The sequence below is a fragment of the Meles meles genome, chromosome 8 (genome assembly GCF_922984935.1).
Source record: "Meles meles chromosome 8, mMelMel3.1 paternal haplotype, whole genome shotgun sequence".
Taxonomy (NCBI): Eukaryota; Metazoa; Chordata; class Mammalia; order Carnivora; family Mustelidae; genus Meles; species Meles meles.
In genome coordinates, this window is record NC_060073.1 from 63993093 (window position 1) to 64556698 (window position 563606).

The 563606-nt window shown below is 43.6% G+C and overlaps 7 protein-coding genes, 1 long non-coding RNA gene and 2 pseudogenes across 15 annotated transcripts; 5 read left to right on the plus strand and 5 right to left on the minus strand.

Annotated features, from left to right (window-relative positions):
• Nucleotides 1-4271: 4271 nt before the first annotated feature.
• CAPN5 (calpain 5) lies at nucleotides 4272-56604 on the plus strand. 2 transcript variants are annotated; one of them, XM_046015384.1, is made up of 13 exons: nucleotides 4272-4431; nucleotides 19488-19731; nucleotides 26421-26552; nucleotides 42138-42346; nucleotides 45680-45872; nucleotides 46696-46889; nucleotides 47544-47621; nucleotides 49007-49202; nucleotides 49755-49877; nucleotides 51323-51519; nucleotides 52404-52519; nucleotides 53102-53238; nucleotides 54108-56604. In XM_046015384.1, the coding sequence occupies exons 2-13, from the start codon at nucleotides 19567-19569 to the stop codon at nucleotides 54288-54290; spliced, it is 1923 nt and encodes a 640-aa protein (XP_045871340.1). In that variant the 5' UTR covers nucleotides 4272-4431; nucleotides 19488-19566; the 3' UTR covers nucleotides 54291-56604. The 2 variants fall into 2 exon arrangements, with proteins under 2 accessions (XP_045871340.1, XP_045871341.1); XM_046015385.1 differs by lacking the exon at nucleotides 4272-4431 and adding an exon at nucleotides 4467-4580.
• Nucleotides 30551-34488, plus strand: LOC123948403 (olfactory marker protein). The gene has a single exon (XM_046015387.1). The coding sequence runs from the start codon at nucleotides 32318-32320 to the stop codon at nucleotides 32807-32809; it is 492 nt and encodes a 163-aa protein (XP_045871343.1). The 5' UTR covers nucleotides 30551-32317; the 3' UTR covers nucleotides 32810-34488.
• A 24202-nt stretch (nucleotides 56605-80806) lies between the features above and the next one.
• MYO7A (myosin VIIA) lies at nucleotides 80807-146250 on the plus strand. 2 transcript variants are annotated; one of them, XM_046016540.1, is made up of 47 exons: nucleotides 80807-80917; nucleotides 85914-86066; nucleotides 93063-93247; nucleotides 93988-94109; nucleotides 94191-94333; nucleotides 94578-94691; nucleotides 95861-96014; nucleotides 96475-96551; nucleotides 97175-97294; nucleotides 98072-98214; nucleotides 99144-99354; nucleotides 99853-99988; nucleotides 102904-103010; nucleotides 107734-107871; nucleotides 109553-109711; nucleotides 110140-110232; nucleotides 112221-112315; nucleotides 113530-113614; nucleotides 114188-114406; nucleotides 114812-114919; nucleotides 115780-115989; nucleotides 116358-116561; nucleotides 116824-117000; nucleotides 117397-117486; nucleotides 118863-118990; nucleotides 121060-121186; nucleotides 121929-122048; nucleotides 122587-122760; nucleotides 123609-123836; nucleotides 125087-125257; nucleotides 127371-127488; nucleotides 128236-128362; nucleotides 129375-129658; nucleotides 130597-130787; nucleotides 131453-131577; nucleotides 132199-132356; nucleotides 133313-133466; nucleotides 134561-134716; nucleotides 135246-135351; nucleotides 136479-136592; nucleotides 137633-137720; nucleotides 137897-138003; nucleotides 142150-142335; nucleotides 142762-142878; nucleotides 143909-143992; nucleotides 144919-145038; nucleotides 145641-146250. In XM_046016540.1, exons 1-47 carry the CDS (start codon nucleotides 80819-80821, stop codon nucleotides 145728-145730), a joined length of 6615 nt encoding a protein of 2204 aa, XP_045872496.1. In that variant the 5' UTR covers nucleotides 80807-80818; the 3' UTR covers nucleotides 145731-146250. The 2 variants fall into 2 exon arrangements, with proteins under 2 accessions (XP_045872496.1, XP_045872497.1); XM_046016541.1 differs by having other exon boundaries at nucleotides 129489-129658.
• Nucleotides 146251-188986: 42736 nt separating this feature from the next.
• Nucleotides 188987-289602, minus strand: GDPD4 (glycerophosphodiester phosphodiesterase domain containing 4). Its single transcript, XM_046015936.1, has 15 exons — nucleotides 289405-289602; nucleotides 270124-270237; nucleotides 267031-267090; nucleotides 251620-251718; nucleotides 251456-251549; nucleotides 250555-250632; nucleotides 249630-249775; nucleotides 249103-249185; nucleotides 229943-230099; nucleotides 212701-212922; nucleotides 211596-211750; nucleotides 194348-194495; nucleotides 189881-189963; nucleotides 189587-189772; nucleotides 188987-189128 (listed from the first exon to the last, which is right to left on the minus strand). Exons 1-15 carry the CDS (start codon nucleotides 289600-289602, stop codon nucleotides 188987-188989), a joined length of 1965 nt encoding a protein of 654 aa, XP_045871892.1.
• LOC123949217 (elongin-C) lies at nucleotides 215758-216195 on the minus strand. The gene has a single exon (XM_046016574.1). It carries the CDS (start codon nucleotides 216094-216096, stop codon nucleotides 215758-215760), a length of 339 nt encoding a protein of 112 aa, XP_045872530.1. The 5' UTR covers nucleotides 216097-216195.
• A 15685-nt stretch (nucleotides 289603-305287) lies between the features above and the next one.
• Nucleotides 305288-460241, minus strand: PAK1 (p21 (RAC1) activated kinase 1). Of its 4 annotated transcripts, none has more exons than XM_046016053.1 (15): nucleotides 459655-460241; nucleotides 379840-380050; nucleotides 359303-359403; nucleotides 358657-358804; nucleotides 355361-355398; nucleotides 343822-343938; nucleotides 342243-342417; nucleotides 340117-340180; nucleotides 336542-336590; nucleotides 324441-324553; nucleotides 320607-320724; nucleotides 314670-314769; nucleotides 312507-312703; nucleotides 309498-309635; nucleotides 305288-306628 (listed from the first exon to the last, which is right to left on the minus strand). In XM_046016053.1, the coding sequence occupies exons 2-15, from the start codon at nucleotides 380027-380029 to the stop codon at nucleotides 306542-306544; spliced, it is 1635 nt and encodes a 544-aa protein (XP_045872009.1). In that variant the 5' UTR covers nucleotides 380030-380050; nucleotides 459655-460241; the 3' UTR covers nucleotides 305288-306541. The 4 variants fall into 4 exon arrangements, with proteins under 4 accessions (XP_045872009.1, XP_045872011.1, XP_045872010.1 ...); XM_046016055.1 differs by lacking the exon at nucleotides 459655-460241 and adding an exon at nucleotides 418598-418733; XM_046016054.1 differs by lacking the exon at nucleotides 459655-460241 and adding an exon at nucleotides 395899-396085 and having other exon boundaries at nucleotides 379840-380047.
• Nucleotides 435159-435654, plus strand: LOC123948893 (annotated as a pseudogene).
• A 35404-nt stretch (nucleotides 460242-495645) lies between the features above and the next one.
• LOC123948894 lies at nucleotides 495646-542550 on the minus strand. Of its 3 annotated transcripts, none has more exons than XR_006819998.1 (4): nucleotides 542424-542550; nucleotides 505913-506106; nucleotides 501887-502106; nucleotides 495646-496466 (listed from the first exon to the last, which is right to left on the minus strand). It is a non-coding gene; the product is annotated as an uncharacterized LOC123948894 (long non-coding RNA). The 3 variants fall into 3 exon arrangements; XR_006819997.1 differs by lacking the exon at nucleotides 495646-496466 and adding an exon at nucleotides 501009-501114; XR_006819999.1 differs by lacking the exons at nucleotides 495646-496466; nucleotides 501887-502106 and adding an exon at nucleotides 503425-504549.
• Nucleotides 497420-497604, minus strand: LOC123950094 (annotated as a pseudogene).
• Nucleotides 542551-542658: 108 nt separating the features above from the next.
• On the plus strand, nucleotides 542659-558655 carry AQP11 (aquaporin 11). Its single transcript, XM_046016056.1, has 3 exons — nucleotides 542659-543581; nucleotides 552500-552616; nucleotides 558398-558655. The coding sequence occupies exons 1-3, from the start codon at nucleotides 542960-542962 to the stop codon at nucleotides 558475-558477; spliced, it is 819 nt and encodes a 272-aa protein (XP_045872012.1). The 5' UTR covers nucleotides 542659-542959; the 3' UTR covers nucleotides 558478-558655.
• Nucleotides 558656-563606: the final 4951 nt, after the last annotated feature.

Below are 563606 nucleotides of genomic sequence, written 5' to 3' on the forward strand. Positions count from 1 at the left end.
ACTTTACATCCTGCTACTTTACTGAACTCTTCTACTGTTCGAGTTAGGGTTTTTTATTTTATTTTATTTTAAAGATTTTATTTATTTATTTGTTAGAGAGGCAGAGAGAGAGAGAGAGCATGAGCAGGGGGAGGTGGGGCAGGCAAAGGGAGAAGCACCAAGCTCCCCACCAAGCAAGGAAGCAGATGTGGGACTCAGTCTCAGGACCCTGGGATGATGACCTGAGTCAAAGGCAGAAGCTTAGCTCACTGAGTCACCCAGGCATCCTTTGAATTAGTTTTATCATCGATTCTCTGTGGTTTTTCAGGTATAACATTTTGTCATCTGCAAATAGAGATAGTTTTATTTCTTCCTAACTTATTGTCGGGCCTCCAACTGATTTCTCTTGTCTAATGGCGTTAGCTAATACCTACGTGGAAGAGCGGTGGACCAAATAGTCATTCTTGACTGGTTCCTGATCTTCACGGTAGTATTTCCAATGCTCTTTGATTATATAAGATGCTGGCTTTAAGACTACATTTTATCATTTGAGGAAGTATCACTCACTTCCTATTTCACTGAATATTTTTATCATGAATGGGCATTGAATCTTGTTAAAGGCTTTCTTGGCATCCATAGAGAATATTATATGATTTTCCTCTTAGATTCATTAATATGGCACATGTTTATTATGGGTTCACTTGGGTCCCCCAAAAGATGTTGAGGTCTAACCTTCAGTACCTCAGAATGTAACTTTACTTGGAAATAGGGTCTTTAGAGAGGTGATCAAGAAATGAGGACATTAGGATTGACCCTGATCCAATATGACTTGTGTTTTTATCAAGAGGGGAATTCTGGACACAGAGATGGACACACACAGAGAAAACACATGTGAACATGAAAATATAGATCAAGGTGTTGTTTTTGCAAGGCAAAAAAATGCCACAGATTGCCAGCCAACCACTAGAAATGAGGAGGAAGGCACAGAACGAATTCTCCCTCACAGCCCTCAGAAGGACCCAACCATAATGACACACGATCTTGGATTCCTAGGCTCCAGAACTGTGAGACAATACGTTTCTGTTGCCTAAACTGCCCAGTTTGGGGTACTTTGTGACAGCAGCCCTAGCAAGCTAATGCTATTAACAGATTCTCAAATGTTAAACCAACCTTGCATTCCTAGAATGAACTCCACTTGGTTCTAGCTGGCTCTTAAGAAAATCTAGGATACTAGCAAAATATAGACAATGTTTCAGAGAGTTCTGGGATAAAGAGCAACTGAAACACCATCTTGTCCTCTGTGTCACCATTTTCCATGTGTCTGCTGGAAGCCCATTGTGACCCTCCCATTTCCTGTACTCTCGGGAGAATACCATTAGCAACTACTCCCAATCTGGAAACTCTGTCTGACTCATCTCTCTCCCTACAGTCCTTGGCCTACAATCCCTGGCTACAATCCTCTCTACAACCCCTTGGCTAGATGGGAGTAGGGGAACTGGTCGACATGGTTATTTGAATCCTTTCCCACCAAGACAGCAGCCACTCCCCACGCCGGGGTGCTTCCTCCAGGCTTCTCAAACAATAGCTAGCCAATTAGATCTGCTGAGATTTTTGAAAGAAATTATTTTTATTGTAAGAGCTTCTCCTGGGAACCCTTGTTACACATAGGAGCGGTCAAGATAAGGGTGTTCTGGACTGGAGCAGAGAGGACTCTGTGCCCAGGCTCTGGTGAGGTGGGGGGTATGGAGACCCACAGAACTATGGAGAGAATGGTGGGTCAACTTTAGGGGACAAAAGACTCTTAAAAGAGGAGTCGAAAGAGCTGCCCTGTGAGGGAATGAGCTCCCACTTACAGGGGGATGCAAGCAGATTGACTTGCCAGTCAAGGGGTCTAGAGAGTTAGCTTTTCCCTGGGGCAGAGAAGAGGAGGAGGAGGACGGCAGAAGAGTGGAGTCAGACAGGGTGGGTGTGGATCCCAGTTCTACCATTTCCCAGTTGTGTGACTGGGGCATCTCCCTGAGGCTCATGGGTCTAATGAGGGCTCCTGCAAAGGCTGGCTGTGAGAATTTAATGGGAAAAGCACCTACACAGCAGGTCCCATGATGGCATCTGTCGATGACTCAGTTTACAAAGACTGAGAGCCACCAAAGCCCCAGTGGAGCCCCACCCCTTCCTCAAGCTTGCTGGGAGACCAGGTTCTTCCTGGCTTGTCTGCAGACCATATACAACAACCCCCCCCCGGGTCCCGCCCCTACAAGAGCAGGGCCAGTGCCTTCCCTGACCCCCAAATGTGATGGGCGCCCTGGACGTGTCACCGTCTCTCTAGGCCTCTCTCATCTGTCAGAGAAGGTGGGTACTGCCAGGGATGGGCTCAGAGTGGGCCCTTGCAGTTCTGACCTTCTGGAATGCCTAGGCTTCTAACTAATCATGTGTACATATCTCTGCTTCTCAGGACCCAATGTCTTCCCAAAATGAGGGGGTTGGATCGGATGAACATAGCATCAGCTCAACTGTGCCAAGCACTTACTCTGAGCCAGGGCCCCTTCTAGGGGCTTCACAGGAATGGCACATTTAATTCCCACACCCCCGTGATGTGAAGGCTACCAGATTGTTTCTGTAGGGAGGTAATGGAAGCAGAGAGATTGGGTGACTAGGCCTGTGTCCTACTACGGATGGGAGCCCAGGCAGTGAGTTCCGAGCTCAAGCTTGCGATCAACACACGACACTTACGGTGGTTCCAACGCTCTGAAAACACAAGGGGACCCAACCAACATCCACTGTTTTGCAGGCGGAGGCGAATGTTTTCTCAGACATGACCGGGCACCCTGCATGGCTGGCAATAGGGGCCTGACGATTTGCCTAGGGGGGACCATCACACACGTCCCCAAGAAGCCCAGTTTACAGGCAGGAAAAGGGACAGAGGACTTGCCTGGATCACGCAGCCAGGGATGGGCAGAGTGAGCACTGGAGTCGGCCGGCCTGGCTTCCCCTAGTATCACTATCTTCTCCAGAATCAGCCTCAACCTCCCAGGGAGGCCGAGGCTCCAACACGATTATAAGAGAAGCTGCAAGAGGTCACGACCAGGGAGGAAGCACAAACAACTGGGTGGGAACGCCAAAGAAGGGGGGGTGGGGCTTCGGAGTGGAGAGGTGGGGGTGGGGCTTGGTGATGGAGGCCCTGGCACTGGGGGCCTGATTATCAGCACTTTCTTCCCGCGGAGGGGAGGAAGAGCGTCTCAGACCGCCGCCCATCGGGCGGCATAAACAAGGTCTAAGGGTGGGGGAGGAGGCGTCCCCGAGAGAAGCCCTGGGGGTCTGGGGAGGCGGCAGCCTGGACAGAGGCCGAGCCATGGGGTGTGAGTGGGGAAGGCAGTCACAGGGGCTGTTTTGAAACAATATTCTGAGGGTGGCCCGTCATCATGGCTGCATCTTTGAAAGTTCCCTTGCATGGACAGGGACGGCTCGGGGGTGGGGAGTGGGTAGGGGGGCAGAGGAGGCGGGGCTGGAGCTGCATCCCGGGGAGAAATATCTGGGAGGCCTGGGACAGAGACTGTGATGTGGTGGCCGGACAGTCCGAGTGCCTGAGACGTTGATGAGATCATTAACCGAGACTGAGAACCCGGTGAGTGGGCCCGAGTTTCTCCATCTGCAAGTGGGCCGGCACAGATCAGGCTGGCAAGTCTACCCGGAGCCCTGCGCCCCTACTGTGTGCAGCGGTTGGGCATTTCACAGACCTTCTCAACCTTACTCCAGAAACATGCCGCTCCTGCTGCAGTCCTCTTACAGCACGCGTAAATGCACACTGTGCGCCTGGAGCCAGCTCTCCGCATCAGTGTGCCTCCCAGGGCTCTAGGTTCCCCCTCCTCGTCCCGAACCTTCGAGATGGGGAAGAGAGGGGCACGCGCCCCTTCAAGTTCCTCATTTCCCGGCCCTCTGTTTTGGCCCTTGCATGGCTCTCTGTACAAGATGCATGCCCGGCCTGCAAGTCTTCCGCGGAACTGGCACACAACCCTCGGGCACACCTGGGCTCGGCCCTGGGGTGGGGAGCTCCCGGAGATACACCACGGCGGACAGTGTGAAACTGGGAGGGAGGGAGGGAGGGAGAGCGGGGACCTGATCGAGGCGAGCCGCGCGGGCCCAGAGTCACCCTTTCTACCCCCGAGCGGGAACTCAAGGGCCACCTCCCCGCCGCTTCGCCCCGCGGCCCGGCGCCAGTTCGCCTGCGCAGCATTTCTGGCCCGCCCGCCCCGCTGGAGACCACGCCTCCGTCCCCAAATGGGCGGAGGCCGCGGGGCGGGGCGGGCCGCGGCCCGGGAGTCCGAGCTCGAGCCCCCGCCCCAGGCCAGCCCGGGAGGGATCCCCGGCAGGAGCCGGAGGCCCTTGCAGTTTGGGTTCCCGTGCTCGCGCAGTGCCCAGCGTCCGAGTCCGGCCCGAGCGGCGGCGGCGCGGCAGGTAGGAGGCGCTGCGCAGAGGGAGGCGTGTGCGAGCGCGCGTGTTCGTGTGTTTCGGAGGTGTGTGTGCGGGTGCTGCGCCGGCCGGTGCGTGCCCGGTGAGCACGAATCGGTGTGAAGGTGCGCATCCCGCAGGCAGGGGAGGAAGAGGTGAGCGCGGGCCTTGAGGCCCCAGGTGGGGGCCGGGGGTTTCCTCGAGCCACCCCTGCCCCCAGGGCTCCTGCCCACCGCCATCCCCACTCCGCGGCCGGGGCCTCTTTCACCTCCTCCTCGGTGGGTGCTCCGGAGCCAGATTCTTAGTTCCGATGCGCTGAGGTTTAACCACCCCCCCCCCCCCGACTTGACTGTCGCTTCTCTTCCTCACAATTCCCCTTTCCTGTTCTTTTCCCAGCCCTCCGCTGTGGGTTCAGTTTCGCAACCCCACCTGGATGTTCCCCCAGCCCCGGCGCTGGAAGCTTGGGAAAGGGCAGGGCCAGGGCCAATCCCCTTCCCGACCCTCCTGCCAGGTTGGATGGCTGCCTTCTTTTCTGGGCTGCTGGGCTTGGGTGTGTCAGAGGGGGCCGGGGGAGGAGGGGAGATCTGGGAGAGAATGGATCTTGGGCTCCTCTGATCCTGTTTCCACCCCTGAGAGTTGGGGACCTGGGGAGACCTGCCTGGGGTCCACAGGTGAAGTAGGACAGAAGATCATGAACGGGTGCCAAGTCTGTCCAGGTTTCACTTCCTTGGAGGGATTCAGCCCTGGGGCCCTCACTGGGATGAGGAGGGGAGGGTCGAGGGGGCAGTGAGCCACCTTGTTTCTCAGGGCTCCTAAACCAGAATTTGAACATGGGTCAGCTTGGCTCTCAAGTCAGGATCTTCTTTCTGTACTAGTGTTGGAGAGTGAAGTGCTGAGGCCAAGTATTCCTAATATCTTGGGGGGGGGGGTTGGGTAGGCTTCCTGGAAGAGAGGGGTTTGAGAGTAGGGCTCAGCCAACCCTGAATGTGAGGCCTCGTGGGGGAAACCACTGTGTTTTCCTGAAAGGATTGAGACCTCTCAGGATCTTTTGGTCCTGGTCTCTGCTCTGGTCCCCAGAGTCCTGGGTAGGGGTAGGGAGGCCTGGCTGCTGTTCCTGGCTGAGGAGACTGGGCAGGGTCAGGTGGACCCAGCTGTGCCCGCTTAAGGCCAGACCAGAGCTGGGCGCCAGGACAGTGAGGTGGGGTCATTGCCAAGTGAGCCTCCCTTCGGCTGGTGGGGTGGGTGGGTCAGCCCCAGGGCAGGAACCTGCCTGGGAGCTAGGGGAGACTTCCCTGCAGATAAAGTGGTGCTGGGTCTCAAAGGCTGAAAAGTTTGCCAAGCAGAAGAGAAAGGGCGGGGCACTGCAGGTCCAGGGAGAAGGCCTGGGTGGGGGGCATTAAATGGTCTGATGTGTATCTGAGAATTGTCCCCCATCTTTGGCTTTGTGTTGGTTGGGTTACTGTGGGGGCCAGCGAGGAGGAGGCCACAGCAGGCAGAGGCCCCCTCTCCGCTCCCCTGCCTCTCCTCTGCCCAGCCCCCCACCCAGGGCTAGGTTTGATCCGGAGAAGGGGTTCTGATAGAGATTCCCCTTGCAGGGGTGCTGCGAACGGGGGAATGTACCAGGGCCACACAGGGACCCCATGCAGAGGGAGTGTGGGTCGAGAGCCCCTTTTGAGATGGGGCCACCACTGGGGGAAGTGAGTGAGATGGAAGTTGGCTGTGGGAAGACTGTGGGCTCTTGAGGGTAACATTCAGGACCCCGCTTCCAGGCCTTGGGCTGCTTCTACCTTCCCCACAGGCTCTCAGGACAGCCCTGAAGCTCTGGTCCCTGAACAGGACGCCTCCTTGGAGCCCTCGAGGGCACCTCGAAGCCTCTCTCCGCCACCTCCTACCTGCGGGGCCGGGCCTTGTGTGCGGGCTTCTCTGAGACTGGCTCTGCCTGTGCCCAGGGATAAATGCTGCCTAATGATAGGGATTCGGGACGGTGGTGATGAAGGTAGATCGTGTCGCTTGAAGTATGTATGCAAACTGGTGTTTGATAGCCATTATGATTAATAGTACAGTTGATCCTTGAACAACATAGGTTCGAACTGCATGGGTCCACTTGTATGTGGATTTTTTTATAATACAGTACTGTAAATGTGTTTTCTCCTCCCTATGATTTTCTTAATAACATTCTCGTTTCTGTAGCTTAGTTTATTGTAAGATTACAGTATATAATACGACAAACAAGATATGTGTTAATCAGCTGTTTATGCTATTGGCAAGGCTTTGGTTAACAGTAGGCTGTTAGTAAAGTTTTGGGGGGAATCAAAAGCTTTATGTGGATTTTTGACAGGGGGGGATCGGCACCTCTAATGCCTGCCCGAGCCCCCACGGTTGTTCAAGGTCAACTGTAATTAACTGTTGCTGTCACTTAGTGCCTTCTTCCCTGGGGGATACCATCCACAGTAAAGAGGGGCCAACTTTGGAAGAAGGGTAATAGGAAAAGGGTTTTCTCCCTTGGAAGTAGAATTGCCCCCGCCCCCTCTTCACAGGGTGAGGAGAGCTATGAGGGGCTCAGAAGCCCTGTGTCTATCTACCCAGCCAAGTCCCTGGGCCTCCCAAAGTCTTCTGTCCCTGAAGAGTCGTATAAAAAGCTCTCCGCAGCAGGCCTTGGGCTACCCCAGCCGCTGAGAGCAGCTCTCCAGCTCCCCACTTGGGGCTGCACAGACAGATGGAGAGTCTGTCTGTCCATATGGGGAGTCTTTTCATCTGCAGCTAGTCTTCTCACCTCCCTCCCCCTGCTCCCGTATTCTCAAGTGAGAATATGGGCTCCTTCCCTCCAGTCCTCAAGTCCCCCAGGGAGTTCTTCTGCCCCTTGTCCTCCCTGGGTTGACGGTGACATTCCAGGATTGCATTCGGTTAGGCCAGGCTGGGCCAGGCTGCCGGCTTCCCTTGGCTTTAGGCCCTGCTTTTCCTTACTAAAGGCAAAACGGGCTAAGTCCCTTTGGGATTCTAATCCAGTAAGGCGGCCCTTAGGCTCGGACACAGGAAGCTAGTGGAATGTGAACATTTGCTTGCTGTCCGGCCTGAGTTACTGATCCCCATTCTACAAGCCCTGGGATATGAGGGGGCCAGTGGCTGGGGCTGGAGTGGTTTGTGGCTTCCTGCCACAGCGGGGCATGTGGGCTTGTGGGAGAAGGGGCTAGTGGCCAGAGCAGATGAAGCCCGTGCTCACCTTCCCTCAATGGCTGTGTTCAGGGATGGCCACAGGGCCTTGCACTGTGCCACAGAGTCCTCCTGCCACTGGGTGCTGCCCGACACTGGTCAGGGTGAGGCACGCCCTGAGTGGTTTGTGACCAGCAGTAGGAACTACGACACTGAAGTCTGGGGTGACTTTGTTTTATGTTGAAGCAGTTCAGGACGTAAGAACTTCACCCTCCCTTGCTAGCTGTGCACTCACTCCCTTGAGCAGGAAAGAGGTGTGAGGCCACATGCATGCCTACCCACGGTCTTCTCCAGGATCAGTATTCGTTTCCTCTTGCTGCTGTAACAGTGAACACTGTGGCTTAAAACAACACCCAGTTTATTCTCTTAGGGTTTTGGAGGTCAGCAGTCTGAGTTGTCTTAGGGGACTAGAATGGTGTTGGCAGGCCAGATCCTTCTGGAGGCTCTGTGGGTGACTGATCCTTGTCTCTTCCAGTTTCTGGTCCTCTTCTGGGATCACATCTCCCTCTGCCTCCCTTGTATAAGGACATCTGTGATCACATTGAGGGCCTGCCTGGATATGCCAGGATGATCTCCACAATTCGAGAGCCTTAATCACATCTGCAAAGTCTGTTTTGCCTATAAGGGAACATTCTCAGGTTCCAGCAGTTAAGACACTGATATGGGGGGGATTGGCATTAGTGAGCCTGGGCTCATTGCTGGCCATTCTGAGAGATCCCCTCCTGGGTGCCCATGGCACCCACTGGCTTCCCCCAGGCGGTCACCCTGTGTCAGTCTACACCGCCCCCCCATCCCCCACCCCAGACCAGGAGCTTCTGTGGGCTGAGCCTGGGGCTGCCATACATCTGGCCCTAGTACCCAGCCTGAGACCATGAGAGCCAGAGCTCAGGGCTGTTTGGAAGAGGGGAACGTGTTGGCCTGTCCCCACGGGTTGCCCCAGTGACCAGAACCTGTCCTGCCCCGACAGTAGGTTAGGCTTTTCAGAATGGTGTACAGCTCATTGCAGACATTCGTTCAACAAACCCAGTGCTGTTCAGGGTCTCCTGCTCCCCACCATCATCCTGTGAGGGCCGGGGCCTGGCGGGAGCCCATTTTGCAGATGAGGCCAGTGAGGCTAAGTCCTGCCTGGAGTAGAGGTGTTTTGGAAACTGGTCCAGGAAAGCAGAAGACCTTCGTTTTATAGACGAAAACTCTGAGGCACAAAAAGGGTAACTGTCTCCTCATCTGAGGACGAGGGTAAGGATGTGGAGGGGACATTCGAAGGCTCTGATTGGTCCTTGGCCTGGGCATTGGAGGCTGCCATGGGCGGGCATGTGACCTGGTGCCAAGTCATCCACTGATGCTGCGTGTGCTGCCAGCCACCTCCCCCCGGGGACATGGTTGCCATCCTGGAAGGCGGCGTGGGCTTCCCACTGCCCCACGGAGAGCCTCAGCCAGAGAGCCCCTGGCCTGCGTGCTGCAGATCCCGCCGCAGTGTGGGTCTCCATATTGTCCCCACAGCCAAGGCCATGGCCCTATGGGCCCTGCGTTTGTCTCAGTGGCTGTTTTCTGTGGTCTGGTCTGTCTGCTGGCGTGGCCTTCCCGTGGTCCCGCCTTGCTGTGAGCCATGCAGGAGCCGGGCCCGTCTCACCGCGCACTCCTGAGGGCTCAGCCTGGCTTTTGAACTGTTGTAATTCGGCTGTGGCAGTATTCCTCTGCTAGCCCCCTCTTCCCTCTTCCTCTGCTCTGCACCCCATCCTCCAGCCTTGCCTGAATGGTTTCTTCCTTCCAGAATGCTCCATCCTCCTCCTAACTTTCCATTTCCACCTCTTTGAAATCACAGCCCCCCACTTGAGATCCCGCTTAGATACCTCCTCCTCCATGAGCCTTTCATGCCCTGTCTGCATGAATCCATGACCTTTTAGAACAGATCTCCCGACTTGGTACCAGGGGCATTGTGTCTCTCCTCCACGGGCTGACCTCCTGGCAGAGCCCCCCCTCGCCCCCTGACTCCTCTGCCCCTTGACCAAGCACGGGGCAGGTGTGGGGGAAGGTTGGAAGGCGAACTCCCAGGGGCTGATGAGCGGGGCATCACTGTCTTTGCTTGAGGGAGGGATGAAGGGCCAGGCAGAGCAGAGCTCTGACAGGAGACAGGCTCCTGGCTTGGTCCCCAGTGCATCTCTTCCCGAGCCCCTCAACCTCATCTGCAATGAAAATAGTACAGAGGTTGTGCAGGAGCTTGAGCTAGGAATTGAGCATCAGTTTCCCTGTCTGAGAAACAGGTATCAGCCCAGCAGGTTTCCAGCTTGAATCTTGGAGGCACACGGTGCTAGAAGCAGACTGCCGGTTCTGGAAGCAGGAAAAGAGGCTGTCATGGTGACAAACCCAGCACACTGAAAAAAGCAGGAAGCGTCCTCTTTCCCAACCATTCAGTAGGGAGAACCTGTAGACCAGAGAGGGTAGGGGCTTGCCTGTGGTCACACAGCACAGTGGAGCCGAGGTGGCTTCAGTATCCCAAAGTGGGATCTCACTTTGTCAGGGTGTTTCCCTTGTGGGGAGTGGGCAGTACCTGTGAGCAGCGCCTCCCAGCATCACCCCCACTCAAGTCAGACAGGAAGCAGCCCCCGGAGGGGTTGAGGGGAAGGGAGGGTGGGCTCTGCTGCATCTGCCGCTCCCTCCAGCACCTTCTCACAGGATGTGGTTTGGGGTCTGGAGCTTTAGTGTAGGGTGACCAGCTGCCCTGGGCGTCTCGGGATGTGTGACCTTCAGTGCCCACACCAGGTGAGCTCGCCGCTTGGCCTGCCCGGAGCCCATCCCCTGCCCAGGGGAGCCCCTACCTGCATGAGTGTGGCTTCTTCCTCCGTCCCAGCTTCTTCCTGTCCGTGCCCTAGGCCCAGCAGAGCCCAGGCTGGAATGCTCCTTTTGGAGGTATCTCTCCCAGCTATGCCTGCTGGCTGAGATTCCCGGCCTCCTCACGACACCCTGTGGGGGGACCCAGTGAGGAACCGCTAGCTGTGAGGCAGAGGCCTCGGACAAAGCCGGGACCACACAGAGAGCCAGCCCAAAGCTGGCTCTTCCCTCACGGGCCCTGCTGGGGGTTCATCAGCGCCCCAGCGCCAGAGAGAGGCCTGTGCCCCACACGTGCCTGGCCCTGCTCTCTCCAGGCCGTCCGTAGCTGCAAGCATTGGGCGACTTGCTTGGGTGTCTGTGTTCCAGAAGATCCCTGCAGCTGGGTGGGGACGGGATTGGACACAGGAACGATACGGGGAGGGGAGTGGAGAAGAAAGACAGGATTTCCCAGCCTTGGTGCCAGGTCGCCTGGTGCGTTGGCTGGAGTGACTCACTGGGCCCGGCCCCCTGGTGCTGCTGCTGGAGCCTGGAGTGTGACCTGGAGTGTGAACCGGATTGTGAACCGGATGGTGAACCTGTGGCCCAGCTCTCCCTCCTCATGCACTTTCCCTCCCCCACCCACCATGCTTTCCCCAGCACCCAGTACACGCAGGAGTCCAGAGTGCACCCACAGTAGCCCAGAGATACGCCTGGAGCTGGCTAGTGATGGCTGGCGGGGGTGGGGGTTGGGGTTGGGGTGGGGCAAGAGGAGAGTGGGGGTGGGCTGTGGGAGAAAAGGGGGGGCATGCATGGACAGAGCCAAAGCCATGCAGATAAGCAGGCAGTCACCAAACTCTGGGGCTCTCCCTTTCCAGGGCCCTCCCTGGCATCTGGCCTGTCCCTGCCTGGGCCATGACCTCAGCCCCTTTCCTCAGCACCCGCCCCTCCGTTTCACCCCTCTGCCCTCCTTGGCTACCCTGTGCGCTCAATAAGAGCCCAAGCCTGGCATCCTGGTGTCCCAGCCCGGCAGAGCTGGTCCTGCCAGCTTTTCTAACCCCCCCCAACCCTGCTGTACACTGGGGACTTCCCGTTCTCCCTCTATGCTCCCCTGCCTTCCCTCTACCTGGACTGAGTGGGTCCTGCCTGCCCGCCCCCTGCAGGTCTGGCCTAGCCTTCGAGCCCTGATCTGGTTTGCTCTGGTTCCATCTTGAAGAGATACTGCTGTTCCTCCCATTCCCTGTAAACCAGCCTACAACATGACTTCACCTTGGGAGTGCTGACTGCTGAGTGTCTGGCTTAGTTCATGGTTTGTGTCATGCCTGTCTGTCCTTGCCTCCCCCTGAGACAGCGGTGAGGCTCTGACCCTCCTTGTCAGCTCAGGGCCAGCCCAGAACGGCTGTCAGCACAGATCCGCACATTGGCATTGTCTGTGTCCCCTGAATTATGAGACACAGCTGTGTGGCCTGCCCTTGACCATGCGGCGAAGGGGAGGGGGCCCTGTTGTTGGAGTGGGGTGTAGTGGGAGGCGGAGGAAGGGAGATGGGGGGCTCTGGTGGCTGGGCTGTGGGTGTGGGGCATCCCTGGCTCCTTCGGCAGGCACTGGATGAAGCCCACTGTGCCAGGCCGGAGCTGCACGATGGGCACCTGCACGATGGCATGTGGGGGGGATAGCAGCTCAGAGGGGGGGACCCCCAGCAGGCCTTCCCAAGTTCTCCCTTTCACGTCCACAGCCGGCTTCTCACCAAGGAGAGTTGTCTCCCTCTCATGAAGCTGTAGATGCTGCGTTCTCTCTGTTTACACAGGAGTCTGTCCTTTCAAGTCCCGTGGCCTGCCTTCTGGTTTTTCTGCTCTAGCCTCATACTTCGCTAGTGCATTCTCCATATGGCAGCTGGTTGGGTCTCTCGTCCCTTACCTGCTCAGACCCTTCTCACTTCCCTGTCGCCTCAGAAGGAGCCCGGTTCCTGACTGGCGTTGGGCACCGGTGCTAGGCTCCAGGGAGCCTCACCTGTGACCTCCTCCCCACCGCCCACTGCCACTCTGGGTCAGCCCAGCTCTTTGCCCTGAACACCAGGGATATCTCCTGGGGTTCCTGGCTGCACCCCCTTCTCAGGAAACCCCAGAGGCGTGTGCCCAGGTTGGGGTATGGGGGTGCTACCCTCACCTTGTGGGACCCTCTTTTGAGTTGGAGCACTCCTGGTGTCAAAACCACAACGTTCTGGAAGGAGGAGGACGAGGCCTGCAGAAGGTCACACAACCTGTACGTCCCAAGGCCAGGCCAGGATTGGGGCTCCCTCCCTGCTCCCCACCCTGCTCGGCCCACCGTGGGTGCCAGGCAGGACCCTCCAGATATGGAGTGTTTTGCTTGACAGGGATCCAGAACTGGCAGGATCGGGAGCACTAGATTCAGCCAGCCCTTCTTACCAGCGCCATCATGCTGGCTGTTTGGTTGAACATTTTATGAAAGTGAAACTGCCGTGTGGAACAGCGCATGGAACAGCATGACTGCCGGGTGGAACAGCGCATAAACCACAGGCATCCAGCTGAGTGAGCACAACTTGGCAGCCTCTACCCACCACCAGAAGCTGGATTCTCAGATCTCCAGAAGGCCCCTCGGGCCCTGGCGGTCACTGCTGCCAACGCCAGCCACCTTCCTGCTTTGTATTTACCACAAATGGGTTATGCCTGCTTTTCAGTTTTATGCAAATGGGGCAGCAGTATTCCTTCTCTTGACTGTCACGCTGGTGAGACCCACCTGGGGCCCTGTGTGCGGCAGTAGTTCACTCATTTTTGTTGCCGGGTACTATTTCACTGTGACACTGTCTTTATCCTGTCTTTTATTGGTGGACATTGGGGTTTTTTTGTGATTTTCAGCTTTGACAAACCCTCCTGTGGTAAACGTTCTTGTACATGTTTTCTGGTGAATATATGCATGTGTTTTTTTTCTTCTTCTTTTTTTTAAGATTTTATTTATTCGTTTGAGCTAGAGAGAGAGAGAGAGAGAGAGAGAGAAAGAGGTCATGAGCTGGGGCGGGGGTTGGGCAGTGGGAGAGGGACCCCTCTCCTCGCCGAACAGGGAGCCTGATGCTGGGCTCGATCCCAAGACCCCGGGATCATGACCTGAGCTGAAAGCAGACGCTTAACCCAGGTGCCTCGTGTGCATGCGTTTCTGTTCGGTATATACTAAGGAGTAGAACTGCTAACGATGCATTTGTTCAGCTTTAATACATATGGCCAGACGGTTGGGCAAAGTGGTTTTACCAGTGTAGACCTTCCACCACCAGTGCTGAAGAGCTGTACATGTAGGAGGGTGTGTATGCGTGTGGTTTTCACTGTAGCCATTCTGGTGAGGGTGGATTGGTGTCTTCTTGGCATTTTATTTTATTATTTTTTTAAGTAGGCGCCATGCCCTTGTGGGGCTTGAACGCACGACCCTGAGATTAAGCGTCCCATGCTCTACCAGCTGAGCCCGCTAGGCACCCCTCTTGTGGTGGTTTTAACTTGCATTTCTTTAATGACTCGTGAAGTCGAGGGTTTTTTCTTCTTCAGCCATTTGGACATGCTCTTTTTCTCATGTTTCTTCAAGAAGCTTTATCATTTATCCTTTTGGTTGGATTTGCAAACTGTGTGGAATTGTATTTTGTGTAGAGTGGGAGGCAAGGGTCAAGGTGAATCTTTTTCCACCTGGATAACGCAGTCTATGCAGCACCATTCATTGAGACCATCCTTGGCCCAGAGCACTGTGGTGTCACCTTCGCCATAAATCAAGTGTCCTACTTGTGGCCCCTTTTCTGGACTCTTTTTTCTCTTCTGTTCTGTTCCATTGGTCTTTTGTCTCCGCTGTGCCCAGTACCACACTGTCTAAGTTATTAGAGCTTTATGATGGGTCTTGTTAACTGCAGTGCGACCCCCCCAACCCCCCTCCTTCCTCAATTGCCCCCTGCCCTCCAGGGCTCCGGGTCCCCGCCCCCCACCTCCACCCACACCACTGTGAACTTCATAGTTTTCTTTAAATCAACTTCCTTTTTCCTTAATATTTCTTAAAGGAAACTGTGTGTCTACTAAATGGAAAGTCCTTACTACTCTCCACAAGTCCAAAGTCACTGGTGGTAAAGTAAAAACAGCAGAAAAAGCCGTTCGCTTTCCTCCAGGCGCTGGTGTCTGCTGAGGTCTTCTCCTCCTGTCAAGTGGGTGGACCAGGGCCTGTTAGACGGAACTGAGCTCGCTCTCGGAGGGAGTCCTGGAGAGAGCCCCACAGGGGCAACAGAGCTTTCTTTCTGACGTCTCTACTGCCACGTCAGAGTACATGCTCAGGTGTTAATCCCGGGCCCTGCCTTGGGAAGCCCCGGTGTGAGAGGGAGCCTGGAAGCTTGGGATCCAGCCAATGGGCTGCAGATTTTGGACACTTGTCTCGATGTTCTCATCTATAAAATGAGACGAGACTCTCTCTTGTCCTTCCCTGGCTGTGGTGACTGCAGCATGCAGGAAAGGCCCATTGCCGACAGCCCCGTCCTGCTGCTGGCTCAGTGTGACCAGGAGCCCTTACCCCACCCCGTGCACAGCTGGGCGGTCCACACCGCTTCCTGCTGGCCCAGGGAACAGCGGACCAGGCTGCAGCCTCCTGGAGGCAGGTCCACACCATTTCCAAGGTGAGGACAGAGTCTTGCAGGGCAGGCCTGGACCGATGCCATTTTCTTTCCCAGTCACCTGAGAAGCTACAATCAGGTAGCCGCTCAGAGGGATTCACGTCTTGCCTAAAGATACGCAGCACCGAGTGGTGCAGTCAGGACTGGAGCTCAGGTTGACTGGCTTGTCCCAGACTGGTTAGTCTGAGCTCCCTGGTGAGTGCTCTCAGGCCCTTGTTCTGTGCTCAGTTAGCAGCCCCATGCTCGGTTTGTGGGCCCCACCATGCCAGGCTGGGTCTGGGTGACCTTGCACTTTCTTGCCACTGAGACTTGGCTTGAGCTGTTCCCTCTGTCTGGAATGGCCTTTGTCTCCTAAAGAATGGCCGGCTTCTGGGGCCTGGCCTCTATGAAGGCCTCCTGGCATCGCTCTTGCCAGAATCTCTGAATGACGTGTTCCCTGCTGCCTTGTGTCTTTTGGCCACACTAGACCCTGAAGTCCCTTGGGGATGGGGACCTTGAGTTGTCGTTGCCCTCCTGGCAGGGGTGTGGAAATGCGGTGGGGCACCCCTGACGCCAGCAGTGACCTCCCTCGGGAATTCAGGGCATTCTGTGCGGCCGTGTCTCCTCTGATGCTCCCAGAGACCCTGGCCCATTAGCTCTTCCTTCCAGGCAAGGACCACACAGACCAGAAAGGTGGTGGGGCCTGTCCAGGGTCGCACAGCATAAGAGGACATTGGGAACTAAAGCCAGTGCTCTGTCAAGAGCCGGAGAAGGGCTGGCTGCGCAAGTGGGAGCCAGGGTGGCGGCCATGATGCCCCTGGGGACAGCAGGGGTGTGGGGACCGGCTGGCACGCAGCCAGCGGGAGTGGGCAGGAGGGGGAGAGTGAGAGGCCTGGAGGCTTGGCCCAGTGGGAAGGGGCAGGCCCTGCCTTCAGGAGCCCTGAGTGCTGGTGTGGCTCCCACATGGAAAGCTAACACCTTTGGTGGTCCCCGCAGCTCTTCGAGCCTGTCCTCCCCCACCCCGTGCAGAAGGGGTTCCTCCTTCACGTGTGTCGGCTCTTTCAGTATAGATTGACTTTATCCGCCCCCCAGTGTTGGACCCTTGGGGTACACAGAGAAGCTGGGTGTGCTGGGCTGGGGGGATGGACGAGTCCTGTGCAGGTGGGGGACAACGTGGTGGTGTTGTCGCAGGGGTTCCGGGACTGTGGAGGGGAGAGGGGAGGAGGGCAGTCCTTGGGCTGAGCTGTGACAGGTGAGCAGGGAAGGGACAGTGTGTGGGGAGGCCCTGCCTACAGCTGTATGCTCTACGGAACCGCCTGGAGCTCTTAGCACTGTAGCTTGGCATGCAGAGTGAATGGTAGGGGTGGGGTGAGCTGGGCAGGTGCCGAGGGAACAGGACGGGCTGAAGGCAGTGGGGAAGCTCGGGCTTTCCTGTTAATGTGGGCTTGCACACTGTGTGAAGATGTCTGGAGACCAGAAGCGCCGTTCTCCCAGCTCCCGCCCAGAGAGAAGAGGCCCTCGGTTTGGGAGCTGGCTCTCCTGACTCTTGGCTTGTCCACGGCCTTCAGAGCTCATGCCTGCACAGGGAGAAGGCAAAGCTCAGAGGCTCTTGACTCTGACCCCGTGGGGTTGTTGACCCAGTGGGTGGAAAGGGAGATGACCTTGGGGCCCTCAGAAGGTGTGGGAGGACAGTCGCCATGAGGTCCCGTGTGTGCAAAGGCTGGGGCCAGAAGAACCTGGCATCGGTAGGCCGGCAGCAGCCTCGCTGGCGGGGATGCGGCTGGAGAGATGGCCGAGCTTGGGCAGACCTTCAGCCAGGCCTGGCCCCCATTCTCCTGGCCTGGGCTCAGCCTAGCTCTCCTGTCTTTGCCCCCACCTCCTTTCTGTCCTCCCGGGGAGCGTTCACCATGGTGTGGCCTAGAAGGCCCCCAGAACCCTTCTCCGGGAGCTTGACTGTGTAACCTCGGGCAGCTTGCTCCCCGGCTCTGGGCCCTCTGGGCTCTGAACATGGAGTTGCTAGAGCTGATTTCTGGGATCCTGCTCTCAGCTTCCTTGATCTAATTCTTGCAGCTTTAATTGCTTCCTGAGCAGGCCCTTCTGGAAACTGTGATGCTAATAACTCTCCTGGTGGCCGTTTGCCAGAAGCCCAGGGCTTGGCTCTCTCAAGGCTCCCCTCTTCTCTTTCCCTCAGGCCTCTAACACTGGGAGGCTGGGTGAGAGTGGGCCGGGTTCTGGGCTTTCCTGGCAGAGGGATGGCCAGAGACACTAAGTGTTTGGCCTGAGGTCACACAGCAGCAGAGCAGGCCTGGTATGGATGTGGGGCAGAAGGTGAGGTTGCCGTGTGTCCTTGGCACTTGCCAGGCAGGGACCCAAAACCCTCTGTTTTCCCTGCCGTCCATCCGGATTTCATACTGACCACCCATCTCAACTCCTGCTCTCCCTGCTTCTCCCTTCCCTGTCAAATCCCTCCCCTTTCCCTTCCCGTGAGGCTGGCTCAGTCAGGGTGTGTGGCGTTGGGCCTTTCTCTGCACCGCAGGATCACTGGGCCAAGACGAAGGCACCAAAGGATGTGGTTTCAATTCCAGACTCTGCCATGGGATGCCACCAAGGCTCCTCCCTTCACTTAGCCTCAGTTTTCTTTTCTGAAAAATGGGAACAATGAAAGACTTGGCCAGCACTGTTTGCAAATGCTGCGCACGGCCACCTTGCAGCTGGTGGGGATGCCAGAGGGATGGAGCTTCTCTCTTGGTAGTCAAAGGTGGCTTGTCTCCTCTTCTCATTCTCCTCCCTCTGGCCTGCTAAGCAGTCTTCTCAGCCTCGGGCTAATTATCACACATCTTCCAGTTAGTTAAAGCAACATTGTTGTTCCTGTTGTAGAGCTGAGGAAATGGGGGCTCCGAGAGGTTGAGTGACCTGTTCAAGGCCACACAACAGGTGAGAGGTGCAATGGGGACTGGTACACACATCAGACTTGCTCTCAAACCTGTGTTCACCCCAGGAGCCAGCCTACCTCACTTTGGTTTTCCTCAACGGGGCTGGGAAGCCTATGGCCCAGCGGGGGTGGTAGTTTGCTGCCCTGGGTAGACCCCAGGACCAGGAGACCCAGGGGTGTGGAGCTCTGCCGGCGGCCCAGATGGAGTCTGAGATACTGTGGGGCTGTGGATCTGATGTCTGAGCATCAGTCAGGGCCTCTCAGGGGCAGGCCGGCTGCCGCTCCCCAGCCTGAGCCCTCCTCCCACGGCTTTCCCTGGCCACATCCAGCCCATGTCCCTTGTGTTGGGTTAGCACACGGCTGCCAGCCCAAGGGGGCTGCAGGGAGGCAGCTGACAGGAACAGCCTCCTTCTGTTCTGGGCTCTGTGCAGCGGCTGCACGAGCACAGGGAACCAACCAAGCCGACCCTGCTCTTGGGGCTTCTGGTCTAATGGGCGCCTGCGGTTCTGCTTCCTGGGATGGGTATCCATGGGAGGGGTGGAGGGAGATGAGGAGTTCAGTGTGGGATCTGTGCCCGTGGGCGCCGGGGGCCCTCCTCGGGGGGGGGGAGGGGTGGGAGGTGGGTTGGGGGACCCGAAGAGAGGTCCAGGCTGAGTATGGGGGTCATGAGGCAGGGGAGGTGAGCAGAACACGGCTTGGTGCAGTGCCCCAGGACCAGAGGGAGAGGGAGGACAGGGATGGGGGAGGGTCAGCCAGGGCCGCTGCCCCTCGGGGCCCGGATGAGACTCTTCTGAGACTGTACGGCAGTGAGACTGGGTGAAGTCTGCGAAGTCATCAGGGAGAGTCTGGCGTAGGAGACTGGGAGGCTACAGAGTGAGGGATCTGGGCCTCAGGGGAGGTTAGGTCAGTAGGATTAAGGAGCCATGAGGAGATGTTTATTCCAGAAGCAGGGTGAAGAGGCAGTGCCGGAGGGCGGGCCGGGGAATGAATGTGATCGATGGCCACAGGGGGGCGCCCTCCCCACGGGGCAGAAACGGACCTTTAGATGAAGTGGGGAGGGTCTGGAGGAGGGGAGTTTGGAGGCAGTGGCCCTGCTGTCCTGCACGTGCGATAGCAGCCAGGGAGCTGCTGAGTTGGCCAGGAGTCTGACTCAGCCCTAGGAGGTGTAGGGGGATCTGGGGACAAGGGAAGGAGCAGGCAGGTGTGGCCCTGGAGCCCCGAACACCTTGGGATTGAGCCCATGGCCTATTGGCCTGGAGGCTGGTGTTGCCTCCAAGCTTCAGGAGTGAGAGCATTCAGGACGAGGTGTCTGGTCAGTCGGTTCCTGTCCCTGCGGTGCTCGTAGCAGCCGCGTCTGTCCCTGCCTCTGAGCCTCGACTCCTGGCCCGAGTGATGGGGTGGAGGGTGCCCGAGGCTCCCCTGACTCACTGGGCGCAGGTCCTCCAGTCTCCTCAGTAAGTGATGATCTTCTCACCCTCCTGTTGTCCCAGGTACCGCAGGAGCCACCCACGTGTCCGCCTCGCTCTCTGCTGCCTTGTGTCGGGCCCCCCTGCTGGGGCAGCGGCCACCATGTTCTCGTGTGTGAAGCCCTACGAGGACCAGAACTATTCTGCCCTGAAGCGGGCCTGTCTGCGGAGGAAGGTGCTCTTCGAGGACCCCAACTTCCCCGCCACCGATGACTCGCTGTACTATCAGGGCTCCCCGGGCCCCGCTGTCAGGTGGAAGCGGCCCAAGGTCAGTGTCTGGCCACAGCTGGAGCTGAGGCGAATCGGCCCAAGCCTGCCCAGTGTGCAGGGGACAGGCCGGTGGCTGGTCATCCCGAGGCTCCCAGGGGGCTGGGAAAGCGGAGGGCCCTCCTGCTGTGGCTTTTTGCCCGGACAGGGAGCCGGGTCATCACCCTCATCCTGGGGTCGCCACCACCTGGCCAGGACCTCGCCCCCTCTCTGGGCCTCAGCTTCCTCACAGGGCAGAAAGAGTGCCCTGGCACCCAACATAAAACTCAGGGTGGTTTGGGGCTAAAAACGAGGCGAATGTTTTACTCTAGTAAAGCACAGAGTGACATTCGAGTGTAAGCGATTTGCTGATTGTTGTCATAACGATTCTGAGACGGTCATTCGCCACAAATGAAAAGTATTTATGGTGATGGTTCATCGATACTGATAACAGCAGTAAGAAGTCACAGCGCCCTCGAGGGTTGTTGGGAGCCTCCCGAGAGACGGCCTGTGAGCAAGCGTGGCACGGAGCCCGGTGCCCAGCATCGGCAGCGACACCATTACTGTCGAGAATGGTGAATCTGTGGCATCTGTCTGGCTGTTGCCCAGCCTTGGTCGCTGAGGCTAGAAAGTGTTGAACAGAACTGTTTGGCCTCATGACACAATTTTGTCCACTTTAACCCCCATCCCTGCGTGTGAGCGTGGGTGCCCCCGGGACCTGGGTGAGGGGGCGGCTGCTGGCACTGAGTTGGTGACACAGGAGGGACGTTGGTGCAAGGAGCTGTGCTGTGCTCCCTGCCCCATAGTTAGAGGAGGCATCTCGGGGTCGAAGGGGGAGGCACCGTATGGAAAATATGGGAGACTTGAAACTCTCAGGCTTTTTGGGGACATGGCGGGAACATCAGGGAAGAGGGAGCCTGGGTCCTGTGGTTGGTGGGCTGGTGTGTCCTGGGGCAGCCAGAGCCCAGGAGGGTGGTTGGGGGCCGGGGGTGGGGGGCACAAGGCTTTCAGCAGGGTGTGACAGGGGCAGGTTTGTGTTTTGTGACAGGGGCAGGTTTGTGTTTTATGAAGTTCCCTCCGACCTCCTAGACATTTTGGGAAAATGGGATTCAGTTTTCATGTTCCTCTCCTAGGCTGTGATCTCAAGTCCCTTCCAACTCAAAAAGCCTGTGTATTTTCTTGGACTGGGGTCTTTGAGAGGTAGAGGAACGGAGGCCAGCGGGGGAGGGCGCATGCCCTGACTGCCCAGGGAGCCGGTAACTGAGCCAGGCCGTGACCCAGGAGTCCTGCATGCCCTGGCCCTCTGCCCGACACCTTAGTTCTCTGGAACTCCCAGGAGCCTCCTGGCCTGGCCCAAAGATTCCTGCTTCCCAGGCCCCCTACCCCCACGCCTTCCTCTCTGTCCTTTGTCTGGTGGGTGGGGAAGGAGGCCAGCCTCAAAGGGCCTTTGTGAGGTCTTAGGGGTGTGTGTGGGGGGTGGGGAGACACTTGAGCTCTCTGCCTTCCTTTCACTCCACCCCTTTGCTGCCCTCATCCTGCCCTCTGGCCAGCACGCAGACATTTTAGATCCGTGACTCTGGAAGGAGGCTGGCGAGGCATGACTGGGGAAGGTTAGGCTCAGTGCGGTGTGAGGAGGAAATGCCAGACTGCCTGGGCTTAGCATCCCCCTGCTGTGTGATCCTGGTGGAGTCGCCTGCCCTCTCTGGGCTCCTTTCCCTGCCAGAGGAGGAGCAGAGCCTCCCTGCCCTGACTGTAGAGGCTGGTGACAGAGGGCTTGTGGTAGTTGGTGTTGACAGGGAGATATCTGAGTGCACCCCAGGGCAGGTGGTAGGGGATGGGTTCTGGCTTTGGGAGGCGGAGTTCAAGGCCAGGGACAGCTGAGAGGGGGTGGGATGAGGAGGTGAGACGGGGTGGACCAGGGTGTGATGGTGGTTGTGTAAGCAGCACCTGCTAGGTGGTGTGGGGCTCGTCCCGTGGTCAGGTGGTCAGGACGGTTGGTTGGTGGAGCAGGAAGTCAGGCCCGGCTTGCCCCAGGCGGATGGGGTGAGGCCAGCCCAGTGGGGTGACCATTAACTCCCAGCTGCTTGGTCCTTGGCCAGTGAGATGGAACTTTGTCCCAAGGCAGCTGTGTTTCTATGGAGTCTTACTTCCTGCGGCCTGTGACCTGGCTTTATAAATAGAGTGAAAGGCTCTTTCTGGATAGCCCCTGGGAAGGCCTTCTTCACTCCCATCCCACTTTCAGCCCTTCTCTTTAAGTTGCTCAGTGTCACGGTCTCTCTCTTCTTGAGGATCTCAGTCAGGCTCTCTCCCTGCTGGCCTGCTGGCCTTCACTTTGCATTCTCCCAAAATGGAATGTGAAGGCTCATTTTTGAGCTAGATGAACTTGGCCCCACCTCCCAGGAGGGGCATGGGAGGTGTGACCTTGAACAAGTCACTTCCCCTCCCTTGGCCTCAGTTGCTTCATCTCTAAATGGGGAGACTAACTCCTGCCGATCATGGTTTCTGGGGGTTGAGATGACTCGAGGTATCTGTGGTGTTACACATGGGAGCCAGAGGCCCCGGGTCCCTCTCTCGCCCACCTGCTCCCTGCCATCCCTGGTTGGGGAGGGAGAGCTGGCCCTGCCTGGAAAGACCCATCTCCTGTGGACTCTGTGCGTGGAGCCAGGCCTCGTCCACCTCATTCCCCACCCAGGGCACCTACCTTGGGCCCACACCCTCGTCCTTCCTCGGGTTCATTGTTTTTTTTTGTTCCTTCCAGTTTGGTAAAGGCCTGCTGGCCTCCCGCACAGGCCTGGCCGGGGAGATAAGAGAAGGAGACTGTCATCGAGGCCTGTGACTCAGGGGGAAGCCTGAGGATGTGGACCTGTAGGGCCTTCCTCCTCTCTCAGGCCCAGGGCCTACAAAAAGGGGATCCCTTTTCATCTCTGTGGGAAACGAGTACCCCCTGCCCCATCCAGCACTCTGCCTCTCCTCTTGTCTGGAAATAAGTTTGCAGGTCCTTTGGTGGAACCAAAAAGGGAACAAGTGGGGGTTCTACAAACAGATGGCAGTTTTAGAGCCCCCCCGCCCCGGAATTCTCCCCTTAGTGGCCTGGTGGTCTCCAGCCCCAAGTCCTGGGCTCACATTCATCACACCAGCACCCGGAGAAGACCCCACACCTTGGCTGTGCTGGAATATAGGCCCCTTTATGCCACGGAACAGGTAGTTTCGCTGGGGCTGGCCATCTGGGCCTCAGCCCTGCCCGGGAATGATTCTCTTCTGGGCACATGCTCAGAATTGCCTTGCAGGACCGGATTGCTGGGGGCGGAGGGGGAGTGTGGGATGGCCGTTCCTCCCGAGAACCTGCCCTTTTTGCCCCGTCCCAGGCAGACAGACTGCTTTCTTCTTGGGCCTTTCTGTCCCAGGTCATGGGGTCGGCTCCTGCTGGGATCTTAGATTGCAGGAGAGCGGGAGACCAGGGCCGGATGTGCCTGGGTCCACTGTCTCCGGGCGTGTCTGTTTGTACACCCGGCCTGCACACCCGAAATTCTTGTTGTGCCCTGGAGGCAGATGGTTCTGGGCTATGCCCCGTGTCCGGTGGAACTGGTCTGACAGGCTGAGGGGCCAAGAGGTGAGAGGTGACTGCTGATGTAGAAGGCCCTGCCCCAGAGAGAGGTCCGTGGAGCATTAGAACCGTCACCTCCCAGCCCTGGGAGATGGCTTGGTCCGGGGCTCCCTGAAGATGCCTGTTGGGCCCAATTCTGCGTGCCACTCTGCCCTCCCTTGCTCCGGGGGAGCCTTTCTGCAGCCCCAGCAGAACCCGCTAGGCCCTGCTCTTGACGCTGGTATCGTGGGCGGAGCTGGGCCTGGGCCCTGTCCTGGAGCTCTCAGGCTGGTGGGGGTGGGGGTGACCCCGAGTGTGGACAGTGATAGAAGGGAGCACAGGGAGCATGGTGTCAGAGGTGGCTGACATCCACCTCTCTGGAGGTGGCTGGATCCCATCTTGGGGGGAATTTGAGGTCTCCATTTCTTTCTGGAGACCTCCCTACCCACCGTCCCTCTCCTTGCCTGCTCTGTTGGTGTCACTGCCTCCAGGCAGCCTCCTCTGATCTCTCCCTGGCTTCCTTCTGTCATGGCTGTTGGCTCACATGGAGGGTCGTAGTCAAGCTCTTCCTCCTCCAGGGATGGGCCCTCAGGCTGGGAACTTTCCTGACTAGCTCTGTGCAGTTGTGCCTACACAAAAGCCCAGGATAAGCACAGGTGTTGAGATCCTGGCCCTCGGGGGAGGGGAGGGTCTGGGCTGATCTGACTCCTTGGTCTCATTGCTGTATAGTGGGAAGCCCCAAGCTGGGCTGAGGACAGGTGCGGGCTTGTTGGGGAGACAGGGTGGCTTTGTGTCCTAAGTCCTAGCCCCCCGGAGGCCGTGGTGCTGACTGCCTGAATTTGAATCTCACTTCTCCTCTTCCTCGGTGGTGCTGGGCAAATGACTTCACTTCCCTGTGCCTTGGTTTCCTCATCTGTGAAGCAGGGAGGCCAGTGGTACCTGCCTCCCGGGGTGGTGTGGCACAGTGCTGGGTACAGAGCCGGCGCCCGCTCTTTGGGAGCTGTTCGTGCGATTGTCCATGCGGGGTATCCCCGGGTGGCTGCTTGGCTCTGGGGCGGGCCCAGGTACCACCGACCTCAGCTCATGCTGGCAAGTCTTGTGCCTGCGGGTGATAGAAGACGCCCCAGACCCCTACTCCCTCTCGGCTCCCTGCCCGGCTGGAGGCACCCCGCATCACCGTGGAGGCTCAGGGCAGCACTGAGCCTGGGAGCCAAGACTCCTGACTCCTATGCTCAGTCTCTCGTCTGGAGCCAGAGCCCCTTTCTGGGTGCCAGGGCCAGGCTGGGATGGTTGGCCCTGCTCCAGGGGTCCGCCGGAGGTCCCTCCTCAGCAGGGAGGAGACCTAGTCAGGGAGCCCAGCCCACCTGCGTTGTGTCCCATTGGTCCACTTACTGCCATGTGACCTTGACTGTCACTGGCTCCTGGGCCTTGGCATCCTCCTCTGTGTGGACCACCGGCCAGTCATGTCTCTCCAGCGCCTTGGCCGGGAGGATACGAAGGGGAGGGGTACGAGGAGGTCACCTCCCATGGTGGGCATGTGGCTGGGGTCCTCCGGGTACGAAACAGCACCCCCAGCTCCCACCCTGCCCCCACCTCCAGGGAGGCGGGTGCTAAGTCAAGGCTCTCCCTGGCTCCGGGCGCTGGTCTGTTGTGGGCCAGGGCCTGGAGAGAAGATAAGAAGGGCGGTGGGGAGCGAGGCCGGCTTTTTCCTGCCCTGCTTCCTGATAGCACAGTCACTCTGCAAGTTTCCAGCCTCACTGGGTTCCCATGACCTGGGGCAGAATCACTCCAACCCGCGGCATGCCGCAGTCTGTATTATGGGGAGGTCACCTTATGGCTTGGCTCTGGGTCACACTGAAGTCCCATCTGGAGCTGTTCATGCCCTCAGGGGGGTTAGGGCCTTCAATCTGGCCCCCCAAAACACTGGTTTTCCCAGGCAGAGGTGGCAACAGGAGTCCCAGACGCCTTAGTGAGAACCCCTAGCCCTTTTCCCCATTTCCCCATGGAATGCCCGGCTTCTGGGATTTGTGACGTCCCCACAGCCCTGCAGGGGTATGCCTCCTTTGCACAGGTGAGGTAATGGAGGCTGAGAGAGGTTGCACAGCCAGTAAATGGGTCTTCCTGACTGCTGCCTTCTACTGGCTGCCTGTGGTAGGACCTCAGTAGCTCTTTGTGGTGGAGCCAGGCCCAGCTATGTGTGGGGCATATTGTTCAACCTCTCTGGGCCTCGGTTTGCTCATCTGTACAATGGGCATAGTGCCCACATCTCAGGATCATGGTGAGGATGGGTCATGGCGCCCAGCAGGATGCCTGGTACATGGAAGGCCTCAGTGTTTACCACCTCCACCTTGGGGAGCACTCCCTCCCTCTCTCTCAGCTCTGTGGAGTAAAGATGCTTCGGGACACAGGTGGGCACCTGCATGCCCCAAGCAGAGACCTGGACTGGGAAAGGGGAAGGGCACTGCCTTCCTGCCCAGCCCTGTCTCTGCCTGGCCCATTGGACCCACACTGGCCACACAAAAGACCCTCCAGGAGCTCTGCTCGGCATTGCTTGCTGTGTGCCCTTCACAAGTCACTGCCCTTCTCTGAACCTTCATTCCTTGGCCATAAACTGGAGTAACAACCCCACACTTCTCCGTGGGGTTGAGGGTCCAATGAGACAGCCTGAGGGTGTGCTGGCCCGGAGCCTGGCGTGGTAAGCTCCCTGCTTCTCCCCTGCCCTTGCCACTCATTGATTCCCTGTGAGTTTGCTGTTTGTTTCTGCCTGGGGCCCCCACCCTCTGTGTGAATGGGGGCCCCTGAGGGTGGGCTGGGGTGGGCACTGCCGGGCTGCTGCTGCTGGGGGAGGATGGGAACTGACCCTTTGCTGGCTGGGGAAGAGCACGGAGGACAGGCGGAAGGGGGTGCCCTGGGGCCAGTCTCCCAAGCCCTTCCACAGCATCTGTTCACCCTTGAACCTCTGGCCCTGAAGGGCAGACTTCTTCATCCAGGGGAAGGGAGAAGGGCCTTCTGGGCAGCACCGGGGGGAGCTGGATTTGGAGAAACCGGCCACACTGGGGCCCCGTCTGCAAGGGGAGGCGGGCAAGTTTCCACGCTGGTAGTGAGGTCCACTCTTGTCTTCTCCGCAGGACATCTGTGAGGATCCCCGCCTCTTTGTGGACGGCATCAGCTCCCACGACCTGCACCAGGGCCAAGTGGGCAACTGCTGGTTTGTGGCGGCCTGCTCGTCGCTCGCCTCCCGGGAGTCGCTGTGGCAGAAGGTGAGGCCTGGGGTGGGGCCCTCACTGCCGGCCCGGGGAGGTGCAGCCTGAGCTGGCAGGTGTGACATTATGAACGCCTGTGCCGCCGTGGGGTGGGGTCACACTAGGCCTCCCAGCTCTGGCTGAGCAGCAGAATCACTTTCCCCTCACCTGCCAGATTAGGCTCTCCAGGGACGGGTGCTGGGAATCTGTGTGCCTCCCACGGGCATCCTGATGTGTCCCCACCTGAATGTTGGGGGCCCACAGTGTCCCTGGAGCCCCCTGGCAGAACAGCCGCCTGTGAAATGTGGAAGCTGCCTGAATCGGGTGCAGTGTGGAACCGCCACTAGCTGGGGCTCAGGAGGCCCCCGCCAGAACCTGCTGTACAGACTTAGCCAGTCAGTCCTCGTCCTTATCTTGGCCTCAGTTTTCTCCCCTGTTCAGCGGGAGTGGTCCAGCTTCTTTTGTTTCATGATTCCTGGTTCCAAGTGCGGATGTTCTGGACCAGCGCCAAGGGCTCCTGATGGAAAGAACTGGCTCTGGTCTTGACACTTCGCCCTCTTGTGGCGACACTCGGAAGTGCAGCCCTTTAATCCCACAGGGAGAGCTCCCTTCCGGGGACTGCTGGTCTGTATAGGGTAATCCACCAGGACTGCATGCGGGTTCCTGTGCTAGCAGATACCAGTCATTGCCCCCTGCTCCTCCCTGCCTTTCCTGCCCTTCCTATAAGGAGCCAGCAGCAGGCCTTACAAGCTCTGGGCATCTCAGCCTGATGGCTTAGGTTGAAGCCCTTGCCTCACCATTTGGTAGCTTTATAATTAGTTCTGTTTACTCATACGAAAAACCAGGATATGAGGGTAGCTCCCTCTTGGAGTTTGTTAGGGCAAAACGGGAAACTGTTCTCAAATGGCCTATGCAGTGGGGTGCTCAGCGAGTGGGGGCTGCGTTACCCGTGTTTTGGTAATTAACATTCATCGAACATGATGGGTATTCCCAGGCAAGCAGGGAGCATACGCCAACTGTCAGAGGGAGCTGTGCCTTAGCTGGGGCTGGGACTGTGTTAGGTGCCCTACTGTCATGCCTTCTGAACAGGGGTATGACCTTTCAAAGCCACCCCAGGGTGCGTATCCCTGGGGTCTGGCTCCTGATGGTCCTGGGGGGACCCAGGTGCTGGAGAGCCCTCAGCAAAGGTCGCTGCTGCAGCCTGTAGACGGGGGTGATTGTAGATATCCAGGCTGGAGGGCTTCAGAGAGCCACATGTGGGATCATGTCACTTATGAGCCTCAAAGACCAGAGAGGGCTGGGGCCCACTGCTGTTTTCTGGATGTAGGGCTGTCCTCGCCACCCCTGTCTCCAGGCTCCAGGCCCCTTCTCTGAGCCCGGAACAAGGTCTCCCTGCGTCTGAGCCCCCATCCGCAGCTATGTCTGGGGCTGACGTGGCACTTAGGAATCCTGTAGGGCTGGCCCTGGACTTCCCACCCTGTCCTGTAATCCCCTGTTACCTGTGGTCTCCCTTCTTGAGGTGAGCGCCCCATGGGCAAAGCGGGCCAGCTGTATCTTCCCACTGAGCGCAGCAGGATCCTGGCCCAGAGAAGGCTCAAGAGAGTTATGAGAACAGAGTCCCTCCCCACATTGTTGGATGGAGCTGCTAGCCACCAGCAGCACCACGGCCGGCCCTCTTACCCTATGCCTCCTGGGGCCTTCCATGGGGCCAGAGCCTGGCCCACCGTGTCCCCTCCTGGGAAACAGGCTCTCTGGTCATTCGTAGAGAGGAGCCTCCACCTCCTGTGTGTCTTGTCCTGGGCCTGGCCTGCGGCAGTGAGTGGAGGAAGGGAGCCACGACCCTCAGGCAGGAGGACTGTCATTGAAGCTGTGGCCGGTCTGTGTTTATTTGTCGCTGGGCGGGAGCTTCTGCCTGCAGGGGGTCAGGGCACCAGGTCTGGCTGGTCTGGAGGCTTCAAGGACTGGGAGGCAGATCTCCAGGAGCTCCGGTCCCTAGGAGGCTGGAGAGAACAAGGTGTTCTCAGCTAATTGTACTCCACCTCCTGGTGCTGCTGTGGTGACAGCTCCTGGGTCCTAGAAGGAGGTGGGGGGCCCTGGGGAGCTTATTACTGTGCCTTACCTCCCCTCCTGTCCCTGCTGACTGGGCCCTGTTTGTTGTCACCCTTCACTTTTGGGCCCGTTGCCCTGCAGGGCCTCCCCTGCCCCACCCACCCTGTTTTCTCCATGGAGCAGGGGTGCCCAGCCATCACCGCTCCCCCCACCCACCTCACTCTGGGGATGCTGAACCTCGGGACACTGGTGCACCGTGCCCGCAGTATGCAGTACCCCCTCCTCCAGGAAGCCACCCCTTTACCTCTAGTTCTTGATGCAATGTGGGGCTGATGGGCACAGGATTTGAAACCAGCCAGACCTGGGTTGGATGCTTGGTTGGATGCCCTTGTGTGACACTGGGCAAGTCTGATTCCTTCTCCTTCTCTTGGTGTAAACCTGACCTTTCTAGTCCCCAGAGTTGTAGGAGGATAAATGGAGCCTGTGGTGGGGGAGGGCAAGCCTGTGGCATTTAGTGGCAATATACCCATGTTCAATCCACCTCCCTCCCACCCACCCGTGGGTTCCCACCTGTCCCTCTGTTCTAGTAGACACTTCTTGGCGGTGGGCCTCTCCCTCTTGTGGGATCCCTGGTAGAGGCATTATGATCTGTCCATTCTTTGAGGGCGGGACAGTGGACTTCAGGGGACTGGGTTTTGTGGGCCAAGAATCAGGATGGGACAGTGGGCTGGAGCATTTGCCCTCAGGCCTGGTTCATTCTGGGTGTTCACCTCCCCCAGAGCCTGGTGTAGGCCCAGGCGTGGGGGCAGGACTGGTCCCTGCTCTGAGCCTTGAGCCTCAGGCACCCTTGGCCAGAGGAGGAAAGCCGAGCAGAAGTGAGTGCCTGGGGGCGCCTGGGTGGCTCAGTGGTTTAAGCTGCTGCCTTCAGCTCAGGTCATGATCTCAGGGTCCTGGGATCGAGTCCCGCATCGGGCTCTCTGCTTGGCAGGGAGCCTGCTTCCTCCTCTCTCTCTCTCTCTGCCTGCCTCTCTCCCTACTTGTGATCTCTATCTGTCAAATAAATAAATAAAAAAATCTTTAAAAAAAAAAAAAGAAAAAAGAAGAAGTGAGTGCCTGGCTGTCTGAGAGGGAGGATTGAGGGGTGGTCGACATGTCCCCCCGTTATCTGCACAGCTCATGCCCGTGAGCTACAGAGCAGGTCATTCAGCCCAGGTAACGGGGCACCAGATGTACCCACGCCATTCCCAACACTGGGATAGAAGATCTACACAGGTACTGCATCGCTGAAGGCGTGCTTTAGCCAGAAACAACCGGTGTTGGGGTTTACTCTTTTTCCCTCTAGAATGTTTCTCCAGTTGGGGTTCAAGAGGCATTTGCATTGCTTTTTGGTACACAGTTTTGCAGTCACATAGGCAAGTTTGGAACCTGCTCTCCTCCTCTGTTCATTCCTACTCCAGGCTCTAGTGGGTCTTCCCAAGGTATCCAGTGGCCAAGCAGAGAGCCGTGGGTGGCCCTGGCCCTGGCCCCACCTGCAGCCTTCTTCCTGCTTCCTCTCCTCCCTTCCCACTCTGGCCTCTCCAGTTCCGCCTTTCTGAGGCCCAAGCCCCAGACACCTTCCACCCTCAGCCTCCTCCTGCAGGTCGGCAGCCGGCCCAGGCTGAGCCCAGGCTCTCCCCAGGGTCATATAACCCCTGGGTCTCCCCGGCGTCCTGCAGGTCCAGAGATGAGGTGGGCATTCTCACTCCCCTTGGTGCGGCTTCCAGAACACACCCTGCACTTGGCAGCCCCTATAGACTAACGCCCTTGGCTCTCCATGTCCCCCGGTCCTGCCCACCTTGTTGCCATTTGTGGACCAGCTTCTACCCAGGCACCAGGGGCTTGGCGCCTCCAGTCTCCCAGCCTTTTCTGCCCAATGCTGCTGTGTCCCAGGGATTACCACACCCATGTGGCTGACACCCTGCCCTCATCATCCCGGCCTCAGGTCCTGTTTGCGGCTCCATCAGCCTTTACCGTCAGCAGCCTCGGCTTCCTGTCTCCATGGTAGCCACAGCCCACGCCCACATCTGCCCTTCCCGCAGGTGTTCTGCTGAAGGCCCAGTCTCCCTGGCCTCACCTTCCAGGCGTGTCCGTCATCCTGCACTTTGATACACACCTGCCCCTAAACCTCATTTTGGCTTCGGTCAGTGTCTGTGTACTCTCCCCATATGCACGTCTTCGCCTCTGGCGGGCATTGGCCTTGGGCCCTATCATGTTAGTTCTCTTCTCAGTGCCATTCATTCATGCAGTCATTCAATAAGCGTCTTCTGAGGGCCTCCTATGTGGCAAGCCCTGTTCTAGGTGCCGGCTTAACTCCACAGGAATTCCTCAGCCGTGTTGTTTCCCTCTCTTCTGCCCCTGAAGCTACAGAGTGAAAGATTCTGGGAGGGTCAGGCAGCTTGAGGTCTCACATCCTCTCGAATGCCCTTGGGGGACTGCCCCCAGCGGCCTCCAGAACTGACCTCAGTTGAGATGTTTACAGCAGGACCAGCTGCTGGGTGACCTCCTGCTGATCAGGTGGCCAAGATCCCACTGACTGATTTGACCTCCATCTGGCAGTTACTATGCTTGTGGTCCACTAGACCCTCCAGATCATTTTCAGTTGTTACACTTTGGCCTGTGCCTCTGTCCTCTTTTCTGTGTGTCGTGACATGGCAGCTTCCCCTTTCCCCTCTCCCCCTCCCTCACATATTCCAGTTCTTCCATTCACTAGAATATACTAGCTGAGCCCCTGCTTCCACCTCAGCCACTGTAGAACAGATGTCTGTCAGATTCTTCCTCAGCCTCAGGTCTCCTGGGGGAAACTGAGGCTTGATGTGGATGGAATACGTGCTGGGATTCAGTGGGGAGGAGGCAGGGCCAGTGGACAGGAATCCTGCAGGTCAGTGATTCTCCCAGTCCCTGGACCAGCAGCGTCAGCATCCCCTGGGAGGTTGGCAGAAACACAGATTCCTAGGCCTGGTCAGCCCTGTTCAATCAGAAGCAGTGGGGGTGGAGCCCAGCAGTCATGTTCTAGGTCCTGCAGGGGATTCTGATGAGGTCTAAAGTTTGCCAGCGGGATTAGGTGAGAGATGGATGGCCAGGCTGGTCCTGGCACTGGGGCTGGACTGGAGGGCTCCCAGGGCCCCTGGGAGGTGGAAGGAAGGCCTTGGTGGTAGAGTGTGGAGGGGTGAGGGTGAGGCTGAGCTGAGGGCAAGGTGGCTTCAAGTTCTGGGGTGAGGGCACCTCTCCCATCAGCAGGCCCCCTCCGTTCCTTGTCCCCCCTCCCCTCCTGCCAGGGGGTCTTGCAGCGTCTCCAGTGCACCCCTGCTCCCCAGCTCCCTCCCCTTCTTACTGCCCCAGGCACCCTGGCCTCTTCACAAACAAGCCCTTCTGTGGGAGTCAGGTTGTCAGGGCTGTTACCACAGCAATTGACATCAGCAGCCTGGTCCCCGAGGAACCTGTCGCCCTTCTGCCCGCTGGCTATGCCTCAGTTCCTGCCTCTTGGAGGAGGAGAGAGAAGGCGTGGGGGGCCTCCCACCCCCATTTTGAGCACTGGGCAGGGCAAGCCAGGCTGGGCCTAGGGGCAAGGAGGGGAGGGGCTGGGGGAGGGCCAAAGGGTAGGCGGGGCGTCCTTGGGGGCCTCTGGCCCTGGCAGTGAGTCCCCTGCACACACGCACACTGGGCTCCTAGGCAGCATTGCAGCAGCAGCACCCGGCATGGCAGAGGACGGGCCGAAGCAGCCGCAGCTCAGCATGCCCCTGGTCCTGGACCAGGACCTGACCAAGCAGATGCAGCTGCGCGTGGAGAGCCTGAAGCAGCGCGGGGAGAAGCGCCAGGACGGCGAGAAGCTGCTGCGGCCGGCTGAGGCTGTCTACCGCCTGGACTTCGTCCAGCAGCAGAAGCTGCAGTTCGAGCGCTGGGACGTGGTGCTGGACAAGCCGGGCAAGGTCACCATCACGGGCACCTCCCAGAACTGGACGCCCGACCTCACCAACCTCATGACGCGCCAGCTGCTGGACCCCGCTGCCATCTTCTGGCGCAAGGAGGACTCGGAGGCCATGGATTGGAATGAGGCCGACGCCCTGGAGTTTGGGGAGCGCCTGTCGGATCTGGCCAAGATCCGCAAGGTCATGTACTTCCTCATCACCTTTGGCGAGGGCCTGGAGCCCGCTGACCTCAAGGCCTCTGTAGTCTTTAACCAGCTCTGACGGCTGCTGCTGGCCGCCTTGCCCTCCCCATGCCTGCCCGCCGCCTCCCTCCCCTGCTCCTTTCCCCGAGGCGTGTGTTGGAGGACATTCTTCTAGCTGCTGGCCTGCGCTCAGCGTGCCCAGGACCCTCTGAGCCTGTGTGCTTCCTCCTCTCCTTTCCCGGTGCTGGCACTCCTGCTCCTGCGAGGAGGATGCAGAGGTCCTATAGTCTAGAAGCTGACCTGGCTGCTGCTGCTTCTGCTATAGACCATGGAGGCCTGGTGGGGCCCAGGGCATGTGCCTTCCCTCTGCTTCGTTGTCCGGAGAGAGACCCAGAGACACTGACAGAGACAGACACAGAGAAAGAGATCCAAAGTGCCAGCCTTCGGGCTTCCTCAGGAGACAGAGAGACAGATGACAGAGTGGCCTCCCTGGGGGAACATTGCTCTCCTGGCCACAGTGCCCTTCGCTGAATCCCAGAGGTGAACAGTGAGCCTGAGGACCCAGGAAGGCACCGCTCCTGGCCCAGACCTGGCACGGTCCCGGGATGCTTCAGGGGCCCCAGGACTTCAGGCAGCATGGGGGTGGGGGCTGATCTGGGGCAGTGGGGAGCAGCTGGCAGGTTCGAGGCTGTGCTTACCAGCTCCTGCCCTACTGGGGATGACTTCGGGGGGGGGGGTAAGGGACAGGGAGGGGACGTGAAAAAGTTACGTAGAGATGTATCTATCCATACATGTGCTTATATACTGAGAGAGCGTGCTGTGTTCATGGCTATGTTCTAGAGCCTGTACCTGCAAGCAAGTCTTAGAGTTTTAGATGATCTACTGTGTATTGCCCAGCTGGTTCATGGGTGGCCCTTAGTAGGGGCTTGGTCAGGATGACCTTGGGGAGGGAGCCTCCTGAGCTGAGAGCCTCTGAGGTTCATACAGTGAAGCAGGGAACAGCATAGTGAAGGGATTTCCCTCTGCCAGGGGGAAGCAGGAGAGAGGGGTCCAGAGCCCTGGAGCTGGAGTCAGTAGATTCTTTGGGGCCTCTGTATCCCTGCTGGGATGTGAGGTTTTCCCCTGCTCCCTGGGCAGGAAAGGCTCAGGCCCAAGGGGCACCTCAGGAAGTACCCCAACACCCTGTCTGTCTCTAAGCCAGCTCTGGGTGGTTTTGGTTTTTTTGTTTGTTTGGGTTTTTTTTGGTCAGGAAGAAGCCTATGACACTTTCCTCATGAAGCAGACCCAGCGAGGGCCACAGGGCCCAGCGAACAGACGCACTGAGAGAGGGCGAGAGCCATCCACAGTGGCTGGGGCTGCTGGGAGGGTGAGCCCCATTTGAGGCGTGCAAACAGGAGCGGGGTTTGGGAATGGGCATTCTTTAGGTGGGGATTGGCTGTGGTCCTTTCTGACTCTCCACTCGGGGGCCTGTTCCGGTGGGGCTTGAAGTCCCAGTCTGGTGGCCAGTAGCGCCATCGGGACCCCCAGAGATGGCCCTGCCCTTCGCCTCTCTGCTTGACCTCCCCTTGCAGCTTGGGGGACCCTCTTGGTGCAGACTGCCTGTACCCTCACTCTGAGCCCCCACATCCACTCCTTGTACTGTGTGTCCCCAATAAAGCCTCTGTGCCCTCACCTCGTGGTGTGCAGTGTCTCACCGTGAGCCACCCCTGCCCCCTCTTCAGGAGCTCTGACAGCCCTCTCCCCTCTCCAGTCCCCGCAGAGCCCGGACCATCCCCTCCTTGGCCTTTACCTGCGTTCCCACCCCCTCCCCCCGCTGCTGTCAGAGATGAGGCCTGGAGCAATCAAGGGAATGGCCCATGGTCAGACATCAGGATAGAATTAGAACCAGGTCTCCTGATAACTCAGTGGGGTACCAACACTCCTGGTAGGTTTTTCCCCAGGAGCCCCCAGTACGGCCTCTGTCTGAAGCGTGGGGACATGCTGAGGCCACTGAGAGGCCACTGAGAGGTGCCTTCTGGCAGGTGGGGCCCAAAGGGGCCGGTTGGGGATGCACCAAGCCACACACAGTCTCCAGGGCCCCTCCCTCGTGGGCTGGCTGGCCAGGGGGCAGACCGGATGGGGAGTGGCAGGGGTGGGGTGAGGCTAGGCCTACATCGCCCATTCAGTGCATGTCCTCAGGCAACCCCTGCCCCGCTGACCAGACAAGAATGATGTCACCACATCCCCTTGGTGCCCACTTGGCCCTTCTCTAGAGTTCTTTCCCTTGTCATCTCTCTGGAACTCACTCAGTTTTAGGACAGAGACAGAGAGGCCTGGAGGATGAAGCCATCTGCCTGAAGTCACAGAAGGCGTGGAGGGGCCAAAGGAGGCGGCCGTGTTTGGACCAGGCTCTGGGTCTGCAGCCCCCTCAGGTGGGCAGGGGAGGCCTGCTTCTTCCCAGTGACGGAGGTCACGTCTTGCTTCAGGGGCCACACTTGAGGTTTTGCCTAGGAATGACCCTTGCTTCAAAAGGCTCCATACAACCAGGTCTCACTTCCCGGTCCTCCGCCTCGGAGCCCTCCCCAGAGCAAATGTGGCCATCTTGTTTCCCTTCCCCGAGCCCTGCCCTTCCAGCCCTGGCCTCCGTCCACTCCTGAAGATCCCTGTGCAAGGGGTGGGGGCAACAGAACCCAGCCCTTCCACCCCTGCTCCCCTCCCTGGCTCGACAGCTGCGACTGGGCTGGGAGGATGCCAGGAGTGGGAAACAAGGACCCATTTTCCATGGAACCCATAGGAAACCATAGAGAGAAGAGACCTGCCATCTCCTGAGCTTCTTCCTCCCACTGAGGCAGCGCGTGTTGTGCTGAGGGCCCTGCCACTGACCACCTGTGTGACCCTGTTGGCAGGGACTAACGATGGTGCCTCCTCGTACGGCCCTTGTGAAGCCTGAATGGGTTCATGTTAGTGAAACTCTCAGGGCCTCAGGAGCTGGCCACACAGCACCGTCTCTCCATTTGCTCTTCATGACTCTCCCAGTCACTGGAGACACACGATCTTTTCAGTTATTCTGAGAGGATTGTCAGGAGAACCTATTTACAGAGCAGCAGCGCAGGGTTCAGAAGGTGAGGTGGGTTTCCTGAGGTAGCCCAGCGGCCCAGTGCTTCTGGGAGCAGGTGGTATGGGGTAGAGGGACGACAGGGGGCCAGGCCTGGTCCTGGTTGGAGTGGACGAAAGGGCATGGATTCTCCTGTGCCATCATCACCAGGCTCAGGATGGCCCGGCAGAGGGGATCTTTAGCCTGCATGGTGTAGCTGGGCAGCCCAGCAGGACGGGGCCTGCCCCGACCCTGGAGTCCTGCCCGGGTCTCTGAGCATACGGCTGGGCCCTGTGGACGGGAAACCCCAGATTCCTGCAGGTGCATCACGTCCTCACTCTGCGTGGGGAGCGACGGGGCTCTGCTCTCCCGAGAGTGTGGGGAGTAGGGTTAGGGGACCCAAGCTTCCTGACCTCTTCCCGTCATGGCCTCTGAAACCCGGGAATTTGAGACTCTTGGAATCAGAAGCTGAGAACTGAGGAGCTTCAGGTGCTTGAAAACAGGGACCCTCTATTTTACCCACCTGACTTGGGTAACACAGGCACCACCCGCCCCCTGCAGCCCTTCAGACCTCAGCCCTACCGGCCTTGGGCGGAAATGCCCCCAGCTGGCGCTCTGGGCTCCCAGGCAGAGATCTGTGACGGTGCCTTCCCTGTGCCATGCTTGCATGCACGCTGGCACTCACAGACACAGGATGCCCGTGTGCACACACACACGCGCGTGCTGTGTACACCACGTGCACTGGCATTCATGCACTCGCACACTCAATGCAGGCGTGTCCCACTGGCTCAAGAGTCCGAGGGGGATTTGAGCCAGGAGTGCTCCAGGCCCCAGGGCCCCACGTGCCTGCCTCGCCTGAGCTTTCTGGGCTGATTCTGTAGTGGGTGCCAGGGGCTTTCCAAATCCCCCACAGTCTTTGCCTTGCTACCAGCTCAGCCTAAGTACGAGCGTTGCGCCCTCAGGCCTCTCTTTTCCCATCTGCGTGGGGGAGCTGTTGCTGAGGTTCCCCTCCGCAGGGAGGCTGCCCGGGTCACCTGAGCTGGGTCACCTGAGCTCCCTGCCAGTCCCAAGGTTTGCCGGATGTTGTGTGGGCGCACACACTTGTCCTGTGTTCCCCAGCGGGATGAGCCCTCCTCACAGGTGCACAGCCCTCCACAGTTAAGGTGACACCCCCAAAGCTACTGTCAGTCCTGGGTCTCCTAGCAGCCCTGGGGTAGGGGAGGCAGAGGCCGGCGCTGAGGCTCAGAGTGGCGGCCAGTCGAAGCGAAGTCCCGGCCATGCAGTGTGGTTGGGCGGGGGTCCAGTAGCGGCTGCAAGGTGACCGGTTGGATGGCCCTGCTGCGGCTGGCACTTGGAGATTTTTCTTCCACAAAGCCTTGTCCAGCTGGGGAGCTGACCTCTCTGTACAGGGTGTGGGGGGGATCTGGGGGTGAGTGGGGCTCAGCCCCGCCCTCCAGAAGCTCCCTTCTGGAAAGGGAAAGAGCCTGGGGAAGGGCTGCCCTGGGAGCACCAGGCCCGGAGAGCCCTGCATACTGCTGCTCAGCTCGCCCCCGAGGGACAAGGAAGGTACCGGAGAGGGAGCCACACATGCAGAGCCGAGGTGGCCTGAAGCACCACGGGTGTAGATTTTCTGGGAGCCCGAGGTGGGAGGCGGTGTTGGGGGGTGAGGCCGAGAGGGTCAGCAGAGCCTCAGGGCTGTGACTGCTGGGCCAGGGAGCTGGTGGCCCTGGGGATGGGGCATTTCAGCTGGAGACAACGAGGAGAGAGATGACTTACTGTGCTCCCTGCTGCCTGGCCCTCCACCTCAACAAGGGTCAGCTCGCTGCCACTCTTGTTTTCCTCGTATTCCCCTCCCCCCACGCCCTCCAGGCAACATGTCATTTCATCTGTAAATATTTCCGGATGCATCTCTGGGTAATAAGGGGTCTTCAAAAACAAAACAAAATAAAACAAAAACAAAACTCTGTAACCGCAATCCTAGAACAACTAAAATAATTTCACATTTCACGGTAATTCCCTCATAGCATCAAATGCCCAGTAGGAGTTTTGGTTTCCAATTTCTGCCATAAAGGTCGGTGTGTGTGTTTTTGTTTTTTTTTTCTCATTTTATTTATTTTTTCAGCGTAACAGTATTCATTCTTTTTGCACAACACCCAGTGCTCCATGCAAAACGTGCCCTCCCCATTACCCACCACCTGTTCCCCCAACCTCCCACCCCTGACCCTTCAAAACCCTCAGGTTGTTTTTCAGAGTCCATAGTCTCTTATGGTTCGCCTCCCCTCCCCAATGTCCATAGCCCGCTCCCCCTCTCCCAATCCCACCTCCCCGCAGCAACCCCCAGTTTGTTTTGTGAGATTAAGAGTCATTGTGTGTGTGTTTTAATTTTACGTTCAATTAGCCAACATAGAGTACACCATTAGTTTCAGATACAGTGTTAAATAATTCATCAGTTGCTTCTAACACCCAGTGCTCATCACGCCACGTGCCCTCTTTAATGCTCCTCACCCAGCAACCCTATCCCCCCACCTCTCTCCTTCCTCAACCCTCAGTTGGTTTCCTATAGTTAAGAGTTTCCATTGTTTTTTTTTTCCCTTCCTGATAACATCCCATTAGTTTTCCCTCCCTTCCCCTATGACCCTCTGAGCTGAGCTGTTTCTGTATCACATATGAGTGAAACCGCGTGATAAGTCTTTCTCAGACTTGGTTCACTCAGCCTCATCCCCTCCAGTTCCACTCACGTCGACACAAATGGTAAATATTCATCCTTTCTGATGGCTGAGTAATATTCTGTTGTGAGTATATATCACATCTTCTTTATCCATTCACCTCTCTGTGGACATCCCAGTTTGGCTATTGTGGACGTTGGTATGAACGCTGGGGTGTAGGTGGCCCTTCGGATCACTGCATATATTACAAAGCTGTGACCATCAAGGCAGTATGGTACTGGCACAAAAACAGACACATAGATCAATGGAACAGAACAGAGAACCCAGACACAGACCCTCATTTTCTCTATTTTTTGAGTGTCTTCTATTTTACTGATTCCTGCTATCTTTATTATTTCTTTCCCTTTACTTGGGGAAAAATTTTTTTCTAGACTCTTGAGGTAGACATTTCTTCAATATTAAACCTTTTCTTCCATCCATCGTTGGCTCGGTTTTCATGGTGATGTTTCAAGTGTTCTCTCTGCCCTGCATTTCCTGTAAGCACAGACTTCCCCTCGTGGTTCTGTGAAGTTCAGGCTCAAGTTTTTGGCATGACTGCTTCACAGGAGACCTTGCATACTTCTCTCATGAGGCACGTGATGGCTGCTCGTCTCTCTTTTTCATGATGTTAGAAGCTGTCCATGACCAATGCTAAATCCATTATTTGCCAGTGGTCGTGAAATGGTGAGAGTCTCATATTCTAGTCTTTTCCTCCTTTCTGAAGCTCATCTCCAGATACAAACCTCCCTTCATCTGCTGCTGTTGGTTCCCCACTGGCCCAGTGGGATAAATCCTGATTCTTTACCTTAATTTTCCAGTTTTAAAAGAAAAATGAGTTGATTCCCAGCTATCCTCCAAGAGTGACTGATGATTTGTTGTTGTGAGTATCGTTGTGGTCTCGTAGATGGGAACCTGTCTGATGTGTCTTGATCCATTGCAGTGATTACTCTTACTGATGCTGCGCTTGGCCCGTCTCTGGCCAGTGGGAGCCTCTGTAGGTTGGTCTTGGAATCCTGTGATGTGGCCAGAGGGTCTTTGGTTGCTTCCTTGATTCCTGGTATGACTGGACATGGTGTGGAAGCTTTGAGTTTGAGGGCCTGTATGAGTATACCTTCTTGCACAGTGTCTTCCTCCTCGCTCAGGACCCTGCTGGCAGCAGAGGGAGTGTGGGATAAGAAACCGGCCATGCTAGGCTCACCCGTGATGTAGGAGGGGAAACTGAGGCCCATGGGGATCCCTGACTCAGGATCTCCAGGCCCTAGAGCCTCATTAGCTGCTTCCTGAGCCACAGAAGGCGCAGGGCCAAACCCCAGGTTTGGCTAATGATCCTTCTGCATCCCCAGCAGTAGTCCCAGAGCCCTGTGAGGGCTCCTCTTCCTCCCTCCCTGGCCCCCGTGCAGTCCAGAGTTTTCAGGTAGTGGGGGAGGGTGGATGGGCCTGGCTGGTGTGCTCAGTTTCCGACTCCCTATCCCTCGGTGCCCTTGGGAAGCTCCTCTTCTCTCCACCTTCCCATCTGTGCAGTGGGGATGATAAGCCACCCTGTGTGTGCTCCACTTTTGATACAGCTTTCTGTCCTGAAAGCAAAGAGAGAGGGTGTTGGGTGCTGGGGCAGAGGCTGGCCTGGGAGGTTTACGAAAGAACACAGAACTGACTAAAAAGGGACCACCAGGCAGTGTCGAGTTCTTGCTGGGTTCCAGGTGCTGTGCGAGGCCCTGAAGCCCCGAGTGTGAATCCTGCCTCCCTCCCTGGTCCTCATGGGCAACACTGTGCCAGCAACTTCCCATGGTATTGCCCTGAGAGGTGGCGGGAAGGGCGGGGGGCGGCTGAGCGAAGAGCTGGGTCTGTGTCTGGCCCCGGGCAAACCTCCGCTGCTGGCAGCTTCATTTGCTTGGTCTCCAGTGTCTCACAGGGACCGTTTGTCTTTGCCAACATCCCTGTTGATGGTAAGAGGTGTGTAAACAAAAACCCTCTTAATGAGTGTGGGGGTTGGGGAATGGCTTTTGGCTGAAGTGTCTGTGCACAGGCTGGTCTGGGCCTTGGGATTTATGGCCTCCTGATGCATCTCTGGTTTCTCGGTCTGGATGCCTGTGTGCCCACCCCCATCCCTGAGGGTGGTTCTCTTCCAGAAGGAGCTGCCCATGGTCCCAGCCCCTGCCTTGGTCCCATGCTAGGGAGAGCCAGCAAGTCACCTGACTCTAGGGTGAGGGGCTTTCCCTTCTCTGCCCACCTCCTGCTACCCAGATTTGCCTCTTTCTACCAGACTAGAGGCCTCCTGAGGGCAGCAACCGTAGCTGATTCACCTGGGTCCTAAGTGTCAGCACGGGTCCCCTGCAGAGCGGTCTACAAGTCACAAGTCTGAATCTTGGCTTTCAACCCAGGTCTGCCTGACTCCAAAGAATGTGTGTTTTCTGACTGTGTGACCGTGGGCAAGTTGCTTGTCCTCTCTGAACTTCAGGGTTTGTTAGCTGTAAAGGAGGGATAGATGATAATAAGCTATGCACAGGGTTACGGTGCGAATTAAACTGAGATAATCTGTCGTGGTTGCAGACGTGGCACCTGGCGTGTCCCAGATGTTCCATAAATAATATTGTTAGAGACCCAATCAGTGCCTATGAATTTTAACACCTGTTGATGGAGCACCATCTCTGGGCCAGGCCCTGGACAAGGTGTTGGGCATATGGCAGGGGCCAGGCCCTGGACAATGTGCTGGGCATATGGCAGTGACCTGCCCTCAGAGAGTTAGATTTCCAGTGCTAATAACAGAATTGAGTGGGATGACACATGCTTGTTTAATTATAATTGTGGTAATGGTCCCCGAGGAGAAGGGCCAGGGGCCATGAGTTGGACAAATGGGGTCCTAGCCTAGTCTGAAAAGTCAAGGAGGGCTTCCTGGAGGAGGAAGTGGGTCCTAAAGGGCAAGTGAGAATCAGCTGAGTGAACAGGAGAAGGAAGAGCAGGTGCAAAGTTCGGGAGCAGAGAAAGAGCCTGGAGCAGGGAGCAGGGGCTGAGGGGGTAGAAAAGCCAGCCCGGAAGTTGGTGGCGGGACAGCGCACCTTAAGGGTTTGGACTCACTTCCCAGGGAGGTGATACGATCAGAAAGATAGATCACTGTGCTGCTGTGTGGGCCAAGGGCACGTGTGGTGGCTGGTGCTGTTAGAGGGTTCTGGGCTGGGAGGTGGGGGCTGGTCAGGCTGGCGCCAGGGGACAGACGGGAGATGGATTTTAGCAGAATGTAGGAGCTCAGATTGCCCGGGTAGGATGGACTGAGGTAAAAGGAGGGGCCGCTCAGGCTGGATTGGGTGCTGGCAGCGCCATTCACCAGATGGGGGCTGGGAGGGATGTGGTGTGGAAGACGCAGAGGGAGGTGCCAGGAAGGGCGCCGGAAGCTCCTAGACTCTTAGAGTGACAGCTGGCAGGAGCCTATGCCTAACCACTGCAGAGAAGGGAAACTGAGGCCCAGAGATGAGAAGTGTGCACCCAAGTCCCATGCTTGTTCATGGCAGAGATGGGGACAGGACCCACTATTCCTTTCTCCTTTGATTCCCTCCAGGCAGCCCGCCCCCACCGTGTCCTCAGGAAGCCAGATGTGACCTGCACTGTGTTCCCGTCCTGTCCCCTTTCCCGTCCAGGTCATCCCAGACTGGAAGGAGCAGGAGTGGGACCCCGAGAAACCCAGTGCTTATGCGGGCATCTTCCACTTCCACTTCTGGCGCTTCGGGGAGTGGGTGGACGTGGTCATCGACGACCGGCTGCCCACGGTCAACAACCAGCTCATCTACTGCCATTCCAGCTCCCGCAACGAGTTCTGGTGTGCCCTCGTGGAGAAGGCCTATGCCAAGTAGGTACAGGCAGGGGGCCGGTGGGTGGGGGGCCAGCCTGGGGCAGCTCGGCTGTGGGGCTCTGCGTGGCTGTGCCTCCAGCCTGCGCTCCCGGCACAGAGAGGCGAGGGGCTGCTTCAAAGTCACACAGCGCCCTCAGAGCCTGGGAACACAGGGCGTGGCCAGCTGAGCCTGCACTGTTGCGGGGGCCAGGGAGACCTGGACTGTAGGTCTGTTACCTGGTGTCCTGTCCCCAAAACCCACCCCCGCAGGGAAGAATAGCTTCTCCTTATTCTACCTGAGAGGGCAGAGCCAGCACTCACATTTGGGTTGCTGGGTTTTCCCCTCAGATCCAAGCTGCCAGGCCCTCCATGGCAGCCTGGCTGGGATGTGGGCTCTCAGAGCCCTGGCTGGTTGTGGAGCATGGACTCTCCTTGCCCGTTGGGCTCCCCTTCGTCCACTCATCCATCTGTCTACCTGACTGACTGTCTGTTCTGTCTCCACCGACCCCCACTCCTGCTCTGTGCCAGGCCCTAGGTACCCAGCACGGGCTCCAGCGAAAGCTGGCTGAGCTGTGGAGGGCTTTGGGGCAGAGTGACCTGCTCAGGCCCCTGCAGGTCAGGGGCAGGCCTGGGGGAGGAGGGTGAGTGGGGTCGGAGACCAGCCCACAGGCTCTGTGGGAACCTTTCCCTGGTTCCACCTCCCAGGCCCACCTGGTGGTCTCCTTGGACTGTGTGTGTGTGTGTGTGTGTGTGAGAGAGAGAGAGAGAGAGAGAGAGAGAGAGAGAGACAGACAGACAGACAGGTAAAGGAAGGACACCAACTTTCAACATCAAAAACAAACTCAAGAAAACGCAACATTGACATATTCCATTTTCAGTCCAAAGGGAGCCAACCTCGCCCCCTGGTGGGCCCCGATTCTCCAGGACCGCAGTTGCAGGGGTCCCCCTTCCCTTTCCAGGAGTGTCCCTCACTAGCCCCTCAGTAGCAGCTTCTGCTTTGGTCTCTGTGCGTCTGTCTGTTCCTGCTGGATCCTATCAGCGGAATCCTACAGTATTTACCCTTTCGCGTCTGGCTTATTTCTTGGCGCGCGATGCTGTCCGTGCTCACTTCCGTTGCAGCATGCCGGCGTGTCCTTCCTGTCTAGAGCGGCACAGAATTCCGTTGCGTGGATAGGTCCTGCTTCGTTTCTCCATTCATCTGTCGGCGGCCTCGGGTCGTTTCCACCGTGGGCTGTGGCGAACATATCGCTGTGAACGTGGGTGTGCAGGTGTCCCTCTGAGTCTCTGCTCTCAGCCCTTCGCAGTGTACACCTGGGACGGAACTGCAGGATCTCCTGGGAGTTCTGTGTTTGAATTTTTCAGTGACTGCACGACTGTCCTCCACAACAGCTGCGCTATTCATGCCTGCTTGCTTTTTCATTTATTTACTTTTAAAATTGTAAAATGAATGCGTGTCTCTTATAGCAGATCCAGCAAATATAGAAACCCAGGAAGAAGGTAATAAAAGTCGCCTGTGCTTCTGCATATTTTTCCAGGCCTCTCTGCTTCTCTGTTTGGGGCCACCTGAGTGAACCAGGCTCCCTGCCTTCCGGAACCTTCGCTCCCCTCCCTTCCAAGTCCCGGCCACTCACTTCTGTCTCCCTCCCTGTGCTACTTGTGTCCTCTCCACACCCTCCCCACCGCTTAGCAACTCCTTTAATATATTTTTTAGGGGCGCCTGGGTGGCTCAGTTCGTTAAACAGCTGCCTTTGGCTCAGGTCGTGATCCCAGGGTCCTGGGATCGAGTCCCACATCCGGCTCCTGGCTCAGTGGAGAGCCTGCTTCTCCCTCCCACTCTATCTGCTGCTCTCCCTGCTTGTACTTTCCCTTTCTGTTAAATGGATAAATAAAACCTTAAAAAAATGTTAAAAAAATTTTTTTAGAAGATTATTTATTTATTTGACAGAGAGAGACACAGCTAGAGAGGGAACACAAACAGGGGGTGTGGGAGAGGGGGAAGCAGACTTCCCTGCCCAGCAGGGAGGCTGATGCAGGGATCCATCCCAGGACCTTGAGATCATGACCTGAGCTGAAGGCAGCCGCTTAACTGAGCTACTCAGGCGCCCTCCTTTAACATCTTTTTTTTTTTTTTTTTTGTAGGTTACCTTGCAAAACCTGTGTTGCTGTTTTGTGGCTTTTTTTTTTTTTTGTAGGTTTTTTGTAGGTTACCTTGCAAAACCTGTGTTGCTGTTTTGTGGGGAATGGCAAAAGATAGGTCAGGCATAGATTTTCATAGATACGTGTAGATTTTCAGTTTATGTAATCTGTTTTGTTGTATATCCCATTCTGCTGCTCATGTTCACGTTCAGCACTGCCTTTAAGACGCCCAGCCTTTTCCTAACATTCACAGAAGAAGCCACAGTTGTGCCCTTGGCACATGGTAGGTTGCACATAGTAGACAATTAGTGTTTTTTATTTTTATTTATTTATTTATCAGTAATCTCTACACCCAATGTGGGGGTTGAACTCATGACCTTGAGATCAGGAATCCCATGCTCTACTGACTGAGCCAGCCAGCCATGCTTAATGTTTTTTAAGTGAATTATTGCATACATTTTCATTTTTTGTAACTTTTTAAAAGATTTATTTATTTGTCTTCAGAGAGAGAGCGTGTGCGCATGTGCTGGGGCCTAGGGGCAGAGGGAGCGGGAGGGAATCAGCCAGGAGACTCCCTGCCACATGTAGAGCCTGACACTGGGCACGATCTCAACCTGAGATCATGACCTGAGCTGAAACCGAGTCGGATGTTCAACCAGCTGACCCAGGCGCCCCTGCCGACATTGGAAACATCCCCGGAATCCAGCTGTATTGTTTTGTCAAACGTACCAAGCGAGCACCAGAGATTTCCTGCCACAGGATTTCCTTTACAAGGCTTCATTGGGTGGCAGCCTCACATCCCAGAGCATGGATGCAGCATTAGTTTCTAAAGTCAATTCCTTGTTGTTAGGCATTTAGGCGATTTCTGTATTTACATCGTTATAAATAACATAGATTATTTGTAATTGATGTTTCAAAAACTACGTGAGCTTTAAACACTTTTGAGAAGAATTGCTTGATTTCTGGACTGCTAAATTGAAGGACAGGCTGCTAGGGCGAAGGGGAATTTGGGTGACAAAATGGTGTGGTTTGGTGGGACAAACACTGATCTAGGAGCCAGTGATATGGATTACAATGTTGGCTCTGCTGTGACCTGCTCTGTGACCTTAGTGGTGTGCTTGACCTCTCTGAGTCCCCAAAATATCCCCTGGAAGATGAGGGATTTCAGCTGGCTGGGGATCGTGAGCTGGGAATTCTTTCCACATTGCTCCTCAGGCTGGCGGGCTGTTACCAGGCCCTGGATGGAGGCAACACGGCAGATGCGTTGGTGGACTTCACAGGTGGTGTGTCTGAGCCCATCGACCTGACCGAGGGTGGCTTCGCCCACGATGAGGCCAAGAGGAACCAGCTCTTTGAGCGTGTGTTGAAGGTGCACAGCCGGGGAGGCCTCATCAGTGCCTCCATCAAGGTGAGAGCGCAGAGGCAGCCCTCCCAAGCTTCTTCGCCGGCCCTTACTGGGGAGGGAGCTGGCCGTGCTGTCCCCGGCAGGGCCCCTGCTCAGATTGGCTCCTAAATCTTTGCCCTCAGCCTGGGGGGTGGAGGGGAGTAGTTGGGAGTGGCGTTCCCCCTCCCCAGTGATGGGCAGCACAGGCCATAGGCCCCTGTGCCCTAATTTCTATGGTATGAAATACCTTCCGGTTTGGCCAGCATCTCCCTTTTATGGGCATCTTGTGCTGGGGCGAGGGGTGTCTGTACCTCTGACGGTCCCTTAGTCGGGGTTTGAGGCATCACGAGCTACAAGGTGACCGGAAAGGGGGGAGCCACCTCCTGCAGCTGGCGCAGGCCCGAGTGCTTCAGGAGGATCATCTTATTTCATTGACTTACTCCTAATCCAGGTGGGGAAGCTGGGGCTCAGTGCAGACACCAGCGGGGAGTTGTCTAGACCGGAAAAAGGAAAAGCCCTGATTTGGAGCATTTACTGATTTCTGTGGTGTCAGTACTCTCACTGTGTTCATTTCAAGCTAAATGTTTTAACAGTTGCGCAGCTGAGCCAGTGGCAGTGATCTCCAGTACACCCCCGAGCCAAACCCACTTTAGATCCGTTCCTTGCCCCGCACTGCCGCTCACTGGGGGCTTTGCGAACTCTGAGCTCCGTCCCTAACCACAGCCTCTGCTTTGTGTAGGGCTGTCATTCCTTCCCTGTCCCTCCTTGCAAACCAGCCCCCATCCCTACCCCTCCAGCTGGAGCCTGACCCAGCTCTGCCTCTCTGGGCAACTGTATCCTCCCACAGGCAGTGACAGCAGCAGACATGGAGGCCCGCCTGGCGTGTGGCCTGGTGAAGGGCCACGCATATGCCATCACTGACGTGCGCAAGGTGCGCCTGGGCCACGGCCTGCTGGCCTTCTTCAAGTCGGAGAAGCTCGACATGATCCGCCTGCGGAACCCCTGGGGCGAGCGGGAATGGAACGGGCCCTGGAGTGACACGTGAGGCCCAGGGATGGGAGTGTGGGCACAGGACAGACCCCGGTATGAGAGCTTGGGCAACGGCAAAGGTGGGGCTTCTGGAGGTGGTGGCTGGGCCTAGAAGGCTTTGGGAGGAGGATGACATTAGGAGACTTACGTTGCAGCAGGCGTGTGTGGGGGTGGGTTGGGGTGGAGGGTGGATTCTGCAGAGCAAGGGCCTGGAGGTAGGGATAAGCTGATTCCTGTAGGGGACAGAGAGCCCCACCTGGTGGTGAGTGGGGAAGAAAGCAGGGAGGGAGACCACCAGGGGTGAGAATGGGGGTGACTGCTCTGTGTTCAGCTCATGGCCTTGGTGAAGCTAGGACAGGAACGGAGCCAGACCTCCAGTGGGGGAGCCCCCTCCCCTGAGGGTCATTCTGCCCTTGCCGCCAGTCTGTGGCTTTGCTCTCAGACCTCCGGCCCCTGGCATGGAAGCAGCCCATGGTTACCTGTGGGAGTGGCAGACAGGCTTTTTGGAAGGGGCTGGGCTTGGCCCTGGTGCCCACAGCTACACCCACACTGATGGATGCCTGGTGCTGAGCTCGCCCTCATGCCTCCTTTCCCTTGCCAGGGTGGCCCTGGTGGGGTCTCTCCTCTTACGCTCCCCCTTCTTCCCTCCCCATGTCCACATGCCAGCTCGGAGGAGTGGCAGAAAGTGAGCAAGAGTGAGCGGGAAAAGATGGGTGTGACCGTGCAGGACGACGGGGAGTTCTGGTGAGTGAGCTCTTGTCCCAGGTGGGCGTCCGGGGGCTGTGGCAAGGGGCACCGAAGGGGAGGCCAGGGCCAGGGCTCTAGCCAGTACCCCACCATTAGCTTGCTCTGTGGCCTTGGACAAGCCATTTCTGTGCAGTGAGTTGGGCAGTAATGGGCCCATCATCCCCATGGTCCTCAGTGCCAACCACAGGGGACCCCGAGCTGTTCCAGCTGGGCCCTCGGCAAGTAGGCCGGGATGCCAGCAGGTGGGGCCTTGACTGAAGGGCAGGGGGCATGCTGGCTGCCTGATTGGTGGGAGCAGGGAGGGGAGAGGAGAGGCCTTTCAGAGTGGCTGCCCCCTAAGCTGGCCTCAGGGTGCAGAGGAGCCTTTGGTGGGCCAGAAGGGAGACCCAGCCCGGGGGCGAGAGAGTACACTGGGTTTGAGAAGAGGGAGTTCAGGGAGGCGAGGGGAGCTCCAGGGGTATGGGGGTGTGGGTTGGAGGTTGGCTGGGAAGATGACAGCAGCCTTGCTTAAAGAGCCCAATAATGAATGATTTCTGCATTCATCCACTCGTGCGTCCAGTCGTCCCGACTCTGTGCCAAACTCGGAGTCATTCTTCAGCAGGACCCCTGATCCTGATAGTCCATTGCCTCCTGGAGGGGCATGGGGCACCCTTAGTGCCATGGATGCCTTGAGGGCCCCAGGCCGGCTCAGAGGCTGATGATAGTGATCCAGGGGTCAGGGGAGTCACAGCAAGTCCCCCCCCCGACCCAGGCCCTCTGGTCTAGGCTCCTGCAGATGAAATCTGCTTCGCCCAGTGTGACTCGGGGGTCTGCTGAATTAAAACAGAGTAGTGGAAAACTGTCATCAGGGGAAAGAGCTTCTTTGTAAGGCCTGTCTCCTGTGTGCTCACATTTAATGCACGTATGTGCCTGTTCTCATGTATGTGCACACTCGAAGCGGGGTGGGCATAGCTGACCTTCCCCGGGCTCCTGAGGTATGCTGGGCGGCACGTTCCCCAAGGGGCTCCCGCCACCAGTGTCTTTGGGCCTCCCAGCAGCTGTGGTTGATGATGGATGGAAACGTGCTTTATAAACTGTAGAGGGCTGGCCACAGGCGTCCTTGGTACTATTAACAACTGAAGAGCCGGCCTCTGCCAGTTCATATCCGCTAGAATTTGTACCACACGCTTGGATTGCTTTCCTCAGTTCCTGCACGAGCTGTGAGAGAGGCAGCTGTTGTGAGGGTCAGTGCCGTCTTACACATCAGGAGACTGGGACCAGAGGAGTCATGAGGCAGGCGTCTGCACGCACCCCCATGTGGGTGGTGGCTCAGGGCACATAGGGTGAGGGGGCAGGTGGGCCAGGCAGGGGACCTGGCCGGCTCAGCGCCCCACTGTGGCCAGGATGACCTTCGAGGATGTGTGCCGATACTTCACCGACATCATCAAGTGTCGCCTGATCAACACATCTTACCTGAGCGTCCACAAGACGTGGGAGGAGGCCCGGCTGCGGGGTGCTTGGACGCGGCACGAGGATCCCCAGAAGAACCGCAGTGGAGGTTGCATCAATCATAAGAACACCTTCTTCCAGAACCCGCAAGTGAGCGTGCTCAGCAATCCCATCCCCTGCCCTTGCCATCATCCTGCATGACCCTGGGTACCTCCCGATGATAAAGAGAAGGAACTAAGGTTCTGGGGACTTATGTCTATCTCGTCCAGAGTTACCGGGACATTTAGAGGGAGGCTGAGCCGAGGACTCGAACCCTGTGTTTCTACACCTACAGCGCTGCTCTTGCCGGGGGAGCTTGCCAGACTGGCTCTCCCTCAGGGAGGACGTCTCCCCTGCAGCCTCCTTAGTTGTGACCCTGGCAGCTTATTAGTTCTCATGTGTGTCGTGCCTTCATTTGGCACCAACTGCATGTGGGCTCGGAGCTGAGCCTCCCTGATGTCATCAAGTCTAGTTGCCACTCCCGCAGGGTGGGCATCGTGGGCCCGGGTCATAGATGAGGGACCGAGGCTCAGAGAGGCGCTGTGACTCATGCGGGCTCTCCCCTTTGAGCTGGGGCCTGGCTCCGGCCTAGCTTCAGGGAGCCGGCAAGCCCGTGTCCGGCACGGTCTTACCACAGTGTTTCTTCCTCTGCTGTCCCTGCAGTACATCTTTGATGTCAAGAAGCCAGAAGATGAAGTGCTGATCTGTATCCAGCAGCGGCCGAAACAGTCCACCCGCCGGGATGGCAAGGGTGAAAATCTGGCCATTGGCTTTGACATCTACAAGGTGAGTCCAGCTGGGTCCCCTGCTCTGGGTGAGGAGAGCGAGGGAGCTGGATTTTAGGCCACCTGGGCCTGGGGGAGAATATTCTAGAACACTCTGGTCCCTGACCTCATCCCTGCCCTCTGGCCACAGTGGCTGATGCCCTGGGCCTGCTGTGGCATGAGCCCTCTTTGGAACACCTGCAGAGGGCTCCACCTGCCTGGGGTTGGCTGCCCTGGAGCTATCAGCCTGGTTTCTTTCCTTCCAGGACCCACAGGCTATTTGGTGGTTGGGAAGGGGAAGACATCCAGTTGTCAGGCCACACCCTGGGAGGCTCTGGGTCCCCCTGAGCTGGAGGCCCTGCTGGGCCCTGGGAGGCAGGCATCCTGGGCAGAGCCAGGCAGGCTTCCCGCTGGTGGCTCCCACTGGTCTGGGGCCTGAGACTGTGCTCATGTTGCGACACCCAGGGTGTGACAGCACACAGCATAACAGGACACCATGGGCCCCCCAGATGCCCAGAACCTCAGGAGACCACATGTGGGCTAAGCCCCTGCATTAGATGTGCTTGGTCATGTCCTGACAGTCTGTGCGTGTCCTTGTGTTGCGACGTCCGCTGTGTGCTGGAGTGTTCTGACTTTGACCTGTTGGGACCTCACGTGATAGGGCTGCAGCTCATCATGGCAGGAGTTGACTAGCATGTCCTGGCAACTGGTGACGTCATTGCCTGGCCCCGGGCTGTGTTATGGGCTGATAGTGACTCTGGGGGTTGCCCTAGAGTCAGAAACCGCAGGGACGTCATAACCAGGGGGGAGTCCTGGTGTCTTCCTACTCTTAATGGCTTCGCTGAGACCTAATCCACATGCCGGACAGCTCACTCATTCATTGTGCCGTGACTTGGAGCATATTTGGAGAGTTGTGCGACCATTGCCACTATTTTATTTTTAATTTTTTTTTCCAAATGATTTTTTTCCCATTTTATTTTATTTTATTTCTTTTCGGTGTTCTAGCATTCATTGTTTATGCACCACACCCAGTGCTCCATGCAATACGTGCCCTCCATAATACGCACCACCAGGCTCACCCAACCCCCTACCCTCCTCTCCTCCAAAACCCTCAGTTTGTTTCTCAGAGTCCAGAGTCTCTCATGGTTTGCATCGCCACCATTTTAGAGCATTTTCCTCACCCCGAAAAGAAACCTGGCACCCTTCAGCCGCCACTGCTCGGTGCCGTGCGCGGGTCTGCATCACCCGGTCACGGGACTCGGGCAAGCTCCCATCTACCCCTGTCTCTGCCCATTTGCCTTTTCCGGGCAGTGCACGGACGCAGATTCTGTCACCCTATTCACGGGCAGGAGCATCAGAGCAGAAACCGGTATTGGGAGGTAGGGGTTGGGGGGGGTCGGGGTGGAGGGAGCGCAGGGGGCGGGGCGTGCGCGTGACCCAGCCCCCTCTCCCTGTGCGCATGGGCAGGTGGAGGAGAACCGACAGTACCGCATGCACAGCCTGCAGCACCGGGCTGCTAGCTCCATCTACATCAACTCGCGCAGCGTCTTCCTGCGGACAGACCAGCCCGAGGGCCGCTTTGTCATCATCCCCACCACCTTCGAGCCTGGCCACACTGGCGAGTTCCTGCTTCGGGTCTTCACTGACGTGCCCTCCAACTGCCAGTGCGTGGGGGCTGCTCGGGGCCGCGGTTGGGAGCGCCCCGTCCCCATACCAGGCTGCCCCAGAATCTGCAGCCGCAGAGATGTTACGTGTCTGCCCCAGGCATGGAGCCCAGCCCTCCAGCCTCCCTAGGCTGGCACTGGCACTCATGGCACCCATGGCCATCCTTCTCCCCTCCCCTCCTCCTCCATCCCCTCTCTTGGCTACATAAAGGGACAATGTCTCATATGTGCATGGCACTTCACAGTTTACAAAGCTTTCAGTCATCTCATTTGCTCTTCCTGAACCCCAAGTGGGGGCCTGATCCCTCCATTTTACAGATCAGGATTGGGGATCATGGTTGGGGGGTGGTTTCCAAGGTCCTGACACCAGTGGTTGAGTTGGGCTAGGTGGACTGCTGGAACCATTCCATCCCTGCTGGGGTGCAGACCCTGTCAGCCCCACATTGCCCTCCCACTTCGGTAGGCAGCTCCTTGCACCCACGACAGACCTGGGAGGCAGCATGTGTGGTGGGCTCAGTGGAACTGAGTCCTGCCAGTCCACATTCCACCTCTGTCCCGCTGTGGGCCAGATCCCTTCTCCCGATGAGCCCAGTGCTTCATAGTCTATTAAATGGGCGTGGTAATAGTCACCTATCACCCAGGGCTTCGGGAAGATGACACATAATACCTGTAACATCCCAGCAGAGGGCTGGGCCCACAGCAGGTGCTCAGTAAATTGCTTTTCTCTCCGGGAGAATGGGACACCCTTACAGAGAGAGAGAGCAGCAGGAAGCCCAGGGTGGTTTGTCCAGGATAAGTAGTGTCTGGACTAAATATTGCTCCCCTTCCCTTCCCCCTTCTTGAACCCTCTCACCTCACCCCTCTCCTCCTCTGCCCTGTCCCAGAGAGCTGCGCCTGGACGAGCCCCCTCGCTCCTGCTGGAGCTCCTTGTGTGGCTACCCCCAGCAGGTGACCCAGGTGCACGTCCTAGGGGCTGCTGGTCTCAAGGACTCCTCAACAGGTGAGTTAGCCCGGGGAAAGCTCCAGGACCTACCTCACTGAGGAGGTGGCCCCGTCCTCTTCCCACTGCTCAACAACAGACATCCAGCCTCCAGAACTCTCCTGCTCTCACTCACTGAGTGAGCAAACCTTTCCTAATATCCGTGCTGGGCCGAACCTTGGAATGAAACTGGTTGCCTAGAGAGGAACTGGACACCTGCTCTTGGGCAGCTTCCCATGTGGTGGGGACAGTCAGACACAGGAACAGACAGCCGGGAGGCATGGCTTAGGGAAGGCTTCCTGGAGGAGGTGGCCTTTCTCCAAGCTGAGGAAGCATTAAGATATGCTGGTGAAATGGATTAGGGGAGAAGAGTGCTCAGGGCAGGAGGAACAGCATGGAGGCCAGGGATCGCCAGTGAGCCCCCCCCGCCCCGCCCCATTTCTGGAAGTTAGGAAGTGAGTCAGGCTCTGTTCCCCTTCAGCTGAATATAGGATTCTGACTTCTGCTTTGGGGAGGGGCACTCACTTCTCAGACACCTGTCCCAACCCCCACCACCCCTACCCCGACCCCACCATCACCCCATTGCCCACTCAATTTGTCTAGGGGCCAACTCTTACGTGATCATTAAGTGTGAAGGGGACAAAGTCCGCTCGGCCGTGCAGAAAGGTACCTCAACGCCCGAGTATGACGTGAAAGGCATCTTCTACCGAAAGAAGCCGGGCCAGCCCATAACAGTCCAGGTGAGCCTTCCCGTCCCCTCCTGGCGTGCCACTGCCCCCTGCCCCCAGCCCCCAGCCCCCAGCTGATGCTTCCCCATTCACAGGGGCTGGGCCCAGGATGGCAGATTTTTTTGTTGGGGACCTAAGAACATGACATACTGATTCCTATTCTGTCCCTGACATGGTATGGCCTCGGGAATTCTCTTACCTGCCCTGCCCAGTGCCCCAGAGTCTGTGGGGTGGGTGAATTAGATTAGCTGGTAAGATTTTGTGACACAGCAGGGTTAGGCCAGGGATAGGGGTCGTCGTCTTTGCCAGCTTTGCCCCAGTGGCTTGGGAGTTGTTCCTTAAATACCTCTGGAGATGGGTCTGCCTGAGAGCTTGCACCAAGATGAGATGCGGTGTGATGGGGGTGGCTGTCCTGCGAGCGAGGGACCAGAAAGCCGGGGTCCTGGGCATGGGATGATTCTGGGCTCATTAGTGGGAAGTCCTCTGTCCCCTGGGCCCAGGCAAGCCCCTCCCTGGGTGAGAAACCATCTGTAAACAAATGCCCAGTTCCCCTGGGGAAGCCACTATAGGATTTCCAAGTTTTCCTTACACTGGATCGCACTGGATCAAATCACAGACCCATAGATGTTGGGGCCAAAAAGATCTGTAGGGGCCGCTGATCCAGCCCTCGTATTGAAGATGGGAGAAGTCAGGGTAGCAGGTGTATCGTTTGTCCAATGTCACCTAAGGTCTGCCGCAGTGCTAATAACACACTTCACTGTATACGTGGAAGGGAGTTGGACAGATGGGAGGAAGCCTGAGGTTCTGGAAGGGGTACGGCCAGATCTATATTCCGGCTCTTAAAGATGCCCCCCATCCCATGTTCCTCTGTCTCCTTCCAGATCTGGAACCACCGAGTCCTGAAGGACGAATTCTTGGGCCAGGTGCAGCTGAAGGCTGACCCTGATGACCTCCAGGCCCTGCACACCCTCCATCTCCGGGACCGCAACAGCCGGCAGCCCAGCGACCTGCCTGGCACGGTGGCTGTGCGTGTCTTCAGCAGCACCTCCCTCATGGCTGTCTGACACCCACCCACCACCTGGCTGCCACGGTTTTAAACAGTCTGCATGTCCCCAACCTGGCCAGGGACTCACCTGAGAGCCAGGACGCTGGGGGCCTCTTCCCAGCTTTTCCACTGACTTGCTGTGTGACCTGGGGAGGCCTCTGCCCTTCTCAAGGCCTCAGTGTCCCAAGGCCCCCGAAGTGTTCCCTTCTCATGGAGGAACCTTCCTGCCTGAGATTTATAATCACACCCCTTACCCCAGCTGTCACTACTGCTAAGGGATTCTATCCGTTGAAAACATTTTCCCAAGGCCCTGCTGTCTGCCGACGGAGTGCCAAGATGTCACTTGTTTACACACAATCTGCCACGTCCCCGAACCCCACTCTTGCCCCTGATGTCCCTGGGCCCGCCCCTGTGAACCAGACCTTGCTTTCTCTGTCCCCTACACCTGGTTTGCTAGCCACCTTGAAAGGGCTCTTGGCTCTTGGCTGGGTTCCTGCTTGGGCTGGAGTCAGGACAATGGGCAGGTGACATTTGTTCGTTTTCTCATCCTGTCCACTTGCCCATCCATTTATTATATCAACAGAGGTTTGCCACATTAATAAATGACGCCCGTGAGAGCCCCAGTGGCGCCGGGAACCTCCCTGCCACTCTGGGAGACCCGGCGTCTGTGTGGGGCCTCACCCCTGCTCTCAGGTCCTCTCTGAGGCAGATGCCCACATGCCCAGAGGAGCTCTTGTGGCTGCCGTCTTGCCCCAGGCTCTGATTGCTCTCCTAGCCTCTGGGCGAAGCCCCCTAGGGGGATGGCATCAGTGGGTGTGGGAGGAAGGGCATTTTCCTGCCTCTGTTGCCTTCATGCCAGAAGGCGTGTGCTTGGTTTGGTGGACAGGAGGGTGTGAGGAGGCCTGGGGACCTGAAGCCCCTCTCTGCTGCAAGACTTTTCCTAGGAGGAGGGACCCTGGGGCAGTGGTCACAGGCCCACTGGGCTCAGGTCACTTGTCGGGCTTGGCAGAAGACAGGTGAGTCCATCACCTGACCAGAGGGCCCCTCTCCCAAAATTCCCCCCCAGAATGCAGCCCAATGATCTGTGGCCCTCCTCTTGCTGCCTGGACCAAAATGTTCCTTTAGTCCTCACTGTTTTATATTCTTCACGTGTTACCAATTTCAACCAGGGGCTTTGAAAGGAAAACAAAGCCTGAGCCCCTTTATTCATCTTCAGCTCCTGTTCCTGTGGTCCTCTGATTTTAATTTTGATTCTGCCGGGGGGGGGTGGAGATTGAGATGAGGAGAAGTCCTCCCTTCTCAGATGAGGCCCACGGGGGTGGTGGCGGTGAAGAAGAGGGTGTTTTCCACTTGGATGTGTTGCCAGCTGGCCCCACCCAGTTCTTGGTGAGTGTTGGCGCCACGACCTGCTTGGATCCCTTCTGTGCCCTTCTTTGGCTCCAGACGGGGGGACATAAATGAAAAATCCAGTTGGTTCAAGAACAGGAATTCCTGTGGCCTTGCTGGGGATTTGTGGCTGGTTCTGTTCCTGTGCCCTGGCGCCCTGCCACGGGAGGGGCTGGGAAGCGAACAAGGAGGCCAAGAGGATTCCTTCTTGAAAAGCTGGGACTTCCCCTGCAGAACATGGGCCTGGGGCTGGGCCAGGACCACATGACCAGGAGCAAGTCACTGAAACCTCCTGTGCCTCGATTTCCCTTCTGCGAAGTTGGGGCCCACGGTTCTTGTTTGCCGGCACTCTTCCTACCACGTGCTGAGTAAGGCACACCCTTCATGTATCTCTGCGAGCACACCGTACACCTTCCCGGAGGCACTCAGTGTCTTTTCCAAGTGAAGACTCCCAAGTTGGGGTGGAGAGGTGAGGGCCAGATAAGCCAGCTTGGGGCCCCTGGGGCCAACACCTGGGTCTTTGCTCTGCCATGTGCACCTGGGCTAGGAGGCAAACCGGGAGCAACTGGCCGGCCTGTGTGGGCTTCAGTCTGGGGATTGGGCACTGCCTTTCCCCTTTCCCCCAAGAAAAACCAGGTTTGGCAGCCCTGTCCTTGCTTGCTGCCCTGAGTGGTCCAGGCTGGCTCCTGGCTGTGTAAAGGTGCCCGGTCCCTGGGTAGGTGAGGATGGAGTTCTTCCTGCTGGGACTGGAGGGTGGGTGGGGAGAGCAAATGCTCCATTCCCCTGATGCGCCCTTCAGCCCGTGGGGGGCCTCAGGGTCCCCACTTGCCGCTGGGCAGGGCTTCCGGTCACACCACCTGGATGTGGTCTTCACTCCCCTCAGGACTGACTGTGGGGTCAAGAGTGGAGACCTGTACTGTTCTCAGAATAAACATTAACCACAATCCCAGAAAGACTTTCTTGGATCTGTCTGTTCCTCTGTGGGTAAGGGAGAGTGGAAGGAATATTTCCAGCTCATCTGTGGGCAGAAGTCGTGGCGATCATGCCTTCATTTCTTCAGCCCACCTGTCCCAAGCCTCGCCCCAGGCACTGGGGACGCAGGGAACCAGCCTGTCCCATTTGTGGGGCTGTCCATACGCTAAGCCCACGGAGACACTGTGGTCCTAACAAACACTGTGCAAGGAGTGACTGGAGAGGCAGTGTGGGTTCTGGAGGCTTCCAGCTGACCTGGGAGGGAAGGTCGGCCTCCTGGTGCAAGTGGACTGTGGAAGGAGGGAGGAAGTCACAGAAAGAGGGGTGGGGTTTGTGGGTACAGGTGGATGGTGGGGATGCCAGAGTGCAGGCTGTTGGAAGGAAGATGCCCTCAGCTCCAGCAAGGGAGCTGGGGTGGGGGGTATGGGCTCGGGAGAACTAGTGGACAGATTTTGGAGGTAGAGTGGACAGAATGCAGTGATGACTGGGTTAGGGTGGGTGGGGAGTGAGGGGAAGTTAATGAAGGTCAGTCAGTTCATAGGTTTCTCTACAGGACCGTGAGCAAAGAACATTATGAATGCTGAGCCCTGCTTAGCACAGAACATGACCGTGGGTGCTGGGTAGATTGTTGCCGTTACGGCAACTGGCGATTGCTGCGGACCTCTCCACTCGCTACCACACTGGGGCCATCCTCACATCAGGCCTGCATTCTGCCCCCGTGTTCCTCTCGGGGTCTCTCTGTTTTCCCGGATATGCAGGTGGCCTTCAGCCTGGGAGGCTCAGCAAGGGACGTGATGGGAGGAGGGGTAGGTAGCAAGGGGCAGTGGCAGGCCCCAGCCCAGAAGTGGGGGCGGTGCCCGGAGAAGCCCCTGCCCGGGGCCGCCTGGCTGAGCTCACACTGGCAGCTGGGGCCATGCAAGGGTCAGGAGTGCAGGGTCAGAGTCTCCGAGTCTGAGCAATGTTGCCTCTCACCTGCAGCTCCAGGCGGAGGCGGGACGTTCAGCCTTGCTCCCATGGGGACTCCAGGGAGCAGCTCTGCCTGCGCCCACCAGGTGGCACACTTGGCTCCCCACCCCATACTTTGGTGACGGGTAGCCTCTTCCCTGCGGACACACCTCCATTACAGAGGTGGGGGCTTGGAGAGCGCCTCCCTCTGCCCGGGCCAAAGTTGCCCCCAGACAGGCCCACACTGATGGGTGGCAGGAGGCAGAAACCGGCAACAAGGACATGCCAGTTCTCAGCGAGGAGACTCGCGGTTACTGTCTTTGCCAATGCTAATAACAGTGTGTACTCCTGCGTATGGCCCCCTCCTCGCACTTTTAAATCACACTATTTCCCTTCAATTCGTATGTGTCCCTGGCACAGGCAGGGTTGCCCCAAGTCAGTGGGATTGAGAAAGTTTCCTGGATGATTAGGGACAACACCAGCCCCCCACCCGCCCTTAGAACAGGTTGTGGGGACGGTGTTGAAGTGAAGAGCTTCAGGGGAAACATCTGAGGGGAGCCCTTGGGAAGTGGGTCTGGGGAAGGGTGGTGTGTGTGCGTGGACTGGGGAGAAAGAGCCAGAACATGAGGCTTTCAACCTCCTGCCCGGCCCTGCCTGGTCCTTTCCTCTCGAGAGTGTCAGGCAGGCATTTAAGGAGAAGAAAACAAAGCTTGGTGGAGGGCTGGCAGGTGCCGAGACTCAGCAAATCAGTGACCGGGTGGGGATGGGGGAGGTGCCCGCCACGTGCGGGGAGCAGGTGGTTACTGCGGGTCATAGCAGGCAGCTGAAGCCGCCTGGGGAGCTTTTGCCCGAGTCCCGCACTGGTCGGAAGCACCGCAGAGGAACCCGGGAGCCTGGGCGTCCCCACTGGGCAGCACAGCCTGCCTCATGTGCTGATGTCACAGGGCACCCAGGTCTTGGAGGCCCCTCTGACTCCGCCTCCTGTGGGAAGGCTCCAGAGGGGGGCGTGGGGAGGTAAGCAGTGCTGTTGGAGAGCCGTCCTGGTCGGGAAAGAGAGGGAGACGCTGAGAGGGAGACAGCCGGTCACATAGGGAAGAACTGACAGCTCCAGAGAGACACCCCTCGCGCCCCGCCAAGGGCGACGAGCCTCGGAGCAAGACAGAGGAAGAGAGGACGTGTGTCAGCAGATTGTCCCAGACCCAGGACCCCAGCGCTTGAGCCCTTTGTGCAGGGGGCAGCTGCATTCAGGCTGGTGGGCAGCTGAGACTGGGGAGCTGGGACCCCGGTAAGCATGGGCTGCCTGCTCCTCTGGGCACTGGGAGAAGGGTGTGGTGGATGTCCAGGGACTCACAGACTGCGCCCATCCTGGGGTCCCTGCCCTTAAATCCGTTTCTTCCTGGTCTGGCCCCCCTGCCACAGTAGCCACTGAATGAAACTGTCCTGAGCCTAGACAGATAGAGGCTTGTAGCGGGGAGAAAGGCAGAGCCAAGGGGTATGGTGTCCATTGAATGGGGGGCCTGGGGCAGGGGGGCAAACGTGCTGGGGAGGTAACGAGAGAGAGAAAGAGAGAGAGAGAGAGACTCTTTTGGCCTCTGACACGTTTCCTTGATCTTCTTTCTCTTCGGATAAATGACTTCCTTCCTCTGTGCCTCAAACTTCCCATCTGTGAAATGGGAATAAGAACCACCACATTACACACACGCCGCCCCCCCCCCCCCCGCCAGGTTGTTGTGGGGAAAAGGGAAAGTCAGCATGGACATAGAAGTGCAAATACAGTTTTTGTTTTCCCTATTGTCAATTTGAAATGCAATTAACTTAAACATGGGCTAATTCTTATTTTCAGGAAGAAGTTTATCTTGTAGATTTTTCCTTCTGTGTACTGTTAAATTCCATGCCCCTTCCACCCTCCAGAGCCCTGAAAAGCTGGGCTCTGCCCCAGCTCTCGAGGCTCACCCTGGTGCAGGAGGCTGGCCCACAGGGCACCCTGCTCAGACCCAGCTCCCCATGGCAGCCGCCTGCCAGCCCTGTTGAATTGCCTTCCTCACCAGCCAGGCTGGGGGCTGGTCTCCAGCAGAACTGCTCACCTGCTGTGTTCTGGAGCTCCAGGCCAGGGGTCAGGGCTCAGGTGTCAGGCAGTGTCCTGGACAGGGGATCAAATGCCTCAGTGCCTCTGAATGGGCCTTGTGAAAAATTGATGCTCACCCTGGGGGGGGCAGGGGGGCCTCCCACCAGAGCCTGTGGGCTGGGGTTGTCTTGGATCACTACGCTTGGTCCCACGGTTCCTTCCTGAGCAATCTCTGGGCCTGGTCCTATACTGTGTGAGGTAGTGACTGAGCTTACCCCTGCCCTGGATTAACTCCCCAACTTTAGGGGGACAGAGGGGGGGACAGACCCTGACCTGACAACATAATACATATAGTCAGGGCTGGATAGACAGAAACATGAGGTTTTTGGACGCCTAGGGGTGGTCAGAGAAGACTTCCTGGAGGAGGTGCTATCTGAACTGAGCCATGAGGCATGGGTGGGAATTTACTAGTCAGAATTCCAGGTGGAGGGGTCAGTGTATGCAGAGGCCAGGAGCTATGAAGGGGGCTGGCATGTTTCAGGAGGAGTGCTGAGGATAGCCCGGGTGTCAGGGCGAGGGTAGGGAAAAGGCAGTGAGAGGTAAGACTAAGACTTCTGTAAGAGCTGTATCATACTGGGCCTTACGAGCCAGCCTGGTGGGCTTAGGACCCCCATCCTGAAAGCAGTGGGTGCTCTGGGGAAGGGTTTTAGGCAGGGCAGGCCATGAACGGGTCCTGCTCAGCCTGTGATGATCCCCTGAGGACTGGCTTCTCCTGTCACCCAAACTCCCAGTCCTGAGCTGGGAGGCTGGAAATCAAGTCCTAGTCCTGAACTTGCCCTGCCCTGCTGTGTGATTTTGGCAAGTCTTGGTCCCTCTCTGTCCTGGTCTTTCCCATATGTCCAGGGCGGAGGGCTGGAATTGCTACTTCCTAAGAGCCCTTTCGAAATCTCTGAATGACTGTAACCAGGAGAAGAGCTCAGCTGCCCTGGGGAGTAGTGCTGGTGACAGCGGCTGAGGCTCAGGTCACGCAGGCTGGGCTGTGGCCAGAGGGAGAGAAGCCAGGGAGGGAGGGTTCCCCAGAGGGAGGAGTGGCTGAGGCTTCGGGAAGAGCCCAGGTGACCCCAGCCAGGCTCCTGGTGCCGGGGCCAGCCTGCTCAGAGGCTTCCCATGGTTTCTCTCCCCACAGAACTGCAACTGGCCAGGAAGGAAGCAAGAGCATTTGACAAGGGACAATGGTGATTCTTCAGCAGGTGAGTGTCCCTCACCCCTGCCCCGCCTTCATCTTTCTATGGCAGGTAGAACCCTGTGGGCTGGCTCATCCCATTCCACATTCTCTCATCCCTATGGCTAGTCATAGGACACCCTCCCCAGTACTTTCTTTTAGAACCCTCCTATCTATGCTTCAAAACCCAGTAATGAACTGTTGCCTGCCTCTTCCAAGCCCAGTCTAGAACTGCTCCCTCTGACATGACTGCTGGGGCTTTCCCTTCTCCCTACACTCACCCCACTGGGTAGAAATTATTTATTTACCTACATGTCTGAATCCCCAGGCATTCCAGGAAGTCGAACAGCAGGTGCAAAGGCCCAAATGTGTGAAAGCCTTTGCGGACAGGGAATAGGAAGTTGGTCAGTCAGTCTAGTGAAGCCAGATCAGGAAGGGCCTTGAGCCGGACAGGTGAGCTGTGAGTGGGGGATGACTGCTGGGAGCTGGAGCCCTCTGGGGGTGATATGCGAAAGAAGCTGCAGTGCTGGCCCTGGCTGAGTCCTCCAGCCCCCCTTTCATCCCAGGGCCATGGTGGCCCCTGACCCTCAGCCCTTCCCCGTGATCAGCCTGAGGCTCTAATGAGCTCCCGGTCTCCAGAGCCAGGAATGTGGGCCCTGAGCCAGGTCAGCTAGGCCAAGCCCTCAGGCTGGTGGGAGTGTGTGCCGTGGGGGCTTGGCCACAAGCTTCACCTCCTCCAGGCCCGTCAGAGGCCAGTGGGCAGTCTTGTTCTGCAGCTCTGTGTGTGTGTGTGTGTGAGAGAGAGAGAGAGAGAGAGAGAAGAGAGAGTGGGCTTCAGGCAGGGCAGGATCAGAATGGACAGTCTTCCATCCCAGGGCTGGAGGAGAATCCCCCTCTAGAGCCCCTTGGCCTGACAGCCCATTCAAAGCCCCCACAGAGACGGCCAGAGCCAGCAAGAGAAGGAAAATTGTTATCACTGAACATTTGCTGGTGCCCGGGCCTCGGCTGCTGGCAGGGCTGAGTGGGTGCAGGCATTCATATCCCCCAGAGGGGCAGCCTGGGCCATCCAGAGGCCCCAAGGGGTGGGGGTTTCCCTCAGGAAGCCTGTGAGGCAGGCCTTTGGCTGACTGGACTTTCTCCCTCACGTGCCCCCTCTGAATGCTGGTCTACCTCACCCTGTGGGCCGGCTCTGCTGGGAGAGGATGTCAACAGGGAAACGCAGGCTCTGCCCACTCCTCATACAGAAAGTCTGTTACTGCTTTGCTCCTGAGAAAGTTCCCAGTTCTGGGGAGCCAGTCAGCTCCACAGCTCCACAGGCCGAGCTCGCACACCTGGGCTCCATCTTGGGCTTCATTTTTGGCAGTGGGCAGATTTGGGCATGTTCTTCAGCCTTCTTGAGCCTCTGTTTCTTCCCCTATAAAACGAAGGTGAAAAACCCCGTCTTTCCTGGGGTGGTTGTTGTGAAGATAAAATGCCATGAAGGTTCAGTCAAGGTGCTGTTGCTTTTACCTGCTTCTCAAGCCTGCCTCTCTCCTCCCTCTGTCCTGCTTCTCCTTCCTGCCCTGAGCACCCGCTTCCCATTTTCCGGGCCGCCTTCTCCTGAGGCCTTGAGGTGGCCACTGTTTCCTCGGGGAGCTTTTCCTGCTCTGCCAATGGTGGGGTCAGATCACACTCTATCTTTTTCCTCTGCTTACTTGAGGCCTGCAGGTGAGCCTGGAAGTGGGGGACAGCCCCCATCCTGCTCCACAGATAGAGTCACATTGACATAAGCTAGGGCAGGTCCAGACAGGAAAGGCAATCATGATGGCGAGGGGGCAGCAGGCAGGGAGAGGTCTCAGACCCTGGGAAGGGGCTGCTGTACAGGGTGTATGGGTGTGGCAGGAGGAGCCGGCACAGGGCTGGGGGAAGGAGAGGTCAGACTGCCCCGTTGGGCGGCTTTTGCAGAATACAAAATACAGAGAATACAGGCTCTTTCTTGGGGACCCTGTGGAGGTCTGGGCAGACCCGCTGGGTTGATGGCTTCATGGGTATGGGTGCCTGGAGACCCCTAGCGTGCCAGAAGCTGCCTCACACCCTGGCCACGTTCTCACTGTCCCACCTAGCAGCGTGGCACTGAGCCCCTTCTCCGTACTAGGCTGGGCACAAAGGATACAGTGATCAGTTGTTCCCCGTCCTGGAGTAGTTCCGGACTAAGGTGGGAGGCGGGTTGAGTGAAACGGTCACAGCAGGAGTCCTGGGGTGGACTGGAGTGGAACAGAGGCTGGGGGGTCGGGGGAGCCTCTGCCTGCCTGTGGTGGGGGGTGGGAGTGTCTGGGAAGGCGTCTAGACTGTTGCAGATGGGGTAACTGGGGTCTCCGGAGGAGGGATTGACCCAGGTTACAAGGCCAGCTGGTGCTTGCAAGAACCCACAGATCTGGGGCACACGTGACCCTCTTTAAGGACCTCAGGGAGGGCTGCTGTGCTTCTGTGTGATATGCTTTCTGGCTTCGTGGTGGGAGCCAGAACTGAATGTACTTTGCCCAGATTCAGGAGCACAGGGAAGTCTGAAGATAAATTTGTGGGCTGTTGATAATAATTGAATTTACCCTTTTATTAAAATATCCTTCTTTGTGTCTTAGAACAATACTGTCATGATTTCCAGTCTACTTTGTCTGGTATTCTAGCCACCCTAGCTCTTTTTTGGGTTACTTTTTGCATGGAATATATTTTTCTATCTTTTTACCTGCAATTTCTGTCTTTGGCTCTAAAGTGAGTCTCTTGTAGTTGGCATATACTTGGATTCTGGGGGGTTTTTTGGTTGTTGTTGGTGTTGCTTTTGTTTTTTTAACCTCTTCAGCCAAACTCTACCTTTTAATTGGAGAGCTTAATTCATTTCCATATAAAGACTTCTGCCATTTGGCTATGTTTTCCTCTATGTCCTTCTCCCCCCCCGCCCCAATTTCCTCTCTTACTGCCTCTTGTGTGTGGGTGTGTTTTTCCCCCCAGTGTACTCTTTTGATTCCCTTATATACTGGAGCAGTTACCCAGGATTTGCAATTAATATCTTACCTTTAAAACAGTCTAGTGGGAGTTATACCAACTTTGCTTTGATGGTACCTAAGAAATGTTGCTTTTGCGATTGTCAGAAATTACATCTTTTTTTGCCTTTTAAAAATTAACATATAATGTATTATTTGTTTCAGGGGTGCAGGTCTATGAATCATCAGTGTTATGCAATTCACAGCACTCACCATAGCACCTACCCTCCCCAGTGTCCATAACCCAGCCACCCTCTCCAGCAACCCTCAGCTTCTTTCCTGAGATTGAGCCTCTTATGGTTTGTTTCCATCCCCAGTACCATCTTGTTTCATTTTTCCCCATAATCCCCCACCCTGCCTCTCAAATTCCTCATACCAGAGAGATCATATGATAATTCTTTTTCTTTCTTTTTCTTTTTTTAAAGTTTTTATTTATTTATTTGACAGACAGAGATCACAAGTAGGCAGAGAGGCAGGCAGAGAGAGAGGAGGAAGCAGGCTCCCTGCGGAGCAGAGGGCCCGATGCGGGGTTTGATCCGGGATCATGACCTGAGCTGAAGGCAAAGGCTTTAACCAACTGAGCCACCCAGGTGCCCCTATTTTCAACTTTTTGAGGAACCTCCATACTGCTCAGAAATTACATTTTTATACATGGTGTGCCCATTAACATAGATTCATAGTTATTTTTAGCATTTGCCTTTCATTTTTATTTTAAGATTTTATTTATTTATTAGAAAGAGAGCAAGCAAGTATGAGTGGGGGCAGAGGGAGAGGGAGAGGGAGAAACAGACTCCTGCTGAGCTGAGAGCCCAATGATGCAGGGCTCGTTCCCAGGACCCTGGGATGATGACCTGAGCCAAAGGCAGACACTTAACCTACTAAACCACCCAGATGCCCCTGCATTTGCCTTTTAAATCATATAAGGAAAAAAAAAGAGGAGTTACAAACCAAAATAACAATCATGCTGGCTTTTATTTTTGCCTATGTAAATATGCTTTTGGTAAAATTACCTCTATCAGAGTTCTTTTATTTCTTTGTATGGCTTTGAATAACTGTCTAGTGCCCTTTAATTTCAGCTTGAAAGACTATTAGCATTTCTTGTAGGTAAGTCTACTAGCAACAGACTCCCTCGGCTTTCACTTATCTGAGAGTGTCTTAATTTTTCTGCCATTCCTGACGGATGGTTTTTGCCAGATATTGCATTCTCCTTTTTTTTTTTTTAAGAATTTATTTATTTGACCCACAGAGAGAGAGAGAGACCACAAGTAGGCAGAGAGGCAGGCAAAGAGAGGGGGAAGCAGGCTCCCCACCCATCGGAGAGCCGGATGCGGGGCTCGATCCAGGACCCTGAGATCACGACCTGAGCCGAAGGCAGAGGCCTAAACCACTGAGCCACCCAGGCACCCCCATTCTTCTTTTAAATTTTAATTCCGCCGTCTTTAGCATACGGTGATGTGTTAGTTTCAGGTGTGCGATATAGGGAATCAGTAGTTCCATGTGCTACTTAGTGCTCATCAGGGTAAGTGTACTTGTTTTTTAGCCTAAACATGCTTTTTTATTATTATCATTATTATCATCATCATTATTATTATTATTGACAATGAGGAGAGAAGGAACAGAGCTGGTGAGGTTGAGCCCTGCCGGCTTACTGGTTTGGATATAAGGTAGCGCCATGTAACCATCACTCAACCCCAGCGTTCCTCAGCCCACTTTCATCTCTGCCACACCTCATTTTGAAACAAATGGCAAACAGACATCATAGCATTTAACCGAAATATCTCCGAATGTACTAAAAGATAAGGAATCTTTAAAAAACAAAAATAAACAAAAAAAACAGCCACGGCACCATCTGAAGACTGGAAGCACTTGAACCATAATTTCTTCAAGTCCCCACAGACTATATCCGATGAATGTTTTAACCTCATAATCAGGTGAAAACATAGGCGTCATTTTGTTACTTGTTTTTTGCATTTTATGTGGTTTTCAGCCATTTTTCTCACTCGGGAGGTCAGGACCTGGGGTTTGCTGAGCCGGCCATTTAGGGAGGTCTGAGCGAGGTCCTTCGCCTTCAGCCTGGTTTGCATCCGTTTTATAAGTTGGGGGTTCTTTTTCCTTTTTACAAGATTGGGGGTTTGCAGACTTTAAAAACAGTTGGAAAACCAGCCTTTCCTAGCCTCCCAAACCTGGGAGTGTCTGGATGTGGGCTGTATTCACAGGCCAGTGCCTAGAGCCTCCTCCCTCCAAATTGCTTTTCCTTCTAAGAAGCAGTAAGTCAGAAAAGCATTCGGCTTGGTCTCCCGCTGCCGAGCTGCTGATTGTGCCCACCTGCCTTGTCTCCAAAGCCCGGCACATGGCTTGGCCGGTGCCTGGTGTGGGAAGCAGGGGGTAAGCGTACTCTTAATGCCCATCACCTGTTTCACCCACTCCTCTAGTTACCATCTGTTTGTCCTCTATACCAAAGAGTCTATTTCTTGGTTTTTCTCCCCCCCACCCTTTGTTCATCTGTTTTGTTTCTCAAATTCCACATGACTGAAATCCTATGGTATTTGTCTTTCTCTGACTGGCTTATTTCACTTAGAATTAATCCTCTCTAGATCCATCCATGTTGTTGCAAATGGCAAGATTACATTCCTTTTCATAGCTGAGTAATATTCCATCATGTGTATATATACTGTGTCTTCTTTAGCCACTTGTCTGTTGGTGGACACTTCGGCTGCTTCCATAGTTTGGGCATTGTAAATAATACTGCAATAAACATGGGGTACCTGTAGCCCTTTGAATTCATGTTTTTGTATTCTTTGGCTAAACACAAAGTAGTGTGATTACTGGATCGTAGGGTAGTTCTGTTTTTAACTTTTTGAGGAACCTCCGTACTGTCTTTGAGAGCGGCTTGCACTGATTTGCATTCCCATCAGCAGTGCTCTAGGGTCTCTTTTTCTCCATGTGCTGGCCAGCACCGGCTGTTTCTGATTCACCGTTCTGGCAGCTGTGAGGGGCTATCTCATTGTGATTTTGATTTGCATTTCCCTGGTGATGAGCGATGTTGAGCATCTTTTCATGCATCTGTTGGCCATCTGTGGGTCTTTAGAGAAATGTCCGTTTATGTCTTCTGCCCATTTTTAAATTGGATTGTTTGCTTTTTTGGTGTTGAGTTGTATTAGTTCTTTATATATTTTGGGTACAAACCCTTTATTGGATATGTCATTTGCAAATATCTTCTCCCATTCAGTAGGCTTTTAGTTTTGTTGGTTGTTGCCTAGTATTTAATTCTGGTCTGATTTTTCTCCCCTCTCAGTGCTTTAAACATATCCTCTCACTGCCTTCTGGTCTCCATGATTTCTGATAAGAAATCAGCTATTAACCATATTGAAGATGCTTTGTATACAATGAGTCCCTCTTTGTCTTTTGACAGTTCAATTTTAATGTGTCTCAATGTGGATCTTTTTTCCCTTTGCTGTGCAGAAGCTTTTTACTTGGAAGTCCCAGTAGTTTATTTTTGCCTTTGTTTCCCTTGCCTCAGGAGACAGGAGAGATGTGCTACAGCCGTTGTCAGAGAAATTACTGTCTAGGTTCTCTTCTAGGACTTTTATGGTTTCAGGTCTTACATTTAGGTTCCCTTTCTCTCTCTCTCTTTTAAGATTTTACTTATTAGAGAGAGCACATACACAAGTGGGGGGAGGAGCCGTGGGGGGAGGGATAGAGAGAGAAGCAAGCTCCCCACTAAGCAGGGAGCCTGATTCGGGGCTTGATCTCAGGACCCCAGGATCACGACCTGAGCCCAAGGTAGCCACTTAGTCAACACAGCCACCCAGATGCCCCATTACATTTAGGTTCCTAATCCATTTTGAGATTATTTGTGTGTGTCGTGTAAGAAAGTGGTCCAGTTTCCTTCATTTGCATGAAGCTGTCTAGGTTTCCCAATACCATTTGTTCACGAGATCATCTTTTTTTACCATTACATGTTCTTCCCTCCTTTGCCGAAGATTAATTGACCATATAATTATGGGTTTATTTCTGGACTTTCTATTCTGTTTTATTGATCTTAAGTATCTATTTTTGTGCTGGTACTGTACTGTTTTGGTCACTATAGCTTTGTAATATAATTTGAAGTCTGGAATTGTGATGTGTCCAGTTTTGTTTTTCTTTTTCAAAATGGCTTTGGCTATTGGGGTCTTTTGTGGTTCCACACAAATTTTAAGATTGTTTGTTCTAGCTCTATAAAAAATGCTGTTGGTATTCTAATAGGGATTGGATTGAATGTGTATATTGCTTTAGGTAGTACAGATATATTAACAGTATTTTTTTCTTTCAATCCATGAACATGGAATATCTTGCCATGTCTTTGCATTGTCTTTCATTTCTCTCATCATTGTTTTATAGTTTTCAGAGTATAGGTCTTTCATCTCCCTGGTTTAGTTTATTCTGAAGTATTTTATTATTTTGGGTGCAATTGTAAATGGGATTGTTTTCTTAATTTCTCTTTCTGCTGCTTCATTATTGGTGTATAGAAATGCAGTGGATTTCTGATTATTGATTTTGTATCCTGTGACCTACTGAAATTATTTATCAGTTCTAGTAGTTTTTTAGTCGAGTCTTTGGGTTTTCTATATAGAGTATCATGTTGCCTGCAAATTGTGATAATTTTACTTATTCCTTACCAATCTGGATGCCTTTTATTTTATTATTTTAGTTGTCTGATTATTATGGGTAAGACTCAAGGTAGATCTTTTTGAGCTCATCCTACTTGGAAATTACTGAACTATTTGGATATGAAGATTTGTATCTTCGTTTTTGACCATTATGTCTTCTGATATCCTTCTTGCCCCTTTCTCTTCTCCTCTCCTTTGGGATTCCCACTACGCAGATGTTGGTCCACCGTGTCACAAAGGAGTCTTAGGTTTCTTAGGTTCTGCTCCCTTTTCTTAATTCTTTTTTTCCCCCTTCCTATTCCGCAGATTGGATAATCTCAATTAATCCATCTTCAAGTTTGCTCATTCTTCCTTCTGCCTATTCAAATTTGCTGTTGAACCCCTCTAGTGAAGTTTTCATATCGGTTATTTTCCAACATGTGATGCGTAATAATTTCTATCCCTTTATTTATACTCTCTATTTGGTGAGATGTTCTGGTTTCCTTCCATTCTTCGACGACATTTAAGGTAGTTGAGAAAAATCTTTATCTATAAAGTCCAATGTCTGAATGTCTGAGCTTCCTCAGGGAAAGTTTCTATTAATTTCCTTTTACCTGTGAATGCTCCATACTTGTTTCTTTGCATGCCTCATAACTTTTTGTTACGGACTTTTCTTTTTTCTTTTTTGAAAACTGGACACCGCAAAGATAACGTGATACCTCTGGAAGTCCAGCTCTCCCCTCTCTCTCCAGTTCGTTGCTGCTGCTTCTTGTGAATTGCAGTTCTGTTCAGTGACATGTCTAAACTCTCTTAATGAAGACCGTCTTATTTGCTGTGTGTGGTCACTGAAATTCTGAAAATCCCTAGGACCAAAAACTAAACAAAAAACTTTCAGTCCTGCAGCTGGGCTGTGTGTGTGTGCGTGCGTGTGTTGGAGCATGCCTTCAATGCTCAGGCCATTTACACCCCTGCCTTAGCCTTCACTTCCCTGTGTACATGGAGCTTGAGGTCAGTTTAAGGTCAACACTTAGGGTGTTCTTGGACTTTTTCTGAACATCCTTCCAACCCTGTGCATATATGAGGTTTTCTAGATTACCTCACTTGTGCAGGAACTTTTTAAAACACATATTGCCCTGTCTTTCTGCCAGGATTTCTGGAGTGTCTCTTGTTTTTTCCGGCTGATTTTCCCCCCTCATGTGGCAGTGGATAGTTCATCTGTTTTTGAATGTTTTTGACCAGAGCCCTCCCTAACTGCCCCTCCACCCTGCGGAAGTTCCAAGTTAGGAAAATAAAGGCAAGCCTTGTGTATTTTTCCCTTAAGGAGCTCCCAGACAGGTGAAAACAACCATAATTCTTTGATAACATGTCTGTTCTGCTTCTGGCCCCAAGAACCCACACTAGGGATGTGGGCCTACATCTTCAAGATTGCCACAAGACAGGGGTGGGGGGGGGGTAGGTTAGAACGCCACAAAGCTCTCCTGCTGGGGCTCAGTCACTTTTCTCTTTATTAAATGTTCTGTTGGGTACTATAAACTTTTGAATATTTTCTAGAGCTCTAGTACAGGTGGTTCTGACAGTTTTTGCCACATTTTTTTTAGTGTTTCTCTAAAGGGATGAGTTCCTGAGTTTCCTTCTTTCCCATCTTCCTTGACATCCCTTGCTCATGAAAGTTGGCACAGTTACTAAATGAAAGCTTTTTGTCTCAGCTTGGTATGTGTATCCTTGGGTAAGTCTCTTTAACCCCTCTGAACCTTAGTCTCCCCACCTAGCCAGAATTGGCCTGGATGGTGGTGGGGGGGGTGAGGGCAGCACCATGAATCTGAGTTTGTGTGAGGCACCAAAGTACAGAAAAGGTGGCCGTGGGGCCGGGGGGTGTGGAGAACAGGCGGCACGTGTCTCTGCGGAGCCTGGTGGCTGGGCAGGGGCATGGAAGCAGCCAGTGGGGTAAAGCATTCCTGGCAGAGGACTCACAGAAGCAAAGGAGAGGAGAGGGAGACCCTGTCCAGTCTGTTCAAGGCTGCAGCAGATGAGGCTGGAGCAGCAGTGAGGCCCTGGTTCGGGAGATGATGTGGTGATGCCACAGTGAGTCAAGGGGGCGTGAGACTTGCCGGGGTGCCTGCTGCCTGGGAAGGGGCCTCTTCCCAGGCTTCGACTCAGGGGGACCTGGGTGCATGGGGTTGAGCAGTGGGTCAGTACTTGCCCCAGTCTCCCTAAGGGAGCCTCTCTCCATCCACCAGACCTGTTTTATCAACTCTTTATTCCTACCTCTGCTTCTCTGTGCTTTGCTGTTCCCTCTTCTGGAGTGCCCTACCCTCTCATGTCTGCCAAAAATAATCACAACACCCAGGTGCCGCCCCTAACACGACTTGCTCTCACGTGATCTAAGCAATACTCACACATTTGTTCTAATAGGCACGAATGAGTGAGTTACACACACAAACCTTTTAATCCTCGCAGGCAACTGAGGTGCCGCTCTCTTGTCATCCCACACATGCAGAAACAAAGGCACGTACGGGTTGAGGAGCTTGCCCGGCTTTACACAGCTTGAGCCACCTAGCCAGGACTGAACCTAAGCTGTCGGGGTCCTGAGTCCAACCGCTCAGTGGCCATGCTGTCCTGCCTCTCCAGGACAAATCTATTCCTCATCTGGTGGTATTAGCCTTATCTGGGTCTGGGTCTGTCTAGGTTCAGGCTGGGAGCTCTGAGGATGGGAGCCTGAGAAGGTTGGTTAAATGGACAAATGGAAGGAATCCTGGAAGCCCCCACACCCACCCCCACCACATTCCTGTGTCTGATGGTTCTTTTCGCATGACCCGTGGGTGGGGGACAGGCCAGGGTGGGTGTGTTTATTCTGTGCTTGGCAGGGGGAAGGACCCCTCCCAAGAGCAGGGTCCCTGAGTGGGCACAGGAAGTAGGTGGGAACGGCTGCCGTCAGTTGGCTGGTGCCAGGTGGCAGAGTCTGGGTCCCTGAGGCTGAGATGGGGTTGGGGGTATAAGGAAGCCCAGGTCCAGTGGGGGCAGCTCTGAGTTCTGTGTGAGGCATCACGGTCTCCTTCCTACCATTCTCCCTACTCCCCATAGTGGTCCAGTTAGTGGGACCAGTTAGGCTTCCCAGATTCCAGATAATGCCAAGGGCCAAATATGGAAACAATAGGCCTTGAAGAGAGAAGAGAGAGAGGGAGAGAGGAGAAGGGAGGAGGAGGAGAGTCATAGGGCCTGAGCATTCTGGATAGGATGGTGGCCACTGTGGCCCACAGCCCAGCATGGACCTGAGCCAGGTGCCCAGTCCTGTGTGGCTGCCAGACACAGGAGCCCAGTTTGGTGCCCGCTGTCCTGGAGAACCAGGGGACACCCTCCCCCGGGCCTCCGTGCTACCTCTGCCTGCTGGAGATCACCAGCTGGCTAGTCTCATGGCTGAGAGAGGAGGACCAGAAACGAACTGTTCAGAAGCTTCCTTCTCCTGTTCCTCCCACCCCCTGAAGACAGTTTAGCTGCCATGGCTTTGTAGAGGCAGCCAGGGAGCTAGAAGGATCTTTCAGGCACCTTCCCTTGGGTCTCAAAAATTCATGGTTTATTGCGTTCCCCTCCATAACATCCCCAGGTTGCTTTCCATAGAAAACGTACAGATTTTTCTCCAAAACTGTAGTCCGGGTGAGGGTTCCAGGTGCCTCGTTTGCACTGAGGCTCAGAGTTCGGTTCCCAGGGCGCCACACATGGTGGTCTGGGTGAAGCCGGCCAGGCATCCCCACGTTCAGGTGGTGGGGGGTCCGGTGCAGAAGGGAGAGGGCCAGGCCAGCGCCGGCGCCCCCTCCCAGGTCCCGCCCGCGGGCGTCACCTAAGCCGCCGTTGTCATGGGCCCGCGCCAGATGGCCGGGTTTAGGGTTCCCTGGCGGGCGGCGCGCACGGGATTAGGTGAATTAGGGAGCCTGAGCCGGAGACGTGCTGCCACCGGAGCCGCCGCCAGACCCTCCGCGCGATGGAGCCCCGGGCCGACCCGGCCAACCCGGCCGACCTCTCCGACCCCTCTGAAGCGTGCGCCAAGCAGCCGGGCAAATGGGCGCTGGTGCGCACCCTGAACCACGCGCTGAAGAGTTATGCGGTCCTGCCGGTGAGGCCTGTGCTGGGGGGCGGGGGGGGGGGGTGATGCTCCTGCGGCAGGCCGCCCAGGGGCAGGGTGCCCCGGGCCTCTGTTTCCTCGCCTGGTGAGAACTGAGTGGTGGCCCCGAGCGCCAGGGTGCACACGGACAGGGCCCTCCGGTGGGGTGTACCATCCCTGATTCCCAGCGTTAACTTGACCCTGGCCGCCCCTCCTTGTGCCTGGAGCTTTTGCGTTTACCCAGGGTGGAGGGGCCAGATCCCAGAAGGGGCTTCCCCAGTTCTCCGGGGTCTGACGCAGGAAGTGTCTCCAAGTGCTCTGAGGCGACTCAGGGAGACTCTGCTGGTCTGGCTGGTTCACCGGCATCAGAGCATGGCTGTGGGTCCCCTCTACCACCTGAGGTTAGCAACTGGAGACTTCTTGCTCACCGGGGCCCTTGGCAAGTCGGTTGGTTCTCCTTTCCCACCTGTGAAGATAGGGCTACTAAAGCCAGTGTCCCAGAGTGATTATGAGGATGAGAGGGGGAAACAGATCCTGAGACAGATTCCTTTTCATCCCAGCGAGGGGGACTGAGCCCTAGGCCCTGCCCAGAGAAGGGAAGGGGCATAAGGGTCCAAGGCCCTGTTGGAAGCTGATGTTCATCCCACACTGGGCTGCACGCCTGGGAGGGCAGATGGGTGAACTTGAAGGCTTGTGGGCTCTCTCCTCTTCCCATGCCCTGACTGTGAGTGGGTGAACACTGTGAGCACTGAGGTCCAGAGAGACAGAAAGGCTTACCCAAAGTCATCCAGTTTTAGTGGCAGAGCTGGGACTGGAACCAAGATCTCTCTCTTTCCTTTTGTTTTTTTTTAATTTAATTTTTTTCAGTGTTCCAAGATTCGTTGTTTATGCACCACACCCAGTGCTCCATGCAATACGTGCTCTCCTTAATACCCACCACCAGGCTCACCCAACCCCCACCCCCACCCCTCCAAAACCCCCAGATTGTTTCTCAGAGTCCACAGTCTCTCATGGTTCATCTCCCCCAACTCACTTCTCCTCTCCATCTCCCCATGTCCTCCATGTTATTTCTCATGCTCCACAAGTAAGTGAAACCATATGATAATTGACTCTCTCTGCTTCACTTACTTCACTCAGCATAATCTCTTCCAGTCCTGCCATGTTGATAGAAAAGTTGGGTATTCATCCTTTCTGATGGAGGCATAATATTCCATTGTATATATGGACCACATCTTCCTTATCCATTGGTCCATTGAAGGGCATCTTGCTGTTTCCACAGTTTGGAAACCGTGGTCATTGCTGCTATGAACATTGGGGTACAGATGGCCCTTCTGTTCACTACATCTGTATCTTTGGGGTAAATACCCAGTAGTGCAATAACAGGGTCATAGGGTAGCTCTGTTTTTAGTTTCTTAAGGAATCTCCACACTGTTTTACAAAGTGGCTGCACCAACTTGCATTCCCACCAACAGTGTAAGAGGGTTCCCCTCTCTCCACATCATCTCCAACACACGTTGTTTCCTGTCTTGTTGATTCTGGCCATTTTAACTGGTGTAAGGTGGTATCTCAATGTGGTTTTGATTTGCATCTCCCTGATGGCTAATGATGATGAACATTTTTTCATGAGTCTGTTAGCCATTTGTATGTCTTCTTTGGAGAAGAGTCTGTTCATGTCTTCTGCCCGTTTTTTGACATGATTATCTGTTTTTCAGGTATTGAGTTTGAGGAGTTCTTTATAGATCTTGGATATCAACCCTTTGTAGTGTCATTTGTGAATATCTTCTCCCATTCCGTGGGTTGCCTCTTTGTTTTGTTGACTGTTTCCTTTGCTGTGCAGAAGCCTTTGATCTTGATGAAGTCCCAAAAGTTCATTTTCACTTTTGTTTCCTTTGCCTTTGGAGACATGTCTTGAAAGAAGTTGCTGTGGTGGATGTCAAAGAAGTTACTGCCTATGTTCTCCTCTAGGATTTTGATAGATTTCTGCCTCATGTTGAGGTCTATTATCCATTTTGAGTTTATCTTTGTGTATGGTGTAAGAGAATGGTCGAGTTTCATTCCTCTATACAAAGTTGTCCAATTTTCCATTTATTGAAGAGACTGTCTTTTTTCCACTGTATATTTTTTCCTGCTTTGTTGAAGATTAGTTGGCCATAGAATTGCGGGTCCATATCTGGGCTCTCTACTCTGTTCCACTGGTCTATGTGTCTGTTTTTGTGTCAGTACCATGCTGTCTTGGTGGTCACAGCTTTGTAGTAAAGTTTGAAATCAGGCAACGTGATGCCCCAGGTTTATTTTTCTTTTTCAACATTTCCTTACCAATTCGGGGTCTCCTCTGGTTCCATATAAATTTTAGCATTGTTTGTGCCAGCACTGAAAAATGTAGGTGGAATTTTGATCGGAATGGCATTGAAAGTATAGATGGCCTCAGGCAGCGTAGACATTTAAACAATATTTATTCTTCTGATCCATGAGCATGGAAGGCTTTTCCATCTTTTTATGTCTTCTTCCAATTTCTTTCATGAGTGTTCTATAGTTCCTCGAGTACAGATCCTTTACCTCTTTGGTTAGGTTGATTCCCAGGTATCTTATGGTTCTTGGTGCTATAGTAAATGGAACCGATTCTCTAATTTCCCCTTCTGTATTTTCATTGTTAGTGTATAAGAAAGCAGCAGATTTCTGTACATTGATTTTGTATCCTGCTGCATTACTGAATTGCTCTATGAGTTCTAGTAGTTTGGGGGTGAAGTCTTTCGGGTTTTCCATATAGAGTATTGTGTCATCTGCGAAGAGAGAGTTTGACTTCTTTGCCAATTTGAATACCTTTTGTTTCTCTTTGTTGTCTAATTGCTGTTGCTAGGACTTCTAATACTATGTTGAACAGGAATGGCGATTGTGGGCATCCTTGTTGGGTTCCTGATCTCAAAGGAAAGGCTGTCAGTTTTTTCCCATTGAGGATGATATTTGCTGTGTGTCTTTCATGACAGATTTTATGAAGTTCAGGAATGTTCCCTTTATCCCTATACTTTGAAGTATTTTAATCAGGAATGGATGCTGTATCTTGTCAAATGCTTTTTCTGCATCAATTGAGAGGACAATATGGTTCTTCTCCCTTCTCCTATTGATTTGTTCTATCACATTGATTGATTTGCGAATGTTGAACCACCCTTGCACCCCAGGGGTAAATCCCGCCTGCTCATGGTGGATAATCTTTTTAATGCACTGTTGGATCCCATTAGTTAGCATCTTGTTGAGAATCTTGGCATCCAAGTTCATCCAGGGATATTGGTCTGAAATTCTCCTTTTTGGTGGGGTCTTTGCCTGTTTTGGGGATCAGGGTAATGCCAGCTTCATAGAAAGAGTCTGAAAAATTTCCTTCTGTTTCTATTTTTTTTAAGATTTTACTTATTTATTTGACAAAAAGAGAGAAATCACAAGTAGGCAGAGCAGCAGGCAGAGAAGGGGGAAGCAGGCTCCCCACTGAGCAGAGAGCCCGATGTGGGGGTCGATTCCAGGACCCCAAGATCATGACCTGAGCCGAAGGCAGAGGCTTAACCCACTGAGCCACTCAGGCACCCCTGTTTCTCTTTTTTGAAACAGCTTCAGGAGAATAGGTATTATTTCTTCTTTGAAAGTTTGCTAGAATTCTCCAGGGAATCCGCCGGGTCTTGGGCTCTTGTTTTGGGGGAGGTCTTTGATCACTGCTTCAATCTCCTTATTAGATATTGGTCTATTCAGGTTGTCAATTTCTTCCTGATTCAATCTTGGAAGTTTATAGGTTTCCAGGAATGCATCCATTTCGTCTAGGTTGCTTAATTTATTGGCATATGACTGTTAATAATTTCTGATGATTGTTTCTATTTGGTGTTGGTTGTGATCTCTCCCCTTTCATGATCTTATTAATTTGGGTCCTCTCTCTTTTCTTTTGAATTAGTCTGGCAAGTAGTTTATCGATCTTATTGATTCTTTCAAAGAACTAGCTTCTAGTTTCGTTGATGTGTTCTACTGTATCTCTAGTTTCTCTCTCATTGATCTCTGCTCTAATCTTGATTATTTCCCTTCTTGTGTGTGGGGTTGGCTTAATTTGTTGTTAGTTTTCCAGTTCTTTAAGGTGTAAAGAGAGCTGGTGTATTCTGGATTTTTCAATTTTTTTGAGTGAGGCTTGGATAGCTGTATATTTTCCCCTTAGGACCACCTTTGCCGTATCCCACAGATTTGGGGCCGAATTGTCTTCATTCTCATTGGTTTCCATGAATTGTTTAAGTTCTTCTTTGATTTTCTGGTTGATCCAAACATTCTTAAACAGGGTGGTCTTAAGCTTCCAAGTGTTTGAATTCCTTCCAAACCCTTTCTTGTGGTTGAGTTCCAGTTTCAAAGCATTGTGGTCTGAGAATATGCAGGGAATAATCTCAATCTTTTGGTTCTTTCTTTTTTAAGATTTTATTTATTTGTGAGAGAGAAAGTGAGACACAAGCAGGGGGAGCAGCAGGCAGAGGGAGAAGCAGGCTCCCTGCCTAGCAAGGAGCCTGATGTGGGACTCGATCCCAGGACCCCGGGGATTGTTCATGACCTGAGCAGAAGGCAGACAGTTAAGATTTCTAAACTGTGTGTTCACTGTGGATGTGTCCAGCTTCCCTGGTGAGGAGGTGGGGTTCCAGGTACTTTTGAGAACTTTTAAGATCCATCCATTCTGAGAAATCGCCCCTCAGGGTCTGGGAGACCCTCTGCTCTAGCCACTCACGTGACAGAAGCGAAGCTGGAACTGGCCCCCTGTCACGTGGCCATACTGAGGTGTCCGTCAGGTCACAAAGAGGATTCTCAATTCTCTAGTGGGGCGCCCTTCACAATGAAGTGGTTATGAATGGGGCCAGATGCAGGCATGAGTGCCCGGGGTCTGGGGATTGGAGGGGTCAGTGGGGTAAGACCAGGGGCCCAGTACTCCTTTCCTCTCCTCCCTCTTTCTGCCCCACAAAGACAGTTCCTGTTCTTTTCCATCTTCCTCCCCTCACCCAGCCGGGACTCCCAACCCATGCTGCTTTTGGCCCGGGCCCTGCCCTGCAAGTGCTCCCAGTTTTATCCATCACCATCATGACTGTGGCCAGGTACCTTTGTTTCTTTGGGCCTCAGTTTCCTCATCTGTAAAAATGAAGACTCCTCCAACCCACCTGCATTCCGATGCCCTACGAACTTACCCTGGGACCATGGAAACTTCTCTCCTCAGAAGTTCTCAGGTCTTAGAATTTTCCCTGAGGCCTCTTAGCTGCTATTTTAGCCTTTTTCTTCAAGTTGAGACCCAAAGCAGAAGAAGAGAAATTTAAGTCCCTGTTCTCCTCCTGACTGTCCTTGATTAGGGGAGTTCTAGTCTTTGTTTCTGTAGGCTCTAAGCTCCCCGCTCAGCCTCTCTGAGCTCCCATTTCCTGATCCCATGAGGTCTTTCATTTTGGTTATCCTCTGTTCCCTGAGCAGGATGCATTTTTCTGTGTGCCAGGCTCTGTGCTGGGTCAGGGGATACAGTTGACTCAGACTCAGACCCTCCAGCTCTGCCCTCCGCTGAGGCTCCCAGCATGACCCACGAGCCATGTAAGGCCAAGGGTCCTATCAGTGTTTCCTGTTTTGCTCACAGAACTGGGTTCAGAGAGATGTCAGGAAAGAGCACTGGATTTCGTTTGTCAGCTTTGGGCTTCATTCCTAGTTTTACTACAGAACAGCTGGGTGAATTGGGGCAAGTTTTTTGACCTCTTTTGAGGAGATGAGGTAGATATAGAATGCTCTGCCTGAGGGGTGTCAGTGAGATCGTTAATCACAGGGGAGCATCTAACTTGCTGCCTGGACCATCGTGGGTGTACTGGGAGTTAGCATGAAGCAATGCCCTGGCCAGCCTGGCTTCCAGAAGTTAGTGTTTGTCTCTGGCTCTGGCTCTTTCTCTCTCCTGCTATACATTCTTCATTCTTTCTCACACACCCTCTGTCCCATGCTTCGTCTCTTAGACACACACACACACACACACACACACACACACACACACTCTCTCTTTTTCTCTCTCATCGAGAGACAAATTCTGTTTTTCGGTGTTTGACTTTGGGGAGTCCCTGATGAGACCCAGACCCAGCCCTGTACTTGGGGGGGGGGGGGGCGTGCTCCCTGCTAGTGGTGAAATGTTGCATAGACGGTGGTCATCCCGTGTGGTGCTGGCTGTCAGGGGCAAGCCTAGAGGCCCTGGAGCCTGGAGGGGTGCCCCCATTCTCTACAGCAGCCAGAGAGAGCTTTTGGAAATGTAAATTCGTCATGCCATTCTCCTGCTTAAAACCTTCCAATGGCTTTTTGTCATCCTTAAAAGAAAGTCCAACCTCTGTCGTGGTTACAGGGCCCTGTGCAACCTGGTACCTGCTCGTGGTCCCCCCATCCCCTCCCCTCATCTGGCTGTAGGCACTCTGCCTTCCCGTCTGTTCACGGCTCTGTCCCCAGAGCTGGAACGGGGCTGGTCCACAGGGGGTTCTCCATAAATAACCTGCCGGATGAATGAATGAGCTCTTCAGCGTTTGGGGAGGAGATGGAGGAAGAAGATGGGGAGGTGGGCGGGGCCAGAAGATCTGCACAGACTGGTGGGCATCCTCTCTGTGGACAGGTGGGCGGGGGAGCGGGCAAGGTGGAGAAGAGCAGTATGAGCAGCCGGTGGCCGGTGGCCTGGAGCTCAGTATGACTGAAGGCTGTCAGGAAGCGCAGTTTGAGACAGAAGGGTGACACGGGGCACCTTACGGGAAGCAGCCATGCAGCCTGGGCATGCAGCACAGATTCTCCCCTCCCCAGAGGCTCTCCAGTTCTCCCTCTGTTTTCTGGGAGAAAGCTCACGTTCGGAGCTAGCCTGCCTCTGACAGCCTGTCTCTGACGCCTGTAACCTCCCACGAAGTGGCAGCTGTGGCTGAAAAATAGTTGATACCGAAGGGAAGAAGGAGAGGCCAAGGCAGGGAAGTGCTGGCCTTGAGACTCCCTGAGCCCACCCGTCCCACACCGGCAGAGACTGAGGCTCAAGTCAGTCAGCGACTTGTCGAGGGCCCAGCCTGGATGAGCCTGGAAGCCATTCTCCTGCCTCCCCGCCCAGAGTGGTTTCCCCTGGGCTGTTCCCGCAGGGTGACTGGATTGTCCTCTGTTTTATCAGCTGTTCTGTTCCTAACTGCCACGGTGGTAGTGGTAAATTCTCCTTTTATTAGGATGTCTGCATCTCTCACCCTCTGGGGCAATACTCTTGTTCGGATTAGGATAAACTCCCAGTTTTACCTGCAGGCCAGTGACGGGGAGCCTCTGCAGTGCTGGGTCTTGCCGGGGGCTGTGAGGGCTGTCCTCTGCTCCAGGATTCTCCACCGTCCTTCTGCCTGGGCCCTTCCCAGTCCTCACCATCTTCTGCAGCAATGGCGTGAGCGTGTTTGCTCAGCTGTTGTTTTCTGTCTCCTCCCAGCTGCAGTGCAGACCCCACTGTCACTGTGGGATCCCCAGTATTTAGATCCGTCTGTACCCCATATTCAGTAGGTGCTCAGTACATGTTTGCGGAATGCACCCGCGCCGGAAGCAGCTGTTCTAAGTCCATTTCTCTGCCTCTGGGTTTTGGGTTTGGCTTCTGTGTTCCTTACTGGGTATGTAGTAAGAGCAGGGACACCGTGTGACACCCTCCCCCTCAAGGTCAGGGCTCTTCCTGCAAGCCAGGAGGCGGTGTTGAGGGGCTCAAATCACAGGGCCCAGCTCAGAGCAGTCACTGTGAGGAACCCACCCCTGTGACTCAGACTTGCCCCTGCAGGTGATGGAGGCTGTTTGGGTGTCCTGTGAGGATGCCTCCTTTAGGACAGAGGGAAAGTGGTTTGGGTGGCTTGGTGTTTCAGCCTGAACCTCAACAGATTTGCTATCTGTGTAGGGGGTGTAGAGCCTTGGGGAGAGCTGGATACTGGACAGGCCTGGGTATGAAGCTGCCCAGCCAAGGGGTCTCGTTCCTGCTCCAAGCCTCTGCTTACCAATCTGTGAAATGGGGGCAGTAAGAGTTGATAAGAGGAGGGATTGAAGACCTTGGCTCAGTGCTGGGCCTGGGGTCTGGCACCAGCTGGCTTCCAGCCCTTTCTTCCCTCTCCTGTGGTTGGCACAGGAGCCTCTGATGGGAGGAGTGACAGCCCAGGATCCCCCTCCCTGCTCACCTGGCTGTGACTCTCTCTCACCCACAGGGGGACTATGTCTGGATGGACCTGAGATCTGGGCAGGAATTCGACGTACCCATCGGAGCAGTGGTGAAGCTCTGTGACTCTGGGCAGATCCAGGTGGTGGACGATGAAGGCAATGTGAGTTGCCCCCTACCTCCCCTGCCCTTAGGCCTTTGGGAAGACCCAGGCGGACAGGTCACCTGAGGCAGGGGCTGGGCAGGAACCTGAGGGTGTTGGAGGCAGTGCCTGTGCCCCTACTTCCATCTCTCAGCTCTTCCATGCAACTTTCTTGCTGCCCCAGCGAGACGGTGCCTCCCCTTCCAGCCAGGCTCCTGGATTCTATTTCCATGAGCACTCTAGATGGGTGTGTGTGTGTATGGTGGTGGGCAGGGGCGACCCCAGGCTGGGAGCTCCTCAGGCACAGGGGTGCCTTGAGTCAGACAGACTGGATTCCAATCCCATCCTGCCCATTTGTCACTTGTGCAACTTTCGCCAAGTCTCCTTCCCTTCTGAGCCTCAGTTTCCTCTTCTGTAAAATGGGGATCATAGTAACTGTCTCATCAGGTTGTCGACCCATATGTTGGGGCCCCCGTAGAGAATACCTCAGTAAAGTGAGCTAGACGAAAAATGTCCGTAGTCTTGCTCTGTTGGGTTACAGCGCCGTAGGAATTCATTGCTGACCTTGGCACTGCCCTAGGAATCCATCTAACAGATTAACTCTTTATTTCTTGCCGCCCTGAAGGAAAAGGATATGGGAGGTGTAAGTTCTGTGGGTAGTGGGCGTGGGGAAGGACGGGAAAGTGTGAGGTCAGGGTCATGCCCTGGAGAAGGCAGGTGGTCTGGAGGAGGGCCCAGAGGGGAAGCACGTGTGTATGTGGCATGGGCAGGTGGGGGCATGGTCCTGAGAACAGAGTCCTAGCTTAGCAGGGACATGAGGGACCCAGGGAGATTCAGTCCTACCGTCACTGGCATTGTGCCTGGTGCTGTGCCCAGTGCTGGGGAATACAGAAATAGAACCATGTTTCTGTCTTGGGACCCTAGAATGCTGGGGGCAAAAGAGGGTGCAGTGACTGGCAACAGAAGGCTTCACTGGGGGGCAGGGACAGTCTTGGGGGCCCAGAGGCCAGGCACTAGCCATAAAGGGAGCAGGGGGCTCACTCTTGTTCCTGCAGCCTTCAGGGACACCCCCATGGGGTCTGCAAAGCCCTTTGACCCCAGCTCTGTCTTTGGGTCCTCAGCATCCGTTAGAAGCAAATGCTCTGTTTCCCAAGGGGAAGCTGGGACAGGGAGGGACCACCAGGCCTGGTCACACAGCTAGTAACTGACAGTGCTGAGATGAGTACCCTGGACCTTTGGCCTCTGTATAGTGTTTCCTGGGTCCATATCTCAGTGGCAGGTCTGGTGCTCAGATTCTGTTGAACCATGCTTTGTCCCCCCGGGCTCTAGAACCGGAGGGCCTGCAGATCCTTCTGGAGGCTCTGGTTCTAGGACCTTCTAGGAAGCCTCTAGGACCTTCTAGGAAGCCACTGTGAGCTTACAGCCAGAGAAGGGGGCACAGGTTCGGCTGGCAGCCCAGACAGGCCCACAAACCCGCCAAGTGGGGCCCTGGGACTCTGCCCGCAAGCTTACGTTTCACCTGGGTCATGTTGCACGTCAGATGGTGTCCTGTAACCATGTCACTGGATCCCAGAGCTCCTCTCCCACCCTCTCCCACTAAAGCCCTGGGGTGGGGGTTGCAGCTGGGGAGGGAAATGACTAGGTGTCCGGAAGCAGGTCGGAGAGTCTGGCTGGCTTCTGCGGCATTGAGCCCAGGGCTTTTGGCCTCCTAGGGGCTTTCCCACTCCCCTTCCTCCTACTCCTGCCCTCCAGGCTGTTGTCTTTGACTCCCTCTGACTTCCAACCCTTAACTCTAGGGCAGGGACTAAGGGAGTCCCATCTGCTTCCCCTGAGACCCCACAAGGCCAGGGCTAGAGAGGGTTTTCTGTGAAGCCTTGCTGAATGAAGGAGTGGATAAATAAATGATCCTCAAGGGGACCCTAACATTCTGCCTTTGCCGGAGCTGTTCCCATTGCCAGACACACCCCTTCCTCCCTTCCTCTGCAGAGCTCGTAGTTCCTTTCTCTCCAGTACCAAGCCAGCTCCTTTTTTCCGAATGTGTCCCTAGTCCCTGGGGCTGGCCGTGTTCTCTCTCTCTCCAGCGTTCCTTCAGAGCCAGGCCTCCATTTGTGCCCTGGTTATACTCCGGTCTGTGCTGTAGGGACCTGTGGACATTGATCTACGGGCTGCTCACATCGGTTGAGGGTCCTTCCGTGCAGGGAAGGGGTGAGGAGAGGCTTGGCTCTGCTGTGTAACGGGGTGAGCCAGGTGATGGCTTGAGTGTGACTTCCCACTGTTAAATGGTGACTGGTCGTTCTGTTATGGGATGTTATGAGGAATGAACGAGAACAAAGATGTCCTCTGTAAAACCAGAAAGCATTGCAGTAATAATACCCAGCCCTGGATGAGCAGTTGCCAGGCACCAGTACTTTTTAGAGATGGTGGGAGGGAAACCAAAGTTACCCTTTAGTGTCGTAACCAATCCCCTCAAGGTCCCCAAGAAGAAGGGATGGTTACTCTAATTCCCATTGAATAGGCGAGGTCACAGAAGCCCAGGGATTCCAAGTGGTGTGCGCTGGGCTGCAGGGTTACCTGTCCCTGCTGTGCTGAACAGTTGGGGGAGGGACCGTGAGGACTGGAGGTGGGGGTCGAGGGAGGAAGGCTGACAGCCTGCACAGGCATCCTCTTCCCTCTGGCCCGCACAGGAGCCTAGCATTGAGTCTGTGAGCAGGGACCGGGCAGAGGGGAATTTTCCAATTGGATCAACGTTTATCAAGAAATAGGTTAGAATGGGAGAGAGGAATGTTCCACTCAGGACTGGAAAGTCCAGGCAGGTTCTTTGATCTCCCCATCCGGCCCATTCATGCCTCAGGGAGGGCTGTGTGAGGGCCTGAGCTGGACTGAAGCGCTCCTGGCCCAGGAGGTGCCATGAAATGCCAGGACAGTTGGAGTTGTGGGCTCTGGCTGGTCCTGTCCCCGCTCCCTCTGAGGGCCGGGTGCAGGCCACCGTCCTACTCTGATCCTATTTTCTTGGGTGAAGTGAGAGGGTGGAAAAAAGGGACTATGAGCATCTCTCCATGACTAGGACTTCTGCTTCTAATTCAGAACTGGTCCCCAGGAGCCCACCAGCTAGCCATCTGTCCTATCAGATTCCCTGCCACATCATTCGTGTGTGGCTCCTGTGTGAGGCACTGTGGACCAAGGATCTTGAAGACACGGAGTCTGACTGCCATGAGTCCCCAGCCTTGGGGCACACTGGGAGGTCAGAACTGCATTCAGACAATGGCAGCCCGGTGTGCCCACTGCCTTTCCATGGGAGACCCAGGCGACGTGGTGGCCCAGGGGGGGCCCTGACACATTCCTGTGGTGGAGGTGGGGGGATAGCACAGTGGAACACATAAGAGGGGGCAGCATGGTCAGCAAAGGCTTTAGAAATGGGAAACTTTTGAGCTGTGCCTCAAAGGCTGAGTAGAAAGGAAGTAAAGGGAAAAGCATGAGCAAGGCCACAAAGTCTCTGGGGAAGTAGAGCCCAAGCTTCTCTGGCTTGAAAGTACAGGGGATTGCTGGAGCAAAGGCCCAAAGTCGTTGTGTCCACCTCAGGCTGGCCTTTGAATGCCAGGCTGCAGTGTGCGGGGGAGCAGGGAAGGGCTCCAAGCCCCAAAGTGCTGTGATCAGACAGGTGCTTGAGGCAGCTCCCAGGAGGATGAGGGGCTGGAGGGCAGCCAGGGCCAGGGGGCCAGGTGAGAGATGATGGTCTGGATCAGGGCAGGGGCTTAAAGCTGATGAGGAGGGGACTGATTCACAGGGTTCAGTGAGTAGCACTGGGTGACAGTTAGATTGGGGCTGGGATGAGATGAGGGGGTGATGCCTCAGATTCTTGCTAGTGTCCAGCTTTTGAGGTTGGTTATCCCAGAGGGGACCTGGAAGAGAAGCAGCTGTGGGAGGACATGTGTGCATCACACCTACCCACCAAGTCTTAGGGCCAGAGCTGGGAGGTGGCACAGGGATCCCCTTCTCCTCCCCTGTTTTCAAAACTCAAACTCCTATGTTGTCCTGAGGCTCTTAGGGTTCTGGCATTTGGGAACAGGCAGGGGCCCCCAGAGGGCTGTGGCGTCTCACTCAGGCTGTGGCCATACCCAGGAGCACAGTTCACTCTCACCTTGCCGAGAAGCTGGATTGTGAGAAGGTGCTGGAAACTGCCTTGGGGAAGGAGGAAGGGATTTGCAGGTTTGTTGAAATTGCCAACGCCATTGGCCAGATGTCCCACTGGAAGCTGCCCCCCCAACCCCCAGCAGAAGATACTGCAGGGGAGAATAGGGGGAGCCATGGAGAGAACCTCTCTTCTAGTTTCCACATCTGTTCATGAGCACCGAAAGTTCACCCTTGCTTCACATTCATCAACAAGCCCAGTGAGATCTATCCCCAACGGATCCACTTCCCTCCATCTCTATGCCTCATTTGCCGGCCTCAGAGGCTTAGTCTGGAACTCTCTCTCCCCACCTCTTACAGGGGTCTCTTTCCCATCATTCAGATCTCTGCTCAAAGGTCACCTCTTTGGAGAGGTATTTCCTGACCACCCTAGGGGAGTTCCTCCCTGGTCTCTATCCTATATGCCTGTCGGTTTATTCTTGGCACTGTCTGAAATTACTTTTGGTGCCTTTGTTTACCAGAGCCTGTATCTGAAGTCCAGTCTAATTCCAGTGATTACATACTCCACTCCATCTTGCAAAGTGACTGGGGTGGGGTGGGGGACTCGAATTCCCTTTATGAGAATGCTGAGTGGGGCCAAAGTCCGTGCCCTGCCCAGCTTTTAGGTCTGCAAAGAGAATTCCTGAAGGGGAGGAGTGGTCCACAGAGAGTGGGGGTGGGCAGCACCATCCTCAACCCCATTATCACACCTGATAATGAGAGTGTCTGGCCACAGGAGAGGAGGAGGCCCTTATCAGGGTCACACAGGCCTGGGATCCCTGTGTCCAGCAGAGCACAGCCTGGGTCTCAGGGCCCCCCACCTGACCAGAACCACGGTGCTTCCCCACAGGAACACTGGATCTCCCCGCAGAATGCCACGCACATCAAGCCCATGCACCCCACTTCGGTCCACGGCGTGGAGGACATGATCCGCCTGGGAGACCTCAACGAGGCCGGAATTCTGCGCAACCTGCTGATCCGCTACCGGGACCACCTCATCTACGTGAGTGCTGCCCCACCCACACGCTGCCCCGCCCACTCCCGAGAGCCGGCTCTCCAGAGGCTGTCGGAGACTCACTGCCAGCAACAGCTTGGTCTGAACCATCCTTTCTTTGGACCGCGGCTTGTGTGGTCTGGGATTGGAGAAGGGAGCGGTGTGTACCACGTTTCGTGTGCCTCCCCAGGCCATTGCTCGGGTCGGTGAGAGGCTACGTGTTTTGCCCAGAGATGGGGAACTGCTGCCTCCTCTGGGTTCGCCATAGGATCCTCCAGTGAGGGGAGGATGGGTCAGGAGTCTGTATCCTCAGAGGAGGAGGGAAGAGGGAACATGCTCCTTGACCTAAGAACCAGTCGTATATATGCTCCACATTCTTACACCTTGAAACTTAAAAGGACAAATGGTCTCACTCAGCCAGGACTGACCTGGTCTCAGGAGGTGGGTTCAGAGACCGTCAGAATACAAAGGACCCTTGGAGATTGTATCCTAGAGGTTCTCACAGGTTTTGGCTTGGGGAACCTTTGATGCTCTTAAAATTATTGAGGACTTCCAAGAGCGTTTGTTAATATAGGCTGTATCTATTGATACTTACCATATTAAGAATTAAAACCAAGAAACTTAACAAAATGGATTAATTTGTTCAAAAATAACCATAAAAATCCATTTACAGGAAAAGCTTTTTTTAATGAGACATAGCTAGAAGTTTGCCCCCCAGACTAGCAAGAAGAGTGGTATTGTTTTATAATTTTTTGAAATACCTTTAACGTCTGGTTTAATAGATGCCCGCTAATTCTCCTGTCTGCTTCACACCCAGACCGATGTGAGGCTGTTTGGTTGAAGCATGTGAGGAAGAGCAGGCCACACAGATACGGAGGTGGAAAGGAACTTGCAGACCTCTTGAAAGGGCTTTTGGGAGCCTCAGGGGTCTCCGGACCATATGCTGAGACCCGCTAACCTAGTCCCATAGTTCCATTTTATAGACAGGGAAACTGAGCCCCAGGAGGTTTAGCCAGGCCTGGAGCTGTGTGCTAGGGTCACTGCATGTCTCTGACCCAGGCCCTCCCTCAAGCAGCTCCGGGTGAAGGAAAGCATGGGTGTGGAAACAGGAGAGCAGGATGGAGTCCCCCTCTCCAGGCAGGTCCCCAGTCCCCAGGCCCCAGGCTGGCTGGTAGAGGGGGTGTCCTTGGGTGACAGGTATTGTGTGGCATGCTCAAGGTAAGTACAGACAGAGCAGGTTCTGCAGGGTCTGGGGGGGCGGTGAGGCCTCACTCCCAGCTCAGGGAGAGGGTTAGGGTTCCCAGAGTGGGTTAGAGAGCATTCCAGAAGGGGCACTGCGTGGATCAGAGGCTGGAGGCAGGACAGGGCCTAGTGTGCGAGCAGCACAGTGTCCCTCATATTGTCAGGACCATGAAGAGGATCAAGCCCTGAATTTGTCCCTGAGCAGTCACAACAGGGAGCTGCAACAAGGTCAGGGACCCATCCTCTTAGAAGCCCTGGAATTGTGGCCACTTCGCAGCCAGGGAGGCCCTCTACGACACTCCCCACTCTGGAACCCTCCACCACTTCAGACTCCTAAGGGGAGACTGTGCTCAGGCCCTTGACATTTACCCACTGGACATGAAGAGCAAGTGGCTTTTGCTGGGAGCCCCTTAGCACTGATCAGGCCCCTCTCACTTTTTCCTGCACCTGGGAGAGGGCAGGGCACAGTTGGCCCCTCCAGATTTGAGGAGCATCACCCAGACAGGAGGATGGTGCTAGAACTCGAGCCCAGGCTGGAGATACCCCATGAAGACCCGCCGGTGTCTGTGCCCCAGTTCGTAGAGGTTCCCTACTCGCTCTTCTCCTTAGGTGGGAGGGGGTCACCCAGGGTCCTAGAGCACTCTGTGGCTGCTCTCCTGGGGCTGGTGGAGCCTGACACTTGGGTCTGGAGGTAAGTTGGGGGCCTGCCCCTCCCTCCCTCCTCCCCCTCAGGGAGGCCACTGCCAGAGCTAATGTCCTGACCCAGTCTCCTGTCAGGAGGAGCTGGGTGAGATGAGGATTGTCCCCACCAGAGATCCCCACCCCAGCCCGTGTCTAAGAACAGCTCAGAGGCGAGGTCACTGGTTATTTTGATAAAGTTTATTGATTCTTGCAGGCAAACTGGTTCCTCACGTGTGAGGGGCAGTCAGTGGACTGAATCAGAGAACCAAGGCAAACACAGGATTCACAAAGGACGGGGGAAGAGAAAACGTCAAGAAGAGCAAATCTTATTTGTGAAATTTGGGAGGATGGATTGAGCCGCTGGCAGCTAGCAGACAAATCAGCTTTGTGTCCTAGAGTAGGCTGATGAAGGGAGCAAGGGAAAGAATTTCAGAGATTTATGGTTTCTCCAGAAAGCTCCAAGATCTGTGCCATTTGCTTAATTAGAAGTTCTCACCAGTAACCTTTCGGGTGGTCTCTTTTTTGGGTGGGGTGAGAGGGGGTGGGGGAGAGGGGGTAGGGGACAGGGTAGGGCACTGAGTCGAGATGAGGTGCCCAAGTGGCCTTCTTGTTCAGGAATCACCTGGGCGGTCCCCAGCTCAGTTGGTCCACGAGCCTAGGATTCTGGGTGTCAGTTGGTCTGGGGACCCCTTCTGTTCAAGGATTGCTCTGTTCAAGGTTTCAACTTGCTCACTCTCTGATTCTGTGATGGGTAGATGGGGTAGGACCAGAGCTTTGAAGAAGCAGCTGGGCCATTGTTCCACCAGAAACCATACCTGTCCCTAACCATGGCAACCCCTGGTCACTTCATGGCTTGGGTTACCCTGGGCACAGTCCCGTGTACCCAGGATTTCCTCCAATTACCATGGCCATTCACAGCCCTGGGCTAGGTGATATGCTGTCCCTGACTATCTGCCTTGGGCTTGCCCACTGCAGCTAGCCTGCCCCCTAGGAGCCTGAGAGATAGCACCACAAATCAGCCCCAGACACCCCCAGTGGGGAAAGACCCTCACAGGACACCTAGAACCCCCTGGCTGGGTGGTCTCAGGAGCCAGGTGTCCTCCCTGGGTCCTGTAGGAGCAAGTGGCAGGGCCAGTGGGGATCCGGGGCTCCCTGATGCTGAACAGGGACTAGAGTCTGGGACGCCTGGGTTCAAGTCTTGGCAGGTGGCCTTTGGGGAGTCCCTGCTCTTCTCTGGTCTCAACCTTCCCTCTGGCACAAGGAAAGACTTCTGTGTGAGCACCTCTGTGACTCTAGGAAGGTATGTGTGCCCAGGATGTGTCTTGGTCTCCATGGCCTGCTAAGGGAGAGGCCCCAGGGCCGGTAGGCCTGGGGACTTCCTGGAAGAGGTGGAGCCATTCCTGCCACATCTCTTGGAATGTGTCTCCGGCTCCAGAGAGGTCCTCAGAACTCTGCCTGGGGACTTGGGGCCCCTAGGTACCACGCGTGCTATGTTCTTGGCTTGGGAATAGCCCTTATCTCTCCTCCTTCCAGCCTATGGCCCCAAAGGCAGACTTTCTTCCTGGAAACTGGAGCAGGAGGCCTGTGCTGGGCAGCTGGGCATTAACCCCCTGTTGACCATGGGCCCTAGAGAGAGAGAGAAGCCTGGAGGGGTTCAGGGAGCCGTGCCTAGAGCCTTGGGGGACAGACAGGGGTAGGATTGGCCTGGGTCTTGCTGCCCGCTGTGGCCAAGCCCCTCCCTTCTTCACTCCCCCATTGCTACCTCCACAGTCCCCCAGGTTTATTCCTGGGGTTCAGATCAGCCCAGCCCTAGGTAAGACCTAGGCTTGGGTGCCAGCAGCCCCCCTCCGCCCCGATTCAGCTCTGTGCTTCTCTAGTATGTGATCTTGGAGTCCCTCTGCTTCCCAGAGGCTGAGTTTCCCATCTGGAAAGGACCCTGTAACTCCTCCCAGCAGCCTTCTGAGGAGGACAGGCTGTGTGTCGCTGACAGGTTCTCCCCTCAGCTCCCTTCTCTGCCCTTTCCTATGAGCAGCAATTACTGCTGTCCACTCCGTTTCTTCTCCACCAGCTAGTCATTCTTTTGATCATGCAGAAACATTGGCTGAGCCTGTTGTATGTGCTGTGCACATGGCTGGGTCTGGGTAGGGAGGACAGCATGGCTAGAGGGTGGAGGCCTTGAACCCAAATTATAGAGGAGTTGGGGAGCCGAGGGACAGGGACCATGCAGATTACATAGGAGGTTGCCTGGCTTCCTGTGGGGGGATCATCTCTGTGTGGACTGCAGGAGTTAGCTGGGTGAGGGGACAGGGGGTGGAGTTTGGTGCTGTTAGCTGAAGGGTTAATGCAGACGGGGCCTCCTGGCTGTGGGATGCTGGTGAGGACCAGCGCCCTGGCATCTGGTGTCCTGTAGGCATGGGAAACCGCTTGAGGGTTTTCAGCAGGGGATGACACAGTCCCACTCTTGAAAAGCTGGCCCTGGCTCCAAGTGAAGGGTGGATGGCAGGGGGCGCCTGTGGCAGTCTGTGAGAGTCCATGGTGCCCAGGGCCTGAGGCCTGGCTGTGCCACCCGAGAGAGGCAGGCTGGGATGAAGGAGAGGGAGGCAGAGAAGGGCCTCCTGGGTGCCACCCTGGGTGAAGGATAGGGACTCTGTCGGCCAAGTTGGGCAGTGTGAGAAGGAGCAGTGCTGGTGGGGAGGGTAGGGTGCGGTCTGGACAGGTAGGTGAGCAGAACGGGGGACATCCAGGAGGGGGGCCTGGAGCTATAGGGGGGCCCTGGAAGCTCTGCAGGGGAGAGGAGGGTCCGGGCCCCACCCCAGGAAGGCTTCTCCCAGTTTTTATCAGTGCCTCCTCTCTGGCACTCCCTGTGCCTTCACGTGGCTGCCGGGCCTGCTCCCAGGGCCACCCCTGTCTGGCTCTGGCCACCTCCGTTGACTGGCTCATTAGGCCTGAAATGGTGTCTCTACCTTCAGCCTCCGGGACAACCATTCATCCTCTCACAGCTGCCAAAGCGACCTTTCTCCAAAAGACCTTCCAAATGCCATGCCCTTTCACGCCTCTGTGCTTGATTCCCACGGACCAGCCTTCACTCCCCCTCTCCCTCCACCCCCATCTTCCCCACCAGAGGAATCTGCTGCCTCCCCCAGACTCAGGCTTTTCCTCCCTGGCCCTCACGATGTGGCTGTTGGCCTCCCCATGAGTCTCAGTGGAGGGTCCTTGAATGACTGTGTGGAGCTGACCTCACGCTCCATCGTGATCACAGACCAGGAGGTTTGGTGTCCCTTTATTAAGGAAGGTGGCATGTAAGCACAGCTGCTCTGTAACCAGGCACATGCCAAAGATTATGCCCTTCAATTTTCTTATAACCTTGGGGTGGAGGGTTAGGGGGGAAGTGCTAACCATCCCCCTTTTACAGATGAGCAAACTGAGCTGTAGACAAGCAAAGTGATTCGCAGAAAAGATGTTCTTTGGGGCTGACTCCCTCCCTTGGGGATGGGGGTCATCTAGTTCCCACAGCCAGGCAGGGCTGAGCTGTAGGTCACAGGGCCAAGGTGCCCTGGGGCTGGCGGTTCGTGGCTTCTGATCTGAGACGTGAGCCCAACCCCGAGCTGTGTGGGGTTTTCTTGGTGGAGAAGCTCCTTGCGTCCCATTCCCCACTGACCAGCTCTCTCTCCTGTTCCTTGCTTTCCAACCTCAGACCCATTGTGGAGGGCGGGTGAGTAAGGCAGAGCCGGATCAGGCTCTCAGGACATGCTTGACCTGGCAGGCCCCTGCAGCCTGCATCCTCGTCCTGTGCCACCTGTCCCTGTCTGGGCTCTTGCATGCGCTCAGGAGGTCCGCACCGGCAGGCGCAGCAGCCCCTGGCTTGGGCTGCTTGGAGGGAGAGCCCGGGTGGCAGAAGAGCGTCCCCTGGGGCCCACAGCAGGGTGGTAAATGGCGAGGCGGCCAGAGCCTGGACTGGAACTTGGATCTGGGCTGCTGAGCCCGAGGCTGCTTTGCATGGCCACAGCCGGCCCTGGTTTGGGCCTTTCCCCTGGAATGTGGTGCTGGCAGATGCACTTGTCCAGCATGGCCACCTCGGGCTGAGGCTGCTGTTGGCTCGGTTCTGGGGTGATGCTATATGGCCTTGGCGGGAGGCCATGGACCCAATTGTTACTTCCTCTGTGTGGTCACATCTTTTTTCAGCCTCTCCAGGCCCAGATGTCCATCCATCCACCCATCACCAATTATAGGCTGCACCTGACCTTTTCAAGCTGGCGTGGGGAGGGGTGGGGAGGGAAGAGTAACCCCTGGGTACTTTATTCTGTCCTGGTGGCAAGAGGCCCGGACCGTGTTGGCCCCTGTGTGGCAAGGCCCCAGGCTTATAGCAGGAAACCTCGTGCATCAACAGAGGAGTCCAAGAACAGAAAGGCCCCTAGAAGTTTATCTTAGGTGCACTGGGCCCCCCACCTGTGCTGGCCAGGATGGCTGGAGGTGCCCTGTCCCCCAGAACACAGGGACCCCTCCGCCCTGGGGCCGTGCTGCAGAGACTGGGGCCCACCCAGCCCCCAGGCCACATCCCCCAGCCCCTTCAGCATGCTGTGCCTTCGTTCTACTCCCCGTGAACCAACCCAGCCTCTGCTCGGGCATGGTCCGGTTTGTGAATGTTACTCTAAACCTCCGGGATGCAGGGCTTGGAGGCAAGAGTGGGAACTAGCATTGCAGGAGTACCTACGGTGCGCTATAACTGTCCACCATTATAAAACTATAACTTTTAAAATCCACCATCTCCTCTTTAGAAACAGTTACATTATGCCCATTTTACAGATAAAGGTAAGGAAATGGAGGCTTAGAAACCCTCTCCCTCTCCCCACTTCCTCCCTTCATCAAACCTCACTGAGTACCTACTCCGACCCAGACCCAATGCTAGTTTGCGGACCCCTCCCCCAGCTCACAGAGAACAGGATTCTGACCCCAGGTCCATGTGACTCCAAAGCCAGGGCTGTGCCTTTCAGAGGAATGGAGCAGGGTGGAGCCTGAGAACTTTCTAGAGTTCGAGCCTCCCCCATCGGAAATGGCAAGTTCCTCCTCCCTTTGTGCCCACAGACGTACACAGGCTCCATCCTGGTGGCTGTGAACCCCTACCAGCTGCTCTCCATCTACTCACCAGAGCATATCCGCCAGTATACCAACAAGAAGATTGGGGAGATGCCCCCCCACATATTTGCCATTGCTGATAATTGCTATTTCAACATGAAGCGCAACAGCCGTGACCAGTGCTGCATCATCAGGTGGGCGGCCCGGCACCGGGCACCTTTCCAGGGTTCCTGCTAATGCTTCATCATGTAGAGAATCCCCTCCCTTTCCCAGGTGTTACATCTCTATTAATGCTGCCAAAGTTCTTGCTATCTTTTTTTTTTAATAAAGATTTTATTTATTTATTTGACAGAGAGAGAGAGATCACAAGTAGGCAGAGAGGCAGGCAGAGAGGTGGGGGTCGGGGAAGCAGGCTCCCTGCTGAGCCTGATGTGGGGCTCGATCCCAGGACCCTAAGATCATGACCTGAGCCGAAGGCAGAGGCTTAACCCACTGAGCCACCCAGGCGCCCCTCTTGCTAGCTTTTGAGGCCAACCTTGTTTATTACCGATTCCTGTTAAGTTAGAGTCAGGTGACATTTTGGGCCCCTATTCTTTCCTGGGCAGAGGGTAACAGGGCAAAGCATTGCTCTAGCATCAGTCTATGTCATGCTCCATGGCAGGTGTGGATGGCGCAGAGTGTGTGTGTGTGTGTGTGTGTGTGTGTGTGTGTGTGTGTGTGTGTCTAAATGAAGGACAAGGAAAGTACCTTAGGCCGTGGCAGAGCCCTGAGGTCCTGGAGCCTTTCCCATCCCTAAAAGGTCCATACTGTCGGCCTATTTTATAGACTGGGGAGTGGGAGGTGTAGGTAGGGGAAGCAGCGTGGGCTGAAGCCCCGTGGGGAGAGGCCCCACAGACCGTGATGGGCCCTGCCTCTCCCCGGACCTGCTCTGCAGCGGCGAGTCTGGGGCAGGGAAGACGGAGAGCACCAAGCTGATCCTGCAGTTCCTGGCGGCCATCAGCGGGCAGCACTCCTGGATCGAGCAGCAGGTGCTGGAAGCCACCCCCATCCTGGAAGGTAGGGCCAGGGCTCGCAGAGTGGGGGCTGGGGCGCTGGGCGCATGCTGACCTCACCCATGACCCTCTCCCCACCCCGAAGCGTTTGGGAACGCCAAGACCATCCGCAATGACAACTCGAGCCGCTTCGGGAAGTACATCGACATCCACTTCAACAAGCGGGGTGCCATCGAGGGCGCCAAGATCGAGCAGTACCTGCTGGAGAAGTCCCGTGTCTGTCGCCAGGTGGGCCGAGCCCAGGGCGGAGCTGGCCCTGCCCTGAAGCCCCAGCCTCGGGGGCGGTGGGGGTACCGCATGGCGTGGCTGCCCGCTCCTTGCGGTGCCTGAATTCCCGCCGCGAAGCCACCCACAGGGGCTTTTTTGGTCACTCTTTTGTCACTTGTTAAAATAGTAAATTGTGTTTCAACCTGACCAGTTTCTGATGCCTCCCCCTCCTCCACCCCCCAACACCTCGTACTTGCCTTTGCAGGCGCCCGATGAACGAAATTACCACGTGTTCTATTGCATGTTGGAGGGCATGAGCGCGGATCAGAAGAAGAAGCTGGGCCTGGGCCAGGCCACGGACTATAACTACTTGGCTATGGTGAGGCCTGGGTGGGGCACCTAGGGAAGGGGACACCAGTCCCAGCAAGGTCATGGCCAGCATCCCCAGCTGCTCCCCAGCTCCCGGCCTGGTGGGCGGGTTCCTCTGTGTGGGCTCTCCCTGTCCCCTGACCTGCCCCAGCCCACTCTGGGCTTGTATGTGGGCTTATATGGGCCCCGCTTGGGCATATTTCCAGGGGCACATGCATCTAGATGAATCGTCATCATGGAGACACACGTTCCTAAGTCTGCACAGACACCCTAGACCTGGGGCATGTAGACATGTGCCCATGTGTACACGTGCACAGACCTGCCCCCACACACATGCTCTTAGTTCGGGCTTTGAGGATGTGAAGATCAGGGCCTCTGCCAGGCACCCCAGGATTGGAGGACAAAGGCTGTTGCAGCCTCAGCCTCGAGGCTCACTGGTCACAGAGCTCTGGTGGCAGTCTCTTGCTGCTGTCTAGCTACCAAGGAGGTGTGGGCCCCAGGGCTCTTGCCGCCACCCAGCATCAGATGGGTAGAGGTGCATGGGGACAGCAGGCCGGCTCTGGACTGGCTTCCTTAGGCCTGGGCAGGGCAGGGCTGGGACACAGGGACACACGGGGGATGTGGGACAAAAAAGAAGTAAGTGTTGTGGGTGTGCAGGCCTTCCTAGACACTTCCTGTAGCTAGAGGGGGCAAGCGCACGTGAACACAGCTCATAGGCACACATCCTGGGGCAGACCCCTGTCAGTCCCCTGCTTGCCTACAGTCCCCCCTCCCCACCCAACACACCGCCACCGTGAGGCCTCCAGTCCCTGAGCGAGAGTGAGAGTGTCCATTGTGGGGGCGGTGGGAGCACGGTATGGAGTAGGCCTGTGTGCTGTGACTGCTGGGCCAGGCGGCTGGCCAGGCCAGGTCTCAGTGACCCAGCTCCTCTCACTCTGGGAAAGGAGGAGCACCTGGGTTCCTTAGAAGTGGGAAGTGTATTCTTTAAAAGCTCTAACCAGGAGCTTTCTAGACTTTCTGGAGAGGTCATGGTGCTCACGAGGTGAAGTCAGTACCTGCTGCCTCAGGCTGGCCTGGCCTGGCAGAGGGGGCCCTTCGGCCCAGCCACTGCCTCTCTGGGGGTCCCCACGACCTTACTGACACCCTCCTGTGTCCCACTCTCCCACCTCTGCTCGCCAGGGTAACTGTATCACGTGTGAGGGCCGGGAGGACAGCCAGGAGTACGCCAACATCCGCTCGGCCATGAAGGTGCTCATGTTCACCGACACAGAGAACTGGGAGATCTCCAAGCTCTTGGCCGCCATCCTGCACCTGGGCAACCTGCAGTATGAGGGTGAGGGGCCCCGATGGTACACCCCTGCCCTAGTCCTGCCCTGGCTTCAAGGGCAGCACGACACCTAGCCGCAGGGGAAGGGGAGCGGGGGGTGGTTGGCTTAGCTTCTGGGCCAGCTGCTGCAAATCTGCTTCATAGGAACCGGGGCTGCTGTCAGGAGCTCTGGGAGTCTGGGGTGGAGGAGTGTGGGGGGAAAGGGCAACAATGGCCAATGTCGCCACTTGGATGGTGGGCATGGTTCCAAATGCTGGGCACACAAGTTTCCTACCTCGCAGTGCCCATAGCTCATGGGGAGAACATCTTCAAAAATACCCTGACCCGGAGAAGTGCTTAATCACGGTGCCGGTGGCCCCTGTGGACAGGGCAGGCCCCCAAGAACCTGGCCCTCCTAGCCTGCCCCTTTCCCCTGTGCCCACCCTCGTTTGCCTGACCCTGCACCCCCACCCCCCGACTGTGACAGCCCGGACATTTGAAAACCTGGATGCCTGCGAGGTCCTCTTCTCCCCGTCCCTGGCTACAGCCGCGTCCCTGCTCGAGGTCAGTGTCTGGCCTTCTGTCCCCATGGCTTCTGCTTCAGTTTCTCTCAGAGCAGCAGTCTTGACTCAGGTTCAGGGGGCTGGGCCTGTGGGAACCTGGAAGCAGGAAGTCTGCTTGGGAGAGTTCTAGAAGTTCCACATGGAGAACTGACCATGAGCAGGATCTGTGCTGGGCACGGGTCTCAGGGAGGGGATAGAGCCTGGCACCCAGGAGCCTCGCCACCCTAACTCTGGTGCCCCTGGGGATGGTGTGGGGCATGGGGGACCCTGGGTAAGTCAGTCTGTCCATCTCTCAGCAAAGCCTCACTGGGCTCTGCCCTGGGATGGAAAACTGGGATGAATAAAACCAGTCTGAGCCAGTCCTGGGAGGGCCAGGTAACAGGGAGGGAGGAGGCGGTCAGGAAGAGAGCAGCCCCCCCCAGGCTGTGTTTGGGTGCGGTGTGATGGCTGGGGAGGACCCGGCTGCTGAGGCCGCAGCTGTGGGGCTGTGGGGAAGGGCATTCTCAGTGGAGGAGCTGGTCTGAGCAAGGCCTGGGGGGACAGTGGGAAGGGAGCTCTCCAGGGTGGGCAGAGGGAGCAATGGGCCGCGGAGGTCTGGTGAGTGCTGGGATGTTGCCCCACCAGGTGAACCCTCCAGCCCTAATGAACTGCCTGACCAGCCGTACCCTCATCACCCGCGGGGAGACAGTGTCCACCCCGCTCAGTAGGGAGCAGGCGCTGGACGTGCGAGACGCCTTCGTCAAGGTGGGCTCTTTGGGGTGTGGCTCTGGCTTGCTCCGCCCGGGGTGGGGGCATTAGCTGGTCCATATAAGCAGGAATGGAGGAGTCCACCCAACCAGAGGGACATCTGGGCGGCGACCCCTGCCTGCCCTTGGGTCCAGGCTCTGGCCACTGGCTCTGCGGGGGGCCCAAACAAGAGGCTGTCTTCTCCTGAGCTCTGGTCCTTGTGCAGGGGTCTGAGTGTCGTGCTCCCCGGGAGCCCTGCCAGCTCTGGTCCCCTCAGGTCTTCCATCCCCAGCCTGCTTTGCTCCCCAGTCCCGTGGGCCTCATGCTGGGACAGTGTTTGGGCACTCGGTCTACCGTGCTATTCCCAGCCCAGAGGCCAGGGAGGCCTGGTCTTTCCAAAGAAGGCACTGAAGGTGGGCTGGGTCAGGTGGAGAGGGCCCCCAGCCCTTCCTGTTTCCACACTCACGAGTTTGCCAGCCATTGAGTCCCTGCCTGCGCCGCGTTTTGTGCTGGGTTCCGGGACCCTCCAAATATTCAGAGCTGATAGGGAGACAGATGTGGATGGAGGGATGGGAGCCCAAAGGAGGGTTAGGGAAGGCTTCTTGGCAGAGCTTTGAGGAGTAGGAATTGTTCCAACAGGAAAGGGGGCTCCAAGACAGAGGGAACAGCTTGAGTAAAGACTAGGGGAGTTCAAACAGCAGGGGAGGGGTGCGTGAGGTGGTGACGGCCCCAGGAACCCAGCCCATCTCCTTGGGACGGTGTGTGGGTCCAGGGGCTGACACAACCCCCTCTCAGGGCATCTATGGGAGGCTTTTCGTGTGGATCGTGGACAAAATCAACGCAGCCATTTACAAGCCCCCCTCCCAGGAAGTGAAGAGCTCTCGCAGGTCCATCGGCCTCCTAGACATCTTTGGATTCGAGAACTTTGCTGTGAACAGGTACCACGAGGGGCTCTGCTCCGTGGGAATTTTCTTCCACAGACAGAACGGGTGTTGCATCTCTGCTTTAAACCACACTCAGCAGGCTGTGAGCACGCTATGCCAGGCTGCAGACACTTTGCCTCCAGTCGTCTTAGTGGGCTCCCACACTCCCTTCTGGCCCATCCCCTCCCGCTGCTTGGGTCAGCTGAGGCCACTGGGTGGGGGAGGTGGGGAGAAAGCTCTGACACCATCATAGACACCCCAGTGACCAAGGGGCAAGGTGCCTCGAAGCGGATGAGGCTGAGCCACGATTGGGATCCCACACTCCCTTGAAGGGCCATTCTTGGAGGCCGTGACAGGGGCAGCTGGAGGGAGCGGGCCCACATGGATTCCGGGGCTGGGGGCAGCCTCCCCACCCACTGCCTACCTGTGTGACTCCTAGCAATTCACTTCAATTCCTGTGACATCTGGATGTCTCCAAGCCCCCCACCTCCACCCAAACACCCACAGTGGGTATGTGCAGTGTCACCTGGGAGAGCACTGGGTTAGTGACTCAGAGATGCTGGCCCTCAGGAGGTCACTTGCTAAATCTCATCAGCCCCCTTCACCTCTGCTAACAACTTTGGATCCCTCTTCATGCCCCGCCCCTGCCCCCCAGGGCCATGGCTCCAGCCCCCCAACCCCACCAGGTCTCTACAGGGATTTGGTGTCCCTGCCTGTCAGCCGGCTCACAGGCCTGGTCATGCAGGGAAACTGTTCCAGCCATCCGTGCCTTCTGACTCATTGTCCCCTTCCGTACCTCCAGGGTGGGGGACTGGGCCCTGCTGCCTGCCTCAGGGGCTGGGGAGTCCGTGCAGGGAGCACAGCATGGTCAAGGACGTGCAGGGCGGAGGGCCCAGGCCTGCTCAGCCCCTCGCCCGTCCCCTGTGCCCCCCCGCCCCGTGCAGCTTCGAGCAGCTGTGCATCAACTTTGCCAACGAGCACCTGCAGCAGTTCTTCGTGCGGCACGTGTTCAAACTGGAGCAGGAGGAGTACGACCTGGAGAGCATCGACTGGCTGCACATCGAGTTTACCGACAACCAAGACGCCCTGGACATGATCGCCAACAAGCCCATGAACATCATCTCCCTCATCGATGAGGAGAGCAAGTTCCCCAAGGTGCGCCTGCCCCCTATTGGACGCCTGTGCAAAACACCCCCTTCCACCCTGAGCCTCCGCTTTCCCCATCTGTAAAATGGGACCAATGATATGTGCCTCTCAGGGTGGCTCTGAGGCCAGGGCAGGCGCATTCATCTGACATTTGGGGATCACCTGCCATCCACGGGGTCCTGGGCCAAATGATGGAGATCTAAACACATAGCTGGTACAGAGCAGGTGTTCCAGACCTGGGATGGGCATCAGAGAGGGGGAGAGACTGCTCCCGTGATTTTCACTGTGGGAAATAGATTTTCTAAACTGGACTGAATGCTCAAGGTAGTGTAGTTCCAATCCACCCACCTAACAGATGGTGAACTGGAGGCCCAGAGAGCTCCTGTGTAGGGTACAAATGGAGGAAGCTCTTGAGAAAGACCAAAGAGCGGGTGCAAAGGCCTGGGCCAGCGGAGGCAGGAGGACCTGGGGCAGAGCGGGGCTGAGCACAGCCATCGGTTCCCACAGGGCACAGACACCACCATGCTGCATAAGCTGAACTCCCAGCACAAGCTGAACTCCAACTACATCCCCCCTAAGAACAACCACGAGACTCAGTTTGGGATCAACCACTTTGCAGGTGTCGTCTACTATGAGAGTCAAGGTACAGCGGCTGTCTGGGGCTGGAGTCTCTTTGCCTGGGCCCTCTCCTACCCTTGCCTTGCTCCTGCCCGGGACGGGCTAGGGCCTGGAGTAGAGCCGGAAGGGGCCTTAGGAAAGCCTGGGTCTGCTGCTCTTTCTTTCTTTTAGATATTTTATTTTCTTTTATTTATAAAGGTTTTTTCTTTTTTTATTTGAGAGAAAGCATGCTTGAACAGGGGGAAGGGAATAGGGAGAAGCAGACTCCCCGCTGAGCAGGGAGGCCAACTGGCGGTGGGGTGGGGGTATGGGGGCTCCACCCCAGGACTCTGGGATCATGACCTGAGCCGAAGGTAGGTGGTTAACCGACTGAGCCACCCTGGCGCCCCTGGGTGCCTCTCTTTTAGAGATTTTAATAAATGGTGGTGAAGTGTATATAATGTAAAATGGACTGTTTTAACAGTTTTTTAAGGTTACAATTCAGTGGCATTAAATACACTCGGTATATATATATATATATATATATATATATATATACACACATATATAATGTATCCATTATATACACGGTATGTGCCACAGTCCGTCTCCAGAGCCTACCCATTGCTCCCAATGAGATGTTGATTCAGCAAAAATTTGCCCTTCTCCCCGGTCCCTGGTAACCTCAATCCTATTTTCTCTCTATATATATCTGACTACTCGAGAGACCTCATCTAAGTGAAATTGTACAGCATTCGTCTTTTTGTGTCTGGTTTATTTCACTCTACATAATGTCCTCATGGTTCCTCCTTGTAGCAGGTGTCAATCCCACATATGTGTATGTATATATAGATTTAAAATATAAAATTCATTCATCTCTTGATGCACATTTGGGTTGTTTCCACATTTTAGCTGCTGTGAATATGGGTTTGCAAATATGTTTGAATCCCTGCTTTCCGTTCTTTTGGGTGGGCTCCATGCTCCTATTTGCAGAGAGGGAAGCTGAGGCTCCAAAAGGAAAGTTAACGGTCTTTCCATCACATTGCCGGTTAGCGGCCAAGCCGGGCCTAGAACCAGCCCCGCAACTCACTGAGACTCTGAGCACCAAGACCAAGTGTGAGCATTGAATGGGCTGCATGGTCCATGCGGTCGGGCTGTGCAGTTGGGTTCGTCTTAAAGCTAGCGGTGAAGGAGAGGGTCAGCCCACAGTCAGGGTCACCCCACCTGGAATTACTGCAGACAGCCCCTACAACTCTGCCCCCTCCACCCTGGTCTGAAGGGCCTTGTCTGTTGCATGTGTCTATATTGAGCTCTTATGTTCAACCTCCAAGAGTTTCACCAGTGGTCGAAGGCCAGTGAAATTCAAACAAGCAAAGAGCCATTGGTTTCCTACTCCCTTGTGGAATAGCCCAGAAGGCTGACAAGTATATTGGTGAGCCGTGCTGCGGGGATGGGACCTGAAGCCTGCCCAGCCCTCCCCAGCTGTTAGACTGTGAGATCCAACCTCGCTGTTAGAAGGAAGGAAGCCAACTTTAAGTTTGAAGGACTTTTGGGCAAACCGATGTGTCTGTTGTCAGGAGTAACGGAGGGTTGTGTCTGGCCTCGTACTGTTGCTGAGCATAGAGACAGGAAAATTGAGTGGACTCTGCACAAAGTTATAAAATTATAGAATGTCAGATCTGGAGGGAACATGAGGCTTATCTACTTCATGGATTTGAAACGGAGGCTCAGAGAGGGAAATGACTTGCCTAAGGTCACTAGCCAGTTTTGAGCTGCTTTAAACAGTTTGGCTAGCATTTCCTGGCTCACAAAGTGCTGTTTTAATCCAGCATTTCATTTACGAATCAGGTGGTGTTAGGGGATCTGAGGCAAAGCGAAAGATTGTGGGTACCGTCACTCGCATCTGACACATGAGAAAGCTGATGTCTAGAAGGGGGACCATCCTAGGGCCCCAGAGTGAGTCTGTTGTTGACTTTTGATTAGAGCCCACAATTCCTTCCCAGCTCCAAAAGCTACCCTTCCACTGCTGGTTGCCTTCTGTCACTCCCCCACCCCAGATGCCAGGTGGGCAGCCCAGCACTACATCTCTGTGCTGTCCCCAAGGGAACAGCACAGGACAGCACAGCCCGGGCAGCCTGAGTCCTAGGGGAAAGTGTGCTGCTTCTCTGCAGTGTTCTTCCTCATCAGGCCTCCCCAGCCGTGGGCCACTCTGTCTTCTGTCAGCCTTCGCAAGAGTTGCCCCCTGCCTGCCCCATTAACCAGTCCCTAACTCCTCAGTCCCTGGGACTGGCAGGCCTCTTGAGGGTCTGTGAGGTGCAGTAAGCCTTCCTGGGCTGGGGCCAGGAGTCCTAGGTTCAAGTCTCAATCCTGCCTGTGACTTGCTGTGTGGTGTTAGACAACTTGCTCCACTTCTTGGTTTCCTCCCTTGTGGGATGGGGAAGATAATCCCTGCCCACCCCCCGGATAGAGGGTGCTGGGAGGACACTTTGTGGAACATAGTGCACTGTTCAAGTACACGGTGTTTTAAATCCCATTGCTCTTATCTGTGTAGCCCAACATGTGTTCTCTCCCAGGTGACACACTTATTTAACTGGGGCTTCCGTGCGTTCATTCAAAAGACTAAGGCTGGCATTGCAGTCACTGGGTGGCTCCCCGAGGAAGGCAACCCTGCCCTCCCCGGGGCCCAGGCCTGTGGCCCGTCTCTCTGAACAGGTCGGCGGGGCAGGGGGGGGCGGGGAGGGAGGTGTGGCTCCAGGGCCAGCTCTGTCCCCCGCTCTCTCCATCATCTTGGGCAAGCCGGGCCTCTGTGTCCCCTGCTGTGGAGTGGATGTGGTTGAACTAAGCGAAGTTTGAGGGTCTTCTGGGCTCAGACACTGTGGGTTTGGGGAATGGCTGAGTGTTGTCAGGTAGAGGCTGCCGGAGCTCTCGAGGTATGACCCACTGCTTCTTGCCACTGCCCAGGCTTCCTGGAGAAGAACCGGGACACCCTGCATGGAGACATCATCCAGCTGGTCCACTCCTCCAGAAACAAGTTCATCAAACAGATCTTCCAGGCCGACGTCGCCATGGTAATGTTGGGGCAGGGTCTCTATCGGGCAGGAAGGGCCCCCAGAAGCCAGGCCGGTGCCTAGGCCCACCCTTGTCCAACAGCTCTGGCTGGGCTCCTCTGACCCCAGAGTGAGGGCAGCACTCTGCTGTGGATCCAAAACGGGGCCCTGGGGCCTCCATGCTCCTCCCGTCTGGTCTTCCTGTTGCATCAGCTGGGGTGGGGGGATGGGGCCAGGCCCAGAGAAGGGTGCCAGGAGAGGTCACAGAGCACAGCCTGATCGGGTCATGGTTTATCATGGAGGTCCCCCCAGCTGGACCTCCAGCAGCTCATAGGGAGCCTGGGAGAAGGGAGCACACCCGGCCTCGAGGACGTGCATGGATGTGGGTGTTCAGAGACCCAAACGCAGCAGGCATGGGTGCCCCAGCCCTGGGCCCCATATGGGGGTGCAGAATTTCCCACCCTCGGCATTTCCTTTGTCCCTAGAGTGGGAGTCTGGCAGACTTGTCTCCTGCGTGATTGTATGCCTCTTCATTTCATACTTTCCTCCTGTCCCAGGGCTTCCTGAAGGGTGCTCAGAGGGACTCGCAGGGAGAGCAGAGCCACTGTCCCCTCCATGCCTGTCTGGGTGCCTGCACTTCCCCAAATCCCTGGGAGCTCAGACCTCTGCCCTGAGAGTTGTCCTGTTTCCCCGACTTTGCTCTCTGTTTTCTGATCCACCACGTTCTCCTTGCCCCCAACCCCATCTGGCCCTGCACGGTGGTTCCTGTTGTAGTTTCTCTGTGGTTATTCATCCGGCACTCTTCGCCAGTCGGCAGCTTCCGTGAAGGTAAAAGACCCGTCTGGGGTCAGGCCTCAGTGGCCCCTGGGGCTAGGCTGTGGCCTCACCCCCGTGGCTCTGAGGCTTGGGGAAAGGGCTGGCTTTTTCTTTTCTTTTTTCTTTTTTTGGAGTGTGTTTTTTTGTGGAGTGGTTTATGGAGTGGTTTTGTGTGGTTTTTTGTTTCTTGAGTTGTGTGAACTGTGAGCCTCTCCATTTCTTAAAGGAGGAAACTGAGTCCTAGAAAAAGAGGCAAGACTTGCCCAGCATGTCCCATGAGCCAGGGGCCAAGCCAGGACTCTACTCCAGGTCTCCCATGTCCTCTGGCATTGGGCTCTTCCCCAATCTTTCCTCTTCTCCTCCGGTCCTCAGCCCACCCCCACCCCAGACTCAGCCGTTCCTCCTGGTCTTAGGCAGCCCCAGAAGATCATGGAAGCTTGTCTTCTCCTCCTGCCCCCTCTCCTCTCTTTCCAAAGCACCTGGAGGCATCCGGGAATCTCTCCATAAACTTTCCTATTCTGAGGCTTCTTTCCCTGGACCCTAGGACTAGAACCTACTTATTGAGGAACCATGGGGAGGTCCAAGTTGAAGACCCTGGGGTCTTCAGAAACAGCTCATTCTTGAGGGAGTTTTGGAGCACAGAGTTAGAACACAACAGTGATGCATTTGATCGTGATTGTGTCTTCTTTCCTGGGCTGTGAGCTAACCACTTCCATTTCTCACCTCCCTCACTCCCACAGCAACCCTGCAAGTAGTTAGTATTGTCCCCACATTAGAGACAGGGAAGCTGGGGCCCAGAGAGACCCAAAGTGTGGACCCAAGGTCACACCATTTGTGACACATGGGACTTTGGTCCAGGTCTGTGTCAGGGAGGTATGGGAACTCATCCAAAGTCCCACACAAGCGAGGCTAAGAGGAAGCTTTGCAAGCCCCTGCTTTGTCTCTGTGCGCGTCGCCCCTCCTCAGAAAGAAAACTGGTTTGGGGACTGCTGGAAGCATGCTAGCTCTGTTAGAGGGACGTGGAAATCTGGTGAAGCGTATTTAGTCACAGTTTGTTGATGACAGTGCTTTATCTTGGGGTGGAAGCCCACACCACCTCCCTCCAGTGATCCAAACCCACGTCCTATGCTCCTCTCCCACCCCCAGATTTCCACCCTTTGACTCTAGCGTCTGTCTCCCGAGGTGGCGCTGGGCAGCCCCACCCCAGCCAGTGCTGCTGGAGGGACCAGCCAGGCCATGAACACCATGGTTCTTCCAGGCCTTCCAGCCCCCCCGATTGATGTCTAACCCCAGTCACATGTCCCCAGGCCATGATTCAGGCTTTATGCAGGTGGCTTGTCCTGCCTGTATGTCCCTAGCCCCGTGCTCATCCCGCTCAGGTGTCTGCCTCTCAGACCCCCCTGGGAGTCATTTAACACTGAGCTTTGGGCTTTTTACTCCTGCCTTTACCCCATTTCCAAATGTCTGCAGATTCTCCCAGAAACCCATGAATATCAGAAAGGACCATCATTCCCCTCAGTGAAATACAACTGAGTCAGAAACCCCGGGGGCCAGGAGGTGAGAGTAGCTCCCCTTCCCACACTCCTGCTCTCAGACACAAAGGGTAACAAGGTGCCCGTTCCATGCCAGACGTCGGCCTGCATTCTGGGGAACTGAAAACAGCCTCTGTCCTTGTGGAGCTTACCTTCTGGCAGGGAGGAGAAATTGCTAGTAAGCAGATAAGTAAATAGAATACATAGTATGTCAGAGAGTGATACGATGGAGAGAAATTGAGGAGGGAAAAACGCCCGAGGTTTGCACTGTCGAATAGAGGCCCCTGGGAAAGGCCTTACAGGAAGCCGATTAGGAGGTGGTGGAGGCAGCCGAGGCTGTGGAGGAGGCGCTGCAGGGGGAGGAGCAGTGAGCGTGAAGCCTGTGGGTCCGCCTGGAGCCCTGTGGAGAGCATGAGGCAGGGGCGGCTAGAAGCACGGAGAGACTGGAGGTCAGCGGGCCGATCCCGCAGGACCCTGTCAGGCCTCACCAGGACGGTGGTGCTCATGCGAGGGAAGCTGGGAGCCGTCGCAGGGGCTCTGAGTGGGCCGGGTGGAGCGCTCTGGATTGTGTTTCGACAGCTCTTGGGCTGCCGGGTGGATAGAGGAGCAGAGGGAGGTGTGGAGTGTGGGGGACAGAAGCCGGGAGGTAGAACCAATAAAAAATTTGACGTGTTGGAAATGAAAGAATAGGAGTTGGGGACAGTCCTTAGAGTTCGGCCTGAGCAATCGGAAAGCGGACGTTTCTGGTAGCCCGTGGACACCAGGAGCCGCTCCCGTAGGGCGGATTGTTAGTTGTGCCAGGGCCTGGGCCACGACCAAAAACGAGGCAGATCTGCCTGTCCTCACCAGTCTCACAGGCCTAGGGAAGACAGACAGACAGACAGAAGTAGTTTCTGAGTGATCAGAGAAAACAAAGGTTTGTGTCATGTATGTGCCATTTGGGGTGTGTGTGCACGCGCAGGCGTGCTGTGTGTGGGAGTGTGTGTCCGTGTCGGTGCTGTGTGTGCTCGGCGTAGGGGCTCCAATGCGGGCTGGGTGAAGCCCACCCCGGCCCGCTCCCCCTCCAAGCTGCGGGTCGTCCGGTGCTGCGGCTGGGTCAGGTTCTGGGACAATCAAGGGGGTCAGAGACCTGACAGTCACCTGACCCCATTGCAGACTCCCCAGCTTCCCTGGCCAGATCCTAGAACCTGTGCCAAATTGCACTCACACAGAGGCCGGGCATGTTTCAGAATAGCAAGTGTTTGCTGTTCCCCAGCAAGCTCCGTTTCCGTCTGGGGCATATGGTCTAGCTTCTGTCTGTGTCACACGCTGCTGCCCCCACCCCACCTCACACCTCACACCTCACACCTGCGTGCCTGGCTGGCGGGGCTGAGGGGAGTCAGATGAAATTAGGTCTCATTTAAAATATAAAATCTTACAATAATGATCAAATTCACTGATAAATTCTCACACAGATGCAGCTGGGAGGGAAATAATAACATCAAAATACTTTGGAATTGAGTCTGATTTCTAAGTCTAGTCTCACAGGGTTGGTCTGAGATGCCCTACTTCCTGTTTGTGGACCAGGCCCTCCCCTAGCACCCCCGCCTCGTTTGACAGCATTCTGAGATGGGGACCCCGACAGGGGAGGGGGTACTAGCCAGCTCACCCAGACAGCGGCTGGCTAGCCGGCCTCAGAGCCTCTGGGCCTCAGGACCACCCGGCGGGGGGGCCAGCTGTGTGCCTTAGGAGGCTTATCTGGGCCTGCTGCTGACCGGCTAATCCCACAGGGAAGGGACAGGGCACGGAGAGCCCCCCCCCCCCCCCGCGTCGACCCCAGCACACACATGGGTTCCCAGGCTGCTGTTTACTGAGATGTACTCTATGTTCACCCTCGTCACAGCCCTCGTCACATCTAGCGAGGTGGCGCTGTTCCCACTTAGGAAACAGGCTCAGGGCTGTTCAGCGAGCTGTGTGAGATCGCTCCGTTCAGAGGCAGTGGGGCCCCGGTTTGAATGTCGGTTTGTCTGACCCATCTCTAGAGAGGACCTCAGTGTCCTGAGGTGACCAAGTTCGACTACTCATTTATTCCCAGCAAGGCAGAATGGAGACTGAGAGGGGCTGGGCCTTGCCCAGAGTCCTCCAGCAACTCTGGAAGCGGGATGGGGGGTGGGGAAGCACTCCTCTTGTAGTGCTCCTCCAGACCCAGGTCCCAGGGGGTGCCCCGGGGTGCCTCTGGGGCCCAGAGCCAGCCCAGACAGCCAGTCACAGGAAAACCACAAGTGTCCTGCTACCCAGCTTCTCCAGGGGCGGCCCTCCCTTAGGCCTGAAGCCTGCTGACCTCCCCTGCCGCTTCCCTTCCTGGAGGGCTGGGGGCACAGGTCAGCCCCTCCCATCCCTGTGGTCCGTCCCTCCAGGGCGCCGAGACCAGGAAGCGCTCACCCACACTCAGCAGCCAGTTCAAGCGGTCGCTGGAGCTGCTGATGCGCACGCTGGGTGCCTGCCAGCCCTTCTTCGTGCGCTGCATCAAGCCCAATGAATTCAAGAAGCCCATGGTAAGTGGCCCTGGTCCCTGGTCCAGCCAGCCGGGGCACAGCCTGGGGCAGGGAGGGCACCTGGCCAAGCGGCAGGGTGAGGGCTGGGCTGAGACTTTGTCCTCTTTGGGGAATGGCAGGGCACCTGAGGGGCTTATAGAACCAGTTCCGACTTACCGGAGGTAGCAGGTCTCCCGGAAAGAGCCTTGACTGCAGCGGGCTCCATGCAGGTTCAAATCCTGACTCTACCACCTTTAGCTGGGCTTAGCTCCCGGGGGCCATTCATGAAATATGCATGCAGACTGCCTGGCTTAGGAGTCAGCTGTGGTTCTTGCTGTGGCCCTGACTTTGAAAACCTCCTCTCCTTCCATCCTGCCAACCACCACCTCCTCCTTGAAGCCTTCCCAGATTCCTCTGACTTGTTGGGGATGCCCTCATTTTTTGATTCTGCTGAATAACATTGATTGGCCCTGTTCTATGTGCCTGACATGAGCCAGAGTCTCTCCACAGCCCCATTCCACCTTCCTAACAGCCTGGGAAGGAGGGATGTACCATTGCGATTCCACATTTGAGATGTGTGACTGCAGACCCGGAGACTGAGGGGCTTGAGGCCAGAAGCTGGGAGCCCAGGCCATCCTTCATTTGAGCCCTTTCTTTCCATAACTCTGGGAGGTGTTGTTTACCACTATGCTCTTCCCAGAGGCCCAGGGGGGAAGCTGGGGCCTGAGGGGTCTGGGGAGGGACGGAAGGAGGGAGGCCAGGGCTGGGCCAGGGAAAGTGCCTGGAGGGAGAGGAAACAGGTGGCGGAAGCCAGCCAGCTGTGTGCTGGTCCTGCCCCCAGCCTGAAAACATTGCCCAGAGTGGGCTGGCCTGTCCCCCGTGGGGCTCAGGACTGGGTCTGCTGGGGCATGAGGGTTACACAGCGTTCTCACTCCCCGTCTAGGGCAGGAGGTCTGGGGGAAGGAGGCCAGGGGCCTGCCAAGCTAGTTGGGTAACCTCCTGATCTCAGATGCTTCCAGAACCTTCTCTGGGCCCAGACCTCAGCATCTATTGCCTGAGCCTTAGCAGCAGGACCTTCTCATTGGTCTCCAGCCCCCTCTTGACTGCAGTGAGAGCCAGTGGGTCTCAAATGCAGCTCCAGCCTGGTCACTCCCTGCTGCCCCCAGCCTGGCCTCTGAGCCTTCTCCAGTCCCTCTACAACCTGCTGACTCTGTGCCATGGGGACAATTGTCTCTTCCTTAAGGCGTCTTATTGCCAGCAGCCAAAAGTTGTCAGAAGAGCTGCTATGGGGTTGAACAAGCACCCAACACCTGCACAACCATGACCTTGTCGTGCATTAGCCTCCTCAGTCCCCATAAAGTCCCCAAACACTCCCTGTGCTTCAGGCTTCCACACCTTTGCCCATGTTCCCCCTGCCGCCTCTAGTGCCCTTTCTCCTGACAGGTTAGAGCCCAGGCCACCTCCTCCAAGGAGCCCCCTCAGGGTAGCCCAAAGGGAGTTAGGCTGTTTCTCTTCTGTGCCCCCAAAGATGCAGTTTGTCCCGCAGGAGGTTTTCATTTTGTGCTGCTAAGTAAGCTCGAATGGCAGCCCAGGGTTCAGTCTGCCTTGCTCCTCATCTGCTGGGTGGCTGCGAAAAGGCCGAGCGGGGCTGAGTGCCCTCAGGAGCCACCAGCGCTGATGCCCATGGCTCTGCCCCCGGCAGCTGTTCGACCGGCTCCTGTGCGTGCGCCAGCTGCGGTACTCGGGGATGATGGAGACCATCCGGATCCGCCGGGCGGGCTACCCCATCCGCTACAGCTTCGTGGAGTTTGTGGAGCGCTACCGTGTGCTCCTGCCCGGGGTGAAGCCTGCCTACAAGCAGGTACAAGGCTTGGGGACAGAGATGGCAGGAGGGAGGGGCCCAGCTCTAGGCTGGGCAAGGGCCCTGGTTTTCTCCTGGGGCCGGCGTGCTGGGCTCGACATTAGCTCAGCCACCTCGGGCGTGGCTGGGGAAGTCAGGGATGGGCCAGTAGAGATCACCGTGCTCTGCCGGTGTGGCCTTCACACACGTGGGGTAGTGGGCAACACCAGCGCTGCCCAGTGGGCCCTGGATGTTAGCCTTAGAGAAGACTTTACCATCATCTGGCCCAGCTAAGGACTGATAGTCAGAGAAGGCAGGACCTGGCCAGGGACACACGGCATGTCAGGAGATGCAGAGCTGGAGCCAGAGTCCTGCCCCTTGACCTTGGGAGGGACACTCGGTGGCCTATCTCACTGGTGGGGCTGTCCCTTCCCTTGTGCACCCCCTAGGACGACCTTCGGGGAACATGCCAACGCATGGCTGAGGCTGTGCTGGGCACCCACGATGACTGGCAGATTGGCAAAACCAAGATCTTCCTGAAGGTGAGCGCAGCCTTCGCTCTGTCGGCCTCGTGGGTGTGTGAGTTCCCGTCGCAGTGAGAGTGGGGTCCTGGGGCCTCTGCAAAGAAGCTTGAGCATCAGGTCGGTCAGTGCTGGGCCTTTGTGATCTTCCTGCCCCGTGGTCTGTGATGGGGGGGCGGGTGTTAGGTCTCCTCCGTGGGGGATGGGAAATTGGTTTTAAAGAGCATCTATGATCTGGGGATGAGGTCAGAGGTGGTTCACCAGGGAGGCCTGGATTCAATCAGAACCCTGTGGTTGGTTGTCTGCACTGGGATTTTGGACCGCTCGTTGCTCCTTTCTGAGCCTCATGTTTCCATCTGTAAAATGGGAGGTGTTTGGGGGCAGGGGGCTCTTGAGTGTACCTTAAGGCCCCCTCCTGTGATTTCCTGCCGGGCAGGGCTCATCCTGGCTGTGCTAGACCACATGCTGCCCCCTCCCTCTGTCCTCTACAGGGGCCTATTCACACCATCCCTGAGCAGCACCTGGAGCTCAATGGGGCCGGATTTCAGGATGAGGCAGTTGGGGAGGGGGCAGTGCTGGGAGCTGGACCATGTGGTGTCTTGGCCTTGGAATAGCCCTTGCTGGGAATTGGTGGGGCCCTGGCAGCTGTAGCAGGGACAGTGTGAGCTCCCAGCCTGCTTGCTTCTCCATTCCATTTCCGCTGTCCTGGGCTACGGGCAGGGCTCCTTCCTCCCGTGGGTGGGCGGGGCCCTGGCAGCTGGGGATGGCTGCCGGAGGGAAGGGAAGAGCCAACCCAGAGCTGGAGGGAATCTGGGCTCCTCTAATTCTTCCCTGGCTGAGGGGCCATGGGCCAGTCTCTTCATCTCCCCGGGCCTTCATGTCCTTGTCAGAAGAACAGGTCCACTGTGCCTTGCCTGCTCAGATGGCTGGAGCCTTTTCAAAGAATGTTCTTTGTTGTGCCAGGCCTGGTTGGGGGAGGAGGGGGCGCTTTTTATCCAGGATCTTGTTTAGTCCTCACAGTGGCACTGGGACGTAAGAATGTTATGCCCTTTTCAGAGGCTCGGAGGGAAGAAGCCCATGGCCCAGGAGTGCCCTGACTTGGAGTGGAGAGCAGGGCTTCTAGCCTGTGTGGCGAAGGGAGGAAAGGGGAAGCAGGATGGTGTCTGGTGCCAGAGAGCTCTGAGGACCATTCTTGTTCCCACTGTCACCTCCCAGGGCTCTCCAGAAATGTGCTGTCATTTCGAGAGCCCAGACACGTACTTCTCATTCATTCATTCAGACAGCCTCGGCCCAGCTGCTTCTCCACTAGGCCCTGTCCACAGTGATGTGGTCTGGGATTATTGGACAAATGTGGCTCCATCTCCCCAGGGCAAGGCCCCTGTCCCCACCCCAGCACTTTGCATGGTGTTGGCACCTGGAGACCTTCCATTCATCTGTCTTGACCATATGATGTGGTTTTGTCTAGCTGGAGTGATGAAGAGAGGCTTAGAGAAGTCAGCAGGGCCTGGGTTGTGCAGGGGGGTACCAGGGGGGACACCAGGCTTGACCCCGGGAACCAGGGGTGTCACTTTAAGGTCACCATTGGCTTTATGTTTTGGGGAGTTTCGTCCCTAAAGGAGGGCCGGAGCAGTAGTGACAGAGACTGGGAGAGAAATGGCAGGGCCCAGGTCAGCGAGCCATGTGACAGAGACATGGAGGAAAGTGGGGCTTCGGCAGAGACGGCCATAGGGATGAAGCCAGTGTGTGAGTGGTGGGCTCTCGGACCCTGCCTAGTCAGATTAGCTCCTCCTGGGCCATTTGTCCCATCCTGGCCTCTGGGAGATGGCCCCGAGCCGGGTCTGTCTCCATGGCCATGGGAGGCTACCCATGGGGCCAGAGCAGGGCAGGGAGCTCTCGGCCTGGCCTCCACGGGAAGGGAGGGAGGGCCTGCATGGGCAGCCGCAGCCGGGGGCTGAGCTGGGGACCCTGGGAGGAGGATGAGGGTGCAGCTCAGAAGCTCTGCCCTCCAGGACCACCACGACATGCTGCTGGAGGTGGAACGGGACAAGGCCATCACCGACAGAGTCATCCTCCTCCAGAAGGTCATCCGGGGGTTCAAAGACAGGTGTGTGTTGGGACCAGCTCCCCCACCTTGGCCCACATGCAGATGTGTGCGCATGTGCTGGCCTTGCCTCTGTCCCCTGCACAAACGCCGGGAATAAACACATCCTCTGTGCACGCACAGGAGCAAGCGCTCATGTGCGTAGTGTGCACACGTGATCGTGCAAACACTGACGGCCACAGACATGTGACTCACGCAACCCCACCTGGGCCCCGTCTGCCCAGTGACATGGAACACACCCTCCAAACCGGCACGCACGCGCGAATCCGTGATGCACCCGGGTGACACTCCGGTGTCTCGGATGCCTGATGAAATTTCCCAGAGAGGAAATCTGAGGTTTTGTGACTCACAGAGCATGTTCCGTGTTCCCTGTAAGGGGCACGTGTATGACTGGGACAGCTCAGAGCTGGGCAGGGCTGACTCTGCAGTGTGAGCTGGGCTCCACAACTCCACAACGTGCCCCTCCCTCCCTCCCTCCCTGCCTCCCTCCCCTACCGTCTGTCTGTCCATCATCCTTCAGTTCATCTGCCCTTCCCTCTGCTCTTCTGACCATGAGTCCGTCCGCCCATCTGCTCATCCCCATCACAGCCGCACACTGGTTCATGCACACCCAGGCACCAGCTCCCTGGCTCTGTCCCATGCAGACGTACCCAGCCTTCACTCCTCCGCTGTTCATGTCTACATGCAGCAGACACCTGCTGTGTGACGTGTGGTCTCTCTGTCCTCCATGTCGCAGGGGACTGTCATCCCATACAAGCTGCCTCACGTGTACAGGGGGTCAGCATTGTGCTCGCTCAGAGTCCTGCGGAAGACATGGGCTCTAGTCCCAGACTCCTCAAATCTCACTTTCCTTGTCTATAAAATGGCGAAGTTAGTAATAAGTGACATTCACAGTGTTCAAAGCTTTTAATCTTTATATTATTTCACTTATTATTCCTATGTTTCTTCATTCAGTAAATGCCTTCTGAATGCCCACCTTAGTGGGCATATGTGATGAGGCTGTGAGGCACTCAGAATGGGTGGTATTGTACCCATTTTACAGATGAGGAAACAGAGGCACAGAGAACTCGTATGCCTTTGCCCAAGGTCATATAGCTGGGAGACACCGAGCTGGGACTCAGCCCTGGTCTCCTGACCCCAAACCCCACCAGTCCCCTGGCTGTCTCTGGGCACTATTTCTCAGATCTAAGAGCCTCCATACCATGATGCTATTTCAGATCTAACTTCCTGAAGCTGAAGAACGCTGCCACACTGATCCAGAGGCACTGGCGGGGCCACAACTGCCGGAGGAACTATGAGCTGGTGAGCCTCCCTAGGGGCTGCTCCTTGCCCCACCAGGCCTTTGAACCTGGCCCTGTTGCCATGGCAGCAGGTTGTCTCTGTGCCCAAGGCCTCCTTGGCCTCCTGCCCCTGTCCTTGCTAGCTGTTGTTGCTCCTCCAGCCCAAAGTCCAAGTTGGCTTCTTGTGGCTCTTCCCATCTGGTCAGCAAAGTCTGTGGCTTTTCTTCTGGAATGTTTTGATGGGTTGGGAGCACCTGGGCCATTAGAGACGGTGGAGGGGGCAGGGCGCGGGTGTCACATGACCTCTTGCAGAGTAACTGGGCTGTGGCCTGGGCGCTGGGCTGGGGAGGCAGACAGGAAGGGGGCCCGGCTCCTAGTCTGGGAATGGGGATCCACTGGGGGTGGGGGCCTCCTTCAAGGGAAGTCAAGGCCGCTCCCTAGAGAACTCTTGTATGAGAGGAAACAGAGCCTCACTCTGGAGAGCCCTGGTCCTAGAGAAGGCAGAGCTATGTTTGGGACAGTCAGCCTGGAGCCTGGTGCCGGACTGTCCCATGGGCAGGGCTGGCGGGCTCTGAGCTGCCGGCTCTCCTTGCAGATGCGGCTGGGCTTCCTGCGCCTGCAGGCCCTGCACCGCTCCCGGAGGCTGCACCAGCAGTACCGCCTGGCCCGCCAGCGCATCATCGAGTTCCAGGCCCGCTGCCGCGCCTACCTGGTGCGCAAGGCCTTCCGCCACCGGCTCTGGGCCGTGCTCACTGTGCAGGCCTATGCCCGGGGCCTGATCGCGCGCAGGCTGCACCGGCGTCTCCGGGCTGAGGTGAGGGCTCTGAGCCCCAGCTAGGCTGCGGCCTCTGCAGGGTGCTGCTCGGCCTCAGGCTGGCAGACTCACCCTCGCTGAGACCTCCAGAGGGGATCCAGGATCCCACCTCATCAGGGGACCTGAAGAAGCTACGATCACACCCCTTATTTCCCTCCTCCCAGCCGAGGGCGGGATCTGGAGCCTCAGTCACTCTTGTGGTGAATCTGGGTTGGCTTTGGGAATCAGCGGTGCCCCCAACCTGCCGTGTGACCAGGAGAAATTCTCAGGTCCCTCAGTTTCCCTGTCTGCCAAATCATTCGGCAGGGTCACGCGCCGTCCCAGAACCCAGTCAGGGTGGGGTGGGCGTGGGCCAGCAGCAAGTACCGTGATGGTGCCCACTCGGCTGGCGGCCCGTTCCCTCAGTACCTGCGGCGCCTGGAGGCTGAGAAGATGCGGCTGGCAGAGGAGGAGAAGCTCCGAAAGGAGATGAGCGCCAAGAGGGCCAAGGAGGAGGCCGAGCGCAAGCATCAGGTGAGCCGAGTGGCCCAGCCCCACGGGTGTCTGCTCCGGGGCCCAGCAGCACTGGTGAACCACTCCCTGGGCAGGGAGCCTGCCCTCGCCTGTGCCGCGGGTGCTGGTCCCGGGCAGGGCCTGAGGACAGGGGCTGTGGCTGCAGAGTGAGGGAGTCGCGCCCTCAGGAACACTTTTCCCAGTGGGAGAGAACATGGGCGTAAAAAGCCCGAGTCGGGGTGAGAGCATGCAGCCTGGGAGCCCCCCACCACCTGTGGCTGCCGAGTGCTTGGAGTGGCAAGGGGCTCTACGTGTAAAACTGACGCTAGATACTGAAGAAAGGAAAAAGGGGGAGGATGTGAAACCTCCCAGTACTATTTTAAAAATAATAATTACGTGCTGACATAACATCTTGGAAATATTGGGTTAAAGGAAGTATATTATGAATAGAGATTTCACCTATTTTTTGTTACTCTTTTAAGCAAAGCCGCTACATACATGGCCTGCATTTGATTTCTACTGGACAGGGCTGGTCCAGAGTCTCAACACAACGGCTGTGGGATTTCTGGGTTGGTGGGGTCCCCTCCAGGTGGGAGGCACCATCAGGCTTCCTGGAGGAGATGGTTCCCAGCTGAGCCCTGAAGGGCGGCAGCATCGCTCTGGGCTTGTCTGGAGGCTTCTCAGCAGCCGGGTGCGGGGCGTCTGTCTGCACTGGAGGGTGAGGGTGGGATGGGGCGGGGCTGAGGACGGAGAAGCTGGAGGCTCAGTCCTTGCCAGTTGTCTGGAGCTGGGGACTAAGGCCTGGCTGCTTCCGGGGCATTCCTGGGCTCCCCGAGGAGGGCTTACTCCCTGAGGCTGTCCCCCCATCTCACGTCGGACAGGCGCGCCTGGCACAACTGGCTCGTGAGGACGCAGAGCGGGAGCTGAAGGAGAAGGAGGAGGCTCGGAGGAAAAAGGAGCTCCTGGAGCAGATGGAGAGGGCCCGCCACGAGCCCATCAACCACTCAGACATGGTGGACAAGATGTTTGGCTTTTTGGGGACTTCGGGTGGCCTGCCAGGCCAGGAGGGCCAAGCGCCTAGTGGATTTGAGGTACCAGAGGGAGGACGGGGTGGGGACGGGACGCAGTGTGATAGCCCTCCCTCCTTTTGTTCCTCTTTACGTTAAGGTCCACCTGGTCCCCTCTGAGCAGAGGGCAGCAGTGATGACGTGTGACCCCTGCCCAGCTGTTAGCTTGCTGTGTGACCTTCAGCAGTCACTGTCTCTCTCCAGGGCCATTCACAAACTTTCATTCATTCGTGTATCAAGGACCCTACCACATGCCAGGCTCTGTTTGGGTCTTGAACAGCATGACCCAGTTCCACCCTTGTGTGGGAGGAGCTGGCCCCACAGGGACAGGGTGGGGGAGGGCTTTGGCCTGAGTCTGTTCCCACGGCAGGAAAGCCCTCTGGCCTCCTCAGGATCTGGAGCATGGGCGCAGGGAGATGGTGGAGGAGGACCTGGACGCGGCCCTTCCCCTGCCTGACGAGGACGAGGAAGACCTCTCCGAGTACAAATTCGCCAAGTTCGCTGCCACCTACTTCCAGGGCACGACCACGCACACCTATACCCGGCGACCGCTCAAGCAGCCGCTGCTGTTCCATGACGATGAGGGTGACCAGCTGGTGAGGGCTGGGGCTGTGTGGGTCCCCAGGTGGCAGGTCCCTAGGGTGGGGGGCAGGACAAGGACGGACTTCACCCTGATGCCCGGGCCAAGTGCGCACAGTCTCACGGAGCAGCGGAGCTCCTTGGGAGCAGCTCGGCTCAGCACTGGAGCCCGGCAGCCCCCTGCAGCCCCCTGCAGCCCCCTCCCCAGGCCGCCCCGGCCTACTGGGAAGGCTCAGCCGGGCGCTGTGTCGGTGTGCCCTGATGTGGCTCTGCCCCCAGGCAGCCCTGGCGGTCTGGATCACCATCCTGCGCTTCATGGGGGACCTCCCTGAGCCCAAGTACCACACGGCCATGAGTGATGGCAGTGAGAAGATCCCCGTGATGACCAAGATTTACGAGACCCTGGGCAAGAAGACCTACAAGAGGGAGCTGCAGGCCCTGCAGGGCGAGGGTGAGGTGAGGCCCAGCTGCCAACGGGTCTGTCCGTGTCCTCCCGGGCCCGTTGGAATGGCCGCCTGGCGTCCCTAGCCTCAGGGGCTCCCCAGAAGGAGCATCTTAAAATTGGCCTCTGCCTCACCTCCCTGACCCCGCCCCTCCTCTGTCTACCGGTGGGAACAAATATGCACACATTTTGTAAACTGCAAAGTGCAGATCGCACCTCCCGAGCCTCCGTTTTCCTGTCCATCACAGGGCTGGTGCAGGAAGTGGGGGATGAGCGGGCAGCAGTGTGGGGTCCGCCTCGTAAACATTAGCGTGGAGGCGAGCCCAGCTTCTAGCCGTAGCTCTGGTGTCCTTTGCCCTTGTCATTACTCGGGGCCCAGTCACTTGGGCCTGACCGCATCTGTCCCACAGACGCAGCTACCGGAGGGGCAGAAGAAGAGCAGCGTGCGGCACAAGCTGGTGCACCTGACCCTGAAGAAGAAGTCCAAGCTGACAGAGGAGGTCAGAGCACACCCTGGAATGCCCGAGGACACTCAGGGTGGGGCCCGGCTGAGCTTGGGGACCACGGGGAGCCTCTTCCCAGAGGCATGGGCTGGACTGTGTAGGGAGCCACTGGGCAGATAGGAGTGCCTGGAAGGGGACAGTGAGCTCAGGCTGGGACCAGATCCAGGAGGACTTCCCAGAAGAGGGGCCTGGAGAGGGCTGGAGTGGCACATGGTGAGAGGGAGGACATTTCCTGCCGGTGCAGGGACCCAGTTCATTTGATCCAAGGACCTTTCAGACACTGCGAACTTTCTGGGGGTAAGAGTGCCCATGGGGCGTTAACACTACTAATTTGTTTGAACTCTCATTCAGTCACCTGTCCTTTTCGGAGCTCCATCCTGGCCCTGTGTTCCAGGACTGTGCAGGACAGGAGGGCAGCAAATAACCAAGGCATCTGCAGTAGAGGGGACTGGCTCCCTCATCCCCCTACATTCCCACACATCAGTCCCTCTGTCTAAAATTCCTCCTTCCTCTTTTCTGCCTGGGCGTCACCTCCTCCAGGAAGCCTGCCCAGATCCCTCTGCAGTAGAGTCACGCTCCTCCTCAGGGCTTCTGTAGTCTGCTTTGCCTCTGCCATTGTCCTCTTCCCCATCCGAGGCTCAAATCTAGTCCTACAGCCGCATGGCCCCAGATTTGAATGCCAGCTCTGCAGCCGGTATCCAAAGGGCCAGGTTTGGTGGGGAAGGGTCGTGGAAATGCCCACCAGTGGGCTCCAGGGAAGGTGGCGTGAGAGCATAGCCGTGGGTGCTCCATGGAGGTGAGGCCCTCCTCCGCTCCTCCCGCCTGCAGGGGCACACTCCTACTCAGTCTGGGGCTCCAGGCAGGGTGCGGGCTGGCATGGTGGGCTGTGTGGAAACAGGAGAAACGTGTCTGTCAGAACCCAGGCCTGGAGCTGTTCACATGGACACCAGAGCCCCAGGGATTGGAGATGGTGACTGGGTGGTTGGACCCATGGTGTATGCTGCTGTCAGAGTTGTGGCCCACCCTGGAGAGATAGGGGTCCCACCAGGAGTCAGAGGAACAGGTCCTTGTCCTGGCTGAAAAGGCTTCCCTGGGGGAGGCGGAGGGTTCAGGGAACATGCCGAGGAGGCTGATCCCTAGCAGGTGGCACCAGGCCAGTGCTGCCCAGCCGTCTGGGCCTCATCAATGCCATGTCAGTTCTGCACAGGGTCGGGGAGGGCACAAGGCTGGGGCCATGATGGTGGTGGGGAGCCCACCCTTCCAGCCCCTCTCAGGATCTGCTCTCCAGGGGAGTGGGCAGACTCCCACATGAGCCAGGGACCCCCTCAATTTACCCTGCCCGGGGCTGAGCCTTGTCCCCTCCCCCTGTCCAGGTGACTAAGAGGCTGCATGATGGGGAGTCTACGGCGCACGGCAACAGCATGCTGGAGGACAGGCCCACGTCCAACCTGGAGAAGCTGCATTTCGTCATCGGCAATGGCATCCTGCGCCCAGCGCTCCGGTCAGTGTCCGTGGAGCTGCAGGCTTGGGAGGCAGTCCGTGCTTCTCAGAGTGGGGCCCTGAAGGGCTTCGGGGGCTGAGTTGTGGCCTTGTCACCTTGGCAATGGATGAGGCCAAGCCAGCCTGGGTTTAGCTCTGCTGCTAGCTCTTCATGTGACTTTGATGGAGTCATTTCATCTCTGTGGGCCTCAGTTCCTTTACCCGTACAGAGAGAATAGCCCAGCACCTACCTCCTAGGCATGTGGGCAGATGGAACTCTAGAGAGCGTGTCAGGCCCCGCGGTAGACACAATTGTTCTCATGATCAGATGCATCTCTTGCCATAGGCCCAGTCCTGCCAGCTCCGGCCTATGGGTGGGGTTCCTGCAGCCCATGTGCCTGGGAACCCTGCAATGGCCTCCTTTGTTCAGGTCCGTAGGGTGGTGGGGAGGAGATAGAGTGATCTAAGAGGCACCAGCAGCAGTAAAGGAATCAACTCAGCTAAGTCAGTGGAGGGAAGACAGCTAGGACTTTGCTGAGGACTCCCTCAGTGTAAGATGGTGGTTAGGAGAGCTGATCCTGTGAATCTTTGCATACTGGCTGGGAGGACAGCAGGATAGGACTGTGGCAGAGGCTTGGGCCCATTTCACTGACTGAAAAACTGAGGTCCAGAGAGGGGAAGAGACTTGCCCCAAGGCCCTAGCCTCCCAGACCTCCTGGCTTCCAGGCATTGCTGCTGGAGGCCAGTTACTACCTCACTGGAGATGGTCAGTCACCCGGGGCCACCTGCCTCCGGGAAGAAAAGGTAGCTGCCCAAGGTGTGTTAAAGGGGCAAGAATTTGCCTCCCAGTTGTCTCTTAGACCTAAACTTGTCCGTCCTGGAGAACACAATGCCTGAATCCCTGGGCTGAGTCAGAAGGCTGGGTGTTGAGTCTCTGAGGACCATGGCTAAACCCTCCCTTCACTTGGCCTTAGCTCCCAAGTGTAAGTGAGAAAGCTTTCACTGATCTGTGATGAGATGGGAAAAATATAACGTAAATCTGATTTATCGAAAGAAATGTTTTTGTTCTAAGATTTTACCCTTCCTGCTTTTTGGATATTAAAATTACATTTGTTTTATGAAATGACTGTGATACAGACAGTGGGCAGATTGTGTACGTTGTGTTTTAAATGACCTTATTTGTCATGATAAAAAGCGAGCAACCTCAGAATTAATTTTGAAGTTGCACTGGCCCCTGAGCCCTGAAGATACAGGGAGCCGCTGATTCAGATAATTACCCCTTCCTGCCCTGGCCTGCTTTTCTGAGAGGGACACCCAGCCGTGCGCGCCCCCTGGTGGTCATTTCGTTATCGACGTCCTGTCCTTGGTTCTGACCCAGCAGGCAGCAACTTGCCCTGGCAGCTAGCCTTTATGGAGGATTTACTGTGCCAGGTGCTTTCTAAGCCTTGGCTCATTTTTCTTTGCAGAAGACCTGCAAGGAAGGCTGTATCTTTCCATTTAAAGTGAAAACAAAACAAAACTACCTTTATTGCTTTGATCTGATTCACAAAATTAATACATGGCCACTTAAGCCCTGTATTCAAACATTACGGAAATACAGTGAATGAAAGTCAAAGCCCTACCCCTTCCACCTCCCAGACAGACTCCCCAGATGTGTTTGCTGTTTTGGCTCTTCCAGTTGCCATCAGTAGAAATTGTCCCTGTTGCCATGACTGTGGGCAGGGCTCAGAGAAGACAACTCACCTGCTCAGGCCACCCAGCTGGTGAGGGACAAGGCAGGGACATCCCATGCTTTTCATCAAGGTGATCACCAGCATGACCCAGAGCAGGAGGCGCACCTCTCTCTGGGTCCTGGGGACCTGGCTGTGGACTGGATTGGAGTCAGGAGCATGCTTTGTGCCTGATTCATCTGCCTCCAAGGCCAGACCCTCTTCGTGGCTCCATAGCCTTCCCAGACCGGCCACAGGCTGCTGCCTCCTGGGTGGTCCAGGGCAAGCAGGAGAGGACAGCATGTTGTGTGTCCCACCAGTGGCTGGGCGGGGCCGGGCTTCTCTGAGGCTGTCTCCCTTCCTTGCTTCTCTGCCTGTCTAGGGATGAGATCTACTGTCAGATCAGCAAGCAGCTCACTCACAACCCCTCCAAGAGCAGCTACGCCCGGGGCTGGATCCTTGTGTCTCTCTGTGTGGGCTGCTTCGCCCCCTCTGAGAAGTTCGTTAAGGTAGGGAGACTCTTGGCCTCCTGGGGCGGGAAGGGAGTCAGAGGAGAGAACGAGGGGAGGAAGCGCCGTGGGGCCCGGCAAGGAAGCCCTGCCTGGACCATCTCCTCCCAGGCCCACAGACTCCCCTCCCCACCCCCCTGACCCATCCTGGCCCTCCTCCCAGGCTCCAGCCCTTCACTCTCTTCTCCCCTCAGCCTCTTTCTATTTAGGAAGAGACTGAGTTTGACAGCAGCATCTCCAGACCCTCCACTTAGGGTTTTGGAGCAGACCCTGTGGTGGGTCTCAGGTCCCTTCCTTGAGTGCACTTCAGTGCCAGGCCCTGGGTGCTGGGGACGCAGAGGCAGAGCGGGTCACAGCAGGACCAACCCCGCTGGCCAGCGCCATGAGGAGCAGAGTGAGGAGGAGAGTGTTTTCGCAGTCGGGGGGAGTCAGGGAGGTGGGCCCAGCAATTAGGCCAGGAGAAGAGAGGGGGAGTGGTGTGTGGGGTGAGACAGGAGGCACGGCTGAGACTGGACAGGGTGAGAAGAACATGGTGGCCTTGTTGCCAGCCTGAGGCACACAGACTCCATCCCAAGGGCAGCAGAGCTGAGCCCCAGAAGCAGTGGAGGGACGTGGATGACTGGGCCTTGAGCGCGTCCCAAGTGTGGGTGGAAGGGCTGGAAGCAGGAGACCTGGTGGCTGTTGTCACATTCTCAGAGGGGAGGCTGGAGTGGGGGTCCCTCAGCCAGTCCTCTGTCTGCAGTACCTGCGCAACTTCATCCACGGGGGACCGCCCGGCTACGCTCCGTATTGTGAGGAGCGGCTCAGGAGGACCTTTGTCAACGGGACACGGACGCAGCCGCCCAGCTGGTTGGAGCTGCAGGTGTGGCCCCGGCCCTACCCAGGCATGCGCGCACGTGTGTGCGCATGTGCGGGCGTGTGTGTATCTAGTGCACTCCAGTGGCCTGGGAACATTCCCCTCTCTAGGATTCTATGGTCCTTTAAGTTCTGGAATCCCAGGTTTGTTGGAACAAGAAGGCGCCCAATGGACTCCCATCGGTTTCACAATCAAAGTGACTTGGGCAGGGGGTTCCCTCTGTGTCTTACTAGCTTCATCTGTAATGTTGCAGGCCCCAGGGTCCTGTGAGGGTTGCATGATGTGAGGGCAGAAGCCCCTGGCCTGTGGCAGCCTCCCAGCCCCAATGCCCAGGCTCAAGGCTTTAAAGGTGCTGTCAGGGCGGGGAATACTGCAAGGCTCCCTGGGCACCTGTGACCAGCTGTCGGGATATCCTGGTGGGATGCCGGGGTCTGAGGCTCTGGGCCAGCTCCAACCCCCTAGGAGCAGGGAGCCAGGAAGCCCAGAGGGCGTGAACAGGTCTGCAGTGAAAAGATCCCCACAAACCCTCTTTGGTCATTTTCAGGCCACCAAGTCTAAGAAGCCCATCATGTTGCCTGTGACATTCATGGACGGGACCACCAAGACCCTGCTGACCGACTCGGCCACCACGGCCAAGGAGCTCTGCAATGCGCTGGCTGACAAGATCTCGCTCAAGGACCGATTTGGGTTCTCCCTCTACATTGCCCTGTTTGATAAGGTGAGACCTCTGTGCAGCGCCCCCTCCTGGCACCAGCCTGCTTCCTGTTCTGGGTCAGCCATGCACTGACTCAGGCCATCTTCGGCAATTACTACCTTCCAGGGCCTTCGTTTCTTCTCAGCCACTGGTAACTCTGCCTCTGCCCAACTCATTAGGACTGTGGAGAGCATCTAGAAATCGGGTGGTGTAGTAGTAGCTGGACACCCAGAGCTCGCTTCTGTCACGTACCTGGGCTGAGTCAACCCTCCCCTGGTACTGCAGAGAAAACAAGGCAGACACGGACCCGTGTGGGGGACAGGGAGCCACTTAACTCTCTGAGATTCAGTTTTCTCATTTGCAAATGGGAATGTATGTTTCTGTCAGGTTTCTATGGTGGTTTCTGTTCGCTTGTTAATGACCACCTAGAGTGTGTGCAACCCTGGGCACATCTGGGCTGGGGGTGGGTGATTTTGCCTCCACACTCAGCAACGCCACAGACAGCAGAGATGCCCGTCCCCCCCGCCACTCTGGCAGGGTCCAGGGACAGAACCACATTGTCCGACAGTTTGCCTCAGTTTTTCCCACCTACACATAGCTCCCATGTTTTCAGTGGCCATTTGTCTGTCAGGGTTTCCCATAAGGCTTACACTAGGAAATGGGAAAGCCCACAAGGCTGTGCCGGCTCAGAGCCCATGGCTGGGATCCAGAGGTCTGATCCGCTTCCTGGGTGACCCGGACACATCCCTGCTGTTCTCTGAGCCCCAGTTTTCCATCTGGACAAGAACACTTGGCACTGTTGATGGTTCTTTGTAAGTCCTTCCCGGCCTGCTCAGCTTTCCACGGGGTGACCTCCAGCCCTGTGCCTGCAGGTGTCCTCCCTGGGCAGTGGCAGTGACCATGTCATGGATGCCATCTCCCAGTGTGAGCAGTACGCCAAGGAGCAGGGTGCCCAGGAGCGCAATGCCCCCTGGAGGCTCTTCTTCCGCAAAGAGGTCTTCACGCCGTGGCACAACCCCTCCGAGGACAACGTGGCCACCAACCTCATCTACCAGCAGGTGGTGCGAGGGGTCAAGTTTGGGGAGTACAGGTGTGAGAAGGTGAGTGTGAATTTTGCCTGATCTTGCCTGGCTCACAGACCTCTATGTTCCAACTCTCGGCTGAATGTTACTGTCTGGGACCCACCATTAGCTTCTGTGGAGGTTAGGCTGACTGAGGCTGCTTCTAGATTAACTCTGCCCACAGGGATGGGGCCTTGGAAGCCCAGAGTGAACTCTGCCGGTGGAAGGTGCGCACGCTTCTGCAGTGCTCGTGCCTGGGGCAGAGTCTGTGCTTCAGGACGTGCTGTCTTGTTCTGCGCTCATCCAGCGAACCCTGTCCTTTAGGCCAGAGCTTGCAAATGTGTACTCTCTTTGTCTCCTTTTAAAGGACAGGAATGATATGGAGTAGTAACTCGTGTTGTGTTATTTTCAATGGCGGTGATGATGGTTCTCATGGTGCTTATGATTCTGTTGGTGACGGTGATGGGGCAGTAGGGAAAAGGTGATGGAAAGGAAGGGGTGGGTGGCGGCGGCGGTGATGGCGGAGGCAGCACTGGTAGGCGTGTGGCGTGTGGTCAGGGTAGTGGTGGTGGTGATGGTGCTGGGGATGTGGCAGGGTTGGTGGCCCGGGAAGGTGCTGGGTTGGTGATGGTGACCGTGGTCGTGGTGGTGCCAGAAGGCATGAGTATAGCCGTATCAGTTGTTGAAATTCTGAAATGCTTTGAATGGGCGGGGAAGCATGTGCTGCCCTCAACACCCCCAAGAGCCTTTCTCTCTTCCGCTTCGGCCGCAGCCCTGGTGAGTCCCCAGGCAGAGGGGGCACAAAGGCCCAGGCCCCATCACCTGGCCCTCGAAAGCCCCTGTGGCACAGCCTCCTTGTCTCTCGCTACTGGGGCCATCCCAGGGAGGGAGGGGTGATGGAGAGGGTAATGTGCGCCCGCCCCTCACTCTGACAGTACCAGCAGCGCCAGGGTCCCCCTTCTCCCAAGCATCCTGTCAGCCCCCGTTGCTGGCTCATGGGCTGGGAATGTGGTGATCAACCCTCACCGACAGCTGGGCCGGCCTCTCTGGGTCAGCTCATGTGCCTCTGCGCTGGTGCTGAGGGCACCAGGAGAAGGCAGGGGTGTGGTCCTGCTCTTGGGGAGCTCATGGTTCCACCAAGCAGACAAGAACTTCTGGGGAATCAGTGAGAGCACAGTTTCCCAAAGCCTGGGGTCGACAGCTGCAGGAGGCAGGGCCCTGGGGCTTCGGGGGTCGAAGGACTTCCCAGAGGGTGTGCGAACAGCACCCTCCTCTCCCTCCCCACCTAGGAGGATGACCTGGCCGAGCTGGCCTCCCAGCAGTACTTCGTAGACTATGGCTCCGAGATGATCCTGGAGCGCCTCCTAAACCTCGTCCCCACCTACATCCCCGACCGTGAGATCACGCCCCTGAAGACGCTTGAGAAGTGGGCCCAGCTGGCCATTGCTGCCCACAAGAAGGTAGGAGGACAGGGCTGGGTCTGGGGAGAGGGGCTCTCTGGTGACCTGGGCTGGGGGCAAGGATCCAGACAATCAAAGAGGTCACAGCTCTCACTGGACATGTGTCTGCCTGCAGGGCGGCTGGGAGACAGGACGGCACCCTCTACCTCCTGCCTCCCCAGCAGCTTTCCTCTGCCGTGGGTGTCTGTGCACTTGTGTCCTATGCTGTCTACTCTGGGCTGGTGCCAGGGACATGGAGATGGATCAAATCCAGCCTCATGAGAGAAACCATGGGCTTTGGGGTGGGGGGAGACCCTGCCCTTGGCCGCAGCTGCATGCTAGAGCTGTAGCTTGGGAGTGTTGGTGTGTGCTGGGAGAGCTTCTAGGAAGCCCACCCTCCTTTCTGCCTAAAAGAGCTCCGGCCCAGCTTCCTGCCTGGAGAACTTAGGGACAGACACTTTGACCCCCTTGCTTGAGGTCCCAGGCTCATAACCAGCCCTGAGTAGCTCTTTCCAAGCTAAGGGGTCTACCCAAGTAGTAGAGGAGGGGTGGGCTGGCTGCTGGAGGGGACCCACAGGCCTCTCCGTACTCCTGGCCCTGGTTATGGGAGACCAGAGTCATCTTTGCACGCAAGATCCTGGGGTCTCTGCAGATGAGCAGTCTTTCAGCTTTCTATACCCCATGCCCTCTTCCCCAGCCAGGGGCCCCATGTGCCTCTCCCACCCAAGTCTTTGCCTTCCCTGGTGAGTTGCCCACAAGCCTCCCCTCCTCTCTGAAACTGCCCCGCTCCCTCTCTATATCTAGGCCTGGCTCTGCCACCAGGCCCTCCCCTTTCCTGCAGCCCCCTGCAGAAGAGATGTGAGTTTTCCTTCCAGCCCTCTGTCTCTTTGTCCAGCCAACCCCCTGCTCCTCACCTCTCCCTCCCTGTCACCTGCGGAAGCCTGTCCACTCCACCTCCCTGATAGTTTCCAACATTCTGCTCCCCCCATCTCCTCAGGGCCTCCTCAGTGTTCACTGTTGTCATGCACTTGGCACATTCTGGGCTGGCTGCCATTGCTCATTAATTGGTTCTGTTTGGGGTGCTTGCCATGTGTCAGGCATTGTACCAGGCCCTGGGGACACAGCCGTGAAGGGAACAGAGGTGGTCTCTGCCCCCACAGCCCACGACTGAGCTTGCTGTGTCTCTCCCTTGGACCAGAGCCTTTTGGCCTGTGTTCCATATCCCAGGGCCATTCTTCTCATAGAGTGTAAAGCTGTGAACTAGCATGGTTTTTAGGGCCCAGTGGGTAAAAACGTTTTTTCTGGGAACAGTTTCAAACTTACAGAGAAGTTGCAAGTTCAAAAACCTGGAACTGTAGGGCCCTCCGCTTTACCCAGACTCACTGGTTGTTCTGCGCTGTGTTTGCTTTATGGTCCCCTCCCTCCGCATATGCACACGTGGTTTCTTCTGACCCTGTCCCGTCCTGGGAGGGCCCTGCTCCCAGCCCTCTCCACACATGGCAGGCACGTGTGTCTTTGCTCACGTTTGTGTAGCGATGACAGAGAGCATGAGTTCCATTTGATGCGCCCAATTCTACTCCAACCCCACCGAGTTGTTAATAGGGTTCCAAGCGATATTTTTAGAGTAAAATGCCAGCGCTTTCATCTTCTGCCGGCAGCACTGCCTCACCCCCTGGCTGCTCCGGCCCTCCCCTGCGTGACGATCTTCCCCCTTCCCAGGTTCGCCTGTCCGGTTCTGCTAACAGCCCAGTCTGCCAGTGGCTGCCTCTTCTACACTTCCGTGTGACCTGGCTCTTCTGTGTTCCTTCCCCACCCCTCTTCCTGGTGTGGCACATACGTGCCTGCTTAGCCACACGTGCCCGTATCCCAGATGCTTCCTCCTCACCCCTGACTTTGGGCCTTGCACACATGCGGGCCAGGACTGTGGGCTTTTCTGTCGCGGCTGAGTTGGGCGCTCCCTGCAGGTGTGACCTGTGGAGGGATGGGGTTGGCTGTGGGCCAATGGGGTGTGACAAGGCCATGTGGCACAGGAGGACACCTTAGTTCCAGGGCTTTCCTGGCCCGGGGGCCGCAGACGTTGGATTTCCAGACAGAGCCGATGTGACATCTTCTTCCACCTGTCCGTCCCCCTCAGGGGATTTATGCCCAGAGGAGAACAGATGCCCAGAAGGTCAAAGAGGATGTGGTCAATTATGCCCGTTTCAAGTGGCCCCTGCTCTTCTCCAGGTTTTACGAAGCCTACAAATTTTCAGGTACCCCCTCAGCCCTCCTGCCTCCCCGCCTTCCTCCTCATCCTCTCCCACCCCGCATTCTGGCTCCAGCCCACCGTGGAAGGGAGGGATAGCCTGAGCCAGACTCCAGTCAGCCCAGCTCCTGCCTGCGGGCTTGCTTGCTTGCTCGTTCCAAGTCAACAAGCGCAGGGTGGCTCCTATCTCCCACAGTCTAGGTGCTTAACAGCACTTTGGGTGAGACGATGGAAGACCTGCTGACATAATTCAGCACCTGCCGTGTACAGAGGCAGGCGGCCCAGAGTCTAGGCTGCGCTGACTCTGAAGCGGAGTGTGGACATGACAGTCACAAACCCACATGGGCCGTTGGTTCAGTCATCCTTGGGGCTGAGTGACCGGGCATGTGCTCCATGCTGGGCCCTGTGCTGGTGTCAGGCGTCACAGAATCACCAGATACCCGGCTGGGGGGAACCTTGGGGCTCAGCTGACTCCCTCCCCATAGCCCACCTCCTTCCAGGGCAGGGACTTGTCCAGAGCTGCACGATGAACAGAGGCAGGGCCAGGACTCAAACAAGCGTCCTGATGTCAGTGCTGTCTTCCCACTGCAATTTGAATTTTGACTTGTAGGGTAGGGAGGTTGTGCTCTCCAAGGTTCAGTTTCCCCATCTGTAAAATGGAAATCTGTTTCCCTCCCTTGGGGGCATAAGGATTGGGAAGGGCTGGGCTGTGAGTGGGGCCGTCTCCCTGTCACTGCCTTGGTCTCTGCCCCAGGCCCCAGCCTCCCCAAGAATGACGTCATCGTGGCGGTCAACTGGACGGGAGTCTACTTCGTGGACGAGCAGGAGCAGGTGCTCCTGGAGCTGTCCTTCCCCGAGATCATGGCCGTGTCCAGCAGTAGGTTAGTCCAACCCCTCCCATGCCTCCCTTCCGTGCAGAGCAAGCTGTCCGACATGGCACGAAGACCCGCAGCAGGGAGGTGTCAAGCCCAGTGCTCTGATTCTGCACTGTCTGAAGCAAGAAGGGGCAGATGGAGACACAGACTGACAGAGGGGAAAGGAGAGGGCTCCTGGAGCTTTCTTGGGGGGCCCGGGGGCCTTTGACAGGGAGTCGCTGCCTCATAGAGGATGTCACTGAGGTGCAGAGACATGTAGTCCCCTGTCCCGGTCCCACATGCTCGAGCAGTTTGGGCAGCACTGTGTAGACCTCTCAGGCACCTCCCCCCCCAACCCCGATCAGGGCTGAGTGGTCTTTATGGGGCATCACTGGCATTCAGAGATGGGTGTGGGCAGCTAGGAGGACGGCCGGGGCAGTCAAGTGTGTACAAAGAGGGCCTGGGCTGTGATTCAGGGGCTCAGGTGGGACTCACGTCCATGTCCTTGCCCCTGAAGTGGAGCTGTTAATACTTGCCTTCGATAACAGTGGTGAGGACTCAAAGTAACCATCCGTGGGAGAGCTCTGGAAACTGAAAGGTGTGGGCACACTAGAGCAGTGGTGAGAGCGGTTCCTGGAATAGCCTGGTGTTCCCAGCAGGCCCTCCCCAGGTCCCTGACTTAGGGGAATGTCTCTGGGCAGCATCTGCTGTGGACTGGGGCCGGGCACGTGCTGAGCACGGGGACGCAGGACACCAGCATAGGCCTTGCCCTCGTGCAGCTCCCTTCAGTTGAGGGAGGAGACAGACATTGAATGGGCTGTTTTAAGGCAAGGACCAGTGTGGTAAGGGCTGTGGGAGGGCAAGGAGGACTACCTGGAGGAAGGAGTATCTAGGCTGAAATCTGAAGGGTGAGTAGGAATTGGATAGCCAAAGGGAACTAGTCCGGGCCCCTGCAGACATCGCTCTGAACCATGTGTGACTTTGGCAGTCTCACCCAGGCTGGGCTGTGTCTGACTGGGCTGGCCTTGGTCTCCTTCAGGGAGTGCCGTGTCTTGCTCTCGCTGGGCTGCTCTGATCTGGGCTGTGCTGCGCCTCACTCGGGCTGGGCAGGACTGACCCCGGCTGGGCCCTGTTCTCCGTGTTGGTCCTGCAGGGGAGCAAAACTGGTAGCCCCCAGCTTCACGCTGGCTACCATCAAAGGGGATGAGTACACCTTTACCTCCAGCAACGCTGAGGACATCCGTGACCTAGTGGTCACCTTCCTGGAAGGGCTCCGAAAGAGGTCTAAGTACGTCGTGGCCCTGCAGGACAACCCCAACCCCGGTGAGTGGCTCCTGGCACAGGGCGCCAGGCCCCGGGGCTCATGGGCATCAGGCAGATCACATACCTTGGCCTTGGCCTTGGCCTGGCATTCAAGACTGCCAGTGCTTGTTACTACCCCTCCCCAGATACCCTTGGCTCCACCTGGACCAAAAGCCAAACTCTGCACCCTCCCTCTGTGCCCCATGGGGAGTCTTCCTCTCCTGCCCCTTCCACACTTACCACCCGTCACCTTCTCCAGGTGACATCAGGGATTCCTCCTCAGTAGTCTCCAAACACCCACTGCCTTCAAGTGATGACAGCAGTAATAGCTTCTCTCACTGAGCCCTCCCCAGGCCTCCAAGGCTCTGGGCAGAGTTTGGAAAGGACAGAGAGAAAACGACTCTGGCCCTCCTCTCAGCTGGGAGAGGGGCTGGAAACAGTCCCTGTGACAATGCAGTGACCAGGGAAGCCCAGAGCCTCTGGGTGTCTGGAGGGGAGGCCCCCAGACAGCCTGGGGCTCAGGGAGGAGGTATGTGTGGGCAGAGTGTTTGAGGCAGAGAGGAGAGGACAGACCCAATACAGAGCCGGGAGAAAACATGGCATGTCTGGGAACTGCAGATAGTGTGGTTTGGCTGGAATAGGTGAGGAAAGAGGAAAGGCAAGAAGCGAAGGGGAAGAAGTCAGGAAACCCAGCCCACAACAGCCCTGTGAGCATGTTGAAGAGGGTGGGCTTTCTTCCCAGGGCAACGGGGAGCCATGGAAGGCTTTTGAGCACAGGAGTATCCCCTTCCAATGGCCATGTCTGTGTGAAGGGTTGTGGCAAGGTGGAGGCAGGGTGACCAGTGAGCAGACGTGAGAGAGACAGGGCCTCAGTAGGGGAGGGACAGCTTTTAGGCCATCAACCCAAATAAAGATGTCCCAATCCAGCCTTTCTCTCTGCCCCCACCTCTGCCTCCCAGCGGGGGAGGAGTCGGGTTTCCTCAGCTTTGCGAAGGGAGATCTCATCATCCTGGACCATGACACAGGAGAGCAGGTCATGAATTCAGGCTGGGCCAATGGCATCAATGAAAGGACCAAGCAGCGTGGGGACTTCCCGACCGACTGCGTGTATGTCATGCCCACTGTCACCTTGCCACCGCGGGAGATTGTGGTATGTGGCTTGGGGGTGGCAGATAGATAGGAGTGTCCTCTGGGTCTCTCTTTGTCTTCTTTCTATGTCTGTAGAATGGAGTGAGGAATTATAATAGATTTATGGTCTGCAGGTCCTGTGAAGAAGATCTGGGGGTCTTACAGGACCACAAACTTTGAGCTGGGGAAGCTGTCAAACCTGTGCTAGGTGGCGAGGGGCCTAGAAACTGCATCAGATGAGGAACTGCTGGGGGTGAGGGATGCGAGTAGAGTGGGGAAGGGAAGCATCACCTCGCACTGCCTGCGAGCAGAGCTGGGAAGGGAGGCCATGGCCCTTCTGGATTGCAGCCCTGAAGACGGCTTTGCAGGCAGTTGCTGAGCTAGGTGCTGCTGACTGGGCAGTTCTCACACCACACCCCCTACTTCAGCCAGTCTCTATGATGGACCTGGCCTGCTTTGGACACAGGATATTCAGGAAAGGATCCTGAGTCCAGCATGATGGAGGCCGCACTTGCTTCAGAGATTCCCAAAGAGGGAAAGGACTCCCGGGGTCAGAATGGGGTGAGGGTCAACCCCATGGCGGCAATCTTTCCCAGCCCCAGTCCAGATGACTCTGAGCTTTACCATGTTGACCCCGGGGGCCCCAGGTGAAGAGCTGACCTCAAACTCCTGTTTCTTAATTTCTAGGCCCTGGTCACCATGACCCCTGACCAGAGACAGGACGTTATCCGCCTCTTGCAGCTGCGGACAGCAGAGCCCGAGGTGCGCGCCAAGCCCTACACGCTGGAGGAATTTTCCTACGACTATTTCAGGTGATGGGGAAAGCGTAGGGGGGACTAGGACAGTGAGCTGTGGGCTTCTGTTACTCTAGTCTGTGTGGTGGGGTTGCCTTGGGATGCTCCTGCCTGGGGGCAGGGACAGTGTCAGAAGGAGCAGGGGAACAGTTTGTTGAGATGACCCTTCTTGTGTCATTTTATCCTTCTTTCATTTAATATATTGCAACTGTGGTGTGGGCATCCCAGGTGGGGTCCTGCGCACTCATGACTCATGCCAGTGCCTGCCTCACCAACTCACACTCCTGGTGGGGAGCTAGGCACAAAATTGGGCAGCTGTGATTGTGTGTGCCCAGCATCATGGTGGGGATGCTGGGGGATGGGGTGGGGATGGAAGACAGGCTTTCTGGAGGAGGTGGCGTCTGAGCTGAGCTATATAGGGGGTGACCCAGCAAGGCCAGAGCAGAGAAAGCGGAGGGGAGGAGGCCGTGGAGGTGGGCAGGGCTGGGTTTCTAGCTGAGAATGTAAGGTCCAGGGAGGGCTGATGACTCACCCCAGGTCAGTCAGTGCAGCAGGAAGAGCAGGGCCTTCTGCCTCCATACACAGGTGGGAGAGGGGCAGGTCTTACAACCTGGGGGTCAGTGCCAACTGTGTTGTCAGGCCCCCACCCAAGCACACGCTGAGCCGGGTGATGGTATCCAAGGCCCGTGGCAAGGACCGGCTGTGGAGCCACACACGGGAGCCACTCAAGCAGGCATTGCTTAAGAAGATCCTGGGCAGCGAGGAGCTCTCGCAGGAGGCCTGCATGGCCTTCATCGATATCCGCACCTGTGCGGGTGGGCACCGTGGGCCCCAAGGAAGGGGACCTCCGGGGAGGGGGGTCGCCAGGCCCCCTGCCTCTAGGGTTTCCATCCAGATACCTACTTCCTTCTGAGGGGCCTAGTTGGGTCGTGGGCAGCGTGGAAGGATGCGGATCCATTTGCCTGGCACCACCAGTGTGTGAGAGGCAGCCTCATCCATGGTCTCCTCTGACCCTGTTCTTCGGTTCACAGATGTGTACTGTGTCATGTGCTAGGCCAGGCATGGAGACATAGCTGTGACCAGACCCAGTCCCTGGCCTCATGGCGCTTACAGCTAAAAATGGCGGACATGCTGATCGGGACCGTGCTGTGATGGGGCGGAACTGATGTGGGCTTGGAGGAGGGCAGGATGGCCTTCCTGGAAGAAGGGGTATCGAGGCTGAGACCTGAGGACTGAGCAGGCCCTAGTCAGTCAAAGGGGAGATGAGTGGGGAGTGTTCCAGGTGAGTGAGCATGCCCGGATGGCCTGAATCACAGAATGATGCAGCACGGGTGGAGGGCAGAGGTCTAGAAGGAAATCTGAAGATGTGGGCTGACTAATGAAGGCTTCCCAAGTCCCACTAAGAAGCTTGGACTGTATCCCAAGGCCATGAGGAGCCCCTACATGATAGGAATGCACAGTCGGATTTGTGATTTGGCACATCCGCCCTGATTGCTGTGAGGACTTTGGATGTGGGGTGGGGACGAGGTGGGATCGCTGGTGAGGCGGTGGTCAGAGGAGTGGGGGAGAGGGAGGGCAGTCAGCATAGAGAGTGGGGTGCGTGGGTCAAGCTCATCTCCTGAGTGAGTAGTCGGAGGCCTGGGGTCACACACTTGGGTGGGGGCAGAGCCCGTTAAAGAGTGTGGCCTGCTGGGTTAGTGTCCCCCACCCCCTGCTCCCACCGGTTACAAGCCCTTCCTTGACGGCTCCCCACCCGTGCTCAAGTACATGGGCGACTACCCATCCAAGAGGACGCGCTCGGTCAATGAGCTCACTGACCAGATCTTTGAGGGTGCCCTAAAGGCCGAGCCCCTGAAGGATGAGGTGTACGTGCAGATCCTGAAGCAGCTGACCGACAACCACATCAGGTGGGTGCGAGCGGTAGGCAGGTGAGGGACGTCTTCCCCCACTAGTGCTCACACCAAGACAGGGAGAGCCCTCCCGCCCGAGGCGGCAGCTGGCCCACTGGCAGCAGTCCTTCCTCACTCAGGACAGGGAGCTGCCCTCGGGCCCCCGCACGTCCCACCTCTGCCTCAAGGCCCGAGGTCAAGAACCAAGAGGTGGTGGCTGTGCCCTCCAAGTTTAACAGCACCAGCTCCTCCTGAACTTCCTGCCACTCACTGCCGAACCTCCTCTTGACACCCCTTCCCAGCCCAGACTCCACTGTCCGCCTGCAGGTCCCGCCCATGAGCCAGTGTCCCAGCCTGGCACAGTGTCCCTGCTGGCCGGCAGCTGGAAGCTCTGGCTGAAAACGCGCACAGGCCGAAGGGGCTGAGTCCCAGAGTGTGTTACTTTCTCCCTGCTGGGCCGGTGCTCGGCAGGAAGGGGATGCCAGGCCCATGCTAAGTCTCAGAGACTGAGAGAAGCCCCACCCTTATGTCCAGATCCCCAGCTCCCTCCTCAGCTTTGCCATTTTCTGCCCCTCTTAGAAAATTTACCACTCGACCATACATCAGATAGCTTCACGCTGCCAAACAACAGCTAGTATTTATCTCTTTTGCTTGCCAGAATTTGTCTCAGCCTTTAAAACTGAGATCAGATGTCACCTCCTCCTAGAAGCCCTCTGTGCTTCTCTCCTATCAGGCCCAAGGAGTTCAGAGTGGTGCATGAGGGAGCTCAGGGCCCGGTCTGACTCTGTGCTATTCAAGAATCCATGCGTTAAAGAGCTTCTGCCAGAACACGGATCACACACTGCTTCCTTCATAGGAAAGTCTCGCCAGGAAACAAAATCTTAGCTGGACCAAGAGTGCTTGGTTGACACAGCTGGCTTTCATTCCGGCACAAGCACTGGCTGGCTGGCCGTGTCGCCGCTCACCGTGTGGCCCACCACACTCTGACTAGCACTAGCAGGGTCTGGCTGTCAGGGAGCTGCGTCGCGGCTGGCACGCGCTGCCACGGTGAGGAGCCAAGGGATGTGCTGCCCCTCAGGGCCCTCAGACCCCTGGCTGGCCTCTTCCGGCAGGTACAGCGAGGAGCGGGGCTGGGAGCTGCTCTGGCTGTGCACGGGCCTCTTCCCGCCCAGCAACATTCTCCTGCCCCATGTGCAGCGCTTCCTGCAGTCCCGCAAGCACGGCCCGCTCGCCCTCGACTGCCTGCAGCGCCTCCAGAAAGCCCTGAGGTACAGCCACGCGGAGCGGAGGCAGCAGGCAGAGAGCTCGGGGCAGGGGCTGGGAGGTGTTCCCAGACACACTGGCCTTGTGGGTGTCCCCTGGGGCTGAGGACATGACCACACAGCAGGTGGGATATGTCCCTGGGGTAGCACAGCTGCCAGCCAGCCTGAGGTTGTGGCGTGTGGTGCCCACTCGGGACACACACTTGGTGTCTGGCTGCTCAGAGGGGCTGCGGCAGGCCTTGCGGCCTGCTGGGGATGCAGGCCCCTGGGCCGCACCTCCTGTTCTGCAAAGCCCGCTCCGTCCTCCGCCTCGTTCGGTCCCCTCCACAGCCCTAGGTGGGGTGCTCTTCTCCTCTCATCCTACAGTTGAGGAACTGGAGGCTCTGAGAGGTTATGTGATTGTCACCTGGTAGGAAGTGGTGGACAGAAATTAGAATTGGGGTCTGGCTCCAAAGGTCCCCCTGGTCCCTGCTCCCCATAGCCCAATGAACCCGCTGCCTCCTGACTGCCCCTCCATCCCTCTCCTGGTTTTCAGAAATGGGTCCCGGAAGTACCCCCCACACCTGGTGGAGGTGGAGGCTATTCAGCACAAAACCACCCAGATTTTCCACAAGGTCTACTTCCCTGATGACACCGACGAGGTGAGGGGTTCGGGCTTCTGAGTCGCTGGATGCTCCTGAAGGGCCAGGCTGAGGACACAGGGAGCAGTCCTGATGCCTCTCCCCTGCTTTCCCCACATGTGCCCCCACCCTCCTGCTCCTCAGTGGAGTCAGAGCTCAGCTGAGGGCTAGAGACTCCTGAGTCAGGAGGCCTGGGGTTCCCAGTCCGACCTCCTGTTATCTCCAGCAGCTTCCCCCTCTCTTAGGAGTCTCTGGCTCAGAGAAAAGTGCTCTCTGCCTCAGAGCTGAGGTCTGTGCTGGTGCCACCTCCCTCCTGCTGGCTCTGTACGTGGGCACAGGCCCGCCTGCCCCTGCCCCCTGCCGCCCAAGCCTCCCCATTGCCCTGAGCCCACTTCCCTGCAGGCCCCTTCCTTCCTCCTCACTGGACCTGGTTGTGGGTCTCCTTGACCAAAGGTCCTGTCCTTTGGTCAATGTCTCATTGTGCCCATTAGGTCAGGCTGCTGCTTGACTGCTGCTCCCCGCCCCATCTTAGCACAGGGGCTCATTCAGATCAGTGAGTCCAGCACTGAAACATCTAGCTTAAAAAGCAGTTTTTAAAACCTGTTTAGAGACTAGAAACTCAGAAATGCCATAATAGGATTCCAGTGACAAGGACAACAAATGAACAAATCCTTTCCTGTCCTTCCAGTGGAAGGTTAAATGAAGCAGTGCCCCGACTTCCACCCCAGGCTCCTTCCCCTCTCTCCTTTTTCCTCCCTTTCTGGAATTTGCTTTCTTCTTCCTCCAGCCTCTCTTCTCCCAAACACCCTGCCCATCTGTGCTCCCTGGGCTCTCACCCCCATGCTTGCATAGCCAGGCCCAGAACCCTGGAAGCAGAGGCCAAGTCTATGTGGAGGGTGGGGAGGACACAATCTGGGAAGATCCAGACAGGAGTTGACTTCTTCCTTTTCTTAAATGCCATGCCCAGCTCTAGACCCATGGGGAAACCCCTCTCTTGGAGGGTGGCCTCCATGGGAGGGGAGGGGAGAGGATGGGAGGCGACGGGAAGGGGCTCAATTTAGTTGCAGGCACAGACAGAGGGATGCAGGAGGCCCCAGCAGAGGCCTTGCTAGAGCCAAGTAACTGCTCCTTCTCCCGACACTCCCCAGGCCTTTGAGGTAGAGTCCAGCACTAAGGCCAAAGACTTCTGCCAGAACATCGCAGCCCGGCTGCTCCTCAAGTCCTCAGAGGGATTCAGCCTCTTTGTCAAAATTGCAGACAAGGTGGGTCGTGGGTCACTGGCTTCCTATCAGGCCACTGTTGGTCTGTCTGTTGGAACATTTGCTTGGGCTATAGGAGCTAGGAGCTTGTGGGGCAGCAGGGAGGGGAGAAAGAATGGGGGAGGGAGGAGAGGAGAGGAGAGAGTTGTGCTTGGATGTGGCATCAGTGTCCCTCTCCTTCTTATGTCCCCTAACTTATAGCAGCTTCCTTCAAATCTTGCTCTTCTAGTGCACAGCAGAGCACGGCCTCAAAACTCTTGGGAGCCACGTGGTACTTTATGTTCTGGATACACCAGGCTCAGCACTCTGCCACAACACACGTGTACTTTCCAGATTTGATTTGACTGGTCCCTCAGCAGCCTTGCTGAGACTGATTAACCCTCAAAATAACCCTTGAAAGGAGGGTGATTATCCCTCACCTAACATCACAAAACCTGGACTCAGAAAGGTTAAGTAACTCATCCAAAGTCACACAGCAAGGATGCAGACCCAAGCAGGTCAGACTCCAAGGCACAGGCCCCTGTCACCATAACATACTGTTCTCCCCCGCTTCTGTGTCCATGGAGGTCAAGGGCCCAGTTTTAGAACCTCTTCTTGTGGGAAGCCTTCCCTCACCACATCAGGTAGATCAGGGGCTCACCCACAGTTTCCTGTGCACCCATGTCTGTCTCATTTCACAACTGTCCCCATGCCAGACATGGGGGACTTGGAGGGGATCTCAGTGAGATCCTGGACCTAGAGGAGCTTGGAGCCTGTAGTAGGAGCAGGTCATGGATGCTGCAGAATGTCCAAGGGAGGACTGGGCCCCATTCCTGGCCTTCTCCCCAGGGTCTAGGGAGGCTCATAGTCAGTCTTTGCTGAATGACAAATGGAATGACTGTCACTCTGGGCAGGAAATAGGCTGTGTTCTGGCACAGTCAGGGCAGGGCAGGACACCCCTTCTGGCTGTAAGAAGAGCCACCAGGAGGACCTTGGGTGGGAGAGTGAGAAAATTCAGTAATGCTGGAACTAAAATGAGTGGAATGAAATGCACATGTCCCTAGGTCATCAGTGTCCCTGAGAATGACTTCTTCTTCGACTTTGTTCGACACCTGACAGACTGGATAAAGAAAGCGAGGCCTGTCAAGGATGGTAATGTGAGGCCGGGTCCTGGGATCACGTGAGGCCTGGAGCGGGGCAGGTGCTGGCTCAGAGCCATACTGTGAGGTCCACCTGGGTGGGACCTGAACTCAGGCCTCCTCCAGGGCTGGTGCTGGGTGACCCTCTGTGCTGGGACGCTCTGGGTGACTGCCAACCTTCTGCCACAGGAATTGTGCCCTCGCTCACCTACCAGGTGTTCTTCATGAAGAAGCTGTGGACGACCACAGTGCCCGGGAAGGACCCAATGGCCGATTCCATCTTCCACTATTACCAGGTGAGCCCCGTCACCCCTCTCTGCTGTGGCTGCCTCCATGCACTGCTGTCCTTGCCAGGAGAGGGGTCTGTAACCACAAGGCCCCCAAGAGATTCCTGCTGGGATCCTCGGGACTGGCTCTGCCTCACACTCTTCTTCTTCCTCGGGGCCTTGTACATTCTTCTGAGCTCTTTTTTTTTTTAATTAATTTATTTTCAGCATAACAGTACTCATTGTTTTTGCACCACACCCAGTGCTCCATGCAGTACGTGCCCTCTCTATTACCCACCACCTGGTTCCCCAACCTCCCACCTCCGGCCCCTTCAAAACCCTCAGGTTGTTTTTCAGAGTCCATAGTCTCTCATGGTTCATCTCCCCTTCCAGTTTCCCTCAACTCCCTTCTCCTCTCCATCTCCCCATGTCCTCCATGTTCTTTGTTATGCTCCACAAATAAGTGAAACCATATGATACTTGACTCTCTCTGCTTGACTTATTTCGCTCAGCATAATCTCTTCCAGTCCTGTCCATGTTGCTATAAAAGCTGGGTATTCATCCTTTCTGATGGAGGCATAATACTCCATTGTGTATACGTACCACATCTTCCTTATCCATTCATCCGTTGAAGGGCATCTTGGTTCTTTCCACAGTTTGGCGACCGTGGCCATTGCTGCAATAAACATTGGGGTACAGATGGCTCTTCTTTTCACTACATCTGTATCTTTGGGGTAAATACCCAGCAGTGCAATTGCAGGGTCATAGGGAAGCTCTACTTTTAGCTTCTTGAGGAATCTCCACACTGTTCTCCAGAGTGGCTGCACCAACTTGCATTTCCACCAACAGTGTAAGAGGGTTCCCCTTTCTCCACCTCTCCAACACATGTTGTTTCCTGTCTTGCTAATTTTGGCCATTCTAACTGGTGTCAGGTGGTATCTCAATGTGGTTTTAATTTGAATCTCCCTGATGGCTAGTGATGATGAGCATTTTTTCATGTGTCTGATGGCCATTTGTATGTCTTCATTGGAGAAGTGTCTGTTCATATCTTCTGCCCATTTTTTGATATGATTATCTGTTTTGTGTGTGTTGAGTTTGAGGAGTTCCTTATAGATCCTGGCTATCGACCTTTTGTCTGTACTGTCATTTGCAAATACCTTCTCCCATTCCGTGGGTTGCCTTTTTGTTTTGTTAACTGTTTCCTTTGCTGTGCAGAAGCTTTTGATCTTGATGAAGTCCCAAAAGTTCATTTTTGCTTTTGTTTCCTTTGCCTTTGGAGACATATCTTGAAAGAAGTTGCTGTGGCTGATATCGAAGAGGTTACTGCTTATATTCTCCTCTAGGATTCTGATGGATTCCTGTCTCACGTTGAGGTCTTTTATCCATTTCGAGTTTATCTTTGTGTACGGTGTAAGAGAATGGTCAAGTTTCATTCTTCTACATATAGCTGTCCAGTTTTCCCAGCACCATTTATTGAAGCAATTCAGTAACGTGGCAGGATACAAAGTCAATGTACAGAAATCAGTGGCTTTCTTATACACTAACAATGAAAATACAGAAAGGGAAATTAGAGAATGGATTCCATTTACTATAGCACCAAGAACCATAAGATACCTGGGAATAAACCTAACCAAAGAGGTAAAGGATCTGTATTCGAGGAACTACAGAACAGTCATGAAAGAAATTGAAGAAGACACAAAAAGATGGAAGACCGTTCCATGCTCTTGGATCGGAAGAATAAACATTGTTAAAATGTCTATACTGCCTAGAGCAATCTATACTTTTAATGCCATTCCGATCAAAATTCCACTGGTATTTTTCGAAGAGCTGGAGCAAATAATCCTAAAATTTGTATGGAATCAGAAGAGACCCCGAATTGCTAAGGAAATGTTGAAAAACAAAAACAAAACTGGCGGCATCATGTTACCTGATTTCAAGCTTCACTACAAAGCTGTGATCACCAAGACAGCATGGTACTAGCATAAAAACAGACACATAGGCCAGTGGAACAGAGTGGAGAGCCCAGATATGGACCCTCAACTCTATGGTCAAATAATCTTCGACAAAACAGTTAAAAATATACAATGGAAAAAAGACAGTCTCTTCTGAGCTCTTAATCCCCACCTGTTCACACCCTTCTCTCCGTGAGGGGCTGTCCTCTGAATTAATTCCAGGGTCTGCTGCTCTACCTGGGTGTATCTGGGTGTATCTGAGGCCTATATGAATCTGTAAACCCTTTCCAGCATAAGCATGTGCCTGCGGGAAGCCGGGCTGGCAGCAGCGGGGGAGGCCTCTATTCTGTATCTGGCACTTTTCACCGATTTTGCCCTTCCAGCAAACCCCAACAAGCAGGCATATTGTTCCCATTTTATAGAGGAAGAAACTGAGATGCAGAGAGATTAAGTGATGTAATTATGATGACAGGGTCGGTGGAACTGGGGTTTGATTCTGTGTCTTCACAATGGCAGACTCCGCAATCTTTTCTGGGTTAGCCCATTTACCTTTACCATTTACCTGTGGAGCAGACAGACGAGGATGCTGGGAAGGCTGGAGGAGGCAGAGCTGGTGGCTGCCGCAGTAAAGAGAACCCTGGCCTGGGAGTCTGCAAGACTCCTTCACACGTGAGCTCCACCTCTCCCCACAGTGCCCACGTAGTGACTGGCAACATGAATGTCAGCTGTCAGTTCCCCCAAGGCAGAAACCCACATTAGCCTGACATCTCCCTCCCCACCCTTTCCCCTGTCCCAACTCATTCACCTGATGACTTCACCTCCCAAATCTCTCTTAAACCCATCCACATCTCTCCATTACCACCTGTACCCACTCTGGTCAGTCCATCGTCTTCTCTTGTCTAGATGAAGCCAGTAACATTTCCCCTGACCTCCCCTGTCCATTTTTACCCTCTTTGAATCCATTCTCCACAGGAGGTCATCATGCTTTCAGGACCCCTCTCAGTGGCTTCCCATGGCTCCCAAGGTAGAATCCTAAATCCTGACTGTGGCCCTGCATGGGGGTGCCACTAGCTACTTCTGCTGTCTTATCTTATATCCAGCACCCCATCGTTCAAGTTCTCAGGTGTGCTAGGGAGGCTTTGTAACATTCTCTCTTTGGGAAGCTCTTTCGTAGGTTCTTTCCTTCACCTACAGAGCTTTTCCATGTTTTTTCAATCATAAGGGAGGTCTTCCCTCTTCCCAAGACTAGATCAGGTCAATTAGTTATATGCGGTTATAGCACAGAGAAGATTCCATCAAAGATGATAATTATACATTGATTTGAGGGGATGGTTGTTCTTGACTACAACTACAAGTTCTAGGAGAGTAGGGAGGGTATATGTTGTTGCTTAAAGGGTCGGGCTCATAGTAGATGCTCAACGAGTCTGTGTTGGCTTGGTGGATGGGTGAATAGGCAGCGACGCCATGAATGAACGGGTGATAGAATGGATGGTGAATGAACGTATGGTGGCCCTTGGGGGGCAGATAGATGGACAAATGGGAAGTGGATGTGGGTAGGTGGAACCATCTAGGTGGACGGATGGGTATGGATGGGTAGATAGATGGGTGAGTAGATGAAAAGGTAAATGGGTAATAATTGACTCAGGTTTCTAATCTGCAGTGTGTCCTCAGGCCAGCCTCAGTTTCCCTGTGCTTTAAAGAGTAGGTGAGACAGTTGTGAGGCTGTGGGCAGTGTTGGCCCTTTAGAAGCTTCGTCTTTGCTTTTGGTCCACTCTTCATCCTCCGTTACTCTGTTTCTGAGTCTGGAAGTTCAAAGTGGGGAAGAGGCCAGTGCTGCTGATGAAACCAGCTGGTCTCCAGGGAACACAATGGGAGGAGGAGGCCAGTCTGAGAGGCTTTTGTCAAGGAAGGACAGGCTCAGAACGTTAGGCGTGTGAACAGGTTCTCCAGCTGGTCATTCGCTGAAATGCAGGGAGAGGAAAGAATATGCATACGTGGCTTTGCTTTCTGACTGTACCGGGCTGCATCTGCGCAGGCATGACTGCTCCTTCCCTGTGCTGTGCTGTCTTCCCTGGGAGCACAGTGTCAGCCGAGGCTGGGAGACAGGGAGGCCCAAATGTGGGGTAGGGCCATGGAGCCGGCTCAGGCTGGTGCGGGGTGGGGGTGAGGGGTGCACCTGCTTCCTCCAGTTCCTTGTGCACTGATGCCCTGCTCTGCCCAGCAGGAGCTGCCCAAGTACCTCCGGGGCTACCACAAGTGCACACGGGAGGAAGTGCTGCAGCTGGGGGCCCTGATCTACAGGGTCAAGTTCGAGGAGGACAAGTCCTACTTCCCCAGTATCCCCAAGCTGCTACGGGAGCTGGTGCCCCAGGACCTCATCCGGCAGATCTCCCCTGATGACTGGAAGCGGGTGAGTATGGAGGAGGCAGCAGGACTAGGGACACTGCTGAATGGGTCTCTGGGCCCCGCACGGGTCAGGGGGAAGGTGCCGGCCAGTGCCCAAGGAAGTCTCTCTTGTGGCCCCTGTGCATAAGGGTGACACCTTCCCATCTTCCCTTCCACTTGCTTTAGTATCCAGTCTTCCAGGCAAAAGACTCACCTGGCTGCTTGGGAGAAATCTGTTCTATCCTGGTTACCATGGTGACCTGATTGCACTTGATTCTCTTTGGCCTACTTGCTTAGGGGAGGGCGTGGAGGGGACGAGATCAGGATTCCATTAACTGGGATAAGGGGGGAGCCCTTCCTGGCCTCCAGGACCCCCGGGGCCCATGACAGCTAACAGTGCAGGTGGGATAGGAGTGGCGGGAGAGGCCTCTGACCCATGTTCCCCCGGCAGTCTATCGTTGCCTACTTCAACAAGCATGCAGGGAAGTCAAAGGAGGAAGCCAAGCTAGCCTTCCTAAAACTCATCTTCAAGTGGCCCACCTTTGGTTCAGCTTTCTTTGAGGTGAAGGTACGTTATGGGTGGCTTCTCAAGTGTGGGGAGTCAAGGAGTGGGGGCAAGAAGGCACAGAAACTCCTCCCCAGGACTGGGAAGCAGCCATGGCCTCTGCCACCTGCGCTGGCAAGGAAAGGAGGGAAGTACCCTCAGCTTTGTACCACCTAGGTGTTTCATCCCGGAGACATAAGGAACCACCAGGAGCTCAGCCTGGGGGGGGGAGGCAGATAGGTAATGGAGAATGAACTGTGCTGTGTGTGACAAGGGGGAGCCCTCATCAGGGTGGGGGAGTCTCAGAGGCCTACCCAGACTTTGAAGGCTGAGGGAGCAACACCTGCATTTTCCTGGAAGACCCTGGGGAGAGCTCCTGGCAGAGGGCCTAGCATGGATGGGCGTAGGGTATGAGGCACGCAGACTGTGGTGAGGCAGCTTGGCAAACAGGCAAGGGGGTTGGGTTTCCTCCTGCAGGTGGTGGCTGACCCTGGAGGGTTCTGAACAGTGTTGATGGGGCCAGAAGTACACTCCGACTACAGGGTGGGGGTGGGCCTGAGAGGCAGGAGCGAGGCAGGAAAATGGTGGACGGCTGGCAGGAGAAGTGTGGGGATAGGTCAGGATGGAGAGGAGGGGATGGCTTGGTTACGTACTTTGGAATGGGGCCTTTTGAGAAGTCTGGCTGTGCAAGGAAGAGAGGGAGGCACAGAGATAAGCTGGAGGCAGGGGTAGGGTTCAGAGAGGGTTTTTAAATATGAAAGACATTTGGGCTGAGAGAGGAGATAGCCCAGACTCCTAGAGGAGCAGGAGTGAAGGGATAAACTGTCACTGGGAAGAATGGGGGATGGGGTCATTTGGGGACCCGTGAAGGGACCTGGGTGGCACCGAGGGCCCAGCAGAGGTGGGAACCATGAGGCTGTGGAAGGGTTGCCAGCTCTCCTACATGCCTGGCATTGAGCAGGCAGCAAGAGAGGGCAACTTAGTCCTAGCACCCAGCTTTTCCTGCTCTGGGCTGCCCCAGCTAGAGCTGATGGTTTCTGGCTCTCTTTGCTAGCAAACTACGGAGCCAAACTTCCCTGAGATCCTCTTAATTGCCATCAATAAGTACGGGGTCAGCCTCATCGATCCCAAAACCAAGGTGAGCACTGACAGGGGAGAGCAGGGGTGGGGAAATGGACTTCTCTGCCTGCACCTTTAACAACAGTCTCAGGACCCAACCCCCAAAGAGTCCCTGCCAGCCACCATCCTCACTTGATCTGCCCTCTTGGCCACCCATCTTGAAAGGCTGTCTATGTTTGCTTCGTCCATTTCCTTGCTTGCTCCATCAAAACTGCTCTCTTACAGTTATTAGCCAACGCCTTGCTACTCAGTCCACTGAACTTTCTAGTACTTGGCCTGTAATCATCACTGGACCCTATCAACCACCCCTTCCTTCAACAGTGCTCTCTGTCCATATTGGTCAGGATGGCAGGCTGCATGCTGGCAGCGGAGGGGGGCAGGGTGTAACCACTGCTCACATCCATGGGCCAGAGCAGTCCTCACCAAGGGAACCAGGAAGCAAAGTCCTACTACATACCCAGGAAGGATACAACTGGACCATTGGCCACCACCTTCCACTTGTGCTCATGTGCCCCACATTCCTGGTTTTCCTCTTATCTCTCTTGGTCATTCTTCTCACATACTTTATGGGATTCTTCTCCACCCACACATATCCATGCTCCAGAGGCTGTCCTTGTCATCGTCTTCCTCCTCAGGACCCCCTCATTCATGATCACCATTGCAGATTCTTCCAGCCTCCCCAGTTTTCAGTTCCAGCTCCACATGCCCCGCAGCCTCCCAGACTTCCCTGGGTGTCCCACCATCTGGCCCCAAATGAGGCAAGGAGGCCAGAGGTACCTGCTTCCTCCAGCAGCTCCATGGCAGAGCTGGCTTCTATCTTCTTGCTCCTTATCTTGTCTGAGGGCCCAAGGCCTTTCTGGTGGGTGGTGTCTGTGGGCTAGAACTCAGGGAAGTGAGGCCAGAGGGTCCAGACGGTGCAGCTTCAGACTTTCTCTGCTTCCCCAGGACATCTTGACCACTCATCCCTTCACCAAGATCTCCAACTGGAGCAGTGGCAACACCTACTTCCATATCACCATTGGGAACCTGGTACGCGGGAGCAAACTGCTCTGTGAGACATCACTGGTGAGAGCTCTTCTGTTTAGGCCTGGTGGGCTTCCCTGCTTTGCCTACAGCTCCAGCTATTATCTGTCTCCAGAACAGACAAGAGAGTACCTGGCTTGGCCTGAGATTGGGATCAAGGATCAGACTGGGCCAAAGTCAGGTCACTTTGAGGCTCAGCTTAGGTCTGGGAAAGGGGCTTAATTTGGGGCTAAGGAACACACCCCTCATTTAATAATTATTTGTTGAGTGACTTCAGTACTAATCTGCGGACTGAGACTTTAGCCCCTGAGTTCAACAGTGGACCCATTAGCAATGAGGTTTCTTCAACTGAGCTGAACTTCAAAGGCATGGCTCAACTGGTAGAGCCTTTAGAGTCAGCAGTATTTAAGAGATCTATAAGCCAAGGCCTTCACGTGGGGTCCTAACAACTTAGGACCTTAGAGATCTGGCGGGATGAGTCCATCCCTCCAGGTGTACAGCTGGGGAGACTGAGTCCAGAGCAGGACAGGATTCTCCTTTGTCCAGGGCTCTGCCCTCTGCAGTTTCCTGGGAGGGTTCTGGGTCTCAGTGTACTGGCCCTGTCACACTTTTTGCTCTGTTTATCTTCTTGCTGCTGTTTCCAGGGCTACAAGATGGATGACCTTCTGACTTCCTATATCAGTCAGATGCTCACGGCCATGAGCAAACAGCGGGGCTCCAGGAGTGGCAAGTGAACAGTGAGGGAGGTGGTGCTGGCTCAGGCCCGTCAGCTACCTCTGCAGGTGGGGGAGGACTTTGCCATCTGGGCAGGGAGGCTGGGCCAGGCGGCCACCATTGATTATACCAACTTGGCTTCCTATCCTTCTTCCAGTGAGGCTGACTTGCTGGGATGCAGAACTCCCCTTGATCTACTGCTGAGGGTTGGTTCTAGTCCCAGCTTGCCGTGGCCTTCCCAGTTGTAAGAGCCTGTGCTCCTTGGATGCCTTTCTTAGACCCGTCCTACCATGTGACCTCTTTTGACTCTCTGTGCACCACTGCAACAGGGAATCAAAAGGACAACTTGGTTCTCCGTACTGGGACCAACTAAACCAAGAATATTCTGAAACCTAAGGGACTGGCTTAATTCCTGTACATCCAGGATCCTCAGCTGGGATGGGGGAGACAGACCACTTTTATATATTGCAGTGTGAGTGCTGAGCCCCTGTGCTGGTTTCCCCTGATTACCTCAAGGTATAAAGTATGTGTTTAATCTTCTGACCCTATAGTGTCCTTGCTGGGGGAAGGGGAGAGTGGGGCAGTGTGTATGGGACAAAGACGGGCCCTTGGGGGAGTGGCCTGTGTAAGTATCCCCTTAGTCTGTGTGTGGAGGGCTAAGTTTGTCTGGGTTTGGGGGTAGGGGTGCCTGAGCCCAAGGTGGGCTTGAAAGGGGCTTAAAGGGACTGGCTGGGACCCAGGGTGGGGTGGGAGGAAATGTTGAGACATCAGTCTGAGAGGTAGGGACCTAAGTGTGTAGGGGCTGGGGTTCTAGAGGAGGAATCAGCTTCTGGGCCCTAACTAGGGCCAGCGGAGCCAGAGTGGCCCTTGCATCTGGTCAGAAACATCTCCTTAGTTCCCAAGAAAGACAGTGCTTTGGATTAAACCCCTATGTCCTGAGAGTGCCTGTAAAATGTTACTTTGTGATCAGGATGACACAAGCAAATTGGGCTATGATCTGGGCCGGTATGGGGGTGGGGTCTTCAGACAGGGAAGGTGTCATGTGGGGGTGGGGCATCCTCCTAGACTGTGGCTAGGAGGAGCACCTGCCTAGAAAAGCAACAATGGAGAATCCTCTCAAGGAGGGAATGTTTCTGATCAGCTCCAAAGTTCCCCTAATACTGCAGCAGAGCAGAATCCTTAAGTGACTTGGGTCCTCTGCATCTGGATGCCCAAACACTCCACAGGGAATGCTATTCCCAGGCTACCTGTGTGGGAGGGGCTGCTTGTAACAATGGAGGACTCAAACCAGACAGCCCTGCTTCCTGGGGTGACCATGTGCTGTCGGAGACAGCTTTGCCCCACCAATGTTTACATGGTTCTGCAGGAAGCCCAGGATCAATCTGAACCAGAAAAAAGGTGCTGTGATGGTCCGACACCATCATATCGATGGAGATAGAGAAGTTCAGAGGAGTGTGAATAGGTAAAAGTCACATGGAACTCAGTTCACAGCTTCTAACATTTAGCTCTCGGACACAAGGGGCTCCAGATGCTTGTTCTATGCTCTAGCTCCCCTTCAAGGCCTAGGGCTGGTGGGTGGGCACAGAATTATGCCCATGATCTCAGTGCACACTAGATCACTGTGTGTGTGTGTGTGTGAGACGGGGATGGGGGGGATGAGTTCTTTCTCCTAATTCATAATCATGCCTATGCTACTTCTCATTCACTGACTCAGGATGGCATCACTTTTACACTCATCCCCTAGTCTCTGTCAGCCTGAGTGATCACACAGGGGTCCAAATAATACATCATTTACTTTCTTGGTTCCCGAGAGGTTGCCTTTATTCCCATGCTGATGTGCAGGAAGTACCGTGAAGGGGTAGGATGAGAAACCCCGTAACATCAGAGAACAGCTCCAAGACCACAACTCCCTTGTTCCCCCTCCCCCTTGAGATGCATTCCTTATGGAAGGCACTAGACCAGAATGGTCGTTCTGAGAGCCCCAATGGCCCTTCTGCACTCCTTTCTTGACTACTCCCCACCATCACCACACTTACGCACAGAGAGGAAGAGGGAGGAGAAGGCAAGGTATGACTAAATTTTCTCCAAAGCCATCCTGTAGGAGAAGGAGGACATGCTAGAAAAGGAATGCACTATAGAAAAAGGATTCCTGGCAGGAGGATTTAACGATGGGGGTCTCCTGGGATTTTCAGGATGGAGGCCTCATTGGTGGGCACTGTGAATCCCAGGGTTTTTGTGGCAGGGGGTCAATGTGATTCAGAGGAGGGGGTCTGTCGGATGACGCCCCTGGGGGAGAACATTGGTGGTTAGATGTTCTTCTTACAGAACGCTGGTGGTTTGACTTTCCCCCTGGGGGATACTGGTGGTTTGATCTTCCCCCTGTGGGACCCCAGTGGTTTGATCTTCCACTTGGGGGACATTGGTAGTTATATCTCCTTGGGGGACATCAGTGGCTTGACCTTCCCCTTGTGGGTTCACTGGTGGTTTCATATCCTCCTTGGAGGGGTAGTGCTGGTCTGAGGGCCTCATGCTTGGGGGCTTCTGTGACACAGAGGGTGTTTGGATATCTGAAAGTTTTAGTAATTGAGGGTGGCTGGAAGGTGGCGATGGTCCAGGGGTATCCCATGACTCATTTTCTATGTCAGGGGCTGGTTCCTGAGTATCTGTAGGGGATAGAAAAGACATAACACACTCTTTAGTGTCACTTCCCCATCTGTGCGCTGTGTGGTAAACTTACAGTCCTCTCTTAAGTGTTAGAACCACCCCCACTCCCTTAGGCTCATTCTTCTAAAATCCTCCCCAAAGATTTTGGGCAAACTTTTAAGTGGCCCTCCAATTCTGCTTGGGGCAGAAAAAGTCCATTATGGGAGAGTATGGAAGCTCTAAAGGAAGCTCTCTAAAAGTAGCATTTGCTTAAAGATTACATATTTTACAATAATTGCTTTCAAATCAGTTTAGAGAGAAGAAGGAACACGTTTCGCCACTAGAATGGGAGCCTCTTGAGGCCAGAGACCTTTGACTTGCTTACCACTATATCCCTGGTAAAAAATGTCACATACTAGGTGCTTGATAAATATTTTTTGACTAATTGATGGAAAAACTGGCAATAGAGAATTCAGACCTACTCTCCTACTCAGAGCAAATTTTTTAAGTGGATAAAACACAAAGAAATATAGCAAAGTTATTTGAGTTAACAATACAGTGAGGACTTATGGGGACCAAGTCAGGAAGAATGTGAAAATACAAAAAGGTAAGCCCAGAGTCAACTGTACACTGTCTATAAGAAATTCACTTTAGATACAAAGGCACAAATAAGTGAAATAAAACAATGTAAAAATAAAAACCTTGCTAATACTACTAAAATTTCTGATGGAGGTGCTATTAATATCACACAGAGTATACTGCAGAGCAAAAATATTACCAGGGATAAAGGTCATTTTCTAATGATAAAGAGGTCATTTCACCAAGAAGACATAACTCTAAATGTTTACACACCTATCAACAGTGTTTCAAAACACATGAAGCAAAGACAAGACTGCAAAGAGAAATCTACAGTTATACTTAGGATTTCAATACTCCATTCTCAATAACCAATAGAACTAGGCAGGAAATCAGTATGATATAAAACACTTGAAAAACACTACTGGTTCTTGTCCAAGATGGTGATGGAAGAAGACGCTGAACTCACCTATTTATAGGGCAACTTCTCCTGAAGATGACCTGAGGGCTGACTGGCAGCTTCTTCACCATAAAAGAAAGCACACAGAGAATGGCAAGAGAGACAGAGGCACAGTAAGGAAGGGAACCCCTGCACCAACTCTGCAAACTGCAGTGGCAGGGAGTGGATAGTATTGAGGGGTTATGAACAAATTTGTCTGCCCTGAGGTGCAGAAAAAGAAAAAAAAAAGCCTTGGTTTAAAAGGGCAACTAGAATATAAAAGAACCAGTCACAGAACCCTCTCTGGGTAACAGGAGCTGTCAAGTGCCTTGATAGTGTGGAGGGAGGCAGGGTCTGGGCTGTAGCTGGCCTCAGTGAGCCCTGGAGTCCTAGCCCACACCAGCCTAGGCCAACCCTCTGAGGCAGCCCCAGGGTAGCACACACCGGGACAGCCCTGGTCAGCGCTCACTGCAGTTACAGCCATCCTGCCATGGTGACATAGCTGTGAAGCACCTGGAACACCCGGGCCTGCACCCACTTCAGCGTCAGTAGTACTGCCAGAGCACTGACTGTAGGGAGAATCCCAAGACCACCCCTGCCCACACCCACACCCACACCCACTTCAGCTTCAGCCTACCAGAGTGCTCCAGAACCCCCAACCCATAACCAGCCAGAGTCACAGGCACAACAGTATACACGAGGGATGAGATGACCATAAACAAGACTATCCCTCTAAGTTTAGGAGAAGTAGCTTTTCTGCCTAATTTATAGAAACAAACACAAAGTTGAGCAAAATGAGACAGAGGAATATGCTGCAAATGAAAGAACAAGACAAAAACCTCAGAAAAAGAACTAAATGAAAGGTAGATACCCAATCTACCTGATAGTTCAGAGTGATGGTCATAAAGATGTTCAATAGACTGGAAAGAATAGTAGATGAACTTTGAACTTCAACAAAGGGAAACATAAAAAGGGCCACAGTTTAAGAACACAATAATCTAAATGAAAAACACTAGAAGGAATCAACAGATTAGAGGATGCAGAACAAAGCAGACATCTGGAAGACAGGGTAATGGAGAGCATCTGAGCTAAATAGCAAAAAGAAAAAAATTTTAAGATTTTGTTTTTTTAAACTAATTTCTATACCCAAACACAAAGCGTAAATCCAGCATGAGAAGGAAAATAATAAAATCAGGCCAAAAATCAATGACAGAAATAAAAAAAAAAAATAGAACAGGTCAACAAAGCTAGTTGAGCTTGGAACTCAACCCTGAGATCAAGAGTCACACACTTCCAACTAAACCAGCTGGGCACCCTGGGAAAAAAGAATTTTAAAAAATGAGGATAGGATAAGAGGTCTCTTGAGCAACATCAAAAGAACAAATGCTTGCATTACAGGGGTTCCAGAAGGAGAAGAGAGAAACGCAGAAAACTTATCTGAAGAAACAACTGAAAACTTCCATAACCCCAGGAAGGAAACAGATATCCAGGTTTAGGATAAAGCACATAAAGTTGAAAACAAGATGAACCCAATGAGTCAAAACCAAGACACACAGTAATTAAAATGTCAAAGTTCAATTTTTTTTTTTTTTTAAGCAGAGAGAGAAGCAACTAGTAATGTACAAGGGAAACTTCATAAGGCTATCAACTGGTTTTTCAGCAGAAACTTTGCAGGCCACAAGAAAGTGGCATGATATATTTAAAGTGATGAAAGGAAAAAACATTCAACCAACAATAATCTACCTGGAAAGACTACTATTCAGAATTGAAGGGAAGGTAAAGAGTTTCCAAAACAAAAGTTAAAGGAGTTATTGCCACTACACTGGCCTTACAAGAAGTGTTAAAGGGACTTCTTTAAGTAGAAAAGAAAAAAAAGTTAACTTATGAAAGGAAAAAAATTCATGAGTAAAAGCAAACATACAGTAAAGGCAGTAGTGCAATCACTTGTAAAATCAAATATATCTAAAACATTAGTTAAGGGGACTCACAAAAAAAAAATGACTATGTAATCATAAAACATGGAGGGTGGGACTAAAAAGTTCCTTTTCAAAATGTTCAAATTTAAGTGACTATCAACATAATAAACTGGTATGCACTTAGAATGCTACATATGAACTTCATGGTAAATGCAAAGCAAAACCCTATAATATATACACTAAAGCCATAAGCACAAGAAAGAGTACAGGAGAAGAAGAAAGGAACAGAGAAGAACTATAAAAACAACTGTAAAACAATTAACAAAATGGCAATAATTACATACCTATCAATGATTAAATATACATGGTCTAAATGCTTTAATCAAATGACATAGGGTGATGAAATGGTTAAAAAAAACAAGACCCAGCTACATGCTGCCTACAAGAGACTCAGTTCATACCTAAAAAGACACATACAGACTGAAAGTGAAGCAATGGAAAAACATTCCATGCAAATACAAGGGGAAGAAAAACCAGAGTAGCAATCCTATATTAGACAAAATAGACTTTAAAACAAGACTGTAATGAGACATAAAAGAAGGGCATTACATAATGATAAAGGGATCAATCCAAGAAGAGGATATAACAATTGTAAATGTTAATGCATCAACACTGGAGCACCTATATATACATAGAGCAAATGTTAACATCTATAAAGGGAGAAATTAACAAAAATTTACCTAACCTTACACTTAAAAGAGTTAGAAAAAGAACAAATAAAGCCTAAATCCAGCAAGAAAAGGGATAAAGATTAGGCCAAAAATCAATGACATAGAAATAATAATAATAAAAAAAACCCAGTAGAACAGATCAACAAAACTAGTAGCTGATTCTTTGAAAGAATAAACAAAATTGATAACCCCCTAGCCAGGCTTATCAAAAAGAAAAGAGAAAAGAACCCAAATAAAATCATGAATGAAAGAGGAGAGATCACAACCAACACCAAAGAAATACAATTATAAGAGAATATTATGAGCAATTATATACCAACAAATTAGGCAATCTGGGAGAAATGGGTAAATTCTTAGAAACATATAAACTACCAAAACTGAAACAGGAAAAAATAAAAAATCTGAACAGATCCATAATCAGCAAAAAACTGAATCAGAATTTTAAAAATCTCCCAAAAAACAAGAGTCCAGGGCTGGATGGTTTCCTAGGGAAATTCTACCAAATATTTAAAGATTAATATTGATCCTTCTGAAACTGTCCCAAAAAAATAAAAATGGAAGGAAAACTTCCAAACTCCAATATTACCTTGATCCCCAAACCAGACAAAGACCCCACTAAGAAGAATTTCAGACGAATATCCCTGATGAACATGGATACAAAAATTCTCACCAAGATTCCAGCAAATTGGATCCAACAGTATATTAAAAGCATTATTCACCATGATCAAGTGGGAGTTATTTCCAGGCAGCAGGGATGGTTCAACATGCACAAATTAATCAGTGTCATAGACCACATTAATTTAAAAAAAGGATAATAACTATATTACCCTTTCAATAAATGCAGAAAAAGCATTTGACAAAATACAGCATCCATTCTTGGTAAAAACTCTCAAGAAAGTAGGGGTAGAAGAAACAAACCTCAATATCATAAAGGCCATATACAAAAGACCCACAGCTAATATCATGCTCAATGGGGAAAACTAAGAGCTTTGCCCCTAAGGTCAGGAACAAGACAGAGGTGTCCACTCTCACCACTGTTATTCAACATAGTACTGGAAGTTCTAGCCCCAGCAATCAGACAGCAAAAAAATAAAATGCATCCAGATCAGCAAGCCAAACTTTCACTATCTGCTGACATGATACCTATGTAGAAAACCTGAACAACTCCATCCAAAAATTGCTAGAGCTGATACAGGAATTCAGCAAAGTCACAGTATATAAAATCAATGCATAGAGGTCTATTGCATTTCTATACACCAATAATGAATCAGCAGAAAAAGAACTCAAGGAATTGATCTCATTTACAATTGCACCAAAACCCATAAGACACCTAGGAAAAAACCTAACCAAAGAGGTAAAACATCCATACTCTGAAAACTATAGAACACTTATGAAAGAAATTGAGGAAGACACAAAGAAATGGAAAAACATTCCATGCTTATGGATTGGAAGAACAAATACTGTTAAAATGTCTATATGACCCAAAGCCATCTACATATTCAATGCAATCCCTATAAAAATAACACCAGCATTTTTCACAGAGCTGGAACAAACAATTCTAAAATTGGTGTGGAACAAGAAAATACCCTGATAGCCAAAGCAAATCTGAAAACGAAAACCAAACCTGGAGGCATCATAATTCTGGACTTCAACCAAACATGGAGGCATCATAATTCTGGACTTCAAGCTCTATTACGAAGCTGTAGTCATCAAGACAGTATAGTACTGGCACAAAAATCGATATACAGACCAATGGGAACAGAATAGAGAACCCAGAAATGTACCCTCAATACTATGGTCAATTAACCTTCCAAAAAGGAGGATAGACTATCCAATGGAAAAATGATAGTCTCTTCAACAAATGACGTTGGGAGAACTGGACAGCAACATGTAGAAGAATGAAACTGGACCACCTTCTTACACCATACACAAAAATAAACTCAAAATGAATGAAAGACCTAAACGTGAGACAGTAATCTATCAAAATCCTAGAGAGGAACATAGGCAGCGACCTCTTTGACCTCAACCATAGCAACTTATTACTAGATACGTCTCCAGAGGCAAGGGAAACAAAAGCAAAAATGGACTATTGGGACTTCATCAAGAGAAAAAGCTTCTGTAGAGCAAAGGAAGCCTAAAAGTAAAAGGCAACTGACAGAAAGGAAGAAGATACTTGCAAATGATTGTATCTGATAAAGGGTTAGCATCCAAAATCTATAGAGAACTTATCAAACTCAACACCCAAAAAATAATCCAGTTAAGAATAGGCAATAGACATGAAAACAAATATTTCTCCAAAGAAGACATCCAGACTGCTAATAGACACATGAAAAGATGCTCAACATCACTCGGCATCAGAGAAATGCAAATCGAAACCACAGTGAGATACCACCTCACACCTGTCAGAATGGCTGAAGCTAACAACTCTGGAAACAACAGATGTTGGCGAGGATGCAGAGAAAGGGAAACCCTCCTACACTGTTAGTGGGAACACAAACTGGTGTAGCCACTCTGGAGAGGAGTATGGAGGTTCTGCAAAAAGTTAAAAATAGAGCTACCCTATGACCCAGCAATTGCACTACTAGGTATTTATCCAAAGGGTACAAAAATAGTGATTTGAAGGCATATGCACCCTAGGGTCCTATAGCAGCAACGTCCACAATAGTCTAACTATGGAGAGAGACCAATGTCCATTTACCGATGAATGGGTAAAGAATATGTGCTATAACCACTCTGGAAAACAGCAAGGAGGTTCCTCAAAAATTTGAAAATAGAGCTCCCCTATGACCCAGCAATTGCACTACTGGGTATTTACCCTAAAGATACAAATGTAGTGATCCAAAGGGGCACGTGCACCCAAATGTTTATAGCAGCAATGTCCACAATAGCCAAACTATGGAAAGAACCTAGATGTCCATCAACAGAGGAATGGATAAAGAAGATGTGATATATATATACAATGGAATACTATGCAGCCATCAAAAGAAATAAAATCTTGCCATTTGTGATGATGTGGATGGAACTAGAGGGTATTATGCTTAGCAAAATAAGTCAATTGGAGAAAGACAACTATCATATGATCTCCCTGATATGAGGAAATTGAGAAGCAACGTGGGGGGGTATGGGGAGTAGGAAAAGAATAAATAAAACAAATCTTAATTTTAATCTCACGAAACACACTGAATCTTAATCTCACAAAACACACTGAAGGTTGCTGGTGGAGGAGGGAGAGGGTGGTTGGGTTATGGACATTGGGGAAGGTATGTGCTATGGTGAGTGCTGTGAAGAGTAAACCTGGCGATTCACAGACTTGTACCCCTGGGGCTAATAATACATTATATGTTAATAATAATAATAATAATAATAAAACTAATAAAATCTTCTGGTGACTTAAAAAAAAGAATATGTGCTATATAAGCAATGGAACAATCAACCATCAGAAAGAATGAAATCATGCTATTTGCAATGACATGAATGGAGTTAGAGTGTATGTTAAGGGAAATAAGTCAGAGAAAACAAATGCCATATGATTTCATTCATATGTAGAATTTAAAAACAAAACATGAACATAGGTGAAGGGAAGGAAAATAAGATAAAAACAGAGGGGGGCACCTGGGTGGCTCAGTGGGTTAAAGCCTCTGCTTTCGGCTCAGGTCATGATCCCAGGGTTCTGGGATCGAGCCCCGCATCGGGCTCTCTGCTCCGCGGAGAGCCTGCTTCCTCCTCTCTCTCTGACTGTCTCCCTGCCTACTTGTGATTTCTGTCTGTCAAATAAATAAATAAAATCTTAAAAAAAAAAAAAACCAGAGAGGGAGGCAAAATATACCAGACTCTTAAGTACTCTGTCAACTGAGGGTAGACAGAGGGAAGGGAATGGGGGGTGGGCTAAATGGGCGATGGGCATTATGGCGGGCACTTGTCATGAGCACTGGGTGTTATAGGTAAGTGAACAATCACTACATTCTACACCTGAAACTGATACTACACTATATGTTAACTAACTTGAGTTTAAAATCTAAAAAGAAAAACAATTCCACTAAAAAAAAAACCCCTAGGGATAAACTTAAACCAAGGAGATGAAAGACCTGTACTCTGAAAACCACTATGAAATAACACTTTTTACCTGTCAGAATGGCTAGAATCATAAAGAGGGATCATGCACCACTGGTAGATTTATAAGTTGGTTCAGCCACTGTGGAAAACAGTACAGAGTTTCCTCAGAACATTAAAAATAGAAATACTATACAATCCAGTAATTCCATACTGGGTGTTTACCCAAAGAAAACTAAAACACTAATTTGAAAAGATATATGCACCCCTATGTTTACTGCAGTGTTATTTACAATAGCCATGATATAGAACCAACATAAGTGTCCACTGATAGACAAATGGATGAATACACACACACAGGAATGTCACTCAGCCATTCAAAAGAATGAGCTCTTGACATCTGCAACAATATGGATGAATTTAGATGGTTCATCTAATAGTCAATTTTCTTGTAATAGCCTTGTTTGGTGACAGATGGTAGCTACACTTGTGCTAAGTGAAATAGGTCAGACAGAGAAAGACAAATACCATATGATTTCACCTATATGTGGACTCTAAAAAACAAATGAAGAAAATAAGCAGAAAAAGACCCATAAGTATACAGAACAAACTGATGACTGCCAAAGGGGAGAAGTAACCCTAGGAGGGAGGGGATGGGCAAAATGAGTGAAGGGGAGTGGGAGATAGAGGTCACAGTTACAGAATGGATAAGTCACAGGGATGAAAGCTACAGCATAGGGAATAGTCAATTTTCTTGTAATAGCCTTGTTTGGTGACAGATGGTAGCTACACTTGGGGTGAACACAGCATAATGTATAGAGAAGCTGAATCACTATGCTGTACACCTGAAACTGTTGTGTGTCAACGCTACTTAAAAATATGGATATCTGCTGAAAGAAAACAAAATAAAATAAAATAAAAAACACTATTAACCAGCTTGACCTAATTGACTTGACAAATGGTGGTGGGAAAACTGGACCGCAACATGCAGAAGAATGAAACCAGACCACCTTCTTACACCATACACAAAAATAAACTCACAATAGATGAAAGACCTAAATGTGAGACAAGAATCCATCAAAATCCTAGAGAAGAACATAGGTGGCCTCTTTGACCTCAACTTAGCAGCTTCTTAAAGGATAGGTCTCTAGAGGCAAGGGAAACAAAAGCAAAAATGAACTATTGGGACTTCATCAAGAGAAAAAGCTTCTTTAGAGCAAAGGAAACAATCACTAACACTAAAAGGCAACTGGCAAAATGGAAGAAGATACTTGCAGATGATCTATCTGATAAAGGGTTGGTTTCCAAAATCTATAGAGAACTTATCAAACTCAACACCCAAAAAATAAATAATCCAGTAAAGAAATGGGCGAAAGACATGAAAACAGTCATTTCTCCAAAGAAGACGTCCAGATCGCTAACAGACACCTGAAAAGATGCTCAACATCACTCATCATCAGGGAAATACAAATCAAACCCACAAGGAGATACCACCTCACATCAGTCAGAATGGCTAAACAATAGATGTTGGCAAGGATGTGGAGAAAGGGGAACCCTCTCACACTGTTGGTGGGAATGCAAACTGATGCAGCCATTCATGAGAAGAAATGGAGGTTCCGCAAAAAGTTAAAAATAGAGCTACCCTATGACCGAGCAATTGCACTACTCGGTATTTATCCAGAGGATACAAAAATAGTGATTTGAAAGGATACATGCACTCCAATGTTTAGAGCAGCATTATCAACAATAGTCAAACTGAGAAAGCCCAAATGTTGATTGACTAATGAGTGGATAAAGATGTGCCATCTTTGTGTGTATATGTATGTCTACACACACACACACACACACACATGCACGCACAAACACTCCTGCATGAGTATTACTCAGCCATCAAAAAGAAGGCAATTGTCCTGTTTGCAATGATGTGGATGGAGCTAGCATTATACTAAGCAAAATAAGTCAGTCAGGGAAAGATAAATACCATAAGATTTCAGTTATATGTGGAATTTAAGAAACAAAACAGATGAACATAAGGGAAGGGAAAAAAAAGGGAAGCAAACCATAAAGGGAAGCAAACCATAAGAGAACAGATGGAGGGAAGAGGTTGGGGAGGAAACAACAGATGTTGATGGAGGGAAGGGGTGGGAGAGGGATTAAGTGGGTGATGGGTATTAAGGAGGGAACTTGTCGTCATGAGCACTGGATGTTATATGTAAGTGATGAATCACTAAATTCCACTCCTGAAACCAATATTACACTGGATATTAACTAACTAGAATTTAAATAAAAAATTGAAACAAAAAAAAAAAAAGAAAGGTTGGGAAGTCTGTTCCCCAAAAGGTAAATGTACATTAAAGAAACTGCCTTTAATTTGAAAAAGAAGAGAAGGAGACCTTGAAATAAGTGTGAAGTACCCAAGATTCTCCTCTTTGAAAATTAGAATTGCCTTGCTAATTAATTATTCCATCAAATTTAATATGTTCTATTATGAACAAGAAAAATCACTGAACTATTTTTATAAGGGCACTGTGAAAATCAGCAGAAACTAAGAATCACAACTTCAGAGCAAGAAATGCATACCAAATAATCATACCATGGAGCAAATAAAAGCAGTAAGATACTCCAATATGAAATAATTTTAAAAATTTTAAGCAAGCAACTGTATACTTGAAAGCACACCATGAATAAAAAATTTAAAAACTCAGGGAATATATATGAAATCAATTGGAAGATATGAAAGTGACAGGACTAAATGAAAATGAAGAAAAATACAAAAATTACTTGTGGGGCACCTGGGTGGCTCAGCAGGTTAAAGCCTCTGCCTTCGGCTCAGGTCATGATCCCGGGGTTCTGGGATCAAGCCCCGCATGGGGCTCTGCTCAGCAGGGAGCCTGCTTCCTCCTATCTCTTGCCTGCTTCTCTGCCTACTTGTGATCTCTGTCTGTCAAATAAATAAATAAAATCTTTAAAAAAATTACTTGTAAGACATATACCAAGGAGGAAAGTTGAGTAAGTGGCACAGAGGATAGAAATGTGTACAATCAAGGGGCACCTGGGTGTCTCAGTTGGTTAAACATCTGCCTTTGGCTCAGGTCATGATCCCAGGGTCCTGGAATGGAGACCTACATCGGGCTCCCTGCTCAGTGGGGAGTCTGCTTCTTCCTCTCCTGCTCCCCCTGCTTGTGCCTCTCTCTGTCAAATAAATAAATTAATTTTTAAAAAAATGTCCACAGTTCAAGAAAATGAATCAAATGGAGAAAGTAATAAAAAAGGATTAAAGAGATCTTGCAATGAACACTCCAAAAAGGAACATTTTAAAAAATCCATTTACAATAGCACCAAAAAGAATACTTAGAAATAAATTTAATTGAAGAGGTGAAATATTTCATACTGAAAACCATAAAAAAAAAGACTACTAAAAGGAATTAAAGAGAGGGTACCTGGGTGGTACATTCGCTTGAGTGTCTGACTCTTGGTTTCAGCTCAGGTCTTGATCTCAGGGTTGTGAGATCAGGCCCTATATGGGGCTCCATGCTCAGTGCAGAGTCTGCTTGAGACTCTCTCTCTCCATCTCCCTCTGCCCCTCCCCCTGCTCTTTCTCTAAAATAATAATTTTAAAAAAGAAATTAAAGAGGACATAAATCAATGGAAAGATATCCCATGTTTCTTGATTGGAAGACAATGTTGTTAAGATGACAGTATTATTCAAAGTACTCTATAGATTCAATGCAATCCCTGTCAAGATCACAAAAACAGACACGTATCAGAAATGGACCCTCAACTCTATGGTCAATGATTCTTCAACAAAGCAGGAAAAAAGGACACTCTCTTCAATAAATAGTGCTGGGAAAACTGGACAGCAACATGCAGAACAATGAAACTGGACACTTTCTTATATCATACACAAATATAAACTCAAAATAGATGAAAGACCTAAATGTTATAAAGGAATCCATCAAAATACTAGAGGAAAACACAGGCAACAATCTCTTTGACCCTGGCTGCTGCTTCCCAGTGGCACATGGGAGAAGAATGAGGCACAAACAAGTCAGCTGCAAGATAAAGGGAGCAGAGGTCAACCACAGAAAAGACTGTCACCCCGAACAACTCCTCGGTCTCATATTTATTGGAAAGTAGGTAACAACTAACAAAGAAGCCAGAGTAGGTTACACATTGACCATGAGTCTTGTAGGTAAGTAAGAAGAAAGACAAAATATGTCTGGTCATGAAGTACATGACCTATAGTGAGCAAACCCAAACTAAAGGATTGTTTGACTAACTGCAGGTGCTCTCCAGGGAAGGGGAGATCAACAGAAAAATGAAGCAGGCAGCGTTCCAGCCTGAATGAGCCAGGCATCCCAGCTGCTCATCTTCGATTCCATATATTGTCCTCTCCCCCAGAAGCCTGTTGCCAGTACATGTTTTTCTTAAGGCTATATATGAGCATGTTTGGTAACTAGTATAATTTCTCATGGGTTATATTTTAAGCAGTACATTGTTCTGAGGGACGGTTACACCCGGCCATAGCAACTTCTTACTAGATATGTCTCTGGAGGCAAAGGAAACAAAAAGCAAAAATGAACTATTGGGACTTCATCAGGATAAAAAGCTCTTGCACAGTTAAGGAAACAAAACTAATTCCAATCAGGCATTCCTGAAGATGGTGGAGGAGCAGGAGACCTAAATATCATCAGGTCCCAGGAGTTCAGCTAGATGGGTGTCAAACCATTCTGAACACCTACAAACTCAACAGGAGATAGAAGTGAAGAAGAGCAGCAATTCTAGGAACAGAAAAGAGACCACTTTCTAGAAGGTAGGACATGCGGAGAAGTGAATCTGAGACAATGAGAAGACAGACCGCGGTGGGAGGGGTCAGCTCCCAGCAAGTGAGAAAGCAGCAGAGCCTAAAATCCGAACTTTTAGAAGTCTGCTCCAATGAGCAATGTCACTCTAGAGGCTAAGTCGGGAGTGGAGCCCTCGTGGGGACAGTGTGCTCTCCAGTCCCTCAGGGTCACAGAAAGATCAGGGGTGTCTGAGTGTGGCAGAGCTGCCAGGTACCGGAGCAGGGAAGCCTGCTGCAGAGACAGAGTTGAGGAGTGGGCTCTCGGCTTGGGGTTACCTTAAACCATGATCTGTAGCACATTTGGGCCACTGATCTTTGAGCAGGGATTCCACAAGTGGAAGATCCAGGGAGCTCCATCTTCCTCTGCCGAAGAGCAGAGCAGCAGGAATCTGCTAGGTTTGGAGACTCCAAACAGGGCTGTGCGCCAGAGATAGAAATGCTCGGTGACAGGCCCAGTGAGCATGGAGTGCAGCCAGAGACCAGGGAGACAGGAGTGACTGACTGCTTTTCTCCGAGGGCGCACTGAGGATTGGGGGCCCTGAGCTCTTGGCTCCTACCAGCTGGAGATTGAGAGGCCGTCATTTTCATTCCTGTCCTCCAAAGCTGTACGGAAAGCATTCAGGGAACAAAAGCTCTCAAGAGCAATCCCAAGCAGAATACTTAGCCTGGCCCCTGGCAAGGGTGGTTCAATTCTGCCTCAGGCAAAGACATTTGAGAATCATTGCAACAGGCCCCTCCCCCAGGAGATCAGCAAGAACATCCAGCCAAGACCAAGTTCACCGATCAATGAGATCTGAGGAACTCCAGAGCTAGGGAAAAGCAACACATGGAATTCATGGATTTTTTGGTCCATGATTCTTTAGTCTTTCAAAGTTAAATTATTTTTTTTCTTATTCTATTTTTTAAAAATTTTCCACTTTCCTTTTATAACATTTTTAACTATTTTATCTTTCAATACCTTTAAAAAATCTTTTTAAATTTTCATTATTATAGACATATTTTATCCCTTCATTGTATTTAGCCTTATTTTTTATATACATATAGATTTTTTCTTCTTTAAAATTTTGGGATGTAATTCTTTTAATAGATCAAAATATATCCTAAATCTAGTACATGGCTTTGTTCTAGTCTCCAGCCTGATCACATTCTTTTCTCTTTTTTTTTCTTTTTTTCAACTAACTTATCAATTCCTTTTTTAGAATCTTTTCTAATTTTAATCTTTACAGTCATATCCCATCCCTTCATCATGTTTACCCATATATATTTTTTTTCTTTCTTTAAAATTTTGGGAAATAGTTTCTTTTAACAGACTAAAATATACCCAAAATCAAGTCTGTGGCTCTATTCTATTCACCAGTCTCATATAAATATATATATATATATTTTCTTTTCTTTTTTTCCTCCTTTCTTCTCCCCCTGGTTTCGGGTCTCTCCTGATTTGGTTAGTGTAGATCTTTCTGGGGTCGTTGCTACCCTTTTAGTATTTTGTTGTCTCATTCATCTATTCTTATCTGGATAAAATGACAAGGCAGATAAACTCACCACAAAAAAAAAACAAAACAAAACAAAAAAAAACAAAGATCAAGAGGCAGTACCAATGACTAGGGACCTAATCAATATGGACATTCATAATATGTCAGAACTAGAGTTCAGAAGGATGACTATCAAGGTGCTAGCTGGGCTCAAAAAAACGATGGAAGATATTAGAGAATACCTTTCTGGAGAAATAAAAGAACTAAAGTCTAACCAAGTTGAAATTAAAAAAAGCATTAACTATAGAACTAAAATCTAACCAAGTTAAAAATTTTTTTAAAATGGAGGGTCTAACTGCTAGGATAAATGAGGCAGAAGAGAGCATTCGTGATATAGAAGATCAAATGATAGAGGCAGGGCAGGGGGTTGTTGTGGGTAGGGAGGGAAAAAATGAGACAAGATGAGATCAGAGGAAGAGAAACCATAAGAGACTCTTAATCTCATAAAACACACTGAGAGTTGCTGAGGGATGGGGGAGTAGGGATAGGGTGGCTGGGTTAGGGATATTGGGGAGGGTATGTGCTATGGTGAGTGCTATGAAATGTGTAAGGCTGATGATTTGTAGACCTGTACCTCTGGGGCAAATAATATATGTTAGCAAAAGATTCAAAAGGCACTTTTTACATCTTAAAATTCATGTGAATTTCAAGGGAACCTGGAAATCCAGAGCAATCTTGAAAAAGAAGCATAAAGTTGGAGGATTCACATAACTTCCGATTTCAAAACTTATTATAAGGCTACAGTAATCAAAACACTGTGGTACTAGCATAAGGACAGATCTATAGACCAATGGAATAGGATAGAGAACCCACTAATAAATGAGTTTATATATGGCTAATTTTCAGCCAAGGATGATAAGACCATTCAACGAGAAAAGGACAATCTTTTCAAAAAATGGTGCTAGGAAAACTGGATATCCATGTACAAAAGAATGAAGTTGGACCCTTACCTTGCACCATATATAAAAATGAACTCGAAATGGATCAAAGATCTAAAGGTATAAAATAGAACTATAAAACTCTTTGAAGGAAACATAGGGGTAAATCTTCATGACACTGGGTTTGGCAATGTTTTCTTGGATATAACACCAAAGACAGAGGAGACAAAAGAAAAAAACAGACAAACTGGACTTCATGAAAATTAAAAACTTCTGGGCATCAAATGACACTAATCAAGAATACAAAAGGCAAACCACAGAACGGGAGAAAGTATTTTTAAATCATATATCTAATAAGAGATTAATATCGAGAATACATAAAGAACTCCTAAAACTAAACAACAACAAAATGAACAACCAGATTTTAAAACAGTCTAAGGCCCATCATTAAAGAGGACACATGATAGGATGAGCACTGGGTGATATATTTAACTAATGAATCACTGAACATTGTATCAGAAACTAATGATGTACTATACATTGGCTAATTAAATTTAAATTTAAAAATAGCAAAAAGTAAAATAAAATAGCCTAAGTACTTAAACAGATATTTTCCCAAAGAATATATAGACAAATTGCCAATGATCACATGAAAAACTGGGCACCTGGGGGGTTCAGTTGGTTGAGCATCCAATTCCTGATTTCAGCTCAGGCGATGATCTCAGGGTTATGGGATCAAGCCTCATGCTGGGTGCAGAGCCTGCTTAAGATTCTCCCTCCTCTTTCTCTGCCTCCCTGCAATGCATGCATGTACTTTCTCTCTCTCAAAAAAAAAAAAAAAAAAAAAAAAAAAAAAAAAAAAAGCACATGAAAAGAAATTCATCATCACTACTTATTAGGGAAACGAAAATGGAAACTGCAATGTAATACAACCTCACACCTACTAGGATGGCAATTATAAAAAAGATAGAAAATAAGAGTAGTTGGGGAGAATGTGGGGGAAATTAGAACCTTTTACAGGGCTGTGGAAATGAAAAATGGTGCATCCACTGTGAAAGTGGAATGGCAGTTCCTCAAAAATTAAAAACAGAATTACTGTATTATCCAACAATTCCACTTCTGGGTATATACTTCAAAAAAATTAAAAGCAGGGACAGTAATAGATATTTGTGTACCCATGTGTATAGCAGTATGATTCACAATAGACAAAAGGTGAAAACAACCTAGATGTCCAGGGATTGATAAATAAACAAACGTGGTCCACACCCATAATGGAGTATTATTCAGTCTTAAAAAGGAAGGAAATTCTGAAACATGTTACAACATGGATGCGCCTAGAATGGATGAAACTTGAAGTCATTATGCTAAGAAAAATAAACCAGTCACAAAAGGACAGATACTGTATAATTCCACTCATATCAGGTACTTAGAATAATCAAAATCTCAGAAACAAAAACCAGAATAGTGGTTGCCAGGGAATTCGGGGAGAAATGAGGAGTTATTGTTTAATGGGTAAGAGTTTCTAGGATTTAATTTCAGTTTTACTGGGGTATAATTGAGAAATTAAAACTGTATATATTTAAGTCATACCACTTGATGTTTTGACATACCTGTATGCTATGAAATAATCACCATAATCAAACTAATTAACCTCATATAATTACCATTTCCTTTGTTTCTTTTTGTGTTAAGAATACATAAAATTTATCCTCTTAGCATATTTCAAGGATAAAAGACAGCATTGGTAACTATAGTTATACTGCTATGTATTAGATCTCCAGAAGTTATTCATCTTGTATAACTAAAACTCTGTACGCTGTGATTTTATCTCCCCATTTCTTTCTCACCCTAGCAACCACCATTCTATTCTCTGCTTCCAGCAGTTTGACTGTTTTAGATCCCACATGTAAGTAAGATTAGGGAATATTTGTCTTTTTACATCTGCCTTATTTAACTTAACACAGTGTCCTCCAATTTCATCCATGGTATTGCAAATGATAGGATTTCCTTCTTTTCTATGGCTGAATAATATCCCACACCAGAAACTAACCAAGCCCTTTCTATCGATTGGGCAAACAAGAAAAAACTCACACTGAAAAAAAGAGGAGAGGCTGGAGACACAATCTTGCCATAAACCTCACCCCTAGCATGGCAATGCACAACCAGAAGAAACTCCCTTCTGGCGTCTCTCTGAGGAGCAGAGAGCTTGGATCCTGTATCTGGTGTCCCACCTTTTAAGACTTCTGTCTGAAAGATGATCCCTCAAAACATCTAGCTTTGAAAGCCAGTGGAATTGTATCTATGAAATCCATAAGGCTATAGCAAACTTAGAGGCCATTTTTCAAGGACACAAGTAGATTCACCACAGTGAACACACCCAGGACCCAATGCAGAGGCAGAAGAGTACAACACACCCAGTCGTTCCATGAAAGAGGCTTACTTGTTTATCTTAATAGCTGCAGCTAGAGGGACAGTCTTCAACTTAACATACGTCTAGGGGCCAATTGCAATACTCTCCAAAGAGCACAATGCCTGGTGGCTGCCATCTTTATGTTCTCCCTCTGCCTTGCTCTAGGTTAACAGTATTTCCTAAAAGGGATTCTGAGCACATGTTTGCTGCTCTGGTTTTTGTAGTTGCTGCCCAGGGCATGCCCCTTGATTGCCTGGCTCTGGTGGCTAATGGGGCCTAAATTCATGCATCTCACAGGACAATAACAGAGAAACAATTCTTTTTTTTTTTTGAGTTTAAATCATTTATATAGTTATTTTTTTAATTTAAATTCTAATTACTTAACATATAGTGCCATATTGGTCTCAGAAGCAGAATTCAGTGATTCATCACTTACACACAACACCCAGAGCTCATCATAACAATCGGCTTCCTTAATACCCATCACCCATCTAGCCCATTCCCCACCCATATTCCTCAATCAACCCTCTGTTTGATCTCTATCATTACAAGTCTCTTATGCTTTTTCCCTTCCTCCCTCTCTCCTTTCTGCATAGTGAAGAAACAGTCAACAAAACTAAAAGGCAACTTATGGAAGGGGAGGAGATATTTGCAAAAGAACTTATTAAGCCTAACACTCAAAAAACAAATAATCCAGTTAAGAAATGGGCAGAAGACTTGAATAAACATTTTTCCAAAGAAGACATCCAGATGGCTAACAGACATGAAAAGATGCTTTTGATGTTCGATGAATGGAACAATGGCCCAGGTGAGTGTTCATACAACATCACTCATCATAATTGAAATATAAATCAAATCAAATATAAATATAAACCAAAACCATGATGAGATATCACCTCATACCTGTTAGAATGGCTAAAATTCTTAACTGACTATTCCCCTAAAGCATAGCATAGAGTGAGCAGACAGAAATACCCAGTCTCTCTGTGAAAGAGGACTATTTGCTTATCTTAAAAGCTATAGCTTATCTTAAAACCTTAAAGAGGCAGCCTTTTAATTTAACCCATGTGTAGAGGCCAAGTGCAATCCTCTCCAGAGACCAGGAGGGCCAGTGGGAACCATCTTTATTCTCTCCCTCTGCCTTAATCCGGGTTGCTGTTGTCTCCAAGAAGGAGTTTGTACACACATCTGGTAACCTGGCTTTTGTGGCTGCTACCTGGAAGACACATCCCTTGATCCCTTGACACATCCCCTGATTACCAGAGCCTGGCTCTGGTAACTAGCAGGTTAGTGTTCACAGGTTCAACAAAATGGGAGTAAACAAATATATAGCTTATATATAACTGGTTATAGCCTTAGGGCTCAGTGCAGAGGGAGCAAGAGAGAAACACCCATTTCCCAGTCTTCCCTTGAAAGAGGTATATGTGCATACTTTAAAAGTCGCTGAGGATCTGACTTCTTATTAGCCTGCACCTAGGTGCTGAGAGCCCTCTCTCTTTTGCACACTGATAGGTCTTGACACACCCTCAACTACTGGAGCCACTAAGAACAATCCTGCTTAGACAATCACAAAGATTTGAGAGACAACAAGAGCTAGGGCAGGATTGAATAATAAGGTTCAGTTCCTACACCAGACCACTCTTTCAAGACTCAGAGAGGCGGCTGTTTTACCTAAGGCATGGAAATCAACACAGAGCATCAAGGAAAATGAAGAAATAGAGGAATATGTTCAAAATGTAAGAATAAGACAAAACCTCAGAAAAATACCTTAATGAAAAGGAGATAAATGATTTACCTAATAAAGGGTTGAAGAGAATGACAATGAAAATGCTCACCAAGATCAGGAAAACAATGAATGAACAAAGTAAGAATTTCAACAAAGAGACAGAAAATACAAGAAAGTACCAAACATAAATTACAGACTGGAATAATACAATAAATGAACTGGAAAAATTGAATAGAGGGGTTCAACAGCAGACTAGATAAAGCTAACACAGGACAAGGAAACTTGAAGACAGGGCAGTGGAATTCATTTAATCAGAAGAGTAAAAAGAGTAAAAAATAGTGACGATTACTTAAGGAACTTTTTGGGCCACATCAAGTGGACAAATATGCACTTTGCAGGGGTTCCAGAAAGAGATAAGAGAGGGAAAGGGGTAGAAAACTTATCTGAAGAAATAATGGTTGAAAACTTCCCTAACCTGTTGAATGAAGCAGACATCCAGATGCAGGAACCTAGAAAGTTTCAAAGAAGATGAATCCAAAGAGACCCATACCAAGATACATTATCAAAAGCTAAAGACAAGGAGATACTCTTAAAAGTAGCAAGAGGAAAACAACTTGTTACTTACAAGGGAGCCCCCCCCCCCCATTAGACTACTTTGCAGGCCAGAAGAAAGTGACACAATGTATTCAAAGTACTAAAAGAAAAAAAAAAAAGTATTACCAAGAATATTCTATCCAGCAAAGTTAGTGTTTAGAATTGAGTTAAAGGGTTTTATGGACAAACAACACCTGAAAGAGTTTAGCACCAGTAGACTCACCTTAAAATAAATGTTAATGGGACTTTTTTGAGCTGATATGAAAGAGTGCTAATTAGTAACAGGAAAATATATGAAAGTACCAATCTCATTGGTAAAGGTAAATATACAGTTAAATTAAGAATAATATAATGTAAGGGTGGTGTGGTAATCACTTACAGATCTAGTATAAAGGCTAAAAGACAAAAGCAATAAAAATATAACTATAATAATTTTTAATAGATACACAAGACAAAAAGATGTAAACTGTGACACTGAAAACACAAAATGTGGTGGTGGTAGAGTAAAAATGTAGAGCTTTAGAATGCGTTCAAACTAAACTGGTTATCAACTTAAAGTAGACTATTATGTTTTATATAAGCTTTATCATAAACACAAAGCAAAGCCCTGTAGAATATACACAAAAATAAAAAGAAAAGAGTCTAAGTATGCCACTACAGAAAATCTTCAAATTACAAAGGGAGAGAGCAAGAGAACAAGAAACAGAATGATAAAATGGCCAGAAAACAATGAACAAAATGGCAATAAGCCTATACCTATAAATAATTACTTTAAATGTAAATGGTCTAAATTCTCCAATAAAAAGACAGAGAGTGACTGAATGGATAAAAAACAAGACCCACCTTAAAGCCTCTGCCTTCGGCTCAGGTCATGATCCCAGGGTCCTGGGATCGAGCCCCGCATTGGGCTCTCTGCTCAGCAGGGAGCCTGCTTCCTCCTCTCTCTCTCTGCCTACTTGTAATTTCTGTCTTTCAAATAAATGAATAAAATCTTTAAAAAAAAAAAAAAAAGACCCACCTATATGCTGCCTACAAGAGACTCGCTTCAAGGATACACAGACTGAAAGTGAAGGGATTAAAAAAGATATTCCATCCACACAGAAACCAAGAGAAAGCTGAAAAAAAATTCCATAATGTGTATATGTGTGTTTATATATGTGTATGTACACACACACACACACACACACACACACACACACACACACACACTTTATCCAACAACATTTATCATTTAATGGGTAACATTAAATTATCCATTTAATGGATAACATTTATCCAACAACAAACATTTAGGTTCTTTCCATAGCTTGGCTATTGTGAATAGTGCTGCAATAAACATGGGAATACAGCTATCTCTTCATGGTGCTGATTTAATTTCCTTTGGGTGTATACCCAATAGTAGGATTGCCGGACCATATGGTAGTTGTATTTATTATTTTTTTGAGGCACCTCTCTACAGTTTTCCATAATGGCTGTAACAACTTACATTCCCATGAACAGTGTACAAGAATTTACTTTTCTTTCCATCCTCACTAACATGTTATTTTTTTGTCTTTTTGACAATAGCCAGTATAACAGGTGTGGGGTGATTTCTCTTTGTGGTTTTGATTTTAATTTTCCTGATAATTAGTGATATTTTCATGTATCTGTTGGCCATTTGCATGTCTTCTTTTGAGAAATGTCTATTCAGGTCCTATTCCCACTTTTTAATCGGGTATATATGTTTGTACGTATGTAAGTTTGTATTTACTGTGGAATTGTAGAAGTTCCTTATATACTTTGGATATTAACTCTTCATTTGATAAATGGTTGCAACTATTTTCTCCCATTCTGTAGGTTGCCCTTTCACTCTCTTGTTTCCTTTGCTGTGCAGAAGCTTTTTATTTTTACTTAAAAAAAAAAAAAAGATTTACGAGAGAAAGAGAGAGGAGGGACAGAGGGAGAGGAAAGAGAATTTCAAGCAGACTCCCTGTTGAGCATGGAGCTGGGTTTGGAATTTGATTCCGTCACCCTGAGATCATGACCTGAGCTGAAATCAAGAGTCAGATGCTTAACTAACTGAGCTACCCAGACATCCCTTTACCACAATTTTTTTAAAAGCACAAATAAAGAATCTAAGATTGGTATCAAAGTTGTTTTGGACTAATGCTGTCTAGCATGTCTGGTGATAGCTCTTCCACTGTTACCTTGAAGATTTAAATATTTATATTTATAAATAGTTACAGCTAGTTATTTATTATAATTCTGTTTATCTTGATTCATCCATTAGATTAACTTTTATTTGAGGGCAGTGGCAACATCCTAATCTTAGTGTCAGTCAAGAGGATAAAGCTCTAGAGATTATGCCTGCTTTGATTAATAAAGTATTTAAAAATATTCCACTTTTATCTCACTGCATCACTTATTTCACTTGGTAGATCCTAGGCCTTCCTTCTTTTGAATCCTCCAGGTTGATAGGTCTCCAGACACTTGCTAAAGCTCTGATTTTTGCTCAGGTCTAGGGCCACTGGGTGGGCATGGGATTATGCCCATCATCCCATTGGGGAATCAGCCATCAACAAGCTATTAGGAAGCAACTTACTGCACACTAGATCACAGGATGTACATGTAAGATGATCTTTCCTCCAACTCATGCCAAAGACTATGCCAGTTTTTACTCTTTGACTTAGGATGGCATTACTTTTGCACTCATCCCTTAGTTTCTGTCAGCCTGAGTAATCACAGAGGGCTTCAAATAATACATCATTTACCTTCTGGGTTCCTGAAAGGTTGCCTTTATTCCCATACTGATGTACAGAAAGCCATTCTTTTAGCAGAGAGTACTATGAAGGGTTAGGATGAGAAACCCTGTAACATCAGAGAACAACTAGTTCCAGTTCCCAAACTACAATAACTCCCTTGCCCATTCCCTTGAGAGATTCTTTATGGAAAGTGCTAGATGAGAGTGATCCTCCTGAGAGCCTCAATGGCCCTTCTGCCTCCTTTCTTGACAAGTCGCCACCATTACCACTCAGGCACAGAAACAAAAAGGAAGAGGAAGGCAACATGTAGCTAATTCTTCTTTGAAACCAGCCCAGTGGAGAATATGCTGGATGTGAGAGAAAACATGGTAAGAGAGGATTCTTGGGAGGGTTTACTTTTGGGGATATTTTCAGGTTCTATTTCAGACTGAGAGGTCTCTATGGAAGAAACTGCTGGTTTATTCATCTTCAGGGGAGGCAATGCAGTTTGGAGAGTATATTCTCTGGCATCATCCCACGTGGGTTCAAATGACTTCTTGGATGCCAGCTGTCTAACAGCATCCTCATGAGGCATCAGTGGTTTGATGGCTTCCCTGACTTGTTCTGGTTCACTGGCTTTTTTCTTAGGGAGTACCAAAAGATGGTGAAAGCCTGGATGTTTCCTTGTGTTCTTGGTTAAAGCTGGGTAGAGGGATTCTAGAGTCCAAGGACTTTCCATAACTCGGAAAGGAGAATTTATAGATAAATTCGAAGATTCTTGACTCCCAAGTTCTCTCCTTTGGTGGCTAACACTCTGAGAATCTGTGGGATAGAAACAACAAAAACACAGATTCCTCAAATGTCACTTCTCCAATCTTTGCTGGTCATGTGGTGAAATTTTATCATCCTTAAAATGTTAGTCCCTCACACACCATCTCAGGTTTTCCCCCATAGTTTTCCCTATCCCAAATTTTGTGCAGCTTTTATTATGGTCTTCCAATTCAGCATGGTCCCTTGAGTTTACGAGTCTATCTTGTGAGACTTTAGGTCACCATGGAAGCCCTCAGAAAGCAAGAAGTGACATCTTCTTAAAGTTCATGCATTTCACAACCAGTATTTTCCTAATCAATTTGAACAGACAAATGAAAACATCCTCAATTAGAATGGGAACTTTTTAAGTGTGGAGAATGTGGCTTGTTTGCCACTACATATGCTGTGCTCAGAAATGTCTGTCACATATTAAGTGCTCAAAAACTAATTTTAATCTGACAGAAAAAATAAATGGAGACTACTTCTCATAATGGAGCTAGGAAACAGAATCTTACCAAAGACAAATTAAAAACTGGATAATAATTAGGGGCGCCTGGGTGGCTCAGTGGGTTAAAGCCTCTGCCTTCGGCTCAGGTCATGATAACAGGGTCCTGGGATCGAGCCCCGCATCGGACTCTCTGCTTGACGGGGAGCCTGATTCCCTTCCTCTCTCTCTGCCTGCCTCTCTGCCTACTTGTGATATCTGTCTGTCAAATAAATAAATAAAATCTTAAAAAAAACTGGATAATAACTAAAACTAAGAAAACATCTTAAAAGCATCTAAGATTTTACAATATGGTGAGGAACTGTGGGGCCAAAATCCAAAGTAAGCCCAGAATTCAGTTGTTTTTGTCCTTGGTGTAATGTCAATCTTGAAGAAATGGCTGCTTACATGAACTTCATTTCTGTCAGCTTCACAGGAAGAATGGATTTTAACAGCACTTTACTTGAATTTTGGTCAATTTCATGACAACTAATATCTAGGATATCAGGTTTTCTAATTCATGGATGTGACATACTAGTCCATTTATTTGTGCCTTTTCTCAGCAAACTTTTGTAGCTTTCAGTGACCAACCATATCTTCTCTGTGAGAGCTTGCAACACTTGCCTTAAATCTATTCCTATTTTGCTTTTATGGTGCTCTTAAAAATTTTCTTAAGTTTCCAATTATTCATTGCTAATATACAGATATAACACTGATTTTTCTGTATATTGACCTTGTACCCTGAGATAGTTTAGCTCACTTATCAGTCCTAGTAGGTATGTTTGTTGATTCCTTAGAATTTTTATAAAATTTTAATATCAGTATAGTTAACATATAGTGTTATATACATTGCAGGTATGTAATACTGATTCAGTAATTCCATCTACTACTCAGTGGTCATGAAGATAAATGTACTCTCAATCCCCTTCATCTATTTCACCCAACTCCCTAACTACCTCCCCTCTGGCAACTGTCTGTTCTCTGTAGTCAAGAGTCCATTTATTGGTTTGTTTCTTTCTTTTCCCCTTGTTCATTTGTTCTGTTTCTTAAATTCCATGAGTGAAATCATATGGTACTTGTCTTTGACTTCCTTCACTTAGCATTATACTCTCTAGATCTATCCACATTGTTACAAATGGCAATATTTCATTTTTATTGCTGGATAATATTCTATTCTTTGTGTGTGTGTGTGTGTGTGTGTGTGTGTGTGTGTGTGTGTGTGTGTCTACATCTATATCTGTGTGTATCGTTATCCATTCAGCTACAGATGGACACCTGGGTTGTTTCCATAATTTGCATTCAAGTAAATGCAATAAACATATGGGTGCAGGTATTCTTTAAAATGAGTGTTTTTAAAAATTCTTTGGGTAAATACCCACTAGATCAATTACTGGATCATAGGGTAGTTCTATTTTTACTTTTTTTTGAGGAACTTCCACAGTTTTCCACAGTGGTTAACACCAGTTTGCATTCCCCCAGCACTGCTTGAGGGTTCTTCTTTCCCCACATCCTTGCCAATACTTGCCATTTCATGTGTTTTTTATTTTAGCCATTCTGACTGGTGTGACTTGTGGTTTTGATTTGCATTTTCCTGATGATGAGTGATGTTGAACATCTTTTCATGTGTCCGTTGGCCATCTGTATGTCTTCTTTGCATAAATGTCTGTTCATGTCTTCTGTCAATTTTTAAATTGGACTGTTTATTTTTGGGGTATTGAGTTGTATAAGTTCTTTATACATTTTGGATACTAGCCCTTTATCAGTTATTTCATTTGCAAATATCTTCTCCCATTCTGTCAGTTGCCTTTTAGTTTTGTTGACTGTTTCCTTTTCAGTGCAGAGGCTTTTTATTTTTGCTTTTATTTCCCTTGACTCAGGAGACGTATCTAGAAAGATGTTGCTACAACTGACATCAAAGAAATGACTGCCTGTGCCCTTTTTTAGGATTTTTATGGTTTAAGGTCTCACATTTAGGTCCTTAATCAATTTTGACTCATTTTTGTGAATGGCATAAGAAAGTGGTCTAGTTTCATTCTTTTGCATGTTGCTGTACAGATTTCCCAGCACACCTTAGTGAAGAAAGTGAAGACACAATCCTTTTCTCATTGCATATTCTTTCCACCTTTGTCAAAGTTCAACTGACCATATACTTGTGGGTACAGTTCTGGGTTGTTGTTTTTTTTTTTTTTTTTTTTCCTGTGCTATTGATCTATGTACCTTTTTTGTGCCAGTACCATGCTGTTTTGTTTACTACAGCTTTGTAATATAACCTTAATCCCAGAATTGTGATGCCTCTAGCTTTGCTTTTCAAGATTACTTTGGCTACTGGGAGTCTTTTGTGGTTCCACACAAATTCTAGAATTGTTCTAGTTCTGTGAAAAAAATGTTGTTGGTATTTTGATAGGAAGTGCAGTAAGTGTGTAGATTGCTTTGAGTAAGAGTCATTTTAACAGTATTTTTTTCTTCCAATCCATGAGCATGAACTATCTTTCCATTTCTTTCTGTCGTTTTTAATTTCTTTTATCAGTTATATAGTTTTCAGAGTACAGGTTTTTCATCTCTTTGGTTAGGGTTATTCCTAGATATCCTATTATTTTTGGTGCAACTGCAATTGGGATTGTTTTCTTGATTTCTCTTTCTGCTGCTTCATTATTAGTATATAGAAATGCAACATATTCCTGTACATTGATTTTTGTATCCTGTGACTTTACTGAATGTATTTATCAGTTCTAACAGTTTTTTGGGGGAACCTTTCAACTTTTTTATATATAGTAACATGTCATCTGAAAATAAAGTTTTACTTCTTCCTTACTGATTTAGATGACTTTCTTTTATTTTCTTTCTTTTTTGCCATCTATTGCAGTGGCTAGGAGTTCCAATACTATGTCGAATAAAAGTGGTGAGAGTGGACATCCTTGTTTTTTTCCTGACCTTAGAGGGAAAGCTCTCAGTTTTTCCTCATTAAAGATGTTAGCTGTGGGGGTTCCATATATGGTATTTATTATGTTGAGGTATGTTTCCTCTAAACCTACTTTATTGAGGTTGTTTCTTTTCTTTTGTTTTAATCATGAATGGATGTTGTACTTTGCCAAATGCTTTTTCTGCATCTCCAGTTAGGATCACATGGTTCTTATTCTCTTACTGAGGTGATGTATCACACTGATGAATTTGTGAATTTTGAACCACTCCTTGCAGCACAGAAATAAATCCCACTTGTTTGTAGTGAATGGTTTTCTTTTTTAAATGTATTGTTGGTGTCTCTGGGTGGCTCAGTTGGTTAAGCATCTGCCTTTGGCTCAGGTCATGATCCCAGAGTCCTATGATCAAGCCCACGTTAGGCTCCCCTTCCCCTCCCTACTCATGCTTTCTGTTGCTATCTCTGTCTCTCAAATAAAACAAAATCTCTAAAAAAATGTTTGGTAGAATTCACCTGTATAGCTGTCTATCTGGTCCTCGACTTTTGTTTGTTGGGAGTTGTTTTTGTTACTTGTTTTTTAATTATTACTGATTCAGTTTCATTGCTATAAGCAGTTTGTTCAAATTTTCTATTTTTTCCTGCTTTGGTTGTGGTAGGTGATATGTTTCTAGGAATTTATCCATTTCTTCTAGCTTGTCCAGTTTTTTGGCATATAATTTCCTTATATATTCTCTTACAACCATTTGTATTACTGTGGTGTGGGCTATTCTCTATAATTTCTGATTTGAGTCCCCTCTTTCTTTTTTAAAATGAGTCTGGCTAGAGGTTTATCAGTTTTGTCAATGTTTTCAAAGAACCAGCTCCTGGCTTCATTGATCTATTCTGTTTTAGTTTCTGTATCATCTATTTCCGCTCCAATCTTTATTATTCCTCCCTTCTGCTGATTTTGGGTTTTGTTCTTCTTTTTCTAGCTCCTTTAGGTGTATGATTAGATTGATGAGATTTTTCTTGCTTCTTGGGGTAGACTTGTATTGATATAAACTTCTTAGAACCATTTTTGTTGCATCTCAAAAGATTTTGGATTACTGTGTTTTTATTTTCATTTGTCTCCATGTATTTCTGATTTCTTGGTTAACTCATTCATTATTTTCTAGCATATTATTTAACTCCCATGTATTTGTGTTCTTTCCAGCTTTTTTATTGTGGTTGATTTCTAGTTTCATAGCTCTGTGGTCAGAAAAGATACATGGTATAACTTCTTTTTTAAGTTGTTGTGACTTGTTTTGTGACTTAATAGCTCATCTTTTCTGCAGAATGTTCCATATGTACTTGGAATGAATGTATATTCTACTGTTTTAGGATGGAATGTTCTATATCTATGAAAGCCATCAGATCCAGTGTGTCATTCAAAGCCATTGTTTCCTTGTTGATTTTCTGTTTAGATGACCTGTCCAGTGATGTAAGTAGGGTGTTAAAGTCCCCTACTATTTCTGTATCACTAGAGCTTAGTTCCTTTATATTTGCTATTAACTGGTTTATGTATTTGGATGTTCCCATGTTGGGTCCATAAATTTTTACAACTGTTATGTCTTCTTGTTGTACTGTCCCCATTTTTTTAAATTGTATTTTTTCAGTGTTCCGAATGTACTGTTCCCTTATTATAGAGTGTCCTTCTTTGTCTCTTGTTACAGACTGTTTTAAAGTCAACTTTGTCTGATATAAGTATTGCTACCTCAGCTTTCTCTTCACATTCATTTGCATGATAACTGTTTTTCCATCTCCTCACATATAATATGCATGTGTCTTTAGGTTGGAAGTCTCTTGTAGGAAGCTTACAGATTTTTTTTTTTTAAATCCACTGCATCAACCTGTCTTTTGCTTCTGGAGTATTTAGTCCATTTACATTTAACATAATATTTGATAACTATGTATTTATTACCATTTTGTTATTTGTTGTGTGTTTGTTTTTGTGGATTTTCTCTCACCTTAAGTTGGCTTTCTTTAGTAAGGTACTTTGATGCTTATCTTTTTATTTTTTGCATATCCATCACTTGCTTTTGCTTTGTTATTCCCATTAAGTTTGTATTTAATATCTTTTCATGTAGCAGTCTATATGAAGTTGATGGTCACTATATATAAAATAGAATAATTGGGATCCCAGAATTAGAAGAAGAGAGAGAGAGGCAGAAGCTACATTGAAGCAAATTAAAGCAGAGAATTTCCCTAATTTGGTGAAGGGAACGAGCATCAAAATCCAAGAGAGACAGAGAACCCACCCAAATCAATAAAAGTATGTCCACACCCCATCATCTACTGGAAAACTTACAAGTCTCAAAGACAAAAAGAAAATCCTGAAAGCAGCTCTGAACAAGATGTCTGTAACATACAGTGGCAAAAATATTAGATTGGCAGCAGATCTATCCACACAGACCTGGCAGGCCAGAAAGGACTTGCATGATATATTCAGAACACTAAACAAGAAAAATATGGAGCCAAGAATACTATAATCAGCTAGGCTCTCACTGAAAATGGAAGGAGAGGGGAAAAGCTTCCAGGATAAACAAAAACTAAAAGACTTTGCAAACACAAAACCAGCCCTACAGGAAATATTGAAAGGGGTCCTCTAAGCAAAGAGAAAGCCTAAAAGTAACAGACCAGAAAGGAACAGAGACAATATGCAGTTAATAGTCACCTTACAGGCAATACCATAGCACCAAATTCATATCTCTCAAAAGTTGTATGTAAATGGGCTAAAGGCCTCAATCAAAAAACACACAGTGTCAGAATGGATAAAAAAAAAAAAAAGAGCCAACAATATGCTGTCTGCAAGAGACTCATTTTATTTTATTTTATTTTATTTTATTTTTTATTGTAACAGCTTTTATTATTTTTTTTTTTTGTTTTTTAATTTGTTTATTTACAGCATAACAGTGTTCATTGTTTTGGCATCACACCCAGTGCTCCATGCAGTACGTGCCACCTGGTTCCCACCACCTGGTTCCTCAACCTCCCACACCCCCCCGCCCCGCCCCTTCAACACCCTCCGGCTGTTCTTCAGAGTCCATAGTCTCTCATGGTTCATCTCCCCCTCCAGTTTCCCTCAACTCCCTCTCCTCTCCATCTCCCCATGTCCTCCATGTTATTTGTTATGCTCCACAAATAAGTGAGACCATATGATACTTGACTCTCTCTGCTTGACTTATTTCGCTCAGCATAATCTCTTCCAGTCCCGTCCATGTTGCTACAAAAGTTGGGTATTCAGTCTTTCTGATGGAGGCATAATACTCCATTGTGTATATGGACCACATCTTCCTTATCCATTCATCCGTTGAAGGGCATCTTGGTTCTTTCCACAGTTTGGCGACCGTAGCCATTGCTGCAATAAACATTGGCCCTTCTTTTCACTACATCTGTATCTTTGGGGTAAATACCCAGCAGTGCAATTGCAGGGTCATAGGGAAGCTCTATTCTTAATTTCTTCAGGAATCTCCACACTGTTCTCCAAAGTGGCTGCACTAACTTGCATTCCCACCAACAGTGTAAGAGGGTTCCCCTTTCTCCACATCCTCTCCAACACACGTTGTTTCCTGTCTTGCTAATTTTGGCCATTCTAACTGGTGTCAGGTGGTATCTCAATGTGGTTTTAATTTGAATCTCCCTGATGGCTAGTGATGATGAGCATTTTTTCATGTGTCTGATGGCCATTTGTATGTCTTCGTTGGAGAAGTGTCTATTCATATCTTCTGCCCATTTTTTGATATGATTATCTGTTTTGTGTGTGTTGAGTTTGAGAAGTTCTTTATAGATCCTGGATATCAACCTTTTGTCTGGACTGTCATTTGCAAATATCTTCTCCCATTCCGTGGGTTGCCTTTTTGTTTTGTTGACTGTTTCCTTTGCTGTGCAGAAGCTTTTGATCTTGATGAAGTCCCAAAAGTTCATTTTTGCTTTTGTTTCCTTTGCCTTTGGAGACATATCTTGAAAGAAGTTGCTGTGGCTGATATCAAAGAGGTTACTGCTATGTTCTCCTCTAGGATTCTGATAGATTCCTGTCTCACGTTGAGGTCTTTTATCCATTTCGAGTTTATCTTTGTGTACGGTGTAAGAGAATGGTCGAGTTTCATTCTTCTACATATTGCTGTCCAGTTTTCCCAGCACCATTTATTGAAGAGACTTTTTTCCATTGAATATTTTTTCCTGTTTTGTCGAAGATTATTTCACCATAGAGTTGAGGGTCCATATCTGGGCTCTCCACTCTGTTCCACTGGTCTATGTGTCTGTTTTTATGCCAGTACCATGCTGTCTTGGTGATCACAGCTTTGTAGCAAAGCTTGAAATCGGGTAACGTGATGCCTCCAGTTTTGTTTTTGTTTTTCAACATTTCTTTAGCAATTCGGGGTCTCTTCTGATTCCATACAAATTTTAGGATTATTTGCTCCAGCTCTTTGAAAAATACTGGCGGAATTTTGATCGGAATGGCATTAAAAGTATAGATTGCTCTAGGCAGTATAGACATTTTAACAATGTTTATTCTTCCAATCCAAGAGCATGGAATGGTCTTCCATCTTTTTGTGTCTTCTTCAATTTCTTTCATGAGTGTTCTATAGTTCCTTGAGTACAGGTCCTTTACCTCTTTGGTTAGGTTTATTCCCAGGTATCTTATGGTTCTTGGTGCTATAGTAAATGGAATCGATTCTCTAATTTCCCTTTCTGTATTTTCATTGTTAGTGTATAAGAAAGCCACTGATTTCTGTACATTGACTTTGTATCCTGCCACATTACTGAATTGCTGTATGAGTTCTAGTAGTTTGGGGGTGGAGTCTTTGGGGTTTTCCATATAAAGAATCATGAAGAGACTCATTTTAGATCGAAAGACACCTCCAGATTGAGAGGGAGGGGGTGGAAAACAATTTACCATGCTAATGGGTATCAAAAGAAAGCTGGGGTGGCAATCCTTATATTAGACAAATTAGATCTGAAGCCAAAGACTATAATAAGAGATGAGGAAGGACACTAGATCATACTCAAAGGGTCTGTCCAACATGAAGATCTAACAATTTTAAATATCTATGCCCCTAACATGGGAACAACCAACTATATAAACCAATTAATAACAAAATCAAAGAAACACATTGAAAATAATATAATAATAGTAGGGGACTTTAACACCCCCCTCACTGAAATGGACAGATCATCCAAGCAAAAGATCAACAAGAAAATAATGGCCTTAAATGACACACTGGACCAGATGGACATCACAGATACATTCAAAACATTCCACCCCGAAGCAAAATAATACACATTCTTCTCTAGGGCTCATGGAACATTCTCCAGAAGAGATCACATCATGGGTCACATATCAGGTCTCAACCAGTACCAAAAGACTGGGATCATTCCCTGCTTATTTTCAGACCACATTGCTCTGAAGCTAGAACTCAACCACAAGAGGAAAGTTGGAAAGGCCTCAAATACATGGAAGTTAAAGAGCATCCTACTAAAGAATGAATGGGTCAACCAGGAAATTAAAGAAGAATTGAAAAAAATTCAAGGAAACAAATGATCATGAAAACACAACAGTTCAAAATCTGTGGGACACAGCAAAGGCAGTCCTGAGAGGAAAGTATATAAGCAAGACTTATAAGTCTTTCTCAAGAAAGAAGAAAGATCTCAAGTATACATCCTAACCCTACACCTAAAGGAGCTGGAGAAAGAACAGCAAAGAAACCCTAAACCCAGCAGGAGAAGAGAATAAACATCAGAGCAGAAATCAATGAACTAGAAACCAAAAGAACAGTAGAACAGAGCAACAGAACTAGGAGCTGGTTCTGTGAAAGAATTAATAAGATTGATAAACCCCTGGCCCAATTTATCAAAAAGAAAATAGAAAGGACCCAAAGTAATAAAATCATGAATGAAAGAGGAGAGATCACAACCAACACCAAAGAAATACAAACAAGTATAAGAACATATTATGAGAAACCATATGCCAGCATATTAGACAATCTGGAAGAAAGGGTTGCATTCCTAGAGACTATAAGCTACCAAAAGAAATAGAAAACCTAAACAGACCTATAACCAATAAGGACATTGAAGCAGTCGTCAAAAATCTCCAAACAAACAAGAGCCCAGGGTCAGACAGCTTCCCAGGGGAATTCTAGCAAACATTTAAAGAAAAATTAATACCTATTCTCCTGAAACTGTTTTAAAAAGTAGAAATGGAAGGGAAACTCCCAAACTCATTTTATGAGGCCAGCATTACCTTGATCCCAAAACCACATAAAACCCCATCAAAAAAGATGATCATCATCAACCAGGCAAAGACCCCATCAAAAAAGAGAATTAACAGACCAATATCCCTGATGAACATGGATGCAAAAATTCTCATCAAAATACTAGTCAATGGGATCCAACAGTACATTAAAAGGATTAGCACCACAACCAGGTGGGATTTATTCGGGGGCTGCAAGGTTGGTTCAACATCTGCAAATCAATGTGATCCAATTCATTAATAAAAGAAAGAACAAGAACTATATGATACTCTCAATAGATGCTGAAAAAGCATTTGACAAAGTACAGCATTTTTCTTGATCAAAACTCTTCAAAGTGTAGGGATAGAAGGTATATACCTCAATATCATCAAAGCCATCTATGAAAAACCCACAGCGATTATCATTCTGAATGGGGAAAAATTGAGAGCTTTTCTGCTAAGATCAGGAACATGGCAGGGATGTCCACTATCACCACTGCTATTTAACACAGTACTAGAAGTCCTAGCCTCAGCAATCAGACAACAAAAAGAAATTAAAGGCATCCAAATCAGCAAAGAAGTCAAACTCTCACTCATTGCAGATGATACGATACTTTATGTGGAAAACCCAAAAAACTCCACTCCAAAACTGCTTGAACTCATATAGGAATTCAGTAAAGTATCAGGATATAAAATCAATGCATAGAAATCAGTTGCATTTCTATACACCAACAACAAGACAGAAAAGAGAGAAATTAAGGAGTCAATGCCGTTTACAATTGCCCCCAAAACTGTAAGATACCTAGGAATAAATCCTAACCAAAGAGGAAAAGAATCTATACTCAGAAAACTATAAAGTACTCATGAAAGAAATTGAGGAAGACACAAAGAAATGGAAAAACGTTCCATGCTCATGGATTGGAAGAACAAATATTGTGAAAATGTCTATGCTATCTAAGGTAATCGACACATTTAATGCAATCTCTATCAAAATGCCATCCATTCTTTTCAAAGAAATGTAACAAATAATCCTAAAATTTATATGGAACCAGAAAATAGCCCCCAAAAGCCAGAGGAATGTTGAAAAAGAAAGCCAAAGTTGGTGGCACCACAATTCCAGACTTCAAGCTCTATTACAAAGCTGTAATCATCGAGACAGTATGGTACTGGCATAAAAACAGACACACAGATCAATGGAGCAGAATAGAGAGCCCAGAAATAGACCCTCAACTCTATGGTCAACTAATCTTTGACAATGCAGGAAAGAATGTCCACTGGAAAAAAGTCAGTCTCTTCAACAAACAGTGTTGGGAAAATTGGACAGCCACATGCAGAAAAATCAAACTGGACCATTTCCTTACACCACACACAAAAATAGACTCAAAATGGATGAAAGACTTCAATGTGAGACAGGAATCCATCAAAATCACAGGCAGCAACCTCTTCGACCTCAGCCACAGCAACTTTTTCCTAGAAACATCGCCAAAGGCAAGAGAAGCAAGGCCAAAAATGAACTCTTGGGACTTCATCAAGATTAAAAGCTTTTGCAAAGCAAAGGAAACACCAGCAAAACCGAAAGACAACTGACAGAATGGGAGAAGATATTCGCAAATGACGTATTAGATAAAGGGCTAGTATCCAAAATCTATAAAGAACTTATCAAACTCACCATCCAAAGAACAAATAATCTAATCAAGAAATGGTCAGAGGACATGAATAGACATTTCTGCAAAGAAAACATCCAGATGGTCAACAGACACATGAGAAAATGCTCCACATCACTTGGCATCAGGGATATACAAATCAAAACCACAATAAGATACCACCTCACACCAGTCAGAAAGGCTAAAATTAACAAGTTAGGAAAGGACAGATGTTGAAGAGGATGTGGAGAAAGGGGAACCCTTCTACACTGTTGGCGGGAATGCAAGATGGTGCAGCCACTCTGGAAAACAGCATGGAAGTCCCTCAAAAAATTGAATATAGAAGTACCCTACAATCCAGCAATCACACTACTGAGTATTTACCCTAAAAATACAAATGTAGTGATTTGAAGGGGCACATGCACCCGAATGTTTATAGCAGCAATGTCCACAATAGCCAAACTATGGAAAGAATCTAGATGTCCATCAACAGAGGAATAGATAAAGAAGATGTGGTGTGTATGTATATATATATAATGGAATACTATGCAGCCATCAAAAGAAATGAAATCTTGCCATTTGCAACGATGTGGATGGAACTAGAGGATATTATGCTGAGCGAAATAAGCCAATCAGAGAAAGATAACTATATGATCTCCCTGATATGAGGAATTTGAGAGGCAGAGTGGGGGGTTTGTGGAGTAGGGAAGGAAAAAAATGGAACAAGATAGGATTGGGAGGGAGACAAACCATAAAAGATTCTTAATCTCAGGAAACAAACTGAGGGTTACTGGAGGGAAGCGGGGGAGTCCAGATGGGGTGGCTGGGTGATGGACACCGGGGAGGGTATATGCTATGGTGGGTGCTGTGAACTGTGTAAGACTAATGATTCACAGACCTTTACCCCTGAAACTAATAATATATGTTAATAAAAAAATTAAAACATAAAATAAAAATACATAAAAATAAATTTCTATTTCTTCTCTCAGTTCTGGTAAGCTACATATTTCAAGGAATGTGTCTATTTCACTTAAGTTGTACATTTTAATGGCATTAAATATTCCTAATTTTCCTTTTTATGTCTAGGATCTGGACAGGTAATCCGCTTTCATTCATCATATGAGCAATCTCTCTTTCCCCTCCTTCCCTCTCTCATCTTGCTAAGAGTTTATCAATTTTATTAATCTTTTCAAAAAATCAATTTTTTACTGCTTTCATTTTCTCTTTTTAAAAATTCAATTAGCCAACATATAGTACATCATTAGTCTCAGATGTAGTGTTCAATGATTTATCAGTTGCATATAACACCCAGTGCTCATACATCACATGCCCTCCATAATGCCCATCACCCAATTGCCCCAATCTCCCATCCATCTCCCCTTCAGTAACCCTCGATTTGTTTCCTATGATTAAAAGTCTCATGGTTTTTCTTCCTTTCTGATGACTTCCCATTCAGTTTTCCCTCCCTTCCCCTATGATCCTCTGTGCGATTTCCTATATTCCACATATGAGTGAAACCATATGATAACTACCTTTCTCTGATTGATTTATTTTATTCAGCGTAATACCCTCCAGTACATCCACATCAGTGTAAATGTTAAGTATTCATCCTTTCTGATGGCTGAGTAATTTTCTGTTGTGAGTATCTATCACATCTTCTTTTTTTTTTTTTTCTGTTTGGTGATGTGTTTTTTTTTTTTTTTCATTTTATTTATTTTTTCAGTGTAACAGTATTCATTCTTTTTGCACAACACCCAGTGCTCCATGCAAAACGTGCCCTCCCCATTACCCACCACCTGTTCCCCCAACCTCCCACCCCTGACCCTTCAAAACCCTCAGGTTGCCCCAACCTCCCACCCCTGACCCTTCAAAACCCTCAGGTTGTTTTTCAGAGTACATAGTCTCTTATGGTTCGCCTCCCCTATCACATCTTCTTTATCCATTCACCTGTCTGTGGACATCTCGGCTCTTTCCAGTTTGGCTATTGTGGACATTGGTATGAACGCTGGGGTGTAGGTGGCCCTTCGGATCACTGCATATATTACAAAGCTGTGACCATCAAGGCAGTATGGTACTGGCACAAAAACAGACACATAGATCAATGGAACAGAACAGAGAACCCAGATTTAGACCCTCATTTTCTCTATTTTTTGAGTGTCCTCATTTTATTGATTCCTGCTATCTTTATTATTTCCTTCCATTTACTTGGGGGAAAATTTAGTCTTTTTCTAGATTCTTGAGATAGAAACTTCATCAGTATTAAACCTTTCTTCCTTCTAAAATTAAAGTTACAAATTCTCAAGTCCTGCTTTACCTTTGTCCCACAAATTTCATTGTTGTGGATGCATTATCCTTTAATTTAAAATATTTTCAAAATTTTCTTGTGATTTATCCCTTGATCAGGATATGAGATGGGATGGGATGGGATGTTTAGAAATAAATTAATTTCAGCATTAAAAGACTTATATAAATATTTTTACTAATGTTCATTTCTAATTTAATTTTAGACTTGTTTGTCAGGTAGTCCATTTTGGCAAATATGCCATGTACATTTGAAAATATTATAGGGGCGCCTGGGTGACTCAGTGGGTTAAAGCCTCTGCCTTTGGCTCAGGTCGTGATCTCAGGATCCTGGGATCGAGCCCCACATCGGGCTCTCTGCTCGGCAGGGAGCCTGCTTCCTCCTCCTCTCTCTCTCTCTCTGCCTGCCTCTCTGCCTACTTGTGATTTCTATCTGTCAAATGAATAAATAAAATCTTTTTAAAAAAATATTATATATTCTGCAGTTGTTGTATATGTTTTATGTCAATTAGGTCAAGGTGGCATCAGGTGTTGTTCAGACTTCTGTATCCTTTCTGATTTTATTTTTTTGTGCTTTGTTGTTCTTGCAGGTACTGAGAGAGGAATGTTAACATGCCTAAGTTTGACCTTCCTCAGTTTTTGTTTCACCCTTGTGTTAAGTTTCAAGAGTTCTAATTATAATATACTCTTGATATATTGACCTTTTCACCATCATGAAATCTTTGTTTCCAGTAATGCTCCATGTTTTGAAGTCTATTTGCTCAGATATTATTTCTTATGCTTATTGTTTACATGGCTTATCATTTTTCCATCCTTTCACTTTTAACCTTTTGTTGTCTTTAAGTATTTCTTTTGTAGACAATGTATGGTTGGATCCAGCTTTTTTCTATCCAGTCCAACAACCTCTACTTTTGAGCATTTGGTCCATTTATATTTGATTAATAAAATGGCTGGATTTATGACGATCATGCTTCAACTTGTTTTCTGTTTGTTTTGTCTGTTATTTAGTTTCTTTTCATCTTTTCTTCCTGAACCTATCTGCTATAAGATATCCTGCTGGTTTTGAAGAAGTAGACTGTCTTGTTGTAAGAGGGCCATATGGCTGGTACCTGAAGGTAGACTCTAGGAGCTCAGAGAAAAACCCCACCAATAGTGATCAATTAAACAGAAAAAACTTCAGTCCTACAATTGTAAGGAACTAAATTCTTCTAACAACTAGTAACCTTAGAGGAAGAAAAAGTCTCAGATGAGATTGCTGAGATTCCTTTTTTTTTTTTTTAAGATTTTATTTATTTATTTATTGGGAGAATATGTGTAAGAGAGAGAGTGTGTGGGGGAGGGCAAGTGAGAGAATCCCAAGAAGACTCCACACTGAATGTGGAGTCCAACGTGGGGTTTGATCCCACAACTCCGAGATCACAACCCAAGCTGAAACCGAGAGTCTGACACTCCACAGACTGAGCTACCCAGGCACCCCAGCCTGGTGAGACTATTAAGTAGAGGACCTGGCTAATCCATACCTGAAACCATGGCCCAAAGAAACTGTGAGATGATAAATCTGTATTATTTTAAGCTGCGAGGTTTATAATAATTTGTTACACAGCAGTAAGAAAGTAATACAGAAATAGAATCTACTCAAGATGAAGTATAGAAATTAAATAGGCTAAAAATAACAATGAACAGAACCTCAGCAACCTATGGAATAGTATCAAACTTTCTAGCATCTATGTAATTGGAATCCCAGAAGAAGATAGGAGCATGAAAAAAATAAAGACTGAAAATTGATCCAATCTGATGAAAATTATACCAAGAGTTCAGCAAACCCCAAGCAGGATAGATACACACACACACACACACACACACACACACACACACGGTAAACCATAATCAAACTATTGAAAATCAGTAGTAAAAGGAGCAATCTTAAAAGCAGCTAGAGAAAAATGACATATTACAAGCAGAAGAACAAAGATAAAATGGGAGACTTTTTTTGCTCAAGACTTTTCCTAAGAAACTATGTAAGGCAGAAGACAAAGGACTGACTTCATTAGTGTGCTGAGAAATACACCATAAAGCTAGAAAGCTGACAAATGCCTCATGGTGGCAGCAGCTGCAGCAGTACGTGTCCGTCCTAGAGGCTGTCGTGGTGCAAGATGGGACACTGCTTGCTTAGTGTCTGAGGCTCTATTCTCTTCAGCCTCAAGGGACCTGGGATGTGGTTTTTAACTTCAGTCTTCCTTGTTCCTCCAAAACTTTCTCTCCCATCTATACTTTCGTCACAATTTCCATGTTTTGTTTGTTTGTTTGTTTCCATTTCTTGGCTCTATTACTGTTACGGTCTGAATTTTGGGCCCCACACAAGTCCACATGTTGAAGCCTCAATCCCCAATACTTCAAAATCTGATTATGGTTGGAAATAAGGCCTTTGAAGAAGTGCTTGAAATGAAGCCTAAAACAATCTGATTGGAGAAAAGAAAATCTGAACACACTGAGAGGCACTTGGTGTGTGAGTGCACGGAGGAAAGGCTGTATGAGGAAAGAGAAAGAAGATGGCCACGTGCAAGCCAAGAGAGGCCTCAGAAAAACCAAACACACTGACACACTGATCTTGGACTTCTAGCCTAGAGAAATAAGAATATAAATTTCTGTTGTTTAAGTCATACAATTTCTTGTACTCAGAGAAGCCCTGCTTTACTAATACAACTACTGAAAATCATAAGATAGGCCAAAGCCTTCAGACTTCTTAACAGCCAGTAGAGTGATCTTAAAAATCCATATAACTCAGAGTTACTTGAGATCTTTTGGCTCCTAAGAGATCTGGGTGACCTTAGTCTGAAACTTCAGCTTCACAATATGCAAGACTATTGCTCTCCATTTAATTTATTCACATTTCTGAACTTATTTTTTCACAGTCCCTATGGATCCATTCCTGCAACTCTAAGTATTCCATCAGTTCAACCCTCTGCCAGCTGGTGCATAGCATTTAGGATCTTTACCACTACCCGTAAGAAATTAAATTAATTCATGACTCTGTGACTGTACCAACTTTACCTAAGCCTCCAGGAGCTGTGGAAGAAATCTATCATATATTGCCCAGTCCTTTCTCTCCTAATTCATTTTCCTTTGACAATGCACTAGCTTCCCAACCACTCACTAACTGTGTGATTATCCCCGCAGCCTCCTGAAAAACAAAATCTAGCTTTCCTTCCCCTCACTGGGCCTATCTTACTTCCTTAGCCGCTGAGTTACTCTGCTAAATAATAGGTATTCTGTTATTCCATCCCTTCACACAGAAATCTAAGCATATTGCTCTCTTGTTTGAAGCTCATTTGCTGTCCCTTGATTGCTTTTGTGCAGAGCATAGACTCTAGTCCAGCATTTTAGGATCTCTGCAGTTTTCTCCCTCCACTCTCCAACATACATCACCTATAGGTGAAGTCCATAAAGCTCTAATGGGCATGACAGCTACTTTGGTAGCTGGACCTTGGTGCCTGCCCCAACGGTGTCAGCTATCTACTTTTGCCTGCTTCCTCACTGTTCGTTGGGGGCCAGCCCCTCTCTCTTTGGGCCACCCTTCATGACAGCTTTTGTGTTATCTTTAGCCCTTCTTAGAGTGCCTGGCACAAAGGGGGTACTCGATAACCAACTGTGTGATGAATTAAGATATTTACAAGTGAACAAAAACCCATGCTCAAAATCTTCCAAGGGGTCTTATTGCCAAAGGATAAAGTCCAAAATGAAGCCTGATGTCAAGTCCTCCAACCTACAATTCCCAGCTTCCCACTGGTCACCACCTCCCACTTTCCCCAGACTCTCTCAGCTCTTCTCAGAGAAATGAAAAGCGGGCTCCATATCCTGGAAGCAGTGGTAGGGATGAAGAGATAGGAGCAGGGTAGATCTGACTTTACCTGTGTGAATGCTGGCATTATTGACCATTTCTTTTTGGCGCTCTCTCCACCTGGAAGGAAAGAGACTATTCATGAGTCTCAAAGACCTCTTCCAAAAAAGACAATAATCCAAGGCAGTGGTCAGAAAAGAAACATAATCTGGTCAAATTCTCAAATAAGTACAGGGCTTATTCTTTCCTCTTTAAAGAATAACCCACACATGATGAAATGATGCATGTGAGGAGGTCTGAACAACTATTGTCTCCTCTAGCTAAAATTCTTCTCCCTGGATGTTCCCTTTCCCACCCTGAATCTTGCAATCCTGTAACATTTGCCTTGCGGGATTCTCAAATGTCATCTTCTTGGACAGATAATAAGACTATAGCCTAGAAAGAGACAGTAATTTTCCAGGGCCACCCAGTAACTAAGGGACAAAGCCAGGACTAAAACCCAGGCTTCCCAGTTTGTGAACTTGCTTTGTTTCACAGAAGGTGGGAAGATAAGACACTTGTTCTGCACAACCTCTAACCTTTGGCCTTTTCCAACTGGTCTACAATGAATAGGAGTAGTAATAGGATTTGACCAGGCCTTACTGAGAGTCCTTATCCTTAGAATATTGTCCTGTGTTGAGGTACAAAAGATGTGAGGAGGTACAGACAGCACGAGAAGTAATGAGAGATTCAGATTATAAACTCTGTCTTCCTGAGAGCTTGCCCTGTGGGATTACAGGAAGAATCTAAGTGTTTTTTCTGAACTTTCCTTAAGAACCAATTACAATTTTATCTTGGGAAAATTTCATTTAAAATTGCAAATATAGGCTTACCAATGAAAATAAAATATGGTAACAATGAGAACCGCAGAAATACTATCCATGAGAAGCCACATAAACATATAGTAACCTGGTGTCTGCAAAATAGAAAACAAAAACAGTTTTAAAAAAACAACAATTAGAAGGGATTTTAGATCAAAGGGTCAAGTCCCTTGCTCTGCTGCCAGGGCTGGGCGGAGGGCAGAGCAGGTTGAAGAACTCTGATGTGGTGGTCTCGAACAGAGAGTACCTACTCATAACCTAACAATCACCCCTTATAAGTGCAGAGAACTCCAGAAGGGACAAACAATTTATATCCTTCATTTCCCTTAACACTCAAAGACAGAGGAGTCCCAGAGCCACATAGTAAGTCTATTCTGGACCCAGGACTACAGCTCAAGTTTCTTGAGTTCCACTGCTCTATGTTTTCATAGTATGGCTTCCCCAACCTGTCTGCGCATCCATATCTACCTGGGCAGCTTTTAGTAATACAGGGTCACAGGTCCACTACATACCTTATGAATTAGAATTTCTGCCATTTTGAACACGCTTCCCAGGTGATGCTGAAGCAACTAGTCTGTGAACAAGCATCTAGGAATTTTTGTTCTAAAACATCATGCTTCAAATAAGTATGCTGAAATTATAACTCCCCCTTACCTAACATGTCCCCTTCTCCAGGTTCCTTTGCCTGAATCTCCCAGAACTTCATCTCCTGGGTCCTCTTGTATGAGTTTTAGAATTAACTGATTTGATCCTCCCTTTCCACCTCCACTGTTATCTGACGCCTCTGGGGCTGGCACTTTTTGCTTTTTCTTTAGCCTCTCCTCACCCTATCCCAAGGTCTTCCATGAGCTGAATAATAACATTAATAGTAATAATAACACTAATGGTCATAATGACAACAACTAACAATTAACAACAACGACAACAATTAATGAGCATCCACAAGAGCTAAGGAAGCATTCTAAGCACTTAAAGGGTGTTTTTACATCCCATCCTCACAACAGCCCCACTAAGCAGGTACAGTAGAAGTTCTTAGCCAACATTCATTAAACTCGGGCTCTTTTTTTAAATTAATCTATTTACTTGAGAGAGAGAGAGAGCGCGGAGAGGCAGAGAGAAGCAGACTCCCCACTGGGCAGGGAGCCCAATGCGGGACTCAACCCCAGGACCCTGATATCATAACCTGAGTAAAAGGCAGATGCTTAACTGAGTGAGCCACCTAGGTGCCCCTAAACCCAGGCTCTTAATCCCTCCCCTCTGGGAAAGAGTGACTGATAGCCTGACCTGCTCCGGGATTCCCAGCAGGTGAGCTGTCCATTTACTAAGAATCAATCGTTCTTGCTCCCTGAAATGGCTTAGAACAGTCTATTTGTTACAACTGTGCAGTGTAATTAAATGTTACTCAAATCTGTAAATCTAAGTGAAAAAGAGGTACATCATTTTCCAGAAAACTAAGCCAATGCTTTGGAAAACCCAGCAAAGACAGCAGAGATTAAAAAATAAACTACAACTGAATGAGGTGTGAGTGAGACACTGTTAAGAGACTGGGGATAAGAGGATTATGAAAATCTCAGTGAATCCCTCATTCAGATCGTTTCTTTCAATGACTTTATGTTCTTATTCTGCTTGAAAGAAACAAAACTTAGAAATCATAGCTGGTTCATTTGGGTGTTTAAATAAACAAATGACTATAGAATTCCACCAGCTGAAGTACCCTCAAAGACCCTGACTTTATGTTATAAGGTAAATGAATATTTTAAATTAAAATGTGTGAGGTATTTATGTGATAGATTGTTTATAAAAATGACAGTATTCCTCCCAAAATGCAGGCCTGTATACAGGTGTGACTTTGCTATTCCTCCCCATCAAAGCATGAAGTCTTTTTCTCTCCTACCCCACCTTGAATCAGGACTTGGCCATGTAATTTTTTTTGACCAATGGAACATTAACAAAAAATCACACCTGGGAAACCTTGAAAACTGTACTGCATTGGGGCTTTACCCCTCTTCCTCACTGGGAACCCATTGCCACCAAGTGAACATGCGCAAGCCGGCCTCCTTGAGGGTGAGTGATCACACAGACCCCAGGCAATCCAGGTAAGTACCTAGACATATAGATGCACCCACCCTACACCAAGCTGGCTCTGACCACAGGACCATGTAGCCATCACAAAGAATATGACAAAGAAATATTTGTTGTTTTAAGGCTCTACATTTCAGATGGGTTAAGTAGTAAAAGCCGACAGACTGTAAACACACACACACACACACACACACACACACACACACACACACAAGTATCTATCTATCTATGATTCCCCACTTTAACTTTTTCAATTAACAGATCAATGATCAGATTAAACTGTGAGAGATACAAGTACTTCTGTTGTACTATCATTATTCATAATATAATAATAAACAGAGGCATGGACAAGCTAACTAACATTTCCAAGTTCACACAGTAAGGGGTAGAGCCAAGATTTAAATCTGTATATTCTAACTCCCAAAAGTGAGCTGCTTGAGAAAGCCCTGAGGATACTTACTAGTCTCACCTTCCTGAACAAGGGTGACCCCAGGTCCTATAGAAAAGCCACAGCCAGGTATAGAAGAAAATATTTTTTAACTTTATATCCTTCTATACTTTTGAAATTTTGAATCACATGAATTATTTCAAACAGTATCAATTCAAGTATTAAAATAAAAAGCTTTATTTAATAAAGCTTCATTTAATATATCCAAAGGCACAACTGTGAGACATTACTGACTTAGGGGAATAGGATTATGGACGGTGTGTTGTTTTCCGGTTTATGTATTTTTATAATGACTGAATTTCATATAATGAACAGGCTTACTTTGTAATCAATTTTAAAAAAACAAAATCTTAGAAAAATATATAGTACACATATGAAGGAAAATTGTATGAGGACAGACAAGTAGAAAGGCTTCACTTAGCCAAGGGACCTGCCGTTGAAGGTTTTCTTCAGGGTCCTCTCCAGAAAGTTGCCCAAGCCAGCGAGAAAAAAGGTGTTAGTAATTTTACACTGCCACCACAGGGCCTGGCTCTATGAGATTGTGCCCTGACCCTGATTCCCTTTCTCCTGATCCTGACCCGAAAGAAGGGCTAGTGAGGCCAGAGGTATAGAGAAGACAGCCTGAAATATTTATGCTTCTCATTTGGGCTTCTCTGCCCAAAGATTTACCTTTTAAAACAGCTTGGAGTTTGGGTGTGTTTTCAACTAGACACTTCCACTCTGAAGTGAGACTTTTTGGTGACTGGAAGTGAAATCTTAAAGTTATCTAAAAATGACTAGAAAACTTACGGGACCTGCGTAAGATTTCATTCAGGAGCAGGGAAAGTCTAGCTCAGAGAGAAGTTTAAACAGTCAATGAAAAGAAAGTTATTTTCTGTTGTATACTGTTGTGTCTGGCTCAGTCAAGATACTCTACACAGATAAGAGCTCTGTAGTAGGGACGCCTGGGTGGCTAAGTTGGTTAAGCATTTACCTTTGGCTCTAGATTCCTGGGATAGAGCCCTGTGTTGGGCTCTCTAGTCAGCAGGGAGTCTGCTTCTCCATATCCCATTCCCCCTGCTTGTGTGCTCTGTCTCTCTCTTTTTGTGTGTCAAATAAGTAAATAAACATCTTTAAAAAAAAGAGAGCGCTCTGTAGCAGTTAACTGGTTATCCAGGGGTGCGTCCACAGATAATAAATGATAAGATTTTAGCTGTGATTATGACCCATGTGTTCAGGTACTTATATTTCTGGCAATAAGCAGCATCAGGGCTAGGAGGAGCAACAAGGAAAGTAGGCTGGACACTAGCTTTTTCCTTTTTTTTTTTTAAATTTTATTTACTTATTTTAAGAGAAAGGATGCAAGCAGGGGGAGGGGCAGAGGGACAGAGAGAATCTCACCCAGACTCCATGCTGAGCTGGGAGCCTGACATGGGACTCAAATCTCATGACCCTGAGACTGGCTCTCCTTTTCAAAAGCATTTTGTTCAGGACACAAAGTTTTCACTTTGGAGTCAGATATACTTGGTTTTCTCCCCACAGTCCATCCAACTGTCATTGTTATCATGCCTCTAGAAAGGCAGGACTTCTGTAACAAAACTCTGGAATCAAACCTCATTCTGAATCTTGCCTCATGTGACTATGTATAAGAATGTTAACATCTTCAAATTTCAGTTTCTTCATAGGAATAATAAAAATGAGTAACTCAGAGGGTCAAATTACATAATGCATGAAAAACACATTGTGAGGATTCAATGAACGACAATATTATAACAATATTAATTTCTTTCTGCAAATCACAGAAGGATGTCGGTGAGAGAAGGGAGAATGTCTCATCTCCAACATCATAGAGGTCTCTGCTATTAAGTAGCTCTCAAGAGGCCTGCACAGTGGACAATGTAGGGGTAGGGTAAGGGACTTAGACTCCTATTGTACAAGGCTTGAAAGAACAACCTGGATAGCCAGCTCACCATGAGGAAGTAAGGCTGATCTAGCTGACTCAGGATGTGAATGTTGTCTGTGGTCACTGAGTGAATCCTAGAGCACCAGGCCAGTGAGTAGAGCCAAGGTTCATTGACAACGTACAAGTTGATTTTGATGTTAGCTGCTTTATAATCTCTGGAATAAAAACAGAACCCACAGGGAATTTAGACAATCTCGCTTTCCTCATCTAAAAGGGTAACGGCCACCATGTTTGTGAGAGGCTACTGCTTAAATCACTAGAAGCAGCTGGTCCTGTGACAACTTATGATAATGCAGAATGGGCTAGTGTTGCAATGAGGTAAAGGACTGGACTTAATACCTCTGCTCCTGTACCAACATGGTATGTCAGTAAACTAGATGTCCTGATGGGAAAAAAGAAAGAAAGGAGGAAAAAAAGAGAAAGCGCTATTTGTAGCATTTGCCGATTTCCATGGTGTAAATATTCCTACCACAGCCAATTTTAAGCTACCACTAGTAAAACGGATTTGTGAAGTTTCTGACTATTTAATAACTGACTTCTGTGTGCTGCCATAAGCCAGCTCCAGCACACTACTGTGTAGCAACTATACCTTCAACAAAGCACTTACCATCTTCTCCTGTATTTATCTGCTTTCCTGTTAGTCTTCTTTACTTGGCTATAGTCAAATTAAAAGTAGAGAGTAATGTATAATTCATCTCTGTATATCTAGTACCTAGCATAATACCTACCTTCATAAATGATAAATGAAAGAATGAATAAATGAATACCAATCTGGTGAAAACTTAAATTTCAAATACAAAAAAATCTTTATAAGCACTGAGTAAAGACAATGAAATCAAATATTTCCCAATGCACAAAATGTTAGCAGATACTTGTACATTCTCTACAGAGAAAAGAAAAATAATTATTGAAATACCTAGCAAATCTAGTCTAGATATCACTTTTAGGAATCAAATTTCTTACAAAATATATCATATAAATGCTTTAAAAAATTTTTTTAAAGATTTTATTTATTTATTTGACAGAGAGAGATCACAAGTAGGCAGAGAGATTTAGAGATTTATTTATTTGACAGAGAGAGAGATCACAAGTAGGCAGAGAGGCAGGCAGAGAGAGAAGGGGTAAGCAGGCTCCCTGTTGAGCAAAGAGCCCGATGTGGGGCTTGATCCCAGGACCCTGAGATCATCACCCGAGCCAAAGGCAGAGGCTTAACCCACTGAGCCACCCAGGTGCCCCTCAAAAAAATTTTTTTTAACCTGAGATAGTGAATAGCTCTGTATAAGCTTGGGTTTGAATCTCACCATTGCCATATACTAACCTGGCAAATTTTTAGGTTCAATGTATAAACTATAATCTATAAATAACAATACTGCCTTTGCATGTATTTGCATATCCAGTATGTTAGAATGGTCTCTAAGACAATTCTACAAATCACCTACAGATAAATAAAAAAAACAGAAGGAAATAGTAATAAAAAGCTACTTTTTAAACTTTTAAAACCAATACATAAAAATCAATCACATTTATACATATTAATAATGAATACATGCAAACTAAAATATCAAAAACACAATATCATTAACAATTAACAAAGAAAATAAAATACTGTAGTATAAACTCAACAAAAGAAGTATAGGATCCATATGCTGAAAACTACAAAGTGCTGATGAAAGTAATGAAAGAATATTTTTAAAAAAAGACATGTGTTCATAGACTAGAAGACTCAGTGCTGTAAAGATGTTATTTCTCAAATTGATCTGCAGGCTTAATGCAATTCCTGTCACAATCCCAAGGTGTTTTGTACAACTAGGTCACCTGATCCTAAAATTACACGGAGGGGTGCCTGGGTGGCTCAGTCAGTTAAGCATCTGCCTTTGGCTCAGGTCATGACCCCAGGGTCCTGGTATCAAGTTCCGTATCTGGTTCTCTTTCACTTGCTCTCTATCTCTCTCTCAAATAAACAAATGAAATCTTTAAAAATAAAATAAAATAAAATTATATGGAAAGACACAACCCCAAAATAAAACAAAGAAGAATGAAGTGAGAGGGAGTATACCCAATTTTAAGGCTTATTATATAGCTACAGTAATCAAGACAGTGTAGTTTTAGAGAAGGGATAAGCACACAGATCAATAGAACATAATTTCAAACCCAGAAACAAACCCACACAAATTTGCCCAAATGATTTTTTTAATTAATTAATTTATTTTTTCAGCGTAACAGTATTCATTGTTTTTGCACAACACCCAGTGCTCCATGGAATACGTGCCCTCCCTATTACCCACCACCTGGTTCCCCCAACCTCCCACCCCTGCCCCTTCAAAACCCTCAGGTTGTTTTTCAGAGTCCATAGTCTCTTATGGTTCACCTCCCCTTCCAATTTCCCTCAACTTCCTTCTCCTCTCCATCTCCCCATGTCCTCCATGCCATTTGTTATGCTCCACAAATAAGTGAAACCATATGATACTTGACTCTCTCTACTTGACTTATTTCTCTCAGCATAATCACTTCCAGTCCCGTCCATGCTGCTACAAAAGTTGGGTATTCATCCTTTTTTTTTTTTTTAATAAACATATAATGTATTTTATCCCCAGGGATACAGGTCTGTGAATCACCAGGTTTACACACTTCACAGCACTCATGATAGCACATCCGCTCCCCAATGTCCATAACCCCATCCCCCTCTCCCAACCCCACCTCCCCCCAGCAACCCCCAGTTTGTTTTGTGAGATTAAGAGTCATTTGTGGTTTGTCTCCCTCCCAATCCCATCTTGTTTCATTTATTCTTCTCCTATCCCCTTAACCCCCTATGCTGCATCTCCATGTCCTCATATCAGGGAGATCATATGATAGTTGTCTTTCTCCGATTATTTCACTAAGCATGATAACCTCTAGTTCCATCCACGTCATTGCAATGAGATAACACCTCACACCAGTCAGAACGGCTGGCAAGGATGCGGAGAAAGGGGAACCCTCCTACACTGTTGGTGGGAATGAAAGCTGGTGCAACCACTCTGGAAAACAGCATGGAGGTTCCTCAAAATGTTGAAAATAGAACTATCCTATGACCCAGCAATTGCACTACTGGGTATCTACCCTAAAGATACAAACATAGTGATCCGAAGGGGCACGTGTACCCGAATGTTTATAGCAGCAATGTCTACAATAGCCAAACTATGGAAAGAACCTAGATGTCCATCAACAGATGAATGGATAAAGAAGAGGTGGTATATATACACAATGGAATACTATGCAGCCATCAAAAGAAATGAAATCTTGCCATTTGCGACAACGCAAATGATTTTTTTTTTTACAAAGGTGAAGAAGAAGGAATTCAATGGAATAAAGACAGTTTCTCCAACAAATGGTAGCAGAGAAATTGGACAGGTATAGGCAACCCCCCCCAAAAACAGGCTCGAGATATACCATATACTTTATATAAAAATTAATTCAAGATAGATTACAAGCTTAAATATATAAAACTATATAAACTATATAAAACTCACTTTCAAGGAAAAAAACTATAAAAGAAAATCTTTGAGCTCTGAGGGTTAGACAAAGAGCTCTTAGACTTGAATTAAAACATGACCCATAAAAGGGAAAACTGGTATGCTAGGCCTCATCAAAATTAAAAAACTTTTGCTCTCTGGAAGACCCTGTTAAGAGGATTCTACAGACCCTACACATTAGCCATAGACTGGGACAAAATATTTGCAAACCACAGTTCCAATGAAGGACTAGTTTTTATAATATTTAAAGAACTCCAAGTAAGACAAACTCAAAGAGACTTACATTTCAAAAGACACTCACCAAACTTTCAAAAGACAAAGACAAAGAAAGAATCTTGAAAGCACCAAGGAAAAAGCACCTTGTCACAGACAAGGAATCCTCAATGAAGTTATCCCCAGATTTCTCATCAGAAACTTTGGAGGCCAGAAAGCAACAGGGTTGCATATTCCAAGTGTTAAAAGAAAACAAACAAACTATAAACCAGACTCTCATTGCAAAAATCAAAACAAAACAAAAAAAAACTGTCCTTGAAAAGTGAGGGGGTAAATTAAGGCATTCCCAGATAATCTGAGGGAGTTTGTGGCCACAATATCTACCCTGCAAGAAAAGCTCAAAGGAGTCCTGCAACGTGAAAGGATGCGGTACTAGACAGTAATTCAAAGTTGTACGGAGAAAGATTTCAATAAAAGTAAATATATGGGCAAATATAAAACCTAGTATTATTATAACAATGCATCTAAAGATGAAACAATTAGTCTAAAAGATAGTATCCCTGCCATTTTAGTTTGTAACTCTACACATAGTTTCCTATGTAATTTAAGAGATTAATGCATTTAAAAGAATTACTAACTTATGTTCTGGAGAACACCATATATAAAGATGTAATTTTCTGCTATCAACAACCCGAAGAGGTAAGAATGAAGCTGTAGGAGCAGAGTTTTGGTATGTTATTGAAATTGAGTTGGTATAAATTCAGAGTGTTATAACTTTAGGATGTTAAATGTAATTCCCATGGTAACCACAAAGAAAAGAGGTATAGAATACATACAAAAAGAAATAAGAAAAAGATTTAAACATTTCACTACCAAAAAAATCAACTAAACACGCATACATAAAATAGTATTACAGGAAATAAGGGACACAAAAGTTAAAAAGGCACATAGAAATAACAGTAAGAGATGACAGGAACAAAATAATAAATATTTACAGAAATGACAAAAGTAACAAAATGATGTAAGTTCCTCCTTCTCAGTAGTTATTTTAAATGTAAATGGATTAATCTCTACAACAAACACTGGCAGAATAAATAAACACATATGACCCAACTATATGCTTTCTTCAAGAAACTCATTTTAGTTCCAAAGACATAGACAGATTACAAACAAAGAAAGAAAAAAGATATTCTGTGCAAATAGTAACCCAAAGCAGCAGAGAGGGCTATACTGATATCAGACAAAATAGTCTTTGTATCAAAAAAGGTAACAAGAGGCAAAGAAAGACACTATATATTATTAAAAGGTTTAATATGGCAAGAAAATATAACAATTATAAACATTTATGCACCTAATGATAGACCAGGAAAATGTGTACAGCAAAACCTGATGGAATTGAAGGGAGAAACAGACAGATGTATAATAATAGTTAGACACTGCCCACTATCAATAATGGATAGAACAACCAGATTAAAGGAAAATAAGGAAACAGGTGAATTAACAGAAGGAACTAACTATATCTAACAGACATATACAGAATACTTAACAATAACAGCATACACATTATTCTCAAGTGAATTTTATATTTTACAGGATAGACCATATGTTAGGTCACAGATTTAAGTCTCAATACACTTTAAAAACTTTAAAAGACAGCTATCATGGTGCCTGGGTGGCTCAGCTGCTTAAGCATCTGCTTTCCACTCAGGCCATGATTCCAGGGTCCTGCGATCAAGCCCCACGTAGGGGCTCCCTGCTCAGCAAGGAATCTGCTTCTCCCTCTCCTCCTCACCTGTGCTCTCTCTCTCTCCTTCCTCTCTCAAATAAATAAATAAATAAAATCTTTAAAAAGAAAGTCAGTTCTCATACAAAGTATCTTCCCATCACATGAGCACGAAGCTAGAAGTCAATAACATAAATCTGGAAAATCCACATATTTGTGAAAAATAAAACCACACACTTTTAAACAATCAATGGATAAAAAAAAAACACAAGGGAAATTAGAAAATACTTAGAGATTAATGGACATGAAAATACAAAATACCAAAACTCAGGGATGCGGCAAAAGTGGTGCTGAGGGGGAAATTTATACCTATAAATGCTTATATTTAAAAAACAAGAAAAATCTCAGCGTGCTTAGATAGTTCAGTTGGTTAATCATCTGCCTTCAGCTCAGTTCATGTTCTCACGGTCCTGGGCTTGAGCCCAGCATTGGGCTCTCTGCTCAGTGGGGAGTCTGCTTCTCCTTCTCCTGCCTTTCCCCCCACTCATGCTCTCTCTCTTTCTGTCAAATAAATAAAATCTTAAAAAAAATAAGAAAAATCTCAAATCAACAACCTATCTTTATATCTCAAGAATCTAGAAAAAGAACAAATTGACCCAACACAGCAAAAGGAAGAAAATAAAAAAAGATTATAGCATTAATTAGAGAAAAGAAAACCTATAGGGAAAGACAATGAAACCGAAAGTTAGTTCCTTGAATAAAATCAACAAAATTAATAAACCTTTAGCTAAATGGACCAATAAGGAAAAAAACAGACTCAATTACTGAAATAAAAAATGAAAGGACAATGTCCATAACCCCCTCGCTATCGTGAGTGCTGTGAAGTGTGTAAACCTGGCGATTCACAGACCTCTACCCCTGGGGATCAAAATACATTATATGTTTATAAAAAAAAAAATATTGGAAGGGGAGGCGAACCATAAGAGACTATGGACTCTGAAAAACAACCTGAGGGTTTTGAAGGGGCAGGGGTGGGAGGTTGGGGGAAGAGGTGGTGGGTAATGGGGAGGGCACGTATTCCATGGAGCACTGGGTGTTGTGCAGAAACAATGAATACTGTTACGCTGAAAAAAATAAATTTAAATAAAAAAAAATGAAAGGACATTACTACAAATTTTACAGAAATAAAAACAATCATAAAAGAATATTATGAACAGCTGTATCCTGACAAATTTGATAACCTAGATGAAATGGACAAATCCCTAAAAACACAGAAACTACCAAAACTGAATCATCAAGAATTTGAAGACATGAATAGATTTATAATGAGTAAGGAGACTGAATCCTTAACCAAAATATCCCAACAAAGAAAGCCCGAGACCCAGTGATTTCACTGGTGAATTCCACCAAACATTTAAAGAACTAGTACCAACCCATTAGCATGGCTACATCAAAAAACCAGAAAACAATGACATGGAGGATATGGAAAAATTGAACCTCTGTGTCATGCTGGTATAGCTGCTATGGAAAACAGTATACCAATTCTTCCAAAAAATGAAAAATTACTACTTGTTTTAGAAAGATGGCGGAGTAGGAAGATCTCGAACTCACATTGTCCCAGGGACACACAGAGATAATAGCAACATCTATGTAACTAACTTTTTGAAAACTACCTGAAGACTGGAAGAATAGATCCTCCATAGGTAATCACAGAGAGAAGGCCACACTGAAAATGGTAGTGGGTCAGGGACTTTGCTCAGAACAAATTCTCAGTGGGACTAACCACAGACAGGAGGACATCGCGTCACAGAGAGGCAAGAGGATCAGACCTCAAACCAGGTACCTCTGGCAGCACCTACACTGCAAAGGGCCCGCTTTGAAAATGGGCCGAGCTTAACTCTAAGAACCTTAATTATTAGCAGGGCTTAACTCTATGAGCTTTAAAAATTCAGGAAACTTAATTCTGGGAGAGCTGCAGCTGAGAGGAAACTGAGTCTCTGAACATAAAGAACCAGCGTACTAAATAACTAGGCTGAGAAATGGAACAAAAGCAGCAGTTTGAAAAGTGCCTAAGGTAGAAGTAAAGAAGATTTATTGACCAATCTCAGAACGTGTATGAGGGGGAGGGCAAGAAACTACAGGAAATTTCTCAGAGAACAAAAGTGCTAGCAGGCAGCATTTGTCTTCCACTCTCCCAAACCAAATAGCCAGATGCTTGCAGAAGCTAGTGCTAACACTCTCCATCTACCTTGCTAGCACCACATGTCTTGTCCTGGTGTTCCCCTGCAGACTCACCCCATCCAACCCAGAGAAAGGGTCCCTCCAAAGTGGCTCCTGCCCCATCACACCCTGAAGTCTGCCTCAGCTGGACCAGTGCCACTCCAAAGTGACTCCTGCCCTGGGGAAGTGGAAAAATAAACCCACACACCAGTGTGCCCACAGTTCTTGCAGCCTAGCCTCTTAGCTGGCTGCACAGAGAGCAAGCACTGCCCTTTGGTGTATCTACAGCTTTGGCAGGAGAGGCTAACTGCAGACAGCTAGGCTGACAGCTGGGCCCATCCACCAATAAGCCAGTGGTTGCTGCGGGCAGGCCTTTCAGCAACATGGGGGCCAAACCCTGCCCAGCTCATCCACAGCAGGCAAAGGAGGTCACTGCAGTCAGCTGGGCTAAAGGCAATCACAGCTCAATTACAACAGAGGGTGCAGGCAGCCCACAGAGGGGACACTCCTAGAGGACCTGGTTCTAGTAACCTGAGGGGATTGTGCCATAAGACGGCACAGGACCTCTACTACACTACCACTACTTTCAAAACCAGTAGAAATAACTGCTCAAGCTAATACACAGAAACAAACACAGAGAGTTAGACAAAATGAAAAGACAGAGGAAGGAGTCCCATATAAAATAACAGGTCAAAATCACAGTAAAAGAACTAAATGAAATGGAGATAAGCAATGTACATAATAAGGAAGTCCAAATAATAAACTTGAGAGAAGAGTAGAGGAACTCAGTGAGCACTTCAACAAAAAGACAGAAAATATAGAAAATAACCAGTCAGAGGTGAAGAATCCAATAACCAAAATAAAAAATATACTAGAGGAACTCAACAGCAGATTAAAGGAAGCCAAAGAATGGATCAGCAATCTGGAAGACAAGGTAATGGAAAGCAACCAAGCTGAACAGCAAAAAGAAAAAAGAACAAAATAAGTAAGTAAGTAAAAGGAACTCAGTGACATCAAGCGTAATAACATTCACGTTACAGGGATCCCAGAAGGAAAAGAAAAAGAGAAAGGAGCAGAAAAATTCTTTAAAGAAAGGACAACTGAAGACTTTCCTAATCTGGGGAAGGAAACAGACATCCAGGTCCAGAAGTACAGAGAGCCTTAAAAAGATAAACCCAAGGAGGTCCCCACCAAAACATATAAAGTAAAATGGTAGGGTGCCTGGTGGCTCATTCAGTAGAACTTGTGACTCTGAATCTCAGGGTCATTAGTTCAGGCCCCACACTGGGCATGAAACCTAGTTTTGTTTTTTTTGTTTTTTTTTTTTGTTTGTTTGTTTGTTTTGTTTTGTTTAAAGCAAAATGGCAAAAAATAATGACAGAGAAGGAGATATACAAAAGTTGAAGGAGTTCATCATCACTAAACCAGATTTATAAGAAAGGTTAAGAAGAATTCTTTAAGTGAAAAGAAAAGGCTATAATTAGAAGAAAATTATGAAAGGGAAAAAATTCACAGGTAAAAGCAACCACAAATTAAAGGTTATAAAGCCAGTATAAAGGTTAAAGTACAAGAGTAGTAAAACTACTATGTAAAAAACTAAATATGTAAATAATCATATTTAGGGGTACCTGCATGGCTCAGTTGGTTAAGCATCTGCCTTTGGCTCAGGTCATGATCCTTTGGTCCTGGGATCTACTGTGTCTGGCTCTCTGCTCAGCAGGAAGTCTGCTTCTTCCTATTCCCCTCACTCCCACTCGTACTGGCTCTCTCTCTCTCTCATACCTATAAAAAAATCTATAAAAAATTTTGTAAATCAAAGAATACACAAAATGAACAGATGTAAAATATGACATCATATGCATAAAATGGAGAAGGGAAACAAAAATTAGTGCTTTTTGAATGTGTTCAAACTTGGGGCATCTGGGTGGCTCAGTGGGTTAAGCCTCTGCCTTCGGCTCGGGTCATGATCTCAGGGTCCTGGGATTGAGCCCCACATGGGGCTCTCTGCTTGGTGGGGAGCCTGCTTCCCCCTGTCTCTCCGCCTGCCTCTCTGCCTACTTGTGATCTCTCTCCTTCTGTCAAACAAATACAATTAAAAAAAAAAGAAAGGTGTTCAAACTTAAGTGACCATAAATTTAACGTAGACTGCTACACACTTAAGATGCTATGTATAAACTCAACAGTAACCACAAATCAAAAACCTATAATAGATACACAAAAATTAGAGAAAAGAATCAAAGCATACCACAAAAGAAAGCCATCAAAAAGCACACAAAACAGATAATCATATCAAAAAATGGGCAGAAGATATGAACAGACACTTCTCCAATGAAGACATACAAATGGCTATCAGACACATGAAAAAATGCTCATCATCACTAGCCATCAGGGAGATTCAAATTAAAACCACATTGAGATACCACCTGACACCAGTTAGAATGGCCAAAATTAGCAAGACAGGAAACAACATGTGTTGGAGAGGATGTGGAGAAAGGGGAACTCTTTTACACTGCTGGTGAGAATGCAACTTGGTGCAGCCACTTTGGAGAACAGTGTGGAGATTCCTCAAGAAATTAAAAATAGAGCTTCCCTATGACCCTGCAATTGCACTGCCGGGTATTTACCCCAAAGATACAGATGTAGTGAAAAGAAGGGCCATCTGTACCCCAATGTTTATTGCAGCAATGGCCACGGTCGCCAAACTGTGGAAAGAACCAAGATGCCCTCCAATGGATGAATGGATAAGGAAGATGTGGTCCATATCCACGATGGAGCATTATGCCTCCATCAGAAAGGCTGAATACCCAACTTTTGTAGCAACATGGACGGGACTGGAAGAGATTATGCTGAGTGAAATAAGTCGAGCAGAGAGAGTCAAGTATCATATGGTCTCACTTAGTTGTGGAGCATAACAAATAACATGGAGGACATGGGGAGATGGAGAGGAGAAGGGAGTTGAAGGAAACTGGAAGGGGAGATGAACCATGAGAGACTATGGACTCTGAAAAACAACCAGAGGGTTTTGAAGGGGCGGGGGGGGTGGGAGGTTGAGGAACCAGGTGGTGGGTAATAGGGAGGGCACATACTGCATGGAGCACTGGGTGTGGTGCAAAAACAATGAATACTGTTATGCTGAAAATAAATTTAAAAAAAAAAGAGGAGCATAGGGGAAGGGAGGGAAAAATAAAACAAGACAAAATCAGACAGGGAGACAAACCATAAGAGACTCTTAATCATAGGAAACAAACTGAGGGTTGCTGGAGGGGAGGGGGTGAGAAGATGTGATAATTGGGTGATGGGCAGTAAGGAGGGCAAGTGATGTAATGAGCACTGGATATTATGTAAGAGTGATGTGCCACTGAACTCTACCTCTAAACTAATAAAACACTATATGTTTAAAAAAAAAAAGCAAAGGGAAGAGAGCAAGGAAAGAAAAGGGGAACAGAGAATAACTACAAAATAACCATAAAACAAATAATAAGATGGCAATTACTCCATATACATTAGTAATTAATTTAAATGTTAATGGACTAAATACTCCAATCAAAATACATAAATTGACAGAATGGCTAAAAAAACAAAACAAAAAACAAAAAATCCAAGACCAATGTTATTCTGCCTATAAGAGAATCACTTTAGGCCTGAAAACAAATACAGACTGAAAGTGAATGGATGGAAAAACTTATTTTATGCAGAAGGAAGCAAAAAAAATTTAAAGGCCAGGGTAGCAATACTTCTATCAGACAAAATGGACTTTAAAACAAAGACTGTAACAAAATACAAAGAACTGCATTACATGATAAAGAAATTAATCCAACAAGAGGATATAACAAATATAAATATCTACACACCCAACAGTAGAGCATAGGTATATATAAGCAAATATTAACAGTTATAAAGGGAGAAACTGACAGTAATACAATTACAGTAGGGGACTTTAATACTCTTTAAATCAATGGATGGATCACCCAGACAGAAAATTAGCAAAGGAACACTGGCTTTGAGTGATACACTAGACCTAACAGATATACACAGAACATTTCATCCACGAGCAGCAGAATACATATTCTTTTCAACTGCACAAGGAACCTTCTCCAGGACAGATCACATGTTAGGCTACAAAATAAGTATCAATAAATTTAGGAAGACTGAAATTATACCAAGTATCTTTTCCAACCACAACAGCATGAAACTAGAAATCAATTACAAGAAAAAAAAATTGGAAAAACCACAAACACATGGAGGCTAAACAACAAATCCTAAACAACCAATGGATCAATGAAGAAATCAAAGAGGAAATAAAATTTACATAAACACGAAAATGAAAGCACAATGATCCAAAATCTTTAGGACAAAGCAAAAACAGTTCAAAAAAGGAAGTTTGTAGAAATAAAGGCCTATCTCAAGAAACCAGAAAAACTTCTGATCAGAAAAACAACCTAATCTTACACCTAAAAGAGCTGGAAAAAGAACAAACAATACAAGTAGAAGGAAGGAAATAATAAAGATTAGAGTGGAAATAAACAGACCAAAAAAGAAAGAACAAAAAAACCTCAGTGAAACCAAAAGTTGCTTCTTTGAAAAATTAAACAAAATTAATAAATCTTTAGCCAGACTCATCAAAAAAATGACAGATGACTCAAATAAATTCAGAAATCCAAGAAGAGAAGTAACAATGAACACCACAGAAATACGAAGAATTACAAAAGAATATAAATAATGATATGTCAACAAATTAGACAACCTTAAAGAAATGGATAAATTTCAAGAAACATACAATTTTCCAAACTGAGTCAGGAAGAAATAGAAAATCTGAACACATCAATCACTAGTAATGATATTTAATCAGTAATCAGAAAACTTCCAAATAAAAGTATAGAACCAGATGGCTCCATGGGTGAAGTATACCAAATATTTAAATAAGTGTTAATACCTATTCTTCCCCAATTTTCCAAAAAAAACACGAGGAAGGAAAACTTCCAAATTCATTCTATGAGGCTAGGATTATCCTGATACCAAAACCTGAAAAGGACACAATAAAAAAGAACTACAGGCCAATATCTTCAGCGAACATAGATGCAAAAATCCTCAACAAAATATTAGCAAACTGAACTCAACAATACAACGAAAAAATTGTTCAGCACAAGTGGGATTTATTATAAGGACACAAGTATGGTTTAATATTAGCAAATCAACCCATGATATATATTTCATTAACAAGAAGAAAGATAAAAACCATATGATCATCTCAAAAGGTGCAGAAAAAGCATTTGAAAAATGCATCTGTTCATGATAAAAACTTTCAACGAAGTGGGGCTAGAGGGAACATGCTGCAATATTATAAAGGCCATATATGAAAAACCCAGAGCTAACATCATACTCAATGGGGAAAAACTGAGAGCTTTTCCTTTAAGATCAGGAACAAGACAAGATGTCTACTCTCACCACTTCTATTCAGCATAGTACTGGACATCTTCGCTGCAGTAATCAGATAAGAAAAAGAAATAAAAGGCATTAAAATTCATAAGGAAGAAGTAAAACTGTCAAAATTTGTGATGACATGATACTATATAGAGAAAACCCTTAAGAAGTCCACCAAAAGCTATTAGAACTGATAAATTAATTCAGTCAAGTTGCAGGATACAAAATTAATACACAGAAATCTGTTGTGTTTCTATACACTAAAAATGAAGCAACATAGAGAGAAATTAAGAAAATAATCCCATTTACAATTACACCAAAAATAATAAAATACCTAGGAACAAATTTAACCAAGGAGGTGAAAAACCTGCCCTCTGAAAACTACAAACAATTAATGAAAGAAACTGAAGATGACACAAAGAAATAGAAAGAATTCCACACTCATGGATTGAAAGAACTAATAATGTCAGAATGTCCATACTACTCAAAGTAATATACAGATTCAAACTATCCCTATCAAAATACCAAGAACATTTTTCACAGGACTAGAACAAGTATTCCTAAAATTTGTATGAGACCACAAATAGCCAAAGCAATCTTAAGTAAAAACAACAAAGCTGGAGGTATCACAATCCCAGATTTCAAAATATACTACAAAGCTGTAATAATCAAAACAGTATGGTACAAGCAAAACACAGACACACAGATCAAAAGAACAAGGAGCTTGGAAATAAACTCACGCATACCCAGTCAATTAATCTAGGACAAAGGAGGCAAGAATATATGATTGGGAAAAGACAATCACTTCAATAAATGGTGCTAGGAGAAAATGTGGGGCTCAGCCCTGGGACCCTGGGATTATGACCTGAGTCCAAGGCAGACACTTGACTGAGCCACCCAGGTGCCACTAAAATTAAGTTTTTAAAACACTATAAAAACTCCCACATCAGAAATAAAGCAGAGGGCATCTCTATATTCATATAATTTTGATTAAAATAATGTATTAAGGCTAAAATTAACAAGTCAGGAAATGACAGACGCTGGCGAGGATGCGGAGAAAGGGGAACCCTCCTACACTGTTGGTGGAAATGAAAGCTGGTGCAACCACTCTGGAAAACAGCATGGAGGTTCCTCAAAATGTTGAAAATAGAACTACCCTATGACCCAGCAACTGCACTACTGGGTATTTACCCTAAAGATACAAACGTAGTGATCCGAAGGGGCACGTGCTCCCGAATGTTTATAGCAGCAATGTCTACAATAGCCAAACTATGGAAAGAACCTAGATGTCCATCAACAGATGAATGGATAAAGAAGAGGTGGTATATATACACAATGGAATACTATGCAGCCATCAAAAGAAATGAAATCTTGCCATTTGCGACGACATGGATGGAACTAGAGGGTATCATGCTTAGTGAAGTAAGTCAATCAGAGAAAGACAACTATCATATGATCTCCCTGATATGAGGTCGTGGAGATGCAACATGGGGGGTTAGGGGATAGAAGAAGAATAAATGAAACGAGATGGGATTGGGAGGGAGACAAACCATGAGTGACTCTAAATCTCACAAAACAAACTGAGGGTTGCTGGGGGGAGGGGGGGGGGTTGGGAGAGGAGGAGTGGGGTTATGGACATTGGGAAGGGTATGTGCTATGGTGAGTGTTGTGAAGTGTGTAAACCTGGCGATTCACAGACCTGTACCCCTGGGGATAAAAATACATTATATGTTTATAAAAAAATAAGAAATAAATAAAAAATTTAAGAAAAATCTAAAAAAAAAAAATAATGTATTAAAGCATTCTCAGTCAAAATGGCAAGGTCACAATGTCATGTAACTGTGGCCACACGATGAAGTGAGCATAACACAGAAGATGTATTGATCATAATTACAAATATTCTGGTCATAAACATTATACAAATAATTTAAGGTACAACAAATTAATTTCTTAAAATGTAATGGTCCTTGAGGAGAAGGACTTGGAAGAAGGTATAACACATGAATTTGTCACAGTCAGCCTTGCAGTATAGCTATATGGAAAAACCCTTATTGTCCTTATTAGATACATGTCCTTATTGGAATACAATCAAGGAAAAGGATTGCACCTTGCTTCCGACCTTTCACATAAAACTAGCATGGTGCACTTGTACATATTACCACACAGTAAATATTTGCTGAGCTAAATTAAGCTGCTTGACTTCATAACAGGACTCAGGATATGATCCCTCTCAAATTTGATGTCAGTTGAAACTATGCCCATATAACTATAGCCAAGAAATAATTTCAAAGACCAAGGGTAAAAGAGTTTGGACTCTGGACTCTGTCAGACCTATGTTTAAATCTCAGTTTGGGGGCACATGAGTGGCTCAGTTGGTTAAGCAGCTGCCTTAAGCTCAGGTCATGATCCCAGGGTCATGAGAAGCAGGAGAACCTGCTTCTCCCTCTGCCTCTCCCCGTTTGTGTATTGTCTTTCTCTCTCAAATAAATAAATAAAATATTTAAAAAAATAAATCTAAGTTTGGTCCCCACTGACCAAGTGTATTAATTCTGGTGGATTACCTAGCCTGTTCGACTTTCCCTCTTTAGAGTTTCCTCATTTGCAAAAGGGATGGTGATAATTTCCAGGGAATAGCATATAAGGCTGGTGATGATAAAAGCAGCAGCTAACACTTAATTGTGTACTTACACTTGCCCAGCATTTTGCATGTGCATAATACGAAGAATATTCTCATCTAATCCTTTAACCAGTCCATCATGTTACTGCTATTCTTTTTTTTTTTCCTTAGGATATTGCTACTCTTACTTTACAAATGAGAAAATGGACGATTAGAAATTTGTCCAAGGGGCGCCTGGGTGGCTCAGTGGGTTAAAGCCTCTGCCTTCAGCTCAGGTCATGATCCCAGAGTCCTGGGATCGAGCCCCACATCAGGCTCTCTGCTCTGCAGGGAGCCTGCTTCCTCCTCTCTCTCTGCCTGGTTGTGATTTCTCTCTGTCAAATAAATAAAAAATATAAAAAAAAAAAAAAAAAAGAAATTTGTCCAAGATCATGTGTAACTGATGAGTAGGCCACGATGAGAAAAAGAGCCTGTGGTCTAATAACCATAGAACCTGATACATAATAAGGGCTCAATAAATGGAAGCTATTATAATTATTTTTCAACTACTATATTGATCTAAATTATGAGTAGGAGAGAAGGACATCATCATAGAACTATTTTCTATTTGAAAAGAAGTAAAAGGAAAGAGAAATAAACTCAAAATAGAAGTAGTCGTTGAGCAAAGAAAAATGTTCTGATTGGGAAATAGCAAAAGGAAAAAGGCAAGATTTCATGATCAACCACATGGTCAGAGAGGCAGGAAAACTGAGAACAGGAGCAGAGGTAAATCCAACAGCTTAGTTCATGGCTTGAGATGCAGAAAGGTATTTAGTGGCAATCTCTATTAAGCCCAAAGAGATGTTGGATATACATTTCTCCAAGGAAAACTTTGTCTTTGAAGCATTTAAAATCATCTGAAAAAATTTACTTTTAAATCTAAGAGAAAGGAAATATGGATTAAATTAAGCTATGATTAATAATAGTTAAGTTTGGAAAAGTCGCCATTTTATTTCCTGGTGCTTTTAATTCAAAAAGTCTGCCACTAATTACATATTTATAAATGTAGCTAATAATTTTAGTTTCTTCTCGTGCTTGGCTGTTTTAAGTTGTTTTTTTTTTTTAATGATTTATTTATGTTCTTAATTATCCCTACAAGAATTGTGGCTATCTGGACCACAAAACTATTGATGAAGTATTGCCATCCGTCTGGTAATGGCGGGAGGAAATAAACAACTTCCTGATTTCTGACTGTTCAACAATCACCTTATATAGGAACAAAACCACCAAGCATACAAAAAAGCTTGTTGAAGGATAACAGATTGGAGATAAAGGAGAAGAGGCTGAAGATTATGTTCAAGGGATATAGTCTACACTTGATAAATGTTTTCTGGCAGAGGGAGGGAGGGAGGAAGATAGGGTGGGAAGGGGAAGAGGGGAAAACAGGGGATTCCAAAAAGAGCCATACAAAGAAATCCTGAGATGAGAAAGAGAAGCTAAGGAGCTTGGTGGGAGAGCAGATTTTATGCAAGTAAGGCAATATCTGCCAAGAGAAGTGTGGTCAAACTCTTACCTCAACCCACTGTAGAACAACCTCTTGTAGTCAACATTTATTCTACTGATATTTTCTTCTGTAAGACGTTCAATGGAATATAACCTGCCCACTTGCTGAAAACCAGGAGCTGCTTGTTTGACATATTCCCTGTCAAAAGCTGGCAACCAAAAAATCTGTAAGGAAAAAAAGGAAGTCATTCAGTGGATAATTAGCTCTCCAGGGATAGAGAGCGCCATGTAGAATAAATGGAGCCTCATTCCAGCACTGGTTAACAGTCTACAGGGAGTGGAGAGAGATTCTAGTTCTTGATGAGATGCAACTTGGCCACATACTGTCTAATGAACTCTTATAATGGGGCTTTCACCAGGATTGTTCTGAAGCTGAGATTTCTCAGAGTTTACATCCTGAGTCAAAGGCCTATTGTGTTTAGATAGCCTCACAGGAGCCAAAGTAGATGAGGGGTTAGTAGGTGTGGATGAAAGGTGGGAATCATATTTCCTCTGGTTGACACTAAAAATCACCTTTGAAAGGGGTCATTTCCTGTCGTTGGGGAATACTATAAGGATTCATCTGTTGAAATAGTTCTGTTCATAGGGAAACATATTTGTTTCACTCAGCACTCTACCACATTCTGAGAACTTAAGAGATTTGGAATGATTGCCCAAGTGCAGAGAATTGCTTCTGAAAAACATGATGAACAAATCTCTGCTCAAATCTCTGAACAAATAAGAGCCAGCTGTTTCTCCTATATCATTAAAGCCAAATCCTCAAAGCCTCAGTGTTGCCCAAGCCCCTTCTAATAGTTCTATGCCAGTGACGATGCAGGTCACATCACATAGTCATTACACACATACTTTTTTTTTTTTTTAACAGAATGCTGTTATTTCATTTGGTTTGGAGTAGGAAACAGCTTCCATGTTTTTCCCTACTGGGGAAAATTCAACTGGGTCATTCTTAGATTGCGACATGCAGCTACATCCGTAAAAACCTCCATTTTTACAGATAGCAAAATTATTTGGGCATCCCAGGGAAGATCTACAGGATAGGTCAAGCTCAACTGCTATTCTCCTGGGACATGTTACCCACCTCCCAAACTCTACCATGAATAATGAGGTAGACATACCAGATGTTGCTCAATTTTAGAGTCAAGGATCAAGCTTACTACACGGCGAATATATGTGCCTCTGAGAGGATGTTTTCGTGGAGGGGCATTAAGATCAAACATCACAAATTTTTTTTCCTTCTGTGCAAGTTCCAGTAAATCGATTAGTTTTGGAATCGTCTGATTTTCTGCTCTTTCACGATCAGCCTTTGATAGGGCTTTCATTCTGTAAAATGGTTTCGACTAAAAACAAATACATCAAAGAATACATTGGCTCCTGTCAAAAGCAGTTTCCAGTTTTCCTGCTCTATAGCCCCACACCCAGACCTACCTCCATTTTGCTCCATTATCATTCCACCCAGCAGACCCTCTGAAATACTGGTCTTGAGATAAGAGTTGCCAAGGAGAGAAATTAAATGTAATCTTCATAGCTAATCATGGTATTTGGAATGATTTCTTCTACACTGTACAACATGCGTTTGCACTAAAGGTCCTTCATATTTTTGTCTTGACCTTCCTTTTCAGCTTTTTTTTCTATAACTTGAGATAATAAAATCTCTTTTTATAAAAGTCACACTGGCTTCCCACATTCGCTTTCGCTGTTCTAGTTTTATGTAATGGAAAGAAAATAGGCTCTCACTTCAGATTAAATTGGATTCAATCCCAACTCTATTACTCATTGACTTTCTTTGACAAATCTACCTTCAAAATCTTTTTAAAAATATATTTATTTATTTATTTATTTGAGAGAGAGAAAGCACATGCAGAGGGAAGGAGAGGGAGAGAGAGAAGCAGACTCCCTGCTGAGCAGGGAGTCAGACACAGCACTCAATCCCAGGGTACTGGGATCATGACCCAAACCACAGGCAGACGCTTAACTGACTGAGCCACCCAGGCACCCACCTCTACTAGCTTCCTAAACCTACAAAGCCCAGCTTAAGTGTTACCTCCTTCATGAAGCCTTCCTTAAATATTCCTGAACTAAAAACACTTTGATGGTATTAAACTCCAAAGGCTCATTTTTATGCCTCAGTTGCATGTTTCATTCTGCCTTCTACTTGTTTATGTCTTAGACCAGGTTCACATCCTGGTTTCATATGTCTCTTATTGTGTAACCTTGGTAAAACCTTCAAATTCTCAGAGTCTTTATTGCCCAAACTATAAAATGGGGGAGGGGAGACGTAATCTATGTATTTCTCAGGATTATTTTGATTTTTTTTTTTAAAGATTTTATTCATTTGAGACAGGGAAATACAGAAAGATACACAGAGAGAGAGGATGAGCAGGAGGAGAGGCAGGGGGAGAGGGAGCAGCAGACACCACGTTGAGCTGGAAGCCCTACACAGGACTCGATCCTAGGACATGGAGATGGTGACCTGAACCAAAGGCAGATGCTTAACCAACAGGGCCACCCAGGAGACCCTCCCAGGATTACTTTGAATATTAAATATTAAATATTCAAATAATTAAATATTATTCAAAAATAAAATACTTACAGCATCTACAAGCATGTCCAGTATATAGAAAAGTACACAATTCACATAGTTCCTTCACTCCCTACTGTCTCTACTGGACTGTACCTCCCTTATAGCAGGAAATGTCATATTTTCTTTGCAATACACCGCATTTCATTTTACACCTCAGTCCATATGTATATTAGCTATATTAAATTTAATAGATGACTACTTTTATAGTCATTTGCCCATTTAAGATCATTTGTAGCTGAAGTCAGTGATAAAAGGCTACTTCTAAGAAGGAAAGAGGACATGGGTTCTTTTCTCAAGAGGCAAGTAATCTCTTTTTCCTACACAACTTTATCTTTGTTCTCCTTCTTACCCTATTTCTCCCCCTTCCCCTGACCTCCTTATTCTCAGCAAAGAAATTATCAGATTGTACAGTAATCTCATGCTAGAACAGAAGTCAGGCCTTAGAAGTTAAGTTAAACCATGGTCTAGATCTGAGCTGAGGTTTATTATTAAAGGTTTTCTTAATCCTCAGGAAAAGAGAAAATTTGCTTCAAAATATAATATACTGTTAGATTCTACCAGATCTAGACCAACTGATTCACTTAATTATTAGATCTTCACGTGGGGAAAATTTTTTAAAAGAACAGAATGAGAAAGACCAAGACAGAACTTAAATAACTCAGCTGTGCATACATTGAAAAATGTCCCTGAACAGGCAAAAAGAATAGGAGGTGCACTGTACAAAGACATTTATAAAAGCCTTTCCTTTAAGGATAAACCGAACAAAAAAATTTAAAAAAATAAAGATTAAACAAGAGGAGAGTTTAAAACTAGATTTCAGTAAGCTTTCAATAGTCTTATGGGGGTAGCTCTAATGGCAAAAGTAAATTGAGCCTTTTTTTGTATATAATATAGGGGACTTAGTGAGAAAAATAAACTGGAATGGAACATAGCCAGTTTAGCCTCTCTCCAACATATGACCGAACATTTTCAAAAATGCCCGAGGAAGTAACGAGGTAGAAATGAAAAAAATTTCTGGTTCTCCATATAAAACACTTTGGTTTGAGAACCAAAAAGTTCTCAGTTCTCTATGGTTATACTTAGAGAAATTACAAGTAGGACAATCCAATGTCCTATGTCATATTGGTCCAATGTCAAATTGGTAAGAAATAAAACAATTTTCCATAATCTGCCCAATAATGCCACTTAAAGGGAAACATTATCACTCAACATACAGTTCTGAACCCAAAAGACTCCACCCCCAAACTACTAGAACTCATACAGCAATTCAGCAATGTGGCAGGATACAAAGTCAATGTACAGAAATCAGTGGCTTTCTTAAACAGTAACAATGAAAATACATAAAGGGAAATTAGGGAATTGATTCCATTTGCTATAGCACCAAGAACCATAAGATACCTGGGAATAAACTTAACCAAAGAGGAAAAGGATCTATACTCGAGGAACTACAGAACACTCATGAAAGAAATTGAAGAAGACACAAAAGGATGGAAGACCATTCCATCCTCTTGGATCGGAAGAATAAACATTGCTAAAATGTCTATACTGCCTGGAGAAATCTATACTTTTTTTTTTTTGTAATTTATTTTATTTAACAATCTAGGAAATTCGCAGCCATCAGCAGTTCCAGTGCAATTTCAGGTGCAATTGGGAATTCAGGAATCTCTGTGGAGCTGTTAGTGTAGCGAACCTTGTAGGTAAAATACATGCATACTTTTGATAGCACATGTGAAGGGATCTCTCTAAAATTGACTTCATTAGTTTCGTTCTCAGCAAACTGACCTGGGCCACTCAACATGGCTTTTATTGTTCCGGATGTTAGTGCATGTTCTCTTTTTACAATAAATTCATGACCATCCGAAGATATCAATTTGACATACATGGCATCAGGGCCTTCACACCCACCATAGGTTTTCTCTTCTCCATCCATTATGTTCTTATGAAATTCTACTTTACTTCCACAGGAACTTTGGTAGTTTCTCGTCAGTCCTGCAGCCACCACAGCCACCGCACCGGGTCCCCGCGCACCGCCACAGCCCCTACTCCAGGGCCACCCCCGAGAAATCTATACTTTTAATGCCATTCCAATTCCATCAGTATTTTTAAAAGAGCTGGAGCAAATAATCCTAAAATTTGTATGGAATCAGAAAAGACCCCGAATTGCTAAGGAAATGTTGAAAAACAAAAACAAAACTGGCAGCATCACGTTACCTGATTTCAAGCTTTACTACAAAGCTGTGATCACCAAGACAACATGGTACTGGCATAAAAACAGACACATAGACCAGTGGAACAGAGTAGAGAGCCCAGATATGGACCCTCAACTTTATGGTCAAATAATCTTCGACAAAACAGGAAAAAATATTCAATGGAAAAAAGACAGTCTCTTCAATAAATGGTGCTGGGAAAATTGGACGGCTATATGTAGAAGAATGAAACTTGACCATTCTCTTACACCATACACAAAGATAAACTTGAAATGGATAAAAGACCTCAACATGAGGCAGGAATCCATCAGAATCCTTGAGGAGAACATAGGCAGTAACCTCTTCGATATCAATCACAACAATTTCTTTCAAGATATGTCTCCAAAGGCAAAGGAAACAAAAGCGAAAATGAACTTTTGGGACTTCATCAAGATCAAAAGCTTCTGCACAGCAAAGGAAACAGTCAACAAAACAAAGAGGCAACCCACGGAATGGGAGAAGATATTTGCAAATGACAGTCCAGACAAAAGGCTGATATCCAGGATCTATAAAGAACTCCTCAAACTCAACACACACAAAACAGATAATCATATCAAAAAATGGGCAGAAGATATGAATAGACACTTCTCCAATGAAGACATACAAATGGCTATCAGACACATGAAAAAATGTTCATCATCACTAGCCATCAGGGAGATTCAAATTAAAACCACATTGAGATACCACCTTACACCAGTTAAAATGGCCAAAATTAGCAAGACAGGAAACAATGCATCTTGGAGAGGTTGTGGAGAAAGGGGAACCCTCTTACACTGTTGGTGGGAATGCAACTTGGTGCAGCCTTGCATCGGGCTCTCTGTTCAGCAGGGAGACTGCTTCCCTTCCTCTCTCTGCCTGCCTCTCTGCCTACTTGTGATCTCTCTCTGTCAAATAAATAAATAAAATCTTTAAAAAAAAAATAGCCAGTGGCTGGATTTGGACAGCAAGCCACCACTGGCCAACACTTGATCTATGCCATGATGTGTTGTCTGAGGAAGGACATAATCTAATGAGAGATTATGGATTATCCAAAATTATCCAAGGCCAAACACTAAGGACAATGAAATAATTTCTGGAATTAATTGGATGTTGTAGAGTACAGCAAGCTCTTCTGAAATAGGCTTCTGTATGATTTAACTTAAACATCTTGGGAACCATTCTCACAAAACACAGAAATGAAAAACACCTTCATTAGTAATCTCAAAATATTTCGACAATCATCTTTGCTGATCTTCCAAATCATAATAAACCTTTCTTTGATTGAAAGTACATGAAACAGGAGGCCATGGTCTAAAAGGACTAACTCACATCGAAGACTCATTGCCTGTTAATGCCTATTCCTTGATCCAGCAGACAGGCTCTTTACCTTTGCCTCAGAAGCAAATGGACTTCAAGCTCTATTACAAAGCTGTCATCAAGACAGCATGGTACTGGCACAAAAACAGACACATAGATCAATGGAACAGAATAGAGAGCCCAGAAATCGACCCTCAACTCTATGGTCAACTAATCTTCGACAAAGCAGGAAAGAATGTCCAATGGAAAAAAGACAGCCTCTTCAATAAATGGTGCTGGGAAAATTGGACAGCCACATGCAGAAAAATGAAATTGGACCACTTCCTTACACCACACACGAAAATAGACTCCAAATGGATGAAGGACCTCAATGTGAGAAAGGAATCCATCAAAATCCTTGAGGAGAATGCAGGCAGCAACCTCTTCGACCTCAGCCGTAGCAACATCTTCCTAGGAACAATGGCAAAGGCAAGGGAAGCAAGGGCAAAAATGAACTATTGGGATTTCATCAAGATCAAAAGCTTTTGCACAGCAAAGGAAACAGTTAACAAAACCAAAAGACAACTGACAGAATGGGAGAAGATATTTGCAAACGACATATCAGATAAAGGGCTAGTATCCAAAATCTATAAGGAACTTAGCAAACTCAACACCCAAAGAACAAACAATCCAATCAAGAAATGGGCAGAGGACATGAACAGACATTTCTGCAAAGAAGACATCCAGATGGCCAACAGACACATGAAAAAGTGCTCCACGTCACTCAGCATCAGGGAAATACAAATCAAAACCACAATGAGATATCACCTCACACCAGTCAGAATGGCTAAAATTAACAAGTCAGGACATGACAGATGCTGGCGAGGATGCGGAGAAAGGGGAACCCTCCTCCACTGTTGGTGGGAATGCAAGCTGGTGCAACCACTCTGGAAAACAGCATGGAGGTTCCTCAAAATGTTGAAAATAGAACTACCCTATGACCCAGCAATTGCACTACTGGGTATTTACCCTAAAGATACACACGTAGCAAATGGAAATTGAAGCAGCCATTCTACAGAACAGTTTGGAGATTCCTCAAAAAGTTAAAAATAGAATCTACCCTACAATCCAGCAATTACACTACTAGGTATTTACTCAAAGGATATAAAAATACAAATTCAGGGGTGCCTGGGTGGTTCAGTGGGTTAAAGCCTCTGCCTTTGGCTCAGGTCATGATCCCAGGGTCCTGGGATCGAGCCCCACATCAGGCTCTCTGCTCAGCAGGGAGCCTGCTTCCCCCCTCTCTTTCTGCCTGCCTCTCTGCCTACTTGTGATCTCTGTCTGTCAAATAAATAAATAAAATCTTTTAAAAAAATACAAATTCAAAGGGGCACATGCACCCTGATGTTTAAAGCAGCATTATCAACAATAGCCAAACTATGGAGAGAGTCCAAATATCCACCGACTGATGAATGGATAAAGAAGAGGACACAAACACACACACAGGAATATTATTCAGCCATCAAAAGAATGAAATCTGGGGTGCCCGGGTGGCTCAGTGGGTTAAAGCCTCTGCCTTTGGCTCGGGTCATGATCTCAGGGTCCTGGGATCGAGCCCCATGTGGGGCTCTCTGCTCAACAGGGAGCTTGCTTCCCTTCCTCTCTCTCTGCCTGCCTCTCTGCCTACTTGTGATCTCTGTCAAATAAATAAATAAAATCTTAAAAAAAAAAATGAAATCTTGCCACTGCAATGATATGGATGGAGCTAGAGTATATTATGCTAAGCAAAGTCAGTCAGTCAGATAAAGACAAGTACCATATGATCTCACTAAGTGAAATTTAAGAAAGAAAAGAGATGAACATATGGGAAGGGGAGAAAAGTGAATAAGGAGAGAGGGAAATAGCCATAAGTGAGTTTCCACTACAGAGAACAAACTGAGGGTTGATGGAGGGATGTGAGTGGAGGATGGGCTAGATGGATGATGGGTATTAAGGAGGGCACTGGTTGCGAAGAGCACTGCTGTTGTATGTAAGTAATGAATTACTGAATTCTAACCCAGAAACCAATATTATGCTGTATGTTAACTAACAATTTTTTTTTTAAAGAGGTAAAATGGGGGCGCCTGGGTGGCTCAGTCGGTTAAGCAGCTGCCTTCAGCTTGGGTCATGATCCCAGGGTCCTGGGATCAAGCCCCAAATCAGGCTCCCGGATCAGCGGAGAGCCTGCTTCTCCCTCTCCCTCTCCCTCTGCCTGCTGCTCTACTTGTACTGTCTCTGTATCTGTCAAACAAATAAATAAAAATTTTTTTAAAAGGTGAAACATAGCTAACCATAATTTTAAAAATCACCAATGTTAAAAGGTAGACAGAAACACAAGGAAAAAAAATAACAGAGATACAAAATAACCAGAAAACAAAAGATAAAATGGTAGTGGTAAGTCCTTACATATTAGTAATCACCCTAAATGTAAATGGATTGAACTCACCAATCAACAGAGAGAGACAGAGTCCAGACCCAACTGTATGACGCCTTTAAGAGACTCATTTCAGTGATAAAGACACAAGCAGGCTCAAAGTGATGGGGGTAGAAGATGATACTCCAAGCAAATAACCAAAAGCAAGCATGTGTAACGATTTTTGGATCAGACAAAATAGACTTCAAGACAAAAATGTTAACAAGAGACAGGGAATGTCATTATATAATGATAAAGGGGTCAACACATCAAGAACACAAAACATGGGTGACTGGGTGGCTCAGTTAGTTAAACATCTGCCTTTGGCTCAGGTCATGATCCCAGGGTCCTGGGATCAAGGCTGCATGAGGCTCCAATCTCTTATGTGCATGCTCACTCTGTATCAAATGAATGAATGAATGAATGAATGAATGAATGAATCTTTTAAAAAACCATACAATCATAAATATGTTTGCTCCCAACACTTGAGCACTATTTAATTCTAGTATGGTTAGCATACAGTGTTGTATTAGTTTAGTTCTACAATATAGTAATTCAACAATCCTATATATTACTCAGCACTCATCATAAGTATGCTCTTAATCCTCATCACCTATTTAACCCATTCTCCCAACCAATCTCCCCTCTGGTAATCATCTGTTTGATCTCTATAGTTAAAAGAGTCTCTTTGTTTGGTCTCTTTTTCTCTTTGTTTCTTAAGTTCCGTATATGAGTGAAATCATATGGTATTTGTCTTTCTCTGATTAGTTGATTTCACTTAGAATTATACCCTCTAGATCCATCATTGGCAAGATTTCATTCTTTTTTATGGCTGAGTAACATTCCATTCTGTGTGTGCATGTACACATGCACCATATCTTCTTTGCCCAATTATCTATCAATAGACTTAGGTTACTTCCATAATTTGGCCATTGTAAATAATGTTGCAATAAATATAGGGGTGCATATATCTTTTCACATTACTGTTTCTGTATTCTTTGGGTAAATGCCCACTAGTGGAATTACTGAATCATGTAGTAATTCTATTGTTAAGTTTTTAAGGAACTTCCATGCTGTTTTCTACAATGGCTATTCTAGTTTGCATTCCCACCCAAGGTGCATGGGGGTTCCTTTTTCTCTACATCCTCACCAACACTTGTATCTTGTGTTTTTGATTTAAGACATTCTGAAAGGTGTAAGGTGATATCTCATGTGGTTTTGATTTACATTTTCCTGATGATTAGTGACGTTGAGCATTTTTTCATGTGTCTCTTGGCCATCCAGATGTCTTCTTTGGAGAAATGTCTGTTCATGTCTTCTGCCCATTTTTTAATTGGATTATTTGTGAGGTTTTTTGGTGTTGAATTGTGCAAGTCTTTATATATTTTGCATAGTAACCCTTTATCAGACATGTCACTTGTAAATAACTTCTCCCATTCAGTAGGCTGCCTTTTAGTTTTGTTGACTGTCTCCTTTGCTGTGCCAGAAGCTTTTTATTTCGATGTAGCCCCAATAGTTTATTTTTGCTTCTTTCCTTGCCTCAGGAGACATATCTAGAAAGATGTTGCTATGACCAATGTCTCTCTCCTAGAATTTTTATGTTTCAGGTCTCACATTTAGGTCCTTAATCTATTCTCAGTTCATTTTTATGTATGATGTATCATTTTTTGCATGTAACTGTCCAGTCCAACAGTTTTTTTTTTAAACTTTTTTCCCATTGTATATTTTTGCTCCCTTTCTCAAAGATTAATTGACCATATAATTGGGAGTTTACTTCTGGGCTTACTATTCTATTCCATTGAATATTCCAATGTGTCTATTTCTGTCCCAGTACCATTCTGTTTTGATTACTATAGCTTTGTAATGTATCTTAAAATCTTTGATTCTGATACATTCAGTTTTATTTTTCTTTTTCAAGATTGCTTTGCTTATTGGGGGTCTTTTGTGGTTGCATGTAAGTTTTAGGACTGTTTGTTCTAGTTCTGTGAAAAATGATTCTGGTATTTTGATAGGGACTGCATTAAATGTGTAAATTGCATTGGGTAGGATAGACATTTTAACAATATTTGTTCTTCCAATCAATGAGCATGGAATTCCTTCCATTTCTGTCATCCTCCATTTCTTTCATCAAAGTTTTATAGTTTTCAGAGTATGAGTCTTTTACCGCCTTGGTTAAGTTAATTCCTAGATATTTAATTCTTTTTGGTATAATTATAAATGGGACTGTTTTCTTAATTTCTCTTACTGCTACTTCATTATTAGTGTATAGAGATACAATGGATTTCTCTACATTGATTTTGTATCCTGCAACCTTCCTGAATTCATTCAGTAGTTCTGGTAGCTTTTTGGGGTCTTTATGGTTTTCTATATACAGTATCATGTCATGTGCAAATTCTGACAGTTAAAAAAAATTTCTACTTCTTCCTTACCAATTCAGATATCTTTCTTTCAGATGTCTGTCTGCCTTCCTTCTTTCCTCCCTTCCTCCTTTTCTTTTCTCTTTGCCCGTCCACCTGCCTGCCTGCCTGTCTTCCTTTCTTCCTTCCTATCACTGAGACTAGGACTTCCAGTATTATGTTTAATATAAGTGATGAGAATGTACATTCTTGTTTTGTTTCTGATCTTAGAGGAAAAAACTCAGTTTTTCAGCATTAAGTATGTTTGCTGTGGCTTTTCACAAATAACCTTTATTATGTTGAGCTATCTTCTCTCTAAACCTACCTTTGCTGAAGGTTTTTATCATGAATGGCTGTCAAATTTTATCAAATGCTTTTTCAGCACCTATTGAAATGATCATTGGTTTTTATTCATTCTCTTGCTTATGTAATGTGCCATGCTGATTGACTTGCGAATACTGAACCAACCCTGCACACCAGAAACAAATCAGACTTGATCGTGATGAATGTATTGTTGGATTCAGTTTGCTAACATTTTGTTGAGGATTTTTGCATTTATATTCATCAGAGATACTGGCCTGTAGTTCTGGGCTTTGTTTTTTTGTTTGTTTGTTTTTTTGTAGTGTCCTCATCTGGTTTGGGTATACGGGTAATGCTGGGGGGCGCGTGGGTAGCTCAGTGGGTTAAAGCCTCTGCCTTCAGCTCAGATCATGATCCCAAGGTCCTGGAATCGAGCCCCGCATCGGGCTCTCTGCTCAGCAGGGAGCCTGCTTCCCCTCCTCTCTCTCTGTCTGCCTCTCTGCCTACTGTGATCTCTGTCTGTCAAATAAATAAATACAATATTTTTTTTAAAAAAAAAGGGTAATGCTGGCATCATACAATGAATTTGGAAGCTTTTCCTCCTCTTCTATTTTTTGGACTATTTTGAGAAAAATAAGTTTTAAGTGTTCTGTAAATGATTGGCAGAATTCACCTGTGAAGCCATCTGGTCTTGCACTTTTGTTGTTGGAAATTTTTTGTTAACTGATTCAATTTCATTCCTGGGAACTGGTCTGTTCAAACTTTCTTCTTACTTCAGTTTTCGTAGGTGATATATTTCAAGGTATATATCCATTTCTTCTGGGCTGTCCAATTTGTTGGCATATAATTTTTTTTATAATATTCTCTTATAATTCTTTGTATTTTGTGTCTTTGTATTTGATTATTTCTCCTCTTTAATTTCTGATTTTTGTTAATTCTTTTGTTTTGTTTTTTGTTTTTGGGTTTTTTTTGATGAGTTCAGCTAAAGGTTTTTCAATTTTGTTGATCTTTTCAAAGAACGAGCTCCCGGCTTCACTGATCTGTTCTACTGCTTTTTAGTTTCTATTTCATTGATTTTTGCTCTGATATCTATCTTTCCTTCCTTCTACTGGTTTTGGGCTTTGTTCTTATTTTTCTAGCTCCTTTCAATATAAGGTTGGGTTTTTTTACTGAAGATTTTTCTTACTTCTTGAAGGAGGCTTGTACTGCCACAAACTTCATAGATCCACTGCATCCCAAAGGTTTTGGATTGCTGTGTTTTCATTTTCCTCTGTTCCATGTATTTCTTGATTTCCTCTTTGAGTTCTTTGTTGACACTTCCATTGTTTATTGGCATGTTATTTAACTTCCATGTATTTGTGTTCTTTCCAGATTTTTTCCAGCTGGTTGATTTCTAGTTTTACAGTATTATGGTCAGAAAAGACACATGGTAAGACTTCAATCTTTTTTAATTTGTTGGGGCTTGTTTTTTTGGCCAAATATGTGATCTATTTTGGAGATTATTCCATGTGCATTTGAAGAGGAATGTATATTCTCCTGTTTTGGAATGGAATGTTCTGAATATTATCTGTTAGATCCATCTGATCCAGTATGTTATTAAAAGGTACTATTTCCTTGCCAACTTTCTGTTTAGATGATATATCCATTGATGTAAATGGGTGTTAAAGTCCTCTACTATTACTGTATTACTATTGATTAGTTCCTTATGTTTGTTATTAGCAGCTTTATGTATTTGGTTGCTCCCATGTTGACTGCATAAATATTTACAATTATTATATCTTCTTGTTGATTGTTCCCTTTATGATTAAATAGTGTTCTTTGTTATGATCTTGTTTTAAAGTCAATTTTGTCTGATATAAGTAGGATTTTTTTAAAGATTGTATTTACTTATTTGAGAGAGAGAGAGAGAGAGAAAGAGAGCACAGAGGGAGATGGCGAAGCAGACACCCTATTAAACAAGGAGCCCAACACCGGGCCTCATCCCAAGAGCCTGAGATCATGACTGAGCAGAAGGCAGCCCCTTAACTGACAGAGCCATCCAGGTGCCCCTGATATAAGTACCCAGCTTTCTTTTCACACCCTTTGCATGATAAATGTTTCTCTACCTCCTCACTTACAATCTGCATGTGTCTTTAGGTCTGAAATGAGTCTCTTGTAGGCAGCATATAGATGGGTCTTGCCTTTTTATTCATTCTATCCCCCTATGTCTTTTGATTGCAGCATTTAGTCCATTTACATTCAAAGTAATTATTGATAGGATTGTACTTACTATTATTTTAAAATCTATTCTTTTTGACTTTTTCTCTGTTATGCGTGTGCAAAACATTCTTTGTATGTAGTATCTTGTTCTCAATAACCCCACAGAACTAAGGTAGAAATATTTTTAACTGAGTCTCTACTTTTCATGGCAATGCAGTCATTTGCATATGTTGATAAAAATCTGTCCTCCTTTTTACTGGGATATAATTTAACAAATTGTGTAATAAAAGCCAAATATGAAGGATTATATTTGATAATACATTCCATTTGGTCAGATATAACAAGTAACTGTAAGGGCCTATTTAGCCAGAGTAATTCCATCCAGTTAAACAGTGATTTTGTTGTTTATGCAGTAAAACTTAAACTGACCCTGCCCACCTTCCCCAGGGGAACCTACTTAAAAGCAAGTCCAGGAAACCAGTAAAATATGGTCACCAGTCCCAGATAACGGAGCCCAAATACAAGGGTGGGTCAGGTAAGGAAGAGATAACAGAGCCCAAATACAAGGGTGGGTCAGGTCAGGTAGAGATAACAGAGCCCGGATGCAAGGATGAGTCGGGCCAGGTGAGACATCTAATCAGTGGGGCACGCATACTGTCTCCCTAGCTACCAAGGAGTGTGGGCCCCGCCTTTTGGGCACATTTTGGGCGCCAATTCTGACCAAGGAGATAGGCTAGTTCAAATAGCTACTATGGGGTGAATTGTAATTCAATTGGCCACCTGTGTGTGACCTAGCATGACTGTGCAGCTTTCTCTGTGTATTACAATCTCAGTGGCCACCTGCGTGTAGCCAGGCTCAACCACATGGCCTTTGCTCTATAAAAGTTAGTCTGTAAGGCAGGGAGGGGTTGCTCTCTCTGTAAGAGGCGGCCCCAAATGGTCAGTTTGATTCTTGATGCTTGGCGCAAGATAAAGCTTTGTTTGACCTTCCCTTTGTATTAGTCTTGCTCCTTTGATTAAGGACCTAACATACCCAGTCTCCATTAAGGACACAGATATAATTGATATTTGAAAACCCATGCTTATAAGTCTTCCTTAGCAAACTGCTATCTGTTGTTGCACACTGTCCCAGCATCACAGGCAGGAAGAAAGATCACTGCCTAGCAGGAAAAAAGACAAATTTGCCCATGTTTGTAGGTATACAGGTGAAACCTGGTAGAGATGAATTTCTTATTTTGTAAATAATAGTGATAAAAAGAGCTTTGGAATGATACCGACTATTAAAATTGAAATTTTTGATTCTGTACATAATCTCCAGATACAATCTAATTTGAGGGGCACCTGGGTGGCTCAGTTGGTTAAGCATCTCCCTTTGGCTCAGGTCATGATCCCAGAGTCCTGGGATCAAGGCCCATATCAGGCTCCCTGCTCCCTGCTTCTTCCTCTCCCATTCCTTCTGCTTGTGCACTCTTTCTCTTTGTCAAATAAATCTTTAAAAAAAATAATCTAATTTGATAGATTTAGAAGTTGTTTAACACAATCTGGTTCTAGATTTGCTGATTATACAACAAGGAACATTATGTGTATTAATTGATCCTTCTTACTGAACCTATGGAAATTAATAAAAGCAAATAATACAACACCTCACTGAGATGAATCTCTAAATAATCTATAGAAGTTAATTATGACTATAAGAGGAGACTGTTAAACTATTCAAACTTAGAAATAAGGCAAAAAGTTGATTGCTGGACCATATAGTATCATATTGTAGCACATTCTTTATCAAACTTGTGTAAGGGTCATCTGACTCTTTGGGGAAGGTACCTTTGTTTGAATTACCATTTAGTTATCAATTAGGGCAAAACTATGCAAAGTTAGATGTTAAGTTGTAGAAAACTGATAAAAACAGAAATGATATCTGCCCAGGAGAGATGCAGATAATATTTTCTGATAGAGAAGATAACTACAAAGATATACTTTATTGTTATATAGTATTATATAATCATATATATATGTGTGTGTATATAGTATCGTATATTAACTAAGTTTGTATCTAATCTAGTGATCTAATGTCAGCATTTCTTTGTTGCACTGACTATACACATGTTGGTTTCTCACTTTTCTTTTGAGTGGGTTTTGTCATCCTGATTTGTTCTCTCATTAATGTGCTAAATAAAACTTTACTCATGCTCACTATCTAGTTGCAGGAGAATTACATTGTTTTTAAAGATGTTCTTTATTTATTTGAGAGAGAGAGCACGCACAAGTGTGGGGAAGGAGCAGAGGGAGGGGAAAAGCAGATTCTCCACTGAGCAGGGAACATAATATAGGGCTCTATGCCAAGATGTTGAGATCATGACCTGAGCCAAAGGTCATGCTTAACTGACTGACCCACCCAGGTGTCCCTGCGTGAGAATTAGATTTTTATTGTTTTGAGAATTATACTTTCACAAAAAGATTTAAGAAAGCTCTACAGAAATGGTTTTGCTGGAGAAATAGGAACTCAGCTGAACTTCCAGGAACAACTACCAGAACTGCTCTATTTTTATTTCATTATCAATCAGATTAACAATTTAATTTTTACCAATAATTTCAGGAATAAATATACTAACAAATGATCAACTCACCACCATCATCAATCCATAATCATAAACACCCAATGAAGAATGACCAGATAATCCTAACAAAAACAATGTCTTTGCTACGAAAAAGTATCCACACATCTAAATCTTTAAATCACATGCCAACACCACTTCAGCCACCCCTGACTGTACAGCATGCAAGCAAAGAAAACACCACAATTAAACCTAAAATAAAGCCCCCTGGGTAACCATATTTGGAACTTCAGGTTTTGGGATACTCCACAGTAGCCACAATAATAGTATTAATGAAATACTGCAAGCATGCCACCTAAATATGCTAAAACAAAACTTTTAATCCTTAAAAATTCCACCAAAATTTATTACAATAACATATCTAACCCTATCACTTACAGTGAGATTTTATGATTTATACATTATACATCAGACACAAAATCAGCCTTTCCATCTGGAAGGCACATTTGCCATAACATTAACTATGGCTGACTAACCCAATATATACATTCTAATGGAGCATCTCTGTTTTGTATGTGTCCATTTATTTATGTATGATGAGACATATACAGAGCTTACATGCACACAGAAGCAGTATTTATAGGCTATATAGTCATATAAGAACAAGCTTTCTGGGGTGCCTAGGTAGCTGAGTCAGTTAAGTGTTTGCCTTTGGCTCAAGTCATACTCCCAGGGTCCTGGGATCCAGCCCCACATCGGGCTCCCTGCTCATTGGGAAGCCTGCTTCTCCCTCTCCCACTACCCCGGCTTGTACTCCCTCTCTCCCTGTCAAATAAATAAATAAAATCTTTAAAAAAACCACATTTTCTAAGAAGATACAGTAATTACAAATCCACTTCCAGCTATCTTATATTAACACTAGTTAACAGAATGAAATTGAAGTAGAGAAGTCCATTTTAACATAATGCTTTACTTAACAATATTTTTACATGAAACAGATTCAAATAAGTTCTCAGGGCTAATACCAAATATAAATAAAATTCCATTCCTCCCAAGTACAAAATGAAAAATACTGTAAGACTTACTTTCCTAATTATAATTACCTGATAAGAGAGCTATTACTACAGCTGATATCCACACCACACTGTCTCTGATGCTACAGGTGCTAGCAGTATGAATGCTTGCTGTCCTGTTGTGCTCACATGTCTATTTTCAAAACTGAAGTCTCAAATGAGTGTATCTGATTGGTATAACCCAGGTCACATGGACTCCCCTAAGGGATATGATAATTTGGAAACTAAGTAGTTTTGTTGTCTTTAATCTATCTTGGAAAGGCATATTTAACTTTTATCAAATGCAAATGTGATCTTTTATTTTAGCCACTTTAAAATACTCAGCATAATTCTAAACTCTCTAACTTGTTATTTAAGCATTGCTAGATTGTCCTCTAAACGTATTTTCCCCATCTATCAAATCTTCAAATCTATCTCCCATCTCCTCCTTACTGACCTTTCTCTTTCCTCCCCTCCGTTCTTCTCTTCCTCTTTCATACATGCATGCATGTACACCGTATCCACTCTTGCTCCAGTGTACTGTAATCTTTGAAACGTGCCGCCATCATTGCCTATGGTTCCCATTAGTAATGGTCTTCTTTCAGCTCAAATGATACCTTTGCATGAAGTATTCTTCAGCCCTCTTAAGTACAACCATTCACTCTTGCCTCTAAATTAAACTGCACACAGCAATGTTTTATATTTTACCACATTTTCATTGGCCTATTTATCTCCTTCTTCCAGAATCCCCCCTCTCCATCCCTCAGACTGAGTTAGATGTGGCTCTTGTGTGCTCCTAAGCCATCTAAAATTAACTCAGTTTAGCACTTATCACACTGCATTTTGTCTCTTCTAGCCTGTGAACTCCATCAGGGCTTAGTGTGTGTTTATTCACCACTGTATTCCATGTGCCAAGAACCCAAAATGTACTCAGTAAATATCTAATGAATGATAAGAAGAGGAGGTTAGAATAAATATGTCCCCCAGTCTGCCTCATCTATGACTGTGAGCTACTCAAAATGCCTAGGAAAATGCTGAGTACATGGAAGACACAATAAAAGTTTATGCAATGCTTTGATAAAAAGGAATTAAATGAAAAAAGTTTGTGAGTTTATTTTCAGAATTTCCAGTCAATGTAGAAAACAGCAATTAGACTGACTGCACTCCTGGAAAAGCCCTCCTATCAATGCTACAGTTCTGCTACCAAACTGGGATGAAATTGTATGTATGCTAGGAGCAGCACATGACTTCATCCAGAAGAGAGATTCAATGCAGGTTTGTTGAGTTGGGGAATGTCTTACCCGTGACTGTACAAACCATTTGCCTGCATTCAGAGTTGACAGGAAACTCCACAGGAAGAAGCTAGGATGTGTTAAGGAGGCATTTGGCATGACCTCCTTAATATTCGTTGTTCTTCTCAGGTCATAGTCATGCATAAGAAAAGGTACATGATCTAAACTGCAGGCAGAAGGGGAAAAGAAGAGGGAAAAAGGCTGAACTCAGCCATGTTGGTTCTCAGAAAGCCCACCAATGTCACAAGCCTCACTAGGGTTCCTTATTCCCTCCCAAATCTCAGCGAAGGACTAATTACTAGTCACTGATAGTTTGATTTCAATATTTTATGCTCTAGGGGCACCTGGGTGGCTCAGTGGGTTAAAGCCTCTGCCTTCAGCTCAGGTCATGATCCCAGAGTCCTGGGATTGAGCCCTGCATCGGGCTCTCTGCTCCGCGGAGAGCCTGCTTCCTCCTCTCTCTCCCTGCCTGCCTCTCTTGCCTACTTGTAATCTCTGTTTGTCAAATAAATAAAATAAAATCTTTAAAAATAAATAAATAAATAAATAAAATACGAAACTGAGTAACTGATCTAGATTTGTGATCTAGATTTGTAATTATTATTTGTGATTATTATTTGTGATTATAAGTTCACATCTCATTACATTTATAGATTTGAAAGATATAAGAGCATTTAAGGTCTCCATAGCTATATATTTAATGTATTACATTTATAAGAATTTTTAAAGTATTCTTAAAATATTTCAGACAACTGCAGTACCAAAACAATATATTAAATGCATAAAAGCAATTTAAAACATCTAAATTAAATGGGATTGATGATTACTCAAAGGCCCTCAAAAATGATGGTTAAACAGAGCATGTATTGTGAGGAACACTGGGTATTATACACAACTAATAAATCATTCAACACTACATCAAAAACTAATGATGTACTGATTGGTAAACTTAACATAATAAAAATAGGAGGCAATCTGGGCAACAGACACATACAGAGGGAGAAGACAGCCATCTGTAAGCTCAGAAGAGAGGCTTCAGAAGAAACCAACCCCACCGACACCTTGATCTTGGACTTCTAGATTCCAGAATCATGAGAAAATAAATTTCTAATGTTTAAGCAAAAAAAAAAAAAATGGTTAAGATATTAGACTTATAGGGGTGCCTGGGTGGCTCAGCCAGTTAATCATCTGACTTGATCAGATCATGATACTGGGTCATAAGACTGAGCCTTGCATTGGGCTCCATGCTGGGCAAAGAGCCTGGTTAAGCCCGCCCCCCCCACCTCCCTAATAAAAAAATTAATACAAAAAAATTAGACTTATAGTTGCAGGATATAAAATCAATGTACAGAAATCTACTGCATCTCTATGTACTAATAATGAAGCAGCAAAGGGAAGTTAACAAAACAATCCCATTTATAACTGCACCAAAAAGAATGAAATACCTAGGAATAAACTTAACCAAAGATGAGAAAGACCCATACTCTGATAAAATATTGATGAAAGAAATGGAAGATGACACAAACGGAAAGAATTCCATGCTCATGGATTAGAAGAAGAAATATTGTTAAAATGTCTATCCTACCCAAAGCAATCTACACATTTAATGCACCCCTATAAAAATACTAATATCATTTTTCATAGAACTAGAACAAATGATCCTAAAATTTATATGCAACCACAAAAGATCCCAAATAAGCAATCTTGAAAAAGAAAAACAAAACTGGACATATCAAAATCCCAGACTTCATGTTATATTACAAAGCTGCAGTAATCAAACTGTATGTGACTGGCACAAAAATAGACACATAGATCAACAGAAAAGAATAGAAAACCCAGAAATAAACCCACAATTATATGGTCAATTTGATGTGGGAAACAAAGGCAGAAGAAAAATTTTATTAAATTTCCTTACTACCTACAGCTCATTGACGAGTCCTTGAAACAGGCAGAGAGACATTCCTCTAGGGACTCAACTGCCTTGATGTTAATACCTTGCTAACCGCAAAAGGCAATCCTAGCCTAATCTCCCCCCTCCCACTCCCCAGAATCCTGTAAGTCTACTTTAACATATAAAAATTCCTTTAGAAATTTCTTTTATCTCTAAACCCCCAAGATACATGTTGGCAATCATCCCCCAAGCATATGGCCCACCGATATACATCTGAAGGGTCTCATGACTAAGTTTTTATTAGACGGTAATAAATGACCTTCTTCCAAAAATACCTAGCCCCCTCAAGGTTCTGGAAACCTTGCTTCCAAGATTCCTTAGAGACTTACACTATCCCTAAGTCCCCTCCAACTTGAAAGTATATAATGAGTCATTCCTCACAACCCCATTGCAGCTCTTTCTTCCTGGGTCCTGTCACCGTGCTTTACTAAAATCACCTTTTTGCACTAAAGACATCTCGAGAATTCTTTCTTGGTCATTGGCTTTGAACTTTAACATCTTTCCTACATCAAATTAGTCTTCGATAAAACAGGAAATATCTGCTGGGAAAAAAAACAGTCTCTTCAACAAACAGTGTTGTTGGGAAAACTGGTCAGCTATAAGCAAAAGAATGAAACTGGACCGCTTTCTTACACCATACATAAAAATGCATTTGAAATGGATTAGAGACCTAAATATGAGACGTGAAACCATAAAAATTCTAGAATACAGCACAGGCAGGAATTTCTCTGACACTGGTGGCCATAACAACATTTTTCTAGGTATGTTTCCTGAGGCAAGGAAAACAAAAGCAAAAATAAACTACAGTCTACACCAAAATAAAAAGCTTCGGCACAGCGAAGGAAACAATCAACAAAACTAAAAGGCAACCCATGGAATGGGAGAAGATACTTGCAAATGATGTATCTGATAAAAGGGTTAGTACCCAAAATATATTTTTAAAAAACTTACATAACTCAACACCCTCAAAATAAGTAATCCAATTAAAAAATAAGCAGAAGACATAGATTTCTCCAAAATCATCCATCTTAGATGGCTAAGAGACACATGAAAAGATGTTCAATATCACTCGTCATCAGGAACATGCATATCAAAACTACAATGAGATATCACCTCACACCTGTCAGAATGGCTAAAATAAAAAAAAACCACACACAAACAACAGGTGTTGGAGAGGATGTGAAGAAAAACACTTGTGCACTGTTAGTGGGAATGCAGAGGGGTGCAGCCACTGCAGAAAACAGTATCGAGGTTCCTCATAAAGTTAAAAATAGAACTACCCTATGACCCAGTAATCACACTACCAGGTGTATTTTGTATTTTGTATTTTCCCAAAATACAAAAACACTAGTTCAAAGGGATACGTGCACCCTTAGGTTTATAGCAGCATTATTTACAATAGCCAAATCATGGAAGCAGCTCAAGTGTCCACTGACTGATAAACAGATAAAGAAGATGTGGTATAGATATACAATGGAATATTATTCAGCCACGAAAAAGAATGAAATCTTGCCATTTGCAACAACATGGAAGGTACTAGAGAGTATTACACTAAGTAAAATAAGAGAAAGACAAATACTATTTGATTCCACTCATGTGTGCAACTTAAGAAATAAAACAAATGAGGGGCGCCTGGGTGGCTCAGTGGGTTGGGGCTCTGCCTTCAGCTCGGGTCATGATCTCAGGGTCCTGGGATCGAGGCCCGCATCAGGCTCTCTGCTCTGCTGGGAGCCTGCTTCTCCCTCTCTCTCTGCCTGCCTCTGCCTGCTCTTTCCGTCAAATGAATAAATAAAATCTTTAAAAAACAAACAAAAATCAAAAAACAAAAAACCCCACAAATAAGCAAAGGAAAAAAGAGAGACAAACCAAGAAACAAACTCCTAACTATAGAGAACAAACAGATGGTTACCAGAGGGGAGATGAGTGGGGGGGATGGGTGATGGGGATTAAGAGTACACTTAACATCATGAGCACTGAGTAATGTATGGAATGGCTGAATCATGATATGGTACACCTGAAACTAATATAACACTGTATGTTAACTATACTGTTATTAAATTTAAAAACCTAATAAAAAAGCTAGACTTATAAATGGAGTAAGTTTTTGTTTTGTTTTGGTGCAAAATGGTGGTTTTTCTGCTTGACGTTCTCTCTCTCTTTCCCTCCCTTTTGCCCCTCCCCCTGCTCGTTCTTGCATACACACACTCTCAAATAAATCTTTAAAAAATATAAATTAAGGAAAAATCCATGACAAACAAATTAATTAAATTTCAAATACAGACAAAATTACTGACTTTACCTTTTGCCTCGGGCTCTATTATGGTTTGGCATGGCACATCTGTACTAAAATATCTGACATTTTCTTCATCATGGATGCTAAAGAGTAGGCAATACTGAAAGAAATTACTGAACTCTCATACACAAATACTCAAACACATGTATGTGTGCACACACACACCTGCTAAGTACAACATTTACAGTTATTTCCCCTAAAAAGTTAAGTAAGAATTGAGTCGGTGGGGAAGGAATGGGGCAGTAAATCCCACAGAAGCTTACATCGATCTTTCTGTGCCTCAGCTTCCTTTGACTCCCAGTGAGTCAACATTTCTCCTTTTGGCTCAGATGAGGTCAGCACTGCTTCAGAAAACATGATGACTCAGGGTTCTCTAAGAGGTGTTGCTCCACGCTTAGTGATGGTGTCTAACTGGGCCTTGCTGCCATAAACCTGAACAGCCAAAAGTCTTTGCATAGATTCTTAATAGGTCCTCCTATACACTTACTCTCTTAGATGCTAAATACTAGTTTATACTCCTTGCTTTTGACATATAGACACGCCTCCTTTTCAAATGCATCTTAAAAATATCATACTCAAATGAAAGTTTCATATAAACATGTTTGATATATAATTAAAACATGTTTGCAATTTTACAAAATGGGGTAAACACTGTCAAAACGAGTTCATTTTGGAGATAAGGATGAGATTTCCTTTATAAATATTTTATCACAAATCTCAAAAATTCCACAATTTTGAGAGTAAGAAGAGATGGCAGGAATGGGCAAAGAAAACCATTTAGGAAACAGTCCAGAAAGGAAGAAAATCAGGACAGTATGAACTCTAGAAGCCAAATTAAAAGTGTTTTTCAAATCAGGGAGTAATTCAAATGCTCAGAGGTTGACTCTTCATTTTACTCAGATATAACTGACATGTCATTGTATTTGTTTAAGATGTACAATATAATGATGACTTTATATAAATAAGTTGACTTTTTTTTCTTAAGATTTTTTTTATTTATTCACTTGAGAGAGACAGAGAGAGAAGGAGCAGTGGGGGAAACAGAGGGAGAAGCAGGCTCCCCGCTGAGCAGGGAGCCCAAAGTGGGGGCTGGATCCTAGAATACTGGGATCATGATCTGAACCTAAGGCAGACACTTAATCCACTGAGCCACCCAAATGCCCCACAAATTGACTTTTTATATCATTTTCTTTTCACTAAAGAAATTTTATTTCCATATGTCTTCTTTATTCCTTCTTTTTCTTTGCTAATACATTCTGCTTTCTCGTTTGCTTAATGAGTGTCCACAATTTGAGATACATTATGACAGCTGCATTAAAATTCTTGATGATTCCAACATCTGTTTCTCTTCGTGGTAATATCCATTAATTACCTTTTTTTTTCATTTAAGCTTAGATTTTTGTAAGTATGATGAAAATTTTGGACTATATCCTTGGGATTTTTGATGAGAGCCTCAAAGCTATTTAAATCTATTTTATGCCTCTCTGCCTACTTGTGATATCTGTCTGTCAAATAAGTTTATTTTAGCAGTCATTATATTTAGGCACACATATCCTGGCCCATGTTTGTACCCATGGTTCCAAGGTCAGTTTAGTTTTCAAAAGCTTTGCCATGCTTTTCTGGCCTATCCCATTATGTGCTACCCAGAAATAAATCTAAAATCTGGATGGTATTCCAAACCAACATTCAGTTATCAAATCTTCTGCTGTGTTGTTTCTGTAAGGTTTCAAACATGGATTACACAAAGGTCTGCCCAGGATTTTATATACAGATTTTAAAAATCCCTTTCTCCAACACAGCAGTTCTTCAGATAATTAAACACAGAATTACCATATGTTTCAGCAATTCCACTTCTGACTATATGCCCAAAGGAATTTAAAGAAAGGTCTAGAAAATATATTTGTAGACTCATGTTCATAGCAGCATTATTCAAAATAACAAGATGGGGAAGCAATCCAAATGTCCATTGGCAAACGAATAGATGAGTAAAACGTATTATATATACACACAATGGAATATTATTCAGCCTGAACAGGGAAGGAAATCCTGTCACATGCCTTAATATGGATGAAATTTGAGGACATTATGCTAAGTGAAATAAGACAGTCACAAAAAAGACAAATACTGTATGATCCATTCATATGTGGTATCTACAGTAGTCAAAATCACAGAAACAGAAAATGGAATGGTGGTTACCAGAGGCTGAGAGAAGGGAGAAAAGAGGAGAGTTTTTTTTTTTAATTCCAATACAGTTAACATACAGTTTAATATTAGTTTCAGGTGTACAATATAGTAATTTGACACTTACATACAACACCCAGTGCTCATCACAGCAGGTGTGCTCTTTAATCTCCATCACCTATTTCACCCATCCCTCCACCCACCTCCCCCCTGGTAACCTCAGTCAGTTCTCTATAGTTAAGAATTTGTTTCTTGGTTTGTCTTTTCTCCTCTTTGCTCATTTGTTTCTTTTTTCTCCCTCTAAATTCGACATATGAGTGAGATCATATGGTCTTTGTCTTTTTCTGACTGACTTACTTCACATAGCATTACACTCTCTAGCTCCATCCATACCGTTGTAAATGGCAAGATTCATTATTTCCTTAAGGCTGAATAGTATTCCATTGTATACTTACACCATATCTTCTTTATCCACTCATCTATCAGTGGACACTCTGGGCTGCTTCCATAAGTTGGCTATTGTAAATAATGCTGCTATAAACACAGGGGTGCACATATCCCTTTGAATTAGTGCGTTTTTTATTTTGGGGGTAAACATTCAGTAGTGTAAATTACTGGATCATGGGGTAATTCTATTTTTAACTTTTTTGGGAACCTCCATACTGTTTTCTGCAGTGGTTGTACCCCTCTGCATTCTCACTAACAGGGCACAAGTGTTTCTTTTCTTCACATCCTCTGCAACACCTGTGGTTTCTTGTGTTTTTTATTTTAGCCATTATGACAGGAGTGAGGTGACATTGCAGCTCTGATTTGCATTTTCCTGATGAGTGATGTTGAGCATCTTTTCATTTGTCTGTTGGCCATCTGGATGTCTTCATTGGAGAACTATCTGTTCATGTCCTCTGTCCATTTTTAATTGGATTATTTGTTTTTTGATGTTGAGTTCGCTGGCATTCTATTTAATTTTTTTAAAGATTTTATTTATTTATTTGACAGAGATAACAAGTAGGCAGAGAGGCAGGCAGAGAGAGAGGAGGGGAAGCAGGCTCCCTGATGAGCAGAGAGCCCAATGTGGGGCTCGATCCCAGGACCCTGGGATCATGACCTGATCCGAAAGCAGAGGCTTTAACCCACTGAGCCACCCACGCGCCCGAATTTGCTGGCATTTTATTGAGGATTTTGACATCTATGTTGATCAGAGATGGCCTGTAGTGTGTCTACAAGTGTTTTTTGTGGTGTCTTTATCTGGTTTTGTTATCAGGATGATACTGTCCTCAAAAAATGAATTTAGAAGTTATTCTATTTTCTTGAATAGTTTGAGAAGAATAGGTATTAAGTCTTCTTAAAATGTTTGGTAGAATTTACCTGCGAAGCCATTTGGTGCCAGACTTTAGTTTGTCAGGGAGTTTTTGATTATAGATTCAATCTCTTTAATAATCAGTCTGTTTAAATGATCTATTTCTTCTTCACTTTTTTAAAAAAGATTTTTATTTATTTATTTGACTGAGATCACAAGTAGGCAGGCAGGCAGAGAGAGAGGAGGAAGCAGGCTCCCTGCTGAGCAGAGAGCCTGACTCGGGGCTCGATCCCAGGACCCTGAGATCATGACCTGAGCCGAAGGCAGAGGCTTTAACTCACTGAGCCACCCAGGCGCCCCCGTTTCACTTTTTGGTACAATATATGTTTCTAGGAACTTAACAATTTCTTTTGGGTGGTCTTATTTGTTGGCATATAGTTTTTCATAATATTCACTTATAGCTGTTCTTGTTTCTGTGGTTTGGGTTATCATTTCTCCTCTTCCATTGGTGATTTTGAGTCTTTTCCCCTTACTCTTTCTTCTTCCATCCCTTTTTCCCTCCTTCCTTCCTTCCTCTCTCTTTCTCTCTTCCTATGAGTCTAGCTAGAGGTACTTCAGTTTTGTTGATCTTTTTCAAAAAAAAAAAAAAAAACACCACTCCTGGTTTCATTTATCTGTTTTATTGTGGGGTGTTTTTTTTTTTTCAGTTTCTGTAAATCATGTATTTCTGCTCCAATCTTTATTATTTCCTTTGTTCTGCTGGTTTGGGGTTTTGTTTGTTGTTCTTCTAACTCCTTTAGGTGTAAGGTTAGATTGTTTATTGGAGATTTTTCTTGCTTCTTGAGGTAGGCCTATATTGCTATAAACTTCTTTCTTAGAACCACTTTTGCTGCATCCCAAAGGTTTTCGTCCATTGTGTTTTTGTTTTCATTTGTTTTTTTTTAATTTTTTTTTTAATTTTTTATAAACATATAATGTATTTTTATCCCCAGGGGTACAGGTCTGTGAATCGCCAGGTTTACCCACTTCACAGCACTCACCATAGCACATACCCTCCCCAATGTCCATAACCCCACCCACCCTCTCCTGGCCCCTCTCCCCCCAGCAACCCTCAGTTTGTTTTGTGAGATTAAGAGTCTCTAATGCTTTGTCTCCCTCCCAATCCCATCTTGTTTCATTTATTCTTTTCCTATCCCCTTAACCCCCCATATTGCATCTCCACGTCCTCATATCAGGGAGATCATATGATAGTTGTCTTTATCCGACTGACTTATTTCACTAAGCATGATGCCCTCTAGTTCCATCCACGTTGTCGCAAATGGCAAGATTTCATTTCTTTTGATGGCTGCATAGTATTCCATTGCGTATATATACCACCTCTTCTTTATCCATTCATCTGTTGATGGACATCTAGGTTCTTTCCAAAGTTTGGCTACTGTAGACATTGCTGCTATAAACATTCGGGTGCACGTGCCCCTTCGGATCACTACGTTTGTATCTTTAGGGTATATACCCAGTAATGCAATTGCTGGGTCATAGGGTAGTTCTATTTTCAACATTTTCAGGAACCTCCATGTTGTTTTCCAGAGTGGTTGCACCAGTTTGCATTCCCACCAACAGTGGAGGAGGGTTCCCCTTTCTCTGCATCGCCAGCATCTGTCATGTCCTGACTTGTTAATTTTAGCCATTCTGACTGGTGTGAGGTGATATCTCATTGTAGTTTTGATTTGTATTTCCCAGATGCAGAGTGACGTGGAGCACTTTTTCATGTGTCTGTTGGCCATCTGGATGTCTTCTTTGCAGAAATGTCTGTTCATGTCCTCTGCCCATTTCTTGATTGGATTATTTGTTCTTTGAATATTGAGTGTGCTAAGTTCCTTATAGATTTTGGAGACTAGCCCTTTATCATATGTTGTTTGCAAATATCTTCTCCCATTCTGTCAGTTGTCTTTTGGTTTGTTAACTGTTTCCTTTGCTGTGCAAAAGCTTTTGATCTTGATGAAATCCCAATAGTTCATTTTTGCCCTTGCTTCCCTGACCTTTGCTGATGTTCCTAGGAAGATGCTACAGCGGCTGAGGTCAAAGAGGTTTGCTGCCTGTGTTCTCCTCAAGGATTTTGATGGATTCCTTTCTCACATTGAGGTCCTTCATCCATTTTGAGTCTATTTTCATGTGTGGTGTAAGGAAGTGGTCCAACTTCATTTTTCTGCATGTGGCCATCCAATTTTCCCAGCACCAATTATTGAAGAGGCTGTCTTTTTTCCATTGGACATTCTTTCCTGCTTGGTCGAAGATTAGTTGACCATAGAGTTGAGGGTCTATTTCTGGGCTCTCTATTCTGTTCCATTGATCTATGTGTCTGTTTTTGTGCCAGTACCATGCTGCTTGACGACGACAGCTTTGTAGTAGAGCTTGAAGTCTGGAATTGTGATGCCAACAACTATGGCTTTCTTTTTCAAGATTCCTTTGGCTATTCGAGGTCTTTTCTGATTCCATATAAATTTTAGGATTATTTGTTCCATTTCTTTGAAAAAAATGAATGGTGTTTTGATAGGGATTGCATTAAATGTGTAGATTGCTTTAGGAAGAATAGACATTTTCACAATATTTATTCTTCCAATCCAGGAGCATGGAACATTTTTCCATTTCTTTGTGTCTTCCTAAATTTCTTTCATGAGTACTTCATTGTTTTCTGCATATAGAGTCTTAGCCTCTTTGGTTAGGTTTATTCCTAGGTATCTTAGAGTTTTGGGTGCAATTGTAAATGGGATTGACTCCTTAATTTCTCTTTCTTCTGTCTTGTTGTTGGTGTAGAGAAGCGCAACTGACTTCTGTGCATTGATTTTAAATCCTGACACTTTACTGAATTCCTGTACAAGTTCTAGCAGTTTTGGAGTGGAGTCTTTTGGGTTTTCCACAAATAGTATCATATCATCTGCGAAGAGTGATAGTTTGACTTCTTCTTTGCCAACTTGGATGCCTTTAATTTCTTCTTGTCTGATTGCTGAGGCTAGGACTTCTAGTACTATGTTGAATAGCAGTGGTGATAATGGATATCCCTGCCGTGTTCCTGACCTTAGCGGAAAAGCTCTCAGTTTTTCTCTATTGAGAATGATATTTGTGGTGGGTTTTTCATAGATGGCTTTGATCATATTGAGGTATGTGCCCTCTATCCCTACACTTTGAAGAGTTTTGATCAGGAAGGGATGCTGTACTTTGTCAAATGCTTCTTCAGCATCTGTTGAGAGTATCATATGGTTCTTGTTCTTTCTTTTATTAATGTATTGTATTGCACTGATTGATTGGCGGATGTTGAACCAAACTTGCAGCCCTGGAATAAATCCCACTTGGTCGTGAATAATCCTTTTAATGTACTGTTGAATCCTATTGGCTAGTATTTTGATGAGAACTTTTGCATCCTTGTTCATCAGGGATCTTGGTCTGTAGTTCTCTTTTTTGATGGGATCCTTGTCTGGTTTTGGGATCAAGGTGATGCTGGCCTCATAAAATGAGTTTGGAAGTTTTCCTCCCATTTCTATTTTTTGAAACAGTTTCAGGAGAATAGGAATTAATTCTTCTTTAAATGTTTGGTAGAATTCCCCTGGGAAGACGTCTAGCCCTGGGCTTTTGTTTGCTTGGAGATTTTTGATGACTGTTTCAATCTCCTTACTGGTTATGGGTCTGTTCAGGTTTTCTATTTCTTCCTGGTTCAGTTGGAGTAGTTTATATGTTTCTAGGAATGCATCCATTTCTTCCAGATTGTCAAATTTGTTGGCGTAGAGTTGCTCATAATATGTTCTTATAATTGTTTGTATTTCTTTGGTGTTGGTTGTAATCTCTCCTCTTTCATTCATGATTTTATTTATTTGGGTCCTTTCTCTTTTCTTTTTGCTAAGTCCGGCCAGGGGTTTATCAATCTTATTAATTCTTTCAAAGAACCAGCTCCTAGTTTCGTTGATTTGTTCTATTGTTTTTTTTGGTTTCTATTTCATTGATTTCTGCTCTGATATTTATGATTTCTCTTCTCCTGCTGGGTTCAGGCTTTCTTTCTTGTTCTTTCTCCAACTCCTTTAGGTGTAGGGTTAGGTTGTGTACTTGAAACCTTTCTTGTTTCTTGAGAAAGGCTTGTACCGCTATATATTTTCCTCTCAGGACGGACTTTGCTGTGTCCCACAGATTTTGAACCGTTGTGTTTTCATTATCATTTGTTTCCATGAATTTTTTCAATTCTTAATTTCCTGGTTGACCCATTCATTCTGTAGTAGGATGCTGTTTAGTCTCCATGTATTTGTGTTCTTTCCAAATTTCCTCTTGTGATTGAGTTCTAGCTTCAGAGAACTGTGCTCTGGAAATATGCAGGGAATGATCCCAATCTTTTGATACTGGTTGAGACCTGATTTAGGACCCAGGATGTGATCTATTCTGGAGAATGTTCCATGGGCACTAGAGAAGAATGTGTATTCTGTTGCTTGGGATGAAACGTTCTGAATATATCTGTGATGTCCATCTGGTCCAGTGTATCATTTAAGGCCTTTATTTCCTTGTTGATCTTTTGCTTGGATGATCTGTCCATTTCCGTGAGGGGAGTGTTAAAGTCCCCTACTATTATTGTATTATTTTTGATGTGTTTCTTTGATTTTGTTATTAACTGGTTTATATAGTTGGCTGCTCCCACATTAGGGGCATAGATATTTAAAATTGTTAGATCTTCTTGTTGGACAGACCCTTTGAGTAGGATATAGTGTCCTTCCTCATCTATTACAGTCTTTGGCTTAAAATCTAATTCATCTGATATAAGGATTGCTACCCCAGCTTTCTTCTGATGCCCATTAGCATGGTTAATTGTTTTCCACCCCCTGACTTTAAATCTGGAGGTGTCTTCGCATCTAAAATGAGTTTCTTGTAGGCAACATATAGAGATGGGTTTTGTTTTTTTATCCATTCTGATACCCTGTGTCTTTTGATTGGGGCATTTAGCCCATTAACATTCAGGGTAACTATTGAGAGATATGAGTTTAGTGCCATTGTATTGCCTGTAAGGTGACTGTTACTGTATATTGTCTGTTCCTTTCTGATCTACTACTTTTAGGGTCTGTCTCTCTTTGCTTAGAGGACCCCTTTCAATATTTCCTGTAGAGCTGGTCTGGTGTTTGCAAATTCTTTCAGTTTTTGTTTGTTCTGAAAGCTTTTTATCTCTCCTTCTATTTTCAAAGATAGCCTAGCTGGATATAGTATTCTTGGCTGCATGTTTTTCTCATTTAGTGCTCTGAATATATCATGCCAGCTCTTTCTGGCCTGCCAGGTCTCCGTGGATAAGCCTGCTGCTAATCTAATATTTTTACCATTGTATGTTACAGACTTCTTTTCCCGGGCTGCTTTCAGGATTTTCTCTGTCACTAAGACTTGTAAATTTTACTATTAGGTGACGGGGTGTGGACCTATTCTTGTTGATTTTAAGGGGGGTTCTCTGCACGTCCTGGATTTTGATGCTTGTTCCCTTTGCCATATTAGGGAAATTCTCTCCAATAATTCTCTCCGATATACCTTCTGCTCCCCTCTCTCTTTCTTCTTCTTCTGGAATCCCAATTATTCTAATGTTGTTTTGTCTTATGGTGTCACTTATCCCTCGAATTCTCCCCTCGTGGTCCAGTAGCTGTTTGTCCCTCTTTTGCTCAGGTTCTTTATTCTCTGTCATTTGGTCTTCTATATCACTAATTCTTTCCTCTGCCTCATTTATCCTAGCAGTAAGAGCCTCCCTTTTTGATTGCACCTCATTAATAGCTTTTTTTATTTCAACTTGGTTAGATTTTAGTTCTTTTATTTCTCCAGAAAGGGAATTTACATCTCCAGAGAGGGTTTCTCTAATATCTTCCATGCCTTTTTGAGCCCGGCTAGAACCTTGAGAATCGTCATTCTGAACTCTAGATCTGACATATTACCAATGTCTGTATTGATTAGGTCCCTAGCCTTCGGTACTGCCTCTTGTTCTTTTTTTTTTGTGGTGAATTTTTCCACCTTGTCATTTTGTCCAGATAAGAGTATATGAAGCAGCAAATAAAATACTAAAAGGGTGGCAAAGACCCCAGAACAATGCCCTTTAACCAAATCAGAAGAGACCCCAAATCATGGGGGAGGGGGGAAAGGGGATAAAAAGAGGTTCAGAAAAAAAAAACATACAAAAAGTATAAAAAAGAAAAAAATATATATTAGATAAACTAGTTTAAAAACGTTAAAAAAAGGGTAAAAGTTAAAAAAAATTTAGCAGAAGAAAAAAAATTGAAAAAAAAAATTAAATTAACCACAAGACTAAAGAATCATGGGGAGAAAGCCATGAGTTCCATGCTTTGCTTTCTCCGCCTCTGGAATTCCGCTGCTGTCCTTGGTATTGAACTTCATCCTGGCTGGATTTTTTGTTGATCTTCTGGGGGAGGGGCCTGTTGTAGTGACTCTCAAGTGTCTTTGCCCAGACGGAATTGCACTGCCCATACGGGGGGCCAGACTAAGTAATCCGCCCGGGTTCACTTTCGGGAGCTTTTGTTCCCTGAATGCTTTCCGTAGAGTTCCAGAGGACGGGAATGAAAATGGCGGCCTCCCAGTCTCTGGACCGGAGGAGCCGAGAGCCCGAGGCCCCACTCCTCAGTGCATCCCCAGAGAACAGCACCCAATTACTCCCATATTCCCCACCTCCCGCTGTGCTCTGAGCTCACTCAGCCTGCGACCAGTTCAAGGTAACCCCGAGCTGAGAGCTCACTCCTCGGCTCTGTGTCTGTAGCCGGCTTCCCCTTTCTAATACCTGGAAGCTCTGGGACACTCCGACATTACCAATCCTTCTGTGACCCCACGGGACCTGGGGCCATGCTGACCCCGCATTTAGCTAAACCCCGGTTTAGCCTCTGGAGCAATATCCCTCAGTTGAACAGACTTTTAAAAGTCCTGATTTTGTGCTCTGTTGCTCTGCCGCTTGCCGGGAGCCGGCCCCTTCCCCCACGGTCTATCTTCCCATAGCTTTGGATTCACTTCTCCGCCAGTCCTTTCAGAAAATGGTTGATTTTCTCTTTCTAGAATTGCTGTTCTTCTTCTCTTCGATCTCCCGTTGGATTTGAAGGTGTTTGTAATGTTTAGATAAGCTATCTAGCTGATCTCCTGCTACCTGATGTAGTCTCAGCCTGCTACTTCTCCGCCATCTTGACTCCTCCCCTCCTATTTTTGTTTGTTTTGATGTATTTTTTTACTTCCTCTTTGATTTCTTGGTTGACCCATTCATTGCTTACTAGCATGTTATTTAACCTCCATGGATTTGTGTTCTTTTCAGCTTTTTTCTTGTGGTTGATTTCTAGTTTCACAACATTGCAATCAGAAAAGATGCATGGTATGACTTAGATTTCTTTGAAACTGTCGGGGCTTTTTTTTTTTTTTTTGCCTAATATGTGATCTATACTGGAAAAATGTTACATGTGTACTTGAAATGAATGTATATTCTGTTGTTTTATTTTGGAATATGTTGAATTTATCTGTGAAATCTAGTCCAGTGTGTCATTCATAGCCCTCGTTTTCTTTTGACTTTTTGTTTGGATAACCTATTAGTAGATGTAAGTGGGGTGTTAAAGTCCCCTACCATTATTGTATTACTATCAATTAGTTTGTGTTTGTTATTAACTGTTTTACGTATCTGGGTGATCCCATGTTGGGTACGTAAATACTTATAATTGTTATATTACGCTGTTAGATTGTCCCCTTTATTATTATATAGTGTCCTTCTTTGTCTCTTGTTACACTTTGTTTTAAAGTTTATTTTGCCCGATATATGTAGACCATAAGAGACTCTTAATGACAGAGAACAAACTGAGGGTGGGTGATGGGCTAGAGGGATGATGGGTATTGAGGAGGGCACTTGTTATGATGAGCACTGTGTGTTGTATGTAAGTGACGAATCACTGAGTACTACTCCAGAAACCAATACTGAACTGTGTGCTAACTACTTAAAATTTAAATTTAAAAAAATTTTTAAAAAAGAAACAAATGAACAAAGGAAAAAAAAAGAGACAAACCAAGAATCAGAGTCTTAACAATAGAGAACAAACAGAAGGTTACTAGAGGAGGATGGTCAGGGAGAAGGGTAAAATAGGTAAAGGGGATTAAGAGTTTACTTAACATCATGAACACTGAGTAATGTACAGAACTTTTTTTTTTTTTAGGATTTTATTTATTTGACAGAGAATGAGAGACAGAGAGAGACAGCAAGAGCACACATAAGCAGGGGGAGTTGCAGAGGGAGAGGCAAGCTCCCTGCTGAGCAGGGAGCCCCATGTGGGGCTCGATCCCAGGAACCCAGGATCATGACCTGAGTCAAACAGCCACTTCACTGAGAAAGCCACCTGGGAACCCCTTGAAATTCTGATCACTATACTGTACACCTAAAACTAATATGACACTATATATTAACTATGTTAGAATTTTAAAAAATTAAAAAAATTTTAAAACATAAAACTTTATTTTGTCCAATATTAAGTATTGCTACTCTTTCTTTGGACATCCATTTTGATAATGTTTTTCCTGCCCCTCATTTTCAATTTTCAGGTTTCTTTAGATATGAAATGGGTCCTGTGTAGGGAGCATATAGATGGGTCTTTTTTTTTTTTAATCCACTCTGTTACTCTATGTCTTTTGATTGGAGCATTTAGTCCATTTACATTCAAAGTAATTATTGATAGATATGTTTGACTTTTTGTTACTGGTTGTTTTGTAGTTTTTCTCTAATACTTTCTTCTCTTTTTCTCTTGCATGATTTGCTGGTTTTCTTAGTTTTATACTTGGAATCCTTTCTCTTTATTCTTTGCACATTATTTCCATATTAGTGGTTTTTAATTTGTAGTTACCATTACGGTAGCATATAACATCTTCTGCAAATAGCAATCTACACTAAGTTGACTTGTCACTTAAGTTCAAACCCAGTTTTTACTCCTTTTTTCCCATTTTAAGTATACGGTGTCATATTTTACATCCTTTAATGAATGCCCTGACTGGTTTTTTACAGAAATACTTATTTTTACTGTTCTTGTGTTTCCTACTTTTCATATTCTCACTTAAGGTCTTTCCTTTCCACTCAAGGGTGCCCATTAATATTTCTTGTAGGGCTGATTTAGTGGTCATGACCTCCTTTAGTTTTTCTTTGAGAAATTATCTCTCCTTCTATTCTGAATGACAGCCTTGCTGGAAAGAGTATTCTTGGCTGTTCATTATTCCATTTTGGCACATGGAATATGGCATGGAATCGTGCCACTCTCTTCTGGCCTACAAAGTTTTTGCTGAAAAATCTGATAGACTTACAGGGTTTCTCTTGTATGTAACTGTGTTTTCTCTTGCTGATTTTGTGATTTTTTTTTATCATTACTTTATGCCATTTTGATTACTATATGTCTTGGTGTGAACCTACTTTGGTTGATTTTGTTGAGGGAATCTCTCTGCCTCCTGGATCTAGATATCTGTTTCCTCCCCCAGTTTAGGGAAGTTTTTAGCTCCTAATTCTTCAAATAAATTTTTTGCCCCCTTTTCTCTTCTTCTTTTGGGAACCCTATAATGTGAATATTATTATGCTTGATGGAGTCACTGAGTTCCCTAAGCCTATTCTCATTTTCATAATTCTTCTTTCCTCATTTGTTCAGTTTGGTTGCTTTCCATTCCTCTGTCTTCCAGTTCATTAAATTGTTCCTCTGCTTCTGTCAGCCTGCTATTTATTTCATCAAGTGTATTTTTATTGATTGTGTTCTTCAACTCCGAATGGTTCTTTTTCTATCTCTGTCTTAAGGGTCTCACTGATGCCTTCCTCTCTTTTCTGAAGTCCAGTGAGTATCTTTTTGATCATTACTTTAAATTCTCTCAGGCATGTTTACTTACATTTTAGTTCTCTTCCTGTGATTCTGTCCTGTTCTTTCATTTGTGACATATTCCTCTGTCTCATTTGCCTAGCTCTCTGTGCCTGTGTGTTAGGAAAGCCAGCTATCTCTCTTATTTTTTTAAGATTTTTAAAATTTATTTGACAGAAAGAGACACAGCAAGAGGGAGAACACAGGCAAGGGGAGTGGGAGAGGGAGCAGGTTCCTGCTGAGCAGGGAACCCAATGTGGGGCTTACTCCCAGGACTCTGGGATCATGACCTGACCGAAGGCAGACACTTAATGACTAAGCCATCCAGGCACCCCTACATCTCTTATTCTCATGCACTTTTAAGTATGTGATTTTTGTCCATTTGTTGTTGTTGTTGTTGTATTTTGTACTTCTTGGAAAAAATAAGGTGGAATGTGCTTACTCTGTTTCATCTGGAATAGAAGTTCCAATAGCTGTACTTCATATTTTTATATTTCCCAGGATCCTCTTACCTCCTTTGGTAGTTAACCACATTTTAATACTTATACTAATTCTTTTTTTAACTTTTTTTTAAAGGATTTTATTTGTCAGACAGAGATCACTAGTAGGCAGAGAGGCAGGCAGAGAGAGGGGGGAAGCAGGCTCCCTGCTGAGCAGAGAGCCCGATGTGGGGCTCGATCCCAGGACCCTGGGATCATGACCTGAGCTGAAAGAAGAGGCTTTAATCCACTGAGCCACCCAGGCACCCCATACTTAGTAATTCTTGATACTGCATTTTTCCTGTTCAAGCTACTGGTGTGGTATTCATGTCCTGACTGGACTCTGGCTGATATGCAATTTTTGGTAATGATAAAGTATAGGGTATGACCATGAATGTGAATGGTGCAGGAACAATGAGCAAAAATACTGAGGGGTTGGAACGATCACCTACATTAAAGTTGAAGTCAGAGAGGTAACAGGACAGAGAAAGATGGTACGCCAGGACCTCGCTAACTCAGCACCTTTACCACATTACGCCATGACCATGAGACATTTCAATAAAAGACCCAGGAGCTCTAATAAACTATCCATTTCTCTACTGTTTTTCCCTTAGAAGGGTTGTAAAGGCACTTTGTACAAACCATATTTCTAATATATACATACTACAGATGAAACCTTTCCACATCCAGCTGCTCAGTCTCCTTCACTGGCTAGGAACATCTATTAGGCAGGGCTACATCTTTTTGCCTCTCTCTAGCACCCACAGAAAGGCCTAGAATATAGTAGGTTCCCAGGGAATTTTAAGTAGATTGCTAGGATAGTGCATGGGATTAAAATGTCAGCATGGTTTGCAATGAGCACAAATTTGAATTATATATGGAAACTATATAGTGTGTGTATGATTTATGAGACTATATTTGAGAATGCAGGGGTACAGATTTATGTTTTGTAAAGAAGTGATTCTGTGTGTGCTGTGTGCATATGTGCCATACAAATACAGGAGAAACTTCCCAGGGCTTGCCCTCTCTACAAGTTGGGTCATACTGGTCCATCTTCCATGGCATTGGTTTTAGCTCCTCCCCGCTCCATCCCCTGCTTCCCTACCTTAATTGTACATCACTCTCCAGCCCCCAGGCCCCTTGTTCAACAGCTTTCTCAAAGGACATCATGGTATTCTCAGGCCCCAACTGTGGAAGAAAAGAACATCAGCTGCTATTCCTCAGAGTCTCTCTCCCTGCCATCATCCCTTTAATGGCTGGGAGGGAGCCCAGTAACAAAGGGCTTTAGAAAGACGAGTTTGGATCCCTTGGCTCTTTGAAAAAAAAAAAAAAAAAAAAAAAAAAAGCTATTTTTCAAAGAGCCTGCTTATATTCTCCTCTACCCAAACTGATTGTGGGACTTTGCTCATCTGAGGTAATGTGACTGGGCACAGTACAGAAAGATAAGTTAGGTGACTTGGGTTCAAATCCAACCTCTACAATTAACTCTTCATTCTTGTCATTTCCAGCCAACCCCTTTTCCTTTCCAGGGGTTACCATGGTTCTCATGGTTCTGAGAACCATGGTTCTGAGGTCCCATTCTCTCATCCACACACCCCATGTATATGCCTACTCACCCATGCTCAGACCTACCATGGGTGCACCTCTATGTCCAATGAAGTCTGGCCTGGGTCCCAATTTACCCTCCTCCAGAATGCAGGGAGAATGAATCCCCAATGGAATAACATAGAGACATAAAAGGATAAAGAAAAAAGGCAATCCAATAGCCACCTGTAGAGCTAAAAAAAAAATTGGGAGAGAGAGAAGTGAGAACAAAGCAGAAGTGGAATGGAGAACCATCTCAAGCAACAAACTATCCCAGCAGCTGTCAGTTAATACCCAGTCTACTGGTTTCATTGATTCTATGGACTGGCTGATTTACTATTTCTGTCATGTCCTCACTTATTTTCAGTGATTTTTAAAGTATAGGGCTATCCAAATACAAGCATTACTATTAAGAAAAAAATCACTGGAACTGTAAATTTAAAAGGGAATGAACTGTGAAGGAGGTAGAATGGAGAGAAAATGTTAAGGAATACCTTCGCAGGAGGAAGAGTAGTTTGGAAGGTTCTGAGAAAGCCTGTAAAGATAAGCCTAAAATGCCTGTGTGTATTCAAGACACTGCAAAATAGTGGAAGGAGCACTAGTTGACGGAAATCTTAGTTCGAAGCCATAGTCTACCACTTTCTAGTTGTGTGACTAAGGACATGTTGCTTAACCTCTCTGAGTCTTCATTTTCTTCACTCTGAAAAATGGAGCTATCCTTCTACTAAAACCTACCTCAGAGAACTGATATATCAACAGTGATGAGTCATAATAGGTCATCAATAAATATTAGGTATTTGCTCTTCTCTCTCTTTCTTTCTTTCCTACACACCCACCCAGCAGCCTATTATATCTGTTATCACTGGTCATCCCCCAACACTATTTTAGACCTCTGAGAATTTTACCCATTTGCGTATTTTTAAGTTACCACTTATGCTCCGATCACTTGCAAATCTAGATCTCCAGCTCTAACCTCTCAACTTTGTGAGTATATTACATCTCTTGGTTTTTTCTCTGTCATAATTTGTCATCTTGTATCTTCTGATTCTAGCTAAAATTTAGGAAATGAAAAAGAGTTCATTATTATCCCCTTTAAGATCCTGCCCCAGAAATATTGCTTAAAATTCACCTCTACTTACTCGTACACACATGTACAAGGACACAATGGCAAAAGTATCAATCCAGTCTTTCTTTTGCCTGCATCCTTCCATAATGCAGGAAGCAAATACTCCTTATTTAACCAAGAGTAAAAAGAGAGACAGTAGAGAAAGGAAGACCCTATTTTTTTAGTAAAGGTGCTGCAAGGTAACTCTATTCTCAGAACAATTTGGCATACAGCTCTGATTCTCTGATTCTTTTGGTATACAGCGCTGATTCTTTTGTTTCCATATTAGGAATGGAGAGATAAGTGGCAGTAGCAGACATTTTCTGCTTCTGCTATGAGTCAGGGAGTCACAGGAGACTGCTTTGAATTACTAGGATGGAACGAGGGATATCTGGACCCATCATAAGTTTGTTAGTTGACACTAGTAATATTTGATAAAAACTAAAGAAACTGACTTATGCAATCACTTCAGTCAAATAAAATTAAAATGTACCTCTCATCCCACCCTCAATCCATTCCCAGAAAATCTGTAACAACATAGAAAAAAAATCTTATTTTTCTAGAAGAATCCCTTATGAGAAGGAGACTTGTTTGGCCAGGAAAATGCTGTGACAGGCCACATGCGGTTGTGAGTTCGACCGAAAAAAGCTAAATGAATTTCAAAGAGGTATAGTAGTGGCTATCTACTAAACTTGCATTTTGCTAAGTGAAGAATACAAGCTAAAGTTAGAGCTGAAATAAACAGGCAAGGTTCTATCACATGACATACCTTCTTCTTCCAAATGGATTACGTAGAAGCCCACAGGCCAGGAAAGGATAACCATCATAGTTATGCCACTCAGGTGCACATAGGGAGCAAAGATCTGGGAGAAAGCCAAAAGTTAGGCTGACACATCTAGACAGACAGCGCTAGACCTATAGGATGATGCTTACCTGCAGTGACAGCCCAGTAGTCAGCCACCTGTCCTTCCAGTACGTGAATAAAATCCACAAAAAAAATGAGACTGTCAAAATCACTAGCAGAACCAGGACCTGGGGAAACAGAAAGAATCTCCTGACTTCAAGGCACTAGGCTGAATCAGAACTGTTTGGGGGAATTACATGTGTGTCCCAACAATGGGACTTCATTTCCTCATCCTTTTACTCTGTCTTGCAAATCTTCAACATAGAATGGATCCAATCACTTAACCATCTCTGTGCTAAGTCTTTGCTGGACAGCATGGCTGGGGAAAAAATTACTCAGCTATATGGTCTGATGTCTTTACTAATTTATCATCTCTAGCCTCAGCTGGGCCCTTAACATTGCTTAGCACCTCTCACCCTGCTTCAACAAAGGCCATTACAAATGTTCACTACTTTTCTATATGATTCAATGCATTCACAAGTAAATAGTATTCTATAATTGCCTTTTCTATGTATGTCTTCTGCAACAGACTATAATATTCATGATATCAAGGACAATGTTTATGATTATATCTTACTGCCTTGCAGAATTTTTGGCACACAGTAGGCATCCAATAAATATTTGTTGAACAAAGGGAACAAAGGGAAACAGAAATCTGCCTGCCAGAACACTATATACTTCACAAGAAAAAAAACATTGAGACCAAGAAAACACAACTTTAAGTTTTCTCCTTTATTTTTGTAAAGATATTATTTATTTATTTGACAGAGAGAGAAAGATCACAAGTAGGCAGAGAAGCAGGCAGAGAGAGGGGGGAAGCAGGCTCCCTGCCGAGCAGAGAGCCTGATGCGGGCCTGGATCCCAGGACCCTGAGACCATGACCTGAGCTGAAGGTGGAGGCTTAACCCACTGAGCCACCCAGGCACCCAAGTTTTTCTCCTTTAAATGTATAGTTTTTCTACATATGTACTGTGAGAACAGTACTAAAGAGTGTTTAGTTACCTCTTTTCCATTATCTATTAAAGTAATTGAATCCATAATCAAACTTTATCATAAAATACCTCAATGGCTAATTTACCAAACATTTAAAGAATAAATATTTCCACTCCTTAACAAATTCATATTCTGACTTGTTTTACATAGCCAACAAAACATTCATGCCCCAACTCAACAAGGACATTACAAAAAAGAAAAAGTACAGGCACACCTCAGACATAACTGTAGGTTCAGTTCCAGATCACCAAAATAAAGGCATTATTACAATAAAGCAAGACAATGAATTTTTTGCTTTCCCATTGCATATAAAAGTTATGGTTATACCATATTGTAGTCAATTAAGTGTATAATTGAAATACATGTTTTTTTTTATTTGTTTATTTACAGCATAACAGTGTTCATTGTTTTGGCATCACACCCAGTGCTCCATGCAGTACGTGCCCTCCCTATTACCCACCACCTTGTTCCTCAACCTCCCACCCCCCCACCCCCCGCCCCTTCAAAACCCTCTGGTTGTTTTTCAGAGTCCATAGTCTCTCATGGTTCATCTCCCCTTCCAGTTTCCTTCAACTCCCTCTCCTCTCCATCTCCCCATGTCCTCCATGTTATTTGTTATGCTCCACAAATAAGTGAGACCATATGATACTTGACTCTCTCTGCTTGACTTATTTCGCTCAGCATAATTTCTTCCAGTCCCGTCCATGTTGCTACAAAAGTTGGGTATTCATCCTTTCTGATGGAGGCATAATACTCCATTGTGTATATGGACCACATCTTCCTTATCCATTCATCCGTTGAAGGGCATCTTGGTTCTTTCCACAGTTTGGTGACCGTAGCCATTGCTGCAATAAACATTGGGGTACAGATGGCCCTTCTTTTCACTACATCTGTATCTTTGGGGTAAATACCCAGCAGTGCAATTGCAGGGTCATAGGGAAGCTCTATTCTTAATTTCTTCAGGAATCTCCACACTGTTCTCCAAAGTGGCTGCACTAACTTGCATTCCCACCAACAGTGTAAGAGGGTTCCCCTTTCTCCACATCCTCTCCAACACACGTTGTTTCCTGTCTTGCTAATTTTGGCCATTCTAACTGGTGTCAGGTGGTATCTCAATGTGGTTTTAATTTGAATCTCCCTGATGGCTAGTGATGATGAGCATTTTTTCATGTGTCTGATAGCCATTTGTATGTCTTCGTTGGAGAAGTGTCTGTTCATATCTTCTGCCCATTTTTTGATATGATTATCTGTTTTGTGTGTGTTGAGTTTGAGAGTTCTTTATAGATCCTGGATATCAACCTTTTGTCTGGACTGTCATTTGCAAATATCTTCTCCCATTCCGTGGGTTGCCTTTTTGTTTTGTTGACTGTTTCCTTTGCTGTGCAGAAGCTTTTGATCTTGATGAAGTCCCAAAAGTTCATTTTTGCTTTTGTTTCCTTTGCCTTTGGAGACATATCTTGAAAGAAGTTGCTGTGCCTGATATCGAAGAGGTTACTGCCTATGTTCTCCTCTAGGATTCTGATAGAGTCCTGTCTCACGTTGAGGTATTTTATCCATTTCGAGTTTATCTTTGTGTACGGTGTAAGAGAATGGTCGAGTTTCATTCTTCTACATATTGCTGTCCAGTTTTCCCAGCACCATTTATTGAAGAGACTGTCTTTTTTCCATTGAATATTTTTTCCTGTTTTGTTGAAGATTATTTCACCATAGAGTTGAGGGTCCATATCTGGGCTCTCCACTCTGTTCCACTGGTCTAGGTGTCTGTTTTCATGCCAGTACCACGCTGTCTTGGTGATCACAGCTTTGTAGTAAAGCTTGAAATCGGGTAACGTGATGCCGCCAGTTTTGGTTTTGTTTTTCAACATTTCCTTAGCAATTCGGGGTCTCTTCTGATTCCATACAAATTTTAGGATTACTTGCTCCAGCTCTTTGAAAAATACCGGTGGAATTTTGATCGGAATGGCATTAAAAGTATAGATTGCTCTAGGCAGTATAGACATTTTAATAATGTTTATTCTTCCAATCCAAGAGCATGGAACAGTCTTCTTTTTGTGTCTTCTTCAATTTCTTTCATGAGTGTTCTGTAGTTCCTCGAGTACAGGTCCTTTACCTCTTTGGTTAGGTTTATTCCCAGGTATCTTGTGGTTCTTGGTGCTATAGTAAATGGAATCGATTCTCTAATTTCCCTTTCTGTATTTTCATTGTTAGTGTATAAGAAAGCCACTGATTTCTGTACATTGACTTTGTATCCTGCCATGTTACTGAATTGCTGTATGAGTTCTAGTAGTTTGGGGGTGGAGTCTTTGGGGTTTTCCATATAAAGAATCATGTCATCTGCGAAGAGAGAGAGTTTGACTTCTTCCTTGCCAATTTGGATACCTTTTATTCCTCTTTGTTGTCTGATTGCCGTTGCTAGAACTTCTAGTACTATGTTGAACAAGAGTGGTGAGAGTGGGCATCCTTGTCGTGTTCCTGATCTCAACGGGAAGGCTGCAAACTTTTTCCCATTGAGGATGATATTTGCTATGGGTCTTTCATAGATAGATTTCATGAAGTTCAGGAATGTTCCCTCTATCCCTATACTTTGAAGCGTTTTCATCAGGAACGGATGCTGCATTTTGTCAAATGCTTTTTCTGCATCAATTGAGAGGACCATGTGGTTCTTCTCTCTTCTCTTATTGTTTAAAAACAATGTATATACCTTAATTCAAAAATACTTCATTGCTGAAAATGCTCATCAAATACTTCATTGCTGATAATATTTCACTGCTGAAAGCTCATCTGAGCTTTCAGTGAATCATAATGTTTTTGCCAGTGAAAAGTCTTGCCTTAGTGTTGATAGGTGCTGACTCATCAGGGTGGTGGTTGCTGAAGGCTGGGGTGGCAATGGCTATTTTATTAAAATAAGACTACAAGGAAGTCTGCTGCATTGATTGACTCTTCTTTTCATGAATGATTTCTCTGTAGCATGTGATGTTTTTTGACAGTATTTCATTCACAGTAAAACTTTCAAAACTGGAACCACTCTTCTCAAACCCTGCTACTGCTTTACCAACTAAGTTTATGTAATATTCTAAATCCTTTTGTGTCATTTCATCCCTCTTCACAGCATCTTCATCAGTGGAATTCACCTCAAGAAACCACTTTCTTTGCTCATCCCTGAGAAGTAACTGCTCATCCATTCAAGTTTTACCATAAAACTATAGCAATACAGTCACATCTAATGATTAGCTAATTAGATTAATTAATCTAATTAGCTTCACTTCTAATCCTAGTTCTCTTGCAATTTCCACCATGTCTGCAGTTACTCCCTCAAGTCTTGAAACACAGAGTCATCCATGAGAGTTGAAATCCACTTCTTCCAAACTCCTGTTTATGTTGATAGTTTGACCTCTTCCCATGAATCACAGATGTTCTTCACGACATCCTGAAAGTTGCACCCTTCAAGAAAGTTTTCAATTACTTTGCCCAGGTCCATCAGAGGAATCACTATCTGTGGCAGCTATTAGCCTTACAAAGTGTATTTCTTAAATAATAGTAATAGTTGATAGTCAAAATCATCCCTCAATCCATGGGCTGCAAAATGGATGTTGTATTAACAGGCATAAAAACAACATTCATTTTGCTATACATCTCCATGTGAATTCTTGGGTGACCAGGTGTATTATCAATGTACAGCAGTATTTGGAAAGAAAATTCTTTTTCAGGGACTGTCTTAATTCTGTTGGGTATTTTTCCTGCTTTGTCGAAGATTAGTTGACCACAGAGTTGAGTCCGTATCTGGGCTCTCTATTCTGTTCCACTGGCCTATGTATCTGTTTTTATTTTGCTAGTACCATGTTGTCTTGGTGATCACAACTTTGTAATATAGCTTGAAATCAGGCAACATGATGCCCCCAGTTTTTTTCTTTTTCAACATTTCATTGGCGATTTGGGGTCTTTTCTGGTTAAATAAAAAATTTTATGATTGTTCTAGCATTTTCAAAAGTGCCACTGGTGTTTTGATTGCGATGACTTTTAAAGTATGGATTGATCTGGAGAGCATAGATGTTTTAACAATGTTTACTCTTCTGATCCATGAGTATGGACGTTTTTCCATCTTTTTGTGTCTTCAATTTCTTTCATGAGTGTTTTGTAGTTCTTAGAATTAGATCCTTTACCTCTTTGGTTAGGTTTATTCCAAGGTATCTTATGGTTTTTTGGTGCTATTGTAAATGGAATCAATTTTCTAATTTCTCTTTCTACAGTTTCATTGTTCATGTATAAGAAAGCAACTGATTTCTCTGCATTGATTTTATATCATGCCACATTACTGACTTGTTGCATGAGTTCTAGTAATTTGGGGATGGAGACTTTTGGGTTTTCCACATAGAGTATCATGTCATCTGTGAAGAGACTGACTTCTTTGCCAATTTGAATACCTTTTATTTCTTTTTGTTGTCTGACTGCCATTGCTAGGACTTCTAGTACTATACTGAACAATAGTGGCAAGAGTGGACATCCTTGTCATGTTCCTGATCTCAATGATCTCAAAACTCGCTGTGCTTTTTTCATAGATGGATTTTATGAAGTTGAGGAATGTTCCCTCTATCCCTATACTTTGAAGAGTTTTAATCAGGAAAGGATGTTGTATTTTACCAAATGCTTTTTCTGTATCAATCGAGAGGGCCATATGGTTCTTCTCTTCTCTTAGTTACATTCATTGATTTGCAAATGTTGAACCACCTTTGCATCCTAGGGATATATCCCACCTGGTGGTTATGAATAATCCTTTTAATGTACTGTTGGATCATATTAGCTAAGATCTTGTTGAGAATTTTGGCATACATCTTCATCAGGGATCTTGATCTGAAATTTTTTTTTAATTTTATTTATTTATTACAGAGAGCATATAAGAGAGCACAAGCAGGGGGGAGGGTAAGAAGCAGAGGGAGAAGCAGATTCCCTGCTGAGGAGGGAGCCCAATGCAGGGCTCCATCTCAGGACACTGAGATCATGACTTGAGCCGAAGGCAGAGGCTTAACCCACTGAGTCACCCAGGCGCCCCTGAAATTCTCTTTTTTGATGGAGTCTTTGCCTGGTTTGTGGATCAAGGTAATGTTGGCCTCAGAGAAAGAGTCTGGAAGATTTTCTTCTGTTTCTATTTTTTGAAACAGCTTCAAGAGAACAGGTAATATTTCTTCTTTGACTGTTTGGTAGAAATCCCTAGGGAATTCATCAGGTCCCAGACTCCTGTTTTTTGATCACTGCTTCAATCTCCTTACCAGTGATTGGTCTACTCAGGTTGTTAATTTCTTCCTGTTTCAGTCTTGGAAGTTTTCAGGTTTCCAGGAATGCATCCATTTCTTCCACATTGCTTAACTTACTGGCATATAGCTGTTGATAATAATTTCTGATGACTGTTTCTATTTCCTTGGTGTTAGTCGTGATCTCCCCCTTTCATTCATAACTAGGAAAACGGGACAGCTATATACAGAAGAATGAAACTGGACCATTCTCTTTTATCATACACAAAGATAAACTCTAAATGGATGAAATATCTCAATGTGAGAAAGAAATCCTTCAAAATCTCAGAGAAGAACATAGGCAGTAATATCTTCGACATCAGCCACAGCAACTTCTTTCAAGACACGTCTCCAAAGGCAAGGGAAACAAAAGCAAAAATAAACTTTTGGGACTTGATCAAGATAAAAAGCTTCTGCACCACAAAGGAAACAGTCAACAAAACAAAGAGGAAATCCACAGAATGGGAGAAGAATTTTGCAAATGACACTACAGACAAAGGGCTGACATTGAAGATCTATAAAGATCTTCTCAAACTTAGCAACCAACAAAAAGATAATCAAGTCAAAAAATGGGCAGAAAACATGTGCAGACACTTCTCCAAAGAAGACATACAAATAGCTAACAGACACATGATAACATGATTTCAACATCATTAGTTGTCAGGGAAATTCAAATCAAAGCCACATTGAGATACCATCTTTCACCAGTTAGAATGGCAAAAATCAACAATGTAAGAAACAACAAATGTTGGAGAAGTTGTGGAGAAAGGGAAACCTTCTTACACTGTTGGTGGGGAATACAAATTGGTGTAGCCATTTTGGAAAATAGTTTGGAGGTTCCTCAAAAAATTAAAAATAGAGCTACCCTATGACACAGCAATTGCACTACTGGGTGTTTATCCCAAAGATACAGATGTAGTGAAAAGAAGGGTCATATGCACCCTAACGTTCATAGCAGCAATGTCCATAACAGCCAAAATGTGGAAAGAGCCAAGATGCCCTTCAACAGACAAATGGATAAAGATGTGGTCCATATACACAACGGAATATTACTCAGCCATCCAAAAGGATGAATACCCAATTTTTGCATCATCATGTTTGGCACTAGAGGAGATTATGCTAAGTGAAATAAGTCAAACATGGAAAGTCAATTATCATACCATTTCACTTAGCTGTGGAACATAAGGAATACAATGGAGGAACCTAGGAGAAGGGGAAAATGAAAGGGGAGAAACGAGAGTGAGAGATGAACCATGAGAGACTGGACTCCAGGAAACAAGAAGGGAGGGAAGTAGGGGGATGGATGAGCCTGGTGATGGGTATCAAGAAGGGCATGGATTTCATAGAACACTGGGTGTTATACACAAAAAATGAATCATGGAACACTACATCAAAAACTAATGATGTACTGGAGAGGAGCCAGATAGCAGAGGAGCAGGAGACTTACATTTCATCTGGTCCCAGGAATTCAGCTGGATAGTTATCGAAATATTCTGAACACCTATAAACTCAATAGGAGATCAAGGAAACTAAGAGCAGCAATTCTATGAACACAAAAGCAACCACTTTCTGAAAGGCAGGATATGCAGAGAAGTGAATCCAAGGTGATACATGGGAAGACAGACTGCGCGGGGCGGGGAGAGCCTCTGTCAGCTGGCTACCAGCAAGGGATAGAGCAGCGAAACACAAAATCAGAACTTTTAGAAGTCTGCTCCACTGAGGGACATCACTCTGATGGCTAAGTGGGGGGTGAAGCCCTCTCTGGGATGGTGTGGTCTCAGGACCCTTGGGGTCATGGAAAGACTGAGGGTGCCTAAGTGTGGCAGGGCTCCCAGGTATCGGATCGGGGAAGCTGTCTGCAAAGATGGAACCAAGAAATGGGCTCTCAGCTCAGAGTTACCTTAAAATGTGATCTGCAGCAGTCAGCCTCTTCGAGCAGGGGCCCACCAGATCCAGGGAGACCCAACCCTCTTCCTCCACTGGGAGAGCACTGTAATACATGGCAGGAATCTGCTAGGTTTGGAGACAACAAACAGGGTCATGTGCCAGAGACAGAAACGCTCGGTCACAGGCTGGGTGAGCACGAAGTGCGGCCAGAGACCAGGTTGATAGGAGGGAATGACTGCTTTCTCTGAGGGTGCACTGAGAAGTGGGGCCTGAGTTCGGCTCCTCCAGGCCAGAGATTGGGAGGTCGCCATTTTCATTCTCATCCTCCAAAGCTGTACATAAAGCACTCAGGGAACAAAAGCTACCAGAGCAAACCTGGGCAGAATACTTAGCCTGGCCCCTGGTAAGGACGTAGGAATTCCGCCTTGGGCAAAGACATTTGAGAATCACTGCAAAAGTCCCCTCCCCTAGAAGATCAGCAAGACCATCCAGCCAAGACCAAGCTTATGCGTCAATGAGAACTGCAAAACCCCACACTCAGGGAATATAGCACATAGAATTCACAGGATTTTTTCCCCCATGATTCTTTAGTCTTTCAAAGTTAAATTTTTTAAATTTTCTTTTTAATTTTTCCTCTTTCCTATTTTAACTACCATTTTCTCAAAACCGTTTAAAAAAACCTTTCTTAATTTTCATTTTCAGAGCCATATTCTATCCCTTCATTTAACATAACCTTATTTTTTGTATACATACAAGTTTTTCTTTCCTTAAAATTTTGGGATACAGTTTCTTCTAACAAACCAAAATACACCCTAAATCTAGTGTATGGCTTTGTTCTAGTTACTGCCTGATAACATTCTCTTTTTTTAAAATTTTTTCTTTCCTTTCTCAAACAACTTATCAATTCCTTTTTTTAAAATCTTTTTAAATTTCCATCTTTACGGTCATATTCAATCCCCTCTTCATATTTACTTTTATATGAGTTCTTCTTTCTACAAAATTTTGGGAGGCAGTTTCTTCTAATAGACCAAAATACACCCAAATCTAGTATGTGGCTCTGTTCTAGTCACCAGCCTGACCATATCCTTTTTTAAATTTTCCTTTCTTTTCCTCCTGGTTGTGGGTCTTTTCTGATTCATTTAGTGTATATTTTTCTGGGATCATTGTTACCCTATTAGCACTTTGTCCCCTCACTCACCTATTCTTCTCTGGACAAAATAACAAAACAGAAAAACTTAACCTCCAAAAAAAACCAAAAAAACAAGAGTCAGTACTCACTGCTAGAGACCTATTCAACATGGACATTAGTAGGCTATCAGAATCAGAGTTCAGAATGACGGTTATAAAGATACTAGCTGGGCTTGAAAAAAGCACAGAAGATACTAGAGAATCCCCTTCTGGGGAAACAAACTAAAATCTAAGCAAGTTGAAATTTTAAAAAGTTATTAATGAGGTATAATAAAAAATGGAGGCTCTAACAGCTAGGATAAATGAGGCAGAAGACAGAATTAGAAGAACAAATTAGAATATAGAAGAACAAATGACAGAGAATAAACAAGAAGAGACAAGGAGAGATAACTACTGGATCACAAGGGAAGAATTCGAGAGATAAGTGATACCAGAAGACAAAACAATATTAGAATAATAGGGAACACAGAAGAAGAAGAAAGAGAGAGAGAGCCTGAAGATATACTGGAGCAAATGATAGCACTCATGTGGAGAGGAAACAGGCATCAAAATCCAGGAGGCACAGACAACCCCCACCCAAAATCAATAAAAATAGGTCCACACCCCATCATCTAATAGTAAAACTTACAAGTCTCACAGACAAAGAGAAAATCCTGAAAGCAGCTTGGGACAAGATGTCTATAACATACAATGGCAAAATATTAGATTGGCAGCAGACCTATCCACAGAGACCTGGCAGGCCAGAAGGGACTGGCATGATATATTCAGAGCACTAAATGAGAAAAATATGCAGCCAAGAATACTATATCCAGCTAGGCTCTCTCACTGAAAATAGAAGGAGAGAGAAAAAGCTTCCAGGACAAACAAAAACTAAAAGACTTTGCAAACACAAAACCAGCCCTACAGGAAATATTGAAAGGGGTCCTCTAAGCAAAGAGAAAGCCTAAAAATAACAGACCAGAAAGGAACAGAGGCAATATACACTTAACAGTCACCTTACAGGCAATACCATAGCACCAAATCCTTATCTTTCAAAAGGTACCCTGAATGTAAATGGGTTAAAGGCCCCAATCAAAAAACACACAGTGTCAGAATGGATTAAAAAAAAAAAAACAAGAGCCAACAATATGCTGTCTGCAAGAGACTCATTTTAGATCGAAAGACACCTCCAGATTGAGAGGGAGGGGGTGGAAAAAAAATTACCATGCTAATGGACATCAAAAGAAGTCCTAGAAGTCCTAGCCTCAGAAATCAGACAACAAAAAGAAATAAAAGGCATCTGAATTCGCAAAGAAGTCGTCAAACTCTCTGTCGATGATATGATACTTCACGTGGAAAACCCAAAAGACTCCACCCCAACACTGCTAGAACTCATACAGGAATTTAGTAAAGTGTCAGGATATAAAATCAATGCACAGAAATCAGTTGCATTTCTATACACCAACAAGACAGAAGAAAGAGAAATTAAGGAGTCGATCCCATTCGCAATTGCCCCCAAAACCATAAGACACCTAGGAATAAACCTAATCAAAGAGTCCAAGAATCTGTACTCAAAAAAATATGGAGTACTCATGAAAGAAACTGAGGAAGACACAAAGAAATGGAAAAACATTCCATGCTCATGGATCAGAAGAACAAATACTGTGAAAATTTCTGTGCTACCAAAAGCAATCTACACATTTAATGCAATCCCTATCAAAATACCATCAACTGTTTTCAAAGAAATGGAACAATATTCCTAAAATTTATATGGAACCAGAAAAGTCCCCGAATAGCCAGAGGAATGTTGAAAAAGAAACCAAAGGCAGCGGCATCACATTCCAGACTTCAAGCTCTATTACAAAGCTGCAATCATCAAGACAGTATGATACTGGCACAAAAACAGACACACAGATCAACGGAACAGAATAGAGAGGCCAGAAATGGACCCTCAACCCTATGGTCAACTACTCTTCTGACAAGGCAGGAAGGAATGTCCAATGGAAAAAAGAGTTTTTTCAACAAATGGTGTTGGGAAAACTGGACACCCACATGTAGGAGAATGAACCTAGACAACTTTCTTACACCATACACAAAGATAAACTCAAAATGGACAAAAGACCTAAATGTAAGGGAGATATCCATCAAAATCCTAGAAGAGAACACCGGCAGCAACCTCTTTGACCTCAACCACAGCAACTTCTTGATTAGACACATCTCCAGAGGCAAGGGAAGCAAAAGCAAAAATGAACTCCCGGGTCTTCATCAACATCAAAAGCTTTTGTGCAGCAAAGAAAACAGTCAACAAAACCAAAAGACAACTGACAGGATGGGAGAAGATATTTGCAAATGACATAGCAGAGAAAGGGGTAGTATCCAAAATCTGTAAAGGACTTACCAAACTCAATACCCAAGGAACAAATAATCCAATCAAGAAATGGGCAGAAGACATGAACAGACATTTCTGCAATGAAGACATCCAAATGGCCAAAAAACACATGAAAAAGTGCTCAACAGAGGGCGCCTGGGTGGCTCAGTGGATTAAGCCGCTGCCTTCGGCTCAGGTCATGATCTCAGCGTCCTGGGATGGAGCCCCACATTGGGCTCTCTGCTCTGCAGGGAGCCTGCTTCCTCCTCTCTCTCTGCCTGCCTCTCTGCCTACTTGTGATCTCTCTCTCTGTCAAATAAATTTTAAAAAATCTTAAAAAAAATTTTTAAAAAAAAAGTGCTCAACATCACTCAGCATCAGGGAAATACAAATCAAAACCACAGTGAGATACAACCTCACACCAGTCACAATGGCTAAAATTAACAAGTCAGGAAACGACCGATGTTGGTGAGGATGTCAAGAAAGGGGAACCCTCCTATACTGTTGGTGGGAATGCAAGCTGGTGCAGCCACTCTGGAAAACAGTATGGATGTTCCTCAAAATGTTGAAAACATAGCCAGCCCATGACCCAGCAATCGTACTACTGGGTATTTACCCTAAAAATAAAAATGTACTGATCTGAAGGGGCATGTGCACCCTAATGTTTACAGCAGCAATGTCCACAGTATCCAAAGCATGGAAAGAGCCTAGATGTCTGTCAACAGAGAATGGATAAAGAAGATATGGTATATATACATACAATGCAATATTATGCAGACATCAAAAAACTGAAATCTTGCTATTTTCAATGAAGTGTATGGAAGTAGAGGGCATTATGGTGAGTGAAATAAGTCAGTCAGAGAAAGACAATTATCATATGATCTCACTGACTGAGGAATTTGAGAAACAAGACAGAGGATCATAGGGGAGGGAGGAAAAATGAAACAAAATGAAACCAGAGAGGGAGACAAACCATAAGAGACTCTTAATTCAGGAAACAAACTGAGGGTTGCTGGAGTGGAGGGGGGAAGGAGGAGGTGGGTGTGTGATGAACATTGGGAAGGGTCTATGCTATGGGGAGTGCTGTGAATTGTGCAAGACTGATGAATCACAGATCTGTGCCCCTGAAACAAACAATACAGTATACGGTAATAAAGGAAAAGTATCTGCAAACTGCAATAAACTGAAGCACAGTGACATAAGCCTGTGCATGCCAATCTCTCCTATGTACACAAATGCAGAAATCTTAAGTTGCCTACTGAAAAAACAGAAGCATTCCAACACAAAGGCTTAATTATCAAATAAGACTCATATGAATCTCATAGGATTCTATGATCTACTCAATACCAAACTTTTATTAATGATTCAAAGGATACAGGCAATTAGAAAGTACATATAAAACATTTTCTCTTAGAAAAATGTGAACCTGTCAAATGCAGTTACTCAGAAAAATGTCCTTCCTCTTCTATATTAAGATACAATCTGTTCTTGGGACTTAAAATGTGGGGTGTCGTGTTTTTTTTTTAATTGAAACATAGTTGGCACACAATGTTCCAAAAGTCTCAGGTGTATAACATAATGATTGGGTAAATCTATGTATTATGATATGCTCACCTCAAGCTACCATCTATCACCCATACAACACTATCACAATACCTATATTGACTATATTCCCTATGCTGTACCACCTTTCATTTCTGTAACTTATTAATTCTATAACTGGAAGCTATAACTTCCACTCCACACTCCATTACCCTCTTTTGTCTTTCTCCCTCCCACCTCCCCTCTGGCAACCACCAGTTTGTTCTCTGTATTTTTAGGTTTCTGCTTTTTGTTTGCTTACTTTTGTTTTTTAGATTCTAAATACAAGTGAGATCATATGGTATTTGTCTTTCTCTGACTTATTTCACTGAGCATAATATTCTTTAGGCCCATCCATGCTGTTGCAAATATCAAGATCTCATTTTTTATGGCTGAGTAATATTCTATTATGTATGAATACCGCATCTTCTTTATCCATTCATCTACTGATGGACACAAGCTGCTTCCATATGTTAGCTACCATAAATAATGCTGTGATAAACACAGCGGTTCATATATCTTTCCAAATTAGCATTTTCATTTTCAACACCTATGTTACTATGCTCACCCCAAGTGTAACCACCATCTGTCACCATGCAACACTACTGGAACACCGCAAACTATATTCTCTATACTGTACCTTATATTCCTGTGACTTTATTCCCGTGACTTATTCATTTCGTAAGTGGAGGCCTGTATCTCCTGCTCCCCTTTACCAATTTTGCCCAGCACTCCCCACCCCCACTTCCCTGCAACCAATTGTTCTTTGTATTTATCAGTCTGATTTTGCTAACTGATCATGGTGTCCCAACTCCAAAACATGGTGATCTCAATAAGGCTTATTGTTTCACTTCTTGATCTATATTCTTTTCCTGTAAGATCTTATAACTTCAATTTTGATCTATTCTAATAACTCTTAAATTAACATTTTCAGTTCATACTTCTCATTTGAATAGGAGGAAATTTAAGGGGACCACTCAGAGTTTGATATGTTCCTGGGTTTGGGAAAAACAAAATATGGTAATAAACCATGCCTGAAAAAAGTCTATAGAAAGGCACAAGGCTGTGGCTGGAGCTGCTCAAGCCCATGGCAGGACAAAATGAGGGAGGCTATGTTGGAAATGAGCTTCACATTTGCAGATATTGGGGCACAGATGCTGCTTCCTGTGGAACACATACAGATCCCTTGAGACACACCATTCTGGGGTCATTTTAAAGGGCTCCAAAATAAGGGAAGGTTGAAAAGACCTCAACAAATTTCTGGGTGTATAGTAAGACAGATACTGACTCCACCAAGAAAGGTGTAGTCAAGGTTCTCAGCAGAAGTCTCTGAAAATACACACAGAAAAAGCCTGTTGGGGGGCACGTGGGTGGCTCAGTGGGTTAAGCACCTGCATTCGGCTCAGGTCATGATCTCAGTGTCCTCGGATCAAGCCCCACATCAGGCTCTCTGCTCAGCCCAGAGCCTCCTTGCCTCTCTCTCTCTCTGCCTGCCTCTGCTCACTTGTGATCTCTCTCTGTCAAATAAATAAATCTTTAAAAAAAAAAATGAATGAAAAAGCCTGTCAATAAAAAACCAACAACTGTACATTTACCTGGTCCTGAAAGCATCAACCCCAGATGACCCTCTTGCCCCTCTTTGCACAACTATGTTCTTTTATCCTACTCCCTTTCCCCTGTGCCCTATTCTGGTGAAAAGAGAGTTAGGACCATCATGCTCTATCACTGCAGGCTTCCAGGACCAGGTCAGGTCCAAATAAGGAGAGGAAAAATCGTATAATGTTGAAGATTGTGTTATTACAATGAACTGAAATTTTCAATGACTGAAATGAGAATGTTCTTATGACTATAAAAGACTGAGAAAGTAATGGAGTTTGCCTAAGATGTTATTAGGCAAAATGGGAATAACAGTCACAGAGGGAGTTTAACAACAAGTGGTTAAAAAAAAAAAAAAAAAGAAAAAACGAAGTTTGAGTTCAGTCCCTTCAGTAAATCAGTGACATCTGTTAGAAATTAAATTATTTCAGTTAAAACAATATAAATAGATCTCTTCTTTCTAAGGGGAACAATGAAAGAAGGATGACTCTACTTAACACTGAGTGCCTGAGAGGTACATTCAGTCCTGGCCCAAGGTCTCCTACAAAGGTTCAGTGTCCTACCTTATGAAAGCAGTGCAGGTTTGGTTCATACCCTTCCCAAACCAATAAAAATGCAAGTACCTGGAAAAGCAAAGAAGAAAAAGGAGGTTATGTTGAAATCACCAAGTTACTCCCCAAAGCAGAGTTCTGTAGCTCAAAATTCCTTTCTCAGTCTGGCACTACCTTCACTTCTTGCTATGCCTGCACTTTGCAGCCTCTGGTCGTCTGCCATGAGGCTCCCCTGCCTGAGAAGTTCTTCCCCCCGCCATACCACTGATGCTTCTTCAAAGGCAGTTCTAATGTCACCTCTATTTGTAACATTCACCGGCACCCCCAGGAAGAATTATTTTCATCTCTGGAATCTCATAACAATCACCACACTGATGTCCTTCCTGGGTTCCTACCAATTCTTTTCCTCATGATGAACTGTATTCCTGGTATTACTTAGACCCACTTGTGAGAGAAGGCAGAGGCCAGCCCTTCCAAGGGTTATTAAAAAGCTCTTTCTCGAGGAATCGGTGCCATTGTTACAACTCTTAACTACTGTTGTTAACCTGATATTTAGTCAATAAATTTTAATAAGATTTGAATCTAATCTAACCAGTCTCCAAGTCACTATGGAGAGAAAAACAAAATTGGAACCCTTAGATGCTCAGGATATTAATGAGAGTTGGAATGTATAAAAGTCTTAAACTTTTTATCAAAATAATTTTATGTATCTGATTTCATTTGTTCTTTATCCAGCCCAATAAAATACTATTTTATTAAATATTATCATTCTCATTTGAAAGAAAAGAAATGGAGGCTCAAAGGGTTATATGACTTGACCAGGGTTACAAAGTAACCTAACAATACAAATAGAACTAAGGTCTTCCTCTTTGTGCACTGCTGTTGTCACTGTATATATCCAAAAAGAAGTTGGGTAGAGTAGAAAGTCTGTTGGAATAGTCATAATAAACTGTCTTGTAGGAACACTAGAATTCATTCCCACCTTAGAAGCTAGCTATACCTGTTCATGTTCACTGTGTATAAAAGCAGTACAAGTCAGTGGTCAGAGTTCTGCCCAGAGCACATCCTTCATCTGCATTTTCCCCATTAAAAAGAAGTTTCTAGCCACCCTCCCTGCCTATAGCCACCCTCCACACCACAATTTTCAGGATGGTTTTCCTAAAATAGAAATCTGATTAATGCCAAATGTCTTAGCCCTATTTTCAGACCTTCCAAAATCTGTCACAAGCCCATTTTCAGTTGTGTTCCCTTCATGCTAACAGAACTGACCTTGCCCTCTTATGTAGTCACGCTCCAAATTTTTGTCTTGCACCTTTGTCATAATGTTCCACAGCCTGGAATGTTCTTCCCCCATCCCCATATACATGTGTTCAAATCCACCATCCCTTCAAGATCACACATCAGTGCCACTTCTTCCAAGAAATCTTACTTAATCCTCTTGGCTGTAAGTCACCTTTTCTTTCTCAGAACCCATGCAGAACTTTTTTTAGGCCTCTCTAATGACAAATACAATGTTCTGCCTGTGTTAGTTATTTTTATCTATGAGTTAGTTGCCCTACTAGAGTCTAAACTCATTGAATTAAGACACTAATTTCACATTTCATACCTATCTCTTGGAAGTACCCTGCATGAGAACAGAAACTGCATGTTTTGTTGATCACTGTATACTCAGTAGTTATCATTCATACAGTGATTAATAAATTTTGTTAAAAACTGCAAATGATGGGGCGCCTGGGTGGCTTAGTGGGTTAAGCCTCTGTCTTCAGTTCAGGTCTGATCTCAGGGTCCTGGGATCGAGCCCTGCATCGGGCTCTCTGCTCAGCAGGGAGCCTGCTTCCCCCTCTCTCTCTCTGCCTGCCTCTCTGCCTACTTGTGATCTCTCTCTGTCAAATAAATAAATAAATAAATAATCTTTTTTTAAAAATGCAAATGGCAATGGATTTGGTGGGTTGGGGTCTTCTGTATCATAAAAGAAATCAGTAAGGACAGTGAATTGTGAAATCAGATAAAGATATATACATTCTATAAATAAGTGGACACTGAAAAACTCCCATTACCCGAAAGTTATCCTCCCATAGCTTTCCACTTCTACAGACTTTTCTCTTGCTTGGCCTGAATTTCTCATACCACACTATACTACTATGTCAGGCAATAGAGACAGGGTCACTCTTTGCCAAATCACTTGCTAAAATGTACTACTCTGCACCTGGACTAGAGGACTAATGTCCATTTGCACATTAGAATAGGTTTGAAAATGCTGACTCTCTCAGGGCTGTGCACTCCTCTCTCTTCCTCACTGTTCCCTTTAGGGTCATGAAAAGATACACAAAGACTTAAGAAAAGTAAATTCTTCTACAGTTGGGTAGCATGGAAAGTTGCTGAGCACGGATTGAACATAGAGGGTAAATTCTTTCATCTTCACGTGTAAATCTATGTCTTTGATCAAAAGATGGAGATCTCCAACTTCCTTTGACAAGGAAGGAATGGTTACCCACCAATGAAGCAGATCAGGGGAAGACTCCGCTACCCTCGCGCATCCCAATTCGTCAAGGGAATCCAGCTCCTTAAAACCTGCCTTGATGTATTTGGGACTTAAATTTGCTTTTCAATCTCTTTCCTTCACAAAAATAAAAAATGAAAGCAAAAAAAAAAAAAAAAAAAGAATAGGTTTGAAAAATTAGCTAATTTATAAGGCTCGGAAAAACTGATTCTCAGGAGACAGGATATGAAATGAGGTAGTTCAATATGTAAAGGTACTGCTAATATGAATCTGGAGCGTTTAACACAACAACATTGAGTGAACCATAAAATAGGCTATGAAACAAGATTAGAAAAAGGATGTTCTGCCACACTTTAAAAGGGAAGGTTGTAAGACAGATCATCTAACAGCACAAGCCTTTCTTTCCTCCATCCATCCTTTGTGCCTAAAATTCAAGTAGCTGATGTAAACCCCAACTCTGCTAAGACAAGAGTGATCTTAGGTTATGAAGGCTCCCAGCACCTACTGGATACCATCCCAGACAGGAGCACCTCACAAGGCTACTCAGGAAGAGAGTAGGAGAAATGCAAAACATTACTCACCAACCGCAATGAAATATTACTCACCACCAGCAATGTACAGTAGGCAGCCAGGATCCCAAATAAACTCAGCAAAACAATGGACCAAAAGAACCAGTATCCTGTACCTAGAAAAATGACCCTGAAAAAATGTGTTTCAAACTTTAAAACATAGCAGAAATTAATAGTGTCTGTGTCAAGGGTGGGGAACAAGACTGGACTAAATGGAGCATAAGAAAATGGAAGGAGAGAAGAGAAGCAATCTGAGAACAGATCTGTGAAGAGCTTTGGAAATATTTGGTTGAGAAGTTCTAACTTTATTCTAGAGGCAACTGGGTACTTTACTGGGAGGGGAGTCTGTAATAGTGGTAGGATATTTTAAAGTTATTTAGAATATATACTCAAAAATTATGTCCCCTTCAAAAAAATAATAATACAGAAATACTGGAAAGTAAAAAGAGAAAAAGTCATCCATAAGTTCACCACCTCAATAAAATTGATATTTTCCATGCTGGCAGTTTCTTTGACAATTTGCATATGTTTTCTATCATGCTTGTAACCATAGCTACTGTATTAATTACTCTATGCTAGAGCTAAGAGATTTGGGCCTTTTAAAAACAGTTCAAGGGGCACCTGGGTGGCTCAGTGGGTTAGGCCTCTGCCTTCGGCTCAAGTCATGATCTCAGGGTCCTGGGATTGAGCTCTGCATTGGGCTCTCTGCTCACTGGGGAGCCTGCTTCTCCCTCTCTGCCCACTTGTGATCTGTCTAATAAATAAATAAAATCTTTAAAAAAAAAACCACGCAAAAAATAGTTCAAATGTGTTCTGTTCTGAAAGTAGGTTATGAGAGAAACCTGATAATGATTTGCTAAGAGAAACAGTGTTATACTTGGTCTAGATATTACATGTCAAATAATTTAGACTCATTTCCAGATAACAGAAATTACCTTCTCTCAATATAAAACCTAGAGAAATTATATTTTAATATTAAAAAACATAGATTAATGAACATATAACCACATTAAAAAAAAAAACAAAGGAAATTCTCTTTGGTCAGGGGCTATAAGACACACCCAGAAGAAAGAAACAGGGAAGTAGTCACCATATTGAGAAGTATCACAAATCAAGGCACCAGGAACAGCATTTGGTAGAAGATAAGCTTATAACCAAAAATCAGGAATCATCAAGTGTCAACAAACGAATCCAATAAAGCTGACAAACAGAGTAACTTGCATCCAAGAAAACAGAGCAATAGAGCAATCAGAAAAGAATTTAAGAATTTTAGAGAAATAAAGGAAGGACTAATATCCACGTAACAAGAATATGTTTTTGCTTTTTTTTTTTTAAGATTTTAAGCAATCTCTATATCCAACATGAGGACTGAATTTACAACCCCAAGATCAAGAGCCACATGTTCTACTGACTGAGCCAGGCAGGGGCCCCAAGAATATGATGTTTTAATATAAGCACAGGGATAATCAAAACAATCAAAGTTCTTGAAAGAAAATGAAAGATGGACTTACTATCAGTCTAGATACAGCCAAAGGATTAATCAAATAGCTTAAACAAGAAATGGCATAGGCTTTGCTTTCAAGTAAGAATGGAAAGCTAAGGTTTGCCATTTAATGGTGCCTCTAACTTTTCTAATCATTTCTCTGGCCACATTGGATTTTTTTTCCACTTCTTTTCAATCTTCTTTTGCATATTCAATCCCATGTAAATATTATTATTAGTTTAGTTCAGCTCAAAACTCTCTCACTGGGGTGCCTGGGTGGCTCAGTGGGTTAAACCTCTGTCTTCAGCTCAGGTTGTGATCTCACTCAGGTCCTGGGATCGAGTCCCACATAGGGCTTTCTGCCTGCTTGTGATCTCTCTCTCTGTCAAATAAATAAATAAAATCTTTAAACAAAAAAAAACAAAAACAAAAAATAAAACTCTCTCACCAAACTCAAGTGAAGTGCTCATCCACCAGCTATGAACTTCAGGCAAAGGAAGAGCTGTGATTTTTTTTCCCTCCCTCCCTTTTCTACTTCTTCTTGTCCCATTCATCTGTACTCACTCTTGGTGATGGTTTGGGGCAGAAGGCAGATAACAAAAGTGAGAAGAATGAAAAAGAGTAAGCTTGGGGCCCCTGGGTGGCTTAAGCATCTGCCTTTGGTTCAGGTCATGATCCCAGAGTCCTGGGATAGAGCCCCCAGAGGGCTCCCCGCTCAGCTGGAAGCCTGCTTCTCCCTCTCCCCTTCCCCCTGCTTGTGTTCCCTCTCTCATTGTGTCTCTCTGCATCAAATACATAAAATCTTTAAAAAAAAAAAAAAAAAGAGTAAGCTTGAGTGACTGACTACACATCAGTGGGAATTGAAAAAGCAAGTCTTTCTTGGTCATCACTCCTTTAATCTGGGAATATATAGTTGCTGATGAATATGCAGTAGGCTCACTCTATATGGACTGTCCAATTTGGGCTTCTTATGACTTAGTATTTTCAAGCAGCATTCTCTCTGTTCTAGGTCATTTGTTTTATATACACCTAGCACCATAATCACATGTCCCTTTTCTCTAACCTACAATAGAGAAAGCCTGTTAGGACAGCCTAGTCAACGCAACTTTGTCTAAATCCACATTTATTGCACTGGTGCTTAAAGAAATCTTCCAGGACCCCATCTCTGCTTTCTCATAGCTGCACAACGCAGCTTTCTTGCATCTTCCCCCAATGCATATCTTCCATACTGCAATTACATTAGTACCACCAATTGTTAGCTGACAGTAAGGTCTGAGGGGAAAAAAAGGCACATCATGGTGAGCCACTGGGAACTTTCACACAACATAAGGAATGGTGAGAAAAGTCTAACCCCACAATACACACAGGGGTATCAAGGGACCAATAAGCAGTGAAGTACTACGCAACCAAGATTCAAGTAAAAGAGGAAATCCACAGACATAACCTGCCATTTGAGTTATTCTCTAGAAGTGGCTGAGATAAGGAGGGCTTCCTGTATCTTGTAGGATTAGGAGAACAAACAAGTGAGAGTGTAATCTGATAAACACTATACACTTTGATTTAGGACCTTCCAAGCCTCTATCCTAGGAATAAGCACAAACCAGAAATACACTGCTTTGGGGGGAATGAATCCTAGCTTTGAACCATTTAAGTACATCAAACTGAATTAAGGTGAATAGGATTTGCTAATACACCTAGTTACTTGTCAGAGAAACTGAGAGGACATAATGAAATTCAAGGCCTCAAATTACCTATTCAAACTTTTTATATACAATGTCTGGCACTCAAGCAAAACAATCAGGCATTCCAGGGGAGGAGATGACATTAGCGAATGCCTAAATAAACAAGGACAAGTGGGGCACCTGGGTGGCTCAGTCGGTTAAGTGTTCAACTTTTTATCTCAGCTCAGATCTTAATGTCAGGGTTGTGAGTTTAAGCCCTGTGTTGGGCTCTATGCTGGGCATGGAGCCTACTTAAAAGAGGAGGGAAGGAGGGCGCCTGGGTGGCTCAGTGGGTTAAGCTGCTGCCTTCGGCTCAGGTCATGATCTCGGGGTCCTGGGATCGAGTCCCGCATCAGGCTCTCTGCTCAGCGGGGAGCCTGCTTCTCTCTCTCTCTGCCTGCCTCTCTGCCTACTTGTGATCTCTCTCTGTCAAATAAATAAAATCTTTAAAAAAAAAAAAAGGGGGAGGGAAGGAGGGAGGACAACATGAAAAGATCTTCAGCAAATCTAGGTAAGAAAGATATCAGACACAGACTTCTAAATAAATATCCTTAAAATGTTTAGACTGGGACAAAATTAAGAATTTCAGTAGAGAATTAACTATTTAAAAGGAGATTAATTTAAAAAATAAAAGAATATGTTAAACAAAAGATAGGTCAGAAAAAATTTCAAGAATGAAACAGAGACAAATGGGCAAATAAACAAAAAATTCATAAGATTTTCATTCATAAGGCACTCGGGGATAAAAAAGTTCTAATACACATAAAATTAAAGTTTCAAAAGTAGAGATGATTTAAAAAATGGGGTAAAAATAATACTTAAAAAGACAGTGGCTGAAAATTTTTCCAAAATGATTAAAATATTTTACTGTTCTGGGATCAGTCAGGAGAGGATTTATTGTAGGGATTAGACTTTATGCTATTTCGAAGCCAGTAGAGAAGGCTATATAAGGCTGTTACATCTGTTCTGATATTTGGCCTAAAGTTGCTAGAAGTCAGGCCAGCAGTTGGGAAGTAAAAATGAACATGACATATGAGAGAACTAAAACCCATAACGAGCAACTGGAATGCACAAAGACAAACTAAAACTCCTCAGGACACACTGGAATCCGTGAGGACAGATAATGGGACGTGTGTCTGTCTATCACTGGGTCAAGCATTTAGTTAAGCTGGTCCATGGTATTGCCGCCTCCACATCCATTTTGTTTGGCCACATGGCCTGCAGGGATCTTAAACTGACACTAGCTCCCTCAGGGAAGCACATGTTCTGTATAGCATCCCACAAAGTCAGAAGCAAATATAAGTTTCTGATAGGTCTCTCCCAGCAGCCCTTGGGATCAAGTTTCCTCTGCTTCCTAGTGCCTATATGCCTTATATGCTCCTTAGATAAGATTCTCACTGTGCTTACCAAATTCCTGCTCTTTTTGTTTGAACTGACCAATTTGGCCCTAGACCAGGAACCCCAAACACTCCACCCAATGAACCTAATAAAGACATGTACCCCAGGTCCTGCCTCTCTTTCTGATTGCACTCTTCCTTGACCTTCTATGTGCCCCTTGGAAGTGTGCCATGTACTTCCTCCAGTATTTTTAAATATTCCATACATACACACACACACATACATACACACACATACACACATATATATATATAATGTATATATAAAGATATATAAGAAATCTTTTGATTTCTCTGGTGGTCTGTTGCTGAACCACCACTACCAGTATCATTGCCTGACACATCATCCAGCTCCCTGTGCTCCACGTAACCGATGTGTTAAGTTTAACAAGGTTATAATACACTGCCTCTAACCTTGATGATAAGAGTGAACTATAGAAAAATTTGGTGCCTTTTATTACTGTGGCCTAGGACATGAAGAAACTAAAAACGATCTGGCAAGGTCAAGGAGTATATGGGCTGAGGTGCCACCCCATGCCAACTAAGTGAACTATCAGATACTGACATTGCATGAAGGCTGCCACAATGCCTGCCATAATAACCTTCAGAGTATAAAACAGTGACTTCTGACTCACTTCCTACATCCAAATTATATGCAAATTTCTCTTGTGACTCATCCTAACCCAATCCTACACTGAAAAATGAAATTCTCAGAAACGTAGTTTTAGTTTAGCTGGCCCAGAAAGTACACTATCACAGTCCACTCAAGGTCAACTTGGTATCCATTCACACCTCTACTAACTACTCTTATTCTCTAAGATGATGCAATTATCTCTCATACAACTAAACATACATCAATCCTCTCTCCGAAAGAGGTTAGAGTTCTCACCAATAGGCGATGGTTATACCTCTAATTTAAGTACCAGTATATAATTAACTACTATTAACACATCCTATTTTGAAAGGTAGAAGAATGGAAGAAGAGAAAAAATATATATACATGGGGGATATATATCATACATGTGTGTCTGTGTGTATATAGTGAGAGAGAGGAAGGGAGGAAAGAAGTGAAGGAGGGAGGGATGGGCCAGCAGAATTCTGGCTGCCATTTGTCCTCTGGTGTTACACCAGTAATAATGGTATGTTAGATGGTAAAAGGAACTTTGCAGATGTAATTAAGGGTTACTAATTAGCTGATTTTAAAATAGGGAGATTAGAGTCTGCCAGAAAGATGGCAGAGGAGTAGGAGACCTAAATTTTGTCTGGTCCCAGGAATTCAGGTAGATAGTTATCAAACCATTCCAAACACCTACAAACTCAACAGGAGACTGAAGAGAAGAGCAGCAATTCTATGAACAGAAAAGTGACCACCTTCTGGAAGCAGGACATGCAGAGAAGTGAATCCAAGGCAATATACAGGAAGATTGGGGCTGGGGGGAGAGAAGCTTCCATCAGCCAGCTACCGATAAGTGAGAGCACAGCAGAGCACAAAATCACTGAAGTTTTAAATGTCTGCTGAACAGACAGTGGCTAAGTGGGGTGGGAGCAGCGGGGGGCAGGGGGAATGTGGTGTGGAATCTTCACTGGGTCAGTGTGGTCTCAGGATCCTCGGGATCACAGAAAGTCTGGAAGTGCCTGAGTGTGGCAGAGCTCCTATGTATTGGAGTGGGAAAGCCGGCTGCAAAGACAGAGCCAAGGAGTGGGCTCTCAGATCAGGGTTGCCATAAACGGTCATCTGCGGCAGTCGGCCTCTGTGAGCAGGGCCCACCAGGTCCAGGGAGACCCAACCCCCTTCCTCCACTGTGAGGAGCTGTGCTGATGTACACTGCAGGAATCTGCTGGGTTTGGAGACAACAAACGGGGTCATGTGCCAGACAGAAACAGTCACAGGCCGGGTGAGCACGAAGTGCAACCAGAGATGAGGGAGACAGGAGTGACTGACTGCTTTTCTCTGAGGGCACTGAGGAGTGGGGGACTGAGTTCTTAGCTCCTCCGGCGGGAGATTGGAGGTTGCCATTTTCATTCTCGCCCTCCAAAGCTGTACAGAAAGTGTTTGAGGAACAAAAGCTACTGAGAGCAAACCCAAGCAGATTACTTAGTCTGCAACCCCCCCCACCCCGCCCCTGCAAGGGTGGTAAAATGCCACCTCAGGCAAATTTGACAATCACTGCAACAGGCCCCTCCCCCAGAAGATCAGCAAGACCATCCAGCCAAGACCAAGTTTACAGATGAATGAGAACTACAAAACTTCAGCGCTAGGGAAATAGAGCACATAGAATTCATACCTTTTTCCCCATGATTCCTTAGTGTTTCAAAGTTAAATTTTTTAAGTTTTTTTTATTAATTTATTTGACAGAGAGAGATCACAAGTAGACAGAGAGGCAGGCAGAGAGAGAGAGAGGGAAGCAGGCTCCCTGCAGAGCAGAGAGCCCGATGCGGGACTCGATCCCAGGACCCTGAGATCATGACCTGAGCAGAAGGCAGCGGCTTAACCCACTGAGCCACCCAGGGGCCCCAAAGTTAAATTTTTAAAATTTTCTTTTTTTTTTTTCCCATTTCTCTTTTTTGAATTTTTCCTCTTCCCTATATTAACAAACATCAATATCTTTTTTAAAAATTTTTTTAATTTTTGTTTTTATATTAATATTCTATCCCTTCTTTGTATTTAACCTTATTTTTATGTACATATAGGATTTTCTTTCTTTCAAATTATGGGATACAGTTTCTTCTAACAAACCAAAATATACCCCAAATCTAGTGTATGGCTTTGTTCTAGTCTCCCCCCAAACAACTTCTCCCCCTTTTTATTTATTAACTTTTTTCTTTCTTTTCTGAACCAATTTATAAATTCCTCTTTTAAAATCTTTTTTAATTTCCATCTTTACATTTGTAGTCCATACCGTCACTGTGCTTAGCCTTATTTTTGCTTATATATATGTTTTCCTTTCCTTAAAATTGTGTGAGGCAGTTTCTTCTAACAAACCAAAATACACCCACAATCAAGTGGGTGGCTCTATTCTATTCACCAGCTTAATCATTCATACATATTTTTTCCCTTTATCCCCTCCCCTTCCCCGTTTTGGATTTCTTATGACTTGGTTAGTGTATATTTCTCTGGGATCGTTGTTAACCCTTTTAGCATTTTGTTCTTTCATCTGTCCTTCTCGGGACAAAATGACAAAACTGAAAAACTCACCTCAAAAACAAGAACAAGAGGCTGTACCCACTGCTAGGGACCTAATCAACATGGACATTAGTAAGAAATCAGAACCAGAGCTCAGAATGATGGCTAAAAAGATACTAGCTGGGCTTGAAAAAAGCACAAAACATACTAGAGAATCCCTTTCTGGGGAAACAAAAGAACTAAAATTTAACCAAACTAAAATCCAAAAAATGGAGGCTCTAACAGCTAGGATAAATGAGGCAGAAGACAGAATTAGTGATATAGAAGACCAAATGATGGAAAATAAAGAAGGGGAGATAAACAACTACTGGATCACGAGGGAAGAATTCGAGAGATAAGTGATACCAGAAGACAAAACAATATTAGAATAACTAGGATCACAGAGGAAGAAGAAAGAGAGAGAGAGCCTGAAGGTATACTGTAGCAAATGACAGCACTCATGTGGGGAGGAAACAGGCATCAAAATCCAGGAGGCACAGACAACGCCCACCCAAAATCAAAAAAATAGGTCCAAACCCCATTATCTAATAGTAAAACTTACAAGTCTCACAGACAAAGAGAAAATCCTGAAAGAGCTTGGGACAAGATATCTATAACATACAAAGGCAGAAATATTAGATTGGCAGCAGACCTATCCACAGAGACCTGGCAGGCCAGAAGGGACTGGCATGATATATTCAGAGCACTAAATGAGAAAAATATGCAGCCAAGAATACTATATCCAGCTAGGCTCTCTCTCACTGAAAATAGAAGGAGAGAGAAAAAGCTTCCAGGACAAACAAAAACTAAAAGACTTTGCAAACACAAAACCAGCCCTACAGGAAATATTGAAAGAGGTCCTCTAAGCAAAGAGAAAGCCTAAAAGTAACAGACAAGAAAGAAACAGAGACAATATACACTTAACAGTCACCTTACAGGCAATACCATAGCACCAAATTCATCTCTCAAAAGCTACCCTGAATGTAAATGGGCTAAAGGCCCCAATCAAAAAACACACAGTGTCAGAATGGATTAAAAAAAAACAAGAGCCAACAATATGCTGTCTGCAAGAGACTCATTTTAGATCGAAAGACACCTCCAGATTGAGAGGGAGGGGGTGGAAAAAAATTTACCAAGCTAATGGACATCAAAAGAAAGCTGGGGTGGCAGTCCTCTATCAGAAATTATATCTGAAGCCACAGACTATCAGAAGAGTTGAAAAAGGACACTAGGTCATACTTAAAGGGTCCTTACAACATGAAGATCTAACAATTTTAAATATCTATGCCCCTAACATGCGAGCTGCCAATTATTTAAACCTATTAATAACAAAATCAAAGAAACACATTGACAATAATACAGTAATTAGCAGGGCACCCTAACACCACCCCCCAACTGAAATGGACAGATCATCTAAACAAAAGGTCAGCAAGGACATAAAGGCTTTGAATGACACACTGGATCAGATGGACATCACAGATACATTCAGAACATTCCATCCCAAAGCAACAGAACACACATTCCTCTCTAGTGCTCATGGAACATTCTCCAGAATAGATCACATCTTGGGGACACAAATCAGGTCTCAACCAGTACCAAAAGACTGGGATCATTCCCTGCTTATTTTCAGACCACAATGCTCTGAAGCTAGAACTCAGTCACAAGAGGAAAGTTGGAAAGAACACAAATACATGGAGGCTAAAGAGCATCCTACTAAAGAATGAATGGGTCAACCAGGAAATTAAAGAAGAATTGAAAAAATTCAAGGAAACAAATGAAAATGAAAACACAACTGTTCAAAATCTGTGGGATGCAACAAAAGCAGTCCCAAGAGGAAAGTATATAGCCATACAAGCCTTTCTCAAGAAACAAGAAAGGTCTCAAATACACGACCTAACCCTACACCTAAAGAAGCTAGAGAAAGAACAGCAAAGAAAGCCTAAACCCAGCAGAAGAAGAGAAACAATAAACATTACAGCAGAAATCAGTGAACTAGAAACCAAAAGAACAGTAGAACAGAGCAACAGAACTAGGAGCTGGTTCTGTGAATGAATTAATAAAACTGATAAATCCCTGGCCAGACTTACCAAAAAAAGAAAGAGAAAGGACCCAAATTAATAAAATCGTGAATGAAATAGGAGAGATCACAACCAACACAAAAGAAAGACAAACACTTACAAGAACATATCACAAGCAACTATACACCAGCAAATTAGACCATCTGGAAGAAATGATTGCATTCCTAGTGACATATAAGCTACCAAAACTGAACCAGGAAGAAACAGAAAACCTGAACAGACCCATAATTAGTAAGGAGAGTGAAGCAGTCATCAAAAATCTTCCAACTGGGGCACCTGGGTGGCTCAGTGGGTAAAAGCCTCTGCCTTCAGCTCGGGTCATGATCCCGGGGTCCTGGGATTGAGCCCCACGTCGGACTCTCTGCTCAGCGGGGAGCCTACTTTCCTCTCTCTCTTTCTGCCTGCCTCTCTGCCTACTTGTGAGCTCTGTCTGTCAAATAAATAAATAAATAAATAAAAATCTTTTTAAAAAATTAAAAAATAAAATCTCCCAACAAACAAGAGCCCAAGGCCAGACAGCTTCCCAGGGGAATTCTGCCAAACATTTAAAGAAGAATTATTATGTATTCTCCTGAAACTGTTCCAAAAAACAGAAATGGAAGGGAAACTCTCAAACTCATTTTATGAGGCCAACTTACCTTGATCCCAAAACCAGAAAAAAAAAACACCAAAAAAGACAATTACAAACCAATATCCTTGATGAACACGGATCCAAAAATTCTCATCAAAATACCAGCCAATGGGATCCAACAGTACATTAAAAGGATTATGCACCACAATCAAGTGGGATTTATTCCTGGGCTTCAACGTTGGTTCAACATCGGCAAATAGATCGATGTGATTCTATTCATTAATAAAAGAAAGAACAAGAACCATACGATATTCTCAATAGATGCTGAGAAAGCATTTGACAAAGTACAGCATCCGTTCTTGATCAAAACTCTTCACAGTGTAGGGATAGAGGGTATATATCTCAATATCATCAAAGCCATCTGTGAAAAATACACAGTGAATATCATTCTCAATGGGGGAAACCTGAGAGCTTTTCCCTACTACAAAAGACCTTGAACAGCCAAAGCAATATGGAAAAAGTACAAAGTTGGAGGTATCATACTCCCTGATTTCAGACTGTTTACAAATCCATAGTAATCAAATCAGTATGGTACCAGCATTGAAAACAGAAACACACATCAATGGAACAGAATAAAGAGCCCACGTATATACATGGTCAATTAATTTATGGCAAAGAAAACAAAAACCAAGAATATACAATGAGGAAAGGGCGGTCTCTTCCATAAACTGGGTAGCCACATGCAAAAGAATCAATCAGTAGCACTCTATTATACCATACACAAAAATCAACTCAAAATGGATTATTAAAGATTTGAATGTAAAAGTTGAAATCATGAAACTCCTGGAAGAAAACATAAGATAAGCCTAACTTCCTTGACATCCATCTTGGTGATAGTTTTTTTGGATTTGACACCAAAAGCAAAGGCAACAAAACAAACAAGCGGGACTACATCAAACTAAAAAGCTTCTGCCCAGCAAAGGAAACCATCAACAAAATGAAAAGAAAACCTACCAAAAGGAACAAAAACATATTTGCAAAAAACATCTGCAAAACATATACCTGAGTAAGTGGTTAGTATCCAATATACATAAAGAACTCATACAATTCAATAGCAAATAAATAATCCAATTAGAAATGGGCAGAGGATCTAAACAGACATTTTTCCAAAAAAGACATATAGAACAACAGTTACATGATAAGGTACATAAAAGTTATAGCATATGGAATACAGTCAATGGTACTGCAATAGCATTGTATGGTGGTCGACGATAGCTATATTTGTGGTGAGTACTGCATACAGAGCTGTTGAATCATATGAAACTAATATGTGTCAACTACACATCAATAAAACCAACAAACCAAAAAAAAAAACCTCAATGGATAGGAAAAAAAAGAGGAATATGAGCCAAGATGGGGGAAAATGTGTTAATATGAGTGTAAGGGCTATTAATACAAGTATACAGACATAGAAGGGGCTTGGTCCAGTTCACATCCCATTGTGCTCCAATCCTGATTCCATTCTTGTGAAGAACAATAAGCTCACCCAGAGATGAACATTCTTGTATACAATGAACATGTTAAATGCTTGAGTTGTTTAGGATAGAGAATATTTAGGGGAACGATGGCTGTCTCCAGTTGTCCTACACTGGGTGAGATGCCAGATGGCCAAACCAAGACCAGTGAGTAAAAGTCAGAGGGAAACCATATGATAATTGAGAAGGGAGTTGAGGGAAATTGGAGGGGGGAGATGAACCATGAGAGACTATGGATTCTGAAAAACAATCTGAGGTTATTGAAGGGGCAGGGGGTGGGAGGTTGAGGGAGCCTGGTGGTGGGTATTAAGGAGGGCACGTATTGCATGGAGCACTGGGTGTGGTGCATAAGCAATGAATTCTGTTACACTGAAAACAAATTAAATTTAAAAAAAAAAGTCGGAGGGAGGGCAGATTTCAGCTTATTATATGACAGACGGAGATCACAAGTAGGCAGAGAGGCAGAGAGAGAGGAGGAAGCAGGCTCCCCGCTGAGCAGAGAGCCTGATGCGGGGCTCGATCCCAGGACCCTGGGATCATGACCTAAGCCGAAGGCAGAGGCTTTAACCGACTGAGCCATCCAGGCGCCCCTGATTTCAGCTTATTATAATAAAGAGCTCCTAAACACTTAGAGCTCTCTAAGTAGGGAAAGACTGAAACACAAAACAGTATGTGCCTACCACTTGAAGTTTTAATCAGAGATTAGAAGACCGCCTGGAAAGAATATTTTCAAATATGTGTACAGTGTAGGGTTTTGGGACATTGGCTCCAAGATCCCTCTGACTCTGTAATTCTACATCTTTGGATGGGATTTTGCTAAGACTCCTATATACTAACCACCCCCCCGAACACATGCACCCCTCTCACACAGTTAAGTATGCTTCACTTGCTGTGTACACTACTGAAACATTTTTCCTGAAGAAAAGAATAGTCATCTACTACAATAAAATACTTTTTTTTATTATTTTACAGTTTGTGAACAGTGGTATTTAAACGAGACTTTCCCATTTGTTCCTCAAAACAGTCTCATGAAATGGATAGAGCCAGAGTTTTTTCTTTCTCTCATACATGCACATATATGCAAATGTGTGTGTCCAGACATGAATACACAAAAATGCATACAAAGACCCATGCCAAAATACACAGCCAAGGTGAATTTCAACCTTTACTGTGATCATAACTGTTGCTTATCAAATGTAGTTATTTGCTATTTTTAAAAGTCAATCCAGTGAAATATGAATAAGCTCCACAGGTTTTGCCAATGTCAATTTTCTGGTTTTAATATCATGCGACAGTTTTACAAGATGCTAATATCGCGTGAAGCTGGGTAAAGAGTGCATGGGACCTCCCTGTACATTTCTTTTCCACTTCCTGTGAATCTACAGTCATTTCCAAATGATTTTTTTTTAAATAGAGAGAGCCCAAGAAAATCAAACTAAAACATGACATCCCACTGTCATTCATGGGAGGACAAGTAGGGCAGAGGAAGGCAGAAGATGGGAAATAAAAAGCACAAGAACTTTAAAAATAAGTGAAAAATAATAATTTTTAATAAATATTTAATAAATAAAAGCACAAGAACTTTAAAAATAAGTCACAGTGAAAAAATAAATTAGAAAAATAAAAATAAATCATAATGAAAACAGGCCTAAAAGATTTTAAAAACAAACAAGTGGGACTACATCAAAATAAAAAGCTTCTGCAAAGCAAACCATCAACAAAATGAAAAGGCAAACTACTCGGGGCACCTGGGTGGCTCTGTGGGTTAAGCCTCTGCCTTCGGCTCAGGTCATGATCTCAGGGTCCTGGGATGGAGCCACACATCAGGCTCTCTGCTCCACAGGGAGCCTGCTTCCCCCTCTCTCTCTCTCTGCCTGCCTCTCTGCCTACTTGTGATCGCTCTCTTTGTCAAATAAATAAATAAATAAAATCTTTAAAAAAAAAAAGGCAAACTACCAAAAGAAAGAAAATATTAGCAAATCATATATCTGATTAATACTCAAAATACATAAAAACTCCTATGATTTAACAGCAAATAAGCAATCCAGTTAAAAAAGGGCAGAGACATGGTAAGTGCTGTGAAGTGTGTAAGCCTAATGATTCAGAGACCTGTACCCCTGGGGCAAATAATACATTGTATGTTAATAAAAATAATAAGTTAAAATGCATTTAAAAAAGGGACAGAGGATCTGAGCAGACATTTTTCCAAAAGACATTCAGGCCAACAGATGCATGAAAAGGGGTTCAATATCATTAATCATCAGGCAAACGCAAATCAAAACCACAATGAGACCTGTTAGAATGGCTATCACCAAAAGCCAAGGTAACAAATGTGTGAGGATGTGGAGAAAAGGGAAACCTTTGTGCATTGTTGGTGGAAATCCAAACTGGTGTACCCACTCTGGAAAACAATATGGAGGTTCCTCAAAAAATTAAAAATGGAAATACCATGTGACCTACCAATTCCACTTTAAGGTATTTATCCAAAGAAAATAAAAACACTAATTCAAGAAAACATATGTACCCCTATCTTCAGTGCATTATTAATAATGGCCAAGATACGGAAACTAAGTATCCATCAATGGATTAATAAAGAAAAATGTGGTATATATACATAATGGAATATTATTCAGCCATAAAAAAGAATGAAATCTTGCTATGTGCAACATGGATGGACCCTGAGAGTATTATGCTAAGTAAAACAAGTCAGAGAAAGACAGGCAGCATATAATCTCATTTATATGTGAAATCTTAAAAAAACAAAACAAAAAACAAAAATCAAGCTCACATATACAAAGAACAGACTGGTGGTTGCCAGAGACAGGGGGGCAGTAGGCAGGCAAAATGGGTGCAGGGAGTCAAAAGGTACAAATTTTCAGTTATAAAATAAGTCATGGGGATATAACGCAGAGCATGGTAACTATAATTAATAATACTGTATTGTACATTTAAAAGTTGCTAAGAGTAAATTTTAAAAGACTTCATCATAAGAAAAAAAATTTGCAACTATGTATAGTGACAGATATTAACTAGGCTTACATGATGATTATTTTGCAATATATACAAACATGAAACAAATGTGTTGTACACCTAAAACTAATATAAGGTTGTGTGTCAATTAAACCTCAATTTAAAAACAAAGTGTTATGGCACCTGGGCGGCTCAAGTAAATTAAGGGTTTGCCTTTGGCTCAGGTCATGATCCCAGGGTCCTGGTATCAAGCCCTGCAACTGGCTTCATGCTCATCAGGGAACCTGCTTCTCCCTCTGCCCCTCCCCCTGCTCAAGCTCACTCTCTTTCGCGCTCTCAAATGAGGATATAGAGAAAGGATAACACTTGTGCACTGCTGGTGGGAATATAAACTGACAGAGCCACTGTGGAAACAGTATGAAGCTTCCTCAAAAAAATTAAGAATAGAACTACCATACAATTCAGCAATTCCACGTCTGGGTATTTATCCAAAGGAAATGAAAACATTAACTCAAAAAGATATGTAACCCCCATATTCTTTGTAGCATTATTTATAACAGTCAAGACATGGAAACAACCTAAGAGTCTACTGGTAGATGAACTGATAAAAGATATGAGAGGTGTGTGTGCATATTTCTAAAAAGAAAATTAATTGAACAAGTTTTAACACTTAATGATTAAATTAAAACAAAACAAATCCTATCTAGAAAATTAATAAAAATTATTCAAAATAAGAATAGCTAATGCTATCAATGACAGGTTAAAATAGAAACTCTCAGGGCTCCTGGGTGGTTCAGTTGATTGAGCATCCAACTCTTGATCTAGGCTCAGGTCATGACCTCAGGGTCATGAGATTGAGTCCCAACTTGGCTCCACAATGGGTGTGGAGCCTGCTTAAGATTCTCTCTCCTTGGGGCGCCTGGGTGGCTCAGTGGGTTAAAGCCTCTGCCTTCGGCTCAGGTCATGATCTCAGGGTCCTGGGATCGAGCCCCGCATCGGGCTCTCTGCTCCGCAGGGAGCCTGCTTCCTCCTCTCTCTCTGCCTGCCTCTCTGCCTTGTTGTGATTTCTCTCTGTCAAATAAATAAAATATTAAAAAAAAAAAAAAAGATTCTCTCTCCTTCCCTCTCCCTTAGCCCCTCCCCCACCTCCACTCAGGTGAACACACACACATGCATGCTCACTCCTTCTCTCTCTCTCTCTCACTAAAACAAACAAACAAAACCCAGAAACTCTCATATATCTGTCATGAATGAAAATCACTACCTTCTTTTGAGTAAGTACTTTAGCAACAGGCATAATGAATACTACAAATATTTATTCTTCTTGACTCAATAACACTACTTGGTGGAAATCTAGTCTAAGATCTATGTCAGAATACAAAGCTTTCTCTGCACTCCTATTTCATAAAAACAAAAAAAATGGAAACATAATGCATAACAATAAAAAGTATTTAAGTGTATTAAAGCATCCTCATGTCATGAAATATTTTGCAACCATTTTAAATGATATTCAACCATTTTAAATGATATTCAGTTATTGGTAATTTGTCAAAATCTTTCTTACTATCTTAAATGAAAAGGAAAAACAAAATTACATGTTTTGTATGGTATGAATGCAATAATATAAAAATAAGTGTAGAAAAAAATGCTGGGAAATATACCAACAAGTGATTGTCACTCAAGAATAAGACAAAGCAGATTTTTATATTTTTCAAATTTTTATATTTAAAGTAATAAACCAGGGGCGCCTGGGTGACTCAGTCAGTTAAGTGCCCACCTCTTGATTTTGGCTGAGGACATGATCTCAGGGTTGAGATCAAGTCCCAGGCTGTGTATGTGTGTGTGGAGCCTGCTTATGATTTTCTCTCTCTCTCCAACCCCTCTTCAAACAAAACAAAACAAAACACATTTTACTTCTGTTAAAATAAAGCTTAATTGTATTCCATTTAAAAAAAAAAAAGCCTCATATCCAAACATACCCCTTTCTCAGCCAAATACCAAATAGTGGGTAAGTTTGCAATCATCAGGCCAGAGAAACTGGAATTGCTGGGAGCAGTCCAGGATGAAGAGTTTGGCCATAGAAATGGATGCCCAGAAGGACACCCATTTCTGTGTTCAGAGTCCTAGGAAGCTCCCTGGGGACAGAAGGAAGAGGCAGAGGCCAGAGGTGAGGCAGAGACATGAGGGTTCATGGACAGAGATCATGAAGACCAAGTGCAGGCATTAGTAGCCCAGACAAAAAGACTGAGGAACAACGTTTCAGGGAGTCACTGGAATAGCTTCCACTGCACCAGATTCAGTCTCAATGTGGACGGTTAGCATCACAAGTGGTGGTGCTGAGCATCCTTCCTCCAAGTCAGAGTCAGGCCTCTCACCCACCCAGTGTCAAAAGACCAATTTTGTGACCCTCCCTCTTATGCCACCTGATCTTTTCAGCCTGAGGTACAATTCAGGTGGCCCACAAACCAAAGAGCCCCTATAGAAATGAAAATACAAAACATGAAACTCACCAGTCAAAGCCAAAGTATTCATTTGAAGTTTCTATCCACACGAACAGCAAAATCAAAGACAGCAAAAATGAAGTAATCAGAAATGGGTAAAATAACTTCTCTCTCTGGGAAGAGAAAGAAAAAAGTATAAATTAGTTCCATGTATCCACGTTACCTCAGCAGTGTCTGTATACACTTGTCAAAGTTCTGCAGAGTTGCAATGCCATGCATTATCCTCAGGAGGCTGGAGTGACCACTGTTGTCTCTTTACCCCTATGGAATTTGTATAAGCCTATTTAGAACATGTATTACACTTAACTGCGATTACATGTTTATCTGCTTGTATTCAGTGAGACAGTTTCTTCTCTGAAGAATAGGAACTTCAGTTACACACCTCCATCCTGCCAATGTCTAGCAGTTTCCAGTTTCTTTTTTTTACTACTTAAAAACTTATTTGTTTTGATTTTTATTTAATCAGTGTTCCAAGATTGTTTATGCACCATACCCAGTGCTCCATGCAATACGTGCCCTCCTTAATACCCACCACCAGGCTCACCCAACCCCCCACCCCCTTCCCTCTAAAACCTTCAGTTTGTTTCTCAGAGTCCACAGTCTCATGGTTTGTCTCCCTCTCCATTTCCCCCAATTCACTTTTCCTTTCCTTCTCCTAATGTCCTCCGTGTTATTCCTTATGCTCCCTCCCTGTTTTATACCTTCCAATGCATCCTCCACATGACCAAAAAACCATTCCAAAACACAGATCAGGCAACATCTGCTCACCATCTTTAGGGACTCCTTATGTCCTACATGGCAGAGATCAAATTCTTAAAAACAGTAACACTGGTCCCATCTCCCTCTCTAGCTTTGTTTCCCATCACTTTGCCATTTGTATCCTCTATCCCACTTAAGGTAAACCTTATACCTGACTCCTCCAAAATGATTTCTTCTGCCATCCCCTAATCCTTACTTACCCAATTCTTAATCACCTTTCACCTTCTATATGAAGTATTTTCAACCCCTCTCTTGGCACATGGAGGCATGTACGTATATACACATACACACATAAATACTCTCAGTATTTTAAGACTGCATTGTGCTTATCTCTTCCACCAAGTGACTATGAACTGCTTGAGAGCAGGAATCATATCAAAGCCATTTGTTATTCCTAGTCACTAGTATATAAACTAGTCCTTATCAGCTACAGGCAAGTGGAATAAGTAGGAAGGTAAGATATAGGAGACAGAAGAACACTTCTCCTAATCTAGGAAAACCTCCCATTTCTACCCCTTTTCCTGTGTTTCCCATTGTAGGCATAAGAAACTAGAGATGAACTGGTCAGAATCTCAGAGCTGGTTGGACTGTGTTTAATAGACATGAAGGTTCAGGATATGGCCCTCCTCTTATCACTTCAATGTGCTCATCATTTGGTCTTTTATATCAAATAGTCCACCAGAGAATCCCAACATATAGCTGAGAGTTTAAAGTAAGAGGCCCTCAATAAGGCTAGGCCACATGCCACCACTCAGTCTTACTAGTTTTTCTTTAGGGAAAATCAAGCATTAGCCTGACCAATAATAAAGGAATACCTTGTTTCCCACTTGCTGTTACTTTTCTCATAAACATAGCTCTTTGGGAAACTTACAAGGAAGAGAGAATTAAAGATTCAGGCATTCTTGTAATTCCTAGTCAAAAACATCTAATTATACTAAACTTCATTTTTTAAAGGCTTACTAAATGATGAGAGCAAAAGTAAATCAATGAGTAAATGAATGACATAAAAGAGGTAGGAAAAAAAAAAAGGAGAAGCAAATGAAAGTGAAAGAAGATGAGGAAAACAAGCATGTGTTTCTGTAAGGTTAACTCTGGCTCCAGAACTGCAGCAGGCTTTCATCAAAAAACTAGAGCCCTACCGTGCCCAGTCCTGGAGACTCTAATGAGCTCTCACAGGCAGGGACCGGCCCATGTTCCCCACATCTGAGAAAGTACGGTCCAACTCCTTCCCATGTCTCTGTACCCAAGAGCAGCAGCAGGGTCCAGGTAAAGACTTTTTCTCCTGCTTGACTTGCCACTCGCAGGTGGAGCAACCAGTAATCAAGGTGATATAGCATTGTCGGTTGCAGCCACATAGGATCCATGGATAATGCCTTTTCACTCTTCTCTGGCTCCCAGGTTCAATCCTGTTGCCCTTAAGCATGGTGCACCTTCTTGCTGAAATGACAAATAAAATTATTAGAACCTAAAAGCTCCTTCAAAAGTTTCCTACCTCACTGCTCTACAGAAAATTCCATCAAAAACAGACAGATTTTAAAGTTTATAATCTAGGACAATGCACTGGATTCAGTGGATGAGTAGAGCTTCACCCCTTTTCCTTTAACATGTTTAGTATTTACTGCAGTCATGCACCATTCGAGGTTTAGTTTTCTTACCTCTAAAATGGGACCATATTGTCTGCCCTAGGCAGAATTAATCACCAGCTGACTTGCACTACAAGAAATGTTAAGATCACCCAATATGAAGGAAAAAGCTACCAGGTGGAAATACACATTTACATAAAGAAATGAGGTGCACCAGAAATATTCAATATACGGGTGGGTATAAAATAATGTTTTTCTTATTTATAAAATTACTTCAGAAGATAATTGACTGAAGCAAAAACAATAACAATGAATATTTCCGCTTGTAACAATTGTAGCAGTAAAATGTATGACAAGAGTTTAAAGGCCAGGAGCAGGAAAATGAAAGTGTACTGTTATTCAGTTCTCATATGATAGATGATGAGGTGGTATAATATAACTTAAAAGTAGACTCTGATTAAGTTAAAGACGTATACTGTATACCATGAGGTAACCTCTGAGAAAAGGGGTGTGTATATAATAAGCCAGCAAAGAAAATAAAATGCAATCATAAATATTATTCAATCAAAATGCAAGAAAAAGTGAAAAAGGAACACAGAACAGAATAGAAAGCAAGTAGTAAATCAAATTTAAACTTAAATATACCAGTAATTCCTTTAAATGTAGTCTAAATGCTCCATGTTTTTTTTTCATTTTATTTTTTCAGTGTAACATTATTCATTCTTTTTGCACAACACCCAGTGCTCCATGCAAAACGTGCCCTCCCCATTACCCACCACCTGTTCCCCCAACCTCCCACCCCTGACCCTTCAAAACCCTCAGGTTGCCCCAACCTCCCACCCCTGACCCTTCAAAACCCTCAGGTTGTTTTTCAGAGTCCATAGTCTCTTATGGTTCGCCTCCCCTCCCCAATGTCCATAGCCCGCTCCCCCTCTCCCAATCCCACCTCCCCCCAGCAACCCCCAGTTTATTTGTGAGATTAAGAGTCATTTATGGTTTGTCTCCTTCCCAATCCCATCTTGTTTCATTTATTCTTCTCCTATCCCCCTAACCCCCCATGTTGCTTCTCCATGTCCTCATATCAGGGAGATCATATGATAGTTGTCTTTCTCCGATTGACTTATTTCACTAAGCATGATACGCTCTAGTTCTATCCACGTCGTCGCAAATGGCATGATTTCATTTCTTTTGATGGCTGCATAGTATTCCATTGTGTATATATACCACATCTTCTTTATCCATTCATCTGTTGATGGACATCTAGGTTTTTTCCATAGTCTGGCTATTGTAGACATTGCTGCTATAAACATTCGGGTACACGTGCCCCTTCGGATCACTATGTTTGTATCTTTAGGGTAAATACCCAGTAGTGCAATTGCTGGGTCATAGGGTAGTTCTATTTTCAACATTTTGAGGAACCTCCATGCTGTTTTCCAGAGTGGCTGCACCAGCTTGCATTCCCACCAACAGTGGAGGAGGGTTCCCCTTTCTCCACATCCTCTCCAGCATCTGTCATTTCCTGACTTGTTAATTTTAGCCATTCTGACTGGTGTGAGGTGATATCTCATTGTGGTTTTGATTTGTATTTCCCTGATGCCGAGTGACGTGGTAAATGCTCCATGTTTAAAAAGAACTAAATGTGGCACCTGGGTGGCTCAGGTCATGGTCTCAGGGTCCTGGGATCGAGCCCGGAATTGTGCTCTCTGCTCAGCAGGGAGCCTGCTTCCCCCCCCTCTCTCTGCCTACCTCTCTGTCTACTTGTGATCTCTGTCTGTCAAATAAATAAAATCTTAAAAAATAAATAAATAAAATAAAAAAATAAAAAGAATTGAAAATTGTCTAAGTGGATTAAAATAACAAAGCCCAACAATATGTTCTTTACAAGAATTTGGTTTGTTGTTACAAAGGTAAAAGAATGGAAAGATCACTGTCCCATTACCAGGACAACACCACATACCAATCAAAGATGAAACGCGAGTCACATGTAACAATAAGCATTTACTGCTCATACTCTGCTGATCTAGACTGGCCTCGGCTAGTTTGACTGGAGTGACCTGGCTCTGTTCCATGTATGGCTCAACCGAGTTGGCCAGAGTATATTCTCCTGATGGTGGCAATTGTCCAAGAGAGTAAGCTGTAATATGCAAATCCATCTTAAGGCTCTGCTTCAAAGGATGTCTTCAAGTCAAAGTCAGAAGCAGAGTAAGTGAACTCACAGTAGGAGGGCATTATAAGTTATAAGGCAAAAGGAGTGTGAACACAAAAGGCATAACTAAAGGAAGGGTAAGAATTAGAGCCAAATAATACAATCTACCTCACTGGTTACCAGCAGAACAAAACCTCGCTTGCTCTTTGCTTGAGGCAAAAAGCATTAGTAAAGACAAAAAAGGACATTTCATAAAGATGCAGAATGACTAAAAAATAATTTCCAGTTCATAGGCACCCAATCACATGGCTTCTATAGGAGAAAGAGAAAAATCCACAGTCATGGTGGGAGATTTAGCATACTTCTCTCAATAAATGATATAATAAGGAGACAAAAAAGTCTAAAAGCATATAGAAGATTTTATCAACTCGATAACAAACTAATCTTTTTTTTTTTTTTTTTTTTTGACAGATAGAGATCACAAGCAGGCAGAGAGAGAGAGAGGAGGAAACAGGCTTCCCGCTGAGCAGAGAGACCGATGTGGGGCTCGATCCCAGGACCCTGGGATCATGACCTGAGCCGAAGGCAGCGGCTTAACCCACTGACCCACCCAGGTGCCCCGATAACAAACTAATCTTAATTAACATTTATGGGACACTATACTCAATGACTGCAGAATGTACATTCTTTCCCAAATTGAACATTTATCGAAAGTCATATATTGAACTACACAACTGGTTTTAATAAACTTCTAAGAATTGAAATCTGAAGAGCGTATTTTCTGACTACAGTGCAATTCAGCTAGAAATCAGTAAGAAAACGATAATTACAAAAATTCACATTTGGGAATTCAACACTATAAAACACCCATGGTCTAAGGAAAATAATCACAATGGAAATGAGAAAAAGTCCGAATTGGCTGATGTTGAAACTGTGATGAAACTACATGAATTTGTGTGAGCAGCTGCAAATATTGGTATGTCCAAGAACAAAAACTTTGTGACAGGAAGGGTGGTATACTGCTGGAATACTGAATAAAAGGCAGTATTTTAACCAGAATCATTACCACAATTTCCCACACATGTACAGATCCTTGGAGTTCAGTCATATTTAGGGAAAGATCAATAAACACTGTTTCCCTTCCAAACGTCCAGCAGCCGGCGGACATCTCCACTTGGATTTCTTGCAGACATCTCAAAATTAATATATCCCACACTGAACCCCTGCTTTTTCCTCCCAAACCTTTTACTTCTGAAATCTGTCACATCTCAGCAAAGGGCACCACCGTTCACCCGGTGCTGGAGTCAAACACTAGGATGTGCTTGCCAGGATTGAGAAACTAGAGCAAGGCTTATGCTCCGTCCATGAGTAACTTGGAAACTGGGCAAGAAACAACGTTTTCACAAGTTGAACACAGGCAGCGTCAGGCACGACCGCAGAGAGGGGAGAAACAAATGAGCAGAGCCGAACTTCCCACCAGGAGGGACTCACGGACAAGTCGACAGCAGGCCAGCCCTGGACGCCATCCAAGCCATTGGGCCTGCCCGACTTGTGCCCCTGTCACCCACCGACGGGGACAGGGTCAGGGTCAGGTGGAAGCCCTTTGGCCTCAGCTGCCTCCCCAGAGCACAGGGCTAATGGCAGCTCCCGGCTCACCACACGCGGTGAGCTCCTTGGGTCCAAGGGCCTCACTGACTGCCAGCTTGATAATATTTATGTAGCTTCCTATTCCTGGAGAGGCTTAAGGGGGGAAGCCCAGAGCTGGACACGTTACTTACCGCGACTTCAAAACCTCAAACGCAAACTCGAACTCCCCACTGGAGAAGACTAGCGTCTCTCAAAATGGACGCCCGGTTCAACGAGGCGGTGGAGGCCGCGTGGGGGGGCGTGGCCAGGGGCGTGGCCTCAGGTGCTTTCTTCAGTTGTGAGGCTGAAGGCAGGTGCAACCCCCAAGCATTGCTCAGAGGCCTGCTCTTTGTCTTATTTTGCTTCTTATAAAAATAATTTCAGCATAAGCTTAGCTCTCGCTAATCATTTAGTTCAGGCATTAACGTTTTCGTAGCCAAATTATTGATAGATTATCTAATTTTTATTATTTTTTTGTCTTTTTCTCCCCAACCTACTTCAAACAATGGGCCTGTTTTAGTTTTATTTCATTTTTTAAAAGATTTTATGTATTTATTTGACAAGCAGAGATCACAAGTAGGCAGAGAGGCAGGCAGAGAGAGAGAGAGAGAGAAGCAGACTCCCTGCTGAGCAGAGAGCCCCATGCGGGGCTCGGGCCCAGGACCCCAAGATCATGAGGCGAGCTGAAGCTAGAGGCCTAGCCCACTGAGCTACCCAGGCGCCCTTATTTGTTTAATTTTTGTTTCCTCTGGCTATTTCTGTAACTCTGACCTCACTTGGGAGCTCTTAGACCATTAAACCCAGTTGTCTGCTGGTCATCTTTATCTGAATTATCCCGCTATTTAGACAACTTGAACTCAGTATACCCTACGCTGCTTTCCCTTCAAACGGGCTCCACCATGTGTGGCTCCAAATTGTTAAATGGGAAGACCTGAAACCAAAGCTCCATTCTTGATTCCTCCCTTTCCTTTGCAGTGTCCCTCCCCGCTGGTGCCCTCACACTTCCTGTCCATTTCTGCTAGTCCTTCCCTTGCTGTATATCAATGCCCACTAGACTCCTAATCATCTCAGTAAGTACCAGCTGCTTGGTACTGCTGTGGTAAGGGTTAATCAAGATAATGACTGCAGGGGCGCCTGGGTGGCTCAGTGGGTTAAGCCTCTGCCTTCGGCTCAGGTCATGATCCCAAAGTCTTGGGATTGAGCCCCGCATCGGGCTCTCTGCTTGGCAGGGAGCCTGCTTCCTCCTCTCTCGCTCTCTCTGCCTGCCTCTCTGCCTACTTGTGATCTCTGTCTGTCAAATAAATTTTAAAAAAAGATAATTACTGCAGTAGGCTCCCAAAGAATCTCACTACTTCCAGTTTACCTTTCCCCAAATTTACCTTTTTTTTTTCAGATGTATTTATTTATTTGTCAGACAGAGAGTGCACAGGCACAAAGCAGGGGGAGCAGCAGGCAGAGGGAGAAGCAGGCTCCTCACTGAGCTTGGAGCCCCACCCCCACCCCCGTGGGATTCCATCCCAGGATCCTGGGATCATGGAACTGAGCTGAAGACAGACGCTCAACCCATTGAGCTGCACCCCAAATTTACCTTTCAAAGAGCAGCTAGTGATCTTTTAAAAAATGCAAATCTGACCATGTTTAAAATTCACTCCGAAGGTAAAGCTCAAGCCCCTTAAATTGGATCCTGTCTTTCTCTCCCGCTTTTTTTTTTTTTTTAAGATTTTATTTATTTATTTGACAGACAGAGATCACAAGTAGGCAGAGAGGCAGGCACAGAGAGAGAGGGGGAAGCAGGCTTCCCGCCAAGCAGAGAGCCCGATGCGGGACTCGATCCCAGGACCCTGAGATCATGACCCGAGCCAAAGGCAGCGGCTTAACTCACTGAGCCACCCAGGCGCCCCTCTCTCCAGCTTCTTAACCACCACCACCCCGCACTCTCCTTCACCCCTACTCATATTAAAAACTCCAGCAAATCCAAACCTTTTGTTATTTTTTTAATGGTGTTATGTTAGTCACCATAAAATATATCCCAAAGCTCTTGTACTACTGCCCTACACCATTATGTATCTTTATTCATGTTGTCCCTATGGTCATTCTTTCCCATTTCCCACCCCAAACTTTTACCTGGCTAACTCTTTCTGTTGGTATAAGATTCAGCTCAGGAAGCCTTTGACCATCACAACCACCAGGCTCAGTTAAGTACTTCCTTCTCTTGTCCTATATGTCTGTCTAAGTTAACTTCCTAGTACTATATTAGCACATTGATTATAATTACCTGTTTTGTTTTGCTGAGGTTTTAATTTCCGCTTTAATTTCCACCTCCAGTTTTAATCTACTTGAAAATGAGACCATACCTAACTCATCTTTTATTCCCTGTGCTTACTATAAAGCTTGGTACGATTGGTTATATAAATAGAAGCTACAAATCCAACAACCTTTAAGTTGAGTAAGACAGGCTGCATTTTTTTTTTTTTTTTTCTGACCTCCCTGAGTTCCCCAGAGTATACCTCCAATAACCAGTTGGGAGGGTTTGTCCAGAATAAAGAATGGTAGCTTGGATCAGGATGGCTTAGTGTAGAGTAGGAAAAGTAGTTTGATCCTTTAATGTTTACCCTCTTCCTCCTAAGTTCCATTCTGGGATCCTAGCTCAACCCTTGACCTAGCACTACTAGGTATCAAGGGATTAGGCAATTTTTTATGGGATATGAAGATTTTCCAAAACTCCATTCTGAGTTCTTCTTTAGAGACCTTTTTTTTTTTTTTCAAAGATTTTTTTTAAAAGATTTTATTTATTTATTTATTTGACAGACAGAGATCACAAGTAGGCAGAGAGGAGGAAGCAGGCTCCCTGTTGAGCAGAGAGCCCAATGCGGGGCTCGATCCCAGGACCCTGGGATCATGACCTGAGCTGAAGGCAGAGGCTTTAACCCACTGAGCCACACAGGCGCCCCTTTTTTAAAAGATTTTGTTTATTTATTTGACAGAGAGAGACACAGCGAGAGAGCGAACACAAGCAGGGAGAGTGGGAGAGGGAGAAGCAGGCTTCCCACAGAGCAGGGAGCCTGATGCAGGGCTCCATAACAGGACTCCTTGATCATGACCTGAGCTGAAGGTAGAGTCTTAGTGACTGAGCCACCCAGGCCCCTCGAGACCTTTTCCTTTTATCCATAGAGAGTAAACAAAGCTGTGGAGTTTGTTTGAGCAAATACAGGCCTGATTCTGTCACTGGTTTTAAAGCAGAAGTGAGACAAAACTAAAGCACGCAAAACAGAATATAAAAAAGAGTACCAACGAACTTACCAACTAAGTTATAACATTCTTGTTTCAAAGAACAAAAGAATTCAGTTAATCTCTGTGGGGGCTTCAAATTTACCAGTTAAAGATCAGTAATGAACATAAACTGCGGCATACAGTGTGGCTTTAAGAAACCACAGATCCCATTAATATCTGAAGGAGATTGTTTCCTGGCTTTATTGTCCCAACAGAACTGATTTAATTTTGTAGACTCATTATTCATCTAGTTAAATTGTTCTTTTGCAATGAAAACTGTTCAAAGTCTGGTGGCTCTGTTTGATCTTAGATAAAAGTATGAACTCAAAAGAAATTGTGTTGGAGGAACTCAATTCTATTTTTTGTTTTTTCAAAGATTTTATTTATTTATTTGACAGAGAGAGAGACAGAGTCCATAAGCAGGAGTGATAGAGAGAGAGGGAGAATCAGACTCCCTACTGAGCAACGAGTCCCACACACAGGGCTCCATTTCAGGACCCAGGGATCATGACCTGAGCTGAAAACAGATAACCAACTGAGCCACCCAGGCGCCTCTCAATTTTGGTTTTTTGTTTGTTTGTTTGGGGGTTTTTGTTTGTTTTTTAAGATTTTACTTATTTATTTGACAGAGAGAAAGATCACAAGTAGGCAGAGAGGCAGGCATAGAGAGAGGAGGAAGCAGGCTCCCCACTGAGCAGAAAGCCCAATGCGGGGCTTGATCCCAGGACCCTGGGATCATGACCTGAGCCACGTGGGCGCCCCTCAGTTTTGTTTTTTAAGATTTTCAAAACTGCAAACTGAAGGTTTGCTTGTCATTTTTTCAAAACTCTACCTTCCTTCTGTAGCAGAGTGGCTCTTGGTCCAATAGTTTCCATAAGGAATAAGCTGACCTGAGATATAGTTTTTTTCTAGTGATTATTGTCACACTGTGGGCTTACAGAGACTGCTGCTAAAAACAATGTAACAGAGTTTGCAGATTGCTATAGTCCATAAAGCGAACTTCATATATTTTGCAAACATGCACTCACACATGCACATGCACACACATTTAAACATCTAGGATGGCACATGTTCACCTAGGTTTCTCAGCAAAATAGAAAAAACTAGTTATTTAACTTTCCCCACAGCTAAAGTCTGGACAATCACTATTCCAGGCTTTTTGTAGCTTTCCTATTTTTGTAAGAGCAATTTTATCACTCATTTTTTGGACTAAAGAATGAGTAAACAAAGGTTCTTTTAAGTACTCATTGTATAAATCAGCAAAATGATGAAACTGACACAAAGAAAAGGATAAACGTGAGACCTGTGGCTACACATCACCTAGGTGATCTAATGCAGCCTCTGATTTCTTCCCTGGCAGCATGCCAGGGCTTGATGCCAGATTGTAGTCAACTGCACAGCAGTGTATCAAGTCCAAAGCTTGGACATTATCTTTGCTAAATGCATATGGTACTCCTGTTTTAACAAGTGTCTTTTTTATTAAAAGTAATGAATCTCCTCTTTAGTAAAAGATCATGAAATTAGTATTTTTGCTTTTAATGCACCTATAATGAAAAAATATTGAACCACAAATCTGAAAGAGATATTAAACTTAAGGATTAAACTTAATCCTTTAGCAATTTGGTGGGAGGAAAATGGGGGGCCCTGGACTTTTAAACAGAGTATCCTGAAGCAGCTTCAAATAGATACAAGTTTTTATCAATGTTTGATTGACCTTTTGGTTCTATAGCCAGAAACCAGTTATTGGGTAAGATGCTTAAGCAAACCCAGATTCCTAGTTATTGATTCTTTTATAAAACCTTCATTTTGGTGCCAGTAAAAGAGTGTCCTGACAAACCAGTTGATTTCAAACATTGTAAAACTGGGACTGAATGTGCTGGGTGTCAGGGATTGTGTTAAATGCTCTACATAAATTATTTTGTTTGCTTGGAATCTTAAGGTAGTTATTACTTTTTTATTTCAGTTTTTATTTAAATTCTAGTTGGTTAACATATATCATAAAATTGGTTTCAGGAGTAGAATTTAGTGATTCGTCAGATACATAGAGCACCCAGTCAGTGCTCATCATAACAAGTGCCCTCCTTATACCCATCACCCATTTAGCCCATTCCCTGCCCACCTCCCTCCATCAACCCACTGTTTGTTCTCTATAGTTAAGAGTCTCTTATGGTTTGCTTCTGTCTCCTTTTTCCCCCTTCCCATATGTCCATTTGTTGTTTCTTGAATTCCACATATGAGTGAAATCATATGGCATTTGTCTTTCTCTGACTAACTTATTTTGCTTAGCATAATACCCTCTAGCTCTGTCCACATCAGTGCAAATGGCAAGATTTCATTCTTTTTGATGGCTAAAAAATGTTCCATTGTGTATATTTACCACATCTTCTATATCTCTTCATCAGTCCATGGACATCTGGGCTTTTCCATATTTTGGCTATTGTAGATGATGCTTCTATAAACATTGGGGTGCATGTGCCCCTTTGAATCAAATCCGTATTTTTGTATCCTTTGGGTAAATACCTAGTAATGCGATTCCTGCATCATAGGGTAGTTCTATTCTTTTTTTTTTTTTAAAGATTTTATTTATTTATTTGACAGACAGAGATCACAAGTAGGCAGAGAGGCAGGCAGAGAGAGAGAGGGAGCAGGGTAGAAGCAGGCTCCCCGCCGAGCAGAGAGCCCGATGCGGGACTCGATCCCAAGACCCTGGGATCATGACCTGAGCCGAAGGCAGCGGCTTAACCCACTGAGCCACCCAGGCACCCCGGGTAGTTCTATTCTTAACTATTTGAGGAAACTCCATACTGTTTTCCAAGGTGGCTGCACAGTTTGCATTCCCACCAACAGTGTAAGAGGGTTCCCCTTTCTCTGTAACAACATCCATTGTTTCCTGTATTAATTTTCGTCATCTGACATGTTTGAGGTAGTATCTCACTGTGATTTTGACTTGTATTTCCCTGATGATAAGTGATGATGAGCATCTTTTCATGTGTCTTTTACCATTCTTCTTTGGAAAAATGTCTGTTCATGTCTTCTGCCCATTTCTTAACTGGATTATTTATTTTTGGGGTGTTGAGTTTGATAAGTTCTTTATAGATTTTGAATACTAACCCTTTATAAGATACATCATTTGCAAATACCTTCTCCCATTCTGAAGGTTACCTTTTAGTTTTGTTGATTGTTTCCTTTGCTGTGCAAAAGATTTTTATCTTGATAAAGTCCCAATAGTACATTTTTGCTTTTATTTCCCTGTCTCTGGAGATATGTCTAGTAAGAAGTTGCTGTGGCTGAGGTCATTGAGGTTGCTGCCTGTGTTCTGCTCTAGGATTTTGATGGTTTCCTGTGTCACATTTAGGTCTTTCATCTATTTTGAATTTATTTTTGTTTATGGTATGAGAAAGTGGTTCAGTTTCATTCTTCTGCATGTTGCTATCCAGTTTTCCCACCATTTTTGAAGAGACTGTTTTTTTTTCATTGGATATTCTTTCCTGCTTCATTGAAGATTTGTTGATTATATAGTTGTGGGTTCATTTCTGGATTTTCTATTCTGTTCCATTGGTCTATGTGTCTATTTTTGTGCCAGTATCATACTGTCTTGATCACTACAGCTTTGTAATAGAGCTTAAAGTCTGGAATTGAGATGTCTCCAACTTTGGTTTTCTTTTTCAGGATTGCTTTTCTGGTTCCATACAAATTTTAGGATTGTTTGTTCTAGCTCTATGAAAAATGCTGTTGATATTTTGGCAGGGACTGCACTGAATGTGAGGATTGCTTTGGGTAGTATAGACATTTTAACAATGTTTGTTCTTCCAATCCATGAGCATGGCATATTTTTCCATTTCATTGTGTTCTCTCCAACGTCTTTTACAAGTGGTCTATAGTTTTCAGAGTCTAGGTCTTTCACCTCCTCAGTTAGGTTTATTCCTAACTTATGTTAGGAATGGGCAGAAGACATGAACAGACATTATTCCTTATCTTATGGGTTTTGGTGCAATTGTAAATGGGATTGAACCCTTGATTTCTTTCTGTTGCTTTGTTATTGGTATATGGAAACACAACATATTTCTCTATGTTTATTTTATGTCCTGCAACTTTGCTGAATTCATGTGTTGGTTCTAACGATTTTTTGGTGGAGCCTTTCATGTTTTCTACATAGAGTATCAGATCTTCTGCAAATAGTGAAAGATTCACTTCTTCCTTGCCAATTTGGATGCCTTTTATTTCTTTTTGTTGTTCTGATCACTGAGGCTTGGACTTCAAATACTATGTTAAATAACAGTGGTGAGAGTGGACACCTCTGTCTTGTTCCTGACTAGAGAGGAAAAGCTCAGTTTTCTCCCATTGAGGATGATATTGGCTGTGGGGTTTTTCATATATGGCCTTTATGATGTGGAGGTATTTTCCATCTATCCCTACTTTGTTGAGGGTTTTTATCAAGAATGGATGCTGTATTTTGTTAAATGTTTTTTCTGCATCTACTGATAGGATCTTATGGTTCTTATCTTTTATTAATGGGGTGTATCACATTGATTGATTTGTGGATAATAAACCACCCCTGCAGCCCAGAAATAAATCCCACTTGGTTGTGGTGAATAATTCTTTTAATGTACTGTTGGATTCGGTTTGTTAGTATCTTATTGAGAATTTTAACGTCCATGTTCATCAGGAATATTGGACTGTAATTCTCCTTTTTAGTAGGGTCTTTGGTTTTGGAATCAAGATAATGCTAGCTTCATAGAATGAGTTGGAAGTTTTCCTTCCATTTCTGTTCTTTAGGAACAGTTTGAGAAGAATACGTATTAACTCTCCTTTAAATGTCTGGCTTGAGAAACCCAGGAAACATGGATAGCTGGATTATCACCTCAGGGTTATAGGAGGTGGTTACTGAAGACAAATAGGCAAAGGCCATTTGACCACACAGGAAAACAGCCTAGGCAGAACATATTATCCAGTCCAGAGCTCTGTGTGTGTGTGCGCGCGCGCACACGCGTGTGTGCACTGCATGCGCACACAGGAGTTAAGGCCAATATTCATAGTTACAGGGCTTGAATAAGGCCTAACCAAGATCTATAGGATCACTCCCAAGACTTTTCCAATGACTAAGAATTCTGTGTCATCCCAGGAAGTAGAGGAAGAGCTAGACATTGGACCCAAGTGTCTGTTAGGGATAGTTTTATGGGCAGGTAGGCGGTAATGTGATTCAGTGGAGTAGGGCAGGAAACTCATAGGAGGTAAATGTTAGAAAGCACTCGAGTGCTTCCAGCCCTCCCTTGCTGAATCTGGCAAATGACGACTGATCCAGCACTATGACAGATTAGCAAAGGACCCACTGTCATTAAGAGATGCCCAGAAGAATGGGATAGGCTGGGTGATGGTTCTCTTGAAGGGATCCAAGTATAGGATAGGATGTACTTCCTCCAAATGTCTCCCATGGTTTGGATATTCCCTTATTTCTGGCGAGAGGCTTCTTCTGAAAATGTCTGCAACGTCTGACCCAGCACAATTAACTTAACAGGAACCCAGGAGTAGCTCCATCCCCAAACTCCTTCCTCCATGGTTCCACAGTACTTGCACCACATTTGCTTATACCCAACGGTGAGGACAACTTGCACAGTGCCCACGTGGCAGTTACACAATAGCACAAATGCAGGATAAAGGTATCAGTGTGACTTCAGTTGAATTGGTCACCACTAACCAGCCTCATGGCTCTAACAGTGCCTTCAGGTTGGTATCGGCCTGCTCTTGACACAGTGTATTTTTCAGACTTCCCAACTTCCAAAGAGAATCAGGACAAGAGGAAAAATATGTAGGTATGGAAAGGAATACCTGGGTTCAGGTCTGCACTACAGTTATACGACTCGAGTTATTTCCCATCCCCTAATTCAAGTGTCCTGAACAGATGGCTGAGAGCAGATAGCCCCTTTCAGGATATGCTGGGCAGAACTCTAAGATGATCCCTGCTATGACCTGAATGTATCCCCCCACTTCAAATTCATATGTTGAAATCCTAATGCTCAAAGTGATGGTAAAAATGGGTGGGGGAGGGAGTGTTCCTTTGTAGGGTGGAGCTTTCATGAGTGGGATTAGTGCTCTCAGAAAAGAGAGCCCATAGAGCTCCCTAATCCTTTCTGCCATGTGAGGACACAGCAAGAAGTTAACCATCTGCAACCTGGAAGAGGGCCTTCACCAGGACCTGACCATACTGACACCATGATTTTGGACACCACAGCCTCTAGAACCGTGGGAAATGAATTTCTTTGTTTATAAGCCACCTAGTCTATGGTGTTTTGTTATAGGAGCCCAAATGGGTTGAGCCCTCCAAGATGCCCAGCCTTTGGTGTACATAACTTCTCCGTTTTTCCAATCAAACAGTAATCTAAGTACTGTGGTGAAGGGGTTTTGCGGATGTAATTAAGTTCCCAAATTAGCTGACCTTAAGATAAGTTGATTAAATAAGCCTAACCTAATCGCAGGAGCCCTTCAAAAACAGTTTTCTCTACCTGGTTGCCAAAGTGAAAGAGAGATGTGCTCTGGCTTAATCTGGAATAAAGCAAATGTTCGTTTTGTGAATTGCCCATGAGGGCAGGGGTGGGGGTGGGCAGAAAACTGTTGGCAGCCTCTAATTGCTGAGAGTGGTCCTTGGCTGACAGCTGGAAAGAAAATAAGGACCTCAGGCCTACAACCTCAAGGAAATGAATTCTGCCAACAACCAGTAAGCCTGAAAGAGGACTTCAAGACCCTGACCAGTACCTTGATTTCAGCCTCATGAGACTCTGAGCAGAATATCCACCCATGCCATGCTCAGACATGTGACCTATAGAAACTGTGAGACAATTTGTATTGCATTAAGCCACATTTGTGGTAATTTGTTATGTAGCAATAGAAAACTAACATATAAGATAGATGTGTATAGTATTCAGGGAATTATGTAAGCAGTAGAGAGTTCAGAGTTCTCTTGCCTCCACACTGGGCAGACAATAAAAGGCATGGGGCATGCTGTGTTAAGCTGGCTGGTCAGGAAGAATGTTCCATTATCTGAGTGGATGTCTGGATATCTGAGTGGATGACTAGTAAATAGTCATCCCTATAATGCTTAAACAGAGTGTTGGAATGTTCACAGGACAGGCAATGCTACTTTTTCGATACCCAACTATCAGACAATTCCAAGATTCTAAGATTCCAGAGGGACAGCTAAGCATTCCTCAGGCCTCATCAGACTAACCACTGCAATCTAAAGTGAGGAGGTGGGGGTGCCTGGGTGGCTCAGTCATTAAGCATCTGCCTTCAGCTCAGGTCATGATCCCAGGGTCCTGGGATTGAGCCCCACATCTGGCTCCCTGCTCGGTGGGAAGCCTGCTTCTCCCTCTCCCACCCCCCCTGCTTGTGTTCCTGCTCTGTCTGTCAAATAAACAAATAAAATCTTTTTTAAAAAAATTAAAAATGTGAGAAGGTACAACACTCCCGTCTTCTGATGGGCTGTACCATCATCTGACATTCCTTTGTATTACATATAAGCAATTGAATTGTGTTTGTCCTTTCAGTAAACGCATGCAAGATCTCCTGTACCTTTGTATTTTTTTTTTTTCCTATAAAACAACACTGGGGGTCACCAACCTTTTCACTTTTGTCCCCTTTATCTAAAGGTGGTAACCACATAACACTGTAAAAGGTATCAGGTCACTTGGTCCCTGCTGGAGTTACCTCCTTCACCTGGAGGTGAGGATGGAGTGTGTGATGGTTAACTTTCTGTGTTGGTTTCACTGGGCCACAGGATGCCCAGTATTTGATTAAACATTATTTCTGGGTGTGTTTTTGTGTGGGGTGTTTCCAGAGGAGATTAGCAGAGTAAAGCAGATGACCTTGCTTGAGAGGGCATTACCAAAGTAATTGGAGGCCTCAATAGAACAAAAAGGTGGAGTGCGCGTTGCTGGGACATCCATTTTCTCCTGCCCCAGGGTGTTCCGGTTCTCACAGATCAGACTACGATTAGCATCTATACAACCAATGGCTCTCTGGCTCTCAGGCCTTTGAACTGCACCCCGGACCCTCACTGGCCTCCAACCTGCGGGTGTAGATCACGAGCTTCTCAGTTTCCATACTCACCTGAGACAATACCTTATAATATAAGTATAATATATATATTATAAAATAAATATAAATATAAATATTTTAGGTCCTTTTCTCTTTGTTTATAATTAAGAGTGTTAAGAAAAAGAATATGCATTTAAGTACACAGTGGTAAAGGGGCATCTTACTGCAGCTTAATCTCAAATCTTTAGGGAACAAAATATATTTTCTGGCAGTATCTACCTACAACTTAAAGTTTTCTTAAGTCTGAAATTATTTCAAAATGAAAGAAAAGGTGAAAAGGGAAAGAAGAAAGGCATACTCCAAGTATAATATTTTCATCTCCTTTTATTGAAGGAAATAAAACTTGTGCTGCAAGAGGCAGTGGTACCTCAGAGCATGACAAGGTAGCCAATGGGACGGACGTGACAAGCCACAATGCTGGCCAGGGGTCCTATCATAGTGGGAGGACCAAAACCACAAAGATAGCAGGAGGTAGCAAACAACCCCAACACCCAGTGCAAGCATTTCCATTTGCAGAGAGCTCGGCCATGCATTGTAAAAACAGGGTCCCCTCACAGCTGGCAGAGTATCTTATCAGGTCGCCAAATCCATTCAAAGCTAACACGTAGTTTCAGATTTGGGAGATCTTTCCCTCTGACCCGAAGACTCAGGCCATCAGAAGATCTTTCAGCTCCTTACTCCAGATGGAGAAGGAGGCGGAATTCTTGAAACAACACATAGGTATAGCTGGACAGATGCTGATACCCAACTTTGTTCTAAAAGCAGCTAAATTTTTTCCCTGACTTCTCACACTGCTCTCACCCAGCATGTGCCCTAGGAAACCTCTCAAAGTTCTAAACAAAGACAGCATTGGGGCAGCAGCCTAGGGGATGTAGGGAGTCAAAAGCTGCTACATAGCCAAGACCATTTCACAAGAAATAGCATGGGGAACACTACTGGGTGAAGATCCCCCCAGATAGCAGCTAGAAGCACACACGAAGAAAAAACATCGTAGCTTTCTCTCCCATATCGAGATCAGCTGCGCCAAAGCCATGGTCCAGGAAGATGAGCCATTTCATGTCCCTGGTAAGTTATCAACCCTCACAGCACCCCTCACACTGTTCCAATTTTCAAGTACAATAGGAATTTGGGCAGTTCAGCCTCAGAAAAGCAAGCCCTAAAGAAATTTCAACTGATCACAAATCAATAATGTTATAAAGCCAAAATTTATGGAGTTAAGAACTGACTGGCAGGGGCAAGATTGGGGTTGGGGAAGAAGATTTTGTTGTGTAGAAATAGGAGTCCAAGGGTTTATTCATATAAGCCCTTGATCATAAACCACCCTCACAACCACAAATTGGGAGGAAAATCCTTATTTAGAAATGGCCATCATCTGATTAGTCAGTTGCAGTTCTCGTCAATGCTGGACACATGGTTTTTAAGGATCAAAGTCATCAGAGCGCTAGACCAGGAAATGGGAGGAGCAAGGCAAGGAAGAGAGGGCATCAGGGGTTGGAATTTCTAAAATGAGCATTTATTTCACAGAAGTCATGGCACAATGAGGCTGGGGTAAGCGTGGTTTTAGTGATTGTTCTTGGTTGCCTCCTTTGCTGCAGCAATCAGTGGAGTGAGGCTGGAGAGAGGCTTGGCAATCTTCAGGAACTGATGCTAGAAAGGAAGAAAAGAGCAAAGACGCATGACTATTTACCATTCTTCCTCAGTACTCATCATAAGACATTAAGGGCATCCATATTTGCACAAGGTGCTGCCTGGAAAGCTTCAGATCATCCCCAAGTTGAAGAACATCTTTAAAAGATAACAAACCATTTTGGAAAGCTGTTTGGCAGTATCTACCTACAACTTAAACACACTTCTATGCTACATCCCAGCATTTCCACTCATAGGTATATTTCCAAGAGAACTAAGTTTGTGTATACACCAAAAGACACACACAAGAATGTTCACAGAAGTTTTCCTTACAACAGTCATAACTAAAAAGAAGCCCCCAAAATAGAATGGAAGAATGAATAATGTTATATTTTATAATATTATACAGAAAATCACACAGCAAAGTCATAACTAAAAAGAACCCCAAAAAATAGAATGGAAGAATGAATAATGTGATATTTTATAATATTATACAGAAAATCACACAGCAATTAAAAGAATGAATGATTGATACGGTGACAACAGAATGAATCCCACAGACATTATGCTGAGTCACAGAAGCCAGACACAAGAGATTTCATGTTGTAAGATTCCATTTTATATTAGGTAAGACAAAACTATGGTGATAATCAGAATAATAATTATCTCTGGGATAAAGTATTGACTGATCATGACCCAATGGTATATGGCAATACTGTATTTCAGGAGCACTAATCTAGGAATTTACTTTTCTATCTTTGAATCCAATAAAGCCTTCAATAGCTTGGTCCTTTCCCAAATCACTTTCACTGGGCTGTACTTTGGACCACACCCACAACTATTAAAGAAGACCATTCTGTAGAAAACACTGTAGGAAAACTGCATCTACATTTTCACCGAAACTGTTATGGAAAACAATTCTTTATGTTACTCAGAGCCTTTTCACTAAAAATGGTTTTTCTTACATTTAGTAGTAAAAAGGCTTTCTGTCACGAGGATGTGACATTTTTCCATTTGATAAGAAATATAGGAACTATCACATTTCCTTTTCTGTCCTGGCCACCAGGAAACTGAGAGCCAAATCTGATGTTTAAACAAAACTAACTCAGATGATTAGCATAGTTGATCCTTCTGCCATCCTTACAAGTCTTTTTTATCAATCATATTGTATACTGTACAGGCACATACACATATAGGCATATATACATATATTTGTTGCTGGAAGTTGCCTCATCTTCTTTTTGAACAGATACAGGATATAAAAAGGTACTGAAAACAAGTAGTTACTATGAAAGAAATAAAAGATATTGGTTAAATCATGAAAATACAAATTCTAACATATGTAATTTCATCCATATATGTGTTCTCACAGGAGAAACACATGTGAAGCTTTTGTGATTTATTTATTTTTTTTTTAAAGATTTTATCCATTTATTTGACAGAGAGAGAGATCACAAGCAGGCAGAGAGGCAGGCAGAGAGAGAGGAGGAAGCAGGCTCCCTGTGGAGCAGAGAGCCTGATGCGGGGCTCGATCCCAGGACCCTGAGACCATGACCCGAGCCGAAGGCAGCGGCTTAATCCACTGAGCCACCCAGGCGCCCCAACTTTTGTGATTTAAGATACCAAACAGACATAGGATAAAACTCTGAGTCCATCACATATTAGCTTTATAATCATGGAAACATTACTAAACACTTGAAAATTACTCACTCACCTATAAAAATGGTAATACTAGAACCTATAAATCACAGGGTTGTTATAAAGAATAGATGAAAAGAACATATAAGTCACTTAGGTAACTACATTGTGGTAAAGATTCAATGTAATGCATTTATTATTACTTATAGTATCAGGAAGAAAACTCTAGAGGGCACTAATCTTTCAATAACTATAATTTGGTACCTAATGAACAATATCTTCACCAATCATAGGCTTAAAGTAGAATCTGAACATTTTTCCAAGTCTAGGGTTTCCAGAGCAAATCTCATATGAAAGGCAAAGAGATCCTATATGGTACTGCCTATTATAAGAGGTTTTCAGTCCCAAAGGATCTGACAGACTAATTAATGGGTTACATTTGGCAGAGCCCAAATCTCATATCTAACAGACCAGGGCTCTGTAAATCCATAACCCTGGTTACAAAGAGATACTAAGTATGTTCTAGAGGGTAGCATTTCAATGAAGTAAATACTTTAAGTAATTTCATTCAATTCAATAAAGTTTCTGAATACCCTTTCTAAGTCAGGTCCTAGGTATAAGAGGAGACCCAGAAATTAAGAAGATAGATGTTATAAATAATCTAGTGGGAAAGACAGGGTTGCTCATAACTACATTTAATGCAGTAGGTCTGCCCTGCCTTGCTCGGTTGCTCTTGGTCCTCATAACAAAGAAGTAACTAACTGTGCATGCCTACAGATTATTCACCACCATCAAGTTTAATGTGATACTTAGGTGGTAGCTTGCTAAAAGCAGTTTTTGTAACCATATGAAATAATTATGTAATTTCAGGATTAAGCAGATGGAAGTTTAAAAAGCTTGGCAAACCCCCGACTCCAGGCTTCCCCACAATGTGGCAGAATCTCACTCTAATTCAAGCAAAACAAAAGAAGAGCTGATGAAAGGTACAGGCAAAGTTCAGCAGGAGCTCAGAAAGTAGATTTTTAAGCTAAGCCTATGAATATATACAGAGTTTTAACAGACTGAGGAAGAGCTTCAGGAAATAACACGAACAAAGGCCCAGAGATGAAGGAGGTTAAGGAACTAGGAATATAAATGGAGTGTGGGAAGTTGTAGGTGAGGGGCCAGTAGTGCCTCACAGACAAAAATGAAGCAAAAAAGGCTGGTTTAGTGATACCTTGAATTTGGAGCTTCCTTGCATAGGGAAAATTACCTGCAGCAGCTCTTTAGCTGAACCTCTCTTCTCCACATCCATCTCGAGACAGCGGTTCAGAAAGTCCCGGAAGAAAGCTGACAGCTTCTCTGGGTTTTGAAGCTCTGGGGTCCCATTGGTGGCAATGAGGTACAAGGCCTGGCAATACAAATGAAGAATCACCTTAGGCTCTAGCTATAGTTCTCGCTTAGTGCCCAGATCTGCTCTCTGAAATGTGGTCAGCTGCGTTATGCCTCTAGGACACAAAGAGGCAGCTTTGGTATACTGGGAAGAATATGACATAAGGATCAGATTTAATATTTGAAGGCCATGTGATCACATGCAAGCCAGTGAACTCCTAAATTCCTCATCTGGAAAACAGGGATGACAACAGTGCCTATCACACATGTCTGTAAAAATAAGACTGTATATTGGGAAGCACTTTATAAACTTATGAAGTGTGTTCCAGACCCATGGGTTTACTATTATTCTTGACTGTAAATCTAAAGGGTTTATTATTCACTTAGCCTGACGATGAGTTAAATATCTATCTGCCCATTTGCTGGAGGAAATTACTCCTGATGCCTTCACCTTAGTTACCTAAGAACTGATTTCTTCTAGCAGGAGAGGAATATAAAAAGCAAGTGTTCTGTAAAGCAACAATCTGTTTCCTTGTTGCCTCCCCTGGTCCCCTAACATGGACCATCTTATGGGACAGGTTAAAAAAAAAAGTCCTTTCAAGCACTCAGCACTTTAATTCACAAAGTATTTACACAAACACTATCTCAGTTAATGACCAGAATAAATCTGGATAATAGACTAGGCAAGAATCATCATCCCCATTTCATAGATAAAGTCCAGAAACATATGTCTGGGATCAAGCTATTCATATGAGTTTTTGTCCTCTGATTCTAATCCCAGTCTTATTTCCATCCACACCCTACTGATCATCATCTTCAAGGCTACTGTAAGATGGGGGAAGATGTGTGGAATGTGGAATGAGGGCAAAGCTGGGATGTTCGGGCATTTTCAGTTTGGTACACCGAGTCACTTCCCAGCAATCGGCTATCCAAGAGGTAACCAGTTAAGATGAAATGACCACCTATCAACAACAACACACACATAATTCCTGCACTGGATGGGAGGTTGAGAAATGAGGAAATAAAAGCAATCAGAATAATTCTCTTATTTGCCCATGACCAAAATTACCAACCTACTTGCATTTGTATTCATATACTCCGCCTTCTCTCTCTCATTACAATGGACAAATTGTCCATATTCTAATCTAATACTCTTTCCTTCAATACTTGATCCAACTCCTCTCATCTACTTCAGGACATTACTCCTACAGATGTCACTTCTCTCTTGCACATGACCACATTCTTTCTTTCTACTATATCATTCCTATCAGTACACAAACATGCTAAAATAATATCATCTTAAAAAAAACCCCAAAACCTCAAAACCCTCCCTCAATTCCACTTCAGGTTCCTGCTCCATTTTTCTGTTCCCTTAAGAGCAAAACTTGTTAAAGAACAACAACTGCTTTCACATGCCATTTCAACTTCTTCTCCCATTCTGGTAGATTTACTCTTATCATTCATTTCATTACCATCACTCCACTGATATTGATCATCAAGTTCATCACTAACCTCCATATTGGCAAATCTAATGTTTATTTCTCAGTCTTATCTTATATGATCTATCAGGGACATTTGACACAGTGGCCCATCCTCCTCCAAACATTTTGTTATCTTGGCCTCCAGGACACACTTCTCTCAGTTCTCCTCCAACTAGGAAGGTCACTCCTTGGTCTACTTTGCTAGTTCCTTCAACCTGTAAACATGAGAGAACCCCAGGGCTCAGTACCCAAACCTTACTCTCCAGGTGAGTTACCGCATCAATCATCTAGTTCCAATGCTTTATTTAAATAAGCCAACTATACCTCCTCATAGATTTATATTTATAGACCTGACCTCTCACCCTTGAAATCCAAACTCATATGCCAAACTCTACTCAGTATCTCCACTTGGATGTCTAATAAACATTTCAAATTACCACATTCAAAACCAGCTCTATTATCCCATTTTACCTGCTCTTCAACCTTCTCAGTAAACGGCGAACGAACTCTTTCAACAATTAGGGCCCAAAATCTTATAGGCATTGTTGATTCCTCTTTCTCTGATATCCATTTCATCGTGTCAGCTATATGTTCAAGGTATTTCCTGAGTCTAACCACTCTTCATTACTACTGCCACCAATATAGTCCACACCACCACTCTTACCCGAACGATTATAACAGTATTTCAGTCTGTTTTATTTCTTCCAGAAAAACAGTCAAAATGGTCAATTTATACTGTAAATTAAGTCAAACTACTCCTCAGCTCAAAATCCTCCAATGGCTTCAAATCTCTTACAGAATAAAAGCCAAGTTCTCACAAAGGTCACTAGGTCTTACCTGATTCAGCTCCCTGCTAGTTCTCTGACCTTATCAGCTCATCTGCAAACCGCTCACTCACTTAGGGACACTGGCCTGTTCAGTTTTCTCCAGGATATGAGTGTGTTCTCAAATCAAGTCCTTTGTATACTTGATACCCGGGAAACTCTTGCTTCGGACTAATCTCATGGCTTGCTTCTTTCTTCAGATTTCTGCTCAAATAACTTAAAAGACAGGACTTCCTTCTCTACTCTCAATAAAATAGCACACCTCTCCCTCCTTCTCTGTTACTCTCTTAAGCTCCTTACTCAGCTTTTCTTCACATCACTTACCTTCTGTTACTATATACTATTTTTTTCATCACCATTAGAACAGTTTCTTTTACATTATCGGAACTCAAAAAATTGTTGAATGAATGAGCAACTATTAATATCTCTTTCCTTTGAGCATTTATACTTTAAACCCAACAGTGCCAAGTTTCATCCAGAAAAGAAAGATCCAGGTTGAAAACTGTAGGGAATAGCCCAAGTCCCATTTCCTGGGACTAAAGACCAACAGCCCAAACATCTTGAAATGGGACTAGTAACACTCACTCTCAGAGGATTTTCATTGAGGTATGGGGGCTCCCCTTCAATCATTTCGATGGCCATGATGCCCAGGGACCAGATGTCAACCTTGGGTCCATAGGCCTTCCGCGTCACAACCTCTGGTGCCATCCAGTATGGAGTTCCCACCATGGTGCTCCGTTTGCTCTGCTCTGGGGTGATCTGGGCACAGAACCCAAAATCGGCTAGAAAAAAAAAAAGAAAAGAAGGAATGGACCTATATTTAGGGTACTCCTTCCCAAGTACTGAATATGTGCCTATCCCTAGAAGTCAAGCTCCACCTGGGTCTCAGACACTGCAATACCCTGTCTCTTTAGAGCTGGAATTACATGACTGCTACCTTCAAGACTGGCTGTTACCCTGTACTCAATTTATCCTTGAAAAGAAGCAGGAGGAACAAAAACATCTCTGGCCCCTTACCGCTCTTCAAACCAGAAGAAGTGGGCATTAAAGTCCAAAGCTTCCCATTTTGGCCTTGATTACTTGCCCCACTTCTGCTTTCTTCTTAAAAACCATTCCCATGCCTCAGGATCTGGCAGTCTAGGTCCTTGCTTTATTTCCTGGGCATGAGTCCCTGACTTAAACTCTAATCACCAATCTTCCCGCAGCTGCCTGTCCACCTGTACCATACCTGTTGGTCTGGACTACTGGTCCTTACACTTTTGAACAAAATAGTTCATTCACATTAAATTGCAATTATATGTTTATTTAAATTATGAGGCCTTTGACAGGAAGGACTATGTCTTCTTACTCATTTTTTTAAATCCCAGAAGGTCCAAGTACAATAGACATTTGATAAAAGTTTGCTGAATAAGTGAACCAAGGAAATTACACTAAACTCTATTTTCTAGTTATGTATTTTATGACTCCAGTACTAGACTGAGAGCTACTTGAGGACTAGCAAAAGTATCTTTGTGCTCATCATAGCACATAGGAGGCATTTAGTAAATTTTTTTTGGTTAAACATATATATCTGAATGGACAAAAAAGAAATGACACCCTGTCTAGTGCTGAGTAATATAAAGAGCCTGCCTATCCCAAGAAATACAGAGATACCTACTTTTATTACACTCTGCTTTATTATACATCACAAATACTACAATTTTAACAAATCGAAGGTTTGTGGCAACTCTGTGATGAGCAAGTCTGTCTGTGCCATTTTTCCAACAGCATTTACTCACTTCATGTCTCTGTGTTACATTTTGGTCATTCTCATAATATTTCTAACTTTTTCATTTTAATATATTCGTAATGGTGGTCTGGACCAGTCATCTTTGATGTTACTAATGTAATTGTTTTGGGACATCATGAACTGTACACATAGAGGATGGCAAACTTAAATTGGTCAATGTGTATGTTCTGACCACAGACATGGTGAAAATAGTACGAGAACTAGAATTACAAGTGGAGCCTGAAGATGGGACTGAACTGCTGTAATCTCATGATAAAACTTGAACAGATGAGGAGCGGCTTCTCATGGATGAGCACAGAAAGTGGTTTCTTGAGAAGGAATCTACTCTAGTCAAGACTGCTGAAATGATACAAAGGATTTAAAATATTACATAAACTTATTTGATAAAGCAGTAGCAGGGTTTGAGAGGACTGACTCCCATTCTGAAAGCAGTTCTCCTGTGGGTAAAATGCAATCCAATAGCATTGCATGCTACAGAGAAATCATTTGTGAAATGGAAGACAGTTGATGCAGCAAACCTCACTACTGTTTTAAGAAATTACCACAGCTGCCCCAGTCTCCAGCAACCACCACCTGATGAGTCAGCAGCCATCAACACTGAGGCAAGACCCTCCACCAGCACAAAGATTATGACTCACTGCAAGCTAAGATAATGGTTAGCATTTTGTAGTGATATTTTTAAATTAAGATATGTACATTTTTTTTAGCCATTATGCTATTACACACTTAATCGACTACAGTACAGTGTAAACGTAACTTTTATATGCACTGGGAAAAATTAATTTGATTTGCTTTATCACCATGTTTGTTTTACTGCAGTGGCTTGGAATGGAACCTGCAATATCTCCAAGGTGCGACTGTAAGATCCTGTGCTGAGTCTTGTAGCTACTATCATATGATTACCCCCTCCCAGCATACTGGGTCCCATCAGGAAGAGAAGTATCATCACTCCTACTCACTTAGCTTGACAGAGCCATCCATTCCCAACAGGATGTTGTCGCTCTTGATGTCTCTGTGAATGACCTGGTTGGAATGCAGAAACTCCAAAGCCTGTAGGCACTATTTAAGTGGATGGGCAAAGAGAGAGAGAAAGAACTTATAATATGAAGACTTACAGAAAATCAACTACTCCAACCTCCTTATTTTGTGACAAAGAAAGTGAGATCCCAATGAGTGAAAGAACTGGTTCCAAATCTGTGGCAAAGGCAGGTTTACTGCCTAGTCTATCTCCTGGCTAAGCATTCTTCTAACTTGGTGCTGCTTTATGCCTTTTTTATAATATACCTTATTACAATACACCTTACTATAGTTTTCTTACAGGAGTTCCTCCGCTGTATTTTGGAGTTTTTTGTTTTGTTTTGTTTTGTTTTACCAAACATTAGATCCTTAACAAAGAAACTGAGGCCCAAGCAAAAAAAAGGAGGAAAAATGAGGAATGGAAATGAGGAAAAATGGAATGATTTTATAAAGATAAAACACATGGAAGTGATATTAGAAGTAAAGTTAGGAGAAATATTTTTGGTGAGGAGATAATTTGTACTGTTTTGGGTATGTTCAATTTTATATACCTATGAAGCACTGGCAAATAAATGTTCAGTAGACAATGGAACATACGAGTCTTAAGTTCTATAGAGATTTGGACTTGAGGTAAGTATTTGAGTCATTTTTGACCAAGTGATTTTAAGTTATAAGAATGGTTGGAACTGGCAAATATTATAGAAGAGGAGAAAGAAAAGAACCTTGAAAAACATCTATAATTAGCAGGCAGAATGAGTAACAGAGACTGAATAGAACAATGAAGATGTTTGGTTCTTCCACTACCTGACTAACAACATCATTCTAAACAAATCACTTATGCTTTCTAGGCTACGGTTTTCCCATCTGTAAAATGTGGGGATTAGAAAAGATAATCTCAGGTTTGCTACTAAATCTACTAGTTTAAGTCCATAGCCCAAAGTCAAAATTTTAGAAGTTTCTACCAACTGAAAAATACAAAAGATGCAGACCAACTGCAAAACAGTATTTTAATGTTCTCAAATCAATACTTCACTTTTTAAGAACATTCCAATGGCTAAATTAAGAACAAACTAATATTTAGAAGGAGCTTTTCCCTGAAAAAAATAAGAGTTGCTTTCCTTAGGAAACTGGAGAGATCCTGGCCTCTGGATGTCACAAAATATGACTTAAAAATTTTTTGAGAAATTAGAACCCTCATACATTGTGGGAATATAAAATGGTACAACCACTTTGTAAAATAGTTTGGCCATTTCTCAAACAAGCACAGAGTTGCTATATGACTCGAAGTTCTACTCCTAGGTATATACTCAAGAGAAATGAAAATAGATATCCAACTAAGAATTTGTACAAGTACACAGCATTGTTCATAATAACCACAAAGTAGAAATGACCCAAATGCCCATCAACTGACAAATGATAAATAAATACAATCTTATTTGTTAATAAAAAGAATGAAGTACTGATGTATACTACAACATGGATGAACTTTCAAAACATTATACTAAGGAAAAGAAGCCAGTCACAAACATGCATATATTGTAGGATTCCATTTATAGGAAATGTCCAGAGCAAGTAAATCTATAGAGATAGAAAATAGATTAGTGGTTGCACAGGACTGAGAAGGATGAGAAGTGAGGTGTGTGGGGCAGTGACTGCTAATGGGTAAGGAGCTTTTTTTGGGGTTTTATGAAAATGTTCTAAACTGGATTATGGTGATGGTTGTACAACTCAATATACCAAAAACCATTAAATTATATACTTTAAATGGGTGAATTATATGGTATATAAATTGTATCTCAATAAAACTATTTTTTAAGGGGGGATGATCTCTTTTAGAATATAGCATGAATTCCTATTTTAAAGATAAATAAGTTGGGGCAAATTGATTTCCTTAAGTACACATATGCAAGCAACCTCAATCAGTGAAAATCAGATCATGGAGTGAGTGAAAAATACTTTAGATAGTACTGTGGTTTGTGGCTTTCCAAAGGGTTACAGTACATAAAGAAAAGAGATATGCAGTATATCTGTATTATTAATACTTCACAGGGGGAATGTGATCAGGAAAAAATGTGTTAAAGGGCTGCTTAGGGGAGAGATAATTTTAAAAAAGAGTTGAGAAACACTGCATTAGCAGTACAGCAAAGAAAAGCAGCCATAGCTCCTAAGAGTCCCAGGCCTATGTGGGTATGTTCTAGATCCCAGGATTTTTAATGTAAAGGTGATCATATTTTCTAGGACGAAACTGAGTTCATATGATTTTATTTTTTCTAATACTGATTAAATACACAACTATACTATTTCACCTGAATGTCTCCAGATCTTACATCATCAAACCCCAATCATACCTATCAAACTTAACCCCATAATACTCTGAACCAAATCTTCTACTCCTTCCCTAACTCCCAAACTTTTCTATTAATAGGCTATGGGAAAGTTCCAGTCTCTTATCAGCAAAACACCCAATATCCTCAACTTCTGTGAATATTCCTTTCATCTTCTTGGTCTAATAAAAATATGGCTGGGGTGCCTGGGTGGCTCAGTTGGTTGAGCATCTGACTCTGGATCTCCACTCAGGTTTTGATCTCAGAATCCTGCTGGGTGTGGAACCTACTTTAAAAAAAAAAATGGCTATACACAGCAGTCAGATAACAAAAAGAAATAAAAGGCATCCAAATCAGCAAGGAAGAATTCAAATTTTCACTATTTGCAGATGACATGATACTCTATATAGAAAACCCAAAGGTGGGGCGCCTGGGTGGCTCAGTGGGTTAAAGCCTCTGCCTTCGGCTCAGGTCATGATCTCAGGGTCCTGGGATCGAGCCCTCTGCCTTCGGCTCAGGTCATGATCTCAGGGTCCTGGGATCGAGCCCCGCATCGGGCTCTCTGCTCAGCGGGAAGCCTGCTTCCTCCTCTCTCTCTGCCTGCCTCTCTGCCTGCTTGTGATTTCTGTCTGTCAAATCAATAAAATATTTAAAAAAAAAAAAAAAAAAGAAAACCCAAAGGACCCCATCAAAAGTTGCTAGAACTCATACAAGGATTCAGTAAAGCTGTTGGATACAAAATCAACATACAAAAATCTGTTGCCTTTCTATGTATCAATAATGAAAAAGCAGAAAGAGAAAATAAGGAATCCCATTTACAACTGCACCAAAATCCCAAGGATATTTAGGAATAAATTTAACCAGGAGGTGAAAGATCTGTATTCTGAAAACTATAATACACTGATGAAAGAAAGTGAAGATGACTCAAAGAAGTGGAAAGATATTCCATGCTCATGGACTGGAATCACAATACTGATAAAACATCTGTACTACCCAAAGCAATTTACACATTCAATGCAATCCCTATCAAAACATCAACAGCATTTTTCACAGGGCTAGAACAAACAACCCTAAAATTTATATGGAACCAAAAAAGATTCCAAATAGCCAAAGCAACCTTGAAAAAGAAAAGCAAAGCCAAAGGCATCAAAATCCTGGGTTTCAAGTTATATTACGAACCCACAGTAATCAAAACGGTATGGTACTGGCACAAAAACCAGACACACAAATCATGGAACAGAATAGAAAAATCCAGAAATGAACCCACAACTACGTGGTCAATTAATCATCAATAAAGCAGGAAATAATATTGAATGGAAAAAAGACAGTCTCTTAAAAAATCATGTTGGGAAAACTGGACAACATGCAGATGAATGAAACTGGACAACTTTCTTACACCACACATAATAAATTCAAAATGGTTGTAAGACCTAAATGTGATACATGAAGCCATAAAAATCCTAGAGGAGAACACGGGCAGTAACCTCTTTGGTATCAGCCATAGCAACTTCTTACTAGACATGTCTCCTGAGGCAAGGGAAATAAAAACAAAAATAAACTACTGGAACTTCATCAAAACCAGAAGCTCTGCACAGTGAAGGAAACAATCAACAAAACTAAAAGAGAACCTATGAAATGGGAGAAGATATTTGCAAATGACATATCTGATAGTATCCAAAATATATAAAGAACTTATAAAACACAACAGCCAAAAAACAATCCAATTAAAACATGGACAGAAGACACGAATACACATTTTTCCCAAGAAGATATACAGATGGCCAACAGACACATGAAAAGATGTTCAACATCACTGATCATAAAGGAAATACACATCAAAACTACAATGAGATATCACTCACCCCTCTCAGAATGGCTAAAAATCAATAATGCAAGAAACAATAGGTATTGATGGGGATGTAGAGAAAGGAAAACCCTCTTGCACTGTTGGTGAGAATGCAAACTGATCTGGCTACTCTGGAAAACAGTATGGAGGTTCCTCAAAAAGTTAAAAATAGAACTACCCTACAATCTAGCAATTGCACTACTAGATATTTACCCAAAGAATACAAAAATACTAATTCAAAGGGATACATGCACCCTGATTTTTTTTTTTTTTAATTTATTTGACAGAGAGAAATCACAACTAGGCAGAGAGAGGAGGAAGCAGGCTCCCTGCGTAGCTGAGAGCCCGATGTGGGGCTCGATCCCAGGACCCTGGGATCATGACCTGAGCCGAAGGCAGAGGCTTTAACCCACTGAGCCACCCAGGCGCCCCTGAACCCTGATGTTTTTAGCAGCATTATATACTACAGCCACATTACGGAAAGAGCCCAAGTGTCCACCACCTAATGAATGGGTAGAGAAGAGGTGGGGTGTGTGTGTGTGTGTGTGTGTGTGTGTGTGTGTGTGTGTGTGATGGAATATTACTCAGCTATAAAAAATATTGAAACTTTGCCATTTGCAATGATGTGGATTAAACTAGACAGTATTATGCTAAGCGAAATAAATCAAAGAAAGACAAATACCATATGACTTCACTCATATGTAGAATTTAAGAAACAAAACAATTAAGAGGGGAAAAAAAAGAGAGGTAAACCATGAAATGGACTCTTAACTATAGAGAATGAACTGATGGTTCCCAGAGGGAAGGTGGATGGGAGAATGGGTTAAACAGGGGATGTGAATTCAGGAATGCACTTGCTGAGATGAGCACTGGATGACGTATGGAAATAATGAATCACTATATTGAACACGTGAAACCAATATTACACTGTATGTGAATTGACTGGAATTTAATTGAAAACTTTTTAAAAATGTGGCTATCCCCTGAGGACATTGCCTCTCAAAGAGGCTTTGTAAAGAAGTTTTGTTTTTTTTTTCCCATTACACCAGTATATTACAGACCTTAGACATTCAACAGCAGTGAAAAGAAAAGAAAATACCTACTTGTGTTTCATTTTCTATTTCTTTTGCTTGAAAGTATTTTACCCTAGATTTTTCCATGGCTTGCTTTTTTGTATATTCAGATCTTTATTCAAATCTATGGCAAAACCGTCCCTGACTACTCTAAAATAGTACCTCCTCTGTCACTATTTTCGTACTCGGTTTTTATTTCCTTCAGAGCACATGAAGAAAATAGGAAAGTATAATAAAATTATAATTAAAATATATATCTATATAAAGAGGAAAATATTACAAAGCATTTACAGCAGTCATCTTTAAGATTGAAATTGAGTGACTCTACATATACATGTAATATCTGATTTTTCTACAATGGGTATATACTTTTATCATCAGAATAAAGTTATCTTGTTTTTAATTTTATTTTTTTTCAGTGTTCCAAAATTCATTGTTCATGCAACACACCCAGTGCTAGAATAAAGTTATCTTTAAAGAACAGGTCAGAGTGATAGAAATTTCAAAACAGATAAACAGAAGAATAATTTCTCCCACCTCCAGTGCCTAGGCTGAGATCCCATCAGGTGCAGAACTTTGACAGACATTGATATGAAGGCCACTTCGTGCTCAAGGCTGGTTGGCCACTGGCCTTACCTCACGGCAGACAGCTGCAATCTGGCCTTCATCCATGCACGTTTCTGTCACCACATCTGTCAAAGAACCTCCAGCCAAGTATTCCATGACAACCCACAGCTCATCTCCCACGAGGTAACTGTAGGAGTACAGATAAAGTGTAAGAAGGAACAGAGTACACAGAGCCATAGCCCTGGGTTTCAAAGGCTAAGCATATACACAGAGTGAACCTGCATCTCCAACAGCTTTGGAAAGGTCTAGGGTTCTTTATCCTGGGGAGAAGCAATCTGGGGGACAGAAATACTAACTTTATTATCTCTTAAGGATTCTCCTGGAGAAAACAAAGCAAGACTGTTCTGTGAAGCCCCAAATGGCAGAACTAAGATCACTAGGTTGAAGATATAATACAATTATATTTCATCACAACACAAAGTAAGTTTCTCAAAATTAGGCACGATTCTCACACCTCTAGAAGCATCAAGGCAGAGAGCACCCAAATATCTGACAAATATGGGAATCCATGTCTCCAACATTAGGGTAAGTCCTTAAATGTCCTTGAGAGTTTTACTAAATCTGAGCTCCATGAGAGCAAATACTGGGTCTTGTTCAAGACTATCCCCAGAGTCCAACACTATAGATGCCAATATTTACTGAGTAAAGCAATGAGCAAAATAAAAGATAATTGATTGTAAATATTAAATGAAACAATGGCTGTAAAAGCCATTTAAAAGCTATAAAGTCTTATACACAAAGTTATTATGCTGGCAATGATCTCCATTTTGAGCATCTCGGATTCTAGGAATGAAATGAATTCAAGCTGCAGAACCAAAGCCCCTTCTGGTAAGCCAAGGGCTGCCATTTAGTACTGTCCCCTACAGAGTTTATGGAGACATGAGTTAGAACCACTAGTATCACTCAGGGACTAGATCACTCAGCACTACTGTGTGAAAAATTAAAAAAAAAAAAATCACTTAGCCCCTCTGGTCAGTTTCTTTAGCTGCAGGGTAAGACAAATGAAGAAAAGAATAGCCCAGAGCCCTACAGACTCTTCTGCTAGCTTCAGACAAAGGAGCTATAATGGACTGGCTTAAACTGTGCGGTATGGCATCTTATTGTCATCCTGATATTGGGACTACTGCTGGGCAGATGGAGAGACTGTTAAAAAAAAAAAAAGGTCTCCAGCAAAGGGTAAGATTTGAATCCTATTCTCTTGATTCTGAACCTAGTACTCTTTCTGTAGATTCTATATTCTTTGTAACTAAGTCTTGTTTTTTTTTTTAATTTCCAGGAAGAATATGTATGACAGATTAGGGTGTTCTTTAACAATCTCTTTTGAGAAAGATTATAAGGACTTGGACCAAAAGATAATTTAGGACTGGGTAAAAGGCCCTCCACTGGCATGAGCCTATTTCTTCCCTGAACCCATTACGTCCTCTTACCCAATTTCTTTAAAGCACGTATTTAAATCTGTCTTTAAATCTGTCAGCTTGGACTGATTGGAGGAAGAAATATGAGGGTCCAAGAGACCTCTGGACATTGACAAAGAAGAGCCTCTTTTTTTTTCTTTGAAGATTTTATTTATTTATTTGACAGACAGAGATCACAAGTAGGCAGAGAGGCAGGCAGAGAGAGAGGAGGAAGCAGGCTCCCTGCAGAGCAGAGATCTCGGTGAGGGGCTCAATCCCAGCACCCTGGGATCATGACCCGAGCAGAAGGCAGAGGCCTTAACCCACTGAGCCATCCAGTCACGCCCAAAGAAGAGCCTCTTTATCTGGGCCTAACATGTCACTGTCAAAGCTAAGACAATGTACAACCAGATTCAGATTGTCCCAAAGACTCTGTGGCTCTACACTGTGCCAAGGTACCTTCAAAAACCATGGTAAAGCCTCAGAGCATCACATATTTGGAGAAGAACAAATATGGTTGGCATTCTCTTTTAAGACAACTCAAAAAACCAAAGATTTTTCCACTGCAATACCTTCACCTAATGCTCAGAGTAATGATACTCACTTCTGTCTCCCAACAGGAGCTCCTAGGTATTTTCTTTTTCCTCACACCAGACTAGGAGTTATTTGAGGGCATGGATTTTTTTTTTATTTTCACAGTACAAACCTCTGGAAACACCAACAAAGGCTCACCTGATAAATTTATAAATCTTCTAATCTTATTCCCAGAACACAAATTCCTTCAACAAATGGTCATGCATTTTATTGTCCAGATACCTCCAGAGATAGGAGACTCATTTTTTTTTTTTAATGAGACTCATTTTTTTTTTTAAATATTTTATTTATTTATTTGACAGAGAGAGAGGTCGCAAGTAGGCAGAGAGGCAGGCAGAGAGAGAGGGAGAAACAGGCTCCCCACTGAGCAGAGAGCCTGATGCGGGGCTCGATCCCAGGACCCTGAGATCATGACCTGAGCCGAAGGCAGAGGCTTAAACCACTGAGCCACCCAGGCGCCCCTGAGACTCATTTTTTTTTTTTTTTAAATGCCCATATCCTTATTAGGAGCTTTCATTTTTCCTTATCCTGAGCCAAAATCTGGTAGCCTTATAGCCTTCAGTAGTTTGTCCAAGCTATATTCTTTATGTAATATGTTCTTCAAAGAGATGGGAGGGTGAATAATAACTTCCAGAGGATTTTTCAGAGTCAGTCGTGATCCCCATCATGGAGAGACAATCGTTCCCCAGAAAGGAAGAAGGCTTTATTCACTATACTTATCAACATTATGTGTTGGGAAGGTCAAAGTCCAACTCCTTTCCTCTTTAAAGAAACTGAGGCTTACCAATGTTGTAGATGCAAAACAAGAAATCTAGCAGAATCTGGCAGAAATGAAATATAGATGGCAATGCAACATAGATAATAAAGGAATTAGACTCCAAGACTTAGTCCAGTATCACCTCCACTGGTGATGTCTCTGAAATAGGCAAGAAGCTCACTTTCTTTTTCATAGGAGAAAAAAACATGAAACGAAGGAAAGGGCATGGATGTTGGTGCTAGGAATATTCAAATCCCAAACCCTCATTTGCTACTTACTGGCTTACTGGCCTTGGACAAGTTATAAACTTCTATGAACCTCAGTTTCTTCACCAGTAAAATACAGATAATAAACTCCACCTCACAATGTGTTCATCAAAGTGTTTGGTGCAAAGTAAAGCATAACACAAATGTTAGCTGTAACCACTGTTATTATGTTGAAGACCAGAATTCTCATGAGCTGGAATAATGGGTGGAAATAATCAAAATGGGATTTAATGATGGTTACTAAAAAGTTCTACATTACCGGTTTAATGCAAAAAAAAAAAAAGGGCAGGGGATCAGAGATTTTAACTGACTGTAAACTCATAATGGGTCAACAATGAAACAAGCTTCCTAAAAATTAAACAATGAATGAAATCATTAGGTGATGTAGAGTTTAGAACAAAAGAGAAGTCTTACTCTTTCCATACTGGTCAAATCTCAAATGAAACTACTGACTGTCAAATTTTAAGAGCTAAGACAAACTGGAAGTTTTTCAGGAGGGCGAGCAGGATAAGGAAAGATCTAGGATGTAAAATGATTTAAAGACCTACATGTCTGACTCTGGCAGATGCGCTGAAGGGCCTCTCTGAGGCAGAATAGACAGTTCTAGGATCAGGTGTTAGAAGCTACAGGGTGGCAGGGTTCATCTAACCCAGAAGGACTACACAGCAATCAGAAGTGTCCAGCAGGATACAAGGTTGGAGGCAGAGAGCCAAGCATCATAGAAGATTATCAAATGGAGGCAGTTCAAAGTGCTGGTGGTGCCTCCTCCTCTAGCTCCACCATCCATCACTTCCAAAGGCCGATCTCTGTGACAGGACCTATCAATCCATACCTGTCCAAGTAGTTCACAATATTTGGGTTCTTGTTTTCCCTCATGACCAGGATCTCATTAATAATCAGCTCTTTCTTCGGCTGCTGCTGAAGGTTCATCTGCTTAATGGCCACCTGAAATCAGAGTACAATCAATGTGCAACCAGTCACTCAACATTTACTGAGCAACAACTTAGTACAAGACCTTAAACATGAAGGAGACAGAGATGAATAAAATACAGTCTTAGCCCTCGCAGAATTTGCATATACCAGTATAGTCAATATGAGGTTTCCAGGCCAGCAGCATCAGCATTATTTAGCAACTTGCTGGAAATAAAAATTTTTAGGTCCCATTTTAATAAACACTTCAGGTGATTCTGATAAGCAACAAAGTTTGACAATCAAACTTTCTACTAATAAAATATTTATATGAGAAAAATACTTTTAAAAAATCACAATATAGGGAGTCAAGATGGCGGAGAAGTAGCAGGCTGCGACTACATCAGGTAGCAGGAGATCAGCTAGATAGCTTACCAAACCATTGCAAACACCTACAAATCCAATGGGAGATCGAAGAGAAGAAGAACAGCAAATCTAGAAACAGAAAATCAACCACTTTCTGAAAGGTAGGACCGGCGGAGAAGTGAATCCAAAGCTATGGGAAGATAGACCGTGGGGAAAGGGGCCAGCTCCCGGCAAGCGGCGAGAAGCAGAGCACAAAATCAGGACTGTTAAAAGTCTGCTCCACTGAGGGACATCGCTCCAGAGGCCAAACCAGGGTGAAGCCCATGTGGGGTCAGCATGGCCCCAGGTCCCGCAGGGTCACAGAAGGATCGGGGGTGTCGGAGTGTCACAGAGCTCGCAGGTATTAGAGCGGGGAAGCTGGCTACAGAGACAGAGCCGAGGAGTGAGCTCTCAGCTTGGGGTTACCTTGAAGCAGTCGCAGGCTGGGTGAGCTCAGAGCGCAGCCAGAGGCCGGGGATACGGGAGTGATTGGGCGCTGTTCTCTGGGGACGCACTGAGCAGTGGGGCCCCGGGCTCTCGGCTCCTCCGGTCTGGAGACTGGGAGGCCACCATTTTCATTCCCATCCTCCAGAACTCTATGGAAAGCGTTCGGGGAGGTGCCTGGGTGGCTCAGTGGTTTAAGCCGCTGCCTTCGGCTCAGGTCATGATCTCAGGGTCCTGGGATCGAGTCCCGCATCGGGCTCTCTGCTTGGCAGGGAGCCTGCTTCCCTCTCACTCTCTCTGCCTGCCTCTCTGCCTACTTGTGATCTCTCTCTGTCAAATAAATAAATAAAATCTTTAAAAAAAAAAAAAAAAAAAGCTCCCGCAAGTGAACCCCAGTAGATTACTTAGCACTGCCCCTGGTAAGGGTGGTGCAAATCCGCCTGGGGCAACGACACTTGAGAATCACTACAACAGGCTCCTCCCTCAGAAGATCAACAAGAAATCCAGCCAAGACCAAGTTCCCCTACAAAAGAGAGCAGCGGAATTCCAGAGGAGGAGAAAGCAAAGCACGGAACTCATGGCTTTCTCCCCATGATTCTTTAGTCTTGCAGATTTTTTTTTAAATTTTATTCTTTTTCTTCTGCTAATTTTTTTTTAACTTTTGCCCTTTTTAAACGTTTTTTTAACTAGTTTATCCAATATATATATTTTTCTTTTTTATATTTTTTAATTTCTTTTCTTTTTAAATTTTTTTTTTCTCGAACTTCTTTTTATCCCCTTCCCCCCCCCCATGATTTGGGGTCTCTTCTGATTTGGTTAAAGCACATTTTCCTGGGGTCTTTGCCACCCTTTTAGTATTTTATTTGCTCCTTCATATCCTCTTATCTGGACAAAATGACAAGGCGGAAAAAATCACCACAAACAAAAGAACAAGAGACAGTACCGAAGGCTAGGGACCTAATCAACACAGACATTGGTAATATGTCAGATCAAGAGTTCAGAATGACGATTCTGAACATTCTAGCCAGGCTCGAAAAAGGCATGGAAGATATTAGAGAAACCCTCTCCGGAGAGATAAAAGCCCTTTCTGGAGAAGTAAAAGAACTAAAATCTAACCAAGTTGAAATCAAAAAAGCTATTAATGAGGTACAATCAAAAAGGGAGGCTCTTGGGGCACCTGGGTGGCTCAGTGGTTTAAGCTGCTGCCTTCAGCTCAGGTCATGATCTCTGGTTCCTGGGATCGAGTCCCACTTCGGGCTCTCTGCTTGGCAGGGAGCCTGCTTCCTCCTCTCTCTCTCTCTCTGCCTGCCTCTCTCCCTACTTGTGATCTCTATCTGTCAAATAAATAAATAAAATCTTTAAAAAAAAAAAAAAAAGGGAGGCTCTTACTGCTAGGATAAATGAGGCAGAAGAAAGAATTAGTGATATAGAAGACCAAATGACAGAGAATAAAGAACCTGAGCAAAAGAGGGACAAACAGCTACTGGACCACGAGGGGAGAATTCGAGAGATAAGTGACACCATAAGACGAAACAACATTAGAATAATTGTGATTCCAGAAGAAGAAGAAAGAGAGAGGGGAGCAGAAGGTATATTGGAGAGAATTATTGGAGAGAATTTCCCTAATATGGCAAAGGGAACAAGCATCAAAATCCAGAGAACCCCCCTCAAAATCAACAAGAATAGGTCCACACCCCATCACCTAATAGTAAAATTTACAAGTCTTAGTGACAAAGAGGAAATCCTGAAAGCAGCCCAGGAAAAAAAGTCTGTAACATATAATGGTAAAAATATTAGATTGGCAGCGGACTTATCCACAGAGACCTGGCAGGCCAGAAAGAACTGGCATGATATATTCAGAGCACTAAACAAGAAAAACATGCAGCCAAGAATACTATATCCAGCTAGGCTATCATTGAAAATAGAAGGAGAGATTAAAAAGCTTTCAGGACAAACAAAAACTGAAAGAATTTGCAAACACCAGACCAGCTCTACAGGAAATATTGAAAGGGGTCCTCTACACAAAGAGAGACCCTAAAAGTAGTAGATCAGAAAGGAACGGAGACAATATGCAGTAACAGTCACCTTATAGGCAATACAATGGCACTAAATTCATATCTCTCAATAGTTACCCTGAATGTTAATGGGCTAAATGCCCCAATCAAAAGACACAGGGTATCAGAATGGATAAAAAAACAAAACCTATCTATATGTTGCCTACAAGAAACTCATTTTAGACCCTCCAGATTTAAAGTGAAGGGGTGGAAAACAATTTACCATGCTAATGGACATCAGAAGAAAGCTGGGGTGGCAATCTTTATATCAGATCAATTAGATTTTAAGCCAAAGACTTATATATAAGAGATAAGGAAGGACACTATATCATACTCAAAGGGTCTATCCAACAAGAAGATCTAACAATTTTAAATATCTATGCCCCTAATGTGGGAGCAGCCAACTATATAAACCAATTAATAACAAAATCAAAGAAACACATCAAAAATAATACAATAATAGTAGGGGACTTTAACACTCACCTCACTGAAATGGACAGATCATCCAAGCAAAAGATCAACAAGGAAATAAAGGCCTTAAATGATACACTGGAGCAGATGGACATCACAGATATATGCAGAACATTTCATCCCAAAGCAACAGAATACACATTCTTCTCTAGTACACATGGAATATTCTCCAGAATAGATCACATCCTGGGTCCTAAATCAGGTCTCAACCGGTATCAAAAGATTGGGATCATTCCCTGCATATTTCCAGAGCACAGTTCTCTGAAGCTAGAACTCAATCACAAGAGGAAATTTGGAAAGAACACAAATACATGGAGACTAAACAGCATCCTACTACAGAATGAATGGGTCAACCAGGAAATTAAGGAAGAACTGAAAAAATTCATGGAAACAAATGATAAGGAAACACAACGGTTCAAAATGTGTGGAATACAGCAAAGGCAGTCCTGAGAGGAAAATATATAGCAGTACAAGCCTTTCTCAAGAAACAAGAAAGGTCTCAAGTACACAACTAACCCTACACCTAAAGGAGCTGCAGAAGGAACAAGAAAGAAAGCCTAAACCCAGCAGGAGAAGAGAAATAATAAACATCAGAGCAGAAGTCAATGAAATAGAAACCAAAAAAACAACAGAACAAATCAACGAAACTAGGAGCTGGTTCTTTGAAAGAATTAATAAGATTGATAAACCCCTGGCCAGACTTATCAAAAAGAAAAGAGAAAAGACCCAAATAAATAAAATCATGAATGAAAGAGGAGAGATCACAACTAACACCAAAGAAATACAATTATAAAAACATACTTTGAGCAACTCTACACCAACAAATTTGACAATCTGGAAGAAATGGATGCATTCCTAGAGACATATAAACTACCACAACCGAACCAGGAAGAAATAGAAAACCTGAACAGACCCATAACCAGTAAGGAGATTGAAACAGTCATCAAAAATCTCCAAACAAACAAAAGCCCAGGGCCAGACGGCTTCCCCGGGGAATTCTACCAAACATTTAAAGAAGAACTAATTCCTGTTCTCCTGAAACTGTTTCAAAAAATAGAAATGGAAGGAAAACTTCCAAACTCATTTTATGAGGCCAGCATCACCTTGATCCCAAAACCAGACAAGGATCCCATCAAAAAAGAGAACTACAGACCAATATCCTTGATGAACACAGATGCGAAAATTCTCACCAAAATACTAGCCAATAGGATTCAACAGTAAATTAAAAGGATTATTCACCACGACCAGGTGGGTTTATTCCAGGGCTGCAAGGTTGGTTCAACATCTGCAAATCAATCAATGTGATACAACACATTAATAAAAGAAAGAACAAGAACCATATGATACTCTCAATAGATGCTGAAGAAGCATTTGACAAAGTACAGCATCCCTTCCTGATCAAAACTCTTCATAGTGTAGGGATAGAGGGCACCTCAATATGCTCAAAGCCATCTATGAAAAACCTACTGCAAATATCATTCTCAATGGAGAAAAATTGAGAGCTTTTCCACTAAGGTCAGGAACACGGCAGGGATATCCATTATCACCACTGCTATTCAACATAGTACTAGAAGTCCTAGCCTCAGCAATCAGACAACAAGAAGAAATTAAAGGCATCCAAATTGGCAAAGAAGAAGTCAAACTATCACTCTTCACAGATGATATGATACTATATGTGGAAAACCCAAAAGACTCCATTCTAAAACTGCTAGAACTTATACAGAAATTTAGTAATGTGTCAGGATATAAAATCAATGCACAGAAATTAGTTGCGTTTCTCTACACCAACAAGAAGACAGAAGAAAGGGAAATTAAGGAGTCAATCCCATTTACAATTGCACCCAAAACTATAAGATACCTAGGAATAAATGTAACCAAAGAGGCTAATCTATACTCAGAATCTATACTCAGAAAACTATAAAGTATTCCTGAAAGAAATTGAGGAAGACACAAAGAATTGGAAAAATGTTCCATGCTCCTGGATTGGAAGAGCAAATATTGTGAAAATGTCTATGCTACCTAAAGCAATCTACACATTTAATGCAATCCCTATCAAAATCCCATCCATTTTTTTCAAAGAAATGGTACAAATAATCCTAAAATTTATACGGAACCAGAAAAGACCTCAAATAGCCAAAGGAATATTGAGAAAGAAAGCCATAGTTGATGGCATCACAATTCCAGACTTCAAGCTCTATTACAAAGCTGTCATCGTCAAGACAGCATGGTACTGGCACAAAAACAGACACATAGATCAATGGAACAGTAGAGAGCCCAGAAATAGACCCTCAACTCTATGGTCAACTAATCTTCGACAAAGCAGGAAAGAATGTCCAATGTCCAATGGGAAAAAGACAGCCTCTTTAATAAATGGTGTTGGGAAAACTGGACAGCCACATGCAGAAAAATGAAATTGGACCACTTCTTACACCACACACGAAAATAGACTCAAAATGGATGAAGGACCTCAATGTGAGAAAGGAATCTATCAAAATCCTTGAGGAGAACACAGGCAGCAACCTCTTCGACCTCAGGCGCAGCAACATCTTCCTAGGAACATCACCAAAGGCAAGGGAACCAAGGGCAAAAATGAACTATTGGGATTTCATCAAGATCAAAAGCTTTTGCACAGCAAAGGAAATAGTTAACAAAACCAAAAGACAACTGACAGAATGGGAGAAGATATTCGCAAATGACGTATCAGATAAAGGGCTAGTGTCCAAAATCTGTAAAGAACTTAGCAAACTCAACACCCAAAGAACAAATAATCCAATCAAGAAATGGGCAGAGGACATGAACAGACATTTCTGCAAAGAAGACATCCAGATGGCCAACAGACACATGGAAAAGTGCTCCACATCACTCGGCATCAGGGAAATACAAATCAAAACCACAATGAGATATCACCTCACACCAGTCAGAATGGCTAAAATTAACAAGTCAGGACATGACAGATGCTGGCGAGGATGCGGAGAAAGGGGAACCCTCCTCCACTGTTGGTGGGAATGCAAACTGGTGCAACCATTCTGGAAAACAGCATGGAGGTTCCTCAAAAAGTTGAAAATAGAACTACCCTATGACCCAGCAATTGCACTACTGGGTATTTACCCTAAGAATACAAACATAGTGATCCGAAGGGGCAAGTGCACCCGAATGTTTATAGCAGCAATGTCTACAATAGCCAAACTATGGAGAGAACCTAGATGTCCATCAACAGATGAATGGATAAAGAAGATGTGGTACATATACACAATGGAATACTATGCAGCCATCAAAATAAATGAAATCTTGCCATTTGCGATGACGTGGATGGAACTAGAGGGTATCATGCTTAGTGAAATAAGTCAATCGGAGAAAGACAACTATCACATGATCTCCCTGATATGAGGAAGTGGAGATGCAACATGGTGGGTTAGAAGGGTAGGAGAAGAATAAATGAAACAAGATGTGATCAGGAGGGAGACAAACCACAAGTGACTCTTAATCTCACAAAACAAACTGAGGGTTGCTTGGGGGACAGGGGGTCGGGAAAGGGGGATGGGGTTATGGACATTGGGGAGGGTATGTGCTATGGTGAGTGCTGTGAAGTGGGTAAACCTGGCTATTCACAGACCTGTACCCCTGGGGATAAAAATACATTATATGTTTATAAAAAAATAAAAAATAAATAAATTTTTTTAAAAATCACAATATAAAATAGGTATGCTGGGGGGCACCTGGGTGGCTCAGTCTGTTACGTGTCTGACTATGGATTTTTGGCTCAGGTCATGATCTCAGGGTTGTGAGATCAAGCCCTGCATCAGGTTCTGCACTGATGTGGAGCCTGCTTAAGATTCTCTCCTTCTCTCTCTCTGTCCGTCTGCTCCCCTGCCAGTGTTCTCGCTCTCTCTCTGAGAAAGAAAGGAAGGAACAAAGAAAGAAAGAGAGAGAGAGGAAGTGAGGAAGAAAGAGAAAAAGAAAAAGAAAAAAAAGCAGTATGTTATAACAAAAGTCCACATAAAGCACTATAGAAACACAAAACAGAGCAAGAACTCTTTCAATCTGGCAATGATAGAGAGGCTTCATAAAGGGGGAGAGGAATTTCTGAGCTTGCTGTGGAAAGATAAGTCAGAACTGACATTGAGAGAGAAAAGGGGGATGAGATCCCTAATATTTATGTATCAAAAAGAACTTCATAGGCTTTTTATCTAGAGAAATAAATGAATTCCCAAAGCACTTTTGCATCCATTTCTTCTATGTGTCAAGTACTAAGTAAGGTATTCTCAGGTTTACTTTATTTAATGCTCAGAGATACCCTATGGAATAACTATTACTATGGATTCCTTTTGACAGATAAGGAGATCATGATTCCGAGAGGATATGTGACTTGTATACACAGCTATTTAGTAGCAAAGTCATGATTAGAACCCTTGAGAGTGATGCCAATTTAGTCTGTACACATGGCCAGATTAATCTTCCCCACAGTACACATTTGATAACACTCTCCCCTGCTCAAAAATCATAAATGGCTTCTGTTTGCCTAGAAATGCTCCTCAGCCCAATATTCAAAGTTCTCAAGATCTTTCCTCCCACTGCATTCCTTGACATACTCTGTGATCTGATCTTCTTTCCACTTGGAGTACCTTTCATGCTTTTCACATGTTCAAAAGCTATTTATCCTTTGTGTCAGGCCAAAAGAAACTTATTCTCTAAACCAGACAGGCTTTTTCTCTTCTTTAAAGCTTCATAAGATCATATTTATACCTCTCTTAGGGAACTTACCACATAAACTACCTTCAGGATGATTAGCTGGAGTGTGTATCTCTAGAAGCTATAAGCTAGAGAGCTCATCTGAAAACTCAGAATCCCTGGTACCAAGCGCAGGACCTGACACACAGTGACTGTGGAAATGTTTGTGGAAATGAAGACAGAAAGAGAGAATTCAGTGGGTTGATAAGTACTTTGTTTATAAACCATAAGTAGTTCCAGCAATAGGCTACTCTATTCCACAGGAGAACTTATACTACTCCCTAGAGATATTTTGCTTAACAGAAAAGAACATGATCACCTAAAAGAACAAGTAAATCAGTCTTTCCAGAAACAGCAAGAAGTGTAAAAAAAAAAAAAAAGAATAATACTTATTTTTATGGGGGGAAAAAAAAACCCCTGCCTCTTACTTCTTAAGCATAAGCTGTCTTTGGCAGAGATCCAGTTCATCAGGAAGAACAGAAATGATTCTTTTAAACACTTTGACTCTTCCATCACTTACCCCAAGTGAGAAGAATTTGCTTTGGAGTGGAGTCTCCTATCAGGTTAGGCTTCTGGTCTGGCTGTAGCTTTCTATAATGTTTGGTTATTAGCTTTTTCTAATGTCTGAAGAGTAACACATTGATGTAAAAATATATGAACTATAGTGAGCTCTTAAAACATATATTAAGATCTGGAGGCAAAGGAATGCCTTTGGAGTTCATCTGGCCATCCTAGAGGATAGAAAAGGGCTAATGAACCTCAAAGAGGTCACTGCTGGAAGCAGCAAGAGAGATGACTGGCAGGCAGAGGATAACATAGAGGTGGTGGCAAGATACCAGGGGTCCTTTTCAATATTCACTAACTATGGGCTAGGCTAAATGTCCTTCACCCATTCAGTCCCTTTTAGGCTAGCACAGAGCATTCTTATTACAGAAAAAGAACTGGGTTTGAGTGCTGAGGACCTAAGTTCTGGGTCTATCATTTACTGACCTTGACCAATCACAAGCTCTCTGTGCCTCAGTCTCTCCATCAATACACCGAGGATAATAACCCCAATCCTGGTTCCCCTCTTTGCAGGATTGTTTTGAGAACTAAATAGGAGACAGCGGCCAATGTGTTACTCAAATATAAGTAAAAATTTTAAATAATAAAGGAAGACAACAATGCAAATGCAAACTGTAGTAACAACTGCATTTGGGGAATATCTGGTACTGAGCAGCAAGAATGACAACATCAACAGGAACAACAAAAACCAGCCATCTTCCCACCAATACTGTTTAGGCAATGCTTACTTATGTGCCAGGGGCTATGTCTGGTACTCTAGTAACGTTACTAGCAACAACAACCCTCCAAGTAAAAATCATTATCTGTATTTTCAGGAAAGGAAATGGAAACTGAAGCGTACAAGAAAATTGCCCAACATCATAATCAGTGCTCTCAGGTCCATTTGACTCCAAAGTCTCTTCCAGTCTATTCTTTCTATTAAACACACTCCCTCTAAAAATGGGCTTGCAAAATAATTGTGTAACTGGGAGACTTCCTGGCATTAACATTGCTAAGCTTCCTATACGTGACGGACAATACTTCTGCTCTTCCCCGGTGGATAATCCCCAATGAGCACTCACTCACAAAGACTTGAGAGCATCTCGCCAACTCCACTAAAGATTTATACTCCCTGGGGCAGGAAATGAGGCCTTCTTGACCACACTGCATTAGCCACGCTAATGGACTTGCTTCCATTCATAGTTTTGTAACCACAGGCAGGCATATGGTGGTCAAGTTTCTGTTCCTGCCGCCAACTTCTCATACACGCAGGCTCCAGGTCTCTCCAGCAACTGCCCATCACTGTCTCCCATCAAGAGCTGGAGGGTCCCAGAGGCCAGAAACATTACAAAGGGACCTAGAACCTACTCTTAGTTCTGCTGTGGTTTTGCAGTCCAGAAGCAAGGTTTAGGCTTTAAAATCAAGATTCTAACCCCGTCCTTGCTAACTGCTTGTAGCATAAACCTGCAAAAGTTATTTAAGCTCCCTCAGCCTCAAATTTCTAATCAGTAAGAAGGAAATAATATTATCTACCTCACAGGGTTCTTCTTATAACCACCTCTTTTCTATCTCTGCCTCCAATTCACCATGTTTAAAACTGGCACAATGATACCACCCTTCCTTACTCACCATTACTTTAATGCAGGGTCCCATCCTCCAATCTGTTCTCCATACTATAAGACTTCCACACGTATCCAACGGAAAGTGTGGCCTCCAACACTTACATATGATTTTAATGTCTGTGTGCCTGCATCGGACTCAATATTTCACATTCTTAGCACAAAGTGTGGCATAAGGCTCATCTTCAGCAGTTGCTTTGTGGAACATATAAAAACTAATAAATATGTAATTCTTCTGTAGGTGATGAATATGTAACTTTAATACTTAAAGTTTATGATGTATTTTCACATGCACTGCTTTAATGAATTCTTTCAACGCTTTTGGTAGGTATATGTTATCATGCACATTTTGTAAATAAATAAAATTCAGGCTTAGGGAAGTCAAATAACCTGCCCAAAATTAAGTAAGTAACAGTAAACATCTAGGTTGTTGAATTTTCATCTCAATGAACAGTGAATGAATCTTTAATCATAAATAATTACCCACAGCAGAGCCTCAATATTTGGTCTAGATGCTTATAAATGACTCACAAGAGCAAGGTGAAATATGTGCTAATCCTATTAAACTTGCTTTTTACAGTATACCAGGGGGTTTCAATTACCAAACATATACAAGCAGATCCTAGTAGCCTGGCTCCAACGAGCCCAACTCTGTGACCGGAACAGGAGGTCTCTCTCACAGCCTCTGAGTACTGGCATTCTATGAACTAAGGACTTCCTTGGGCTGCTCCCATCCACAGCACATCTACCAACACTCCTGCTCTGCAACCAAAGAGTAGAGTGCAAGAAAACCTCCAGTAATCTATATTCCCTTTATGGTTTCCTTCTGCTACAGATCTTGGGTCACCAGGTCTTAGCAATAAAGTCAGACCTCTCCCAGCATAATGAAATGAAGGAGATAAAGAGATGCCTCCAAATGAGGACTTTAATGTCAATGGGAATCCTGGGCACAGAGTAAAGGAAGGATTATGAGTCTAGAGACATGTTTAAATCTCTTCCACACCAGGAGCACCTGGTTGGCTCAGTTGATTGAAAGTCCAACTCTTGATTTCGGGTCAGGTCATGATCTCAGGGTTGTGGGATTGAGCCCTGCACAGGGCTCCATGCTTGGCATGGAGTCTGCTTGGGATTCTCTCTTCCTCTCCCTCCACCCTTCCCCACTGTTCACTTGCTCACTCTAAATAAATACATAAATAAATCTTTAAAGAAAATAAAGTTAAATTTCTTCCACATCAGATTCCTCTACCAAACACCAAACTTATATACACAACTGTCCACTAGGCAATTCCACAAGAGGATCTCTCAAACAGTATCCAACTTCTTTAACCATATACCTCCACCTTTTTACTTTCTCCTTGACGAGGATCACTCAGTTGTGAGTCATCCTCACATTCAGTCACTCATCAAATTCTGTCAAATCCACCTAAGTACCTCTCAAATCCAGCCACTTCCCTCCATTCATACTATGATGGTCCAAACCATCATCTCTCACCTAGAATTACACAATAACCGCCCGACTCACCTGCCCCAAGCTTATCTCTTCCAGTCTATTCCCCACACTGCAGCCACAGAGACTTTTTCCAAAATCTGTAAGTTTCATCGTGTTACTACTCTTTTCAGTTCTAGTCTGCCATAGTAAGAAAACAGAAGTATCCCTATTGAGCTAAGAAGGACTAAAAATTAACAAAAACAATAATAATAATAATAGTAACAACAACCCAGTAGAACTAAAGGAGCAACAGTTGGTGGTTAATACTCACCTCCTGTCCTGTGGCCACATCCATTGCAGTGTACACAGTGCCTGAAGCACTGAACGGCAGGTGAGAGAGAGAGAAAAAAAAACATAGGGATTAAATGAAGTGACATCTGTCAAATGCATCTTTATATACAATCTGGCAATGCAAGTGTTAATAATAATAGCAGCAAAACTAATCCTCCCCAACACCACTTCCCCCTACTCTATTCTCATATGTGAGAGACAGTATGAAGTAGAAAGAGAATAAAGGCTCTAGTGGCCAAAAGACCTAAGTTTCAGTCTGAAGCATCTACTTAGTAACTGCTAGCTATATGACCTTGAACAAGTTAATTTCTCTGAGCTTTAATTTTCCTCATTGGTAAAGATAAAAGAGAATTTGAATCAATTAATTCATAAAGCACTTAGCCAAGTACCTAGAATATAAAATGGGTCTTCAATATAGGCTAGTTTCCTGCTCTTACTTCTTCTCTTCTCCATCATCCTTGATGGATGATTGATCCTCTTCTCTCATCATCCCCTCCTTTAACCCCTTATGGCCTCAAACTCTTCATCTGTAAATCTCGGTGAGATAAGATCTATAATTTTCAAACAGGGGTGAGGAGTGAGAAGAAAGTGGCCCAAGGGAAATTTTCAGAATGAAGTTGGAAGATGGCTTATATTTTAAGCAAGAAGGGGTATAGACTTCTGGGGTAACACTAATGATCTGTTTCTTAATGTAGGTACTGGTTACATGGGTGTGTTTGTTTTTTAAAAATTCATTGAGTTGTACACTTACATGTGTTATATTCAATTATAATTCATATAAAAAAACTATAACAACTAAAAGACCAGAAACATAATCTCATGGTGCTTTCCAGCTTTTATGTTATGAACCTTTAGAACAGTGTTTTCAATCATTTATCACAGAAAAGGATATGTGAGTTTTATTTTGTAGTTTATATTGTAAAATAGGTTTTCACTTTTTCAAACATGAAATATTAAATGTTTTTTCAAATGCAGATGCTCCTAGAAAATCCAATTCTTACCCCATCTCCAAGGTAAAAATAATCTCACTATACATACACATGCATATAATGTACATACATATACAAACATATACACACTCACACATACAAACAGAAAGAAAGAGAGTAGGAGGAAGGGAGGCAGAGAAATACGAATGTAGAACGGACATGATTGCTTTCCTAGCATTACTCATAGTATTTCTCTGCTTCCCTCTACATATCTGAAAACTTCATTTTGTGCCTATAATCATGAGCCCTGTATATTTGTAGATGAGTGATATATAACAATATTGTAACTATACAATCCATACATCAGATTTATTTTTTATGAATTAATAAAATGCATCCCAGGCAAGCTCTGAAGATTATGCTATCCAGGGAAGTCAGGTCAATTTAGGGAGAAAAGTCACTTGTAAGTATGCCTTGCCGCTAGGAATTATGGTCACCAGCTTCCACACCACCACTCTTTAGTTAGAAGCCTACCTACATGCCAGGAAATTGTGATCCTAAGATATGGGCTATAAGAATTGGATTATTTGTATTGGCAGTTATCTTCCCATTGACTTATCATTCTATCTTTAGCCATTTTCTGTCATAAAGCTGGTATCTATCATCCTACACCCATCCTCCCCATCCTACCAGAAGCATCATTCTTAAAGGGCAAATATGCCCAGGCCCCATGGGGACTGGACATTTTGGGACTATGTCTCCATGATTACAGAGGTCTAGAAGTCTGGCCCACTGGTTATTTCTACCTTGAAAAGACATATGAATTCCAGGTAAAAAAAAAAAAAATCTTCAGGTCTTAAAGGGAAAAAACAAGCAAAAAATATAATAGTACCAATCCATCATATTTGTGTACCATGTATTTCTTTTAACTTTTTTTAAGTAGGCTCCATGCCCAACATGGGCTTGAACTCATCGCCCTGAGATCAAGACTCAGATGCTCTACTGACTGAGCCAGCCAGGCATCCTGGCATTTATATTTTAAAACCATGGAATAGGTGCTTAATAAATATTTCATTCCTTCCCTAGCACTAACAGAACTGTCAAGTAAGCAACGGAAAAAACATTTTGCAGATGTTGCCTATTTATGGACCTCATACATCTGAATGAAAAAAAAGTCAGAAGTTCTGGAGGTGAAAGACTCTGAGTCCACAACCTCTCCCTTAAATTTATGAACAAAGAAACTGAAGTCCATAAATGGGACCTAACTTGCCCACATTTGTCTGTGTATCTTTCTGCTACATTCTTAATATCTCAATGTAATAACTAAAGGAAATGCCATCCCAGATTATTTTGAGGCAAGGAAAATAATTTCTCTTCGAGGTTAACCACCTTATACCAGTTTAGACTCACAAAAGCATGTCTAGTAGGAAAAGGGCAGGACCAGGAAAAGATAAGATCCAGGGTGATTTCAAGGATTAAATTAAACAACAGATGCAAACAACAGATGTAAGGTGTAGAATGCTGTACAGATACGTCATTATATAATGCAGTATTTTATCTTATTTTCAAATGTTCTTAGACGCACAAGAAAAACTGAAACAAAACTTCAAAGACTTCATTAGCAATAATGCTTTCATGAAATTAACACTCTGAGATTTCTACAAATCAGATACTTTTTTTCCTAATTTCTTTTTAATTTTAGCTATTTGGGTAGGCCTGTTGAAATCTCATTATTTTGCTTTTTTATACAGAGGTATAAAGTAATCTGCACAAACCTTAAGTGTACAACTTGATGATTTTTCAATATCTAAAACCCATGCGTTTACCACAAAGATCATCCCCAAAAGCTCCTTATGCTCCTTCCCAATGCACATGCCCTTCCCAGACACACCCATTATTCTGACTTCTATTGCATAAATTAGTTCTGCCTGTTCTTGAACTTCATGTAAACAAAATCATACACTTTCTGGTCTTTTATATCTGGCTTCTTTTGCTCAAAACAATGGTAAAACAATTTTAAGACTTATCATAGTAAATTATAATTTTGTGTTTGACAGTTTCTTTAAAGGTCTTTGAAGACAGAGTCTGTGTCTGATTCATAGCCATATTCATACTGTCTAGCACATAAACAGGAACTCAAGTAAGATCTGCTGAATTCAGTACACTGAGGGCAGCATGCGAGATGCAGAGAAGAAATCAGAGAGCAGACATGAATCCTGGCATCCACCTAGAAAAACAGGTCCCATTACACTAGCAGAGGGGTCTGCAGTTCTGAGCCTTCCATTTCATATTAGTGCTGGTAAGTCTCAGTATCAGGTAAACTGGGTTAATCTGAAAAAGCAGAGGTGTAATCTGGGAAGCAGGTTTTGTGCTATCAAAGTAAACGGTTTTTGCTTTCTCACTGAATGATTATTTTTAGCAACATGATCAGCTAATGGCACATCTCTCAAACTAAGCATAATTCTGCCAAACCTGAAGTCAGCCTAGCATAACACCTCCAGATGGGTCAGGGACGAGGTAGAGAAAGTACAAGGTTTATGAGAGGCAAAACAAAAGCAAAATCATATATACCAGCATACACAATTTTGAAGTCATTTCTCTAGGGAAAGAAAATGCCCCTACTAACCCTTGTCCAATCTTCTCAAACCGTGTGTATTTCTTCTTAGGATCGCCCACACTCACTATGCTCCCTTTGAAAGAAACAGAGACCATGAATCATTTTTTTCCCAGATCAAAATACAAAACCAGCCCCATATTCCCCAAAACCCTGCAGATGGCAAGGATTAAAGAACTACCTCCGATGCCCAAAGCCATACTAAGCAGGTCCTTAGATTTTACCTGTAAGTTCCAACCAAAAGTTTCATCTCCTTACTGTTTTTATTCACAGTATTCATTCATTTTTAAATTCATTCATTCAATAAACACTTACTCATTTAATATGCTCACTTACTATGTACCAAGTCCTATGTTGAATACTAAGAATAAAGGGATAGATAAGGCACAGTTAAAGATGCTCAGTCTCATGTAAGCATACGGTTCCATGAAAATACAATTGTTGCAATACAGAAAGAGGCGTAAAATACAGACTGGAAAGGCTTTAGAAAGTAAGTGATATCTGGACTGATTTTATAGGATAAGCAGGAGTTAGCCAGGGAGAGAAAGTTGGAGAGGTTACAGCACACAGTAATTCAAGTGCAAAGATAGAGAGGTGTGAGAGAGGTTGGGTTTCAAAACTTGTACTCCAGAGACGGTGAAACTGAGGCCCACAGAAGGGAAGATACTTTCCCCCAAGGTCACACAGCAAACTGGTGTCAGAGCTAAGATTAGGAGTTTGGTTTTTGGTCCCCCCAGTCCAGTGTGCTCCCCCTAACACCAATTACTAATATTCGATATTTTCACATATATTATCTCATCTGATTTACAAATAAGAGAGGTACTAACATCCCTATTTAAAAGAAGAGCTAAAGGAGGCCCAGAAAACAATAGGAAATTGCCTAAGACCCAAGTCAGTGGCAAGGCTGGGGCTTCAACCCAAGTGCCCTTAACTCTCAGGCCAGTCTGCTTTTCACAATTCGAAGTTCTAAGTATGACAAATCTGGTTCAGAGAAAAACACTATATATAGGAGTAAACAGATGGTTAGGTAAGTGGCTTTTCTTGCTTTATCATTTCATAAGGGCTCTGGGCAAGGGCAACTTTAAGAGTGAAATTTTTAAAAAAATCAAACAAGATTCATCAGGAAGAAATTGAGAGCTGCTAAGCTAAAGAACCAGAAACCTAGGCTTTAGAGAGCAGTGCTAGTTTGTGCAGTTGGCCAAAACAGTCACATCAAATTCCCTTTAGAAGTAAGTAGGTACAAAGGATAAATGAAAGTTCTCATAAATGATTTTTCCAAGCCCAAAGGTCAATCCTGTCCCTCCTTCTAATATGAATTGCCTTGTAGTTTACTGAGACACAGAAACAAGCTACTCTAATATACCCCATTTCTGGCTACTAAAGAAAGCAAAATGGAAGTTTCCACCTGAGAGCAAGAGGCAGCATGCTCTAATTACAGGAGCACAAGTTGGGCTCTGACCCCAGTTCTGTTGCCTTCTGGCTGTGTGACCTTGGACAGAGTATTTAGCATCCCTGAGCATCAAATACCTTAACTGCAAAAAATGAAGATTATAATGTCTGTCCTCCCAGGGTTAATCTGAGCAATAAATGGACTGAAAAAGTGAAGAAAATACCCTGCTTGTCATTTGGTACACAGTACAGGTTGCAAAATGTTAGTTTCCCTTCCCTCGTTTCCCACAATCAAGATGGCAGACCAGTCTTTTCCTAAGTCAATGGTAAGCACCAATAATCACAGCAATCTTTCCTACCAACTATGGGCAAGGCCCCAGTCTTTCTCAACACAACATTTCAGACTATTTACTACATAAAAGCTATTTTTTATAAAAAAATAAAATATATATTTTTATATCAAAATAAAATTTTATTTTATTTTTAAGGTTGAGAAGTGCCTAGCCCTCAAAGTGAGCTATCCATTCTCTCCTCAATTCCCATCCTAATGTGATACCCGATTGCGGCTGCTGAGACAGAGGAGGTGGGTGCAGGAGTAAGGTGAGAAGTACACTTTATGTGGCTAAGATATCAAGCATTGTCAGGCAGTCACACAGACCAAGCCTAGGATCGGGATCTTTTTAGCAATATTTTTCCATCTTTGTGCTCGTTCAGTCACATACAGAAGGAAAGTTTAGAAAAGCGCTTACGTAATTTCTCCAAGATCTCCTCATCAGACATTTTAGGCTTCTTCTTCTGCTTCTCAGTATTTCGGGTCAGAGCATCTGGTGGAGTGGTATTATTCTCAGTAGGTGAAATGGGAGATGTAGCCACATCCCGAGTTGGAGTAACAGGAATTGGTTCTATCACAGACCGTGTATATACCTGCGTTGTTGGTACAAGAATTTGCCAAGGCCAGTTTTTGTTAGCACAGGGGACACCTGGGAACCACTTTTACATGTATGTGTTAGAAGATCCACAAAAGAACAAATCCCAATAATCTCATCCCTTTTCCTAGGACAAAATCTATGTTCTTCCTCCTCTGTGTCCAGGCCCATCCTCTGTGGGTGGAATGGCCTTACTTGTTCTCACTATACACAACAGAAATTAGGAAATAACAATGTCTTTTTAGAAAAGTAATGCTTAGGAAGACCAAATTTATTAATTCATTTGTCACTCAGTATTTACCACCTTTCTAATACCTGCCAAGAACTATGCTAAGCACTACCAATTCATTTATGTTTCCTCTATTTTTGAGAAGTTCATGGTTTAGTGGGAACATTTTTTTAAATGAACAAGCTTGCAACCTGAAAAAGGCCATATCAATATGAGGTATCTTGACAACTCTCCAATTCTGAAGCTCATTTTTGTTCAGGTGATTTGTGACCTATAGAAAGGGTGATTCCATAGATCCTGTTTGTAAGTTCTCATCCTAAAAGCTTATCTAAGCCCCTTGAATTTTTCCACACCATCTCCCATAGCCAGTCAACCAACTTCTGCTTGAAAACCTCCCTGAATATTCTACTCCAAAGGCAGCCTTTTTTTGTATTATCAAAGATTTTAAGCCCCAGATCATTCTTTCATTATAAAGCCCTCGTCATATAAAAAGTCCAAACAAAGAAACATTAATAGAGTATCATCTGACGACAGGTCAGTGCTCAGTGATGCTAAATCAAGTAAAAGGCATGGGAACCAGATTGTGCAAAGTGAGGGCAGAGGGACTATGGCTATTCTGAGATGCAAAAACCCCAGAGGAAGTTAAATAAAAATCACTGCCAATATCCGGCATCAAAATGCACTCCTGATGTCCAGCATATTAATAGCACTAATGTATTTATAAATTCCTTTGGGTCTTTCAGTATCATCAATGATGTTCTAAGAGGTAGAATGCTACACATTTAGCAGGGAAGAAAAGATCTGCAGCAGGCTAATTTGTTGCTTCCCAGGAGACTAGAATAATTTACGTTAGCCCTGCGCTAAGTAACATTAATTCTGTGTATCTTCCTGTCTTTGGAGGACAGGCTAAGTAAACTAGGGCTGAGTTAGCATAAACACCAATTATCTAGGACACTTCAGGACTATCTGCAAACCAGTAACAAATAAATATACCATTTCTTGTCTTTAATCATACAGAAAGTACTTTTCAGTCAAGGTGGTTCCGTGATTTCACCAGCTCCAAAATCCAAGAACCTCTACCAGAGTATTAAACCTCTAGGCCTCAGCACCAACCCATCCCACCCCTGCAAGCTCTAATAAATCCCAAGGCTGTTCATATTCCCACAGACTCACAGATTTTGTGTGCTCTGGGCGTGGAGCAATCACTGGAGGTGGGGTAGCATCATCATCATCATCTTCATCTTCTGAAACCGGTGGCACTGCAGGGGTCTCAGACACCGTCTTCACATTCTGGACAGCAGAAAAAAGCCAGTTTCATCAGGTCCAGTTTGACATGACGCTTAAGCTACCAGGATCACCAATCCCCAGAAGAGATCTCATTCTGACACCCCTTCTCAAACCCACAGCAGCCTCCACACTCTCCACCTTTGTATAGCCAGTCCCAGGAACTCGGTCAGCTTCCCTCTCTTCTTTTAGCCACTACTCTCCTCTCAGTCCCTTGGAAGTTGGGAAGCCAGCTTACAGATTCTCTATTTGCCTTCCCTAGTCCAAATTCTAAAGACAAGCTCACAGTTCTTTTTCCATGAATTACACTCTCCATGCTGAAAAGGTAATAAAATACAAAATGTGGGTAAGGGATCAAAAGCTTGAATTTTTATGAAGTTTATCACTATAATTCCTTATTTCTTTCGATATGGTAAATGGGAGTCCAGACAGACTTTTGCCTCTCCTTTTCCTTTCCTTACTAAAACCTACTAGACACATTATGGCATCAGGTACCCTTGCCTCAACCTGAAGATACAGAGCATCAGGAGCCCCTTGCCTCAAGAGCACTGTGAGTTCCTCCCCAGACTGGATGCTATCCATTTCTCTAATCTTTTGCCCTGTCCAAGAATGAACCTTATCAGCACTGCTAATTGAATCTGCTATAATCTCAGCAACTTGATTTTTCCATGCAAACTATAACAAGCCTGGGCCAAGAGCAGCAGGTATTAGGGCAGGTCCAGAAATCAAAGCATTTGTGTTTATTTAAGAGACAGAGTAGCTCCAAAACATGAGTTTTCTGATAGAGATTAAATGATGACAGCATAGGACCAGAGAGGCAATAAGGATCTTTTAATATATATTGGCCTAACTCAACTGTTTTAAATGTTTTCAGAGCACCCATTCTGTACTTAGTAAAATAGTGTGATGGATACTGTTGACACAGAGGTACAAAGATGAAAAAGATGGTCCATGTCCTAAAGCAGCTCATAGTCTGGTATAGGAGACAGGGAGAAGGTGAACTCCCCTCCTGCCTGCCATTTGGGGCCTCTGGAAAGAGGAATGTCAGGAGCTAAGTGAAGGAACTTACCTAGTGGAATACTAGACAAGAACTCCTGTGTGGGAGACTGGTATTTACCACATTTGACACACTAAGAAAAGAAAAACTGGCAATCTCATCAATACTAATAGGACCACTGGTGCAGGGCATAACTTAAAAATTGATAGCCCAGCTGTATGTAAGCAGCTAGTTTTGGTGACCACAGTGAAAGAATCTATCCTCTTGGTCTCGAGTTTCATCATTTGAGGAATGTGGAGGGAAAGGAGTGGTATAATTTGAGGGGTAACCTGAAGTCACTTCTAGTTCTAAAATCCAGTAGAGGTCTTTCCCTGTCAAACTACATATTTTGGTATTTTTCTGCTCTAATTTCTTTTGACCCCCCTATTCCACCCAACAAAATTTAACTAGAAACCCAAAATGGGAACAAAGTTATTCAGCAGCCTCTTCATCATCAGGTGGCCCCAATGTATACTGTAAACAGTTTAACAGGTGTGTTTGCTTCATAAAACTCTGCAGAAAAGGGGATCTCATCACTTTAAACAGTTTAACAGGTGTGTTTGCTTCATAAAACTCTGCAGAAAAGGGGATCTCATCACTTTCCCTTGCAACACCTTTTATTTCCAGAGGTAATGGCTTTGAGTGGTAATGTTAACAATACTAGAATCAAGAGATATAGGATTTTATCCCAGATTTTTACTTCTTATCCCTGTGTCCTTAGGCAAAGCTGTGCCACCCTAAGTCACAAGTTTCTTATCTATAAGATAGGGATAATGACACTTCAAAGAGCCACTGGAGGATGAAATGAAGTGATGTGGGCATAAAAACACTTTGTAAATAAGTGCTAAGGAGCTAGAAAGATGCAAGGAATCAATTAAGTTATCATTATGTCTAATAACCACAAACCTCTTTTTAAAATGCCAGTGACTTCAACTCATGTATTCATTCACTGTGTACCAAGCTCTATTCTAGGTTCTGAGGCTATGAAAGGACAAAATAGATACAGTCCCTGGTCCTGTGCTTGCATTTTAGAAGAAAATACAGTTGAAATAAATTACCAAATGCCAGGTAGTAATAAGATTTACATATGAGAGTAGTAATTGGTTAGGAGTGGGGAAGTATTACTTTAAATAGAGTAGTCATGGAAAAGGGCTCTCTAATGAGAAGTCAAATAAGCAGTGGCCTGAATGAACTGAGAGAGCAAGCCATGGACTCTCTGGGAGAATATTTATGGCAGGTGGAAGAAATACAAAGATCCGGAGATGCAAACATGCGTGGTATGTTCCAATACTTCTGCGAGGCCTATTTATGTTGCTAAGAAACACTCACGATATAAAAACTGCTGAACTCAGATAAAAGGCAGTAGGAACCTCTGATGTTCTGGCTCAGAGCTGCTTCCATCCATCCCACCCTAGCTCTGTTAGAGTGGGGGTTTTTCCAGGATGAGGCAGGCTCTAATGACATCACCCAAGCAGACTCACTTTCATCTGGAGCAGTGGACAATGCCCAGATCTAGTGGTGCTGTCAATGGACGTGACTTCCCAGAGGGGTTAGCAAAAGAGGCCAACTGCTCAGATCTGCTAGCCTGAGATTGTAGTCCTGGATAGGGCAAACAAATTTCTGGCTGGGGCTGCTCAAAGGCACAGCAGACACAAGAGAGGTCTCACACTAGTCTTACAAGCTTAGCTGTGTGCATGTAATTAAAGATTCAAAAGAGCCAAGCAGAAAGTAAAAGCTGAAACAGACCTCAAAGAGATCTCAATAATTAAGAGAACGAGAATAAAAATTAGCCAAATTATTGGGGCCCCTGGGTGGCTCAGTGGGTTAAAGCCTGTGCCTTCAGCTCAGGTCATGATCCCAGGGTCCTGGGATCAAGCCCCGCATTGGGCTCTCTGCTCAGCAGGGAGCCTGCTTCCACCTCTCTCTCTCTCTGCCCGCCTCTCTGCCCTACTTGTGATCTCTTCCTGTCAAATAAATAAATAAAATCTTTTTAAAAAGATTAAAAATTAGCCAAGTTATAGAAAACTTGAACAATACTATCAATCAATTCAATCTAACTGACATATACAGGACATTCTACCCAAGATCTGCAGAAGACACATTCTTTTTAACCACATATAGATCATTCTTCAGGACAGACCAAATGCAAGGCCACAAAACACATCATAATAAATTTAAAAGGATTAAAAACACGTAATATGTATTCTTTGACACCATGAATTAAATTAGAGATCAACAACAGGAAAGACATTTCTCCAAAGAGATAAACAAATGGCCAATAAACACAGGAAAAGATGCTCAACATCATTACACACTGAGAAACGTAACTCAAAACCATTGTGAGATACCATTTCACGCCCATTAAAATGGCTATAATAAAAAACCAGAATAACAGATGTGGGGGAAGATACAGAGAAATAGGAACCCTCCAAACTGCTTATAGGAGTGTAAAATGGTGCAGCCACTGTGGAAAACAGCGCAGCAGTTCCTCAAAAGGTTAAATGCAGAGTTATCATATGACCTAACAATCCCACTCCTGGGTATATACCCAAGAGAAGTAAAAATATACTGCCACACAAAATTCATACATGAATGAGCATTACTGATAGCCAAAAGTATAAACAACTCAAATGCCCTGATGTCAACTGATGTAGGGATTAAAAACGTAGTATATCAGGGGTGCCTGAGTGGCTCAGATGGTTAAGCATCTGACTTCGGCTCAGGTCATGACCCTGGGGTCCTGGGATTGAGCCCCATGGTAGGCTCCCTGCAGAGCAGGGAGTCTGCTTCTCCCTCTCCCTTTAACTACACCCACCCCACTCATGTTCTTGCTTTCTCTCTCTCTCTCTCAAATGAATAAATTAAAACTCTTTTTTAAAAATGTAGTATATCAATACAATGGAATATTATTAGGACATAAAAAGGAATGAAGTACTGATACATGTTACAACATGGATGAACCCTGCAAACCTTATGCTAAGCAAAAAACTAGACACATGTTGCATGAATATAAAATCAGGACAGAAGGGGCATATGCACCCAAATGTTTATAGCAGCAATGTCCACAATAGCCAAACTATGGAAAGAACCTAGATATCCATCAACAGATGAATGGATAAAGAAGATGTGGTGTATATATACAATGGAATACTATGCAGCCATCAAACGAAATGAAATCTTGCCATTTGCAACAAGGTGGATGGAACTAGAGGGTATTATGCTGAGCGAAGTAAGTCAATCAGAGAAAGACGATTGTCATATGATCTCTCTGATATGAGGAATTTGAGAGGCAGGGCAGGGGGGTTGTGGGGGGTAGGGAAGGGAAAAATGAAACAAGATGGGATCGGGAGGGAGACAAACCATAAGAGACTCTTAATCTCACAAAACAAACTGAGGGTTGCTGGGGGGTGGGGGGTAGGGATAGGGTGGCTGGGTTATGGACATTGGGGAGGGTATGTGCTATGGTGAGTGCTGTGAAATGTCTAAGCCTCATGATTCACAGACCTGTACCCCTGGGACAAATAATGCATTATATGTTAATTTAAAAAATCAGGACAAAAATCAAGGCAAGAGAAATAGAGAAAATATAAGAAAAATGGGGAAATCTGTCCAGGAGGTCCGAAATCTAAACAGCAGAGTTCCAGAAAGAAGAAACAAAGAAACCAGAAGAAATCATCAAAGAATTAAGTCAAGCAAATTTCCTAGAACTGAAGGCTTGAATTTCCAAGGTTTAGAGAGTCCACAAAGCCCCTTGCAAAATAAATAGATGAATATAAGGATATAAATATGAAATTTCAAACCAGTGTTGACAAAGAAGATACCACAAGCTTTTCAAGGGAAAAAAAAATAGGCCAGACACAAAGAAGCAGGAATAAAATGACTTCAGACTTCAATAGCTAATGCTGAATGCTATATGACAAAAGTACAGTATTTTCCAAATATTGATGGAAAATTATTCTCAATCTAGAACTCCAGACTCAGCCAAAGTATCAATCAAATCTGGGGGCAGAATAGACATGCTCCATTTCAAGACTTGAAAGGCACTAAAATATTTACTTCTCATTTACTTTCTCAAAGCAACTGGAAGATGAACTCTACCAAACTGCAAAAGTAAACCAAAAATTAGAAAGGAAAAAACAAAGAAAACAGCAAAGGGATTTCCAGGACAATGGTTACAAGAGATCCCAGAAAAACAACCACTAATTACAAAGATTCTAATCCTATTTGATGTTTTCATCTAATACTTGGGTAAAAATAATTTTTTTTTGGTAAAAATAATTCTTAAGGGAATATTCTTAATCATCATCAACTCAGCTAACAGATAATTACTGCTATTATTTGTTAACCTGTCAGATTATCTGTGGGTGGTTAAACTGTATCTTCATATATCTTTATTTTGACCTCATGCATTCCTTTTTTTTTTTAAAGATTTTATTTATTTATTTATTTATTTATTTACATATTATCTCTGCTGAGCAGAAGCCCAATGTGGGGCTCGATCCCAGGACCCTGAGACCATGACCTGAGCCGAAGGCAGAGGCTTAGCCCACTGAGCCACCCAGGCGTCCCTGACCTCATGCATTCTTAAATGCTAGTTTGATTAGGTACAGAATTCTTGGTGCTAAGTAATTTTTCTCATACCTCTGAAGATACTGCTCCTCTGCCTCCTATTGCTAATGAGGAACATCAGGTGCATATTCTCTTTGAAATGTCTGAAGCTCTTTCTCTTTATCCTTGGGTCTCTGCAGTTACCTGATCTGATAACTGGTTTGCCCTTTTATCTGAAGGGTCGTGCTTTTCTTTAACTGAGGGATTTTCTTCTATTATTCCTTTGATTATTTTTTCTATGTTAGTGCACCAGTTCTCTAATTCCTCTTGAATCTCCATAAGTAAATCCCTGTGTCCCTGATTTCCCCAGTTTCCCACCGTTTTTATATTTTGTGTCATATTACTCATTCTTACATGCATTTTTTAATCCCTCTGAATTTATTTCCTTAATCATGTTTTTCATTTCTAAGAACTCTTTTTCATCCTCTGGTCTAACAGCAGTATGTTTTTGTGGCTGCAACATCTATAAAGCCTCTGTATAATATGTTATATAATATATGTAATTATTATATAACATGTTCATATCATATATTTTTAAAAAATTCTTTGAATTATTTATTTCCTCTGGGTCCACTTTTACTTTCTTTATCTGATCCTTCTCTTTAATGCTTTCCTTCCTTCCAGTATCTAGAGACCCTGGGCTATCCATTCATACTTCTAAGTGAAGAACTAGGTTGATTAGTGCATGTAAGCAGCATGGGTTTCTTTTGCAGTTGTGTCTGTTTCTCCACTGTCTCCTGAATGGGAGGTCTGATGTAATCTACATGTGAGTTAGAGAGTCTGCATGTGGTTGTTGGCAGGTATCACTTTAGAGTATGTTGGCATAGAAGAACATGTAGGGTTGAGATTCCTCTCCTTCCATTATCCAAAGTATGAAAAATTTACTCTTGGGATGGAGAATTTAATGTATTTTCTTCCACTGCAGACCTCCTCTTCCTTTTCCCCTTCTGTTGCAGAGATCTGTAGTTAACTCAGGCTCTGCTCTGCTTCTCTCTCAAGCACCTATACCTACAGCACAAGTTCTCTTCAAGTAGGCAGTTTCTTTTCTTTAGAAAATTATCTGGCTTGGGGCGCCTGGGTGGCTCAGTTGTTAAACGTCTGCCTTCAGCTCAGGTCATGATCCCAGAGTCCTGGGATCTGGCATCAGGCTCCCTGCTTGGCGGGAAGCCTGCTTCTCCCTCTCTCACTCCCCTTGCTTGTGTTCTCTCTCTCACTGTGTGTCTTTCTCTGTCAAATAAATAAATAAAATCTTAAAAAAAAAAAATTACCTGGCTTAAGCTTAGAGTCAAAATTCTGTTACCCTTCACTCTCTGTAAGATGAAGACTGCTCTTGCTGTTTCAAATGCAGAATTTTAAATAATTTACTCTTGAAGATGATCCAGGACTCCTTCCTGCTGCTTCTTGTATTGTATACTCTATCAGCTACTCTTGTCTTCCCAGGATTTTTCTCTTCCACATACTTTAAGTTATGGCTTCTTCTGTTTTCATCAATCTGATCTTTGCTTTCTATCCTCTGTGAATTTCTGACAACGGCTTATTTATGTTCTATTTTTGTTTTGGAGCACTGTTTTGTATTTTTTTTTAAATAAATCTTTTCTGAAATTAAGAAATTTGACATAGCAAGAGAGATAGATATATGAATTCATTCTAATACTCTGACCGAATTTCCAGAGGAATCTTTCTAAAATGTGAGTTTAGACTAAAATGTGTGAATCTGTTTCTCCACTGTCCCCTCTCCTTCTCCTAAACTGTAGCAATCTCCTATATTGAAGATCTCCTTAGCTCCAGCACACAGTTCTAGGTCTTTGGCTTGAAAGGATAGATCCTTAACTTGGCTTTTGTTCATGCTACCTCAGACCAGAAAGAATTTCCCTTTTATCTGCCTGGTATCATTCATTACCTGTGTTTACCTGACAAGATATTATGAATCCCTGTTTACATGTTCTGATTCCTCACTAAATTGTGAAATGAAGAGCAAAGACCTTACCAGTCCTTGACTCCCCAACACCCAAAGAACCTATCACATAACAGCTGTTTGTTTTATAAATGAAAATTTAGGAATTAAAATGCTAGAGAATCTGAGAGCCAGACCTCAAACCAATAAGCCACAAGTAACAGAATTTTAGTGCTCGAAGGAATCTTAAAGATCATGGTTTTTAAATGAACAAATCATTAGGACCAACAACTCTGAAAACTTCCCTGCACTACCAGGCAGAATAAATCAGTTTATCAAATATGACCCCCATCACACATTACTCATACCTATCTTGCAGCCCTCATCCCTCTTGTGCGCTGTTAAATTTTCCCTCAAGGACTAAGATAGTGCATATTCATTTTTGTGTCACCAACACCTGGACACAAAGAAGGTGCTAAGTAAATATTTATAGCATGAATAAATAAATGAATGCTCAGGAAAATGGAATTTTGTACTGGTTTCTCCTACTAATTTATTCAAGGGTAGAGAGCAAGTCACTTAATCTCTGAATCTCAATTTCTTTTTTTTTTAATTTTTTTTACTTTTTTATTTTTATTTTATTTTTTTTTTAATTTATTTGACAGACAGAGGTCACAAGTAGGCAGAGAGGCAGGCAGAGAGAGAGAGGAGGAAGCAGGCTCCCTGCTTGAGCAGAGAGCCCGATGTGGGGCTCAATCCCAAGACCCTGAGATCATGACCTGAGCCAAAGGCAGAGGCTTTAACCCACTGAGCCACCCAGGCGCCCCTCTGAATCTCAATTTCTTAACCTGTGTTATAGGAATAACAATCCCGTCCAATTATTTCACAAATCAAGTGGGATGATCTGTATGAAACCAATATGGAAAATAATGATATGCTATCACAATGCAAACCATAATCCCTCAGGTAAAACTAGTAAGGAAATATAGAATACTGAACCACAGGGAAAAATGTTAAGAATTAGGGGATAAAATGTCCTTGACAACCTGAGTGGTTTTAATTGTAGATACTAAACCAGATTTTTACCAAGCAGGTGTTATTCTCTCTGCCATATGGCATGAACCCCAGGGCTCCTCCTCCTCATGAAAGGACAACATAGCTATGACTTTACTGTAGTCTCCTTTATAAGACCTCTCTGACATCTTTCTCAGTCCTCTGCCACAGTGAAAAGTATCCTGGACTGTGACTCACCCTAGTTCTAATCTGGTTCTGCACCACCACTAATTATGAGTCTTCAAGCAAGTCTGTTTTCTACCTGTGAAATGAGGGTGGGTAATGCCTTCTTCACAAGGTAACTGTGAGGACTAACCATACCAACCATAAATAGTTATTAGCATGGTGCCTGGCACACATTGAACCCTCAATAAATGATAGTTATCACTCTTGTAAAAGCATAAACACATCTGAACCACAAAGCAGAGCTCAGCTTTGTTTAGACCCCTTCTTCAATAATTTACTGTTCAATAATAGGGAAAAACTCCCAAATATCTTATCACTTACAAATTCTTTCCCTTTCTTTAATTACATCTCTTCCATTTGATGAGAGAATGAACCAGGGGAAAGCAATGCAGACTGGAATCAGATACCTATTGCCATTAAACCTTCCCAATTTCAGTGTTATCTTCTATAAAACAAGGATAATAACCCACCTAATTAAACTCCAGGGAGGATTAAAAGACATATTGAATAAGAAAGGAACCAGTATGTTACAAAGGTCCTGGACATGTGAACATTTTTATGATTGATAGGAATGTAAATGACTCAAAGTAAACCAGTCCCTAATGATAGAAGCATGGATTAAAGTATTTTGATGGTGACTCAGTATTGTGTTAGAACTTACCATTCCCTTGTTTAAAATTCTTAAATAGCTTCTCATTACCTTTAAGATAAAGATAAAACTTGTACATGATCTGACCTGCCACCATTCCTCCTCATCACCAGCCTCTCGTCCATTCACACTTCACATTCCAATCATAACAAGTCACTTACAGTTCCCTATAAAAGCATACCTTGTGAACCTCCTTGTCTTTGCACATGCTATTTATTTTCCCTTTGTCTGGAATAGCTTCATGTCTCCTTAATTCTTGCCCTAGATAACGGAGTCCTCAACTCAGACTCTACCATCAAGAAGTTTTCTCTTACACATCCAACCTTTTATTCAGTAAGTGGTTACTTGCCAGATGCCATGGATACAACAATAACAAGTCAGACATAGTCCCTGGCTTCATGAAGTTTTAGCATCCTGTACTGTAACTGCTTGTGCCTTCATGCTGCTCATAAGACTGGGAGATTCTTAGGTGCTAGGACAATGTCTGATTCATTTCCATATTGTCATTTCTCCATATAGGACCTGGCACAGAGTGGGGGTTCTATAAATATTTAATAAATCGATATGACAAAATCACCTTTGTATAAGAGAAAGCATCAGGTGTGAGGAATTACAGTACTCTCTTATACATATCAGAGCTTACTATTTATAAGACCCTTTCAAACAATAGCCCACTTTATCCTCTCTAAAAAATGGAATTTGTAAGTTGAGAGAGGCAGAAACCTTTGTGGTCATCTAGGCTTTTTTTTTCTTTTTTTTTTTTTACATTCCAGTTTAGGTAACATGCAGTGTTCTATTAGCTCTAGGTGTACAATATAGTGATGGAGCAACTCCATACATCACACAGTGCTATCATAACAAGTGCCCTTCTTAATCCCCATCACCTACTTCATCCATCCCTGAGCCACCTCCCCTCTGGTAAACATCTATTTGTTCTCTATAGTTAAAAGTCTTGGTTTCTCTCTTTTTTTTTCCCTTTGTTCGTTTTTTGTTTTTTTTGTTTTTTTTTTTTTTTTTTCTTAAATTCCACATGCAAGTGAAATCATATGGTATTCATCTTTGTAGGACTTATTTCACTTAGTGTGATACTCTCTCTAGCACCACCCATGTTGTGGCAAGTGGAAAGATTTTATTCTTTTTTTTTTTTTGGCTGAATAATATTCCATTATATATATAAATAAATATAGATAGATACACACACAGAGATACACACACACCCAGACACAAACACACACCATTTCTCCTTTATCCATCACCTATCAATAGACACTTGGGCAGCTTCCATAATTTAGCTATTGTAAATAATGCTGCTATAAACACAGGGGTGCATACATCCTTCTGAATTCCTGTTCTGGTATTCTTTGGGTAAATACCCAGTAGTGGAATTACAGGATCGCAGGGTAGTTCTATTTTTAAGGTTTTGAGGATAAGGTCACCTAGCTTTACTTTCCAGTCAATTCATCAGTGATTCCTATAATACACCTTCAAAGGACAGGGCTTCACTATACAGTGTCAGAGAACAGAATGGATGACCTTAAATGAATGGAATCTGCTCCCTCCAAAAACTAGTCCTAATCCGGTTTCGTAAACCCTACCAACAAAAAAGAGGGAATTCTCTTCTAAATTCAGGTATCTGAAGACACGTCCAGGTAAAGGAAAGTATATCATCTTCATTTTATTGATGAAAAAAACTGAAGTTTAGAAAGGCAAATTGGCTTTCCCAAGGTTTCAAAGCTACAAATGAAAAACTGACTCTAGATGTCAGTTCTGGTTCCAAGGTTAGGATTTCTGGAACACTAAAAAATCAAATCTAGAAGAGATACCTACTGTTTATTCAGTCCAATTCCTTTACTGTATAGATAAGAACTATGAGGGCTGGCAAGTGGGGGACAGGGAGTGACCAAGATGAGTGTCTCACAGTCCAGGCTCTGCATCTACCACACTGTCTTGATCCCTAACCACCAGGCCTGCCCATATCAGAATAAAGAAAATAAAAACTTACCAATGTGTTAGAAGAATTATAATCCTCAGCTGATTTATCTACAAAAGGAAAAAGACAAGAGACCCAGTCAGTAAATAATCACAATTAATCCATTCTTGAGAGCTAAGGAAGCCTAGCCAATCAAGCACTTGCCAGACTTGGAGAATAATAATAATAATATTACGGTACTATGGGCCTGACACCATACTAAAGCACATTATACACATTACTTCCTTTAATCCTCACTACAGCTCTAAGTACAATTATTATGCCTACTTTTATAGATTTGGAAACTGAGATTCAGAGAAGTTAAATAATTTGCCCAGGGTACACACAGGTTAAACAGGAGTCAACATTTGTATCCTGGTCTAATTCTAAATACTATGATAGAACTGTATCCACATCACCAACTCTAACATCAGCAGGTCTCAAAGGTCAAGAAATTTCCTGCACTCTAGAAAGAGAAAGAATTCATGACCTGAGCTACCCATGACAAATCATGACCAGCTTGTGGCTTCAGCTTTTAAAAAGAATATTTCTACATCCATGTCTATTTCCTACAGGGAAAGAAAAATTAAGGTTTAGAAAAAGAGAAGCATTAATCACGTCAAGTCTAACTTAAGGCAGGGTCTTACTTCTAAGAATAGATTCAAGTTTCCTCAATGAGGCAATTATCACATTTCATTGATTTTGACATGTAAATTTTTTACACTAACATCTCTGAAAGAGAGATGTGCTCTACAATCAAAGGCATTTCATGGTTGAATTGACAACTTTTTCTTCTTTAGTGGTATATAAAATAATGGTGTGGCTTATAATTAATGATATTTTATATTCACTAAAACATGAAACACAGACTCAATGGAGATCTTAGCAAGAAATTAAGTTTAAAAGCCAAATATCATGTTTGGTTTTACACTTAAATTCCTACAGACCTAAGAAGAAACTGACTTAGCCAGTTCAACACCAATGGAATTAAGGAGGAGAAATATTCTACCAAATCCAACATATTCCTCACCAAGAACCAAGTCCAGAGAATGTCCAAGATCCCAATTCCATCATATAAGAAAGTGTCAGGTACAGCTTCTTTGATCCTACGACAAATCATGAACCCACAAGCTGTGACAATATATTCTTCAAAAAACCCTGGGAATAGCCAGGTGTACCCTGGAGAAATTAATTCAGGATATACTTTAAACATAATTCCCTAACATATCAGTTGATTCACCTAAGTAAGTCACTCAGTTTCTCTAAGCCTAATTAATTTCTCCAAGTCTGTGAAACGGGGATAATAGTCCTTGCCATACTAACCCCTCAAGGCCGTCATGAGGATCAATGAAATTAATTTATGTGCAAGCATACAAGCTGAGGTAGTATTCTTAGAATCAATAGTATGAGAAGAAGGGAAATAGGAAAAGGAGAGAGATAGCATTAAAAATAAACTGTGCCAGGGGTGCTTGGGTGGCTCAGTTGGTTAAGCATCTGCCTTCAGTTCAGGTCATGATACCAGGGTCCTGGGCAAGAGCCCCACATCAGATGACTCCCTCCTGGGGGGAGGGGGGTAAGTCTGCCTCTTGCTATCCCTCTGCCTCCCTCTCCCTCTGCCTGCAGCTCCTCCTGCTTGTGACACACTTTCTCTCTGTCCAATAACATCTTTTTAGAAAATAAATTAAATAAAATTAAATAAAAATAAAATGTTGCTAAATATACAATTTTGCCTAGAATTGGCCCTAGACTTCAACCTCTAAAAAACTAAAAATTCTGTACTTGTGTGTGCACGCACACACACACACGTGTGAACAAATTTATACACATGGAAGGAGTTGTATGAACACATATCTGTACATGCTAGAAATATACAGTGTTATTCATATGTGCATGCACAGGTGATCATATATACATATTTATCTTAATGTGTGTATCTACACACAGGTTAATTCACAAATACTTAAATGGACTTTAATTCCAAAGATACGAAAACACACAGAGCTATGCTTCCATATACATATCTGGTCCTTGTACACATCTACACACATGTACACATAAACAGAGATTCTTCCAAAGACTTCACTGCTGAGGCTTTCAAAGCCAGCTTCTAATCTGACGTTCATGACAAATGCCTTAGAACACAAGCTCTAATATCCTGACTAGAAAACTCTCCCACCCAGCACCCCTCAACCCCAATTCCTCCTTGGAATGACTCAGTCCCTCAATGGGAAAAGTGAGACAGAGCCAGCGGGGCCAGACGTGAGGAAGGAAATACTGCTGAGAACATGCATGACCCTCTCCTGGGTACCACCACGAGAGCATGAGCTAAGCTGCAGTTTGTCCTCCTCACCATCTGTGCCCTTTGATACAGGCCAGATACTTGCTGGGGAAAGCATCCTTCAAAATTAGTTTGTTCATCCTGGTTCTCACCTTCTCCAACAATACTGCTCTTTGAAAGAGACAGCATGAACACTGGAAATAACACCAGGCTTGGAGTTAAGAGATCAGTTCTGCCACCAATTTAGCCACATTAGAAAGGACTTTTTTGGCTTTAATGTCTGCAAAACAAGGGGAACTGGGAGCAGTATATACTGAGGATACGTCTTGCTCTAACATTCTAAGATGACATTATAAAAGGCAAGTTTCTAGAAACGCAGGCCTTCTGATTACTAATCTTGGAAAAGAAAAATCTCCCTGCTATGGAAAGAGGTGTTCCAAATAGAATTACTGGAGGCAAGAAGCAAACTCAAAAGATGCTAGTCTGGGAATTAGAAGACCTGAATTCTAATCCAAATTCTGTCATTAAAAGCACTCTGAAAAACATAGTCTATTCAGAGAGGGTACATCTAAAGTACATTTATTATTAGTGTCCTGTTTTACATTTGACTGATAACAATTAATTCCTTGAGGAAGAAATTGGGCTTACCTACTTAAAAGATACACATCACATGTGCTATTAAATAGCTTAATGATATTAAATTTAATAATGATAATGATAGCTACACTTCCATGATGTTGTTTTACAACCTAAAAAGAAATTTCGTATCAACGAGCTCATTTATTCTTCACTACAATCTCTTGAGACAAGAATTATTATTCCCATTTTAAAGCTAAATATATATGTGTCATGTTACTTTTTTAAAATGTTCAGTCTCAGAGCAAAGACCCATCACTTTGGCTCTCAAATTCCAAAATCTCACCTTACAGTACCATCCCCACTCTTTCTAATACTTTCTTCCCTTACCCCACACCGAAAGGCATGTGGAAATTTTCCACCCAGATGAAAACCCTTTTTATTTCCTAGACTGCTCTGGATTCAAGCCCCATACCTGTAAAGCTCATGTACTTCTGGCTGTTGGAAGTCTTCTTTGAGTTATAAAATTCCAATACATCCAGAACAGCCTGCGGGTTTTTCTTCTGCTCTGACTTAGTGATATTTGATGTCTGAAGGAGGCGAGCCCATTGCTCTGGCATCCCCTACAAGAGAAACATACAACATTATCAGGAAGGCATAGTCAAAGGAGATCCTGAAGGAGAAACTCTGATACCTGCTGGCAGTTAAAGACAGGTTTAGCCATTCTTTCTATACCCTCAGAGCGCTAGATAAGCCGTTTTTATAGTACCTATCTCATTGTATTAGTCGTTTCTTGAGGTGTTTGTTCTTTCACTAGGCTATTCCACCTTCAGAACAGGAACCATGTATGATTTGTCTTTATATTATCAGTGCCCCATGCAAAGCCTGCTGCCAAGAAGCCACTTAACAGAGGGCTAGTTAAGGAATGGAAATACAAAGGCTTCTCAGGTACAGTTTTGGAGGTGAAGAAAATGTCCCTCTTATGAATGTAAGAAGATAGTAATGAGGGTCTCAGGCAAAGACAGAAGCATCAGAGATACTAAGGGGAAAAAGAAATGAATCTAACAGTGCATAGTCAGAACTCTCAAAGACCAAAGGCCTTTCTGTGACCCAGGACTTACTGTAAACTCCCCTGTGACAGCATCAAAACCAACGTGAATTGTGTGCTCAAAATCTGAAGGAAGAGAAATCTCCGGCCGTTCCTTCTCCTTCTTTTTATTTGCTGCAAGAGAAATGGGGAAAAGGAAATAAAAAACAAGGACATTACATTTTTTGGCTTATTTAACTCTTTGCTGAGCTGTGGGCTCCTTTGAAGGCTAAGGGCTGTCTACTTCACATAAGTACTGACAGAGCCAGATGTCAGACTTAGATTAGAATAGGTGTTCAAAGCATGATTAAAGAACTTAATTTTTTGTGGAACTAAAGTAAGGGAGGGAAAGAAAGGCTATTTTTCAGAGTTTCAAGTCCTGGCTCTACCACTAATGAGCCATTTGCACTTGATCTTAGCCTAAAGGTCGAGAAACGATTAGTAATGAGCCATTTGATCTGGGGCGAGTCACTTCCTTTTTCTGAACCCTGGTTTCTCCATCTGTAAAAAAGAGAAGGCTCAGGTAAATGGTCTCTAAAGATTCTTCCAGCTCTGACATCCTACATTGTATGAGCTCCTATGACCTGCATCCTACTGATTTGGTATTTGATTATGAACTGCTTTAAGGTTCTCTCAATTTAGAGAATTTAAATCTGAATGTTATTTTAATAATATAAATCACTAATATTTTATCAGAGGTTTACCAGACAATGGTTCTAGTTCTTCACATATATGAATTCACTTTAGCCTCATGGCAGCCCTGTCAGGTTAGATACTATCTTCCTTATTTTGCAGGTAAGAAAATGGAAGCACAGATTGTTACTTGCTTAAGATCACATGGTTAGTAATTGGCAGCATCCAGATACAAACCCAGGCAGTCTGGCCCAGAGCCTCAGCTCAAAACCACTATGCTACACTGCCTCCCCAAGCTAGGACCTTAAAGGATTATTCAGACCAAATATTTGTAGTCATCCCTCTCCCATCAAGGGTCATGAGTAAAATAGATGTTCACTAAGGTCCTGCTGACCTGGTAGAAAAGGCTTCAACATTTAAGGAATTTTAGTGCTGAAGTAAAGTACCCTTGTCAGGGGTTCAATTATGTCCCCCCAAATTCATATGTTCTAACTCCAACTAGCTCAGAATGTGACCTTATTTGGAAATAGGTCCAAAGTAATTAGTTAAGTTATGTTTAGGTCATACTGGAGCAGGGTGGACCCCTAATCCAGTTAAGACTAGTATTCTTGTAAAAATAAGAAATTTGGAGACAGATGCACATAAGAATACCATATGAAGATGAAGAAAGATATCAGAGTGATGCTTCTTCAAGTCTAGAAACACACAAACCACCAGAAGCTAAGGAAGACGCATGGAACAGATTTTTCTTCACAGCCTTCGAAAAGAAACAACCCGGATGCCTGGGTGGCTCAGTTGGTTAAGCGACTTCCTTCGGTTCAGGTCATGATCCTGGAGTCCTGGGATTGAGTCCCCCATCAAACTCTCTGCTCAGCAGGGAGTCTGCTTCTCCCTCTGACTCTCCCCTTCTCGTGCTCTCGCTCTCTCAAATAAATAAATAAAATCTTTAAGGAAAAAAAAAAAAAAGGAAACAACCCTGCAGACAACTTGATCTTGGAATCCTAGCCTCCAAAACTGAAACAATAAATTTCTGTTGTTTAAGCCACCTAGTTTATGGTACTTAGTTACAGAAGCTCTATAAACATAACCCTCTTCCAGCTAAAATGAGTTTCAAGGTCTTGGTATCAAGCTAGACCTCAGCTGGCATCTGCAAATGCAATCCCACTGAAACAGGCTTAAATACCTTCCAAGTCTCAGCCAGATAATCTTTCTTCCTAAATGGGGACCTACAGAACCCAGATTTTTTAATATCTGTAGAAACCCTCCTTATTTCTCCAGCCAAGGCTCCTCCTCCTTCAGTGTTCTAGGGAAGAGGACATCTGGTCTAAACTCCCAGGGAACTCCTACACATACCTGGGGGAACTGGGTTCAGAGGCTAACTGCAAAAGCTACTATTTATTGAGCTCTTACCATATGTCAAGCTAAGAATTTTATATGCATCATGTCACCATATACTCATACAGCCCTATAAATAGATATTAACATCTGCATTTTATAGGTAAGTAAATATAAGTGCTTCTTTTTAATAATTTGCTTGATCATTGCTGAGTTTCAGTGACAAGTCTATCCTAAAAATATTAGACACTGGCCATTTAAGCTCACAGGCCTGAGAGGCAAAACCAGAATATCTCCTCTTTATTTATTTATTTTTATTGTGTTATGTTAGTCACTATACAATACATCATTAGTTTTTGATGCAGTGTTCCAAGATTCATTGTTTATGCACCACACCCAGTGCTGTATGCAATACGTGCCCTCCTTAATACCCACCACCAGGCTCACCCAACCCCCCATCCCCTCCCTTCCAAAAACCCTCAGATTGTTTCTCCCCCTCCAATTTCCCCCAATTCACTTTTCCTTTCCTTCTCCTAATGTCCTCCATGTTATTCCTTATGCTCCACAAGTGAAACCATATGATAATTGACTTTCTCTGCTTGACTTATTTCACTCAGCATAATCTCCTCCAGTCTGACCCATGTTGCAGAATAACCCCTCTGTAAGGCAAATCAGCAATGAAAGCCCAGGAGTCCTAAGTCTCTGGTCTTCCCCACTACCAATCTCTCGATGAAACTACCAGTTTTCTCCTTATGGAAGTCATGTTCCACATTGTCAAGTCAAGGCCCCAAATCCTTGGCTCCATGACAAGACATTTTCCCTCCCAGAAATGCCCAGGATTATATACTAGCAAGGCTCCAAAAAAACCCTGTAAGTCCATAATTCACATCTAAGAGAAATCATGGCAGGGGAACCTGGGTGGCTCAGTCAGTTAAGTGTCCAGCTCTTGGTTTTGGCTCAGGTCATGATCTTAGGATCCTGAGATAAAGCCCTGTGTTGGGCCCTGTGCTCAGCACAGAGTCTGCTTCTCTCCCTCTCTCTCTCCCTCTGACCCTCACCCTGCTCATGGGCTCGCTAGCACGCTCTCTCGCTCTCCCTCTTAAATGAATAAATAAGTAAAATCTCTAAAAAAAAATAAAAATGAAATAAAAGAATTCACTGTAGTACCTAAGAACTTGGCTGGGGTAAGACAAGGCTGAATGCCAGGCTTCTCTGAGCCTATCCTTAGAGATCAGATTAAAAGTGTAGGCTGAATTATATTAATCAAAACAGTAAGGTACTGGGCACAAAAACAGACACATAGATTAATAGAACAGAATAGAGAGCCCGGAAATAAATGCATACGTATATAGTCAATTAATCGATGACAAAGGAGACAAGAATAAAGAATGGGGAAAAGAGGGGCACCTGGGTGGCTCAGTGGGTTAAGCCGCTGCCTTTGGCTCAGGTCATGATCTCAGGGTCCTGGGATCAAGTCCCACATCGGGCTCTCTGCTCAGTGGGGAGCCTGCTTCCCTCTCTCTCTCTGCCTGCCTCTCTGCTACTTGTGATCTCTCTCTTGTCAAATAAACAAATAAAATCTTAAAAAAAAAAAGAGAGAATGGGGAAAAGACAGTCTCTTTAATAAATGGTGCTGAGAAGACCAGATAGCTACATTCTTTCATAAAAGAATGAAACTGCATCACTTCTAACACCATACACAAAAATCCTAGAAGAAAGCACAAGCAGCAATTTCTCTGACATTGGCCATAACAACGTTTTTCTAACATTTTCCCTTGTCTCCTAAGGCAAGGGAAACAAAAGCAAAAATAAACTATTAGGATTATATCAAAATAAAAAGCTTTGTGTGCAAAGAAAACCATCAACAAAAAGGTAACCTACTGAATAGGAGAAGATATTTGCAAATGATATATCCAATAAGGGGTTTACATCTAAAACATACACGAACTTACACAACTCAACTCCAAAAAATACCAATCTGATTTTAAAAATGGGCAGAGGATGCAAATGGGCATTTTTCCAAAGAAGACATCCAGATGGATAAAAGACATGAAAAAATGCTCAACATCACTGATCATCAGGGAAATGCAAGTCAAAACCACAATGGGATATTACCTCACACCTACCAGAATGGCTAAAATCAAAAACACAAGAAATAACAAGTATTGCTGGAGATCTGGAGGAGAAGGAATATTGTACAGTTGGTAGGAATGTAAATTGGTGCAATTTACAACTGTGGATTGTACAAACAGCAATGTGGAAAACAGTGAAGAGGTTCCTTAAAAAGTTAAAAATAGAATTATCATATGATCTAGTAATCCCACTACTGGGTATTTACCCAAAGAAAAGAAAAACACTAATCTGCATAGATACATGCACCCCTATACTTATTAGCATTATTACAATAGCCAAGACATGGAAGCAACCTAAGTGTCCACTGATAGACAAATAGATAAGAAAGATAGAAACACACACACACACACACACACACACACACACACACACAAACTCAAACAAGGAATACTTTGCAGCCATAAAAATGGGATGAGACAGTACCATTTGTGGCAACATGGATGGATTGGAGGATATTATGCTAAGTAAAATAAGCCAGTCTAGGAAAGACAGATACCATATGATTCCACTAATATGTGAAATCTAAAAAAGTGAATACACAAACAAACAAAAAGCGGAATGAAACCTATAATTACAAAGAACAAACTGATGGTTGCCTGGCAGGGGGTTGGGGAACAGGCAACATGGGTGAAGGGGAGTGGGAGACACAGGCTTCTGGTTATGGAATGAATAAGTCACAGCATAAGGAATACAGTCAATGGTATCGTAATAGCACCATATGGTGACAGATGATAGCTACTACTTGTGGTGAACACAGCATAACATATAGACTTGTTGAATCACTGTATTGTACACCTAAAACTAAAGTAATTTGTGTCAACTATGCTCAAATAAAAAAATAAAGTTTTTTTCAAATACAGGCTGTGGACTAAAAGGGACCCCCAAATCCATAGTTAAGGCCCCAGTGTTCAAGGAGAGCTGGACTGCAAATATATGATCCACTTGTATTGCCTTTCCCAGTCGACTTGTCTGAGCCTCACTATCAGACTAAAGTATCAATACAGCTTACAGCACTTTAAAACAGATTTACATTTCATAATAATCACCTTCATTTGAGTCATGATCTAATGCTTACAAAGCACTCTCACATATATTACTTCACTAGAGCCTCAAAAAACCGTGTAATGAGCAGGGCAGTGGTTATGGTGCCTGTTTGAGAGAAGAAACGGGGGTTCCAAGAAGTTAAGTAACCTGCACAAGGTCACGAACAAGTTAGAAGCAGATCTGCAATCAGAACTGAAGTCTTCAGGCTCCAGTCCCAAGGCCTTCCTATTCTGTTGCGCTGCCTCTTAATGGACTGCTGCTGCTCATGATTATGTGCTCTCTTCTCTCTCTCCCCATTGCTCTTCCATTCAGTCCCCAGGTTACTAATTTCCTGTTCTATATAGTGATCAAATTTATTCACTTCTCCATTTTCACTGCCACTATCCTATTTCAGGCATTGTTATCTATGGCCTTGGATCATTCTAACAATAACCAGTCACCTGCACCCCGGTCCCCTTCAATTAGACAGCAGCCAGGGTGATCTATAACCTTGCTATTCAAACCAGTATCAGTAAAACTTGGGAGACCATTAGAAATGTAGGATCTCAAGCTCCAGCCCAGACCTACTGAATTAGAATCTGAATTTTAATGAGATCCCAAATGATTCACATGCAAACAAAAATTTGAGAATCAAGAGAATGAGAAGACAAACCACAAGTAAAAAGAAAATATTTGCAAAAGATATATCTGATAAAGGATTATTATCCAAAATATATGAAGAACTCTCAAAACTCAACAATAAGGGATAAATAATCTGATTAATAAAATGCACCACCATGGTATATGATGTTAATAGTGGCAAAGGTTGTACATATGTGGGGGCAGGAGGTATACAGTTATACAAGGTATACTGGGTACCTTCCCCTCAATTTTGCTGTGAACCTAAAACTGCTCTATTTTTTTTTAAGTTTCTGAAGCTCTGTACCTCTTCTTAACTCCCGTTAATTACGTTTCATACGCTCTATACCAGCTACACTGAACCAGTTATGTCACCAAACATAATGAGCTCTTTCACACCTCTTCCCATTTTCTCAAGCTACACCCTTTGCTTATAAATCCTGCATTGCCTTTCCCTTCGCTTGTTACCTCAGCCTTTAATTCACCCTTTTCGGGTGTCAGCTTAAAGGCCATCTCCTCTCTGAAGTCCTCCCTGATCTCAAGGTTGGGCAGTCCTTCACCCTCTCTTCTGTTTACACAGCACCATTATAGTAACTGCCTATTTCACATAGGTTTACCTTCCAACAAGACTGAGTCCCAAGTGCAGCAGTCATGTCCAACTCATCATGGATCCCCAAAAGCTAGCACACATCTGGCACAAAACAGCAAATGAAGAAAGGAACAAAAGACCAAATACCTAACTCGACCTGGCAAGAGTCTAAGGAACCTTGTCGAAGACAGGCAATTCCCTCCAGGACAGGAATAAATGTCTCATTTTTACAAGGTCTGACCTGACTTTTCACAATTCTTGTTACCCAGCTACCTCAGTCCTGTCTGAAAACCCTGCTCTGTAGGAGGAGCTCAGCACACTGGCCAAAAGAAATTCTGTAGTCCTAATGCCTCCACAGACCCAGGATAATCCTGATTAAAGGCAGCAAAATGGGGAGCAGGGGGTGGGAGAGGATGAGGGGAGGAATGAGAAGGTCTAGAGTCCAGGCCCGTTTTGCCCCTACACACCACATAGTCCAGGTTCTCAGCTTTCTCATCTGAAAATGGAGAGAATGGACTAGATGATTATAAGGACCATTCCAGCTCCTACATTCCATGAGTCTATGAAAACAGAAAGATGAATACTCTCAAAGCTCTGTAGTTAGATTCTTCCTGACATGGTACCTCACAGTTTTTAATAGGTACTCCAATCACATCGTCTCATATAAACACCATAATCCTGAGAGGCAAGTTTTATTTGTAGATTAGGAAATTAAAGCACAGACTTGCCTACAAAATTGCAGTGACTGAAATTCAAATGGTGTGGCTTCAAAGTCAAGGCCCTTTACATTCTACTGTTTAACCTCCCATAAAGAATTTCAAATTGAGTCAAGAAAACATACTTTGGTAAAATAAGGAAAGGAAAGAACACTGAGTAAGAACTTACCATATATAAGATACCATAACACACATTATTTTCCTTAATTCTTAAAAACCTATGAGATAGATTATTACTACTGTCATTTTACAGATAAGGAAACTAAGTAATAAGAATAATAATAATTTGCTCAAGCTCACATTGCTAGTAAGAACTGAGATTCGAACCCAAGTCTGATTACAAAGTTTCTTTCCTCAGTGTCTTACTGAGAACTATTTGCCTACATGACAACTGCTAGGGTTTAAGCTATTTATGCACTTGGCAATTTCCCTTCCAGAAGCAGCTGCTTTTAGAAAGGCCAAGAGTTTACCAGGGCCCAAATTAAGCAGTCATTTATGACATAAGTCCATCTGTCTTATTCATAGCTGGAATGCATGGGACATGGTACATGACTTTGGATTGCTTACTGTTCCTAAATTTCCTCTGATCTAGTCCCTTAAAAGATTGTGTGATGGAGAGGAGAAGTGAGTTGGGGGAAATCGGAGTGGGAGACAAACCATGAGAGACTGTGGACTCTGAGAAACAAACTGAGGGTTTTGGAGGGGAGAGGGTGGGGGGCTGGGTGAGCCTGGTGGTGGGTATTAAGGAGGGCATGTATTGCATGGAGCACTGGGTGTGCTGCATAAACAATGAATTTTGGAACACTGAAAACAAAATAAAATGAAAAAAATTGTATGGAAGAACAATTATGTTATTTTTATGTTTTATTTAGATTTTTATTTTACACTTACGTATCTTCTATTTTTATATATTATTCCTAATTTATATTATTAATATACTATATATATACCATCATAGGCATGGGATATCAATACAAAAGAAACTTCAGTAATGGAGACACAGAAAGAGAATGGCTCAGAGGATGAGCAGTCTATAGAAAAGAGCCGTAAGGAAATGAAATCAATTAACACATGGAAAAACAGAGTAATGCTGAAGCTGGCTTCTACAGGATACTTTTTGTCCCAGACCTTTGCATATATCTGCCATATTCCCACCTCCAAGTTTTTGCTCACGTTTTGTTCTCCTTGCTTTAGAATGCTCTTCCTCCCAATCTCCCTGTCAAATTCTCAGTCATCTTTTAAAGACTGGTTTAAGTCCTATTTCTCTTCCTGACCTTTCCTCCCTCTGTTAATTCCCAAGACAATAAATCTGCCACACCACCATGCATTTAGTCCTTTCCTATCTTGTATGGTTCCCTGTTATTTTATTTTATTTTTTTAAAGATTTTATTTATCTGACAGAGACACAGTAAGAGAGGGGACACAAGCAGGGAGAGTGGGAGAGGGAGAAGCAGGCTTCCCGCCAAGCGGAGAGCCCGATGCGGGGCCCGATCCCAGCTGGGATCATGACCTGAGCCGAAGGCAGACGCTTAACGACTGAGTCACCCAGGCGCCCCAGTTCCTTGTTATTTTAAAGACTTACCCCTTTCCTTAAAATGTAAGCTTCTTAAGACGCATCATCATGGCTTGTAATTATGATTGTTCAACTTCCGAATATTCCACTGAGGATCCAACACAGAATAAGTTGTTCCAGAACACACCAAAAGTATTAGGAAGTAATACTTCCTAAAAACCTTAGAGACGGTTATTCTACTCCCTGAAAAAAGAGCCCTGAGAAGTAAACTGACTTGATCTGCAGAGCTGCATTAGAGAGCAGCACATGAAGGTAAGACTCAGTTCACCTGATCAAATCTTCTACCTTTGTGATACCCCCTGATCCCTACTGACTGATTTGACTGGAAGCAACTACTGAATGAAGTAACAGTTTAACATAGAGCAGAACTGGACTATAAGAAGAGGAAGGGCTTGGCTGAAGCGAGAGAAGAGGGAAGTACAGGGGTGAAAAACAAAACAAAAAACCCTAGCTGGCAGGATTTGTCCCAAGTGCTATGCAATTTAGGCTGAGTATTCATTGGCTGGGCACCACCAGCAGAAAACAGGATACCTGAGGCAGGAAAACAGGACGGAACTGGAGAAGTCATGTAGTCACAGAGCCACCTGGCACTTGGCAAACCCCTTCCTGGAAGTAACAATCACCTCCCTCACATGTGTATAGCCCTTCACATTCACTGCCTCGCTGGCTCCTTACAACAGCTCCAAGAACCAGACAGCATGGATTATCCCCATTTCATTGCTGAGAAGACTGAAGTCAGGGGATTTTTAAAAAATCTGTTCTGGACTAGGAGTCAGAGGAAGAAGGATCCAGTATTCTCTTTGCCATTAACTAACTTTATGGCCCTGGAAAAGTCTCTTTCTTCTTCTGAGGTCAAGTCTTCAATCTGTAAACAGGTCACTGATCCATGTTCAGGTACAGATAAAGCTGGGTAAAGAAAATCACCTTTCTGGAGAAGGTAATACCTTTTGAAAGAACTCATGAAGGATAAACAGGAGTTGGTCAGGCAGAGATAGGGAAGGACATTCCAGAGGGAAACAGAATAAACAAAGGCTCAGAAAACAGTGATCTTTGACCCAGCTTTCCACCTGCCCAACAAGTCAACCAAATTTAATAACTCCTATTAGAGATGTACAACAAGCTTGGGACTGAGGGGAGAGACCATGGAGAAAATAAAGCAAACTCGGGATTCTGGTAGGCCCGTATCTCAAGGCCACAAACATCAGGCTGTCTGGGATGACTGCTGCTGCTAGCACATTTTTTTATGCTGGCTAGCAAATATGAGTCTAGAGGAATCTGATGAAGACCTATGTCTGCACAAGAACTTGTAAGTGAATGTTTATAGCAACATTATTCAAAACAGTCAAAAAACAAACATCCCTGAACTGATGAACAGATGAATAAAAGAAATAAAAATATGGTATATCCATACAACAAAATGTTATTCAGCTATAAAAAGAAATGAAGTCCTGATCCATGCTACAGTATGGATGAACTTTAAAAACGTTATGCTAAATGAAAGAAGCCAGTCCCATGGGGTGCCTGGGTGGCTCAGGTCATGATCCCAGGGTCCTGGGATTGAGCCCCGCATTGGGCTCTCTGCTCAGCAGGGAGCCTGCTTCCCTCTCTCTATGCCTGCCTCTCTGCCTACTTGTGATCTCTCTCTCTCTCTCTCTCTGTGTCAAATAAATAAATAAATAAATAAATAAATCTTTTAAAAAAGAAAGAAAGAAAGAAGCCAGTCCCAAAAGGTCACATATTATGTGACTCTATTTATATAAAAATGTCCAGAAAAGTCAAATCCATAGACAGAAAGTAGATCAGTGGTTGCCAGGGGCTCGGGGAAGAAGGAAATATGGTAAAGTACAGGGTTTCTTTTTAGAGCTATGAAAATGTACTGGAATTAGAGCAGTGTGATAATTGTACAATCTTGTGACTATAGTAAAGACCACTGAACTGTACACTTTGAGATGGTGAACTGTACGTGAATTATATCTCAATTTTTTAACCAAGTAAATGTAATTTACTGTATTAAAATAAAGGAGAAAATGTATAAAATTCACTTAATGCAGAAAAAGCACTTGCTAAAATTTTATATCCAATTGTGATTAAAACCTCTTAGCAAAGTAGGATTACAAGGGAATTTCCTTAATCCAATAAAAGCTAATTACCAAAAAACACTAGAGCCAACATCATACTTAATGGTGAAATGTTGAGAGGTTTTCCTCTGAGATTACAAATAAGATAAAGATGTCACTTCTATTTATCATAATCCTGAAGGTATTAGCCAGTGAAACTAGGAAAGAAAAAGCAGAACAGGGAGAAGGATTAGAAAGGAAGAAACATAAATACCAGAATTTACAGATAATATGATTGTGTATACAATCACAGAAAAATTCTAATAGGAGAAAAATTTCATAACTTAGAACAGGTGAAGAGTCCAAAAATAGAACAGAAAGCATTAGAAAGAAAATAATAAATCTGACTATATTAAATTTTATCAGAAATACCATTAAGTGCGTAAATGAAGATATCCACAATATATATAACTGGCAAAAGGCTTGTATCTAAATAAGAACTCCTGCAAACCAATAAAAAAAAATTTTTTTCTTTAATGGGCAAAAGGCTTGACCAGGCACTTCACAAAAAAGTACACCCAAATGGCCAGTTAATAGAAAAGCTGCTTAACCTCATTAAAGACTGATAATACTAAGTGGTGACAAAAAAAAAGTAAAGTAAGTGCAACTCTTATGCACCACTGGTGGGAATATATTGAACAACTATGTGTTTGAACTTTGAATGTTTGGTACTTATCAACCAAAGTTTAACACAAGTATCTGCGTGATTCAGCAATTTCACTATGTACATGCACCCAATAGAAATGTGTGAACACATGTATAAAGACATGCACTAGAATGGTCAGAAAACACTCCTAACAGTCTATTGCTAAAACAGCTTATGTTCATTAACAGTACAATGGAAAATATTCCTATAAGAGAATATTATACAGCAATGAAAATGAGCTAACCCACATGTAAAAATACAGATAAATCTTATTTTAAAATGTTAAACAAAGGCAAATATATGCTGTATGATTCTATATAGAGCAAGTTAAAAAATAGACTCCTTTATGAGTTAATCTTTGGGAAAGAGAGATATGTTAGTGCCTGAAAGGGAGAAGAACATAAGGAGATCTAGGTGGCTAGCTATATCCTTTTTTTTTTTTGGTCATGTTAGTGGCCACATAGGTGCAGTCAATGTATCACTGAATTGTACACTTCTGAAACGTGCATTTTTCTATATAAGATGTAAAAGTGCAATGGTGGAATCTACAAGAACCATAGCTCATCAAAAGGTAAGACTTCAACAAACACTAAATACTAAGTTATATTCAAATAATTCTTTATAACATTTGAAAAAAACTTTAAACAAGTCCCAAAAAGTTCATGCAGTAGCACCAGTAAATGCCTAGCAATCAATTCCATAGCTCTTCGTTGCAAAGTTACTTTTTGTCTTGATGATACAAATATACAGGAGTGATCTAGCATATCAATTCTACATTTTAGGACTTATTATGAAAAACCACTTTTGGACTAATTAAAAGAATCATCCCCTTTTCACAATTAACAGTTAACTTTTAATGAATTTACAATTGTGTCTACCCATTTCTTTAAAAAAAATTACTTTTTTCTATTGTTATGTTAGTACATCATTAGTTTTTGATGTAGCATTCCAAGATTCATTGTTTATGCATCACACCCAGTGCTCCATGCAATATGTGCCCTCCTTAACACCCACCACCAGGCTCACCCATCCTCCCAATCCCCTCCCCTCTAAAACCCTCAGTTTGTTTCTCAGAGACCTTTATATAAATAAAATAAGTACATGTGTTTATTGCATACCTTAATTTATTAAACCCTAATTATTTTAGTTGTGGGTAATCCATATGAAATAATTGTATATTTTGTAGGCAGGTCATCAATTTAATACTTTTATTTTAAGGATTAAACCCTTTTTAAGGAGGTATAATATGTTCACATTCATTTTAGGTTCAGGGAAGGTTATAGTGGTTAGCTCTCTACTGGGTTTTAGTTGTCAATAGCCAATAAATTTTAAGTTTAAAACTTGTAATTTTTTAAACTTCTATTGAAACATTTATCTTTCAGGTTAAAAATTTTCTGTTATTTGGAGGCAGCTGGGTTGCTCAGTCATTAGAGCCTTATCTCAGGGCTTGGTCTCAGGTCTTAATCTCAGGGCTGTGAGTTTAAGCCCCATGTTGGGTGTTGAATCCACTTAAAATTTTTTTCTGTGAAATGAAAAATTTGTGTTTTAAATTAAAAAATTTAGAATTTAATCACACACACACACACAAATCTAGTTCATGAGCCACATATGATTTTACAGAGTATTCAGTCCAATTTTTTCATTTTAAAGATGAGAAAACCCAGAGAAGTTCAGGGAGTTGCTCAAGGCCACATTAACAAATATCTGAGAACACTGCAATAGGAACCAAACCCCAAACAGAATATTTTACAATGTTACTTCCTTAGAAAATCTTGAACACATAGTTGTTTGTCAAGCCCCAACTCCTAATATCGTATGTGTATCAATGCTTCACTATGTAAGTGAATTAGATAACACAGAAGAGAAAGAGGGAAAAGGGAGAGGATTAGAATAAGAAAGAAGTGAAGAGTATCTAAGAGATCTGGAGTTTTAAGAGGCTTACCTTTTTGGCCTCCGTTTCAAATATATTATTTGTTCCAGAAATCCAGGGCCATATCCAGAGCTTAGAACCCTGCTTCTGACAGATATTACAGAGAACTCTTGGAGACTTCTTGGGAAACCTGCTTCATCTCAGTGCACAGAATAACTTAATCTGCTCTTCCCATTATCCCTATCTAAACCAACAGGAAATACAAGCCTGTATGTAGAAGAGAAAGGTAGTTTACACCTGAATCATTCTTTAATTCTACTTTGGAAGAACCCTGTTAAGAGTTGCTATTTTGTAAATGTCATAACAACTCAACCATGACTGCAAGTTACAATAGCCACCAAAATTTCTACCAACTCTAAAAAAAGGCTGCAGTTTGCATAGCATTTTTCACATCTTTAGTCTTTCAGCAATTCTATGAGATAAGTATTACTGTGTACCCATAACTACAGATAAGAGAGCTAAAGCCAAGAAAGGTAAAGCAACTTAATCAAAGGTCACAAAATCAGGGAGGGGCAATAGCGATAATTTTAAGGGCTTGAACTCCAACATGGCATCTTTTGAATGTACTGTCTTCCCCATATTGCAGACTACATGAATATGCCAGTGAGTAACAGAACGAATGTTATTAAATGCAAATTAGTTTTAATGTTAAAAGAAACAACCAAATCAATTCTACTAAAGCCATCAGTCTGAACGTCTCTCGGATGGGAGCCCTCAAACACTATATGGTGTCTGAGGACTTAGAATGAGACAGTACAGTCCAGAAGCAAGAGACAATTATTCAAATTCAGACTCCATGCACTACGACTATGCAGATGTGACCCTGGGCAAGGTGTTGACCTACTAAGCCTGAGTATCAATGTTGTTCAGTGGAATCAGACTGTCAGTCCCTCACTCAGTCACTCCCTAACTAGACGACCTTGGGAAAGTTACTTAATCTCCATGAACCTCAGTTTGCAGTCTACTAAGTGAAATATTTATGTACCTGCAAGGGCTGGTATATTTCACAAACATCAAAGCTCTTAATATATTGTGTGGTAATTAATAGGCATTCAACAAATAGTAGCTGGTTATTGCTATTACTATTTTATGGTTATTACTATTGTGTAATTACTATTTGTTATTACTATTTTTTATTATTGTTTTTAATTTGAAGACCAACTTAGGTAAAGAAAATGTACATGTTTTATAAGCTAAAAGCTTTAAAACAAGTTATCATTAATATAAGAAAGTTTCAGAGTAAGATTTGCGGACCCACTCACTAAGACAGAGAAACTATGGCTGAGAAGAAAAAAGAATCATTCTGATGTCATGTAACTAGAAACCACAAGCTTGAAGAAACAAAGTGGAAAAAGAAGGTTAAAACCTCACCCATCCTAATTTTAACCCCATTTTGGCCTACTCCATTTGGCTTTCTGATAGCATGGGAATTGAGGCTGACACTGCCAAATCCTATGGTGCAGTACAGTCATCCGGGTTTCAGCACAAATCATTGGCCTTACTTATTTTTTTAAAAGATTTATTTTTAAGAAGCACCTCTCATTGGTACAGCTGAGCTAATCTGAGCTCAAGGCAGTAAAATGCTCCAAACTTGGGAGAGATAAACACTGACGTAGTCCAGTTTTAAAATTAACTTTGCTAAACTCTTCCCAAGCCTGGAGAATTCCACTTTGGTTGTGAAAATTCAGCCAGAAGAAGATTCCAAAGTAAATACTGCATGACTTAATAGAATAAGCCAAAGGCTCCAGATCCTAACCACAGGTATCAGGCTTTCCCAAATAGAATTCTGCAAACCAGCACCACATACTCCAGGCCTTCAGCTACAGCTTCTTTGATTTATTTATGCATTCCTTCAGGCACACACTGAAGCCGTGCTGGAGGTCAGCATTAGGTAATGCCCACAGACATTCTAACTATTGCCAGCTCACATCTCAGCCACTACCGCAGGCCACAAAGACTCTTCTTTCTCGTTTCCCAAATCTCTTTAGAGACCTAAAACTACCCCTTTGGTAATTTTGGCTCCAAAAGTCTGGGTATGACCTAGGCATCTGTTATTCTTTAAAAGCACCATGAGTGAATCAGATATGTAATCTGGGTTGAGAACAACCAACAGAGATAGTCCGGTATGCTGTTAACAGACACTGCAGGAAGACTGAGTTCCACACTCATCCCTGCCACTTTCCAGCTGTGATCTCAAGCAATTTAGTTTTCTTTAAACCTCAGCCTCCTCAACTGAAAATGACTTGTGGGCATCAGATTAAAACAAGAAGTGAGTTTCCCATTTAAAAAAAAAAAAAAAAACCTCATATTTGTAGTGTTTTACAGTTTAGAAAATGGTTTTGTGTTCACTGTGTGAAATGGCAAAAGCCTACTAATGGTAAGAGTGAAGGGAATTACAATTATTCCTACTTCACAGATGAGAATACTAAGATTTAAATTGGTAAGAGGAAAAGAAATTACAGAATAAATATCGGAGACAGGACTCAATCTTGGTTCTCTAAGTCCAGTTCTAGACTATTTCTAGGCCAAATACTTTAGTAAGGCCATACCACTTCAAAGACTGCTAACTCTGCTTTGAATCCTGCTAGGACTAAGTGAGGCACAAAGCAAAGGTCAACAAATGCTTATTGGCTGAAAGATAATATCAACAAGCATAAAATTAAGCTGAACAAAGGCTCTAAACAAAAGGGGGGAAAAAACTTCACTCATCTCATTTTGATGCATGCATTAATTATAGCCATCTTTAAAGCAAACGGGTGAAACCTATGTGCTAAGGGCATGCACAGAAAATCTATAACTAAGAGACAGCTTAGTTGTCTCTATAACTAAGAGACAACTAGATTATTTCACAAGAACTTTTTAAAACTCTATGCTTTCTGTATCCATACTTTGAATTCACAGAGAAACTGGTTTGAGATCTTGAGCTACAAGATTTACTTTCAGAACAGATTTGGCCTAGGATCACTCAGTGAAGGGTGTCCAAGAAGAATCTCTGGGTCTACATACAGATTTATTATTAAGTACTTTACAATGGCCCAGCTTCTTTTCACCTACACATGCAACCCAATCCAACTTCATCTTTATAATCTCATTTATATAATTTTAGGATTTCAAAACTATGAGAGACCTTATATGTCTACTGGTTTGACTCTAGTTTTTTGGATGAAGGCACTGAAGTCTACAGAGAAATAACTGACCCAAACTGTCAGCCAATTTATGACAGAACTAAGACTACAACCCAGATATTCAGACCCCCACCTCCCGTTCAGTATGTAGGATCATCCCTTTAGTTCCCAATGATGTCTAAGTGTTATGCTTTCCACCTGCTATTTTAGACAGGAATCATCTTTTAAATAAAAAAACAAAACACACACACACAAGTTGTACTGAGATATAATTCACTGAGATACAATTCATCCATATAGTGCACAATTTAGTGACTTTTTATATATTCACAGAGCTAGGCAACCATCCCCATAATCAATTTTAGAACATTTTCTTTTATTTTTTTTTAAGTTTTCTTTCTTCTCTTTTTTAATTATGTTCAGTTAGCCAGCATACAGTACATCATTAGTTTTTTTTTTTTTAATTTATTTATTTGACAGAGAGAAATCACAAGTAGGCAGAGAGGAAGGCAGAGAGAGAGGAGGAAGCAGGCTCCCCGAAAAGCAGAGAGCCCGATGTGGGGCTCGATCCCAGGACCCTGGGATCATGACCTGAGCCGAAGGCAGAGGTTTTAACCCACTGAGCCACCCAGGTGCCCACATCATTAGTTTTTGATGTAGTGTTCAACGATTCATTAGTTGTGTATAACACCCAGTGCTCATCCCAATACACGTCCGTGTTAATACCCATCACCCTGTTACCCTATCCCCCTAATCCCCTTCCCTTCTGTAACCCTCGGTTTGGTTTCCGGAGTCCAGAGTCTCTCATGATTTGTCTCCCTCTCTGATTTCTTCCCATCCAGTTTTACCTCCCTTCCCCTGTGGTCGTCACATTTTATCACCCCAAAAAGAAACTCCATACCCCCAATCCCATCCGCCTCTTCCCACAGCCCTGGGCAATGATTCATTTGCTTTTTGCCTATGGATTTGCTGGATATTTCATATAAATGGAATCATATAATATGTGGTCCTTTGTGACTGACTTCTTTTACTAACACAATGTTTGCAAAGTTCAACCATGCTGTGGCATGGATTAGAACTTCACTTCTTTTTATTATCAAATAATATTTATTTGTATGGATGTGCCACAATTTACTTATCCATTCATCAGTTGATGGCTATCTGGGTAATTTCTACTTTTTGGCTATTATGAATAATGCTGCTATAAACATTCATGTGCAAGTATTATATGGACACGTTTCTATTTCTAGGTCATATAGTAATTCTATGCTTAATCTTTTAAGAAACTGCCAGACTTCTCTAAGTGTTTTTAACATTTACTTTCCCACCAGCAGTGTATGAGGGTTCCAATTTCTCCAAATCCTTGTCAACATTTGTTATTCTCTTTTTATTACAGCCATCCTAGTGGGTGTGAAGTGACATCTCACTGTGCTTTTGATTTGCAGTTCCCTCATAGCTAATGATTTTGAGCATCTCTCCAATGTGCTTATTGACCATTTGTCTGTCTGTCTTTGGAGAAATGTCTATTCAGATTGTTTAGCCATTTTTCAATTGAGTTTTTTTTATTGTTCTGTTGTATTAGCTCCTTATATATTTATGATACAAGTCCCTTATCAGATAAATGATTTAAGAAAATTTTCTCCCATTCTATGGATTATCTTTTTACTTTCCTGGTGGTAAAATTTGAAGCACAAATGTTTTTAATTTTGATGGTATCTACAAAGCAGGAAATCTTATCTTCCTAGTCAGCAAGAACAATTTCAACTTTTTAAGAGTCCTCTTTACTACATGTAGAAACTTGGGCTAAACACCTACTTACTTAACAGAGATCAAGGATTATGGTTGATAAAGCACAGTGTTAAAAATAAGCACACAACTGGGTGTGATGCCAAAACAATGAACACTGTTATGCTGTAAATAAGCAAATAAAAATAAATAAATTAATTTAAAAAAAAAATCATTAAACATTAAAAAAAAAAAAATAAGCACACACTTGGGGTGCCTGGGTGGCTCAGTGGGTTAAGCTTCTGCCTTCGGCTCAGGTCATGATCCCATGGTCCTGAGATCGAGCCCAGCACTGGGCATTCTGCTTAGCAGGAGGCACCTGCTTCCCCCTCCCCCTCCGCCTACTTCTCTACCTACTTGTGATCTTTCTCCCTCTCTCAAATAAATATGTGGAATATGTCAAATAAATATGTCAAATAAATATGTGGAATCTTAAAAAAAAAAAGCATACACACCTAAACTGAGGGATAAACAAAGTGGCTATATATATATGAGAGAAAATTCTACGGCATGGTAACACCACCTAGATCATAGCCCTGTATCTAGGAAGTTGGCAGCTACTATATAAATGAGTTAGCCAAAAAATGAGAACAAGCAACTTACCCATCTCTCTTCTAACTAGACCCCAAAAGAGCTCACTATGAAGGTGGAATACGGGATAGGATAAGTACACACAAAGATACAAGCCCAAAATAGTAAAAATTCTCAATAGTTCTCATTTCAGTTATTCAACAATTATTTCCTATCTATAATATCACTACCTATTAGACATCTCTATGCCAAGGCACCTCAAATGCAAAGTGTCTAAAATTATCTTTTCACCTCAAATGCAATGTGTTTAAAGGCTTTCCTGTTTTCTCCAACTACCAACCCTCCTGACTTGTTCCTCTTCCTGTGTTCCTTATTTGGTTAATGATACTATCATCTACCATCTTACACTGATCTATAACTATACAGTTATATCTTTCTGCAACATAGGGTACTTTCTGCAATTCACCATTGTGCTTCTTATATTTGGCCTACTACTTCAGAATCCCAATTCTGATTTTATCATATGGTCTACTAGCTATGCCTCCCAGCTTCAGTAAAGGAGTAAAGAGAACATATCCTAATATGAAGTGCCTTCTGTGTGGAAGGTACTTAATTAGGAAATTTGCATATAATCTTCACACAACAACACTGTGAATATTATTCCAATTTTAGAGATAGGAAAATCCCAATCTTTCCTACAGATAGGAAACTAAAGCCAAAGAAGCTAACTGACATATCTAAGGTCAGAGAGCTGGTAAGTGAGTAATCCAGGATTTGAATCAGGTCCATCTAAATCAGAAGCTCATGATAACTATTTATAAACAGGAAGCCAATTTCGTCAACACACTACAAGAAAAGGCCCTGCAAGCATGATGGAGAAATTTACCTCACATCAAGAGCCACTTAAATAAATACTTGGGGAGTCAAATAAAAATCACTTATTAATGTGGACACCCAAACCTCTATTTCACTATCTTGTCCAGACAATTTCAGTGACTTTATCAGATACACTGTTAAAATCCTAATTATTCAAGGCATCTGGGTGGCTCAATCAATTAAGTGTCTGCCTTTGGCTCAGGTCATGATCTCAGGATCTTGGGATTGAGCCCCGCATCCAGCTCTCTGCTCAATGGGAGTCTGTTTCTCCCTCTCCCTCTGCCCCTCTCCCCAGCTCATGCTCTCTCTTTCTCTCTCTCAAATAAATGAATAAAATCTTTAAAATCCTAATTATTCTTCCAGAAATTTTATCAATAAAAAGAAAATGAGCCCACCTAGTATGACCTATTCTTAGTACCTCATGCTAAGTCCTGCTTCTTTTTCCCAGCAACTACTTGCCTTTCTTACTGATATTTAATCTCCAAATCTAGATGTGAGAGGAGGACATATGAATAAAGAAGAGGCAATCAAGAATCCAGAAAGAAGACATTCCAAAAATGACACTAGCTTGGAAAAAAACATTTCCAAATGAAGACACTCCAGTATTTCTTATATTTTGTGAGTTCATAAAAGTTTTATAACTTACAAAGTAAATAGATGGCTTCAGATTATCCAAAGTCTGACAAAAGCATAATTATTTTCTTAGAATTTTGCTAGAAATAGTTAATAAAGTATAAAAATAAGTTTATTTCCTATCTGACTTCAGTCACCTTGGGAAAGAAAGACAAGGGAAGGATTTAAGGGCGAAAAAGGTATTAAAGAAAAATTAAGTCAAGGAAAGGACAGCTCTTTAAGCTACCAAAAAAAAAAAAAAATTGTCTTAAGCATACAAATGGTTAGAAAGAAATGAAATACTGTACTTTTATCTCCAGGTAAGATGGATCGGTAAAATCGGTCCTTCTTTTTCTTCTCCTCTGGGTTTGGAGGCAGAGGTTTGGAACCATGGTTTAGGGTTCCCGCGTCTTTGCTGCCAGCTCCAATCATAGTGCTGGTGTTTCTCATCGGAGGGGCTGGGGGTTTGTCTTGAATGTCTAGGCCGTTATTTGACATTGTCACCACCACCAGCAGCTACTGGAATCAGAAAGAACAACATAACTCTTTTATTATTTTCATGCAAAAGGAAATTCATGTTGAAAAATTTCAAAGAATCCAAATGATACAACCCATCCTCAAGGGCCCAGCTCAAACCTTTCCACCACACACCGTAACTACTACCATCTTACTCACTCAATAATACTCAAAGATGTAATACCTACTCTGTGCCAAACACTGCTGAACATTCACAAGATTCTTCTTTTTCTCTACCTAAGATATTGGAGAGCACAGAAAACCAGCCTGATGTAGTCTGAAAGGCAGAATTTGGCCCAGCTAAATTAATTAGTAATCCCAGTGCCACTTACTAGCTTTAAAGAAATTCCTTAACCACTTGGGTTCCATTTATTCATTCATTAAATAAAACTAACAGCATTCCACACAGTGACCCTTTGCCAACCTCTAATTTTGTAACCTTAGGAAAATCAAGTTCCCTCTCTAGAATGGACTGTATCACTATATCAAGAGTCCGTAAAGCTGCTGGTTTTGTTAATAGTTTTACTGGAACACAACCGTTCATTTACATATTGTCTATGGCATCTTTCACATTCCAATGGCAGAGCTGAGTAGTTGCAACAGAGACTATATGCCCACAAACCTAAAATATTTATCTAGTCCTTTACAGGAAAAGTTTGCTGACCCTTGGCCTATGTCATCTTTCCAGTATTTTCTTCCTCTAAAATTTGACCTTGATCTAAATATATGATAGTCAGTGCAGTAACCATCCCATCATATACGGTGTTGAATTTACTGGCAATCTCCAATGCTTCTGGTAAAGAGAAGGAATAAAATCTTTAAAAAAGGGAAAAAATTGATATCATATAGTAACAAGAGTTTTAATGAAGATGGATGTTATTACTTTAAATCAGTAAGTGTCCTTGACAATGGGCAGGCATATACATATACAGAATTAATAAAGTCTCTCATTATTCTTCCAGGTTACGGTGGAAACTATATCTTTGGCCATGACTACTTAGAATATAAGCTCCTTCAAGTAAACACAATGGTGCTTTAGAGGCTGAAGTTTCTGATTAATAAATAAATAAATAAACCAATGTAATAAACACCAAGAGCTTTTTAGAAATATAGATGTTCTGTTCTGACCCCCATAAATTTTTATTTAGTGCAACTAGGTTATGGACAAAATTCTGTAATGTTAAAAATTACTGATCCCAGTGATGTCAATTATTTAAATGCTATGAACAAAATTTATTAACCTTTTTTACATTTTTTAATAAATGTAGGACTAAATGATCCCCTGCATCTATTTCTCCCTTGAATTCTTTCTCTACATGCCATAGGTGATCTAAAACACAGCACTTCTGTATTTTTTTTACATTTTTTATTATGTTCAGCTAGTCAACATATTGGTTTTTGATGTAGTGTTTAACGATTCATTAGTTGTGTATAATATCCAGTGCTCATCTTAACACGTGCCCTCCTTAATACCCATCACCCAGCTATCCCATCCTCACAAACCCCTCCCTTCTGTAACCCTCAGTTTCCCAGAGTCCAGAGTCTCTCATGGTTTTTCTCCCCCTCTGATTTCTTCCCATTCAGTCTTTCCTCTCTTTCCCTAAGATCCTCTGCACTACTCCTCATGTTCCACCTATAAGCAAAACCATACGATAACTGTCTTTCTCTGCTTGACTTGTTTCACTTAGGATCATCCCCTCCAGTTCCATCCATGTTGATGCAAATGGCAAGTATTCATCCTTTCTGATGGTATATACGAAATAAAAAACACATCTTCTTTATCCATTCATCTGCTGAAGGACATTTCGGCTCCTTCCACAGTTTGACTATTGTGGATATTGTTGCCATGAACACTGGGATGCATGTGTGCCTTCTTTTCACTACATTAGCACTCCTCTACTTTAAAATCCATCACTGACATCCCAGAACAAAAGCTAAAGTGCCTTACCAACTAAGCCACCATACCTGGACAGAGCCTACACTCAAACTATACCTTGGAAATCTCTGTTCTCTCGATTTGCCAAGTCTTTACCCTTCTTCCAATCCCCCAGTGCTTCTTGTCAAAGATTTCTCCCTCCTCTGACTGATAAAAATCTTACTCATCTTTCAGGCCAGATTCAAACTTTACCCCTTCTGTAACTCATCCTAACCTACCTCTACCAAACCAACCTCTACCTCTACCAAACCAACCTCTACCTCTATCTGCTCTTTACTTCTCTTTTTGATCAAAAGAAATTAAGTAAGCAAGAAGAATTATTAATCTATATTAACTCTCTGGGTGGTGTGCTTTTTATCCATTTCTTCTGGCTTCACTTTGCAGGTCTGCCTTTGCTTTTTCTCCCAGCCCCAACTCAAGTCCCTCAGCTCCCACAAAGGGAATTTCCATGGGCTGAGTCCTCAAGTGCACCTTCCTACCCTGGACTGCAGGTTCCAAAATTATACTCCCTTCAGACACCTGACAGACTAAGCAGGCCCCGTTCCTTGCCTCTTAGGTCCTTTTGCCCAAAGCTTCACTGAATATAGCTCCCCTTCAAGGCCACAGCCCAAGATTATGCCAAGAGAGGTTCACCACCCTTTCTGATACAGGCTTTTCTTCATTTCTCAGATCTTTCAACCATGCCTGGAGAATACTCAGAGGGTATACCTCCACTTTCAAAATGATTCCAAATTATCAAAACCTAAAATCTGTTATTGGAATACAATGCATGAATCCTCTGTACCATATTCTACCCAAGGTCATCTGGCCTATGCTTGAAAACTTCCATTTTTAGGAAATCTATGATCTCAAAAGTCAGCCTATTCTATCTTTGGTCACTTCATTTAGAAAGTTCTCACTTACATTAAGTTCTATGTATTTCACACTGCATAGCAATTATTTGTTTATACATTTGCCTCCCCCCACACCCTCTTCTCTGCCAGCTTTAGACTATGAACTCCTCAAGAACAAAGTTCACTCTTACTTATTTCTCAAACCCCAATACCAGGTCTGGCACAGAATAATCAATAAAGATTTGTTTAATAAATGAATAAAGAACAAGTAAACAAATAAATGAATAAACAAACAAACACTACTTCTGTTAGTCCTAAATCCTATCTCACGTCTATTCAGAAAAGTCTATTGCTTCTTCCCCAGACTGAACCTTAGGTACTTGAAATCATCTTTCAAAATCCCCCAAGTCTTCTTGTTTTCTCAGTGTTAAACATTGAGTTTTCTCAATGTTTCTCAAATCAAGTTTTCTCAATGTTAAACATTGTCTGTATCTTCTCTACACCGTACAATTTTGTACCTTCCCGATCCTTCCCTCTGAACTTACTTGGACTTAATGTTTCTATACTACTTTACAGTTTCCCTGCAGCCCTCCAAACAGTCCCTTCCTGTGGTTTCTCCACAAGTCTTTACTTTCTTTGTACTTCATAGATGCCCTCACTGGTCATTTTGCGATCTACATTCAGCAAAATAATTGGCACATTTTTAAAACTACGCCATTTTAAACTTTGTTTATAGAAAAACAAGTCCAAAGGATCAATCCTGAGAGGAGAAAGGAAAAATATACTCAATTCTTAAATAAGGAGACCAAACACATCTTAAATCTTCTCGCAGTCTGTGCAGGTCAAATATTTGGGACAATGACAAGGCAATGCCTTCTGATGGGCTGCAGTATAAAGCAAGGCTCAAAGCCAACGTTTAGAAAGATAGTTCAGATGGCACCCCGCTATCCATCCTAGACAACAAACTGCTATAATAGAGGAAAAGACACGCGGATCATATTTTACCAATGCTCCAGAGGCTCGGGACCCTAATAATTTATGAGCAACTAATTATACTGAAGTATTAATTATGAATCAACGGAATGGCTCTGTAATAAACGCAGGATCATTGTGAGGTTTCAGAAAGGCCATCCGTATGGCGATATAATAAAAAGATGACTGGATCTAAAATCAAGAGATCTGGATTTAGGTCCCGGCTCTGCTATGTACTAGTTATGACTCTAATAAAAGTCCCCCTACCTATGAACTGCAATTTGGTGTTTCCCACTCTATGGTCACTAGACAGATACTGGTCAAGAGGCAACCAAGTATTAGAAGTAATTTATGTCCCCTTTTCCATAAAAAGCATAAAAATACAGTGCTAGTGCAGAAAGAAGGGAAAGAAAACGTTTTTCAAGTAGCCATTATGTGTAAGGTACTTTACATACTGAATGAAACGGGAGACGGACTGAGGGAAGGACTGTGTACAGCAGCAGCTACTCCTTTCCACTTTATGACATCCGATGCCACAGCCACTAATATAAAAAGGGCCAAGATAAAGAATTTAAGATACACATAACCTCAAAGCCAGAAGCAACCTTTCAAAGGTCGCCTAATCTGACCCTCTCATATAACAGGTAGGAATACTGAGGAATTCATTCTGTAAACACAGAATGAAATTCCTTAAACACAGCAATTTAAAGGTGGGATTAGAACCCATGTCTTCAGACTCTCTGCTAAAGAATTTTCCAAATATACCTGAGGTAAGTCTATCCCCTGTGTACCTTTTCTGACCTGAACTCTGCTACTCTTGATTTAGGTAAGTCAAATCCAGCCAGTGGCAAAAAAAAGCACAATATATACATGTTTGGCTGGACCTGATTGATATTTACTAAATGTCTTTCATGAGGCATAAATAAATTCTTGGTCTTCAAATCAGCCATGTGAAAGTTACATACACCTTTTATTATCATTGCAACAATATCATTGCAATTCATTTAAGTACAATTCATATCAATAAATTTCTACTGAGTACTTACACATAAAATGCCATGGTAGAAACCAGGGACAAAGAGATAAATAAAAGAATATGCTCTAACTCTAGACATTCTCAGAGTTTAGAAAGCAAGATACATAGGACTAGAAAACCACAGTGCCAGGCCCATTGTGAACAGTGCTACAGAGCAGTACAAGTGATAAAATGTCAGAAGACACGAAAAGGAAAAACGGTATTGAATTTAGGTGATCAGTGAGGCTACATAGAAGAGGTAGTGTTAAAAGCAGGGGCTTAAAGAATAAATAAGTCAGACTAGTGGTCTTTGACTCTGGGCTATTAGAATCCCCTAGGAGCTTTTTTAAAAACACCAGCTCAAGTACGTAGGGGGCAGTATATTAATATATACAACTTACTTTGAAATGTGTTTTTAAAAAGTAAGATGGATTATTGGATGAACACGGATATAATATTCATGTCCATATATAATTTATAGTGGATATGATAAAGAAAATATATAAAAATGTTAATGGTAGAAGAATCTAGGTGGTAGAGATACAGGTATTCACTATAAAATTCTTTCAACTTTGATGTACTTTTGAAATTTCTCCTAATAAAAGGGGTAGAGGGCAAATACCAGTGCTGAGCTCTGATTTAACTAGTCTGAAATAGGTATAGGCATTGGTAAAGTACCTGAACCAAAGAAAACAAACAATAAATAAGCAGACTATTTTGATGGAGAATGATAATGGCAAATGCATCCTAGACCACAGGAATAGCTAAGTGTGAAAGTACAGTGAGGCAGAATGCAACACTAAAATAAAAAAGTAGGACACAGCGATCAGAGAGCCTTTTATGTTCTATAACACCTACAGCACTAGTCAGAAAAATGGTCCCTTCTAAGCAGTTCTAGATCCACGCAATGAATGTCCCATGTTAAAAATAAAAGATGACACTTGATTTAAAAAGGCTGTGGAGAGATGACAATGAGAAAAGAACTGTTGCCTGGAGGAGGGGACCAGCTGCCATCCGTCTGCACTGAGGGCTCTGTGATGCCTTGAGCTCACACAATGGGACTTGGAGTTTTGGAGAGGCCTATAAACTGCTTAACAGAGTTGCTCAAATTCTAAAAAACAGTTTCCCCACAGACCTCCTGAACTAACTATCTTTACAAACAGGATTTCAGCCATCATTTGGCTCTGATAGTTATTAAGCTATCATTAGAACATTATCATTATCATTATAACATTAGAAAACACTTTGGAATTTACAGAAAACTTGGAAATCTACTTGGTTGGTGCCAGTTTTCTCATTCATGCATGCAAATATTTATTCATCATCTACTGTATGCCAGGCTGTGCTAGGTGCTGGGGATAAAATAGTGAGCAAGTTAGAAGAAGCAAAATATCAAGAGACACTGCCAGTCACCCAGAGCCAGCAGAGGCACAGATGTGAAATAAAGTCTGTGTGACTCCAGGACCAGCTCTTTTTCTACTACACCACGTGTCACTGTTCACTCTAACGGCAAAGGGAATAGATAACCTCTAATAACTCCTCAGGCCATTATTTAAGGTGAAGAAGGGAAAGGCCAAAGAAAAAATAAAACCTAGTCCACAAATTAATCACATTTGTCAGTCAACAACTCAAAGCAGCTGAGACTGGCACAACCAACACTCCACCCAGAACTGGGGAGTACTGCATGCCCTTGACACCTGGTTATGAGAATCTGATCTTTAATTAAATTGTGCCAAGAGGTTTTCTTTGGCAGGAACCCGGAATGCTGCAGTCTTGAATTCACTGAGGGATATCCTTCTGACACGTCCAAGGCACTCCCACTATGCACCCTCCAGCCACTTGCTCTGGTTTAGCAACAAGAAAACAACTGCTGAGGTAGCAGGGAGGAAAACTGGAGGCTGTTTCTGAGTTGTTGGAAAAGCTACTTTAATTTCAGACACTGCTTCCACAGGTAAAATACAAATAAGACTGTACTTTATAGAGTTACAAGAATTTATTTTTTAATATTTTACTTGAGAGAGAGAGGAAGAAAAGAGAGACCACGCGCATGAGTGGGAGGAGGGAGAAGGAGAGGCAGACTCCCTGTTGAGCAGGGAGACTTGTCATGGGAGTGGATCTAAGGACCCCGGGATCATGCTCTGAGCCAAAGGCAGATGCTTAATCAACTGAGTAACTCAGGCACCCTGATTAATAGAATTTAAAAGCATAGATATATAGATATACATGGAACATATATATGCACCTAGCATGTTGCCTGGCACAAAATAGATGTCCAAGAAATATCTGTTCTTATCCCCCACTCATCTTTCCAGTTTTATCTCTACTATTCCTTAAACTTAGTCATTCCAGCTCAATATGCTTTCATACCCCTGCCTTTGCCCACACTGTTCTCCCCGCCTAAGATGTCCCAACTTGTCTGCCAAGCAAACTCCTACTCATTCTTCAAGACCCACTTTGATTCACTTTCTCTATGAAACCTTCATAGAAGCTCCTCTAATTCTATCTTTTCCCCAAAGTTTTAATTTAATTATACATACTTTATGCAGCAGTTTCCATATTTCAGGTCAGCCCCACCAGACCACAAACAAGACAAGGGACAAAACTGAGTCTGTCACCAAGTCCCACCCAGTACAGACCTGGCACACACTAGGTACCTTGCAAAGGCTCACTGACTAAGGCAGCCTGGTTTACAGAAAAACAAAACAACAACAACAACAACAAAAACCAGAAGCTAGAAGGATCCTGAAAAACCAGCCAAACCTTTATTTTATAGCTGGTAACCTGAAACCCATAGGGGTATGAAACTTACCTAAGATCATTCAGTGAAATAGTGAGGACATGAAGAGACACTGATTATTCTGAATCTCTTAAAAACACTCTCTCTACACTAATTATAATTTGAGACAGAATGAACAAAGGTCTGTATCTGGAATTAGAGAGCGTGGGAGCCAGAAAAGTGAAATGGAAAAGGCAGAGAGATTTGGGGTCCAAGACTTAAGCTAGCCCTGTACCTTCACCCTCCTCTCCCCTGCCCCCATACCTACATCATACCTACACATCTTCCTTACTTCTACCACCCTTGCAGATAGCCACTAGAGTTACTTGCAGAATCAGTACCAGTACCAAGGTACTGGTACTCTCCCTACCGTATTGGGAAATTCCTAACGTGCAGCCCCAATTAAGTTATTCCTAACAGTTAAGGGGAAAATTTAAATCTATTTTACCAAACCATTAGACTTCCCAATGGAAGCCCTGAAGTGAGAAAATCATCACTAAAACGTGAGGCCCATACAATCTGAGAGCTGGAAGGAACTTATAAGGCCATCTGGTTCAACCACCCAGGAAACACTGGAATCTACTCAGTTGTCTCCTGAATGGGTTGACCTTCTAGTCAATCTCTGTCCAAACATTTCCTATGATTTCCCACACTGCCTTATCCTTGCTGCCCAGTACCCCATTCCCAGTCACCTCACTCAAAGACTTTAGTTCCTAGATTAGTCTTCTTCTGTACCTCCCCAATTATCATTCTAGATGGCCTCTACACCCTGCCAACAATGATGACCATTCCAACACACTGGCCATTTCAATTGCTGACCTCTAGTCCAAATTGGCCAATACTCCCATAATCACACCCTGAACCTTGAACCTTATCACCAAAATGTGTATTAACTCCAGTACCTGGAATGAATTCTATATACTCCAACACAACCTTCTATCCATGCAGCTCACTTGCTCAAGAACTTCTACTATCATTCCTAGACTTTATTTTGAGCTCTAACCCACTATCCATTAGTACCTCCTGTCTTCACCTCTCTTTTTCCTTAACTATAGCCCATCAAAATCATTCAAACATCACAAGCCATCAATCCTCTAAAACCCAACAACAAAAAACCAAATGCCTCAATTCAAAAATGGGCAAAGGACGTGAAGAGATATTTCTCCAGAGAAGAGGTACGAATGGCCAATAAGCACATGAAAAGAAGTTCTAATGTGCTTATAATTACTAATCACATGTGCTTATAATCACTAATCATTAGGAAAATGCAAGTCAAAACTACAATGAGATAACACCCTGCACCATTAGAATGGCAATTATCAAAAAAAGAGAAACCAAAAAGTGTTGGTGAGGATGTGGAGAAATTGGAACCCTGCACACTGCTGGTGGGAATATAAGTTGGTGCAGCCACTCTGGAAAACATTATAGCAGTTCGTCAAAAAATTAAAAATAGCCTTACCATAAAAATGCAGCAATTCTACTTCTGGATACATATACACAAAAATATTTAAAACAGGGTCCCGAATATATATTTGCACACCGATGCCCACAATAGCATTATTCACAACAGCTAAAATGTGGAAGCAATACAAGTATTCTTTAACAGATGACTAGATCAGCAAAATATAATATACAAATACAATCAAATATTATTCAGAAAAAGACAATTTTGTAATATGCTACAACATGAATGAACCCTGAGAACATTATTCTAAGTGAAATAAAATAATCACAAAAAGACAAATACCCTATGATTCCACTAATATGAGATACTTAGAGTAGTCAGAATCATAAAGACAAAAAGTAAAATGGTGGCTGCCAGGGGCTGGTAGGAAGGGAGAATAGGGAGTTATTGTTTAATAGGCACAGAATTTCAGTTTTACAAGATGAAGACTTATAAGATGAATGGTGCTGATGGTTGCATACTAATGTTAATAATGTATTTAATGTCACTAACCCACACACTTAAATAGTTAAGATGGTAAGTTTTATGTTATGCATATTTTACCACAAAAAAGAAAAAAAAAGTAAGGGGAGTAAGAATTTGCTCTCCAATAGATACACTACGATGTGCTGAAAGTTCACAATGCTATCACAGTCATATTACCATAGGAGCCTGTTAATGCTGGGGTAGAGGCCAATGAACTAAGACTTAAGATATTAATTACAAGCAATGGATAACTGATTCTCAGTAAAATGTGTAAGATAATAAGAGTTTGTAACAGGCTTTCGCTGTACATGTACACTTTAAACAAATCTGATCAATCTAAACAAATCTGATAAATAAAAACAACAACACACACACGCACAAACAAAACATTAACCACCTTTTCTTCTCTCCCTTTACAAAATGCAACTGGCAGAATCCCAGCTTTGGGATAGTTGAACTTCCACTCTCCCCCAACTGTCTCTGTACTGAAGCAGCTGAATATCCTAAAGACTGTTACCTAATTGACTGCTTTCACTTGAAAATTATGAATACCTTTCTGCAAAAGATTACCTTGTCTCAAATGGGGATTCAATTAGGCTTCCCACTCACCCCTTCACCTTCGCTGATGAACTCACCTTCTGTAAGAAAACAGAAATCCTTGCAGGAGAATTCCATATTCCCACTCCCAAATCCGTATGCCTCCCTGCTCCTGTACCACCCATTTACAATGAAGGAGGTATTCCTACTCCCATGAAAAGCCATTCCTTCTTCTCCCTCAACTTGCACTCCTTCTCACCTGGAGATCATTCTCTTTTAGCTATACTAACCAACCAATCTATCAATCAATCTCTCCCACTCCCTCTCTGTCTCTCTCTCTTAATTCTATTCAGTCATTCGATATGTATGTATTGAGTACCTACAATGTACCAGTACTAATCTAGCTGAATAAGACAATGTCCCTGTGTTTGCGGATTTTATGGACTAGTAAGAGAAGTAGACAAAGAAGTAAGCAAATATATAATGTCAAGACCATAATGAAAATAAAGAGTAGTGACTCTGGGTGGGGGGAGGCCAGGGATGGGTGATATCTAAGACAAGATGATCAGGACAGGCTTCTCTGAGGAAAAGACGCTTAAGACCTGAATGAAATGAGACAACAATCAAAGTAACATGTGGAAGCATTTTAAGCAGAGGGAGCAGTAAGTACAAATGTCCGAGATGAGAATATTTTGGGGCATGTAGAGTACCAAAAAGGACAACAAGACCAAAGTTTAGTGAACAAGGAGAAAAATGGCAGAAAAATTAAATTAGAGGTACAGCCAGAGGTCAGACTATATAGGACTTTACAGGCCACAGTAATTTGGATCTTGTATCAAGCATGAGAAGACACTGAAGAATTTTGAGTAGTGATCTGATTTATGTTTTAAATGGACCACTCTGGCTACAGAAAACAGACTGCAGGGGAGCAAAGGAAAAGTGAAGAGATCATTAAGAAACTATTACGTTAATTGAGGTGGGAACTGGTGGTAGCTTGACAGGACTGCAGTAGGTATACTGTAGTACAGTAAAGGTAAGTATTTTGAAGGTGGAACCAAATGGCTTATTTAGAGATTGGATGTACAGTGTAAAGGAAAAAAATGAAGATGATCTCTAAATTTTTGGCCTGATCTGTAAATACTGAGTGAATATAAACATGCTATAGTGTCTCCTATTAAAAGACACACATACACATATACTCCTCCCTTGACACCAACATGTTCCTCAAAACACATTTCTTTGTTTCCCTTCATAGCAAAGCTTTTCAGAAGAATTGTCTATTTACACTATCTCCACTTCCTCCCCTTTGGTTCACTAAGTAACACTCTCTATTTCACCAAAAGAAGTCTTGTCAAAACTACCAACCATCTCCATGTTGCCAAATCAAATGGTTACTGTTCTGTCCTCACCTTACCTAATCTCCCTGCAGCATTCACCTGGCTTTCCTTTTATCTTTCTGTGTATTCCTATCTCCTTTGCAGACTCTTCCTAGCTATCCTTGACATGTCCAAGGCTAAGAACCTCCTTTCCTCATACACTACACTCTTGTCTAGATAATTTCATCCATTCCTATAGCTTTACTTGTTACTATATGTTGATGGTACCCAAGTTCTTACCTTTAGCCCAAAAGTTCTTTCAGACTAATAATCATCTGTTAGGCAATTCTGCCTGCATTTCTTCTAAGTACCTAAACCTACAATGAACAAATGAAACTCTTGGTTTTCACAGCATCTATCATGAAATATTTTTGCTTATTTATTATACATCTCCAGCAATAAACAGTAAGCTTCACAAAGAAGCAACTAAGTTCTTTGTGTTTACCAGTCTATACCTAGCAATGAAAGGGGGCTCGGCAAGAGAACACACCAAGATTTACTAGACCCTGTCTCTGGCCTCAAAAAGTCACATACTAATGGGATAGGTGATCCATAAACCACAATGACAGTATGACACAGTAAGTGCAACTGTGAGTGGTGACAGGAAGAACACGAGTGTTTCATGAATCCCAAAGAGGGGCCCTTAATAGCGTAGGGGTCGAGGAAGACTTTCTTTAGAAGATAATTTAAGAGTTTATTTTTGCAAAAATAGCTATTAAGTGCCTACTAGATATATTTTTATATAATTATTTTTAAGCTTTAAAATAACTCTTCAAAGTAGGTGTAAATATATTCTATTTTATATATGAAGTTTAGAAAGATAAAAATCCAAGGAGCTAGTAGGTTATGGAACCAAAATCTGAACTGAGGTCAATATACTTTTATATCCCTCCCCCTCCTTCCTTTCCTTCTTCTTTTTTTCCCCCCTGTATCACAAGGTGCCACCAAAAATAATATCTTTTATACTTGCCACCTACTATTTGTTTGACCTAAAAGAAATCACTGTATCTCCTGAACTCAGTTTTTAACATAGGGTTCAATTACCAGTCTCTAAATCATCCTTGTTCTAACTCCCTCCTTTTCCTTCATTATTAAGGACTGAGGCTCAGTTTTAAACCAGTCAGTGAGTAACCCTAGGCATTTCCTTTTTTTATATAAGATTTTTTTAAATTTTATTTATTTGAGACAGAGCGAGTGAGCAAGAGCAAGGTGGAGAGGCAGAGAGGGAGAAGCAGACTTCCCAAGAGCAGGGAGCCCAGTGCAGGGCTTGATCCCAGGACCCAGAGATCATGACCTGAGCAGAAGGCAACCACTTAATCAAGTGAACCACCCAGGCACTCCCTAGGCATTTCTTTTATGCCACAGCAGCTGAGCATTTTTCATGGCTGAAAATGCATTCAGGAACAACCACAGTAACATCTGTAGAGCACTTCACAGTTTACAAATTATTTTCACACATTCATTACTTCATTTGATCTTCATCAACCCTATGAGGTGTTAAATCCCTATTTTACGGAGGCCAGTGGAAGTGAAATGCCTAGCCTAGCTCCATCTGGATTTTAGTCTACCAGAAATTGAATTTAAGAAAATAGAGGGGCGTGGAAAAGGAGGAAGAGAGTAAATGACTTATAGAGGAAACTCACCCAAGTGACCTAGAGCCAGGAGAAATTAACAGGGACCAAATCAGTTTCCCGTTCAAGGTAATGAGTGTTTGGCCATGGCACAGTGACCTACCACTTGGAACTGCTATTTTTTCATCTCAGTAATACCTTGAATCCAGCCCCACATGTGGACGAAAATTGTAAGAAAACTCTCTGTATACTATATGCATTCACAGAGTCTGAAGATACCATGGCATAAGAGAACAGATACCACCTTTAGAGAAGACTTGAATTTAGGCACCAGCTCAGCTACCGACTTGCTGATTAAAGTTTCCCCCTGTGTTATCATAGCCCCTTGTGCTTCTATCACATATACATTAACACATGCGGTTACAGATGTCTGTGCTCCTTGACTCACAACAGAGGGTAGCAACGGAGTCCAGTTTCCATCTTTGTATCCCCAGCACCTGGCACCATAACACACACAGAACAGGTGATCCAGAGAATGTGTGATGATGATAGATGTCATATTCAAAGCTTTTTGTATACATGTGCATTCCACATTACAGTGCAGACAGTGAGTGCCAGGAAAATAGCAACTTTGTCTTATCTCTGTTTCCCCTCCATTCCCCCACTCTAAGAACGCTACTCAAGAAAAGTTAGTTGAATAGAAACAAACCATTCCAAAAAGCCAGAAACAAACCATTCCAAAAAGCCAGCCTTCGGAGGTAAAGAAATTAACCTATATGGTCCTCTTTTCCAGACTGTAGTCTTTCCCACCACACCTACCTCCACCCAAAAAAACACCTATCTTGCCCAGTCCACCCTCTTCTTCAAAAGATCACTGTTCTTCTCCCCAGGACTCCAACTTCTCTCCCTCTACCCCATCTCTACTATCCCCTCTTCTTTCATAGGCTCACAAGTCACCTCTTTCCCTCCAGGTAAGCAATGCCTCAAAGCTGCCATAGAGCTTTTGTTCCCAGTCACTTATCACAAAAGACAGTCTGGGCCTCTGCCCAGCCCCACTGGACACCTTGCTCTTCTCCCACTCTAGTCTTCAAGGTCTCCACTTCTCATCTTGCTTACTCCCTACTGCCTACTGCTGCCTCCTCCCCTCTGCTTATTGGCAGGCCCAAAGCAAGACACAGAGGAAGTAAGGAAAGAGACTGGCACTTGGGGAAGACAGAATTTGTAGATGAAAGCTAAACCTAAGGGAGTTAGGTAGGAAACACAGTGTTTGGACCTCACAAACACCACAACAAAGGTCCCTACAAACCTATTAATAATGAGAAAGCTTAACCAACAATTCTATTTCCTGTATTTCTTTTTTAAGATTTTATTTGTAAGTAATCTCTACACCTAACACAGGGCTCAAACATGCAACGCCAAGATCATGAGTCCCATGCTCCACCGACTGAGCCAGCCAGGCAACCCTTAACCAACAATTCTAAAAGGAAAAGAGAAGAAAGCCTAACCAAGAAGAGAAGGACCCAAGAGAGGGAAGGAAAAACTAGCTATGGAGGGGAAAGGATAAGAAAGGTAAGTATAAGGAGAGCAGGAAGAAGGAAGAAAGTGGAGGGTGGGAGAAAAGATGGGTAAGGGAGAAGGAAAAATGACCAGGAGTAGGAAGTAGAAAGAAAAATGGGGGGGAAAAGACAGAGACAGAATCACAGAAAAACTCGGGGGAGGAAGGAGATCAAAATAATCAAGGTAGGTTAGTATCAGGCCTAATATGTTTCTTGGTCCCAGATGATCAAGGAAAGAATTATAGTAACGCATTACACAGCCCCCAAGGTCTGTCATTAACTAGGCTGAGTAAGGAGGGGCCTCCAATAAAGATAGTCTAGTTTAAAGATTTTATTTATTTATTTGACAGAGAGAGATCACAAGTAGGCAGAGAAGCAGGCAGAGAGGAAGGGAAGCAGGCTTCCCACTGAGCAGAGAGCCTGATGCGGGGCTCGATCCCAAAACCCTGGGATCATGACTTGAGCCGAAGGCAGAGGCTTTAATCCACTGAGCCAACCAGGCACCCCAAGACTGCCTAGTTTAAAACAGTTTTACACCCAAGTATCAAATCACTGGCCAGTTCAGAGAAAAACCATTAACATGCCTTGACCTGTTTCTTTCCAACCCCACCTCCCTACACCCAACGTTATCTATACTCAACACCAAAACAATCAGCCTTTTCAACCTCTGCCTCGTCCGTCCATTAAGTGTCTGATGGCATCCAAAAGGCTGGCTGGAGAGGATACAAATGTCTTCTTCTCAAATTCCCCTGTCTCTTACATTGTTGAGGGGGACATCTCTGCAGCTCATTCTAGGGCTTTAACCAGCTCACCTTTCCAAAACGCAGTTTACAGAAGGTCAAGCTCCTCACCGCACAGATAAGGAAACTGAGGTGCACAGAGGCTTCCTGAACCATACCTACCCTTCCTTAGGTCTCCAATGTCCTGGTTTACTCCACCTCTTAGCAGGTCACTTCAATATAATGTCCCTCCCCAGAACCCAAGACAAAACCCCCCATGGTCCCAGCAGGCCCGCAGCTAAGCCAAACAGAGTGGAAAGCATCACAGTAACCACCAAGCACAACGGTGTTAGCAAAGGAGAACGGTTCCTGAGACACGGCAGTTCACCCCAAAACCAGCTTCTCCTTCACAACCTTCCCTAGCCAGAGCTCTGCTTCCAGGTGCTGGCCTAGCCATAGGCCGGCTCATCTGAAGGCTCAGTCCTCAGCCCTTTCTCTTGGTTAGATCTCTTTAAGGCAAGACCCTAAATCCGCCAGACTGCGAGGCACCACTCCCCGGAAGCCGACAGAGACCCCTCCCCCTCCCTAGCAGCGCCCAGCTAGGCGCGCCCCAGGGTGGGCCAGTATTACCTGGTGGGGGGAGCTGGCCCCGGCATCTCTGGTGACTGTTTTTGTCGCAGAGCCGCACCTTTCCCGCCCAGCTAGCCGCACAACGCTCTGGCTCCACCCGCGCTGCTCTACTCGGCTAGGGCCGGGCTCCCAGCAGCTCAGCCGCCCCAGCTCCCGCTCCCGGTGCAGCACGCTCCCGCCCTCGCAGGGCGCAGCAAAGGCGCAGCTTGGGGTTGGCGAAGCTGAAGGGGCGGAGGAAGAAGGGAGGGAAGGAGGTGGGAGGAAACCGCGCTTCTCCTTTCCCAGAAGCTCTGAGGGCGGGGAGACTACTACCTTCCCACCCTCTCAGCTATCCTCCCCCGCCTCTAGGTTCCAGCAGAAGGTAATTTCTCACCGGGGCCAGACTTTCCAATGCCTGTCAGAGTCCTGGGTGAGCCAGAGTCAAGGAAGAGAACCAGACCCCCTCTGTGCCTTAGTTTCTGTAGCTGTGTCTGGACTCCAGGGCAACTCTGGTCAAACCCAGAATTTTATCAGATTAGCCTTCTGATAAAGAGCTGTACGCACCCCTCTACCCCACCAAGGAAGGTGTCTGATGTCCTAGGGAAGACTCTAGGTTGGCAGTTACATTGCTTCTAAGCAAAGAAAGCTCAGCAGCAGCTACCATTTACTAAGTGCTATTGTGTACCAGGTGCTTTACGAAATGTTACGTCTATCTCACCACAACCTTATGAAGTAGGCTCTCTACCAAATCACGTTAAAACTGAGGTCCAGGAAGAATGTACGAAGAAGAAATACCGTAAGTATTTCTTAAGCACATACTGTGAATTAGGCATTGTAATGAGTCCAGAGCTGAACAACACATTACAGGACATTCAATAACCCTGGCTCAAATTCCCTAAATCCCACTAGTGCCCCCTCAACAACTTAACCAAAAAAAGAACACCTTCATACATATCCAAATGCTCCCTAAGAAATAATACTGCCCCATCAACTTCCCCTCTACACCCCGCTGTTGAGACATATGACAGGAGTCAGATTATGCAAGGTAACTTCCAGGTCAGAGCTAGGAGCTGGGGTTTTGTTTTAGGTTTTTACAATTCGAAGGCTTTGAAAGATTTTAAGCATAATGACAAGACCTAATTTACATCTTTAACAGGATCGCTGACTGCTGAATGGAGAATAGAAGGGAGAATGGTGGAAAAACAAGAAAACAAGTTAGTAGATTCTTACGGAACTCCAGGCAAAAGATAATGATTTATACTAATTATTAGAAGATGAGCTAAAACAAAACAAGCATATTCTAAAGATACAGCTCAAAAGCAGCAGGAGCAAGAACTTGGTGAAAGACAGAATGAAATCTGTGAAGGAGGATAGTGACTTTCCCAAGACCACACAGCTGGAAAATGGCCAAGTTGTCCCAACTTTGATCTGACTATGCTTTATTTCTCTCTGCCATGTTAGTCATCTTTATATAAAACTGCCATACCCCATCCCAGCTGCTAGAGAGAAATTTTTTGGCTTTTACGCATTTCCCCTGCCAGATATCTACATCTCCATTCTATGTGCCCAAATCATTTAACTGCAGAAGGGTGTAGGGAAAGAACTCCAATGAGGACGGAAAGAACTCTTCTGTTAAGTATCTTTTGCCTTTTCTAGACCCTGAGTACCCATGCTAGTCCAATTATAAGAAGTCCCAAATTTAGTGGAGGAAGGAGGGAATTTCTCAAAGACATCCATATTGTAGAGAAACGGTCAATAACACAGAGTGTGGGACCAGCTGCACTATGAAAACTCAGCTTCAAAGTAGTTTTAGGATGTTCTTTTGACCCCACACCCTTCTCTCAACTTACACAGCATGGATGAAAGGCAGAAACAGTTCTCTGCCTTAGACATTGTTTTTCAAAGTAATCATCAATAATCATAGCATCTGATCTTACCCAACTTTCCACCCCATGCAGCATCCCCCACCCCTTAGAGATGGTTTTCCACATTCTGCTGAAATACATATAAGGACAGAGAGCTCACTTGGAAATAACACTGTTGGGCAATGCTTCCTAACATACAGCCAGCCTCTCTGTAAACTTCCATCTGCCTCCTGGAGCGATCAGAAAACGTCCTTCAAGACAAATATTAAAGGCTTTAAGATATATGTTATAGTAATCTATCAAGCATCTGAACTTTTTCCTCTTCTCCAGGATAGATACTCCCAGTTCTATTAGTCACCTGGTCATTCACTAACTACTGAAGCATCTGGTATAAGCTACCAGGGATAGACACATCAGTGAACAAGACCACACCTTCAAGGAGTTTACAGTTTCAGTATGATGATTTTCAACTCTCCCTTTGTATCAAAATTACCTGGGAAACTTTAAAAATATATACTGAAGTTCTAGCACAGATTTTGATTCAGTTGGTCTGAAATATGTCATAGGCAAAATATCTTTATGGATGTAACTAAAGCTACATAGATATCCATCTATATAGAGGACTAACATTACCTGACTTCAAGACCTATTATAAAGCTACAGTTAGCAAGGCAGTATGGTATTGACAAAAGAAAAGACAAATAGGTCATTGAAATAGAATAGAGAGTCTGAAATAGACCTACACAAATACAGTCAACTGATCTTTGACAAAGAGCAAAGTAAATTCAATGAAGAAAGAATAGTCTTTTCAATAAATGATGCCAGAATAACTACACATGCAAAAAAAAATTGGTCTGGACACAGATTTTTCACTTTACACAAAAATTAACTCAAGATGTATTCACAGACATAAATGTAAACTGAAAAACTATAAAATGTATAGAAGATAACATAGGAGATGTAGATGACCTTAGTTTGGTTATGACTTTTCAGATACAACAGCAAAATCATGACCCAGAAAAGAACAAGTTGGTAAATTGAACTTTATTAAAATGTACAACTTCTGTTCTGCAAAAGATACCATTAAGAGAATGAAAAGACAAGTCATAGACTTGAGAAAATATTGGCAAAACACATATCTGATAAAGAACTTGTACCCAAACAACAGATGTTGGCAAGGATGCAGAAAAAGGAGAACCCTCTTACACTGCTGGTGGGAATGAACACTGGTGTAGCCAGTCTGGAAAATAGTAGGGAGGTTCCTCAAAAAGTTAAAAATAGAATTACCCTCTGTCCCAGCAATTGTATTACTAGGTTTTTAACCCAAAGGATTCAAAAATACAGATTTGAAGGGACACATTCACCCCAATAATAGCAGCATTATCAACAATAGCCAAACTGTGGTAAGAGCCCAAATGTCTATCAACTAATGAATGGATTAAGAAGATGTGATTTGTATATCTCTGTGTGTACGTGTGTGTGCATGATGGACTATTCCTCAGCCATCAAAAAGAATGAAGTCTTGCCCTTTGCAATGATGTGGATGGAGCTAGAGTGTGTTATGCTAAGCAAATTAAGTCAAAGAAAGACATATACCATATGATTCCATTCATATGTGGAATTTAAGAAACAAAACAAATGAACACATGAGAAGGAAAAAAAGAGAGAGAAAGAGGGAAGCAAAACACAAAGTCTCTTAACTATAGAGAACAACCTGAGGGTTGATAGAGGGAGATGGGTAGAGGATGGGCTAAATGGGTGATGGGTATTAAAGAGGGCACTTGTTATGATGAGCACTGGGTGTTATCTGTAAGAGATGAATCACTAAATTCTACTCCTGAAACCAGTATTATACTACGTGTTAACTAACTATAATTTAAATAAGAATTTGAAGCAAACAAACAAAAAAAGAACTTGTATCTAAAATGTACAAAGAACTCTTAAATCTCAACAGCAAGAAAACAAACAACCCAATCAAAAAATGGACAAGAGATCTGAACAGACACCTCACCAAATAAGATATAGAGAATATGAGGAGATAATCAATATCACATGTCGTTAGGGACAATAATGAAGTACAACTACATACCTATTAGCATGGCTAAAATCCAAAACACTGATAACACCAAATGTGAGTGAGTATATGCAGCAACAAGAATTCTCATTCACTGCTGATGGGAATGCAAAATGGTACAGCCCCTTTGAGAGACAGTTTGGCAATTTCTTATAGATAAATGAGTAAACAAATATCCATACAATGGTGAGTTATTCAGCAATAAAAAGAAAAAAACTACCAAACCACAAAGACACAGAAAAACCCTAAGTGGAAAAATACCAAGTAAAAAGCTAGTTTGAACAGTATGATATTCTGGAAAATGCAAAATTATAGAAGCAGCAAATATATCTGTGGTTGCAACAGGTTCAGAAGTGGGATGGGGTAATGAAGAGGTGGAACACAGGGCATTTTTAAGGCATTTTAAGGCAATGAAATTATTCCATGTAATACTATAATGGTGGATATATAACATTGTGTATTTGTCAAAACCCGCAGAACTGTACAACACAAAGAGTGAACCCTAATATATGGACTTCAATTAGTAATAATGTTTCAGTACTGGTTCATCAATTGTACCATACTAATGCAAGATGTTGATAATTGACAAAATGCAAGGGGAGGGGGAGAGAGTGGGAGCTCTGTACTCTCTGGTCAATTTTTCTCTAAGCCTAAAATTGCTCTAAAAATAAAATGTATTAAAATAAAACAAAAAATAAAAGTATCAAGCAAAATAAAGGACATACAAGATAAAGTTCATTTTCTTTTTTACTAGATTCATTAGACACAAAATTACTCTGTCAAACTGCTATAAAATTTTCTAAACACTCTCAATTTTTATGTTTACCTCATTGTAGATTGAGAACAATTCAGACTCTACTTTGCATAGTGGTGACCTGGGGCACTTTTCACTAAACATGGTCATGTTTGCCATGACCCTCTACCTGGTACCCTATGGGGAACATGACACTCTAAGTGCAGTCTGTCCACCCCAGAACATAGTTGGACTATCACCTTCTCTAACTCTGCTTACTTCCAATAATTCAGTCTGAAGTTGCATTAGTTTCTAGCCACTGCAGTGTCTGTGGCTGGCATTGAGCTTAGACAGCCCAAATCACCATTTTTGTAAGAATAGCATCATGCAAGGTCTCCTCCAGCCTACTCATATGTTGCCATTTCTTTGAGACTTAAAATGTAGAACTTCTCTGTCATCCTCCTTAAATTTCATCTTGTTGGCTTCAACCCATCTTTGCAAGCTCTCCTGCTCACTCTCTCTCTGCCATCTAGCATAGTTTTCCCTTCCAGTCTGTATCACCTACAAATCCAGTAAGTATGCTATCTCTTTAAACAATTATCAAACATCTACCATGTACCCTTGCCCACATTAGGCTTCAGGGATTAAAGACAACCTAGAAATAGTCTGTCTCCTCTAATGGCCACTAACAATGGAGGCCAGCATATATAAAACTAAAAATCCCACACTAGAAAATTGAATAAACAAAATAAAGAAGGTAGAAGAAACAATAAAACATTAACATACAATATAAGGCAGGACCACTCGTGTCTTCAACAGGAAAGATCAAGTTCAGGCATCTCGATTTCAGTTTTCTCAAAACCAGATGCTGATTTGGTTATAGAAAGTTGACTAGCTGCCTCAGTCCTAGAGAGCCCCTTTCAATGGTGGGTGCTACTACAGGAAGCCTGGCTAACCCTGGCTAACTCTGATAAAACACAAGACTCATGAAAATGAGGCATACTGGTGAGAAGCCAGCATTCTTTTTATTCCTAAGGGCTAAAAATCAAGGAAGATTTATAACTGAGGGCTAATAACCAATCCAACTTATAATCAAAGAAAAAACTATTAGCTAAAGAAGTGAAAAAGCAAAATCAAATGAGGGAGAAGGAACTTCAGAGAAAAAAATGTATATTCAGAGGTGCCTGGGTGACTCAGTCAGTTAAGTGTCTGCCTTCGGCTTAGGTCAAGATTCCTGGTCCTGGGATCAAGCCCCACATCAAGCTCCCTGCTCAGTGGGGAGCCTGCTTCTCCCTCTGCCTGCTGCTCTGCCTACTTGTGCTGTCTCTCTGTGAAATAAATAAATAAAATCTTTTTTTAAAAACTTGTCTATTCAAAGAAAGAAATTAAATCTTAGAGATATCAAGTAACTTGCCCAACTTTACACAAGTTAGCAGTTAACCTGTTTTTTTTTTCCATTTTATTTATTTTTTCAGCGTAACAGTATTCATTCTTTTTGCACAACACCCAGTGCTCCATGCAAAACGTGCCCTCCCCATTACCCACCACCTGTTCCCCCAACCTCCCACCCCTGACCCTTCAAAACTCTCAGGTTGTTTTTCAGAGTCCATAGTCTCTTATGGTTCGCCTCCCCTCCCCAATGTCCATAGCCCGCTCCCCCTCTCCCAATCCCACCTCCCCCCAGCAACCCCCAGTTTGTTTTGTGAGATTAAGAGTCATTTATGGTTTGTCTCCCTCCCAATCCCATCTTGTTTCATTTATTCTTCTCCTATCCCCCTACCCCCCCATGTTGCTTCTCCATGCTTAGTGAAATAAGTCAATCGGAGAAAGACAACTATCATATGATCTCCCTGATATGAGGACATGCAGTTAACTTGTTTTAAGTACAATTACTCCTTGCATTTATATAGTCCTTTGGTTTACAAAGTAAATAATTCACAAATTATCCTTCTAAGCCATGGACCCTGACCAGTAATGTTTTTTTTTGTCTGTGTACTCACCTTAGGCCTGATCAGGCCCTTTCAGGTTACTCACCTGGCTTATATAGGCATAAGAGTTTGCAATCCCTGGTAACACTATACAAAGGCTAAGAATCGGTGATAATTGGCAAATTTTGTTTAGACATTCTAGCTTTCAACTTAATGGCTTACATATAGTAATTATAGTGCCCATAGGATTTGAAAAAGATTGTTTTTATTTGATTATTTTGCAACTGCAAATAATTTTTAAGAATAATACGTTTTATGAGAATTACAGTTTTCCCCTATCACCAGTTAAATGTAAGAGGAAGTCAGTCAATAATGATGACTTTGCGTATAAAGTAGTCATCTAACACACCATTCTTTCTTGTAATCAGATGGCAGGGCCAGTTGCCTATTAATGACTATGAAATGAGGTGAAGTATAAAATAAATAAATAACAATAGTAGCTTACAAAAGTACTGCAAGAAACGACATAAGCAATGGAGGGATGGAAATGAAAAAGGGGGCAAAACCTATCCAGCAGCAGTTGCAAAGCAAATAAATAAAAATGTACTGAAGTCCAAACAAGGCCAAAAAAAAGTACAGAGAAGGGAAACATTAATCATGTCTGTAGAGATGGGGGAAGTTTTGTAGAGGAGGCAGTATTTGGGCTGGGTATTGAAGAAGTAGAATTTTTATACACAGAGGGTTTTTTTGTTGTTGTTGTTGTTGTTTTGTTTTTTGTTTTTTTTATTTGACAGAGAGAGACCACAAGTAGGCAGAGAGGCAGGCAGAGAGAGAGGGGGAAGCAGGCTCCCCGCTGAGCAGAGAGCCCGATATGGGGCTCAATCCCAGGACCCTGGGATCATGACCTGAGGCCTAAAGCAGAGGCCTTAACCCGCTGAGCCACCCAGGCGCCCCTTATACACAGAGATTTTTAGACTGAGGATAAGGGTAGAGAATTCCCTTAAGAGAATCACAAAAGCAAAGACTCAAAGGAGGGAAAAGGATGCGCTCTGTTTAGCAAAGAGTAAATAGTCTAGTCATTCAAGGAAACAGCAAATAATCTCATCATTCATTCACTATTTACTGAATATGTTCTACATGCCAGACACAGTGCTAGTCAAGAGGCATACAAACATGAAGAAACTTAGTTCTTACTTTCAAGAAGCAAAGCGTTTTTTAAAAAAGGAGAAGAGGAAGCAGCAGCAGCAACAGCAATGCATTTTTAAATCCAACAGAACACACTTTACAGACACTGACAGACTTCACAGGTCCAAAATTTGTTCCTTCTTCAGTTGCCCCCCTCTCAGTAAAAGGCAATTCAACTCTTTCAGTTACTTAGCCAAAAATTTGAATCATCTTTGATTCTACTTTTTCTATCGCCTCTACATTGAACCCAACACAAAGCACAACACACAGATGACCCAGTTCAATGATTGCCATTACTTCTGATCATTAGACACTAGAATGGGTATCACCACCACTTCCGACAGGGCAAGAATTCAACCTCAGTCTGAGAGCCATGAGCATCAGTACCACTTTAGGGTACTTAGAGACTCAAACATGCAGGCTGCCTCTGCTACTGCCTCTGCCACCAAAAGCAGAAAGTTAGCTCCCCATTTACTTTCTCTCTCATGTCACTAAGTCCTAAATCCAAGTGTGGTGTTGGTGAACACTACATCACTACCTGTGTTCCAGAATCAGGGCAGTATGAGAAACAACTATCTAAGATACATTTTTGTCTCCTTTAGGGGATAGAATCTGTGCCCCACAAAAGACTCATAAATTGGAGAACACAAAATGCTTTACAGTAAAAACAAATGAAACCTATTCATTTCAGTTATCTATTGCTTATACTTTTCCCATATATAAATTATTTTTTAAAAATACAGCCTATCATCACCAATCATTAGGGAAATGCAAATCAAAATCACAATGAGATATCACCTCACAACTGTCAGAATGACTGTTATCAGAAAGACAAAAAAAAAAAAACAACAAGTGTTGCTGGGGATATAGAAAAAAGGGAACTCTTGTGTACTACTGGTAGGCATGTAAATTGGTATCGCCACTATGGAAAACAGTATGACTGTTCTTCAAAAAACTGAATATAGAACTACTATACCATTGAGCAATTCCACTTCTGATATTTATCTGAAGAAAGTAAAAACATTCATTTGAAAATATATATGCCCCCCCCATGTTCAGTGAAGCATTATTTACAATAGTCTAAGATATGGAAACAATGTAAGTGTCTACTGATATATGAATGGGTAAAGAAAATGTGATGTATACATACAACAGAATACTATTTAGCCATAAAAAAGTATGAAATCTTGCCATTTGCAACAACACGGATGGACATCAAGGTCACTATACTAAGTGAAATGTCAGACAGAGAAAGACAAATACATATGATCTCATTTATATGTGGAATCTTAAAAAAAAGAGAGAGAGAAAGAGAAGAAGCAGCAGCAGCAGCTCATAGATACATAGAACAGATTGGTGGTTGCCAGGTTGGGGGTAGGGGGGGAATTGGTGAAACAGATAAAAGGAGTCAAAAGGCACAAACTTCCATCTATAAAATAAATCAATACTGGGGATATAATGTACAATATGCTGGTTATAGTTAATAATAGTGTATTGGGGTGACAGATGTTAAACTAGACTTACAGTGGTGAACATTTCACAACGTATATAAATATGGACTCATTATGTTGTACACCTGAAACTAATTTAAAGTTCTATGTCATTATACCCTAATCTTTAAAAACATGGTAGAGCAAAAATATAAATTAAAAAAATACTCCAGCCTTACATATTGTCACTAATCCTAACAAACAAAATACTCTTACCATCTCTCCCAGTAAAGAACAACACAAGTCATCAGTTCTAACAACCCAGCTTTGAATTCTAAGGAATTTATCTCATTTGTTAATTGCTGTAGGTACCGGGTACTACTCTAAGCCTCCTTGCCTTTGTTCATGAGGCTACCTCTGATTGGAACAGTCTTATCTCTCATGATCCCCCTTTGTTTCCTGGTAAATTTTTAATCTTCAGGTATTATCTCTAACTTGCCATCTCTGCTGTGGTCCTGCCCAAAAGCTTGAGCAGGTCCTCCTCCTTTAGGATCGTAGAGCACCTCATGAAAATTTACCACAGGAATGTTTTATCTCTAGCCAGAAGTCCCTTTGGTTAGAGAATGTTTCGTTCATTTCTGTTTCCTCAGTACCCAGTCAAAGCCTCCCATGTAGACAGTTCTTAACAATTGTATCTACTGAATCAAAACAAATCTAAAAAATAAAAACATACGTATCTTTAGGTCCAGCCACACAAGTGCTCTCTGTCTTACGCTGATCCCATTTATACCCCAGGATACGTGCTTGTTAATATAGCTCTTAAATATTTAAAACTACACCCACACAAGTGGCTTTTTTAAAAAGATTATTATAAACAAATTCTTTATAAACCCAAAAGCAGTTTGAAGGTCCGTTGTGTTAACAAAGCAGAAGACATTTTAATAAGCGTATCCCCATTTTAAGAACTCATAGACTCAAAACACTTTAGACACAGCTTATTTTTTTATGAGCTCTCAATCTTTCTTGACACTAAAATCTTCTTTCTCACATTAATTAAGCTGCGGTGTTGCACTAGGTCAGTAAGGTATTAGAAAAGAAGCACCTCCTATAAAATATGAGTCTCTAACATTTATGCAGTTCATTATAATCAACAAAGCACCGTCATACCCACTGTCCAACTAATTCTTAAATAAAATCCTATGAGACTTCTCCTCCCTCACAAGCAAAGCCCAGTCCCAAGCCATCTCTCCTGGACCACTACACCATCAAAGCCACCCCCACCACCCATCTCTCTCTCTCACACAGACACACAGACACACACACACACACACAAACACACACACACACACTTGCTATGGCTCTTCTCACTTATACAGATGATCTATTCTCCATAGTCAAGTGGGAGCAGCTTGAGGGAAGGCACCAGGCCCGGCGCAGTGTACAGCATTAGTAAATGCTCGGGAACTACTGAATAAATGAATCAAAGTGGGTTAGCAGAATAGTTAGCATACTCGTTTTCGCTTTAAAACAGAAACTGTGAGGATTTTCCCAAATTCTCTTAGCAAAGACTAAAATCAGGATATTCCTGACCTTCAGTTCCGGACAATTTTTAACCATATTGTCCTCTCTTAGGATTGGTCAGTGTACAAAGAGAGTCCTGAACTAAGACTTAGGTCCTGATCCTTGAACAAGCCACTTCTCTAAGCAACAGTACCCTCATTTTTCAAAGGAAGAACAATCTACTGTCTTTCCCTCTTGGAACGTACTGTGAAGATTATGTAAGATGATGTCAAAGTGGCTTGAGGTGTGTGAAATGATATACTGAGCCAGAGACAACATTTAGGGTGATGACTCTCACTGTTAGTAACAAAGTCAAAGTCAGAATCTGCCCTATAAGAATAATATTTATCTTAATAGCTCTTTAAAAAAAAAGAGGCTTTATTATCCTTTTACATATGAGAAAAATGAGGCACCGAGAACTTAAATTGCCAAAGACTGCAAATCTAGTAAATATTACAGCTGGAATTAGAAGTCAGTTCTGTCACATCCTAAAGAACTTCCCATGATGCTTCTCCAACATTAGAAAACTAAACTCGTATTCTCCTTTAATTTCGGTTACCACTAGGCAGATGGAACAGTGCTAATCTAGAGTTAAGAGCATTCCATTGTCTCTCAGGCCAAATCAAACTAAGAATTAGCCTTGTAGGTAAACTTGGCTGCAAATCCCTGTGTCCTGCCTCAGTAAGATGAGCTAAAAATTGAACATGTGTGTTAGAAAATGTTTCAAACTCAATTTTGAAATTATTTTAACTAGACTAAAAATCTGACAGGAAAGGCAAAGTGAACAATCTTTTTTTTTTTTTTTAAATCATTCATTGTTATGATTATAAAACATGGCAAAGAGTCTAGGCTTTGAAATCAGTTCAAACTTAGAAAGAAAAGCCTGGACAAAGGCCTACAGGAGGGAATAAGTAGAACAAGAGAGGACTGGGGCACCTGGGTGGCTCAGTCAGTTAAGCGGCTGCCTTCAGTTCAGGTCAGGATCCAAGAGTCCTGGGGATTGAGTCCTGAGTCCTGCTCCCTGCTCAGGGGGAGTCTGTCTCTCCCTCTGTCCCTCCCCCTGCTCCTGTTCATTCTCTGTCTCTCACTCTCAAATAAATAAAATCTTGAGGAAAAAAAAAAAAGAACAAGAAAGGACCAATATGTGATGAAAGCTGGAGTAAGTGGGCTCGACATTAAAACCAATGAAAATACAGTCCCCTATCCTTTTCTTCCTGCCTCACCACTATTCCGCAAGGAAACTAACTTGTGATACTTCTTTTCTCCCTTCCACCACCTGAACAATACAGATTAGTAAGTCACTGAGAAAGTTTAAAACTTTCCTTTTCTGACACTTCAGACTAAATGCCTTTCCAAAGACAGACTGAGTGGTAGACAGGCTGTCAGGAGACACATGTTGTCATTACACTGTCCTTCATACAGTCTGAGGAAGGTTTTTTATTTTGGTAGAGTCATGTAGCTGCCATTACTTGCAGTCTCAAATACTTACATACATGTAGCCAGCAATTCTTTTATCTAGGATTAGAGTGTAGAGAAATTTCTGTAAAGGATATATTTGGAATTCACCAAAAAAAAGAGAGTGGTGTGAATATTTAGTTTTCTCAGAAAGAACCCTGGCATAGGGCAGGCATCTGACCCAGCAGTACCACAGCCCAAATGCTTTCATCAATCAGAGCCTCTTTGACCTCAGCAGGGCCTGTAAAAAGACTTCGGATGAAAACAAGATCCCCTCAACAAGTTCTATCGGCCTTTCCTGAGAACCTACAAGATGCAATACCATGTGTTGGGGCATTCAAGGAACAGCCAAAGAATCGGGGGCAACAGATTAGCGTTAATCATGAAAATAGGAAGAATGAAGTAATACTTGATCAGAAGTAGAAAAAAAGGATTGATTTTGACTATGGAGGTCAGTGGGGCTTCACCAGGTGACCTCCTCCCTTTATGGATGTCCTCTTCACTGTACTGTAATCAGACTCTGATAACCCACACCAGACATAAAAACACACCAAGGAATTTTATCACAGAGCAAAGAAACGAGCTGGCTAAGCCAGGTAGAGGAGAAGGCAAAGGCAAAGACTTAGAAGAGTACATGCATAGGGGCACATCTAAGGAATGGCCATTGACCATGGTTTGGGTGCAGGGTACAGAGAGGAATTAATAAGAAACAAGGCAGAAAGGCACATTTGGGTCAGATTCTAGAGGGTCTTGAATGCCAGTCTAAGGAACGTGAAATGTATTCTACAAGCAAGGAAAACTATTATAATTTTCTAAGCAGAACAGTGGTATGATTTGACCCATATTTTATTTCCCGCCAAGCAGGGAGACCGATGCGGGGCTCGATCCCAGGACCCTGGAATCATGGCCCGAGCCGAAGGCAGATGCTTAACGACTAAACCATCCAGGCGCCCCTGACCTATATTTTAGAAAGATCACTCCAGCAGAAGTATGAAAGGTAGGGAAAATTAGAAGCAGTAAGACTGTTAGGAAGCTAATACATTATAATAGTCCAGTTAAACGATGATAAGGGTAGCACAACATGGTGATCAGAGCCCAAGCAGGGTGAGGAGGGTCTACAGTGGGGAGAGGGGTAAAGGAGAAGCAGGATGGTAAGGAGAATCAGAGCCCAAGCAAGGCGAGAAGGGCATCCATGCATTGGTGAAATGGCTTCTTCCAGGGCTGGGGCAGAGAGAGCACAAGATGAGCCTAGAATATCTTTCTGGGCCAGAAAGCAAAGGAGTGGTCAAAGAATGGCCAGGACATGTGAAAAGTAGACAGAAGCCAACTTGAATGGGGCTCCTATTGGCCAAATCAGGGAGAACTGGAGAATCAAAATGAATAGTAATAGCAATAGCATATTACTTAACTGAATAAAATAGGAAGGCATGAGTCCATGCAGACACAAATAATTAAATATATTGAAAGTCTGGCACAGAAAAGTGTATTTACAGTTTCATAGTACCTCTCTACAAAATGCTTATTAACTATGAAGGAGAAAAGAGTAACTTCTCAATGGAAAAGTCTTAAAGATACCATCTTACGAACTCACCAAACTGAACACCAAAAGTAATGAGACAACAGCAGCAAAATATAATAGAATATGGACTCTGGAATTAGATCTAGTTTTGATTCCTGACTCTGCCACCTTGACCTGGTTATTTAACCTTTTTGAACTGGAATTTCCTCAGCTAACATATAGGGATAAAGTTTTGATTATAAATTGTTGGAGAAATAAGGTTTAAAGCACCTATCAAAAGTACCATCAAAAGCAGGCATTTAAAATGTACCTATATTTTAGCTACATTTTCTATATTATTTGTAAAATTTTACTATTATTTGCATTATTATTTATATTTGCATTATTACTTATATCTGCATTATTTGCTACATTATTTACATTCCTTTTTTATTTACATTATTTTTGCTATATTATTTGCAAGTCTACCTTTTGCAAATAACTAATGTGTATACACAGTTTTATATGCATCTACAATATCATTTATGTCCCATAACAACCCTCAGAGATTATGTAATAATAGTGGTATTCTTTTTTCAATTTGACAGATGAGGCAACTAAAACAAGAATAGAATGAGTTCATATGCCCAATTTTAACAGTGAGTTAAATGTACAGCTGAGCCTGAAACACATGGTCCCAACTCCCTCTCCAGTGGCCTTTCCTCCTCATGGAGTTTGTGCTGCTAAAGGAAAAGGCCCTTATCACAGATTATTCCCTTTCACCAGAATGTGGAATAATATGAAAAGAAATAATCTCTCTGAAATGGGAGTATGATTAAGGACAACTAAAAAAAAAAAAAAAAAAAGCAGAGCGTCTTTCTTCCACTCAGAACCAAAACAGAAAAAGTCACCTAATACCTAGCCACTCAGAACTTATCAAAACAGCAAACTCTTCAGAAGGACCTAAGTGAAGGAAGCCCCACAAAAGGCAAGTAATTTTACAACATACTATAACTAGAGGGACTCTTATATACCACTAAGTTCAACTTTCCCATATACATATGGTGAATCTGAGACCTTGAGAAGGGAAAGGACATCTCTGAAGACAAAAAGAGTACTAATATGTCAACCCTACAATCACTGAGTGGCCTGAAAATAAGGTCATTGTACAGTTCATTTGGTAACTATTTCTCACACATCAACACAAGATGCTGTCTTTATCATATGCCTGTGTTTTCAACTTTAAACCTGTGTGTTTTTGTGTCTCTCAAGTACAGTGAATGGTCCCATTATCTTAGTCATGCATGTACTACTCCCACAGGCTTGGTAAGCAACTGGTGCCCAAAAATACTTCTCATGAAACACAACATGATCCATGGTGCAGAAGGTTGGTTTAATGTCCAAAAAAAAAAAAAAATCAATCAGTACACCATATTAACGGAGTAAAGAACAAAAGTCATAAGATCATCTCTACTGACATACAAAAAATATTTTACAAGCACTAACAACACATTTTCATAATAAGACAGTCAAGAAATCAGTAATAGAAGGACACTCCTCAACGTGATAAAGGGTATCTACAAAAAACAAAAACAAAAACAAAAAAACCCCACCTAATATCATACTTAAATTGGTAAGTATTGAATGCTTTCCCCCAAAAATCAGGAACATGACAAGGATAGTTGCTTTTGCCACCTTGATTTAACATCGTACTGAACGCTCTAGCCAGAACAACTAAGCAAGGAAAAATAAATAAATAAAAGCAACCAGATTAGAAAATAAGTATGACTATTTCTATTTGAGATGACATGATCTTGTATAGAGAAAATCCTGAGGAATCCATACATACACAGACACAGGTACACATAACTATTAGAATTAATAAATGAGTTCAACCAGATTGCAGGATACAAGTAATACAAAAATCAATTATATTTCTGTACATGAGCAATGAACAATCCAAAAGCTGAAATTTTGTTTTAAATTACCTTTACAATAGCATCAAAAAGAATAAAAGAAGTGCAAGACTTGTGCAACCTTGAAAAAGAAGAACAAAGTTGAAAGACTCACACTTCCCAATTTCAAAAATTACTAACAAGCTACAGTAATGAACACAGTGTGGTACTAGCATAAAAACAGAGATATAGATCAATGAAGCAGAACCAAAAGTCCACAATAGAGATATAACTCTTATATCTATGGCCAAATGATTCTGACAGAGTGCCAAGACAATTCAATGAGAAAAGAACAGTCTGTTCATAAGTGGCACTGGAACAGCTGGACATTAAACTGAACCACCTGAAAATGTATGAAGTTGGACTACTACCTCATATCATATGTAAAAAATAATTCAACATGGTACCTACATCTAAATATAAGAGCTGAACTGCAAAACACTTACAAGAAAATATAAGTGTAGATATTCATGACCCGGGACTACGCAATTATTTGTCAGATATGACACCAAAAGCCCAAACGCCAAAAGAAAAACCAAATAAATTAGACTACATCAAAATTAAAAACATTTCTGCTACAAGGAATAGCATCAAGAAAGTGAAAAGAAAATCCACAGAACAGGAGAAAATACTTTAAATGATATATCTGATAAGGAACTGTAAGAATATATAAAGAACTCTTCCAATACAGGCATACCTCATTTCATTGCACCTCACAGACCTTGTTTTTTACAAACTGAAGGTCTGTGGCAATGCTGCAATGCACAAGTCTTTTTCCAACAGCATTTGCTCACTTTGTGTCTCTGTGTCACATTTTGATAGTTCTCACAATATCTCAAATTTTTTCATTATATTATATTTATTCTGATGATCTATGATCAGTGATCTTTGATGTTACTATTGTCACTGTTTTGAGGTACCACAAACCATGCCCATACAAGATGGTGAACTTAATCGATAAGTGCTGTATGTGCTATGACTGCTCCACCAACTAGCTGTTTTCTCATTTGACTTCCTCTCCTTTGGCCTCCCTATACCTAAAGACACAACAATATTGAAATTAGGTCAACTAATAACCCTACAATGGCCTGTAAGTGTTCAAATGGAAGGAACAGTTCCATGTCTCTCACTTTTAATCAAAAGCTACACATGACTAAGCTTAGTGAGGAAGTCATGTTGAAAGCCAAGATGGGCTGAAAGCTAAGCCTCTTGTGCCAAAGAGTTAGCCAAAGTGTGAATGCAAAAGAAAAATCCTTGAAGGAAATCAAAAGTGCTACTCCAGAACATGCAAATGGTAAGAAAGTGAAACAGCCTTATTGCTGATATGGAGAAAATTTGAGTGGTCTGGATAGAAGATCAAACCAGCCATAGCTATGCTTTAAGCAAAAGCTTAACCCAGAGAAAAGCCCTAACTCTCTTCAATTCTGTGAAGACTGAGAGAGAGTAAGGAAGCTGCAGAAGGAAAGTGTGAAGCTAGCAGATGTTGGTTAGTGAGATTTAAGGAGAAAAGTTGCCTCCATAACGTAAAAATACAAGGCAAAGCAGCAAGTGCTAATGTAGAAGCTGCAGCAAGTTATCCAGGAGATCTAGCTAAGATCATTCATGATGGTGGCTACACTCAGCAAAAGATGTTCAATATAGACATCCAGGGGCACTTGGATGGCTCAGTCAGTTAAGCACCTGCCTTTGGCTGGGATCATGATCCGAGTCCTGAGATGGAACCCTGCATTGGGCTCCACTCAGCAAAGAAATCTGCCTGTGCCTTTCCCACTGCCCCTGCTCTCCAATCATGCTTGTTCTCTCTCTCAAATAAATACAATCTTTAAAATAACTGCTCATTGACAATGCACATCGTCACCCACAAACTCTGATGAAAATGTACAATGAGATGAATGTTTCACGCTCACCAATACAATATCCCTTCTGTAGCATGTAAATCAAGGAGTCATTTTGACTTTTAAGTCTTATTATTTAAGAAATACATCTGATAAGGCTGATAAGGCTGCCATAGATAGTGATTCTTCTGATAAATTTGGACAAAGAAACCTGAAAAGCTGCTGGAAAGGATTCACGATTCTAAATGCCATTAAGAACATTCGTGATTCATGGGAAGATGTCAAAATATCAGTATTAACAGGAGTTTGGAAGAAGCTGATTCTAATCCTAATAGACTGTGAGGGGTTCAAGACTTGAATGGAGGGAGTAACTGCAGATGGGGAAATAGCAAGAGAACTTAAATGAGAAGTGGAGCCTGAAGACATGACTGAATTGCTGCAACCTCATGATAAAACTTGAATGGATGAGCAAAGAAGGTATTTCTTGAGAAAGAATCTACTCCTGGGGAAGATGCTGTGAAGACCGTTGAAATGATGCAAAGGATTTAGAATAGTACATAAACTTGGTTGATAAAGCAGAAGCAGGGTTTGAGAGGATTGATTTCAATTTTGAAAGCAGTTCTGCTGAGGGTAAAATGTTGTCAAACAGTATTGCATCCTACAGAGAAGTCATTCGTGAAAAAAGAATCAGTCAATGTAGCAAAATTCATTGTCTTATTTTGAGAAATTGCCACGGCTACCCCAGCCTTCAGCAACCACCACCCTGATGAGTCAGCAGCCATCAACCTAAGGCAAGACCCTCGCCAGCCCAAAGATTACAACTCACTAAAAGCTCAGATGATAGTTAGCATTTTTAGTAATGTTTATTTTAAGTAGGCTCCATGCCCAGGACAGAGCCCCATGTGGTACTTGAACTCATGACCATAAGAACAAGACCTGAGCAGAACCTGGGTGGCTCAGTTGGTTAAGCATCTGCCTTTGGCTCAGGTCATGATCCAAGAGTCCTGGGATCAAGCCCCGCGTCAGGTTCCCTGCTCCGCAGGGAGTCTGCTTCTCTCTCTCCCTTTGCCCCCCCCCCCTTCTCCTGCTTTCTTTCTCTCTCTCCAATTAAAAAAATAAAAAATGATCAAGACCTGAGTTGAGATCAAGAGTCAGACACTCAACCAACTGAGCCATCCAGGTGCCCTATAAATTTTTTTTTACATTTTTAAATTTTTTTAAGTAATCTCTATACCCAATGTGGGGCTCAAACTCACAACCTCAAGATTAAGAGTCATGTACTCTTCTGACTGAGCCAACCAGGTGCTCTGCAATAAAGTATTTTTTAATTAAGTTATGTACATTGCTTTTTTAGACCTAATGTTATTACACACTCAACAGAATACAGTATAGTGTAAACATAACTTCTATATGCACTGGAAAACCAAAAGATTTATTTGACTCTACTGAAAATTTTCTTTATTATAGTGGTCTGGGACCAAACCCACAGTATCTTCAAGGTATACCTATAATAGTGTCGGTCATACAGTACTAAACATAGCTGCCTTCCAAGATATATCTACAATAGTAAAAAGACAATCCAATTTAAAAATGGACAAAGTATCTGAATAAACACTTGTCCAGAGATATACAAATGGCCAATAAGCACATGAAAAGTTGCTCTACATCATGAATCGTTAGGGAAATTCAAATCAAAATCACAGATACCATTTCACACCCATCAGGATGCCTATAAAAAATAAAGACAGAGACTGACAAGTTTTGTTGAGGATGTGGAGAAATTGGAAGGATCATACAATGCTGTAGGAATATAAAATGGTGATGTTCTTTTGGAAAAACATCTGGCATTTCTCAAAGTTACCATATGTTCCAACAATTCCACTCCTAGATATATATTTAAAATAAATGAAAATATACATCCACATAGAAATTGTACATAAATGTTCATAGCAATATTATTCATAACAGCAAAAAGGTAGAAACAACTTAAATGTCCATCAAAAGTGAAAGAATCTGTAAGATGTGGTATATCCGTACAATGGAATATTATTTGGTGAAAAAAATCACCAAATATTGTTCAGCAATAAAAAGAAATGATATCAAAAAGAAAAAAGCAATGATACCTATTACAACATGGATAAACCTTAAAAGCAAATTGAGTGAAAGAAACAAGATACAAAAGACCACATATTGTATGATTCCATTTACATGAAATGTCTGAAATAGGCAAATCGAATATAGAGACAGAAAAATAGATTAGTAGTTTCCTAGGGCAAGGATGATGAGGCTAGAGATGAATGGTACATAACTGCTAATGGCCACAGGGTTTCTTTTAGGAAGATAAAATGTTCTAAAACTGCATTGGGGTGATGACTACACAACCACATGAATACACTAAAAAAAACTGAAATATACACTTTAAGTAGGTGAATTTATGGTATATTAATTATATCTCAATAAAGCTGTTACTTACACACACACACACACACACACACACACACACACACACACACATTCGATAAAATGGCAAGAGCACCCCCACTGGTCTTAAGAGTCAGACCTAAGTTCAAATCCTGGTTCTACTACTCATTACCTGAATGAACCTGACTTCTCACTGCATCCATTTTTTAATTTGTAAGATTAAGATAATAATAATAATTACTACCTTTGCAACATGGCTGGGAAATGAAGTAAGAAAACAGACACAAAAGGGCTTATGCCCTGATTTCCTAAGATACTTATTTTCTCTAGGTAAACATCTCTTGTCACTAGACCAAAATAATCTTACTGATCAAAATATTTGAAACAAGGAGAGAAGGACATTTTTCTCATTTAATTGAAGTAGCTCTGGGCTTTTCCCCACAAGCTAAAAGGAAAATGAACAGACCCCAAAATTTATAATGAGGAGTAAAAAAGCAGGTCTTGAATAAAGAAGGGGTCTAAGTACATACCCTAACTGCCTTCTTCCCCTGCAATTCAAACCTACTTTCTGTTTTACTCAGTATACTCCTACTACCATATCACCACTGAAATAGAAAGTAGCTGTTCAGGAGAAATAACGATTCCTAGTTCTGGGTTGGCAAGGACAATGAGGTTTCCCAGATTTTTAGTAGACACTTACCCTATAGCTGGAGGCCACACCAGGACATCAATGGTGGCAACAAAGATTGAAAGGAGAAAAGAACGGTTGTTTAATACCTTTATTTATAGAAGGGAAAACTGAAGGACTTGCCTATGGCCACACAGCAAGATCATATCCTCCCAGTCATATGGTGGGTATATCGCAAGAAACATGTTTTACAAAGCATTCTAGGCCTGAGGCTAGGAAAAATTGAATCTTGTCCCAAAATTGCTAACAAATTGCTGAATTGTCTGAATAAATCAATCTGACTCTCAGTTCCCTTCCTACATGCCTACTGATTCAGAAATTCCACAAATAAAAGTAACTACTGCATGAAAGGCATTGTGCTGAGATATTATGGTGAACAAAGCAGTCTGTTTACATGTAAGTCGACATTTCTGGAGCTTACAGAACAGAACTCAACAGAAGTCAGATATTAAAAAAAAATAAACAAGTCAATCATAACCTAATTACAACTTGTGATATATAGCTAATGTCAATCAGGAAGTAAGAAGTGGGTAGAAGAGCACACATGCCAAAGAACACCTCACCAACTTTAGATTACAAATCAGAAGGAGCTCATCTCAGCTCTCTCCATCACAAACAGGGGCTCACTATTCTTTGCACATGTCACCTGACTGCCTGGTACTTTCTGTGGCTGGAAGCATCAGGGTCAACCACAAAAAACATAAAGCATACATATAACAAAGGCCAGCCAGATCCACCAGTTTCTGCACCTTTCTGTCCCTGAGTCTCAGTATCTTCTGCTTTAAAATATGGAGATAATATTATCTACTTCACAGTATTGTTCAGGAGATAAAATAGGAAAAAGTTCTCTGGAAGCTAATCTACTCCAGTATGCCCACAGTGCTCAGCACAGAGTTAGGCACACTCACTATAGCTTCCGCATCTGTAAAATTGTGGTAACATCTGAACCCACCTCACAGAATGATTGGGAGAATTAAATGAGATAACATATACGTAAGGTACTTAGAGTTCCTGACATATAGCAACTCATAAAAACATTAGCTGCTATTAAGGCCCTTAACATTTTCCCCTCAGTTTCCTCATTTGTAGGATAGGAATAACAGTAGTACCTAATTTTTAGGTTTGACTATGGAAATTAAATGAGCTAATATATCTGAAGACTTATAATAATGCCTGGCATAAAGTGCTATATAAGAATACAAGAGGCACCTGGGTGGCTCAGTTGGTAGAGCATCCGACTCTTGGTTTCCGTGCATGTTGTGATCTCAGAGTTGTGAGATTGAAAGCCCTGTGTTGGGCTCTGCACTCAGTGGGGAATCTGCTTAAGTTTCTTTCTCCCTCTTGCCCTCTGTCCCCTCTAAAATAAATAAATAAATCTTTTTGAAAAAAATTTTATTATTATTAATTTTATCTTTGAGCTTTCTCTACAATTTGCATGTATATACACCACTGGCTCTCAATGAGAATTGATTTTGTCTCCCAGGGAACATTTGGCAATGTCTAGAGACACTGTTGTTTGTCACAACTGGAGGGAGGGGTAGATGCCTACTGGCATCTAGTGGGTAAAAGACAAGAATACTGCTAAATACCTTACAATGCATAGAACAATTTCCCATTCCCAAACATAGATTTCTACGATCCCAAATATCAAGTGTCAAGGTAGAGAAACTCTGACATAGACTAAACAAATCACACAGCTCTCTCTTCCTCCTCCTCTGAAATGCTAGAATACTTTACTTGGATCTCTCTTCTAGAATTTATTAAACAGTTATAAATATTTTATACTGAAACAGGTTTTAGAGAGCTCCTTTCTTTACCAAGGTCAAAAATGAGCAAGTACTTTACAAAAGAACAGAGTTTCAGTAAGAAATCCTGAACTGGAACCCAGGTATCCTGACTCCCAGACTAGTGCTCCTTCCATGGGGCGAACTTAGATAACCCTTCGAGCACTTTCTCTTTCCCTTCCCTAATCCTTCTACACTTCTCCCTCTTTCTCTTCCTATTCCTCCTTCCCAGGTTTAGATCTGTTTCTTTTCTAGTACCAGGAGTGAGAGACAGGGACGACCTTTCTCCCCACCCTCCCAGTTGCCTACCTTTAGAAGGACTTGCCCTTGAGCTGCAGTATGGGCTTTGGACCAGAAGCCAAGAACTCTTCTTATTAGTCTTTTTTTTTCAGGGGCCAAGCTGAGCTGCTCTAGCCACCTCTTTCTGCGCTCTCCAAGTTTAGGCAGGCATCTTGCCTGAAAGCATAACTTGGGTCAGACAACCTGGAATAATTTCCTTTTCCCTGTCTGTGGGAATGAACTAACCTTAGGGAGGGGCCACAGGCAACTTGTAACAGCTTATGTTGAACTTTCTTCCCAGGAAGTGGTTTTGAAGAGAAAAAAGACTATGGGTATCTTGGTAAAAGAAAACATGGAAAAAGAATAAGAGAAAAAAAAAAACTATCAATGGCTTTAAAAGAGTATTCAGCCACATACAGGACATGTTTCAAATATTCCCACATCTAATTCCTACCAGTACTTCAAGGACAAATGCCTGTCTCCTCAAAAATAGCCTTCCATGACCACTTCAGTCCAAGAAAATATTAAGCAAGTACTCATTTCGTGTCCGCCACTATGGTAACTTTATCTCATTTAATCTTCACAACCTAAGGTCATTATTATCCCTATTTTGGAGATGAAGAAAATGATAAGAGAGGTTAAGTAACTTGCCTTATTGTCTTAGCCAGTAAGTAGCAGAGCAGCAGTTTATCCCCGGACCCTTCAGACATCAAAACTAAGCTCTCAACTAATTTACTAAACTATTTCTCAAGACAACTTCCCCCTTCTTTGAGCCTATATTGAATTTACTGCCTATATCACGTATTAAGCAATTAATTTCAGGCTGTCTTGTCTTAACTACATGTGCATTAGATTTGTTCCAGAGCCTGTGCTAGCTCCCGTGAATAAAAGATATAAATAGCAGGCAGTCTCTTCTCTAAGGCAAGACTTCTCAAACTGTTTTAACTCCAACCTACAGAAAGAATATGGCTTATATGGACACACAGTATACATGCGCACACACACAATCTATAAATATAAAACTAAAACAAGTGTTTCACAAAACAGTCCTTGCTCTTTCTGTATACATGTATTCTGATTTTTTTTTCTGCATATTCTGTTTGACTTTTTAAAAATGCTGGTCCAATGTACTATGTTAAATCAACAATCCGTGGGTTATGATTTACATAGCTGGGAAAAAAACACCACCCTTGAGAGCTCCTGGATTAAAAGGGGAAATAAGACATTAGTAACAATAAAAATAATTACAATAACAGTAGCCAACATTTCAGGAACTCTTATTGTGTGTCTAGCACTATAATGAGCACTTTAGGTGAATTATTTGGCTCCAAAATCCAACTCAGTTCTGCCTGTCCAATGTCCATATTCTTTTGACCATACCACAGTGCCTATGCAGCATGAGAACATAATGAAGAACATTTCCATGAGGAAACGGGGCTAGGGGAAGAGAACAGTCAGGAAACTTCCCAAAAGTGAAGATTTCTGAGTGTGTCTTAGAGTATAAATTTTAAAGAATTTGGCACAAGAACTCCTATAGGTGCTTTATAAATATCTGTGGATAGAACGTTTTACCTTCTCCTGTGATACTGAAAAATAGCATGTTATTTTTAGACAGAAAACTATGAAATTGTTAACTAAAGTTGTCTCTCCTAATAGAAATCTCAAGATACACCTGCCACATGGCACTTAAAAAAAAAAAAAGTTTTATTTGGTAACAGTTTCTCTAGAAGAACCGTTTTTGGAATGACATCCAGTACTGGCTACCAGGAGATGAGGGTCTTAAATTTATGTGTGACTTTACCTCTCTGGGACTCAGTTATCAATCTATAAGATAATAGAAATAGGCCATATGATCACTAAGGTTCTTTCTAATTCTAATAAACTCTAATAGTAAATTCTAGTGATTCTAGTACTAATAAATCCGTCAAGTCCATGAAAAAAAGTAAATAATTTTAATAAAATGCACTTACCCACAAAGACCTGAGGATGAATGTGAAACTCTAGAACTGAGCTCCTGGGTCTCTGTCTTGTCTGATCCTCTTAGCTGGATGTAGAATGAAAGATTCATACCCAAAGACTTGACACGCGCTATCTCATCCACCAGGACCTAAGTTACTTCATGTGAGAGGCTGGTGACTAGAAGCTGCTTAGGAGTAGATTTTAGTTTTAAGGGCCAAAATGTCAAGCCATGAAAATGACTGTCTCTAGGAATAGAGAGCTTTCCATCATGGAAGTACGCCAGCAGATATTGAAAAAATATTTGGTGGGAACTTTGCAGAAGAAATTCAAACATGGGGTAAAAGCTGTGTTAGATGTCCTTATAAGGAACTTTCAGTCCTAAAATTCTACAATTCTCTCTTCTCACAACAACAGAAAGAATAGTCTTTAGCACACATTGGAGGGGGAAAATACACAAGAAGTTTCCTGCACTTTTCCATTCTCCTTCCCTCCTACTTTCTATATTTTGAATCCAGTACACTAAGTCATTCACAGCCAGAGACATCATGGCTATACTTGTCTGCTCTTTTCAGGATTTGTTTTTAATTTATGAGGAGGAAAGGATGAGTTTAATCATCAAGGAAAGAACCACTAAGTATATTTTCAGGACCCTGGTCTACACCAGCAAATACCTCTCAGAAGAACGGGACGTTATGAGACTGGTTCTACCCAGCAGTATGCAAACTCAAGTGGCCACAGGTCTCTCAGGGAACACAGATTAATGGCCCTCAAAGCATAAAATGAAGAACCTACTGTGGATACCTATGCCAGACCCGGCCACCCAGACTAGTTGAAAACACTCCTGTAACTGGAGAATAAGGTATTATAAACTGAGTCCCTGCTGCCTCTACTGGGTGATCTTGGGCATTCATTGGTTCACTTTGAGCCTGAATAATTCCAATTATAAAATGTACCAATTGTAAAATTAATAAATAAGATGATCCATAAGACTTTTCTGGTACTGACATTGTTACTCTAATATAAAACTGAATTCTTATCATTTAATTTGCATCTATCTTAAATTCTCAAAAACATAAGTACAAAAATAATAGTAAATACTTAACACCTAATGAGCACATATTATGGCAGATGCAGTACTTTAAATGCTTACTTACTTTCCTCTTCACAGCAATCCTATTTTATATATGAGGAAATAAACTGAGGAAGATAAAGAAACTTGCCCAAGGGGTGTCTGGGTGGCCAGTGGGTTAAATCCTCTGCCTTTGGCTCAGGTCATGATCTCAGGGTCCTGGGACCAAGCCCTGCATCAGGCTCTCTGCTCAGCAGGAAGCCTGCCTCCCCCTCTCTTTCTCTCTCTCCCCGTCTGCCCCTCTCTGCCTACTTGTGATCTCTGTCAAATAAATAAATAAAATCTTTTTTAAAAAGAAAGAAAGGAAGGAAGGAAGGAAGGAAGAAATTTGCCCAAGTTCACAAAGGTGAATAGGAGAGCCAGAGCTTCGCCTAGACCTACTGATTCTAAGTCCAGTCCTCTTTCCACTAAATTCATGTCCAGGCTTCTACTCCAAAAAGCGTATTACCTGGAAAAGTAAGAGAACAGAGAGTAAAGAGGGCTAAAGATTAACTTCAGCCAGGTGGCAATGATCTGCTGTCTACAGCCAATAGAGAAATAACAAAAGCACGGAAGCCACCAAAAGCCAAGAACCCTCCTAAGCTGCTAGAAGCAAGATTCATTTGAAATTCCTCCCACCTCTACCTTCTCCATTAGTCTCCAAAAGATAGATGGGCCTGGGGACCAATAATAGGCCAAGAAAGTATGTTTCCATCTAAGAAATCCAAATGAGACAGAGGCCAACTCATATGACCAGTCCTTCTCAACTGCTACTGATTTATGCAGCTGCCTCGTCTCCCAGGAAGCCTGTTGCATGACCTCGGTCTCTCCAAGAAAGGCCTTCATTCATTCCTCCAGATCTGGATCCTAATTCCAGAAGAAGCTATGCCACCTTAAGGATGGGAGACATAGCCATCAGCAATGAATGCCCACCTTTCCCTCTACTGGCTCAAAGGAAAAATCTAAGGACAAAAGCATGAGAAAATCATCTAGGCTTAGGAGACATCTCAGTCCGCTGCTCTGCTGTTCTGTCTGTAGAAATGTAGAAAGGATAGTACACCAGCTATGGCTTGCCCAAAGACATTAGAAAAACCAACCCCTTTCTTTACATGGAGAAGTCTTTTGAAATCACTCAATCCAATGGTTTCCAAGCTTTTTAAAAAGTCTCTCGAACTCTTTTTGTACCATCAAATCTTACAGAAACACCAATATTTAAACAGATAAATGTAGTGCTGCTCTGGCTGAAAAGGAGGTGGGAAAGCTCCACTTCCTCAGCCTCTTCCCACTTCCCAGTCTCACCACAACAGACTGTGAAGTTGCACTTCAAAACCCTGAGACTCTATTTAACATCTCCTTGTTTTACTTAAGGAAACTAGTGTCCAGAGGGAGAACATGACTTTGTCAAGATCACGCAGTTCGTGCCAAAGCTGGAACGCAAATTCAGATGTACTGACTTAAATGGCAGTCAATTTCCCATCTCATCACACTATTCCTTTGAGATGATCACATGAAAATGAATATGAAAGGGGTTTTAAAAGCTCTAAGTGCCAGAGGCTTGTATAGTTCCTTTAGCTAATTTTCTCTATAGGTAAAAGAATCAAAATGCTCAGATTTCCAAGGATAATTTCACCAGGTAGCACTCAAGAGCAAAGAAATCCTCTCATATTCTCCAACTCCTCAATAAAGTGTCTATTTGTAAGAACAGGCATGGTTATGCTACCAACGTAGAAAGACTGATAGCAAATAGATAAGCTCCCTGTGTCCTGAGAAATCATCTCTTAAAGACATATAGGAATTTTCCTGATAACCACCATGCCTGGAACATGGAATTAAATCTAAACCCGTGTATTACATGAAGTTAACTTCTTAGGGGCACTGGATGGCACAGTTGGTTGAGCGTCTGACTCTTGGTTTCAGCTCAGGTCGTGATCTCAGGGTCCTGAGATGCAGCCCTGTGTCAGGCTTTGTATTCAGCACAGAGACTGCTTGGGGTTTTTTCCCTCTGCCCCTCCCACTCATGTCTCTCTCTCTCTCAAAAATTAGTTAATTAAAAATTTTAAATACAGTTAACTCCTTAATAAGTGATATGAACAGCCTGGGCCTCAAAGTTTCTCGAAAACTGTGTAGCCAGCCTCTAAGACAATATCCAATGGTCCCTGCCTCCTGGTATTTGCACCTTTGTGCATCCTTTCCCACCTAGTAGAAGGGTTGGTCTGTGTAACCAAAAGAACACAGAAGTGCTGGTATGTCATTTCTGTAATTAGATTATAAAAGACACTACAGCTTCTGTTTGGGTTGCTCTTTTCTCTCTCAGATCACTCATTGTGGGGAAGCCAGTGGAGAGGCCATGTGGCAAGGAACTGAAGTCATCAGCCTGCCAACAGCCAGCAAAAAAACTGAAGCTGGCCAATAACCAGATGAGCGAGTGTGGAAGGGGATCCACTAGGCTCAGTTGAGCCTCCAGATGATTTTAGCCCTGGGCAACAGCTCCCCTGTAATCTCAGCTGAGACACTCAGCCAGAACCACCCAGCTTGGCCACTCTAAAATTCCTCACCTCAGAAACTGTTGTAAGATAATAAATGTTCATCTTTTAAGCTGCTAAATTTTGCAGGCAATTTATTTAAGCAAAAGTACGTAACGAATACAACCATGAAACTAAGGCTTCTGGGTTTACATCCGAAAGCCCATTATAAAACCAAAATTCCAGCTGAAACAAAACCTAAGGCAGGGGCGCCTGAGTGGCTAAGTGGGTTAAAGCCTCTGCCTTCGGCTCAGGTCATGATCCCAGGGTCCTGGGATCGAGCCCCCGCATCGGACTGTCTGCTCAGCAGGGAGCCTGCTTCCTCCTCTCTGCCTACTTGTGATCTCTGTCTGTCAAATAAATAAATAAAATCTTAAAAAAAAGGAAAACACCTAAGGCATCTAGGGTTGGGGCTTCTCCTTAAACAGTAACTGTCTCCACTGTTTACTCATAAGGTAACCAGCTGAAAGTCACTTCATCTCTCTTAGCTGTGGTTTCCTTATTGAATATATAGGGATAGTTCCCTTGCAGATTATGGTGAGGATTAAATGAGAACAGCTTGTAAAAGCACCTTTAAAACAGTATAAAACTATACAAATTAAAGTTGTTATAATAAAGACTTTGGAAGGTATCCCACCAAGCACATTCCCAACAGCCATCAAAAAGAAGATGACTCTGTTCAGTGAAGTCAAATGGAATGGTTTCTTCTTTACATTTATCCAACTGTATTAAAGGTATTTCCCTCTATCACTGCCCCTCATAATAACAAAAAGCAACAATTACCAATGCTTGTTATTACATACGAAATATAGTGCTAAGCGCTTTCACATTATTTTCTCACTTAATACTCCATTTAACATGCAAGGAAACAGAAACCGAGAGAGGTTAAAGTGATTTGGTTAGTAATGGAGACAGAACTGAAACGCTCATCCATGCAGCTCCAAAGATCATGTTCTTCCACTAAACCAATATGCTGCTTATTATACCTAGGAGCCTGAAAGTATCCAATACAAAAGACATTCAGCTACAACTTAAAAGAACTGAAAAATGAAAGATGAAGAAAGAAAGATCACCTTTCAAGTTAATGGGGAAATAAAAAGATTCAGGAGATGTGGATTTTGGTCTTCTCTATGGCACCAAGCAGTTGTAACACCTTGGGCAAGTTATCTATCAGTAAAAATTTTAAAAACCCTCATATTTCCATAGTACTTTAGAATCTACAAAGCATTCTGAAGTATCTGCAAATATTTGATTGTCACAGCAAACCTTGAAGGTAGTTTTAATTCTCTCTGTTCTACAAATGAGAAAGTTGAAACTCAAAAAATTATTTTGAGTTATTAAACAGCTGGTACATGCCAGAAATAATACAACTAGATTTCTTTATTCTCAGAGGTACCTGAGACACAGTTGTTTTAGAGAATGTCCAAAGGTCACAGTAAGGACAAGAATCCAGGTTCCTTCTTATTCCCCTAACCCAGTGCCACAACCAGGTATACAAACCTGGAGCGCTTTTTAAAAACACTGATGCCCACACCCCATACCTACTTTTACCCCCCAAATTTAATTTATTTGGTCCTGCCTGGGTGGAATCTAAATATCAACATAATTTTAAGCTTTCTAGGGGCGCCTGGGTGGCTCAGTGGGTTAAAGCCTCTACCCTCGGCTTGGGTCATGATCCCAGGGACCTGGGATGGAGCCCCACATCGGGCTCTCCGCTCAGCGGGGAGCCTGCTTACCCCCCTCTCTCTCTGCCTGACTCTCTGCCTACTTGTGATCTCTCTGTCAAATAAATAAATAAAATCTTTTTAAAAAAATTTTTAAGCTTTCTAGGAATGGTCACACTTGAGAACTACTGCCCTAATCCCAAGAGTCACAGATTAAGAAATGTTATGATTCACCCTCATTTTCTAATGTCAAATTCCTTGAGGGAAGCCACCTTTTTTTTTTTTTTTGCAAATTCATCACATTTACAAAGAAAAAGATCTTCTATTATTACAAATGACTGTGCAAGTTAAAATAATTTTATTTTTGTTACCTAAGAATAAATGTTTATGCAATATGCAATCAACATCTTACTGGTCAAGACTGGATATGTGACATTAATAAAATTGCTTATAGAAAAAAAAAAGTTGCCCATAATAGTATACTGTGAACAAAAATGACTAAGAAGAAAACTGAAGTAATCTTGTTTCTCTAAATATCCCTGCTTGGGGATCTCAGAACTGCTTGGTTCTACCAAGATGAATTTACCCAGAGTGTCCTCTTAAGAGGGTTTGGATATTATACAGATTTGACTCATAATATCTCCACTTCTCTCTAATTCAACTCTTATCTGACCAAGTTCTTCCCTCAAGCCTATGGTTATGGGTTTGCACTGTGTCTCCCAAAATAAGATATGTCAAAGTCCTAAATCTTAGTATCCTGGAATGCAATTTTATTTGAAAAAAAGTCTTTAGAAAGGTAATCAAGTTAAAATGAGTTATTAGGGTGGGCCTTAATGCAATATGACCTGGGTCCTTATAAGAAAGAGAAATTTGGAAACAAGTTTCCAAATTCCAGCTAGGCTGTTTCAGCCTGTGTTTACCGAGAAGTTCAGACACACACACACACACACACACTCACAAGACTGTGAAAAGACACAGGGAGAAGATGTCCATCTATAAGCCAAGGAACAGAAGCTACAGAAAGCTAGGAGAAAGGTGTAGAACAGATCATTCCCTCACACCTTCAAAGAGATGGCCCTGCTAATACCTTGTTTTGGACTTGTGGCCTCCAGAACTGTAAGAATATAATTTTCTGTTGTTCTAAATCATCTAGTTTGTGGTACTTTGTTACAGGAGGTCTAGGAAACTAATCATCTGCCTTTCTCTAAACCTTAAAGTTTGCACCCAATTTATTTGGTAGAACTATTCAATATTTTAGCATATACATCCTACTGTCCTAATGAAATCAAAGCCTCTCGAGGGCAGGAACACCATTTTATACTTCTTCTTTGTCATCTACTACTCTTAGGGACAGATTGATCTCAGAAAAAGCATTCAGGAAACATCTGCTCACTTGATCACTTCCTGGAAAATGCTCAACAACCACTACTCTTGTTTTAGAATTTAACACCCAGAAAATCACTTATCCAACTTCCATAATTCTGTTACACTGGATATAGTTATTTTTTTTAAGATTTCATTTATTTATTTGATAGTGAGAGTGAAAGCACAAGCAGGGGAAAGGAGTAGAGGGAGAGGGAGAGTCAGACTTCTCACTGAGTAAGGAGCCCAACACAGGCTTGATCCCAGGAGCCTGGGATTATGACCTGAGTCGAAGTCACAGACTTAACCGACTAAAACCACCCATGTGCCCCTGGAATTGGCTATTTTTAAATCAACATTCTTCTCCATGAGTTTTTGGTATATATAATATCACTTACTCTCTGGTACCCGTAAGTGAAAAACTTACCGTATCATAGAATCTTACGCTGTTTGGGACTGGGAGAAAGTTTACAGAGCATCTAATGCAATCCTAACATGGTATTTTCCTCAATGCATACATACAATTTCTCCTTTGTTATTTTTTTTTAATTTTATTTTTAAGTAATCTCTCCAGCCAATGCGGGGCTCAAACACACAATCCTGAGATCAAGAGTCACATGCTCCACCAACTGAGACAGCCAGGCGCCCCACTCTCTCTTTTATGATAAATGCCACATTCTCCCTTGTCCATTGTATTAGTTACTGGCTTACAGGGCTCCTTCTCACCATGCCACCTTCCACTAGGCTATACACACTTTAGGGGCTGAGAGTCTGTCATTCATTCCTATTGCTTACCATGGTTCATAGTATATTACATGCTCAATCAATATTTCCTAAAGTATTGTTTTCTCTTTCTTTGCCACTAGTCTATGATCTCTAAGAGAGGAACTGGGTTTTACTCACCTTTATATATCTAGAGTTTAGCACAACAAGTAGCATAAAATAAATACAATAATATTTGTTGCTCATGTAATAAAAATGTTTCACTCACTCTTTCTGGGCTAGGCTGTTCTAGCCTATGAATTTACTAAGAAGTTTAGATGCCCAACAATCAACAAGCAAAAAGTAGCAAGTCAAAATAGAGCCAACTTTTAATCCAAAAGGAAAAATATATTGGCAAGATATTTTAGGAGGTTAAATGTTGAGGTATCTTATGTTAGGTCCCAAAGACCCCACAATTGCCTGGGAAGACAGAAAGTAGAGATTGCAAACATTTATATCTCAGAGATCCTCTCAGGTAGCTCTCAAAAGAGCAGACATAATTTTCTGCTTAACTGACATACATCCAATAACAGTACCCAAACCTCAAACAGACTAAGAAAAACAGACTAAGAACAACAGCCTGGCAAAGCACCTTGTTTCCACTGGTGTAAAGAGAAGTCCAAACCAGCATCAGAAAAACACTAATTCAGACTTCCAAAAAACTTTTCAGTTCAAAAATAGGCTCTAGTGACTTCCTAAAGGAATCCTCTAGTTTGTGCTGAAGCCCAGAGGAAAGGGAAAGCAACCCCAAAAAGAACTCAACACCTTTTAAAATTGGTGAAGTTCAGTGGAAGCTCAACAGAAGCTCATTCTTGCAATGTGAATGTCACCTCCTCTCCGGAGGCTTCATTGCCTCTTCTCCCTTCCCACTCCTTGCATAGATAATATTTGCTACATCCCTCTATTATACATTCATCACTGAGTGTTATAATAACTTTAATGTCTTTCTCTCCCGCTAGAGCAACACACAATAATCACAGCTCCAAAAAGCAAAGAGCTATTCTTTCCCATGCTAAGACCTCAGGTACCCTGGCTAGTCTTAATCCCAGGAGAAAAAGGAAAAAGGGTGAAATGTTTTAAAATGGCTGCCTGTTTACCATGTACTATCTAAGAGCATGGATTTGTATACTGTGATTCCTCTTTTGTTTTTAAATTTAAACTCAATTTGCCAACAGATAATACATCATTACTTTCAGATGTAGTGTCCTATAACTTGTCAGTTGCATATAACACCCAGTGCTCTGCACCCATTTACCCCATTCCTCCACTAACCTCCCCTCCAGCAACCCTCAGTTAGTTTCCTATAGTTAAGAGTCTCTCAGGGATTTTCTCCCTCTCTGATGACTTCCCCTTCAGTCTTCCCTCCCTTTCCCTATGATCCTCTGTGCTGTTTCTTATATTCCACATATAAGTGAAACCATATAATTGTCTTTCTCTGACTTATTTTGCTCAACATAAGACCCTCCAGTTCCATCCACATCAATGTAAATGGTAAGTATTCTTTTAAAGTATTCTATTAAGTATTCTATTAAAGTTTCATGATCTGGTCAGTATGGTAGATCGATACACACAGACTTCAGAACACCCAGCCCTGTTTGAATCCTAGGCCCTCTTCAGAAATCAGGAAAATTTCATACTCCTTAGAATAGAAAGGAACTTAGAGGTCACCAAGGCCAAGTTCCTCATTTTACAGAGGGAAACTGAGGCTCAAAAAGGGGAAAGGATTAAGTCAAGGTCCCATAGTCTGCCAGAAGCAAACTCTTGTTTTGATTACTAGTTCAGTGCAATTTCTGATGTATCCCCTCTCTTAAAAAAAAAAAAGGAAAGAAAAGAAAAGAAAAAATTTCCAGGGGTACCTGAGTGGCTCAGTCACTAAGCATCTGCCTTCGGCTCAGGTCATAATCCCAGAGTCCTGGGATGGAATCCCACATAGGGCTCCCTGCTCAGTGGGAAGCCTGCTTCTCCCTTTCCCACTCCCCCTGCATGTATTCTCTCTCTCACTGTGCTATCTCTGTCAAATAAATAAATAAAATCTTTTTAATTAATTAATTAATCCATTCATTCATTCCAGGGGCACCTGGATGGTACAGTCGGTTAAGTGTCAAACTCTTGGTTTCAGCTCAAGTTATGATCTTGGGATTTTGAGATCCAGCCCCCATTAGGCTCCACGCTCAGCAGTGGGTCTGCTTGAGCATCTCTCTCCCTCTCCCTACCCTCTTGTGCACTCTCTCTCTCTAAAAATAAACAAATGTTTTTTAAAATTCCAATCTCAAAAATGAGGATTTAGGGAGGTAATTTGTCCAAGGTCCTATACCTAGTAGATGATGAAGTCAAAACCTAAATCTAGGGGCGTCTGGGTGGCTCAGTGGGTTAAGCCTCTGCCTTGGGCTTGGGTCACGATCTCAGGGTCCTGGGATCGAGCCCCACGTCTGGCTCTCTGCTCCCTGCTCAGCGGAAGCGTGCTTCGCCCCCTCTCTCTGCCTGCCTCTGCCTACTTGTCATCTCTCTATCAAATAAAAAAAATTTTTTTTAATTTAAAAAAAAAAAAAACCTAAGCCTAGGACATCTCCTGGGAAGGCCTAGCCTCTAACTTTTACTTACTTCCATCATGAAGTTTTTGGAACTCCAGATATAAATACAACTTCATTTTCTTTATCTCTAACTTCCTTTGAAGTTTGCGTCTAGTTAAATTTGGCAGATTAAAAAAACATTTACCTATGTTCCTACCTAAAATCACACTGAAATGATAGTAAAGGTAAAAACCTCAACAAGGAAGAGAATGGGTAACAGACATCAAAAGATGACAGATCTCAACAAATTTTTAGAGTATACATAGTGAATGGAGGATTCGTGACCTAAAAAAAAAAGAAAGACAAAAGAAGCTGTAATTTATATGGGTGCCTGGATGGCTCAGTGGGTTAAAGCCTCTGCCTTCGGCTCAGGTCATGATCCCAGGGTCCAGCATCAGGCTTTCTACTCAGCAGGGAGCCTGCTTCCTCCTCTCTCACTCCCTGCCTCTCTGCCTATTTGTGATCTGTCTGTCAAATAAATAAATAAATAAACCTTTTTTAAAAAAAGAAGAAGAAAAAGAAGCTGTAATTTACAGCATAGCAAGGTCCCTGGACAGCAGAGATATGTGGTACTTGGACTGCAGGATCACATCCCCTAGAAAGAATCACTGGAATAAACACCTAAAAGAATAGGCCTAGGAAGTATAAATCATTTGCCCCAAATCACATAAGGCTAACAAGAGCTTGAATCCAGGTCTTCTCATTTTTGTTACCTTTCTGTAATGGATTTGCTATTAGTCAACTTAAGAAAATACAGAATAACTCAATAGCCCATGTCACAAAACAAGGAGACATAAGTGTTTCCCAAGGTCTACCATTTGACCTCCTTTATCCACTCCATAAAAGTCCTTTGTGTTGAGGTTCTCCCTGGTAAGAGCTTAGGCTATTCAAACAGTTGGAGTAAGAACCCCATATTCCAATTCATATTCCAATTGTCTGATTCTGCAGTTCTGAAAAAGTAGGTTAACAGCACCTGACAAAACATGACAAAGCTTGGAAGCCAAAGATTTCAAAAGGACTGTTTCAGGTCAAAGCTGAGCTCATCCATATTACCCATGATAGTGCGAGAACAGCAGTTTTTTATCCCTTTTTAGAACAGAACATGCCCTAAGGTAGGTGTTGTTACATCTGCTAACCAGCTAAAACAGTTTCATTTGTAAGTGCCAAATTATAGGGCTGCCTACAGTACCGATTAAGGCATTAACAACTCCAGACCATTTCTTAATACACAGCAATTACGTGAGTGCCACCGCTATTTGCACCTTACTCTCATTTGAACTCTTATCCATCACTGCATTAAACACAAACTCACTTTGTGTTTTTCTGATATGCACAGAAAGAATACTGAATGAGGAGTCAGAAGAATAGTTCTAAACACAGCTCAAGTTCGAAGTCAGCAAACAAGTTTGAAACACAGTCCTTTGAGTTATCAGCTCTGAGATCATAAATAGATCCACTAATCTCTGGGCTTCAATTACCTCACCTGTAAAATGGGCCTAATACTACACGAGAGACCTGTTGTGAGGAGTAACTGAGAATACATGACAACTTGCACAGCAGTAGGGCACTGAGCAAATGTTAGTTGTCTCTTTCATTGACCACCTCGTATACGATGGGTACTTTCAACACTGGAAGGGCTGACTTGTTTGAGGAACTGTCTAGGGAGAGGAAGGATAGATGAACAAGTAAAATTACAATATAATATACTGTACAAACAAGTGCAATACAATATATGTTGCCATAACTATTGGAACAAAGTATCACATGAACACTGGAAAAAAGGGTGTTCTGTCTAGAACAGAAGGAAAGTGTCAGGGAAGGTCTCAGAGACAGATATTTTAACTGGGCCTCAAAGGTTGTTGAGCAGAAGTACAAGCAAAGAAAAACATATTACACACACAAAAAAAAACCTCTGAGAAACAAGTCAGGGATACATACATGAAAGAAGTATATATGGCTTATCTAAGCAACAGTAAAAAACTTGAGAGAAGTGAATGAGTTATACCGAACAAGAAAATTAGCATAAAGAGCCTACCCATAGGAATTTTTTGTGGCGAGAAAGTGCTATGAGAGGCAAAGAGAGGTAGTCATCTTAGAAACTCATGAAGAAAATATTTACTAAAAAAGAAAAGAAATAAAATCACCACTGACATTATAAAGGATGGTAAAAATGGAGAAGAGCTTGAATTTACTTTGTATGACCCAAGGGTCAGACTTATGAAGGTAGATGGGAAATAAAGAGTGACATAAAATGGCCCACGGATATGAATCACATACAGAGTGAAGTGTTTGTAATTTAAAAGGAAATATCCCTTATTTAAGTGGTGAAATTAGCCCAGAGAACTCAAAGAAGACAACTCATATCTACTGCTGGAGCCCAGGCTTTCTCTTCCTCTTTGGGGGCAGGACTTGACTTGATGGGGCTTTGATGCAACCAGGTTTGAGGAAGGTAGTTAGCACTTCCTGAGGCTTTACACAATTCAGTCAACCTCAAAAGGGAACGCTTACCCACACAAAAACAGCCTAACAATGAAAACTAAACTAAAGGAGGCGACTGACTTTAGAGGAAAGTAGGGAGGGGGCTTAAAATGAGAGCGATCATAAGTCTGCAGAACAACACGGGCAGCAATTATGTGTTACTTCATTAATGGAGGGGTACACCTGCTGTGATGGGCACCAGGTAATGTCCAGAAGTGCTGCATCACTATACTGCACACTAATATCACACTGTATGTTAACTGAAATTAAAAAAAAAAAACTTCAAAAAAATGTAAAAAAAAATTATTACATTTGTTCCTTTGCAATAGGAATACACAGATTTGAATCAGACAAGACCTCTACCTTCAAGGAGTTCCCATTCTAGTAATGTAGACAGACATGGCAATCAGTGATTATCTTTGAGTCACAAAGACCTGGGTTCAAATCCTATATCAACATTTTACTAGCTAAGGCAAGTAATTTCCTTTATCTAAACTCTATATTCCTTATCTGTGAAATTGAGGGCATCAGCCTAACTCAAAGGGTTACTAAGCATTTGGTGAAATAATGTATTCAAAGCACCCAGGAGACTGTCTGATCTATAATATACATGATTAGTATATATTTACTGAATTAATGGCTTACATGAGAGTTTCTTTTGGGGGAGGAAGAAGGAGGGAACCAATTAGCATTTCCCATAGTTTTCCCATAATTCTGGACCTTCTGAGGAACTGCTGTTTGCCTGATCATGCAGATTTTATGTTCTCTAGCTCTTGTGCATTAGAACCACCAACCCCCTCCCAGGATTAAACACCAGAAAGAGGAACCCAGCGGTGCCACACAATGACTAGGAATGAAGGAAATAGTTTTCTGGCCGAACCAAGGTAGTAAAGGGAAGTGGGTGGTAGAGCAAAGCTTAAAAAAACCCAAAACCTGAAATCTCACAAATCTATCAGTTTAAAGACTATAAAAGCCTGATTTATTATAAATATCTCAGCAAAGTAGAGCTTGGATAAAAAATTAGGGACCACCAGGCATTTATGGATCCCTACATGCCACAGTACTTCTCCATTTGAGGTTGTCATTCTTTCAATAAAAATATATCACATATCTACTGTAGGTCAGGTATTTGGGCCAACAGAGGACGTAGACATACTCCCAACACTTTGAGACATTTACGTCAGAGACTGAGATCACTATGAGAAAAGGTTACACCACAAACATTCTGACGTACAGATACTCAGTGGTATGCAGGCAGCGGTGATGAAAAGTAGCATTACTTTTCCCATTTCCATTCTCCCTTCTGAGTTTCCCAGCCACCAAATTTCCTCTACCTCTTCTTCAATCAATTCACCACATTCAATGTCTACCATATCTACAGGGTCTTCCCTGGACAGAAGAAAGAGCCTAATCATGGGCCACTAGAGTTTAGAACAGATACCTGACTAACCTGACTATACCTTACCCATCCCACCTACAGCCTCTGAATTAAACTTTACAAAATAGTCTTAAACCTCAGAAGAACAAGTTCTGCTATATCTACTTTAAGTCTCCGGAGGAACAGTTCTGAGAAGATAGAACTAAGTCTTCTGAGAAGATCTCACACACTGAATACCTATTATGCATGAGGCACCATTATGAATGCTTTTCATACACTGATGTCCTCAAAACAGCTCTTTGCAAGGGAGTTAATATTGTCCCAATTTTACAAAGGCAAGCTGTGTTCACAGCAACTGAGTGACTTGCCCAAAAATCACACAGTCAATAGGTGATAAAGATGAAATCCATAGACAAATTGGCCATGTTCACTTTAATCTTTTTTCCACTGCATCTCACATTTTATCCTAATGATAACCCCATAAGGCAGATAAAAGAAAGATCAGTATTATCCCATTTTACAAATGAGGAAACTCATACTTGAGGAAGTGGTACGACTTTCTCAGGAACAAGTCAGTAAGTGGCAGAGCCATGGTTCATACCCAGATCTATTCCACTACTCAACATTTCCTCCTACACTGTGTCCTGCAGAGGGGTGTGGTGGAAATGTACTTAACAGAGAGTCCGAAGTGCCGAGATGTGTTCCTGACTCTGTAACTAGCTAATTGTATAACACTGGGTGAGTTGCTTTCCTTTCCCGTCCCAGCCCCGTATGTAGCAGCTGCTGAGATGTTCATGATTAAGAAGAACTCTACTGTCATTTATGAACTCCTTTTCAAGGAGGGATTGATGGTGGCCAAAAAGGATGTCCACATGTCTAACACCCTGAGTTGGCAGACAAGAATGTACCCAATCTTCATGTTGTCAAGGCCATGCCATCTCTCAGATCATGAGGCCACATAAAGGAATACATTGCCTAGAGACATTTCTACTGGAAACTTACCAACAAGGGTCTCCAGTATCTCTGGGATTACCTCCACCTGCCCCCTGAGATTGTGCCTACCACTCTGCACCATAGCAGTCTTGCGACTGAAAGGCCACAGTCTAAAGGTCTGAGGGAAGAGCCACCTGCAAGACCCACACAGGGGAAGCTAACAGAAACACCTACAGACAAAGTGCCGTGTCCCTTGATGCTGACAAGAAAGCTGAGGCTGGGGCAGGGGCAACAACTGAATTCCAGTTTAGAAGTGAATTTGGTCCTGGACATGGTCAGCCACCTCAGTAAAGCTGGAGGAGGCTGTTTTGTGTTGAATAAATCTGTAGCCAGAAAAAAAAGTTTCTAAAAATATTGACTAATTTATTTTTCTTCTGTTGGCTCCATTTTCTCATCCATAAAATAAAGGTGTTGAGTTGGATAACCCTTACATACGTTGCCCTTCAGCTTCTAATCTAGGTTTTAATTAGTACCAACAAGTGTATGAGAAGTTTCTTTGATCTCCTTGCCACCCAGTAGTAACTTTCTAGTATATGTGCTGCCGAAGCGAGCACCAGTAGTAACTTTCTAAAAGAAACAAACATTAGCTGTTATTTGTAGAATAGATAAGGTGAGAAGTACTCAGCACAAGAGTAAAAATTGTTCATTCATTCTCCTTCCTTCCTTCCTTCCTTCCTCAAACATCCTAGATGTAAACACAAAAAAGACCACAGGCCACCTAACAATGCAACATTGGTACACCCAATAACTAGCACATCAAATAGAATACCAATTATGTCTAGAAGTGAAGAGAAATGTCCATGGTTGGCCCTTCTTTCCACTGCTGGATCCACAACACTTCTACTCACTAGGTAATCCTTCTTCCTAGGTTGGGACATCAGCTCTGTTCCACTTTCAACAGACCAAACTTATGACTTTAACTAAATCCCATTTGATATAAACAACTGACAAGAGATTTTTGACTAATATGTAGGGGGGGAAATGAAATTTAACCCCATATATAAATTCTAACATGCCAAAAAATAGGAAGAGGGCAAGAAGCAGGGCACAGGACTGGACAAATTACTTCCCTTAGTTTCTTATATAAAGTAAAGGAAAGAGTCCAAACCAATCCTGAACACCTTTTCCACTGTAATCTAACAGAAATTTATAAAAATCCTATATTTAATAAATGTGAAATGTATAAAAAACAAAAAAGTGAGAGGACGAGGCCATAGTATTACAAATTAAAATGACCTCACAAAAGAAAACAAAAAGCCTCTCTGCCTAGTTGTGATTTCTCTCTGTCAAATAAATAAAATATTTTAAAAAAAAAGGGGGGGGCGCCTGGGTGGCTCAGTGGGTTAAAGCTTCTGCCTTCGGCTCAAGTCATGATCCCAGAGTCCTGGGATCGAGCCCTGCATCGGGCTCTCTGTTCTGTAGGGACCTGCTTCCTCCTCTCTCTCTGCCTGCCTCTCTGCCTAGTTGTGATTTCTCTCTGTCAAATAAATAAAATATTTTAAAAAAAGAAAATAAAAAGGAACTAGTTTTTCTGCCAAAGCAGAACATAAAATATATATGGTCACATCACCCTGAGTACATATTAGTTATAAGAGTAAAAAAGAAATCGCTGTATCGCTGTGACAGCTGAAGTAAATAACTCACATAATTCCCCAAGAAAAGAGTGCAGAGGAAGAAACCATTTTTCATGAAATTAAATTAGAGCTTATCTAAATATGATCAAGGACCTGAGACCTGAAACAATTACTAAGAACCAGGGAACTGTCCTAGGAAGAAAGTCCCAAGGGAGCACACTTCCCCTTGTCCTCAGAATAAAGTTCATATTACTTTGACCAAGCATTTTCAGTAAATATTTACTTATTCATATGCTAAATAATGAACCTCCACATAATCCCTTCATTTAATTCTTCCAACACTTTAGTAATTATACTTCCTATTTTACAGAAGAGGAGTTTGCCACTCAAAGAAGTACAGAGAACAGGATAAGAACCCAATCTCTGACTCCAAGTTCAATGTGCTTTCTAACTCATCCCTATTATAATCTATCTCCTTCTCTTGCACCGGTCCTTCATACATATATGATCTAGTTTTATATCTAAGCCTTTTGAGGTAGACATTCAAGATTCCTCATTTACAGACCCCTATCCACCTTTACAATTTTGAAATGGACGCTACTGGCTGCCTATCCAGCATTCATTCTCTTCTTCCTCCTTCCTAATAGAGCCCTGATTTTTATCCAGTATTCATCCCTCAGCAGCTTATGTTTCTAAGGCATTTCTCAAATTTTAGCATGCTGTCAGAGTCATGATTACCTGGAGTGCTTGTATAAAAACAGATTCCTGGGCCCCACGTCTAGAGTTTTTAATTCAGTGGGTCTGGTAATGTGCCCAGAGAATCTGCCTTTTCAACAAGTTCCCTAGTGACCACACTTTGGAAACCACTGTCCTAAGATAATGCTGACCCCAAATCTAGCTCCAGAGGTAGGTCTTTTTTTTTTTTTTTTTTAAGATTTTATTTATTCATTTGTCAGAGGAAGAGAAAGAGCACAAGCAGAGGGAACAGCAGGCAGAGGGAGAAGGAGGCTCCCCGCTGAGCAAGGAGGCTGATGTAGGGCTCCTTCCCAGAACCAGGGATCATGACTTGGGTCAAAGGCAGACACTTAACTGACTGAGCCACCCAGGCATCCCAGCCAGAGGTAGGTCTTGATTCTACATTTAATTTTTAAAATATTTTATTTATTTATTTGACAGAGACACAGTAAGAGAGGGAACACAAGCAGGGGGAGTGGGAGAGGGAGAAGCATGCCTCCCACCAAGCAGGGAGTCCAAAGCGGCGCAATCCCAGGATCCTAGGATCATGACATGAGCCAAAGGCAGCTGCCCAACAAATGAGCCACCCAGGCGCCCCTTGATTCTACATTTAAACAATAGTATTCAAACCATTCTCTTTGACAGTCATTAGTTCAAGACTCAGGCTTAACCAATTAGTTTGTGGTAGTCTCTGAAACTCTCATAGTTCAGGGATGGGCAAGTGACCTAAGCTGATCCAACAGGACTAAAGAATTTTTTTTTCCCATTTTAGGAAATGAAGTCAGTGTCCGTCTCTTTTTCTCTGTCTCTATCCCTATCTCTCTCCCTCCCTTCCCTTCCCCTTCCTCTCTGTCTCTATCTATATATCTCTCTTCTCCATTAGTTAACAAAAAAAACTTACCTCCTCAACTATTCCTATCAGCCAGTTTATCATCATGATGAAAGCCAGCTTGGGGAATATATATATATACACACACGCATTTTCCAGACTCCCTTCTAATTGTGATTTAGGTTTTGCTAATCAGATGTTCTCACACTAGATACTGACTTGGAATGAAATTAGATGAGTAAAGAGACTGGACACATAACATCCCTCTTGTTGGGAGCAAACTGCGCAGAGATAGCACGATTCTAGATCTAGCCGCTGTGGCAAGAGCTTCCCATCTGCTGCTTTGAGACTATGGAAAAGAAAGTGGTAGTTTGAGGATTTTGTTCCTGGAAACACAGCCTGGGTCCTTTTCTTCTACTCTCCCAAAGGCTCTTTAAACTCTCTGGCACCCTCTAATAAAGCATATTTCCTTGAACCTGCTAGAGTGGATTCTGTTACTTGCCCCTGTTAATAAGAAACCTGACCAATAAACTGCCCTACACTAAAGATAACATTTATTATTTACTATCATGTTCTCATAACAGCTGACCCTTTCCTTCCTTGTCTTTGCAGCAACTCTTTCTGCAGTCTGCAATGTCTTCCCTCAAAATCATTCCATTTGCAAAAGCTATCCACTTCTTCCATAAAGAGATTTACATACAAAGGAGTTAATCACAAAAGAAAAGAAGTAAATAGACGTGACAGAGGAGACTAAGTGACAGAGGAGACTAAGCCCTAAAGAAAGAGCAGTATGGCATCTGGCAGAGACAGGGCAAGGAAGGAGAGGGATATTTCATGTGTAAAGAACAACATTCACGGTGTGCCTGGGTGGCTCAGTGGGTTAAAGCCTCTGCCTTCGGCTCAAGTCATGATCCGAGGGCACTGGGATGGAGACCCGCATCAGGTTCTCTGCTCACCGGGGATCCTGCTTCCCTTCCTCTCTCTCTGCCTGCTTCTCTGCCTACTTGTGATCTCTCTCTGTCAAATAAATAAATAAAATCTTTAAACTAGGTTATCTGCATTGGTAGTGGGGGAAATAGATTTACGGTTTAGATATGGCAAGATTGTAGAAGGCCTTGAATGCCAAGATAAAAGATTTACTCTAGTAAATAGGTTTTAAGAAAGGGACGGAAGTTGGGTGCCTGGGTGGCTCAGTGGGTTAAGCCTCTGCCTTCGGCTCGGGCCTTGATCTCAGGGTCCTGGGATGGAGCCCCTGCATTGGGCTCTTTGCTCAGCAAGGAGCCTGGTTACCCCCTTCTTTCTGCCTGTCTCTCTGCCTACTTGTGATCTCTGTCTGTCAAATAAATAAATAAAATCTTTAAAAAAAAAAAAAAAAAAGAACACTCACAAGGGCATTTAAGCGCCTCTTGCCACCAAGGACTGACCCTATAAATTCACAACTTCTTATAGTTGGAATTGGTGCCACAGCATATACTGGTGTTTACTCAATAAATTAGTACTGAATACGAGTGATTTTTAGAGTCAGCTGTCAGGAATTCCAATCCTTAATAACTGTATTTTTTTTAAAAAGCTGTACTAGGAGCCACAAGGAAATACCCATAGTGAGATCACAGTTTCTTACCCACGAAGATTTATAATGCAGAGAGAAACAGATAACTGAAAAGATCAAGAACACAATATAAATACTATAAAGACAAATGTAAATTCATACAAACAATTACAAAGAAAAAAACATACAAGTCTTTGGAGTATCCAAAAGTAGGTGTTTTGGGGCACCCAGGTGGCTCAGTGGGTTAAGCATCTGCCTTCAGCTCAGGTTATGATCCTAGGGTTCTGGGATTGAGCCCCACATGGCATTGGCCCCCTTCTCAGTGGGGAGTCTGCTTCTCCCACCCCCATTCCCCCCCCCCGTTTGTTCACATTCAATCTCTCTCTCATTCTCTCTGTGTCAAATAAATAAAATCTTTAAATTAAAAAAATAAAGTAGGTGTTTTTCAAAGATTTTCTCTAAGAGAATTCATTAATTCACTAAATATTTACTAAGCACCTACTATGTGCTAAAAATTACTCTAGGTACTGAGAATACATGGAAATAAGCAGACAAAATCCTTGCTTTCACAAAGTCCAGATCCTTCAAGGAGAAATAGGAACAAAGGTTTCGAGAACACAGCTGTAAATTAAAGCACTGGTCATTAGGGTCCTTTTAGCTTTCTTATGCAGTAATAATAATAATAGCCAACAGTTGTGAACACTTGTTATATGCCAGAATCTGCTAAGTGCTTTACGATCATCGCCTTGTGTAATCCCAGTAACTAACCTGTGAAGGAGGTACTATTTTTAGTACCATTTTAAGGATAAGGAAACTGAAACTACGGAGGTTAAGCAGCTCTCCCCAGATCACAGTCAGGAAGGCGCAGGGCCACAAGATTCAAAGTCAGGTCAGTGGCAGAGGTTTTAAATGCTGCATAAAATGCAGAAGGGACAAAATTACATTTACAGGAGATAGATCTTTGTTAAAATGGGAGGTAAGGAATTATTAATTTGGCATGAGCTTTATCATCTCTGAGGTTGTTTTCTCCCCCCTTATCCCATAAAATGAGGGATTACATTCCCTGAACACTTTCAGCTTGTTTCCATAGTTTCAAAAACAATGCAAAAAGGTATTCAGGTGCCTAGTCCAATTGTTGTTAGAAAAGGTACTTTGAAGGTTGACCCTATCTGGTTTTTATTCACCAGCTGGGACCATGTGCTTCCAATGCTTTCATTAAGGGTCACATTAGCATTGTATTAATCGGTATAAACAGCTGTAGCACCTCCAGCAGATAGGAGACTGGAGACACAGAGAACAAAGGGAGAGGCAGTAAAGCAATGATTGGCTGACCTGGATCCGTCTAGGTCAGGCATGGCATTTGGTCCCTCTGCATTTCTAAGTTCTCATGAATGTGGATGCCCAGGCAGCAGCCCAAAGCCTTCCTCATTTCCATCTCAATCTCCAGGAAGAATTACAATGAGAACAAGAGCTATTGAGGCAGAGAACAGACTGTGAATATTAAAGTACACACTAGGCGGGAGCCAGCAAAAGAAAGAATAAAAGAGGTTTTCATTTTGGATCTAACAAAGTGTAAGAGTCAAATCCTATTCACTCACCTGCCATACACACTCTGCACCAAACAGTACCTTTCCAAGGAGCTTTTCCAAACCCTTCAATTATTATTTACTTCTTCCTATCCCCTATGCATTTATTAGATATCTCTTAAGTCTCAGAGTCTGAGCTAGGCACATAGTAATATAATGAGTAAAGCTCAATCCCAACCTTGGGAAACTAAATCTAACGGAGAAACAAGTACATACAGCAGGATTCTTACTGAGTATAACTAATACCCCCCAAAAAAGTTAACTGATGAGAGATCAAAATTTCCTAGTAAATTTTTTCAAAACAATTGATTGAGGCTTAATTTATCAAGATAAACGTAAAACAAAATTTTCTAATTCTTAATGTTTAACAAAATTTTAAGTTGTAATTGCCTATAAGGTAATTCTTAAACCAAAGAAAACCAAAGTCATGTCACATTTGGCTTTCAAAACACGTTGATAAGTAGATCAATTTTGTAAAAATATTCAAGAGCTTCACCAATCTTTCCCAAGGGTCTATTTTAATCCTTTGTTACTCAAATCATTGTCCTCTGAATCTCATATTATGTCATTACTCACGCTTATTTCCCCTTCAATTTTAAACTGGTCTAACTGTACCTAATCTTCATTTGTCAATGATTTTTGCATGTGTGGTTCAAGCATTCTCTAATACTGCTTTATTTCAAATTCATAAAAGTCTTCATGTTGGGCGCCTGGGTGGCTCAGTGGGTTAAGCCACTGCCTTCGGCTCAGGTCATGATCTCAGGGTCCTGGGATCGAGTCCCGCATCGGGCTCTCTGCTTGGCAGGGAGCCTGCTTCTCTCTCTCTCTCTCTCTCTCTCTCTCTCTCTGACTGCCTCTCTGCCTACTTGTGATCTCTCTATGTCAAATAAATAAATAAAAATCTTTAAAAAAAAAAAAAAAAAAAAAAAAAGTCTTCATGTTTTACAGAATTGTGTTTTTTTTTCTTTCTTTTTTTTTTTTTTTTTTTTTTTGGTCAGTGTCCATTTGCATTGTATTGTTAGGTGTTAATTATCCTACCATTAGAAAGGCACTTAGTAAGAAAGAGGGTGAAGAGGACAGAGTCCAGTGGAGAGCAAGGAGGGATGCTTGAGTGGGGATTAACTTTACAAGTGATCAGTTCCTATGGATAACAAATGAACTTCTAATTACAGTGCAAAGGATGGAAAAATGCTATGGACATTCCAAAAAGCTTAATAAACTGTTGAGTATATAAGTAAACTGCTATTCAATCATCCAACAAGGATTTGTTGACTGCTCAAGATGCTAAGTATATAGTAAGGAATGAAAAAAAGTACTACCTGTTTTAGTTCATTCAGGGTGCTATAACAGAATACCATAGACTGGGTGGCATACAAAAAAAAAAGAAATTTGTTTCTTACAGTTCTGGAGGCTAGGCAGTTCAAGATCAAAGCACCAGAAGATTCAGTGTCTGGTGAGAACTCTTCCTAGCTCACAGATGCAGTCTTCTCACTGTGTCCTTGCATAGCAAAAGGGGCAAGGGAACTCTCTAGGGTCTCTTTTATGAGAACACTAACCCATTCATAAGGGTTCCATCCTCATGACTTAATCACCTCCTAGAGACGCCACCTCCCCAGTCATCATATTGGGCATTGAGATTTAACATATAAATTTGGGAAAGACATAAACGTTCAGTGTACAGCACACCCTCAAGAATTTGTAATCATGCATAGGTAGATGAGGTCTGGAAGACGCGGCATCCAAGTTGGATCTATGAATTAAGAGTTGTTTTTTGGGGTTTTTGTTGTTGTTGTTGTTGTTTAAGATTTTATTTATTTGTCAGAGAGAGAGACAGAGCGCGCACACAAGCAAAGAGAGTGGCAGGCAGAGGGGGAGAAAGAAGTAGGCTCCCCGCTGAGCAAGGAGCCCAATGCAGGACTTGATCCCAAGACCCTGGGATCATGACCTGAGCCGAAGGCAGTGGCTTAACCAACTGAGCCACCCAGGCGTCCCGTTGTTGTTGTTTTTTAAAGATTTTATTTATTTATTTAACAGACAGATATCACAAGTAGGCAGAGAGGCAGGCAGAGAGATGGGGGTGTTGGGGAGCAGGCTTCCTGCCGAGCAGACAGCCCAATATGGGGGCTAGATCCCAGGACACTGGGATCATGACCTGAGCCAAAGGCAGAGGCTTTAACTCACTGAGCCACCCAGGCGCCCCATGAATGAAGAGTTTTAATAGTAGAAAGGGAAAAGATATTCTAGGCTGAGGGAACAGAATGATAGGATATATGAAAGTGAATGAAACTGAAAGTCTTTCTAGAGAGCTGGAGTAGGGTCAGGAGAAATAAGGCTAAAAAAGCAGGTCAGGTCAAATTATAAAGTTTCCTGAAAAACAACTCAGGTTACACATTATCTTACAAGTAATGGGGACATACTGATTGTTTTGGGGCAGAACAGTAACAGGATCAGAATTATTCTAGGCAGAATCATGAATGAATAAGAGGGCAGAAACTGGTGGCCAGGACACTAGTTAAAAGCCTAGAGAAAAGATGATTATGGTCAAAACCAAGCAGAGGAGATAGAAAAACAAAAACACATTTGAAAAAATTGCAGGGATAAAACTGCCAAGACTTACTAATCCTTGATAGTGTGAACTCATTCATTCAGCAAATATTGACAACACTTACTATGTTCCACCCACTGTACTAGGTGTTGAGGTACGATGATAGACAAAAGAGATTTAATCTTTGATTCCATGAAGTTGGAAGTCTAGACATACAATAAACAGGTAAGTACAGAATTACAGATCATTATGAATGCCATTACAGAAAACAACAAAGTACCAGGAAAGGATAATGGGAGGGCGGGGGTCTTCTTTAGATTAGACAGGTCCTGGCTCACACTTGTTTTCTAAAAGAAGAAAAAGTGGGGAGAAAGAAACCAGACTTGTTAAGAAGCCAGAATTGGGGAAAAACATACTAGGTGAGAACAGGTATGAAGGCCCTGAGGCAAGAAAGATTTTCTCAAACTCTGCAGAACAGGGGAAAAAAAAAATGCCAATCACTCTGAAGCAACAGCCAGTGCAGTAGACAGTGGCACCAGATGAAGTTAGACAAAACAAAAACAAGGACACTCTCAGAAACTTACAAATCACATTTAAGATTTTATATTTTTTCCTAAATAAAACAAAGAGCATTTACAGGTTTTAAGCAGAGTTCAGTTACAAGATTACTGCAGTAGTCTGGGATAGAGATAGTGGGAGTGTGGATTAGAGAGGTGACAATAGACATGGAGAGAGGTAGATGGATTCAAGAAATACATAGAAAATAAAATTGGTAAGATTGGAAGTGGAGTAGGAATGAAGGATAGGAGATAAGGAGGTGTCAGGAGTGAATTTTAACTTTGTGATTTGAGCAACCAGGGAAACAAAGATGCCACTAAGACAGGGAGGACTGAGTTTGTGGGGAAAGATCAAGAATGCAGTTATAGAGCATATTAAGTAGGAAATGTAAGACCCCAAAATGGAAATATCAATTGGGTAAGTGGATATATGGATCTAGAGCTAAGGAGAGAGATTTAGGCTAGAGAAATATGGGAAAATGCGGGAGTTGCCAGCATATACATGGTATTCAGAGGCAGGACAATGAATGAGGTGAAGTAGAAAGAGTCTGGTATAAGAAGAGGAGAGGATCTCACCCTTGAGGAATCCCAAAATTAAAAATAAACTAAATAAAATCAAGATAGAAAAAGGCAGGGTATCGGGGTGGCTCAGTCAGTTGAGCAGCTGCCTTCTGCTCAGGTCACAATCCCAGCGTCCTGGGATCAAGCCCCGCATCGGGCTCCCTGCTCAGCGGAGAGCCTGCTTCTCCCTCTCCCTCTGTTTGCCACTCTGCCTACTTGTACTCTTTCTCTCCCAAGTAAATAAATAAAATCTTTTAAAAAAAGAAAAAGGCAACAAAATAAACTGAGGAATCATCAGACAGAGGAGGCAAATGAAGAAAATGTTATCACAGAAGGCAAAAGAATATTTTAAAGGGAGTAACCAAAAAGGCAAATAGAGAGGTCGAGTAAGATGAGAATGAAAAGAAATCCCATGGCTGCTAACATCACAAAAAGAAAGACATCCAAGCATTAAGATTCCCTTGGTGAAAGAACATACTGATACCCAGAAAGTGGTCATGCAAAACAAACAAAAGAAAAACCTGAATCTGAATTAGCCTTTATATACTACTTTACATGTACATACAGGACCAAGGAACTTGTCAAACAAAAATGGGAAATGCAAAATCCAGGCAGGGGAAAATTCTACAGAACAATGTGGTTTCTTCAACAACAACAACAAAAACCTGAAAGGGGGGAGAAAGAGATTGAGAGGAATTTTAGAGATTAAAAGAAACAAAAAAGACCTATCAACCAATCTCTCTGTGTAGTCCTTATCTGGATTCTGCTTCAGACTGTTAAAGAAGAGAAAAAGTATGGCATTTGAATTGCAACTGAATATTTTTGTGACCTTAAGGGATTACTGAGTATGTATGTGCCCCTATGGTTTTTGGTTGCTTTGGGGTTTTGTTTGTTTTATATAGATTTGGCACCACGGAGGTCATTATGGGCCTTAGTAAGAGTGGTTGTTATGAGGTGGTGAGGGTAGAAGTAGACTGGAGTAAGCTTTCAGGTAAACAGGAGGTAAGAACCTGGAACCAGAAGTTGTAAACACTATTTAAAGAAGACTGGCTTTGAAGAAGAGCAAAGATAGGATTTAGCTGGAGGCTGACATGGGATCTCAGGAGAGCTTTTATTTGGTAGGGAAGCAAAAAATTGTTTTTATTTAAATAGAACATTTGAATGCTGCTTATGATAATTCAGTAGAAAGTAAAATCTAAAGATGCAGTGAAATGAGGTTTCTGAGATGGGACCGTGGGAAGAAATCTAAAAGCATGTGAAGGAGTGGGCCTTCCTTTGAAAGAGGAATGGGCAAAGACAAAAACAGGTGCAAATCCAAGTAGATTCTTAGATTCAGTAGTAGGAATATGAAGTTTCTACTTTATCTGTGATATGGAAAGGAAAGTACAGTAGGGCAATTAGGGGTCGGGGGAGGAAGAAATCCAGGGGAAAGCATGACAGGTGGAGATGGAAGGGAGAATGAAGATAACCCTGAATTTTTTTTTTTAAAGCAGCTATTTCCAGAGCCAAAAAACATGGTGGTTGGGGGGGGGGGGGGGGGGACAGGTTTTTGGAAATAGAAAATTAGTCAATTGAATAGATTAACTCCTAAAGAAATCACTGCAAGAAAAACTGTAGTCTATTTTCAGTTTGCAAATATTAAATCCTGTCAAGAGCACATTTGGTCTTTATATTCCTTGACAGAGTAATCCTACCTATGGGAATTTATTCTTAAAAAAAAAAAAAAAATCTTTTACGGGAGAAAGCTGTATGTAGTGTTACAGATAAAATTACAGTGTGATTTATAACAGGAAAAGAAAACCTAAATGATTGTGATAGTTAGTTTTATGTGTCAACTTGGCTAGGCTACAGCACCCAGTTACCTAATTAAATCTAGGTACTAATCTAGGTTCTGCTGGGAAGGTATTTTGTAGATGTATTTAACATCTACAAGTCAGTTGACATTAAATAAAGGGATTATTCTTCCTTATCTAATAGTAGGTTTCATCCAATCAGTTTAAAGGCCTCAAGAGCAAAACTGAGGTTTCCCCACAAAGAAAGAATTCTATTTCTGTTTCTCTGCTAGAGCACTGACTGATTGATGCAATGGTTTTAGGCAAATTATGAAATATCGTCTAAAATTTTATAATGAGCACTAAGAAATAATATGAGGAAATGTTTATACATCAAGAAAAAAAAGGCAAACAACCAATTTAGATCTACATTGTGATTACAACTATGTAAACATGTATGTTTATACATAAAAAAAGGAACAATAAAGTGTTTATTCATTAGAGTAATGGAATCCTGGCTGACTTTAAAATTTATGAACAGTGTTACAAAATAGTTTGTAAAACAGAGCCCTGTTATTTTTAACAGAAGTTAGTAACATTATTGTTAAGCCTTATTAAAATTAGGTAGCACTTTAAAGAAACTCCGAATAATCTAAAAGGAAACTATGAATTTTGAAATGTTGCCTTGGATATTACTGAAAAGAATGGACCCTCTGGAAGATAAATATGCCTACAAAGACCTCAATCTAATGCCATTTTTCAGCAACAAAGAATTCTTCAACTCAAATGAAACGAAGAAAGACCCAGAATGGCAAAGTAGCCAGTGATCAACTTGTTCAGCTTAAGAATTTCCCACATCCTTAGCTAGCCTCAGGGCATGCATCTAACTTTGACCCAGATCAGGTACTTGTACTGGGTAGCTGAATATTAGAACATTAAGGTTTCTTCTCTCCTTCCCTCTCCCAACATCAGCCAATGGAAGGATTCTCGTATGTTTATTGAACTTGAGAAAAACCAAACAAATGCTCTCAGTAAAGAAGTCATATGGACCTCAGTTTGATGCTGGCTGCACTTTCATTTTTGCAAACAAAAAATATTTATTGAGTGACTATGCTAGGAACTGTGAATACAATTATGAGCAGAAAAGGGTAATTTTTATTTTAAGGAAAAGGGTGCTATATTAAAACTCACCCTCTTTAGGATCCATGTCTTAAAGAGAAATAATTCTCTAGAGCTTAGGGTCTGGTAGGGCAGATAGACATTAATCAAATAATCCCATAGTATAATGGGTAAGAGTATGGTTCTATGTAAATAAATAATGATACAAATGCTTAAGTGTTTTAGAGTGAAGCACACTGGTGCCTGCAACTTATTTGGAATTGCTTCAAAACAAGATGGATTAATGAATGGATTAAGGGATGGATAGATATTCAAATACAGCAAAACATTACAGAATCTAAATAGTGAGTATATGGGTGCTTTCTGCACATACCTCCCTCCTAATACTTTATTATAATTTTTAAACATACAAAAAAGTTGAAATAAGTGTACCATGAAATATTTTTTTTTAAAGATTTTATTTATTTATTTGATAGACAGAGATTGCAACTAGTCAGAGAGGCAGGCAGGGAGAGAGAAGAGGAAGCAGGCTCCCTGCTGAGCAGAGACCCTGGGATCATGACCTGAGCTGAAGGCAGAGGCTTTAACCCACTGAGCCACCCATGCGCCCCACCATGAAACATTTTCAAGAGGAGTCAACCTACAGGAAGGATTTTGTGTGTGTGATATGAAAATTTCAATCTTTGACCAAGAGTTCTACTTAGATATTATAGATACCAAGATACCACTGATATTATAGATATAATCAGTTTGCCCATCAATATTGGTTTACTTGTTTGTGTCAGCTGACAGTGATAGAGAACATTCTATACTCAAAATACTAAGCTAAAAGTGTGGCACTATACAGGAGGGGAGGGCCCTCAGGCACTAATTGTCTCTGTCTATAAAATCGATTTAATAATCCCTTCTCAGTCTCTCAGAATTCAACAGGATATTGCATAGGGTAACATTTTGAAAAGTCTCTTCCTACCACCCCAACTTTATCAAGTACCATTCACTCTTGTTCCATGTACACCAGCCATAATCACTTTCTTTTTTAGTTCCTATGTTGAGCTAAACCAGAGCTATTTAACAGAAATATAATATGAGCCATTAACACGAGCCACATATGTAATCTTAAATTTTCTAGTAGCTAGTTTTAAAAGCTAAAAAAAAGGTGAAATTAATTTGAAAATCTGTTTTAACCCAATTTATCAAAAATGTTAACATTTCGATATATACTAAACATAAAAATTAGTTGTATTCTTTATTCAGTACTAAACCTTCAAAATCTAGTATATATTTTATACTTACAGCTCATCTATGTACTTGAACCAGCCACATTTCAAGTGTTCAGTAGCTTGTCTAGTATTGTCTAGGAGTTACTATCTTGAGCATCATAGCTCTAAACTTTTACCTACTTTAAGCGTCTTTGTGCACTTAAAATGTTCCCTCTGCATGACAGGCTCTTCACCCTATTCTCTGAATGACCAATACCTATTTATCTTGCATTTATTAGTTTAAAAGCCTCATTTCCTCAATGAGGCCTTCCCCTTCATCATTCCCAAATTCTCTGTATTAGTCCTTTACCTTCCTTGTAGGACTTAAAACCTGCAACTACTTATTTGTACATTCAATGCTTTTTTTGAAATTCCCCTCTGGAATGTAAGCTTTAGAGGAGCAAGGAAAAGGATCATTTCTATATTGTTTATGATTGTACCCTGAGTATTAATCACAATGCTTGGCACATAAGAAGCAACCAATAAATATTTGCAGACTAATTAAGAAATTTATAAACAGATGCACTGTAGAGATGTACTGAGTTTGTATGCAAATGAAAGTATGTGTATTTTGCCATTCCCATCTAGCCTGGGACCTTTACAAAACAGTCAACTTCAGAGAATGCTCTGGCAAGCAGTAATAGTTAGAAACATGATTTTGGGGGCACCTGCATGACTCAGTCAGTGAAGCATCTGACTCTTGATTTTGGCTCAGGTCATGATCTCAGGGTCATGATATCGATCCCCGATTCCCAAATAGATCTGGGCACTGAGTGTGCAGCACTGAGTGAGCACACTGAATGTGCTTAAGATTCTCTCTCTCCGGGGTCGCCTAGGTGGTTCAGTGGGTTCAGCTTCTGCCTTACCGAGCCCTGCATTGGGCTCTCTGCTCAGCGGGAAGCCTGCCTCCCCCTCCCACTCTGCCTGACTCTCTGCCTACTTGTGATCTCTGTCTGTCAAATAAATAAATAAAATCTTTAAAAAAAAAAAAAAAGATTTTTTTTCTCTCCCTACCCTCACCCCCACCCTATCCCCCCACCCCTTTGCCTATGTACAGGCATGCATTTTCTCTCTCTCTAAAGAACAAAAACAAAAACAAAACAAAGCAAAAAAAGCCATGATTTTTGGAAAGAGAACAAGCTGTAAATAGCTTTTGCCATGTCCCAAGGAACCAGGAATTTTTTAGAAGTCAAGGAAAATGAAGGAAGTGCCACTGGTCAAAGCAACATTCAAATGATCAGGAGCCAACTAGATTTGGAGACAGAGGATATGGATTAAAGATGCATTTCCAAACTCGTGGCCTTGTTATTATAGACAAGCTCTTAACATGTTTCCATCTATAAAAATATGATGTCTTAAGGATAGAATTAAATTAAATGAGATTATATATGAAAGTGTTTTGAAAATAGTAAGTCTAAAAATATATTAACTGTCTCTAGGCTGCTCAGGAAATTGGACTTTCCAAATACTATCATCATGAATTTTTTCCCTTTGCTCACCTGGTTTCTTGTTTTAAGATACTTTGCAGATTATATATAGATAACTTCTTAAACAAATCAAGGAAAATCTACCCTGATATCAAATAAAAATCTCAGACACAGGACTGATCAGATAAGTCCAGATAGGAAAATAATCTTAAATGGAAGAAATGTTATATAGTAATTCTCCAACAGGTGATAGGGGACTAAGAGTCCCTCCACTGTTATCAGGTCTCACTGTACTCATTCCCCAACCTCTTGCCCACTGAGAGCTGTTTCCACACTAAAATAGTTACTGATGGACTATGTTCTAGTGTATTACAGAACAAGGGTGAAGGCAGAGAGGAGGAGTATGAAGGTAAAAAAAAATCACTGTCATAAAATATTTGAGCTGGGGAAGTTAGCATTAGATGTAATGCATCTATAAAACAGCTAAGGAAAACTGAGGCTCAGAGTGGTTAAGTGATTTGCCATGGTCACACAGTAATAATCATAAAAATGTCTTCAAATCCCAGCTTGATCTTCCTGCTCCTAAATTTCCTCATCTATAGGGGTGCCTGGGTGGATCAGTGAGTTGGGCCTCTGCCTTTGGCTCAGATCATGATCTCAGGGTCCTGGGATCAAGCCCTTCAATGAGCCCTGCATGCGGCTCTCTGCTCTGCGGGGAGCCTGCTTCCCCCCTCTGCATGCCTCTCTGCCTACTTGTGATTTCTCTCTCTCTCTCTCTCTCTGTCAAATAAATAAATAAATCTTTTTAAAAAATTTCTTCATCTATAAAATGACTGTAAAACAGAATACCTCTTACAGGATTATTCTGAGGAGGGAAAATCAAAGTAAAGTACTTGGTACCATGAAAGTCCTTGGTGGAAGGTCAGTTGTGATGAGGCTGATGATGCTGATTTGTTACTGATCTCATTTATCCCCAACGAACAATGATGTTGGGGAAAGCAGGTGGCTGGGAAACAGGGAGATCACCAACCCAAACTTATTTTTTAAGAACATTAAAAAATAGATGAAATGATACTATTGGTTACATTTCCACAATAAAACTAGCAGGTTTGGGGTTTTTTTTTTTTTCCTTTATTTTTCTGTATTCTCAAAAGTCTAAAGGACCTACTACAAATCATAGCTGTGCTGCTATATAGCCTCAGGCAATTCAATTAACCTGTTTCCTATTCTATAATATGGAGATAAAATAATATCTGTCCTAAGCCACAGAGTTGTTGAAAGAATAAAGTAAGATAATATTAGTGAAAATATTTTGTACACTAGAGGCCCTTCACCATCTAGGCCTCGTCTTCCTCTCTGCTCTTACCCCTCACCACTTTGTGTCCTATCCTCTAAGTGTACTAAAATACCCAGAGTTGGGCGCCTGGGTGGCTCAGTGGTTTAAGCCGCTGCCTTGGGCTCAGGTCATGATCTCAGGGTCCTGGGATCGAGTCCCACGTCGGGCTCTCTGCACTGAAGGGAGCCTGCTTCCCTCTCACTCTCTCTGCCTGCCTCTCTGCCTACTTGTGATCTCTCTCTGTTAAAATTAATAAAAATAAAAAAAAAAATTTAAAATACCCAGAGTTCCCCAAACATGCTCTCAAGCCATACAGTCCTCACCCTGCTCTCTTTCAAGAAGGTTCTTCCACTCTCCTCTCTTCCCACCCCTCCCCAACTGTGCGTGGTTAAACCGTGCTCCCCTTTCAGAAGACAACTTAGCTGTCACTTGCCTTAAGAAAGCTTGCCAGACAAACCCCATTTCAGGTGAAGTAGATGCCTTTCCTCTCTTTACACAGCATGAGCCTGTATCTCCACGTGTCATTTTTGTCTCAATATAATTGTCTATGGACATGTCTGTTTCTCAACTATAAGCCTAAGGGCAGAGACCAGGTATGATTCATCTATTTCTTCGGAGCCCCTGACAATGCCCCATGTTTAGTATGTGTTTAGCAAATGAAACTTAAATGACAATTAAAACATTTCATATGTGGGGCACCTGGGTGGCTCAGTGGGTTAAGGCCTCTGCCTTCGGCTCAGGTCATGATCTCAGAGTCCTGGGATCGAGCCCACACTGGGCTCTCTTCTCAGTGAGGAGTCTGCTTCCTTCTCTCTCTCTGCCTGCCTCTCTGCCTTCTTGTGATCTCTGTCTGTCAAATAAATAAATAAAATCTTTTAAAAAAAAGATTGTTAAAGCATTTCATATGCTAGGTACCTAAGACTTCTATGCAAAATATTATAATGTAAAGCAATACTGCTCAATCTTGGCTGTATACCAGAATCACCTATAAACCTTCAAAAATAGAAATTCCAAGAGATTTTGATTAAGTAGACTATACAGCCCAGGCAACAGTATTTTTTTTTTTAAATATCTTCACAAGTAGTTCAAATGCATAGCCAAAATTCAAGATCACTGCTAAAAACAATTGAAGTCATTAAGTTATAACAATTCTACCTAACATCTATATAACTTAACATCCTACAATTCTTTTTCATGTATATTATTTTTTTAATCCAGTATTGTCAACATACAGCATTATATTGGTTTCAGGTATACAATATTCATTTTCACACATATTTTTAATTGAATCTTCACAATTCTGTAAGTTAGGTGTTATTTCTATTTTCAAACTAAGAAATAGATATTTAAGTAAGTGTCCAAATAGGTCTTTGCCTAACTTCAAATTTAATGGTCTCCCTTCTACATCTGTCTCCTTCCCTAGAAAGTGACAGGCAATATTGCAGCAACATAGAAAGTACGTGGGGACAAGGGTTCAAATGAGAAAGACATGAATCCCAGCTTTGTGGGAATCAGGGAGAGAATAAGGAAAGTGAGGCCTTGAAGATACAAGCGGGCAGAGGAGGGTGGAAGCCACACATATCGTGTCATCATCAGAATATGAGGAGATAGCTGGAAGTGGAAAAGTGAAGTAAGAAAGTCCCATACACAAGAGTGAACTTCCCAATGCTGCATGCAAGTTACCTCACCCCGACTCCAAGAATAAGAGCCAGATATAATGGACTTGTTAGAGCTAAGACTTAGGTCACCTTTAGAGAATTAATACCAAGCAAAATCATATTAATGAGGGATCAGTGAACTTCTGGTTCTTTCTAGACTTATCATCACACTATTCTTAGAGAGGGGATAATCTGGAGGATCCTAGCACATAGATCATTTCCCCCATCTCAAAGACTGGAAGAATAGAATGGTGGAGGAAGTTACTTATGAAAGATAAAGCTTAACATAATAGTAGAAAAATATATAACATAACAATAATAAATTTATGATGGCAAAGGGAAATGAATATTCCGTCAGTGGTGACTCAGAACACTGGATAAATAAAGTCTGATCTTTCAGCTTCAGTGGTAAAGTGTTATCTTGTGAGTCTATAATATGACCATCTGATAGTGTTTTACCAGCAATTATTTTTTTGTAGTTCAAACGCTGGACTTCAGTCAAGATTGTCTTAGGGGGAAAAGGCCAAAGGGATTAGAAAGCAATCTAAAAGGACACTTCTAGGGCTCCAAAGTTTAGTTTCAAGGTTTAAAAGGCAATATGATACAGTGGCAAAAGTGAAGTACTACATTGAGATTCAAAAAATGTAGTTTTAAACCAATATTTAGTCATTTGCTAATGATGTGCCTTTGAGCAAACCAAGACTTCTATAATCCAGTCTCCTAACTCATAAAATGGAAATACCTATCTCACAGGGCTGTTGTGAAGACTAAACAAAAAACACCAGGGAAAGATGTTATTCTTTTCCTGTATGAATGATAAATGTACATGCATATAAAACTGTCCTTACCAATCTTTCTGTGCACAAAGAAAGAGAGCAGGCAAAACGAAGAAAAAGTTTATAATAACTCTCATGGCAACATACTTGCAAAATGTTCCTATATCCTCGGTACAGAAAAATTAAAGCAGCCTGGGTAATGAACATTACTCATAATTGCTGGTATCAGGTGAATATGAACTGGAATGGGGGTTTCAGCAAAACCTTGAACAAGTTCTCATTGTCAGTGTGAACTTCAACCTCCTTATCCATTAAACAGAGATACTAGTAATCATCTTACATGCTTATTTTGAAGACTGGAGAAAACAATTCATATAATGTCTGCTACATAACAGATGTTCAATAAAGTTTACCACCACCTAACAACAGCAAACAAATTATACTTTCCAAAGTTTCCTTTATATTCAATATTTTATTTAGTTGCTTCATAAACTTGTAAGCCAATCATAGCAACTGTTACTATCCCCATCTTAGAGTTGGACAAAAGGCACAGAGATAAAATTATTCCCATAAGATCATACAGTAAAAAGAGACTAAATTAACTTTCCCTGACCATTCCTCCCACCCCAAATTATATTAGTCTTTAAGAATTAAAATGACATCATGAAATGATATATGCTTTTGAAAACTGTAAGCTTCTCTCTTTCAAAAAAAAAAAAAAAGTTTTTTCCCTACTTTCTAATTACCGTTTAGAAAGATTTAAAAAGGGGGAAAGAAAAATTCATTAAAACCAGCAACAACATGGGGCGCCTGGGTGGCTCAGTGGGTTAAAGTCTCTGCTTTCAGCTCAGGTCATGATCCCAGGGTCCTGGGATCCAGCCCCACATCGGGCTCTCTGCTCCGTGGGGAGCCTGTTTCCTCCTCTCTCTCTGCCTGCCTCTCTGCCTAGTTGTGATTTCTCTCTGTCAAATAAATAAAATATTTAAAAAAAAAAAACCAGCAACAACATAATTGAGAATTGTCTCAAATTAACAATTATTGATTCCACCTTGATTGTTCTTTTCATTTTCCCCATCAAAGCTACTGATCTCTTAACTAAAATTTTTTAAAGGTCTGCTTATCAAAATGATACTTATTTGATCAACTATTCCTAAACTGAAAAAAAATTAGAAAGTCAAATTTCTCCCATCTTGATGAGTATATGTCACATATGTACCCCTCTATTTCATCCTTTCATCTCAGCACTTATCATACCATGCTGTAATATCTTTAACGCTGTGAGGACTTGAACTGCATCCAATGCACACCTGAACATCCTGTCCCAGCGTAGGGCCTTGCACATGGTAGAGAAAGACTCAAGAAGCATTTATAAATAAATGAACAAATGAAGCCAATCTCTCCGAGGGTAGTTAGGAAAGGAAAAAACTGGATATGAAATCTTAGGGCTAATAGGAAAGTGAAAGAAACAAAATATTTTAAGAGCTTCATAAGGAAGAGAAACCCCTGTGTGGAGTCAAACAGGCCCTTGTATGGCTTTAAGTATCACTAGAGAAAGACAAAAACCACAGAAGATCCGGAAGAGACAGTTTCAAGTCAAAAGACTCAAACATTAGGGCACTTATTTAGATTTGCAAAACCAGGTTGCAAATTCCCAAGAAACAATCCTAATCTAAGATATTTCAACAGCAGTTTTCAGGTTTTGATTCAAAGAACTCTAGCTGAAAAATACTGCAGGCTTTGGTGGAGCAGGACAGATGTAAAACGGAAGAAAACTCAGTCTAAAACAAATCCCCAAAAATGTTAGAATCCACTTGGATTTGCATATTGGAGTGTGGGTCCTCTTCATTCTAAGAACTATTCTTAAATAAAACCCCACTATGAACAGCTGGCTGCAAATAGGGCTAAATCCTCTTACACTTTTTATTCAACAAATATTTGAGAGCCTGCTATATGCTACTGCTCTAGGCACAGGGAATATGGTAACAAACAAAATAGACACAATGCTCTCAGGCAGCTTTCAATCTACCGGCAAAAGATACATGACAGATAGAAGGGATGGACTGACAGGCAGTAAGTGCTAAGGAAGAAAAAGAAGGGAGGGAGAGAGAAAGAAAACACAGAAGGAAAGAGTGGGAGGGAGCTGGCAAGGAGCTGGTCTTATCAAAAACAGATCTTTTAACTCTGTGGTTTTCAAACTTTAGCAAGTGTCAGAATCACCTGGAGGGCTTGTTAAAGCAGAGGTTTGGGGGCCCCAACCCCACAGTTTTTCATCTATAGGTCTGGGATGGGAAAAGTAATTTGCAATTCTATCAAATTCCCAGACTATGTTGATGCTGTTGGTGTAGGGACTGCACTTGGAACTAACTGTTCTAACCCAACAGAACCTGCCCTCAAGAAATTGACAGGTTAATGGGGGGGGGGGGGGGGGCAAATAATTGCAATAAAGTACTATAGAGAGCTTTGAGACTAGTATGTACCTGAGCCAGAGGATAGAAGAGCAACCAATTCTATGGAAGTAATAGGAGTGACTTAGGGACAGCTTCCCAGAGGTCCAACAAGCACTTCTCCACAGGCAGATGAGGGGGGTGGGGGCAGCATTTCAACAGGGAAGAACAGCACCAGGCAAAAGCAGAGAAGTGTATGGCAGAGGAGTTATATAAAGTGAGGCTGCAAACGTAAGCAGTAATCTGATCTCCAAGAGCTTCTTATTCACGTTAAAAAGTTTGGTTTTTTAAAGATTTTATTTACTTATTTGACAGATAGAAACAGTGAGAGAGGGAATACAAGCAGGCAAAGTGGGAGAGAGAAAAGCAGGCTTCCAGTTGAGCAGGCAGCCCAAAGCAGGGTTCAATCCCAGGCCCCTGAGATCATGACCCAAACCCAAGGCAGATGCTTAACGACTGAGCCACCCAGTGCCCCAAAAAGTTTAAAAATTTATCTTTAGCCAATGACTAGTTGGGAAGTAAGGAGAAATGACGTGATTGAGTATAACTTTACAAAGATCTCTCTGGATACATAGGGCCCTTCTTTCACAAAGCGCTGGTTTCTCCAAGCCTCCAGGGTCTCATAAAGTGTGCTTAGTAAATGTATATTTAATTGAACTGAACAAGCTTTCTGTCAAGTGCTATCTTATGGATGAGTGGTAGGTCACCACCTTCCCCACAAGACTCACTTTGGCCTGGACAAGACTTGCAGAACAGGTCCAGCAGCCTCAATTACTGCACACTACTCCTTGTACAACTGGAGTCCCCCCAGAGATTAGGGCAGGCCTTCATTGTTTACATGTCTACCTCACCCACTAGACTTTGAGCTCTTTGAAAACAGAGAATATCTTAAAAGACTCCGAATCCCCATAGCGCAAGCAGGAGACCCAAAACAGTAGCTCTCCATACTCTGGCAATATTGGGTAAATGAATGACTGAGTAAGCAAATTTACCAATAAACGCATGATCTCATATAGGTAAGGATACAGATAAGCTTCAGGGTCCATGTTCCCAAAACCCTTTGAGAAGTAGAGTTTCCAGCTGAGGTGAGGTGGATTTCATATGCACCTGATAAAGGATTTCCCAAATAGGAACAAAAATGTTACAAGTGCCATAAAAATCCTGTAGACTTCTGGGAAACCCACTGAGAAGTAAGTTTTGCCTGAAAGGAGTTTGAAGGTAGATGCCAGCAAAGACCTTGTTGGGGGGGGGGGGGGGTAGATGAGGCGTGTGGCGGGATTACTCAATGAACTCTTTAAAAGCTGAGTACGGGGGCGCCTGGGTGGCTCAGTGGGTTAAAGCCTCTGCCTTCAGCTCAGGTCATGATCCCAGGGTCCTGGGAGCGAGCCCCACATCGGGCTCTCTGCTCCGCGGGGAGCCTGCTTCCTCCTCTCTCTCTGCCTGCCTCTCTGCCTACTTGTGATTTCTCTCTGTCAAATAAATAAAATATTAAAAAAAAAAAAAAAGCTGAGTACGTGCTGGATACCTGCTGATTTCTAGGACTTAAAAAGTGCTGGAATTTTAAGGCTGGAAGTGTCCTGCTCAAGGTCACAAAGTAAGTAGGTGAAGTCACAAGGTAAGACCAATGAGGCATCTATATACTGTTGATTCCTGTTTTCTCCTGACAAAGGCACAGTAGACAAAATGAAAGGTTATTCTCAGGAACAAGTTTTAAAACATGGGCTAGACTAATGAATTTGAATTTTTATTGGTAACCATAGTACTAACCCTTTTCTTCACCTTTCAGTTTTGGGGGAAAATTGTAAGACAGTTACCCAAGCAGTTTAACAAGAAGCACTTTGCTCCCAACACACACCAAAACCAAAACTTCTAAAGCATTCTTCCAAAATACCCGCAGCAATGTTTGCTGCTGAAACATTCAAGACAGTAAGGGCCATAATAATCATGTCTTTCGAAATGGAGTATTGAACATAAAGTAACTGTCACTCTCCTTTCCTTGTCTGCTGCTAACTCCACAAGTTAGGGTATTCCCGGGGTGGGGGAGGGGCTGCATAAGTCAAGCTCCCTCCCCTCGTATTTTTCCAGGAGGTGAACCCTAGAGGTGATTCCCCCCGGCCTGGACAGGAGGGGTTTTGGTTTTTGTTTTTTGTTTTTTGTTTTTTTTCCAGGCTGAATGAATCGGACTCCGCTTTGCTAGGCTTCCCGATGGCCCGCCGGGGTTAGCGCCGGAGGACCGCAAAGTTCGCAAGGGAGGCGGCTCCCAGCCCCAGACCTGTCGGGTCTCCCGGCCCCTCCCCCGCTCCGGCCCTCCCCTCCGGGTTCCCAGTTTCTGAGACCGCCGGCCTCTCTGGGCAGTGCACAGGGGGCCTTTGTTGGTCCGCCGAGAGCGGCCGGCAGTGCCGGGCGGCGCCCCGCCTCACCTTACCTGGTGCCCCCTCCCTCCCACCCTGCCCGATAGCAGGGAATGAATGGGCCCCGGCCCCCACCCACGCCGCCCCCACCCCCAGCGCCCCAGCCCCGCAGCCTGCGACGCCAGGGGGGCAGCGCGGGAGGCCGGCTCTCACCTTCCGCGCTCGCTCGGCTCGACTCCGCTCCTCCTCCTCCTCCACCCGGGTGGCGGCGGTCGAGCCGGGGAGTGAGCGCGCGAGTGTGCGCGAGGGGCCGCTTCACTTTCTCCCTCCCGGCGCCGCAGCCGCCGCGCACTCGGCGCCTCCCCCACCCTGCTAGTGCGGAGGAGTCCCCTTAGGACGGGGTGGGGGACGGGGGTCGCGACTGCAAGGGGGCCGGAGGCAATTAGGCGACGCGGGAGAAAGGGGTGCTGTGAGGGGCGAGAATGTGAGGGGGCCTCGGGCCGCCTCTGGGGAACGAGGAGGGGAGACAGAATTCTTTGAGGAGATCTTGAGAGCGCGGGGCCCCGTGAAAGTGGGGTAGGCGTCTGAGGGGAAAGCGTTTGGGAAGTCCGACCGTAAAGCCAGTGAGGGAGACAGCGGGAGGGAGCGTTGTGGAGGAAGCCGTGAGGGGGTGTCTACTGAGCCGCCGGCACCTAGGTCTCCAGCTGCAGCCGCGGCCGGGCCGCCTCCCCCGCCCGCCCTCAGCCGAGCTTATTGTACGCTGCCGGAGCAGGCCCTACTGCCTCTCCCACCGGCTCCCGCCCCCTCCCCCGCGAGGCAGCGGCGCTGGCAGAGCCCGGCCCGCCCCGCCTCCCGCAGGTGGGAGGGGGTGGGGAGGGCTGCCCGACCCACGTGAGGAGGCCAACCCAGGCGTGGGGGAGGGCGAGCGCCTAGGATGACGTCATCGGCGCGTGACGCCAGAGGCTGGGGAATCACCCCGCTGCCTCATGATGTCACTGCGCTCGCGTCTCTCCTCCCCCTGCACCCTCTTCGGCTGCAGACACCTTTGGGCGGCATTTCTCTGGGGAAGGTTCTGGGACGATTTCTGGGGGGTGTTAGTCGTGTGTGTAGTCCAGGGCCCAAAGAGACCGCTAACCCATTGGACTTGGGGTCCTCTTCAGGTTAAAGAGCACCACGGCATCTGCTAGCTTTCATTGCCAAGAGCTAAATTTGAAAACTACCCCATTTCCTGTGACCTCAAAACCAGACAATTATTATACTCTTTGATTTCTTTGTGGAGAAAGGCACAAGGCGGGAGGCCCAGAAATGATAATGGATGTTTGAACTATTGTGAACTGATAGAATCGGTTTCCTTTCGCTTTTTTCTCCTACCACGAAGACTACCGAGACTACGTTCAACCCAAACCTTTCCCCTGAGCTCAGACTATTTCCTTATACCGCCTGGACAGTATTACTTGCATACGCCACTCTGTACCTCAAATCCAAATGTCCAGAACTGAAACAACATTAGTGACGGAGGGTCTGGAATCAGATTGCTTTGCTTCAATCCCCAGGTGCGCTAACTTTAGTGATAGGACCTTAACATTTCTAAGCCACAATTTCTGCATAATCAGTAGTATCTGTGTATCCTTAACTGCATCTCTGCCTGTTTTACCATAATATAAACTACAACCTATTACCATTTCCTCCAAATTTACTGTTCATGTTACTTCCTGGTCTCAGTGAATGGCCCCCCATCACCCAATCCGCTATGCCGGAAACCGGAACATAGCCCCCATTCTTGCTCCCCCAACACCCTTATCAAGTCGGTCACCAACTTCAGGAGATTGTATAGAGTTTCCTAATTATTTCTCAAGCCCTTGCCCTACTGTTCACTTACCGTCACCTGGACGATTGGGGCAGCTTTTAGTCTCCAAATTCAATCCATTCTTGCTGGTAACCAGAGAAGCCTTTTAAAACCACAAATCTGATGATGCTTTCTCCTGTTTAAACACTCTGAAAGGCTTTTGTTGCTTTCAGGATGAAGTCCAAATTCCTTAACTTGGCACTGTACAACCTTGGTGCTTACATCAGCCTTTCTAGCTTCCTTTCATGCAGAATATCTTTTCTTCCAGCCACACTGAAATGCTACTTAATGTTCTTTGAAAGCACATTTCTTCATGTCTCTGAGCCCTTATATCTCTATCTCATTGGCCAACACCTTCTCATTCATTCTGCAAAGCCCAGCTCAGATGTCATGTTCGTTTATTCATTCAACTAATATTTCTTATGTTTGAGCTTTCACAATGTTGTAATCCTACAATGCTTTCATGTCGTTTGTGGCATGTAGAACAGTCTAGTAATTTTATTTGTTTATCTAACTTCCTGGGCTCCTTGAGAGCAAGTCACATTCCTATTCATACTATCCTTATTCCCAGTATCCAGAACAGTGCCTGATACATAGTAAGAATAAGTATATGAAGATGTATTTAATAAATGCTTACATGTGCTTACAATGTGCCAGCCACTGTTCTAAGCACTGCCTCCTTTAAACCTCCAATAACCTTGTGAGATAGACTACTGGTATCGCCCCTATTTTATTGATGAGGAAACTGAGGTGGTTAATTTAACCCAAGGTCATAATCTAGCAAATTAATTCTAATTTAAACTTTTTCTTAGTCTCAGGTGGGTGAAATAATGGCTCCCTAAGGATGTTCATACTCTAATCCCAAGAACTTATAAATTTATTACCTTCCATGACAAAAGGGATTTTTTTGTGGTTAAGGGTCTTGAGATGAGGTTATTCTGGACTATCTGGGGGAAATTCAGTGTAATCACAAGGATACTTGAAAGTGAAAGGGGGAAGGGATGTGGGAAAAGGAGACAGAAGACGGAGGAAAAGGTAGATTCAACTATAGAAGAGTCAGATGTGAGATGTGATTCAATGTGAGAAGCACTCTACTCACCCCTTGAATACAGAGGAAGAGAGCTACCAGCTAAGGAATAAAACTCCACAAGTGGGACTAGGCAAGAAAATAGATTGTTCCTCAGAACCTGCAGAAAGGAACAGAGCCCTGCTGACACCTTGATTTTAGTCCAGTGACATCTATTTCAGACTTCTGAACCACAGAACTGTAAAATAATGAGTGTGTATTGTTTTAAAGCACATTTGTGATAGTTTGTTATAGCAGCAATAGGAAACACACAGTGTCAAATCAAGGGTGACTGGGGGTGCCTGGGTGGCTGGCTCAGTCAGTTAAGCATCTGACTTATTCTCTCTCTCTCAAGTAAATAAATAAAATTTTAAAAATAAACAAAAATAAATAACATAAAAACCTTCCATGGAGGTCTTCTGGAGTTCACACCACGTCATGAATTGAGAGGTGGGTAACCTGACCCTGAAATTCCTTCTTCAAGGCTTTTTCTCCCCTTGGTTTTATGTATGTATGTATTTATTTACTTACTTATTTATTTAAGTAGGGGAGGGACAGAGAAAGAGGGAGAGAGAATCTTAACCTGACCAGCACAGAGCCCAATGTGGGGCTTGATCCCACAACCCTGAGATCATGACCTGAGCCAAAATCAAGAGTTGGGCTCTTAACCAACTAAGCCACCCAGGTACTCCAAGGCTTTTTTTTAAAGACTTTTTTTTTTTTTAAGTAAACTCTATGCCCAACATAGTACTTGAATTCACAACCCTGAGATTAAGAGTTGCATGCTCTCCCAACTGAGCAACTCTGGTGCCCCTTTCTTTAAGACTTTTAAGATAGTTAATAAAATCCAGCCAACTCCTGGAAATTATAATTAGCATTACCCCATACCATTCAAGAAGTGGAGCATATATTCTCAATCAGGGCCAATATCTCCCTCAAAGAAGTGAAAATTTGCTGGGTTTTTTTAAAGTTTTTGTTTAATTTTCCAGTTAGTTAACGTACAGTATAGTATTAGTTTCAGGTGTACAATCTAGTAATTCAATGTGAAAATTTGTTCAAAGTTAGGAAAAAAATATCTTAGATACTACAATGGTTTATGGCCTCCAAAGATCAATCCTGTTTAACAAAATCTTATTCCTTAGTATTTAATTTCTCTGGCTAGGGATACTTTATTTTTATTGAGATATAGCTGACATATAACATATTAGTTGTAGATATGCAACATAATGATTTGATACATGTCTATATTATGAAGTAATTGCTACCACGTAAGTTTAGTTACCTTAGTTATCCATCACCACATATTGTTACAAGTTTTTTTTCTTGTAATGAGAACTTTTAAGATGTACAAAACAGTATTGTTAACTATGGTCACCATGCTATACATTATATCCTCAGGACTTGATCTTGTAACTCTAATAAGTCTGTATCTTTTGACCACCTTTACCCCTTTTGCACACTCTCCCACCCGGGATTCTTTTCACTTAAGGATTCTTTTTCTCCTTAAGAGGGTGATTTTTTTTTTAATGTTGAGAATCCCTGTGCTGGAGATACTACAAGGTACTTCTTCCATTTGTTCTTTTAATCCACCACAGGGGAAGAGCCCGGTTGTGACAGCACAGAATATCAGAGGAGCTATCACCAGCCATTGAGTCCTAGTTGCCCTCTGATTAGCGGGTAATTCTGTTCCATAATTCTATCCTGAGAGTGCTCATTTTGGGGTCACTCCCGGTATCATCCACCCAAGTTTAGGCTTCCCAAAAACCAGAGCCTGAGATAAATACTTGGGTGTAGGTAGTTTATTTGGGAGGTGACCCTAGGAAATAGGAATGAAATAAGGGAAAGCAAAAGCCAATGTAGAGTGTGTTACTGAGGGTCTCACTTCTGCCAGAACCTCAGAGAAGCATTCAAAATGCCTCCCAGAATAGACCACCTGAAAGACGGTTCCATCTCTTTTGGTTGATTTTTGTCCCCAGGGCTGCTGACCTCCCTGGACTCTGTGGCTGTGTTTGCGAGTCTAGCAAGTACAGATACTGGAGAAGATTCTGAGGCAGAATAAGGAAAGATGTGAGGTATACACTTGAGGTGACATGTGAGCAGCAAGAGGAGAGTTGGAACCATCCACCACAATTGTGGCTGGAATCAGAGGTGGGCTAAGGAAATGTGACAAGTCCCAGAGACGTCTACTGACAAGCTAAGCAGGTTTCATCTATAGGCTCACATTATCAAATCAACTTTAGAAGACAATGCCAAACCTATTTTCCAAAATGATTGAATCAATTTACATTCCCACCAGCAGTTCATGAGTGTTCCAATTATCCTGCATCCCCACCAATACTTGATGCTATCAATCTTTGTTATTTCATGCATTCGAATGGGTGTGTAGTGATGTTGCAGTGTTATTTTAATTTGCATTCTTTTGATTACCAATGAGGTTGAAACCTGTTGATAAATTTGTTGGTCATTTGGATATCTTTTTTTGTGAAGTAACAGTTCAGATCTTTTGCTTATTTTTTTAAGTTTATTTATTTATTTTTTAGTAATCTAAACCACCGTGGGGCTCAAACTCACTACTCCAAGATCAAGAGTGACATGTTCTTCCTGCTGAGTCAGCCAGGCACCCCATTTTGCTCAATTTTTTTAAAAAAAAATTATTTATTTATTTTTTTTGGCTCCTAGGTGACTCAGTCAGTTAAACATCTGCCTTTGGCTCGGGTCCTGATCCTGGAGTCCTGGGATCAAGCCCACATCAGGCTGGGGGGGGGGGGGGAGTGCCTTCTTCTTCCTCTCCCTCTGCCTGCCACTCCCCCTGCTTGTGCTCTCCCTCTCTATCAAATAAATAAATAAAATCTTGGAAAATAAATAAATAAAATCTTGGAAAATAAAGATTTTATTTGTTTTGAGAAAGAGAGAGAGAGACAAAGAGCACACAAGTGGAGAGAGAGGTAGATGGAGAGCAAGAGAATCCCAAGTCGACTCCCTGCTGAGAGCAGACCCTGACATAGGACCATAGGATTCAATCTCACAACCCCAAGATCATGACCTGAGAGGATATGTGAGTCAGATACTTAACTGACTGAGTCACCCAGGCGCCCCCCCGCCATTTTGCTCAATTTTTAAATCAACTTTATCAAGCTATAACTTACATGTAATAAAAATACTTATTTTCAGTGTTTACCTTGATGAGTTATGACAAATGTATATCCCTTATTACCACCACCACACCCTTTCTGACCCAGGAAATTTCCTTGTGCCCCATTTTAGTCAATCCCTACACTCATGACAATCAATGTTCTGCTTACTATTACTATAAATTAATTTTTGCTTATTCTAGAATTTCATATAAATAGAATCATACAGTATGTAATTTTTTGTGCTGGTTTTTAGTTCAGCATAATGTTTTTGAGATCATCCATATTGTTTCATATGTCAGCCAGTATTTTCTTTTTATTGCTGAGTATGGATATACTATGATCTGTTTAACCATTCAACTGTTGATGGACATTTCAAGTTTGGGGCTATTATAAATAAAGCTACTAGGATCATTCATTTACAAATCTTTGTGTGGATATGTGTTTTCATTTCTCTTGGGTGTGAAATGGATGGGTTGCAGGGTAAGCATATATTTAACTCTATAAGACTTGTTAAACTGTTGTGTGCTTGGCTGGCTCAGACAGAAGAACATTCAACTCTTGATCTTGGGGTCATGAGTTTAAGCCTGAAGTTGGATGTAGAGATTACTTAGATGTAAATACATGAAGAATTGCTTGACTGTTCTCCAAAACAGTTGTACCATTCAGTGTCCATTTGACATGTCCCCATCATTCTCTGAGCACTTCTTTGCTTTTTGGTCCAAGATGTTCTAGGTTCTTCTTGTACTGTCTTTGTCCCAAACCTTCAAATCAGACTTTCTCCAAAGAGTTCTGATTCCTTTCATTGAAAAATAGTATTTAGAAACCAAGATCTAAGCACTAGATGAGGTCATTACTATGGACTGTCACTGTTCCTTGATGCTCTCAGTGTATATAAGACACCAAGCAGGGGTGCCGGGCTGGCTCCACCAGTAGAGCATGTGATTCTTGATCCTGGGGCTTTGAGTTCAAGCCCTATGTTAGGTGTAGTAATTACTTAAAAATAAAATGTTTTTTAGAAAAAGACTCCAAGAAGACTCACTCTCACTCTCCTTATGGCTTTTAAAAACCAGAGCCTGAGATAAATAGTTGGGTGTAGGTAGTTTATTTGGGAGGTGACCCTAGGAAATAGGAATGAAATTCTGGGAAACCAGAAAATAGGTTTGACATATCACACGTGTTCTACAGTAAAAGGAAAGGAATTCTGCCAACGCCTTGAGGGGACTTGGAAGCCTCTGATAATAAGGGAACCCGCCAACACAATGTGAGACCCTGAGCAAAGGAACTATCTAAGTCATTTTCAGTCACTGTGTGAGAGGTGGCAGCTCCACCCGCAAGTCCGTTTGGCAGTGTTGTTCTGGTAATGATTCCAGCCCACAACTCAATTCTCCTAACTTTGCAACAACCTCATGTCTCTTTAAATCTTCTTCTACCTAGAATAGCTAGAGTTCATTTCTGTTTCCTTCACCTAAAGCTTAACAGATATACCCGCCTTTTCTTGAGCTAGCTTAAAAGGCTTCCTCTTTCTTGTGGCACAATGATTCTGGTCTAAGATAACAATGGAGACGTGAAGAGTTGACTGTTACCACAAAGGGCGGGAAATGAGGAGTTCAGTGAGGCAGAATGAGGGCCAATTAATTCAACCAACATATTCTTCTCATCCTTTGCCCTGTGTCAAGCCCTAGAAATAGAGATAGGTCATGAACACCCTTGCCCTCAAAGAGCTCCAAAGCTAGTTGGGAAGACAAATATATTTATAAGCAAATCACAATATAACACTTTATGACCCATAAAAGGATTTAATTAAATATAGTGGGAGCCCAGAGAAGACAGCAATAATTCTGCCTCCCCAGGGCTATTAGGAGATTACAGTTGAGGTGGGTCTTCTAGGATGAGTTAGCTTAAAAAGAAGGAAGAGAAAAGGATCCATTACCCACAAGTCTTGTTGGACTCAGAGTGAGTCAGTCACTTTGAAGGCATCTTTGCGTCTAACCCTCAGGACATCACCAGAGCTAGATATTGTTATCTCCTTTTTACAAATCAGGAAGCTGGGCTCAGTGAGGTTAATAATTTGACAATGTCCAACAGTCGGATGTAAAGGAAACAGGCTCATGGGATCCATTCTAGATGGTATAAGCATAAAAACACTTACCTCAGGGTGTGAAAATGCTTGAGGAATCATTGGGAGCACTCAAAGTAAAGACTCCAGGCTGGGCTTTCAGGAGTGACTCCCCAAGTCCTACTGCTGTGAACAGCAGGGCAGCTGTGGCCGGAGCACACTAGGAAAGCCTCTCTTGAGGCTGCTGGCTCCAGAATGCTGCCCTTTCCACGGCAGTTCACACCAGCATAAATGGGTATCCTGTTCCTCTCCCCACTTAACACAGTTCCAAACTCAGGTCCTGCAAGGGTACATCTGATTTGTGGACACTAACTGGAAACAAGTCTGGAACAAGGGATTTGTTTTTCCCACCTCCAGTACGGGGAGACATACCAGAATGCAGCTGGACTGGATACTGAGTGAGCCAATTCACCATTTCCACCACATGCAGTTTGATGGGTTTACGAATATTCACTCAACAAACACTAAAATGATGGATTAAGCCTATCATGTGTGGAAATGGACACTCTCATACACTACTGGTGGAAGAGTAAGGTACTTTGGCAGCATCTAACAATATTAAAAGACTGTATCCACTCAGAGCCAGAAATACTACTTTTAAGAATCCTACCAAGAGGGGCACCTGGGTGGCTCAGTGGGTTAAAGCCTCTGCCTTCGGCTCAGGTCATGATCCCAGGGTCCTGGGATAGAGCCCCGCATCGGGCTCTCTGCTCAGCAGGGAGCCTGCTTCCTCCTCTATCTCTGCCTGCCTCTCTGTCTACTTGTGATCTCTGTCTGTCAAGTAAATAAATAAAATCTTAAAAAAAAAAAAAAAAGAATGTGCACTATACATGTGGCTACATCAATCTTGGAAACAACCTAAATATCCATCAGTATTTGACTAATTAAATAATTAAATGAGACATCCACACAACAGACTACCATGCAGGTATTAAAAGGAATTAAATGGATCTCTTTATACATTGGCCTGAAAAGATGTCCTTCATATGTTGTTGAGTGCAACATGACCAAAAAAAAAAAAAAAAAAGTGACTTGTAACTACTGTGGTTTATATAACATAATCTCATTTTTTGTTTTTAAAATTGGAGGTAGCAGATATGTCAGTATAAGCAAGGAAAAATTGTTGCTAGTGTTTACTCTCAGGGATTGGAAGGGTAAATGTAGGGGACTTTCATATTCTTTATAATTTTTATAATTTTTATTTTTTTATAATTTTTTATAATTTTTAAAAGCCAGGTATTATGGGTAAGATTTTCTTTTCTTGGTTGTAATTTTCTTTAATTTCTCTATGTCTTTTAGAAGACATATATATATATATTTATACTTATGGTGTATGTTTTGTGTGTGTGTGTGTCTTTTAAACCATTTTTAAGGATAACCTAATATACATTTTTAAACCAGAAATTAAGATAAAAAGTGAACCGAGTGGTTTAAACCCAGAATGAGTCTCAGTGGCCACTGAGCAGGCTCTCCAATAAGCAGGGTAGAAATGTTCATGCTCAGACCCAGCTCAGACCCAGCTCAGACCTTGCTCTTCCACAGGGTCAATTTGACCCTGCTTGACTCTGTCCTGGGGGTGGAAGAGCAAGACATGGGGTGGGAACTGTGTGAATATCTGCAAGTCCAGGAAGGAGAAGGTATGCCCAGACTCTTATCTCTTCATGCAGTTGAGTCTGCCTTGAGGGCCTACTGTGGGCCAGGCATAGTGTTAGGCACTAGATTTATGAATTATGAAAATAAATTATATAATCATTGTTCTTAAAATGTTTATTGTCCAATGAACAATAATATCAATGAAAATTCATATCCGCAATCATAACTTTTTTGTAGTTCTAGGTAGCCCTGAAAAATTGAAACACTTTTTCCCACTTGATTCTCTCAACAGCTCTGTGAGAGAGCCAGGGCACAAGTCATGTCCCCATTTTACAGAAGAGGAAACTGAGGTTCAGAGGGAAAGTGACTCAGTCCAAGTGCGTATGCCAAGTGCATTTTACCAATTATTTTCATGACCATTAATTCATTCACTGGGGGCATAGCTGGGCCTAAGAGAGGGCCCGGAGGGGAACAGTGGTAGGCTCAGGTCCTGCATGTGCTGCGTTCTATCCTGTGATACATTCCATTCAGCTGCTTGATTCAAGAATTCCATCCAACTCAGCAACATGTCGGGGCCAGTACTGTTCTGTTCCAAAGGATGAGGTTGTTCAGTACATCAGTATGGGGAGAACAAAAGGATCTCTACCTTGCTCTGTCCTCTGATTCTTAGATCTACTGTCCTGTGTTATTTTGCATCATCTGATTTTGCACTAGAGTTCTCAATCTTGTATGCAAATGTTTTTTTCACTAGAATATTAATTTCCATAATGGAAAGAATGCATAATTCTTAGATATCTTCTAAGAGTATGTCTCTCTATTTTTTAACTGCTACCTTTAATGAGGAATACAACTAACATATTAATAGAAACAAGTTTCATGCAACAGTATATATCCTTAGCCTGTGCAATGTACCCGATATTTTCCATTATATTCTATATAATTTCACTTTTTACTAGTCTCTTAAATGCAGTATAGTATCCTGGATTGGATCCTGGATTAGAAAAAGCACGTGAGTAGAAAAACAGGTACAATCTAAATAAAAGCTGTAGTTTAGTTAATATTGTACCAATGTTAATCTCTTAGTTTTGGCTCATGTACAATGGCTACATGTAATGTGAACATTATGGGAAGCTTGAATGAAAAATATGCAGGAACTTCCCAAAGTATTTTTGCAGTTTATCTGTAAATCTGAAATTATTCAAAAGAAAAAGTTTGCTAAAAAACAAACCCAAATGTAGGGGGAATAAGTGGCAAAATGGATGAAGGGGGTCAAAGGTAGACACTTCCAGTTATAAAATAAAGAAGTCAGAGGGATGTAATATGCAGTATAAAGATTATACTGTTATACTATATAATAACTATATTATATAATTAATAATACTATATTATATATTTGAAAGTTGCTAAGAGAGTAAATCTTAAAAGTCCTCATCACATGAAAAAAAATTTTTTTGTAACTGTGTACGGTGATGGGTGTTAACTAGACTTAATTTGGTGATCATTGTACCATATACACAAATACTGCATCATTATGTTGTACACCTGAAACTAATATAATGTTATATACATCAACTATACCTCAGTGAAAAATAAATAAAACTTCATAAACGTGGAGGGGCAAGGCCCCAAATCTTCTAGTATTAACCACTGAAACTGATTTCATGACCTGCTAATGGGTTGCAATTCATATTTTGAGTGTTGTAGGTGTTTGCTGTCTTTTTGAATAATAGGGATAAGAGGGGCTGTGGGGATCCATGAAAGCCCCTTATCCCTCCTTCTCTGACTCCCACCTCCCCAGAAGGGCTGCAGCTAACCTCTCTCCCTGCCCTTGGCCTTCTCTGCCATGTCTTACTCTCCTCTTTGTCTACATGGCCTGTGTTTAAAGGGATCTCCTTACCTGAATCATCTGTGGGCCTTCAAAGAGATACATGGTACATTATTTGTTAAATGGATGTCTCAAGGAATACCTGTGTTTCAGAACCCTTGCTCCTGAATTGCTCCTGAATTGCTCCTGAATGCCTGTTCAAATTGTAGGAGATATTTGTTTATGTATAGAAATCTAATACAAAGTCTTTTCTGAAAGCCTTACGTGAAATAGTTTCCCAAAGCTGGCAGAAAGTCTTTCTTAACAAAAACCTTCATTACTAGCCTGGAGACTTCCAAGTTACAAAGGAAGAACAGCTTCTATGAAAAAGGTTTAAAATTTTTATACCCATTCACTACTTTAAAAAAAAAAAAAAAGATGCTGGGGCGCCTGGGTGGCTAAGTGGGTTAAGCCTCTGCCTTTGGCTCAGGTCATGATCTCAGGGTCTTGGGATCGAGCCCCGCACTGGGCTCTCTGCTCAGCAGGGAGACTGCTTCCCCCCACCCCACCTGCCTCTCTGGCTACCTGATCTCTGTCTGCCAAATAAATAAATAAAATCTTAAAAAGAAAAAAAAAAGAAAGAAAAAGATAAAGATAATAAAAATGGAGGAAAATAAAATATGAAATTCTAAAAGATCACTTCTAAACCCACCATAAGTAACCACTGTACATTGTAACACATAACCCCTTTTATAGCTATACATATGTAAGTACACATAATGTTTTTTTTTTAAAGATTATTTATTTATTTATTTGACAGAGAGAGATCACAAGTAGGCAGAGAGGCAAGCAGAGAGAGTGAGAGGGAAGCAGGCTCCCTGCCGAGCAGAGAGCCCGATGCGGGACTCGATCCCAGGACCCCGAGATCATGACCTGAGCCGAAGGCAGCGGCCTAAACCACTGAGCCACCCAGGCGCCCCATACACATAATGTTTTTTAAATAAATGGTCATATTATTCAAAGCATTTTAGAGATATCTTTCCGCGGGCTGTTCACTCATGCTGGCATGTATTTCCTCCTTTTTGTTCTCCCCCTCAATATTTCCTGCTCATCTGTCTAGATTCAACACATAATCCCACCACTGGAAAGCATTTTCTGCCCTCTTGGCCTTCCTCCACCCTAGATGGATTAGGTTTTAGTTATCTCTTTACTACAGTTTTTATCTGAATGAGCTTTTTACATGTCCCTCTGTCCTAACAATCAGGGAGCTCCTTGATGTCAGGGCTCATTCCCAAAGCAAGTTTTGCTGAATGGCTGTGAGGAGGGATGGAAGAATGGAGGAATGGACCACAAAAATGACTGATGCAGGGAAAGAGACAGTCTCCTGACTTAGAGAGCGCCCTTAGCCTTCTGGCCCTGCAGCTTCAGCCTCAACTATGTTGCCACGGAAGAGTCACTGGTAGAGAGCATATGGATGATGTCAGGGACCTATCACTGGGACTACAAAAGTAACTCAAACGCCTGTTACCTCCATGGGGAAACACCCTAAATCCCATGGATATTTGGGCATAGTCCTGGATTCTGGCCCCTTGTTCACTGGAAAGACAGCAGATCTGCTCAGGCATCTTGAAAGCCCAGATCATAGTCTCAGTTCTGCATCAGGAGACCCAGATTTCAATCTCAGTCCTGTGACACACTTACTATGCATGGCCTCGGACAAGCTATTCCCCTGCCGCAGGTTTCAGTTTTCTTATTGTGCAACATAGGGATTCCATTAGATGGTTTCTAATCCTCCTTTCAGCACTCACCCTTGATGGCCTCATGATGTACTTACTCTTCATCTCACACAGAGAAGAGGCAGGATAGTGGCAGTGAACTTTGCCCACCTTTCCTAAACTGTGCTCACTGCTATTAACTCACCAAGTGTCCTTGGACAAATCTGTTTACTTCCCAGGACCTCAGAGTCCTCGTCTGGAGAGTGAAGATTGGGCCAGCTCTTACACGCTATGAATTTATGTCCACAATACACCCTTTGAAGCCGTCTAATCCAAAGACAGTATTTTGCTTAAAGATGAGTATTTGGAATATCTGAGAATATAGTAAGATTGCATTAGCTGATGTGCTCTGTGTTCTCAGGGACCACCATCTTACACTGAAATAGATGTTTCAGCTTTTACCCAAATCACTCTGATTTGAGGCATAGCCATTCCCAAACTCACTGCAGTTTACCACAACATTACACTGATTTACAGAGCTGCCAAAAAAATAAGGAAATGGCAAACATCAATGTTGCAATTCTAAATTCTCAGACGCTTGAGAGCTTTTCACCTTTTATTCACAAAATGACACAATTTAGCGTTCTCTAAAGGCTGTAACTCACTGTCAGTATTACTCTAACACCAAGTTTGAGGCTTTTTTTCCATTAGAAAAACCACAGTCATTACACTAAGTGTAATGGATATTATTAGCCACTGATAGGAAATTTCAATAAAGAGCAAGAATTTGGGAAAGCATTTTTTCTCACATAGCAAAGGGGAGATATATCTATATCTATATCTATATATACATGTCTCTCTCAGGAAAGAGGCAAGAATGCAACACACTAAAATTTTCACAGTACATGAAAATATGTTAACTATCTTTAGCCATATAGAAATGCAAGTGAAAACCATGATGAAATATAATATATACTTTTTAGAATGTAAAATACTAAAAAGACTGAACATACCAAGTGTTGATAAGAATTTTGAAGAGATGGGACTCACACACTAACAAATGGTAATGCAAAATGTATGCTAAATTGGAAAACAGTTTCTTATAAAACAGTTTGTAAGTGTCTTTAAAAGTTAAATATATACAAGGTATCTTGGTAACTCAGTCAGTTAAGTGTCTGCCTTCAGCTCAGGTCATGATCTCAGGGTGCTGGGATCAAGCCCTGCATCAGGCTTCCTGCTCAGGGAGCAGTCTGCTCCTCTCTCTGCCCCTCCCCCACCTCATGCGCGTGCGTGCGCGCGCGTGCTCTCTCTCTCATAAATAATCTTTGAAAAAAAAAAGTTAAATATATAAACCTACCTACCATATGAACTTATCATTCTAACCATAGATACTTACTAGAGAGAAAGCATATGAAAGCATATATCCATAGAAAGTCTTCTACATAAATATTCACAGTAGCTTTACTTGTAATAGTCAAAAACTGGAGGCAAATTTTGGGGACTGAAGCATATCTTATTTAGGGTAATGACTCCACAGCTGTAGACATATGTCAAAACTTATCAAATTGTTCATCAACAAGTGAATGGATAGACAAGTTGAGGTGTATCCAGCCAATGGATACTACAGCAATAAAAAATGAATGAACAATTAATGATTCTTAGCATAATTACACTGACTGAAAGAAGTCAGACAAAAAAGAATACACAGTATATGATTCCATTGATAGAAAATTCTAGAAAATGAGAACTAATCTATAATGACAGAAAGGTGGTTGATGGGAAAAAGAATGGGAATGAGCAATTACAAAGGGCATGGAAAACTTAGGGGTGATGGATATGTTTATGATCCTGATTTTACAATGGCTATATATAGCTGTTATGTATGTATATATACACACATGAAGTCTACAACCTGCAGAAAAAGGGAAATAATAAAGATTAGAGCAGAAATAAATGATACAGAAACTAAAAACAAAAAACAAAAAACCCAGTAGAACAGGTCAATGAATCTAGGAGTTGGTTCTTTGAAAAAAATTGATAAAATCAATAAACCCCTAGCCAGACTTATCAAAAAGAAAAGAGAAAGCACCCAAATAAATAAAATCGCAAATGTGAGAGGAGAAATAACCACCAACACCACAGAAATACAAACAGTTATATTAGATGCCAAAAATTATATGCCAAAAAATTAGATGCCAAATTATATGCCAAAAAATTAGACAAACTGGAAGAAATGAATAAAATCCTAGAAACACATAAACTACCAAAACCCAAACAGAAAGAAATAGAAAACTTGAGCAGACTGATAACCAGCAAAGAAATGGAATTTGTAATCAAAAATCTCCTAACAAACAAAAGTCCAGGGCCAGATGGCTTCCCAGGAGAATTTTACCAAACATTTAAAGAAGAGTTAATACCTATTCTTTTTTTGTCTTCCAAGATTGTATTTAAATTCAGGTTAGCTAACATATACTGTAGTATTGGTTCCAGCAGTAGAATTCAGTGATTCATCACTTGTATACAACACCCAGGGCTCTTCAGAAGTGCCCTCCCTAATGCCCAGCCCCCATTCATCCCATCCCCCCATCCACCTCCTCTCCTATTCTTCTTAAACTATTCCAAATAATAGAAATGAAAGGAAAACTTCCAAATTAATTCTGAGAGGCCAACATTACCCTGATATCAAAACCAGAAGAAGACTCCACTAAAAAAGAACAATGGTGCCTGGGTGGCTCAGGGGTTTAACAGTTTGCCTTTGGCTCAGGTCATGATCTCAGGGTCCTGGGATCCTGACTCCAGGATCGGCTCAGCAGGGAGTCTGCCACTCCCTCTCCCTGTGTCCCTCCCCTGCTCCTGTTCTCTCTCTCTCTCTCTCTCTCTCTCTCGCGCGCGCGCTCTCTCACTCTCGCTCTCAAATAAATAGAATCTTTTTTATTTTTTATTTTTTATTTTTTTTATTAAAAAGGTTAATTTTATTTATTTTTTTCAGCGTAACAGTATTCATTGTTTTTGCACAACACCCAGTGCTCCATGCAAAACGTGCCCTCCCTATTACCCACCACCTGTTCCCCCAACCTCCCACCCCTGACCCTTCAAAACCCTCAGGTTGTTTTTCAGAGTCCATAGTCTCTTATGGTTCGCCTCCCCTCCCCAATGTCCATAGCCCCCTCCCCCTCTCCCAATCCTACCTCCCCCCAGCAACCCCCAGTTTGTTTTGTGAGATTAAGAGTCATTTATGGTTTGTCTCCCTCCCAATCCCATCTTGTTTCATTTATTCTTCTCCTATCCCCCTAACCGCCCATGTTGCTTCTCCATGTCCTCATAAATAGAATCTTTTTTAAACGAGAGAGTTGATTTGTAATAAAGCTTGAAGTCAGGCATTGTGATGCCCCCAGCTTTGGTTTTCCTTTTCAATATTCCCCTGGAGATTCGGAGTCTTTTCTGGTTCCATACAAATTTTAGAATTGTTTGTTCCAGCTCTGTGAAAAATGTTGATGGTATTTTGATAAGGATTGCATTGAATGTGTAGATTGCTTTCACTCATAGTGGAACATAAGGAATAGTGCAGAGGACAATAGGGGTCAGCAGTGGGGGGGGGGGGAACTGAATGGGAAGAAATCAGAGAGGGAGACAAACCATATGAGACTCTTAACTCTGGGAAACAAACTGAGGGTTGTGAAAACAAGAGGTGGTAGGGCGATGGGGTAACTAACTGATGGGTATTAAGGAGGGCATGTGATGTGATGAGCACTAGGTGTTATACTGAACTGATGAATCACTGAACATTATATCAAAAGCCAAGGATGTACTATATCTTGGCTAATTGAATTTAAATAAAGTATACAAATAAAGTACAAAAATAAATAAAATAAAAATAAAAAGGAGAGAGAATGACAAGCCAATATCTCTGATGAACATGGATGCAAAAAATCTCAATAAAATACTAGCAAATCAAATCCAACACCACATGAAAAGAATCATTCACCACAATCAAGTGGGATTTATTCCTGGGCTGTAAACAAAGTACAACATCCATTCATGATAAAAATCCTCAACAAAGTAGGGTTAGAGGGAACATATCTCAACATAATAAAAGACATATACAAAAAAACCTACAGCTAATATCATCCTCAATGTGGACAAACTGAGAGCTTTTCCTCTAAAGTCAAGAATAAGACTGGGATGTCCATTCTCACCACTGTTATTTAACATAGTTTTGGAAGTCCTAGCTTCAGCAAAAAGAAAGAAAAGGCATCTAAATTGGTAAGGAAGTAGTCAAACTTTTGTTATTTGCAGATGACATGATAGAAAATCCAAAAGACGACCAAAACATAGCTAGAACTGAAACACACTTCAGTAAAGTTGCAGGGTACAAAATCAATGTACATTTCTATTGCATTCCTATATACCAATAATGAAACAGCAGAAGGAGAAATCAAGGAATCAATCCCATTTATAAATGCACCAAAATTCATAAGATACCTAAGAATAATCTAAACAAAGAGGTAAAATGTCCGTGCTTTGAAAACTATAGAACACTTATGAAAGAAATTGAAGAAGACACAAAATGAAAAAACATTTCATGCTCATAGATTGGAAGAAAAATGCTTTTAAAATGTCTGTATTACCTAAAGGAATCTACATATTTAATGCAATCCTTATTAAAATACTACCAGCATTTTCACAGAGCTAGAACAAACAATCTTAAAATTTGTATGGAACCACTAAAGTCCCTGAATAGCCAAAGCAATCCTGAAAAAGAAAACCAAACCTGGAGGCATAACAGCTCTAGACTTCAAGTTGTATTACAAGCAGTAGTGACCAAGACAGTGTGATACTGGCACAAAAACAGACATACAGATCAATGGAACAGAATAGAATACCCCAAAATGGACCCACAACTATATGGTAAACTAATCTTTTTTTTTTAAAGATTTTATTTATTTATGTGACAGACAGAGATCATAAGTAGGCAGAGAGGCAGGCAGAGAGAGAGGGGGAAGCAGGCTCCCCACTGAGCAGAGAGCCCAATGCTGGGATCCTGGGATCCTGGGATCCTGGGATCATGACCTGAGCTGAAGGCAGAGGCTTTAACCCACTGAGCCCCTAATCTTTTTTTAAAGATTTTTAAGATTTATTTATTTATTTTAGAAAGAGAGAGAGAGAGCATGAGTTGGGGGGAGGGACAAAAGGAGGAGGAGAGAATCTCAAGCAGACTCCACAGAGCATAGAGCCCGACTCAGGGCTCAATCCCAAGACTCTGGATCATGACCTGAGCCAAAATCAAAAGCCAGTCACTTAACTGACTGAACCACACAGGTGCCCCAAGTTAACTAATCTTTGACAAAGCAGGAAAGAATATCCAATGGAAAAAAGACAATCTCTTCAACAAATTTTGGGAAAACTGGACAAAAACATGCAGACGAATGAAATCGGATCGCTTCCTTACACCAGACACAAAAACAAATTCAAAATGGATTAAAGAATTGAAAAATGTGGGGCACCTGGGTGGCACAGTTAGGTTTTGGTTCAAGTCATAATTTCAGGGTCCTGGGATCGAGACCACATTGGGCTCCACACTCTCTCCCTCTCTCTCCGCCCCCACCTCCTCTCTCTCTCTCTCAAATAAATAAATCTTTTGTTAAAAAAACAAAAGGATGGAAGGAAGGAAGGAAGGAAGAATTAATTTTAAAATGTTGGACCTGAAATCATAAAAACCTTAGAGGAGAATACAGGCAGTAACCTATTTGACATCAGCCACAGAAAACTTACTAGACATGTCTCCTGAGACAAGGGAAACAAAAACAAAAATAAACTATTGGACCTCCTCAAAATAAAAAAAACATCTTCACAGTGAAGGAAACAATCAACAAAACTAAAAACTTACAGAATGGGAGAAGATATTTGCAAATGACATATCTGATAAAGGATTCATATCCAAAATAAATAAAGAGTTTAAAAAAACTGAACACCCCCAAAATGAATAATCCAAGAAAACAATAGACATTTTTCCAAAGAAGACATACAGATGGCCAAAAGACCGATGAAAAGATACCCAGTATCATTGATCATCAGGGAAATACAAATCAAAACTACAATGAGATATCACCTCACACCAGTCAGAATGGGAAAAAATAACAACATAGGAAACAACAGATGTTGGCAAGGATGTGGAGAAAAGGGAACCCTCTTACACTGTTGGTGGGAATGCAAACTGGTGCAGTCACTCTAGGAAACAGTACAGAGGTTCCTCAAAAAGTTAAAAGTAGAGCTACCCTATGGATCTACCAACTGCATTACTAGGTATTTACCCAAAGCATACAAAACTGCAGATTTGAAAGGATACATGCACCCCATATTTATTTTTTTTAATATTTTATTTATTTGTTTGACAGAGAGAGATCACAAGTAGGCAGAGAGAGAGAGAGAGGAGGAAGCAGGCTCCCCGCTGAGCAGAGAACCCAATGTGGGGCTTGATGCCAGGACTCCAGGATCAAGACCCAAGCCGAAGGCAGAGGCTTTAACCCACTGAGCCACCCAGGTGCCCCACACCCCATATTTATAGCAACATTATCTATAATAGCCAAATTATGGAAACAGCCTAAAAGTTCACTGACTGATAAGTGGATAAAGAGGTGATATATAGATATGGATAAAGAAGAGGTGATAATAGGGGCACCTGGGTGGCTCAGTGGGTTAAGCCGCTGCCTTGGGCTCAGGCCATTATCTCAGGGTCCTGGGATCGAGTCCCGCATTGGGCTCTCTGCTCGGCAGGGAGCCTGCTTCCCTCTCTCTCTCTCTCTGCCTGCCTCTCTATCTACTTGTGATCTCTATCAAATAAATAAATAAATAATCTTTAAAAAAAAAGAAGAGGTGATAATATAGATATACAGAGATAGCAATATAAAGGAATATTACTCAGCCATCAAAAAGGGTGAAATCTTGCCATATCCAAGGACATGGATGGAACTCAAGGGTATTATGCTAAGTGAAATAAGTCAGTCAAAGAAAGACAAATACCATATAATTTCACTCATATGTGGAATTTAAGAAACAAAACAAATGAATGAGGTGGGGTGGGGGTGGGAGGTGGGAAGAGAGGTAAACCAAGAAACAGATTCTTAACTATAGAGAACAAACTGAGGGTTCCTGGAGGGAAGGCAGGCAGGGGTATGGGCTAGATGGGTGATGTGAGTTAAGAAGGGCAGTTGTTGGGGCGCCTGGGTGGCTCAGTGGGTTAAAGCCTCTGCCTTCAGCTCAGGTCATGATCTCAGGGTCCTGGGATCGAGCCCCGCATCGGGCTCTCTGCTCCGCGGGGAGCCTGCTTCCTCCTCTCTCTCTGCTTGCCTCTCTGCCTAATTGTGATTTCTCTCTGTCAAATAAATAAAATATAAAAAAAAAAATTAAAAAAAAAAGGGCAGTTGTTATGATAAGCACTGAGTGGTGTATATAAGTGTTAAATCACTGATTTCTACTCCTGAAACTAACATTGCACTGTATGTTAACTAGCTGGACTTTAAATAAAAACTTGAGGAGGGAAATAAATAAATAAGCTCACTTCAAATAATAAACTGTAAATAAAATTATAAACTATTAAATATAATTGTTAATATAATGTACATATATTTTATTTATTATTATATATTTATACTGCAGAAATATCTAGATCAATAAATATATAAATAAAACATGATACACATAATAAATATTAAATTTAAAGTAAACTGAGTTTATTTTATTATTTACTTTGATTTTAAAACAAAAAAGACAAAGGAAATAAAAACTCAACCTTTTTCAGTGCTAATCAGTGAGGAAAACCACAATAGTTTATTTTATATATTTTTGTGGAGGGGCCACTCTACAGGGCAACTGGTCCTGGGTCCATACTCCTTCCTAAAACATGGAGTTGATATGTGCCACCAGCACACACACACACACACACACACACACGCACACACACGGCACTGGACCTTCTGGCATTTTTGGATTCTACAGAAAGAATGGTCACATCCTACTTCATCTTGCCGTCTTGACTTTCTCTTGCACTCACCTGGCAAACCCACCATCCCGCATCAGCCAACATATCCAGCCTCTGCTTCTACACCTGGCTCTGGGAGTATCTGGAAGGACTCTGGACACATGTGTGAAAGAGAGCAAGCTCTGCCCTGAATGAGGGAAAGAAGTTTGCTCCCTTAGAAAAACTAGTTGTAACCACTTCATGAAACTGAAAACCTTTGAACACAGGTTCCTATAATAAAGGTGAATATATGTAACTCAGATTCAGCTCGGGACCCTCCTCCTCCAAAGGACCGAGATAAAATTGACTTGGATTCCTCTTGTCTCTAATTCCATATCTTATAGAAATCCAAAGCCCTCCTCAAGATGTCAGTTCTTTTCCAAAGATATTCTGTTTCCATAGCCACCTGGCCTCCAGACTACTGGCTTCATACGCCTTCCTCTGTTCGGTAATGTATGAATTCGGATGCAAACCTCTTCCATTTCAACCCAACGGTCTGGCATCATCTGGTATACTGCAACTCAGTTCTAACCAGGAGCACTCAGATCATTGGTGGACCCCACAGGTTTAAGGACACAATCTCCACCACGACTGTAGCAAGTGTGGTCCCAGGCCACCTATACTTTCGACCAACCAGCTACAAATCCAGAGGGTTCTCACAAACCCCTTTAGGTTCTATAATTCACGAGAATGACTCACTGAACTGAGGGTAGCACTATTCTTACAATTATAGTTTTGTTTTGTTTTATAATTATAGTTTCATTATAGGACAACAAATCAGACCAGCCAAATAAAGAGATACACAAGGTGAGGTCTGGGAGGGTCCTGAACACACAGCTTCTGTACCTTCTCCCCACGGAATGAAAGCACCACATCTTCCCAAACAAACGTGTTCATCAACAAGGAACCTCTGCTGAGTTTTGATGTCCAGAATTTTTTGGAGTTTCATTGTTTAGGCATGACTGGTTAAATCAGAACCATGTGACTGAACTCAATCTCCAACCCCTCTCCCTTCCCTGGAGGCTGGGCTGGCTCAAAGTCCCAACCTTCTAATCAGAGGATGGTCTGGCTGGTGACTAGTCTTCATCCTCCATCCAGCGTCCCACCGTAAGTCCCTTCGCTAGCATAAACTCAGGAGTGATCCAAGGGACTCATGAATAATAAAGACACTTTTATCACTCAGGAAATTCCAAGGGTTTTAGAAGCTTCATGCCAGGAACCTGAAAATTACTTTTCAGAACTTCCAAATGACTGAGCAGGAGGGACCCCACCCTATTCCAGCACAAGTGACCAAGCCCAGATAATCCGCACATTCCATCTCCCTGGCCAGACAGCCATTCAGCAACAGACTTATGGGAATTCTTAGTGAGTGAAGGACTCTTGCCCTTCGCGATCGCTGAGCAGGTAGAAAGAGAGGTCAGCCTAGCAATGTTGGTGCCCACCTTTGCCAGCACATGAGCCTGCTTGAGAATGAATCACAACAAAAGAAAACAAAATCAAGAGATGGGTAAAGAATTCCAATATAGATGACAAAGTTTGAGCCCCTGCATCCAACCATGTCTAAATAGATAACTGGTTTTTTCTTAAGCCATACAGAGTTAAATTTCTCAGTTGAGTCAATTTGCAATTGCAAGTGTGCTGAGCAATACCTTGTTTCTTCCTCTCCCTTTTCACAAACAATAAAATAAATTCCTCTCTTTGCTTCATGTAAAGCAGTTTCCCCTCTCGGAGCCGGGCATCTGCTGATATCTGTGCCTGCTGGGCCTCTCCAGGTGTTTCCACAAAGACAGTTTCCTCCATATGAGATATATTGGTGCTAACCATTAAGATAAATATTTCTTTCACTTTGTTACAAAAATATTTATGTAATCACAACTATACTGTATGTACAGTGTTTTATTATGCTTTTTAACATTTTCAATGAACATATAATTACTTTAAAAGTATATGCTAGTCATAGACTAGGTACCTAATATTCTGGAGATTTTTCCTGTGTTATTAAAAAAAGACTTTGGGGGCACCTAGGTGGCTCACTGGATTAAGCCGCTGCCTTCGGCTCAGGTCATGATCTCAGGGTCCTGGGATCGAGTCCCGCATCGGGCTCTCTGCTCCGCAGGGAGCCTGCTTCCTCCTCTCTCTCTGCCTGCCTCTCTGCCTATTTGTGATCTCTCTCTCTGTCAAATAAATAAATAAAATCTTTAAAAAAAAAAAAGACTTTGGGGCACTGGGGTGACTCAGTGGGTTAAAATCTCTGCCTTCAGCTCGGGTCATGACCTCAGGGTCCTGGGATGGAGCCCCACATCGGGCTCTCTGCTCGGCAGGGAGCCTGCTTCCCCCTCTCCCTACTTGTGATCTCTATGTCAAATAAATAAATAAAATAAAAAGACTTTGCAAGTGTCATTTATTTTTAACCAGCACAGAATATACAGTCATATAGATAGGGATTTTTTTTTAAGGCTTCTTTTTTTTCTTCTTAGCAATTTTAAGGTTCACAGCAAGATTGAGGGAAAGATACAGAGGTTTCCCATACACTCCCAGCCTCCTTAGAGATAGTTTTAAAACTGTGCCTTTATTGTAAAACATTTACCTTGTTTCCAAATTTTATGAATAATGGTAGACACATAATGCCACCTAAATCTGTCATCATTTCCTTAGGATAGATTCTCAGAAGTAGCATTTCCGGAAGAACTTCATATTTTACTACCCCCACCCCCCAAAAAAAAGCAGAAAAGAATTTACCAGTCCTTGCTGTTAGTACTCTGACCCTCCCGATCCCACATAGCCTGGAGAGATGTGGTCTAAAATGCATCCAGATACCAAAAGAATCACCCTCCTTGGCGGGGAGGAGGGGTTGCTTCCTGCTCCCTCTGAGTGTCCCTCCTCAGCTGTCCTTCCAGGCCACTCAATGACCAGCAGCTGCCCTGTCCACCATGCGGCAAGCAGCCTGTCAACCCCAGAGATCTCTGGAGGTGCAATACACATATTGTTTGTAGGGATTGCTTGAAAAAGAATGGCCTTGAAGGCAAGCCTGAAAGAGAGATACCAACACAAGGCAACCCTAACCCAATTTTCATTTCTTATGGCTTTTTTTCCCCTACTTTTCAAAGTTTTCTTTAATGAGCATGTGTGATTTATAATGGAAAATGAATTAATTTATTGAGAAAAACAGCAACAAAGAGAGTTTCTCCAATTTGGTGTGGGGCTGGAGATAATCTTCTGGTTCCTGGAAAAGCAGCTGTAGTTATCTGGTTTGGCAATGCCTCCCACAAATCCCTGGCTGACTCAGAAAAACACATATGCGAGTTAGTCACCCAAAGGACGGGCTGATTCCTGGGGGGGTCACCACAAAGGGCAGTTGGTGACTCTTCAGACCTGGAAGAGGGTTCTACACTGTGACGTGTGAAACTACGGGGTGGGTCTAGAGCTGGTCTGTGCAAGCCTCCAAAACACGGATTTTTGACTCACTGCCAGAACTCTCTAGCTGTCAGAGTTGTCCCAAGATAAAAACAGCTGTCCAAGAGGTGGTGACCTCTCCATCCCATGAAGTGTTAGAGCACACGCTAGAAGCCAGCTGTCCTAGGTGGGATGGCGCAGAGCCAAGTACAAGGCTGGACAGTGGTCCTCAAACTTTTTGTTCCTTTATATCCTTAAAATTTTTTTTTAATTTATTTTATTTTTTTTTCAGCGTAACAGTATTTATTGTTTTTGCACAACACCCAGTGCTCCATGCAATACGTGCCCTCCCTATTACCCACCACCTGGTTCCCCCAACCTCCCACCCCCCCGCCCCTTCAAAAACCTCAGGTTGTTTTTCAGAGTCCATAGTCTCTCCTGGTTCATCTCCCTTAAAAATTATTGAGAACCCTAAAGAACAGTGTCTATACAGATTCTATCTATCAATACTTACCATATTAGAAATTAAAACTGAGAAATTTAAAAATATTAATTTATTTTAAAATAATCCTTGTTCATTATCCTCAAGAGCATATTTTTATTAAAAAATATTTTCTCTAAAACATTTAGTGAAAAGAACAGCATCGCTTATATTTTTATTATCTCTTTACTCTCTAGAGTCATAGAACACAGACTCCTATCTGCTTCTATAGTTTAACCTGTTGCAGTATGTTCTGGCTGAAGAATAAATGAAGAAAACCCATCCTCCTCTACGTAGTTGAGAAAGGGAGGAGTATTTTAATTGCTTTTTTCAGATAAATGGATATTTTTCTTCGATACCACACCAAAACTTGACTAGTGGGAGTTTCTTAAAGGTTAGTTGCAGTGTGGAATCTGAAACCACATCAATGAACTTTTCATACTTCTTACACTCATGTGAAGATGATACTGATGAAGGTAAATAAAACCTTAGTGTTATTATGAAACTAGTTTTGACTTCACAGACACCCTGCTGGGTCTTAGAGCACCAGAGCTCTCAGATCACACTTGAGAATTGCTGAAGAAGGGGCTTGAAGTAGGAGACCGTTGCCGTTCATTCAAGTCACACACATGTCCTGGGCACCTGCCGTGGTAAGCACCTGGGCTACAATTGTGACAGAGACACAGGCCCTATACCCAAAGAGATCACAGTTAAATAATAATAAGAGAAAACACTTACCGAGTGCTTACCTTTATCCAGGTTCTGCAACAAGTAGTCTACTACACTACTTCCAACAACTTTATGAAGGGAAAATATCTATTTCTACAGATGTAGAAACCAAAGCTCAAAGAACTTACTTACTTTACACCGGCTCATACAGCCGGGTGAAGCCAGGATTTACAGCCAAAATTAGAACAGAACAGCGAGGCTAACTTACTTCTCTATCCATTAAAAAAAATTTTTTATCATGGTAGAAGATACGGAACATAGACTGTACCGTTTTAAACATTTTTAAGTGTGCAATTCAGGCATTAAGTACATTCATGATGTTGTGCAAACATCACTGCTCTCCATCTCCAGGACTTTTTCATCATCTCAAACAGAAACTCCAAATCCACTCTCCCCGTCCTTGGCTCCTGCAACCCGTACTTGACTTTTGGTCACTATGAATTTGTCTACTCCAGGTACTTCGTAGGCTCAGAATCACAATATTTGTCCTTTTTTGTCTGGCTTATTTTACTTAGCATAATGTTTTCAAGGTTCACCCATGATGCAGCATATATCTGTCCTTCATTACTTTTTTTTTAGATTTCATCTATTTATTTGAGAGTGAGAGCATGTGCGGGAGGAGAGGCGGAAGGAGAAGGAGAAGCAGACTTCCCGCTGAGCAGGGAGACAGATGTGTGGCTCCATCCCAGGGTCCTGGGATCATGACCTGATCTGAAGGCAGACATTTAACTGACTCAGCCAGCCAGGCGCCCCTGTCCTTCATTCCTTTTAAAGGCTGAATTCCATTTTATGTATAGACCACATTTTGCTTATCCATTCTTCTGTTGATGGATGCTTCTCAGTACATTTTAAATAAACAATTACAATGAGCTGTGATAGAAGTATACACAGGTCCTAAGAGGGAGAAGCAGAGGAGGAACCAATCTAGCTCAGGTAGGGCAGCCAGAAACTGGTGCCAGTGCAAAGGTAAGAAGGATTGATGGAAGACGGCCAGCAAAAAGATAGGCAGGGAGGAATTCCTGTACCAAGGCCCAGAGGTGTGGGAGAGAGAGAACCTGCAGGACTGAGGCAGATTTGTGTAAAGAGGGGCAAGAGGTGAGGCTAGAGATAGCCCAGCAATGACATTACAAGCATTTAAGACAGATGTGTGCTGTGCAGAGCCTCTTAACTGTTTTAATTTATTTAAACATACAGCAACCCTATGAGAAAACCATCTCTTCTTGAGTATATATTGAGGGTCAGATGCTGTTCTCACTGCTTTGTATGCAATAACAGAATTAATCCCCTCAGCAACGGTGAGACTCGCACTGTTACAATTCCCATTTTACAGAAAGGAAAGTAAGGCATGGAGAAGATAAAAAAAAAAAATTGCCCAATGTCATGCTAGGAAGCTGGAATTTTAACCCAGGTTTTAGCAGGCTTGCTCATCACCTGACAGCTGAGGACATGAGGACAAGGTAAGGAATTTAGACTTTCACCACTGGGCAGGTTTAGGCAGAAAGCAACTGGTTCTGATATGCATTTTATAATCATTCTAGCTGCTATCTGGAAAATGGTAAGCAGGAATAAGACTGGAGGCAGAAAGAGCATTAGGAAGCCAAATGAGGAAGGACGAGAAAAAGGCAGGGCAGTGGAATTACAGACAAATGGGAGATTATCAAGAGATATTCAGGACACAGAGTAGTCAGCCAAGGGTGATTTATGGAGAGGGGTCAGGCATTTCCTGCCAGGTTCCTGCGAGGATGACAGTGGAGTCACGAAGATGGGGAAAACATGCAAGGAACAGGGTTAGGGATGGAGATAATCAGGGGGTGAAGATACTGAGATAATCTGGGACAGACTATCAGTGCATCTGGGGAGATGTCTAGCCATGAAAGCACAGATCTTTGTCTGTTCCATTCACTGATGTTTCCCAGTGCCAAGAACAGTACCTGGCACAAGAAGGCAATAGTACCTAGTTGTTGAGTGAAAGGGTATGGGTCTAGAGGAGGAAAGAACTGTGGTCTAGAGAGGTCAGGAAATCGTGATGGGAGCTGGAGCTACAGAGATGGTCAGCAGCCTATAGAGCAGGGAGAGTTACAAGGACAAACTCTGGGGACACTAACACCTAAAAGATGGGCAAAGAAAAGGCAACTGATCCCTAGAGGGACTGAGGAGTGGCCAGACAGGGGGGGAAACTAGGAAAAGAGGGGGATGTCAACCGCCACCTCAGACTTTGCAGCTCGGCATTCTTTAAGCTCGGTGGATAATGAGAGCCACCAACGTTGGAACAGTGCTCTCCAGTTTATAAAATAGACTTTCTCAAATTCTTCTTTTCCTTTTTAATTACACTCCAACATACCTTTTACTAAATTTTTATTGAGGTCAGAAGTACTTTGTTATAAGGTTTTGATCATCTTAAGTGTATTTCAGGATGAATGTTGGCATCTGTGTAACCTCCGTCTGAATCACGAGAGAGAAATGCTCCAACATTCGCTCAAACATCTCCTTCACACAGCTTCTCACCACTCCCCTCCCCACCGGAGACAAGCATTCTGGAGACAAGACAAGCCTTCCATCAGTTCATGCACTCCTTTCAATTTTTAAATTTCATATAAATGAATAGTACAATATACATTATTTTGTGTCTGGCTTCTTTCACTCAATGTAATACCTGTAAGGTTTGTCCATATTTTTGAGTTTCAGTATTTTGTTCTTACATGTTTCCAAAAATGTAATTATCCTTGAGGATAATAATTTTTATCTCTAAGGGCTACTATGGAAATTAAACATGATTGTGCCTGATAGCCACCCTACAAAATGAATGTCTACTGATCACCTGATTTTGGTTCAACACCAAAACAATTTAATCGCCATAGAGGAATCACTATTTCCTTTTCACACAATTTGGTCACATTTTGGAGGAGAGTAAGGAAACAGTGGTGTGCTGGTAAACCAGTTTTCTGGCAGGGGAGGTTGTGGAGGGGGGGAGAAATCCCTGATTTGTAGCCTTTGCCAATTTTTGTGGTATAACACTCCCACCGTGGCTGATATCAAGCCACCCATGATCTAAGAACTGGCTGGCAACATTCCTGGACATTTCATATTCGGCTCTCTAACACTGCCATGACCAATGAATGATTCACAGACGATGAAGCTCAGACCAGCTCAGAATCCTGTTCAAGTTCTCATACCTGGAATATGGGGATTTAAGACCAGCCTTTTCTGGCTCTCTCTATGCTTTCCACCCCCTGTGTAAGGTATTCTTTAAAAATTAGGCCGATGAGCCTCAAACTGACCCCAAAATTCGTAATTTTATAAACTTTAATTTTCATTAGTAATCTACTAAGTGAATTATCCAATACTAAAATGTGATATTCATAAACTACACTTGGGCTGTTACTAGGGTTTATTAAAGACTCTAAATTCAGGATGCCTGGGTTGCTCAGTTGGTTAAGTATATACCTTCAGCTCAGATTATGATCCCAGGGTCTTGGGATTGAGCCCACATCAGGGTCCCTGCTCAGTGGGGAGCCTGCTTCTCCCTCTCCCTCTGCCTGCTGCTCTCCCTGCTTGTGCTCTCTGTCAAATAAATGAATAAAACCATTTTTTAAAAAAAGACTCTAAATTCAGTATTCCACTAAGAAGTCTAGCTGCCAGGCCAATCTTTGCAACCCTAATTACCTCCTGCTGCTCATTCCCTCACCCAGATGGCTGGAATGCTCTTAATTTGGGTAACGGACTTCTGTTATCAGAGTATCCAATCTTTATAGTGTTGTCTTGAATTTGTTGTGATTTCCAGTGGCCAATATTCTTCCTCTTTAAAGTCACTGTTATTTCCTTCTCCTTTTTTGTTTGTCAAGGTTAAGTGTTGTAGAACATGTAGTAACATGTATTTGCCACAGCAGCAATTTTGTCCTAACATTTTCTAACAACTAGACTGTAAGACATGTGTGCATCATGATTCAGTCATGACTCATCCATACTCTCATTGCCAAAGCTGTTGTAAGTATCATCTCTCTAAATGTTGTGTTTGCACTGATGCTTCTGTGGGATGGCTGGCTGCCTGCAAAGTGGCGCTGTTTGAACAATTTGCAACACGTCTCATATAAATGCAACTAAATCACTGAACTATTGTCAATGTTACAAGGCATTGTTTATAATACAAAATTATATGAACATACACGTTCTGACATATGGAAATAATAAATGCAAATCCAATTATACATACACCTGTGTTCTTATATGTGTCAACAGGTGAGAACAAAAGAAATGGAGAAGTTTATCGAGGCTTTGGAACAAGTTCCACACACCACACCAGGAGGTAATATGCTAGAGCTGAAGGCACAGATTTTGGAATCAAAATGATTCAAATACACCCTAGCTGTGTGACATTGTGCAAGATACTTCTATCTCAATTTTCTTGTGTCTAAATGAAGCAAATGGCAACTACTACAAAAGATATATATATATATATTTTTTAAAGATTTTATTTATTTATTTGACAGAGATCACAAGCAGGCAGAGAGGTAGGCAGAGAGAGAGGAAGGGAAGCAGGCTCCCTGCCGAGCAGAGAGCCTGATGTGGGGCTCGATCCCAGGACCCTGGGATCATGACCTGAGCCGAAGGCAGAGGTTTTAACCCAATGAGCCACCCAGGCGCCCCTACAAAAGATATTTTAAATATTAAATATAAAAAACAGACACATAGACCAATGGAATAAGATCAAGAGTCCCAAAATAAAAAAAACAACAACAACAACTCATGCCTATACAGTCAACTAATATTTGACAAGAAAGTCCAGAATATTCCATAGGGAAAGGGTAGTCTTTTTAATAAGTGGAGTTGAGAAAACTGGATATTCACTTATAAAACAATGAGACTGGGCCCCTATCTTTGCACCACTCATAAAAAATCAACTTGAAATGGACTTAAAGACTTAAATGTTAAGACCTGAAACCATAAAACTCCCAGAGAAAAACATGTGGAGACCGCCTCTTAGACTAGTCTTGGCAACAGTTTGCAGATATGATATCAAAAGCACAAGCAACACAAGCGAGAACAAAGTGAAGCTACATCAAACTTAATAAGTTTCTGCAGCAAAAGAAATGATCAACAAAATGAGAAAGCAACCTATGGGATAGGAGAAAATATTTGCAAGCCATATGCCAGATAAGGGGATAATATCTAAAATACATAAGGAACTCAAACCATTCAATAGCAAAAAAGGCTAAAAATCCAATTTATAAAAATGGGCAGAGAACCTGGACAGACATGTTTTTAAAGAAGACGTACAAATGCCCAACAGGTCCATGAAAAGATGCTCAACATCAGGGAAATGCAAATAAAAACCACAATGAGATCTCATCTTACATCTATTAAACTGGTCTTTTATCAAAAACACAAGAGATAACCGGTGTCATCAAAGATGTGGAGAGGGGTGCCTACGTGACTCAGTCCGTTAAGCGTCCGACTCTTGATTTCGGTTCAGGTCATGATCTCAGGGTCATGAAATTGATCCCTATGTTGGGCTCTGCACCCAGGGCAGAGTCCACTTGAGATTCTCTCTCTTCCTCTCCCTTTGCCCCTCCCACTGCTCACACGCTTTCTAAATAAATAAATAAAATCTTTATTAGAAAAAATAAAAGATGTGGAGAAAAAGGAACCCTTGTGCACTGTTGATGGGAATATAAATTTGTACAGCTACAATAGAAAACAGAATGGAGGTTCCTCAAAAAATTAAAAATAGAACTATCATATGATCCAACAAGCCTACTTTTGATGAAGGAAATAAAATCATGGTCTTAAAGAGATATCCTCACCCTAATGTTCATTGCAGCATTATTCACAATAGACAAGATATAGAAATAACCTAAGTGTCTGTCAATAGATGAATAGAAAAAGAAAACGTGATACGTATATAATGTATATGATTTATTTTAGATATATATATATATATATATACACACACATAATTCAGCCGTAAAAAGGAAGAAATCCTGCATTTGTAACATGGATGGACCTTGAGGGTATTTATTATGCTAAGTGAAAAAAATCAGACAGAGAAAGAAATATTGCACAATCTCACTTACATGTGGAATTTAATAAAAGCTGAACTCAGAAACAGAGAGTAAAATTATGGCTGCCAGGGGCTTAGGCTGAAGGAAATGGGGGAAATATTGATCAAAGGGTAAAAAAAAATTTTAATTAAATGAGATAATGCTATGCCTGGAACAAAGTAAATAGTATGTATTATTATTTCTTCCTATGTGGTCTCCTCTCAAGGACTTCCCTTTCCTATTGCATCTCCAATATTTCACCAGATACACAAATACTGTTTGGCAGATTGACTATACAATCTGTCATGCAACCAAGATATACCTTTTCTAGAAAACCTGAGGAGAATTTATTCTACTTTAATAACTGGACACTCTTGTGGACTTAGTTATTTCCTCATCCCAAATCCAAAACTTAAAGTTCCTTCCTACTCTTTTTTAGTGGGCAGATGCACTATACACTAGAAATAGTTGATATATGGTTAACTCTCCAAATAAGCATGTTTTAAAAGAAAGGTGTAGCTTCATGAAAGAAAAAAAGTGGGTACTATTGGATCTGAGAAAGGATATTGAATGAGAAGGGAGTAACTTTGCTGAGCTCCATAGAGGCTCTGTAATAGAGGGATTAAGAATGGGGGTCATGTGGGGTATAGTGGTGGTTACCAGGAGTTGGGGGATGGGGGGAAGGGGGACGATATTGCTCAAAGGGTACAAACTCTTTGTATACATACTATATCATATACTTGAATGTTACTAAGAGAGTAGATCTCCAATGTTTTCACCACAAAAAAGAAAGAGTGTGTGACTGGAAGGATGAAGGTGGTAGCTAATACTATGGTGATGATCATTTTACAACTTATAGATGTATACCTTAAACTTACAGTGTGATATGTCCCTTATATCTCAATAAAGCTGGGAGAAACTTAAAAAAAAAAAAAGAGTGAAGGTCACGGAGCAAAGTACATGGGTTGGAGTCTAGATCTGTAAAGTCGACCCTTCACCATGTAAAATCCATTGAAGTGCCCCGGATATAAAAAGAACCTAGTTAGTGAATGCTAGTTATTACTAGGTCTGTTCTCAGTGCTAGGTAACAGTGAGGAATAAGATAAACAAGATTCTTGCATTAAAGAACATAACTTGGGGCGGCTGGGTGGCTTGGTTGGTCAAACATTTGCCTTTGGCTCAGGTCATGATCCTGGGGTCCTGGGATGGAGCCTGGCGTCAAGCTCCTTGCTCAGTGGGGAGCCTACTTCTCCCTCTGCTTCTGCCCCTGCTCATGCTCATGCTTTCTCTCTCTCTCTCTCAAATAAATAAAAATATTTTTTTAAAAGTTCAAAAAAAAAAAAGGGGGGGTGCGTAACTTCTAGATAAGAGGTGTACCAGATTTCTTGCTTCCTCTCCAGATCTATTCCCCACACTTCTCCACCCTGGTCTGCATCTCCGGAGGTGAGTGTGTGATGACATCAGTAGATTCCCTTTCTGGTTGCTGGTTCTCTCCCTGGCAGGTGTTATCTTTATCCCTCTGGCAAAGGCCACAACTTCTGTCAAGAGCCCACCCCAGGTTCAGACAATGGATTTCTCTCTCTCCTTTTCAAACTTGTTACTGGCCATGATCTCACAGTTGTGGAATCGAGCCGTGCACTGGGCTTCAAGCTCAGCGTGGAGTCTGCTTCAGATTCTCTCTCCCTCTTACTCTCTGTCCTTCCCCCTGCTTTCACTCTCTCTTTCTCTCAAATAAATAAAATATTTTTTAAAATACTGAATTGCATATTTATAAACTGCTAAAAGAGTAGTCTTAAAAGTCATTGCAAGAAAAAAAACGATTTTTGTAACAATGGAAGGTGACAGATGTTAACTAGACTTGTTTGTGGCAATCGTTTCACAGCATTTACAAATATCAAATCATTGTTGTACACCTGAAACTAATAAAATGGTATATGTCAATTATACCCCAACAACAACAAAAAAGGTAGTAAAGGATAAATAAAAGACATTATTATCAGTTTCTTAAAGATCCTTCAGAGGTAGACCAGGCCGAGACACACATTTTCAGTTTTGGAGTCATTAGCATGTAGGCAGTATTCAAAACCACAAGACTGACTGACCACACTCCCCCCACCCCCACCAAGAAGACAGTGAATGAAGTGCTCACTCTGTGAGGCACTCTTCTGAGTGCCTTACAAATATTACCTCATGCCCTCCTTACAATAGCCCCCATGACATCATTATTATCTTAACCCCCATTTTCCAGTAACTTACCTCAGGTCCCCCAGGCAATGAGTGCTGGAGCTGTGCTTGGAACCAGAGCACTCTGACTCTAACACCTGTATTTTCTTTCCCATAACACTCCCGGAGCTAAAGCTCACTGGCCCTTCACTTGCATGTGCCTCTTCCGAGCCTGGGAGAGCTGTGGCTGTGTGGTTGCTTCACCATAAGTTCCTGAAATTTTGCAAAGGCAAAATCATTTCACCACAAGCAATTAAGACCACTTTTTCTTTCCACTGCAACTACTCCTCATGGCAGGTGGTGGGTGGTGATGGAATAGCCACAGGCATTTTTCAGACCCTGGAAAAGGCAAGGTGAGTTGGGGATAACTTTAGTTTTTGTTTAGTTGGATACATTTACCCAACTAATTCGTTCCCAATCACTTTCACATATAGGTATCATTACTCGTTGCGCTGTAGGAACAGCTTCCAGGAGGATTCTTACTGCCTGCTCTAGCAGCATACCAGCATTATGACAATGTGCAGAGACAGCAGTATCCACATTCGATATGAACGCATCCTGTGGTGCCCGGCACATGTATGTGGGAAGTGGAGGAGAAACAACAATGGATCCTGCACTAGTCTGTGGGCGATTCTTCCCGTTATCAGATGTGTGTGATTATAAGGGCGTGGATATGGTTCTCACTGACAGCTAATCAAAACAGAAGTTCTCCCTTCTCAGAATTATACTCAATATGTATTTCCTTTTTCTTTTTTGATGGATGTTATATAAAATAAAATTTATTTATTTTGAAAGATTTTATTTATTTATTTGAGCAAGAGCACAAACGGGGAGAGGCAGAGGGAGAAGCAGATGCCCCACTGAGCAGGGAGCCCAGCTTGGGGATCAATCCCAGGACCTGAGACCATGACCAGAGCGAAAGGCAGATGCTTAACCAACTGAGCCACTCAGGCATGTTCACCAACTCAGAAGTTCTCTGAATCTTGTAGTTCAAGGGCTTTATCACCCAATCTCCAGTCCCCCTCATTTTGCTGGAAGTCAGAAGGTGAGGATGAATGTTCCCAACTTCTACTCTTCCATTTGGTCTTTTTGGTGACATCCCCACTCTGAAGCTATTAAGGGGCCTCATTCTGAGTCATCTCATTAGCATAAACCAAGTGTGGTTGAAAGGGGCTCAGAGAGAAAAACAAGAGACTCAGGAAATTCCAACAGTTTTAGGAGCTCTGTACTGGGACTGGTGACAAAGACCAAACATATGTTATAACACTGTTTGTATGAAGTTGCATACACATCAGGACTCTAATTTCTCACTTATTTTACCAAAACCTTTAGAAACATCTTCCCAAATTTCAGTTGAAAATTATGTATTAGTGTATTTTGTTTTTGTTTTTAAGATTTTATTTATTTGACAGACAGAGATCACGAGTAGGCAGAGAGGCAGGCAGAGAGAGAGGAGGAAGCAGGCTCCCCACTGAGCAGACAGCCTGATGCAGGGCTTGATCCCAGGACCCTGGGATCATGACCTGAACCAAAGGCAGAGGCTCTAAGCCACTGAGCCACCCAGGTGCCCCTGTATTAGAGTTTTATCAACATTTGAATAAAGTTTTTCTACTTGGTTTGTGTTCAGGCTTCTCTTCCAAGTTTTTGAAAATAAATTTTAGTATCCTGAAATGTTTTTATATCTATATTGCAAGATTTGGACAATTTTATAATAGGTAGACTCTCTCATTACATTTTGACTCTTTACAGAAAAATCCACAATGGGGGCGCCTAGGTGGCTCAGACTCTTAAGCATCCGACTCCTGATTTCAGTTCAGGTCATGATCTCAGGGTTGTGAGACTGAGCCCCACTTGGGGCTCCTTGCTCAACGCAGGGTCTGCTTGGGGATTCTCTCTCTCAAATCTTTAAGAAAAAGAAAAATCCACATTGGCATATGTGTTTAAACTACTTCAACTACAAACAACACAAAAATGAAACAACTGTTATAATTAAAACCATTTTATTAATATCTTCATAGATGACAGAACATCTACAAAATAAAACAGGATGTTATGAAGGAGTAAAAAGAAAATCTTAGAAGTTAAAAATATAATTGCCAAAAATTCAATGAAGGGTTATAAGATGGTAAAAGAAATCTTCCATAAAATGGGGGGGGGGGCAGCGTAGCATGTGAGACAAAAATAGGATGTCTACCATCTGACTAACATGAGATCCAGAAAAAGAACAGAAATGGCAAGAATAAAATTGACGGAGGACTAATAGACTGGAAGTACTTGGAGCTGAAGGATGGCAGTCCTCAGGTTGGAAAGTTCACAAAAGCCTAACATGATGAGGGTCAAGGTCTGTAAGCAGACAGGTCGTTGTGAAGTAGAAGGACCACAGGGATAAAGAGAGGAAAAGCAGGTCACCTGCAAAGGATGCCACCTGAACGACAAAATTTGTGATGATAAACACTGGACTCCGGAAGACTGTTGACAGTCCCTCCAAATTCGGAGGGAATCTGACTTTACAACTGCACGATTTGAATAGAGATGAGAAAATCACTGAGAATAATGTCACATCCATGTATCCATCAGTCAGATACAGTAACATTTTTTCATTTTTCCTTCAGAAAATCAGTAAGAAATAGAGCACCCTATACCCCAAGGCCACTATCCTCACAAATGAGATGTGTATCTTCCAGCCTATGTTTTCACTCTTTTACTACTGGTATGTGCAGCTATAAACATTAAATAGTGTGACTCATGTGTTTGAAAGTTACCTGAATTGGATTTTTATAGCATATATCCTTCTGCGGTTTGCTGCCTTCCAGGTTCTATCCACAAGCAATGTAGCTCACCACTAGGGGCACGTGCAGGTTTTGTGGGGCCTGAAAAGAGAATATGGTACTTATGTTGGCAACACATACACTAAGAAAAAGGACATTAAGTTATGAATGCAAAATTATTCAAAACAGTAAATTTTTATTTAGAGTGAGAAAAAAAACTACAAGTTTTAAAAAGCAGGAAGTTCCCCAAAAAGTTAAAAATAGAACTATCCTACAAGCCAGCAATTGCACTACTAGCTATTTACCCAAAGGATACAAAAATACAGATTCAAAGGGGTACAAGCACCCCAATGTTTATAGCAATGTTACGCCAAACTATGGAGAGAGCCCAAGTGTCCATCAGCTGATGAATGGATAAAGAAGATGTAGTATAGATAGATAGATAGATAAATAGAATATTACTCAGCCATCAAAATGAATGAAATCTTGCCATTTGCAAAGGCATAGATGAAGCTAGAGGATATTATGCTAAGTGAAATAAGTCAGGGAAAGACAAATACCATATGATTTCACTCATATGTGGAATTTAAGAAAGAAAACAGATAACATATGGGAAGGGGGCAAAGGAAAAAAGGAGAGAGAGAAACAAGCCATAAATGAATCTTAGTGATTAGAGAACAAACTGAGGGTTGTTGGAGGGAGGTGGGAGGGGGATGGGCTAGATGGCGATAGGTATTGAGGAGAGCACGTGTTGTGATGAGCACTGGGTGTTGTATGTAAATCATGAATCACTGAAATCTACTCCAGAAACCAATATCGCACTGTAAGTTAACTAACAAAATTTAAATTAAAAAATAAAAGCTGACAGGTAGAGAAATGCAAAACTTTTATTAATTCACTGAGTGACACACCTCTATATCTATATATTTTTTTCCTATGACTTTAGTTGCTTATTTTTTGATAGCCTCTTCATAGGATAATGATTTTGTAATATCATCTGCAAAAGAGAGGAGAGAGAGATAACTCAGTTCCCATGGCTGATCAGAACTTGTTCTTTATAGCTGATAATTTAAAAAAGTTCCTTTTTGCTTCACAGATCATTTTAGGTGATGTCATACAAACTACTAGGATTTTTGTCAACTTTGGGAGCGCCTCTATTTTGCACTCTGAGTTTTTCTATTAGCAATAATCGCGCCTCGGATAAACCTCATTGGCTACGATACTGCCACTGCGCAAAGCTGAGAGTTTTTCTTTTTCATAGCAACCTGTTCTCATTTTGTGGATGCAACATCTTTTATGAGCATACTAATTAGATGGTCCTTTTAAATGTGTTTATTCAGCTTTTTGGTTTGTTTTCCCCTTAGTTATCTCAGCTTCCTCTCATGTTATTACTTTTTTCTGTTAGTTTATCTTGTCCTTTATGTTTTACTTAAATGTCTGGTCATTTCTTTTTTTCATTTAAATTCAATTTAGTTGACATATAGTGTATTATTAGTTTCAGGGGTAGAACTTACTGATTCTTCAGCTGCATATATCATCCAGCGCTCATTACATCAACTGCCCTCCTTAATGCCCATCACCCAGTTACCCCATCCTCCCACCCACCTCCTCTGTCTGGCCACCATTGATGGTATACACATGCCCGAGAATGAGAGGACAGGAGAGCTGCCTGAGACTCCTGTGTAGGAAGGCTGAGAACTGCGCTTTATAACAAGCAGGGGAGAAAGAGCCATTCTGTTTGGAAATCCTAAAGACCAGACACAGATGATAGTCCTCATTCATTCCATTTCTCAGCAGTGAGGATAAGAGGGAGAGGGAGAAGGAGATCCCCGCTGAGCAGGGAGCCAGACTCGGAGCTCGATCTCAGGACCCTGGGATTACAACCTGAGACAAAGGCAGATACTTAACCAAGCCACCCAGGGACCCCTAAACCACCAACTGTCTTGCACAGCTTTGGGGAGGATCCTAGCATGCAGGCCCTCTGCACACAGGGATGGGATGGGAGAGTTGAGTGAGGGTTCAGCTCAGTAGCTCACTGCTATCAGGAGGGTAGTGGTGGCAAAAACATTGAGAACACCAGCATAAACAACTCCGTGATTATTTTGGTTCTTATGGTTTTCACGGTTACCCTCGGGAGAGGACTATTTTGCCAAGAAATCTTCCTTTAAGCAAGGAAAGGTAAATCTCAGCAAGAGCTATATCTCTGGAATTTTGCTTTAGGGTTGGTCAATGTCCTAAGGCACAAGGCCCTTTCTCTTCCATAAGCTCACAGCTCAGAAAACACTTCTCAATTCTCATCTTAAGAACATGAGCAAGGGGGAAAAAAAAAAAGGAATGTGAGCATGGCACAAAGATGTGATGAATACCAATGCCACATTTTTAATTTTTGAAAACTGGGTCAGTCACAGATCTAAATAGCACTGAAACACAGCTGCTTTCAATTTTTTTTTTCTGACAACACGGTCTAATTATAAACCACAAGAACAAGTAAATCAGAAGTGTGTGCTTGATTACAATACAAGCAGGTGAATTTTGTGTTAACTGCATGGTTCCAGTTCAGAGTGGAGGTTGTCTCCAGTTTGACTTAGAAACACAGAGCCCTAAATCCCTAGTTTGCGATTTGCAGTCTGCATTACATGGTGGGGTGTTGCACCACATCCCAGCATTGAGGCAAGGCCAGACTGGGTCTGCTTGTCTCACTGACAAGGGGACAACGGTTTCCCTCCAGGATGCCACATCCCTTCACCCCATTTTCTGGGGCTTACGGCAGTCAATGCTGCCAACATGTGAAGGGGCAGATGGGGAAAGAGATCTTGCCAAGGCCTCCAAAGAAAAGGCACTCACTCCAAACCAGATGCTGAGGGGCCACCCCAATTCTGCAGGTGGTGGCTAGTGTACTCCAGGCAGCAGCATGAGGGACAGCTGGTCCCCGCATCAGCTCCCACCTCATGGTTCCTCCTCCTTCCAGTTCTCCCCAGCCATTTCCCCCCATCTTCCCCACATCTTCCTCTTCTGTGGTTACAGTGAGTGCCGCCCCCGCCCGCTTCTCCTCCGACTTCAGCCTGTGGCCATGGACGTGGTCTCTGTGAGCAGGAAAACCTGCAAGGCTGCAGACCGAACTTTCTGTCTGGAGCAGTGTTTAGAGCATTGGGAGGTGGGTGACTCATGTTGACCATAAAGCCCAGGAGTGGGGATGGGAGCTACCATGAGGGATGATATGAACAGGTTTGACAATCTTAGTGGTACTGTAGGGCATGGGGAGGGATTTTGCTTTGAGAATTCCCGCCTGAGTCAATTTTTGGGATCAATTGGACCACTTCTAGCTCAGAAAGAGGGACTCCTGCTATGTCTGCTATTGCTAGCTGCATTTCCTTGGGCACCTGTGAGTGTCCACACTGCCCCAAGTGCATGTCTCTTTAGTTCTGTTCCTTTCATCACTGCTGCAAGGTAGGCACTTGTATCTGCAGGCTATAAAGAAAGAAACTGAGGCTCCCAGAGGCTGATTACCTCACTCAAGACAGCCCTGAAAGCTAAGTCATAGAAAAAGAATTTGATTATTAGTCATGCCTACTGGTAAACTAGGAAGAGACCACGTGCAAGGTCAGACCAATAGGCTGTCCGGACTAGAGTCTTTGTGACAATGGCACAAAGAAAGCATTGAAGACACCTGCTTGCACTTCCTTAGCTCACATGTTAGATGTGTGCCCACTACGTTCCTACCTACTTACACTTACCTACTAGGAAACTAACGTGGATTAGGTTTTGACTATATGCCAAGCATTGTGCGGGACACCTGACACTTCATCTCATTTGCTTCTTATTGCCCTCTTATGAAATAAGAAATGTTACTCCCACTCTTCTGATGATGAAGAAATCGACACTCAGAGTCATCACATAACTGTTCTGAGGTCTGGCAAATGGTAGAGCCATGACTTGAACTCATCGTAACAAAATTCCAGAGCCTGCTCCATGTGGCTTCTGGGAATTGAAACGCATTTCTCTGGAAGCTATTCCAATAGCCCTTTTAGGGATCAGGACGAATCATTTTGTGACAAAGTATAAGAAAGTTCCATCTGGAAAGGTTCTGTGCAGATGCCCACGGGCCTTCATGATGACCTATTCAAATGCAAACTGAGAACCTGGATGACAAAATGGTGTCAGGGTCTAAAAACATCTAGAAAAGTTTCCATTTACATTTGTGAAAACCTGCGTCAGCTCATTACAGGGCAAGTGAAGCCAAAAGCAGGCAGACAGTCCAGTTTCTTGTGGTGGGGCTCTCTCACCCATCTTCTGTAGCCCCAGCATAGGACCAAGCACATCACAATTATTTCCATTTGTGGAGTACCTGTTAGGGTCAGGTAACATTACAAGCTTCATCCCACTTAATCTCCACGACAGACCTGCAAAGTTGGAGAATCATTTCACCGATGCAGACTCTTTTTTTTTTTTTTTTTTAAAGATTTTATTTATTTATCTGACAGAGAGAGATCACAAGTAGGCAGAGAGGCAGGCAGAGAGAGAGGAGGAAGCAGGCTCCCTGTGGAGCAGAGAGCCCGATGCGGGGCTCAATCCCAGGACCCTGAGATCATGACCTGAGCCGAAGGCAGCGGCTTAATCCACTGAGCCACCCAGGCGCCCATGCAGACTCTTAAGGCTCAGAGAAGTTAAGCAACTTGCCACTAACGAGTAGCCCACTGATACAATTAGGCTACCAGAGAAGGCTTCTTAGAAGGTTATCCTGGAGAATGCACTGGAAGGAGGGGAAGATGAGAAAGACCTAATTAGCAGCAATAGGCAGTCATAGAGACAGGAAAGAGCATGGTCTTGCTCACACCTAATTCAATAGCAATTTGGTGGGGGGTGGGGGGAGAGAAAGGGTTCTCAAGTCTTTCCAAAGCATTTGACTTAGTTTCCATAGAAATAGTAGTTCAACTTTTTACACTCATATTTCACAGGTTTATACTTCATTTTATTAAATTATACCATGTGTGCCTAGAAAAATTGAGTTCGTTAACAAACATCATTGATTCCTGATCAATAGATCTAACTCTGTTGATGCAGTTAGCTTCCTCGTGCCATATTTCTCTTACTTGTAAATGGTGTTTTAAGCATTTAATTAGTTGATCTATCTAAAAAGCTTGGCAAGCACTCAAATGTTTGAGTGCAGAAGTACACAGGTGTGCCTTAGTTGACAACTTTTCCAGAAGTTAATCCTCTGAGTTGGTTCCATGAAAGTACATAAGAACTTCTCCTGTACTGGGGTGGGGAGGTTTACTAGACAAAGACGCCTGCTACCGATCATAGTAAATCTCCCACCTGAATACAGCCTTCTATTGCCTGGTCTTCCAATTAAAGGGGCGTTGATCCTGGGGTACCTGACACTACCTTATCCAAGGGCCTTATTCACATGTTTGGCCTGAGGGCAGGAAGTCAAACAAAAGCAAGTTTCTCCTCCTTCAACATTTAAATGGCTGCCACAAAAACAAATAACATCCTTTTTATTCTCCCAAAAGAACACTTACCAGGAGCTTCTTAATCTCTCCCCCACCACCGCAGATACATTCTCAGGAGTATCAGGTTGCAAGGTATACACAAATTGCAAGAGTATTGCTGGGAGCAAAATGGCATGCTCTCTGATGTTAGAGGACTCCCAGCATTGATCTCCTTTCCCAGTCACTGACAGCCAGTCACAAGCCTCCTAGATACTCTCCACCTCTAGTGGAAAAGCTGGAAGGTAAGGTCCTGGAGAGAAATATGACAGAATGAGCAAAGTCTTTGGAGGTAGAGATGAATGGACCAAATTCACACTTTGCCACTTAGCTGTGTGATCTGGGCAAATTTAACTTCTCTGGGCCTCAGTTCCCTCGACTATACAATAAATAATCTTTGCTGCATCAAATCCTTCAAAAGATTTCATATGTTAAGGCCAAAATGTACCTAGCACATGACTGGGCACATAGGAAGCATTTAATGAATGGTAGTCATAAGTACTGATTATTCTCAAAATAGCTCCAGCACTGACCCTTAGGGATAATGAGGCTCTAGAATGTAGTGGCTAAAAGCTAGGCTACCCTGGTTTAAATCCCAGATCTTCTGTTCCCGAACTGGATAAATTTGGGCAATTTCCTTAACTTCTCCGAGCCTCATTTTCCCTATCTCAAAAATGAAAAAAGTAACAGAACCTATCTCAAAGAGCTGTTGTAAGAATTAAATAAGTTGGTATACACAACATGTTTAAAACAGTGCTAGGTCATCTACTACATTATTATTGTATCATAACTGTCTCTTTAATTACAAAGACCTTGAAACAAAGGTTGTCTTTCCTTTCTGTAACTCCAGGGTGTCGGAATGACTGCAACAGCTTAATACATGTTAATAGAATGAACTGAAGCATCTCATATGCCATGCTAATCAAGACTTTCCCTGGAAATGACATTAAAACCATCCAAAACAAGGGGCAGGGATTGGGGGTGGGGGGGAGGCTATTTACTATGGCTCATATTGATTTACTTCTTAAGATTCTATTTTTTTTAATTTTTTATTTATTATTTTTTATAAACATTTAATGTATTTTTATCCCCAGGGGTACAGGTCTGTGAATCACCAGGTTTACACACTTCACAGCACTCACCATAGCACATACCCTCCCCAATGCCCATAACCCCCCTCCCCCTCTCCCAACCCCTCCCCAGCAACCCTCAGTTTGTTTTGTGAGATTAAGAGTCACTTATGGTTTGTCTCCTTCCCAATCCCATCTTGTTTCATTTATTCTTCTCCTATCCCCCTAACCCCCCCATGTTGCATCTCCACATCCTCATATCAGGGAGATCATATGATAGTTGTCTTTCTCCAATTGGCTTATTTCACTAAGCATGATACCCTCTAGTTCCACCCAAGTTGTTGCAAATGGCAAGATTTCATTTATTTTGATGGCTGCATAGTATTCCATTGTGTATATATACCACCTCTTCTTTATCCATTCATCTGTTGATGGACATCTAGGTTCTTTCCATAGTTTGGCTATTGTAGACATTGCTGCTATAAACATTGGGTGCACGTGCCCCTTTGGATCACTACGTTTGTATCTTTAGGGTAAATACCCAGTAGTGCAATTGCTGGGTCATAGATTTCTCCAAAGGCAAGAATTTTCTATTACAAGGAGGAGGGGAAAGAGATGCTGGGCAGGCAAAAATGCTAAATGCCCTGACATGGGCCAAAAATGGTTGTCAACATCACTAGTTCTTGACCATTCCAGACAATAAAAATCAGTCCAGTTTTAATAGATCTTTTAGGGGAATTATCATAATCTTCCTACGTAGCATAATTGTTTCAGATTTCAACTTCCTCACATGAGGTTCTTCCTTGAATCTAATCTAATCCAAATTCTTTGAGCTTCTTATTCAAGATGTTTTTCTTCTTGTTCTACTGTAGAAATTAAAAAGCAGCAAGGCAAATGCTTTACTCCACAACTCAGTCTGAAGACATTTTGAGTAAGAATGACTTCATCAATATGGTGCTACTGGAGTGGTGTGGCAAGTAGCCGAGTCCGGTGGGGAAAAAAAACTGATCCATTGATACTTTCTGCCAGCCCTGGGTTCTGGAATGGAGAGTGGTCATAGACTTGGCTGTGATTGCATCCCTAATTCTTATAATCCTTCATCTAAAAAAAAAAGGAAATTTCTTCTTTCCTCACCTAGCACCTTTACTCAAACAGGACAGGCACAGAGGAAGTGTCAGAAGAGGGGGGATGAGGGGCAAGCTGTACAGAATCAACATACTTGTTAAGTTTTTCCAAGTTCTACTTCAATCTTGAAATGTACTTACGGGACCAAAAATTATTCCTCAGTGAATCAGCAAAGATATCAAGTGTGATTCACTTTTTTTTTTTTTTTGGATGCAAAAGAACATTGCAAACTGGTCCGTACTCTGCTCAGCTTTGCTGAGGTGCCACCTCAGGTGTTCACAAAAAGGAGATGTGAGAAAGAACTGTCACACCCTTCCTTCCACCAATGTCACATCATGCAAGGTGTGATCGCTGATGTCAGATGTGCTGGCCCTGCCCAGTGCACAATGACAAGCACAGCAAGTCAGTCTGTTTTGCAATAACTTTTCCCTCGTCTTTCCATCTACAAGAATGGGGCTGGATTGATTTCTATTTTGCCCGTCTCCACTGATTCTTTTTACTCTGGAAAATTTCCAAAAACACAAAAAACAAAATTAGAGAGAGTAGTATAAAAAGTAACCCATTATCCAAATTCAGCAGCATTAGGATTTGACCACACCACCTTCATCGATCCCTCTCCTTCTCCTGCGTGGTATTGTAAAGCAAATACCAGACCTCGTGTTATTTTGTCTCTAGGTATTTCATTTTGCATCTCTAAGATATACAAATATTTTCTTACATAACCATGCTGCCAGGAACATACTTAGCTACAGTAAATGCTCCTTGATATTACCTAATTCTCAGACCATTTTAAAAAGATTTTCTTTATTTATTTGACAGAGACACAAAAGAGGGAACACGAGCGTGGGAGTGGGAAAGGGAGAAGTCTTCCCACTGAGCAGGCAGCCTGATGTGGGGCTTGATCATGATCTGAGCAGAAGGCAGACACTTCACGACTGAGCCACCCAGGCACTCCTAATTCTTAGATGATTTTCATAGTTCCCTGATACCTAAGAAATCTCTTCGTTATCATTGGTTTGTTAGAATCAGGATCCAGATGAGATCCACGCATTGGATTTGACGGTTATGTCTTTTGAGTGTTTTAAAATTTAGAATAGTCTCTCTTCACTTCACCCAACCTTTTGCTTCTTCATGTGGTAGACTTGTTGATTACGCTAGTTCAGTGGTGCTAGAGAATATCTCATATTCTGGATTTATCCATTTACGTCCTGGTGGTCTCACTTAAACCTGAGCCTCTACCTCCTTTATTTCATACGAAGTGGAGGTTAGTTCTAAAAGCTTTATTGGCTTCAGGTTCTTCTTTTCCTAAAGGAGCACCTCAAGAAGCACATGTTGTCTGGCTGTCTCACTCTTACTGAATACTGCTCTGTGGATGCAGGTGAGGTCAGTCAGATCTCTCCACTGCAACTGTAAGCTTTTTCATCTAATGTTGTCATCTCTTACTGGTCTCTGCCTAATCAGTTATATCATCAGGATGGTAAAATGGTGATTTTTCTAATTCTGTCATTCCTTCCCCTGTTACTAACTGGGAAATCTCTGTGAAGAACTCTTCCTCATCAATAGCCCCAGGAAAGTTGTTTGGTCACCCTGAAATGCAGACTGAATTGGAAGGGCAGCATAATGTTTACTCATTTAATTTAAATTGCGATTTTTCAGAGTAAGATTGTGACCTAATTACCACCAATGGCATCCAATGAGTTTGTTAATTTGCTTTGGCACTCCTCCTCCTCCCCCTCCTCCTCCCCCCCCTCCTCTTCCTTGGCAGACTTTTATATATTCTATGTATTTCAATCAATAAATGATCCCATTCTTGGTCAGTTGGAACCCCATCATTGGGCTCTTGAGTCCTATTGATGCAACCCACCTGTCTTGGATTACATCATAGTTTTTGACTCAGCAGGATGTTCCAGCCTCATCTTGTACAGGTACTATCCCAGACTTGTACTCAGCCGTCCAAGAAATCCTGGTTCCTTCAAATGGGAAATGTCATTTAAGGACCACAATCTAGGCACTAGTGGTTGCTCATTGCCCATGGGTTTTTAACACTTCTAGGCCCTTCTGAAAAGTACAGAAACAGGAGATATTTTTGAAAAAAATAAAAACCGTATTTCTAATATCAAATTTCTAATATTTCTACTACTATTTCTAATATTATATTTATGATTCAAATTTCATGTTAATATTTACATTAATGTCTTTGATTTCACATTTCTTCTCTCTTACACTGAAAATCTTGGCTCCTAACATTAACATAATTACTTATTACTATATGCAACACTGTATAAAAATAGTTTCAAAATATTAACACAAAGACTGCTACTAGCAATGTAATTATTGAATAAAGTGTTACATTTCTTTGCCCTTAAAATACTTAACCACAATGTACATGTGACAAATATATTGTAATATCACTTAAAATCACTTGAAATAATTGTCTTCTCTGTGGAGCTACATCATTAATTTGATATACAGTTAGGTTCATTGTTTTCAGTTTGCTTTAAAATTGTAGGAATTGTCATTTTAAATTAATTTAATGTTTTTGTTTTGTTTTTTAAAAGATTTTACTTATTTATTTGAGAGAGAGACAGTGAGAGAGAGCAGGAGAGGGAAGAAGGTCAGAAGGAGAAGCAGGCTCTCCTGCTGCTTGTAAATTCTGGGAGACAACGGACTGTGGCATAACCAAAAGAACTAGGTTGGTAGGGGCTCAGGAGCTCTTCCGCGGGAATCCGTTTGAAAATCATCAGTCATAAGAGGGTGTTTTCCTAATCGATGGAGAAGAAGAGGTGGTAGGGATGCGTTCGGCAGAGATGCAGCATAGCTCCAGGGATCCACAGGGCAGAAGGACATTGAGACCAACAGATAGAACAGAGGTTCTGAATGGTAAAATCTCACCCTCACCCTTAATGCTTCTCAAATGAGTAATTGCAGCAGGAGATCCTGAGGGAAAAAACATAACTTTCAGATAATCTAGAAGATGGGATCTAGAGAATCAGAACTTCAGGTAATCTTGTGAGTGGACCCATCTGGACCCAGTGGCAGGCTGGACCAGGTCACATATATTAAGGCTACAAACTTGTTATCTCTCATATATGGCAACTATCCCCCCTTCCCCGCCCCCCCCTTATCTTTCTATGTTGTGTTTGTTGACCAAAAAATTCTAACTTAGCATATATTTAATTCTATCCATATTTTTCTTGGTGATATCTTCCACTGTTTTTCTGTTTAGATAGCATTTTCCCTGGGGCACCTGGGTGGCTCAGTTGGTTGAGCAACTGCCTTCTGCTCAGGTCATGATCCTGGAGTTCAGGGACTGAGCCCTAGCATCCGGCTCCCTGCTCAGCAGGGGGTCTGCTTCTCCCTCTGCTCTTCCCCCCTCATGCTCACTCGCTCTCTCTCTCATTCTCTCAAATAAAGTTTTTTAAAAAAATAGATAACATTTTCCGTTTCCAAAAATACATTTAACATTATATTTTCTTGAATTCAGTTGGGTGTAAGATCACCTGCATTCAATGCTTGGATAAAGCTGGCAGGCTAAAAACAACTAAGCAATATTAGACATATTTCACAAATTCAAAGAATGTTTTGTGATAATAGGATACAACTCTTTACCTCAAAAATTGTCAGGGCCAGAAGAAAAAACAATGAAGGTGAACATGAAGCATGGCATCTTTAAAGTACTGTTTTCCAACTTTCCATTCTGTTAAGAGCCTAAACTTAAATAAATAACAAGCAAGGTGAAAGAAAGAGAGAAAGGGAAAGAAAGAGAAAGAGAGAGGAAGGAAGGAAGGAAGGAAGGAAGGAAGGAAGGAAGGAAGGAAAAGAAAGGGAGGGAGGAAGAAAGGAAAAGAGGAACCTGTTGATTGAGAGACACTTAGGAAACACCACTGATTACAAATGTGGACCTTATGCAGATGATGATTCCAATAAGCCAACTTAAAAAAAAGAGAGACGAATAGAATTTGAACACTGTAAATTTGATGATAATAAATAATTAATTATCTGGGGGGGCACCTGGGTGGCTTAGTCATTTAAGTGTCTGACTCTTGATTTTAGCTCAAGTAATGATCTCAGAGTTGTGGGATGGAGCCTCAAGGGCTCTGTGCTCAGCATGCAGTCTGCCTGAGACTCTCTTCCTCTCCCTCTGCCCCTCCTATGCCCCCAAATAAATATTTTTTTAAAAAAGAATAATTATTTTGTCAGTTGTAATAATTATGGATATGTTTTTAAACAAGTTCTTAACTTTTAGAGACACATGAAATGATATGATGTTTGGGATTTACTTCAAAACAATGCAATGGGGCGCCTGGGTGGCTCAGTGGATTAAGCCGCTGCCTTCGGCTCAGGTCATGATCTCAGGGTCCTGAGATCGAGCCCCGCGTCGGGCTCTCTGCTCCGCAGGGAGCCTGCTTCCTCCTCTCTCTCTGCCTGCCTCTCTGCCTACTTGTGATCTCTCTCTCTGTCAAATAAATAAAATAAAATCTTTAAAAAAAAAAACAAAAAACAAAAAAAAAAAAATGCAATGGTGTGGGAGAGACAAGTATAAATGAGACGATTATGAGTTGTTAATTGTTGACATTGGGTGATGGGTACAGGAGGGTGTATTATACTATCCTTTCTACTCTTCCATACATTAATATTTGAATTTTCGCATGGTAAAATATTTTAAAAGAAGATTAAGAAAATATATAGTGGCAATGACATGACAGTACGAATTGGTAAATATTCCCAGATGGGTGGTGAAGCTCCAGTTTCTCACGGTGGCACACTGAGGACAGATTATGGCCTCACCTAAGTTGGCTGCACCCTGCCTGCATGCCTGGGATTTCATAGCAGCAAATCTTAACAGAGCCTTCTGTGTGTCAAACCCAATGAGAGAGAAAGTTCTTCTGCTGGGATGCAGAAAGAGATGTGCAGGGTACCAGTTACAGAAATAGTATAATGAAATCATCACTCACAGAAAAAGTCCCTAAAGATTCATCTAATATAAACATTTCTCATTTCTGTAGTTGTAAAGAATATACTTTTATTAAGAAAAGAATGCAACAATCTGACCATATCACATTGCTGTTTAAAATGATCCATGAAAATTTTTTTCCCAAAGATTTTGTCAGAGAGAGAGAAAGCACAAGGAGAGGGAGCGGCAGGTGAGGGGAGAAGCAGGCTCCCCGCTGAACAGGGAGCCCGATGCAGGGCTCGATCCCAGGACCCCAGGATTACCACCTGAGCCAAAGGCATACACTCAACTGAGTCACCCAGGCATCTCAATCCACAAATTTTTTAATTGTCATCAGGACAAATCTCCTTAGCCAGCCTACCTCACATCCAGACCCTGCCTCCTTCCCCAAGCCTCATCTCCTGCCCCTCAAGCCCACACACGTTCAACTCCAGCCACAGGAAAGGACTTATAGTTCCAGGAACATGCTTCTCAGAGTTGATGGTCTCTTGAGCGAGTTTCAGTCATCCACTCAACAGCATTCATTGATCTATTCATCCGTCTCATCACTACCTGAACTGTCTTTTCCCCTCATGAGTTCATTCTTCTAGCCTCCTCTTACTTGTGTTCTCTGAGAAATCATCTTCAAACCACTCAAACTGAAAGAGGTGCCCCTCTTCTATATTCTTTGTATACGGGGAGAAGCAGGGGAAGCATAGGGACACGTCTTATTTCCCCCACTGTGCCCTAAGGGCAGAGATGGAATCCTTTTTAAGCACAGTATGTGGCTTAAGGCTTGAGTCGTATTAGAAAATCAATCAACACTTGTTGAATAAATGAGCAAATGAACGACTGAAGCTTGCCCACTAGATATAAACCCACAAGGGCAAGAATTTTTGTTATTTTGTTCTGTTTTGTTCTACTTTATCTTAGCACCCAGGACAGTACCTGGCACATTAAATACTTGTTGAAATAATTAAAAGTATTTGTCAAAGAAAAATCAAGGCGATGTCGATGTTAAAACTCATGTACAAAGTGGCTATTTGCTGTGGTCAGCCTGACTGTGATGGGAAGCAGACTCTGACCCAGGGCTAAAAAAGTAATTAAATACAAAAAGTACTGTGGAGGGGCGCCTGGGTGGCTCAGTGGATTAAGCCGCTGCCTTCGGCTCAGGTCATGATCTCAGGGTCCTGGGATCGAGCCCCACATCGGGCTCTCTGCTCCGCAGGGAGCCTGCTTCCTCCTCTCTCTCTCTGCCTGCCTTTCTGCCTACTTGTGATCTCTCTCTCTGTCAAATAAATAAATAAAATCTTTAAAAAAAAAAAAAGTACTGTGGAGGCTAAATACAAATCCATATTTTTTAAATTAATAACATGGATCTTAAAACTCTCTCTAAGCCCAAGAGAGACCAGGATATTTATTTATTTGTTTTTACGTGCGCTGTTTTAGAAATCACTATACTAAATGTTGATTTGACTTCACCTAAAAAAAAAAAAGTTAGGATTTTTGGAACTGAAGTAGATTCCCATCTGACACAGGTTTGCCAGTGTTGCCTGTGGGTCTAGAGAAACATATGCAGCAATGGGGCAGCACATGATTTCCTACACCAGGAACAGCCAGAACCCTAGGAAATCAGGAATGACATCACCCTTATTGATCTAATTTCTAAAAGACAATGGAATAATTTCTTCTTGCCCAAAACTTACTACAGCAGTTTGGACCAACAATTCCATAGTGGGGTGAAGGGAGGGCTGCTCAGACAAAGGACAATTGTTGACCTCCCCAGAGCAGCAGGATGGTTGACAAAGTGATCTTTCTTAGGAGTTCTGCCTGGGACTATTGTACATATGACAGGTGCTCTTACATAAGTAAGGCTGAGTTGGATTCCATTTGGATTTCTTTTCTTCTTAAAACCATCTTTCTCTAGACTTGTCCTCTCTAAGTCACTAGAACAACAGAAGGGAAAAGTGAGAACTTGAACTTCCTGGTGAACTGAGCAGGATTTCCTTCCTCCTTCTTTACCCATCCACCTTTTCATGGCTGCCATCCACTGGGACCTCTTTTGAGAGGAGCTTTTATTCCCTGCTTTCTTTCAGGCTCCTGCCTCACATAATCTTCACTGGGTTTTCACAAAGAAAACTAGGACTCCCATTTATTTTATCCAATCCACCGCTACATTCAGCCTTGAAAACAGCATGCAGCGCATTATCCTCTCACAGAAACGAATAGCAGAATGGAGCCCGACTATTTTCCATGAGGCTGGTTTTTGCTAATCAAACACATTTATTCTCTGAAACATTTTCTGTGTCTGTTGAGAAATAAGTGGTACCAGAAAGGACAGTATCTCTCAGCATACAACTTAGAAATATATAGATAATAGGTCCTAATGTGAAAAATAAGTCAGTAACTTGTGGAAGGACAATAGGACCATTTTGTGTATGATTAAGATGAATACACTATTGGTACCCTTGACCTAACGGTTCTGCTATAGGAGTCTAACTCACAGGAATGCTCATGCTTGGGAGCAAAAGCATATGAATGGCATTACTTATTGAATCCCATGTATATACAGAGCCATATGAACTGACAAAAAGAGACACACTGTACATTGAAATGTGGGAAAAGTTCATTGTGGAACAATATGTAATATGTGATTCCACTTTTGTTTAAATAATCCACACCATATGTATATGGATGCATGTTCTTTTACATATTTACAGATAAAAAGGAAAAGCATGGAAAGATGACCAACAACAAATTGTTAATGGTGGTTCCTTCCTCTGGAGACTGAAATTGGGGAGTTCATTTTTTACTTCATCAGTTTTGGTATTATTCTCATAAAGTGCTTATTCTGAGCTGGGCAAGTGCTGGACACTTTATATATCATCTTACTTATTCCTCCAACTTTGCAAAGTAGGTAATATTATGCCTGTTTACTTAAACAGATTCTGAGAAGTGAGTAACTCGCCCTAGGTAACAGGGCTACTAAGTAGCAGAGCTGGGATTCAAACCCAGGGCTTCCTGACTTCAAGACCCAAAATATTCCCATTGGTCCAACAATACCATTTTGTGTGATATAGTCCTGGTTCAGAATATGGGCTTTTTAACAACTGCCACATGGCTATTCCACATGGCTGCTGAATGTTACGTTTTTTTCTTTAATACATGAAAGGTGAAAGAACAGTATAAAGAATCCATGTGCTCATTATCATCCAGAGGCACAAATTACTAATATTGTGTGTCATTGTTTCATCTATTCCCAACATATACTTTTTACTTTTTAGAAAGCCTTTTAATGCCAATTCAAGACATCATATCATCTCCCCATAAATACTTCAATCTCTAAAAATAAGAACTTAAAAAAAAAACCACAATGATGTGATAGCATTTTCACACAAAAAGGTAACAATCGGGTGCCTGGGTGGCTCTGTGTGTTAAGCCTCTGCCCTCCGCTCAGGTCATGATCTCAGGGTCCTGGGATTGAGTCCCGCATCTGGCTCTCCGCTTGGTGGGGAGCCTGCTTCCTCTTCTCTCTGCCTGCCCCTCTGCCTACTTGTGATCTCTCTCTATCAAATAAATAAATGAAATCTTAAAAAAAAAAAGGTAACAATCATTCCTTAATATTATTAAAACCTAATCCTTGTAAATTTTCCCAGATTGTCTTAGATGTATCTTTTTGTGGTTATTCAAATTCACATCTCTTAAATCTTTGTCTCCTTGAATCTGTAATTTCTCCCTTCCTTTTTCTTCATATGACTGGAATATTGCAGAAATGGAATAATTTCCATTTAAATGGATAAGAATTTCCTATCTTCTTGATTTGATTTCTTACATTTTTTATGGTGTCTTTTAACATGTTTCTCTATCCTTTATATTTCTCACAAACTGGTGATTAGAGATATTAAATTCAGGTTCAATTCTTTTGGCAAGAATTTTTTTCTTTTTTTGGGGGGGGCAAGAATTTTTCTTAAGTGGTGATGTGTACTTCCTACTGAACTTTATCAGGAGGCAATTAGTGCCTGGCTGGCCCATTTTTCATAATGCTAAGGTTAAACACTGAGTTCCAGGGTGCCAGCCTTATAAATACATTATAAAATTCCTCACTGACCTTCCACCTAATAGTGTTAGCAGCCATCAGTGGTTTTTGCCTAGATCCATTATTTCATTAGGGGCTTAGGGTCACTTAAAATTCTGTAAGACTTAGGGATTTTTTCCTAAAATTTATTTTAAATAAAATAAATAAAGTTTAATAAAATAAATAAATAAAGTTTATTTATTTATTTTAGAGAGAGAGAACATGAGTGGGAGGGGTAGAGGGAAAGGACGAGGAAGAAAGAATCTCAAGCCAACTCCACGCTCAGTGCGGAGCCAACATGGAGTTTGATCTCATGACCCTAAGATCGTGACCTGAGTGGAAACCAAGAGTCAGACGCTTAACCAACTGTGCCACCCAGGTGTCCCTAAGACTTAGGTATTTTTTTTAACAAAAATCCTAAGATAGCAATCCAATGTCTAAGTTTTGGGGCAAGATATTTTTAAAAAGTCTTCCTTTATCTACTACCCATCATGGATTTTTTTTTTGGTTTTGTTTCTACAAAAGTAATTGAGTTTTTACTGTGTTTTATTTGAGATTTTATGAGTAACTGAGTTTTGTTTTCCTGAGACTTCTGAAAACTACTAAGCCTCATGTGGGACCATTTTGCTACTTAGATTGACATTTTTATTAACCTGTTATTTGGGATTTTTATCTATGCTTCAATTCCTAGATAATTCATAAAAAGTAAAAAGAAAAAGATCTCCCATTCCTCTGTGACAAATATCACATTAAGCCAGCTAACCACCTCTGAGTCATTTTCAATTTCATGCCCAGGATAAAGGTGGTTTCTGTCAGTGATCCCAAGTCCATTCTTACTCATTTCACATTTATTGTAGCTTCTGTCCTGCACCAGGTTCTAAGGCTAAAGAGAGGAAAGGATCAGGCCCTCTCCTCCAAGGGTTCACAATCTCCTACACCAATAGAGAAATGTCCCAAAGGTATTTGGGGTACAGGGAAGAGGCACCCCAACTATGGAATCAGGGAAAGCTTCTTAAAGGAGATATTGAGTTTTAGAGGATGAGTGGAAAGTACTAGGGGAAGGACATTCCAGGGAAAGAAAACCCACACAAAGGCATGAAAGCAGGAAAGAATAGGCCCTTTCAGAGTGCTGCACATGGTTTTGTATGGCTGGAGAGTGAGATTTATAGGGAGGGGAGGCTGTGGTGGGGCAAGGGCAGGGCATGAAGTGCCTCGTCTGCCTTATGAAAAGAGTTAGGGTGTCCTTGAAGGATTTTAAGCAGAAGAGTGACAGGATCTAATTTATGTTGTATATTTTTTCCTCAAAATATTTTTTTTGGGGGGGGGAACGCTTGAGTGGTTCAGTTGGTTAAGTGACTGCCTTCAGCTTAGGTTATGATCCTGGAGTCCCAGGATTGAGTCCTGCATGGGACTCCCTGCTTAGCAGGGAGTTTGCTTCTTCCTCCGACCCTCCCCCCTCTCATGCTCTCTCTCTCCCTCTCTCATTCGGTCTCTCAAATAAATAAAATCTTTTAAAAAAAATTATTGAAGGCAGATTCACATAATATTAATCATTTTAAAGTGAGCAATGCGGTAGCTTTTGGCACATTCACGTTACACAACCATTACTTTTGTCTAACCCTAGAACATTTTCATTGCCCCAAAAAGGAAACCCATACCCATTAAGTGGACACTCCTGATTTCCTCAGCCCTGTAACCACCCGTCAGCTTTCTACTTCTGTGGATTTACCTATTCCCTCAGTACATTTTTATTTCTAAAAATTACACAAGTAATATGGTTTCATTACAGAAGAATCAGAATGTAGATGAGCAAAAGAGGAAAATAAATATTGCTCATAATCTTAGCATAGTTAACTTTTGTATGCTGTGACCCTTCTAAGTAGTTTTTTTTTTTCTGTGTTTCCGCACTCCTATCCTCCCCGTCCTTTACAGGGTCCTCCAACCTTCTGGAGTAGCTCCAACTCTTGAGATATAAAAGAATTCTGCTCAAACCCCTATCTTATGAATGGGATGAAACCCAAGTCCCTACCAACGTCCCTGAGGGTTCTGGGGGGTTTTGGCGACAGAGGCAGGGGTATCCTCCCTTTAGCCACCTCTAGCTCTAATTTTCTGCCTTGATCCCTACCCTTCATCTCACCTCCTGGGCACATTGTCTCTTCTACACTTCCCCAACTCCCTCTCTCCCCAAAATATGGTCTCAACAAGGTGGTATGTTAGCAAATACTTAAAAGAAGATTTGGTGGCAACAGAGGATGGCTTACATTGAAGCACAACTCAGAGAACAACTTGAAACTGAGTTTCAGAGCGTTCTGAGTCCATTAGTCATTCTCCTCATTGGCCGTCTCTTCATCTGGAGCTACAACAGCATTAGTTGCAGGCTTCCCTCCCTCCCTTTTTCACTTTTCACATTCAATCTCCTCTAACTCATTCAATCTCCTCTAACTCCTCTAACTCGTAACTTTTACACAAGGCAATCCAAGGCTCCTTTTGCATTGCTCCAAACTGCAAAGCGATTCTAAGCTATTCTGCTAAATCAAAATTGTCCCTGCCTATCAGAACTCTAGTGGCAGGTTGTCCAACTCATAACTTTCCCCCTACTGTCTGCATTTCCATTATTCTTTATTTTCAACATCTTTCCTTAAATATTTTTTCCATTCTTCTACATCTTTTTTTAAAAAGATTTATCTATTTATTTGTGTAAGAGAGTGTGCACAAGCAGGGGGAGGGGCAGAGGGAGAGAGAGACGGAGAGAAGCAGACTCTGCAGTCAGAATCAGGGGTCAATCACACGACCCTGAGAACATGACCTGAGATCACAACCTGAGCTGAAATCAAGAGTCCAACACTTAAGTGACTGAGCTACCCAGGCCTCCTTCTACATCTTTTGAATTGGCTGTACACATCCCCTATTTTTGGACACTTAGGTTGTTTCCAATGCTTTATTATTATAGACAGTTCCACTGTTATATTGTAAAGATAATTAAGGGAATATATATCCTTATTATACATATGGATATATGTCCTCAATTACTTCTTTGCTGTACATCCCCAGTAGTAGCATTGCTAAACTAAAGAGTAAGTCGTACCTAGTGGCTTTTATATATACCCTCTAGAAGAACTCTGAGAGTTGATACACCCAGTAGTGTTTGAAAATGCCTGAATCTATTAACCCTTGTAAATAGCACATATATTTATTCTTTTTTTTTCTTTGTGGTTTTAATTCACATTTCTTTGACTCATAATGGAGTCGAACTTTTTTATGTTTATTAGCCATTTAAGTGTTTGTGTGTGTGTGTGTGTGTGTGTAAAATACCTTTTCTGGTCAACTGTATAGTTTCATTTTTCACTTATTGATTTGGATGGTCTTTGAATGTTAAGAATATGAGCCTTTGCTTAAGGATATTTCCCGCAATATCACTTGCCTTTTAACTTAGTTTATGATGAATTTTGCAGTATAAAAGATTTACCTTTTTATACAAACACATCTATTATCCTTTATGAGCTCTGTTCTTAGTTTCATGTTTAGAAAGTAATTTCTTATTTCAAAGTTTTGTTGATATTCAGCTGTATTTTCTTCTTCTTACTTTATAATTCTTAATCCTTCTGGAATTTATCTCTGTGCACTATGTGAGTTTGGGTTTGTTTTTCATGGTGATACACTTAAAACTTCCCACTGATAGGAAGCACAGGCTTTTTTATGTATTCAATTTTTCTATGTCCTTAAGATAAATTTCTGAACTGTGCTTTTTACCTAGTAATGTTTTAATTATTCGATCTTGCTGGTTTTTCTTGATATCTGGTAGGAAAAGGCTTTTAGGGTAATATTCTTCCTAAAAATGTGCTTGACTTTCTTACTTTTTTCTTGTTTTCTTTTGTTTTTGGTCTTTTTTTTTAAAGATTTTATTTATTTCTTTGACAGACAGAGATCACAAGTAGGCAGAGAGACAGGCAGAGAGAGGGGGGGAAGCAGCCTCCCCATCGAGCAGAGAGCCCAACACGGGGCTCGATCCCAGGACCCCGAGACCATGACCTGAGCCATTTACTTTGCATCTTACACAAGACACCCTGAAGTTTGCATCATGACTTGAAAGTTACCCCTTGGATCTACAGCCAGTATGTCCATCTCAACAGCATGATTCTGGGAGTTGGGGAGTCATGCAAACACAGGCAGGACTTTTTGAGGGAGAAAGGATGCAGAGCAGGGGTGTATGTCAATTCTTTTTTAAGGAAAAGGCAGAGTATTTTGAGTCACTGAAAACTGGTGCAAAAGTTTTGCAAACTAAACTTGGTCACATTCTTTAAAAAAAAAAATTCCAGTTATTTTTATTGGGGTTTTGTTACATTTATAGTCTTGGCCTGAGGAAAATTAATATCTTTATGATATTAAATCTTCCAACACAGTAATGTAGAATGTCTCACCTTTTATCCAAATATCCTAATAGATTCTGTGGTAAGGTTTGTAGATAGGCATATTTATCATTATATTTATTACTAGGCACTTTGATTTTTTTTATTACTTTTCTATATGGGTTCTTCATTTCTATTTTCTTTCTTAGCTAATTATTGCTGATATATATTAATTTTTAAATATTTTTGTCATAATTGTCAAACTTTCTGAATGCTCTTGTTAGTTCTAACAGTTTTTTAAGCAACCATACATTCTTCAGATAATAATTTTGTCTGTTCCTATCAAATATTTATATCTCCCTCATCTCTTTTTCTTTTTCTTTTTTTAAAAGATTTTATTTATTTATTTGACAGAGAGAGATCACAAGTAGATAGAGAGGCAGGCAGAGAGAGAGAGAGAGGGAAGCAGGCTCCCTGCTGAGCAGAGAGCCCGATGCAGGACTTGATCCCAGGACCCTGCGATCATGACCTGAGCCGAAGGCAGCGGCTTAACCCACTGAGCCACCCAGGCGCCCCTCTTTTTCTCATTATTGCATTGATTGGCATTTCCAGAACAAACTCAAATTAATGCTAATGATAGTCAAATTATTAACTTTAATGGAAATGCTTCTAATGTTTTACTGTTAAGTCTAATATTCAGAGCACCTGGGTGGCTCAGTGGGTTAAGCCTCTGTCTTCAGCTCAGGTCATGATCTCAGGTTCCTGGGATCGAGTCCCGCATCAGGCTCTCTGCTCGGCAGGGAGCCTGCTTTCTCCTCTCTCTCTGCTTGCCTCTCTGCCTACTTGTGATCTCTCTCTGTCAAATAAATAAAAATCTTTAAAAAAAAAAAAGTCTAATATTAGCAGTTGGTTTGAGAGCAATATTCCTTAACATATTAACATGTTAAGATTTTCTTTAATCAAAAATGTGTGTGGATTTTTATAAATTTTTTAACATTCTATTAAGATGATCATATGCTTTTTCTCCTTGACACCACTGATCAATACATATATTCTACATTGATGCCATAAATTATGTAAATAGGTACTTTTACCATTGAATTTTCTTTTACCATTGAACTTTCTAAGCCCTTTTTGGTTATGGTGATTTGCCTGTTAAAATTGTAACTGCAGGTTTAATTTGGAAAATGGATTGGAAGGAGGCAAGGACAAAGGTAGAGGGAACATTTAGGATGCAATTACAATTCTGAAAAACAACAACAACAAAATACCAGCAGTGAAAAGAGAGAAGAGGTCTGGGTCTGAGAGATGTTTAGGAGGAAAGATCAATACAGCTCCCTAGATATGAAATCTGAAGGGAAGAAAGGAATCTTTCCTTCCAGGAACTGCTAGGTCCTTGGTTTGGTGGCATTTACCAAGACAGGGTTATAGGAAGAAAAGCAGGTTTGGTGTGTTTTTTTGGGGGGGGGGTGTTGGAGGAGAGGATAAAGGATGAACTCAATATTAGGACTGTTGAGTTTGATGTCCTGAGTGGAACACCCAGGTAGAGACAGGCAAGTCATCATCTACATGGATCTGGAGCAGAAAGACATGGGCTACAAATATCAACTTGGTGATTATCAGTGCATAGAAGACAGTTAAGTGTAGAGCATGAGAATACAAGAAGGCTGAAAATGGAAGCACAAAGAATGACTCATTTTGAGAGACGGGAGAAGGAAGAAGTGGGCTGTGTCTGGCACAAAACAGTATTCCCCTTGACTACTTCCTTCTTTCCAGAGGCACCATTCACCTGCTGGGCTACTGCCTCTGCTGAGTCCCCCGGAGTCAGAGAGGAAGCCTCAGACCTGCATGACCTGCACACCCTCACATCTATATTGGTTTCTCCTCACTCTCAGTTAAGACTAAATGCCATACCACAGGACATGAAATCTTGCTTCTGCAGATGGTGTCAATGGGCCAGGTAATGAACCACAGAAGTCACACAGCAGGGGCACCTGGGTGGCTCAGTCTGCTGAGTGTCTGACTTTGGCTCAGGTCATGATCTCAGGGTCCTAGAATCGGGTCCTGTGTCAGGCTCCCTACTCAGCAGGGAGTCTTCTTCTCCCTCTCCCTCTGTGATTTCTCTCTTTCTTTCAAATGAATAAATAAAAATCTTAAAAAAAAAAAAAAGGGGGGCGCTTGGGTGGCTCAGTAGTTTAGGCCGCTGCCTTCAGCTCGGGTCATGGTCTCGGGGTCCTGGGATCCAGTCCCGCATCGGGCTCTCTGCTCAGCGGGGAGCCTGCTTCCCTCTCACTCTCTCTGCCTGCCTCTCTGCCTACTTGTGATCTCTCTCTGTCAAATAAATAAATAAAATCTTTAAAAAAAAAAAAAAGTCACACAGAAGTACAGGAGAGTTAGCTTCCTGTGGGGCTTGACAAATGGGAAATGAGAGATGGAAGTGAGGTAGACAGATACAATTTTCTCATTTTCCCCTTCTACAGACTATTTCAAGGTTGAAATTCCTCCCTATGGCCATAATAGAGAACCTCTATGGCTCAAGGAATCTACCGAAGTCACCTGCTATCTCTATCATGGCTTGTTGAGAGAGTGCCAGCACGTTAACACATCATACTGCACTGCTTGGCTTTTTTCACTGTTACATTCCTGAGCTTGTACCTATCCCCCCTCACACACACACAAAAGAATCAGCACTTTAATATTGACCCCAAGCGCTATAATCTAGAGAATTTGCGCTAAGACACAGATGCTAAATTGGTAAACTGAATAGAAGAAAGACTATTTAAATCAACTCTTCATTTGGATTTGGATCTTTAGAGTATGTGTTCTATTTTTCTGAGATTTCAACATGATGTAATGAGAAAGGGAATGAAAAGGAGGGCACTGTAAAGGCATGAATAATGATTAGATTTGAGAAAGGTAGAGCAGAACCAGGTAGAGAATTGTCAAATTAGAAGATGAAAAGGATATTAAACATTAATATTAGAGCAGCTGTTGAGTTCACATATTACCCTAGGTTAGGTTATTGAAAGAACACAGCAATCTGATTTAATTTATTAAGTCACTATCAAAAGTACTAGCAACATCTTGGGGCACCTGGGTGGCTCAGTGGGTTAAAGCCTCTGCCTTCAGCTCAGGTCATGATCCCAGGGTCCTGGGATCAAGCCCCACATCGGGCTTTCTGCTCCGTGGGGAGCCTGCTTCCTCCTCTCTCTCTCTGCCTGCCTCTCTGCCTACTTGTGATCTCTGTCTGTCAGATAAATAAATAAAATCTTTAAAAAAAAAAAAAGTACTAGCAACATCTAGCAAAAACTGTCATCCACAAGTTTGCTTTGCTACAACAGAAAGGTTATAACAAATAGCCTTTATCTATTGGCCTTTGTCATGAGGAGGGCAATGTCCTGGGCTTTATGGAAGTGGGGCACTTGCTGGGGGAAGCCTTCTCAGACTAGTTAAGACTTAGACGTGCCCTGAAGATAATATGGTCTCAGAGGTCTAAGTACAATGAAGTACACAGATCATTATTATATAAGGTCATATAACATTTAAGAGTACAAATAAAATTCTAAGATCAAAGGAGGGAGAGATTATGCTAGTGGAAAATAATCAGGAAACACTTCATTGAGAGAGGCAGTGCATTTGTTAGACCTAATTTTAATAGTTATCCACAGGGGAAGGACAGGCAGACTGTAAGTAAAAAACCAGACACAGACATAGGAAATAACACTATAATTATAAAATGATGGACCTTGACAGATTTGAGTGATATAGCAAACTTTGAGAATCCCCAAATAGTCATAAACCACTATATCATACATCTTCCCTCACAAAATGCATACATAATACTGAATATTAGATACAAAGCCAACATGTGATATGGAAGATGGACTATCAGCTAGGCCTGCATACCAACTAAATGACTGCTTCTTCATGTACATATCCAAGTGCATAGGATGCAAATTTGGATCTCGGCAAAATGACACATGAGTGCTTTTTACCCAGGGACAATCAACCTTGAATGTTAAATCCATAAATATCAACAACCTACTGAAGTTCCATCTGGCTGGAGTGTTCAGCATGAATCAACCCAGAAAAGAATTCTGCATTTTATCATTTTATCATTTGTTGGCAATTTCTTAATATTTTTTATATTTTGATGAGGCTCGTTTCATGAGCATATCTTGTGTTTTATCTTCTCTTCTATCTAAACTCTTACCTAACATCAGGAGAAAACTGATCCTCAGGAAGCATAACTAGAATTGTCCAACCCCTCAGCAGGACTTGTAGACCACTGGAGACCATCAGAAGAGTGGCTTATGGTCGCTCCTCTGTCCATCCTGGGTCTGGGAACATGGCCAAACAGAAACCTTAGCAGTAATCAGGGCCTTACAGTATAGGCTGGAAAAAACTCTACCTTTGATCACATCCCAGTGTCCCTCTTCTGACAACATTTAAGCTGAAGAAGAGAAAAGGGATTGCAGGAAGATACAATTAAGATCACACTTGTGCACCTGCACACACATGCATACACTCACACACAAACCAAAACTAAATGAACAAGTAGTGGTCTTCATCGTTTGGCTTGCTGCCAGAAATAGCAGGCACGGAAAGAACAAGAAGCAGTTTCCAAGAACAACCTGTTCCACAAAGCAAAGTCCTGAAGAGTTAACTGACTCACGGAAGCTTAATTAGGCTTTCAGAACTTTCAAATGAGGGCTCCAGTCAGCAGGGGCATGAATCAGGACATGAAGAACTTGAGAAGAAACAAACACCAATTAAACTCATGGCCATTATCCTGTGATACCAATATTGCAAATCTGATTTTGACCAAAAACGTCTAAAACCAAGAAGAAAATGTCCTACTGACTACGAAAATATTTCCCTGTCCCCTGTTATAACACATTGAATGGATACAACAAAAAAAGCTAAAGCCATGCTTCAGTGGATTGCTTAAATAATGAATTAAAGGGAGAAAGAGCATTTCTTGTCAGTAATCCCTGAACTTCATTTCTAAAGGCCTTAATATAGAATGAAATTTGGCAGACCATTAGACAGCAATTAAATGGGACCATTAGGAAAGCTTCATAGAAACATGCATGAATAATCCTTAAATAAGTTTGAGTGAAAAAAAAATCAAAATATAAAACATCTGAAATTACAATTATAGCCTACATTTATTAAGGATTTACAACTGAAATACACATATACACATGGATATGAATTAGAATGGAAGTAGTTGTATTAGGATATGAGATTTGGGGTAATCTTTATTTTCTTGAAAATTTTCTTTGATATTATCGCAACAACTTATCAATTAAAATAAGTATAATCAAAGAACTAATTCTAGAGGAAAAACCGATGAATACCTAAATTACTGCTATTGATTTTCGATATGCTTTGTCATGCATCCAAGTTTATAATGGAAAAGTATTGACATGAAATTTGACTTCTATAGGAAACAACAATAAAGCAGTCACTTTGTAAACTTACATTTTAAAAATACAACAGAGAAAATGAGGGGCCTAGGTTTGAAAGCTTAAAAAGAAAACTTAATTTAAAACAGTGTTTGGGGGCACCTGGGTGGCTCAGTCAGTTAAGTGTCTAACTCTTGATTTCAGCTTGGGTTATGATCTCAGGGTTGTGAGATTGAGCCCGGGGTTGGGTGTGCTCAGTCATTCTGCTTGAGAGTTTCCTCTCTCCCTCTCCTTCTGTCCCTATCCCCTGCTTGTATATGCTTTCTCCTCTTTCATTAAATAAATAAATAAATAAATCTTAAAAAATAAAAACATAAAACAGTATTCAGTGGCACTTGGCTGGCTCCATTCTTAGAGCATGTGACTCTTGATCATGTGGCTGTGAGTTTGAACCCCACATTGGGCATAAGGAGTACCTAAAAAATAAAAAAACAGTGTTCATTTCAGACCTGCAACATGAAGGGACCATGATGTTGCTTCAGCTGTCCTAGGGATTCCCATGTGGGTCCACAGTGTGGCAGTTTTGTTGTTGGGGGCTCTGCATCCATACTCCAGGTCCACCACTTACAAGTTGTAGTTGTTTAGTAAAGTTACTTAAACTATCTAAGCCTTAGCTTCCTGCTGGCTTAGATACAGCTGGGACCAGAAAGTATAGTGGTAACCTCTATTTTTTGAAGAGAGTGGGTTTGACTAAGCAAAGACCAGGCTATTGGAGACCTAGGGAAGAACAGAGTGAAAAGGGGATTTTCTGACTCCCCAGGTCTTTGGACTCTGCTAGAGTCACCCTCTCCATCCCTGGGTCTGAGAGGACAGCACCCTTCCAGAGGTGCTCTCTTGCTCACTTGTCTCCTTCCCTGATGCTCTGAGGGTGGACCTTTGTGGAAGACCTGCCTCGGCTATAACAGCCCTTCCACACGCCCAGGCCCAGGTGCAACACATGGCTGTTGCCATTTAATCTCCTGGGACAGTAGGTAGAAGCTACCAGGAGGCAGAGTTTGGCATAAAACCAATAAGCCAGCATTCCAATAAAGCTGTCCGAACACCGAATAGGCTTCTTCATTACCGACCCCTGGGCTGAGAGGAATGTTGCTACAGTGTTGTTACGTTGGAGAGGGAATTCTAGCTTTAGCCTGATGGTTACAGAGAGAAAAACTCCTTATAGCCTGAGATTTTGATTTCATTCTACTCTCACACTCTTAAAACTTGGCTTTCTACTGACACCTAGAGACTTACTTGTAAATGTTTCTACAAATTCAAGCCTGAGAAAATCTCCATTCTTAGTTCAAATTTTCGACTCCTCTTGGGCCTATGGGTGTTCCCCTTCTGCAGATACTCCCAGTGGAGACTCACAAAAGACTAAATATTAATGACATCACAATCACTGTGTCTTTTTTGTTCTTAAGATTTTAAGTAATCTCTTCACCCAATGTGGGGCTCAAACTCACAACCCCAAAATCCAGAGTTGCATGCTCTACCGACTGAGTCAGCCAGGAGCCCTGCAATCATTGTATCTTGACACAGCTACAGGACCAGTGCAGAAACACAGGTAGATCCCTCTCCGGCTCAGCCTCATGGAGAAGGAAACAGGTCATACACATGACACAATAAATTACCATGTGAGATAGGCTCTGCCAAATAGCTAATATGGGTGATTAGAGTGTTGGGAAAGTTAAATCAATAAAAATAACTCTGTGGTCTGGGGTGGAAAAGCTTTTGCAGAGGGAGTAAAACAAGAGCTGGTTCTTGGTGGAGAAATTACCCAGGAAGGTAAGGTGGGGTGGGAACAGGTTGCAGTGAGTGTAGTGAAAGAGATTTGTTGGCATCCAGTGGACATTTATCAAACCCTGGCTTCTCTTCACTAGTCACAACTTCAACTAGTTTCTTCAAGTCTCTGAACGTCAGCCTCCTCCTCTTCCAATGAGGACACTCATGCCTTCCTTGAAAGCTTGCTATATGGATTAGAGATAACATATAATTTGGCTTGCTCGGTGTTTGGCACATAAGCACTCCAATGGCAGCTTGTATTGCTGTGGATTTAACACAGGGGTGAACCTGGTGTGTTCAGGGACATTCTGCAGCAGTGTTTGTATGGAAGCACAGGAAGTGAGTCTGAGGTGGTGTTATGTGCTGGAGAGAACCCATGTTGAAGTCAGGAGAACTTGGTTGGAGTTCTTCATCTCATTTTACCAGACAAGTCACTTCCTTCCTCAGGGCCTCTCTTTCCCATCTGTACAGTGAGGATGTTGGTCTAGGTAAGTATTTCTTTACCCTGGCTGCATACTGGAATCATCTAGAGAGTTTTTTAAACTTCTAATGACCATGCCTCACTCCAGACCACCTAAATCAGAATTTCTGGGATTGAGGCTCCAGAGAGCAGAAAAAAAAATTTTTTTATTGAGATGTAATTATTTACATATTTAGTGCATACAATTTGATGAGTTTGGACATATGCATACAATGAAGACATTATCACCACAATCATGGTAATAAACATATCCATCACCTCTAAAAGTTGGTGTCCCATTTCTGTGTGTGTGTTAACATGAGATCTATCCTCTACATTTTTAAATGCACAATACTGTGCTATTAACTATATATACTATGTTGTACAAAAGATCTCTAGAATTTATTCGTCTAGCATAATTGAAATTTGACACCCATTGAACAACAATTCCCTATTTCCCTCTGCCCCCAGCCCCTGTTCCCCAGCCCCTGGCAACCGACATTCTGTTCTCTGCTTCCAATCATTTGATTAGTTTAGATACCTCATAAAAGGGGAATCAGAATATTTGTCCTTCTGACACTGGCTTATTTCACTTATAATGCTCTCCAAGTTCATCCATGTTGTCACAAATAATAGGATTTCCTTCTTTTTTTTTTAAGATTTTTTAAAAAATTTATTTATTTGACAGAGATCACAGGTAGGCAGACAGGCAGGCAGAGAGAGAGAGGGGAGGAAGCAGGCTCCCTGCGGAGCAGAAAGCCTGATGCTGGGCTCAATCTCAGGACCCTGGGATCATGACCTGAGCCCAAGGCAAAGGCTTAACCCACTGAGCCACCCAGGTGCCCCTTAAGAGACTCTTAATCACAGGAAATAAATTGAGGATTGCTAGAGGGGAGGTGGGCAGGGGGATGGACATTAAGGAGGGCACGTGATGTAATAAGCACTGAGTATTATATAAGACTGATGAATCCCTTAACTCTACCTCTGAAACTAATAATATGCTACACGTTAATTAACTGAATTTAAATTAAAAAAAAAAAGAAAAAGAAAGATGGCTGCGCCCTGGGTTACCCTGGATGTAGAAGGTAAGTTTATTAATTTTCTTACTGATACTGGAGACATTTACTCTGTTCTTAGTCAGCATGCCAGTTCTACTTGTCTTTCTAGCATACAATTGTTGGCATAGAAAGGAGAAACAAAATGTGCCATCAGACAACGCCTTTAACTTGTAAATATAAAAGTAAATTGGTTACTCAAGTTTTCTAGTCCTTCCATCCTGTCCTACTCCATTGCCTGGATGAGACTTAATGTATAAACTAGGAAGCAGGTTTGTTCTTTAAAGAGGACAGCTTGTTCTCTTTAACATCTTAGGAATTAAAACCTTACTCTCATATCCCTTCTAATATCTGGAAGAAAGTAAATTCACAGGTCTAGGATTGTGATGTCCCAGGTCAGGTTCTTAAAGCCCAGCCAGTTAAAGTAACCTTAAAGAACATGGGCACTATACCCATAAAAGACAATACTTAAAACCTGAGGCAGGGGTGCCTGGGTGGCTCAGTGGGTTAAGCATCTGCTTTCAGCTCAGGTCATGATCCCAGGGTCCTGGGATCAAGCCCCACATCAGGCTCTCTGCTCAGCAGGGAACCTGCTTCTCCCTCTTCCTCTGCCTGCCACTCCCTCTGTTTGTGCTCTCTGTCAAATAAATAAATAAAATTTAAAAAACAAACAAACAAACAACCTGAGGCAAAGACTGGGTTACAAACACTTACTGACAACTTTCTCAAACATGGTATTTTATTTCATTTGTTTTTTAAAGATTTTATTTATTTGAGAGAACATGAGCAGGAGGGAATGGTAGAGGAAGCCTGACACAGGGCTCGATCCCAGGACCCTGGGAACATGACCTGAGCTAAAGACAGACGTTTAACCAACTGAGCCACCCAGACACCCCAACATGGTATTTTAAAGCCTTGTCAATAACCTTATAATACTCCAATTTTACCATTAAAAAAGCCAAATGGAGAATATCAGATGGTACAAGATTTAAGAGCTACAAATGAGGCAGTGGTGCTTATTCATCCCATAGTGCCAAATCCATACACTTTCTCACTCAGGCCCCTGGGGATGCCACCTGGTTTACAGTACTTGATTTCAAGGATGCCTCCTTCTGCTTCCCTCCAAGTGAGGAAACACAGCCACTATTTGCTTTTGAATGGGTCTCACCTTCAAGCCCACAGGCTGCCCCAATAACCTGGACGGTCTTGTCGCAGGGACTTAGAGACAGTTCTTAGTTGTTTAGGGCTTAACTTAGCAAAGACCTCTGTGATATATCCTTGCCTTAAGGGACTATAATTTGATATGCAGATGACATTTTAATCTGCAGTCCCACAAAAGAAATGTCTGATAGTAATTCTACAACTTTACTTAATTTCTTGGCAGACAGAAGGTATCCTATGTCTCCTAAAAAAGCACAAGTATCTAGACAACAACTACAATATTTAGGATAGGAACTAACACCAGGACACCATACGCTGTCTACTGACAGGAAAAAGGTATATTAGATCTTGGGCCTCCAGCTACAAAGAAACAACTTCATATTTCCCTAAGTGTGGCAGGCTTTTGCCGCCTATGGATTCCTGGATTTGGGCTCTTAGTCAAGTCATTATGTGTCTCAATCAAAAGCCCTTATGAAGAAACTTTGCTCTGGACTAAAGTCCAGCAGACAGGTTTTCAAACATTAAAAACTAAACTTTCATCAGCCGTGGCTTTGGCTTTACCAAATTTAGAAAAAACCTTTCACTTTATATGTAGCAGAAAAACAGGGAAAAGCTTTGGGAATTCTTACCCAAAAGTTCGGAAATGAAACAAGGCCAGTGGGCTGTTTTTCAAAGTCACTTGATAATGTAACTCAAGGATGGCTGGCTTGTCTTCAAGCAGAGGCTGCCATAGCCTTCCTGGTAGAAGAGGCTTCAAAACTTACTATGGGACAATCCTTAACAGTGATGACTCCACATCAAGTTCAAACTGCCTTAGAGACTAAAGACCACCAATGGATGATGGGAGGCTGACTTACTAGATACCAGGCTATACTTTTAGATACACTTGAAATAATACTTAAACCTGTCAAGCTTCAAACCCAGCTACCCTTATGCCTGGACTTGACCATGATACATCTACATTAAAACATAACTGCTCAGAAATTATTGACCTTGTTTATCTTAGCAGACCAGATTTAAAAGATTCCCCTATTAGGGCACCTGGGTGGCTCTGTCACTTAAGTGTCTAACTTTTGATTTTGGCTCAGGTCATGATCTCAGGGTTGTGAGATCAAGCCCCAAGTTGGGCTCCACGATGGGTATGGAGTCTGCTTAAGATTTTCCCTCTCCCTTTGCCCTCCACTTTCTCTCTCCCTCTCTAAAAAAATTAAATAAATAAAAATAAAATAAAATATTCCCCTATTGAAAATGCAAATAACAACTGGTTTACTGATGGCAGCAGCTTCATGAATAAGCAAAAAAGAAAAGCCAGCTATGCTAGAGTTAATTTCATTAAGACTAATGAGGCAAAAGCCCTTCCAATAAATACTTCTGCTCAAAAGGCTGAATTAATAGCATTGACCTGTGCTCTTCAATTGGTAAAAGTCTCAAAAATTAATATCTATACTGACTCCAAATATGCTTTCCTGGTACTACATGCCCACAGGGCAATTTGGAAAGAAAAGAGATTATAATCAAGCCACAATTCCCTAATCAAATATTGGCCTGAAATAATTATTCTCTTTGAGGCAGTACACCTACCTATGGAGGTGGCTGTAATCCACCTCAGAGGACATCAAAAGGACATGACTTGAGAATCTAAAGGAAATAATCTGGTAGACTGTGCAGCCAAGCAGGAAGCACAGAATAAACAAATATTAAGTCTTACAGCAGTCTTAATTCCAATAAAGTCCATAACTCCACTCTATTCAGACCAAGAAATTCACATAGCCTAGGAATGAGGATATTTTAAAAATAAACAGGACTAGCTTGTTAATGGTGACAAGAGAAAAATCTTTATACTCCAAATTAACCAATGGAAGGTAATACAGGGTTTACGCCAGGCTACTCATTTGGGTAAAAATGCCTTAGAATATTTAATTAAAATATTTACTTATATATATTTAATTTAATACATTTGATGGAGTAAATTCAACAGCTACAATAAAATAGATCTGCCAATCCTGTAATTTGTGCATAAGTAAATCCGGAAGGTGCAGTCTGCCCTCCTCCACTTCTAAAACGAGTCCTAAGGTGTGGAACATATACAGAAGAGGACTGGCAGCTTGATTTCACACAGATGCCTCCTTGCAAAGTCTATAAATTCCTACTAGTATTGGTTGATACTTTCACTGGATGAATCGAGGCCCTTCCTTGTAAAATGGAAAAAGCCATGGAAGTAACCAAAGTTCTGTCATGAGAAATTATTCCCAGGTTTGGCCTTCCACAATTCCTTTAAGTGACAATGGCTCTTCTTTTACTGTACAAATAATTCAACAAATAGCATAGGTTTAAAAAAAAATAGCGTAGGTTTAAAATTAAATATTTTCTACATTCAGCCTGGCATCCACAATCCTCTGGAAAGGCATAAAAAGCTAATCATATCTTAAAATGATACCTTACTAAACTTAGTCTAGAGACCCAGGTAATTGGGTTACTTTCTCACCAGAAGGACTTCTCAGAATGAGAACTGCTCCAAAACAACCTCTAAGATCCAGCCCTTTTCCGTTATTAGACGGAAAGCCATTTCTTACACTGGATCTATTATTAGATGAAGATTATAATGCTCTATTAAATTATTCACTTGAGTCTGATTTAATTCATAAGTAACTTAATAAATACACTGATCACATGCTCCCCAAACCTGACTCAACTATAACTGAGAGTCTACCCCATGTAAGTCCTGGAAACATGGTTTATTTTTAAAAAATAGAAATCAAATACAGTGGGGAACTTAAATCCAAAATGGAAAGGTCCATATCAGGTCGTATTATGTACTTCCACTGCAGTAAAATTAGAAGGGCATTCTTCCTCGACTCATATATCTAGAATAAAACCTGTACCTCCTTCACAGGAAACCCATGACCAAACCAAAGTGCCTTCTTACTCCTATGAACCTGTAGAAGATCTCAAACTCCTCTTCAAATGACAACAAAGGCTGTATATTTTCTTTTTGTTCTCTGTTCACCTATCTTAATTGACAATTCCTTCTTACAATGGGCACATTACGCTGATCTTCAAAATCAAACAGCTTGCTTGATATGTGGAATTTTGCCCATATCAAGTACATCTGGGTTACCCTGGTGGGTTTCCCCTTTACCAGGTACTGATTGGCACTCTATATACTTATATTTCAGAAATAATATATAATTAATCCTGTTTTGCGCTAAATCTATCACTAAACAGAATGTTTCTCCTTGGCAATATGAGCAATATGACATGGATTTACCAGGACATAATCAGACTTTTTCATACCCTCAAACTATTAAAATATTAATTGACTTTATAAACCCATAAATTGATGCCCAATAACGAGTGCCTAAGTTCTGAAACCCTACTTATCGTTTATATGAGGAGGATATATATCACATTTGGGATACATATTTATGGCTCACACCCACCCCTGGACAGATCAGTCAAAAGGCACTTTTATGCTGGGAACAAAGAAATCATACACATGATACCCAGGCAAACAGCACACGACCTCTGGGATGGTTATCATGAGAAACAGGTACTCAGACCCCTGTACTCAAGGCTACTCACTGATTTGCTACTGATTGCACAGGGCGACCTAAAATCAGATGGCTACCTCCAACAGAACCACTGGTTATGTGGAACTAATCTATGACCCTTGCTTCCTCCAGAGTGGACAGGTCATTGAGACTTAGGTTTTGCCTAGATTCATGAGTGCACTACTATCACTACCCCAGCTAATCTTCCTAATTTAAAACAAAGATGGGCACCATCTGTCTTTCATCGGTATAATCATTTAGCATCCATTTTTGTTCTGTCCATAGGGTTAGAAAGCATCATTTGGCATGTGGAAGCCCTTAATAAATACACCATAAATGCACTCAATGATTCACAAACCAGCATCTCTTTACTCAATACTGAAGTCACACAAATGCACAAAGCAGTTCTATAAAAGAGAATAGCTTCAGATGTTCTAACAGCAGTACAAGAAGGTACATGTGCCATTATCAAAACAGAATGCTGTGTCTACATCCCAGATTATCATAAAAATGTCACAGGGCTACTAAAAGATATGAATACTCAAATTGGGCTTCATAATGATATGGCTGGTTAGGTTCCTGGCTTGGCGGAAGACTATGGTCAACTATTAAAGGTCTCTCATTCTTGCAGCCGTTTTAATTCCAATATGCTGTGTTCTTCAATGATTTTTTTTGCTTGGTGCCAAGACTCCACCACTACAATAACTGCACATCGACAGATGATCCTTTCTACTCAAGGAGATTCACAGATGTTGTCTACCTTAGATTTGCCTACCTCTGTAACTCTTATATCTCTAACTGACCAATGTTGACTCATAAGTAGGGACAACTCTATTGAGGAGGAAGAAGTTACAGAAGATAAAACCTTCCATCCTCAGCAACCTTAAAGATTTAAGGATCAAATGTTTCAGCAGGGGGAAATGATGAAGAGAACAAAGGCAAGAAAAATGTAGTTTAAATTAAATCTCCTTACAGCATGCAGCCCACTGATACCTGAGACATGAAGAATGTGACATTTCTCAAGGAGTTCATGGCTGCCTTAATGCCTTAATGTTTATATTTCATTAAAGCCTAAAAGTAACCTTACCTTGACAATAGCTACATTTTCAAGGTCCTGTAAGACCCTGCTTTCGGCATACAAAAATTCCTTAGAAACCTACATCATCTCCACCTCTTCTCTCTCTACAAAACTTAAAATATAGGGGCACCTGGATGGCTCTGTGGGTTAAAGCCTCTTCCTTCGGCTCAGGTCATGATCTCAGGGTCTTGGGACCAAGACCCGCATCAGGCTCTCTGCTCAGCGGGGAGCCTGCTTTCTCTTCTCTCTCTGTTTGCCTTTCTGCCTACTTGTGATCTCTGTCCGTCAAATAAATAAATAAAATCTTAAAAAAAAAAAACTTAAAATATATAATCAGTCATCCCTCACACTTACATTTACAGCTCTTTCTGCCCACAGGTCCTATCCCTGTGCTATAATAAAACCACCTTTTTGCACCAAAAATGTCTCAAGAATTCTTTCTTAGCCATTTGCTCAAGAGCCCAACTTCAAGTCACATCAATTTCATGAATGGATACTATGTATTAAGTGGTAAATGTCAAGCATTCACCAAGAGGTTTTTGTGAGATATTTAATATTTACAATAAACCTAAGGGGTAGAAATTTTACAGATGAAGAAATAAGTTCAGGGGCACCTGGGTGGCTCAATGGGTTAAAGCCTCTGCCTTCCACTTAGGTCATGATCCCAGGGTCCTGGGGTTGAGCCCCGAGTCAGGCTCTCTGCTCAGTGGGGAGCCTGCTTCCTCTTCTCTCTGTCTACCTCTCCACCTATTTGAGATCTCTGTCAAATAAATTAAATCTTTAAAAAAAAAAAAAAAGAAAGAAAGAAGGAAAGAAAGAAAGAAATTCAGAAAGATTTTTATTTGCTCAATACCATGTAGCTAAGTGTCAAAGCTAGAATTTTAACACATATCTCTCTGATGTCCCAAATGGAAACGACCACTACATTCTACTATTGCCCATAACTCCCACACAGCATTGGAAATCATTTCTTTTATCCAGGCTTACCTGGAGGCAAATGTAAGATCCTAATGCTTATGAACAGATGTATTTCTGTGAACTTAGGGGCTTTAACTCTATTTCTTGACAAGTATTTCTGGGCAAGATGGGTCAGTTTCTTAATATGGGTTATAACTGATATATTACATTTTATTCAATATTTTTATACGGAAACAGTTGTCTATGGAACGTAAGTGGTCCCCAAATCAACAAGTAAGATGCTGCCATCTTGTGGCATTTTTCTGTAAGGCCAGGTTTGTAATCCAAGAGTTAGGAGAACCCAATAAACAAAATTCTAACCCTGCCTGCCACTTTGCACTTCTGTTGTCTTCCTAACTGTAACATCAATTTGTTTATCCAAATATAATATTAGGAGTTAATCAATACAGCAACATAAGAAAATAGTAAAACTGAAGATAAAATAATAAACTTGCCCCTCTATTTACTAGCAGTATGACACCTTGCCAACTAAATTTCTGGGCCTGAAATTTTCTTATCTATAAGATGGGGACAGTGACATCCATCTCATATTGTTGCTCTAAAACCAAGTTAAAATATGTATGTAAAGACCTTGGCAAATTGTGGGCATTTGATAAGTATTGGCTCCTTATTCCCTTCCCTTCTTTCCTGATCCTTTTCCTTTCCCCTATTTCTGACCTCTTCTTACTAAAGATATCCTAGCCTTCTGTTTTCCACCCACTTCCCTGCGTATTTTCCCCATTGTTATTTCTGTTTCCTGACTTCACCCTCTCCCCGCCCCCCTCACACACAAAGAAAGGGGGTGTCCACATTTACACACCTGGACACTTACCTTGGTAAGGCAAGCCTTGGTAAGCCTCTCTACATTATCCTATATGGCTAACCACGCCTTTACTTCGGCATTTATGCTGTTGTGGGTATAGCAGTGCAAAACATCTCCTACTGGGTTTCACTCAGCAGTTTTCCCATTACTAACAGCATTCATTCTATGATCCTGTCAGAGTCTGGTCCCCTCACACTGCTTATCCCTCATGCCTGATCCTTTTACACCTAGCCTGGGGACCTGACACACATAGTGCAATTCTGTCTCTGACCCCATTTCCCCCCTCCCCCTCCATTCTCCAGCCTTACTCTGCCCTGCCCTCTGGTATTCTTCCTTTTGCTGCTCCTTTTGTCTGAAAGGCTCTCCCAGGAAACCACATGGTTTGCTCCCCTACTTTTACAATTTTCTCAAGTATCACTTTTTAGAAAAGGCTTCCTTGACATTCTTTATAACTATATAAAATAGCACAAACACACGAAACCTCAGTAACTGTTCATCCCCTTTACCCTGCTTAGTTTTCATTTGTAAAGCCTCTTTCCACCCATCATGTTGCACTCGAGCAAAGGTGAAGGAGTTGGGAGTTTCTCAAAGTGTTCTTGTGTAGGAGGGCAAGGTTCACTTGTTTGGGCACTGAATCCTCCACAGTGGATTGTTCCAGGAAACATTAAGTATGTTAGCTAGAGATAACATATAACATAAAGCTGTGGAAACTTATTTTTCATTCTTGCTGCTCTTACTCCTCAGCACCTTCATATGCCTTGGGATTTCTGCTTCTTCTGGTTTCATCTAATTTTGGTGTTTATCATTTAGGATAGGGATTCTAAACCCAGAGTTCATGGAAAGTCTTCAAATGGCCCAGGAACAACTTGAAATTATTGGCAAGATTTGGGGGGTATGTTTGTTTTCTGGAGCAAGGGTCTATGATATCGATCAAATGCAAGGAGTCTATGACTTCCCCACCTAAAAGTTTAAAAACCACAGTGTTGGGGATGACAGCTCATACTCCCGTATCTTAATATGCATAATGTTTAAACATTTTTTATATCATCCTGTCTTTCTCAATAGCTTAAGCACCAAGAGTTAATGGATAGTATTTATTCATTGCTACGTTACAGTGCCTAGTGTACCAGCTGGCGCTTAACTCTCAATAAATACTTGTTGGAGGTATGGAGACTCCATGGTGATAAAAGCCTATTAGTCATTCTGTCTATAATCTTCATTGAACAAGTCTTGTTCTGGGGTTAAGGTCTGTCTTGATTGATTCAGTTGGATTTTGTTCACAGTTAGAGATAAAGGATGAATTATCTTACTAAAAAAATGCAAATCTCGCTTTTTTTTTTAAACATATAAGAGCCAGTCATAATACACACTGTAAGAGAAGCTGAGTAAAGATGAAAGAGCCAGTTGAGCCCCAAAAAGGGAACAGTAAATAGGAAGTTAGGTGGAGTGAAATTCAGAAAGAAGTACTACATAACTAGAATTCAAAGAGTTGATAATCCTGATAAGAATCAGGTTTGTCCAGTTAAATTCAAAAGCAGAAATTTAGGCATATGTTCAAACCACCACTCCCATCACTAAAGACAAAAGGAAGCTGAAAAACCAGTTGGTTGAGGTTTATATTTCTAACAGATTAGGTATAATGAAAGGGATTTCTGGCACCTGTGTATTAACTTAGTTTTCACCTTTATATTTAAAAAAATACACTCTTTGACTCAGGTCATTAAATTACACTTGGGGTATGTGTGTGCATATTTTATGTATTTTTATATTTTACATTTTATATTTAACAGATTTTAAAGAGGTTCATAGATACCTTAGTAATAAATCCTCTTGCGCTGTAGACCTCCTGATTTTTAGGCAACAGCATCCTTCATACTAAAAGAATGAAATAATATGCGAAACAGTAATTTTTTGGCTCTGCTTCCATTCATTCTACAAGAAAGCCAAACTTCCTTATTTTTTCCTAAATGGTTTTGTGAACCCCCAAGTATACTTGCAAAATAGTTGTCTTCACCACCATTTTCTTCCTGCCTGCTCTAGCTCTACCTCTCAGTAGAAACCTCTCTGTTCTGTTGGGGCTTAAAGGGCAGATAGGCTTCTTCTTCTTCTTTTTTAATTATGTTCCATTAGCCAACATACAGTACATCATTAGTTTTTGATGTAGTGTTCAACAATTCATTAGTTGCATATAACACTCACTGTTTATCACAACACATGCCCTTCTTAATACCCATCACCCTGTTACTCCATCCTCCCACCTCTCTCCCTTCTGTAACCCTGTTCGTTTCTCCAGAGTCCAGAATCTCTCATGGCTTGTCTCCCTCTCTGATTTCTTCCCATTCAGTTTTCTCTCCCTTCCCCTATGGTTCTCTGCACTATTCCTTACATTCCACATAGAAAGGCTTGTGATAGCTGCCCAAAGCACTCAGCAGTTGCTGGTGCCCACAGGTGCCTACCCCACTGCTACAGAGGTCCTGTGCTGATGGTTTTCTTCCTAAATGGTTGTGATTTTCACCACTTCTTGTTGATGTGGGAAACAAAGGCAGAAGAAAAATTATTAAATTTCCTTACTACCTACAGCCCATTGACAAGTCCTTGAAACAGGCAGAGTGACATTCCTCTAGGGACTCAAATGCCTCAATGTTAATACTTTGTTAAGGGCAAAAGATAATCCTAGCCTAACCTTCCCCCACCACCCCTGCCCAGGATCCTGTAAATCTACTTTAACATATAAAAATTCCTTTGGAAATTTCCTTTCTCTCTAACTCACCCCCACAAAGATAAGTGTTGGCAATCATCCCTCAAGCATATGGCCCACCGATATACATCTGAAGGGTTTCATGACTAATGTTTTATTAGACGGTCATAAATGATCTTTTCAACAATAGCTAGCCCCCTCAAGGTTCATAATGACCCCTCAAGGTCATAAATGATCTTTTCAACAATAGCTAGCCCCCTCAAGGTTCTGGAAACCTTGCTTCCAAAATTCCTTAGAGACTTACACTATCCCTAACCCCCTCCCAACTTGAAAGTATATATATAACGGGCTACTCCTCATGACCCCGGTGCTGCTCTTTCTGCCCACGGGTCCTGTCCCCATGCTTTAATAAAATCACGGTTTTGCACCAAAGACATCTCAAGAATTCTTTCTTAGCTCTTGGCTTCAAACCCTTACGTCTTTCCTACATCATTGTCATTGCTAGAATCACCAGTGCCAACTCAGGCTTTACTGAAATCTGGTGTTTACTGGTGTTTCAATTTAAGTAAAAAAAATTAAATTAAATTAAAAAATAACAGCAACTCCTATTCTATGTATGTGATATTATTGTTAGTAAATTTTTTATTTTACTTATAGATTAATATCCAAATATAGGAGGACCTGGCAGGCTCAGTCAATTAAGCGTCTGCCTTTGGCTCAGGTCATGATCCCAGGGTCCTGGGATGGAGCCCTGCACTGGGCTTCCTGCTCAGCAGGAAGTCTGCTTCTTCCTCTGCCTCTGTCCCTCCCCACTACTCTCGTGCTCTCTCTCTCTCTCTCTATCTCTCAAATAAACAAATAAAATCTTTTAAAAGTTACAGATTTACTGAAAAGTTGCAAGCATAGTTCAGGGAGTTCCTACATGACCCACAGTTTTCCCTATTAACATCTTACATTACTATGAAACGTGTCATAATTAATGAACCAATATTAGTATGTTACTATTTTATTCAGATTTCTCTAATTTTTATCTAAGGTCCTCTAGCTGTCCAAAGATCCCATCCAAGACACTACATTTATTATTTTTTAAGTGCACTTATTTAAGTAATCTCTTAACTTACAACCCCTAGATCAAGAGTCACATGCTTCTCCAACTGAGCCAGCCAGGTACCACAAGACACTACATTACATTTAGTCATCATATCTCCTTAGGCTCCTCTTGGCTATAAGTGTCTCAGACTTCTCTTTTATGACTTTGGCAATTTTGAGGAGTATCAGTAACAATATTTTGTAGAATGTCCTTAAGTTGGGATTTCTCTGATGTTTTTCTCATGATTATATTGGGGCTATGCGTTTTGGAAAGGAAAAACCACAGAAGTGCCTTTAACATTACACCCTATTGAGGGTATACACACTGTCAACATGACATCACTGTTATTACTAACTTACCATCTAGCTAAGGTAGTGTTTGTCAGGATTCTCCACTGCAAAATTTCTCTCTCATCTTCCCACTACCAAACTCTTTCTTTGAAAGAGATCAATATGCATAGTCCACACTTAACAAAGAGCTGTGCTCAGCCTCCTTATTCAATTCAATTATTTATGTATAGAAGTATGGCTTCGAGGATATTTACTTTATATTTTGAGTAAAAATCCAATGCTACTCTATCTTGTTCAAATTGTCTAGTTTTGGCCAGTTTTCAGTTGTCTCCTGTGTCCCTTTGGCATACCTCCATCTTTTATTATTATCATTTTTTAAATTTTAGGACTTTACTTCCTGGCATTGCAAGACGTTCCAGGCTTATTCTCTGTTTCCTGCCCTAGTCCTTGAATCAGCCCTTTCTCCATGGAGCCCTGGTTCCCTTTATTAAAGAATGTAATTAGAAACCAAGATCTTAAAGGTGCTAGGAAAATTGGACAGCTATGTATAGAAGAATGAAACTCGACCATTCTCTTACACCATACACAAAGATAAACTCAAAATGGATAAAAGACCTCAACGTGAAGCAGGAAATCTATCAAAATCCTAGAGGAGAACATAGGCAGTAACCTCTTCGACATCAGCCACAGCAACTTCTTTCAAGACATGTTTCCAAAGGCAAAGGAAACAAAAGTGAAAATGAACTTTTGGGACTTCATCAAGATAAAAAGCTTCTGCACAGCAAAGGTAACAGTCAACAAAACAAAGAGGTAACCCACAGAATGGAGAAGATATTCGCAAATGACACTACAAAGGGTTGATATCCAAGATCTATAAAGAACTCCTCAAACTCAATACCCAAAAAACAGATAATTATGTCAAAAAATGGGCAGAAGACATGAGCAGACACTTGTCCAAAGAAGACATACAAACGGCTAACAGACACATGAAAAAATGTTCATCATCATTAGCCATCAGGGAGATTCAAATGAAAACCATATTGAGATACCACCTTCCACCAGTTAGAATGCCAAAATTAACAAGACAGGAAACAAGTGTTGGATAGGATGTGGAGAGAGGGGAACCTTCTTACACTATCGGTGGGAATGCAAGTTGGTGCAGTCACTTTGGAAAACAGTGTGGAGATTCCTTAAGAAATTAAAAATAGAGCTACTCTATGACCCTGCAATTGCACTACTGGGTATTTACCCCAAAGACACAGATGTAGTTAAAAGAAGGGCCATATGTACCCTGATGTTCATAGCAGCAATGGCCACAATCACCAAACTGTGGAAAGAGCCAAGATGCCCTTCAACAGATGAATGGATAAAGAAGACATGGTCCATATATACAATGGAGTATTATGCCTCCATCAGAAAGGATGAATACCCAGCTTTTGTATCAACATGGACAGGACTGGAGGAGCATATGTTGAGTGAAATAAGTCAAGCAGAGAAAGTCAATTATCATATGGTTTCACTTACTTCTGGAGCATTCGGAATAACATGGAGGACATTAGGAGAAGGAAAGGAAAAGTGAATGGGGGAAATTGGAGGGGGAGACGAAGCATGAGAGACTGTGGACTCTGAAAAACAAACTGAGGGTTTTGGAAGGGAGAGGAATAGGGGTTGGGTGAGCCTGGCGGTAGGTATTAAGGAGGGCAACTATTGCATGGAGTACTGGGTGTGGTGCATAAACAATGAATCTTGGAACACTGAAAAGACTGAATTAAATTAAAAACAAACAAAAAAGAAACCAAGATCTGGACACTAGGTGTGCTCAGTGCTATTGAGTGTCCTACCTTCTAGGCCCTCCTAGCTGACAGAGTCATTGATTTGTTGGAAAAGCCAAGTCATTTGTTCTGTAGAATGTCCCACGTTCTGAATTTGGCTGGTTGCTTTTATATGGTGTCATTTAGCTTGTTCCTCTATTCCCTGCATTTCCTATAAACTAATAGTTACGTTTAAATGTTTGATTAGAGGGGTACTTGGGTGGCTTAGTTGCTTTAGCATCTGCCTTTGGCATAGGTCATGATCCCAGATTCCTGGGATCCAACCGCATGTATGACTCCCTGCTCAGTGGGGAGTCTGATTCTCCCTCTGCCCCTCCCCTACTCGTGCTCTCTCTCAAATAAAATCTTTTTCAAAAAAATAAATGATTAGATTTAGCTTCTTTATTTTTCCTTAGGCAAAATACTGTGTGAGTGTTGCTCTGTACTTGAGGCATATAATGTATAGCTGCTCCACTTTGGGTGATGTTAAAATTGGTTGATCGGTAGGCTTATAAATTTACCATCAGTCTTCCACATTTTTATATCCATTAATTATTTATTAAAATTCATTGGGGGTTGCAAATTAGTGATTTTCTAAATCCATCATTTTTCTGCCTTTATCAACTGAATTTCCTCTGTAAAGAAGAATTTTCCCTTAGTAATTATTTGGTCACTCTAAATTAAGTTTGTTTTTTTCCCTGGCCAGAATACCTCTGTAATGCCTAGAAGCAAAGTGGTTAAAATTGGACCAAAGTTGCAGGGGAAGCCAGACTCTTATCTTCTCAACCTGTGTAAGAGTCTTTCTTTCGGGGCGCCTGCATGGCTCAGTGGGTTAAAGCCTCTGCCTTCGGCTCAGGTCATGATCCCAGGGTCCTGGGATTGAGCCCCACATCTGGCTCTCTCTTCTGCGGGGAGCCTCCTCTCTTTCTCTGCCTGCCTCTCTGCCTACTTGTGATCTCTGTCTGTCAAATAAATAAAATCTTAAAAAAAAAAGTCTTTCTTTCTCATGAAGACACTGGTTTTGAGAACTGGAATTTTGAGATCTGGGTTTGCAAAATGCAGCTCTGTCTGTCACGCGTATCAACAAACATTTTTGCTGAAGGAATTAGGAGATTAATTAGTGATTTCTTATTTCTAAAAATAGAGATTGATTTATGTGATGTGACATATTAATTAAAAGTAACTGGGTATAGGGGCGCCTGGGTGGCTCAGTGGGTTAAAGCCTCTGCCTTCGGCTCAGGTCATGATCCCAGGGTCCTGGGATCGAGCCCCGCATTGGGCTCTCTGCTCAGCAGGGAGCCTGCTTCCTCCTCTCTCTCTTTCTCTCTCTCTCTGCCTACTTGCAATCTCTCTCTGTCAAATAAATAAATAAAATCTTAAAAAAAAAAGTAACTGGGTATATTCTGCTCTTGTTCTCTAATGGGAAAAATGTCCAGTCTTTTTTTTTTTTAAAGATTTTATTTATTTATTTGACAGATAGAGATCACAAGTAGGCAGGGAGGCAGGCAGAGAGAGAGAGAGAGAAGCAGGCTCCCTGCTGAGCAGAGATCCCGATGCGGGGCTCGATCCCAGGACCCTGGGATCATGACCTGAGCTGAAGGCAGAGGCTTTAACTCACTGAGCCTCCCAGGTGCCCCTGTCCAGTCTTTTAATGACAATATATATTAAAATCTCTAATCATACTCTAAAAAAGTAAAATAAAATAAAATTTCTAATTAAAGTCCAAAAGACTGTTTTCTATATAGCTCTTGTTAAAGTGAATTATCAGCAGAGCAGTAAATGAAATATATTCACATTAATTTTCAAGTAACTTTTAGCAAAGGGGAAAAATGAAAGGGTTACACTCACCGGATTGATTTAAAAGCAACCTCTTTAGACAGCAGTGACTAAAACGTAGTTTTAATTTACTCTAAATTTCTGGTCAGGCACCAATACAGCAAAAAGGGCTTCACTTCTGTACGTAGTTTGTGAGTTTTGTACAAGTATTTATTTTTTAATTCAGAGAATGTCTATTGGCACCACAAAAAATGTGGAGTTATAAAGAGAACTTTCATTAGTTATGAAAGGACAATTAAGATTGGGGAGGAAAACTGAAAAGAATCAACAAGAACACCTGCCAAATGCTCTATCGCTTGAAGCTTGGGCTAATGATTCCCCTCATTTTTGTTCTCTCTCCCTTCTCTCCAGCCCTAAGAAATGTGAACTCTTGGTCAACACAGTCTGGTGGAGGCAAAACAGAGGTGGAAGAGGACTGAGGCATTTGAGCCCTCCCCACACCCCAACACTAAACCCCGACACCTTTGGCATTAGCACAAAAGCAGGCTGGCTGCAAGGTCTGAGGAATCCCTGACATTCTCTCCCAGCCCCTCCACAGTGGGCAGCCCCAGATAGGCGAGCTGCTGGGGAGTGGGGCTGCGGTGGCAAAAGCCACGGACTCCAGCATCATCAGACTTAGAGCTAACACTTACTGAACGCTTTTTACGAGAGTGGCTCTCTGTGCTAGTATTTTCATGCTTTTTAAAACAAATCGATGAGGTGGGGCGTACGACCCACAACTGTATGAGGCAGGTGAAGAAAACTAAGCACAAGGAAACTCAGCTGCATGCCCTTGTTCACACAAGTCAAACCCCGGTTCGCTCAACTCCAAAGTCTACCCACGGCTTCGTTTGACTCCAAAGTCTACTCCCTTTCACCACCCCTGGCTTCTGCGCCCCACCTTTGTCACCTCCCATCTTCTCAGTCGCCCCATTAATAAAAACGAGGCGGTTGGATGAGATTATCTCTAGGAGTGTTCCCAGCCGGACAGTTTTACCGTTTTAAGAGCAGGGAAGAAAAACATTCAAGGTCTTCCCTTCAAAGCAAGTGTAAAGTCGCAGCGGACGCGAACCTTTCCGTTAGGTGCGGGGGCCGGCGTCCTGGGAGCCCTGGTAGAGCCGCTCGCAAGGGCTCACGGGTCCCCGCGCACATGCGCAATGGCCTCGGCGCGCGCCGTCCCTCGGCGCCCTCTCAGACGGACGCTGGCCTCCAGTCCCTCAGGAAGGTGGCGGGGGCGTGTGCGTGTCGGACTGACGGTTGGCGCTTTAACCGGAGTCCTAGCAGAGCTTCCTTTGCCGCCCTTCCCCTCCTCTCTTCCCCGGCTCCCAACACCCTAGCTTCGAGCCGGGGAGGGGAGGAGGGCGGGTTGGCGTCCTCCAGCGTGACGCCCAGGGGCTTCCAGTTCGTCCTGAGTGGGTCCGCCCCCGGGGCGTTAGGAGGGGGCGGGGCTGCAGTCTTAGAACTTGGGACTCCTGCCCCGACGCTGCCTCTGCTAGAGCCAAGCAGGCAGTCTAGTCTGGTCAGGAGCGAGCCATGACGGTGCTGCGGGGCCTCTGGCCGGAGGTGCAGGACACCTGCACCTCATTGGGGCTGATGCTGTTGCTCGTGCTGTTCATGGGGCTGGCCCGCGTGGTCACCCGGCTGCAGCTGCACAGGTTCATGATGGCCCACACCTTCGTCTTGGAGTTTCTGGCCACCTTCCAGCTCTGCTGCTGCACGCATGAGCTGCAACTGCTGAGCGAGCAGGAACCCGCGCACCCCACCTGGCCGCTGACGCTAATCTACTTCTTCTCGTTAGTGCATGGCCTAACTCTGGTGGGCACCTCCAGCAACCCGTGCGGCGTGATGATGCAGATGATGCTGGGAGGAATGTCCCCTGAGACAGGTGCGATTAGGCTGTTGGCTCAGCTGATTGGTGCCCTGTGTAGCAGGTACTGCATAAGCGCCTTGTGGAGCCTGGGGCTGACCAAGTATCATCTCAACGAGAGGACCTTCATTTGCAGGAATCCTATTCAAGTCGACTTACCCAAAGCGGTCATCACAGAGGCCATCTGCTCCTTTATCTTCCACAGCGCTTTGCTGCACTTCCAGGAGATCAGAAACAAGCTTCGTATCCACCTGCTGGCAGCTCTCATCACCTTTTTGGTCTACTCAGGTTTGTTATTCCCACAAAACACTTGGCACCTCCGGAGCCTCTATGACCTGAGGCGCGAAGTTCTTTACCAAGATACATTTGAAACCCCTACACCTCTGCGATGCCAATATTGGTATCCCCATTATTCTAAACATTTTGCAGCCTGTTCTTTACCAGTAGTGCAGACATATAGATCCTCCATTCAGTGCTTTTTTGAACTCCCAGCAACAGGAGCCATTTCTGTGCTGAAACAGATCTTGTGAAATACTGCCAAGGGTTCAAATATCCTACAAAGGGATTGTTTTAATGGTAGAAAGGAAAGATAACTTATCAGCTATCTCTTTCTTCATGCCAACCTGACACTCAGACTGAAAAATGATCATGGGTTTAAAAAGGTGCTTTTCAACTTAAAGCACAGACAACATGATTGGTTAATAATAAGAGTGAGGAGTAGAAATTCTGTAGTTCTGTTTCTTAGTTCTTTTTCTACAAAATTAAAACTTGCTTGATATTAAAGATGATTTTTTTTTAAAAAGTAATTCGAGAAATCTGATGATTTCTTGCAAACCATTGGTTTACTTTGACAGATCTCAGATGCAGTGAATACCCTGGATATCCTAAAGGGACAAGGAAATTAAAAAAAAAAACCACCAAAAGTTTAATGATGAAATGTGTCATTTTAAATGATTGCAATGAAGTAGCTTCATTGGGACTATATAAAATGTTTTAGAGGCAGGAATCTAATAAAAGGAAATTAATAGTAAAGGTCTATCTTCTGCCCACTGAAAGTGAAATTGTAAGTAGAAGCAAACCTCAAAAGAAAGGCTTCTAAAGGGGCGTCTGGGTGGCTCAGTGGGTTAAAGCCTCTGCCTTTGGCTCAGGTTATGATCTCAGGGTCCTGGGATCGAGCCCACGTTGGGCTCTCTGCTCATCGGGGAGCCTGCTTCCTCCTCTCTCTCTCTGCGTGCCTCTCTGCCTACTTGTGATCTCTGTCTAATATACAAATAAAATCTTAAAAAAAAAAAAAAAAAAGAAAGGCTTCTAAATATTTGCTTGACTTCCCAGGGTAAAAATGAAAGACTTTCCAACCCGTCTTCCATCCATTAGATATATTACTATTCTTTGTGTGTAGACACAGATGGAAATAAAGGGTAGAACAGAGAGGGAAAGATTTCTGTATATTTCAGGGGTTGGTAAATAGTCGCTTATTTATTAAAGTTTTAGGTTTGGGCTAAAGTAGAAACATGCCCCATATATGAAGATAATCATCCCTCACAAAAAGTTATATACTCATAAAATTAATGTTTTATAGTTTTCCAGGTAATCCCAGTATGAAACCAAAGCTGAGAAACCACTGCTCTTGTCCAGACTTGTGCTGGCCAATTCGGAAGACACTAGATACATGTGATTTTTCAGATTAAAATGAACTAAAATTAAATACTTGATTCCTCAGTTGCAATAGCTTTATTTCAAGTAGTCAGTAGCCACACGTGGCTAGCAGGTACAGTACCAGTGCCAGAGACTGTTTGCTGGGGCAGAACATAATAGAAAATTGTGGATTACTACTGTTACAGAAATTGATAATCTATTATGATCTTCCTTTTCTGTCAATGTAAGGGAGATAAGAGTATTCATTGAGCAATATACTAATAAGCACATAGGGAATTTATATGAGTTATCTTAGTTAATCCTTAGGAAAACTCACTAATGAATACATTTTAAGTAAAGTGAGGCTCACAAAAGTGAAATGACTTGTCCAAGCTCACACAGCTAGAATGTGCTAGAATCATGGTTCAAACTGACACTAAAGCTTATTCACAATATATTATCAGCATTTCTATACTGCACTCCTCAAAAGTAACAAAAATATGTACATACAATTGAACATTATTCAGCCATGAAAGGGAATTAAGTTCTGATAAATACTACAACATGGATGAACTTTGACAGACACAAAGGAACAAATGTTGCAGGACTCCACTTATACAAAAACCAGCATATGGGGCATGTGGGTGGCTCAGCCATTAAGCATCTGCCTTTGGCTCAGTTCATGATCCCAGGGTCTTGGGATCCAGCCCTGCATCATACTCCCTGCTCAGCGGGAAGCCTGCTTCTCCCTCTCACACTCACCTTGCTTGTGTTCCCTCTCTCACTATCTTTCTTTCTGTTAAATAAATAAAATCTTTATTTAAAAAAAAAAACAACACAGCATAGGCAAATTCACAGAGTCAGAAAGTATAATAGAGGTTACCAGGGACTAGGGGGCAGAGAGGAGTAGGGACTTATTCTTTAATGGGTACAGAGTACAGAGTTTCTGTTTGGGGTGATGGTAAAGTTTTAGAAATTGTGGTGATAGTTGAACATTGTAAATATAATTAATGACACTGAATATACCCTTAAAAATGGTTAAAATGGCATGTTTTATGTCATATACCTTACCGTAATTTTAAAAATTTTAAGTTGCAGGGCACCTGGGTGGCTCAGTGGATTAAGCCGCTGCCTTCAGCTCAGGTCATGATCTCAGGGTCCTGGGATTGAGCCCCACATCAGGCTCTCTGCTCAGTGGGGAGCCTGCTTCCCCCTCTCTCTCTGCCTGCCTCTCTGCCTACTTGTGATCCCTGTCTGTCAAATAAATAAATAAAATCTTTTTAAAAAATTTAAGTTGCTAAAGGATTCTTTTGCCAAGTAAGTCTGGCAAACACTGGATTAAACAGATTTTCTTTTTTTTTTTTTTTAAGATTTTATTTACTTATTTGACAGAGAGAGAGATCACAAGTAGGCAGAGCAGCAGACGGGGGCGGGGGGAGCAGGCGAGAGCCCAATGCGGGGCTCAATCCCAGGACTCTGAGATCATGACCTGAGCCGAAGGCAGAGGCTGAAGCCATTGAGCCACCCAGGCACCCCAAGCAGATTTTCTAATGTTAAGACTTTAACAGAGGCTTTTCTATGCTGTTACATATTGTGAAACCCCAAAAGGAGGATGTGGAACAGTTTTTCAAACTTATGGAATCCTTTTGTCTAGGACTATGTAACAGAAGAGAACACACTTTGGGTAATGCTACACTAAGCCATAACTCCAAGTTATCTTCTGTGGATACATCATAACTTTAGACCAGAATTGTTCCAGACAGAATGAACTGTCTTGGGACTGATCAAATTTCTGTCATATCAGAGATAGGTAAGGCTTTTGTAGGAAGGATTTAAGAATGGATAGGGGAGGAAAGACAGGAGAAGGGTCAGCTAAGTCAAGTCTTATTACAAATTACTTTTATATGTCTTCTTTTTAACTTCTAAGGTACTGTTGATGGTGGTTTGACATGGTTGTGTGCTAGGACATGATTTATTAACATGTTAGAGCTATAAAACTATTAATGCCCATTTTAAGTAAATCTCCTTAATTTTGATTTTGGAGAATTTGGTTCAATGAACAAGGTAAAAGAGAACAGCATTCATTTTTTTTAAGATTATTTATTTTAGAGAGAGAGTTGGGAGGGGCAGAAGGAGAGAGAGAAAAACTTTAGCAAATTCTGCGCTGAGCATGGAGCCAATGAGGGGCCTGTTCTCAGGACCCTGAGTTCACAACCTGAACAGAAACCAAAAGTCAGATGATCAACCAACTGAGCCACCCAGGGGCCCCTGCATTCATTTTTTTTTTTTTTAAAGATTTTATTTATTTATTTGACAGAGAGAGAGATCACAAGTAGGCAGAGAGGCAGGCAGAGAGCGAGGAGGAAGCAGGCTCCCTGCGGAGCAGAGAGCCCGATGTGGGGCTCGATCCCAGGACCCCGAGATCATGACCTGAGCCGAAGGCAGCGGCTTAATCCACTGAGCCACCCAGGCGCCCCCTGCATTCATTTTTAATTAGAGTTGACTCTTGAACAATGCAGGGGTTAGGGGCACTAAGCCCTTGCACAGTCAAAAATCCATATATAACTTTTGATTCCCACAAAACTTAACTAATAGCCTATTGTTGACTGGAAGTCTTACTGTTAACAGTTGATTAACACATATTTTGTATGTTGTATATATTATATACTGTATTCTTTCAATAAAGTAAGTTAGGGGGGGAAATGTTAAGAAAATCATGAGAAAATACATTTACAGTAATGTATGGTATTTATTAAAAAAAATCTGTATAGAAGGGTACCCATGCATCTCAAACCCATGTTGTTAAAGGGTCAATGGTAAGTATTGAAAAAAATCTGTTATTTTATACATCTAAGTAAGTTGTCTTTATTACTGCACCTGTTCATTACCGTTACAGAATTTTTAATTATACATTGTTTTCTGATGTCTTCTTCCAACAGAGAGTAAGCTTTATGAATACAGAGACTAAAATTATTTTATTCATTATTACATATAACCAGGTCTTAGCATTGTGTCACCTGTTACAAATCAAATACTCCTATTCACTTTAAAAAATCATGTAGAAAAAAATAATATATATCTGGATGTTTTATATTTCATGTCTAAGGGCTTTCAAAATAAGCCTAATAAATTATCTGAAGAAATTATAGTATTTTTACTTCATTATTCCATTCAGGAATTTTTGGTATCCTTCTGAATCATGAAGAATATAGGTAAGATTTTTTTGTCAAAGAAGGGAACTAAGTCCTTTAAATGTTTGCTTTTAATATAAGAACTATATGAAATAGATACTCATTTACAAATGAAAAATTGCTTCAAAGGTCCAGAACATTTATTTATTAATGTAGTAGCTAAGTGCACAGGTCTGGAGTTGTGCTGTACCCTTAGAAGAGATACTTAATTTAGGTCTCATTTCCTCATCTTTAAAATGGAGAATAATAGGGGCGCCTGGGTGGCTCAGTGGATTAAGCCGCTGCCTTCGGCTCAGGTCATGATCTCAGGGTCCTGGGATCGAGCCCCGCATCGGGCTCTCTGCTCTGCAGGGAGCCTGCTTCCTCCTCTCTCTCTGCCTGCCTCTCTGCCTACTTGTGATCTCTCTCTCTGTCAAATAAATAAATAAAATCTTTAAAAAAAAATGGAGAATAATAACTATCTGTCTCTTAAGAGTACTATGACAAATAGAATAACATATTTCAAGTTCGAATTTTAGTACCTGGCACAAATATTCTAGTCACTGGAAAGGGCTACCCTCCTCTCTAAATTAGTTAATTAACATTCTGGCTTATACATGAGTCTTTTGGTTTTAACTGGTGTCATTCTGTCCCAGTGAATTTGATTCCCTTTAGGAGTCTTGAGTAACATCAGCATCTAGAATTGCCAGATTTGAAACCTGGACTTTGACACAGTCTTTAACTGTGGTAATTTCACCAAGTTCCTGCTATCCTGTAAGACTCTTGACAATCAGCCAGCTCGGTCTTCCCATTGATATCTCCTCTTGACATATATTATTATGTCTTCTCCCCTTTAGATGTCAAAAAACAATATTTTTCAAAGATAGTTTGTTAGTCCTATACCTGATTGATGATTCTTTTTAAATAATTCATTTTAATTACACAATGCATGAACATATTTTATTAAAAATTAAAACAGAAACAATGAGACCAAAAGTGCCTTTTGACTGCCATCCTCAATGCCTGTCCTCTCTCCTTCTCTGCCTACTCTTCCCACCAGGGTAGTCCTCTGCACATGCGTGTGTGTTGATGTGTTTGTGTGTGTCCTTCCAAACTCTGTATTTGATTTATTATATAGATAAGACCCTATGGAAGCTATTATTTAGGTATGTTCACATTAACATAAAAGGTATCATACCTTACTTTTGCAGTTTGCTTTTCTTGATGGTAGTAGTTGTTCAGTGGTATCTTGGAGACCTACCAATGTTAATCAGTAAAGAGATTTCTCTCATTTGTCAAAATACTGCATGTTATTCCAAATTAATAAGCTTGTTTATTTAGCTGTCTTCTTATGGGCAGTCAGGTTTTTCCCAGTTCTGTGCTACTATAAACAACTTTGATATGTCTACTTGTATACAAGTATCAATAGTTCTGTACAAGAGTGGGGATTTTTTTTAAAGATTTTATTTATTTATTTGACACAGAGAGAGAGATCACAAGTAGGCCAAGGGAGGCAGAGAGGGGGAGGGGAAGCAGGCTCCCCGCTGAGCAGACAGCCGGATGCAGGGCTTGATCCCAGGACCCTGAGATCATGACCTGAGCTGAAGGCAGAGGCTTAACCCACTGAGCCACCGAAGTGCCCCAACAGTGGTTTTCAATAAGAACCCCACCCCCACCGCATTGCAGGGAACATTCAGGAATGTGTGGAGACATTTTTGGTTGTTAGAGTGTTGGGGAAGATGGATGTGCTGGAATCTAGTGGGTAAGGACCAAGGAAGCTACTAAATATCCCACAATGCATAGGGCAGCCCCCAACAAAGAGCTATCTATATAATCTAAAATGTCAAAGCCAAAGCCACATGTTTGGGGCTTTTTTAAGATTTATTTATTTGAGAGAGAGAGAGAGAGAGAGAGAGAGAGCACACACATGAACAGGACGGGGAGAGGGAGAGGGAGACAGAATCCCAAGCAGGCTCCACACTGAGTGCAGAGCCTGACATGGGGCTTGATCTCAAGGCCCTGAGATCAAGATCTGAGCCAAAACCAAGAGTCTGATGCTTAACCGACTCTGCCACTCAGGAACCCCTTGGACTTTTGTTGACACGGAACCCACTCCTGATATAAATTTCTGTATCAGCTATTTTTTTCCCCAAAGATTTTATCTACTTATTTGAGCAAAAGAGAAAGCACGAGCATGAAAAGCGGAAGCCCAACACAGGGCCTGATCCTAGGACCTTGGCTGGGATCATGACCTGAGCTGAAGGCAAGGGCACTTAACCAATTGAGCCACCCACACGCCCCGTATATCAGCTATAGCTTAAAATCATAGTTTTTCGTGATTCTGTGGGTCAGATTGGAAATTCCTCTGAGACTGTTTAGCTGGACAGTTGGTGGGGCTGGAGAAGCTTCACTTATGTGTCCAGCAGTCAGTGGCAACTGTCAGTTCTCCTCTGTGTGGCCTCTTATCTTCCATCAGCCTAGACCAGCTTACTTACGTGGTCAGGGCACTGTTCCAAGAGAGCAAAAAGTGGAAGCTGATGGGTTTTTTTGAGACCTGAACCTAGAATTCACTGTCACTTATCATGTTCAGAATTGGCATAGCATCACTTCTGCTGCGTTCTCTTTGTCAATGCAAGTTGCAAAGCCAGTCCATATTCCAAGAGGCGAAGGTGGGGGGAGCAGCTTCCACAACATCACACTCAGCAGAATTGGTGATGCGAGGACTAGAAGATAGGGCAAGTGAAGTAGTTTGAATTTTAGGATGGTGTAAGACTGATGGATAGTGTTCTTAGACCTAATGGAAATAGCAAAGGCCTAATGGGAACACCAAAATAAACTAATTATGAGAGCAGTGGGTCAGTCTATTTTTACTTATGCATGTCTCAGAAAAGCACAGGTCACTTGTATAATCATAGCACATATTACACTGTAACGTAAAGACCTGTATAAGTCCTTATCTTTTGCCCATGATGTCTACTATATAGGAACTCAGCAATTTTTTTATTGAACTGAAATGACCACCTACCAACCAAACAATTCTGTTGGTCCTTGGCAGTTCCAGGTTTAACATTCCAGGATTGACTATTCAAGAGTGATTCTGAACATGTATCTTTTATAATTGCTGGGACATGAGTATGAATCATGCTGTGAGGCCTGTGATCTAGAAAAAACTCTTAGCCATGGAGTGAACTTAGTTCACTACTCAACACCTTCATTTTGACATAGCTTCAATATTTGCAGCCTATCAAGTATAATATCTCATTAGTGAAATCTTATGAAAGGGTTGCTTTATTTCCAATTTTACTGCATTTTATGAAGACAGCATACTATAGTGGCATATGTCAAGGTAAAATTTGTGAAGATATCAGGATATATCTCTGTAGCTGAATCAGAGGCCAATGGGTATGCCCAAACTTCTACACAGAAGTAAGAGAAAAGTTACTATCTCAGGAATATTCTTAGGGTATGTTCTGAAAAGCTGAGCCACAGATCTCGTCCATTCAAAGGAAGTCTAGCCTCCTCGGCTTTTCCTTACTTGTGTGGCCAGAACTAAACTGCTAGGCTCCACGTCAGAGAGAGAACCTGGGTGCAGAGCTGGACCATGAATCCTAAAAAGTAATCAACAGAATTTGTGCTTACCTTTCACAACTATACACGATCACTTTTTTTATTTAAAAAATTTTGTAGCCGGGGCGCCTGGGTGGCTCAGTGGGTTAAAGCCTCTGCCTTCGGCTCAGGTCATGATCCCAGGGTCCTGGGATCGAGCCCCGCATCGGGCTCTCTGCTCTGTGGGGAGCCTGCTTTCCCCTCTCTGCCTGCCTCGCTGCCTACTTGTAATCTCTGTCACATAAATAAATGAAATCTTTAAAAAATATATAAATAAATAATAAATAAAAAATTTTGTAGCCACTTTATTGACATAATTCACATGCCATTCACAGTCCCTTCTTCAGGGCTTTCTCTGTTGACAAGTAAAAATGGAGACAATGATAATACTTTGGTCCATTTTCTGTTTTCAACACAAAGGTCTACTTACGCCCAAGAGGACCCTAAGGTATTGTATCCATTTTAAATGTATTTTCATTATTATTTTTTTTTCACTTACATTGATGAATGTTAAAAGATTGGCAGCCAAATCTCCTATTTCATAAACTTTTAGGAGCAATAATAGAACAGATTAACTTTCAATATGCATTCTATAATATATAGGAAAAGCACTGGATTAAAACTCAATGTCCTAGCACATCATAATGTATAATCTATTTTTATATTCTATAATATGTCAGGTGATTCTGCAAAGGAAGATTATAGCATAAGAACACTTAAACGCCTAAAATAAAGTAGTTACAAGAAAATGCAAAATATATGGTTTGGTATCACTCTGCTTAAAATGTATTACAGGAGGAAGTCTAACAGGAGCTGTATTTAATCCAGCTTTGGCACTTTCACTGCATTTCAAGTGTTTTGATGAAGCATTCCTTCGGTTTTTTATAGTATATTGGCTCGCTCCTTCTTTAGGTAAGCATATTTTTATTAATATGATTATAAAATTAGGGTATCTTAAAATGATACGCAATGTCACTTTAACATGTCAATTTCCAAACCCAGAATAGGGACAAAAAAGAAAATGAAAAAGATAGTTAACATACCTGAAATAATACTTTATTTGTGCAGTATCCTTTAAAACTTTTTCTTCAAAGAAATAAAGTTATCTAGTTAAGGGTAGTCATTTTCAGGTATGATACCACTTTAAGAAACTCTCATATACACCAAAAAACTGAGGAGTGATTCCTTCCATTAAAAAAAATATTTCTGGGGCGCCTGGGTGGCTCAGTGGGTTAAGCCGCTGCCTTCAGTTCAGGTCATGATCTCAGGGTCCTGGGATCGAGTCCCACATCCGGCTCTCTGCTCAGCGGCGAGCCTGCTTCCCTCTCTCTCTCTCTGCCTGCTTCTCTGTCTACTTGTGATCTCTCTCTGTCAAATAAATAAATTTAGAAAAAAAACAAACAGGTATTGTGTCAAACTTGTTTAAAAAAAAATATTTCTTACTAAAGGGAATTTCTTTTTTCAAATTTGTGAGTTCCAGATAAAATACTGTTTAGCTCATTTGACTCATTTTGCAAAAGAGCATCTCATTAAATAATGGATAACTATAATAAGTATAGTTTAAAAATTATCCACAATTGCATTACTATTATTTCTATCTGGATCAGATATATAAAACTTCTCTTACTTATAATATGCATTTCTTTTTATAAGTTATCAGCATTTCTTGATTTTGTTTAGTCACCTCTTAGAAGCCTGATTATAAATCATAACTGTAAATGACTGTGAGGATGCCTGGCCTTTATTAGTTCATCTTTTTTATCCACTTTTAGCATTTTGTTTCTTGTTGCTCATTTCTGCTTAAATTCTGTTAATTAAAAAAAATTTTTTTTAATTAGGGTACATATAGAAGGGAACATTGGCACAATATGTTTGAACACCCAGCACACTTAACTCCACACATTCACCTTCCACGCCTTTATTTCACACTTAAGACCTATTTTGCTCAGTAATAATATCTGTGGACTTAAACATGAAAAATATCAGAAAAAATTTGTATTTTAAAATGCTAACAATGGCAGCTATTTTTCAGTTCTAAAGATTGCTAGTGTTTTCTAATAACTTTTTAAAATTTTCTCTTTATTTTTAAAAAATATTTACTTATTTGTCAGAGAGAGTGAGAGAGAGCACACAAGCAGGGGAAAGCAGCAGGCAGAGGGAGAAGCAGGCTCCCCGTTGAGCAGGGAGCCCACTGTGGGTCAGAGGAGTGAGCAACTCTTGATCTCGGGGTTCATGGGTTTGAGCCCCATGCTGGGTATAGAGATTACTTAAAAAAAAAAAAAAACTTTAAAAAAAGAATTATATCATCCATTACTTAAAATAACACTAAAACGTAGGTAGGTCTTTCCAAAAGAATTTTTATTTATTGTTTGTTTGTTTTAGAGACAGAGCACATGAGCAAGTGGGGTAAGGGGGCAGAGGGAGAGAAAATCCTAAGCATGCTCCAGCCCAGTGAGAGCATGATACAGGCTTAATCTCAAAACCCCAAGATCACCCTGAGCTGAAATCAAGAGTCTGATGGTTAACTGACTGAGCCACCCAGGAGCACTTCCAAAAGAATTATTAAAAGGAAAAAAAATCAGACTGACACTTCTTTTTTAAAGTAATCTCTATACCCAACATGGGTCTCAAACTCACAACCCTGAGATTAAGAGTCACATGCTGTATGGACCAAGCCAGCCAGGCACCCCCAGAAAACACAGCTTAAAGCAAAAGGTCGTGCAGGTGCCTGGCTGTCTCAGTGGAACATGTGACTCTTGATTTCAGGGTTTTAAGTTTGAACTTCATGGTGGGTGTAGAGATTACTTTTTTTTTTTTTTTTAAGATTTTATTTATTTATTTGACAGAGAGAGAGATCACAAGAAGGCAGAAAAGCAGGCAGAGAGAGAGGGGGAAGCAGACTTCCTGCTGAACAGAGAGCCCAATGCAGGGCTTGATCCCAGGACCCTGAGATCATGACCTGAGCCAAAGGCAGAGGTTTAACCCACTGAGCTACCCAGGCACCCCCTGTAGAGATTACTTTTTAAAAATCTTTAAAAAAATATTTCTAGCCTAAATCATTTAATAAATTCTTCCTGGAAAAACATACTAGAAAAAAGTCTCAAAATAGAAAAAAGAGGAGAAATCACTTCTGCTCCTTTTAAAAGTGTACAGACCAGAGAGTAGTAGGGTAGGGAAAGAGACTACATTCTGTTCATGTTATTATAGTCCAGATAGGAAGGTAACATTACTTGAAGCTATTACTGAAACATTTTATGGAACCACTTACCCTCCCAAAAATCCAAACACCCAAAGAAAAAAGTATATATTTATTTTGTTTCTTCATATTCAAGGAATCTTTTATAAATGGCATTGGGATTAAACTTTTTAGCAATTATCTTTGGCCCTAATTGACTTGTTGAAAATATACAAAAATTCTTTGTTGGCCTACGGATTTCCCAGCTTTTTCCAAATAGACTTAATTAAAACTTCTTATAGCTCTTGGTTTAAAGAGGTTTGTTCCTACACTTGTTTAAGAGGTTTAGGAATGAAAAGCAATACAAGAATCCTTAAATAGATATACATAAAAGATATATGTGAATAAATGGCACTTTTTAGAATATTGAATTCCAGTTTGACATTAGATTTTGTCATTCATTGAAGTTACATTTCCATTGGCAAAAAAAAAAAAAAAAAATGGCATCAAATGAAGTTAATGCCACACTATAGGAAGGATGGGAAAAATAAGAAATTATAGTTTTAGGGGCACCCGGCTGGCTCAGTAGCGCATTCGACTCTTGATTGATCTTGCGGTTGTGAGTTCAAGCCCCATGTTGGGTGTAGAGATTACTTAGAAATAAAATCTTATGGAGCACTTGGGTAGCTCAGTCAGTTAAATGTCTGACTCTTGATCTCAGCTCAGGTCTTGATCTTACGGTCCCGAGATCAGGTCTGACATTGTGCTCCACACTGGGCATGGAGCCTACTTAATAAAGAAAATAAAATCTTTCATTTTTTTTTAAGATTTTATTTTTTTAAATTTATTTGACAGAGAGAAATCACAAGTAGGCAGAGAGGCACACACAGAGAGAGAGAGAGAGAGGAGGAAGCAGGCTCCCTGCCAAGGAGAGAGCCAGATGTGGGACTCAATCCCATGACCCTGAGATCATGACCTGAGCCGAAGGCAGAGGCTTAACCCACTGAGCCACCCAGGCACCCCAAGAAAATAAAATCTTAAATAAATTATATTTTTACAAGAGTCCTTCAAACAGCCAAATAAAAGATAGAGTGTCAAATAAACAAAACCCTGTTGAAGCTACATTAGGTGATACCATTGAGTGAGACAGAGGAGTCATCCCAAGATATCTTTCCCTTCTTGACCAAGCAGGGAGCAAACTATTCTTAGAAGCCATACTCCTTGTTTTTCTTGTTTCTCTTCATAGCAGAGATAATTATAATTTTTCTAATGGCTCTTGCCATCTCTCCAAAATTAATTTAAAATAGTAGAAATGTGACTATAATAATGCATATAGAATTAAGTCTGTAAGGGTGCTTTAGTGGCTCAGTAAGTTAAGCACCTGCCTTTGACTCAGGTCATGATCCTGGGGTCCTGGGACTGAGCCCTGCATTGGGCTCCCTGCTCAGTGGGGAGTCTGCTGCTCCCTCTCCCTCTGCTGCTCCCCCTGCTTGTGCTCTATCTCAAATAAAAAATTTAAAAAAATTAATTCTCTAGTTTACATATTTCATATAATGAAAAAAATTTTGGAAAACATTTTCAATGTAGTATCTTATGCTCTAGCTCTGACGTTATAAAGAAAATGTCAAATTTTGTGGGTCAGTTAACATATGGGTTGTTTCTTTTTTTTTCTTTCTTTCATTTAAAGCCTTTGGTTGCAAAACAGACTCATCTTTCAGAGATGTGTTAAGCTATCCAAATCCTAGTCAAACGAGGAGTAAAAAAATATCAAATCTGCATGTGACAAAAACTCATTCTTTTTTTTTTTTTTAAGATTTTATTTATTTATTTGACAGAGAGAAACACAGCGAGAGAGGGAATACAAGCAGGGGGAGTGAGAGAGGGAGAAGCAGGCTTCCCGCTATGCAGGGAGCCTGATATGGGGCTTGATCCCATGACGCTGGGATCATGACCTGAGCCAAAGGCAGAGGCTTAACCCACTGAGCCACCCAGGCGCCCCACAAAAACTCATTCTTAATCTGAGTTTAAACTAATTTAGAGCTTTAAGCCTAAATATGTTAAGATAAAAATATTAATTATTGCAGACATCCCTTTTTTAAAATATTTTATTTACTTATTTGACAGACAGATCACAAGTAGTCAAAGAGGCAGGCAGAGAGAGAGAGGAGGAAACAGGCTCTCCGTCAAGCAGAGAGCCTGATGTGGGACTCGATCCTAGGACCCTGAGATCATGACCTGAGCCAAAGGCAGAGGCTTAACCCGCTGAGCCACCCCGGTGCCCCCAGACGTCCCTTTCAAGACAGTGATTTGAGCCCTATGGCTGTCTCCTCCAGCCCTATTTCCCCACCAAAAAATTAACCAATAGCCACATGCTTAGATTTATCTGGTGTGACCTCAAAAATGAATATTTACTAATATATGACACTTTACTTTTTACATATTTTCTTTTTTTAGAAAAAAAAGATTCTGTGTATTCATTTGAGAGAAAGAAAGAGGGAAAAGAGTGGGGGAAGGGGCAGAGGGAGACGGAGAGAGAGGTTCTCAAGCAGACTCTGTGCCAAGCATGGAGCCCAACATAGGTTTTGATCCCAAGACCATGTGATTTTTGACCTGAACTGAAATCAACAGTCGGATGCTCAACTGACTGAGACAGGCAGGTGTCCCACATATTTTCTATTTAAGATATAAAAGTTCAGCACTGAAATTTTGTTTTAGACATTTTGCTTGGAATAGCTCTAAAAGTTATTAATACTGTGACTGATGAGGAAAAAAAGAGAAGGAAGAAAGAAGTGTTTGAGCATTCCAAATGAAAACTCAAGAGTGCTTTCAGTTGCCTTATTCTCCCAGTATATACATCTCTGAGGCATGGAAGGACACAGTGTTGCTATTTTAGAGAAGAGCAAATGGACCTAAATCCAGGGTTTCTCACTCAGGAAGTCAGTAATGGAGTCAGAACTAGGACTCCAGATCTATTTATCCTTTCAATTCACTGTTTAGGTCCTTCTGGTTTTACCAGGTACATACTGTTTTTAAAGACTCATGGTTGAGGAAAAATGTGAGAATGTTATATTAAAAAATATCCATGTGTTTTGGGGGAACAGGTGGTGGGTGATGGGGAGGGCACGTTTTGCATGGAGCACTGGGTGTTGTGCAAAAAGAATGAATACTGTTACGCTGAAAAAAAAATAAATAAATAGAAAACATAAACTAAAAATAAATAAATAAATAAATAAATAAATAAAATAAATCTTTAAAAAAATAAATAAACTGCTACTGTGTATCACAGAGACCACTTCAATATATATGTATATTTTAATGGTTTCAAAATAAATTATTTAAGTAATTTGGTCCTATTAAAAAAAAAAAAAAAATATCCATGTGTTTCATGTAGAATTGATGCAACTAATTCTTTTAAACATAGATTTCCAAATCTCTAGGTATGTAATCTTAAATTATAGACACTGAGTGATTATTAACTTCCTTAGATTGTTTTTATTTTACTCTATTTTGTCTTTCAGGTATATTGTTGATGATTTTGATGTTCAGCTTTTTCCTCCCATGGCTGTATAACAACCATACAATTAATAAAAAGGAATAACTATTCCGAAAGACTCAAACTAAGTTACAGGACAGTCAAGCTGGATGTGATAAAGATTTTATCACCTCATATTCAACATACTGGCTGCATTGGACTCATCAATCTTTAGCTTCCTCTGAGGAAGTGCCTTGTAGTTGTCATCAATGGAACTTAAAAAACCTAATTACTGTGAAAAGGAGATATCCTGTGTTTCTCAGTTTTTCTTTTGACTGTGTATTAAATGCTGCTAGAAAAAACATTAGGGGTACCTGGGTGCCTCAGTTGGTTGAGTGTCCAACTCTTGGTTTTGGCTCAGGTCATGATATCAGGGTCATGAGATCAAGCCTTGTGTTGGGCTCCATGCTCAGCGACGAGTCTGCTTGAGATTCTCTCTCTCTCCCTCCCTGTACCCTTCCCCAGCTCTCTGTCTCTAAGTAAAAAAATAAATCTTTTTTTGAAAAAGACTCATTACATTAAATGTACATCTCAAGTGATAATTATTAATTTTGACAAAAAAAGGAGCACAGGGAAGGGAGGTGATAATAGGACCAAAGAAAGAGTGTGTATCAAATCTGACCTGAATGAACAGGATTATTAGCCAAAGTAGGACCAGTCATGCTTACAGACCTAGAGAGGGTAGATTTCAGCCACTATGTCACTATGTCAGACAATGATACCATCAGCGGTGTCATCTATCAACAGGAAAGTTCCTTTTGGAAATAGATTATATATCCACTCATACTTGAGTGGTTTCTTAAATTTTAAATATAATCTAAAATATTTTTTCTAAATAGACAATCTCACTAGCTTTAGGCAAGTTGTTATCCCTTAACAGAATAAAACAAAGTGCCCATACAAAGTCAAGAGGTAAGCTTTTCACATTCTCATTTGATCCTAACAGCTGCCTTATGCAGCAGGTAGGGCATGTATTTTTAATCTCCATTTTACAGATAAGGAAACTAAGTCCAGAGGGTTTTGCTGCCCTGAGGTCAAAAAGAGCCAAATACCATCCTTAGACTTCTACTTCAATACAAAAAAACTTCTCAGTTATCATTATGATTAAAGTAAAATTGAAGGTTTTTAAGCAATATTATAAAGATTTTATAATGTTAAAATTTATTTAGGAATTAACTAGTTTTTTGTTTTGTTTTGTTTTGTTGGGCTTAAAGAGCCTCTAAGTTTTCTTTCATTAGAAGCTTCCTTTTATCCTATGAGGTCTACTTTTCATTAAAAATTCTGGCTATAAAGTTAAGTGTATTTCTCTTCCAAGGAAATTCCATTATGAGGGTTAGAATTGAAAATAAAAAAGTATGGGGTGAAATCAGATATGTTTGAGTAATAATCAAACAACTGATAAACTGTCAGGTAATTTAAGTGCTGTTTGGTGATCAGCTGGTCAAAGTCACTCCCTTTACACCTGCAGATTGGACTGAACAGTAGCAGGCGACCCAGCAAGGCAGCCAGGTTGAGGATCATGGACTTTGACTCATGAACTTACAAATACTAGTCCTTATTTTAAAAAGCAGTTCATAAAATTGTGATGACTAAATACAGTTTATTTGGCCTGCACAGTATTTTAAAATAAGTAAATAAAAAGCTAGTGTTGTAGTCTTCTTCACACAAAAATCCAGTTCTGGATTCTCAAAAAAAAATCCCAAAGATCTGGCAATACTAGGCCTGAATCCTGTCACAGCAACATAAAATAAAGGTTTTTCCCTTTAAAATGATCCCACTGCCACTCCCTATGTCTTCCAAACATGAAGCTGTGTTTCAACTACTATTTCATGAGATTCTGTGGTTTAAGAAAAACGAGTATTAATTTGTGAAAACACCCACCCCTCTAAAAGTGTCAGAATTTGAGACTATAGATGACAGTGCTTCCCCTGCAGCCCTCTGAAATGGTAGTTCTTTTCTCCACACCACCTCTGATACCACTGGGCCTGGAGGTGGAACAGGTTCCTCTCTCCTCATGGCTGCCTGCCTCTGTTCCCTCCATTAAAAACCTGTCATCAGGGGCACCTGGGTGGCTCAGTGGGTTAAAGCTTCTGCCTTCGGCTCAGGTCATGATCCCAGGGTTCTGGGATCGAGCCCCGCATCGGGCTCTGCTCAGCAGGGAGCCTGCTTCCTCCTCTCTTTCTCTCTGCCTGCCTCTCTGCCTACTGGTAATCTCTGTCTGTCAAATAAATAAACAAAATCTTAAAAAACAAAAAACAAAAAACAAAAAAAAAAAAAAAACCCTGTCATCAGACCATGCCCTCTGCCACGTGGATACTTCTTACTGCAATTTTCTACCCTCTGTTGCCCTCAGTTCCCCCAGGTCCTTTAAGAATATCGTTCCTGTTTCACTCTCAGCCTCTACATCACCATTCCAGTTACAGTTCTTGAGGATTCCAATACCCACAAAGATGATTCCTCCAGTGTCTTGGCTTCCCAGTTCATTGGCTGAACTTGAAAGGGTTTTCAATATTTTTCTTCTGTTCTGCCTCAGCTACAACTTTTGGTCATAACCTTCAGTTTGTTATTACCACTAACTCAGACTCTTCTAAATCTCAAACCTCTAACCACTAACCTCTCCTAGCTCACTCACTCTAGTACCTCATCTCCAATAATACTTCAACCTCCATGGAGAACTTCTGTCTACGGATGATATCACCACCTCTTATATCTCTCACCCCCTCAAGTACTTCCTTCTCTGTAAGCAGCTTAAATTACATACTTGCAGAGAATCTTAAATCCCTTCTTCTTTTATCGCATATTCACAGGGCTTAACCACAGTTTGATTAAACCCAACTGTGTGCGCATTCCTTATCTGCACCTGAACATGAAGTAGAAAAAGAACGAGACATAGCAATAAAACAGTTCTTTTAGAGTTTGGCTTGTAAAGGGACCAAAATGTGACCAGTTGTGAAGGTGGAAATTCGGTCAAGAAAATCTTTTTTTTCAGATGGGAAAAGATCCTGTCACGTTAATACATTGAGGGGAATGACATAGCAGAGAGAAAACAGGTGATGATGCAGGAGAGGGTGGGGAGATTTCCCAGGTCTGCATTTTATACTAGGTTAATGAAGACAGAATCAAGTGCACAGGGGTTGGCCTCAGCTAGAGGCAAAGCTAGGTCATTCATAGTAGCAGGAGAAAAGGTAAGAACTTATGGGCTCAAGAAGAGTTAGGCAGACGTGCTGGGAGTCTGAAGTTATATTTTCCTTTTCCTGTTTCTTCTTTTTTTTTTTTTTTTTTAAAGATTTTATTTATTTGACAGACAGAGATCACAAGTAGGCAGAGAGGCAGGCAGAGAGAGAGGAGGAAGCAGGCTCCCTGCTGAGCAGAGAGCCCCATGCGGGGCTCGATTCCAAGACCCTGAGATCATGACCTGAGCCAAAAGCAGAGGCTTAACCCTCTGAGCCACCCAGACACCCCGTTTCTTCTTTTTTTTTTTTTAAATATATTTCTTTAGAGAGAGGAGAGGAAGAGAAAGAGAGAGAATCTTAAGCAGGCATGGAGCTGACATGGGACTCGATATCGCAACATTAAGATCGTGATCTAAGCCAAAATCAAGAGTCTGACGCTTAACCAACTGAGCCCACCAGGCACCTCTTCCTGTTCCTTCTTGAGGCATTCTAATCAGGGCTTCCACTCCACCATTCCACTCAAAACTCTTGCTAAGGCCATCAATGACTTTGATGTTGTTAAAGCAAGTTCTCATTATCTATCAGCAGCATTTGATACAACTGATTGTATTCTCCTCCTGGAAATACTTAACTTCCACAAAATCTCTATCTTCTCAGTTTCTTTTGTCAGCTCTTCCTCCTTTCCCCAAACTAAATAATAGTTTCCCAGGACTTTGTCCTCTGAGCTCTTTTCTATTTATACTCTGTTAGTAATTTTATCCAGTCTTGTAGGTTGATAGCAACTATATCCTAATGACTGCCAAATTTGTATCTTCAGCTTGTATAACTGTCCTGAACTCCATATCCATCTGTATATTTGACATCTACTTGGTTGTCTGATAACTCAAATTGATACATGCAGCTTTAGTTAATTCAAACTGCACAGTTTAGTCTATTGATGGGTAGTTTTAGTTATTCACTATTAAAGCAATGCTTCTTGTGTACATGTGTTTCTCTAGGCTAAGTAGGCTTTCATACGTTGCATTATAGCCTACTAGCACAGTTTAGTCCAAGCCTCCATTTATTTACTTTTGCCCAGATTACTGCAGTAACTTCCTGTTTCTAATACTTGAGTGATCCTATTAAAACAATCCTACCACAGCTTCCAGTTTTTTTTTTTTTAAGGTTTTACTTATTTATTTGACAGAGATCACAAGTAGGCAGAGAGGCAGCCAGAGAGAGAGAGGAGGAAGCAGGCCCCCTGCCAAGCAGAGAGCCTGACGTGGTGCTCCATCACAGGACTCTGGGATCATGACCCAAGCCAAAGGCAGAGGCCCAACCCACTGAGCCCAGAAGCCCCTACAGCTTCCTATTTTAGACCTAAAGGCATGTCACCCTCTATTACAAAATTATAAGTAACTGGGGAGGCAAAATATTAATGTTTTAGGAAAAATTACATATGAACCAATGTGACTTCTAAGCTATACTAACATCACTGCCCCATTTAGCAATTATCTGTGAACTAGTTCATGTTATTGAAAAATACATTCTAGCAAAAATGTACTAGAATGCTAGAACTGGAATGTATTTCTTACTGTAGGCATCATGAAAAGGGACCGCAATAGAGGCATGCACAGATGTGCATAAAACATGCATAAGAATATTTGCTGCAGCATGCCTTACTAATGAATAACTGGAAACTTAAATACCCATCAAGAGAATGGATGAACTATGCTATAAAGCTGCCTGTATCAACTTGGATAAAACTTTTTTTTTTTTTTAAGATTTTATTTATTTATTTGACAGAGAGAGATCACAAGTAGGCAGAGAGGCAGGCAGAGAGAGAGGAGGAAGCAGGCTCCCTGCTGAGCAGAGAGCCCGATGTGGGGCTCGATGTGGGGCTCGATCCCAGGACGCCACCCAGGTGCCCCTATTTACTGCTGCTATTGATATGCCTGATGCAACCACCCCTTCCTCCTTTTCTAACCTGTTGCATGCCTAAAAACTAGATACTCAAGTATACTGGACCTGTCTGTAAAATAG

Bases quoted from the DNA above. Each gene is read 5' to 3' on its own strand.
- CAPN5 (XM_046015384.1), top strand. From the start codon at position 19,567: ATGTTCTCGTGTGTGAAGCCCTACGAGGACCAGAACTATTCTGCCCTG. The intron at 19,732-26,420 runs GTCAGTGTCTGG...TCTTCTCCGCAG, and splicing joins TCAGGTGGAAGCGGCCCAAG to GACATCTGTGAGGATCCCCG. The intron at 47,622-49,006 runs GTGAGTGAGCTC...CACTGTGGCCAG, and splicing joins CAGGACGACGGGGAGTTCTG to GATGACCTTCGAGGATGTGT.
- LOC123948403 (XM_046015387.1), top strand. From the start codon at position 32,318: ATGGCAGAGGACGGGCCGAAGCAGCCGCAGCTCAGCATGCCCCTGGTC.
- MYO7A (XM_046016540.1), top strand. From the start codon at position 80,819: ATGGACCTGAGATCTGGGCAGGAATTCGACGTACCCATCGGAGCAGTG. The intron at 114,920-115,779 runs GTGAGCCGAGTG...CACGTCGGACAG, and splicing joins AGGCCGAGCGCAAGCATCAG to GCGCGCCTGGCACAACTGGC. The intron at 135,352-136,478 runs GTGAGGGGTTCG...GACACTCCCCAG, and splicing joins TCCCTGATGACACCGACGAG to GCCTTTGAGGTAGAGTCCAG.
- LOC123949217 (XM_046016574.1), bottom strand. From the start codon at position 216,096: ATGGATGGAGAAGAGAAAACCTATGGTGGGTGTGAAGGCCCTGATGCC.
- GDPD4 (XM_046015936.1), bottom strand. From the start codon at position 289,602: ATGCTATATCACCTTGATTACTGGTTGCTCCACCTGCGAGTGGCAAGT. The intron at 189,773-189,880 runs GTAAGCCTATAT...GTAATCCCACAG, and splicing joins ACCATATTTTATTTTCATTG to GGCAAGCTCTCAGGAAGACA. The intron at 189,129-189,586 runs GTTAGAGGTTGT...CTTTCCTTCCAG, and splicing joins CCAGTTGGAAAAGGCCAAAG to GTGGAGAGAGCGCCAAAAAG.
- PAK1 (XM_046016053.1), bottom strand. From the start codon at position 380,029: ATGTCAAATAACGGCCTAGACATTCAAGACAAACCCCCAGCCCCTCCG. The intron at 342,418-343,821 runs GTGAGTCTGTGG...CCAACAACGCAG, and splicing joins GCCCAGAGCACACAAAATCT to GTATATACACGGTCTGTGAT. The intron at 314,770-320,606 runs GTAAGGCCAGTG...CCACTTAAATAG, and splicing joins TTGCAGCTGTCTGCCGTGAG to TGCCTACAGGCTTTGGAGTT.
- AQP11 (XM_046016056.1), top strand. From the start codon at position 542,960: ATGACGGTGCTGCGGGGCCTCTGGCCGGAGGTGCAGGACACCTGCACC. The intron at 543,582-552,499 runs GTTTGTTATTCC...AATGTATTACAG, and splicing joins CACCTTTTTGGTCTACTCAG to GAGGAAGTCTAACAGGAGCT. The intron at 552,617-558,397 runs GTAAGCATATTT...TTTGTCTTTCAG, and splicing joins TTGGCTCGCTCCTTCTTTAG to GTATATTGTTGATGATTTTG.